The following is a 506,739-nucleotide window of genomic DNA, read 5'->3' as shown; positions in this document are numbered from 1 at the left end:
CAGTTTCTGTCCGGGGGCGTGAGCGCGTCCTGGAGACGGAGGGCGGTGACGGCGGCGGCGGCAGGACCCTGGACTCAGGGCCGCTGAGCCGTCGACAGTGACAACACTGTCGTGAGTGACGTCACGACTGTGTCGTGAGTGACGACACTCACGGGGTACGTTTGAGGTCACGTACCTCCTTTCACGACGATACGGCGACGTTGTTAAAAGCGGCAGGTGGCTGAAGCAGGTCTAGGGGTTCATGGAGATGGGTCTCAAAGCAGGGGAAGAAGGACATCGCATACTGTGATGCCATGTGGGTTTTTATTTTTAAAAAGCAAGAACCCAGCCGACAATGCTAACGTGCCCGTGTGTTCCCACGTGAGAGAATTCGATGCTCTGGCAGAGGCGCACCCCAGGCAGGGGCGCGCGTGGCCCGAGAGAGAGGACGGGGAACCGGGTTCGGGGGTCGGAGCAGACTGTGGTTTGGGATTTATTCGTTTTCACGGGCGGGCGGTGCGGCGGGCTGAACAGTAATCGCCCAAGAAAGGCCACATCCTGGTCCCCAGCTCCCGCCAGTGTTGCCGCTTACAGCAGAAGGGGCCTGGCAGGCGCGCGTCCGTTCGGGGTCCTGAGATGATGGGAGGGGCCCGGGGGCGCCCTTGGAAGAGGGAGGCAGGAGGGGCGGCGCCCGAGGCGACCTGGCCGAGGAGGCGGAGCCGCGAGTGATGTGCTTTGAACGCGGGAAGGGGCCGCCCCCTAAGGAGTGCCTAGGCCTCTAGAAGCCTCCGGAAAGGCCAGGAAGCAGACTCTGCGCTCGCAGCCTGCCGGAGGAACGGGTTCCGCCAACGCCCTCCCCGGAGGACTCCACCTGGATTCCTGGCAACCGGCTCGATAAGAGAACAACTTTGTTGAAGTTGGTGTGGTTTGAGCCAGCAGCCACGGGACACAGATTCAGAAGGGCTCCCGAGTCACGTGTGCGGCTCCACCTTCCAAAGGTTATAAAACTGCAAGAGGAGGGCCCGGGGCGGGGAGCCGCTCTGGGGGAGGGGCAGCCGAGGCAGCCCCTCTGGAGAGAAGAGAGTGGACGCCGTGGGCCTCCGGAAACCTGGGAGCTGGGAGCCCGCGGGGAGGGAGGCGGGGGCTGTTAGCACGTGCAGAGCCCCCCCCCATCCCCACGCACTGCGGGGCCACGAGGTGTGAGCAGCATAAAATCCCGTCTTCACACGTTTCCTGTCAAAATCAGACATGCAGATCTTCACAGCGATGACAGCGTTCCGGATTTAGTGCCCGATTAGCACCTTCTGCCGCGAGGAAGCTTTATTTAAAAAAAAAAAATAACTGCATGGAATTAAAAATAAAAAAACACACACTCACCCCTCCAACTGTGTCCGGGGGCTAAGAGAGGAGAAGTCCCCTGAGCCGGTGTCCGCCCTGTGCCGTGGGAAGTGTGTGGGGCTCAGGGGACGTGGGCGAGAGCCACGTTAATAGACAGTTGACTTACCTCCTTTAGGGACGTGATTTGCCAGCGACAGATCCTGCGCGAGTGGAACACGGTCTCTTGTGCTGGGGCGCGGGGGTGGCGGGTGGGGGTGGGCTGCGCCCTGCAAAGAATCCGGGGAAGGGAAGGCGGGAGGCTGCCAAAGATGACTTTTCTTTTCCTCTTTCTTTGCCGTTCGAACTCGGGTTTATACCCTTTTAGGACTTTTTACATTGAATTCGTGGGAGGGGGTGACTTCAGTCATCCGAATTACGTAGGTTGCAGGGGTGTGATTCTGTGATACGGCATCTGTGCGTCGGGTTGTGTACTCGCCGGCCCAGGTCAGGTCCCTCTTAGGAACGTCTTGAAAACTGAAAAGCAAAGGGAGTCTCCCTCCCCGCTCCCCGGGAGGGGCCGTGCCTGGTGACCCCTCCCACAGGGCACAGCATGGAAAGTGGGGAGAAAGAGTCATGTCCCAGCGGAGGCAGCTGGCAGACACACCTCAGGTGACCCAGGTCAGCATCGGCGGTGACAGACCACAACGGCAGTGCGTACCTCTGACGTGAGGGGACCAGAATGGCCCTTGGCCTCGGTGGCCTCCCTACCCCCCCAGCCGCCCCAAACCCACGGCCCCCGTCGGGTCCTGAGAAGAACACCAGACACATCCCAGAGGACAACCTACGACGACCCTGAGCGGCCCTCCTCGGCTCTGTCGGAACCCAGGGACGCCTGGGACATGGCCACGGCCGAGAGGAGACGTGACGACCAAAGGTGGCGTGGTGTCCTGGACGGGGTCCTGGGACAGAGGAAGGACACGAGGGGGACACTAAGGAAGTCTAGATAAGGTGTGGACTTGAGTTCACAAGGAAGTGTAATAGTGTAATACGGGCGCCTTAACCATGGCAAATGCACCTGTGCTCGGGTATTCATAACAGTGGACACGGGATGGGGGGCAAGTGGGAACTTTCTGAACCATCTTGTTGGTTTTTCTGTAAATCTAAAACAGTTCCACAACACAGAATTGGTTAACAATTAACAAGGGGCTCAATTTGATTTTGAGAGAATTAGCCGAGGCACACGCTCACGGAGGTATGCAAAGATGCGTGCACAGAGGGTTCATTGTTGCGTTCCTTCTGGACAGCCAGGGACCTACACTTCTGGGACAGAGCCCCCGGAATACTACACAGCCGTGAAAAAGAATGTTGCGTGGTGGCAAGAACCCAACGGCCAGTGGCGGAATAGTAAGCTCCTACTCCTGCTAAGTGGAAAGTCACATACGTACGTGTGTGTTTATAGAGACTTCGAAACATTCTAGACAGAAGCAAAACTGTCCATTGTGGTTGCCTCTGGAATACGAGATCGACTGGATTTGTTTGTAACACTTCAGCTTACATCTTTGCCATGGAGACAGTTTTTTACAGCAAACAAATATTTTTAAGCGTTTGAATGTTCATTTGTGTATTGTGTCACAAAAGAGGCCAGATTTTCCAAAAGGGATAGAGAATCATATCACCCAGTTAAGAAATGAGAGATGCGCCCTGGCTGGTGTGGCTCAGTGGATTGAGCACCAACCTGCGAACCAAAGGGTCGCTGGTTCGATTCCCAGTCAGGGCACAGGCCTGGGTTGTGGGCCAGGTCCCCTGTAGGGGGCGCTCCAGAGGCAACCACACATTGATGTTTCTCTCCCTCTCTTCCTCCCTTCCGCTCTCTCTAAAAAATAAATAAATAAAAATTTTTAAAAAGAAATGAGAGATGTAAATTACTCCTAGAACTAAAAAAAAAAGAAAGAAAAACAGAAACTTTGTAAGTTTCTTTTTAAAGTACCACCTTGGGGAAGTTTCGGTTCCTCCCTCGAGAGCTTGTCAGCCTGGAACTCGGGTCTCTAGCTTTACCCATGAGCACGCCAACCTAGACATCACCACCGCTGCTCAGATGAAGGGTTTTTCAGTGTCAGGGCTGGCGGTAAAGATTAGAGCTGCATTCGTTCCGTGGTGCATGAACTTGACATCCTTGAAGTCGTCAGGCTTCACTGAAAATGCGTGGAAGCACAGAGCAGACTGTGTGTCGCTGCAGGGTCGGGGCACAACAGGCCAACGTACTGAAGAGTCACTTCCGTGAGCCCCTCCCGGGGAGGAAAACCAAGTTCTGGGATTCTCATGCATTTGGGGTCCTCTCGAGGGACCGCCTGTGAGAGTCCTCCTCAGGGACACCAAGAGTTAAGCGATGTCACAGATGATCGTCCCTGACCAAAGGGAGACAAACAACAGCTTCCTTACCTCTTGTTTTTATTGGCCAGTTTGGTGCAAAACAGAACTGGTTTTGGTGAGAGATATGAAGAGCGAAGCAAACATTTTAGAAACTCATTTTTTAAAAAACAAAGATTTTATTTATTTTTGGGCAGAAGGGAAGGGAGACAGAAAGAGAGGGAGGGAAACATCAGTGTGTGGTTGCCTCTCACGCGGTCCCTACTGGGCACCTGTCCCGCAGCCCAGGCATGTGCCCTGCCTGGGAATCGAACCAGCGACCCTTTGGTTTGCAGGTTGGTGCTCAATCCACTGAGCCACACCAGCCAGGGCTAAAATAATTCTTGAGAGGAGAATTTTAGCGACACTGAAGTGGGGGGTTTGGAGGACACCAGGCCGTGACAACTTGTATTTCTCTGTGTCATGGTGTGTGAACCCACAAACTTTTACTTACTGTGGGTTTACTCAGCACATAAACTTAGGGTTTAGGAAGTTTACTTTTGGGGGCAACCGTTTTGATTTTTGCACTAACATTCAGTAGAAGTTTACCAGAGGTCACCAGCAGCTGCTAAAACAAATCTACATCAATTTTCTTTCTTTTATATTCGTTCAAACAAAAACAAAAAAATCTTAATCCACAAGCGTTGTTGTACCCTTCCCTCCAATCACACACACAAACATTGTCTCTGCGGTTCTGCCCACCAGCAGCGTGAAGATTTCGTCTCTCTGCTTTCTGTTGACGCGCGAACTTGACCCGTCCGTGGGTACGATCACCGTCCCGACGGGCGTCTCCATTTTGCCTTTGTACCTGAACGTGAACTCGCACTGGGGTTTGCATTCTGCGTCGTCGTCTTTGTTTCTCATTTTAATTGGCTGGAAAACGTACCTGGGATCAGATTTGCCACAGTGTACTCAACCGTTCCCCTGACCCCGGTCCTTTCGATGATGAAGGGCTCCCTGCGGGTGCCGCCTTGGCGATGCTGCCGTGGACCCGAACACGCCCACACTCCGCCAGCCACTTGACAACAAATTCTCAGGATCTCACGTAGTTTCTGAGAGTCAGGAACCGGGAGGAGGTGAGCTGAGCGGTTCTGGCCCAGGGTCTCCTCTGAGGCTGACCGGGGACCACTGCCCTGGGGGGGGGTAGGGCTGGGCTCCTTACCACTCACACTTCTTCATGGGCTGCTTGGCCGTCCGCACAGGGAGACAGCTGGGCCCCCCCACCCCCCATGGTGAGTCCTGTGCCAGAGGGGTGGGCACCACAGAGCTAATCCGGGGCAAGGGTGGGGTGCATCACTTTCCCCTGGGGCAGCGTGAGAGAGGGAGGGCCACTCCAGGGCGGGACTGCCCGGGGCGGGCCACCAGGGGCCTTTCTGCGTCCCAGCCCCCTCTCCATCGTTCTCGAACCTCCGTCTTAGATCTATCGCACAAGAAAAAGTCGGAAAAATCGGCCACAGCCTTCACAGACCGAGACATGCACACTCTGCTCATCCACAACTCTCTCCGCAGCTCACTTCCCGGGCTGTGGGGATGAAGAAAAGTTACCTTCCTACGTAGTCATTGGTTTCCGGAACTTTCCAGACATCCAGCCGAGGACCCGCCCTGAGGGAGAAATGAGGTCATGCACACCTTTCAAAGCCGACTTTGTTTGGTGCAAGGAACCCTGATTTAAAAAACAGAAAGAAAGAACAAACCGGGATGGCTATTGTTTAAAAACATAAATACCACAGAAAACAAGAAGTCTGGCACGGACACGGAGAATGGAAACGCATGTGCGTGCCCGGTGGGAAGGTGAAATGGTATGACTGCTGCGTGGAACCGTCTAGCAGTTTCTGGAAAAGTCGACGCCATCAGCCCCGGCCGGGTGGCTGGGTGGTTGGAGCGCCGTCCTGTGTGCCAAAAGGTTTCGGGGCACACACCTCGGCGGCAGGTTCAAGCCCCGGTCTGGCTGCTCACCAGGGGCAACTGATTGACGTTTCTCTCTCACGACGACGTTTCTCTCTCTCTCAGATCAATAAACATACCCCCAGGCGAGGGCTAAAAAAATTAGTTAAAGATGTCATGTAACCCAGCAATTCCACCTCTGGAGCTATCCGCAAAAGCATGGAAAGCAGGGACGCAGACAGAGGTGTGCAGACCCGTGTTCATAGCCGCTGTGCTCACCGTGGCCAAAGGAAGGAGACACCCAAATGCCCATCGGCAGGCAGACGAACAGATGAATGGCATGCGGCCCCGCACGGGACTAGCACTTGGCCTTGAAAGGGAGGACGTCCTGACCCAGGCTATGGCGTGGCTGACCCTGGAAGACAGTGAGGGGGAATGAGCCCGTTGCAAAGGCACAAATGCCCTAGGATCCCCTTTGTGCGAGGTCCCCAGGGTAGTCAGGGTCACCCGGCCTGGGGGAGGGGACGTGGAAGTTACTGCTCAACTCTCGCGGAGTTTCAGTCCCGAGGCAGACGGGGGCGCCGCTGCGCAACAGGTGTTCACACCGGACGCCGCCAGCCGCGCACTCACGACGGCTTAAATGCCGAGTGTGACGTCGTGTGTTTTTTATCACAATGACGCTGCGACAAAAACAACAACGACAGGGTCCACTTTGGAGAGGGATTTGGCCACGCCCAGTCGGGCTGAGGACGGGACCACCCTGACCGCCAGCCACCGGAGGAGGGGTCGTAGGAAAAGACCGTTTCCGGCTACAGGAACCAGCAAGGATGCGTTCCAGAGACTTAATGTTGGTCCAGAAAAGCGAATAGCAGGAAGATGTCTGTATGTATCATGTTTATTACGTTTATGGATTTATGAGGTTTCTGGACCGGCTGGAGAGGCACAAGGGCACCTGGGGGCTTCCACTGCGCTGGATGTTTACTCCCTGACCCAGGAGAGTACTCACTATAATCTCTCTCTCTCTCTCCCTCTCCCCCCCTCCCTCTCTCTCTCTCTCTCCCTCTCCCCTTTTGTATGACTGAAATAGTTTATTAACCCCCCCCAACAGGAATAAGAAATTTACAAAAATCCAAAATCTAAAACAGCCAAACTTCACATCAAGATAACCAAGCGCCCTGGCTGGCGTAGCTCAGTGGATTGAGCGCAGGCTGCGAACCAGAGTGTCGCAGGTTCGATTCCCAGTCAGGATACATACCTGGGTTGCAGGCCATGACCCCCAGCAACTGCACATTGATGTTTCTCTCTCTCTCTCTCTCTATTTCTCTCCCTTCCCTCTCTAAAAATAAAGAAAATCTTTAAAAAAAAAGATAACCAAGCTTCCCGCACTTTCCACCTTTGTAACACCCCAACATCACACTAACCTTAAATATCTTTTTTAAAATACTGCTCTCTATTCTTATAGCTTCTCTCCCTCCCCAGGGCAGGGACTGCGTCTGAAATGGTATTTTTTTTCCTGCTTGATGACTGGTGCTTAGGCCATGTGGGGCGTTTAGACACTAGCGGATGACAGTGACGAGGCTGCTGACGTCAGGCTGTGAGTCCGACCAGGGGCGGGGCCGCTCCACCTGTGCCCCGGGGAGCCGCCCTCCGCTGCTCACCCGCAAGGCGCGGCCTGTGTCACTGACACCTCGTCATCGGGTCACCACGTTGCCTCCCGGCTCCTCAGAGTGAAAACATTTATGAATAACCCTACTCCCTTGCAGCAGAAAGAAAGAATGCCAATCTCAAGGCTAGCAGATTTGAAGGCTCCACTGCGTGAAGGTTATGTCCTTTTTGAAGGGTGCTTTCCAAATAGTTCCTGGGGTTGTGTAACCGGAGGCTCCCTGCTGGGGTGACAAAGCCTCCACTGAGAGAGAGGCGCTGGCGCATACATACAGCGTACTCGATTCGCTGGGGCAAAACCCCAGTGAGCCCCCAAATGTCCCCGGCCGCGGGGAGGGGGCAGGTGTGCAGAGACACTCAAACACAGTGTCGGTCGGCCAGAAAAAAGGGGGGAAATGTGCACGTCCACCTACGCGTTAAACGGATGCGTCTGACACTAATTCAAGGATTTTCTGTTTCTTTTCTATTTTCAACCACTTGTAAGAGCAACGAGAAGTTTGGGGGCAGCAGGAAGCAGGATTTTTTTCTGCGGTTGGCCCTGTTTGACTAAGGAAGTGGTGTGCCACTCAAACAGGTCGGCGGCGGCGGAAAGCAGGTTTGAGCAGAAGAATCATAAAAGAACTGGGCGGGGCTGAGCCTCGCGGGGCCTCGCTGGCGTCTGCGCCCAGGTGTGCCGTGCAGGGGCCGGCTCATCCCTGGTGGCTGCCGTTCTCAGCTAGGCCACCTGGCCCCTCTCCCTTCCGGGGTGCTCCGACCCCTAACCTCAGCCTCACCTTCTGTGGGGGTTGTGAGGAATTTCTGGACATCCTCAGGCTCCTAGGTGAGAATTTTCTGGAAATACAGCTACTATTTGCAAATGGGCAGGTCCATCTTTTTCCTGGAGAGAAAAGAAAAAAAAAAGTAACTGAGCTAGTATTTTTGACCATAAATTTGACTGTATACTCCCCCTTCCTCTTTTTTGTGGCCTTTCCTCTTCAAAGCCACCTTTTTTTTTTTTTTAAATTTGACTTTTAGAGAGAGAGAGAGAAACATCAGTTTGTTGTTCCACTTATACATCCAGTGGATTGATTTTGGCAGGTGCCCTGACTGGGGATCAAAGCTGCGACCTTGGTGTCTCATGATAACACTCAAACCAACTGAGCCATCTGGCCAGGCCTCAAAGCCACCTTTTTGGATCAATTATAACAAGTTCAAAGGAAGGAAACTATTGAATGCCATGAAAGCCTTTACTTGCAGATAACACAACATGTCTCGTCTAAGTTTCCTCCTTTTTCGACAAACGCGTGCCCTTAGTCACGAGAAGCTAGGAGGAGAGAGGACGGGGGTCCCGTCCAACGTATGGACGGACCATTCAGACCTTGTGTCCCGCAGACAGCGATGCAGAAGCACCACCCTCACACACAAAGCGCCCCAGTCGGCCAATGAGCGGCCCCTGAATGCCTGCACTGTGTTCAGGGCTGAGTTATGCGACCAGCTCTGCATAGCACGATGCCAGCATGGTGGACGCCAACCTGGGTGCCGGACCTGCCGACTGCTTGGTTTTGGAAACAAACAAACAAACAAACAAACAAGAACAAACTTCCTCTCCCTGGGGGCTCAGTTTCTTTCCATGTAACATTTGGGGGCTGCAGCAGTGGAACTGAGACTTGGGTTTCTTTTTTTTTTAAAGATTTTATTTATTTACTTTTAGAGAGGGAAGGGGGAGAAAGAGAGATAGAGAGAGACATCAATGTGCAGTTGCTGGGGGTCATGGCCTGCAACCCAGGCATGTGCCCTGACTGGGAATCGAACCTGCAACACTTTGGTTCGCAGCCCGCGCTCAATCCACTGAGCTACGCCAGCCAGGGCTTTATTTACTTATTTATTTTTAGAGAGCAGGGACGGGAGGGAGAGAATCTTTGAGGTCAGAGAGAAACGTCGATAGGTTGCCCCTCACATGTCCCCAACGGGGACTGGCTGCAACCCTGGCATGTGCCTTGCCCGGGAATCAAACCTGCGACCTTTCAGCCTTTGAGAGATGACACTCAACCCACTGAGCCAGGTCGGGGCTTCCTTCCTGTCCTCTTATTTCGGCATTCAGTTCCTTCTTTGGCCTCTCCCAGAGTGCAGCCTTTTAACTTGTTTGCTTCCCGGTGGGACTGTGAGCTCCCCAGAGAAGGCGCCCTTTCTCTCCGATGGGGGTCGGTGCAACCCAGGGGCGTCCAACCCGTGGCCCGCGGGCTGCATGCGGCCCAGGGTGGCCATGAATGCGGCCCAACACAAAATCATACACTTACTTAAAACATTATGAGTTTCTTTTTGTGATTACGTGTCGCAGTGTATTTACTGGGTGGCCCGGAGACCCCCTGGAACCCAAGCCCAGCCCACACGTAGGTCGTCCCCATAAACACTTGTTGAGCGAAAGCCTTGGCGGCCCCAGGATCCCGGGAAGCCGTGAGGTCCCCTCTGCGGGCTCCCGTGGGCCCTGCTGGGCTTGGACGGGCTGCGGTGGTAACTGCCTTCCTTCCGCCCCTTTCTCTGGATCTTTGAGTATCTTCTCCTTGAGGAAAAGGCTCTTATGACGTCATGGCGCACGCCCTGGGGGCAGTGACATCATCACTACCTCTCGCTATGTCAGAAGCTGGTTCCACGGCCCCTTTCCCTTCCCTTAGAAGCCCTCAACCTTCGCAGACACACCTCAGAGACGCTCCCGTCCCTCCAGGTGGAGGGCCGGCTCCGCCCCTGCCCGCCCGACGATGACGTCACGCCCCAGAGCTGGCGTCACGTGTCCGCCCCCCCGCCGGGGGCGGGCTTTGAGGGCGGCCCTTCCGGTCGGCGGAGCCTGGCGGCTGGAGCAGCGGCGGCGGCGGCGGCGGCGCCCGAGACGCGGGGATGGCGGGCGCCGGGGGCGAAGCCCGGTTCGCGGGGCTGTCGCTGGTGCAGCTCAACGACCTGCTGGAGGACGAGGGGCAGCTGGCGGAGATGGTGCAGAAGATGGAGGAGGTGAGCCGGCGGGCCGCGCCGGGCGTGCGGGGGGCCGCGGGGGCGCCGGGGCTGGGGGACCCGGACGCGGGCCGAGCGGGGAAGAGCGCCCCGAGACGGGGCTTGGGGGACGCGGGGGACTGTGGTCGAGGATTAGGGGTGGCAGACCGGACTGCGGGCGCCGAGGGCTGAGTCTGAGCAGAGATTTGGGGGGGCGGCTTCAGGGGAAGGTGGAGGGATACATGGAGACTGGGGCGGTTACTGGACTCTGAGACGAGGATTTGAGGGGCGGGTGAACTAGCTGGGCATGAACTTCAGGAGAGCACTGTGGCGGTGCCGGGGTGGCTGGGGGGCCGAGTGTCCCTAGCCGAGCCTGGCGTGCGGTTGTGAGATGGGCTTTGGGGTCGGGCGGGGGGTGTCGGAGGTGGGGAGGCCTCGTTCAGACCCAGCCAGCGCGACGCGGGAGGGGTCTGCCTAGGTCTGCGGTCCCCGCGATCAGAGGCGCCCCCTGGGGTTGGCTGAATTTGCAAATGGCCCTAACAGAGTTCTCCCAGGGGTGTGGGTGGGCTTCAGGCGGGTGGCAGGACCCCTTTCTCCGAAAGAGCTGCCGTCCGCTCCGGTAAAGAAGGGAATGCCGGGCAGTGCTGGCAGAGGGTGGCTTTGCCTTAAGGTGTCTTAACTGCACCCGCCACCCAGGAGATTTCCTGGAGCTGACAGCCCCCCCCTCCCCCCCCCCATGGCAGCCGGCTCCCTCCCTTCCCACGGGGTTGCTCTCCCGGTGACTGGCTTGGCCCTCTGCTTCCGCCTCCCCGCCTCCCAGCCTTTTGAACTCTTTCTCTGAACAGCCGGCCCTGTGGGCCGGGTCGGGGACTTGGCGGAGCAGGTGGACCCAGGCGGATCCCCGCTCTCCGGCCCACCCACCATTCCCCCTCCTTTGTCTCTGAAGTCGGAGACTTCCCACGCCTGCCTGCGGGGCTGAGCCAGCCTCTCACCCAGAAGCCCGTGGCCGGGGGGTGGTGTGGGGGGCCGATCGGGGAAGGGGGGGGGACTTTTGGCTTTCTTTCCGAAGAGGGATTGTTCCGCCCCGAGCCAGCCCCCTTCGGAGGGGCTTGTCTGGAGGTTGCACATTCAAAATCCCTGGAAAACCCTCAACAGATCATTGTCCGGGGCCACAGAGAGGCCACTGTAGTAAGATGGTATCAGTCTTTCCGTTAATAAACCCCTTGTGTTCGCTGGCTTGTAGCTTGGCACACAGAGCGTGGCTCTGGGGCGCAGTTTACCCCGTTACGGTCTCCATGTGGCGCTTTCCGTCTCAGAGAAATAATAAGTGACAAAATCCATCTTTCTCGGCTGAAGGAGAGTTTCACGTCTCCGCAGAAAGAAAACCTTTGCTTAGTTTTTCTCGGCCCGGCAGTTGCCAGGAGACCGTCTGTTGATTGCCGGCAGGCACGTCGCTGGCGTAGTAACGACCCGCTAGGTGTGTTCTCTCCAGGGAGACTCGGCCGCTGCGGCTCTGTTGTGGGCGGGACGTTCGTAGAAGTAAGCTGCCCGCGCTCGAGGGGAAGGAAGGCTGTGGGGTCGGGCGGCTCTGCGGACCGGCTGCCGGGGGCCTCCCTGGTTCCTTCCCCTGTGAAGCTGGAGGGGGCTATTTAAAGGGGAAGGCAAATCCATCTAGCAGGGTTTCTATTTATTGTGGTTTGGGGTTTGTGTGTGTGTGTGTGTTTTTTTTAAGTAAAGGTGACCTTCATACCAGAGTGTCCCGTGCAAATACCGGGGGCTGGCTGAACTCCGCCGGACGGGCCCGCATGGCATAGTTCACGTGCGTAGCTCGGCCTCAGCCTGTTCACCCGGGCGTAGGGCTGTTACGTGAAACCAGGAAACAAGGCAAAGACCAGGGCGAACGCCTTGGCCAGGCGGCTCCCCCAGCCGCGGCCACACTCGGCAGGTCCTGTCGCCCTGGTCCTGCGCAGTGAGTGAGCGGGCGGGCGGGGGTACCACGGGTAACTGGCATGGCCGGCCACCGTCATTTGGCTCAGCGGCCGATGTCACTGCGCTGGCTTCTTTGGGGGGCGGCTGCGAGGCAGGAGGAGACAGCACTCTGTGAACCGGACACACTCTGGACCGCACGGGGCGTCCACGCGGTGGTGGGAAAGAGCGGGCTGTGGAGTCCCGCCGTCCCTCCCACCGGCCTTGGCCGCGTCCCAGCGCTGTGATTGTTGGTGGGGTGGGGGCACTCAGCCTCTCCCGAGGCGGCGGTCAGAGGATGATGGGTGGGCTTTGTTCCCCGGGGCTGAGGGGTGGGTGGCGGCCGAGTCCTTCCCATGCGTCATCCGTGGTGTTGGGCAGCGCGGTCCTGCCTTTCCAGAAAGGGCGCCGGCCGCCGCTCACACCCCAGCAGACATCCGGACAAGCCAACAAGGTCGCGTTGCCAGAAGTCCAAGTGCGTTTTTACTCGCCGTGGGCCTGAGGAGCATTTTCCCCGCCTGTGGTCCTAATGCTCCCGTGTCCCCGTCGGTCTCCGAGGAGACGGGGCAGGGAACGGGCCTTTCACAGCACGGAGCCTCTTAACCTGAATCAAAGGCTTTCCTTTTTAACGGGCAGACGGCTGTGTTTCAAATTGCAGAGCAGGGCTCCTCCAGGCCCGAGGGGCTATTTTGTGGCGACTGGCAAGTGTGGCCGGGTTTCGCAGGCGTCCATGGTCAGGTTTACATGCGGCGGGCACTGTGCTAATTGCCGTGTGCGCGCCCGGGAGCCGCTCGGGGCGTCGAGGTCTCGGCGGGGCCGTGGCCGCCGCGCCCCTGGGCCCGGCCCGCGTCTGTGCCCTCCCTGTCCCTTCCTTCCGCCCGTTCTGCAGCGTGTCTCCGTGGTCTCACGGTGGTTTTCCCTGCTGCCGTGGGCTGGAGGTTCACATGCGCACATTTTTATTTTTATTTAAAGTTATTTTTGCATGCCGGCGGAATGCGCCGGTCTCTCTCTCGGTCCACGTGAACCCCGGTGGACTTGCAGGGCGCTCCCTTAAAAGGAACTGTCGCTTTGGGGGTTGGGCAGCTACATGGGTCACTTCTCCGGTCACTTCTCCCTCTGTGCTTTTGGGGAGATGCTGATTGGTTGGTGCTGAGGATTCAAATGCAGGACCTCTGTTCCCACGGCGAGTGGGAACGCCCCGTGCCAGGGCACCGAGGGCCTGAAACGCAGACTGTGCCGTGGAAAATAGAGCGTCTGGTCGGGGAAGAGCTGCTCCCTCCCGCAGGCGTGTTCCGGGGAGCTGGGGAGGGGGGGCCGTGCAGCTGCCAGGTGGCTCTTTGGGCCTGATGGGCCTTGCTGCGCTCGAGGGGGTGGGGCACGGGGTGGCCGGCGTGCAGGAACCGAGAGTCACACTCTGCGTGCACGCTTGCACGGCCGGCGTTGGTCCCTGCTCCTGTCGTGAGGCTCCAGCTGTTGTGTTTCGGCCTTCTCCTCTGCGGACCCCTGACTTTAACGCGAGTGAAAAATTACTGTGCCGGGGTGTTCTCTGGAATTTGATTTTTATTTGATTTTTTTCAATCCTCACCTGAGGATGTATTTATTGATTTTGGAGGGAGAGAGAGGCAAAGAGGGGGGAGACATCAACGTGAGAGAGAAACACAAATGGGTTGGTTTCCGTAATCACCCCGACCGGGGATCGAACCCGCGACCCTTTGGGCGTACAAGGCCACGCTTCAGCCGACTGAGCCACCCAGACAGGCTGACTTTCTCTTTTTTTAAAGGAGGCAGCACCAGTGTTGTGTAATCTCATTTCAGTTCTTTAAACTCAGCACTTCAGTTCCTTCACCGTGAAGGGGCAGCAGCCCCGCTGGCCTCCTGGGGTTCTCAAGAGGCCACATGGGGTCTCAGGAGGAGACGGGCCCCGGCGTGGCGCAGGGAAGCCCTGGGGGGGGGCGCCAGCGCCCTTCCCTCAGGGAGAGCTTTCAGAGCCGCTGGGCTGGACTGGCCGGGGAGAGATTGCAGAGATTCGGTCCTTGACGCCGTTGCTCTCTCCTTCCCTCGCACTCATGACGAGTGCCGTGTGGGTGGCCGTGTGGGTGGCGGGGGATGGAACTGACGCCTGGCACTGGCCATGTGGCCGCTTGGTCTTGCCAGCGGCAGCGTCCTTGCTGACAGTGAAGGGGACAGTGGGCGGGGACCGACGTCAGGGGGTCGTCCCGTGGATCCAGTGAGATCAGGCCCACGAGATGCTTCGTGGTCCTGCGGCAGTGGGCGGACGGGCACTTGGCTGGCCCCTGCTGTCCGCCGGCGTCGCCGGGACGGAAAGGCACGGAGTCTCTGCCGCCCTTCCAGGGGGGTTTCGTGCCCGCCCCGGGGACCTGGCTCTGCCCGGCGTCGGAGGATATGGAGAGCGGACAGGGCACAACCCCCTGCTGTCGCTGGGGAGGGGCGGGCCACACGGACAGACAGACGGCCGCCACGGGAGAGTTGGCGCGGAGAGCGAGCGCCGGGCCCGGTGGGGAAGGTGCGGAGGGAGAGGCCGGGGCTGGATCCCGGTGCCGGTGGCCCAGCCGGGAACAGGCGCTCCCCGCCGCCGAGCCGGGCCGGTGGGCGGTTCTCGCGGCCCCTGCGCCCCCAGGACTGGGCGTTTCTTTCCCTGGGTGCGACGGTGACCGACGTCGGGAACAGAGGGTCCGGGGGAGGGGACAGTGTTGGCGCGGGCACAGGACAGGAGAGCGGGGGACAGGTGTTACGGCTCGCGAGCACTGCCCCTTCGCCCGATCAGGTGTGCTCACGAGCAGGGCCCGGACAGGAAGCGAGGCCGGCCGGAGCGCAGTGCCAGGCCGTGGGAGGGCCGGTGGCCGTGCGTGTGGGGGCCGTGAGCTCCCGTGACTGTGGAGCAGAGGTGCGCTTCGGGGGGGGGCGGCGAGCCGGGCAGCGGCGTGGGCTGGACAGGCGTGGGAGGGTCCAGCAGGCCGGGCTGAGGGCGGGATGGACGTGCGGGTGAGGAGGACGGAGGACGTGAACTCAGGTCCGGAGAGGAGATTCGGGCCAGCTGTGCGCTCCCGTCTCGGTGTCCTTGTGGGGCTGCCCCCACCGCCCGCCGCGGGGGGCCCCGGTGGCTGGGCCTCCCGGGGCTCGCCCCACCTCCTCTGTCACTGCTGACGCACGACCCCTGAGCCTCTTTGCGCGACTCCTCCACGGCACCGGGTCCACATTGTGCGAGTCCCCTACCTCCCTGGGCCCCGCCCGGCCCGGGACACGCTTATCTCTGCCCTCGCGCCCGGCACGTGGCCTGGCCCGCCGGATGTGCCCCGAGAGTGCCGCCGAGGGCGCGCACATAGCTGGGCTTCCAGCGGAAGTGAGTGCGAGGGGGGCCGGGGGGCGGGAGAGGGGCCACCGAGACCGGACCGGCCCGACCGTGAGGGACGCCCGGGCAGTTACGCGGTGCAGTCCGGCAGGCGGTTGGAAGTGCGGCTCGGAGCCGACGGCCCCGAATTTGGGGGCCAGCCGCCTCCACGTGATCGCTGCAGTCCGGGGGGAGGTCACTGAGCATAATGATGGGTGGGGGGGGAGGGGGGCCTGCGAGGCGGGGAAACGAGTGCACTGACCTCACACCCACAGGGGGACAGCCCGCGTCAGCGACCATACTGGGTGTGACCGTGCAGAGGGGGACCCGGGGCAGCCTGGGCCGCTCGCCCCTCGGCCGGCCGGCCGTGCAGCCCCGCGGGGCGCTCGGGCTGAGAGCTCGCTGCCGGCGCGGCGTTTCTGGCCGCGTGGGGAGCAGGAGGGGGCCCCGGGGGTGATGGCAGGCGCGTGGGGCTGTGTGTGAGGGCCGTGTGCCAGACGCTGCCCCCACGTGTGACGTGGCGGTCGGTCCCTCCCCTCCCTCGGCTCTGCGGGTGTGCCGGGTCCCGTCGCCGTCTCCCCGGAGAGCCGTCCCCCCGAGGGTATGAAGACAGGGGGCTCTCTGGGGCGTCTTCGTCGGCAAGAGGGGCCGTGGGCGGTGGGGGCAGCCTGGCCCTGGCCGGGTCCCGCCGCAGCCCGTCCGCCCGTCCGCCAGGGGCGGCTCTGGGACGCGCGTCTCGCAGAACCTGTGGGGAGCGCTCGTTCCCGCGCCGGCGATTCGGTGTGAAGAGCGGATGCTCGCGTGGTCCGTGTCGTGACGAGCAGGGGCCTGCCGGGGGCACCGCCTCGCCCACTCGGCCTGCAGGCGTCACCCTGGGGATGTGGGGTGTGAAGCCGCTCAGCCACCTCGTTTCCACCCCGTGGGATGGTGCGGGGACCCAGGACGGTGTCTGAGTGACTCGGGGAGGCGGGCACACCCTGGTGGGCAGGGAGACCGCAGGGCTTGCTTCCCGGAGGAGATGAGTCAGGAGCTGGGATTCAGAGGGCGGTCTCCCAGGTGGGGAGGGTGGGCGGCCAGGGGAGTGGGCACTCCGGCCTGTTCCAGGCCTGGCCTCGGGGGCCGGGGCAGGGCATGGCATGGCGGAGGGACAGGCCGGAGAGGCAGTCAGGGACCAGGTAGGTGGCCTCGTGCCTCCAGCAGCAGCCTGGGCTTGGGGGGCCAGTCGGGGGGTCCCTGGAGGACCCTGAGCCAGGGATGCGGTTTACACAGGTGGCTCGGGCAGCCAGCGGGAGGAGGAGCAGGGGCTGAGACCAGGCGGCCGGCGGGTCGGTTGCCGGGCCGAAACGATGGATAAGAAGACCTGCAGGTGGCCCGGTCGCCGCCTCGGACGGCTCACGCTGGGCCTGGCACGCAGCCGGTCTCGCTTTGCCTGCCGTTCAGTTAACACTCGGTCGTACGGCTTACCTGTCCATGCAGAGTTTTAAAGGCTGTGGGGAGGAACTAGTAGAGCAGGGGCGTCAAACTCATTTCCACCAGGGGCCACATCGGCCTCGTGGTCGCCTTCAAAGGGCCGAACGTAGTTTCAGGGCTGTGCAAGCGAGAGCTCGGTGCCAGGCCGGATAGAACAAGGGGAGGGTCCACAAGCCTTGTGTTGGCCCCTGTGCTGTAGAGCCAATAACAGCACCAAGAAATAAACGCTAGGAAAGGGGGAGGTAAAAGTTATAAAAGGCTGCACAGCCCTGGCTGGTGTGGCTCAGTGGAGTGAGCACAGTCCCGTGAACCAGAAGGTCGCAGGTTCAATTCCCAGTCAGGGCACAGGCCTGGGTTGCGGGCCAGGTCCCCAGGAGGGGGCGTGTGAGAGGCAACCACACACTGATGTTCCTGTCCTTTTTTTCTCGCTCACTTACCCTCTGTCTAAAAATAAGTAAAATCTTTAAAAAAGAAAAAAAGCTGCACAAAAACGGAAAGGCCACCTCGTGAGCCTCGTGGTCAGGGTAGGACGGGGTTGCTGGGGAACCAGATGCAGCCGAACCTTCTGAAATGCCAGTTTCTTCATCTTAAAATGGGAGCGCTGCAGGCCCTGGCCGAGCAGCTCAGTGGGTTAGAGCGTCGTCCTGACACACCGGGGTTGTGGGTTCGATCCCCGGTCCGGGCACATACATACAAGAATCGGCCAGTGAACACTTGGATGAGTGGGAGAACAGATCGATGTTTCTCTCCCCCACCCCCAGCCGTCTCTAAAATCAATAAATAAAGATTTAAAAAAATAAAACGGGAGTAATATACCATTCCTGGTTTGAGTCGTCACGCAGATGAAATAAGGACGTCTGCGAGCTGTTGGCGCGGCGCGTGGCCGCGGTGAGCGGCTGGGCTGCTGAGGGCGGTGCTCCCCCCGGGGCCCCGGCTCCGTGGGCGTGAGCGGTGGTCACGTTAGCAGGTCCGTGCGAGGTGGGTCTGGGAACCAGCGGTGACGCGAGGGGCCTTCGTTTTGCCGTGCGTGGTGTGGCTCGCGCTGCCAGGGTGTGCGGGGGAGCTCCCCGGGGGGCGCGGTTACCCGGGGACCCCCAGGACCGGGTCCCGTGGGGCACGCTCCAGTCGGCAAGCACCTCTTTGGGGGATACACGGGCCCACCCGCCTCCAGCACCCGTGGGTGCCGGACTGCCGCAGCGGTTACAGGGTCTTCGTAGCGACGGTCTGGTCACCCACGGCTGCCCTGCTTCCTCTGTTGGAGAAGGCAGGGCTGTACGCGGTACGTTCTCCTCCTGGCCCCGGCTGGTCAAACCTTTAAAAGTAACTTCTTGTACGTGTTTATTATGGAAAAACATTTCAAGACCACGTGCAGGACCACCACCCAGAGGCAGACCGTGAACAGACACGTCACACGCCTCGTCCCGTTTCCCCCCGGGGTCGCCCCGTGCGTGCGCTGCCCGCGTGTTTTCCCGTGCACTCGGCGCTGGCTCTGTCACGCTGGCTCCCACGCTCACGCGGTGCCTCGCCAGGTGCCTATGTGACGTGCGTGACCGTTCCCTTAGTGTTGGGTATTCCGCTGCTTTTTTTTTTTTTGCTTTCATAAATGATATTGCAGTGAACATTGTGGGACATAAATCTGTTAAAATATCAGCACTTCCTTTTCCTGGAAAGGATTGAGTCTCGAGGGTCTAGCCACTTCTTTTACTCAGGATGTCTGACTCCCTGCGTCAGGTGTTCATCAGGCGGGGTCTGTGGTTGCGACATGTCGGCGGAGTCGCTGCTTCTGCTTTGATCAACCCCTTTCCTCAGCCACAGACTTTTAAAGGTTCCACGATCGAAGTAGCGCGTCCTCTCGCGGGGCAGGAGCTGAGCCACTCTGGCCGTGCGAGCGTGAGTTTCCCTGCGGGACGAGTTCCCGGGTCCTGACGCACGGGGCCCTGTGGACGTGGGAGCAGAACTGCGGGGAGACGCGGTCTTGGAGACGGACCCAGGCCCCGTCCGTCCGTCCGTCCAGGCGTCTTCTCTTTGCGCCTGCGGGGGGGCCACCCCGGCACGTTCCGGAGCGTTCCCTGTGAACCGCGGTTAGAAGGTGGCGGCGAAGAGGGAGAGAGCCTACGCTCCTGCCGACAAACGGCCGCGCTGGGCGACGGTCCGGCCGGAAGCGGCTGCTGCTACGAGAAGCAGGGTTTCCAAACCTTGTCTGTCTTCCACGCGGCGGCCCGCTCGGAGGGGGGGAGGGGAGGGGAGGGGAGGCGCGGGGCGGGTTTTTAAATGGCTGTGGCAGCTGTGCGCCGGCCTCCCCGCGCTGGCCTCACGCGGCCGGGGCACCCCACCCCCCAGCCCTGTGCCTTTCACGGAACACAGCGACCGCCCCCGCCGGTGACGGTGACCGTGACCATGACCGGGTGCTGGGCATTCCTGCCCCCACGAGGCAGCTGCCGCCTCGCCGCCCAGAGGCAGCTGTGTCTGCTCGCAGACCTGGCCGGTTGGTTTTACTGCAACAGTAACGAGGCGGTTTTATTAAACGCAGTGACCGCCGAGCCCCAAGCGCAGAGAGAGGGAAGAGCCCCGTGAGCCCGGGGCTCGTTTCGTTCTGCGTCCGCGTCCCCGAATCGCAGGAAACTCCCCTCTGCCCCGTCGAGGGGAGAGCGGGGCGTCGGAGGGGCCGGCGTTTCTCGAGAAGGGCCGGGCTGGGGCCCGCCAGTCCGGGGGGGCCGCCCCCTACACACCAGGCCGGGGTCCTCTCTGGCGTGGACAACTCGAGGGTCGGGAAAACGAGTGGCTGCAACTGGCTGACACCCACGAAAAGTAAAAATCCGCTCCCAGTGACAGCCCCACAGCTTGGCTGGCCGTTGCTGGCGGCTGCCCGAGCACTAACTCGGCCTCCTGAGCGCGGGCTGACCGCAGGGGTGGGCAGGGTCGCGGGGCCACCTTCAGCCACCCCGTGGGGAGGGTGTCCCAAGAGCCGGGTCTCCGGCCCCAGCTAGCAGCAGCAGGCGGGGGGCCGGGTGGCCCAGGGCAGCCGGTCAGCCCAGGGACAAGGGCAGGGTGGCCACGGCCCCCGGGGCTGCCGCAGCAAACGGCCCCGCACCTGGTGGGGGGCTCCGTGGGGAGCGGGCTCCCGCCCCCAGCAGACTCCGGGCCCCAGCCTCCTTGCCTTGCGGCCGCAGCACCTCGGCCTCTGTCTCCACGCGGCCCCTGCGTCTCTGCCCTCCCCTGGGCGTCGCTGATGAGGACACCTGTGACCGACTCGGGCCCATCGGGCAGTCCGGGAGGATCTCCGGACCTCCAGGCCCTTGACCGACCCCGTCTGCGCAGACCCTGTTTCTGGACCAGGTCACCTGCCCAGGTTTCAGGCTGTGACTGTGGACACGGCTTTTCGGGGCCCCACTCGGCCCGCTGCAGGCACCCCGTCGCCCCCGGGAGGCGACACCCCGCTGACACGGCGGCTTCTGGCTGCCTGTGGGCCTCTGTCCCTTGCCTCCGGGTCACTTCCCTGTCTCCATGGCCTGCCGTCCCCGAGATGGCATGCACGAGGCCTCAACACCCTGCTCCCCGCCCCAGCTTTTAAATGTTATTTTTATGGGTGTGAGAGAGAAACATCGATTTCTCGTTCCACGTATTTATGCATTCATTGGTGAATTCTTACAGCATGTGCCCTGACCGGGGATCGAACCTGCAACCTTGGCCTGCCAGGACGACGCTCCAACCGACTGAGCTGCCCGGCCAGGGCGCGACCGTATGGCTCGCGAGTTCCGCCTCAGTGAGGCTGTGCCTCGGGGATGCCCAGCCCCTCGTCACCGGGGCCAGGTCGTGGGCAGCTCCGTGGGGGGCCGGGGGCCTCCCTGTGCTCACGGCCCGGGTTCCCAGGATGCACTGGGTCCTGAGTGTTACAGCGTTTACCGCGCCGTCGAGAGTTTCCGTTTGTTCGTTGGGATTCACTGACAACTCAGTGGTGTCGTTTGCTGGGACAGGGGCGCTGCAGTGTCCAGGGGGCGGGCGGCACCGCTCTGGGCACCCTTCCCGTAGAAAGGGTCCCGCTCGGACAGGCGGCCGGCGGCCTGCCGGGGTGTCGGGGGAGGCTGCACCTACTGAGCGCTGCAGGGGCCGCGGCGGCTGCAGCCCGAGCCTCACGCGGTGTCCGGCTGGGACCCCCTCCCCCCCCGCAGGCGTCCCTGTGCCGTCCCCAAGTGTCTCATCTGTAACCGTCACATGCGCCACTTGGAGCGGGGGGCGGGGGGGTTACACCTGTCTTCCGTCTGAGCCCCTTTATCCTCCGCCGCACGCCCCCGGCCCCGGGGAGAGGGTGAGACCTGCCGTGTGCGCTGAGGTGGGGCGTGCGCCCTGTGAGACCTCGGTGAGCGTCCCCCGCGAGACCTGGGTGAGCGTCCCCAGGGAGACGGGCTCCCACACTGCCGCCTGCACGCGTGGTGTGAAAGGCCCGTCTTCTCTCCTGAAACAGGGTCGGCATGTTTCCCCACGGCCTCAGCCCTCTGGCACTGCTAGCGCCCAACAGGCTGTTTTGATTAAAAAGACGACTTTTCTGTAAGTCTGTGCGCGCTCGTCGTAATGAGTCAGGCACCTCTGCACGGGAGCGGGGCGGGGGGGGGGGGCGGGAAGGACAGCGGGAAGGCCGCGCGGTCCCAGGCCGCACCGCTGCCTTTGGGGGCTCCAGGGGCCGCCCAGCCCGCTGGGAGGGTGGCGTGCCTGCGCCTCGTTTTTCTCCGGCTGTGGGCAGACAGGGAAACTGAAGCGAAACTGAGCTCGTTGATACAGACGGGTCCTGACCACAGGAGGGTATTTCCTGAAAAGACTCTCTGGTCAGGGAGGTTCGTGAGAACCGTCCAGGGCTGGTGACCCCGTTCGCGGTTCCAGATGCATCTGCCGGCTCCGCGCCGTGGCTCCTGGGACACGGCGGCCGCATCACGGCGTCTCAGGCCCCCCGTGCCCACCTGTCACAGACGTGGGGACCAGAGTGGCGGGCCCGAGGGCGGTGGGCGTCGGGCTGTGTGTCGCCCAGAGCGGCTGCCACTCGGCCACACACTGATGGCGATCGGCGGCAGGGAAGGAATGGGCACCGGGACGGGGGCCTCTGAGGTCAGGGCCTGGAGCCGGAGCCCAAGGCCCATGGAGGGAAGAGCTGGGCTCCCTACCCAGGGGCCGGGCCGGGCCTCAAAGGTCAGGACAAGACGAGGTCAAGTCCACTGACGCTGGCTCTGCGCTCGCTTGAGGCCGGGAGCGCCCGCCCCGCTCAGCCCCCCGCCCCCCAGAGGTGGCGGCCACTCTGCACGCACTCTGCACGCTGACGAGGCTCATGTGAGTCAGAGCAGGGGCCCGGGCGCCGGGGCCCGCATCCTGGAGGTGGCCTTGGCCGCCTGCCCCTGCCTGTCCCTCAGACGAGACCGGCGGGCGGGTGGGCGGGGCACATGCTCAGAGCGCAGACGCTGGGGTGGCGGTAGGTCCGTGAGAAGCCGCTGAGGGAGTCCCTGTGTGCCCACCCCCGGTTCCCCGAAAAATGACCCCAGTCGCGGCCAGAAGACAGACACTCGGACGGGGGACGGCAGGATGTCCTGTCACTGGGAGCACCCTTCAGGTGGCGCCCTCGCAGCCCCTTCCCTCCCCCAGCCACCGGCCGCCCCGTCTGTGTCCTGTCGCCTCCAGGCTGGGGGCGCGGCCTGTGGCCCAGGGGCGGGCTCTCCCCGCCGGGCCGCCTTCACGGGGGGGGGGGGGGGGGGGATGCTGCGTGTGTCGTGTGTCGATGTCGCAGCTGCGTGGCCTTGGCCGCGTGGAGGGGGCACACTTTGTCCCCGCACTCGCCGGCCCAGGACACGTCCCATCCCCGCTCCAGGCTCTGGCGATGGCGAGCGAGGCCGGGGGAACGCCGTTCTGCGTCCCTGGGGCGGGCGCCCTGGGTGGGGGTTCGGGGTCGGGGGCCGTTGCGCGTTTGAGTGGGAGAAATCGCCGAGCCGTTCTCTCGAGGGCCAGGCAGGTGGGCCTCTCCGGCTCCCAGGCGAGCCTCGCTGCTGGGAGGGCAGAATGAAGCCCCTGTGGGGCGGGTAAGCCCCTGCCCCAGCTCCGGGTCAGGCCCTGGGTGGACGGCGGCCGGCGGCTGGGGGAGGGGGCAGAGCAGGCTCGCTGTGTCCCCCGGTCGCCTCCGCTGCCCCAGGCTCCTCGCTCACCTCTGAGCCTGAGGACCGTGAAACCTGACTGAGGTCATGCCACCCGATCCCCCTCTGGGGCCAGGGACGCTTCGACGCCCCCCCCCCCCGGGCGGCAGACACGGGCTGTGAACAAACCTGGCACGGAATCCGTGCAGCTGTCTGCTCGTGCGTGGTAAGGGATTCTGGCCCCAGCGTAGCCACCGAAGCGAGCTTGTCACAAGACAAGCTCACCGGAAGGGAAGTGGCTTTGCTCCTCGAGGACCGGAAGCCGGCTCCGGCTGGTGTGGCTCCGTGGACGGAGCGCCGGCCCGCGAACTGGAAGGTCCCTGGTTTGATTCCCAGCCGGGACACAGGCCCGGGTTGCCGGCTGGGTCCCCAGTGGGGAGCGCGTGAGAGGCAACCACACACTGATGTTTCTCTCCTTCTCTTTCTCCCTCCCTTTCCCTCTCTGAAAATAAAATCTTTAAAAAAAATAAAAGAACTGGAAGGAGTGTCCAAGCTAGAAATCAGAGGGGCCGGAGCCACCGGAGCGCCGCCCACCTGGGGCCCCAGTCTCCTGGGAGCAGATGGGTGGTTGGGGGGGTGGGGACCTCCGGGGACCTGCCCGGGACCTAGCGCACAGGGGTCTCACTGTCCTTGTGTCCCCTGCAGACCCAGAACGTTCAGCTGAGCAAAGAGATGACGCTGGCCAGCAACCGCAGCCTGGCGGAGGGGAACCTGCTGTTCCAGCCCCAGCTGGACGAGCGGAAGGCCCGGCTGACCCAGAAGTACCAGGAGCTGCAGGTGCTCTTCGAGGCCTACCAGCTGAAGAAGGCCAAGCTAGGTAACCCTCGGGCGGCCCCTTGAGGCTGGAGGAGCTGGGGGAGGCCCACGTTCGCAGGCCTTTGCAGCCGGGAAAGCAGTGTTCGCACGGGAAAGCAGCAGGCTGGGCCGGGACCGCCGCCGCGAAAGAACAGTTTGCGCGCGGGGCCGTGACCGGGGTCGCCTCCCGCTCGCGGCACGAGAAAGGCCGTTTTCTGAGTCCTCCGTCCCGTGCAGGCGGCCCCCCGGGGGCGATGGAGGAGACCGGCGCCTGGGCTGGCGTGGTTCACTCTCACGCCCCAGTGCGCAGCCCCTGGCGGGGGGGGGCGGTGAGGATGGAGCACCTGCGTGCTGTGGGCAGGTGGCAGGGAGACCGTGGGTGCGGGGCTCAAAACCACCCGCCCAGCGAGGGTGTCGGGGGCGGCCCCATGCTGCCTCTGGTCAGACGGCGGAAACGCGAGCTGGTGAGACCCACCTCGGAGCAGCCGAGCGGCAGCACAGGAGATGGGCACACTCCGACTCCGCCCCCCACGACCCCCCCGCACGTCCCCACGGACCGGGGCGTTGGTGTCTGTCCAAAGATTCGCACCGCGGTGCCAGCTGGGCTTTGTCCGTGAGGGCAGCCGGACGTGGGGGCAGCCCGGGGGGCCTCTGCGGACCGTGGGCTGCACCGTGGTGACAGGACACCATGGCCTCCACGGTGGCGGTGCGGCTCACGCGGCCTGGGAGGGGCGGTGTCAGTGAGCAGAGCCCCTGGTCCGGGAGCAGCAGGACCCTGGGGCATGGGGCCGCCTGGGTGGGGTGTGGGATGTGCCCAGAGATCCTGACGGGGGCGGGGGCGGGGGCGTGCCGGGTCAGGTCCTGCGGCTCGGACGTGGGTGCTGTGTGGGAGTTGGTGCTGGGGGTTTCCAGCGCCCTGGGGACGGGGGCGCCATCACACGCTCAGTGACCGCCCTTTGACACTGGGTGGGCGTGCTTGTTCAGGGGGCACCGCCCTGGGGAGTCGCTGCCAGTGCCAGGGGAGGGGGGGGGCGGTCCTGTTGCCCTGAGGCGCCAGCACTCTCTGTGGAGGGGTGGCAGGAGGGGGTCAGGTGCTGCTATTTGGGGGCCGGGCGGTGCCCCCCTTACGCCACCCCTGCTTTTTTCCAGACAGCCAGCCCAGCAGCGCATCCCTGGAGACCCTGCTCGCACTCCTGCAGGCGGAAGGGGCCAAGATCGAGGAGGACACCGAGGTAAAGCGGCCGGCGTCCCCGGCTCCCTGGTCCCTCCGGGGGGTGGGCCAGGCGGCTCGGCCTGTGAGCTGGGGCGGGGCCAGCGGGGTCTCGGGGAGCTGCAGAGCACCTGGGCCTCGAGTGGGGGGGGCGCACGCCACACTGACTCGGCCAGGGTCCCGTGGGCACCCGTGGCTGAAGCGCCGTCTGCTCTGAGTAGTGGGCGGGCAGCGCGGGGGCCACAGCCAGCTGAGCACGAGGGCCTGGGCCTGGCTGAGCTGTCGGGTGTGGGGGGGGTGGGCGGGGGTGACGGGTGTGGCTGTGGCCACGCAGAGCGGCACAGTCTGAATGATCGGCCTGGTGGGCAGGAGCCATTTCTGTGCTGCTGACCTGGTGCGTGGCCGGGTGCGGCCCAGGGAAGGGGGCAGGTGGGGCAGACGGGCTGCCGCCCACATCGGGGGAGAGGACAGGAGCGGGGCGCGGTGGGGGGCCCGTGGGAGGGGGGCCCGGAGTCGGGAGGGGCTGTGCCGTCTCCCCACTGCGGCGGGGGGTGGGGGGGGCTTTACCCCCCAAGGGCTGGGCCGCCGCGGTCACCCAATGGGTGTCTCCTGCCGCTTCCAGAACATGGCGGAGAAGTTCCTGGATGGAGAGCTGGCCCTGGACGCCTTCATCGACGTCTACCAGAGCCAGCGGAGACTGGCCCACGTGCGGAGGGTGAAGATCGAGAAGCTCCAGGAGATGGTGCTGAGGAGGCCGAGGCCGCCGCAGGCCCCGGCCGCGCTGCTGCTGCCGCCCAGGGCGCCCGAGCCCGCGCCCGCCGCCCCACTGCCCTACCCTGCCCCGGAGGCCGGCGGGGCCCCCTCTGTGCTGCCACGGCGCATCCCGCCCCCGGTGCCCGCAGGACGCTTGGCCACGCCGTTCACCGCTGCCATGGGCTCGGCGCAGGCCCCCCCGCTCCCCGGACCGCTGTGCCCGCCCGTGCCCCCCCGCGTGGGCCTCCCGCCCCAGCAAGGATTCTCCGCACAGTTCGTGTCGCCGTTCCCACCACCGCTCCCCCAGAGGCCCCCCCCTCGGCTGCCTCACCAGCCGGGCTTCATCCTGCAGTGAGGGGCCCCGTCTGGCCCGAGACGCCCACCCTCCCCCGCTCCCGCCGGCCCGCGGGCCGGGCCGCGCTCGGGAGGCCGCGAGGCCGCGCTGTGGGGCCCCGGTTTGCGCCCCAGCCTCCGCCGGCCCCGACCTCGAGCCAGTCTGCAGCCCTCACGTGGTGTCTGAGTCTTGTGTTGGTGAACTCGTGAACCTGGGGCCCCCCCCAGAGTCGTGGCCTCCCGTCGAAGCTTCCCTCAGAGGCACAGTACCCTCTTTCTGCTTTCTTTCCGAGACGGTCGCCGCCCCAGCCTGTCACGGCCCGGAAGGTGCTCACGGAGTCTGTGGGGCCGCCCCTCCCCCAGACCGGGACCCCTCAAAGCCACACACAGGGTTTGCGCTTGGCCCACGGCCACGTCCGGGCCGGCCCGCGGGCGGGGGGCGGACTTCGCACAGCCGCTGCCCCGGCCCCCCCTGTCCCGCCCGCCCCCGCCGGCCCCAGGGTTTCTATGAAGAAGTGCTCCAATATTTTTACTATGTGGGTGATTTTCCTGTTTTATATTGGGAAAGAAAACTTTTTTGACACAAGACCATTCAGGGAAACTTTATAAAAACACACATGATGTTTTGAACAGCTGTAACTGCAGATGGCGTGAAGGCAATTTCCTGTCTCACGAGCAGTGCGTGGTCCCACCTGCGACCCGCAGGCCCGGGGTGTGTGCCTTAGCTTCACCTGGTGCCGGGGAGGGGCTGCCCACCGCCCCCTGCAGGCCCCCAGGCTGGGGGGGGGGCATCACCAGCTGCTGCCACCCAGCAGCTCCGGCTGGGCGGTCAGGAAGGACTTGTCGCCCCTGCAGGGGAGGAACAGCCCTCCGCCCTGGACCAGGAGCCCCTCCGCCACCGTCCTCGCCTCCAGTCGGGCGTGGGGCTCGGGTGGGCGGCGCAGGGACCCCCGCAGGAGGAGCTCGCCCCACAGAACAGAAGGTGCCAACAAACTAGGCTGCTCTTCCTGCCTCTCCGGGTTCCCGTCTAGAGGTGCCATGTCTGTGGGTGCCACCTGTGCTGAAATCAGCCTGGTGGTGGTCGCCACCCACTGTGGACGGCTGGTGCTCCGCTGTGGAACCAGCAGTCACCCTGGCCGGGCTGGTGACTGCCCACCCCGCTGGCTGCCGCGGGGGCCGCAGAGCAAAGGCAGGGCTCAGACGCCTGTCCTGCTGGGCCGTGGGCGGGGCCGCCAGCCTCTGTACCCCGTTTCCACCCGGTCCTGCTCCCGGACTCGAACTCTACTGTGTTGCGACGGTGTTGAAAGAAAGCGAAGCTGGGAAGGACGACGTACCGCCGCGCCAATCAGGGGCCTGCGGCATCCCGCGGGCCCCCGGGCAGCGCCGCTCGCCCGATACCTCCGCCGCGGCGCTCGGTGCAGGCGTGGGGGAGGGGCTGCCCGGCCGGCCTCGCCGTCTCTCCGGGGCCGCGGCTGTAACACGTAGGACCGTTTTTAATAAATAGAGGATTATTCATGAGTCCTGTCATTTATCTACCTGTTGGTGAAGGGCTTGATTCCCGAGTGTCAGTGAAACGGACTGGCGTGCCCGCGGAAAGCGAAAATCCAGGCCACTGCGCCGGGCGCACTGCTTGCGGGGCCAGGGGCACGGCCGCCAGGGTGGAGCCTCCGTCCTGTTCTATCAAAGTCGGGAGGCCGCAGTCAGGGGCGGAGGGAAGCTCGTTCCTCACGTGGTTTCCGGGCGAGGTTGCACTCTCTGTCCACAGGGTCGCCCCCACGTGCTGCACAGCTGATGGGAACTAAGACATTCATGTTTCAAATGATAGACTTCAGTGGCTGCCACTTTGCTCTGGGGACTGCCCCCCAGGTGAGGCGTGGCCCTCTGGAGGAGGAGGTGCCCGCAGTGCCCCACGCCGGGGGCCCTCGCTGCCAGCTGTCCCGGAGCTGCCCTGGGAGGCACTTGGGAACACGAGAGGGACCCAGAGCACTCTCCCTGCCACTGTGCTGGCCAGACACGCGGGAGACACTGCTGCGGGTTCCTGTGAGAACGAGGGAAGCGTCGCCTGAGAAAGCAACTGACTATTTAAGAGAATTTGTAGCTGATAGTTTCTCTTTTCCCGGTGGCTGCCAGGAAGCTCACAGCCCGGTCCACATTCACGCCCCCACTGCGGGCGCTGGCCTGGATGAGGGTTCAGTGCCTCATTCATCCTTGTCTGACCCTCTCCTGCCCTGTGGGTCCTTTGCTCACGAGAAGGTCCCAGGGAGGTCCCTCCCCGGGGAGGGACAGTACCTGACCCAAAGTACTTATTATTCGGGGTCTCCGGTTAAAGGTTTGCTCACGGAGGACCGAATGTCAGCTCAGTTGGAGTTGGTTCAAGTCGAGGTTCGCTGGTGTGTGTCGGGGGGGAGAACCATCCACTTCAAGGTCCCTTCTGAAGCCGTTTTCCCCTGCGAGTGAGCACAGGCGTCTGCGGTAGAAAAGCAGGAAATCTTACCCTTTGCGGCGGCGTGGACGGCCCTGGAGGACACACTTCATGCAGAGTGGGGAGGACAGGTGCCCTGTGATGTCAGCCCTGTGGGCATCTGACGAGCGAAATAAATGAACAGCCGAAATAGAAACAGACTCACAGATACAGGGAAGAGACTGACAGCTGTCAGAGGGCAGGGTGTTGGGGGGTTGGGTGAAAAAGGTGAAGGGATTAGGAACACACACACACACACACACACACACACACGCAACAGCATGGTGGTCGCCAGACGGGAGGGGTGCGGGGGGAGGAAAGGGGAGAGGGGGGAAGAAATGGTGATGGGAGGAGACTTGGGGTGGCGGACACACAATACAACGTACAGGTTTTGCATTCTAGAATTGTACACCTGAAGCCTATATAATTTTATTAAGTAATGTCACCCCAGTAAATCCAGTAAAAATACCCACCAAATGCTAGGTGCTTCTCAAGATACTGGGCATATTAAAAATAACACACCACCTTCACGGACTTCATGTTCTTGCTGGGTAAACTGATGAACACCGTGTCAAGGAAGAAATCGATCATCTGCTTTCTGGAGAGTGCTCGCGCTCTGCCACGGAGAAAGCAAAGTTTGACACGCCCTGGCTGATGTGGCTCCCTGTGCTGAGTGCCAGCCTGCGAGCCGAAAGGTCGCTGCTCGATTCCCGGTCAGAGCACACACCTGGGTTCGAGGCCAGGTGCCCACTGGGGGCATGAGGCAAACAACTGATGTTTCTCTCCCTCTCTTTCTCCCTCCCTTTCTCTCTCTCTAAAAATAAATAAAATGTTTTTTAAAAATAATAAAATAGCCCTGGCCAGTGTGGCTCAGTGGATTGAGAGCTGGCCTGAGAACCAAAAGGTCGCCAGTTCGATTCCCAGTCAAGGCACAGTCCTGGGTTGCCGGCCAGGTCCCCAGTAGGGGGTGCACGACAGGCAGTCACTCATTGATGTTTCTTTCTCCTGCCCTTCCCTTCTCTCTAAAAATGAATAAATAAAATCTTTTTAAAAAACTAATAACATTTCATTTGAAAACTGATCACTTGCCTTGCTAACATTTATTGAGTGTGATTTGTGGTAGGCAGTCTGCTAAACACTTGTACAGGGGTGGGCAAAAGTAGGTTTGCATGGAAAGACACAGGTTATGAAGACAGGGTCCTCGGTTCTTGAACTTAATGAGTGTCGGAAGGCTGCCCAAGAGGTGATCTGTTCAAAAACCGAATCATGTTTTCCCCATTAGAAACACAGTATTAGCCCTGGCTGGTGTGGCTCAGTGGATTGAGTGCCAGCCTGTGAACTAAAGGGTCACTGGTTCAAGTCCCAGTTCGGGGCACAGGCCTCTCGCAGGTCCCCAGTAGGGGGCGTGCAAGAGTCAACTAAATGTTAATGTTTCTCCCTCTCCCTTCCCCTCTCTCTATAAATAAAATCTTTTAAAAAAGAGGGCCCGGGGGCCAGGGAGTGGATGCTTGTCTGAGGCCACACAGTGGCCAGGAGCCATCCAAGCTGACCACTGCCCCCGCCCCCACACCTGCGTTTAATTCCCGCCCCCCCCCACCCCGTGGCTGGCTCAGTGGATTGAGCGCCGGCCTGCGAACCGAAGGGTTGCAGTTTCTATTCCCATTCAGGGCACGTGCCTGGTCACGGCCCAGGTCTTCCGGTAGAGGGCGCGCGCGAGGCAACTATCTCACATCTGTATGTTTCCCTCTCTTCCCCGCTTCCCCTCTAAAAACAAATCAATACAAATCTTTTTAAAAAATATTTATTTATTTTTGGATAGAGGAGAAGGGAAGGAGAAAAAGAAGGAGAGAAACATCACTGTGTGAGAGATATTGGTTGCCTCTCATAAGGCCCTCAACCGGTGACCTGGTCTGCAACCCAGGCTGGGAATCGAACCTGCGACCCTTTCATTCGCAGGCCTGCACTCAAACCACTGAGCTCCACCAGCCAGGGCTCGATAAAAATCTTAAGAAAGAAAAAAAAGAGCGTGAAAGGGTGGTCGAGTGGAGAACCAAAGTTTTGTTGGACTGCCGAGCCATGTTTCCCGTGAAGAGCTTCGCGGAGAGCCGAGCTGTTGCAGGTGGGAGGCGCAGGCGGACCGGGTTTGCGGGTCGCAGCAGTAGCTGCAGTGACGCAAGAGGACGTACGTCGCAGCGCAGCGGCCCTAACCGCACCCGGCCAAGCCCCGCACGTGTCCTCGCACGCAATCCTCCGCCCCGCCCCGCCCCGACGGCGCGCTTCGTGCCCGCCTCTAAGACGCGGGGCTGCTTCGGCGTAGACGGATTTATCCTCCTCCTCCCGCCCAGGAGGACGGCACGAGGCGCAGCTGGGAGTCGGGTTCGGGTCACGTGACCCCGGGGCTCTGCTGGCCAGTGGGGGAGCCCGGTTCCTGTGCAGGCCTGTTCGCCCTCCGGAACGTTTAGTCCCGACGGTGTGGCTCAGTGCGCTGGGCGTCCTCTCGCAAAGCGAAGGGTCGCGGGTTCGATTCCGCGATCAGGGCACTTGTCTGGGCTGTTGATTCAGCCCTCAGTCAGGACACGTGTGAGGGGCAACTGATGGATGTCTCCTCTCACACCGATATAGCTTTCCCTCTCCTCCCCTCTCCCTAAAAATAGATAAAATGGTTTTTTAAAAGATTTTATTTTTAGACAGAGGGGAAGAGAGAAACATCCATGTGCGGCTGCCTCTCGCGCGCCCCCTACTGGGGCTTGGCCCACAGCACAGGCATGTGCCCCCACTGGCAATCAGACCCGCGACCCTTCGTTCTGCAGACTGGGGCTCAATCCACTGAGCCACACCAGCCACGGCAACCCGCCCCGCTTTTTTTAGTAGTGCAGGTGTGTGTTGTGGGGCGCAGTGGTCAGCTTGGATGGCTCCTGGCCACTGTGTGGCCTCAGACAAGCATCCACTCCCTGACCTTTTTTTTTTTTTTAAAGACTTTATTGATTTATAGAGGCGAAGGGAGGGAGGAAAACATCAAAGTGTAGTTGCCTCTCGCACGCCCCCTCCTGGGGACGTGGCTCAAAGCCCAGGCCTGTGCCCTGAATGGGAATCAAACCAGCGACTCTTTGGTTCACAGGCTGGCGCTCAATGCACTGAGCCACACCAGCCAGGGCAATAAAGAAAACCTTTTTTTAAAAAGGAATTGTTTATTCACCAGTGTATTGTCTTTTCCCTCCTTGTACGAGAAGCCCCGTGATACTGATGTCCTTCTTGTGTCTGCTGCTGTACCACAGCGCCTGGCACATTCGGCAGGGCAAAGGTGCTCAGTACATTTTTGCTAAAAAATAGCAAAAATACAGGGCACCTTCCCCACTTACGGAGATCAGTTTCCAAGGCACTTGCACACCTGACCCACCTGTACCTCAGCCCCCTGTGGGGGGACAGGGCCCCACTCCACTCTCTAGGACACGGAGATAGGCGAGTAGACGCTGTGTGAGGCCACGCAGTGGCAGTCCTGCCAGCCGGGCAGGAGCCACCCAAGCTGACCCCCCCCACACCCACACAGTCCTGTTCCAAATGCTTGAGCTGGGGTGGGGGCGTCTGAGGGGGGTCGGCGAAGGCAGGTGAGTCCCCTCCCCAGGGAGCACCGCTGGGGAGGAGCACGTGGCGGCCAGCTGTGTGCCTGGGAGCCTGGGCCCCTGTGAAGGTCTCTCAGGTGGACAGGCCGTGGGGGTCGACACCTCTGTCCAGGCTGGCCAGGAGCCAGTCACCCCGTCCTTCCCCAAGAGGCCTGGTTTGCCACAGAGCTGTGGTGGGGGGGGCAGGATCGAGAACCAGAGGGTCTGGGAACCAAGGCCTGGAGGTCGCCAGGGGCAGCAGAGAAAGGCCCGAGTGGCCGGGGCCTCCAGCCACACACCTCCTGGACAAACTGCCTGGGTGACTCCTGGCAGAACTGGAGCAGCAGAGGCCAGGTTTGCTGCCAACCCAAGTGCCGTGCTGTCACCTGCAGAGACTCAGCGGGCCCCGGGCCCTGTCGCAGCCCCAGAGAAATGAACAGCTCAGGCGCAGCCCCTCGCCGGGGCACCGCGACAACAGTCAAAGTGCATTTTATTGCCAACCCGACGCTAATACAAGGAAACACTAAACTCCAAAGGGCCGGACCCTTGTGGCCCAGCTGCCGGTCCCCTTCTCCCAGCCCGGCCCCCACCCCACCCTGCCACTCCCCGGGGAGAGGGGGACGCTCAAGGAACACAAGTTCATTCACCGCTCCTCCAACTGGGCGGGGCGGCCCTCTTCCAGTGCAGCAGCACAAGGCTCCCTTGATCCGGAGGGCGGAGGGCGGAGGTGGGCGTGGGCGACGGGGAGCCGGGAAGCGGCCAGTCGGAGCGGGAAAACAGGAAGCGGGCGGTCGCCAGGCTCCGGCAGGAGCGGCTCCAGGCGTGGGGGCAGCACCTGTGGCTGGCAGTGGCTCCCAGCCCGCAGACACGGGCCGTCCTCCTCAGCACCCTGCAGCAGGCGCCCTGGAGCGAGGCGGGGGGACGAAGGGGCACCCCGGGCCGCCCGGGCACCCTGCTCTGCCCAAGGCCCGGTCTCCGTGGGTCCGCGTCCCAGGGCCCGTGTTCTTCCCGCTCACCTCTCACCTCAGACCCAAGTCCGGAAGGCAGGGCGACCCGACCTCCCACCCCCCATGGCCCTGCCTGTCCGAGCCCACGGAGGAGAGCTCCAGCTGGGAAGAGCGCAAGTGCCCTGCGTTCCCTGCATGTGGCTCGGGCTGCCGGTCCGGGCTGCTCTCGGTCCAGAGGCAGGTAAACGCTCACACCCGAGAGAGCTGCCCCGTGGGTCCCGCTGCGCCCAGGTCCCCCCAGCTCGGTAGGAGCTGGGGGCCTCGGGGCCACTATTGCGGGTCGTGGGGCAGGCCAGGACACTGGGTGCACGAACCGCACCCCTCAGAGGCTCTCAGCCAAGTCAGGGCGGCTGCGTGGGGACCAGGCCTGCCTGCGAGTCCCGCTGGACCCCTCGGGGGCCTAGGAGTTCATGAGCTGAGCCGGGCCAACGCCATCCTTTCTGTTCTGCTGCGGGAGTCAAAGGTGAGGGGCTCACTGGGCACAGCCAAGGGCGCGTGGCCCCGCCCAGGCCAGGCCCCGCACCACCTGTCGCCTCAGCCCCCTGCATCCTCCCCTCGGGTGACACCAGCCCCGGGTGTCGCTGGGGCAGCGTTCTTGCTCCCGCTGGTCCGTGTCCTCTGACCCACCCAAGGCCCCGTGCCCCACACTCTGGGGAGCAGGGGCCGGCGGCAGCTCCGGGGCCCTGCCCACCCCAGCACGGACGCCTGGCACCTGGTGGTCGGTCCTACCTGGTGGTCCTGCCTGGGGACCACGCTGGGCTTCTGGGCCAGGGGTGGCTTCCTGGAGGTCGCGCTGGGAGGGGCGGCGGTGCCGGGCTGGCCGGGCTCCTCCTCGCCGGGTGCCGCCGCCCCCCCGGCCAGCACGTAGTGCTGCTTCCGGAGCTCCCCGAGCCGCACGCGCTCCGCCTCCAGCGTCTTCTCCAGCTCCAGGACCCGGACCTGCGGGCCGCGGGCCACTCAGCAGGCCCCACAGCCTCTCCCGGGGAGCCCGCTGCCCCCTCGGAGGTCGGCCACGGACCCGGGGCGGGCCGGGTGGCTGGCTGTGGGGCGCGTCTGGGCACCTACCTGGGTCTCCATCTCCTGCTTCTTCAGCTTGATGAGGGACAGGCCGGAGAAGTCCATGGTGTCTGTGGCCAGAGAGGGGGCTGAGTGCCCGCCGCCCGCCCCAGACACCGCCCAGCGGCCCCCAGGCTCCCAGCGCTCACCTCTGTCTTCAACCTGCTCCTGGCCCGACCTGGTGGAGGCCACCACGTTCGCCGCCATCACGTTGACCGTGCGGGAGCACTCCTGCAGGCGGCTCAGGTGGGGGCTGTCCTTGTTGGCCTTCACCTGGGGGAGTGCGGGGGCCGGTCAGGCGCAGGCCCCGTGCGGGGCGACCCCCACGGCCAGGAGCCGCCGAGGGCCCGGGCGGAGGGGCCGGGCCGGGCTGGGCAGGGCGCCTCACCTTGGAGGCGGCCACCAGCTGGGCCGTGCTGGCCGCGATCTCGTGGGAGCAGACGATGAGTTCCTCGTACTTGCCCGTGTGAAGCACCACCTTGTCCGCCGACTCCCTGGGGACACAGCCGGGGGCGCAGCCTGGGTCTCCAGCCCCACGGAGGGCCGGGCCGCCCCGCGCTCCCTCTCCAGACCCTGGGCACCGCACTCCCTGCTGCCCCCCACCTGGGGCGACATACACCAGCTGCGTGGCTCCCCAGCCCACGGCCTTGGAGGCGGAGATGAGACCTTCAGTCCACCGGGAGTTCTTGGCGTAGAATTCCTGCTGCGTGGCTGCCCCCTAGTGGCGACAGGAGGGAAGGGCAGGGCCGACCAGTCAAAGACCTCACAGGCGGCACTGGAAGCTCCGGAAGCGACGGAAGCCGGTCTCCCTTCCATGGGCCTCAAGGGCAGGGGGTGCAGCCGGGATTCCCAGGCACATACATGTGCACCCTGGGGCAGGGGGCCTCATGCCCAGAGGAGGCCTGCGGTGGGCTTGGGCCCAGGCTGGGGTGGGGCGGGATGAAGAGGGCACCGGGGTCACGGCCCCTTCGGGAGCCCGTGCCCGCCCACCCGCCCGCCCGCCCGGAGGCCAGCGCACCCTGCCGCTCTCCACGATCTCCTTCTGCAGGCTCGTGGACGTCGTCACCAGGAGCCGGATGGCCTGTCAGGACCAAGACGTGTGTCACTCTCGGGGCGGCCCTCTCCCAGACAGAGCCCGCCCACCCGCCCACCCCGGGGTCCCAGCCGGCCGCTCACCTTCATGAGGTCCGTGCAGGAGTTGAGGATCCTGTGGGAGGGGGGAGGGGAGGCGGGAGAGGGACAGACAGACAGACAGATCTGCAGTGCGGCCCCAGGACCCTCTGTGTGTGTGTGTGGGGGGGATTGGGGGGAGGGGGGGGGGACAGGGAGCCACCAGGCCTCCGGCCTCCCGTGTGGACAAGCTCGGGCCGACACCGGTGCTGGGCAGCGGGGCCCCGTGGGGCGGGGCCGCCCTGCTCCCTCCCCGGGCTCCCGGAGAGCCGAGCAGCCAGGAGGGCGGCCTCCCCCATGGCCCCCACGCCCTACTCGGGCTCTGGGGACCTGCCCCGTCCAGGGCCTGGGGCCGGCAGGGGCTCACCTCTCGTTCACCTCCAGCTTCACCCCGGAGCTGGCGTGGCGGGCCTGGTTCATCATGTCCTGCACCAGGGACAGAGCCGTGAGCGGGCTGGGCGGAGGGCAGTGTGGGCACAGGGGCCCTCCAGGGCGGCGCCAGCTCCCACGAGCAGGGGAGGGGAGGGGAGGGGAGGGGAGGGCAGGGCTCGACGCCAGGGCCGCCTCCCGGTCCTGCCCCGCAGGGCCCTCCGTCCTTCTCAGAGTGAGTGCAGCCCGCACACAGCCCGCCCACCCCCGGGGCCCCCAGGGACTGCACCCCGCCCCTCACCTCGATCCTCCGCACGGCCTCCTCGATGGCCGCGGACGTGGCCGCCATCTCCTTGTCGACCATGGCCCCGAGCTCCTCCTGACGCACGTCTAAGCTCTTGGGCTTCAGCTCCTGGGGGAGGAGGGCACCCGGGGTCAGACAGGGTGCCTCTGACCCCCGGCCGTCCCACGGGGGGCTGGGAGAAGCTGGGGTGGCAGCCCGTGCGGCCCAGACTGGAGGACAGTGCGGAAAGGTCGAGGACCTGAGCCCCTCCCGCCCCAGCCCCGCTGTCCCCCGCACCCGGAGCCTGGGCGGTGCGCTCACCTGGCCCAGCTGAAGGACGCCCTGCAGCGGGGTTCGCACCAGGCCGGGCCGGGCCTGCTGCACAGCCTGCGGGTCCTGCAGCTGCCCCACGAGCTCCAGCGCCCGGGCCCCGCACTCCCTGCAGGCGTCCACCAGGCCTGCGGGGAGAGGGCCGTGAGAAGCGTCGGCGCCCGAGGGCCCTGGGAGAAGCCCCCCACACGGGCCCCGGCCCAGGGCCCGACGCCAGGACCGGTCCCTCCCCTGGGCCGTCGTGAGGACCTGTGTGACGCAAGCCCGAGCCCACTTACGGTCGGCAGGGTCGGTGGGCGCCAGGTGCGAGGTGGCGCCGCCGTTGACAATGGTGTCCGAGGCCAGGTGAGCGAACTGGGTCAGGGCGGCCACCAGGGCAGAGGCGTCTGTAGGTGAAGAGAGAAGGGAAATCGGACGCCGCCGGAGCCTCGCAGCCACCCCAGCCCCCGGCCCGCCCGGCCCGCCCGGCGTTCCCCACGTGGGAAACTTCCCCGAGGGCGGGGGGCAGCCAGGGCCCGTGGGACCAGCACCCGACTGCCGACGGCCTCTGCCTGCCCGTCCCGTGCCCTGCACTCACCGGACCTATGGGTCAGGTACTGGGCGTGGCCCATCTCCAAGGCGCTCACGGCATCCAGGGCCGCCTGGGCCCTGCTCACCAGGTAGTCTGCAACACAGAGGGGGGGGGTGAGGGGCGGAGCCTCTGCGGGGTGGGGGTGGGCGGGCACCGCCCTGCCGGCCGGTGGGGAAAGCAGGCGGCAGAGTACTGGGCCGGTGGCCCTACCGGGGGAGCAGGTGCAGCGCAGGTGCAGGGGGTCGTCCAGCGTGCCCACGGCGTCCTGCAGGATGCGCTGGGCCTCAGCGGCGGTGCGCCGCAGCACCGCAAACTGCTCGTCCAGGAGCCTCTGCTGCAGCCCCTGCTCCTGCGACTCCTGCGGGGACGGGGCGGCAGCTCGGAGACCACGCCCCACCCCCAGGGGCTGGGGCCCCCCAACCCCCCGGGAGCGGGGCAGACGGCTCAGTAGTGGGGAGAGGAATGAGCCAGGTGAGAAAGCAGGCGAAGCATCCGGACAGACAGACATTTCTCCGGAGACACACGAATGGCAATGAACACACACAGGATGCTGGACATCGCCACCACCAGGGAAACGCACACTGAAACCACGGCGCGGCCCCACCAGTGTGGCCGGGCGGACAGACAGACAGACAGACAGGAACAAGGGCTGGGTCAGGGAGGGCCAGGGAAACCGGGGCCCACACGCACTCCCAGCGGGACCGGGACGGGGGGCAGCCGCTCCAGCCGACTCCGGGGGTCCCTCAGAGGCTCAGCGCGGAGCTCCCGGAGACCCAGCGGACGCGCCGTGCCGTGCACCCGAGAGAGGGCACCACGCCCACACAGGGCCCTGCGCGCGGATGCCCACGGCGGCCTCACTCACGGGACCCAGAGAGTGGAAACCCCCGAAGTGTCCACCAACCGCGGACGGACAAACGCCGTGCGGTCCACCCCCAGGGCGGAGTACTGTCGGGCCCCGAAGGCGCAGGAAGCGCCGGCGAACCCGCACACGTGCGCCGTGCGACCCCGTCTGCGAGACGCCCACGACGGGCACGTCAGAGACGGGCGGCCGATCGAGGGCGGGGGGCTGGGGGGCGGGCGAACTGCTTGTGGAGGCCGGGCTCTCTCTGGGGCGGCGAAACCGTCCCGGAAGTGCGAGACGCACCCAGGACCCCGGACTTGCCCACCCGTGACGGGTGGGCCCTGAGTCCCTCGAGCCAGCCCCAGCCGTCGCCCGGGGTGGGGCGGGGGGCGGGGCTCTACCTTGTCCGCCAGCCGCCCCTGCAGCTCGTCCCGCTCCTGGCAGCGGCGCTGCTGCTCCTGGCTCAGCGCCGCCTCCTTCTCCCGCACCAGGCCCTGCGCCGCCTGCAGGTCGGCCTCCCGCTGCTGCACAGCACTGCTCAGCGCCTCCTTCTCCGCGCTCAGCGCGTCCAGCCGCGAGCTCAGCTCCGACCCGCTCTGGGAACACCAGGCGAGTGAGCAGGGCTGCCCCGGCCCCGTCTCCACGACCAGCCCCGACGGTGAGCTCCCTGCAGGCCAGGGCCCGCCGTTTCCCGCGCGAGTCCCGGGGGCTGGGTCAGAGCCCCGCACCAGGGCTGCCAAGGGGCCTCGGACCCAACCCGGCGGCACGGAGGTGCGGCGCAGTTCCGGGGACAGAGGGCCCGAACCTCTGTCCCACCCGACCCCGGGGCCGCCAGTGCCCCACCTGCTCCGTGAGGCTCAGGGACTCCTGCAGGCGCACCAGCTCTCCGGCCTTGGCCTCTAGCTCCCTCCGGAGCTTCTCCACCTGGTCACTCTGCTCCTCCAACTGGGATGGGAAGAACAGTGTGTCACGGGGACAGCGTGCCACCGGGGACAGGGGTGCCGGGGGACGCCGGAGCCGGCCGGTGCTCTCGGGGGACACACCTTCATCTCGGACTCCCGCCTGGCCTGCTCCATCTGGAAGGCCAGCTGCTCCTTCACCCGCGACACCTCCTCCTGAATCTGCTGCTTCTCCGTCAGCTGCCTGGCCGTGTCTGCGTTCTGCGCGGGCAGGCTCGGCTCAGGCTCTGCCTCGGCCTCTGCCTCGGCCTCTGCCAGGGGCTGCCCCCAGCCCCGCCCGCTGCCCCCAGGGCTGGGGCCCACCTTCCTGAGCAGCTCGGCGTGCGTGGCGACCAGCTTGCTGTGCTGCTCCTTCAGCTTGGCGTAGCGCGCCTCCGTGGCGCTGGCCTTCTCTGTGGGGGAGAGGGGAGAGGGGAGGCGGTGACCCCGGCTCAGCAGGCCCCCCGCCCCCGCCGGGGACCAGGCCCCACCCCCCCCCACCCCCGCGCCGGGCCTCCCCGCCGCACGTACTCTCGGCCTCCTCACGCAGGCTCAGGTCCCGCTCGCCCTGCAGCTGGGCGGCCCGCAGCTGGGCCAGCTCGTGGCGGAGCTGCTCGTTGTCCACCAGCGCCTTCTGCTTCTGCTTCCGCTGCTCCTCCAGCTCCGTCTCCAGCGCGTTCACCTGGCCCTTCAGCTGCGCGATGTACCGCTGGGCCTGCAGCGGCGGGGGGGGGGGACTCGGGTGTCAACGTGGGGGGCCGTGCGGGGCCTGCAAGCCGGTGGTGGGTGCGGTGGTGCAGCCCCGGGCCCCGCCCCCGCCCCCGCCCGCCCGCAGGCGCCCTCACCTCCAGCCTCATCTTCTCCAGCTCCGCCCGGAGGGTCTCCACCTCCCTCTTCAAGGTCTCCATCTGGAGGTCCCTGGGGGCGGGGTCAGGCAGGTGGGGTTTGCGGAGGCCCGCACAGGCCTGGCGATCAAGCTCAGTCAACCAGGAAAACCAGAAGACCCCTGCCCAGGAGCTGGCGGTCTCCCCGCAGTCCCTCGGGGTCTGGGCGTCCAGAGCTCCTGTCCCACGCCCGGTGCCCCTCTCGCCTGCAGCTCCCGATTGCAGCCCCTCCCTCCCCCCACCAGGCCATTCCAGCCCTGCCCACCGCAGTCACACCGGCCCCTACCGGTCGTCCTTCACGGTGCCATTGGGGGGTCCGAATGTCTGATCGAAGAGGTCAGCCACCACCTGCCACAGCAAAGCAAGTGACTGCCAGCCTCCAGGCCAGGGGAGGAAGGGAGCAGAGGGAGGCGCAGTCACCCCCCCATGCCCCCCCTGCAGGAGGAGCCCCCCACGCAGGAGGAGCCCCCCACGCAGGAGAAGCCCCCCACGCAGGAGGAGCGGGCCACTCACAGCCGGCTCCGAGGCAGGGGGGGCCGTGCTGATCTCGATGAGGGTCTCCGGCTCCTCGTCCTCGGGGGCCTCCTCAGGGATCACCACCACCGGCTTGATGTGCTCCGCCAGCGCCGAGGCCCGCAGGAAGTTGGGGGGGCTCTGCCAGGGCCACAGGTAGGAGCAGCTCAGCACCACCCCCACACACCCAGAAGCCTTCCCTCGCCATCCCTAGGCCCCCCCGCCCCAGGGCAGCAGCCGGCAGGCGGGCCCCGCGGGCCAGTACCTCGGGCAGCCGGGGGATCTGGATAAGGCGCTTGAAGTACAGCATGTCGGCCGCTCTGCGGAAGAAGTTCCTGAGGCTGCGGGAGCGTGCGGGCATCAGGGTGGGCCGGCCCCGCAGGCGGCCCAGCCCGCATGCCCCGGCCGAGGCCCCGTCCCACCGGTACCTGTGAAACTGCTCATGGAACCGGTCCCTGTGGCCTTGCAGGGTGTCCGCCGGGAGACCTGGGGGCACAGGCTCGATGAACTCTGTCTGTGCTCGCTGTTCCGCAGGTGCCAAGGCCTCACTCCCCCCCACCCCCGCCCCACCCGCCCCTGCACACTCCAGGGACCATCACTGACTAGGGAGACAGCCGCCGCCCCGCGGTCCCGCCTCGGAGGGAAGACACGGGGAGCGGGAAGGGCAGTCTGGGACCAGGGCGAGCCCGCTGGGGCCTGGCTCTGGGGGGCGCTGTGACCTCGCTCTGGACCCCAGTGCGCCCTGGGCTAATAGTATCTGAGAGGCTCGGGTGCCCTCGGCCCGCGGTGCTCAGGGTGACTCCCGGGGACCAGACCCCGCAGTGGAGACGCGACGCTCCGGGGGGGGCGGCAGAACCACAGGCACCGCTGCTCTCGGCGTGCGCTCTGGAGAAGGGTGGTCTGTCTTTCCGGACGAGCACGTGGTTTAACGTCAATGGCGGCGAGCTCATCGCCGCTACGCGCAGCTGGCCTCTCCACTCTCCACTCCGGATCCGGGCCGCGGGCCAACAGAGGCCCCTCAGGGGCTTGGGCAGGAGGACCCCAGGGCCCGCCCCCGGGGACTCACAGGCGTGCAGCTTGAACAGGAGCTTGACGGTGTAGTGGTACAGGTGGCTGCAGTCCTGGATGACCTGGATGAGGGGGGCCAGGCGGCACTGGCCCGAGGACATCTGGGACACGGCGATGGCGGTGTTGAGCTGCCGGAAAACTGCGTGAGAGAAGCGGGGGGGGGGGGCGGAAAGAGCATGAGCACAGCGGCTGGGAGACGCGGGGGGGCTGGCTGTGCTGCGGACAGCGCCGGGCCCAGGCCCCCGCTGGGGTCTCGTGACGTTGTCACAGAAGCCCTGGGAGGCGACAGCCTGGGTGGCCTGGCCTTACCACTCCCGGACGGGCACTGGACTCTGTCCCGGGCCTGGACACCAGCGGGCTCCTTACTCCCAGGCAGGGTGCCACCTTGCAGGGGGGGGGGGGTGCGGGCAGGGTCGGGCAGACGGAACCCAGCTCAGCCGGGCCAGGGCCGGCCCGAGACGAGCAGCCTCAGGAGAGTCAGGACTTGGCTCCGAAAACCCCAAGTGGCCCCCAAACCTCACGTGCGCCCGGGTCAGCCCCCCTCGACCCCGACAATCAAGCCTTTCATCAGATCGCCCAAGCAGGAGGGAACGGGCCAAGCGAGAGGCCGTCTCCCCCGCCGGCTCCTCTCTGGGCAGCGGAGACAACGCGCGGGCAGCAGGCCGGGGCGGGAGCGCCGCCAGGACGCCCACGCAGGGGACCCAGATGCCGGGGACGCTGCTCCCAGGTGCAGGGTCCCCCCCCCACCCCGCTGGCACCTTGCCTGGGCTGGGACTGTTGCAGACCTCCACGGGGACGCGAGAACGCCTGGGAGGGATGGGACGGGGCGGAAGGAACTGAGTGCTGTCCTTTACTCATTTAAGACCCAACCGTTGCCTGGCTGGCATGGCTCAGTGGATTGAGCGCTGACTGAGAACCAAAGGGTCGCTGGTTCGGTTCCCAGTCAGGGCACAGGCCTGGGTTGCAGGCCAGGTCCCCAGCAGGGGGCGCACGAGACGCAACCACACACTGATGTTTCTCTCCCTTTCTTCCTCCTTCTCTTACCCCTCTCTAAAATGAATAAATAAAATCTTTAAAAAAAAAACCCTAACTGTTAATTACATGTCAAGTGCACCTTCCTTGGAAAAAACGGAAACACATGTGACGGTCTGTTTTGGAGAGTTTTTAGACTGGCCCCCTCTCCACCTCGGGGCGCCCAGGGTGTCCCCGTCCCGGCTGTCACCGTACACACCGAGCAGCCTCTGGCAGGGACACCGCCTGCACCTTTCCCCAGGGAGACGCTGCCGGTGGCAGCACTAAAGAGGTGTCCCTCTGAGCTTCACTAAGACCGCAGTGTCCCTGGTGCGGGGGATCCCCCCCGTAGGCTTTCCACACCCTCCCTCGTGGGGACCCCCGCATCACCCGCATTCTGCCCCTGCCCAAGCCAAAGCAGCACAGGGGTGAGGACCCCAGGACTCAGCCCCCCGCACGGCACGGCACGTCTCTGCCGGGGCTCAAGCTGGCGGCCACGGCCCTGGACGCTTGCCCGCTGCTGCCCGGCTGTGTCCCGGGCAGGGCCTCCCCCCGCCGGGCAGGGCCGCTCAGCTCCAAGCCACCCACTGGCCCCCCGGCCTCGGAGTCCTGACCCACCTCTTCCTGACTCCCGATTTTCCCTTAAACAGGCATCTGCTTCTCCTCCTGCCCTGAGAGCCGTGAGTCACCCACACGTTATTCTGAAGCTGTCACCCCAAACAACCACCTCTGCGGCCGGCCCCGGGAGGGGGAGCCCTGAGACTTCCTGTCAGCGGCTGCCAGCTCCCCGGGCCGGGAAGCTCGCCATGGCTCAGAGCCCTTCACGGCTGAAAACGGGCGGGGCAGCCCAAAGCGCTCTCCCAGGAGGGCACTGAGTCAGGACCCCGAAGACGCGGCTCCTGGGGGCCCCTGTCCCCTGCTCTCCCTACGCTGGGACACCCGCGCACCCCCCCTTCCCCCCACGGGGCAGGTGCGTTCGGGAATGGCGCGTCTGGCTCCCAGAGGCGCAGGCTCACCTGACTCGGAAAGCTTCAGCTCGCAGTCCATGTAATCGAACATCTCCACGGTGAGCTGGAAGCTGCAGGGGTCAGGGAGGGAGGGCTGAGTGGGGGGGAGGGGGCTCCTGCCCCTGTGCGAACCCCCTCCCCCGCCCTCGTTTGTCAACACGCCTCTGCACAGGACAGCGGCCCTTCAGCCACGAATGCCTGATTCCAAACAAACCCCACCGCTTCCACTGCAGCCCCATCTCCCGGGAGCGTGACCTCCTGCCCCCGCGAGCCACGGACAGACACGCGGGAGGCTGGGCGAGGAAGACTGCAGGAACAAACGGGGACACTGAGGGAGGAGACGGGGCTGGGTCGGGCCAGCCCGCCCGCCCGCCTGCGGGACTCACATGTCGTTGATGTCCGTCCCAGCTGCTTTCTCCAGCACCTCGTCCGTCACCTCGAGGCCCGCGGGAAACTGGGGGTGCTGCGGAGAGGACGCCCCCCGTTCAGCAGCAGCCCGTGGGGGCGCGGGCCCGGACTTGAACCGCCTCTAACTCCAAAGGGAGGGCCGGAGCCTGGGGGAGCCTCCAGCCTGCGGAGCCGCCGTGGGCCCTGGGCGCTGCCCGAGGCGGGGCCGTGAGCGACCAGACCGAGGACGGAGGACAGAAGTCCAGCCAGGGCGGGACGCCTGCCTGGAGCCGAGGGCAAGGCCAGGTCCGCCTCCGGTGTCCCCGGGAAGCGCCTCAAGGGGCGCTGACCCTCGTGAGGTGCTGGGACCCCCGTTTCCCCTGGGACAGGGGTCCCAGACCTTTCTGGCACCGGGGACGGGTGTCGTGGAAGACCACTTTTCCGTGGACCGGGGCAGGGGGTGGTTTTGGGGTGATTCAAGCGCGTCACATCTGTGGTGCACTTTATGCCTGTCATTGCACTGAAGCATAAAACGGGGTGAGGGCACGACCCTCCACGGGCCCCACGCGGGCTTCCCGGAACCGAGCCGGGGACCAGGGCCCGGCCGGGAAGAGGAGCTGACCGAGCGGCGGACGAAACAGTGGGCGGGCCACGCAGGGCTCCGGCTGACAGCCCGCCACCAGAGGCGGCTGAACGGTCGCTTGCCACACTGACAGGGGCTGGATAGGAATCGGCAGAGGACTGATTTATCACGGCCTCTGTGCAGTGCGACCTCCCTGCTCTCAAGGTCGGGTCTGCGGCCGCTCCCCGCACCGGCGCCCCGCCTGGGCTCCGCCTGGGCTCCGCAGGCATCGGACTCCCACCCGCGGCCTGCAACCCAGACCCCCGGCGTTGGCAGCGCACGGCAGGGTTCGCGCCGCTCAGAGAATGCAGTGCCGCCGCTGGTCTGACCGGAGGCGGAGCTCAGGCGGGGATGCCAGCGTGGGGAGCGGGTTCCTGACCCGTGGCCCAGGGGGTGGGGACCCCTGCCCTAGGGCCCAGGTCAGGGCAGAAGAGAACCCGCCCTCCTCCAAGCCCCAGGTCGCCCCAGGCGTCTACCTTGAGGTGGAAGGAGATCTTGGTCAGCAGGAGCTTGGTGTACACGTTCACCAGCTGGCCGTAGCGGTCGTGCAGATGCCCCTGCGGGGGAAGCAGCGGGGTCAGGGTCCCCCGGCCCGGGAACCCCGCAGGACCCGGCACGCCGCAGGGCAGGCCAGGAGGCTGCGGCGACCCCAACCCCCCCAGTTGCTTACTCGGCAGGGGTGGCTCCGCCCGCCAGAGGCAGCTGACCGACTCTTCCCGAGGGTGTCCGCCAGCCCCGGGTCTCCGCTCCCTCCCTCACCTTCTGCTGCCATCTACTCCCGCCCTGTCCTGCCAGAGAGACTCTGGGACTCTGAGAGACTCTGGGGACAAGGGAGCTCCCTGTCCGGGGCTGTGGCCAGCTCTGCACTGGGCGCCTCATTGACATGCTGGCAGCGGCCGGGGAGGCACCTTCCGGCAGGCGTGTGTCCCGTCCGCCCAGCTGCCTCCTCCGCCACCTCCCAACTCGTGTCCCCGGCGGCCGCGCCAGCTGGGCCTGCGTCTGCAAATGGCGGCCCGGCCGCCATCCTCCCCACTTCAGGGGTGTTGGCACATCACGGCGGCCCAGGGCCCGCGGCGCCCCAGCGGGCCCGGCCTTGCTCCTGGAGGACACACGAGGCCGAGGCTGTCCCCCCGCCCGGCTGCCCCAGTCCCCGACCAGCCGGTGTGGACCTGGACTGCACGCTCCCGGGCTCTCGGCCTGGACCACGGGGGAGCATCTTCCGGGGGAGCTTCCGGAAGACACGGACTTCCGACCCCAAGGTGCTGACGCAGCGGTCTCGGGGGCCCGGAGGCTGCGCCCCTCTCCCCGCCGCCGTGATGCGCCCAGACCTGCTGGAGCTGGGCCCCCGGCCCTGCGTCTGGAACCTCCCGTCCCGAACCGTCTAAAGCAAGGAGCTGCAGCTCCGTGGGGGGGGCTCACTGCCCCACTGTCACCCCCAAAAGCATCGCCCCCACTTCCGCTGCGAGAGCAGGAAGGGGAAAAGCGCCCGTCACGAGCGCTGCCGTCGCCCGGCCCCAGGCCGGGACCCGGGGCCCCAGGCAGGGCCCAGGCCGGATGGTGCGGAAGCTGCTGTCCGGGAGGCCCCGAGGCCGCTGAGCTCGCCCCCCGCCCCCCGCACCTACCCACAGCTCTCCGATCTCCCGGATGTTGCTCCGGTACCGCTGGCAGTCGTGCAGGACCTGCGGCAAAGCACACACGGGGGCGCGGGAGGGGGTGAGGGGCCCCGAGCTGGCGGGCGGGGCCCCGGCACGCTGACCACCCCCACACTGGCTGGCACTCGGGGGCCGAGGGCAGGAGAGGTGGGGCGGGGGGCAGCGGGAAGGGTGGGACAAGTCCCCATTTCTCAGGGACCCGCCCCACCCCAGGGCGCCAGCCTGCTCCGGCGGCAGCGGACAGAGGTCCCAGGCCCGCTGGCCCCCCACCGGCCTCCTGCCGCCCTGAGAGCAGGCGGCGGGAGCAGGAGGGCCTCTTGGGCCCGAGGACAGCGGCCACTCACGTTGGGGTGCCCATCCCGGAGGACCTTGTGGAGCACGTGGCAGAACTTCCAGCTGAGGATGGAGCTGCTGGGCAGCGGCAGGCCAATGGCGTAGGACCAGAAGGTGAAGGCCCCCTTCTCGTGGTGAGTGCCCAGAATGATGCCTCCCGGCGTCAAGGCCCAAGTGCAGGAAACAGACCCACGTGGAGAGCCGAGCCCTCGCCCCACAGCCCCGAGACCCTCCTCCCCGCAGCCCGGCCCCTCCACACCTGCCGCAGGTGACCCGGGGCTACGGTTCTCAGCCAAGGGCAAGGAAAAGGGCCAGGTCATGCCCCTCCAGTTTAACTGGAGCCAACGGTCTAAGACGGCAGGCGGTGTTCCCAAGACGGGACTCGGAGTCTGACCGGAGCAGAGGGAGGCGGGCCGGCCCGGGGCCACAGGGCCACAGGGGCACGCACTCGTGGGGCCTCCCGTCTGGGCGAGGGTGGACTTCGGGAAGCCCCAGTGGGCACCTGCAGCGCCACCCCGCTCCCCTAAACCCCTCCCACCGCGCCCCGGGCAGAGACCAGGCAGGGCAGCCCCATGCCTCCCCCAGGGGCCGGGGGCCGGGGGCAGGGAAGGATACGCCGGGCATGCTTCTCCTTCACGGGCGCCTCCTGGGTGTTGATGGCCTTGCTGATGCTGATGGCCTAGAGGAGACAGGGGCAGAGCTCAGAACCCACCCGGGCAGGGGACGCGCCGCCCGCAAGAGCCGAGCGCCGAGACGGACAGCCGGACACTTTCTCGGCTCAGGCAAACCGCACCTCCGGAGGCTGGGTGCGCGCAGCTCACACGACAGCCGACGCCTGAGGCCCCAGTGGCCTCCTGCAGCGCCACCGGGGCTCTCCGGGGTCTGGGTGACAAGGACGGACGCGGGAGCCCACCTCTCCTCAGAGACCCGCGTGCGTGCTGCCCTCCCAAGAAGCGAGGCCGCGGGGCCGGGGGCGGGGCTGGGGGCGGGGCCAGGGGCCCACACCTGTCCCGTCGGGCCACCGGCAGAGGCTGAGCCCTCATGACACCCCGTGAACAGACGTGTGTCATCCCGACCTCACTGTGGCAGCAGCCGAAGAGATGACGCAAGCTGCCGGGGCCCACACAGCCACGACACGGAAAACCAGGGTGCGCCCGGCCCCTGCTCCCTCCCACACAGGCGGCCTCTCTGACTCAGCGCCCACCCCTCCGAGGCAGACGGTGACCTCGGCCAGCCCCAGTGGGGGCGGCAGGAGGGGGCCCCTGCTCACCGCCCCTGCTGCCACTTGGCTGGGGAAGAGACCGAGCAAGCAGCAGTCTGGTCCTTCCTGGCCTCGTCCGCTGGTGTCACCCCCCCCTTAGCGCAATGCCGCCTCTTCCGAGAAGCCTTCCTGGACGGGGCTGCTCCCTCACCAGCGGCTCAGCGCACCTGTCAGTCGCCCCCTGCCCACTTCACACAGGAACCACCACAGGACCCGAGTGGCCTGGGGATGTTTTATTTCTCCGCCTGGCGGCAGGTCTTACGAGCCTCTGCCCACTGACCAGCGCTGGGCCGGGGACACCCGTGTCTGTGGACAGAGGGGAGCTGCCTGAGCACGGCAGGGAGGGGCCCTGACCGATGCGGACCCCCCTCCGGGCCCAGCCGGTCCTCCCAGGTCTCCGCCAGGCCTCGGCCAGGGCCGCCGCATGCCCGCCCTGCGGCCTGAGCCGGGCCGAGCCCTGGGTCACCGCCTTGTCAACAGGAAACCCGGGCACTCGGGCAGGAGCGAGCGGAGAGGGCAGAGGGCGCCCCGGGGACAGGCCGGCGCTGTCAGTTCAGGGCAGCAGCCCCCGCCCTCCCCCCGCCGGCATCAGAACAATAGGAACTGCCCCTGCCCGGCGTGGAGGCCCTCGCGCAGGCCTGGCGCACGGTGAGCCGGCTCGGAGCCTGCGCAGACCTCTGCTCGGCAAGGGAAGCAGCCCACGGGGGCGAAGGCGGCCTTTCTGGCTGCACGGACAGACGCATGGACCTGGGCGCTCTTGCCGCTGGGGGCTGGGCAGGGGCGGCTCCCGGACCCACCGCGCTGGCGGAGCAGGCTGACCTTTCACACACAGCGCCCACTGTGGCCCTGCCCACGGGCCCGCAGCCCCCCACACCAGGCCCCTCGCGGCCGCTCCACGGCACCAAGGGCAGGCCGGGGCAGCAGCACCCGCCTGGCAGGGCCAGGGTCCGGGCAGGAGCGCTGCAGGCTCCGGTTTCTCTGGCCATCAAAGCCTCAGCAGCCACACGGGGGAGGCTGCCCCGCCCCGAGGCGCCTGCCTTTGGGCAGCACACCCCACCGAGCAGCTGCAGAGACAGACGCTGCACCCCACGTAGAAAGGACACCCCCCCCAGGCAGGACTGAGCCCGAGACAGGGGCAGTGATGTACCAGGCACGGGCAACACGCCTCCTGGCAACAACCCCCGGAAGTGGTCATGAGCCCATTTCCCTGATGGGGAAACCAAGGCACGGCGGTTAGGCTGCTTGTCTGCACAACCAATGAGGGCAGGGGCAGGTCTGGTTGACCCCACATCCTGTGTCCTTGGTGAGGCTGCCGCTAGGCACCTCCTGCCTGTGCAGGGCTGGGGGGAGGGCCTGGGGCAGTGCCAGACGGGGGTGGGGCTGTGCCTCCCGGGCAGCAAGCCGCGGCCAGCTCAGAAGCCAGGAGTGTCTGGTCTCTGGGAGTGTGTAACCCCATCCTCCAGCTGCCCTGACACCTGAGCTGGCTCTTCTGACAATTGCCACCTGGTCCAGAGATTCCAGGCAAGTGCAAAGCCGAAAGGCATGCCTGCAGAGCAGAGCAGGCCACGGGGCGGGGGGGGGGGGGGGGGGGGGTGGGGGGGGTGGCAGGGAGGTGAGGGGGGGTTGCTGAGGACCAGAGGTGTCAACAACACTGGGAGCGGCCCCAGGGAGGGCCGGGCCTCCTGCAGGCCTGGGCCTCCTGCAGGCCTCCCCTCCTCCAGGCCTGCAGCTAGCGAGCCCCGCCCACTGGCCCGGAGTTGGGGGGCGGGCCCGCCTTTCCTGGAGCAGGGAGGAGCAGGGCTGTGCTGGGTCCAAGGTTAAGGGGAGGCACCCCCACCTCCCGTCTTCTCCGAGGTCTCTACCTCACCTCTCCTTGCTGGGCCCCGCCCCCCAGGGGCCTCTGCTCACCTTGTCACCCTCCCGATGCCACCCTACCTGAATCCCCTGATTCAGGGGACGCTTCCCCACAGTGCTGGGCGCCCGCTGACAACAATGGCTCCCTTATCCGAGCTCCACCCTGAAGTCGGCACCACCAGGGGGCGGTTCCGCCTGGCGGGTCGCTGCCCCCCGCCGCAGCCCCTCACGGTGTCTGGCACACTGGAGGTTCTCAAAGGCACAGCGCCGACCGTCAGGCCTCCCCCGCCCTCCAGGCCTGCCTGCTGGCGCTGGCCGCAGGCACAGGGCCCGCCCGGCGGGAACACGGCCCCGTTGTGCGGGGGCAGATGCGCACTCGGGAGGCTCACACGGCGGCTCAGAGCGCACACAGAGGGGGTCTGTGGCCCCTCACAGGGCCTGGCTTTTCCTGCGGAAGCAGGCGCCATGCCCTGTCCCAGGAGGGACCTGAGGCCCCGGGGACGCCGGTCCTGCTGGACGCCCCTCTGCAGGGGCCGCAGGCGGGGGCCAGGCGTCGGGCTGTCCTTCCGCGGGTCCGACACGGCTCGGCCCCTGGGCCCGTGGCCTCGGTCGGGCAGCCCCGCTGCTGGGGTCTGCCCGTGCAGCACGGGGGCCTCACATCAGCTCCCAGGGAAACGGGAGGACGAGGGGGGCCCAGGACCACCCGGTGGGTTCTCTCGAGCTCTGTGCCTGGAAAGCACTGTCCTCCTGAGCCCGGGGGCCGCCGCCGGCCAGCACCACCTCCGCCAGCAGGGCCGACAACAGCGGGTTTAATCCCTCCCAGCTGCCGCGGGAGGGACCACAGCCGTGGGCAGAGCTGTCTTCCGAGGAGACACAGGCTGCGCGGGACAGACGGACGGATGAGGGCCCACGTTGGGGCAGAAACCCCAGCGCTGAAGGGAGGGGTCCTGGGTGTGGGGGGAGGGCAGATGGCCACCACCCTGGGGACCTGCCAGCCTCTCTGGGTCCCAGGGAGGAAGGCAGCGGCTTCCACTGCACCTCTGAGTGGTGGGGCAAGGGGGCAGGGACCGGCCCACCCCCCCCCCCGCCTACACCCCGCCCCTGAACACAGGCAGGACAGCAGGCGGTCAGGGGGCTCCGGGGAGGGAGCCGGACGGCCCGAAAAGACAGAGAGGGCAGGGCGGCTTCTGAGACAGTTTCCTGGGCATTCAGACGCCACGGCTCCTTCCGTGCCGGGAAAATCGGCCGGGGCACGCCCTGCAGACAGGGCTGGGGTGGCCGGCCCCTGGCAGCCTGCGGAGGTGAGCTCCAGCCTCAGCCTGGAACACCTAGTCACCAGGTGACTCTGATGGCGTCCAGCCACGTGCCAGGCGCCCCGCTGGACGAGGACAGGGGAGGAAACTGAGGCTGAAGGAAGTCACTCGCTGGCCCGAGGCCGTGCTGACAAGCGGCTGGGCCGGTGCATGTGTCCGTGTGTCCGGCCTGGCGCTGCCCCCGGCTCTTCACACCCATGGACCGACCCCCGCACAGCCCTCCCCCGTCAAGTCTGACCAGGGAACGGCAGCCCAGGCCCCCTGCCTCCGGTCGCTGTCCTCTCGGCCCCCACCGCATCCCGGCCGCCGCTCTGGGGGTGGGGGAGGGGCAGACGTCCTTCTTTGGCCCCTGCAGGAGGCAGGCTCCCCGAGGACCCGGCCTGGGTCCGGTCGGACGCAGAGTCTGGGTGGGGGTTTGTTCACACCAGGGCGGTGCCCGGAGGCTCCCCGCTCCTGCGGCCGGGGCGTTGGACCCCGGGCCCTGGGCTCCGCCTCAGCTCCCACCAGCTCCCTCCCGGGTGGCCGCTGCCCTGCGGCCGGGGCAGGGACACCCCGCGAGGCCTCTCACAAGGCCCCCATTGAGCCACACCTGCCCCTGCTTCCAGGAACAATCTCGGCCTTGTTTGTCTCATAAAAACCCAGTCTGGAGCCGGCGGAGGCCCCAGGAGCTAAGCCCGAGGAGACAACCCAGGACTAGGCCGGGCACAAACCCACGATGGCATCTGCCCGAGGACGGCCACACACGGGGATGTGCACCAGGGGCGCCCCGGCGAGAGCTCCCTCGGGAGACCGGGCACCCAGGGAGGCACCCGGAGGCGGGCCCCGATGTGGACTCCAGCTGCGGACCGTCGGAGAGGCTCCGGCCCAGGGCGGCTCACAGCAGCCCGGTGCCCGTCAGCTGCGGGGCTTCACGCCGGGCGTGGGGGCCCAGCCGCGCGGTCGGGGGGCCGGCGGGGAGGGGACAGCCCCTGGTCCGGGAGCTCGAACGTCTCACGGCTCCGCAGCCCACGGTGCATGCACCGGCACTGCTCGGGGAACCCGCGGTCCTGGGCAAGGCGGCCGAGCCGCGTGACCGGGGGCCGCAGCCCTGGCTGTTCGTGGGGAAGCCTGGCATCCTCTAGCCGCGGGTGCCACTCACAGCGGGGAACTTGGGCTCGGGGAGACTCTGCCCCGGGGCCCGCGTGTCTGGGGGCAAAGTCAGGTGTCCGCACCCAGCCCCACCACCGCCACCGCAGCCCCCCCAGCCGATCCGTGGGCAGCCCTCACTCTAGAGATCTCCCCCCCGACCACTGCCCCATCTGGGAGAGGGAACAGAAACACCCCCGGTTTCCCGGGGTGCAGGCACACAGCCAGCCTGGCTGGGACACCCGCGGTGCCCCGGCCACCCCTGCCTGCCTGCCTTCCACCGCTCCGGCCAGGCCGGCAGGCGCCCCCGCAGCCGGGCTGTGCCGCTCCGGCACCCGCCTCGGGGAGGGCCAGTCCCGCCCGCCCCCACGCGCAGAGGACCCTCCTGAGGGCCTTGACGCAGGACATTTATTCCCGGGACCACCTCGCTCAGCACGCACTCTCCGCCCGCCCGGGCCCCGGGACACACACAGCCCAGGGGGCCCTGGCGGGCGGTCTGCACCCCGCCGCACCTGCGGCCCCCAGGCCCGTCCCCGGCTGCCGAAAACCCTTGACTGGACGAGAGAAAGGGGACGTGTGAACGAACAAAGCTCTTTGGAGTACCAGTGCTGGTGACGTTCAAGGCAGCGAGCGTCTCCCTCCAGCGACTGACCTGACCAGGAGAGTTCAGAGTGAAGGCAACCGTAAAATGACTTCTACTTTGAAAGTGAGCCGAGCCACAGATCAGACTTAAGCCCCCTTGTGCTGTTCATCACGACGCACTCGGAGGGGACAAAACCGTCCTTCAAAGAGCCGGGCCGGGGCCTGGCAGAGAGGTGGGTGATTCCGCCGGAGCCTTCCAGGGCCGTGCGAAGGACAGAGAGGTCCCATTCAGACGCCTTTGCCACCTCAAAGGCCATTGATGAAGGCAAACACAGGATTTCTGTAGCCGAGGGGGCGGCTCGGCTGCGGTCACATGCAAAGCAGCTGGGCGCGCCGGGCCTGAGGTCGGCGCTCTCTGCAGCCGGGGCGGCGGCGGGGCGACGCCGGTCTCTCCGTTCACACCCCGGCCCACAACCGGGCCCAGACTCTCTCTGCGAAACCGAGGGCCGGGCAGGGGTCACCTGCCCTCCTGGAGGAGGGGCATGAGCCAGGGAGGAAGGATCCTCCCGCTCCCGGGAGGGCCCCGCCCACTGCCACATCTGCTCCCCCCCACCCCCCCAGCTCCGCAGGTGACACAGGAGAGGAAAGGGCCCTGAGTCCCACCTCTGGAATGGGCAGGGAGCCTGCCTGGGCGGTTCCGGTCCCTTCGCCCCGGTGACACCACTCCGCGGACCTGTCTGTCCCACACGGCAGGGGCCTGAGTCACTCCGCGGTGGGCGGGGCTTCTGCAGTTCGAGGACCCGGTTCAGTTCAGCGGGAGCGGAGACCATCCCGCCGCCCCTACACTTTTCTCCGCAGACTCGGCCCTTCCCTGCCGTGGGAACCCCGGCCTGAAGGAGGGAGACGCGAATCCACACCTACCGGGCGCGTCCCCTGGGCCACGTGCTCCCGAGCGCTGAGACCCGGGAGGAGGCCACGCCCCCCTGCCTGAGGCTCTGTGGTTCGGGGGTGGGACTGAGGAGGCCCAGAAAGGAAGCAATGCAACCGTGCCCAGCACCTCCCCCCCCCCCCCGCCCACTTCCACAGTTCGGCCGCAGTGCTGCAGGCAGGCAGACATGCGAGCCGCGTGGTGAGACCAGGCAGCCTCAGGGGCAAGGTGATATCTGAGTTCCGCCCGAGATCAAGTGCACGAGGGGGAGGGCCTGGCCGACGGCGCGGGCTGGCAGCTCGGCTCTGCAGCGGGCAGGCAGGCAGCTCGGGTTCGCCGGCCGGGTTTCCCTGTCGCCCAGCCAAGCAGCCCCAGACACGGCTCCAGAGTTTCCACTCCAGGCTGCAGCACCGAGTGCCCGGCCGGGTTTCATTCACACACGACTGGGCCCGTCTGCCCCGGGAGGGGGCTGGCCCAGGGCAAGGTCAGGAGGGCAGCGGTTCCGCCCAGGGAGCCACCACCAGCCGGCTGCCCCAACTCCCCGGGGCCTGCCCCGGGGCATCTCCCAGCAGGACGCGGCCCGGAAGCAGGCGCGCTGTCCTGGGGGAAGGGACCCTGAGCACCCACGGGGGCCCACCGGGCCGGGCTGCAGGTCGGCTCCTCCTCGGGCCCTGCCAAACCAGGGCTCAGGGACAGGGCCCCAGAGGGGCATCGTCTCTCCTTCCTTTGGTCCAACCTGCCCCTCGGGACACTACGAACAGCTAGGGCGGACCCAGTCCCCTCGGCCGGACATGGGGGCCCGAGTCTCGGCCACTCTGCAGACCAGGGCACCGAGACAGAATCGTGCTCGTAGCGGCTCTGCCGCAGCACAGCCGCCCATCTCCCGCCCCCTTCACCGGAACGCAGACTCTGAGGGAGGCAAGGACGACCTCCCTCTTCCCTCCGCACATGCCAAGTACAGTCCTCGTGGACGTGTCACCGGACAAACAGGCACCAGAGATGGGAGGGGGGAGGGGAGGACTGGCAACCCCACCCCCACCCCCATCTGCACCGAGAGGCCACCTGACCCCCGGGGGCCGAGAGGGGTTTCTGGCAGCCCCAGCGGCAGGAAGTGAGCTGCCCGCCCGAGCACCGCCAAGAGGGCAGAGCCAGGTGGCGGGGCACAGCTCACCGCCCATGACCCACCCCAGCTGGAGGGCCTGGGGGTGGAGTCAGTGCAGTGGGAGCAGCTCACGTCTGGCTTTGGGGGCAGCGTCCCACGGGGGGGCGTGGGCCGGGCTCTCTCTCTCCTTTGCAGAAAGGGGCCTCGGCTTGCCTCTGCTCAGCCAGCCTGCGGCAGGCAGCAGGTGGCAGGTGCCACACCTGAGCGTGGGGACGAGGAGGGGAGCAGCCAGGCCTGCCCCTCCCCCGTGACAGTGGCGGGGCGGCTGCCCACCACACGGCGTGGATTTCTCCTCACACGCGGGGGCTTTTCGGGTGAACAGGCAAACGAGGCCCGGAAAGGGGTCAGCGAGTTAGAGCGCCACGACCCCGCGGTGTTGGGCAAGGACAGCGGAGACCCAGGCGGGCGTGTCCGGCTCCCGCCCACCGGAGGAGACCCCTGGAGGGAGAGGTCAGGGTGGAGGGCACTGGGCGTCTGGGGGCAGCTTGCAAACCAGAAGCTCGAGGTGAGGGACCCCAGCCTTGTCTGCGCCCTGTGGCCTGCCTTCAGTAATGCGGTTGGTTCTACGGAATTCCTGGCGGGAAGCCGTGAACACAGAACCAAACCAAACCAAACCACGTGCGGGGCTCCGGCCAGACCGAGCCACTCCAACTCGCAGGCACGCCGGCCCTGGCAGGTTTCAAAGCGCCGCCCCTGTGGTCCTCACACCGCGCTGTGCCTCCCGCACCAGCCCCTGCGGCTGCCGAGCACCGGGGCATGTGCCCAGTGCCCTGGGGACCTAGGAGGGGAAAGAAGGTAAGCTGTCCCATTCACCGCTTTTACAGGGATTGCAGGTCGAAACGGTTCCATCTGGAACCACCAGGCTGAGGGAAAGACACGCTTAGAAGGAATGCATTGCTGTTTCCTTCTCACTGCGGCCACTGGACGTGGGTGGGCGGACCGTGGCTCGTACCCCGTTCCTAGTGGACCGCGCTGCTCTAGCACGGGCCTCGGCTGGGGAGTCCTCAGGGTCACTAAGTGTCCGTCTTCGCGAGATCACAGTTCCTCGGTGGCTGCTGGGGGACGTGTCCCTGGCCGGGGGAGCGGGACCAACGACCTGGCTTCCACAGGCTCCCCTCCCTCCCCCTCCTTCCCCACCCCGACCCCCGGGCCTGGCACCCTCAGGTGCAGCCCCCCTCGTGAATGGACCTGGGTGGGAGCTTTGGGTCTCTACTTCCGTGCACTGCAGGGGAAACCGAGGCTCAGGGAAGCAAAGGGCCCCAGAGCCAAGGAAAAAGCACAACGGGAACGTGGCACCTGCAAGACTCCTGTCTGCTGAGTCCCCGCCCACGACAGTCCTCCACGGCGAGTCCCCCCGCTGGTGGAAGGCCCGAAGTCGTTCTGAAAGTCGGAAGCTTCTGGGGGACGGGGAAGGAAGGGGGCAGGACGGCCAGCTGGCAATCCGCACGGCGCTGCCCGCCCGCTCCGCACTGTGTGTGTGTGTCAGTAACCCGTCGCTGCCACCACAGGTCGCCACAAACTGAGGGCCTTGCAGCCACGCATGCCGGCTGTCTCCCAGCTCTGGTGGTCGCAAGTCCCAGGCGGGTCTCATGGAGCGGGCGTCAAGGTGCTGGCTGGCCGCCTTTCTTCCTAGAGTTTCCGCAGAAGAATCCATTCCCTGCCTCTTCCAGCTCCTGGAGGACACCGCATTCCTCGGCCCGGGGGGCCCCCTCCTTCCTCCACCTTCACGGCCCGGTGGTGAATCTCTCTGCCGGCCTGTCCTGCCTCCCTCTGCCACGTTTCAAGGTCCCAGGACCGCCCCGGGCCCACCTGGCTACCCCAGGCTGTAAGCTCCATCTCAAGGTCAGCCGATGAGCATTTTCTTAGCGAGGACTGTGACATCGTCGGAGGTTCGGGCAATCGGGACATGCACATCCTTGAGGGGCTGACAGTCAGCTGACCACCCGCATCTCCCTGTGCCTTGGAACAGCCCTAGGGGGCGGGTGGCATTATCTCCATGTTGACAGACAAGGACACAGAATCAGAAGTTAAGCACCGGGCCCCGGACACGGACTAGCCCCCAGGTCTACCCGCCGACGGGAGCCCTCCACGCGACCCCGCCATCCTTTCGACTGTGCAGGCGGTCTGCCAGTTCCCAGGGCAGGCGTGCTGTGTTCCGCGGCATTCGGGGTTCGGCGCACTACGGCAGTGACCAAAAGCCAGCGCCGTTTTCTCACACCCACTTCGGAAAGGGTTTTATCACCAACGGGACTCAAGTCGAGGGAAGAACGGGCCCGCTTTCTGCACACTCCCCCGAGGATTGTGCACACTCACACCACACACCAGTGCCGGGCGCCCTCCCTGAACACTCTGGCTGTTCAGCAGGGGGTGTGGCCGGTCAGGAAAGCGGACATGTAAGCACTTCTCCTGCTCCTGACCCAGGAGCCCGGCAACCTACGAGCAAAGGCGGGGCTGGGGGAGCGCCAGGGTGTAAATCCTAAGGAGGCCAAAGGGGTCCTTCGCAGCACAGCGCGCTGCAGCCACCGAGAAGGCACAGGCAGCGAATTCCACAGGGAAGGAGCACCCGTGGACGGGATGTGCTAGTTTGTGTTCACGTCCACAGGAGACACGCAAGCGGCAACCTCGGCTCTCCAGGTCCTTTCCGTTTCTGGGGCCTGGCTGGCGGCGCGCTAGATTATTTCTGGGAAAGATCTGATTAAATATTAACCGTGCACAAAACCTTCTTCCCACAGCCCTCAGGAAGTCACTCGGAAGACAAGCAGAGCCAGACACGGAACCCAAACTGTCTTTGCAGAAGAAGATAAAAAAATAGAGCCCTGGAATGAGCAAACAGGCAAATGCTATTTTCACCCACTAGAAAGTTACTTATTATAAGTAACGCTCTCAGCCGGAGGAAAAAACCAACAAGGAAAACAAACAAAACACCTCGTTTACAGAACCAACCGCCAGGACATGTATGGACCTAGGTCAGAGACGCCTTCTCTTGGACGGGGAAGGTTGCCCTTGACTTTACAGTAACTCACGAGTCAGATCAAGGAACTTGGCCTCTCCAACCCCACCTTCTCTACGCAGCGATCAGACCTCTTTATACCTCCTCAAAAGCAAGGAAAAACAATCAGGGAATGAATAAAGCTTCTGACAACATCCTGATTCTCTCTGCCAATTAAATTTGTTCCCATCCTTCCGCAAGCTCCTGGCGCGATTGATTGTGTTCATGACTTTAAATGCCACATTTGTTTTTATGATGGGCTCTCTGGGTTAAAAAAAACACCGTCGGCCAGAGGACGACGATCACAAGGGTTTTAATCTGTGGCTAGGTGAACTCTGGCCCTAGACTTTCCACAAGGCCTGGGCGCCCCAAGGGGCTTTATCGCCCTTTTCACGGCGAATCACAAGCACAAATGCTATAGAGCCCCAAGTTTTTCTTATTGCGAAACCACAGCTCTAAGAGCTGCCTTGTTTTGAAAGCAGCCACAGAAGTCACTGCTCTCTGCAGGGACAGGTGGGAAGGAGCCTGCTCGTGGCGGCCACAGATGTCACCATCCAGCTTCCGACGGGGTGGGAGGGGTCCTTTTGGCTTCCTTTATTTCAAAAGTAAGGTTTTTTTTTTACTCTGGCTGGTGTAGCTCAGTGGATTGAATGCCAGCCTGTGAATCAAAGGGTTGCCGGTTTGATTCCCAGTCAGGGCACATGCCTGGGTTGCGGGCCAGGTCCCCTGTAGGGGACGCACAAGAAGCAACCACACACTGATGTTTCTCTCCCTTTCTTTCTCCCTCCCTTTCCCCTCTCTCTAAAAGTAAATAAATAAAATCTTTTTTAAAATCTCAAAAGTAAGGCTTTGTATGGCTATGTTAGCCTTGGTTGACTCTTTACATTTTTATTTATTGATTTCAGAGAGAAAAAGAGAGAAGGACACAATCGATTTGTTGTTCCTCTTACTTTTGCATTCACTGACTGATTCTTCCATGTGCCCTGACCTGGAATGGAACCCGCAACCCCGGCCTTCGGGGGACGATGTGCTAACCAAGCTACCTACCTGGCCAGGGCTTGGGTGACTTTTTGGGGAAATAACCACCTATGCTCTACCATCCCCGAGGCCTAAGAACACCAAGTGTTTGCAAAGTGAAAAAGAAGAGAAAAACCAGAAGTACAGCGTCGTGTGCTCCCGCAGGAACACATGTCCAAATATACACCCGCGCCATTGTTTCACGATTAAAATAACCTTCCCAGGAGGGAGCTGCAGGCGCGTGGGAAGTGCAGGAAGGGGGCCGAGGAAGTTTCCGTCTGTCAGGCGCCGGTATTTAATAAGGGGGTGTGAACCTATCTCTGTGTGAGCCAGCGCTCTCGGGCAAACGAGTCTGGCCGCATACGTGAAACTTTTCACCCAGCAGGTAATAGGATATTGCGCGGCCCTGGAAAACAGCTCAGGAGAAAAGGAAACAGGGAGTTTCCTTCAAGGAAATGCATTGCTTTCCTGAGGTGGGGGGCGTTTTTTATACGGCGTGGAAGAAGGGGCAGGAGCTGGGGAGGAGGCACGGCCGGGGCAGAGAAATCCAGTGGAGCCGCGCCGGCGCGCACCTGGGCCCCGAGCTCACCTTGACCCCTTCTGGCCCACCGCCGCATCTGGGCTTCCGGCCACCTTGGCCCCGGGCCACCTCTGTCCCCAGCCGCACCTCGGCCCCGACGCCGGCGCCGGCGCGCGCTTCCGGTTCACCTGCTCGCGGAGCGGCTCTGGCGGCCGAGGCCGGGGAGCGGCCCCAGCGCTCCGGATGCGATCGCAGGCTAGGCCTTACGGGATGCGAGTGAGGGGACAGGGGAGAGGGCGCCGCCCACCCATCGGCCCGCCGCAGCCCCCTTACTCGCCTGGGTCTTGTCGAACTGCTCGCGCTCGGCCTCCAGGCTGTGGCCCGGCCTGCGGCTCAGCACCCGCGCCGGCACGTTCTTGATGCTGTTCATCCTGCCGCCGACTGCGATCCCCGGCCGGCTCCGCGCGAATGAGCGCGCCTCCGCGGGCCGCCCGAGCCTAGGCACCGCGAGGCCACCGCGCCCCGCCCCGCCCCGCCCAGTCCGCCCGCCCACCCCCGGCCCGGGCCCCGGCTCTTGACCCTGGCCCCGCCCCCGCGCTCGTCCCGCCCCTCCCCGCCCAGCTCGCCCTCCCGCCCTCCCGCAGCCCCGGCTCCTGGCCCCGCCCCCGCGATCGCTCCGCCCCGTTCGCCAACTGCCCGGACTCCTGGCCTGCGCTGGCCCCGCCTCGCGCCCCGCCCTGCCCCGCCCCCTAGCTCAGCAGCCTGGCCGAGCCCCCCAGCGGCTCCACGCTCGCTCCACTCACTCCTTGGACGGTCCCTCCTCGGACGGTCCCTCCTCCTTCCTTCCGATGGGGGCTCAGGACAATTTCCTTCCCACATCCCTGCCACCATCCCGGTCTCACTAAGTCCTGTCTATGCCAGCGCTGGGTCTGGTTCATCGGAGAAAACTTGGCCTCAATGAAGCTGACCGATGACACTTTTTTCCGTTTCAGTGTCATAATAATTTGTGTCTAAATGCAGACAATTGCCCTGACTGACGTAGCTCAGTGGATTGAGCGCGGGCTGGGAACCAAAGTGTCCCAGGTTCGATTCCCAGCCAGGGCACATGCCTGGGTTGCAGGCCATAACCCCCAGCAACCGCACATTGATGTTTTTCTCTATCTCCCTCCCTTCCCTCTCTAAAAATAAATAAATAAATAATCTTAAAAAATAAATAAATAAATGCAGACAATTAAGCGGCCCCCTGTTTGTGCATCTCTAACGTAATGGCAGCTGTTCCGCACGCGGGGCTGTGGGGTGCGTGTTTAGAGACTGCGGGCTCCGCATGCGGACGCCTTGCTAGGCGGAGCAGACCGGAGAGGCGGGGCAGGGTCAGCCGACAGACAGTGCTGGGCCGCGGAAGCGCACTGAAGGGATGCCACGGAAGGGGGCATGAGACTTTTGAAAACATTGTTTTTATTGGTTTTGCTTTTTAAATTCTTGGTCACAAGACTGAAGTGGTTTTTTTTTTTTATTTTATAAAGCACAGTCCTCCCAAGCATAGGTGTGAAATCACCCCATACACCTGCTAAGGACTTCCCGGAAGAGGACGAGTCATGCCTTCACAACCTTGACCGTGGTCTCCCTGCCCCTCTGGAAGCCGGCTGAGTCCAGCTGCCCAGCCCCAGAGCAGACACCCAGGACCTGAAAAGAATATTTGACAGGCTCTGCTCTCCTTCCACAGGCAAGAAACTAACCATGCCTGGTCTCATTCCAACCACTGGAAGGCTTCTTTACCGGAATAACCACAAATGACGACCGCAGTTAGGAGTTACTGAATGCTTATTGTTTGCTAAGGTGCTGGGCTATGCCCTCTGTGCGTGTTATCTTGTTGTTGACCTTCCACACAGCAGTCAATGGCCGGGGTGAGATTAAGACCGGGACCGGGGGGCTGCTGGGTTCACACCCACTGTTTCTCAGACTCCTGTTCTCCGGTGAACTTCACACTTCACACTTCACACAGCATCTTCTTTCACACCAGGCAACAGCCCCTCTGGGTTGAGACCATCTGCCGTAGCGACTTGACATTAACCACCAACTGCCACTCTTTTTAATAATGAAGAGTTTTTTGCCACGCTCGGCACTGTGCGGAGCATTTGTTGGGATCCCAGAGCGCTGGGCTACAGCATCTCTAGTGAATCCTAATTTATCTGCGTGTGGGTAAGACTGAACTACCACGGGGCGAGGACTACTGTCTTACTCAGTTTGGTACCCTCAGTGCCTAGCGGGGTGCCTGGTGCAGAGCAATGTTCCAAAATGCGCACGAGCCGTGACCGGTGTGGCTCAGTGTGTTGGGCGTCATCCCACAAAGCAAAAGGTCACGGGTTCAATTCCCTGTCGGGATACATGCCTGGGTTGCGGGCCAGGTCCCTATTCGGGGCGTGTCCAGGAGGCGGCTGATCAGTGTTTCTCTCTCATATCAATGTTTTTCTCCCTCTCTTTCTCCCTCCTTCCCCCTCTCTCTAAAAGTAAATTTTTTAGAATTATTTAAGAATGCCTGGCCCTGGCTGGCGTAGCTCAGTGGATTGAGCGCGGGCTGAGAACCAAAGTGTCGCAGGTTCGATTCCCAGTCAGGGCACATGCCTGGGTTGCAGGCCATGACCCCCAGCAACCGCACATTGATGTTTCTCTCTCTCTCTCTCTATCTCCCTCCCTTCCCTCTCTAAAAATAAATAAATACAATCTTAAAAAAAAAGAATGCCTGTGAGATGAAGGGTTGACAAGAGAGTAAGTAGCCCCCATAGCTTGCCACACGTCGACATTTGGCTTGGCGCTGCGACAGAGCGTCCCGTGATCACAAGGACACAGCTTCCTCCCTCTGGGTTGCTCAGGGTTCGCCTCTCGGAGCACCTTGCAGGGGTGCTGGCTCTGCGACCGCAGGGCTGACGAGACTCCGCGTCAACAGGGTCTGGCGCCACCTCGGTGTACCCCCCAGGGCTGTTCCCTGCTCCCCCCAGAGCACCACAAAAGCAAAGCATTTGGGATATGCATTAGACCTTGTCTCCAGGCGAGTCCAAAAAGATGCAGAGTAGAGTTGGCATCGCTGATTAAAATGACGGTGCCGCAACCCCCACGCTGCCTCACCGACACGTGAGGCCCCCGCCTCCTCGTCTGGGCTCGTCTTGCGCCATCCTGGCCCATCAGGCTGAAACCACGTCCCACTCCTCCACCCCAGGGCCCTTGAGCACACGGTCTGGAATGTTCTTCCTCCTCCGCTGGCCTGCTCATCTTTCATCTCCTGCTTCCGACGGCACGTTTTCAGGGAAACAGATCTCAGAGATCTCCTCCCCGGGTACCCACCATGATAGTGCTCACAGCGGTGTTTCATAGCGTGTACCAGTGTCCCACGGCACAGTTGTGATTGTTTGACCAAGGGCTGTCTCCTGCACCAGACGGTAAGCAAGTACTGGGGCTGCTCTGCTCAGCGTTGCGTGTCTCCTCCAGTGGCCAGAGAGGCGGAGTGCTTCCTGCGTGCACTCAGATGGTTTTCTCTCTTCACTGGCTCTCCTAAGCGTGCACTTGGGGGAGAACCCAGAAATCCTCACACGACAGATGAAGGTGCCCTCCTCACGTGCTACACTCCTCCTGAAGACTATCTGGTTTTTAGTGTACCTTGTCTGGTTTCTTAACCCGACCTTAGGTCCTCTTCTCTATCTTTTTTTTTAATATATTTTATTGATGATGCTATTACAGTTGTCCCATTTCCCTCCTCCACTCCCCTCCCCCCTGCCCACTCCCTCCCACACACATCCTCCCCTTTAGTTCATGTCCATGTGTCATAAGTTCTTTCGCGTTTACATTTCCCACACCGTTCCTGCCCTTCCCCTGTCTGTTTTCTACCTACCATCTATGCTACTTATTCTCTTACCTTTCCCCCCTCTCCCCCTCCCACTCCCCTGTTGCTAACCCTCCATGTGATCTCCATTTCTGTGGTTCTGTTCCTGTTCTAGTTGTTTGCTTAGTTTGCTTTTGTTTTAGGTGTGGTTGTTTCTAACTGTGAGTTTGATGTCTTTTTTTACTGTTCATATTTTTTTATCTTCTTTTTCTTAGATAAGTCCCTTTAACATTTCATATAATAAGGGCTTAGTGATGATGAACTCCTTTAACTTGGCCTTATCTGAGAAGCACTTTATCTGCCCTTCCATTCTAAATGATAGCTTTGCTGGATAGAGCAATCTTGGATGTAGGTCTTTGCCTTTCATGACTTGGAATACTTCTTTCCAGGCCCTTCTTGCCTGCAAGGTCTCTTTTGAGAAATCAGCTGACAGTCTGATGGGAACTCCTTTGTAGGTGACTGTCCCCTTATCTCTTGCTGCTTCTAGGATTCTTTCCTTCATTTTTATCTTGGGTAATGTAATTATGATGTGCCTTGGCGTGTTCCTCCTTGGGTCCAACCTCTTTGGGACTCTCTGAGCTTCCTGGACTTCCTGGAAGTCTGTTTCCTTTGCCAGACTGGGGACGTTCCCCTTTATTATTTGTTCAAATAACTTTTCCACTTGTTGTGTTTCTTCTTCCCCTTCTGGTACCCCTATAATTCGGATATCGGAATGTTTAAAGGTGTCCTGGAGGTCCCTAAGCCTCTCCTCATTTTTTTGAATTCTTGTTTCTTCATTCTTTTCTGTTTGGTTGTTCCTTTCCTCCTTCTGGTCCACACCATTGATGTGAGTCCCAGTTTCCTTCCCATTACTATTGGTTCCACGTGCATTTTTATTCATTTCACTTATTGTAGTCTGCATTTGTTCATCTAATTTATGACCAAAGTCCACCAACTCTGTGAGCATCCTGATCACCAGTGCTTTGAACTGTGCATCTGATAGGTTGGCTATTTCTTGGTCGTTTAAAAAAATTGGCTCTGGGGCTTTTAACTCTGTTTGAGCCATCTTTTTTATTTTATTTTATTGTTTTCCTTTGGTCTGGTCGCGCCTATTACGTAGGAGGGGCGGAGCCTCAGGTGTTCACCAGGGCGGGGCACCTCAGTCGCTGGGTTGTGACGTTGCTTGTGGGGGCGGGGTCCGGGAAGGAACAATGGCGCCCGCTCCGCTCTCACCAGGACTCCAGTCCCCCTTGCCGCTTCCCACAAACACATGGGTCCCCTCTGTGCTGGCTCCCGGGCGGGTGGGCTTGCGCACTCTCTCGGACTCTGTGGGTGTCCCCAAAGAGCCTCCTGTGAGGCTGAGAGAATCTCCCGGCCTCACCTTCCACAGGTGTTTTCAGTCGGTGCCTTCAGGCTTTGTTTCCCGGCGCTGGGTCCCAGGGTTGCGCGGTCTGTGGCGCTGCCCGTTTTTGCTTATTTTGCGCGCGAACGTGCGGCTGCGGACGGCCAGCTGCCTCGCGCGTCTCACTGGGTCTGCTCGTGCCTCCCACGCCCGGGGTCTCCCACCGGTCCGTCTGCGCCCTGCGCGTGGGAGTCCGCCAGCCTCCAATTTTTCCTGCCGGGACCCCTCGACCCCTCTCCGTAGGCCTCGGACTCCGCCCCTCCTTACTGGACTGGATATATGGGAGTCAGACTTCCGTTCGGTTCATTCCTCTCAGTTCTGGTTGCTTTTGTTTGTAAATTCTTGTCCTTAGTTTTGGTTGTGTGAGGAGGTACAGTGCGACCACCTATGCCTCCATCTTGGATCCTCTCCACTCGTCTCTATCTCTTATGGGGTGGTTGCTAAGAATATTCTCCTTTTCTTTAAGATTTTATGTATGTATGTATGTATGTATTCTTAGAGAAAGGGGAAGGGAGGGAGAAAGAGGGGGAGGAAAACATCAATGTGTGGTTGCCTCTCGCACGCCCCCTACTGGGGACCTGGCCCGCAACCCAGGCCTGTGCCCTGACTGGGAAACGAACCGGTGACCCTTTGGTTCTCAGGCCGGCGCTCCATCCACTGAGCCACACCAGCCGGGGCTGTGTATTGTTTTGATTCCGAATTTCTTTCTTTGAGGGTATTTCTATTTGTTGAAAATATTTGCTCACACAAATTCTAAAAATACCCTTTTGTCCGTCTCTTCTGACGGCTGAGGCAATTTCTGGCAGGCAAATTAGAGCACAATTTAGTTGCTTCCTCTTAAGGGGAAAGAATATAAATGATATAAAATATAAACGCTAAAATCTAGTTTTATATTGCAACTATTTCAAACACACTGAGGCAGCTTCTCTTTAACGGAAATTGCTCACGTATTTAAATAACTTTAGCCGCAAAGGGGGAAAAAAAGTGGCGTGTCTGTGCTTTCTTTCTCCTAAGCCCTAAAGGTTCCCATACTTGCCACCAGGGGAGCGGCGGGCAGTCAGGTCTCCCCCGCTCACCCCCGACCCCTGTGTCTCCAAGGCCCCCCCGCCCCCGCCTCTGTTACCCGTTTCCTGAGCAGCCCCGCTGGCTCGCGCCATCCGCCTCTGTGCCCGTGGTTCCGAGGGACCAAGGCTCACCCCTCCGCTGCGATCTCACCCCTTTTCTCTTCAGTCCTCCCTCTGTTTCCCTGTCCCCGGCTTTAATAAGTGTGCACTCGAGATAAAAATGATAATGATAATAAGGACGTCACAGCCACAAAGTAATTTTTGACTTTTCAAGCCCTTTAGTTCCGGAAATTCTCCACCTGAGCAACCAATCTGTGTTCTCGGTCCACGAGGCGAGTTGAGACGAGGCACGAAGAGAAAGATAAACTTTATCATCCCACGGAGAGGAGAGATGTCGATAGTTGGATTCTCAGACGGGCAGTCGGCCTCCGCAGGGGCGTTTTAGGTTTCTGACTCGGAGGCGACAGTTCAGAATCTAAGATCCGACTCCTTCCTCGGACCCGCTCGGGACCCAGCGGCCTAGCCGGAGGGAAGAAGCAAACCTTTCTAAAGGTTGTGGCCAGACCTCGGCCAGCTTCTGTCAGCAGCCTGATTAAAAAGGCTAAGTGGGGTGGCTCCCCCGCACTGCTGAAAACCGTCTCTGAAGCGGCTCCGAAACCTCCTAACAAAGGGGCATTGACACAGCACGACAGGCGCTGGCACCTGCGATGCTGGCAAAGCCCCGCCCCTGTCCCCGAGGAAAAGGACTGGCCGGGTTCAGTTCTGGGCGGCCGGCCGACCTCCCTCACTCCGCTCCCGTGCAGTAAAAAGAAACCCAACAGATTCATTACTCAAAATATTTTTTTATTAACTGAAGCTAATCGATTCTCTTAGAAGGACAGAGAGACACATATTATATTCTTAAAAAAATTAAATTCCAAGTTAAAGCAGGAGTGTTTCAGAGTTTGACAATCTTTACAAACGCGCGGACCCCGCGCTCTCCCAGCAGCCGCCGAGCGCACGGGAGACGGGCGGCCGCGGACCCGGCCCGGACGGGCTCTGCTCGGCCGTGGGGCCGCAGGGGCCCGCAGGGCGGTGACAGAGGGATGACTTCCAGTCCACAGCGTCGTGTCGCCCCAGGTCCATTCACAGGGCCAAGCGCAGAGCCACGGCCACGAGAGGGGTGAAAGCCGCTGGCCACACACGTGGAGCTGGCTGCGAGCAGCTCCCGGCTCTGATGTAAACGCACGCACAGGTTTGAACAGTCAGGTAGTTCAGGTAGTGAAAACAGCATTTCAGACACGGGGGTTCTCTAGTTCACACCGCAAAGGGCTCCTCCAGCATGTCATCGTGGTGGGCATCCTGACAGCGAAGTGTCCCCTTGGCACAGTGTTGAGCTGGTGCAAGCACAACAGGGAGTAAGATCTCCCTCCTCACGCGTGAAAAGGGTTTCTGACACAGGCGGATGGTTCACTTGAAAACAAACCGAACACAGATGTTGGCATTAACTTTCCGTCTCCGCGCCCCTTGGGCGTGAAACGGCGCCTGGGAAGGGGACAAGCCTCGCTGTGTTCTCAAGGTCAAGGATGAGGTGTAGGCGGCTGCTTCCTGCTTCCACGGGGAGGAGACACCGGCTTCTGCGGGAAGGAGACGCAAAGTTAACACCATCCGTGCGGGGGACCGCGAGCCCGGGCTCCCAGCTCCGGGAGACCAACCACGCCCGTCGCTGGTCAGCACGAGGCCCTGCGGGGCTTTACAAACACGGGGGCTTCTCGGCAGAGAGAGAGAGAGAGAGAGAGGGAGAGGGGGAGAGGGGGAGAGGGAGGGAGAGAGAGAGGAGGCACAGGGGAGAGGGAGGCAGGGCGGGGGCTTAAGCTTTCTGCTCTCGCTGCGTTTGCTTACATGCTCTAGGCTTACTGGAAACCAGCTAAAACAAGGAATACTTTTTATCTTAAACTGGACTCCGAAGAAAATGCGTGTGAAAGGAAGGTCTGAGAGCAGGAAACACAAACCAAGAAAGTGCTTCCTGGGTCAATGCACCCTGTGCTGCACCCGGAAGCCCCATGAGAAGCCTTTTCCCGGCCCGGCGGCAGGAACGGGCTTGGGGGTCCCGACCGGGAAGGCTGCACGTGGTCGCCCCCTGGGGTCGGAGCGGCTGGGGGTTGAGAACGAGGGCTCTCCCGGGCTCCACCTGGCTTGCAGGTAAGGGACACCTGACCCGGAGTAAACGTGGAAGGCATGCACAAACAGGTCCCACAGCAGAGCAAGGACTGCGGTCACACACATGTGCAGCCTGTCCCCCGCCTTATCAGTGTCCCCAGTTACTCATTAAATGCCCACTGAGCCGGGCGAGATAAGCAAAGGTGACTCACCCACAAACACTGAACGCTGAGGCTGACTTTGTTTTCCCCAGCTACTGAGAGGTGTGTTTTGGAGCTGACTCTTCTGAGACTTCGAAGTTCTACAAAACAAGTTCCAAATTAGTAACCAGGACAGAACAAGTAGAAAATACTCAGGAAGCCTATATGTAAATACGGCAGAAGTGCCCGAGAGACCTCAGGAGGCTGAGAAACACAGTGAGGGCCGCCGCCCGCCCACACAACAGAGACGCACCGCTCTCCTCCTCGGGAGCAGGGGCCTCAGCCTCCGGCCGTGGGGCGGGGACGCTGCTGGCTCCACCGGGTGTGTCGTGGCTGCTCTGGGCAACGCCCGAACACGCGTGCATCCTCGGGGGCCTGGGCCCAGGCTCGGGGGTGAGCCCCCGGCGGGGATACCGCTCACCCTAACAATGACAACCCGAAACGCCCTGGCCGTTCAAGTGCCCAAGAGGGCTTGTCGGCACCGTTGGGTGTTTGGGGAGATACTTTTTTTAAAAGACAAAAAAAAAAAGGAGGAGGAGAAGGAGGAGAGAGGAGGAAGATGCCTGGAAAGACACAGGCAGACGCAGGGGGTGAACCTCAGCCCGTAGGACAAGCCCCCCCCCTCACTGAGCCGCTTCCTGCTGGGGGGAGCCAGTCCTCCGGGCCCTGCCGGGGTTCCCCTGGGGGCTCCCCGACCCCTGGGCGTTCCACAGGCTGCCCGCTCTCTGCTCAGACAGCCTTCCCACGCGTCTCACCGCCCGGTGGGTTCTGTCTCGTTCACTGGGGAATGTGGTTCTAAAAGGGATCCACAGGCTTTCCCAGGCGCCACAGAAAAACTGCAGCGGCCCAGGCCAGTGATGGGGGCGTGCAGCCCCCCCGCGCCGGGCAGAACCCCGGCCCGGTTTCAGGCTGCACCCCTCCCTGCCGCCCCCCTCGAGCCCGCGGGGAGCCGCTGTGGGGGGAGGTGTTGGGGTCCGCTACCCTCGCTGAGTTCTACTCTCTCTTTTCTCCTCTGTGTTCGAATCATTGGTGTTTTCAAGAAATAGTTGGCACACTGACATCGTTGAAAATGAAGGTCGCATACTCGTGCACCCTGACTCCCACCCCTTTGTGCACACAGAGCATGGCAGGTGCAGCTCTCAGCACCTTGCGCCCCACCTAACGGTGCACCCCGGAGATGCTCCACGCCCCAGACCCCCCCGGCCTGTCCCGGCGGGCGGACCGTGGCCAGTCGGGGCGTCCCCCGGCATGGCTGTCAGAGAGCGGCGCTGCAGGGAAGGGCCCACACCGTCCGACCTGCACTCAGGTGTGTCTGCGGGAGAGGCTCCCCAGGTGATGCTGCTGGTCAAAGGGTCAGTGCTGTGACCTGACCTGTCGGCTGACCGCACGCAGTGCCACCGGCCCTGCCAGGGGGGTTCGATCACTTCCTGCCCCCCCCACCGCCGAAAGTCGAGAGTGTTTCAGAGAAAGGCTTGAGGTGAGACTGTGTCCTCAGCAACAGGCGGCAAAGCCCTGGGGGGCAGACAGGCTGCTGGGACTCTCCTGGCACCCCTGTCGCCAAGCCGGCCAAAGGGGAGGAGCTGGCCAAGCTCACTGCCCGTGGACTTCTGCTCACTGTCCTCCCAACGTGCCCCGAACCGCCTAACAACCCCTGCGGACACCACGCCCAGAGCCGGCGCTTCTCCCCACCACACGCGGGTCGGACACCAGCTGGGGGACGCTGAACAAGATGCAGAACCACCTTCCCACCTGGTGAAGGTGAGACTGAAGGCGAAGGCGAAGGGCGGACCTCCTGCTGGGTCTTTCTCATGCGCAGCACCCCCCCCCACCCCCCCGCGGAGGCATCCCCAGCCGCCAGAAGCTCCGGGACTTTGGGTCTCTGCCCAAGGCCAACGACCCACGGGCCTTCTCCTTCCCTTTCCCGCCAGGGGCTCCCGGGGCCTTCTCGGGGCACCCTGTGTGGCGGGAACCTGGGGATGCCCGCAGGGAGGGAGGGGTTCCTCCGAGGGTTCGGGGACCTGCGGGGGGACGTGCCGTCGCTGCCACGTGCCGGGACTGTGCTCCGACAGGGTGACACCCACAGACCCACGCGGCTGCGACCCGAGGACAAGGGTGGGAGCTGCAGACAATGTCCTGAACGGGAATCGAACACCGAGCCCTGGACGAGAGGCTGAGTGAGGAGCCGGAGGCCAGGAGGGCGGGGAGGGACCCGTTGGCAGAGCACGCAGAGTGTCGTCCATGCTTCTGCGTCCCTTGTTGGAAAGTGACAACTTGTTCCAACTTGTCTGGTGCATGAGGGGACAGTTTGGGCACAGTGCGCAGTCTGTATCTGTTTACCTGCGATTCCGGGCACGAGAACCGCCAGGTGACCTGCACCCCGCTGGGCGGAGCCACGCCGTGTAGGAACATGCGTGTGTGCGTGCACACTCACGTGTTCCCCGGCTGCCCCAGCGTGTTGGCATCCGCCCACATCCGCAGCCGCCCCTCTGCATTGACCCCCCCCCCCCACTTCCCGGTCGGTCACGGCTGTGACTGCTCCCACAGGCAGACTTTCCCGAGGCCTTGCAACACGCAGAAAACCATCCTGCCATTTCGGTTACGTTCCTGCCCTCTAAGAAACCGTGTCACGGACAGAGTTTCTGGGGTAGGTGATGCTCCCGACCCGGTTTCCCTGTACGCCGCATGGTTTTCAGTGTGCAGTTCGGGGCGGGGCGGGGAGCTGCAGGAGCCCGGGTGCGCGCCGCCCTGCGGCGGGAGGGATGGCGGGCGTCAACGCGTCAGACGAGGCTACGGCACCACAGCACGGCCACCGCGCCACTCGCGCGTCGCACGGCCCCGCCGCTCTGTGACTCGGAGGCAGTGCTGAGCAGAAGCGGTGTGCTAAGATGTCACAACCACCGTGACGCGGTGAGGGACGATCCGTGACCGTCTGTGCACAAAACCCTAAGAATCGACAACTACTGCCACAGGCGGGTTTAGAAAAGATGCAAATCACAGAAGCCAATCGTGGTTCTTCATATCATCAACTAGAGATTTGAGGCTGAAACTTGAAATGCCCGTGGGCCCCGACTGGCGTGGGCCCCGACTGGCGTGGCCCCCGACTGGCGTGGCCCAGCGGGCTGGGCAGCGTCCTGCAAGCTCTAACTCCCAGTCGGGACCCGGGCCCGGGCTGCAGGTTCGGTCCCCAGACGGGGCTCATGCCAGAGGCAACCGATCGATGTCTCTCTCGCACGCCGATGCTTCTTTCCCTTTCCGTCCCCCTCCCTTCCCCCGCTGTAAAGGTAAGCAATAAACACAATCTCAAAGGAAAACGCCACGTGCAGCGGCATCAGCGGAGGGAACAACAGGAACAGGTCTAACCAAGACGTGCGAGACGCCGGCAACGGAAACCACGCGACGCGGTGAGAGGCGGGAGGGAGACCCGGGCACGCGGGACGTGTCTGCCCTGCTCGCGGGGTCGAGTCTCCCAGAGAGATCAGTGGGTTCAACGGAATCACAGTGTCAGAGGGCAGTTTGTGAAAGATCAACCGGTTGATCCTAAAACCGCTGTGGACCTGCAGACGACCTGGAAGAGGCAACACAACTCTGCAGAAGCCGCGCAGAGCAGAGGACGTGCCGGGGAACTCGCTCAGACGCAATGAGGCTCCAGCAGCAAGGGCGTCTGGGAAATGCGGGACCCTCCGTAGCCTCAGGCTTGGCCGGCTGCCCAGAAGGCCACCCAGAGAGAGAGACAGTGTCCCCAGGAGGGCGGTTAGTGAGTGTATGGAGGGTGGTAACGGCCTGACGTCATCTGCTGGCTTAGGACTGCGCCGGTCCCCCGGGGGTCTGTGCAGCTACCCAGCCAGTGGTTTAACCCCTCATACGAGAGACCCTGTCCCGGGAGGGGTGGGTTCTTCCAGCGGCCACCCCCGGGAGCAGCGGCTTTGCCCAGGTGGGTAAGGTTCTCCGATGAAAGCCCCCGTGGATTTGAGTGAGACATCACGTGCCAGTTCTTCAGAACCGGACCTGAATGTAGACGTTTGGGGCTTTCCTCCAGCAGGACGCGTACCACATGGCACCGTGGCTGCCCCGAGTCACGGAACCAACACCGCGTGGCACCGGTGTGAGACTGCGGGTCAGTGGGGCTGACCGGAGTGCAGCAAGGTAAATGACACCTCGACAAAGTTGTCTCTAAAGGAAAAGTATTTCAGTGTTCTTGCAGACCTTTCTTATTTTAGTTTTTGGTCAGAGATGCAAAAAAGTTTAATCAAGGGCTTTTTTTTTTTAAGATTTTACTTATTCACTGTTTAGAGAGGGAAAGGGAAAGAGAAAGAGAGGAAAAGAAACATCAATGTGTGGTTGCCTCGAGTGAGCCCCCTACTGGGGACCTGGCCTGCAACCCAGGCCTCTGCCCTGACTGGGAATCGAACCGGCGATCCTTTGGTTCGCAGGCCAGCACTCAACCACTGAGCCACACCAGCTGGGGTTAATTCAAGGGCTTTCAAACACCCGTGTCTCTAATTAGGCACATCGCACACTCAAGTCATGTACCTGGAAGCTTACATTCACAGCATCAGTTCCAAGCCCCTATCCTGCAGATCAGGGCACTGGGACCCCAACTATCCCGACCTCACGCTCCACGTCCTCCTCGCGGCTCGCGTTACGGCGCCAGAACCTGCAGAGCGCCCGAGGCACCGCTGCTGAGCTGTCCCTCACTGTGCGCAGAGAGAGCAGCCACAGCAGCCCGGGAAACGGGGCCTGGGGAAGGATGGGCCTAGGAAACCGCTGCTCTGCCATTCCCAGTGACGTCACAGATCTAGGTAATACTGACAGAGCAACGCTAAGATCAGTAAGTGGCCTTCAGGGGAACTTGATAATACCAAAGCTCAAGCTGACCAACTTCTGAACTCCCCACGGAGCTCCGCACCCACAGCAGGAGGCCCGGCCACCAGCCGGCAGAGCAGGGAGCGGACTGCCCGGCCCACATGGCGGTCCGGCCAAAACAAAAAAACCCAAACTGATCCCAAGTCTAATCAAGCAGCTCAATCTAAACACCAGTTTACAGGAACGACTGGGGGCGGGGGCAGGGGCAGGGGGGAGGATCACAGTGAGGATGGGGTCAGCGAGACCCCGACATCGGGAAACTACAGCACAAATGACCCAGTGTTTCCGCCGTGAGCACACGGCATCAGGAGGACAACGGAGAAGGACAAGAAGGAAGAGGAAGAGGAAGAAGAGAAAGAGAAAGAGGAAGAAGAAGAAGAAGAACAAGAAGAAGAAGGAGTAGTAGTAGGAAGAGGAGGGAAAGGGAGGAGGAAGAAGTGCTGGGGGACGCGAGAGACCTGCAGGGCAGACCCAGACGCGGAGTGGGAACCCCGGCTGGACAGCGGTCGGAACAAAGGGCGAAAGACCCGTTTGGGAGAAGCGGGAAAGCTGACAGGAACTGTCACTGAGGACATTTCGGAACAATCAGTGGGGGGGGGGGCGTCCTTATCTGCTGGGAGAGCGAGCGAGCGAGCGAGCGAGCGAGCGAGCGGAACGACGCGCCTTCGGGAGAAGCCCCGTGCGGTGCGGTGCGGACCGACCGGGAGACGAGGCCCGGGCGGCAGAAAGCTGGAGGGGGCGGCGGCCAGGTGTGGTCTGCTTCTGGGTGTATCTGAGACTTTCTGCAGTAAAGCTGCTTTTTCAGTCCCTGAGAATTTATATCCCTGTGCCCAGGTAACTGGAAAGAGGAAGTCTGGGTGCAGTGACATTTGCGGGTGACTTTTCCTTCCTCAAAACCAGTGCGCTAGCAGCAAAAACAACCACCGGTGTGCCGCCCGAGTCCCCAGAGGCACGGAGAAACTTCCCCGCGCTGCCCGGACAGCGACAGACACCACGCCCCCGGGGCCGAGGGAGAGCCCGCACCCACCTTCCTGGCGGCGGCGGAGCCGCCGAGGCCCTGGGAGCTGATGGGTAGCAGCGTGCTCAGCTCCAGGTCCGTGACCATCTGCCGGGACTCCGCCAGCAAGCGCTGGAGCTTGCTCGTGGGAGAGAAGTCCTCCTGGAAGAGAGCACAGCGGGAGCTCCCGTGAACTCAGGAAGCGTCTTTAAATGTTATGCGCGTGGATACGGTGTAACAGACACAGATGTTAACTACTCGTTAACATTTCTTTGATATGAACTATTCATTAATATTTCTACTATTCTATTTGTTACTACAATAACATACAATACTTCTTTGACTGTGGGTTAATAAATACCAGAATAACCAATTCCATTTATCTCTTAGAAACTACTTGGCTAAATAACTGGATTTAAACAGGCCTTATGACAAGTAATCAGGCAACACCCACGTGACAGAAGGACCCCAGGCACGGCTGATTTTCTCCTAAGTCAGCTTGCCAAAGCCGTGACTGCAATGTCAGAATACTCGCAAAATACAAAACACTAAAGGCTTATAAGCTTTTACAAATATGTAGAATGTGCCTTAGTTTGCTCTTGTCTAATTTTCCACCTTGGGATCTGAACTTTTAGCATGCCAACTGCTCTCAAAAGCACCAAGACTAACTTTTTCATTAAGGAAGGCTCATTTCTAATTTTCCATGAACAATGATTACTACTGACCTGGACCTAAGATGTTTATTAATTAAAAACCGATACATCAATCCCCTGTAGAGCCTGAGGGGCATCCTGCCTAAAGCCGATCTACAGGGTATGTGTGACCTAAAGTCCTGTAACTTAAAGGAAACTGAGGCACGGCCAAACCTCGGCACGTGAACACCTGCGCTAGAGGAGAACCAGGAGTATGCGGGGAGAAGTCTCGCGCGATGAGCTGGGCGTTTCTAAGTGAAACACAAACCTTCTCACTGGGCGGTGCTGCATCTTTGTTCACAAACAGAATCTTAGGTGAGTTCTTTCTATCCGCAGAGGACTCTGTCTCCATCGCCTTCTCATCCCCTGGCAAGGCAGAGCCCACACAGGGGGGCTGCGGGGCGGCCGCGAGCTCGCTGTGGGGGACGGAACCAAACAGAAACAGACGCCTCAAATCAGCACTGAACACACCGCACCAACACTCTTGCTCTTGAAATATCCCAGCAGCACCAAAAAAAGGTTATTTCTCTTTTTCCAATGAAGAAGCTCAAGTGTGAGTAGAACATTATAGATTTGAATAGAACGTTTGAGTGAAATATTATAAATTAATGCATATCCTTTGCAATAATTAAAACAAAATTCTTAAAGGGTAACGACAGAATAGAGACATTTCCCTCCTCCCTGACCCCCCAAAAAGAAAAGACTGGGAGACAGAATCGACCAAAAGGGAGGGAAGAAATGAACAGAGTATGATGTGTAAAAATTCGAGGTTTTTGGTGTGTGAGACCAGTTTTGTCCACGGTGTTCGAAAGTGCCCTTGTGAGCGAGCGCGGCCCGGCTGCGGCTCCTCAGTTCCGAGGCCTCTGCCCACACTGGAGAGCACACACGCCGCGGAGCTCCTGGGTCTGGTCTCAGGGGCCGCCCGGCACACACGGGAGCCCATGGGCCTCGCCCTCCGTGTGGCCCGTGACTGAGCGCCAGCAGAGCAAGGCCCCTCCCCCGAGGGGCCCGTGTTTGTCGGGTGGAAGGTGGGACTGTGCACAGACGCGAACGCTCAGCCAGAGGCGGAGAAGCAGGAAAGCGGCGTCATCCCCTCACCCCCATCCATCACGCGTCTGTCACTCGAGGCCTGGGCTCACGCCTCCGGCTGGCAGGACCAGAAGTCAGCTCGATCAGTTGGAGCCGGGGAGGTCAGAACGGTCTTGAAAGGAGACTCTGAGTTTCAACTGGGAATTCCCTCGTACGTTACACTTACCGTACGTCCACCCTGCTCCTAAGACGACCCGACACAGGCCTCCCTTCCCCTGCGGGGGTCCGTGCTGAGGTGAGGTCCCCGCGGTAGCCCCCTGCTCAGAGTTACAGTTCTCAAGAGACCACCGTTGAAAACCAAACGTGCTCACTGAGTGTGACAACCAATTTTTAACAAGTTTTGCAACTGACAGATTAACTACACGTATGATTTTTAAATGACTCAGGCTTCTAAAAGAGCCCAAGGTCAATCCAAATAATGTAACTATTAGAGAGGAAATTCAGTCATCGAGTCCTAGGAAAGTCAAAGTGATGGCGACCATAAGGCCCTCAGTACAGGAACTTGGACTTTCCAGTGATTTAAGACTGAAGAGCTAGAGCCCTGGCTGGCGTAGCTCAGTGGATTGAGCGCGGGCTGCGAACCAAAGTGTCACAGGTTCGATTCCTAATCAGGGCACATGCCTGGGTTGCAGGCCACAGCCCCCAGCAACCGCACATGTTTCTCTCTCTCTCTCTCTCCCTCCCTTCCCTCTCTAAAAAATAAAATAAATAAAATCTTAAAAAAAAAAGACTGAAGAGCCAGGTTCTCTTTGAAAACAGCTGACATCACTATAGCGCCACTCAAGTGCAAATGCAGCCACTCTCGCAGTGGGAGGGACCTGAGTGATGCATACATGCTAACAATGCACGTGCAGCATATGCTAATAACTAGTCCATTTTTAAAAAGATTTTTTATTTATTTTTGGAGAGAGGAAGGGAAGGAGAAAGGGAGAGAAACATCAATGTGTGGTTGCCTTTCACATGCCCCCCACTGGGGACCTGGCCCGCAACCCAGGCATGGGCCCTGACTGGGAATCGAACTGGCGACCCTTTGGTTTGCAGACCATGGCTCAGCCCACTGAGCCGCACCAGCCCGGACTCCATGTTCTTTTGTTAAATAATGTTACCAGCCTATTAAATACAAGTACTTGTTCTCCTGCATGGTTTCAAGAAAGTCTGGGAAATGTACGGGGAACACAAAGGCAGGGGCACTTGGATCTCTAAGAGGGCGGGGCGACCGCGGCTCAGGGTGGCAAGGAACTCCTGTCTGGGGTCTCCGGAACGCATTCCGTCTGGGCACACAGACACGGCTTATCAACCCAAACGACCCGGGGTGAGGAATGCCCCGGAGCAGTACGAAGTGGCCCACCTGTTTGTGTTCAAATAAAACATTATTTGCCCAACTCTCACGACATCCGCCTTTGTTTTTAAGCGACGCCTTTGCCCCAGAGGCCGGCCCGGGCACAGCCTTTCCACTGGAATCCAGTTCAGTCTGCAGAGTCAGGTCCCAGCGGCCCCACGGAGACAGGCAGGCCGCCTCGAACACTGCCCGTCTGCAGACGCAGACGCAGCCGGCGCCGCCCTGGCCGCGGCTCCCCGGGTGTTCACGAACGCGGGGCGCACTCACCTGGCGGAGGGGTAGCACTGCGGCCCACTGGCGCTCTCTGCGCATGTGCACGCCGACTTCAGGCGAACGACGCGCTGCAGCTTGGCCGGCTTGAAGATGCTCATCCACTCCGTGTCGGACATCTGGCCCGGGGCCTCGACCACGAAGTTACTCGGGTGGCAGCACCTGGACCCGCACGCGTCACTGTCGCCCAGCCAGCCTTCACTTCCGCGGCAGCACGAGGGCCCCGGCCCCTCCACGCGGCCTTCGCACTCCGCTCGCAGCCGCTCCCGCCGCTTTGCGCCTGCGCAGTCGGCCAGGCCCAGGAAGACGCTGACCTCGTGCCGCGGCGTCTCGTCGGCAGGCAGCGCGGGGGCTGCTGGGACCGGCTTCTCTTCCGGCGGGGCCCCGACTCCAATGCCTTGGGAGGATTTCCCGTGGATCTGGCACGGCGCGCTTTTGTGTTCAGGCTCAGTCGGGAGTTTTCCTCCCAGAGACCAGGACTTCTGTTTCCCCGTCAGGTCCTTTGTGAGCAGAGAGGAGACGGCCAGGACGCTTTTCTCCCCGAACGCCGCGCTGGCCTGCAGCTTCTCCGCGCAGCCGGCACAGGAGCCCCTGTCGGCCCTGATCTGCTGGGTCAGCGTGGCCTCCAGCGTTTGGTCCTTGACCAGCGACTTCTGATGTTTCTCCCTCTTAATATCGACTTTTGGGTGGTTGCTTTCAAGGTCAGATAAGTACATGTCTCTGCTACGGTGGCATTACAAAAAACGAAGTTGTAAGATACACTTGATACTATCATTCCAAATATTTCACCCAAACCTCATTAGCTGACCTGAACCCTAGTAAGACCCACGTGTCGGAAATGAAATATAAGGAAGAATATCCGCTCCTTCTCCGGAGCCCAGGTGCAGCCTGCGCCCCCAGGAGTCTCTCTGACCCCCATACCCACTACCAGGGCACCCACTGAGTCCCCTGTCTCCTGTCTCCCCCATGTTTACGTGCGGAGGCCCCTTCAATCCCCCGGGGCCCTGCGGCGGACTCGGACACAGACAAGTGCTCTGCACATCCTCCCTGCCTGGTCTGGTCTGTCCCTCCCCTCCCTGCCAGCGACACCGCGAACACAGGCAGAGCCAGCACTGAGGGGCGACGGAGACCAGGCAACGGAGGCCGAGTGGACGGTGCCGAGTGCACCGGCCACACCGCTGACCTGCTGGAGACGAGCGTGGCTGTGTACTGAAGGCTGGCCTTCAGGTACCAATGACACGTATGTGTACAATGAAAACCAAGGGTGTACAGCATATGTGTGACAAATCTGTTAAATGTCTTTAAACGTTTTTTCCGTCACACGGATCCAGGGATTCTGAGCTGTCTGGGTCTGACCCCTCGGAAAACCCACCCCCTCCTTCTAGATGGCATCAGCCCCTTTAGGCTCCCAAAGAGCCACCTCGCCAGCAAGCCCGTGCCTCCCCTCCCCGTGCCGGTGAAGAACAAGACGGTGTGAGTGGAAAGGGCCATGTCATCAGCCTCACAAGCTCCGAGACCAGAAGTGACCACAGAGGACAGACCACAAATTCCTAACTGGGCAGGTCGAGGCAAGTGGCCACGCCCCGGCCCACAGCTTCCTCAGCAAGGGGTGGCGTCTGTCTAAGTGGGCCTGTCCATGTCCTCACGCCTCCTTCCCGGCCCTCCAAGGCAGCCCCCGCCCCAGAGCCCCAGGCTGCAGAGCCCTCGCTGTCGCGCCGGGGCCCACAGGCCCGCTCTGCGCTGCAAGAGTATTAACCAGCCAGGACCCGCCAGCCTGCACGAAGGACCTCTCGGTTTTCCCTCTGTCCAGCCCCAGGGGGCGCCCTGCTCTGCCTTCTCCAGCCCCCTTTACTGACCACCGGTGGCTTTCGTGCACCTGCCTTACGTCTGAAATAAGCTGCAAAACTGCTATTGCTGGGAGCATTTGCGATCTTGCTCCCTGGCACACGTCATCAGTTTGGCTCAAATAAACTCATAAAAACTCTCGACAGGTCTGGAAGTTTCTTCCATCAACGAAGGAAAAAGAGCCGGTGTGTTAGGGCCTCTGCCGACACGGGTGCTGGGGTGGCCGGGCGCTTAGCAGCAGCGGCAGCTGCCGCTGGGACACGGCCCGTGAGGACGCCCAGCAGAGGCCTCGGGAGGAACGTGCAGGGTCCCCCGCTGCACTGCCCAGGCCGAGCCCTGGCAGCCCAGGCCTGCAACCGCCACCCAGGGGGCAAGGGGCTGCGGTCAACCCGGGGCAGCCTTGGGGGTCACAGGGCAGCAAAGGGGAGCGTCCCTGAACCCTGCTCCTTTCCGTGACCCTCCGAAAAGCAGGCTCCAGTGAACACAGGCAGGACAGCTGTGGGCCCGTTCCCCTTCAATTTTGTGGAGACCCAGTGAGTTCATGTGCTGCTCGCTGCAGGGCAAAGACACCCTGTGCGCTGACGAGGGGACAGGGAACCCGAGGAGGAGCAGAGCCGCCGCCCCCAGGCAGCAGGCCCCCCCCTGCAGCTGTGCACACACAGCTGACCCTGCCCCTTCCACTTCGCCTGGAGCTTCTCCGCAGCAGACAGACAGACAACGACGAGCGAATTTCTGCCATCTAGTGGCTGGATTAGGACCACGCCTACAATTCTAAGCCCAGGTCTCCGCACGACCTGGATGAAAATGGTCGCTGTTGGCCCCTATACATTCACCCCCGGCTACCTGGCGGACGGCAGCGGGTGCTGGCCCACGGCAAGGGCTGGACGAGGGCCGACGGAACGACGACAGAAACCGCGAGACCGAGCGGCAGCATCGCCCCAGGGTTACCTGGACTCCAGGGCCCGGGACTCCTCCATCCGCGAGTTGTAGATCTGCACGAGCTCCTGGGAGTGTTCCACGTTGAAATTAAGGAACTGCAGGTCGCTCTGCTGCTTCACGTAAATCTGCCGCAGACAGGGGCAAGTCAACACAAAGCGTAACAATAACACTAAGCGGCGTCGACAGTCCGGCATCCAAACGCTAAAGCAGATCAGGTAGTGGCCAGAGGAATACGGCACACGTTCTTGCTCTCACTTCCTCCCTGCGTGAGCACTGACGCCGGCCAGTGCCCCCCCGTCTCCTCGCCTCTCACCGCCCTAAGCGAGGCCCCGCCTGCCGTGCTGGGCGTGAAAGACATCTAACGCGGTCGGGATCCAAAGGCCCCACGGCGGCGGCAGAACCAGCAGACGCACGCTTCCCCCACCCTGACGTCCGGCGCCAGCGTCCCCCGCCCGGCAGGCAGCACGGGGCGCGCCCGGGACGCACCTGCCGCAGGCTGTGCAGCTCCGCGTTCGTGCGGTCCTGCTTGGACTTGGCGATGTCCAGCAGCTCGTCCTTCCTCTTCTCTCTCTCTCCTGCGGGGGGCGGGGGAAAGAGCACCGTCAAAGCGGTTCTCGTCAGCCACGTCAGCGCAAACCTCTCCATTTCTAAAAATCATTCTGAGACAGCAGTATGGGCACAAAAGACGTTTAAGAAGTCCACGTAGCAAATAATTAAAAAAACGCTTTCACCAACTGGGTTTTTCATGGCACTAACAAATTTTAAGTGTTTTACTTAGTAAATAATGACCGGCTGGAAGAGCAGAGCTCGGCGCATCAGAGGGAAGAGAGGATGCTGGCACAGCCCGCCCGCGGCTCCCCTCCCCCGCCCACCCCCCACCGCGTCCCACCCAGGCGTCTGCAGGCACCGGGTTCTCTGGGCCTACGAGCTCCTTGGCAGACAGCAGCGTGCCTGGCACTTGGGGGCTGATCCAGAGACTGTTGCAGATAGATATGTAGACACAGAGATAGATACAGAGCTATAGAGATAGGTATGTGTAGCTAATCGGTATACAGTAACATACATATATCTCTTCTACTTGCCTGTTTAGTAATGTAAGACAGTACTGTGCAACAGCAGCAATCGTAATCATGGATATAGTGACCTCTAGTGGTAAAAAGCCACGTTTCCACATGAGATTCAAATTGTTTGACATTTTTTAAAATAAAATACTGCATTTGGCCCTTTTAACTATAGAGATGTATTCCCTTCCTAGGGCAGGGCATTACGCATAAGTGTGAGTAGACCAAAAATATGTTCACTGAATTTCTATGGGAATTTTACCCCCAAGTCTGTGTTTTCCTCACACAATGCCCCCACCTGAAAGCCCCACAGAAGCCCCCTGGCAGGGACAGAGATGAGACCCACAGATCGGAGACTCCTGGGCAGGAGCAGAGGAGGAGGGGCTCTCACCAGGGGGCCGAGATGCCAGGCCGGGCAGGGACGGGAGGGGCCCGGGGTGGGAGCAGGCTGGGGGAGGGGACGCGACTTTGCTTAGCAGAAGGGCGCCACGGCCAGACCTTCCTGAGACACTTGCCTTTACATCATGAAAACTCCATCCCCCGCATTCTTTGGGGTCTTAGTAACGTAACAAAACGTGAATATTTTTGCAACTGTAGTAATTACAGGTAATCGATTTGCGAAACTGGAAAAATGTTGAACTGCTAATTTTTATATAGCATTCGCAAAAGTATAAACAATCTTTCTTTAATTCATAAGTTTCTTCCATTTTAAAAAAAAATTTCTTTATTTTTTAGCGAGAAGGGAAGGGAGGGAGAAGGAGAGGGGGAACATCGGTGTGTGGTTGATGCCTCTCACGTGTCCCCACCTGGGGACCTGGCCTGCGACCCAGGCCTGTGCCCTGACTGGGGATCCAACCAGTGGCCCTCTGGTTCCCCAGCTGGCACTCAGCCCACTGAGCCACGCCAGCCAGGGCCGTGAGGCCCTTTCCTAATGAACGTTCAGTGAGAAGTACAGCCACAGGCCCCAGCCGGGAGGGAGGCCAGCTCCTTTACAGAGGAAGAAACAGTTAACCAGGAGGCATGATAAGGACTTTAGACGTCCCTGCCTGGTCCCTCCGCACCCCTCAAAGGCTTTAAAAAAAAAAAAAGAGAGAGCCCTGGCTGGTGTGGTTCAGTGGACTGAGTGCTGGTCTCTGAACCAAGGGGTTACTGGTTTGATTCGCAGCCAGGGCACAGGCCTGGGTTGCAGGCTGGGTCCCCAGTGCGGGGCCTGCAAGAGGCAGCCACCCACTGATGTTTCTCTCCCTCTCTTTCTCCTTCCCCTCTATCTAAAAATAAATAAATAGTATCTTAAAAAAAGAAAGAAAGAAAAAACTATTTTGAGAGAAGGATAATTCCTTTAGCTCGCTGTAGTACCACAGGAAGTTCAGGATACAAATATATGCGCAGTCAGTCCCTTAAACTAATTATCCACTTTTACCAGTAAAAACCAATTCATCGTGCAGGCAACTATTCTCTTGCTTGAGGCGAATGATTTCTTCTCGTTGTTCATTATTTTCTGTTGTCTTTTCATTTAGATCCTCTTCACAAATAGAAGAAAAAGAAAGTTCTCAAATGAACACTAGTCCATGGAAGGATGCACACAGTGTGACTACCTCTCATGCCCTCAGCACCCCCCTCCCCGTTCACAGGAAGTCCTGTGGGGTCCGCAGCCAGAGCTCGCCCCACCCCCACCCCCACCCCCACCCCTGGCAGCTCACCGCACCCGGCTGTCACCCCGGCCAGCCGGGACCGGGCTAAGGCTGCGCTCGCTCTCTCTCCCCCTGCGCGGTCCCCGCCGGACCCTTGCCTGCCGGCCACGGACAAGCAGGCTCTCTCTCCAAAATAAAAACCTCCCTGCTAGAAGCCGCCCTGCCACACTCGGGTGAACCCCAACATGTGACCCCAAGCCCTCCTGGCCTGGCCCTGCCTGTCGCGCCCCCTCCCTTCCGTGCCGTGCCCCACCCCCCCACCCGGGCTTCTGCCTCTGTTGCTCCTTCTGCCTGGAAGGCTCCCCGCCCCAAGCTTCATGTGGCTGGTCCTCCCTGTCACCCACATTTTCGCTGAAATGTTCTCGTCCAAGACGCCTTCCCAGGCCACCCAAACCAAATGATCTTCTTCCCTCATTCTCTAGTCCACTCTCCATTGCCCCCTTTTTCTTTGAAAAAATAGTTTAAAATAAATATTCAATTAATCTTACTTAGAGTGTTCAACTAATTATGAACCAAATGCCTGCACCGTCCCCAGTGGCGGTGCCGTTCACCGCAGACCCCGGCTGCCAGGGGCTCCCCGCGAGGTTCAGGTTACAGCTGCCGCCCCGGTGGAGGCCGACCCAGGGTTTGCACCGGTCAGACCGTCAGAGAGCCAGGCCGAGGCTCCCAAGTCAAGGCGACCGCGATGAACTCACGGGGTTTCGCCAGCGCCTCTGAGCTCTCCCTAGGACAGAGGTGGGGGCGCTCCCACCACGCCACGGCTCCGCCACCCCAAGGGGCCGGTCCCACCGTGGGGAGCGGCCGGAGGAAAGCGGGCCTGCCCCCGCAGCCCCTGCAGCGGGCAGATGCGGGTTGACCCTGCCGCCTGCATCCGTGCTCAAGCACAGAGTGCTGGCCTACTTGGTGCACCTCCCCTCGCTTCACGTGAGACCTCGGGTACCACTACTCGGAAAGGACCGTTCACGGAGCTACGTGAGAGTGGGGACAGGAGAGGAGACGGCAAAGGACTTACGTGGACACCCCACGGACACGAACTAGGGTGGAGGGACGCCAGAGGGAGGGAGGATGCAGGGCAGAGGTGGGTAAAGGGGAGGAAAAAATGGGACAACTGTAATAGCACAATCAATAAAATATTTTTTTTAAAAAAAAGGAGAATGCAAAGGCATTTTAAAGAACACCACACGCTCCCAAAGCCACCGGGGCAGCCTGCGTCCTGGGTGGCCCTCCCTCCTTGCTCTGCTGCCTCCCTCTCACCCGGGCAAGAAATGCGCGAGAGAAACATCCGTCGGCTGCCTCTCGCACGCCCCGAGCTGGGGCCCTGGCCTGCGACCAGGCACACATCTGACTGGGAATCGAACCAGCGACCTTTCCGTTCACAGGCCGGCGCTCAACCACTGAGCCACACCAGCCGAGGCGCCGCCCGCTGAGATGTTGCCGTCGGCTGTGACAGAGCGTGTGCCAGCGGTAGGTAGCGAGTGCGGCAGGGCAGGACTGGCCATGTGTCATGCGGTTCCCCCAACTCGGCAGCTCACCGTGGGAGACGGAGACGGCAACCTGGTGCCACGCACGTGACACGAACCCCTCGTGGCCGGCCCCGAGGCCGCCGGAGGAGGCCCACTCTCAGCCACAAGGTTACAGGGACCCGAATGCAGGAATCTACTCCCATGATAAACGCTACAATTGATGTCTCTTCCTCACCTTTCAGCTTGTTGATTTCAACCTTAAGGGTCTTCAGCTTCTGCTTGTAGTCTTGCTTTTCCTTCACGATGCAGGTCTCCACCATCTTGGCGTCGCGCAAGGCGTGCTCTAGCAGCTTGAACTTGCCCGAGCAGTCCGAGATGTGGTTGACCGCCTCAATGATGTCTTTGTCCTAGACGCCGAGTTCGAAAGCTGTCACATGGGACGCTCAAGTCCCCAGTAACCGACGCGAAAGGACCGTATTCACTGGGACGTCCCCGTGTGACGGAACCCTGGGTGCCGGGCCCCGTGCTGAGCACCTGCTCGGGTAACGCGCTCCACCCACCCGCCCAGTAACTCCCTGAGGCGGGCACTGCCGCTGCCCCAGCGACGGCCGGGTCAACAGTGAACAGCCACGGTCACCCGACGGGTCAGTGAGGGACCCCAGCCCGCTGGCCCCGCCCCAGGCGTGGCCCGCCGTAGCCTGCTGCCCGAGAAAGCTCCGGACCAGACGCTGCGACGCCCAGGGAAACTGCAGTGACGGGGGGCCGTGAGGGGCTTGGGCTCTGGTTATGGAGAAACCCCACGATCGGCCCGCTCCCCCTTCCCTTCTTTTCAGCAAAACGAGAGACCCCAGGCCCGAGCCCACACCTACCCCGACCAGAACCCCTTACTGTTGAGGTGGGTCTTTAATTACTCTCCGGCCGCACAGGCACGGAATTTAAGGGAGCCCATGCGCGCCACTAGACCCCGCGGCCGGCGGAGCGCCCGGGAAGGGAGGCAGCCCCCCGCCCCCCCCACCGACTCACCTTCAGCTTTATCATGGTGGTGAGGGCCTGCTCTCGGGCCTGCAGCTGTCCCACCTGCGCGGACAGCTCCACCAGCGTGTTGCTGAGGTTTTCGTTTCTCGCCTGCGAGGAAGCAGCACGTGAGTGCGCGGGGGAGGGGGGGGCCGAGCCCCACAGAAGCTCTCGGTACTGTACTGTGCTGTACTGTACGTAGCCTCGCTCTGGGATCGTCCTTCTGTCTGTCTGTTTTTTTAACTTCTTTTACTAACAAAGCGGGCCAAGTAAGCAGCCATGGAAAGGAACACTAAGCCCCAGGCGCTGTGGCTGAGTGGGCGGGGCAGCGTCCTGCAGATCGAAAGGTCACCGGTTTGGTTCCCGGTCAGGGCACCTGCCTGGGTCGTGGATTCGGTGCCCTGTCGGACACGTGAGGAAGGCCGCCAACTGATGCTTCTCTCTCATCTCGATGTTTCTCTCCCTCTCCTTCTCCCTCCCTTTCCCTCTCTCTAAAAATAAATAGAATCTTTTTTAAAAAATAAAAGTCAATAAAGAAAAAGAAAATTAAAAAAAACACCAGGGCGCTGTCCCGAGCACAGCAAGAAGGCGCCGTCCCCCAGCCGAGGAGAGCCCTCGCCGGACGCTGACGGCTGCGACCCCGCCCCGGGCCCCCGCCCCCGGGTCTGTGAGAAGAGAAACGTCCAGTGTCTCAGCGTCCTGGGCCAGGGTACTTCGTGACGGCAGCCTGAGCTGACCGAAACACTCCCATTTTTCAATGGAACAGATCTGTAGATTCTAGAATAGTTTCTACTTAGCTTATAGCTAGGAACTCTCTAGTAATCTAAAACCAATAAAAAAGGCGTAAATTAAAAGCTGTACTATCATTAGGAACCACGAAGACTCATCGCATCACTGAGACCTGCACGGAACATCTCTGTGAGACGGGGACGTGCCGGCCAGGACAGAAAGCGGCCTTCTCTCGGCCGGAGCCTCTCGTCCCGGTGACGGACCGGGCACACGGGAAACCTGGAGAACCAGCCTCGCGGGGTTCACTCCCCGAACAGCCCGGGGAGACGCCTGCTCCTCCCACCGGACAAGACCAGCTCTGTCGAAGGCACAGCGGAAGTGACCACAGCCCAAAGGCGCTGACCTCAGACCTGGAGGAAGGTTTCTAAAGCAACGCGCTGTTGGTCAGCGGCAGATGCTGCCGAACCAGACAGCCCGGCCGCTAGGAAAGGGCCGGGGCGGAGCTTCATCTCCACGCCGACAGCTCAGCAGAGCAGGGCAAGCAATACAAGGCCGTGATGACGGACGGACATATTTTCTTTCTCTACTTAGTTAATTTGAGGGAGGGGGAAGAGAAACACTGAAGCGAGACACACACACACACACACACACACACACCCCCCAGTCGGGGTTGCCTCGCAAACACGCCCCAGCCAGGGACCAAGCCCACAGCCCAGGCATGCGCCCTGGCCGGGAACCAAAGCTGCGGCCTTCCCATGTGGGTACGGGATGATATTCCAACCAACCGTGCCACACCGGTCAGGGCCGGGTGGGTACCCCTTCTCACACACACATACATGCATTCTCAATGCGAACATTGAAAGGCGTATTTTCAGCAGCGGAAACACAAACAGAGTTTGGGCTAGCGAAGCTCAGCACAGAACAAAACCGACCTCGAGGTCTTCCGAGAGGAGCGAGGCGTGGGTGGCCTTCTGGGCCATCTCCTGGAGCTGCAGCTGGGTCTTCTGGAGGGCGGTCTGGCACTCCACGTGACTAGCTTCGAGGGTCTTGACCTTCTTCGTGAGCGACCTGATTATCTCCGTCCTTTTATGCAGCTCACCTGAGGGGAAGTCCATCAATAACTGGGCCGCGGTCAGATCTGGGGCTCAAAATGCATTCTCCTCCAACACACGGATTGAAAAAGTAAGCGTGCTAAAGAACTCTTGACAAGATACTTTTCCTTTGAAAAGGTCTTATTATTATGCGTGTGCGATCCCGCGCCCGGGAAGGTGCCCTTCCCAACCACCGTCCCGGTCCCAATCATCTCCTTGCTCCTTATTACAGTTCTGCCTCCTGTCTCCACCGCCCAAGGCTGAGCTTCCCCTTGCGGCATCACTGTTCCCTGCCGCGTGGGAAAGCGGGCGGGCTCACCGTAAACCCGTTTTTGCCCCTCCCTGCACGGTTCAATGGGAACCGAAAACGGGTAAAACTAGACTCCGTGTGAATTCTTCCGTTTGCTGGTCGCACTTCAGACCGTGCTCCCGGGACTTCCCCGTGTCGTCTGTAACCTGTGCCTGTCTCCTGTCGTTGCTACATAACATCCCACGTAGGACTCCACCAAATGTATTTATCGGTTCTGCTACGGGCGGTCACTCGGGCGTTTCCACTGCGCAGCCACCCTGAGCCCACGGCTCCAAACGGCCGTGGACGGGCATCTCGGTGCATTTGCGCGGGACTTTCTCTAGGGCCCTGTCACTCAGACGTGGTCCTTGCCCAGCAGCGTGGACACCCCCCCCCGGCAACTTGTTAGAAATGCGACTCTCAGGCCCCCATGAACTGAAGCGGGACCTACGTATGGACAAAGCCCTTCGGTAACTCGTGCGCACGCTGACGTGGGGGCGTGGGGGCGCTGGGCCGCGTCCCGCGTGCGCCTTCACCAGGGCCCGCCGGGCGGTCCGCCCCAGCAGGGGCACCAGCCGGCACGCCCACCAGCAGCCACGGAGCCGCCCCTCGGCGTCACGCTCTTACCGGCAACTGCTAACTCTTTGCCGTCTGGTGAGTGTAAAATGGTGTCTCATTAGGGTTTTACTTTTTATTTCCCTAATTACTACTAATGAGAATGAGAGCCTTTTCATATATTTACTGGCCATTCAGTTTGCCATGAAATACCTCCTGAAGTTTCTTACTCATTTGGAAACTCAGACGCTGATGACAACACATAATCTGCTATCTTTGTTCTCGAATAGGCTCACGTGGAAGATTTAATGTTATATCACATCTGACGCGGACCACAGCACACTGTGTGTGTGTGGACGTGTGTGGGGCGGGGGCGGTCAGGGAAGACCGGCAGCCCCCGGGGTGGGGGGACATCGTGCGTATCGGCGCTGTCGTGCTCACAGGGCCCTCTGTGAAGTGTGAGTAAAAAAAGAAGGTGCTGCAAGTTCTCCCCTAACCAGACCCAGGGTTCTCCCCTCAGACATCCCAGTATTTCCTTAGAGTCAACAGAGTATTCCGAATACTGAGCGCAGCACTGAAAGGGGTGACAATTAAGATACGGAGCACACGACAGTGTTGGCGAGCCATTTTTGCGACTGCTGTCGTCGTGAAAGGGGACCGCTTTAGGCACTTTGGATCAAATTCGGTATCCAAAGTTTAAAATCTTTGAGTCAGTTCAAGAAAAACGGCCAGTCCTACGGCATCTTGAGTCCCATGCCAGCCCAAAACTGAGTTCCTCAAGATTCGCTCTTCGCACCCCAAGGGAACGGAGCTCCACCTGGCGCTCCTCTGCACGGGAATACTCCGTCCCCCCTCCTGCAGTCCACACCCTGTCTGTCTGTCTGTCTGTCTGTCCGTGCCACCGCGGGTGTTCATCAGGAGGCTCCCTGCCGTCCGTGGAGCCAGACTCCAGCACGGCGGGCACCGAGCTGGCACTCGCCCCCCTCCCCCCGCCCCCGTGACCCCCGCGAGCCCCCCAGCACATGTCAGCAGCGGTGCCGCCGCCGCGCGCACGCCTGACCTTCCAGTTTGCTGCAGCGCTCCTCCAGAGTCAGCACCTTCTGCCGGTCCTCCTCCCACGAGAGCAGCTGTCTCTGGTGGACGGCGACCATGTCATTGAGCTCTCTGTCGCGGTCCTTCAGCTCTCCCACGAGCAGCTGCAGCTCCTTCCGCTGCTTCTCGATCGTGGAAATCTCAACTTCCGACCCGATGTTCTAGTCACAGAAAGTGGTCTCGCATCAGCATAGAAACTAGCCAACGGCAGGAATCAGCCTAATTAGAACTCCCTCTGCTGCCAGTCCAAGGTGGTTTAAATTAACTACGTTTTCTTCACTGGTGATAACATGGCATCACAATCATGTATAGTCAACATACATAAGCAAGTTCACACCTGCTGTGCACTGCTTCTATCTCTGTCACACCACGCACACACACCACTCGCACGGTGGGACCGTTGGTGACACCTCCACCGGCTAGTCACAGACGGACCCGTCCCTGCACTTGGTTTCTCTGCGGTCGGCTCTCTCCTTGGATCAGCCAGCAGTAGACTCCCTCCCCTGGCCCCAGTCAACTGTAACTAATTCTCATGACCTCTAACACATGCACATGTGCTCCGTCTGCCAAGAACAATTTAATATTGGGACTGGGCCAAACTCAACACACCTGCTAAAAACACCAATTCTGTGAAGGAAAACTCTGGAACATACGCAGAAGACAGAGAACGGCACAACACACTCCCATACGCTCAGGACCCAGGTTCTGCCATTAAGATTTTGCCACCTGTTTCAATATTTTTTTCTTATTGTTGATTAAAAAAAGATACATTTCCTCCTGGCTGGTGTGGCTCAGTGGACTGAGCGCCGGCAAGCCTGTGAACCAAAGGGTCACAGGTTCGATTTCCAGGCGGGGCACATGCCCAGGTCATGGGCCGGGTCCCTGGCAGGGGGGCCACTCAAGAGGCAACCACACATTGATGTTTCTCTCCCTCTCTTTCTCTCTCCCCTCCCCTCTCTCTAAAATAAAAAAATAAAATCTTTGAAATAAAATTAAAAAATACATTTCACTCATACATACATCAGTATCATTTCTAAAAATGAACATTTTCATATAACCACGGTGCCATGTTCACATCTACCAAAACTATCTACGGTATAGTCCCTTTTAAGCACACGGTACGTGAAAGCCTAGCGCAGGAAAGTTGGTCTGACCACACGCAGAGGCCAGGAGCAGCCACTTGGGGGCTCTAGGCAACCTTGGGCAGGTTGCTTCACTGTAAGTGAGCCTTCGTTTCCTCACCTGTAAAATGGTAACAACAGCACTGCGCCTTCTCACGAGTCCTGTGGATTGCGCCAGACAAACCCTGTGAAGCACTTCACACTACTCGCCAAATCGCAGGCACTCGACAAACACTAGCTATTATTAAGACTGCGAGTTACATTTCAAAAGCTGGTGCTGTCCCCCTGGATGAAATAAAGAACTAAACGTGTTACTTTAAGATTTCCATCTTAGCCCTGGCTGGCATAGCTCAGTGGATTGAGCGCAGGCTGGGAACCAAAGTGTCCCAGGTTCGATTCCCAGCCAGGGTACATGCCTGGGTTGCAGGCCATAGCTCCCAGCAACTGCACATTGATCTCTCTCTCTCTCTCCCACTTCCTCCCTTCTCTCCCTAAAAATAAATAAATAAAATACTAAAAAAAAAGTAGTTTCTTAAAAAAAAAAAAAAAGATTTCCATCTTAAAGACGGGAGTGACGAGTTCACCAGAAGCCCAAGCATACCACATCATTCGGGCTTTCTGAAAAACACGATGCGTCAGTAACAACGAGGAATGAATCACAGTTATTAGAAAGTAAACACAGAAAATGGAATTTGGAGGCGGGGGATTCCAAATCACAAGACTTGAATTCCAGTCTTGGCTAGGCCATTCATTCAGTCCCTCACTCACTCACTCACTCGTTCAGCAAGTATTGACTGGGGGATACATCACAGAGCGCGCCGCAAAGATCCAACATATTCTCGGGTCGGACAAGAGGCAATAAGTATACACAAAAGTTCATCTCATCGTATACCGCTTAACGCAAACCTGGGACAAGCTCCCTTTCAGGGCTTTTTTTGGTAAAACGGGGCTCCCGTGGAGTAAACTAAGGGCCGGAAGCCGGGCGGCGCGGGGAACAGCAGCTCCACCGAGGCCAGCTGTGTGTCGTTAAGACGCCATCACCTGGTTCCTCCCACCGGTCTTAGCGTCTGGACGGGCAACGAGTTTCTTTTAGGACAAGGAAACGGACGTGACGCTCCGTTTTTCCTCGACGGCTCGGGCACTGTTTTAAATATGACGCGGGAACCGTGCCTTCAAACCCACCCAAGGTGGCCAGACGCGCACGCAGCGCCCCGAGGTCGCACCCGGGCGCGCCGGCGGCCGTTCACCTGGCGCCCGACGAAGAAGGTCGCCGAGGGGTTCATAGGTGTTTCCTCCGCGCCCGGAGAAAGGCGCTGAGCGCAGCGTCACCTTAGAAACGCCATAGGCGCGCCTGCCCGGAGCGGCAGGGGAGCCCCGAGGCCCCGAGCCCCGCGCCTTCGGCCGGCCCGAGCGAGCGCACCCAAACCGCCCGCTCAGCCGAGCGCGCGTCGCGCGGGGTGAGCCGACGCCGCTCTCGCGAGACCGCGGCGGCCGGCCGCGCGACCCCTTGCGGGAAGCTGGCTCCCCGCGGAGCGTGTGAGCGGCTTGGCGGGCACAGCTCTCCCGACGTTTGGGGCTTCCAGTTCTGGGCCCAGGACTCGCGATTGGTTCATGGGGGAACGTGCAATCCATTATTCACCGCCCGCCCGCAAAAATCGGCTCTTTACAATTCCCCAGTAAATGATGGAGCAAGTAAAGGCTGTTTCTATCCCCGTCGCCCTGGGTTACGTCCGCGGGGCTGCTCACCGGTTTGCCCGGCTGAACGGTGCGCTCGGCCGGTTCAGCAGCTGTGCGTTCCTGGAGCTAGGACGGTACCTGTCTCTCAAACGGAGGAACGGATGGAGGCAGACCAGCGCTGCTACAGTTAGAGTCGCTGGGCAGCCCAGCAGACAGCTCCAAACAAAGCATCGCAGATGAAAAGAAAAAAAAAAAAGTTTTTTTGGTTTGGGCTCTTGATGTAGCTCTTGAATAGCAACGAGGATTTTGCAACTCTATTCCTGACAATATTTTACCACATTCTGGGCTGAACCTAAGCTTTTTTCACGTGTTGTTTCACAGTCCCTCTTTCTCCCTGCTTCTACTCTGTCATCTGGGAACTGAACTGGGGAGAACTACTACTTACCACACTGAAACCCGGTCACCCACCCCCTACTCCTTAGCCATTAGGATGGCATCACCCCCCAAGACAGGTTAGCAAATAGTCTCACAGGATTTCAGCTTTACTTTTGGATGGACTGTGAATTAGCAAAACACGCCCTCGTGTTTATAAAACCTGAAAATGGAAAACCAGAATTACAATTTCTTGCTCTCAAGGTTTACCGATTTGCGTGACACTTGCCTCCTAAGGATTAAGCTCCTGTTTAAGAGAACCAACTCCATGTCTTCGAATTTAAAAATCAAGAAAGAAAATTCTGACTAGTTGTTGAAAACAGCCTATCAGCAGGTTAGTATGCGGCACATCCAGCTTCATTGGTGGAATGGGATGCCAAAGGGAATGTGGTTGAACGCCAGTTCTCCGTTTGGGCAGCATATTAACCCAAATGCTTTTCCAATTTCACCACCCTAAGGTTTATGTTTGTTTAAGCCCCGAAATGCCATTGCCCACCAGGTGACCATGCGCCAGCACTCACTGGGGAAGTCCGAGGAGTTCCGAGGTGGTAAGAAATGCGGTGCCCCTTACACCATGGTGGCCAGTAAATGTTCCCTGAATGAGGCAAGAGTATTATGACGACCTTGCAAATCAAAAACCTCAGTATTTTAAGTTCATTCCTGAAGTTTTCTTTTAAAAGATAATCTTTAGAGAAGATATAACTCTTAAATGATATAAAATGTTTTCTGGTAGCTTTAAGAATTATACTGCATCTTATTTTTCACTCAGTCTGTTTCAAACTGATGAGGTAAATGGACTCTTTCCAGTCTCCCTGTTATTTCCTAAGTAATCCAGCATATAACAAAGATAGGATCTAAAAGGCAGAATTATCTGTAAAGTAGTATTTTTAATTAAGAGTGAAAAAGCTACCATGGACGACATCTTCAGCTACAGCTGATTTACTGGAGCTTCTATGTCATAACTAAAAAGAAATTTAAAATTACTACCAGCATCTATTCCTTTAATGAACAAAAACTACATATCAAAACTGTATTTGCATTTGAAGTTGCCAACTTAATCGTGGCACATCTCCTACACATATTATGAGATAAGGCTGTTCAAGAACTGGTGTTATTTTTGCTAAAAATACTAGCCTGTGAAAACATTCCATGAAACGCACATAACGAGAATGTATGAATTAAAAGCACTCCCAGTTCTGCTGGCAGAACGATCCCTGTTCTATTGTAATCAGAGATGAAACTACGCTGCATTTTTAACGGGGGTCAAAGAACGAGATTCACACGTGCTATACACAAGGACGGTTTTAATCCTGCATTTTCCTGCAGTAACACCCACTGCTGCCTAGATAGGGACTGCAACTGCATTTGACAAGAACTGTGAACATTGGGAATCTTTACATGAAGTCACATGTGTTGTACAGGCCCACGGACATCTTCCAGAACCAAGAGAATACACACATAACACACACCAAATGGTCTCCATGGCTAAATTTGCTTCATCATACAATAATCGTATTTAGTAAAATCCACAGTTAATGCAGAATTTTTTTAAATTTACATCTTTACTACACAGTCTAAGATTTTAATTATTAAAAAAAAAACATTCATTCAAGATTGTAAATTTGCATGGCAATCAACAGCAGGTTCTAAATTTCTTAAAGGTGTCTAGAGCAATTAAAATACCATGAGTCTTCTTTTCGATTTGTAGCACCTGACTTAAGACCTTTATAAAAACAAAGTTTAAATTCATTTAGTGCATTCATGAAAATTGTCAGTTTCTCGTGAGAAAAACGTGTTTCAACCGCTATTTCCCAGGCGACACATTAAACATGGGTTTATAGTATCTGCAGCAGGCCAGCAGAACGTCACACCATCCCGTGTAGGCAGAACGGGGGGACTCGCAGCCTCTGTGAATGGCCTCCCGCTCACAACGATGCGTGATGTTCTACCGCGTGGTGCGCCATCATCTCTTCAGCCGCCTCCCAGTTGTTCCTTGGTACCATTTGCCATCTCTTTGATGTCGTGAGTAATGTCGTGATGAACACAAGACTTACATCTGTAGGATAACGTCAGAGGCGTGGCTTACTGGGCCCAACAGTGCAGATGGTGTTAAGGCTTTTAGTATACTTCACCAAGTAACGTCCAGAACAGCTTGAACGACTCCTACCCACAGGATGCAGAGGCGCCCACAGAGTGGCCTTGGTGACAATGAAGCCGACTCAACCACGGACCTATCAGAGGCTCAAGCATCTGGAAACTAGCACGCCAAAGAAGCAAGGGGTAGTTATTACTGGCGATGAAGCCAAATTAGAATTCTGTAAAACGTCATTCAGCTTTAAATCATGATTTAAGTAAATCATGACCATTTAAAAAAATAACACATAAACTTCCCACAAAAAGTCTACAGTGTTTTTCCAAAAATAAAAAATTTGAGAGAGAGAAAGAGAAACGTCAGTACCAAGTGACCAAAAATTTTTATTTGACTAAATTCTATTTCATGCATAAGCATGACAGTCCCCGCTGTGTATCAGACTTTGGCAATAAAAAAACAAGCAGCCTTGCACAGACAGTGAAAACGCCACGGGCGAGGGCAGCCTACAGTCTGACTGTAGGATAAATATATATATATTTTTTTCCCCAAAAGGCCTCTCCCCCTTTGGCTGTATCAACTCTCAGTTCAGACCATTAAATACAGACAGATTTTCAAAATCACTTCTTCACTTCTCCAAGATCTTCGATGCTATCGTCATCCACCTGTAAAACACGGATAATCACGGGCCGTGAGTCGCGGTGTCAAATAACGCGGAAGCAACTTGCTTCCGAAACGGCTCTGCAGGCGGACGCGGTCCACATACGTACCTCCGGCCACTTCTCCTGAATGACGTCGATGATGTCGTCTGTGAAGTCCCCCTGGATGATGATCTCGTCCTCCCCTGTCACTGAGGCACCACAGGAGAATTTCTGAGCAAAAAATCTTTGTGCTTCTTTAAGATCAATTTCTGTTATTTTAAGAAAAGAGACAGCAAGACTATAATGAGGACTGTATGTCAAAGATAGTTTTCCACTTTGAAATTGGATCTGCATTTTAAATTCACAAAACAGATCACATTAAAGGGTTTCATATTCCTTTCAGAGCAATAGTTACTATCACACGCAGTGGTCTTAAAATTTCAAAGATTCAAGATCAAATAAAACCTCAACTTATAAAAATAGCATCACTCACTACTCACACAGTAACCAAAATAAACCCAGTAACACAGTTCTATTACATATGCACTACTGGACACAACGAAGTCCTTTTGTTTATCCCTCTTAGAAAAAAACAGTTTACAGCACAGAAACACACACAGTTTCCAGTGGCCCAGCGAGTGCGGGGCAGTCTGTGCTGTCACACGAAGGGTCAGACCGTGGGGTTCCCACTTCACCCGGTCCCACCGTGCAGTCCAGGCCTCCAGGAGCTGACGGGCCCATGCAGCAAGACCCTTGGCGCCCACTGCCTTTCCTCCCCTCTGCGACACTCCCGGGGGGACGAGCCAGACCGCGACCCTGTGCCGCCAAGCCCGCGGGGCCGGGGAGGCGACACTGGTAGGCTTCAAAGGGAGCCCTATCTTGCCCTCCTCATTCCACATAAAACATGTCCAAGCAGAAATTCTGGAGAGGAAATAGTTAAACCAGTTCCCTCTACAAAAGAATAACATTTCCTCAAAATTTGATTTTGAAGCTAAAACAAGACCTGGGAAATTTTCATGATACCGGTTTTTTAAAAAGAGAGAAAAATACATATACAGTTCACGTGTTTTAAACATACTTAAGAGTAAACTCACCAAAAGTTGCAAGGCCACACACTCTTGTCACGTATTTCTTCTTTGCTCTGGGAATTTTGGCTATTGTGACTTTTTGTGGTACAGTCTTCTTTTTCTGTTTTATTTGACCCCTTCCACCTTGACAGATTAAGAAAGAGCTCAGCATCAACTGTTTCACTTTTAACATAATTAGAGAATGCTGTCTTTAAATTTGTTATGTTGAAAAGGTACCAATTAATTTCTAAAGTGTCTTTTCCTAATACAAAATTTGTGAACGCATGTGTGAGTATTCTTCCAATAAATATTTAAGTCAGCCCTGGCTGGTGTGGCTCCGTGGGCTGAGCGCCGGCCTGCAAACCAAAGGGTCGCCGGTTCAATCCCGGTCAGGGCACAGGCCTAGGTTGCGGGCCAGGTCCCCCGTAGGGGTAGTGTGAGAGGCAACCACACACTGATGTGTCTCCCTGTTTCTCCTTCCCTTCCCCTCTCTAAAACAGTCCCCGCCCCTCCAAGGATTCTCGTTTAGAGACGTGAGACAAAAAAGGCTACACGATCACAGCGACTACTGCCGACGACAACAGGACCCACGAGCACAGCACATCGAAGGGGAATGGCTCCCTCTCCTTCCGAAGGACAGAGCGGTGTCCTAGTGGAAGCGGCATCTACGCTCTTGCAGAATAAAGAACTGTCCAAGCTGGAGAAGTTTAAAAAAGGACGTTCCGGGAAAACGGAGCAAGTTCAGAGACCGTGTTTCAACCTGTGCCTGTCTTGGTGAAGGACGCATATGGGTATGTAGCAGACGAGGCCAGAAAAGCAAAAGATCACATACCAGTCGTTAAAGGGACAACGCATCAAGCTTGGTTACTTGATTTTACACTGAGGAAGAAGACAGGCCACTGAATGACTATGCAGGAATGAAATGACCAGATTTGTGTTTTATCAAGACCATGGAGGGTGGGTCTGTGAAGAGTAAGGCTTACAGGCCACTGAGGAGGCGCCTGCGTTAGTTCAGGCAAAACGAATCAAACTCTAAACCACAGCAATGGCAACTGCTGGTTCAGAACAGAGAGCGTAAGAGAGAGAGAAAAGTAACAGAATTCAGAGCTGACTACGAGGGACAGGAAGAGAGCGCCTCGGACAGGCCTCAGACCTCCGGCCCAGGTGACCGGGGAAACTGCGCCGCCGCTGACCTATGGAGGGGAAACAGAGGCGCAGACCTGGGGCTGAGTGCATCTCGGAAGGCTGCGCTTGGGGTGCAGGCAGGACACACTTCCAGTCTGGAGACGCACGCCGGGACTGGAGAAACAGACTGGGGGATGTGAGCGTCGAGTCGGGGCAGAAGTTCTGAGCAGGTGGAAGCATCACCCAAGGAGAACATGCAGAACGAAAAGGCCAGAGGGCAGAGTCCTGGGAGACGAGGAGTCTGGGGAAGACGGGACAAGTCTGCACTACAGGACGAGAAGGACTGCCATGGAAACCAAGCAAGCACAACACTTCCCGAGGGGAGCATGCCAACGCCCTTCTTACTGAGCGACCCCGAGCCTCTGGTGACCCCCGTCAGAGGGCTCCGGTGGCGTGCACGTCAGGGTAGGGCAGCCTGGGCAGCGAGCAGTGAGCGACAGAACAGCCAGTCCCCTCTTATTAAAGAAGCCCGGCCAGGAGGGGACGCAGAGGGGTAAAGCAGGGAAAGATGTGGGCTCTTGGGACTTTTTAAAAAAATATGCAAAGTCTGAAAAGTCGGAGGGGTGGAGGAAGGAGGAAGAAACAGGCAGGGGCAGGCCCCAGAGCGGGAGGACATAGTCCCCGCACAGAGCACAGACAGGCGCGTGCACCACCGGTAAGGGAGAGAAATTCCACCGAGCTGTCAGAAGTAATCAGAAAAACTTTACGTATAAAGTTTTCAAGTCATCAGCGAGCTGGCTGCTTGCTTTTTACATGCACACGGCAAATAAAGCCCGTTTTCTTAGATCTGACTTACAGCGAAAAGCCCAAACCCTGCCCCGTGTCGGCCCCTGGCAACGCGGTCTGCACCCGCCGAGCGGCCTGTGGTGGACCTGCAGCACGGGCCGCGGCCGCTCACTCTGGAAATGCCCCCGTGACTGACTTCTCCTGGGGAGCGGCGGGTTCTGCATGGGAAGTCGTGGATTTAGGTCTCACCTCTCTTTTGTTTTTTCTTCTCTTCCTCTTCCCCCGCTGTCCCTTGACCTTCAGTAATTCCAGCTTCTTGTTTGGGTGAGTTCTCTACACGTAAACACAAAACCCAAAGCATTAATGTCACTTCCTACTGATGTTTAATAAAAGAAATCGCCTCTGAGCGACCCCATACACAAACAAGCAACTCCATCGACAGTGGAGTCTGCCATTCGTAAAGCAAATACACACACTGCTGGAGTCCTTCCGGTCTGACTCTGAACCCTTGGGTCTGGTGACAGAAGACAGAACAAAGTCTTTGCCATGTGATGACAATTTTTTTCAGCCACGTGAAAGGAGCATGACACACTCGAAACTGCAGGAGCAGACGGCACCTGAATGCGCCGATCTTGTTAACAGGGAGCCCGGTCTCGAATAAGGAGAGACCCCCACCCCCACCCCGCCGCCCCCAGGTCACTGCGCCCCGGGCCGACCGTGCAGACTGACCCCAGCACCAGGCTCGCGGGCCGTCCCCCAGCCACTGGCGGTGGCTGTGCGGCTTGTCTCCACGAGGGCCGTGTGCCGTTTCGAGGGCGTGCCGCATGAGGGCAGTGTGGAAATCAAAGCGGCGAACAGTGGGACAGCACGGGTGCGCCCAACGGGCCCTCCCTGGCCCAGGCTCTGCCCCCCACCCCGCGCCTCCCTTCATTCCCACCTGTCTCCGCGGGGCGAGCCTGCTCCTCCGCGCGCTGCCCCACCTCTGCCAACAGCGACTCCGGTCTCGCTGCTCCGACCAAACCCCAGGCGGCCCCTTCCCTCACTCCCCACGGGCAAGGCGTCAGAAAACCTCGTCCCTCCACCTTCAAAACGCACCCACAGCCTGCCCACTCCCCACCCCTCCACCGCTGCCCTCTGCTCCGGCTGCCGTCTGGTCCTGAGCGGCCCCTGCAGGAGCCTCCCGGCGGGGGTCCCCGCTCTGCTGCCTGTGTCCTCTTCCGTCTGTTCGGACGGCAGCACAGAGACGCCGCTAAACCCCAGCCGGCCCTCCTCCTTCCTCCACGCGAACCCCTCTGATGGACGGCGCCTCGTCTCACTCCGAGTAAAGCGCTCGGCCATCACTTCGCTGACCGCCTCTCAGACCCTTCTCCCCTCCTCCAACAAGCTCAGGACCCGGAGGCCGCCCTGCTGCCCCCCGAGTGCCCGGCAGTGTCCCCCGCCCGGGCGGTCCCCGCCGGAGTTCTGAAGCCTCGCTCCCGCACTTCCTTCGGGTCTTGCTCCAACGCCATCTTTTCAGCAAAATCCTCCCTGGCCGCTAACCTAGGATTTCAAATTCCCTCCCCAGCAATTCCTATCTCCGCATTCCTTGCTTACCACTATCTCACATAACTACGTCGTCTTCTTTTGTCTCCCCTTCTAGAACGTAACTTTCTGTATACTGCTTCTGTACACTGCCTTACCCTCGGCCTCTGGAACAGTGTAAGACACGTGATACGCCCACAGGAAATGACTTGTTAAATGAATGAATGAAAACATATTTGCCTCCGGATGATTTACTCTTCTTCACATAAAAAAGGTGATATTCTGACATACCCCGTCTCAGAGAGAAGACACGTGAAGCAGTGTGTGATTTTAGGTAACGAATTTTAACCTAAGAACTTACGATCGTTTTAAAGTTCGCAGAGATTATAATTCTGTAATTATCCTACTAGAAGAAGACTTTCATATCTTTAAAATAACGTTGTATGTGCATTTATTTCAGGCGTATAAGCTTTAATGAAAGGAAGAAAAAGTTCATACCTACAGTGAGTTTCGCAAACTCATTGGGAAAATTCTTCTCTAACCACTGCCTGCACTTGGCGACGTCAGGCATGTACTCACAGTACTAGGGGAGAGAACACACCGGTTACGACAAGGTGTTTTCCTTCGTGCAGTACATTTTCACTTGCAGCCCTCTCTGCACTTGCTGCACAAAGAGCGACCCTAACTGCTCCCAGCTGCCGTCTCGTCCACAGAAACCCTGCGTTCCACCAGAAGCGCCCCGTGAGAATCAGGGGTGAGGAGGAACGAGGCCCCGCCTGACCGCTGTGACCAATATCCTCTCCGTCAGACACAAGGGCCATGAGAAAAAGGGGCAAACGGACGAAAACAAGCGTCTACTTCTTGCTCTGGGCACACAGGCGTCTCATTATTTTCACGACTTGCCCAGAAAGCCTGACTGAGAAGCTTATTAACAAAAGCCTTACACGTAACTCATGCTTTCCTCTGCCTGTACCTCCAGTTTCGGCATTAAGACTACTCTTGAGTTTTACTGGCTGACTGACTATTTGTGTGTGCCACATAAAAATCCGAACTGGCCAGCCAAGTCCCAAAGGTGCACACATGACTCAAAATCTAAAGAAAGCAATTTGTGTGTAAGACCATAAAAGTATTCCAAACCAAATTTCTCTATAAAAGGACTTAAAGTCTACTATCAAATGATTGGAATAAAAAATAAGCCCTGGCTGGTGTAGCTCCGTGGATCAAGCGTCAGCCTGCGAACCAAAAAGTTCCTGGTTTGATTCCCGGTCAGGGCGCGTGCCTGGGTAGGGAGGCCAGGTCCCCAGTTGCGGGCACTCGAGAGGCAACTGATCGATCAATGTTTGTCTCTCACATCATGTTCCTCTCCCTCTCTTTCTCCCTCCCTCCCCAGTCGCTAAAAATACATAAAGTCTTTAAAAAAAAGAAAAGAAAATGAAAAATATGTTCTCAGGCTAGCCACAAAATCAAAGACTTCAAATGCAGGGTTTAAGAATTTTAAAAGAACTTACCTCTGTTGGTAATGAACACACTGTGGAAATGGAGAGAAGAAAAGATTCAAGTTTAAATATATGTATATATGCACACATATACACAGCACTCATCGTAACTTATTTTAAACTTGATAAAATGCCTCATTTCTACTTTTTCCTGTATTTTTTCTGTACTATTTTTCAAACGCTACCCACCATGCCCTGCCTTTTTAAAGATAAGTCACACGGCTAACGGAAATATTATCCAGACCTTTTTGATCTGAAGACTGCCTCCTTGAGGTGACGAAACACCCGACCACACCGTCTCGCGCGCCTTAAGGTCCCAGCACCACCACTTCGGTGGGCCTGAAGCCAGGTAAGGCGGGACCACTCCCCTCACGCCGGCACCTGCGTGGAGCTGCGCACCTCACCGCTCAGTCGGGACGGCCACCGCTGCTGACTCCCACGAACACGCAGCACCCTGCCATCTCTTTGCAGGACGCCTTCCCTTTTCTTTTTCGCCTTACGCTACATAAGATCCAGGAACTGTGCAGCCGGAAGGAACGCCGGTTCGATCTTGTCACTGCACAGCTGACAGGGGCCGGAGGACCGGAGAACCCCCATGGTCTCCCAGTTTTACCTACAACCCTTTCCTGGGTCGACTGCTTGGTTCGCTGTGCTTGTCACGGGGAAGGACGGAGCAGGGGGCGGCCCGGAGCCCTGAGACGGGGGGCGAGGAGCGGCACGCTGTCACTAAGAGCGGCAGTGCCCACACGCTGGGCGCCTGTGACATCGGGCACTTTGCTGTGCTTTTCATCTATGATTGTGTTTACCTGTCACAACCCCACAAGCTAAGAACGAGCGCGTCTGTCAGACACAGGTGGAAAAAATGAGACTTAGCATAAACGAGCCACCTGCCCCCAGTTAGCAGAGCGGGAGCCGAACCCTGGTCTGTTCCCCACGGAAGGAGATCACACGACACCCATGGGCAGCAGCTGCGTGCCAGCCGGACGACAGCGGCCTGCTTCGCGTGTTGTGGGCGAAGCCCCATAAAAAAGGCTGAGCAGCTCATCCGATGACACAGGTACGACCACCCGCATGGCCACAGGTGTGTGGCAGGAGAAAACTGGGATCTAGCATCTCCACCTCAAGTTCACTAAAGCTCTCCCCAGTTAAGCAGAGCTCCATAACCCTCACAGTTCAAGTTCAAGTACCAGTAGGTGCAGGTATTCGGGCATACTTGCAGTGTAAGTTCCAGGTTAAATATCAGTACAGCAAATGCTAAAGCCATACACCATTTGACACACCACTGCAAACAACACCCGGTTCAGGAAATTCTAACACAATGAAAAATCTGGACGATCCTCCTGAGTTCACTGCTATTTGCCTATAAAATGACCTTCCCTCCACAGGTCGCTCACCACCCGTAAACTCGCTTTTCAGGACACAGCCGCGCAGCCCCCGCAGACTCCACGTCACTCGGCGGAGCGCCGGGCCGCGCATCCCCGCGGACGGGACGCAGCCCGAAGAGCAGGGCACCGTCGCCAGCGACACCTCCCGCTCCAGTCTGCACGCTCGGGTCCCTCAAGAGCTCTCGTGTCCCCTGAGACCCTTTGCCCAACAGCACGGTGCTGGGAGGTGGAGCCTTTGGGAGTATTACGCTCCCTTCACCCTTCGCAACGGCGCTCTGAGTCTCTGTTGTCATCCACCTCACAAATGTGGGCACCGGCCAAGGTCACCCAAGGAGTACACGGCCAAGCCAGGAATCCGACTCAGACTGACCCCAGAGTAGGAAGTCTCCAAACCAAAGTCAACTGTCTTCCCAGAAATGACCGCCCCCCCGCCCGGCGACCCTCATTTCTCACGACACCCCACCAGCCCTTGCACGCCCCCCCTCCCCAGGACACCGCGTCACACCTGCCGCCGGACCGCCCTCCGGCGCCCCTTCGCCTCCCTGCGGAGTCCACCTGCTGCCCACGGTTCCCCACTTTTGTGGAAATTCCGTCCTTCCCTCTGAACAAAGACCCCTCCCTTTCCTGAACTCCTCACTCTCAGTTACAGTCCCAGTTCACCCACTAATTCAACATCGAACACTCCCTAAATGCATTGCCAGAGCTGGACCTTAAAGCCCTCGAGCAAAAATGCACTCGGTGTGCATCCCAGCGTCCGGAACACCGAACAAGCGAGGGAGCGAAGTGAACACAAGCTTTCCCGAGAACGCTCCGGGACCCTGGCCCACAGAACGCGCCACGGGGCAGGGGGCGGCAGCTTCGCGGCGCTTGTTCGAGAGCTGTCTCAGGAGAGACACAGGCCACCGCACAGGGGGGTTTTCGTGCACTCGGCATTTCACCAATTCTAAGGGTTTCTTTTAATTTTTATAAGGATAATCTTAGAATTATGCTATGTCAATCTGGCCATTTTTTCTCGCTTAGCAGAACCTAAAATAACGGTATGTCTTACAAAACGTGGAGTCTCCAAATCGATCAAACAGGACACAGGAACAGCTCTTGACTACACCAGCACCCTTTCCTGATGAGAACAGTAATAGTAACAGTAACAGCTGGTGCTTACGACACTACGTTCTTGTGTCACTTGCTGGGCCAGAAGCTTTACATCGTACGAACCAGCTGACTCCAGACGCCATCATCACCTTCACTCCACAGACCCCGAGCACCACGCCCCTGGCCCCCAGGGAAGCTAGGTGACTTGCACCAGGCCGTGTGGCTGGTAACGCTGGCCCCTGACCCCGAAGACGAACAACAGAACCAAATAAAACCAGTTCTGTAACAAGACTCAGCCAACCCTACGAAAGTTTCCCTGCCTGCTCTCTTACTGAGGTATGTGACACTAATTTTATTTTACTGTCAAAGACACTGAATGAAGGACGAACTGGGACAGTCCCGGAACCCAGCGGCATCGCCTCTCCCTGCAAGACACCTGGTCTCCAGGCGAGGTCTCTACTCAACCCACCGCACGTACGGTCCACGGAAACAGGGACCTTCCCTGACTTCTGTCCTGCAGAGGCCACAGCACCTAAACCACTGCTAGGCACGTAAGTAGTCAAAAACACTTACTTAAAAAAGTTAGTATTTCTTTCCCAATTACTGTCTTGTACCTTCAAAGTTTCCTGAAACTTTCCAAGACACTAATCAAGTTAGAGCATCACAATGCACAAATAGGTCTGTACTGAAAATGAGGGAAAATACTCGAAGGGGATAAAAAACTGTTTGAAGCTAACATATATACCTTTTTTTTAAAATCAAACCAAGAGCACTTTCCCAAGACTCCTACCGCCCAGCACTGAAACCCCGTCCCCTTCCGCTCCTGGCGCCCTCCGTGTCTGGAGGGAACCCTAACACCATGTGTGGACACAAATGCGGGAACCGGCCAGTGGTTAAACGTATGAACACCGAGCTGCTCTGCTCTCCAGACCCGCCACGAGCCTCCTTCTTGCCCTCCTCCTCGTCATCCCGTAGGACCCAGCATCTGTGTTCCAGGAAGCCCTCCTCTACAGCCGGACCGGCCGGGCTGAAATAACTCCTTCCCCGTCTCCACTGCAATGGGACCATTAGCTGCCCCAGGACGAGGAGCAAGGACTGGTCATGCAGGTCAGGAAATGATGGTCAGTCCCCGCTCCTCCTCCTCTTCGCCCGCCGCCCCCTCCCCAGTCAGGGACCCACCCAATGACAGAGGCGCCTGGAAAAGGCTCAGGGGGACCAAGTGAGCCTCAATCACCCCAAGGCAAAGGGACACAGTCAGGAAAAAGGCCCCTCTCCGGCCTGCGGCACTTGCCTCCGCAGTACAGGACTCGCAGCGGGTAATCTGCGTCTGACTTGGGATTGCCCCTGGGGTCGCCTCTGCAGTCCTGCCCCGCGGCCTCAGAAATGTCAGCAGCCATCTCACGCACCTGCGGGCAGGGAAAAGAGCACATCTTCACGGTTCCGGACCGAGACGCCGGAGCAGCAGTATTCGGGGCTGCTCTCGCCTCCTCCCACCAAGGGCCCCCACCCCAAACCGGCTTCCTCTCTGTGGCCCAGCGAGGGACACCGGCCGCCAGGAGGATCCAGCGAACGGGAGCAATCCCGGCCACGCCCTGCCGTTATCGGGTCTACAGGGAAGCCGGTGAATGGGGCCGGGGAGGGGGCGCTAGTAAAAGAGGAACTAGAGGGGGGAAAGGATGCGGAGGACAACTTCGGCGGAGGCAGGGCCGGAGGTCCGGGGTGGTATGGGAGGGGTGCACGCCGCGGCGAGAGAGGCGAGCCACAGCGCAGGTGGAAGGGAAGAACCGACGAAGAAGGGGGGAGGCCGCCGCCGATGCCCGGAGGGCAGGGTCAGGGAAGGGGATAGGAGCGGGAGGGGGTGGGGGTGGGGAGCCCAGAGACTCCGGGGGGGGGACCGGGGCAGGAGAGCCGGGAAGGGGCAGGGAGTCACGGCCCTGGTGCGGCAAGGGCGGCCCCGGTGTGAGAGGGGAGATCGGAAGCCAGGGGGCAACCGCGGGGGCACCTGCGGGGCCCATGTGGGCGGGGATGTGGAGACGCCCGGCCCGGCCCCCTTCCGCCGAGCTACACCTCGGCTTCCCCCACATTCTCTACACGAATTCCTCCGAAGTGGGGAAAGCCCGAGGGGTCGTTACCCAGGCGGTCTTACAGCTGCCGACGCCTCCGCTCCCGCCACTACCGCCAGCTGAAGCGACACATGCAACTCCTCTCCTCCGGCAAGGGCCACCCGAGAGCCCGTCTGCCGGCGCGGTCCCGCGAGACAATGGGCCTTTATCGCGAGACTCAGGCCACCTCCGGGCGGCTGTCGCGAGAAGCCAGGAAGGCGGAGAGGAATTGGGGAGCATGCGCGTATCGTTCGTGGGCGGGGCCGAGCGGTGGAGCGTCTGACCGCCAGTAGGCGGTGCTCGTTAACCGCGGGAGAGGTCCAGTGGTAGGCGGTCTGACTGCGCCGCGGGCGGGGCGGGGTGTTGCTGGTTGGAACCGCGGAAACGTGCAGCCGAGTCCGCCGGGACCCCGGTTAAGGAGCCAGGAACTTTGCCCCGGAGTCATCCTGGAGTCTTGACTATCTCGAGCCCCGTGGATAAGTCAGTCCTCCGCGGGGAGATCGCGGCTGGAAAAAGCGTTTGGTTTCGTCCAACCCTTCGTTCCTACGTTGGCAGAATTATTACTTAAAAGATAATGTCAGCGCTATTTAGGTGTTTCTGGTCGCCCACCATCCCACCACCTTCACGACATGTTCGTCGCCTTCTCCGTGTTTACCTGCCCTTGCAGGTGTGGTGCGTCCGCCCTGATCTCACCCCGGGGCTTTCCCGCAGGAAGCTGGAGCCTGGGAGACGTGCCCACGCTCGGGCGTGTTAGTTTTGCTTCTGGGTCCCACTCGTAATGTGGGAGCAGCACCACAACACTTGCAGGGCTGTGGCGATTAGGGAAAGATTAGGACAAAAATGGGGGGGGGGTGTTCGCAGCCGCAGCCGCCGCCGCCACCACCATTGTTACATTTTCTGCTCAGAACTTACTTTGCCCAAGACTCCATCTGGCATAATCTCTTCCTCCAGAGTGGCCTCCACCCGGACATCCTTCTTCAGTAAAAGAGCCTTTTCCCTCCTCACCAAAGAGTCCCTAGTCGATGACATCAGTGAAAGAAGATCTTGTTCCCAAGCACGTTTGATTCCAATAATAATAGCTTCCATTTATTTTTTAAATGTATTTATTTATTTATTTTTAGAGAGAGGGGAAGTGAGGGAGAAGGAGAGGGAGAGAAGTATCGATCGCACCCCCCCAGCAGGGGACCTGGGCGGCAACCCAAGCATGTGCTGAGCTGAGACTGGGAATCCAAGGGTGACCCTCCGGTTCACAGCTGCCTGCGCTGCATCCACTGAGCCGCACCAGCCAGGGCGCAGCTTCCATTTATTGACACCCACTTCCCCATGTTGGCCAAGAACTGGCTCTGTGGGAGGTACAGAGTCCAGGGGAACTTCATTCCACAAAACTCTCTTGGTTCCCACTGTGCTCCAGCACTGTGCTAGGCACCGGGAACCCGGTGACAAAGTACCTACTGTCACTAAGCAGCCTGCCACCTGGTAGCTGATATAAACTAGGTATTGTTGTCTCTCGTTCCCAGATGGTAACATCGAAGCCCGTTGCTGGGCGGAGGGGGTTATAAAAGGGGACTCAATGGTAATGGAAGTTACCATTTTTAGAAATTTTATATATATATAAAATGTAACACATTTCACATAAAAAGTTAAGGCCTCACATTAAAAAAAAAAAGAGAGAGCTGTGACCTGTCTCCCTTCTTCCGACTGGACGTGAACACAGCTGGTGGGCCGCTGTAGCACCACAGCCATCCTGCAGCAGGAGTGGCGTGGCCTGAGCACAAAGGTACATATGCTAAGGGTCAGGGGCAGGAAAGTATAAATAGCCTGTGTCCCTGACAGCATTGTTGAGTCACCATATCACCTCCTGCCTGTCTCCCTCTCGCTTCTGGGCCTCCTATTGTGAAAAATCAAACACCCTACGCCCACCCCCTCCCAGCCCTCCGCCCCGCCATCTGGCTTAATTAACTGCAGTAGCGTTTTCTGTTATACCACAGGCTGCATTCTAAATGATGCCACCAGAAAACCAGATATTTCCTTTTTTTAAAAAAGATTTTACTTATTTATTTTTAGAGAGGGAAGGGAGGGAGAAAGAGAGGGAGAGAGAGAAACATCAATGTGCGGTTGCTGGGGGTCATGGCCTGCAACCCAGGTATGTACCCTGATCGCTGGGTACAAAGGATCGCTGGTTTGGGAATCAAACCTGCAACACTTTGGTTTGCAGCCCGAGCTCAGCCCGAGCTCAATCCACTGAGCTATGCCAGCCAGGGGCAATATTTCCTTTAAGACCAGAGCAAGCCTGTGCTCCAGCGAAGCAGGCCTGGAGGAAGGGGTCAGAAGTGAACCGGGGACGAGGGACCACAGGGAAGCGGTGTTGCAAGCCGCGCCACGTCACTGGGAGGAAGCTGCACTAATGGAACTCACTCACTTTCTGAGAAGTCTTCTAGCGAAGAAAACTCGGTTTCCCTGGCTCCTTGAAGTGGAAGTGGCCCCTCACCACATGCCACACATCATAACATCATCTGTTTTCTCTAGAATCGTGGGGTTGTTTGTTGTTTTTTTCCCCACTCTTGGGGACGGACTGGCTCTTGTCCACGCATTCTCTTTCACTTGGTTCTTTCTGGGCCTTTTCAAGGTGGTCACTTGGGGCAGAGCAGACACTTGCGGACTGCCTTTCTAGCGTCCTCTCTCTGGGACAGGTCCGCTTGTGTTTGGAGGGGTTCGTCTCTCCCCCGTCCCTTACAGGTGTGTTCTGACTGGGCCTGCCCAACCCCCGGAACAGAGGTGAACCACGTGACTCAGGCCTAACCCAATCAGCACGTGGTGTCCTGCTGGTCTCAGCGATCAGTTGATTCAAGTGCAGATTAATGAGCCTGAATCCCAGCACACTTTGAGGGAGCTTCCAGGAAAGAGGCTCTTTGCGGTTGGACTTGAGTCTCGGAAGATGCTGGCAGCCCCCCGCCACCATGCAGCCTGAGAAGAAAGACAATAGGAGGGAAGGCAGAGCTGGGAGACGGGCACTTGGACCCCTGACCCCAGCACATCCGAGGTCAGCTCGAACCCTGGGCCTTTCCGTTGTAAAAGTCGACAACTTCCCATTGTTGTTTAAGCCGGTTTCAATGGAGTCTCCCTTTCCGATGAGTCCCGAGGAGTGGGCGCAGGGATTAGGGCTCCGGCAGCCCTTACAGGGGGTTAGGAAGCCCTGTGCAAGCCCAGAGTTTCCCAACACGTTTCCCCGTGACAGCGCACGCAATGGATAGCATGGTCTTGCTAAACAAACTACAGCTCGGTGAAACCCCCAAATGACTGCAAGGCTGAGAACCATGCCCTGGCTGAAGTGGCTCAGTGGATTGGGCTCCGGCCTGCAAACCAGAGGATCGCTGGTTTGATTCCCAGTTAGGGCACATGTCAGGGATATGGGCCAGGTGCCCAGTAGGGGTGCACGAGAGGCAACCACACATTGATGTTTCTCTGCCCCCTCTTCCTCCCTCCCTTTCTCTCTCTAAAAAATAAATAAAATCTTTTTAGAAAGAATTAAATAAAATCTTTAGGTAAAAATTAATTAATTAATTAATGGACTATCACTTCTTTCTTTTCTCTTCTACTCAAGAAAGCATTTTAAAGTTCTTAGAATAAGGCCTGGCCTGAAGAGAAACATTGTAGTTCTTAGAATAAGGCCTGGCCCGAAGAGAAACATTACATACACATCTGTCTCAGCTGTGTATGTAACTGACATTTCAAACTCTGATCCTTCCACATTAGAAATAAATTACGGGACACATGCCATTCACAAGGCTGAAATCAATAGGCGGGGGGATGGAGACACCCATGGATGAAGGCTGCTAAGTGCATGGGGCTCAGTTTATCCCAAGCTGTATGAGTGGCCTTCAAAACCTATACATTCATCCATTTGTTAGCTCTGGTCTGAATGAAAAACACTCATTCTTTTTTTGAAAAGAGAGTTTTGTCACTTTTCTCTCCTGAAAGGATGGCTGTCCTTTAAGAATTGCTTTCCGGAAAGCAAGACGACAGCTTTCTCCGGGATTTTGGATGTTCAAACCAGTTTATATTTTTTTAATAAAATTTATTAAATTAAGGAAAATTTTTTACAATCCAGCAAATGTGAAAGGTCCTTACGCTTGGCAGTTCTAGATCAATGTGCTATTTTTTTTTCAGCTTTTCTGTATGTTTAAAATTATTTCAAATTTAAAATGTCTTCAAAAGGAAACTATCTTTTTTCATCTCTTGGCTTCTTCTCTCTGCTTTCATTGTAGTCGCAAAAGATGTGGCTTATTTTCTACCAGTTGAGCAACGGCAGAAGAGAGACGGTCTTTTCCAAGGGTTCTAGCACACACCTCAGGTTGGTGTCTGCCCCAGACTGCTGCCCCAGACTTCAGAGTGTGAAATCCTAACCCCCAATGTGGTGGTTTTAAGAGGTGGGGGCCACGGGAGGTGATTAGTGGGATTAGCACCCTTGTTAAACACGCACCTGGGCCCTGGCTAATGTAGCTCAGTGGACTGAGCATGAGCTGTGAACCAAAGGGTCGCTGGTTCGATTCCCAGTCAGGGCACATGCCTGGGTTGCGGGCCAGGTCCCTAGTGGGGGCCACGGGAGAGGCGACCACACAAGATGTTTCTCTCCCTCTCTCCTTCTCTTCCTCTCTCTAAAAATAAATAAAATATTTTTTTTAAAAAAACGCACCCAGGAGCTCCCTTCCCTGTATGCACACAGTAAGCAGACAGCTGGCAAGCAGCGGGGTCTCACCAGACAGTGAATCTGCCAGCACCTTTGATCTTGGACTCCCAGCCTCCAGAGCTGTGAGAAATAAATTTCGGTTGTTTAAAAGCCACCGAGTCGACGGTATTTTGTTTGAACTGCCCAGATGGAGGACGACAGTGGGTAAATCATTAGCCTTTTGCGTCCTGTGCCCATCCCTGGGCCAGTCACAGCGGCCGCCGGGCTGGGGTGCTCTGATTTGCCAGCCCAGGTCACGTGACTGCTCCTAGAGCCGGGATGAAGCTCAAGTCTTTCAAACCTCAGAGCTGGTCAATCCTTAGGGATCGATGAGTCACCGAAGGAAATCAGGGGATTGGTTGATGCCAAGACGAGGGCACATGGGTGCCGGAAAGGCAAAAACAGCACAAAACTACCCCATCATCTGAGTTCCTCACCCCAGAAGCCCTGCCCGCAGGGAGAGGGAGAGGCAGCGATGATGGGGAAGGAGCAGGCGTGGCCGAGGTTCGTGAAAACCAACCTGTCCTGCTTCCCCAGAAAGCAGATGTTTAATGAGGTCGGTTGCCCTTCTGGCAACGCAGGCGCGACAAGGACACAACCAGTTCTGCGGCTAGAGGCCCATACATATTCAGTATAAAAGGGGATTCATTTACAAAGGTAACACCATTTTATCCCGATGGGGCAGGTACTTTGTTAATTTTGCAGTGAAATGCACCGATGCTTGGTCAAAGTCCCCAAAGTGCCCCTGCTCCAGGCCCCCGCCATCGCGAGTCTACTTTCTGTCTCCACGATTTTCATTCTGGATGTTCCATTAAATGGAATCACACAGCGGGTTTACCTTTTGCGTCTGGCTTCTTTCACGTAGAGTGTTTTCGAGGTTCATCCATTTCGCAGCATGAATCAGTACTTCACGCCTTTCTATGGCGGAATGATATTTCACTGTAAGTATATACTTGTTTACCTGTCCGTCTGCTGGCTAAACACGTGGGTTCTTTCCCCTTGTATTAGTCAGGGTTCTTGGGAGAAACAGAAGCAAGAGAGGTGTGGAGAGTCTGGCTTACGTGAACATGAACCCTGGGAAGTCCAAAACCTGCTGGAGACCCGGGAAAGCTCTGCCCACAAGCCCGAGGCCGCCTGCTGGCGGGATCCCTTCTGGCCCCGGGGGGGAGTCGGTCTTCATTCCACGGAGGCCTTAACCTGATTGGACGACGAGGCTCACCAATGCGGAGAGCGCAACCTGCTTTCTGCAAAGCCCCCAGATTTAAATATTGATCTCATCCGGAAGACACTCTCCCAGAAACACCCAGAAGAATGTCCAACCAACTATCTGGGCTCAGTGGCCCTGCCAAGTGGACACACAAAAATAAACCATCACACTACCTGACCTTCTGGCGGTGGCCAAGGGTGCTGCCCTGAGTCCTGTTTTCAGGTCTTTGGGGCGGACACTTAGGCGTGGAATTGGGGGGTCGTGTGGCAATTCTACGTTGAACTTTTTGAAGAACTGCCAACGAGTTTTTTGTAGCAGCTGAGCCATTTTGCATTCCCACCAGCGCGGAGGGTGTATATGTTATTTTTTAACGTCCAAAATGGGGGATGTGCTCTGCCACCTCCAACGTGTGTGTGTGAGTGAGAGAGAGTGTGTGTGTGTGTGTGTGTGTGTGTGTTCATTGAACACGGCACCTTAGGCATCTTTCTGGGTCGGCATGTAGACCTCAGTCTCACCCTACACGGTCTGCAGAGGGGCTCAGCACAGGGCCCGGCCCACAGCGGGGCTCCACAGTGGACGCTGTTACTCTTTATACGATACGCCCACTATCTGATTGAATGGCGTCACCATGAGTTATGTCCCTCACTCCCCAGTGGTGAAGATTCCAGTGACTTTCAATTTAACATTTTTTTTAATCGAAAATATATACAAGGAGGGAGGGTAGAACAATGAACTCCCTGTTCCCATAATGCAGCCATCGCAACTGAAAATTCATAACCTCTCTTTTCGTGTTTCTTCCCCCCTCTCTTGTTGAACTCTGAATCACATACCATATGTCATACAATTACATGTACAACGTTTCACTATTTCTTTCTCTTTTTTTAAGATTTTATTTTATTTTTAGAGAGGGGAAGCAGGGGAGAAAAAGAAGGAGAGAAACATCAATGTGTGGTTGCCTTTTGAGCGCCCCCTACTGGGGACCTGGCCTGCAACCCTGGTATGTGCCCTGACTGGGAATCGAACCAGCGACCCTTTGGTTTGCAGGCCAACACTCAATCCGCTGAGCCACACCAACCAGGGCTCACTATTTATTTCTAAAAGAGAAAGCTCTTTCTTTAAACAGAGCCACAATGTCATTATCACACCTACTATAATTAGCAAGAATTCCTTAATATCTTTACTTAGCCAATCAGTGTTCAGATTTTCCCAAATATCACATTCTTTTTTCTGTTTTCTTTTTTTATCCTCACCCAAGGACATGTTTGTTAATTTGAGAGAGAGAGAGAGGAAGGGAAGGAAGGAGAGAAAGAGAGAGGGAGAAAGCTAGAAACATTGTCAGTGCCTCTCGTATGTGCCCTGACTGGGGATTGAACCTTCAACCCAGGGATGTGCCCGGACTGAGAATTGAACCCATGACCTTTCGGTGTGTGGGACGACGCTCAACCAACCAAGCTACCCGGCCAGGGCCCGCATTCTTTTTAACAGAGTTTGAGTCAAAGCACCAACAGCCGGTTGACACAGCTCTTCACTGTCATTGCATCTATAGTTCTCCCTGTCTCGTTTTAATTGTTCTTGCACTTGATATGGAGAAAAAAAAAATGGCTTGCAATTTTTAAGACTCATTTTGAAACGGCGAGGAGCTCCCCTGCCAGAGTCTGTGGGGTCCCCTCTCGCACTGTGAGGCGAGCCCCCTCCTTCTCCATCGGCTCCGGGCCCCCGGCCGCTCCCCCGCTGGCAGCCCTTCTGCGCAGAAACAAGCAGAAAATACGGTAAATTGTTTCGGCCTTCCGTGAGGTCGGCGCTCCTCGCTCCTGCCCGGGGCCCGCATGCTGCGACGCTGGGGCAGAGAAGGGACCTCGGGGGCCCAGACGCCAACGCGGAAAAGGCCGCCCCAGTGGGCCGAGAGCTTGCCGCCCCACGAGAGATACACCCACTCCTTACCCCCCAGAATGGCGAGTGTGACCTCATGCAGAAGAAGAGATTTTGTAGAGGTGATTAAGTCCATGGACCTGAGACGAGGTCACTCTGGGTGATCCAGGCCCTCCGTCCGACGACACGGGTCCTTCTCAGAGGCACACGGGGGGGCGTCGTGGGGCCACGGGGGCAGGGACGGGGGCGATGCGGCCGCAAGCCGAGGACAGCCGGCAGCCAGCAGACGCTGCAAGCGGCGGGAACAGGCCCTTCCCGAGGGCCTCTGGGGCGGGCACAGCCTTGCTGGCCCCTTCGGGGGAGGCCCCTGGTTTCCCAGACTGTAAGAGCACGAACTCCTGATGCTTCCAGTCATCAAGCTCGCAGTCATTTCTCACAGCGGCCACAGTGGAGTCGTACACTCAGGCCCCTGGCAGGAGCATTTTCGGGGGAGCAGACCCCCTGGATTTCTACCAGTAAAATAATCAGAAACACACATAAATTGGTCTCTGTGCCCAACCCCTGACACAGAGCTCTTAACCCCCTCGGAGTTTCCTGGGCCGTCTTGAGTCCTAACTGAGGCAAATCTTGGGGCTGGCCACCAGATAGACCAAGCTGTGATGAGAAGCTTAGAGTTTGCAGCCCTGGCTGGTGTGGCTCAGTGGATGGAGTGCCGGCCTGCGAACCAAAGGGTCGCTGGTTCGATTCCTAGTCAGGGCACATGCCTGGGTTGTCGGCCAGGTGCCCAGTAGGGGACACACAAGAGGCAACCACATGTAGATGTTTCTCTCTCTGTCTTTCTCCCTCCCTTCCCCCTCTCTAAAAATGAATAAATAAAATCTTTTTTAAAAAAAGCTTGGAATTTCAGCCCTCCCCACCATTCTCCAGACGGGAGAAGGGCTGGAAATGGAGTGAAGGGTGGACCGTTCCCATGTGAGGAGGCCTCCACAAAACCCCCCTAAGTAGGGGGTTCGCAGAGCTTCTGGGTTGGCGAACACGTGGAGGGCTGGGAGGGTGACCACCCCACCTCCACGGGGACAGAAGTCCTGCACTGGGGACCCTCCCAGGGCTCCCCATGCGTCCCTCTTCCTCCAGTACTCATCTGCACCCCTGGCCACGCCCTCTGTTACGAGGTAAACGGGCCGACATCGGGACTGCTCCCCCGGGCTCTGCGAGCTGTCCTAACACGTGGGGGGACCCAAGGTGGGAGGTCCCGAGGGCCTGGGACGGCAGCCAAGTCGGACAGAGGTTGGTTGAGGCTGGCTGGGGACTCACGACTGGCGACTGGCACCTGAAATGCGGGTCAGGCTCCTGGGACCGAGCCCTTGGGCTGTGGAGTCTGCGCCGACTCTGGTCAGCGCCAGGGTGGACCTGGCTGCAGGACCCCCACGGGGCGGCACGCGGCATCGTGCTGGAGTGGGGGACACCCCCCACACGCCTGGCCTGGGCAGTGCGGGGAGGGGGCGGGCGGCCGCGTGGGAGCCGTGCCGCGGAGGAACACCGCACACGCTCCTCCTCCTGCGCCGGCTGGGTGGCCCCCGCCGGGATGTCCACTTCCCGCGCCTGTCACGCAGAACGTGACACGTTATCTCACAAGACATCGGGGAGGTGGCGCCCCCAGAACAACCTGGCTCCCGGGGTCTGCCAACCCGCCCTTCCTGTTCGGCGGCGTCTCCTCGCCGCCAGCCAGGAGAAGCAGTGAGCCCCGGTGGTCTGGGGTCAGGGCTGGGGTCCCCTGCGCCCTGGCCGTTCCTGGAGGCAGCACGTGCCTCCCGAGTGTCCCCTGGATGCCGGGCGCTGGGCTACGTCTGCGCACGTGCAGCTCAATCGCACCCTGCGCGGTCTTCACCGGGACAGGGGTGGGGGGCGCAGCTCGGGGGCAGGAGGAGGACCGAGGAGGCCTGTGTGGGTGGCAGAAACGCGCGGGGAGCAGGGTCTAACCCAGACCAGAGAGGGAGATTCCAGAGGGCTTGTGGCGAATAGAGGAAGTGCTGTCTGAGACTTCCTAGATGGTGGCCATACGCCGTGCGTGGCTTTTCAAGTTTACATTAATTAGAACGGAATAGATGGAAGATTCGGTTTCCACGAGCCCCACTTCAAGGGCTGGAGAGCTACCAGGATGCTCCCCACCATCCCCACCACTGCGGAAGGAAGGTTCTGTTGGAAGATGCTGGTAAGGCCGAGGCTGACCGAGGAGGAGGAGTTATCCAGGCCCAGGGGGAGAGGCGTAGGTCCCCAAGTCCCTCCCTAAGAGGCAGCATTCGGATCCCAAAGGGAGCGGGGCTCCCGCGGGAGGCGGGGAGGCCAGTTCCCGCGGTGGTGCATCCCCGGCCACCTTGAATTCCCTGCTCAGGACAGCAGGGAGCCATGCCCAGGTGGGCACCGGCCAGCCCGGTGAGCGTCAGCTGGGTGACTGGCCTCAGAGGTGAGTTTGGGAGAATGGGTTGCAGGAGGAGCAAGACGACCAAGCAGGAGGCGGCCGCATTCCTCCACGGCGTGGACCAGCCACGGAGGTAGGGACGTGGGTGGAGAGATGTCCGGGGTGTGGCCAAGACACTGGGGGCGCGGGGAGTGCGTTAGAAGGGGGAACCAAGCACCCGGCGAGAGCTGTTCGGTGGGTGGTGCGACGATTCCCTGGGGAATCGAGGAAGAGGATGAGAAACTTGTCTGAAGACTTGGAACTGAAGGGAGTGGGCTTCGGCTCTCCGGACGCCCCGCCCCCCCCAGGGTGGCTCCTCAGGGAAAGCACTAGAAAGGGACAGTGGGCTCTGCGCCCGCAGAACTCCCAGGTGACAACAAGGGTGGCACCGTGGCCCCGGGGCTTGCAGGGGCATGGGAGGGGGAGGGGAAGTCGGCTGCTTCCCTTCCCTCCTTTCCAACTGCTCCTCCAACCTCACCGAAGCCACCCCCTCCCAGATGGCTCCCCACCGCCCCTGAACTCCGGGTCCCCGCAGAACTGCCCCCGCGGGCGGCGTGGCCTGGGTCACAGGGCGGTGACAGGGACTCCCAGTTCAGACTCCTCGAGTGTCCCTCCCAGGTGCCCCTCCAGCCTGCCTCCCTCGGGGCACCCCGTTGTCGATTCCTTCCCTGTCCGCCCCTAGAAACGTTAACTCGCTCATTCCCACGCCTCCCCTGGACCATTTGTATTTTTGAAACGCACATTCACATACAGTCATAGCAATAAGGTCGAAAGACATGTGTCTATTACTCCGTATCGCCTAAGATAACCTCACCCACTCTCTGCCGTATATCTGCCCCAGCTTGAAAAAAATACTGCCTGAATCACTCGTTCTATTTGTTTTTCTTTGTTATTTATGTACAGGGTCCGGCACAAATAATGTTCCTCTCTTATTACGAAATCTTGTACTACAAAATCATCAGCATGTCATTCTGTAACATAACGATGTCACATTCAAGCACACGATATGACATTTTAGGTAAAATATCCCAATGAAGGCTATGACTTATTACACCCCTGTTATCGCCCTGCCAGCCGCACTCAAGCTGGTCCCGCTTCTGCCGGCGCCTGTGCCCGTCTCGCTTCCCCAGCAGACACTGAGCCGCAGACAGCACATGAGTCTCATCCTTTGGGGGATCTGGAAACGTCTAGCAAAAACACCTCGGAGGTCCACTAAATACACTTTTTGGTTTACCTTTACTTTTTACATTTGAACTTAATGCCTAAACTTTAAACGTAGTTGGCGCGGAATATTACCTTAGTGTCCATAAATCAATACAGCCTACATTTGGCACCAGGCACTGTCGTGGATAGCTAGGAGCAAAGATAAGATCAGCAATAAAGCCCGGTACACATTTTTAAAGACTGTTTCTTGGGAGCAGTCGTGGGTTCCCAGCTAAACGGACTGCCCACGTACCCACTTCCCACATGTGGCTGGTAACGGGCTTTCAGAGAATGCGAAACCTCCCTTTTCTCCCTTAATCCTCTGCCTTCCAGTTAATTCTAGAGAGAGAAAAGGGAAGGAAATCTGATGAGCCAGAAAGGATGGGGAAAAGAAAGGTATATGGAGGGCAGGTTGGTTGGAGGAGGGGCAAGATGGAAAAAACATTGGGGCAACAGTAACAGAATAAAGAATTTTAAAAAAGTAGGAGAAAGAAAGAGAGAGAGAGAGAGAGAGAGAGAGAGAGAGAGAGAGAGAGAGAGGGAGAGGTGTTAGCCGCACAGGAAAAGGGAAGCTCTGGTTTTTCCTAGAATCGCAGCAGCATCTGCGAACCCAGCATGAAGAACATTTTCCATTTGCTGAAAAATCCAGCCTGCCCTAGTCAGGCATTCGGAGTTACCAGCCAGCCTCATCTTGGGGTGTCACAGCCTGTTCTCATCACCCCACACGCGAACACACCTTCTCCCAGAATCACCCGGGCTGCCGAGTGAACGCGGCTGCTGTGGGTTCTCCTGACAAGCAACCCTGAGTCTCTGCCCTTTCTGCCAAGATCACGGTCTCCAAGGACCTCGTGGACGTGTGGCGGAGCTACGTGGAGATATTTGATGGACACACTTTTTTTATGAGAAGTCACGAGACCACCAGGACAATGATGTTGGAAAGGCAGTCTGGGAAGCACACTTATAAAGGACCTTCTGCACTCATCCAAGGAATGTAACCTTTCACTTAGGGCAGAAGTGACAAAATCGCACAGAGACCAGGCATGCGCATGAGGGAAGCCGAGCAGGCACGAGGGAGTGGTGGGGTCTGCGGCAAAGTGGAGTACCTTGGCCTCCCTGAGGGGGCAGCTGCTCTCTGAGGCAGCTGGTCGTTACTGTGTGGGATGCTTGGCCCAGCGTAGCCAGAGCTCACCGTTTCCCAAGAGAGCTGGAAACACAGGGTTTAACAGGGCCGTCCTGGGTTTTTAAACCATGTGCGCCAACCCAAACTGGTTTTCAAACCACATACGGCTCGCAAGCCATACACGGAGATCACCTTGGCAGATCGAAGGGAGCTGATGTTGGCTTTTAAATAAAAGGAAAAACATTTTAAGAGGATATGACCATCGTTGTATTTTAGAAAAATCACATTGCATGTAGGAGAGGAATTATGGGAAACCGACTAGAAGAAAAGAAACCAGTTAGGAAAGGCAACAGCTCTGACAGCTGGCAGGTGGCAGAGGCCCGCACTGGGGCGGGATGGCGGATGACGGAGTCCGCCACAGCCCAGGATTCCACGGAGAAAATCTAATCTGCGTCTGGAAGGAAGCAGGCAGCCTCTGGCTCCCCCCTCCCCGCCCCCCCCCACCCCTCCCAAGCTGGGAGCTGAAAGGCCCTGGGCAACAGATCGTATCTGAAACCAACCGACCGGAAAATTTAGCAAAGACTCCAACTTCGGGGCAGTCTAATTTTACCGACAATTCTTTTTTTTTTTTTTGATCCTTACCCGAGGACATTTTAAAAAAGATTTTGTTTATTTATTTTTAGACAGAGGGGAAGGGAAGGAGAAAGAGAGGGAGAGAAGCATCAGTGTGTGGTTGCCTCTTGTGCACCCCCTACTGGGGAATCTGGCTTGCAACCCAGGCGTGTGCCCTGAGTGGGAATTGAACCGGTGACCCTTTAGTTCACAGGCTGGCACTCGATCCACTGAGCCACACCAGCCAGGGCCTGAGGATATGTTTTTCTTCATTGCTTTTACAGACAGAGGAAGAGAGAGAGAGAGCTTCAACGATGCCTGGACCAGGGATCATTTGCACCCCAACAGGGGATCAAATCTGCACCCCAGTTATGTGCCCTGACCTGTAATCGTACCCACGACCTTTCGGTTATGAGACAACATGCCAACCAACTGAGCCACACTGACTCGGCTGACCTGTGGTCATTTTAGAGGTAGAGTCCTTGACCGACTGGCCCAACCCTCACTCGCCTGCACCGGTGAGCTCAGCGCGTAACGACAATAAAATAAAAACAGCACGCAGATCGCGGCGTTTGGCTCGTTACAGCAGCCAGTGGGCAGCTCCGAGCCAAACCCTCTCTTGCCAACCGCAGAGGGAGGAATGGGCTCCCCGAGAGAGGCCGCTCCGTGGAGACAGACCTCTGGGCGGCGGCTTCAGGACCAGGCCGCGCGTGGTCTTGCTGCGGGTTGTGCAACCGGCCAGCTGGGTCCAGGAAAGGAGGCAAAGGGTAAGGCGGTGGGGAACGCCAGGGAGGAAAGGCCAACCGACCTCAGAAAGTGGTTTCTAACACCCAGCCAGTGCGGTGGTGGAGCCTCTTGCCTCCGCAGACCCTTCCCACTCTTGAGGGCTGCGTCTGCTCTGGGCGTGGGCACAGGAAGTGGCTCGCGCCTCTCTGGCAGCGCCCGGGAGGGCCCCAGGGGATGGGAGCGAGGAGCCCACGATCAGTCAGGCAAAGGTTAGGGAGGGAAGCGAAGGCCAGGCCAGGCCAGGACGGCTCCCCTCCCTCCGGGGAAATGTTTGTATTTCTCCTCCCGGAGGGGGGAAGGACAAACAAGCTCTTTTCGTGCCTTCTGGGCAGCTTTGCGCTCTCCAGCACAGACAGTCGGTGGAGCCAGCGCGGGGCTGGAGGGGAAAAAAGCCGTCCTGACGCCGGACCTCTCCACCCCGCTCCGGCGTGAACCTCCCTGGACCTGCCGGCCGCTTCCCAGAATGACCCCTTGTGGGAAACTGCCTGCACATCGCAGCCTGGAGGGACGACCTGCCTGGGGGACAGGAAGCTTGTGACCAAGGCTCCGGAGAAAGGACGCCCCGGGGCTGTGATTTCCTGGCGGCAGTTTCTGTTTGCCTGTGGCTGCACCCACCCCCATGTGTGGTCTGCGCCGTAAGTACCTGCGTCCCAGGGAGAACTTAGAAAAGCAGCCTCGGGGTGCGCGGCAGCCTTCAGACGAGAGCGCCTGCGCCTCTGCACGGACTCCTGGGGCCGCCCTGCACACGGAACGCTCGCCCTCCGTCGCCATGGACAACGGGTCCTGCTGCCTCCTCCAGGGGGACCCCATCGCGCAGGTGATGCCCCCGCTGCTGATTCTGTTCTTCGTGCTGGGCGCCCTGGGCAACGGCATCGCCCTGTGCGGCTTCTGCTTCCACATGAAGACCTGGAAGCCCAGCACGATCTACCTGTTCAACCTGGCCGTGGCCGACTTCCTGCTCATGATCTGCCTGCCGCTGCGGACGGACTACTACCTGCGGGGCCGGCGGTGGGCCTTCGACGACGTCCCCTGCAGGGTGGCGCTGTTCATGCTGGCCACAAACAGGGCCGGGAGCATCGTCTTCCTGACGGTGGTGGCCGTGGACAGGTACTTCAAGGTGGTCCACCCCCACCACGCGCTGAACGCCATCTCCAACCGGACGGCGGCCGGCCTGGTCTGCGCCCTCTGGGCCACGGTCATCCTGGGGACGCTGCACCTTCTGACGGAGAGCCACCTGTGCGTGCAAGCGACCACCGTGTCTTGTGAGAGCTTCATCATGGAGTCGGCCAACGGCTGGCACGACATCATGTTCCAGCTGGAGTTCTTCCTGCCCCTCGGCGCCATCCTGTTCTGCTCCTGCAGGGCGGTCTGGAGCCTGCGGCAGAGGCGGCAGCTGGTGCGGCAGGCCCGCATGAGGAGGGCCACGCGCTTCATCGCGGTGGTGGCGGCCGTGTTCGTCACCTGCTACCTGCCCAGCGTGTCGGCCCGGCTGTACTTCCTGTGCACGGTGCCCTCCAGCGTCTGCGACCCCTCCGTCCACATGGCCCTCCACGTGACCCTCAGCTTCACCTACATGAACAGCGTGCTGGACCCCCTGGTATACTACTTTTCCAGCCCCTCGTTCCCCAAGTTCTACACCAACCTCAAAATCTGCAGCCCGAGACCCAAGCGTGCGGGGCGCCCCAAGACGCGGCGGCCGGAGGAGATGCCCATCTCGGACTTGTGTCGCCGGAGCTGCGCCAGCGTGGCCAACAGCTTGCAGAGCCAGTCGGAGCTGCCGTGGGATCTCCGAATGTGAGCGCCCCGCCCCAAAACAGACGGACAGAATCCAGGAGGACAGACTGGAGACTTCGAAAGAACTCCCGCGAAGGGGTGGGGGCTGGGCTGTGATCTCCTCGCTCTGGTGGAAACTGACCTCAGGCTGCCGCGCCTTTTTGGAAGGTCCCAGTGGAGAAGTGAGTGGGTCACATTTATGGGATCTGATTGCAATGACAGCAGACGACAGGTGCTCGTAGTGGGCATGGGGGGTGGGAGGGGAGGGGGGTGTCAGGAAGAGCTGGGCTCCTGTGGCATTTCAAACAGCTGAGGAAATAGGTACTAAGCCTGTCCCGTCCTCTCTCTCCCGGGGAGTTAATGAACTTGGTGACCTACCAGCATTTCTTCTCCTCTGACCTGAAATCATCCCTCGTCTTGGAAAACAGAAACGGGACTAAGTCGACACCTTTATGTGGGGCTGAGGGAGGCTCTGCAGACTGGAACACCTTAGTCTGATGGTTTTCATCTTCACGGGGGTGGGGGTGGGGGTGAGAGTGGGGGTGGGGGTGTTGCTCGTCTCTTGACTGCTCGGGAGCCCGGGAAGAATGACAGCAAAAACAATCTGCTCTGACCTTCTCCGGGCTCCGCATTTTTCTGCAAGCCTCTGCATTTCAAAGAACACGCTGAGGGGTATGTTTACCTGCCCTGATTTTTCCAGTGGCAGCTGGAAAAGAAGTCCCTCTGGCCTTTGGGAAGGGCCAGGTCCAGCAGAATTGCTTTAGCCTGCTTGTTCCGTGGCTACGAGTTGAAATGACTCCTTCATTTGTGCCGTAGTATTTACTGAGTGCATGTGCTGTGCCGGGCACTGTGCTATGTCTTTGTACCTGGAAGGTCATTCGTTAGTCAATGCTTAGATGATAGCAACGGTATTTGGGGGGGAGGGGGTGTGGCAGGAAAAGAAAACCCCAAAAGTTTCTTATGCTCTGTAACTGTAACACTTGCAAAATTTTACACAGGACTGTAGAAGCTGACAAGTCGTAACCAAAGCAACGGCCAGTTACTCAAGGTCGTACACAGACTCCCATGATAAGCTCCTGTGCTCTGTAGCTTCTGCAAATTCCTCCTGAGTTTTCTCTTTGTCTCCCATATAAGGTAGCTGGACCTAACTTCTGCATTCGGCTTCTGTAACCTTGCTTCGCCACGTAGGTAGGGAGCCCGGGACTATTTAAACCCCGGGAAAGTGAGGATCGGTGCTCAGGGGATTTGGATGTTAACCACCCCCTCTGGGCCCCCGGGTAATAAAGTTTGTGCTTCATTATCTTCCCGCGTGTGGGTGGCTTTTCCACAACGGGGGCAGAGAGGTTAATGACCTTCACCCTTTCAGTGCAGCTTGTACAGCGGTTTGGAGAGCAGTGTCTGTAAAATCAGTGTGGGATTCTGCACACACATTGAGGGTGGGCTCCGGGCTGCCCATGGGGTTCCCGCATGGAGCCCTCAAAGCTGATGCTTCCTCGAGACCACGGGCTGCTCTGCCCTGGGCTCGGGGGAAGACGCCAGGCCAGCCTCAGCCGCATTCTCAGGCCACAGAGTGGTGAAGGTGGTTCTCGGCGTCCTCATTTCCACTTTCTCAAATTCCCAGGGTACTCTGTGCGCTCGAGAACCGGAGACGCTTTCTGTTTATTTGGTTTTTGTTGGATCCTCACCTGAGGACACTGTTTCCCTTGCTTTTCTAAAGAGACAAAGGGAGAGAGAGGGGAAGGGAGGAAGAAAGAGAGGAAGAGAAACATTGATCATTTGCCTTTTGTACGTGTCCTGACCGGGGACCAAACCTGCAACCCAGGCATGTGCCCTGACCAGGAATCGAACCCATGACCTTTAAGTTTGTGGGATTGTTACAGAACACAACAAGGGGGGCCCGGGACGATATACTATTATTGAAAGAAGGCCCCGGGTCCGTTATGTCCGCTGCCAGAGGAAAGACGTCTCTCAATGCTAGAGATTCATGAAAAGGAAACGAAATGTTTATTTAATGCTATACAAACTTAAAGTAGGGACCTAATGTCTTCATCAAAAATCCTAAAGTCCCTCAAAACACCCACAAACACACACACAGTCCTTCCTTCCTTCCCCCTTTGCCCAGTCCAGAGTACCGTATCTCAGGAAAGGAAATAGAAGTCCATGGCTCAGGCAGTCCTCTGGTTCTTCACAGTTAATACTCCATCTCGACTGGGAGACCTCCCTGGGTTCCCGGCACCCTCAGCTGAGTCGCCGGGATCTCTGCTAAAACCAGGTGGTGGTTCCCCTTCTAAAGCTGCGGGGGTCCCCACTCTGTCAAGGCCGCGTGGTTCTCCCTCAATCTCTGAGGTCCTCCCTATTCTGCTAAAGCCGCATGGTTCTCTCTCTCTGGGATGCGGGAGTCTCCACTCTGCTAAAGACGCATGGTTCTCCCCCTCAATGGCCGACAAGTCTGGGTTTTAAATCCCCGCGGCCAATCATCCTCTACAGCCTCATTTCCGACTCCTCCCACACTCGGCTTCACATGCCAGAACTCATACCCTTCCAGCTTTACTGGACTGCCATCATGAGTCTGGGCAGGTGTGGCCCCACGTCCTGGAGCCAATCTTCTCCGAGCTCCCACGGAGGCGCAGGCGCTGTAGCTCGGGGGATCTGCCCTCAGTCTCGTCTTGGTGGGGAAGTTACTTCCATCCCCCTGGCTCAGGGCATGGCCACAGCTATTTAACATATCTAAGCGACCAGCCAAAGACTATAGATATGTTAAATGACCATGCCAGACGGTAGCTGCAAGGCTGTTGCTATGCAAAACAGCTCTCAATGGCCCTGCTCCATGTGTCCCTTCCTCCAACCCACACCCTGGGTAGGGGGATGGAGACATCTTAAAATCTCCTGGACACCTTAAGTTCTGGACCCCATTTCAAATGTCCATTTGGGGTCCCCCCTCTTGGCTGCACCCTGTAACAGGATGACGTCCAACCCACTGAGCCACACTGGTCAGGGCAGGACCGTACCAGCTTTTAGTCCTTTGGCTGCTTTTTTTTTTTTCAGAAGCGCCACAGAGCCTAGTAAAAGCATGTGTCACAGGTGTGCACAGGTGTGCACAGGTAACCAGGTTCTTAGTGATCGAGGACAAAGAATTGAACCGAACACAAAAAGTTTATAGCATAAAGAAAGAGGGGAGGTTTATTAAGTGATAGTACACGCCACAGGACACGGGAGTGGGCCAGCTCTGAGCAGAGGAAAAAAAGGGCACGTGGGCTGGGGGATTCTATTCTTACAGGGGCAGAAGCCCCCCTGCTAGTCTTTGGCGGGCTTTTCCTGCGCAGGTACAAGGAGTTGGATTTCAAAGCTACTGCGCATGTGTGGTTTCCCATGACTTTCTTGATTGGCTACTGGAGAAGGGAGTCCCACAAGGTTATTTCATTATAATGATATTATAATGAATCGGGGTAGCGCGCAGGCGCATTCTATGATTCAGAGTTGTCCCAGAAAACAGGAACAACCCGTCTTAGGGGGTCTTTGTCATGTATAGGTGTTTTCTACCTCCGCCCTGCGGGGCCTCGGGAGCTTCCTTCCTGACTACCTCCTGCCTCAGGCGTAACAAGAAGGCTGAGTGCAAAAGGTCGTTGGGCAGATTCAGCAAATATCAGATTCTGAAGCATGGGGACTTGGGTCACTGTTATGTCCCCAGGGCCTAGAAGAGTGGCTGCACATAGTAGGTGCTCAAGAACTCTTTGAATGCGTGAATAAGTGCACGGGAAGCGGGAAGCCCGGGGAGCGGCGGTCAGTGCTCCGTGTTATGGCTCTTTGCGTTAGCCTCCTTTTCACAGAAAGAAACTGAGGCACGGAAGTAATTTCCTTTGGGGTTCAGAGCCCCTAAGTGGCCACTGCATTGTGGCTTCCTGAATTCTTCTGCTTCCCAGGTGCCTGGGTTAGGGTTAGGGTTAGGGTTTGGGAATTTTTTTTTTTTTTAGAGAGAGGAAGGACTGGGAGAGAGGGATTTGTTGTTGACTCTGGTACGTGCTCCGACCTTGGATCAAACCTGCAACCTTGGTGCATGAGAACAACGCCCCAAGCAACTGAGCTTCCTGGCCAGGGCGGAATCCTCGTCATATCAAAGAAACAAACATCTTCCTCAAAGAAATCAGTGAAAACCACGCTTCTGCTTTTGCTTCTTTTCTTAGTTCTATTCCTTTCCTGGGCTGCTCCTTGGTTGCCTCCTTTAATAAAAATGGTTCCCGAAGCGAGTCCGTGCCTGCGGGTATGGCCTTGTGGATGTTCAATGACTCATAAGGATTGACCCTCTGCAAGGAGTGGGGAAAATCTTAGACCATGAGAGAATAGGAACCCAGCTAGTTAGAGCCAGGAGATTACTAGGTTAATGAATGAACCTCTGCCTTCCCGCCAAATACAAGAACGCTTGGTTTGAAATTCCCGCACGCGCACGCGGTCTTTGTAAGCGAATTGCTAACTGCCACGCCCACTCCCGTCTCAGGCTTGCTGGCCCGCCCCTATAGGATGACGTAGTTGCAAGTGGGCGGCGCGGCTCCCGTTGGCAGCTCCTTGTGGGCACCGTGTCTCTGGACACTCTGAGAGTTCGCCCCTGCGCGGGTTAAACTTGGCCAATAAAGGAACATCTTGGATACCCTGAAAGTCGCCGATATTTGTTCTCGCGTTTGCTGGATGCTATATTTGGAGGACCCAGTGCGAAGCGCCCCCCCCACCCCCCACCCCGTGGAGGTTAGGTTCGGAGACGGGACGGGAAGCTCTAGCCGCATAAGTATTCGCTGAGGATCCTCTTTTGGTTTCTGGTTTCTGGGCTCTGGAGCAAATAACCCTGAGGTAGTAGGTAGGGCTTTGCCGGTAGCCTACCCAGGGACCTCCAGAGGCGGGACGCCACCCCTAGAATTTGGTTTTGGGAACTAAGTAGTGACCGGTCACGTGAGGTTCCCTTCCCCTTTGCGCCGCGCCGCACCGGAAATATTTGAGCGTGTGAGTGAACGTGCTGGTGAGTGACTGTGTTTGTAGCCCCACAGGGAAACCTACGAGGCATGGGAGGGCCCTGAGCTGCGGATCCTGTGTCCGATCCTACGGCATAGCGGCTGGCAGTCTAACCCGGACTCTGGTCGGGCAGCCTTAGCCAAGATCGACATCACCTCGCGAGAGGGCAGGCCAGGCGGGCGAGCCACTGGGTTCTGTGTCTTGTTTTGTCTGCGCGTGGTGTCACATGTTGACTTCTGAATGACATGTCTCATTCGTGTGTGAGGGGTATTGCCTTGTCTGTCGCCTTGCTGGTTTGTATTATTTGTCTCTTCTCCTATGTCCCGGACCTCATCAGAATGGGCCAGCAGGAGCCGGTGCCGGGGTCCCCACTTGGGGAATTGTCTGTTGGGGAATTTTTCCGATTTCCAGCAGCGAGCACGGGGGTATGGAGGACCCCCACCGGACCCGGAATTTTTAAGAACATTAAGCCAGCTCGAGTGGCCCACCTTTGATGTCGGATGGCCCTCGGAGGGGACCTTTGACTTGCCCACCCTTTTTGCTGTTGGAGCCACAGTATACAGGGTTCCCCATCCGGATCAGTTCCTCTATATAGATGTCTGGGTTGACATTGCCACCGAGCGGCCCCGGTACATAGAGAAGTGTCAGGGTGGAAATCAGAGGGAGGCGGGCAGTGTGCCTAGCATCAGCGGGGAATAAGGCGAAAGGGAGGGGAACTGAGACCCCGGTCACCACATCAGACGGGCCCCCCCGACGGTTAATCTCTGTCCCTTTTCCACTAGTGATTTGTATAATTGGAAGCACCAGAATCCCCCGTTTTCTGAGAAACCCCAGGGATTGATTTCCCTCCTAGAAACCATTTTCAGGACTCACCAGCCTCCCTGGGATGATTGTCAGCAGATGCTGCAGACTCTCTTCACATCAGAGGAGAGAGACCGTGTTATAAGGGAGGCGGCAAAATCTGTATTAGGACAGGAGGGGGAGACAATAGCTGGTAGAAGGGACATCGAGGACATCCTCCCCTCTCAACCCCCTGCTTGGGACCCTAGTACTACTGGGGGAAGGGACGCGCTCCTCCAGTATCGCCGGGCTCTACTCAGGGGACTCAAGGCAGCAGCAAGGAAACCTACCAACTTTAGCAAAGTTAGCGAGGTTATTCAGGGCAGGGAAGAATCCCCCGCCGCATTCTTAGAGAGACTTATGGAGGCACATAGAGTATATACTCCCCTAGACCCCGAGGCAGAAGAGAATCGAAGACTGATAAACATAGCTTTTGTAACACAGGCTGCCTCAGACATCAGAAAAAAGCTACAGAAGATAGAGGGATTTGAAGGGGAGAACAGGAGTAAATTGTCAGAGATAGCCCAAAAGGTTTATGTAAACAGAGACGATCCAGACATTGGAAGGGCCAAGGAAGTCGCCAAGACCCTGATGGCTGCCCAGCAACCCCCTACCCAAGGAAAGGGAAAAGGGGGAACGCAGAAAGGCCAGAAGTGACGAGCTGACAAGGATCAGTGTGCGTATTGTAAAGAAAATGGCCTGCTCTGACATTTGTAATTGGAGACCAGTGGTAAATATAAAAGACAGGGAAATGTTTTCATTGAAGGTTGCTAATGTAACCCCAGCTAGAGAATATGTGATTTTTGTCAACCGCACTAAAAACTGTCTTGTGCTCTCAGCAGGTGTGAAGATGAATTGCACCACCACCACTGATGTAGCTTATGCTTATGCCCATGTTAAACTGCCAATAGGATGGTTCCTGATACGTGGAATAACAGTTTATTCTTATGTTTCAGCAAATAGCTCTGGGGGACCCGTGCTCTGTGGGAAGACTGACGGTGTTTATGTCTCAGAAGCCCCACTTAACCTGGGTTCGAGTGGATGTCTCCCTTGCACCTGATTGAATCAGTGAGCTAAGCCTCTTTAGCCCTGCTGAATACGTGTCTTTAACTATATTTGTGATGCCCACCATGGTAACTTATTTAAATATAGAAATAAGCAAGTTAGCCTGCACTACGGTGAAAGCCTTAAATGCCACCTCTCAAACTGTTAGTGCCACATGCTGAGTCTAAGTACTGAGTTTAAGTATAGTCCTTCCCAGTGTGAGAAAGGAACCAGGATTAAAAGAGATTGATGGTTAAATCTGGATGTGTAAAAATTATGTGTAAAGGATGTGAAAGATTTAAACCTGGAGTAAAGAAAACCTGAATTGTTTTCTGGTTTTGTAGGAAACGAGCAAGATTTCTAACATTGGTGTTGTTTCTGATCAGAAACCTTCTGTACTTTAAGACCTAGGAAAGGTTGCCTGTAACCGGTTGGGGAAGGTGCCTTTGCCACTCGGGACCCAGGCAGGGTCATTTGGGGCTGATGAGTGCTTCAGCCATGGGCAAAGCCGCATGTCTCTGCCAAAAGACCGGGCCTGAAGAAGCATGTCTCTGTGCAAGAGAATGCCCCTACCTGTGTACTGTTCTGGAAACTCTGTGTTTTGGATTTTGCTCTGTATCTGCTCTAAAAAGGAAATTGAGAATTCCAGGGAAAGTTGAAACTTCACACTCTGTAAGAAAGTTTTAGGAAAGAATTATGTGGTGTTAGTTAATAAAAGAAGGTATAAGGCATAAAAATGCAATCTTGGTGGATATCAGAAGCTGTATAAAATAAAGGGTTTGTGAATGTTGCAGAAGGTCTGTGGAAGTGAAGGTTTTAAGAAGCCCGATGGATATCAGAAGGGAAAAGATTTTCCTTCAGGCTTTGTATTTTTCTCCCTACCTGATCCCTCCAGAATTTGGCAGTCTGAAAAAGTGAGTAAAGACATAAGGTTCCTTTGCATAAAACCAATAAGACCAGTTGTTAATAGTGGTTTTGTCAACCAAAACTTTGACTGGAATGTCACGCCTGAAAAAGGCATGTATGGGTTCTGGTCATCACCAGAAAGCCCTGAGGAACTGGGATTGACTTTTAAAGCTAGTGTAAGCCCACGAGAAAAGCCTGGTACTTTGGTTGGTTGTGCAGTTCGTGACAGTCTTTCCAGGGAAGGAACAAAGGTTGCTTTCCTGAAAGAGGGCCAAAAAGGAACCTACAAGCACAATGGAAGCCTCAAGGATCTGAGTGAAACAACTGGTACAGGTGACACCAGATGGCGGATGTGTGGCTCTGCTTCTGTGCTCGAGGGGCGGACTGAGAGGTCAATCTAAAGGTTCCCTGTGTGAGTTCCAGTAAAGCAGACTTAGAGATCATAAGTGATCCAGGCTGCTCTTGGTGTGTTTATGCAAACAAACAGGCAAAAATTAAAAACAGGACTCGATGTAGTCCCTTCGATGACAATGAGGGTGATCTTAGGGACAAGGGTCATGATTCAAGGAAGATCACAATGCTCAGTATTGTATATCAGAATGGTGCGACTAACTGGCTTAAAAGTTTGTTTTCATTTCAAAGCTGAAACTGGATTTGTAATATCACCAAAGATGTTCAATTTACAGGCATAAGGGACCTGTCAAATTGCCACTGTTAGATGTACCTTGTAGCAAAGGCCTTGCAATTGGATGTCTTCCCAAAAGACAGTCTCACAGGCACAAAGACTGGTTTGGGGATTGTTGTGTGAATTAACCTATGTGTTCTTCTGTTTTCACAGGGCGTATGCCTATAAACTCATTACCTGAGTAACTGCTTGCAATATAAACCTCATTTAAGGAGCCCATCTTCATCATCGCCCCCTGAGACTCAACGGTTTGGCTAAACTAAGTGGTTGGGTTGGTAAACGGTTTGGGCGGTCTGTGGGCTTCACCTAGAACTAATTTTCCCTTTTCTGTCCTAATAGCTTGGACAGAAAGGGCTCAAAAATCTGAAAGGAAAGAAATCATAATATAATCCCTCAGCCTGAGTAAAGTACAATGGACTACAAAAGCTTTGGATAGAATATGACCAGGATGCCAACGGTCCAGTAATGCCAGCCTTTGGACACTGAGCCTGCGACTTCCTGGTGACAGCCAACTGACCAGGATTCTGTAAGGTCCTTCCCCTGACAGGAAGGACTCCCTCCGTGCTGCACCCCCTTTCAGGGCACCCTAGACCCACGGGTAGGTAAAACAACGTCCATTTCCAGCCGGAAGCAGTTACAAGAAGATGAGACCTTCGTCCATTGTCCTTTAAAAGAATTTAAAGTGGGTATATCTAAAAGGAGGGTGCAGCCAAAGGGTCCCCAAATAGAGATTTGGAGGACAAAATCCCCAGAAAATCAATTAGAAAAAAGTAGACTGGACCTTGGGATATACTCCTGCTAGCAATCACTATAGGGCCCTGCATTTTAAATAGGGTCATAGCCTTTATTAAAGAAAGAATAGAAGTAGTAAAGCTAATGGTTTTATCTCAACCCTATACCATTATTCCTAATGATGAAGAGTCAAGGGTTTGACAAACCCCCAAGAGAAAACGGGGGAATGTAAGGAGTAGGGAAAAACTTGGACCGTGAGAAAATAGGAACCTCGCTAGCTAGAGCCAGGAGATTACTAGGTTAATGAATGAACATCCTGCTTTCCCGCCTTGTACAAGAATGCTTGGTTTGAAATTCCCGCGCGCGGTCTTTGTAAGCAAATTGCTAACTGCTACGTCTGCTTCTGTGTAACGCTTGCTTGCCCGCCCCTATATAAGGACGTAGTTGTAAGCGCTCGGCGCGGCTCTCGTTTGCAGCTCTTTGTGGGCACCGTGTCTCTGGACACTCTGAGAGTTCGCCCCTGCGCAGGTTAAACTTGGCCAATAAAGTAACATCTTGGATACCCTGAAAGTCTCCGATATTTGTTCTCGAGTTTGTGGGATGCTATACCCTCCATGGAAAAAAAAAAAATCGGAAAACTTCTCAGGCTGGTGGTGGGTAGAGGTTCGCGCTGAGACACAGCCAGAGCAGACAAAAAGAAACATCAAAAACCCCAATGCAGATTTGATTCCAACTTTGCTTCCCTTTCTGGGTTCACAGAATGCGGTGAGAACCAACCCTCAGCCAGGAATGATCTCAGAACTCTTAAGGAGGGGAGCTCAGCTTTGTGGACAAAGGTTGTCTGAACTACCCGGAACAGGAAAACGTAATCGGTTTGGAAGAAAAGGACTTCCTCTTTCTCGGGGTCTTGGGAAAAGTCACGCAAAAGCTAGAATGAATGTTAGACCATATGTATTCTGTAGGAACTGTACCAAAAGAAAGAGTGTAAAAACTCCAGTTCCGATCTGTTCTCGGACTGGGCTTCCTTACTGTTTATTACAAGTGAGGGGATTAAAAAACAGACTTTAACACAGGCTGTCACGGGAGACAAAGATGGACCCAGGAATTCCACCTCCAGGTATGTATCCAAAGAAACCCAAAACACCACATCCAAAACACATATACATCCACATGTTGATTGCAGCGTTTTTTTTTTTAAGACACTTTTTTTTTTTAAATCAACCACACCGGGATGGATGCTTTTTTATTTTAAAGGTGTTTTTTTTTAAAGATTTTATTTATGTATTTATTTATTCATTTATTTTTAGAGAGGGAAGGGAAGGAGAAAGAGAGTCAGAAACATCAATGTGCGGTTGCTGGGGGTTGTGGCCTGCAACCCAGGCATGTGCCCTGACTGGGAATCGAACCTGTGACGCTTTGGTTCGCAGTCCACGCTCAATCCACTGAGCTACGCCAGCCAGGGCGACTGCAGCGTTATTTAAAATAGCCAAGATATGGAAGCAACCCAAGTGTCTGTCAGCCGAGGAGTGGCTAGAGAAGCAGCAGCACATAGGTGCAGTGGAATACGACTGAGTTGCCTGCAGCGACTCTTCAGTTCAAACAAGAATGAAATCTTGCTTCTGTGACAACACGGTGGCCAAGAGGGCGCCACCCAGGCTGAGTGCAAGCAGTGAGACTGAGGAAGACAGGGGCCACAGGGCTTCCCTTGTGTGTGGCGTCTGAAAAGCAAAGCAAAGGAACAGGCAGGACAGAGGCAGAACCGCAGAGCCAGAGCGCATCCTGACAGCTGCCAGATGGGAGGGGTGGAGCGGTGGGCGAGGAGGTGAAGGGACGAGAAGGACAAACTGGCAGCCGCGGAACAGTCACGGGGACTCGGGCACAGAGTGAGTGACACTGTAATGGCTCTGCGTGGTGCCGGTGGGTGCCGGACTCACGGGGGCAAGCCCTTCAAGGCTGTGTGAGTGTCTAACCACTAAGTCACACACCTGAAACTCGTGTAAAGGGGTGAGAACTCTGGGCCCTGGGGTTCAGCCAGTCGTCGGAGGTTCCACAACGAGGCGGGCGCATCGTGGCGCGTGGTCTCACCCCGAGGGCCGTGTGGGCCTTCTAATCCACGCAGGTTGTCAGCAGCAGTCGAGATGCCATTGTTGCCGTGAGTGCATCCACGGCTTGGGGACCGGCTCCATAACTGGCCGGGCCCCTTGTTCAAAAAAAAAGCGTGAAGAAATTCAGGGTGGTGGCAGCAGCGCATTGAACTAAATAAACCCAGGGCCCTTCTGAGTGCATCCATGGAGCTGAGGCCCCACAGTTAGACAGACACACAGACACACAAACACACAGACAGACAGACAGCTGTTGAGATGAAGGAAACAGATGGCCTCCCAGAGGGGCCTCACATGCATGCAGCTTCCGGCAAAGACACGGCGGGAGTGGGAAGGGGTCGGTGTTTCACGCCTGTGAAGACACATCCGCTCGTGCAGCCCTTTTCCAGGGAGCACTGATTAGGCACCAGCTCCGCACCAGGCACGGCAGAGACGCCACAGAGGACACAGCTCCGGGGCCCGTGGGCTCTGTGTAGAAACCAAGGGAAAAATAAAATTTCCACGCGGGGGAACTGCGGTGAAGGTGGTTAATGGGGTTCTACGGGAGAACCCCCCCGAATCCTGGCTTAGGTGGGGGAAGGCTTCTCGGAGGAAGTGACTCATGAACTTCGGTCTCGAAGACGAGAGGAAGCAAGCAGAGGGCTCCCGGGGCAAAGGCGTTCCCGTGGCAGAGGTGGGAGAGAGGAGTGGTCGCCGCTGGGGGTCCACCGTGCACAGGGGTCGAGGACCCCAGGCTGAGCCGTGTGACGGCCACCGGGACAGCTGGCTGCGTGCACCACCCTCCCGGACGGGAGATGCGTGACCAGCCTTCCAGATGCCATTAGTATCTTTTAAGAAGGAATTCAGTTTCTCTGAGTACAGAAGGCACATATATGTTTTTGTTCAAAATGCAAAGAACACACAGATCTACAGGGTCCTGCAGAAGTAACGCCTGCCTGGGTGTGCTTGGCAGGGTGATAATATGGGTGTGCTAATTTGTAATATTTTTTAAGATTTTATTTATTTATTCTCAGAGAGAGGAAGGGAGGGAGAAAGAGGGAGACAGAAACATCAATGTGTGGTTGCCCGCGGTGTGTTCCCCACTGAGTGGGAGGAACCTGGCCTGCAACTCAGGCATGTGCCCTGACGAGGAATCGCACCAGTGACCCTTCCGTTCACAGGCCAGCGCTCAACCCCCTGAGCCACACCAGCCAGGGCTGGAAGCTGGATCCTCGGACACAGAAGTGCTGGGCCGGAGGCCAGGTGTGGGGGGAGTGGGGGGCGGGGTTGGGAGCTGAGCCCCGGGGCCAGTCTGCCTGGACTCAGGGCCGGTCTCCTTCGCTTCCTGGCTGCGCGCCCTCGGGCCAGTTACTCAGCCTGCCAAGGTCACTCTCCTGGTCAGCAACAAGGGGACAAGAATAGCACCTGCCCCAAGGCGTGTTGTGAGCGCTGAATGAGTTTAAGTGCAACAACCCCGGGAACAGTGTGAGACACAGAGCGAGTGCCGCTTCTGGCTGGGTCCCTTCTCCGGGACTAGCTCTTATTGTATCAGCTTTTGTCGCCATCTTCACAGGTCCCAGCACACCACCCCCCAAAAAGGGACACCCAACTTATACTTCCCACCAGCACTGGATTCAGAGCCTGCTTCAACACTCTGCCAACGGGCTCTTACTCATTTTGTTTGTTTGACAAGCATGGTTTCTTATTTTGTAAAAAAAAAAAAAAGACTATCTTAACGTGATGAAGTCCAATTACTCAATTCCGTTGTTGGCGTGTTTGGTGTTACGCCAAAGAAAGCTCTGCCTGCACTGAGGTCACGAAGCCCCACGTCTCCATTTTCTTCTAAGAATTTCACGTCTTACATTAGATCTGTGATGCATCTTGTGTTCATTTTCGTGTGTGGTGCGAGGAAGGGGCCCGACTTCATTCTTCCGTGTGTGTGTGTTGTCCCGGCACCATTTATTAAAAAGACTGGTCTGGCCCTGGCCGGTGTGGCTCAGTGAATTGAGTGCCAGCCTGCAAATCAAAGGGTCCCTGGTTCGATTCCCAGTGAGGGCACATGCCCGGGTTGCAGGCCAGGTCCCCAGCAGGGGGCACACAAGAGGCAACCACACACTGATGTTTCTTTCCCTCTCTTTCTCCCTCCCTTCCCCTCTGTCTAGAAATAAAATCAATAAAATCTTTTAAAAAATGACTGTCCCCCATTGACTTGTCCGAGCATGCTTTTAAAGGTCAGCTGACCGCAAGTGCCCTCGGGGGTTTCTGGTCCTCGGTCCCGTTCCCTGGGTCCAGGCGTCTGTCCTTACTGAAGCTTTGCAGCAAGTTTTAAAATCGGGAAGTGTGTTATTTAACTCTGTTCTTCTTTTTCAAGATCATTTGGTTATTCTGGCTTGCCCTTAGGGTTTTGTTTTGTTTTTAATTGAATTTATTGGGGGTGACCTTGGTTAATAAAATTATGTAGGTTTCCAGTGCACATGCCCTTAGGTGTTTCACGTTAAATTCAACACTGTCTTTCGAAACCCTGACCTGCCTGTCTTCTTTCTTTTTATTATTTTTGAATTTGTGTAAGGTTTTATGGGAGCCACGCCGATGACCTGGCCAGGAAGCGAGACCTCTGACACTCTTCTTCTTTCTTTTTCTGCCTCCTGCCAGTCAGCACATCACCAGCTTCCTCTCCCCGTCCTCTCGCCCCGGTTCCCCCTGCCCCCTCGGCCTCCCCGGCGGTCCAGAGGTCTCTTATTTCCCACTAGCCACGTGCCCCAACTCCGTGTCGTTTGCCCTCCGTGGGGCACGTCTGCCGCAGTGTCCCTGCGTCCCGCACTCCCCCCTCCAGGGCCCCCTCCCAGTAGATGGGAAAGGGCTCGGCGACTCGCTCTGATCCGCAGAATGCGGTGGCGGTGGCACGCTGGGGTTTCTGAGCCCGGGCGTGAGTGAAGAAGGTGGTCAGCTTGTGTGGCCTGGAAGCCCCGAGCAGCCTGAGGAGGCGTCCGGCCTGCCCTGTGGAAAGAACGTGGGAAGGGGCTGGGTGTACGCGCCACCCAGAGGTGCCACGTAGAGACACAAGGCCACGTGGAGAGGAAGAGGTGCCCTGGTGTCCTGCCTGGATCCCAGCGGAGAGCTGCCCAGCTGGGCCCAGCCGAGCCTTCGACTCACGAGAGCAAAGACAGGGTTCAAAGACAGGCAGTGAGGGACTTGACCCTCTGAGCCTCGGTTTTCTGATCTGCAAAATGGGGATGAGGATAAGATCAGCACGGCACTTGTAGGGTTTTTGTGAGGGTTAGATCCCTGGCTGGTGTGGCTCAGTGGATTGAATGCTGGCCTGCGAGCCAAAGGGTTACTGGTTCGATTCCCAGTCAGGGCACACGCCTGGGCTGAGGGCCTGGTCCCCAGTAGGGGGCGCATGAGAGGCAACAGCATTTGAATGTTTCTCTCCCCTCTCTCTCTTCCTCCTTTCTCCTCTCTCTAAAGATAAATAAAAACTTTTTAAAAAACGATCTCACAGCCCTGGCTGGCATAGCTCAGTGGATTGAGCGCGGGCTGGGAACCAAAGTGTCGCAGGTTCGATTCCCAGTCAGGGCACATGCCTGGGTTGCAAACCATGACCCCCAGCAACCGCACATGGATGTCTCTCTCTCTCTTTCTCCCTCCCTTCCCTCTCTAAAATAAATAAATAAAAACTTTTTAAAAAATGATCTCACGTCCACAGTGCCCGCCACAGAGCAAACCGTTGATAAATGGTTGCTGTTACTATCTTTCGTTTTAAAAACCAGCTCCCTCCCGTTCAGTGGCACGCCCTCAGGCGGGGGGGGGGGGCGGGGGCAAGGAGGCGTGGAGGTTGAAGTCAACGTGGAAGCCGGAGACGGTCAGCGGGCCTGGCCCACAGCCCGGTGGAATCACTGCGATAGCTGTTGCCGTGATTCATTGTAGCAGGTTTCTGTACAACTCACGCACTAGTAAGGAAAAAAAAAAAATACATAAACAGAGGACGCACGCAAGACAAAACATGCCCACGGCGGAGTGGGAAGACCGGAAATTCCATCCCGGGTGCCAGGACCCGGGGCGGCCGGAATTTGCGTTCCGCCTGGCTGACGGCGAATTTTGGCTCAGAACAGCGACTTTCAACCCTTTCCAGCTCAAGGCACACGTAGACGAGTTACTAAAAAATTCTGCGGCACACCAAAAAAAATATATTTTTGCCCATCTTACAGAAAAATAGGTACAGTTTTGATTCCTTCACACTGGATGGCTATGGTAGCATTGGTCGCTGTCGTTTTTTTATTTTACGAGTTCAGGGAAAAGAGGTCCGTGCCCCTGACTGAACAGCCAGGTAGTGCGTGTTTTACACACTCCTGCGGCGTGCTGGCGGAAAGCTGCTGGTTTGGGATCGCAGGATGCGGGAGCTGGAAGGGAGCTGGAAGGCTGTCCAGCCCCCGAACCTGCACGTGAGGAAGCGGAGGGTTTAAGGGGGTTCACCGCCCGACAGCGACGAAGCCAGAACACACCACCAGCCTCCCCAGCTTTTCTTTTTTCAGGCCTAACAATATCTGTGGCTGTCTTCTAATTTTGTCCATGATCATCATTTTTGTAAAAAAAACAAAAAACAAACAGACACTATCAAATTGAAAAATTTAGAAAGGGAGGGTCCCTTGCCAACGTTGGCCCCCAGAAATAACTGAACGGCCGGCTCGTCCGACTTTTAGTTGATGGAGACCCTCAGGGTGAGTCCGTGGGTGGCATGGCCGAGTCCGCGTGTGTCCCAGAAGACAGCGTGACAGTCACAGGCAACAAGGATGTGAAACAAATACCAGGCATTTCACGGGAGCCCGAGGACACCCACGGAGGGTGACCTCAATGCCGAGCAGCCTGATGGGCAGGGAGGCCGCGGACCAGGCCGTGTGCGCGGCGGTCAGGGACACAGGCTGGGAGCAGGCGGGGAGGGGACGTTGGCGGGGGCGGATCCACATCCAGGCTCCGCCCAGTCAGCTGGGCAGCCTCGCACCTGTGCGCCTACCTCTCTGAGCTCCGCCTTCCTCATTCTGAATCAGTCACGGTCCCCGCCTTGCGGGCTGCAGCCAGGGTGGGACGAGGGCACGGAGCTGAAGCACCGAGCGAGCGCGCGGTCTGACACATCGGAAGCTCCCTGCAACCGACACCCCTTCATCATCAGCGCTGTCATCAGGGACGTCTGGCTCCTGTGAGACCCTGACTAACGCGCGGTCCAGGGTGTCCGGGCCTCTGCTGTCGAACCTGGGCGTGCAGCTAAAGAAACAGAGTTTCTGCACCGGGCCGGCGGGGCTCGGTTAGAGTGTTGTCTGTAACCAGAAGGTTGTGGGTTTGATTCCCGGCCGGGGCGCATACCTGGGGGGCGGGTTCGATCCCCAGTCCGGGCACGTATGGGAGGTAATCAATCAATGCTTCTTTCTCACATTGATGCTTCTCTCTCTCCTTTAAAAAAAAAAGAGAGAGAGAGAAGAAAAATAAAGGAAAACATTTTTTTATTTCTAACTCAAAGTAGAAGCAATTTGGAAACTTCTAGCAAAGCAAGAAGTCAACAGAGTAAAATACCCACGGGGTAGAAATGTTCTGTCAGGTTGCACTCAATTACACTGGAAAGCAAAGAAATGATGTGTGAACTGGTGACTGGAATGAAGCAGAGTTAAAAGTCCTCTTCAGTCCTATCACTCTGAGTTTAATTATCCAAAAAAAAAAATGGGAGCTTTTAAACTATCACACGCTTAGTGGGGGCGGCTGTGCATGCGTGGGGACTTTCTGCTCCATTTGGCTGAGAACCTCAAACTGCTCTGAAGAAGAAAGCGGATTACTTTTTTAAAACATCACGTACTGGATCTGAAAAATGAAGCTGATTACTTTTTAAAACATCACGTACTCGAACATAAATCACTGGAGCAGGAGAGCGTATCAAAATCTAACACAAACAAAAACCCTCAACTTATTGCAACGTACCCCTGGCATATTTTCCAGCCTCTTAGGAAATTTTATGCTGCTGCTCTCAAGTAGCTTTTTCCCCCCCTGCTTCTGCTAAGTAGGAATTAATTGCAGCGTTCCGGTAGGAAAAAGCAGCCAGTCCGTGTTTGGACAGGGAAGATGGCACGGGAACATAACACGCCACACTTTTCTCTTCTTGTAAAATAGCCCAATTTCTGTCTTCTGGGCCCTTTCAAAAGAAGTCATATGCTGCTGTTCCCTTAATCATCTGCATGCTAAGACTTCACGCTCATCCTGAGTGTTTCCGTAAACCCAGGCTGGCAGCCCAGGGCGTTATTATTGCTGCTGGTGCTCACGCCGTGAACCAGCCACGGATAGTGAAGTTACCGTCCGACAGGAAGCGCTCAGGAGGCAGGCTTCCGAAGGGGCGCCTTCCGCCTTTCCACGGTTCCCAAATGACAACCTACCCTTTACATTTAGAAAGTCCTGCGAGTTCCTGTCTGCCCTGGGGATTTTTATTACTTATTTATGCAAACAGCAGGTTGCATAAGAGCCTTGCTGGCCTTTTTTTTTTTTTTTTTTTTTAAAGCGATTTCGTAGTTTCCTGGTAACCATTCAGTCATCTATTACAACACCCCGACGTGACATAAAAAGGCAGGCGCCGGGCCACACGCCCGCCACACAGACGCACAGACGCACAACTCTTTCCTTGAGCGCTGGCGAGGCGAGGCCCTCCGCAGCCTGCCTGCCCCGGTCCGCCCATGCGCCCGCACCAGCAGCAGGGTCACTTTCTGCAAATCCGCAACAAGAGCTGCTGCGTGTTCCGGGATGACTTCATCGCCCACGTCCTGCCGACGGTGCTGGGGCTGGAGTTCGTGCTCGGGCTCCTGGGCAATGGCCTTGCCCTGTGGATCTTCTGCTTCCACCTCAAGTCCTGGAAATCCAGCCGGATCTTCCTGTTCAACCTGGCCGTGGCGGACTTTCTCCTGATCATCTGCCTGCCGTTCCTGCTGGACAACTACGTGAGGAAGTGGGACTGGAAGTTTGGGGACATCCCCTGCCGGCTGATGCTCTTCATGCTGGCCATGAACCGCCAGGGCAGCATCATCTTCCTCACCGTGGTGGCCGTGGACCGGTACTTCCGGGTGGTCCACCCCCACCACGCGCTGAACAAGATGTCCAACCGGACGGCGGCCGTCATCTCCTGCTTCCTGTGGGCCCTGACCATCGGCCTGACGGTGCACCTGCTGTACAAGAAGATGCTGATCCAGAACCGCGACGCCTACCTGTGCAGCAGCTTCAGCATCTGCTACACCTTCCGGTGGCACGACGCCATGTTCCTCCTGGAGTTCTTCCTGCCCCTGGGCATCATCGTGTTCTGCTCGGTCCGCATCATCTGGAGCCTGCGGCAGCGACAGATGGACCGGCACGCCAAGATCAAGAGGGCCATCACCTTCGTCCTGGTGGTGGCCGTGGTCTTCGTCATCTGCTTCCTGCCCAGCGTGGCTGTGCGCATGCGCATCTTCTGGCTGCTGCGCACCCACGGCACGAAGAACTGCGACATCTACCGCTCCGTGGACCTGGCCTTCTTCATCACGCTCAGCTTCACCTACATGAACAGCATGCTGGACCCCTTGGTGTACTACTTTTCCAGCCCGTCTTTTCCCAACTTCTTCTCCGCCTGGATCAACCGCTGCCTCCGGAAGAAGGCACCGGAGGAGCCGGAGAACAACCGCAGCACCAGTGTGGAGCTCACGGGGGACGTGAGCGCGGCCAGGGCCATCCCCAGCGCGCTGATGGCCGACTGCAAGGAGTCGTGGAGCCCGCCGGATCCGGCTCCGGGCTCTACTTAAGTCAGCCACCCAAGGAGGGAGACTTCCACCCAGAACCGAGCTCGCTGGGGAAGCAGCTGGGCTGGTGCACACAGTGACATCATTGGACTTGGCCAGGGGTTTCCTGGAGCTTCCAGACTCCGAGAAGCTGGCTTAGAGAAGCGGGGTGCGGGGTGGGCCGCTTGGTTGCAGAGAGCCACCCCTGGAATCTCGGGGAAGCCAGGAATCAAGTGCCCAGACGTGGGCACCTCCTGCTCCCTCTCGGACACTCGCAGAACTGAGGGCGGCAACCCTGGCCGGGCTTCTGCCAAGAGAAGTTGGAGCCGCACAGACGCCCGTGGGCACCTGTGATTCACCGGCGCCTTCCCCTCAGCTGCCTGACACTTGGATGGCTCTCACCTCCTGGGGCCGTGCCCAGCCTGGTCAGGGCTCCGGCTGAGACAAGGAGAGCTGAGTGACTGGAGAGGAGTCCCGGCTTCCGGACGGACCCCAGACACCGTCCGATAAGCCAGCAGATCCCCTGCGGTCAGCGGGGTCAGTTCCTCTTTGGCCCGAGCCTGAGCAGGACTGGACTAGAGGGGAGGACCCATGGACTCTGGGTCGTGTCTGGGTCTCCAGTGGTGGTAAGAGAGGGGGATCGGCCCCGAGAGGGGTGCGGAGCCAAGTTACTGAGGGAAAGAAAATGGCTTTTGTGTCACAGCCTGCGATTAATCCACCCTCTCCTGTTTACACTCGCTTGAAGCTTGAGCGGTTAAAAAGGCTTCAGGGCGAAGAAGCGCTCCCCACCTCTGTTTGCCTGTATCATTAAGAGGGAAGCGCAGCCCAGCTGCCGCTGAGAGGGGAAGATGTCCCCAGTTGGCTCCTTTGCTTGTGCTCCTGTACTCGCAAGAACCCGCCGCCTCAATAAAACACGATGTGGGGCTCACAGCCTGCTGCTGCGTGTGTCTGGGTGAGAGTCCACAGAAAGGGAACTTCTTACTTAAGCGGAGAGCTTTATGGGTGGGGACCCGCATCCTGGTAGAAAAATACCGTCTCCTGTAACGTGAGAAACACCACGGACACCGAAGGGAAAATTCCGTGGGCACTGGGACGGGAGAGGGCAGGGCAGGGGATAAACACAGAAACCATTGCGTTCAACGGGGCAGTCACGGTCAGGGTTGCACGAATGTCTTACGTTCTATTAAAGTTTTGGTGACTATGGCTATCATTGTTGGCGTGCGTAAAAAGGAATCGGGCCAGGCTGGGGTTTCTGCACAGGAGGGGGAGGGCAGAACTTCCTGTGGAAGAGTTTCAGTTCGCAGTCCCGGGGACGGAAGGGAGAGACGTCCCGATGTGAGTCTGCGACCCGGCCCAGTTTCTGTCGCGCTCTCGTTTCCAGCTCCTGTCCCTCCTGGATTCTTTAGCGAGACCGGGCTTGCCCTTGGAGTTCCGCAGCCGACGCAGATAAGAAGCGCAGATACTCAGGCCCCCAGCCGCAGCGGCAGGGCGGTCGATGGAAGGAGATAGATGGCCCTCCTCCCTGAGTTTCTCCGGGGGTGTTTTCGGAGTGCTTCGCCCATCCGGTTCTCCAGCCACCTCCCAGAGGTGGAGAGTCAGTAACAGCGGGGATCGCCCGAAGCAGGAGCCGGCAGAGGCGAGCGGCGCAAGGCAGGGAGCCCCTGGCCTCCGCGTGCGCCGTCGGCAGGGAGCCCGGCTGCTCTGATCTGAGGCGTTCAGCACTTGGGACCCACGCGCATCACCCTTTGGTCCCTCCCTTTCACTAGATTGGCGAACAAGGCAGCCCCTGCTTTGGGTGGTTGGTGGAAATAAAGCAAGAAACCAGGCACATAAGACCCTCTTCCCACAGAACTCACGTGCAAGGCAGGGAGGCAGACAGGAACGGAGTCTGCAGTGGGCGGGAAGGAGGCTTGGGGTTGAGTGTCCGGAGGGCAGCAAAAGCGGGGCAGGGGACAGGCTGACGGGGGCCTGGGGCTGGGATGACTGGGGTGGTCTCTGCTGGAAAGTGACCAGGGATGAACGGACAGAGCAAACAGAGCCAAACTCCAGGGGACAGGCGTGCTAGGTGGAGGGGATGGTAAGTGCAAAGGCCCTGGGGTGAGAATGAATTAGACATGTGTGAGTTTCTTCTTTCTTTTCTTTTCTTTCTTTCTTTCTTTCTTTCTTTCTTTCTTTCTTTCTTTCTTTCTTTCTTTCTTTCTTTTTCTTTCTTTCTCTCTTTCTTTCTTTCTCTCTCTCTCTCTTTCTTTCTTTCTTTCTTTCTTTCTTTCTTTCTTTCTTTCCTAATATTTTATTTATTTACTTTTAGACAGAGGGGAAGGAAGACAGGCAGAGAAACATCAGTGTGTGGTTGCCTCTCATGAGTCCCCAACTGGGGACCTGGCCCACGACCCAGGCATGTGCCCTGACTGGGAATCGAACCCGTGACTCTTTGGTTTTCAGGCTGGTGCTCAGTCCACTGAGCCACACCAGCCAGGGCAGAAATGCCATCTTATCATTGTTTCACTCAAGGTCCTCCTGAATGCAAATAACTGGCACCGAGTTCAAATTAGCTTCAGCAAAAAAGAAAAAAAATAAAAGAGAGGACAGTCCTAGAGAGACAGTGGCGTTCACACACTGGGAGGACGTGACGTGAAGCCAGGCGTGGGCAGCAGCTGCAGACGACAAGGTCACGGCCTGCAGCCGCCCCCCCCCCCCACCGCCCTGAGCGGTGACTGTGACCCAGTGCACAACACCTGTGTCTCTCAGGTCGGACTCTCCCGGGAGAGAACGTGATCGATCCCAGCCCCGAGTTCCGAGAGGGTCAAGGAGCAGTGCCGGCGCAGCGGGGCGCAGGGGGTGTCTGACCGCTCTCTGCGTGAGAAGCTGCTCCTTGCCCCGCGCTCCTCCGATACCGGTTCAGGTCACCTTTTGTCTCAGTGGGCGGAACTGCCTGCTTGGGCTCCCAGCCAAGTCCATCCCAAGCCTCTTGCCCCCCAACTGCCACCATGTGACCACACTGTCGTCCCAAGAGAATGGAGAGGTAGCCGGCCTTTGGGCAGCCATGCCGTTGACATTGTCCCAGACCCATTCATTCAGACGAGGACCTCCGTTTCTGAGCCCTAGAGTCCTTCCAAAGGGCTTTCTGGAGAGTGAAAGTCCTGTGACCGTTTATGTTGCTTCATCAATGTGGGGCAAAGAAATAGTCTTGGGCAGGCCTGGTGGCCGTGAGCACCTGCCCACGATGTTCTGTTTGCCGAACGTCACGTCTTTAATGACAAAGGAGACGTGACTGGGTTGCAGCCAGTGCTGGGTTTTTCTTCAGGCTCAGAGTGCACAGAGGGCCACCCTGCCTCCCGCCCGGAGAGGGGCCTGTGCAGGCGGCGCTGCCAACGTCGGGCCTGGCCCAGAGTCCGCCACGCCACAGCCCCGTCAGGTGAGAGAGGCTGGTGCTTCTGGGCCCTTACCAAATGCTGACATTCCCAGCACTCAGGCCGCACCCAGAGAGGATGTACAGCCATCAGTAGGTGTGGAGATGCCCTGGCTGGTGTGGCTCAGTGGATTGAGTGCCGGTTCGATTCCCAGTCAGGGCACATGTCTGGGTTGCAGGCCAGGTCCTCAGTAGGAGGGCACACGAGAGGCAATCACACACTGATGTTTCTCTCCCTCTCTCCCTCCCTTCCCTTCTCTAAAAATAAAATAAACAAAATGCTAATAAAAAAATAGGCATCAGGAGCAGAGGGTGACATTCCCAGAGCCACTGAACCGAGGTGACCTATGATGTGGTCAGGTGGGAAAAGAGTGGGCTTCTTCACAGCGTGGAGACCACGTATCCCCCCTTTGGAATACGGTGCTTTCGTGGGACAACAGTGTAGATGGTCTGTTTCGGTTTGGCGGCACAATGCGAAGACAGGCTCGTAATCAAAAGATGCCATGTTGGTCATCAGTGTCTGACCACTGCCTGTTACTGCAGCTAGGACTTGCCTGGTGCCGTCCCCGTGGTCAGTATGCCACACTGACGACCTCCTGCCATCCTGCCAGGACCTTCACGCAGTGTGAAAGGTGCTGTTCCCATTTCACAGATAAGAAACCCCAAGACCCAACCAGTTTGCGTGATTTTCCCAACACCCTCCAACCTTTAAGCGATGGTGATGCAGGCACCCAACGGGACACTGTAGCCAGGAAGACACACGAACGTGGAGCAACCGGACTGGATCTTGAGCGCAACGTCTGGAGCGAAAAGCAAGGTGCCGAAAGACGCGTGCACCATGATATCGTTTATGCAAATGATCCCGACGCGCTCATCGAGACGTCACGGTTTTAGGGAGCGGCAGTTTGTAACAAAACAAGACTCATGGCCGGGAAGGAGGCGCGGTCACTGCAGGGTCACTTTTGGAAGGGGGGGGAGGGTCACTTCTGGGGAAGGGAGGAGGGGGAGGGGGAGGGGTGGGAGCGGAGCTGCAATTCCATCCGCGACGCTTGGCCTCCGTTGGGAAAGAAGTCCGGCAAACGCCCGTCAGTGGGTGGGAGACGGTGGCCCAAAGTGTGGTGTGCGTCCCCCCGCCCCGTGCCTCCCCACCCCCCGTGGAACCTTCTCTTGGACTTTGGCCCGAACAGATGTCCGCTGTCAGAGCCCCCCTCCCCCCCGCCCGGTCTGCGGCCCTGCGTGACGGTGGCCCCAGAAGGCGAGCCCGGCATCTGATCATCTTCCTTGTACATGCGGGGGCCGGGGTGGGGTGGGGTGGGGTGGGGGTGGGGGAGGGGGCAGGGGCAGGGGCAGGGGCAGCAGTAGGTTTTTACAGGTTTCGTGTGGAAAGTAATGCAGTAATCCACAAACCACAACGCAAGGATAAACTGCCTCTCACGCTCTCACCGCGGCAAACCGCCCCCCCTCCCCGTCTCCCCCTCCCCGCCCCCACCCCACCCGCAGGCCTCCTTCGGCCCGCGGTTTCACAGCGTGGCCGGAACGCGGGGTGTTTGCTCAGAACCGCCCAGCGCCGAGAGGTCGGGGCGGAGCTCGCACGGGGCCGGCCGAGCTGCGCAGCAGAGAAATGCAGCTTGAGGGGGAGCAGGGGCCTCACGTGGCGCGCAGGTGCACTGTTCCTAGGCAAACATGGCCCACCTGCTCCTTCTCGGGCCCCGCCTCCCCGTGGGTCGGGGATGGAAACCCGTCTCAAAATGCACTAGCCCGCATGGGGTTTTGTTTGCTTGTGTGTGTGTTTTTTTTAATTGAGGGGAAAAAATTGCACTGCTCTCTAGGGTTCTTATACTTCAGTCATGATTAAAAAAAAAAAACAAACTTACAACACTATTCAAATTATTATAGTCAACCCAGGAAAAAAAAACTCCCTCAATATTTTGTATCTACTGTGATTAGTTCTAACAGAGACTTGTCACATAAAGCTCCTAAGAATTGTCTTTCTAAAACAAAAACTGAATTATGCCCCTTTCCCTACCTCACAGACCTTTAATGGTCAACAGAATCACGCTCAAATCAGCGTGGCTTTTTGGTGCCGGGCTACCTGGCACCACCAGGGCACGGCAGAGGCGAGAGAAGGGACTTTCGAATCGGATGTTCCCGGGAAGAAATTCCCACTTTACCACGCACCGGCGAGGTGCCAGGGGACAGAGAGGGGGACACAGGCCTGGGACCCTCCCCCTATGGGAGCTCCTGATGTATTCTTGTATTGAGATGTAATGTACATGCTATAACATTCACTTTCTTAAAGATTTTTATTTACTTATTTTTACAGAGAGGGGAAGGGATGGAGAAAGAGAGTAAGAGAAACAGCAATGTGTGGTTGCCTCTCATGTGCCCCCCACTGGGGAATCTGGCCTGCAACCCAGGCACGTGCCCTGACCGGGAATCGAACTAGTGACCCTTTGGTTCACAGGCTGGTGCTCAATCCACTGAGCCACGTCAGCCAGGGCCTCACTTTTTTTTTTTTTTAAGCCAGTAGTTTTTATCAGCCACCTTGTGCTGGACACTCTCTTACGCTGAGAGGATTTTCTCTCTGCCCCATTGTCCGGGCGCACACAGGGGCCCTGGAGTCACAGCCGCCACAGACAGGAGCACAGAAGGAGACCCAAAGGCGGCGTGCGAAGGACTTTTTAGAGCTAAAACACGTGATCTTGAGAACTTAAGAAGCTCGGTTTATGCATTAAAGGAGAGCAGGGTCTCAGCTGAGATCCAAATCAGATCAAGCGCGAGAAATGGCTCAAAACCAAGACTTACATTGTGAAGAGGTAAGTGAGGAAACTCCTTGAGGAAAGACTAGCCAGACCACAACTAAACCTGAAAACAAACAAACAAACAAACAAACAAACCCTCAAGAAGAGGGAAGAGAAGAGAGAGAACACAGAGTTAGGAACGCAGGCCTAGGACGTTCTACATCTTAGTGGATCGGGAGAGACGGGGAGAGGTGCGTACCGGAGGAGGACACTGGCGAGAGGAAAGGACCCTTGACACCCAGCGGTCACCCTCCACGGGCATGGTGGCAGTACTGGGCTATCTCAGCCAAGCCTCGGTGACTGGAGGGCTGGAGGGCGGGGTGGCGAGTCCAAGCGGCTGGGGAGTCTCAGCAGGGAACTCGCGCGCAGGAAGGAAGAACAGGGGGGATGAAGCGGTGCTCCAGGGCCCAGCTCGTTGGAGAGAGGGACGGGACCAGGAAACGGTCACGGGGTCCATAGGACGGTGCCCTCCGGGGATGGACTGCGCCCTTCAGGGTCCGATGGTCCGAGGAAGGTCGTTCACGCCCAAGGAGATGGGGAGACGCCGCCCCGACCAAGCCTGGGAGCTCAGGAGCGAGGAGAGAAAACGTGGATACATCCGACCATGTGAACATTAAGACGTTTTGTGTGACAAAGGAGACTTTACATAAAGGCAGCTCAGACGGTGGAGCTGGGAAAGTATTTGCAATGTAGATAACGGCGGCCCCCGCTGCAGTGGATGAGCTCACGGCGTGCAGGCCCCCGTGGGCAGGTATGACGGCGTTCCCGTCTAGAACAGCGCGAGGAAGCAGGCCAGCGGAGGGCGGCGGCGACGACCGCCTTGCAGACCAGTAAACGGAGCCAAACCCGGGCCGAACCCCTGGCGGAGGTCGCACAGCCGGGCAGGGGCTGCGTTCCAAGGCGACCCTTGGCCTCTGGCCCCACAGCCATTGCTCTTAATCACTTCTGAGCGGCGAAGCCAAAGAGCTCGGAGGGGCTGACGGGAACAGGACAAACACACGGCACAGAAACGGGCTTGGCTATAAATAGACCGGGTGCAGGGAGGCAAAGCCAAACGGCCAGCAACCGTTCGAAAGGACCCTCGGATTCAACAAGGGTCAGAGAAACGCCAGTGAAAGAGGCGACGAGCCCCGACTGGTGTGGCTCAGTGGACTGAGCACCGGCCTGTGAACCTAGGGGTCTCTGGTTCGATTCCTGATCATGCCATGTACCCGGGTTGTGAGCTGGGTTCCTAGTTGTGGGCCCGCGAGAGGCAACTGATCGATCGATCTCTCTCCTACACTGACATCTTTCTCCCTATCTTCCTTCCTCTCCCTTCTCTCTACGTGTAAATAAATAAAATCTTAAAAAAAAAAACAAAAAAAACAAGGAGGCCTCACTTTACGCCCATGAGATGGATGCGAACAAAAACCAGCGGCAGGGATGTGGAGGAAAGGGCACGCTCATGCATGTGACGGTCTGCAGCCGTTCCAGAAAGCAATCTGGCCACATCTGTCAAAATTCAAACTAAACATACCCTTTGACCCATCCATCCCACTGCTGGGAATCTGTCCCAAAGAAATAAGGAGACCACTCGTGAAGGACAAGGATGTTTATTGGAGTGAGTGTGTGCGCGTGAGTGTGTGTGTGTGTGTGTGTGTGTGGACAAAGTGAACGCCCAGCCAAAGGAAGAGGGAGAGGCCGAATGAGTTTCACTGCGTCCACCCAATACCCACGCTAGTAAAATAGCGTCCATCGGGGTCTGCAACCTGGCGCTCTGCCGACCGAAGGGCTGGCAGGCGTGAGTGTGTGTGAAGAGCCAGCAGGTGTGTGTGTAAGTTCCCGTAGGTCCCGAGTCTCTGACCCCTGCCAGCGTCTCCATCGGGAGCACAGGCCGTGCAGGGACCGCCCACAGCACGTGCACACCTGCACGGCACCTGCGCAGTATTGACCTTTTGCGGGGGCATGGGTGGGGATGCAGCGACATCGGAACCCTCCCCGCCTGTGAAAAGCAGGTTGGTCATCATCCCGAAGTATAACATCGAGATACCATAGGACGCGGCCATTATGCTCGTGAATCTGTCCCAAAGGATGGGGGCGGGTGTTCAAACCAGAGTCTGAACGCAGACGAGTCGCAGCGGCACTTCTGGCAATGGCGGTGAGGGGAAGACCACCCTCCTGGCCGACAGGAGACGACCCGGTAAACAGACAAGTGTGGCCCATCCATACAGCGGGGTGGTGTGCAGCCCGAACAAGATCGCAGCACGAGACCCCTGCGACAGCGTGAATGAACCTTCCAACCCCCGTGCTGAGCGACGGAGCCAGGCACAAAGGCCATTTGCCCTGGGATTCCATTCACGGGAAACGCCCAGACCGGGAAAACCCGTGGAGACAGACGCGGTGCAAACGGCGGACTCTGCATTGTGTGCACTTTATCACGGCTCGTCACATTCTCTGTGATGTTCCTGTGCGTCGGTGAAAAGGAAACGTACCTGCAATCAGTCACCTCACGTTTTCCTGTTTAGCATCTGACTCCTACGGTCACTGTTCCACACATTTACATGGAGGTCTGTGTCTTCCCCCCAACCCGCCCACTGCCCATCCCCCGTCATCCTCTGGCCCTGAGAATGCTGGCGATGCTGGGTGTCATCCGCTGGGTGTGGCTGGGTGTCGTCCCGCAGAATGAAAGGTCGCCCCGATTCCTCATCAGGGCACAGGCCTGGGTGGCGGGTTCGGTTCTGGTTGGGGCGCATGCGAGGGGCAACTGATCGATGTTTCTCTCCCTCTCTTTCTCCCTCCCTTCTCCTCTTTCTCTCAAAGTGTGATAACAATGTTTGGAACTGGACGGAAGTGATGGCTCCCAACATTGTGAAGGGACTAAATGCCGCTGAACTGTTCCGTTTACAGACGGTTCATTCGATGTCGTGTCAGTCGCACCCTGGTTTGAAAATAAAGGACATTTGGAAAGCTTGGCCCCAGGACAAAAGGTCTGGAGCAGCCGAGCCCTTGGGCGGAGCAAGGACGAGAGGGAGGGAGGGGGGCGGGGGGGGCGTGGAAGAGGCAGCTCTGGGAACCCACTCTCCGTCCTTCTGATCACGCCACGTAGCGAACGCCCGCTTTGCGTAAAGCGTTCCTGGGTGGGCTTTCTGTTACTTGCAGCCAGGAGCACCTACCTGGCACGGACTTCGAGGCTCTGAAAAAGCGAGGCGAGGGCACCTCGGTGTGTAGGACACAGCTAATGATGAAGAACCCTCCCTCCGCGGCCATTCATTCTGAGGGCTGGCAGGGATGGTGTGTGTGTGTGTGTGTGTGTGTGTGTGTGAGAGAGAGAGAGAGAGAGAGAGTGTGATCCCCAAGATGAGCCCCGGTCTCGCACGCCCTCTTGTCTCCAGCCAGCCTTAGCATTGAGAAAAACAAGATGGACTCGCTCTAGGTCCAACACTGAAATAATGACAGGCTTGTCACCTCCGAGAACGCAGGCCAGACGGGATCACGGGCCACACCACGGGGCCTGCGCGGCTGCTCTCGGGGTCTGAGAGCTTAGGGTGGAGGCCGAGCCACAGCCAGATGTTGCGGAAACTGGCTTTCTCCACCTGAGCCGTCCGTCCTCAGCCGTGCAGGGGAGCACGTCCCCTTTCAAAGCCACGTCAGCTTGCCTGCAGCCCTGGGCTGTGACCGGGAGGAAGCGGAGCTCGGGCTGGCTCTCTCCCCACCGCCTGTCCTCCCCCTGCCCCCCTCCCCCGGGGTTCTGGAAAGTCCTGCCAGGACCGCCCCAGAAGGTCCCCGCTCTCCTCCACACCTAGGAAGGCTTCAGAGAAGGATAATGCAGCGGGCTGGGTGTTATGGGGACATTCAAAGGTTAATATTTCAAGTTTTAATATTAGGGACTAACACTTGAAGAGTTGTTGGACTTGATCTTGATCTCACTGTATTTCTTGGCAGTCGGTGGAAGTCGTGGTATCATGTGTAAACTGTGAAGATCAGAGACTGAGGCGCCTACAGTAAAAACCCGTTTCCCAGCTGAGGGACCGAGGGAAACAGATCCTTTATCTATGCTAATGGAGGCGCGCGGTTTGCACCGAAAGTTTGCAGGAAACTATCCGTGATGAAGATGAATTCAGATTCATTCCTCTGACACTTTCCAACAGGGGCGAGAAGTTCCTTTCCTCCCCCACTCAGCTGGGAACTCATCTATTCCTCGGGCCTTGTCTAGAAAGAGGCGAGCTGCTGATTCCGGAAGTCTTAAACCACCTGGAATGCAAGGTATTTCCAAAACAAAGAGCAAGGGCGCTGCAACCAGCCAGAACACCGGGTCCTGCCGCCTCTCAGGGTGTCGCCGGGAGGGAGGACAGGGGACAGTCTGCCTGTGGGCCAGGGGCGACAAGAGCATGAACGAGGAATACAAGTTCTCCTCTGAGAATCCTCCCTCCGGTTAACCTTATTTACTGTGAAACCTGTTACTTTCTTGGCTTTTCCGTAGACTTGGGGGGATAATTAAAACACACGTGAGATTGGTTAACAGGCCCAAACCCCAGAAACTAGCAGGAGGGCTAGATTCTGGTTAAAACACCGGAAAAACGGAAATCTCTAAGTATCAAGGAGGAAAACACTAAAGAAACATACACTTTATTTATTTATTTTATTCATTAGAGTGAGGGATGAAAATAAGAAACGACCTAGCTATAAAAAAGTCCCAAGACGGCTATAATCACCCTTCAGAAGAACATGGTTTCGATGCTGCTCCAGCCCGGAGGAGGAAGAGACTCTGGCACGTGGGTGAGCCCTGAGGACATTGCGCAGAGTGGAGCCCGCCAGTCAGAGAAGAACAGATACCGCCTGATTCCTTTTCTGCGAGGGGCCCAGAGCAGCCAAGTCCGCAGGCACAGAAAGCAGAAGGGCGACCCCCCGGGGCTGGCGGAGGGGGCTGGGGCGCGTCTGTTCTGTGGGGCCAGCGTCTCAGATTTACAAGAAGAGAGAGTCCTGGAGACGGAGACGGGTGGAGGTGATGGCTGCCCCGCAGTGTGAGTGTCCTCACTGCCACTAAACTGTGCACTTAAAAATGGTTAAAATGGGGCATTTTAGGTGTATTTTGCCACAGTGTAAATTATTTTTTAGTATTGCATGGAAAAACAAAGCATACCCTGGCTGGCGTAGCTCAGTGGATTGAGCACGGGCTGCAAACCAAAGTGTCCCAGGTTCGATTCCCAGTCAGGGTACATGCCTGGGTTGCAGGCCATAACCCCTAGCAACCACACATTGATGTTTCTCTCTCTCTCTATCTCCCTCCCTTCCCTCTCTAAAAATAAATAAATAAAATCTTTAAAAAAAGAATAGTTATAAAAAAATGAAAAGAAAAACAAAGCAGATGGTTCCTCTCCCACACAGGGAATGCTCTGCATCTTGACCTGGGTGCTCGTTACGTGGGCACGCTCCCTTTGTAAAAAGCCACTGATTTCTGTACTTGTCTGTAGTTTGTTCACTGCAGTAAAATTTAGGAGCTGAATGTTTCTGATCAGTAGCCAGGCAGAGCCCTGGCAGAGCCCTGGCTGGCATGGCTCAGCTGGTTGGAGCGCCATCCCCTAGACCAAAGGTTGGGTGCTTTGGTTCCTGGCCAGGGCACGCACCTGGATTGCAGGTTCAATCCCTGGTTGGGGCATATGAGAGGCAACCAGTCGATGTTTCTCTCTCTCTCTCTCCCTTCCTCCCTCTCCAAAATCAATACATATACTTTATAACGTTTTTAGAAAATAGGTATATACTTTACCAAGGGGCAGAAGCAGTAGAATTTCAGGGAGAAGCTTGTAATGGGTTGACTAGTGTGGTTACCCCCACCCCACCCCCAATTCGCATCTACCTGGAACCTCAGAATGCAGTCTCACCCAGAAACAGTGTCTTTGCAGGTGTAGCACAGGATGAGGGTGGGCCCTACATCCGATCACAAGCGTCCCTCTGAGACAGGAAAGGACACACGGAGACACACGGGAAGAGGTCCGTGTGGTGCTGCAGACAGGACTGGAGTGACGTCACAAGCCAAGGAGCCGCCAGAGACTGGACAAAGCCAGTGAGACGTGTGCCCTGGAGCCTTCAGAGGGAGCTGGCCCTGCCGACATCTTGATCTTGAACTGCCGGCCTCCAGACCCACGACAGAATACATTTCCGGTGGTTTAAGGCCCTCAGCAGTCAAGTGTGTTGGCGGCCCTTGGAAATGAACTCAGAGATGTTTGGGCAAACAGGAGAGAAACTGAATTTTTCTCCCACTGCCTTTCAGACCTGACAGAGGAGGTGACAGAAAATGCTGTGATTGCCTAATGCGGCCACTGGCTGTCACCTGGTTCTTTCCGCCTGTCACGAGGCAGTCTCCGCCTTCACTCCTCCCCACAACACTCACCACTCACGCTTCCTTTTCGCTCTTGCTTTCAGCGTCTCCCTCTTTTCCATCCCAAGCCCAGGAGGGAAAACGAAAGTATAGAAAAATCTCACCAGTAGTGTAGATTGAACCAAAAGCAGGTAACTTCCTGCGAAAAGGCCTCCTGCTAATACATGAGTGCGGTGAATTCTTATTTTTACATGGCCAACTTAGGAATGGTAGAACTATCACTCGCAATGTTGTGTGCTGTGGTTGGCTAAGAGTCATTGAGAAAGAGAGAGACAGAGAGATAGAGAGGGAAAGCACCAGCAAATGCTTTTGAATCATTTGATGAGGTAAGTTTTTCTGGATATTCTGGCTCCATATGACCAAAAATATTGACAACTACAGGGCACGTGACATCACGGGGTGAGGGGAGGGGAAGAAATGTTGTGAATTGCCACTTCTCCTTTTGAGGCTTGAAATATAGTAAAGGTCATGAGTAATATATCCTTCTAAGGCTAAAAAAAGAATCAAGTCTCTATAAAGAATATGAGCGTGGCTGGTGACATGGGCTGGGAAAGAATTCACAAAGAGAAGAAAATGCAGAGAGCAGTTTTGTTCACTTTCCCGGGGAGGAAAGGGGCGTCCGTGTGGACAGAGACTCCAGCAGCGAGATGCAGGGGGTTTGAGTTCTTATCGGACTATAAAGGGGAGGGTGGAGGGTGCTGTTGTATGGCGGCTGGGCTGTTGTGCGCATTGCAGTACAGGAGGTTTTGGGTGGTTTTGCACGTGCTGCAGTTTGTCACGTACCGCTCTTGCTTTTTGAGTCCTGGGGGCATAAGCTCGGAAGAGCAAAAAGCCCGTCTTGTTTAACGAGGTCATAGGTCTACTTGGCCAGTGGCGCCAGCTTTGTCCTTTAGAAGAGCACTGGGAAAAAAATGAGTTGGCAACGCTGGTGTTGAGATAAATGCAGCCCCTCCTGGCTCATCACATTATCTCTGCGAATACGAGGACCATCCTAACGCTTCGTGCACGCGTGCATGTTTGTGTTGAGGAATCCGAGGAACTTGGATACTGTTATAAGATGTTGTAGAGAGTGAGTACAGGGTTAACTGGGCAAAGAGGGGCAGGGGACGAGGACTTGAAGTGGCACAGTCTGTGCAGAGAATTTGTCTCGGGGAGACAAGGCGGGGAGTAGAAAAATGTTTAATTGTAGAGTCCCGATGTCTTTAGACTAAGTCTGTGTGTACACATTGACAAAAAGTTAATAAAGCCCTGGCTGGTGCGGCTCAGTGGATTGAGCGTGGCCTGAGAACCAAAGGGTCGCTGGTTTGATTCCCGGTCAGGGCACGTGCCTGGGTTGCGGGCGAGGTCCCCAGTTGGGGGCATGCAAAAGGCAGCCACACTTTCATGTTTCTCTCCCTCTTTTTCTCTCCCTTCCCCTCTCTCTAGACATAAAATTTTAAAAAGAAAACAAAACCAACTACTGCCAAAAAGTACCCAAGGGAAGGAGCCAATGTGGGTTTACAGTAAACATAGCTTCCAAGTCCCCGGGCCCCGGAGAACCGGATATCCCCCGTCTCGTCAGCTTTTCCGTCTGTAGGATGCGGAAGGACATTATCCTACTAATAAAATTCTCTCCTCCAATGGCCAACTGGGAACCCAGCCGCCTCATTCAAAGTGAGAGATGGTGCAAGAATGCAAATGAGTCATGAAAATGAAACATGGGGCCTTTCTCATCGAGTTGTTGCTAACTTCCCCCTTTTCCTTTGTGTAAGGAGGTGCTGTCATTTGCTCATGTGGTCATGCAACACTCAAGGAGAAAATTCCACCCCGGTCACGGGTGGTCCAAATTCACATCTCATACATATTTGTTAAAAGAGTCTACTAGGTGAGGCTGGTGGCCTGGGGACTGGCGAGAAAACGATGAAGAGTGAGACAGTCCATGCACAAGTCTACAAAGGTTAACCCTGGGTGGTGTTGAGAAGAAAGTCAATGTCGATGTCATAGCAAGTCTCTGGGGGTGGCAGGGAAGCACCACAGCTGGGCAGGGCAGGGCAGGGCAGGGCAGGGCAGGGCGGGGCAGTGGGAGGCAGAGGCTAGAAAGACAGGCGGGGCTGCATCACGCAGGACCTTCCGAATGGGCAGGTGGCGTGGAGTCGTGACAGGTCCAGCTTTTATTAAATACAGTGCCTTTTAAAAATGAGACCACCCACAGGGCAAGCCTCTTTGTAGATCCACCCAGAGCCTGATTATAATTCATCTTCCTGGAGCGAGTCCCTGGTTCTAATTTGAACCAAGGGGCCGATGAGTCTCACTTGGCCACCTGGGTTTCACGCCAAGAGAAAGGGGGAGCCGATGAAAGGTGAGGTCGGGTGTTGAGGATATTTGGCGTATGTTTTAAGAATATATTTAGGCAACGGTATGGAGAAAAGAGTGGAGTAATTAAAAAAAATGATCAAGGCTAATAAAAAATGTAACAATCATAACAAGAGACCTGGCTAGTTGTATATTTGAATGCCAACCTTATCTTAAAATAAATCCAAATATATTTATTTTTCAAAAAGCTACTTCTCGCCCTGGCTGGTGTGGTTCAGTGGATTGAGTACCCACCTGTGAACCAAAGGGCCGCAGGTTCGATTCCCAGTCAGGGCACAGGCCTGTGTTGCGTGGGCCAGGTTCCCAGGGAAAGGGGCTTGGGAGAGGAAATCACACATTGATGTTTCTCTCCCTTCCCTCTCCCTCTCTGTAAAAATAAGTAACATCTTTGAAAAAAATGGTAAAATTAAAAAAATAAAAAAATTACTTCTCTGGCGCACCCGCAGCTAACCCTCTCCCTGTCAGCACCGTGTTCTGAACGGGGACGCCAGCGTCGAGGCTGGGGAAGAACTGGTTCCACTGCAGTCCCCTCAGCCCGGGCCTGTTCCCATTTGTTTCCGTCTACTGCCACCACGTGACCCTCCCAGCCCTTGCACGCTCGTCACGCCCACGAGTACAATCACAGCTCTGCTCGCTCGGTCAGCCTTATGATTAGTTTTCTTGGGGTTCAACCCCACGAATGTCAAAGAAACACAAACCTAAGGAGTGAGATGCCATCTTCACCTATCGAACTAGCAAGAAGTTTCTGCAAGCAAGATCGCTCAGCGTCAGAGAGGGTGCAATGAGGCAGACACTCCTGCCGCAGGTGTGTGGTAGAGCCTTAAATGTTCTTCAGGGCCTGAGCGGTGTTGCTCCGCGGGTTGGGGGTCATCCCGCCAAGCAGAAAAGGTCAGGGGTTCGACTCCTGGTCAGGGCACACGCCTGGGTTGCAGGTTTGGTCCCGTCAGGGGCGTATGAGAAACAACTGATTGATGTTTCTCTCTCACATTGACGTTTCTCTCCTGAAATAAATACGCAAATAAATAAATAGTGTTCTTCATTCCCTTTGATCTGGCCACTCTGTTCTTGGGAATGTGTCTTAAGGACATAATTGCAAACATGGGAGAAGCTTTGCGAAAAATATTGGTGTCACCCATGAACACCTGGCAGCCAGCAAGCGGACGACCATTCGAATCTCCAGCAAGTAGGCGGCTTCCCAAACGGGGGCATTCAGGCTCTGAGAAATCCCGTGGCTTGCCCAGGAGCACACGGCTCATACGGGATGGAGCCATAATTCAAACCCAACTTATTTTATTCCAGAACCCATGTTTTAAATAACAACACTAGTATAGAAATGATATTTTCTCAACTGGCACAACAATGGCCAAGTAACCCTAGCATCATGGAGTTTTCCACAAGCAGCAGAAGATCAGGCGGGCAGAGTGAGAGCTGCGATCATCGTTGCGTGCCCGGGAGCTGTTGCTGCCTCTCTGCGCCACCCTGCCCGTGCGGGCCAGCCTCCCAGTCCGGGGCGTGCAGCCTGCGCGGGGCACGGCCGGAGGGCTTCCCACTCGGATCTGTCCCTCGTTGGCAGCGCGTGGGAATTGGAGGTCGGAGAAAGCGAAGAGCTGCTTTTCTCTCTTGCGGGCGGCTTGGCGGAGGCGGCTTGGCGGAGGAGGCCCGAGGGCGGCTCTGGGCGGCAGTGTCGGGGAGACTCGCCGCCACCACCACGGAGCAGGAGCGCAGGGTCCACCACCAGCTCAGCAGCAAACCAGGCTCCGGGCCCCGGCCCAGGGGCGGGAGGGAGCGGCTCCCTGATCCTAGGCTCGCAGTCCTTCCCCCTTCCCCGCTCTGCCTCGCAAGCGGCCCCCCTCCATTCCCCTCTCGCCTCTCAGCTAACACCTTTGTAACCAACTCCCGGCACTCAATCCAGCTCCACTTGAACGATCTAGAGTGCTCTCTCCCTTTCTGGCTGGCCACTGCCCGACACACTCTGCCCCGCAAGTCACACACGTGCTCACTAGAGTGGCGTGAAGACGACGGATATTCTTACTCCTGTATGTGGCAGAGATAGGCTGTAAGTAGCTGCTTTTCTTCTGCGGGGAACACAGTATTTTTGCATTTTGTTTTCTTCATATACGGTACGAAAATGGATGGTCTCTGTAAGTCATACAAACAACTGGCAGAGAAAAGGTTTACTAATTCAGGATGTGAGTTCTTTACGGGACGACCGACTGTCACAGTTACTCCTCGTCAGGTGACAGCTGACAGCAGCACACCGTGAGACCCACAGTAAACGCGGTCGGTTCACAGCGGGCCCCAGGCGCCGCCCCCGTTCTTCCCGAGGAGGTCCGACGGTCTCCTACGATCCGCTCAGGAACATCTGAGTGGGGAGAAACACAGAAGTGTCTTTATGAGTGTCATTTGGCTTTTTCAAACGGAAAATGCTCAGATGAACTACGGAACTTAAGGTCTAACTGCATGGCTGAAAATCTACACATAACGTGCTTCGGTATTTTAGATAAACGTGGCCGGAGGAAAACCAGTTGAAGGGTCACAAATACATCTCCTGAACCAATATTCTCCCCTTTTTAAGAAAAAGCGACTTTACGCCACTGAGCACAGCAGACTGGATGTGAATGCTGGAGGTCATCAGCGACAGCTGACACAATGTAGGCTTGTTTTAATGTCTGTTTCAGGCTGCGGGAGGAAAAGCCCCCACGATACCCAGGTTTACTAAAGCTCCCGATCTGTGATCCAAGTAAAAACATTTACCTCATATTTAAATTCAAGATAGGAGTAAAAGTAATTTATATGCCTACTATTATATACGACATCGTCTGGAAGGATACACACTGAGATGTTAACAGTGACACTGGGTCTGGGTAGTGAGATTTCAGGAGATTAGGATACTTGTTTTTTTTCCTGTTGCAAATGTCTCTTTTCCATAGCAAACAATTACGTCTTAGGTAACTAAAAGGGAGAAGTAAGAGCACTTACTACTCAAGCGCAACATTAACGGATGCCCCTTGAGCCCCAGGGCTGCACTCGGCGTGAGCAATGAGACCCCGGGAGGGATCGGGAAGCTGCAAGGTGCCCGAGGGACCGGGGTCCAGCCGCGAAGACCACAGCGGACCCGGGGTCGGCGCCTGGCCGGGGGCCACGCGGCCGCTGGGCGCAGGGCTCAGAGGAGAACCACGGCCTCTCCATTTCTCACCCGGCACTCTCTTGCACAGAAAGTAAAATACAAAAATACACGCAGGCACATGCAAAAATACATCCACCTCCAGAACCAGCCGGCTCCACTTCACGGCCCTGGGAATGGAAATGGCGCCAGGTTCGAGTCCAGGGAGCTGCGGCCGCTTTACCTTCAGAATCTCGCAGGGCGCGGCGTCCGCGGGCACAGGGCGCCCCCGGTGCTTTGAGTACTCGGCCACGAAGACGGAAGCTTCATCCAAACTGCGGCACCGGGAAGACAGAGAAGGGCGTGGGGAAGCCGCTGGGGTGACAGCCACGCTGGCCACCCGGGCTGTGGCGACGGCATCACGGGTGCAGACAAACCGCCTGGGGCCGCGCACCCCAAGTGCGTGCAGCTCATCATACAGAGACCACGGCTCAAAAAGAACCCCCATTCACCAACGACGAGATGCGACCACGGCTCGGTCACCGTGACAGGAGCAAGCAGGAAGAAACCCACGGTGGCGGTGGGGGGGGAGGGAAGGAATACCTCCCCCCGGGGACCAGCACAGCTAGGCAAGTGCAGGGACGGGCCCGGTGGACTTTCGGCCCTCTCCCCGTCCCCAGGGCCACCGCTGCCTCTTTCTCCCCGTTGCCGGCCCAGTCTGCGCCCAACCCTAGGCCGAGAGGCTCGCTGTGTCTGGACTTGTGGGGGCTGGAAGGTCAGATAACCACGCTCAGCAAAAGTTACGTTGCATCAAGCTCCCGACTCTCTGAGCAAGTGCTCCAGAAGGAAAGCTGTCATTTAGGGGTTTAGAGAACTGGGAGACACCTGTTTTGGGGGTTCAGGCAGCTTGTGTAATTGTCCGACTTCCAGCTCATGCTCCAAGAGCTGGGGTCAGAAGACAAGTAACCTCCGGGGTGCGTGTGGTGGCGCTCGAGCCGAACACTCGGAGCCTCTAATCACAACCAAAGAGCCCTACAGTTGTTTGATCTTTCCCCCAAAATAAAGATAGTTTTAAGGAAATTCTATAGCAAGGTTCCCCCCGCCCCAATTCACGTACCTTAGTTCCTTTGCCAAATAGTTGACCAGGTCAGTGATGCTGTCGGTGTTCATCGTGTGCAGTTTCAACACCTCAAAGTATTTCGTCTTTGCCAAAACCCCAAACTCCTTCTTATTTATGATATTATTCAGAATCAGGTTTCGAATCTAGAGAGTGACAGGCATCATCGCATTAAAAACGTGTCATGCACCAAGTCCAACCCAACACGGGAACATGGACGACGGTCTGAGTCAGAGCATCACCCACCACAGCGCAATGGAGCCTCCTCTGGGGGAGGGGGGGCTGCCGGGGCCCACTGCAGAACCTCATACAGCAGGTAAGGCAGTAAAAGCAATGGTGGTTAAGCACTTTGGAACTTTTTTTAAAAGATTTTATTTATTTATATTTAGAGAGGGGAGGGAGAGAGAGAGAGAGAGAGAGAGAATCATTAATGTGTAGTTGCTGGGGGCTGTGGCCTGCAACCCAGGCATGTGCCCTGACTGGGAATCAAACCTGTGACACTTTGGTTCACAGCCCGCACTCAATCCACTGAGCTACGCCAGCCAGGGCACACTTTGAAACTTTTAAAGAGAAGAGGAATAAACGAGACAGCCAAGGTCTCTGCATTTTTTAAAAGTTAGAGGTTTTAATACAAGTAAAATAATTATATAGTAACAGACTGAGATGGTAATTTTCTGCTTTATCTCGGTTTGGGGAAAATGATTGCCTCTAAATGCCTAATTTCCCATAGGAAAAAGGAAAGGAAATTTTCTCTTACTTGATGGGAAAATCCTGCCAATTGGCCGGTATTCATATGCTCTTCTAATTGCTGTAAAATGATCTGAGGATCGCACGAGCTCAGAAAGTTCTAGAGAAAAAAGTCAACACGTAAGTAACGAAAAAGTGTAATTACTACTAGTGTCTGTCAAATCTGTAAGGTTTTTTCTTTCCTTTTTTAAAACTGGTTTTGGGGGCGGGGGAGAGAAAGAGAGAGAAAGAGAGACAGAGAGACTTTTGTTGTCCCACTGGTTTATGCATCACTGGTTCATCCTTGTAAGTGCCCTGACCGGGGATCGAACCCACAACCTTGGTGTGTCAGGATGACCCTCTAACCAAATGAGCTACCCGGCCAGGGCAGGTTTTCATTTTTAAATTTGAAATATCTTGACAAATCTCTTTTATAGGGAAAAACGCTTCTTTCAACAGAAAATTGTTGAAATAAGAAAAAAAAAACACTTTACAAATATCCACTCCAACAACAGGAACTCTTTAACAAGCGTTTTGCCATCCTCAGTGCCAGAAGGAATCTACTTAAATACAGAAGCTTTGAAAAGCAGCACGGATGAGGGTGCGAAAAGCCAGGAAAGAACAAGGTCAGAGGTGAGCACGGACGGCTTCGAGAAAGATGGACTGAGCAGAACAAAGGACACATAAAAACGCGCGCCCACGCACACGGGTCTCCGCCCGCTGGCTCAGCTCATCTCCTGCGGGGACACAGCGCGAAGCATTCCCAGACGCCCTGCCCCACTCGTTCCGTGTCACCGCGGGAGGAGCGAGCGCTGTGTTTACAGCTCTGTCTGTGGAGCGGCTGTGGCCACCCCCCCCACCCCGTGGCGCCGCACACGGAACCTGGCTGTCCCAGCTCCTCGACCCTCAACCCCCGACCTCCCATCGGTGAGCCAGGCGCCCTCCTCGTGCTCTTCTCCAGCCTGCTCATCTTCGTGCACCCCGGGGGAGCGATTCCCAGGGTACCTTGATCTGCTGGTGCCGTTTTTCCGAGTGGGGCATGAGCATGAGGCAGGCCAGGGCGAAGGCCGGGAGCTCCAGCTGCACGTACTGCCGGGCGACGCCAACCATGTCGAGGTCGCCTGAAACCGGACACCTTCCAGGGGGCGCGTCAGTCAGGCAGGCGCCAGGGGCACTGGCAGGGACACTGGCCCCTAGCGGCCCGCAGCGGTTGCCCGTCTACGCTTTCAGCGGTTCCAGACGTTAAGGGTCTGCCGCATAGCGACGGGGAGCCCACCCCTCACGGTGCTGGGGGGGGCGGGGACAGGACCAGCCCGCAGGGGCACAGGCTGCCGGCTGCTGCTGGGACCGTGTCCAAGAGCCCCCGCAGGCCCGAGGACGAACTCTCGGGAGACACAGAACCTCCCGGACACCCGGCAGCACTCGGGCAGTCACGGAGGGGCCCGCCATGCACGTTAGGTTTGGGGACAACTGAGCACCAGTGTACGAGTTGTACCACGCATAGGACGCAGACGGGGTAAAAACAATGGGTACTGTATTTTAAAAATGGGCGGTACCCTAACCTCCCCAAGAAAAAGGAATTACGAGATGTTGTTAAGAAGAAATTGTATAAGCAATGCATTGGATTTTGGGGGGAACGGTAAGAAAACAAGTATTTTACTTACTCGAGAATAGCAACGAGACTCTCACGACAGTCTGCTAACTGGCTGGGGCTTAAAGGGCAAGAGGCTGAAAACGAGAAACAGCAAAAATGTACACACACATGCACACACACACACACGCACCACGTGACATGCTCCTGCACCTGTGACGGGGAGGGGCTGTACCTGCGAGCAGGGGCATCTGGACCACTCGCTGCCAGGCCTTGCTGAAGTAGGGCACCTGCGGAGACAAGCGCAGCGCAGAGGTCACGCCCGGACATCGCGAACCCCTCATGTTACAGCCACGGGCCGCACTCTCAGATCCGTGTGCCGGATGCTCAAGCCAAAGCACAGGTGGGTGCCTCTGCGCTCCAGGGGATTAGGTTCTAGGGCACTTTCCGTCTTTACTGAGTATTTCACAGTATGATCGCATGTAATCCCGGCTGATTCAGGACTGTTTTACTTGGGAGAAAAGGCGTCAGGGCCCAACTCGGAAAACATAACTTACACTAGTTCTGTTTTGGGCCAGGCACTGTGCTCGGGCCACGGGAAGGGGCGAGGGGACAAGGGGGAGCAGTTCAGAAGAGTAAGGGCACCGCATAACCCCCCATCAGCAGGAGGGCGGCCGACCAGGTCACGGGGCACCTTACTCCGCACCGCGGCGAATGGTTAAGAGCTACAAACACAGAGCCACCTCCAAGGGCCACACCCGGTCACTGTAAGACCCCACGATTCCACTGGTCGGTGCACGGCCCAACGAAAACACGTATCCACAGAAAAACCTGCGCACGGATGCCCACGGCAGCACCGTGCCCAGCGACCAGAGACCGGAAGTAGCTCAAACGCCCGCCAACCGGCGCGCGGGCAGACATCACGTGGTGCAGCCGCATGCCGGGACGTCCTCCAGCAGCGAGGAGGGAGGACGCGCAGGTGCGCTGGGTGACGCGGGCGAACCGTGAGGACGTGATGGCGAGTGGGAGACAGCAGACGCAAAGGCCACGTGTCATCAGAGGCGCCCAGAGAGACAGGAAGTGCACGGGCGGGAGCCGGGGGCTGGGGGGGCTGGGGGGCGGGGGGGAGTGGGCGGTGAGTGCGAGCGGACACGGAGCTTCCTTCCGGGCGAGAGGAACGTTCTAGACGGAGACGGGGGTGCTGGCTGCGGAGCGCCGCGAACACGCTGAAGCCACGGAACGAGCTGCACATGTCGCAGGGGTGAATTTGCACGTGGATTACGTCTTCATTTGAAGAATCGAGGGAGAGCGGTATGCGCCGCCGGGGAGCAAGCCCCAGGACACCAGTGCGGCCCACGTCTCCACACGGCGACGGTGGCACGGGCGCACAGCTCACGGCCTTCAGGAAAGGTGGGTGCGACGTGCCCCCCGACTCTGAAGATCTCCCCAGTCCGGGAGGGGCCGCGGGAGGCGCCGTTCAGGTGAGCTGCGCCCTGACAGACATCAGAGCGGGCCGGCGTTTTCAGAGCGTAAGCGGGGACGTGTCGCACGAGGCCCGCGGAGCTGGGGAGAGCGCGGTTTCGCGGCGGCGGCGACCCCGTGGTCCTGCCTCTCGCAGACCAGTCCCAGCTCTTCCCCAGGGAGCCGGCTCCTAACCAGCGTGCCCCACGGTCACAGGCCAGCGTGTACAAAGATTAAATTCTATAAAACGTACTTAAAAAAAACAAAAAACAAAACTACATACCTGCCACAAAGAATGGATACTAGAAATGGCTGTTAAGACTTTCCTTAGATAAGGAATCTGTGAAAAAAATAAAATAAAAGAAAAACGTTCCTAAGATCGCCAGGAACGGAAAATTTCCACATGAAACAGCAAATTCTTTCAGGATTATCAGTCGAATTTATCTCCCCTGAGAACCGCCGGAGTGGTTCACTCACAGAGTCACAAATGCCAAGGGAGGCCGGGAAACTTCCATCTGTTTCCCGCGACATTTGTGTCACTTGTGACTCTGCGACTCCTCTGGCCTAACTCCAGGTTCTTTAAGTGTGGTCTGAGCGCAGGGAGAGCGGGCGCTCCTAGTGTGCGTGTGCTCCGTGACGCGGGTCAGCCAGGGCGCTGGAGGAGCCGGGCCCAAGCTGTGCCGGGCACGGCGGCCTCCTGCCGGCAGGAAAAACACCACCCCCTGCCCTCCGCAGTCCGGGGCACGGAGCCTTACCATGTGGAAGCCGAGAAGCTTTTGCAAGACCCCGTTCCACAGCTGCAGGTCGTAGATCTTGTACTCTAAACAAAGCTCGGCCACCAGCCTCACCGCCTAGAGCAGAAAAGAGATCGTGCTGCTGGAGGACACCAGAGAGCCACCCCACCGCTGGAGGAGGTGGGCAGCCGGACACAAAACACGCTTCCAATCTAGCTGTGCCTGCTGCCTAAATTCAATGCAGGCCCCATCTCTCTGATGGAAGGGGAAAAGGAGATTAAGATGATCCTTTTATGTTTATCATTGTTTTTTTAGATGATCCTTTTAAAAACTGTTTTCATACATTCACGAGAAGCACCTCGGACTCCCCCCTCTCCTCTTCCCGTCTGAGAACAGTCTGCCTCTGGCCCCGCCCCGGCCCCACTCTGGGCTGCAGCTGCCCCAGAGACGGAGTTCCCACGGACAACCAGGAGGCCGTGAAACGCCGCCCCTGAGGACATGGGCGTCCCTTCTCGGGTCCGGCTGAGGATAGAGGGGCCTCGGGAGGGATTCTAACCAAGCTCCCTCTCCTTGAAAGGGATGGCCTTGGGCCTCAAGGGAGAGAGGGAAGGGGACTCCGGAGTCACCCCGTCCCCCGCCGGGACAGGAAGGAGGGAGAGGCCTCTCACGGCAGCAACAGCTTGCTCAGGGGTCAAGGGTTCCTCTGGGTCTGTCTCCCGGGCGGGCGCTCGGCGTACGTACCATGGACTCGTGGCTGTGGTTCTTCCACAGGCCCTTGATCATCCCTTCTTTAGGGCTGTTGCAGAACAGTTCATACGTGATGGGGATATTCAAAGCCTCGAACGATGCCAGAAAGGTTATACATTTCAAGTAAGATCTGGAAAACAGAGGTATTTACGGGAAACATTCTTGCAGGCCACTTAAAGTTTACACGTAAAATGAAAGCCACACATGGATAAATTAGCCATTTTTAAATGCCAATTTAGGCTTCTAGATATATTCACGGAATACAGTATCGGACAGACAAGGAAGACATCTGTTTCTAAGTGTCTCAGAGGAAGGAGGGAAACAAGAGGCTCTAGAACTCGGGGACCCTCGGACACTCGGACGCGCGCCCGGCCCCGGGCCCTCCGCGCACACTTCCGACGACCGCGGCTTCCTCTCCCTGAAAACGGCGCACGGCCGCCCACTCACTTCACTTCCCCGAGGGGTTTCTTGAAGAGCGACTCTATCGTCTCCCTGTCGGCCAAGTGGAGGAGGCACTGCAGGGCCCGCGTCCTGTGGGCGAAGGTCAGCTGGTGCGTGCTCAGCGTCTGCAAAGGCACGGGAGGTCGGTCGGGCCGCCGCACGCTCGCGCGCGGTGTGGGTTGAGGCTCCGGCGACACACACAAGGACGCCTTCTGTTTCAACTACAGGCAGCCCCTGCCCCCAGGGAGGCAGTGTTTGGCAAAGCGCGACCCTGGGCACCCTGCAGAGTGGCCCTAGGGACCGACCAGTCAACGCACTTTTCCGCTAACACTGCTGCCGGCGGGAGGCGAGGCCGGGGCTGCCGGCGGTTCTGCAGAGCCCCGCCCCCGCGGTGCTGGAGACAAACCGGGACTTAAGGTTCTCCAGCAGTAGGAATTAATTTCACTAAACCTCAACTCCTGAACAGGTTCCTGAGAGTTTGCAGCTGAACACACACTCACGTCAGCTGGCACGTCCTCTTTAACGTGCTGAGAGAGGACGTGGGAAGTGGGACGTGCATGAAGGAGGGGACGTGTGTGCCCCGTGCTGTCGAGGACACCCCGTCAGCACCTCGGACTTCCCCCTTCCTTCCTCCTCCCCCGGGCTCCTGCCACCTCAGAGCATCCCTTGGGGCAAACGCCCGGAGGCAAAGGGGTCAGGTGGCCTCTCGGGGAGGGAAAAGGATCACTCAGTCCAGCTCAAGTCCAGCGGTGCAACTGGACAGGGAGGCCCGGTCACGCAGGGCCCTGGGGCCAGGGCGGTGACTCCGCCTGGCCAGCTGGTCTGGCCCCTTGCTGCCGGGAATGCCGACCGACCGGGGAGGTGACAGCTGTGCGTGCAGACGACCGTGGGAGCCGTCAGCCGGCTGGCCACTCGGTCGGTTGCGGAAGCCAGCGCCGAGCGGGGGTGGCAGACGCTACCGCGTGCGGTGCGTGTGCTTTCAGTAAGTGTGCGAGCGAGCGTCCTCCGAGCCGTCTGCCAAGGAGACCCAGCGTGGCTCACACGCGGGAAAACAGAGCGGAGGTGCAGACGTGCGTTTCGGCTGCGCCCCCGGGACTTACGGTGGTGGCTGACGTGGCGAATATGAACAGCATTCTGGAGCTGTAGTCAATCGGGCGAGACAGGAGCAGGTACAGGATTCTGAAGAAAAGGTTTTGATTTAATTAAATAAGGTTTAATTTAGTGACAGGTCATTGAAACAACAGGCCTGTTTTACTGTCCAGAGAAAGTCGCCCCAAACACAGCCCTGAAGGGTTACGGGTCGAGGGCGTTTTTGCTCTCTCCTTTATCTGAAGACCACAACAAACACAATAAATACGGTCTTCTCGCCTGCAAAACAGCGAGCCGATCTTTGATAATGTGCATTCTCTCTGTGTCAGACGGAAGCCAACACGAACCACAGCTGCGCAGCCCCCTGAACACTGCACGGACAATGCTGCTTCCGTTCACGGGACACCGTCCGTGGCACATGTCTGCCTGCAGACTGGGGCCTGAATGGCTCCCTCCAGAGGAGGAGCAAGATGGAGCAGGCGCACTGGGGGGCGGGGCTTTCAGTGGGAAAAGGCTGGAAGGCACGAAATTGCCATGAAGGAAAAACTCCTCTGGGATTTCCTCTCCCCCCATCTCTCTCTGAATTGTTCCCCTTTAAGACTTCCCGGGTGGCGGATGCAGCTAGACACTCCGGGAGCTACCTCTTGCTCAGCTGAGGTGCCCTGGCCCTTGCAGGACTACGCAAGGACCCGGTGAAGTCCAGATGCAAGGAGGTCATGGAGCGGGTGGCAGGCCAGCTCTGCCCAAACACAGAGAAAGCCTTTCCTTGGGTTCGTCTCTCCACACCCTCGCTCAGACCCCAGGACCGACGCAGGGCCCCATGAGCGGCCTGCCCCACTTCTGGCCGAGGCCAGGAACCGGAGGGACCGGCGTGTGGGCCGCCACTCCCTCTCCGGGCCCGGGCCCGGCGTCAGGAATGGGTTACCACACCGGTTTTGATTTGGGCCCAGATACAGTCTCCTCCTGAGAGCAAGCCACGGCCCATCAGACTCGCGCATCAGATGAAACCGACTTGGCTTCTGCGGTCTCGACCCAGCTCCCCAGAGCAAGAGAAGGTAGCGGGGCCTGGGGCCAAGGTCTTGGCTAATGAGAGTTCCCCTTCGCTTGAGCTGCGTTCTCCGCTGAAGGTGCTCTGGGAGCCCTCGACTTCAGCAGGAACTCACTGAGGTCCAGAAAGCCCGAGTCCTGGCTGCTGCTTACTGATCGCGCTGGAGACACTTACCCTGCTCACAGCCACGTGTCAGTGGACTGACTCTCCTCAGACCCAAATGATACCAAGAAAGTATTGTCAGACTATCCTCCGACAAATGTACCAGTCACGCCTCCTGCCGGACAGCAGGGTAAGGACAAAGGCAAGCAAGGAAAGAGTACCTCCGCAGCGCTTCGTCTTCTTCAAGTTCAAATATTTCTGATGGGTTCTTTGAAAAAGTGAGGGGAAAAATAAGTTAAAACTCAGTAAGATTTGTTAAACTAGATAAACTCATGAAAATCTATTAGATGAAAAAGCCATCTAAAATTATGTATAAAAATTATGTTTACATACAAGAAAATACTGTACAGCTCATTACTGTAAGAATTCTGCTTAGGAAACGGGTTTACTAACACTCAGTCGGTCAACAAACACAGTGTTTACCGAGCACTCACTGTGTGCCGGGAGCGATCGGGCACATGGGCTGCTGACTGAACAACATAAATAATCCTGTCCCCCCGAAGCTTACGCCCATTGGGTCATTTTTATGTTTAAAAACCTCACGTCCTGTCAGTTATACTACCTGCTTACAGGTGGATTTTCCCCAGGGATGCCCGCCTCGATGGACAGCGGAATCACAGAGTCCCCCGGACTGAGTGCTGCCTGAAAACTCAGACGACACAGTGCGGAAGATCCCGCACTTGGATCGCTGAATCCCTCCATGAATTCAGATTTAATGCTGTTGCTTCTGAAACACTGACATCATGTGTTGACACTACGCACCCCCGACACGATACGCCGGAGAGAACACATCACCTACACAGTGTTCTCGCCAAGAACGCAGAACCCACATGTCATCACGAGACACGTCAGCGAACCCACAGAGAAACATTTGACAAACCAACCGGCCCGCACTCCTCAAAAACGTCAGTGTCCATCAGAGTTAAAAGGGGTCAATCAGAACTGTCAGTAGGTGGTCAATCAGGGGCCTATCTGTGGTGGGCGAGGAGTCTGAAGAGAAACAAAATGTATCGTTTCAAAGTATCTCTCCTTAGTAGCTACAAAGGGAAACAGAGTGACTAGGAAATGGAGAAACGGGCAGCGTGTTTACTGAGTTATCTAAACTAACTCCCCTTGTAGGGCAAACAGTCATCTGTGCCTGCGAATGTCGCATCCTGAGAAGCACACGGTGTCATTTAGGTAGCATCCTGGCCCAAAATGCATAATTTGAATCTTATCGTGAGAAAACATAGAAATCCAAGTTGAGAGGCAGCTTGTAAAAGAACTGGATTGTACCCTTCGAAAATGTCAAGGTCAAGAAAGACAAAAAGTGACGGAACTGTTCTAAACAGATGAAAAGCAGTGCCTAACCCTGAACTCCATCCTGGTCCCCGGGCAGACTGCTATGAAGAGCGTCACTAGGACAACTGGTTAAACTGTAATGTGGACCACAGGTTCAAGTCCATGTTGTATTGTACCAATATTATGTTAATACTAATTTACCTGATTTTGATCATTATACACTGGTTAAGAGAAAAGCCTTGTTCTTAGGAAAAATACTCTTAAATATTAAGGGGTAAAGGAGCGTGACATTGCAATTTACTCTCAAATGATTACGAAAACTATTCCATCACAGGGAGAGTAATGAAGCAAATACAGCAAACTGTTAGACACTGACGGAGCTGGGTGAAGGAGATACAGGGATTCTTTTATACGATTGTGACTTTTCCCGTATGTTTAAAATTACTTCAGAATAACAAGTAAATCCCGTGAATCTGATTGTAGGAAGAGGCCATTTCTTTTATACATGTATTCACCTGGAACCACCAACTAAAAGCTGAAATCGGTGCAAACCAGTATCTGAGCAAAAGGAAACGTAAACACCACCATTAAAACTGATCAGATAATGGAGGGAGCACACTGAGCAGAAGTTCCTCCTGTTAAGACTCCGAGCTCCACACCAGGAGGTCACGTCCACGTGAGAGAACAGACCGGAGAGACGCCCGTGAGAACAAACTTACTTCGCCGGGTTTTGTGGGCGGGCACAGCCATTTTTCCAACAACATGTCCCAGACTTTTTCCAAATTGATCTCATTGACTTCGGCTATCTCTTTAGCGGCTGCATGGATATCTAAGGTAGTCAAGATAAAGAATTGAAAAAAAGAAAAAGGAAAATCCGCCTTCTGAATGCACGGTAATGGGAAATCAACATGCGAGCTCGCTTCAGACGCAAGGAGACCAGGGCGCGGCGCTCACCGGGACAGTCCCTGCCGGAGGGGCTCTGCATCCTGTGGTTGATGCTCGGGTGCTCATACAGACTGACGATGAGGTGCGCCGGCTTCCCGATCCCCCGCAGGTACTCGGCCGTGTTCAGCTTGTGGGCGATGAGCACGGCCTCCGTGCCGGACCGCCGGTACTGGATGTGAAGCTTCTTCAGCAAAGCCTCGGCTTTCTCACGCGCTTCGTCCTGGAAAAAAAAAAAAAAAAAGCCAAGCAAAAAGACGTTTACTTTCAAAATCTCCAGGGAGGCACAGGATCCACCCTCACCCATCCAGCGCCGTCAAGCACCCTATACCAAGGCCTCACCCACCCCCGGCTCCGTTCCGGGCAGCCAGCCCTGGCACACCCTAGAGAAGGCCCGTCATCGGGGCAGGAGGTACGCCCAACGGCGAGCACACTTGAAATGAAACAGGAGCGGGGGGCCTTTGCTCCTCCAGCCGGCACACACCTTCGGGGGGATGTTCTGTAGCCACCTCTCGGCCAGGTACAGGCAGAACTTCAAGCTGGACATCTTGAAGGAGCCTGAGGACATAAAGAGACTGAGCAGGACATCTTAAGCCTTTCAAGACAATGTATTTCAGTCAAGTCAGCAAGTTGTTTTTTTTTTTAGTTATAAAAATACACACTCGTAGTGAAGAGCGACTTACACAGGACAGAAAAACACAGACTCGGAAGTAAATCCAGAGGCCCCTTCGTCAGCTCTGTGCCTGCTCCCTAGAGCCTTGCACTCCTCCAGTTTTCTGTGTGTGTGTGTGTGTGCACGTGTGTGCACACGTTTTAACCCGGAAGGGGTAAGATCACACGTACAGTACCATTTGCTGTTCCCACTTAATATATACCTTGGGCATCTTCCCAAATCAACCACATAGTATTCTGTTCTCTGAATACGCTCTGTTGTTTAAACTAGTTCCTGTCCAATGAACACTTACAAAAAACAGTTATTTTCAACTTTGGTGACAACAAAAACCACGGTATCGAGCTCCTGTGTGTGCCTGCTTGGCTCATCGCTGGCAGTACGGCAGGGTAGTGGGAAGTAAGCTTCGATCCACCTTCCCGCCGCCCGGGAGGGGCCCGCACCCACCCCCACGCCCTGGGCGAGCGGCCAGGGGTCCGGCTCACCCGACTGGGGCCCTTTCAGCGTTCAGCAGTCAAACAAGCGAGGAGAGGAGGCACGTGTCTTTTTGAACTAGCACGCTGCTTCTCCTTAAAGCTACAAAAGCGCACGCTCCAAGTTCAGAAAAGCAACCCAGCCGCCCCAGGGTGCGGCCGTGGAGGAAGGCAGACCCGTACCTTCTGGGACGTCCTGGGCAAGGCTGATGGCGATGGCCACGGCCCACTCCGGGTTCACGATGGACAGCAAGTAGGACTCGATGGTCTGGGTGATCTTGCAGATCTCCTTGTTCATCAGCGGGGAGGACTTGGCCTGCGGTAACTTCATGAGCTTCGGCTTCAGTTTTTTTTCGAAGACGTGCTTGGCCGTGGACACGTACAGAGTGTCTAGAGAGAACTTGGAAGAGGGGAAAAGGAGAGCTGAGGCGGGTGGATGCGCTCCCCTTTGGGGGTTCCACCTGCAAGCAGCACGGAATCCTCGGCCCGGGATCAGGGATCAACTGAAGGACAAAGGAGCCCCCGACAGTGTTGTCGTCGCTCACCTTCATTAACTTAGAAATTAGGAGCAGTGTCGGGAAGGACTCTTCGCTGAGTTCCATAGCTGGAAAGGAGACAAGGACAGTGTGACTTGCTTAAGAAGAACATGTTGGCTCTTCAGGAAAATGCGTGAGAGGTTAAAGAACGTACAGAGAATTTTCCAGAAGTTCTGTGCTGTGCCAAAAAATATCAGGTGAAAGGGCAGTCTGGTGTGGGCGGCGGCCGGCAGAGGGATCACGTGCTCCAGCATGTACTGGTACTCGAGGTCCACCGGGGGCGAGAGTCTCCTGTACGACTTCAGGTGCTGTAGAAGACTCAACGCCTGTATTCACATGAGAAATATTTTCCTTTGAAATCAAATTGATCCCAAGGGTTTTAAAATCATCTGACTCCATACCATCATAGGTCTCCATTTCTGAGACAGTACTGGTTTCGTCTAGATGATCAAAACCTTTCACAGTTTTACTTTTAATGCTATTTTTCTAAACCAGTGATTTTCAACCGGTGTGCTATGAGAATTCTTTAAAAAAAAAAGGTTTTATTTATTTACCTTTAGAGGGAGGGCGAGGGAGGAAGAGAGAGAGGGAGAGAAACACTGATGTGTTGCCTCTCGCCCACCCCCACCTGGGGACCTGGCTTGCAACACGGACATGTGCCCTGACCCGGAATTGAACCAGTGACCTTCACAGGCTGGAGACCAATCCACTGAGCCACACAAGCCAGGGCTCCACAAGAATTTTTAAAACACACAATACCCAACTATTTAGTCAGGGGCACTGACCTCTTTTCCCTTAGATTGTTAAAATAAAAAATGAGCCCTGGCTGGTGTGGCTTAGTGGATTGAGAGCCAGCCTGCACACCAAAGGGTTGCCAGTTCGATTCCCAGTCAGGGCACATGGGTTGTGGGCCAGGTCCCCAGTAGGGGGAGCTTGAGAGGCAACCACACATTGATGTTTCTCTCCTTCTCTTCCTCCCTCCCTTCCCTTCTCTAAAATTAAACAAACAAAATCTTAAAAAAAAAGGCAACAGCCAACACAACGATAACTGGTGTGAATGAGTCAAAATTGTACCTATTTTTGTTGTCAAATGGGCAGAAAATCTAATACAATAGACAGGGAGAAGGCAAGAATAGTATAGGAAGTGAGGAAATGAAAGAACTTATGACACCTGGACATGAACTAAAGGGGGGGAATGTGGGTGGGAGAGGGTATGCAGCGTGGAGGGGAATGAAGGGGGGGAAATGGGACAACTGTAATAGCATAATGAATAAAATATATTTTTAAAAATCTAATACATTTTTCAGTGCACTGCAGAATTTGAGGAGCTAGCTTATGCGTCTCCAAAGAGTTTGAGCGAGCACTCCAAAATGCTTGACTTGATTTGATTTTTAATGTTCTTTAATGCAGTTTATTGGGGTGACGTCGGTTAATAAGGGCATATAGGTTTCAAGCGTACATTTCTGTGACACCTGGTCTGTGCACTGCATCGTGAGCCCCCCACCCGCGCAGTCAAACCATCTCCCGTCACCGTGTACTGGGGCCCCTTTGCCCAAGATCTCACTTTAAATACAGGGCAGTCGAGCTGCAAGTAACCCTCTATATCGCTTACTCCACTTCAGTTTCTGTCTTGTATTTTTCAGGCTTGTCCAAAAAACCTTTTGAGTCCACCCATTTTAATTTTTAAAATCTGATTCAAAAAGAAGATGCAATAGCTACTACGACCAAAATTCAGAAGAAACCAAGAAGTTACTGGAAGTACTGAAACGGAACTGAGTGAGTCCTGGACCCACTTATCAACAGAGAAAGCAGAACTGAACAGGGTACACACACACACACACACACACACAAACACCATATATATATATACACATAAATTTCTCCCGGTTGACAAATAATTTTGCCTTACTTTTTCCAAATCAGTCTGTTAATGGCTTCGTGCACTTGGATGTAAATCGCCTCAGTAGAGCAAAACTTGGATTAAGATAAATGATAAAATACAAGGAGCATGAAAAACTTCTCCTTCTGTATCCCTTTTTTTTAAAGAAAAGGAACTAGGATAAAATGTGGAGTTTAAAGGAAGTTCAAAGGACAGTCCACAAAGACACACAGGTAACTAATTTTTTTTTTTAAAGATCCAAATAAAAACAAAAAAGGAATTTAAAAATATACTTGTTATACCTGATTTATATTAATGTTGGTTATTTTTTCATCAGCTCTTTCGATAACTTTCAGGACAATTTCGACCATTTCATAGTCATAGGGATTCAACTGTATAAAAACAAAAAAATATCAAAACTTGAAAAAGATGTTGCCAGCGGTCAGATGGTTTCATGCAGTGACGTTCATCAGTACGGAGATTACAAACACAAAATCTCAGTGCGCTACGAGTTAGATTAGATTATTCTTTTAAAAACGAGCATTTTCTCATGTCTAAAATTAGTTCTATTAGGATATACGTAAATGCTTTAAAATGTCTCAAAAGTCATTAAAAAAAGCTGAATAAGGCAAAAGTTTTATTAAAGATTTACACTACTAAAACCCTAAAAAGATACGTTAAAATATCATACTTTTGTAAGATTTTAAAATTAAAATTCTATTTCTTCCATTTATGGTGGGAGAGTTAAAATACAAAGAACTGGCCTGTTCGTGGAATGGCAGAACCAAGAGTGTGGCCCTTGAAGCAAGTTTCTCAAGGGCCGTTCTAGCGCCGACCACACACTATGGTGAAGAATTAGCCGGCTGGCATTTATGTTTATGAAAAGAAAAGTGTTCTCTTTGTTCTTTGTTTCTGCTCACACATCATTTTTTTTTTTTAATGCCAGCCCAACTCACATGAATTAGAACACTGGACAAAGTGGAAAGATGATCTCTCCGGTGCTTGAACTTTAAGCAAAAATGATACATACTTTTTGGCTGAACTACAGGCCAAATATAAAACTGAAGTATTTCTTACAGTCTTCTAATCTGATTTCCCCTTCCATCTACCTTCATTCCCCCACCAAACTACCCCTTGACCTAAAAGTTCCAATTCTCAGCTCTCCTAGCCAGTAAATAAATAAATAAATAAATAAATATAGGTAAATGTAACAAACAAGGTGGCACATATCTATGTATGAAGATATCCATAGTAACAAAACTTACGATTTAAATGTTCAACCATAAAGACCTGGTAAAATACCAGTAGCTTTCATCCATATTGTGGAATAATAAAACATGTACTTGTCAGAAATGAGGTTGATGGATATTTACTGAGACACAATAACAATATGTTAAATAAAAAAAAGAGAGTAACAGGATAGTATGTTTAGTGTAAGACATTCACTAAACCATTAACATTTTTATCTATGGGAGTGGGGTTAAGTATTTTCACTTAAAAAAAAAAAGTATTGATTCTAGAGACAGACAGACAGACAGACATCGATTTCTGTTGTCCCACTCATCGGTGCCTTCACTGGTTGGGTCTTCTGTGTGCCCTGACGGGGACCGAACCTGCAATCTTGGCGTACTGGGACGATGCTCTAACAACGTGAGCTACCTGGCCAGGGCCTCCACCTCTTCGTTTCCACCTTTCTCTCTAGTGTGATCTTTTTCAAAGGAAGTGTGTTATTTTTAAAAATCTAAAAAGGGGGCTATTTCTATTTTTAAAAAGACAAAAAACTGCTGTATTGAAAATACGGAGATCTAAAAGTACTTCACAATCAAAAGGTTATCAGAAATGTAGGGCTTGCACTTCCAGTTCGTTCCCAGGTATTGAACTGCGAACGTGCAGGAGGGACGCTGACCCCGACCGGACAGATCCCGATGAATCCCGTCGCCACGCGCCCACCTTATGCAGGATGCCGCCGAGGCTGATGACCAGCTCCCTGGTGCTCGTCAGCAGGGGCACCATCTCCAGGGCCTTGGCCAGGAGCCGGGGGTGCGGCTGCGCGGCCGCGTCCGGGCCCGCGTCGCCCTGGCCGGCGTTCGTGTTGTGCAGCAGGGTCTCGATGAACAGCTGCAGGGCCGCGTCCCCGTTCAGCTGGAAGGTGCTAAGAGAAGGGCTCAGTCACACACCAGTGCCCCGGACGCCCGCGTCTCCGCACGGAATTTCTCCCGGAAGACTCGGGTCCGTGCTCCCATCGCTGGAGTCCAACCCTTCCGCCGTCCGGTCTTGTAACCACACAACCTGCCTGTCGTCAGAGTTAACTGCAGCCTTTTAAAAAGTCAGGTATTACTGGGGGTGGGGAGGGCTGGATAACAGTGGGAAGAAGGGGCTAGACAGAGAGCACGTGTGAATGACCCAGGGACACGGACAACGGTGTGCGCACTGACTGCGGGAGTGGGAGCTGGGACGGGCGAAGGAGGACAAACGGAGAAAAATTGGGACAACTGTAAGAGAATAACAATAAAAAAGTGATTTAAAAACAGGTATTAATCTTGCTCATCCCGCCGCCTGGGAGCCTGTGGTGCTGCTGGCCCCAGGACCCCTGAAACGGCCCGCACGTGCGGAAGGCGGGGGGCCGAGGCCAAAGCCGGCTGCAGGCAGGGTGTCCGGAACCAGAGGGAGCACGCGGCTCTTCTGGAAACTGAAGGTGTTCACGCTCGAGATGAAACCGAGTTCTGTCTGGGCAAGAGGTGTGCCTGCGCGTGCAGAGCAAGGGACAACGCACGACTGCTGGCGGCAAACTGACCAAGCCGGGCATCGGGGGATGGGCAGCAGGTGAGTCGGGGGGACAGTGGGCGCCCCGCCCCGAACACCGGAGCAACCTGCCCGCGGAGGCCACCGGACACAGGGTCAGTGCGATGTCGTGCCCGTCAAGGGTTTATCACGTAACATCTAGTCTTCAATGTTTTTAGTCCACTTGTTAAATTAAAAAAAAAAAAAATTCTCCCTAAATCCTACTTTTCACTGAGTTTTGATTTCAGATCGCCTTGCCCCTGTTGGATCGGATTTAGAAGCGTCATTGCTCAGGAGAATATTCCCAAACTCCCCCTGTCACGGAACCCCCCGAGGCGCCCACGCAGGCTCCGGCTCCTGGGCCTCAGCCCCGACCCGCCGGAGGGCCCCGGGGAGGGGCGGGCAACACTGACCAGGGAGTGAAAGCGGCGATGCCCGGGGAGATTTAACCTGGCTCTGGATTTATGTTCCGTTCAAATCCAGGAGTGGACGAAAGAGAACATCCCAGACCCGCGGGCCACGCAAGTGTAACGATCGTCCTCGTCACCTGTCCCTGTGGTCAGGACCGCGCGGTTTGTTAGGCCAACGGCGGAAGTGCCGGCGCCGTTGGCGGAGCTACCTGCAGTACTCCAGGATGAGGCTCGTGTCCGTGTCTGCGTTCTCCACGAGGGCTTTCACGAGGTCTTTCTTGGTGAGGAAGTGCTGCCTGAAAACCGGCTGAAAAGAAATCTAGAAATAAAAAGAGCAAAACAGAACGCTCCGCTAACCTGAAGGGTGAGCATACGGGAGCCATTGTGCCTGTGTGCTATCTTTTTTCATAGAAAAACATGTTTCTGTCGCTCCTACAACGTGTTTCTTTTTCTCATACCACCCAACTGGACACCAGGCTGAGATTCCAGGAGTGTCTGGCGGCGGGCCCGAAATCCCTTAGGTGCGCTGACCCTCGCTCTGCACCGTGAGTCTGGCTGTCAGCGGTGAGCCGTCCTGCCCCTGCACAGGACGCCGACTCCAAAACACACACCATTCTGGAGCAGCTGCATCCCTGAAAGGTCAGCTATTTGTGAACTAAATAAAATGTTGTACGTTTTAGTAAAGAAAACAAGATCTTGCTTGTTTTTGCAAAGTAAAAAAGAAGGGCCTCCTACTCTCCCTACCAGGAGTTCTTAAAGCCTGGTGCACCTGTCCACACGTGTTAGTATTATCTCTGACCAAATCCCAGCAGCACGAGGATGAGGCTGGAGGCTAGGCCCGAAATGGTCTGAGTGCCAGTCCATGCACATATATTCCTGTGAATGAGAAAGCTAAGCAGATGAAAATGTCAAGACTCTCTTAATTTCCTTAAAAACATACAAAAAAGGGAAATGGGGCAAAAGGCCCTTCATTTCTTTGAAAGCACCAATGTGTGTACTTAATGTACCTGAAGTTTATGAGCGGGTCTATATACGCATACCCACGCACCCTCTCCCCGGCAGTGAAGGGCAAGGAGGCCTTCGTTGGAAATGTTCCCACTGGGTAGACATCGGAACGAGGGAAGCTTCGTGGAGCTGCGCATACTCACACCAAGGTTACCGAGGCGAATGCCCCACCGGGCGTCCGTGCCGAGTTCACGAAACTTCAGCTCCACTTCTGTCTCCTGACAGAGCCTGGCCAGCTGAGCGCCCACCAGCGATATCGCCTGAGGAATGGAAAACGACAATGAAAACCACAAGCCTTCTTCGGGCGAGCGGTGTGAAATGTTGTACGTTGCTTTCTTTGCGTAGTCATTACTTTCACAATGTTTAGGTCATTCAGCCAGTGGTCTGATGCCATAAATTCAGCCTGGGGTTCCTTCATGGGAAAAGGCCGAGTTTTAATTATCCTGCAGGCAATGCCCTACCCCACCCCAAGGCAAATTTAAAACATACACACCAAGGAGAGGCTTTGCATCTCTTACACTTGTCCTACAAGAAAGAACAAGCTCACAGGCCTAAGGTTTCGATACACCAGAGTAAGCCTAAGAAGTGAGGTTCAGTGGCTGCACACAGACTTCAAGAAATAAAACACACAGCGATTCTTGGGGCCCGGCAGGGCTCAGGACCAGTGTGTCACCAGGCAAGCAGAAGCTGGTAGAAACCAGCTGAGTTAGTGTGACATTCCTTCTGCTAAATCTTTTTTTTCCTAAGGTTTTATTTATTTATTTTTAGAGAGAGGGGAAGGAAGAGAGGGAAACGTCAATGTGTGGTTGCCTCTCATGTGTCTCCTACTGGGGACATGGCCCACAACCCAGGCATGTGCCCTACTGGGAATTGAACCAGCGACCCTTTGGTTCACAGGCCGGCGCTCAATCCACTGAGCCACCCCAGCCAGGGCTCTTCCCCTAAATCTTTAACATTTCAAGCACTGATGGTGTGTGCCTCCAGGTCATACCAAAATTTTGTCGTAATTCTGCCATGCTTTATCCACAAGCTTCCAGAGATTTTCAAACACTTCTTTTTGGGGTAAGAGCGTGCAGTAGCCCAAGGCCAAGTCAAGGTCCACCAGGCGGCAATTAAAAACCTATGGGAAAAGCGTCGAGAGAAGCAAGTCCTTCACGACCCGAACAGAATGCCGGGCTCTAAAGGCCCGTCACTACATTGAATCGTAGGCCCCGTGAAGGAACAAGTGTGGCATGAAATGTTAGCTGTGGGAACATGGTTACAACTCGTCTGCTTAGTTTCAACGTCCTTTATTGGTATTATAAATCGACGGAAAGTAACTAGGACCGTTCTGTTCTACACGGCAGACGACCCTTGCCTTCCCTCCCGCCTGACTCCGGTCTCATCGCGTTCCTTCTGGTCCCTTCTCCTCCTCACCCTTCCTCTCACCGAGCCATCAGGAGCCACCGGAGCACGGGAGGGACAGCTCGCCAAGAACACACACTCACCTTGTGCAGCAGGGTCGTGGCATTTCCCCGGACGAACGGCACGGCCTTCTCCTTCAGGGCCATGATAACTTGCCTGGATTTAGCTAACGAGGCCCCTCCAAACAGCTTTTAGAAAAGAACAAAAGACACGTTAGGTCCACTTCTATGCAACATTCTGAAAACTCCCGTAAAATATTAAGGGACTTCAAAAATTCATCATCATATGCAAGAAGAATGGGCGTTTCATCCATAATGGCAGAAAGCTGGGGCTGGCTGGGGGAGAACTGGCTGGGAACGGGCAAAATATCTTGGTGTTTCAATCGGTCTGTACCTTCGCGTCCCTATCTTGGTTGTGGTGCTGGCGCCCCAGGTGAGTATACTGGTGGATACACTTCAAACGTGTGCATTTTAATTTTGAAAGCTAGACTTCAATAAAGCCAATTTTTAACAACTGTCCTTTAATAAACAGCAACAGACCGGTAGAAATGAGCACGATTCCCTGAGGCCAGATTCAACAGCAAACTGTCAACAGGTAGTTTGTCTTCTGGAATCCGTCCACGGTGCCCTCGGGTAATAATTATACTAATTCGGGCCACAGAACAGACAGCAGACAGAGTCTGGACGCGATGTGAGGCCTGGGCGCAGGCTAGGAGGACGGGCTGCCTGCAGCCTGGCCCCCAGGCCCGTTTTCCATCTGCAAAGTGGGGAGTCTCAGGGCCGCTGGGAGGACCGAGCATGGAACGTGAGCCAGGACCCTGAACACACACGGGTCTCAGTGGATGCCCGACCACCGTTCCTTCACTTGGACGAACGACTGATTTCCTCGCTACGGAGCCAAGTGGGAAACTGTAGGCTCCAGATTCCTTTGTCTGGCACTGTTTCCGTGCCTGTGTTCACCCAAGATGAAGCTCCTTTGTTCTCAAAACTATTACCTTTTCACTCAAGCCGGCGTTCATGAAGTTCGACACGGAGTACTGGAGGCAGGTGCCGAAGGCGCGGACCACGAAGCCCAGGGCCAGCTCCCACTGGCTGGACTCCTGCAGGCTCTGAAGCAGGGCCGAGATGGAGCCGACGCTGGGTAGGATGAGGCTGTCCCCCTGTGGGCGGGGGGGGGGAGGGGGGGCGACAGTGCGTCCGCATTTACTCAGCCTTAGCCAAGGACGGATCATAGCACTGGAAACTGTTTTCAGGGACGCTTCTTCAGTGCAGGCAACGTGACCACATTTGGTACATGAGAGAGTTGGCACGAGGCTTGACCTAAGCCAGCAAATCTCTAAGTCTGCTGGATAATGAGATATTCTGAATGTAACGTGCCTCCTTTGGAGACGCTTAAATCATTCGCGGAGGAACTTGGAAGACCACAATTTATGAACAGATTAAGAAACGTTAAGGCTAGAGAGCCTAATGGCACAGTCCTCTGACCCTTTGGAACAATCACAACGGGAGAGTGATAACTAACAACATTAAGAACATAAGCCAGATTCACAGCCAGAATTTTCAGGCATTTCTGTACGGCATGTTTACAATGGCGTACACTCTGAGGTCAAATACCTTCACTGATGGAGCAGTATGGTAAACTTGTAAAGTCCAGGGGAAGTCTCTTGTTTTCTACAAAAAAGAATAAACAAACACACTCAATAAAATAACTCTTTCCCGGAGCGCACCTTTGCGTCTCACAGACATCCTCGCGAGTCCGGCTGCTTCTGCTGAGCGCGGGGCCTGGGAGGTCCGTCCACCCACGTTACTGTGTGTAGTTCTCGCTCCCAACCTCCACAGCTTACACTTGCGTACACACGGCAGAAACACACAGAAAAGAACGGCACGAAAGAGATTTACCAGCCGGGGGGACGAGGGAGGAGATCAGCTCGTAAATGACGGGGAGCACCATCTGCGACTCGAGGACTATCCCGTCTTCACTGAAGAAGTCGCTGTACGACCACTCTTCGTAGGGGTCTTTGTGAGTGCCAAACGACGCCTAGAGACCAAGTCACACGGAACAGGTGGTACTAGTAAGTAGACTCCAGAACACACAAACGACCTTCGCCGAGCAGAACCCAGAATCGGAGCTCTTAAAGGGCCGAGCGCAGTTGTGGCGGTCAAATACCACTGTGTGGTCTGTTTCCTCTGGCCGATGAGGCTTAGGAGGCTGCCATCGCAAACTACATGGGCTGAGATAGGGACCTGTCCAGAGATGCCTTGTCTGAGACCCAGTGTTTCCCAAGACCGTGCAAATCAGAGCCGATACGAGTGACCGGGAAAGAGACATGGTCTCATGCCTCCTAGCACAGAGTAAGAAAACGAGAGTGGTACGCTCAGTATTTGCGCACACTGTGCACGTGATTTCAATGTGACGCACGATGGGTTGGTTAGCAGGGCTTCTGCCGCGGGAAGAGAAACCCAGAAGCAACTCACCTTCATCAGGACCCCGTCGTCGCCCATCTGGCACTGCCTGCAAAGCTCTACGGCCAGGAGAGTGTATTTGCACAGCTCCAGCGCGTCGGGCAAGAAATCTGAAAGGAAGTGGAGACAGAGCGCCACACTAACACTTCAGCTGGTTACAACAATACGGAAAACGGTTTTCTGATAATTCTCATTCAAAATCCCAAGGCAGGCCACCAGGTGGAGAGACAGGTCTCCGCACAACCCCACATAACGCAGGTCAAGTGTTTCCTAACGCTTGGCTGGCATATGAGACCAAGGACAGGCAGGCAAGGAATGTCACAGTCCTAAGAAGGGAGACGTCACCAAGTGGTCAGGAATGACATCGTTACCACTATTTGGAGATACGTTGAAACAACAATCCCCAGAGAAAATTGATCACAATGGTGCCTTTGTGAAATGGAGACACAACCTCTCCTCTCGTTGGCTGCGGTCCCAGCCGCAGAGGGCCAGCCTTTGGGAGACGAGCAGGACATGAACCAGAGAACGTCACACCGCATGCGCTACAGATCTCGTCACCTGGACTGCAGATGGTGGCAGCGTGGCACGCCAGGTCGTGTATCTCGGAAGGCAGATTCAGTCCCGCAGGTGTCGTCATCGGAACGTCATTGGCCAACATGTGGCAGAGCTTCTGACACGCCAGGAACAGCAACCTCCCAGTGTCGGGGTTGCGGTGATACTCACACAAGGCCCTTCGGAAGAAAGGAAGCGTCGAGAGTTAGAATCTTTGTATTGGGAGCGTTTGCCTTTCCTGGGTCCATGTGCAACCACCGCCAGCTTCTGAAACGACTCCGTGGTGTACAGCATGCTTCACTTTTCCGCTTACCGGGGACACCCTTTACCGGCGGAGCGCAGGGCGACCTCCGCCCGGCGGTTAGGTTAGGCTACCTACCTACACGGCACCGGTCAGTTCTCGCAGGTACTCCCACCTTCTGACCCAGAGTCCCGACAGACTCTCAGGGCAAGGAACCAAGAGTCACTCTGGTGAAACGGCAAGTGTCCCTGGCCCTCCCCTGGCCACCACAGGAGCAAACAGAGCACGGGTCCCTTCCCGAGGGGCTGTGGGACGCGTACCTGCACCTTCTCAGCGCCGTCCCCACGCTGCCGTCGCTGAGGGCCCTCCAGGTCAGCTCGGCCTCCAGCTCTTGCTCGGACACCCGCAGGGCCAGCGCCTGGCGGTGCAGCCTGGACTCGACGCTCGGGCTTCTCTCCTTGGCGGCCGCCGGCCCCGCGGAGCTCCTGGGTCTGCGCTCCGCCTGCGCGGCCTCTTGGGCTCTGATGTACTGCTCTCGGAGCTCGGCTACCAGGGCGCGATTGCTGTAATCTCCGAACGCGAGGAAGACCTCAAAGTTCTCCTGTCGCAAGAAAAGCAGGATGAGCCCTGAGTCTATTTAGTTTGTCCACTGCAAAAAACCACCGGATGTCGCAAACCTCTCTCTCTCCCTTCTCCCCCCAAAACGCCTCCTGTATAAAATAAGGATTTAAGACGTCATGCAAATGTCTAAACTCGGTGCTGTGCACTTGAAACAAACATTAAATGCCAACTGTAGTTCAAAAACCAAAGGAAAAAAGACTTCATTGTTCAAACAATGAAAGGAACAATATTGTAGCAAGTTTAGAAAACAGGAAAACGTCACTTTATCCTAGGGTGTTTCAGCGCTACCGATGACATTCTGGGCCAGAACTGTGGGGGGGGCCCGAGTGGGAGGAGGGAGGGATTAAGCGCCAGATCTGGGCGATTCTCCCCTGGTGGCCTCGCCCTCTTCCACCGTGACCCCTGGTTGGCTGCCGACCCTAGACCTGAAACAACCCACAGAAGCCTGGGGGAGGACACAGAGGCGGCGGGAGCGAGGCAGACCTTCTGGTCCGATGCCACGTTTGGGGACAGGGCTCCTCAACCTTGCCGAAGAGTTCGCTGCGGGAGGGAGGGCGTGGCAGCCCGTGTCCCTGACCTCTGCCCGCGAGAGCTGGTGCCATAAACATCCCACAAACGGCAGTAAGATGAACACACAGGCCTCTGCCGAGGTCGAACCCACTGCCTTGCAGTATCTCAGGTTTAGGAACGGGAGGAGGTCCGCGTGCGCTGGCCCCGCCCCCGGCCCTCTTCCCGGAGATGTCGCGAGATTTTGCGTCTAACACGGCAGGTCCCACACTTGCCGGTGCAGCGCACCTCCGCGCTCCGGAAAATGTCGAGGACCCCAAAACCTGTTTGTTTTGGGGATCGCCATCAATATTTCCCACGAGAAATTAAACAGAAAATTTTAAAACAGAAGGGGCTATAAAAGCGCACGTTCCATTTGCCTTCAGAGCGGTGATGTTCCCACATCACGCAGCCTGCGGACAGAAAAACCCGAACCATGTCTTCCTGCTGTCGATGGAGTTTTACTGTCACGGACACCCCGAGAGGGCCTCAGGCAGGGAGACACAGAGGAGATTAGGGGTTACCGGGAGCGGTGGGAAGAGGGGGCGAGCGGAGTTACGGCTCAGTGGGCACAGAGCTCCTGCCCGAGGCCATTCAGAAGCCGATGGTGGTGACGGTGGTGGTTGGGCAACATCGTCAATGTAATTAACACCACTGAGTCGCATATGGAAAAACGACAAATGTGGCAACTTTTATGTCGCGTGTATTTTGCCATAACTTAAAAAAAATTAACGATGCAATATACCCCCAGACCATTGAATCAGACACTTCAAATGGGTGAAGTGTATGGTATGTGAATTATACCTCGATAAACCTGTTTTCAATGAGATAAAGAGAAGGAGAGTTGGCCTGTCCAGAGTCTCTGACGGCCAACGCGGAGAACCTCAAGCGGGAGGGCCGACCGCCCACACTGAACGCACTCACTCACCAGCCAGACGACCCTGTCCGATGGAGCGCAACGTCTTTACCTGCAAGCTGGCGACGGTTCTAAACAGGCTCAGGGTTTCCGCACACTCGTCCCTCTTCTGCGGGTCGTCTGAAATCAGAACGCCCGGTTACAGGAAACATGCAAATCCCCGCAGGGTCGGGACCTACAGAAGCTAAACTTTGAATCAGCTTTGCTTTTCTTCTCTCGACTCTTCAGTAGTTTCTGTTGAGATGCTGATAGGACAATTCAGGTCCAAAAAGAAACCTAATTCAATTGTTCTTTCAGAAGGTACAAAAAGAGAGGCTTACGGGTTACCCGAGAACTGGCAATTTGTCTGAAATAAACTCTAACTCTTTTGGTCTTCCCAAGAGTTATTGTTAATCTTTTTTTTTTTTTTGAAGTTCAAGGTTAAATGGGTTTTGTTCCCTGGTGATAACCAAACGATAAGGAGAAAGAGGAACAATGAGTGCAAGGCACCAGGAAGCCTGGCCCGGCCAGAACGAGCTCACGGGCGCGCACGCCGAGGGCGAGTCGATGTCGGATGCGTCTACTTCTCACGCCACAGATCTAAAGAACCAGGCCGGGAAGACTTTCCGTGAAGACGGATGGGTGGGAACAACCAAAGCCGCCAGAGCCGGAAAACCCACGGGCGAGGATGAGAGCGGGCGCTGAGGCTTCCTTCCGAGAAGGACAAACTTCACAACCAACCCACCGTGAGGGGATGGGGGTGGGCACTACCTTTCTGAAGGCTGCACAGCATCTTCAGAATGTCCACTGCCGTCTTCGCTACAGACACCCTCCAGGCCTTGTCCTGAAAAGAAACGTGTGCGATGAAACCTGCCGCCTTATTCGCCACTCTGGTAGCACACACACGTGACACACGGGAACTGAGGGATCGGAAAAAAACGTAAAAACTGCTGAAACACTGAGAGGTCCGTGGGACTGGGCTTGGGGAGCCAAGAAATGGGTCCAAACTGAATCACATATAAGCCAAGCGTAAAAATCGCCGGCACGAACCCTCGGACATGTGATTTGGAACTGCCACGGAGTGTACGCCTTTCAGCTACAGACACTTGGATTTTTGTTTGTCTGTTTGTTTTTTTTAATAATTTTTATTGTTTGGAAAAACATTGGGAAGAGCTCTCTGGAAAAGTTAAAAAGAACTGAGCTTGTTTAAGCAAGAGAACTGAAGTCAAATCATTACCTTCAGGACTAAAAAAATATTTTTAAAAAGGAGAGGAGAAAAATCAAACAGGGAGAAGCCCTCACTGAAGGACACGGCGGGTGCTGCGGGCCAGCCCCACACGGAAAACACCTCCTCCGGCACGCGGCGCAGGCCGGCGGGTGAGAGCCCGGCTTCCGTGCCAGTCCGAGCTGGGGCGCCGCCCCTTTCCAATAACCTCGGGACGGGCATTTTTGAAAAAAAACTTTACTTTCTGAACTTAATCTATGAGAATGTACTTCCCAGCTAAGAGAAAGTGGACAATTCGTTTGCAGTCTTTAACCTAATGCCCGCCGCCTGATAATAAGACCATGATAAACACTAGATGTTAAACCTCCAGCAAACCTCGTTTCCCCAGAAGTACAGAAACTACGGACATGGACCGCGGAGACGGGTTGGCAGGTCCTTATCTCTAAAGCTTCAAAAACCTACGTAGTTGTTTCCTTGTCGCTGTCAAGAAGTAAACGGACTCTCTCGAGACTGTTTCAGAGTTTCAGTGTTGGGAGACAAGTTAGATTTACACTGTTTCTGGGGCCGGCCTCACTACTGGATAGGAGTGACCACGTCCCATGCGACGCAGAACACTGTGTGTGCGCGGCAAGGCATCCTGGAGAGCTCCTTGGGTACAGCAGACTTCAGTTAACCCTTCTGACGAGCAGGTCCTGGCTGCTCCTTCGGCGTGGGCTCGAGCTGCCACCCTGGGCTTTTCGCTGCACAGTGCACTGACCCAGAAAGTTCACACGAGGCCCGGCCAGCAGCGGGAGAAGCGGATATTCATATGGGCAAGCCTATCTTTTCTATCCGATTGCCTACTCTCTATAAAAGTTGGGTGTATCTACATTTTATTTAGTGGGAATCTTACCTCTTGAGAATTCTCTGGCTCTTCTTGCAACGCCAGCCGCGCCCACGTGGTGACTCTCTCCGCGGTCTTCTTGGCTTCGGCCGGAGGCAGAGACCTCAGCAGAAGGACGCCGTCCTCGCCCTAGACCCAGTGTGGGGGGCGGGGGGAGGGGAGGAAAACAGCCGGTCCCTTTGTGTGAACGAACAACAGTCGGACCTACCCCTCTCCTCTCTACTGGAAGATAAAAAGATATCTGGAAGACTAGATTCTGGCAAGATAAAAAATATGAAACTTCCACTGATTACAGTAAATGAAAAGAAATTAAATGAAAACACCACTCTCTGTACTTGGTAATTCTATGGTTGTAGAATTATAGGGGGGAAAAAAAGACACGTAAAAATACAAAAAAGTCCACATCCTATTCTGCAATCGAAGGGTTCCACAAGAATCATAAAAGTGAGTTTTGTTAAGTGTCAAAGAGTGTGAAAACCCATCGGCTAGTCACGAAACGCTGTTCAAGAACCTGCACGTGTGAAACAGACTCAAACTTTTGTATCTTGGTCTGACTTCAACCGGTGCTCATCTGTGTGGATGATCTGACATTTGTCTGAGCGTTTAAGGGTCCCGCTCACGAAGACAGCCCAGGGGAGCACGGACCCCGCGGAGCCTGCGCACCTGCTCTCTGTCCATCAGGTCGATGACCCTCAGACTGTAGATCTCGTCGTCAGACAGCAGGTACGCTCGGGCCACCTTCAGGGCGTCTTCCAGAGAGGACGGGACGTCTTGCTTGAGGATGTATCGCACCACCCTCTGAAACAGAGACAATACGTGCCCTTCTCTGTTGTACGACCAGGAGAGACCCCAGAGGTCGTTTGTTCGTAAGGCACAGTGTTCAGTAAGTCAGAGTAAGGCAGCGACGAAACTAAGCCGCGTAAACACGCTAGAAAATAAAATGCGCTCAGAATTTTATGGCAGTGCCGCCCAGCTTCTCTTCCCTCCGGCTTCGCTGGGGTGTGACGGGCAAATAAACGTTGAACACGCGTACACGTTGCCTCAGAAATGGGACCGGGGGTTACAAGGCTCTTTGCTGTACTCACCATTATTTCCTTGTTCAAGAGGTTCACCTCCCTTATTCCATAGCCTCGTAAAAGCTTTTTCATCTCCATTAGCTTGTAACTCTCCTGCAGTAACTTGACTCTAAAAGTAAATTTATTGGTGTCAACATGGCTTTTCCTTTTCACGAAATACCAAGGCACACGGTAATGCCCAGAAACCCGAAACGACTGCCCGCACCCGCGGGTTCCCCAGCACCCGCCGAGCCGCCCGGCGGGCTGCCGTCTTACTTGGGGTGCTCCATCTCCAGGTGCTGCCTCACCAGCTGCTCCACGGCCGCGCTCCAGGGCACCACGGCCGCGTACATGATCTTCAGCACGGCGTCGAAGATGAGCTGCAAGGACGCGCACAGGGGAGTGAGCGGCCCTCGGAGTCACCCTCGTGCGCGTTCCCGGCGCTGCCTAACCGGCAGCAGAGGTCTCGCATCTGCTGGTCTGATTGCCGGGGAAGGTCTGATCTTCTGACTGCGAAGGCGTGTATTTCTTCCAATTGTCACACATGAAGGGTAATTTTAGTATTTACAAAAATGTAGAAAACTGTTTTCTTTGCCGAAAGTTAAGTTGTGTAACCCTATTTCTTTCTACAGTCTATGTTGAAAAGTATTTTCCATGATTTTTAATTCATATTTTATAACGGTGCCTAAGAAAAGTGAAAGTCAAAATAAAGGCATACTGTAATGTATTTTTAAAATGTTTCTGTGTTTGTAAAACCACAGAAAAGCCTAGAAGTATATGCATACAGCTGTCTATGGTGGTTCTTCTGAGGGCTGGGATTAAGAAAACTTTCACTTTTAATTTTCATAATTACAGAAAATAGAATTATGGGTGATTTTAAATAGTTTTAAGTTCCTTTTCTCACACTACATAAATTCTTCTTAACGAATGTATGTTGCTTTTGTGATCAGAAAAAAAGTGTTAAGAGGCAATGCTGAAAAGGAAAAGCTATATGGTCCCTATGCGCTCACACCTGTGCCCCGTACGTGGTCCCTACGCGCTCACACCTGTGCCCTGATATGCGGTTCCCTACGTGCTCACACCTGTGCCCCATACCCGGTCCCTATGCACTCACACCTGTGCCCCATACGCAGTCCCTATGCGCTCACACCTGTGCCCCATACCCGGTCCCTATGTGCTCACACCTGTGCCCCCATACGCGGTCCCTATGCGCTCACACCTGTGCCCCATACCTGGTCCCTACGCGCTCACACCTGTGCCCCATACCCGGTCCCTATGCGCTCACACCTGTGCCCCATACGCAGTCCCTATGCGCTCACACCTGTGCCCCGTACGTGGTCCCTACGCGCTCACACCTGTGCCCTGATATGCGGTTCCCTACGTGCTCACACCTGTGCCCCATACCCGGTCCCTATGCACTCACACCTGTGCCCCATACGCAGTCCCTATGCGCTCACACCTGTGCCCCATACCCGGTCCCTATGTGCTCACACCTGTGCCCCATACGCGGTCCCTATGCGCTCACACCTGTGCCCCATACCCGGTCCCTACGCGCTCACACCTGTGCCCCATACCCGGTCCCTATGCGCTCACACCTGTGCCCCATACGCAGTCCCTATGCGCTCACACCTGTGCCCCATACCTGGTCCCTACGTGCTCACACCTGTGCCCCGTACCTGGTCCCTACGTGCTCACACCTGTGCCCTGATACGCGGTTCCCTACGTGCTCACACCTGTGCCCCATACCCGGTCCCTATGCGCTCACACCTGTGCCCCCATACGCAGTCCCTATGCGCTCACACCTGTGCCCCATACCCGGTCCCTATGCACTCACACCTGTGCCCCATACGCAGTCCCTATGCGCTCACACCTGTGCCCCATACGCAGTCCCTATGCGCTCACACCTGTGCCCCATACCCGGTCCCTATGTGCTCACACCTGTGCCCCATACGCGGTCCCTATGCGCTCACACCTGTGCCCCATACCCGGTCCCTACGCGCTCACACCTGTGCCCCATACCCGGTCCCTATGCGCTCACACCTGTGCCCCATACGCAGTCCCTATGCGCTCACACCTGTGCCCCATACCCTGTCCCTACGCACTCACGTCCGTGTCCGAGAGACAGCCTATGACGGCCATGGCTTTCGCCTCCCACGCCGTCTCGAAGAGTGACGTGGACTTGGAGCTGCACCTCTTCAGCAGATCCTAACGAGGGACAAGCACACGTCCGCTTTAAACTTAAAACTCGCTCAAATGAAAACAGTAACGCACACATACGGACGTAAGAAGCTTTGATGGACGCGTGAGAACCAAAAGCTTCTGCTGAGCCACGGATGCTGACCAAAGGTTGAAAAAATGCAAAACTGCCCAAACCCTGGCCTCCGGTCTTACACGGTACAGAAAACTTACGATGGAAACATTCTTGAAGGCTCTGTGAACAAGATCGTTGCGTCTCATTCATGTCTAGAAAAAGTAACTGCTACTGTTTACTGAGCTCACGGCTCTATTTGCCTCCCAACAGCCGTTTGTAGAAAACCCTCTCATCGTCCTGCTGGGCCCCAGGCCGCCAGTCCATCACCGCAGAGCTGACCGACATCCTCAGCCGGAACGGTGAGCCGCACAGACTCTAACAGTCAAGCATCACGCGCTCAAGTCTAGGGAGTTACCGTATTTTGCTGTATATGATGTGCACCCATGTTTTTGGCCCGAACTTTTAGGGGGAAAAAAGCTTTCGTTTTAACTTTTTAGTTATGTACATTTAGACAGTTTTTTCTATCATAAAAGGTATTATTTTGCATACGAATATCATTGCTTTCTAGAGTCATACTTGTAACACATAAGCATACATAAAAGAATTAAAACCATTTATATAGATAGAATCAGTTTTACCCATGTATAATGCGCATCCTTACTTTCCCCTCAAAAATCTGGGCAAAGAGCATGCATTATACAAAACAAAATACAGTAATACACTGTAGTACACATTTCCTAGGATCACGCACTGCGCAGCCCCGAGAAAACGGACGGGCCGTGAGGGAGACGTCACCTCGATGTAGAGGAGGAGGAGCTCCTCCTCCTGCAAGTCATGCTCCCGCATGTAAACCCGCACGAACTTCTCCAGCACCGACGGGATCAGCTCCGGGGCCGACACTCTGTCAAACATCCGGAACACAATGGTGGTTGTATTCTCCTGAACACCAAAAAGATAAATGCAAACTCCACTCATCCTGCCTGGCATAAAAAAATAATGCTGATAAGTCCAGACTTTTACCTTCTCAAAATCGGAGAGGGCCAATCTGCAGTTGTATTTCCTGTGCAACGTGATCAGCTCCCTCAGGTTACCGACCAGAGTCTGTAACTGACAGACCTCCTCCATGTTCTCGTAGTCCTTCTGAAACGACAGCGAGGAAGTCGTCAAGGACAGGAAATAAAAGTGCGAGGAGGAAATACACAAACAGGTGAGAATTATTATGTGATTATATACATAAAGAGGAAACCGGCAACGTGGGTCTTTAGATATTGAACTTTAACATAACTAATACAAACTAACAGATCAGAATCTGATAAAAATCTAAAGGAAACTCACTTTCTTAAAAAAACATAGGAAACCCTGGCTGGCGTAGCTCAGTGGATTGAGCGCAGGCTGCAAACCAAAGGGTCGCAGGTTCAATTCCCAGTCAGGGTACATGCCTGGGTTGCAGGCCACAGCCCCCAGCAACCGCACATTGATATTTCTCTCTCTCTCTCTCCCCCTCCCTTACCTCTCTAAAAATAAATAAATAAAAATAAAAAATTTAAAAAAACTTAAAAAACAAACAAACAAACAAGGAAAACTTAATGTAGTCTGCTTTTGCAACCCCAACATACTTAGGTGTGTAGACGCCACTTGGATGTCCCTCAATGTCCCTCTGTATTATCTTAAAGCTGTAACATTTTCTAAAGTTATTTATAAGGATCAAAATTCTCAATATTGATAAAAAGGCAATTAACATGGAAAAGATAAAGTAGTGTTTTATACAGCAAGAGGAGAATGCTGTTCTGCAGAAAAATACATCATAGTGATCAATATACAGTATAATATAATTGATGATGTACATCAATACACTGCTTGAAACATAGAAAAATTCCCATTTTACTTTTTAACAGTATATTACCTATAAACAATAAGTATAATTAATAAGAATCTGCTATACTGGAAAATAGGAGGAAATTTATTATTTGGGGGCTCCAGGAATTTAAGGGAAAAATGTAATTCCATATTGTACATTTAAACCATAAGTAAGATCATACTCAAGTACTTAATACCTCAGAGTTGGGATTACACTGAGATGTCTCATGTGTATAAACTAAGCTTTTAAATACAGATGTTTAAATACAAGAATGTACTTTTAAAAAATATATACAATGAATGCTTGCTAGTTTCTAGAAACCTGAAGGGAAACAGAAATGAACTTAAAAATTTTCAAGCCAAACAATAAACTCAGCTCATTAACTTCAACTTAACATCATATTCCTAATCTTAGTTCCCTTTCTAGAATTGCCACTTATTTCAGACAGTCGGAAGTGCCAGGTTTTTTCCAATTTGATCTTTCAAAATATTCATTGGTACTTAAGCCATAATGGCTGTGGAAATGTCTAAGGTATGCATTCAGAACCAGAAGTAGTTTACCTATTTAAATAAAGATGCAAACCTGACTGATACAGCCTTTGAAAATCAATCCTAACGCATTACTGAATTTTGCTTTTTAAAGCAATGTGCAATGCTGCTAGTACAGAACATCTCAAATACACTTCTTAGGGGCACGTTTACATATTGTTTCCCTCTGGGTTGGCTTAATGGAGAAAAGCAGTGCATTAAGGCAGGCTGAAGTTGTAACAGAAACATCAGGAAGAAAAAAAGCAAATTTTGCTTTTTGTGGATTTTAAAAGTACCTATCCAAAGAAACGAACAAAAGAAAGACAATTTCAGAAGTGGCCGTATTTCTAGGACATGGAGACGGGCCTCAACACGAACTGCATGTTTCATCACTAAAAAATGTGCTTCCCGTGTCTTACCAAGGAGACCCAGTGCCAGGAGGACACCAGTCCCCGCTCGTGTGGTTTTTCCGCTATAAAAAACACCTCTGCCAGTTGAAGTCCATTTTCTGGCCAGTTTGCCTTTAAAAAAATTTTACAAACAGTTAAAAATAATGATTTATGCCACTGGGAGAGTCTTAAATATTTTTTCAGTGCTAATTATGCATATTACCTTATCGGTTAACTCAAGGTTCCTGGCTGCTTGCTCCAACCATTTGGCGAGAATTTTCTGAAATAGACAAATCATTTAAAAATAAAATATGCAATTTGTTAATCACTGAAATAATTTAAAACATCCACAACAGTCTTTCAAACGAGACACTAAAATGAACTAACCAGCGTTTGTGTCACTCGACGTTCAATGACATGACGTGAAACAGAAAACTGAGCCACGGGGAGTGGGAACCCTAAGGCGACTGACCTGTCCATCCGGCACAATCCTTCTCACAAATGGGATCACGTCGTTCTTAAGCCACGGACAGAGCTTTTGCAAAGAGACTGGTGTAGGAATTGAGTTGAGCAAGTTCTCAAGCATTTTCACGTCGAATCTGCTTTCGAAGTTTGCCTAAATCATAGAGTGAGAAATTAAGGTTTAGCTGACCAATTTAAAGGGACAGCCTCCCAGAAAAGAAAAGCCTCTTAGGAAGTCATGCCAAGAATTGGTCTGCATTTCAGGGAGCACTGAAGGAGATTTACTCTGCACAGGTGATCCGAGCTGGAGCCACGGATTCCACGAGTCTCATGACAGGACATTCCAAATAACAAATTAGGCAGCAGGTGAACTGGCAGAGAGGGTCCTCCGAGGACAACGTCACTGGAGGTGGTAACACAGATCCCAGCAACGTGTCCACTAACGACATCACACCCAGTTAACTACTTCTGGGACCTAACTTTATACGCCAACATTAAGGGGATTCAGAGTAGCAGTTTTTCCTTTACTACAATCTGAACTGCAACAGGAACACCTTCTCCACCGATGCTACATAAAAAAGCCCATCACCCTGGCTGGATAGCTCAGTTGGTTAGAGCGTCATCCCCAAATGCCAAAGTTGCAAGTTCGATCCCCAGTCAGGGCACATACAAGAAGCAACCAACGAATGCATCAGTAAGTGGAATAACAAATTGATGCCTGTCCCCACCCCTCTAAAATCAATAAAGTAAAAAAAGAAAGAAAGAAAGAAAGAAAGGCCCATCAATAAACCACTTCATAAAATGTTGCTCTTGAGCTAAGTTTAGGAGCTAAGTTTAGACTCTGAATGAGATAAAGTAAGTTTCTATTGTATCTTTGTAATATTTCCTGAGTTAACAGTCATCACAGGATAGTTTGCTTTGGGACATGTCACATTTATCAACCTGAAAACATCCCATTACCCAGTCACACCTGCCACCCTGTTAGTTCCCAATGCTGATTCAATCGCCTGTCTCAGGGGTTTGAAGTCACTAAGAAAGAAAGGAAAACATATTTACCCGATGTCTAAGCCAGAGGTACTGTGCACAAACAAGGTTTCCTTCTCTCAGCTGCAAAAAAATATCCTTAAGCTCATCTTCATTATTCAGAAATTCAATCCAAGAACTGCCACTGCAAAGTCAAAGAGAAAAAAAGTTAGTGTGAATGAGAGTTTCCTGTATAAATACTATCTGTACCTAAAAAATTTTCGTTTTATATTATCTTGGTGCTGTACCAAATCAGCATAAATGCACGTCATATATTTAAAATAACATATATTTTTAGGGACTACACTATTCCATGGCACAGTTCACTGTGATATATTTGACAAGTCCCCCAGAGTCGAACACTTCAGGTCATTTTCAATCTTTTGCTATAAACCCCAATGCTGCAATGACCACTTGGTCCTGATTAAAGATCAGAAATAGATGATGAATACTTCCTTAAATTGATAAAAAGACAAAAAACCTAAAAGCCTTTATCATGCTTAAATGATAAAGCAAAAGAAGCATTTCCATTAATGTCGGGAACAAGAGGAGGATGCCTAGTACCGCTATTATTTGTTGTTCTACAAGTACCAGTCCATAAAATTTGACAAGGAAAAACAGTAAGGCAAAATTATGATTATTCAAATATGTAATTATATACTTGGAAAAAATAAGGTCAATTGAAATATTACAATGAATAATAAAGAAATTCAATAAGGTAGATGACTAAAAAGTAATTTAAAAAAAATTAATACTTTATGTTGTTCTGAAAATATGAGGGAGAAAAGTACCATTTATAACAACAGAGAGAGAAAAAGACAAAATAAAAAGTAAACAAAAAATGTACAAAATCTAGACGGAGACAACTGAATGGATACCACTCAGGGACATAAAATATCAGGAGAGAAGGAGAAGTAAGATACATACTGTCCTTAAATAGAAAGATTCAATATTGTAAAGATGCCGGTTCTCCCCAAATTGATGTTAGGGTCATCACATTCCCAATTTTAAAAAATCAATCCCTTAAAAAATAAGGCTTCTTTAAACTGAGTAAGCTCATTCTGATTCCAAATGTCATACAGGAAAAAAAAATCTATGCGAGAAGATCCCCCAAATTCTGAGAAGAAAAGTATCGTGGGGCCTGTCTACCAGACACCAGGACGTTCCCTTTAAACCTGCGCTGGTTACAACTGCCCGGTGCTGGTGACGGACAGGAAGATGAGGCCAAAGGAATACAGTGAAAGTCCAGAGACGGGCTCACACACAGGTGAGATTCGTAGCACGGGATTAAAAGAACATTGCAATTGGCAGTGAAAATGTGGATCATTCCATGACAGTGCTGGAATAACTGACTGGCTACAGGGAAGAAATAAAGCTTCCCTTCAGTATTGATATATCCTGATAAATACGCTTGTCTGGTGCACATGAGTATATCTGATAAGATCAGTTTCCAGAAGTATGATCGCCGAGGTACAGGGTACAGAAATTTCAATTTGTATCTCCAACGTATCAGTTCTCATCCACGGTGTAGGAAGTGTCTAAAGCTTAGCAAGAAAGATATTTCCCACCCCTAGAAAGCCTGGATTCATTCAAGGCAATGCTGTATCTTTTATGATATTCTAAATTTGAATCTAATTCACAATCTAAAATTTAAAAATGAGGAGTGTACGCACCTGAATTTTTCGGGTCCAAATGCTCCATAAAAAGTAGTCAACTTTGCATGAGCCCTTAGCACCTGGAAGGGAGTCGACATGTAACCTACACGTTGTGTACAATGACACTAAAGTCAGGCATTCCGCTGGCGAGGTCTGGCACATGTTCTCATGTTGCCCATCCCTATGGACACGGCTGTCTTCATTTAACACAAAACACGAAAGGTTAGAATAATGGAAACATTTCCAACCACATTCGATGCAATAACATTGCAAGGGAAGAAGCCATTTGCACGTTAATTGTGGGCACCTTCAAAATCAGTTAGTCTTCCCATGATTTATAAATGCCCTTATGGTACAACCTATCTAGATCAGGTAAAGAACTTACTTTGAGAGTTAAAAAATATGCACATGTACGTGCACATACCCGTATTTTTGGCACCATCATAATCGTTATCGCCATTTACGGTCATTTGCATGTTTAACAGGTGCCAGGCGCCATGCAAAATGGTTTATCTAAGTTATTTCACTTGGCATCAAAATAACTCTACAAGTACTATCGTTATTCCCATTTCGCATGTCACGGAAGTAGCACTGAAACGCGTTGCTCTTGGAAAAACCACAGGCCCAGCTCTAACGGGAAAGCAGCAGTCCTGAGCCACGTAACGTTCCAGGAGGTGCCAGACCACCTGTCCGATGGCAGCTCTATCTATAGACTGTGATGCAGCTGGAGCTCCCACAGCCCAGGGACGCCGTGGCGCAGGGTAGCACCCCAGGCTCCAGGGGGCGCTGGAGGACAGGAGCAGACGCCACTGCCAGCTGTAGAGAAACACAGCACCCACCTTCCGTACAGCACGTGATACCTGACGAAGAGATAAACTGCTACGTTCCTAGTTTATGTGTTCACCACACTTCCTTTTCATCTTTCTTCCCGTGCATGTTTTCTACTTAAGTAGAACAAGTGGGCTGTGAAACGGGGTGCCATGTTACCCCAGCAGCAGCCTCGTCCGCACTGTGATGCCGCGGGTTTCTCTCGCGCCTGACTCAATCCCGTGTTCTTTTACGAAAGGAGTGCAGCCCAAGGGTGCCGTGTGTATACCATCAACGCTGGTGTCCAGCAATACCCGCGGCCCTCGCGTTCACGCACCACTCACCCACCGACGCGCGCTGAGAAGCTTCCGGTCCTGCAAGCTCCACTCACGGCACGTGCCCTCTGCAGCTGCACCGTGTTTTATCTTTTACACAGCATTTCTACAGCACGTTTGCTGTGTTTAGATACCAAACACTCATCATTGGGTCTAAAGCCCGGTAACAGGCCACACAGGTTCGCACTGTCGGTGCAACGGGCTGTATTATATACAGCCTCGGTGTGCAGCAGGCTGTACCATCCAGGGCCTTTGAAACACGTTTTTGTAAGAGTTTGAGCCACACTGACGACAGAGGCCGGGGAGCACAACCTCCAACGCCCCGGTGCCACTGAGGTGCACGTGCAAGCTGTGATGTCTGCACAGTGACACCAACACTGGACCACACATGTCCCAGAACGGACCCCCGTGGTGAAGGGGTGCACGGCGGGACTGTAAAGGTGTAGCCACCCCCAAGTCAACCTAGGAACATCACGGAGTTACCTCTTTTAGGCCATAAGAATAGACAGGAATGGTTCTATCTTCTTTCTTCAAAAGCTAAGATGAACAACAAGAAACATGGTTAGAATATCTGCTGTATTGGCTTTTTCATCAAAGAAGATGAATATTTTTGTGAATTAAAGGAAAAATTATCTCTAAAAATAAAATTGCATTGAACTCTGAGGTAAACAGTGAAAAATAAAGAAATAATTTATCTTTAACCAGGCATTTTATGGGGGGGAATCTCACAACACTGGTCCCATCTGTTACGCCTTGATTTCATGGACTATAACTAGCAATGGTGTTCCCAGGTCAGCGAGGGGAGCAGTCTACAGTAAAAAATGACCTTTTAAAAGGCCTACGATGGAAAAAGAACTGCTCATTTTTAAAAAATGCTTTGTTCTGCATTAGATAAACTCACACATATAAACGCTGGAAGAACTCACCCTGGTTTTGGCGTAATTCAGCATCTCCTGGGTCGTTTCGTAGGTTATCCACTGAGCCTCCAGGCAGTAACTCACCACAAATTCATCGTCCTGTTTCATAAAGGCCAGACACAGTAAGGTGACCTTCTGTCCATCCACCTGTCAGTCGGAATACTCTAGCACGTGACAGGGAGAACACACCTGGATTTTATGTAGATTTTCCTTAGCTTCATCTATAAGTGTTTGCCACTGGGTCTGCTCACTGGCGTCCACAGAACTCAAAGCTAGTTTCTCCAATATGTCGTTTGCTTTTACTTTGTAAACAAGCTGTAAAATAAACAGACCATATCAAATAGCTTGAAGCAAAAAAAAATGCTGTCTCCCACCCTGGCTGGTGTGGCTCAGTGGGTAGGGCGTGGTTTCGCAATCCGAAAGGTTGCTGGATCGGTGGGGGCACGTGCCTGGGGTTGCGGGCCAGACCCCCGGTTGGGAGCGTGTGAGGGGCAACCGATTGCTGTTTCTCTCCCTCTCCTTCTCCCTCCCTTCCCCTCTCTCTAAAAAGTAAATGAAGCCTTTTTAAAAAATGCTGTCTCCCTAGCACTAGTACACGAAGAGAATGCTTGTTCAACGAACAAATAAATTCGTGAGTGATTACCTCAACATCTAGTCCAAACTGAATGGCAAAGCTCTCAGCTTCAGCAAATCTGTGTTTGTGAAGCAGCCGACTCAGTCTGTTACGTGGTAAAAAAAAGTTTGGTAAAATTTTTATTGATTGGGGACCTGAAGTGTTAAATGAAGGAATGAGGCTTAAAAGAAAATGAGAAGTTACCTATTTTCTGGCAAAGCTTCTGTAAGACATCTGAGCACTAAAACAGAGACTGGATCTTCAGAGAGACTGGAAAGTAAGTTGTCACTCTAAGGACATTTGTCATTTAGTATTAATAATTTCAACTTAGCTCTTATTTAACAACTTGTCTGATAAAACAAAACATGACCTACTTTGGATCACTTTTGCACATTCCCTCCAGAAGGTATATGGTGTCCTACAATTACAAAAGATGTTTAAGGCAATTGAAATACAGAATGAATCCATTTTGCAGTTACTAGAGTAACAATTGGTTTAAGAAGAAATGATCTAACAATGGTATTCTAAAATCACTGGGAAAACTGTTGGAGAAAAGGATATTCCCATCATCTCAAAATAACACCAGAGACGTTACTACTAATTCCACAGGGGAAAATGTATCTTCACAGCGAGAAACCTGGCGCAGCTGTGTTCCCCCTGGAGCTAAATGTAACCTCGCCAAAGCAGGACAAACCAACTGAGCCCCTTAATGGGATGCAGTTAGGACACAATGTTAAACACCTGTGCAGCATTCTTGCCAAAAAAGAGCAGCATGAACCTAATCGGGACATAACAAACAAGTCCAAATAGAGGGAGATTCTGTAACATTAAAGCCTAGGGCTCAAAAAATGCCAATGTCTTAGAAGACAAAGAGATCAGGGAACGCTTCCAGCCTTAAGTAGACTGCCACGTGACCACGACAACGAAACTGGATACGTGAGGCTTGGTTGGATGTTGGATCAGAAAAAAAAAAAGTTTAAAAACATAGCTTTGTGACACCTGGTAATTCTGAATCTGGACGGTATATTTCACATTTCACAATAGTTAAATTTGGTAAGTGTGATAACTGTGTTGTCGGAGAATGCTTTTGTTCTTAGGAGATGCCTGTTAGAGGGTTTAGGGTGACAGGTCATGCACGGTGTCAGCAAATACTTTCTACCTGGTTTGGAAAAATATAGTGTAGGTGTAAAAAGAAATGAAACAAATGCAGTAAAAAAATTTTTTTAAGATCACAGTTAAAAATAAAATAAAAGCAATAAGCTCTTCCCCCAATTATCTTATAAATTTCCTATGGAGATATGAGAAAACTTAAATGTGCAGTTGACTGATATTTTATTTAATTTTCTCTTTTTTTAAATAAAGACTGACCTCGGGCCAAGTGTATTTGAGGACATCTGACAACAATATAGTTAACAAAGCTGCGGTCTATCCAGGTTTTTCAGTAAACTGCACTCACGCTTAGCTTAGTTATTCTTAATTTTTTGAAGTAGTTCAAAATATACATCAACTTACTGTGCTAATTCCTGTCTGGACCAGAGAAGAAACACTAGATACTTCCAAAGAGTATAGTATTTCCATCATAGGTAATGAATAGACCATGAGGTTTTTCATCTAAAAAAAAAAAACAAAACAGCAGAGCGATTAATTTAGTAGGCCCCTATAACCCCCGAGCATGAGTCAGCGCCGCGCAGTCAAGGGCACAGACCACAACACTCGGGACAAAGCTACGCGCATACACAGTTTTACAGGTAAGTCTGCTGCTGCGTTACTTACATGTTCCATATAAAATTCCGTTCTATCCCACTTTCCAAATCTGTTGGGGAAAACCCCACATACCTCTAGTCCATGCTACAAGTTGCATTTCAGGTGAACGTAATTCTTCAGTGCCCAACGACTGAAGGGTCACTTTAATAAGCATTGCCTTGTGGACCTTTCTATTCCATAGTGCTCTGGCTATGCTCTGATTGAGATGCGGAGCCGAGACTTCTACCCATATTTTTAAGATGGGGAAAAAGGGCTCTTGCAGGGCTCCCTCCAACTGGTCAGGCGTCTGCGTGACCCCAGAGCCAACAGGCTGCGAGCACTACCTAACACCTGCTGTTGCACTGACGCTGTTTCCAGCACGTAACACGGGCAAACGTGAGACAAATTTCCCAATACCTTATCAGCAGTAGTCGTCAGAGCTACTAATTTGAGGTTGGTAATCCCTTGCCTAAAAGAGAAAAGATGTTGGAAGTTGAGTCAAGTAAGATTTGCCAATTGCTAGATATAAGCTAAGTCAAAGTGATATTCCTGCATAAAAGTTAAAATTGATACACACACACACACAGATGACATTGAAGTTGATTTCTGCACAGTTATGGCCCAGACTGACACTTTTTTTTTTTTTTGAGAGATTTTTAAAACCTGGATGCATATATCAAGCAAGACTGAACTTGATTTGTTTGCTTGTTTATTTGTTTTGGACTGACTCTAACACAATCACATGAAGGTTCATATGGCCTGTCCTCGGCAAATCTGGCCGACAGTGAGATGGTCTTTACCCTGTCAGTCTGCTCAGGCTACTGAGGATGCAATACGTAATGACCAGCTCAGAACCAGGTGGGAGGCCTGGTCCTCACAGGAGGGCAATCGCTACCAGCGTCACAACGTACCACGTGACTGAAGACGGCGACTCTGCTTCCGTGGTGAGAAGAAACTCTTCCACGTGCACCGAGGGCCAGTTCCACACGGGGGTTAGAGTGTACACGTCCCACAGGCTCAGCGTGTTCTGCAAGAGAGACGTTTCATGGACACGTGTTCTCAACGACAGAAAGTTTCCATTTCAGGTTGCATCTTTTGGTACGTATAAATATACATATATACATTGAAATAAAGCCCAGTACACAAGGCAATAATCCATCCACCCTGGCTAAGGTCCGTATCTTTGAAAGGTTGACATTTTTGGTGTGAAGCACAACACTAAGAAAGAACTTCGCCGGAGAAGCATCAGAAACGTACATCGGTATCGAGAACAAAAAGGAGATTGTCTATCAGCTGGAACTTCTTGGCCCCTACGAGAGAGAAAGCAAGGTGTGCAAGGATTAGATTTCTGTGTCCCATACAGCCACCTTCACACAGCAAACGAACATGTATGAACAAAAAGCTGCCATTCCCATGTACTCCTGTGTCTGTGTGTTTGGATGACCACTGAAACGAAACACTCCCACAGGGAAGGCTAGCAGGGGCGGCAACACGTCGAGAACAGCCACGCATGGGAGAAATCATCCGTTCCGTGTGGCTTGTTCCAAACAGAGGTCCGGTAAAGCGGCCCAGGTGCCAGACTTAGTGTGTCGACACGAAAATCAGAACTCGCCAACGACCACCAAAGGTAGCCGCACGAGTTCAGTTTACCTTTAATAATCTCTGCATCCATAACGTTCGTAACCGTCATGGCTTTGAGAGGGTCTGGTTCCCATTTTGAGAGCGCACAGGTCCCCGTCCCCTGCAGAGGCGACAACAGGGCATCGGTTGTGGGTTTGATTCTTAGACCTGAATCCTCCTCAAAGGAGAAACATCCCCGTTGCCCACGGGACTAATTTCAAAATCTAAATGTACACATCCAAGCCCAGCTCGCTGCCACCTGCCAGCCCCTCTCTCCGATTGCTCTCAACGGGACGGCACGGAAAGAGCCGAGAACCGCTGCTGCTCTTTGTCACCGCGTGAAGTTAACCAGGAGTGGGTATAATCAGGGGGGTGAAGTCACTCTAAAGACAAGGGGGAGCTTGAACTTAACCTACAGGGAGGGGCGAAGGTGGGTGTGCAGCTGTTTGTCCGGAAAATAATAGCTACAAAGAATAATAAAAATACAAGGAAACTGCTTCTCACACTCACGACTGTAAACCTACTTTGGCCCCTCCCTGTATAAATTTGGCAAGAAAAGATGTTGTAAATGTAATGATATCGAATTGTTGCCTACTCCTTGATTAGACGTTGTATGTTGTTGTTTTTGCCCATGCTCATAACTGGAAGAAATGATAAATTTCAGGTAGAGATTCGTGACAATAAAGACGCAATATTTTTTCCAATACAGAAACTTAGGTTTACTTATTAATTTGTGACCTTAATTTTGTAATTCCCCATTTCTGTTACACATTACAAATTAATCTGTAACTTACCTAAAACTATAACTTTTAATGAAGAAACATTTCAGAAACAAAAAAAAAGCAAAATTTTATACAAAGAGTTATTACCCCGATTATCAAAGGGATTTTGCTCGCTAAATCTCCAGGCACAAGATTGAGACAGCCAAGAGTGTGATAATTCTCAGCAGAGATAAAACTGGACTTGATTTGTCCTTGTAACTGCAAAATTTAAAAGATAAAAATGTTATACATACACTCCACAGTCCAAATTCCTTAGAAAGATTGATAAAAATCACTTTAAACCAATCAATATACATGTATTTTTAAATGGAAATGATATTAAAATGTTACATCAAGCTTAATTCCCAAAAGGTCAACCAGGAGACAATCCTATCCAGAAACACTCTCCTAAATTTTCATTACCTCTGTGATTTCAGAAGACAGTGTAATTTTGTTTTCTTACCTTTTTTGCTTTATTCAGGTCCACGTTTTCAATCGCTGCATAGAAAGAGAAAGCAAGCTAAACGTACGTACTCACTACAAGGCACACGCACGTCGCCCCCGTGTCAGGCAGGGTGACGCACAGTCTAGTGAGAAGCACATGGGGCAGAAACCCCTAAGACGGTGGCGGCTCTCATGTTTGGCCTTTGACCGGTGACACGCACTGCAACGTGCGGTTCTCAAGGCAGCGGCCAGGCTGCCCTCCAGAGCCCCCCTTCCCCACTGAGCGTCTCCTGCTGAATCGGGCTCCAGCGTTCAGATTCAAGTTCGGAAGTCCGACCCACACGGCCACCGCTTCACGCTCCGTTTTGGGGGAGCTGTTTAACTTGTCTGCTCTTTCATTAACTACGGAGAGCCATGCATCTTAAACCTCACCGAGTCCCTCGGGCCCTGCAGGTTCTTGGCACGTACAATTGTAGATTTAAAAAAAAAATATTTGTTGAATACCTGCCCCAAACCAATTCCTCAATCTTTCCCAGCTCAGAGGGATGTATGGGCCACACCACTCACTTAGCACACAGTAAGTTACTGTTGAGTTTGTATGTTAACGAGAACGTGAACACGCATCCAGTCATCTGTTTCTGGGCTCATCATTCGTTCCATCGAAAAGCACTCATCACTGCGCTAGTGCCTGTCCTGTCTCCCCAGCTGAGCTGCACAGCCCGGACGGCTATGGACAATTACGCTTCTTCAGATTCTGCTGCAGCCCAGACAGCGGAGAATAAGTATATTACAAAGACTTCACAGTACACCCAGTATCGTAGAATGTAACTAAACTAAAATAATATTTTTAAAGAGAATATTTAAAAGTTTACTTGGAGAATAAGAAACATTGGCACAAAATAATAATATGAAAGTAACACTTTACTTACCTTGTTGAATTTTTGCAAGCTGAAGGTTTGTGATACAAAAAAATCCATTGTTTGTAAGAAGCAGCATATAATAGATACCTATTAAAGTAAGATCAAGACAGTTTCTCTAAAAGGCACTTTAATATAAAATTTAAACCAGTATCTGAACTTCGCTTAAAAATATCCATTTGCTCATTTAAATTCTAATGATCAAATAATATAACAAAGCCTACAGATAAAGCTTATTTACAAAGAATTCCGAAAACAATGTTAACTCCTTTAAAAGTTTTATAAACCAAATTTCACTTCCTGGTGGGGTAGCGGGGATGGGGGGGCGGTGCGGGACACGGGACGGGACTTCAGATATATCAAAATAAATTAAGATCCAGCTAACATCTGTTGAAATGAAAATACGATAGCCTCTGAAGAGAGTCATGAAAGAATGTCAGAAAACTTGCCTTCACCCGAACCGTCCTCCTCGATGACCAGGGCTCGGTAAGTGCGCTGGTTCTCTCCATCAGCTTTCTGGACAAAAGCCTAAGTGCGAATCCATTTCAAACAGTAAGATTAAACCCAGAAAAACATAATCAAGGATTATATTCTTTAAAATTGCAGAGCTACCAGCTATCGTGAGCAATAATTCTGCCACCGTTCCAAGCATTTTAGTTTTAACACGGAAAACTGTTTCGAACAAGCAGACTAACAATACGCTGCAAAGCTTAGTTTGACAATTTTGCATTTATTTCCTATGTCTTTAAGGGATGATCCTTAAAGTTCCTGTAAAGGGGCATTGCTTTTCTCCTTTAAAACACGAGTTAAGCAATGGCTGGCGCGAGTTGTAGTTAAGAGGTCACTTAGAATGTGGACAACGGAAGCGAGAAGCGTGGGTCGGGGGGGGCCTCACATTGGTGAGCAGCGTCTGCTTGGACGTCACGTGGATGAGATGCAGGTTGCCGCTCCTCTCCCCAACCAGAAGGAACTTCCCGTCCTGACATAAGCCGACGACGTCCACTTCTGTGTCTGCAAGTTTCAAGGCAACGTTACGAGCTTCCTTTAAAAAAACATTGATTTGCGATGCGAAAGCCACCTGTCAATTCTGTCATTTAAAGTCAACTACTCAAGCTTCCTTTGAGTATTTTTTAAGAAGTGGCGATTGAAGTGAAACAGGAGGCCACAGACTTCATCAGCCAACAAGCACAGGACTGGCCGGGCAATGCCCCAGGCCTTCCGCCCACACGTCTGAGGACATGGGCCCCTCCCTCACGGAGCTCAAATGTGAGGGCAGTAAGAGATGGTTTAAACAATGGGCACAGCAAACAAAGCACATGACATGTAAAAAGGCGTAAACTCTCTGGAGAAAAGAAAAAGTGGAGCAGAGAGAGAGAGCTCCGCAGAGGGCCAGAGTGCTCAGGCCTGCCCTCCTTGCTGAGGCGCGATCCCAGCGAGGCCCTGAAGGGGGCGACAGCATCACTGTTGGCACAGCAGCAGCGGGCCTGCAGGAGCATGGTAGGGGCTGGGAGGGCAAAAGCCCTGAGTCTTAGGAAGGAAAATCCTTCAGCGGCAACATCTTTATACAAACGTATCGGGTAACACAGCCCTCTATTGTGTTGGTGACACTGAATTTTGTGGACCTGGCCGGGTGGATATGCTGAGATTCCACAAAATATGGGCATTTTAGCCCTGGCTGCCATAGCTCTGTGGATTGAGTGCGGGCTGTGAACCAAAGAGTCGCCGGTTTGATTCCCAGTCAGGGCACATGCCTGGGCTACAGGCCACAGGCCCCAGCAACCGCGCATTGATGTTTCTCTCTCTCTCTCTTTCTCCCTCCCTTCCCTCTCTAAAAATAAATAAATAAATCTTTAAAAAAAAATATGGGCATCTTGCCTCCAGAGTGTGGTCGAGACTTTGCACACCTTGATGCTTTTCAGTTGTCGGAGTTCTTACACAAACACTTCAACAACCATCTTCCTCTCAAAATTGCAGAAAAAGCTTTCACAGTATTTTCACCTGTTTCCCAGCACAATTACTCACTAGTCTCCTAACTTACCCTTAAGTCCATATTTGCATATAATTAAAGCTCTTTAACTCAGTGATGAATTTGCAAGTATTTAAAAAGCTTTTTCTAGTGCTCTGCATTCTAAAAGCATTCGAATATCTGATGACACTGAAATTACGTACAAGTTCAGGTGCCTGAACACAATGGGGCCCAAGTGGTTCCTACGTTACTCTGATAGTTACAAAAGCCACGCAAGTAAATTGTTGCTTGACATGTGTTTCCCCTTAGACCTACTGAGAGGGGTTCAGCCCAGTGTCCTGAGTCTAGATATTCAGCTTAAAAAAGGCACTCAAGATTAATTGCTTGAAATCAGTCCAATTTCAAGTCTTGGAAGTAATGCAGCGAAGAAGAGGCAGGGCAGCAGAAACTGGCAGCAAATACGTGACTCCCGATCCACCCGACCACTCTCCGGGGAGTCAGACTCACCAAACACCAGGTGCAGCTGCAGCGACCTGCAGACGCTGTCCAGCAGGATCACCGACTGGTCTGCCACGATAACAAACCCGTCGCTTAAGCTGCATGCTTGTATCTTCGGGCTTAATGAGGCCTGTGGGAGGGAGAAGCAGGACTCACGGTAAACATTTTCATACGTGCTTAGCAATCCCGGTCACCAGTATCATGGTCCCAAGCACCCAAGTTCAGAACTCGACAGTCCTCTTCTCTGTAGCCCATGTGTCTACGTAGGTCAAGTGTTCCTTTGCATGGTGTATCTTAAACCCACTCAGAGTCCCAAACAGGGCAGGCCCGGGGCTGCTAGGAAAGGGCAAAGCATTTCTACATACAGGTCTTGGCTCCCTAAGGGTTGGTCTCATGCCCACAGAAGCCAGCAGGCATCAGCACAAATAGCCCGAGGCTGGCATCGAGTCTCAGCGTCTGGAGCACGACAGGGAGGCGGACTGTGGCGAACCGTGAACTGGAGGGCACGTGGCCCTGCGTAAACCTACTAAACCCCCTTGGAATGCCTGGCACGGCCACGCCTTCCAACTTATCGAGAAAAGCTGCATCTTTATGTGAAATGTTGCGATTTTTAAATACTGGCAGCTAAGTCAACACTGTAAGGAACACTGTGCAAGCCAAGGATGAGTCTCGTTTTCAGTTTCTGTTGAGTAGGGCTTCCCACGCATGTGTATCTTGAAGCAGATGGGAGGCTTGGTGGCTGCAAAAGCTCAGGCGCTCACTGGCTGAGGAACCTTGGGCGAATGTCTCGACTGACTGCTATAAAATAGGGATGATGATGATGATGATGATGATGATGATGATAATACCTACAACGCCGGCTTTTGTGGAGAGTAAATGAATTCAAGCAAAGGGCTTAGAAGATAGAAGCATAATATATATATATATATATATGCACTTAATAAATGTTAACTATTCTGATCCTTCCACGGCTCAGTTTTGCGAGCCAATCAGTTCATTTCACGCCTACTTCAATGGTCACATTCCCCAGGTGTAATTCTTCAAAACCCCACCCCAGCCTGACCCTTGACACTCTTGGCTGGTGTGGCTCAGCTGGCTGGAGCACCAGCCCATAACCTAAAGGTTGCAGGTTCGATTCAGATCAGGGCACATACCTACGTTGTGGTTCCAATACCCAAACTGGGCATGTTCAAGAGACAACCAATTAATGCTTCTCTCTTGCATCATTGTTTCTCTCCCTTCCCCTCCCTCTCTCCCTCCCTCCCTCTCTCTCTCTCTCTCTCTCTCAAAATGCAATAAAAAAGTATCCCCGGGTGAGGATTAAAAACAAATTTCCCTTGTTCATTGCTGGCATACAGGGAAGCTGTTGACCTTGTACCCCGCCACCCTGCTGTAATCGCTTATTATTCCAGTGGTTTCTCCGTCAATTTGTTCAGATTTCTGATGTGGACATTCACGTCATGTGAGAACGAAGATAGTTTTATCTCTTCCTTCCCCATCTATAACAGTTCAGTTTGGGAAATACAAATCTTAGGATAACGTACGGGGAATTCAGATGAAACTTCCAATAATCTGAGACAGAACCTTGACTACCTGAGAAAGTGCTACATTCGTTCACAAAATACTTACCATGTGGTTCCCGGGGCCCACTAAACACAGTAAAAAAATGAATAAAAACAGCATCGGAATCATTACCTTTTCGGAGGAGATCTTCGCCAGCAAATCCACTTGATATAAAGCAGTTCCATGTTCTTTTCTGGATCCCACACTTAGGTACCCACTTCCTGTGTCGTCACTTGTCAGTAGCTCAATATCGTTCCACATCTTTCCGAGACTGTGTTCCCGGTTCGGGAGTCACTGCCTTCCCTGCGGCGACATGCAAAGTTAGAGACCGATTTATATTGTTAACCAGGATCCAATTTCTTAGGAAATGACAAGGCTTTATCTGTAAGTAAAGACTTCTCTATCTTTCTGTTACTTCGGTAGTCACGAGAGACTTTGGACCAATTCAGGTAAATGGAACTACAGCTCCCATCATCACAAAGTGAGAACGTAACGGTTTAGGAACACGATGCCGATCTGACCGACGTGTCCCAGAGTTTCTAACGTTTTGTGTGCCTAACTTGAAAGTATAACAAGTTCTCGTTCGAAATACATCTTTAATCAGCACAGCAATAAACAGCAGAAGCTCTGACGTCAGAACGTCTGGGGTGCCTTCGGACGGGAGGGTTCCAGACGAAGTTCACAAGCACGTTCATTAACGTTTCCAGTGTAGCATGAGAAACGAACATGTTAGCCCTGGCTGGCGTAGCTCAGTGGATTTGAGCGCGGGCTGCGAACCAAAGCATCGCAGGTTCGATTCCCAGTCAGGGCCACATGCCTGGATTACAGGCCACTGCCCCCAGCAACCACACACTGATGTTTCTCTCTCTCTCTCTCCCTCCCTCCCTTCCCTCTCTAAAAAATATAAATAAAATATTTAAAAAAAGAATGGAATCTCTCGATTTAAAAAAAAAATGAACATGTTAAGGGGAGGAGGAAAGAATCTGGATTGGGTTTCTGACTGGACCAAAGCGTGTACCTGTAACTGTAGGAAAGTCCTTTAACCGTATCATCAACCAAGATTTATAACTCATTTTATGTGCGGTCTGGTTGAGAGTTAGAATGTTAGGAAAAACGATCCCTGGGTGAAAACTTTAAGGCTGGTGTGGAACAATAACCGATTAATTAACAGTTGTTCTGATAACTGCTAACAGGATTATGTTTTAAAATCTGTGGAAGGAATGATCTTAGACTCGTGCTCTTTCACCTTTGCTGGTCCTTTGGCCAGCAACTTAATCTTTGCTTCTCAACTCCCTAAACCACAGCAGAACGGGGAAGATTGCTGTACCCACCTGAAAAGTTATGTGTTTTAAATGTTCACAAACTAATTCTCGGTTCCTGGCCAGCACTCACTTGTAAGGGCTAGCAGATTTATTATTGCTGTTGGTGGAAGCAGTAATATTTGGGCTAGTGGTTTAAGATCTCGTGAATTTTTTGTGTCCATTGTGATTGGCACGCAATGTTGTATTAGTTTCAGGTGGACAACAGTGATTGGAGGGAAGGAGATCTTGCTGGGAGCGTAAGCAAGGGCACAGAAACGAAGCATCTCAGAACAGACGATGGTTTTAGCGGCTGGTGCTTGGGTGGGAGTCGGGAGATTAAGGCAGGCGGGAGGGAGTGAACGCTTTTACGGGTCTCAGCGTCCCCCATCTGTAAAAACGGTGAAGGCAGAGAAGGTCTTTGTCACTCTGAAGTTAATATCCTTGTAGGAGGGACAGACACAGAATAGTTAACATGTACTGAGTATATGTTAACAAGCAAGCCAGCTTGGAATACTTTACTCATTTAGTTAACACAACAGCCCACTTGACAGCTGAGGTTAAATAAATGGCCAAGGTCACCTAAAGCGAGTAAATGATGTAGCTAGACAAGAAAACTCAAATCCACGCCAGCTAGTAACTGTTACACCGCTTCCCTACCAGAAAAAAAAAATAAGGAAATGCACAAATTATTACAAACTGAAACGTTTCAAAGCAAACAGAACAGTGCTAAGGGTCTCAGGGGGTCGTTTAAGGAGAACCTGCGTGGGAAGGGAAGAGGACGTCTGAGCGGGGACCGAACAGCAAGAAACCAGCTGTGCAAAGCTCAGTGGGTACAGCGGTGCAAAGGCTCGGAGGCTGGGGCGAGCTCCGGGCTGCCGCGGAGCGGAACCGCAAGAATGGAACGGTGCTGGGGCTAGGAGAGTCCTCGACGTCAAGACCGAGTTTCTCCTGGGCGCCAGGGGGAAGAGACTAAGCAGATGAGTGACGTGGTTTGATTAACGACTTGAGATTACTCTGGCTGCTAGCTAGAGAACAGATTAGTGACAGAATTAGGCAAAGAGAAAACAGTATGGGTAGCTCAGATTGTTAGAACGTCATCTCCAAACACCAAGGTTGCAGGTTTGATCCCGGGTCAGGACACGTGCAAGAACCAACCAATGAAGGCATAAATAAGTGGAGCAACAAGTCCATGTTTCTCTCTCTCTCAAACATAGAAATAAAAGAAACCGTACCAATGAGACCCCCCCACACAGGCGCTCAGCTGGACACTGGGGCCAGCAAGAACCCAGCCAAGTTCTCCCAACAGGGTCTTGAAGGGAAAACACCCACATCTGTGCTCGAGACGCTGCTACTTAGACCTGAACTCACTCCCAGCTTCCTACAGCAGCGCAACTCACCTGCAATTGAAGATACTAAAGCGGAGCACGTACATTGACCGCCCCTCTTCCCGACTAACCCCAACCGCCCCTAATCCCTTCAGGTTCTAGCCCAAGTTGTTTAAATTGGCGGGAGAAGACGGAGACCAACCTCTTTTACGGCGGCCGGAGAAGGCCAAGATTGGTATAGACTCGAAATAGGAAGTCGCTCCACCCTAAATTCCACCCTTTCCGGCCGCCAGGCTGCGCAATCGAGGTCGTAAGCTTGGCTCCGCCCCTCCCCCTGGCTTTACACGCCCTCTTCAAAAGAATAACCAATCAGTGCCGCGAACCGCGTTGCTATAGAAGGCCTTCACGCAAGCCCCTTTCCTCCCAGCAAGCTGTGCGACGTGCCTGGCCTCAGCCCCTTTGTGCCATCCGGGTCTCTCGCCTGAGCCATTTAGTCTGTGGCGAAGCGTCAGTGCGACCTGTACTGTTGAGAGCGGCAAGTAGAGGCGCCGCTCTAGCGGCCAGGACTCTGGACTATGGCGGTAGGTCCCGAATCTGAGTCTGAGGCGGGGGTATTTGCTACGCTCCAAGATTGCGTAAACGACTCCTCGAGCTGTTGTCCGCGCTTGTGTGGACAAAATGGCGTCGCGGCCTTCTTCTGCGCCCGCCATCATGGCTTCCTGTTGTAGGGAGGGGGACTAAGGCGGTGTCGGTGGGGGTGGGGAGCTGCAAGGAGTGCCTTTTTTTTTTTTTCCAGAACTTTCCTCTCCTCTGTCCTAGCTCCTGTCCCTTTCGGCCCACAGACCTGCCTTCAGTCGAGGTTACTCCCTCTGCTTGGTGGCTTCCATGGAGTTAACATTAGGTTTTGGGAATAGGCTCGCGGTGGGGAAGAGAAATGGGATCCGGGGCTTGTGGAAAGTATTGTCAAAAAAGGGTCCGTAAGGGATAGAATGTGGAAAGAGCAGTCTTGTGGCGATTTTGTTTTGCTGACGTTCAGTAAAACGAGTCTAGTTGCATAATTTCGATTAGCGTTCCGTCTGCGAAAACCTGAGCGGGGTGTTTGGGGAATGTGTTGGTGAACAGGAGTAAAAATCAGAATTCATTAGGGGCCTTTGGAACCAGCCCGTTGATGCTCCGTTTCCGGAGTGGCTCGTGATGTAGTAAGATCGAGGTCTTGTTGAAGCTTTATAATCGAGCCCTATTTTTGGTGTCTTTCCTCTAAATGCATGAACCTCTCGGTGACCCATTTAACCTTAAGTAAAAATTACAGTCCTTAAGTGATCGTGAACAACAAGGCAGCTTTGGGCATAAGCTTATGCCTAAACCTGATGAACCGCGTTGTGGGATGGCTTCGTTTGTGCTTAATCCTGTTAAAAGAAAACTGCAGGCACTTTGCCTGCCTTCCCGCTAACCAAAAAGATTTTCTAATTTTCGAAAATAAATAGTAGTGGTAAACATAATGAAAAATAGGTAGTTTGCTGTTTTTAATACTCGGGGGCATCAGACATTAGAAAGGATGGTCCTCCTTCCCCACCCCCGTACCGGATTGATTGAATTTAGAATTTATTTATTTTTTTTTTAAGGTTTCAAACATTTGGCAGACTACTTAGTATTTATGCAACTAATCGGTTTAATGTTTTCCTTTGTTTAAATAGTGTTTTGGGCCTCAGGATACTTTAAGTGGGAAAAAAAGGTATTTCATTTGGGCTCAATAAATTTTTTAAAAGACAACTCAAACATCGGTTTCTGCAGTTCCTCCTCCGGTAAAAAGACACGATTCCCGGGGTGGGGGGTGGGGGTGGCCTGGTATTAAATCCACCTACCTTCTCTGCGCTGGGAAAGGATTTGTAGCCTATGTCTTGGGCATCGTTAGGGTTTTAAGCCAGACGTACACTTTAAGAAACAGTGATGGCCTTCCAGTAGAGCACATGCTGGCGTGCAGGGTAGTTCCCAGCTAGCGTGTAAGGTCTGTGTAGAGAGAACCCTTCTAACTCAAGGTGAAGCTTGTAAGTTTTTAGAGAAACATTAATACTCAGTTGATGGGGGGGGTACTTTAATTGGGCTAGTATGAAATACCCTCGTGGAAAGAAAAGTTTTGCGTGAGCCTAGTGGTCCCCTGTCACTCAGATGTGTCTGGTGATAGGGTGGTTTCGTTGTCGGGTGGTGGTTTTACAGACGAGGATGGCTGTTAGGTGTGACTAGGCAGCCTGTAGGGCAGGGTGGCTGCCCCTGAGCCCAGGGCATTTGACTTCCCTGTCGCCCGTCCTTGGTGATGCTAAGCGTGTACCTGGGTACCCAGGAAGTAAACCACTGGCTGCAGACTTCATGCCTGGCTGCATGTTGGCTGTTCCACGCAGAGGTTGTTCTCAACACTAGCCATGGTCTCTCTAATAACAGTGAGTAGATGTGCTGGTGGTTCTGGAATGCTCTGCTGGTGCGGCGTGCACTGCGAGAGGTGGGAGCAGGGCTTCGAGTTTGCACAAAGGTCAGGCTTTGCCAACAAACACTCAGTGCATCGTAGATACAGCTGAAGTGGCTCTTGAGGATAACGAGGACAAAAAGAAAAGGACCTGTGTTGTGAAGAGCGGGAGCACCCTCCATTGTTTGATACAGCGTCACTTACCAATAGGAGACGGTGAAGAGGACCGTCTTAGGTGAGTCAGCTACTGTAGCTGGATCTCACCTATGAAATGGAAAGGTTGAACTCGATTCTAAGGAATGAAGCCCTCCAGCACAAAAGTCTGTGATTGCAGGAATCACTCACACATAGAAAACGGGGGAGCACGTGTGCTTGGATGGGCTGCTACAGTATTCAGTTACTGCCTCCGGCTTCTTACTGTTTTTAGGGAGTTGGGGGCACCATTGTTAGAGGGTTAACACATAATTCATGTCTGTAATCCCAACTGGCCTGTAACTCCTTCCCTTTTAGTTTGCCATTTTATTCCTGGGGTCTGGGATGGAGTTTGGCACATTTTTATACTCAGTAAATAGTTGAAATAATGCAGACTCTCCTATTTATGACTTCTCATTTCTCCATTTCAGCCGCCTTCTCAAATCGGCGGGGTCATGAATATTTTAGGTATTGTGGACCCACGTAGAGTCTCTCTTGGTCCTTGTTGGCGGACTCGTTCACCCACTTTGACAACCCTTTTAAAGACGTAAAAACCATTCTCAGCTCAAGGACCCTATTTAGCCAGCCCTTGTCCTACGGAATCAACTCCACAGGCGTAGGAGATACTCTGTGGCTCGTTTAAATCCATTTCCTCCTTTGTGGCGTGCAGGTTATTTGTAATTTGGGCCACACAGTAAGCAGAGCCACAGATACATTTTTTAATGGAAAACTAGTAACTAGGACTCGTTTCTTCTCCAGCATTCTGCGCTGAGTACTCGAGAGGCCAGCGAGATTGCCGGCTGTGGCCTGGAAAACAGGGAAGTGAAGCTTAGCTGGAGGAACCTGCCCTCAGAGGGAAATCAGGGCTCTGGGGGAGAGTGTGTACACTTTTTTTTCTTTTTAGTTTATATTGTGATAACTTATAAACGGCTTTAAAGCACAAACTTTAATGTTTCCATAGTCCAGAGCATATGCAAGGAGACGCAGACCTTATTTTGCAGCGGCACTGTGCCAAAGGGCTGTTTTCATTAAAGAGCATTAATGACATTAAGATTGGGCTTTTAGATCGGTGAGTTAATTTTCTGTTACATTTTTCGGAAGCTGTCTTAAGATTTTACAGTCATGAGTCTCTTTAATTTTTTTTTTAATTGCTTTTTAGGAGGGACATTGATTTGTTCGTTCCACTTACTTGCGCATTTGTGGCTGCCCTGACAGGGGTCCAGCCAACTGAGCCCCCTGGCCGGGGCACAAGTCTCTCTCACCTTTAATGGCTCCTTTAAAAAGTGTTGGTAAAGTTGGCTCCTCGAGTTCACAAATTTAAAATGGACTAAGTTTTCTCTGCTTGAAATGTTTATTGGGCTTTGAGTCCTAATTTTCCCCTCTTAGCCCCTTGCTTTGAAAGTTACGAAATAATAATTTTTAAAATAAAGGTATATTAGTTTAGTTCCATATGTTTTTGGTATTGGGTTGTTTGGATTTATTCAGGCCTATTTATCAGGTACAAAGCATATTTAGCTATTTGGAAATCAACCATTCTGGTTTATTGATTAACCTGTTTATTTTTTAAAATTCTAGGATGACTGTCTTTCCTTCGTTCCCCACCCTGTCTTTTAAGAAATTGGTAATATTTTCAATGTCATTAAGAATTTACCATCATTTTTCTTGAAACTTGTAGGCTAGTGATACAGAACGTGATGGACTAGCCCCGGAAAAGACATCCCCAGATACAGATAAGAAAAAAGAGCAGCCAGATGTATCTGTTTCTCCTAGAGCCTCAAAACATCATTATTCAAGATCACGATCAAGGTCAAGAGAAAGAAAACGAAAGTCAGGTATGAGTCGTGGGGAACGTAATGCACACTACCAGCATTTGCTGTAATTCATGTAAATGTGTATAATACATGAACTGTTTACTGATAATCAATATGCGCGCTCTCCCCAGTTTAGTAATGGATAATGAAAGTCCATTGGTAATTTCTTGGAGAATTTTTCAGTTGGGAGAAATATAAATGTTCTAATGTAGAGATTACTTGTTAAAAGCAACAATGTATGTTTAAATTTGTGTCATAGTAACTATTTAACTTTAAGATGTGTAAAATGCTTCCGTTTCTTTCAACATTGACAGTATGTTGAAAGATACATAGTTCTGGACAAAAAATAGGTTTATAGTTGCAAGTACATGAAACAGTTTATTCTTGTATTGCACACTTTTCCATACGAACAACTGTAAACCTACTTTTGCCAATTTCTGTAGTGTGGACAGTGGTATATTATTTTTTCCTTTACAGTTGTATTTATTTTTAGAGAAAGAAGAAAATAGGGAGAAAGAGAGACAAACATTGATGTGTGAGAGATACGTCGGTGGGTTGCCTCTCATGCCCCCAACTGGGGACCCAGCCTGCAACCCACATGTGCCCCCAGCTGGGGATTGAACTGTCAACCCTTTGGTTCGCAAGCTGGCACTCAGTGCACTGAGCCATACCAGCCGGGGCCTAATCTTGTTTTTTTAACTTAATGTTAGAGTATTTCTGAAGCAGGAGATTTGTTATTTTAAAAAGTTAGACCAATGTACAAACAGCATGGTGTTTTGCTCTGTTTTGGATGGTGTGTTTGTTTTGTTTTGTTTGTTTTTATTTATTGCTGTTTACTTAGGCTGTCAGGTGGAAAGTTGAGTAGTAATGAGTTTAAAAGTTTTAAGGCTTTGAACTAGTTCTTTATTCTTTGTCCACAAATAATCATCTATAATACAATTCAAATGTGATTTTTTATATACATATATTTGAAACTACAGTATTATAAGTAATTTTGAATGGGAATTTTCCCTATACTGTAACATTCTTATGACTACTTACATCAAATGTAATTCAGCCTGTTATAAGTATTGAAAATTTGTGTTTGCGGTGTTTATCTTTGTTTATGGTGCGTTTTTGCGTGTCTTCACAGACAATGAAGGAAGAAAACACAGGAGCCGGAGCAGAAGCAAAGAGGTAATTAACACTTTGTAGTGAATAGGCAGTTTAAAGTGTTTATAAAGTACTGGTAGAAATGTTTGTGTGTGAGTATGTGATGTTGTCCAGGTAAGTACCAGAACTTGAAATTTAAAAGGTTAATTGGGCTATAAAATAAGCATGATTTCGATTCATCATTTTTTCAAGAAGATAGTTGTTTGTATGAAAAGTTCATTCAAAAACTATTAATTTTATTATGTTGTGAAAATGTTCACAATAAAAATTTCATGTGAAGAATATGATTGGTTTTTTTAGGCCTGTCACACAGAGCTTCCATTAATCCGAGGTCCCGAGTCTCCTTATGCCTGATGACCACTAGGATTTCTGGACGGCAGTAGGCTCGATGTCTCTGGGCTGCTTTTTCTTTACGGAAGACACTGAGAGTCCTCTTTCCTTTAGTAGACTAGTTGTGTTTCTCTAACGGTGGTTCTGAATTTTGAAATGAAAGTGTCAGAGATAGCCAGAAAGGTGGCGGTGACGACAAAGCTGGAAGACAGGGAAAGGCGGCAGCTGAATTACGTAGCGGTGAACTCGCCCAAACTCACTCGCCTGAGAAGACAGGGAGCGGAAGGCGGCGCAGAGGGAGCTGCCCCAAGGGCAGGGTCCTGTGGGGGCTGGGCAAGGGTCCCAAAACAAACGCGGGCAGGGACTTCACCTCTTCCCCTAATGGAAGCTCTGTTAAATTTTTAATTTAGGAGAGTTTTTGTGAAAATGACTATTTTGTTTAGCTCACATGATAACATTTCTATAATAAATCATACTCAGCGTGCTAATGCGCGAAGAGACTGAACTGAAGACGCTGCAGACTCAGATAGCAAAATAATAAGCCTACTTCATGATAAGGTAACTATTAGTCATTCAAACTCCTATTTCCCTTAAGTATATCTTAAATCAGTTAAGGGTTTTAATGGTTTTTTAAAAATTAATAGTAATGTTACATTTGAAAAACTGGTTTGAAATAAACTAAAACCTTTGAAAGTTTAACCACTTAAAACCTTTCCAGTTTGCCACTATATGGCAAAATCAAGGAAATACTTTCTATAAGCTCATGTTGTAGAGAACTGGCACTGAAACTAAAATTCAGCTGTGACTCCAGGTCTCTCTGTTTCTCTGTAAGATAATAAATTACATACTATGATCATTTTAGATAAGTCATCATGCATGTTATAAAATGTTTGGCCAAGTTTTTTGTTTTTAAGAGAAATTAATGTTGACTGTAAAGAAATATATCTCATGGCCTGTTCTGGGAAACATGAAATGCGTGTCCTACTGTGGAAAAGCACTGGCCTGAGCGTCAGACAAGTGGGGGCCTGGGGTCAGCTCTGCAGCTGTGCAGCTTTGTGACTTCAGATCGAAGTGTAGCTATGTATAAAGTAAAGGGAGTTGGAGGGTCTGAGTTTCCTTCCAGCCTTAAGATTGTGACTCTGAGATGTTCGAGGTTTTAAGCTTTAGCTACAAGATGGATTTGACAAATATTAACATGAGTAATCCCATGTGTTGCACTTAATCTAAGTACGTGAGTGTAGGGTGGAGACTTGATCATACCGTTTTAGCTCAGTCTCTGAATGCATGTGTTGTGAAAACAAAAGCTTTGGGTTTTTTATCTTTCAGATTAGGGGGGGAATCTGTATTGTGTAATGACGTAGGGATTAATTATGTTATATACCTAGTCTGAGTGCATAAAAGTCAAAACAGACACAGTTGCCATTTTCTGTCCTAGGTACATGAAATGTAATAGAACTTCAAGCCTGTTGGGATATTGCGAGATGAAAAGTGATTGCCTCACAGTTTAGACATTGGGAGGAAACCAAGAGACATCTTTTAGAGAGAGGATGTGGCAATATAGCTATACAAAGGACACTTCAGCTCTGCGTAAAGTAGTCTGAAATTGCAGAAATACCATTTAGTCGAGTTAACTTACTTAGCTACCTAATTTGAAATGCATTTCTGGTGCATTTCTTTGTGTCCTTATTATCTTCGTTATTGGTAGTTATTTAAGCTTCAAGTAAAATTATGTACTCTGGACTTAGAAGTTGATGTATATACTGGGTCTGTTCATCTAAAAGGCTTGTTGGAAAAATTAAAAATGTTTTGTACGTGTATACTTCTCTTATTTTAGAGAAAAGAGACTTTAGGGGTTCCTATGTGTGACATTGAAAATTGTATTAATAGCGGTATTGAAAATATTTGGGGGAGGAAACTACATTTGAGGGCTTTGTAAAGAGAAAGCACAGCCAGTCGTATATAACTGCAGCATGTGGGTGATGTGAAGCTAGAGCCATTTTTAATTCGCCACACACTCCTAAGGTTACTAATGTTGCATCACAACATTTTTGTCTATTGATGCCCATACTAACTCTCTTTGTTGCACTATTTTCCTGAAAGAACCAACTTCTTCTTAAAACAGGCAAGAAGACATGAATCCAAAGATAAACCTGCTAAGAAACACAAGTCTGAGGAACATAATGACAAAGAACATTCTTCTGATAAAGGAAGAGAGCGACTAAATTCATCTGAAAATGGTGAGGACAGACACAAACGCAAAGAAAGGAGGTCGTCAAGGGGCAGAAGCCACTCCAGATCTAGATCTCGCGAGAGGTAACTAGTGTTGGTGTCTACAAGTGTGCGTCTTCTGTAGAGCTCCTAAATCACATGAAGGATCTACCCCCATTAATTGGCACTGTCCCCAAAATCTTAATTAGAATATTGTTTGTTTTTTGTTAATTTGGTGTATTTCTCTGCTCGCTAATGTCCAAGCTACCTTTTGCAATGAAAGAAATTATATTGTTCAAGTATGTTTATATAATTAAGCCAATATAACTATCCTTATACATTGCTGATAAAGGATTTATTTGCTGCTGAATTCTAATCTACATTTTGTCTTGTGGTACAGAGACAAAGATTTTTGAGATACTGGGTCATGGCTCAGATTTGTGGGATTTTTTTGTTTTGAGAAGCCAGTATTTAACATGTTTGGAGATTTCTGTGAGGAATATGTAAATTAGGTCAACATTTGCAGTAGTTTGGTAACATGGTTATATTCTTAAATTTTATAAATAGGCAATAGATTTGGAACTACTAATCTTAAGTTGGGGTAGGATGCATTGCATTTTTGACAGTATTGTTTCACTGTGATTGCTAAGAGGCATCAAAAAAACGGTGAAGTTTAGTTTAGTCCAGTGTAGTTTATTGCCTATCTTGACTGCATACACTACAGGTACCTAGTTTATAATGCCCGTAATGGGAAAGGTGCATCTCTCAGTACAAATTTGTGTGCTTTAATTTCAGGCGTCATCGTAGTAGAAGCAGGGAGCGGAAGAAATCGAGATCCCGGAGTAGGGAGCGGAAGAAGTCCCGGTCCAGAAGCAGAGAGAGGAAGAAGTCGAGATCCAGAAGCAGGGAAAGGAAACGTCGCATCCGGTCTCGCTCACGCTCAAGGTCAAGACACAGGCATAGGAGTAGAAGCAGGAGTAGGACAAGGAGTAGAAGTCGGTGGGTGCTCACATAGGCCCCTAAATCATATAGGCCTCTCATAGGCCGTTTGTCTTCTGTCGCTCAGAACAAATTGTGGGTCAGAATTGATTGATAGAACTATCACATCCTGGCCAAGAAAGAACAAATCTAAATTCTTGTGTAGTAGTCTTACACGGCCCAGTTTGGTCAGATCGCTTGTGAAGTAAAGATGGGAATAGTTGCATTTAAAACTGCTTGTTATTTGTGCATGGAATTCATTGTGTTTATCACAGTAGCTTGCATTTATTGCATCCCTACCATGTGCTGTGTGTTATGGCTTAGTTCTTTCCACATGTTCGTTCATCTGGTTCTCAAAACAACTATTTTGTGAGCTAGGCCCATTGGAATTTGAGAGTTTGAGTAACTTGCCCAGAAGCCCAACATCATGGTTCCCAAATGCTAAAACTCAGACCTGGTCCCAGATGTGTCCAAATGCAGTCAGTGTGCGTGCTTGACCCTCCGTGCTGTGTAAACTACCTCAAATACCCAAAAAGATGAGCTGAGATGACGCACTGCAGAGCTACATGCCTGAAACTTACATAATGTTATTGACCAGTGTAACCCCAAAGAAGTTTAATTTTTTATTTTATTTATTTTTATTTATGTACTTGTTTATTTTAAGAAGATGAGCTTAATTCAAACCTGTCTTGGTTGAGCAGAGACTTTAACTTGTTGAGACAGGACAATAATGAGCATGGGGGGATTTTAAATTCTTACAGAGAATGTGTTCTCTTTATTTATGTAAGGTGATTATTATAGTATATTTTATCTGTAGTCATGGATACTGATTAAAATAATGGAAAAGATTTTTCAAAATATAATTTATTGATTATACTATTACATTTGTCCAATATTCCCCCTTTTTTTTCCCCTCTACTCCTCTTCCCATCCACATTCCCACCCACCTTAGTTCATGTCCATGGGTCATTTGTATAAGTTCTTTGGTTTCTCCATTTCCTAAACTATTCTTAACCTCCCCCTGTCTATCTTATACCTACCATTTATGGTACTTATTCCCTGTACCTTTCCCCCAACCCCCGCTGCCTACCACCCCCACTCTGGCTGATTACCCTCCATGTGATCTCCATTTCTATGATACTGTTCCTGTTCTAGTTGTTTGATTTGGGGGGGCGGGTAAGGTTTGGTTGTTGCTAGTTGTGAGTTTGTTGTCAGAAAAGATTTTATTTTTAATTGCCATTTTGGCAGTTCAGGTCATTATTTATGGCTTTTCTAGTTTTGAATATTGGTACTTTTTGTTCTGATCAATACGTGCCTTTTGTCTTTTATTTTTCTAATTCTTTTGTTTTAGTGATTCATACTTTGTATTTTTGAAAACATCTACAAACTCATTCATTCATCGTAGATTAAAATACTAGGAACATTTAACCTCTTCATCTCACCACCAGGCATTTATATGAGAAAGGCACAAGGGTAGTCTTTGCAACATTGGGTGAAATGGCAAGATTGGAATTAACCTCAAGGTCCATGTGTAGCAGGGATGGTTAAATGAACTTACAGAAAACTAGCCACATACACAAAGAATTCAGGATATCTGTGGAAGGTGTAGGACGGGCAGGCAGGAAAGGGTTCAAAATACTTCCTGCCAGCATGATTTTTGTTAAACCATAGATATAATAGACTTTGATTCAGCAAAATGATTATTGCTTGGCCATAGTGAGACATGTAAAATATGATTTCTTACAGAGATAGAAAGAAGAGAATTGAAAAACCAAGAAGATTTAGCAGAAGTTTAAGCGGCACTCCTAGTCCACCCCCCTTCAGAGGCAGAAACACAGCAATGGACGCACAGGAAGCCTTAGCTCGGAGGTGCGTACTTTCTGTGGACGCTTGTGTACCCCCTCGCCCTCCTTTCCACCTGAGGTGGGTTCTCGGTTGTGTAGACAAAGGGAGTGCTTGCAGGCAGAAGATAAATGGAATAGTTAAATCTAGCCATGAACGCTGTCGCACCTTTGTGATCTAGAACTAAGTAAGTGATTTAATTCTTAACGTACTGCACAGCTGTGGGAAGGTTGCATGTCTGCAACAGTTCCTCTTTCCCTTCGTGGTTACCTGGCTCATGCTCCCAGTTCTGGACTAAGTATTTTTAGTGTGGGGTTGAGACTTACAAAAACATCTGAAATGTGATTTAAGAACTTGGTTGATTTTGCCTCTAAAGCTGCTTTGTCTTGTTTTTCTTAAGAAAAGAATCTCTGAAACAATAAGTAGAATTCTGTCTGTGGTTTTCTTATCACAAGCCAATTTATTTGATCTCTTAAATTTCACTGCTGACAGCATAGGGGCACCAATGTATTTTTAAATATTATCCTGTTTCAAAGATGGGTGGCCACGGGACTGCAGGCCGGCTCTGGCTGCAGTCTGCGGCACCTTTCAAAGGACCGCCTTGTCTACAGAGGAGAGGAAAATCCCAGTCCTCGTTTGCAGGTTTTCCCATACTCTGAAGGCTGTAGTCTTTTCATTTTAACACTTTTTCTTTATGAAATTGAGTTTGTATTTTTTTTTTCCCCATTACAAAAATGCAGTTATCACAATGTAACCTGATGGGCTGCTGCCCTGTGAACCCAGCCTGGCAGAAACTCCACCTGAACAGCAGCAGCAGCAAAGGTGTGAGCCTACCCCTTCTTCATTCCATTCGCTTTTCAGTGAATGGTGTTAACTCCAAACTTGCAGTGGCCATTCTGAAAGTGCAGCCAATCGTCGTCAGGCACGTTTTCACTCTGAAACTAAGATGACAGAATTAGGAAATAATTTGCTACGATATTTGAACTAATTTATAAAGAGTGGTCCATTAATTCTGTTTTTATTTATTTATTTTAAGACTTTACTCATTTTTAGATAGGAGCAGGGAGGGAGAAGAGAGAAATATCAGTGTGTAGTTGCCTCTTGGCACGCCCCCCGCTGGGGACGCTGCCTGCAAGCCAGGCAAGTACCCTGACTGGGACTTGAACTGTGACCCCTTGGTTCACAGGCCAGCACTCAATCCACTGAGCCACATCAGCCAGGGCTGACTCTGGTGTATTTTTTAAGCCATAAAATGTATTCTTGTTTACTACAAGTTTATTATATTTTAAGTTTGGATTTTATTAAAGTTGAAACTGTTACTGTAGTCTAAAAATTGGTTTTTGTTTGTTTTTTTATCTAAAAACAATCTACAATTTTTACTACCACTATTGTACTGTCTACAGCTCCCCAAAACAAACAAACAAACAAAAAAAACACTTTTCCCCAATCCTTGCCTCTTTATATCACATTCAGAAGGAAAAGGGGCAGCATTTAACTTATAATTGGTAGATCAAGGAATTCTTCAAAGAAAAGGGTTTCTCTTTCAGGAACTCATTACGAAGAAAATACTTAGGGTTCGCCGTATAGGAAGTAGGTACTGACTCGGCAGCATATTTAGTGTGTGCATTAATTGGCGAATTTAATGTGAACCGAAGTATGTTTTCATTTTGTTTTGGGATGAATTTGTGTTTTGTTTCCAGTTCCTTTACTAATGATACATTTTTTCAGGTGCTAAAAATGTCCTAATATTGAGCACACTCCCCCCCCATTAGGTTGTAGGGATTGGCAGTTTGAGTTCGTATACTGACTCAGGAAGGAGTTGGGTTTGTTTGTTTGAATATTTTATATATTTACTTGTAGGGAGGGAGAAAGCGGGAGAGAAGCGTCATGTGTAGTTGTCTCACCCACCCCCTGCTGGGGAGCCTGGCCCACAGCCCAGGCCTGTGCCTCGACTGGGAATCAAACCCACAGCTTCTTGGTTTGCAGGCCAGTGCTGAGTCCACTGAGCCACCTCAGCCAGGGTGGGAAGGGGTTGGCTAGAAAAATATTTTTTATTTATTTGAAGGCTACACAATAAAGTATATTTAATGAAAAAAAATTATCTGTATGTTGATTGGCCTTATTCTGTATCAGCCTCCTCCAAGAAGTATTTGGTAAATCTGTAAACACTGTTTACTACTTAACATACTCTGACTTATTTGCAGTGTTTTATTTTATCCTTATTTCTGTAACCAACACTGATAAAGATTGAATAATTTTTATTCTTTTAACCATTTCTGGAAACTAAAAACTAGTGAAGATAGACACTGGTTTTATATTGTTATTTTAAATTTATCTAAATGGTCTTTGACAGGTTGGAAAGGGCAAAGAAGTTACAAGAACAGCGAGAAAAAGAAATGGTTGAAAAACAGAAACAACAAGAAATGGCTGCAGGTAATTTTTTTCTTTATTACGGAGGCGTGGCATTTCAGGTTCAGAAAAGTAATAGGAGAAAACTACCTATGACCCCTGCTCCCGTCACTACACATGCCTTCTGGTTATGGTTTGAGGAGTGGGGTGTATTAAAGATGGCGGCCTGGCCTGGAGTAGGTAGCGAGCCTCACTGTTAAGAGTCAAGTTCGTAGACATGAACATTGCCGTGGGGGACTGGAGGTGGTCAGAGCACGCTTACTGTTGATGTGTGACGTGGAAGGTGGGCTGGGAGGGTTGGTTGGTTGGTTGATTGGTTTGTTTTTATTGGGGAGGGTGTTTTTTGACATTCTTCATTAATAGTGGTACTATAAAATCTAGAATTGTACAAACAGCCTTTTATAGGAATAATTTTAACAACTTTTAAAACTTACATTCTGGACTGGCAGAAAAATACGTAATTTGAGGTCTTTCTGTTTAGTATCTGTTAAATGTGTGTGGTTACCTGTTTTAATATTTTAAAACGTTGGTTAGCATTTTCCAATGGAATGTCAAATTATTTCACAAAACTAAACCATGCAAATACAAACTTTCATTGTGTTTGTAAGTTTAGCTACAAGCAGCAAAGTTCATTTTCATTGAAATACACCTTTTTACTATTTGCAGAATTCTCTTTAAGAAGTTTTAGTAGATATAAGTGCTTATACGTAGAAACATGTCTATCAATGAATACGTTCAATAAATGTTGGTAAATGTTTTTGCTTTATAACCAAATGCGCAGACATTTCCTCATATGGTATTTGGTGAGGAGTAGCCTGCAGTGAAGTAAACCAGGAGGCTTATTGTAGTCCTAAAGTTCACACTGTCCTCCTCCTCCAGCGGCTGCAGCTACAGGAGGGTCCGTCCTCAATGTGGCTGCCCTGTTGGCATCAGGCACGCAGGTCACCCCTCAGATCGCTATGGCAGCTCAGATGGCCGCCCTGCAAGCGAAAGCTTTGGCGGAGACCGGGATCGCTGTGCCCAGCTATTACAACCCCGCAGCTGTGAATCCGATGAAATTTGCTGAACAAGAGAAAAAAAGGAAAATGCTTTGGCAAGGCAAGAAAGAAGGGGTAAGTTCTTTTATTCCCCTCTTTTGTCACTTTATTCCTAATTAACAATTGCTTTAAAAAACAGATTGGAATTGGAGAAAAAAATGAGTTTGGGTTTTTCTTCTGAGAACCTGATGGAAGTGGTTTAATTTGCCTGCGTTATTATATATTACTGAAAAAATACCAGGCTTTCAAAGCAAGCCAGTAATACTATATATTTATTAAGGAAAAAGAGGCTCCTTCACTTAGCTTTTTTCATAAGATAAATGATCATGGGCTTGTATTTCTTTGCTTCATTACTCTATAATAGAAATCTTACTTATAAATTTCATTGATAGTTATAAATGCTATTGTTTCTTTTACTTTATTCTATATAATGGAAAGAGTTAATACCCTAGTAAAACATACTTAAAACTGTACATATTCTGAAAGTTCAGTGTTTCTTCATAGGACAAATCCCAGTCTGCTGAAATATGGGAAAAATTGAATTTTGGAAATAAGGACCAAAACGTCAAATTTAGGAAATTAATGGGTATTAAGGTGAGTATATACACTTTATATTAAAATTCCTAGTTAGTTTTTAGGGTAACACTGATGCGGAACTTCAGATATATTTCAGTGATGTGTCAGCTCTGGGTGCTTTCTGTTCTGTTTATGTTCTCCGGATTCATGCTACAGAGTTAACTAAAATACGTTACCACTAAGTTGACAGCGAAAATTACTTGACTTAAGTTAACAGGTGTGTTGATTATTCCTGCGTACTTACACCTTAGGTCACAGGTGGCAGACAAGGCCCATGGGCTGAATCCGGCCCTCCACCTTGTGTCTACCCGGCGGCAGCGCCGAGCTCTCGCTGAACTGTTCAGGAGCAGTTGCATTTGCACAGTCCGGAAATTACATTCGGCCCTCTGAAGCCAGCAGAGAGGCTGATGTGGCCCCTGGGGAAATGAGTTTGACACCTTTGCCTTAGGTGAACGCTGTCCAAGATCCTAAGATTCTGTTTGTAAATGAAATTTTAAAAAAAGAAATTAAATCCATTTTAAAAATGGATTTGCTTTTTTATGAGAATACTGCTCGTTTAATGTTAACTCTACCTGATGGAGTAGGTAGCACCTTCTTGATTTTCTTAAAGTTACAAGGAAGCTTTTTTTTAACATGTAGAAAATTGAGGTTTTGCCAAGTATAAGTAACACAGAAACAGTATTAGATTTCATACAGCCCGGAGAGGTCCACAGCTGTTCAGACATTGGTCACTACTGAGGAAATTGGTTTTTCATGGAAGGGCTGTTTCGGGTACACACTGTCTGGCATGTTCTTCCTGTTTTTCATCATGCCCACTAAGATGAAGTTGATTTTGTTTTTGTTTTTGTTTTTGTTACATCCCAGTCCTAGAAAGACCATAGGATGCTGAATGAATGAATGTAGCTAAGTAATTGAGGTCAAATGTGTATCCTAATAATGTGATTTACCAGTACTGCAAAGGGAGAGAGAAGCACTTTTCAGTCCTGTATGAATTCGTTTTAATGTATTTTCTGTCTGCTGTTTAGAGTGAAGATGAAGCTGGATGCAGCTCAGTTGATGAAGAAAGTTACAAGACTTTGAAGCAACAGGAAGAAGTATTTAGAAATCTAGATGCTCAGTATGAAATGGCAAGGTCACAGACCCACACACAAAGAGGAATGGGATTGGGTTTCACATCATCAATGCGAGGAATGGATGCAGTTTGAAAAAGATCACACTTAATGTTTGGAACTTTCTAGACTTCTGGTTCTGATGTCAGGTCCTTGTTCACCAAACAGCTAGCATTCTAGCTTGCATGGGTGTTGCATTGACTTTAATTTATTGAAAAATAACGATTTTTTGTAAATATCAGATCAGTGATACTGGTGTTAGTGTTGTAATTAGGTTAAACCCACTTCCATTAAACTTGACAGGACTATAGAAGGACAGTGTTTTTTAGTTGATGAATTCTACTTTCGAAATATGTAAAAGCTGCAGGTGGGATAAAATCTCATACATGGATTTTCTTCGTGTCCGCTGTCTTGTGTACTTTTGTACTTAACCTTGTACAGTTATTTTCATCTCTTGAAACCTGAAAGAAAGTTACGTAGATGTTCTCTAGAAGATCTGGCCGTTTGGTACCTACTGGCACAAAGGAGCTGGGTGGTGATGATAATAAAAATGTTTTTCTCAAAACTGGTGTTAATTTAAGTTACCTGGAATTCTTATTTGAATTTGTTTTATGGTTTCTGTAGCATTTTGCAATTGCTATTAGGGAAACACTGACTAAAAATTCTTTTTTTAAAGAAAAAAACTGCTATTGGCAATTCCACAGTGAGCAAAAAATGTAAAAGGAAGTTGGGAGGAGTAAACAAATTTATTAAAACATACTGTTTTCCTACTATTATAAGGGACATAATCGGTGTACAGTATTTGTTAAATACTCCATGTTATTCAGGAAATAGATTAATACCTTAAAGGGATGTAAGCACTTTTATTTTAATAAAGTGCCTTATAACAAGTTCTTTGTATGCCCTTTGCTCATTGTCCCTTTGAAGTCTTCTCCAGCATAAACTAAAGTACTAAAAGCATCAGAAAACCACTTTGTCACTAAACTGACTGGGACATCAATCTGGCGGAGGGTGGGGACTCCAGAACTCATAATCCACTAGCTGTCCCTGGAAAGGTCCTTTGGAGAAGGGGCCTCGGTGCCGTAGCCCAGTACGGCGTGGGGAGGCGCCGCGGTGGCAGAGCTTCAGCCTGCGGTACCGAGTTCCTTAGTCTTCTCACGTTGCCTGTGGGGCATGGTTTTGTAATGCAGGAATATTGAGTGGTGCTACTAGAGATTTATTATTTTTTTAGAGGAAGGAAGTGGGGGAAGAGACATGGATCTTGCACTCCTGCAGGCTTTCGCTGGTTGCTGCTTCGTGCCCTGACCTGAGAACCTGCAACTTGGGTGTGTCAGGGTAGTGCTCCAACCGACCGAGCTATCTGGCCAGGCCGTATTACAAGATGTTTAACCCATTTTGGTAAATGTTTAATTTTTAACCAAATACTGTCATTCTGTGGAGAAGTGTCATGCTTCAGTGATAAAGTCAAATTATGGGAAATGATAGCAAGATTTTTCATTTTGGCATCCTCACACATTCACTTTTTTTTTTTTTTTCAGTTTTATGTATACCTTATCAAATCAACTTCATCTGAAGTCCTTTGCCCTGACTCGTGTGGCTCAGTGGGTTGAGCATTATCCTGCAAAGCGAAAGGTCACCTTTTCAGTTCCCAGTCAGGGTGCATGCCCAGGTTGCCAGCCAGGTCCCCAGTTTGGGGTGTGCAAGAGTACTCTGATCAGTGTTTTCTCACAGATTGTTCTCTCCCCCTCTTTAAAATACCAGTATTTTTTTTTAAGACTCGTAAAACATATGTAACTGCCTCCTGTATTTTTCTACAGTATGTTAGAGGAGTTTGCCTTATGAATGACATGGTTCATCCTGTACTCCTCTGAAGCAGCTATTTAAAAATTGGGGCCAAGTTTAAACAAAACTATTTAGTACATCTAAAATAGATTTAAAGTGGGTATTTTTTGTTGAGATACATATTTTTATATTCACATTTTTATACTTAAATATTTTAAATCCAGTATGTATTTTGTTTCAAAACGTCCTAATTAAGACCAGCCATATGTAGCCAGGGGCAACAATACTCAACAGTGCAGATCTGGAGAGATGCACGTTGGTAATTGTTAGTTGCATAATTTAAGCTAACTGGAGTGAAGAGATGGGAGGCCAGTTAACTGCTTCGCTCATTTGGAATTAAGTTCGGAGGAGAGACTCCAAAGATTTGATTTTATTAAACCTTTTGCTACCCCTTCTGGCTGTTAACGGTGCTGTACATTTCAGAGCCAGAACGCCATGATGGGTGTTTTTGGGTGCTACGCCTGGCAGCAGCTGAACTTGGTTGCTGTCCAGGTGACACGCGGTGGGCGAGCAGGACGGTAAAACCAGACCCCTCTGGGGCGAGGTAAGAGGAGCAGTGAGAGCAGTTGTCCTTGAGGGGAACTGGGAAGGTGGAACAGGATTTGGTCATGGTGTATGGGTGTTGGGAACAGGAAATTCAGATGAAGTTTTCAACTGGGGTGGATTTCATTGCAAGTTTAGAAAACAAATACTATTTAATAGGTAGGTTGGTGGAAGGAGATGGAAACAAGCTGCTTTATATGTCATTCCTGGTTAAACCGTTTCATGGGCCAACAAGGTTCTAATCGTATATTTTATTTTATTTTTTTAAATTGATTTCCCTGGTGTGGCTCAGTGGAGTGAGTACCAGCCTGTGAAATGAAGGTCGCGGGTTCAATTCCTGGCTGGGATACATGCCTGGGATGTGAGCCTCTACATCAACACCTTCAGTAAGCTCTTTTGCTTTCATTTTATCTTTCAAATATCCTTTACTTCTAAACACCTACTCCGCCACCAGAGAAACGATCGCAAGAGTTGCAACAGACTCAATCTAAGAAATGTCAGAAAAGAAAGGTTCAAACATGTAAGAATTTCTATGAGTTTATCTGAGCCAAACGGACGCTAGTTGCTGGGAAGCAAAATCTCTTCGAACACAAAGTGCCCCAGAGGATGGCAGCTTTGCCCCTTATTTCTTAGCAGAGGAGGGAGGCAGGAGAAAGCCAAGTAGGGAAATCTCTGGGATTGAATAAAGATAAAGCGAATAAATAGACACCTACTTCTTTCACGTAAGTGGGTGTAGGGTGGTTAACAACACAAGCAGGGGCTCTGCAGTCTCCTGCTCAGGTGGCAGATTGTGCCCTGCAGGTCTGGGAAAAGGAAGTTACCCGAGCGATCCAAAGGTAGGTGCAAAAAAGCATTAAGAGACTGGCTCAGGAAAGGTGAATGTTGATCTTTGTCAAAAAAGATAACTGTCCAGGACAGCAATACCTATCATAAATTACCTTTAGTTAGAAAAGTATTAATTTTAGACCATCCCATGTGTTTATTTTAGGACTCGAGTTTGCAAGGCTGCCAAGCAGGCCTCCCCTGAGCTTATCAGGTTTAGTAGGTGGCCCCTTTTCCATCCCCAAGACAAATCTACAATATTTCAATCTAACTTTTTTTTCATAAAAAAGGGAAACCAGACAAACAAATGAAGTAGTTTGTCCAAGATCGCAAAGGTAGTCTGTGACAAAACTGGAGGCTGTTTTTTTTCCTTAGTATTTGATTCCTCAAATTTCAGAAAATAAGCAGATAATCCCATTATCCTAATGTTTTCTGAGTGAACAAAATCTAATTTTAATTTATGATGACCTAAAATCCTAGTGCCAGTGGCGTTCTTAATTCTGCCCTTGCAGTTTGGCATGCACGCCACAATCAGAAATAAACCAAGCGTCGTGTTCCGATTTTTCAGCCTTGGGTACGTAACAAGGACAACCCGTATTGTTTTCACACGTTCTGTTTAACTTGAGCTTTAACGCTTAAAAGGGACCAATCCCAGTATGCAATGCAAACAATGAGCGAACAGTAGTTTAGGAACTACATATCCCAGCATGCCATGCTCCCGCGCAAACCTCAGAAGCGGGTATGAGGGAGCGCTATTGCATTCTGGGAGTTGTAGTCTCTCGGGACTGGCCCGCCCCTTGTGCAGCTTCCGCGGCCTAGGTCTGAAGAAAAACCCTACACTCAGGGTCGCTTAACGCCCTAGAGCGTGGTGCCGGCCTACGACCTCTGCCCTCTGACCGGGGGGCCAGCTCCGCCCCTTCTCGAGTGTTTCCCACAGCCCAACATGGCGGCCGAGGTGGATTTTGGCGATTTAGAGCTGTTCGAGGCGTTTGACCACCCGGAGGAGTCGCTTCCAAAACCCGTTCACACCCGCTTCAAGGACGACGTCGGCGACGAGGTGAACGAGAACGGGGCCGGCGACGCGGAGCTGCGGGAGCGCCTCCTGCAGTGCGAGGAAACCATCGAGCAGCTCCGCGCCGAGAATATCCTTCCCGCACGCAGGGCCCGTCAGCCGGGTGGGCTGGGTGCAGAGCCCGCGAGCGCGCGCGGGCAGGCGGGCGGAAATTCCACGAGGGCCGCAGATCGACGTAATTTCTCTCCCCGATTGGCGGGCTGAGAACCTGGGGTCCGGGTTGCAGAAGCTGCCCCCTGGGGGCCTCGGCGCGCCCTCTCCGCGTATGGGGTCCGGATCCCGGATTCCACTCGCTCTACCCGGCCCCCAGCCCGGGACCGGTTTTTAGGGCTTTTTGGGAGTGTTGCAACTCTTGGATTGGAGACTTGGGGGAGTGCTGCGGTTTCGTTTTGCAGCCCAGCTGAAGCTGCTGCAGTCCTGTCCCAGTTGTGTGTTAGGAGACGTCGGGTACTTAGACTTGGCGTCGATATGTGTTGTGTGTTTTTCTTCTTTTCCGGGGGAGGGGTGGACACTGGGCAGATTCTAGTGGTCTTGGGATGCAGACTTGCGGGCCTTAAGGATTGCAAGGATGCAAAGAGAAGTGGTTAATTACTTGGTTAAGATTGGGGGCCAATTCTGAAGTTCTTCCACTTTGAAATAGCTTCCGAGGTGAAGGTGCAGTGCAAAAGCTTTAGGGAAAACGCGCCAAATGTTTCCGTTTGGCTTTGGTTACATGATGACAGGCTTTCTAGCAAGATGTGTTAGTGTGTTTATTTACAGTCCTAGGAATTTTTTTTAAAACTATACTTCCAGATAATTTTGGTTCGAGTAGTTTTCCTTTTAGAATTTGTAAGGATCCCTGAAAGCGGCTGGGAAGTTAGATCTAGGTTTCGTTTTTGTCCGTGCTGCCTTTCTCCTGTTATTACGGGAAAAAAAGTAAAATAGAGAAGAGTTGAAAGTGTCCTAGATTCTACAGTCATTTACTTTATTGTACATCATGATGCTTTTGCCTTGGAAAATTTTCCTAAGGGAGTGACTGTTTAACTGTGGACGGGACACCGTTGTTGGAGTAACGTTTTTAGTTCCGTCTGTTAGTTTCTTTTGAACTCCAGGACGGTGGCTTGTAAATGGTTTTGTCGGAAGGGATGAGAACTCAGTCTTTAGGTCCGAATGCCTAGCCCTGCAACAGAACGGAAGCTCAGTGTGTCTTTGGACACGAGTCTGAGGGTTTGTAGTTGATTTCTGTGACGTTCGTGAATGTTTAGGGAAGGCTCGTGCTCCTTAACCCCTGATAACATCAGGAACTTAGAAGAAAATTGAACATTCTGACTCGACCAAGGTAGGAGATCTTGCAATTACGCCATAGTTGTCCTTTACTTTGCTAGCCTGCTGTTAACACGTAATCACAGTATCTTTGCAAAAAGGGTGTTCCGGACTTTTGTTTTGTTTTTATTTGTTCAGCCTAGTCTGAAGAAATCAGAAGTCATGATCCTTTGTGTTTAACCTGTGGGGGTGGAATTTGAATTCTCAAATACTTGTAGAAGTCCAGATGTGTTACCACGTGGAGTGGTATTTTCAGGCTCTCAGATTTGGGGGCTGCTGCCTGGTGCAGTTTCACGGGGACTCTTTTGTAGCGGGTTTACCCCTGCAGGAGTGTCTACTCTGGTGACTTTGGAAAGTGTAAACTTTTAGAATTTAGACATGTTTTGGAATAACTTACCCATGTACTTACTACCTTTCTTCCTCTGTGTGAGCACACTTTTATGGATCTAAACTCATTTTTGGTTGGTTATTAACCATTGGGTATAACTACAATTCCTCAAAAGTCATAAGGTATTCTATTTAGATAAGTACATTTTCCGATAGAGTTGATTATTTAACATTAAGTATTTATTTAAAAGTGAGTTATAATCACCTAAATTCAAATGACTATAGCATCGTAGGCTTTGCCAATTTATAAAAAGTAAGCATTAGTATCATGAAAAAGGAAAAAAAATTAGAATAAGTGCCCTCCAAATTGTCACAGATAAAGCATTCTACTGAAAACCAAGGAAGAAAAAGACATAAAATTATCTACATAAAGTTTGTGCCCTAAGTCTCTTGGCTTTACCCTTAATTTGGAACTATCATGATCAGAAGTTTCCCTTTTTATCCAGTAAACATTGTGTTTATTTGTGCTATTTTCTTTATATCTGAAAACTTTCAAAGAACTTGGGAAGAACTGTATGATTAATGCCCATTCTTCGTCACTTGAACAACGCAGGGTTCGGCGGAAGGAGGGCTTGCTTGAGTGGGGTGCGTGGGGTGCGTGCGTGTGCCTCGCACCAGGTGGACAGCGATGTGCACACCTCACCCACAGTGTCGTCTGAGGGCTTGAGTGTGGTGTCGTTATGTTCCAGCATCACATGCCTGTGGTTTTGTAATAAAACGAGGGGGCGTTCCTTGTGCTGGACAACCCTGTATTGTTGCCATAGTTTCTTCTAACCCCATACACACCTTTCACCCCAAATATTTGAGCGTGTATCTTTTTTTAAAGGTGCTTTCTCACGCACAGCCACACCCTTATCACACCTAATAATGGTCACGGTCTCGTTGATAACACTCCCAACCCGGCACCTACTCAGGTTTTCCCGGCTGATTGGCCAAAATAGACTCTAACCAAAGACCCTGCCGTTACATGTGGTTTGTGAAAACAGGATGTATTTTTTTAAAACTGAAGTTTGCTCAGACTGAAGCAAGACTCTGAACTTTTCCATGTTTTCCTTTCATTTCTGTACTTGTGAGGACAACTCTAGACGCAGACTGACGTGTTTCACGTGCTGCCCAGGTAGAGGGGCGTGAGGCAGGTGAGGGGGATCAGAGGTTCAGCTGGGCACAGGTTACCGTGGAGACGCACTGCAGGCTTCCGGGCTGCATCCCGTTCTGGGTCTGGCAGCCTTTGAAAGTCGACTCCAGGACGGGGCGCGTGGTGCGTCTGCGCTGTGGAACCTCGGGTTGGAGATACTTGGTGCGGTGTGGTCTGCCCTCCGAGAAGCATCTGTCCATTTATTTATAAAGTGTTTCATTTTCCTGAATAGTTCCAAGCCAAATTCACTGATTCTTTTAGCAATATATTCTTGTAACCTGCTGCTTTATCCAACTCCATCCTTCCTTTCCCCAATTTGTAAAGAAAAAAAAAAAAACAATAGGTGAAGAAGCTTTTTGGTTGAAAACTGAAAGATTAACTTTTAATCTTTTTGTGAGATATTTAAAAAAAATATGTTATATCAGGGATCTCCTGTGTGAAACTGTGACGTGGGCCAAGTGGTGAAACAGATTTTTCTTGAGAAAACTGGAGGTCTTGGTGGTTCCAGATCTGATCTTTAAAATATTATGTGACCTTTGGTACGTAAGAATTAATATATAGGCTATTGGTTTATATGTATATATGCAAGTTTTACTTTAACTGCCCTAAGAATGTGTTTTCTGTTTTAGTGGCATATTGGTGAACAACACTAAGTTAGATGGACCTTTATTACAGATTCTGTTCATGAACAATGCCATTTCAAAGTAAGTCCTTTTCCCTTTTCTAAATATAACGAATGTATGTGTTTATGAAACAATGCTTTCTACAAGAACGTTGTCTTCGTTTGTACTTACACCATGCTTATTACTTTACTTATAATCTGTGGTATCGGGGTGAAGGATCGAGGACATTAGAGTCACGTCCACTTGAATTTGAACCTGGGCAGGTCACGGATGCCCACTGCGGACCAGGTTCCTCACCGGGAAACAGGGTATGAATAGTAACCACCTCCTAGGGAGCGAAATGCGCACCTGTGAGAGCCCAATAAATAGCCTCTAATTAAAAAATAAAAACGAAAATAACAAACCACCTCCACGACCACAATGTCAGCCACTCCTCCCCCCATGTCAGGTGACAGTTCTCCCTGTTGGCTGTCTTCAAAGCTTCTCCTCAGGGTACATTTTTCAACATCAAAGCTAGACCTTTGTAAACAGCCTTGCAGAGTGCCGGGGTCTGGTGCGACTGCGTCCCCGCGGTGCTTGCTAGACCCTTGTGAGACGCTCGCTCAAGGAGTGGTGACAGACGTCACAGATCGTCGCTTGCCCCCTCCTGTGTCACCTGAGCACATCACCCTCTGTGCTGGGCAAGGCGGGGCAGGCCCATCGCCCAAGCTGTCCCAGCAGGAGAGGGGGGCGAGCTCAGCGGGGGTGGGGCAGCCGGACAGCGGGGTGGGGGAGGGGAGCCGCAGCCCGGTGCTGGGCACCGCTGTCGCCTCCGGGTGAGAAACCACGACCACCCCAGCCCCTGGCGGTCTGACTTGTGCACCGCTCCCCCGGGGTCTCACTGGCAGACATCCAGGAAGGTCGGCGGGAAAATGACCAGACAGGTCCTTGGGTTTGCGGAGAGGACGTGGGTGCCCAGCTGCAGCCAGCCTGGGCCCCTCCGGCGCCCCCGACCTGAGACTGAACGGACACCATTGGGCCAAAGTGGTTCTTGACCCGAAAGCTGGGGGACGTAGACCTCGGTAGTTTCTCTTGCCTTGCATTTAGGCTGTATCTTTTGTCCAGTTTAATAGTTACGTGGTATTTCCTTACGTCCCTGGGCTAGAGGGTCTCTGGGAAGAGCATGTGGAAAAGCGAACGCACGGGTTGTCTCGCGTGGCGGAAATGGCTGGCTGGCACGCAGCGTGGGGAGGAGCCTCTCGCTACCCAACCCTTTTACCTCTGCTCATCAGACCACTTACGTGTATCACGCGTGCAAAAGCCGGGTACGCAAAATCCGCAAATCCGTCGTGTTTGGTGCACACATTTGCCGCCTGCCCCGCGCCCAGCACGGGGTCAGGTTGCCCCAGTCGTTTCGTTAACTGGGCGCCGGGGCGTGGTTTCTCCCTAAGGAGTAGACACCGCGTGTGACGGGGGGTCAGTGACTCGGTGAACCTGAACAACAAAGTAACAAAAGTTACACGTGATGTAGTGACGGGTAAGACTTCAGCCTGTTCCATGTTTTACTGTCTGAGTTCTGACCGTTTTGTGCTCTTATGCAGGCAATATCATCAAGAAATAGAGGAATTTGTATCAAATTTAGTAAAAAGATTTGAGGAACAGCAGAAAAATGATGTGGAAAAGACTTCCTTTAATCTTTTGCCCCAGGTATTTCAAACTTAAGAGACTTTAAGATTAGTAGGTTATGCTTTTCACTGCTAATTGTTAGGGCACCGGGATCCTCTTGGATCAAAACCGAAACGATGAAGACTGTCTGTTCCCCTCCCGCATGTCAGTATGTCAGTGGGCCTCTTGCTCGGCCAGCGCCCCCGCCACCGCGCACAGCCCCGGGGCTGGCTTTTGCCCTTTCCCCTGGGCCCCGGGGTCGGACCCGGCCGCACTCGGGGTCTGCAGTCGGGGTCAGGGGCTTTGCTTTTTTCCGTTCCCTGACTTGGACGTGGGGGTTTGTGTAGAAAATTAAGTTTTAATAGTGCACCCCCAGAAATCTGAGAAATTTTACTATGTGAATATTAGAGCATGAATTCATGTTTTAAAAATCAGAATTATGTTTTCTGGGGCTTTTTTTAAATTAGAAATTAAGGTAAGTAGTCTCTCAGGTAAGGGTCCTCAGGTTTATCCTCTGGGGTTAGAGATCAGTTTTCTGATTAATTAAACTTTTAAGTCACCTTAATTTTCACCTATATAGAATTTTAAAGATTTAATAAGTGGAAAATCAAAACTGTACTAAATATTATTGAAGTTTTGATTTAAGGTACAGTTCAGAATTTTTTAGTGGCTTGAGGTTGGTGAAAGTTACATTAGCATTGACCAATAATGTAAAGTTGTATTTTTTTTAATCTTTCTGGTTATCTGGTTGCAAGATAAACTAAAGTCTGCCTTGTCAGTTTACGTGTTGAAAATTCATAATTGATATTCATTAGCACAGAAGTCAGAGCGTATGCTAATGCCTGAGAAGATGCTATTTTATATATCTCTTTAAATTTTTAAACTTTGCTACTTGTGAGATTTCTTTCATAAGCATTCGTACCTGGCTAAACTTAACTCACCCTAATTGTGACAACAACTAATTCAAGTTTTTGTAGACCTTAGCGGCAGGCGTTAGACGATGAGCGTGCTCAGACGCTGACACCTGTCGTGTGTGTTTTCCCGCCCACCAGCCATCCAGCGTCGTGCTGGAAGAGGACCGCAAAGTAGAGGAGCCCGGGGCCGCCAAGAACGACAAGGAAGCCTTCAGCGTAAGTGTGGACGTCCTAGAACTCTCCGGGTGCTTGTCCCCGCGCCGGGTCAGCGGGGGGCGCGCAGCGAGCGAGCGCGCGTCCGTTCCCCGGGTGTGTCTCGGGCAGCAGCAGCGCAGGCCCCAGCCTCTGGGGACCACGGTTCGCTTTGTAGCAGCCGTCGTGCTGCACGGCAGACCTTGTCCGGCGGGCCTCGGTGCCGCCCCGGTCGGCCTCTTTGCATTGATCTTCAAGACCGTGGAGGGACGTGCAGAGAGCGTGCTTGTCGGACTCGTAAATGGCTGCCCTCGAGAGGGACACGGTAAAGAGCTGGCGTCGCAGATGGCAGGTGTGAAATTTAAAGTGTTGCCAGGCTCAGGTAACAGGCGGAAAGTAGAAGCTTAACAGGGATTTCGTGCCCGCGCAGAATTGAGCAGTGTCCGTGAGAGGCCGTGGCGTGGCTCTGCGGTGTTTTAAAGATGACGCTGTCGTCCGGGACTGCACTAAGGCAAGACTAGTCTTCACCTTTGTGGAGCCCTGTGCTCCCTCGGCAGTCCGCAGGGGCAGGGGCAGGGGCAGGGGCCTGCCGGGGTAACGGAGAGCCCACAGACCTCGCTGAGGATGCTTCCAGGGGTGCCCCGTCCCCGCAGGTGTGACGGAAGGCGTCGTTCCAGATCACCCTGTGTAGCGCCGGGGGGCAGGCCGAGGCCCGGTGACCGGACTGAGGACAGAAAGGCCCGTTTCAGCCCAGCATTTAGTAAGCAGGAGTCCGTCCGGCAGGCCGGGAGGGAAGCGGTTTGCTCGTGTCTGTAAAAGCGAATGAATTCCACGTTACCGGAGTCAGATAAAGACGGCGACGCTGGCGGGCACGGAAAGGAGGGTTTCTGAGTCTGAACCAGTTGTTCCCCTTCCACAGTGAGAGGCTGGGACTTAAAGTGGCAGCTGCCTAGACACTGGGAATTGTGCACACTTGCGAAATCTGTCCTTCAATGAGTACTTTCTAAGTGTTCCTTTGTGCCATGCGTGGGCTGTTCCAGGTTCCGGGGACACAGTAATGAAAAAAAAAAGGCAGCGTCCCTGCCCTCGCTGAGTTACAAACACAGAGCAGGCCCAGTAGCTGAGGGGGATTGGCTTGTGTTGTGCGTCCTCCGTGAGGGCCCCGGAGCTGGACCCGAGGGGTGGGCGGGGTGGCCACACTGCAGCGTGCGTGAGGGGGGCTCCCGGAGGCAGGAGGGGCGGGCGGGAAGCCCCGAGGCGGAAGGAAGTGCGTGCTGTCCGCTGCGTGCCCAGTGCTGTCGTGAGCGCGTTGCAGACGTTACTGGGGAGGACACTGTTCGCCGCTGCACTTCGCAGACGAGGGAGCGCGCGCGACCCCGAGGAACTGGCTGGCGGCCCCTCAGCTGGGGAGTGGTGCGGCCGGGCCTCTGCCCCCTCCGTGGGGGCTTGGACCTCTGACGCTGCCTCGCAGGCCCTGAGAGGCCTTGGCCTTGACTCTGAGTGAGACGGGAGGCCGTTGGAGGCTGTTGAGTAGAGTGTGGCTTGACGTGGGTTGAATTTTTAAAAGATCTAGGTCTCCGGAAAAGAGCCTGTGGCTGCTCCCAGGTGGAAGCTGGAAGGCAGCGAGGAAGGTGCTGCTCTTATCTCAGGTGAGGGGAGACAGCAGCTTAGGCCAAGACGGTAGTGCTGCAGTGAGAAGTGCTTTCTTTTCTTAAAAGATTCGATTTATTTCTAGAGAGGGAAGGGGAGGGAGAAAGAGAGAAAAGTCAATGTGTGGTTGCTTCTTGCACGCCCCCTACTGGGGACCCGGCCTGCAACCCAGGCACGTGCCCTGACTGGGGATTGAACTGGCGACCCTTTGGTTCCCAGGTTGTCACTCAATCCACTGGGCCGCACTGCCGGGGCAAGAAGTGGTTTCTAACCGGGACGTACTTGGAGAGTAGACTGATTGAGTAGGCTGATGAACTGAACGGAGAACCCGAGAATGAGAGTAGTCAGAGCGGCTCCGGTTTTTGTCCTGGGCAGCTGGAAGAGCGTCCCTGCCTCTTCTGCGGTGGGAGAGGCTGGAGGGGGAGCGGGGTCGGGGGTGGGCGTCCAGCGCAGCTTTGAACAGGTGAGTGTGTGGCGCCCCCGCATGCCCGGGAGAGCTGTCACGTTGGCCCTCGCACGTGCACGGCCGGAGGTTAGGAGTGGTCAGAACTGGGCCCTGGGGGTGGTCAGCACGCGAATTCCCTTTCACGCCGTGGGTCTGGAGCCACCGAGAGAGGGACAGCAGAGAGGAGGACCGGGGGCTGGGCCTTACAGGACGTGGAGCGATGGGAAGGATCCAGCAAGGGGGACCGGGAGCGTTCGCCAGCCAGGTAGGAAGGAAGCCAAGAGAATGGTGTCCTGGAAGCCAAGGGAAGAAGAAGCTTCTAGAAGGAAGGGACATCAGCTAGTAGGTTAAAGTGAACACTGAGAACTCGCCCCTGAGTTCCGCTGCATAGGGGCCGGGGGGTGCTCCGTTGTGAGATGGCTCAGTGTCCTGTCAGCAACGGAAGAAAGCCGTCTCGGACACGTTTGAGAGAAGGACAGCGACGTCTTAGTTAAACAACAAAAGCGGGGGGAGGGGGGAACCGGTGTAGATGGAAGGAGACTGAAAAGACTTGACCGTGACACGTGTGTGCACGTGTGAACCTTCCTCAGATCCTGGCCTGGCGGGGAGGAGAGGCCCGCGGGGCGTTCTGGGAGCACGTGGGGAAAACGGAATATGGATTGGATGGCGGTGCCAGTAAGGAGTTAACAATTTCCTGATGGTACCGTGGTTTGTGGAAGAATGTCCTTATTTTTAGAAGGCTCCTACTGAAACATGCAGGGGTGAAGTCTCACGGAAATCGAAGCTGGAAACCATTTAGGAAGTTACCGTACTCATCTCAGGCAAGAGAAAATACAGTCTTAGTTTGGGCTGTGGTGATGGTGGTGACTTTGTTTAAATGGCTCAGTGAAAAGTCAGTGTGGAGAGTGTGAGTGTGTGTGTGTCGGGGGGAGAAGACGTGCATACGAAACTCAGTGAGCGATGGTTAGACGCAGATGGAGGGTGCGTGGGTTTTCAGTGCACCCTTTCTTCAACTTTTCCGTATGAAATTTGTCAAAAAAAAAATTGGAGGGAGAAGAAAAGACTGGGCGGAAAGAAAACGGAGTCAATGCGTGCAGTGAACCTTCCTGAGCGTCTTGCTGCAAGGGGAGCGGAGAGACGGGGAGTCGGAGGGAGAAGTGAGGGCTGTGCCTGAGCTTCAATTTTCTAAGTCTGGAGCGGGTGCCCCCGAGAGTGCCGAGCCCCGGAGAGGAGTAACTCTGCGGTGGAGGAGTAACTCCCTGGAGAGGAGTAACTCTGGAGAGGAGTAACTGCGGTGGAGGAGTAACTCCGTGGAGGAGGAGGTGCAGGGAAATGGATTGACGTAGGTGGCTCCTAACTTTCGCATCAAAATCTGGCTCCTGTAACTAGGGAGTTGATTATTATTTCTGCTGATTTCATCCAAAATAAGTTGTTGAAGCATTCGTAGTCTTACATTATTTAATGTTCTTTCCCCCCTGCTTAAATAGCAATATTTTTTGACTTGTTTTCTGCAGGTTGTAGGAAGTGTCCTGTATTTTACTAATTTTTGCCTTGATAAATTGGGGCAACCGCTACTAAATGAAAACCCTCAGCTTACCGAAGGATGGGAAATACCCAAGTATCCTACATAGTGAATGAAGATCTCTTATGCATCTTGCCATTAAATCACCTTTACAAAAATTGTTGCCACATTTTACAGACCATGATAACCATTCCTTAATAACACTCACTAAAGGTACCAGCAAGTCTTCAGCCACATTGTTTCTCTAGAAGGGCAAGACATACAAGTAAAGGCAAAAAGGTTTGTGTGGGGAGCGGTTTCTGTTTTCTTCCCTTTGCTTTGTCACCAAATCATAAAGTCTTTTAGCTTGAAAAGTTAATGTTCTCTATTGCTGGTTTACTGTAAATAAATGACAGGTGAAGCGGTAGCTTTAATGTGTGGATCTATATTAACTGTTTAAATTCATCATCCATTTACGGGAGTCCGTTGGTTCATGCCTAACGTGTGTGGGTGGGTGGGAGGGGTTACTTGTTGCTGTCGGTGTGTTGCTGTCTTCAAGCCCCCCCCCCCCCGCCCCTTCCCGTGATGCCCAGAGGAAGCACAGTCTGTCTGCCCCAGGTCTGCCGGTGCAGAGCACGGGCAGAACCCGGAGGGGACAGACCGGCCGGGAGCACCGGGTTCTGGTTAGGAGTCCTGCCCGTGTAAGTAGCTGAGGCGGGAGGCGCAAGTGCACCCACGGCAGGTCTTACTAGTCTGGGGTCGACCTGCTTTCTTCTCTCCGATGCACTTGACCATCATCTGGGATGTGACCATGTGCTTTTGTGTTTTCATTTACATGATGAAATCTTTGTTTTCTGACCAAATAGGCCAAAGCCTCACTGTTTCAATTGTGGGTCTGAAGAACATCAAATGAAAGATTGCCCGATGGTAAATTTTTCTCCTATAAAAAAATACCTTTGAACCAGAGCTTTCTGGTGTTTCCAGCGTATTTACAGCATTGTGTGGTATGAAGAATCTTCCTATGTTAATGTCCTGTGGTCCTTTAATTGGACTTTTTTTTTCAAACTCATACTTAAATTTCAAGGCATTAGATTTTTTTGAAAAATTTAGAACAGTGCTCTGTATTTGAGATGAATGAGCATTAGGAGAGTTAATTTTCAGACAGCTTATTCTAAAAACTTGATTTTATGTTATGATAATTTGAGATAAGAAACTAAAGTGGTTGCTTCTCTTTCTTGCTTATTTTTCTAAAATATCCACCCCGATTCATACTTATTACTTATACATTAAAACCAAAATAATCTGCTTGCTTGCCCTAAAGCGCTCATTATTTATTTGATCTCCGAAACACAGGGTCGGGCAGAAGTAAAGCTTGCTGGAGTGTGGTTGGTAGCGTTAGTAATAATGATAGTTTTAATTTGGACATTCCACTTAAAATGTCAGCCACACAGTGTGCTCGAGTGTAGTGTTGTTATGTTACAGAATTGCATGCTTAGGCTTAGGACTTTGTGATAAACACGAGGGGCGTCACTTGTGCCAGCCCGTGTGTTTCTGAAGCGCCTGACCCCGTTCTTCTCGGACGTGTTGCGCCCTAGCCCCGGAATGCCGCCCGCATCAGCGAGAAGAGGAAGGAGTACCTGGACGCCTGTGGGGAGGCCAGCGGCCAGGGCTCCCAGCAGCGCTACCACACGGACGAGGTGGAGGAGCGCTTCGGGAGGTTCAAGCCCGGCGTCATCAGGTACCTCTTCCCCGTGTGCCGTGGGGGCTCCTCTCTGCGTCCCCAGGGTTTGGGACATTGTGTGTTTCAGGGTGATTATCAGTAGGTAGGTTTTCTCTAGCAAGGCTCTAGGTAATGTGTATCAGTTCATTTGAAAATGTTCATTGAAACCTTAACTATAGGAGGTCTGTCCGGAGGTTCTACAGCCACGTAATGTAAAAAATAATGACATTTATTGAAGAAAATACAAGATACAAGAGACATTGTACACAGGACAAGGATGCCTCACTCCCCTTCAAAGTAGGCACCTTGGGACCTCACACAGTTCTCCCAGTTGCCATCAGCTGCCCTGTCGTATTTTCCTGAATCCCATCAATGGTCTGAAATCTCTTCCCTTTCAAAGGTGATTTTAGTGTTGGGAAAAGCCAGAAGTCGCAGGGCACCACATCTGGGCTATGGGGGGCTGAGTCACCTGGGTGATTTGATGCTTTGCCAAAAAACTCTGCAAGACTTGATACATGAGCAGGTGCATCATCATGATGAAGCTGCCAGTCACCATTTCCCCTTAGCTGTGGCCTTCGGAATCATCCAAGTAGGCTTCGTGCAGGAATGTTCTAGCTTAATGCAAAATTTGATGCAGATTAGTTGCTCTACTCAGTCGTTTGAATGCGATGGCCACACTGTGCACATGCTCACACAGGGGCGTCTACCGCCCCCTCTGACTAGAGCAGTGAAGTCGTCATCGGTCACACTTGCACGTCCCAGTCCCCTCTCCTCGGCTGCCAGGTGACATCAATGTCATGCACACCGTTCTCTTGTATCAACGATGGCTGGACTTTTTCCGGACAGACCTCAGATATTTGATAGGGACCGTGTCACCAGCTGTGTCATGTGGCACAGAATTGTTATAAAACATTGGAACAGTAAGTGTTTGCATCCAAACTAGAGGACAGTAGATTTTCTTCCTCTCTTATTTTCACTTAGTGAAGAACTTCAGGACGCCCTGGGCGTGACGGACAAGAGCCTTCCGCCGTTTATATACCGGATGCGCCAGCTGGGGTACCCGCCGGGGTGGCTCAAAGAGGCCGAGCTGGAGCACTCAGGGCTGGCGCTCTACGACGGGAAAGGTGATGTCGGGCTAGATAGGCCGCCTCGGTGTTGGGCGGCTCCGGCCGAGCGGGTCAGACCTACTGCAGTCGGTCGAAGAGCAGTGCTCTCGCCCTGAATGTGAGCGCTCTTCGGGTCTTCGTGCGGCCTGGAGAGACTCGCCTCGACGTCCGGCGTGTTAACACCTCCCGTGGTCTGACAGATGGCGCTGACGGGGAGACAGAAGCCGGGGAGATTCAGCAGAATCAAAACGTCACTTACGATCTCTCGAAATTGGTAAACTATCCAGGGTTTAATATCTCTACTCCCAGAGGCATTCCAGACGTAAGTATATATTTTTTTTACTCTTTTGAGATGTGTAGATTGTTCAAAATGTGAGCTTATGTAGCAATTACTGTTACATAAAGAAGTAAATGTGTTACTAAGTGTTCAGCTTTCTAATTTCCTTTATGTTGACTAGAATCTTAAGTGAAATCTTACATTCATCAAAAAAGAAAAGGCCCACAGTAGCTTTTTTTTTTAATTTTATGCTCTAAGAAAAGGAACTAAAATGGAATAGTTAGATTCTGTAAATCTAAAGTTACCCCAAAACTTTAAGAATTATTTTTTTGAAATAGGGGATGATTCTGAGTCAGTATTACAAGTTTTACAGAATTACTTGGAAAGTGAATTTCTGCCTTTGATAAATCTAAGTGTACCATTACTTTTTTCTATTCTTTCTTCCTTTTTCCCCCCAAAGTAAAATTTCTCAGCCTGTGTGGGAATGGCTCCTGCACTTACTACTCTTTTCCAGCTCTCATGGGTCAGAGTTCAGCAATTAGCTATTGTGATGGCGGCATCGGTATTTTAATTTAAAAACAAAGTGCACGGGCTGAGGGCTGCATTGCGTGGTACAGACCATCAGTGCCTCTGCAAGCGGGTCCGAGCCCCAGCCCCCACTGGGGTCCCCTGGGTGCCCGCAGCCCCGCCCTTACGCCTAACCAACCGCGGTCCCTGGAACCTGTAGGTTTGACAAACGCCAGGGCGATTCTTAGTGACGGTCACTGTTGAGTGGGCTGCGGCTGAACAAAGAGACGCTGCACCTTGCAGATGAGCGCTCGGTTTGGAAGGGAGGGGCAGGAGGTGGCCAAGTCTGGAGAGGGAATGTGTTGGGAGCGGTGAGCACGGGGGCTGGCGGAGGGTTGTCTTTTAGTGTCCAGGCCTGATGGTTCTGTAGGCAGAGGGGAGGTTTTTTCCTTCAGGGCACCATTATTTTCACGAATCCGCCCAAAAGGAAAAGTCGCATAAGAAGTGGAAATGAAATTTGAGACCCCCACTTCACCTCCTTGGAGAAAGCACGGGGTTTATTTTTCCTTCCCTTCACGTCGGCAGGAGTGGAGGATGTTCGGTTCCATACCAATGCAGGCCTGTCAGCAGAAGGACGTCTTTGCCAACTACCTGACCTCTAACTTCCAGGCGGTAAGGAGACTTTCCCAGGGTCCTCCATCAGCACGCGTGTCTGTGGGAGTTTGCGACGCATCAGCATCTTACTGCCTCTCTCGCTTTGTATGAAAGCTCTGTTTTCTGCTGACTCGGGGGGAGGGAGGTGGCTCCATTCCCCAGCTCCCCAGACTTCGCCCAGAGTGGTTGTCTGTGTCATGGTTAAGTGGCGGGACGGGGGTTCGGCCCTGGCCCCCCGTACCCCCCCCCCCCGCCCGCCGCCCCCGACTGAGCTCTGGTTCTCCCGCCAGCCGAGCGTGCGGTGCGGCTCCAAGCGGCCTCTGTCCCAGCCCAGCAGCCCCAAGAGGCCGAAGAAGGGCAGCAGCTCGGCCTCTCCCGCCGACATGGAGCTCGACTCGGGTAGGTTTCGGCCGGGCTCCGCTTTCCTTGAGAAGGTGGGGGAGGTCCGTGCGCTCCTGGGTTCCGTGGGAAAGAGGAGCCCTTTGTGCGCGCCCGCCGAACGGGAGCCCTCGTGTCCTGTCCCCGGGGGCCAGCGCGTTGGCGCCGTCGCTGGTCGGGCTGGGCTGGAAGGCGCAGCTCGGCGCGAGGGGCCCGGGGGCCCGTGAGCCGACTCCCGAGTCCCGCAGACCTGGGCCTCTGGTCGCCCTGTCCCCGCGGTCCGGGCCTGGGCTGGCCCCTCGGGTGGGCGGCGAGCGCGGGGACAGGCGCGGAGTGTCCCTTTGGCCGCTCCGTCCACCAGGAAGGAGGGCGGAGCCGAGCCAGGCCTCCCGGCTCCTCTCCGCAGCTCTTCTGTTTTGTTTTACCTTTTCACTGGGTTTATTGGGGTGACACTTAACAACATGGCAGGTTTCGGGTGTGCAGTCCTGTAACACGTCACCTGCGTGTTGTGTTGTGTTGTGTTGTGTGTTCACCGCCGCCGCGAGTCCCGCCAACTGCGTCCATTCAGTGAGTCGCTCCTCCCCCGGGGACGAGAGGCCAGGAGGAAAGTCTGCCCTGCGGGGACCCGAGACAGAGCTCGGCCTCGCCCTCCGACCGCCCTGGCTTTCTGCTCCCCGAACCCCGGGCCTGAGTCCTTACCACCCCTGAGTTCAGGCGCAGTAATGCACGTCGACTGTCTTGTTTCAGATGCAGAGTTCCCGCACGCCTCCCCGAGCAGGGCGGCCGCCCAGTGCCAGCCCCCGCCGCCCCCCGGCACGGCCCCCCCGCTGCCCCGGGCCACCCCCCCACACACCTTCACGCCCCCGCTGCCCAAGGGCACCCCGCCGCCGACGCCCGGTGACTCGCCGAAGACCAGGGCCGCGCCCGCGCCCATGGACGAGGACACGCTGACGCTGGAGGAGCTGGAGGAGCAGCAGCGGCGGATCTGGGCGGCCCTGGAGCAGGCCGAGAGCGTCCACAGCGACTCCGACATTCCGGCGGACACGCCCCTGACTGGAAATTCGGTCGCCTCTTCCCCTTGTCCCAACGAGCTGGACGCCCCCGCCCCGGAGGGCAGGCCCTCGGACCAGCAGGCGCCAGCGGAGCCCGAGGGGCCGGACGCGCGCACGCAGACGTCGGAAGTGGACCGTCCCTCCAGCCCCGAGTCCGAGGTGACACCGCTTGGTCAGGAGGACAAGGACGAGCCCCCTGAGGTGGACTCCCGAGGTGCCCTTGACAGTGGCGGCGCCGTGTCAAACTGTGGCCTGAGCAACGGAGGCGGCCGGCAGCTCCCGCCTGCGGACCCCAGCCCTGCCGCGGCCACGAAGGCGCACAGCCCCGTCCCCGACATGAGCAAGTTCGCGACGGGCATCACGCCCTTTGAGTTTGAGAACATGGCCGAGTCTACCGGGATGTACCTCAGGATAAGAAACTTGCTCAAGAACTCACCCCGAAACCAGCAGAAGAACAAGAAGACTTCTGAATAATCCGCTGCTCGGCAGCGGCGAGCTGCCGGCCGCCGCACCATGTGCGCACCTGAAGCCGTCTCCCCGGCTGCCCTCCCGCGCTTGAGCCCCGCCCGGGGCTGCCCTGTGGCCTGCGGCCAGGCCTCTTTCAATGAATGGAGAGATCGGGCCTGCTGGTTGCCTATGTTTTTATTCTTGCTGACGGACACCTGGGGGGAGGCGTAAGTATGAGCTGCTTTAGAGATCGTTTGTTAAGGTTTATACTATTTTTGGATCGTGAGTGTCCGCCAAGAGTGATGGTTTTTATCTGTCTTTTGTACATTGTTTTTTCCCTTTCTACCTTTTGCTAATTAATAAGTTTAATATATCACTTTTTAAAAAAAAGTCTAACCATTTTAAATTCACATTTCAACTTCAACAACCAAATGAGAAAAATCAGGGATGATCAGCTTTATCCCCCTTGGGATATTTTTGTAAGTGATTTACATTCATCAATTTTAATGACTTTTTTGTAACTTCATTCTTCATACGAGCTTGCTCTGCAGGTGTGTTCATCCTTGTGTACAAAGGTTTAATAAATTAGTTTTCATGTACATAATCTAAGACTTTGAATACAAAAAAGTGACTCACAGTTAAATTAGTATATAAAACCCCATAAGTTTGGAAGTAAATTATGTGGTTACAAAAATTAGTGAAAATATAAAGGGAAAAAAAGCAAGGGAAATATAAGATACTGCAAATTTGATGTTTTCAGTGGACTTCCGCCTGAAATAGAGACGTAGCAGAGTCTTAAAGCAACCATTTTGAAAAAATGGAAGGCAACCAGTCTTTGTATACAAACAAAAATCCCTAGACTTGAACCCCAGGATATTTAATGAATGGTCAAGAATAGAAAGTAGGCAAAAAATTGCTTTTAATTGTCAGATCTCTAAAAGAGCTGATTGTGTTTTTGCCTTTATGTGGAACGCTGTTACGTCTTTATACTCAAGTTCACGAAAATAAACATTTAGATGATCTTGAACTATTAGCCTCAGTACAGAGTGGGGCAAAAGTAGGTTTATAGTTGTGAGTACATGAGTTCGTTCGCACATTATTATTTATTAATTACTGTATTTTCCATAGAAACAACTGTGAACCTACATTTACTCCGCCCCGCCCCCCGCCGTGATACCCTCTCAGACCAGCAGAGGGAACTAAACACGACCCTTCTGGGGTTAGTTTCCATCTGGAGAACTGGCGCAATCAAATTGGCTGTTTCATAAGCAGGAGAGGGAAGGGAAACTGTATGAAAGGGGAAACTTATTTTTCAAGGCCCTCCCAGAACATGCTGGAAATTGAGCACAACGTTGGGGACTTCTGGCTTTTTCCTCTGAGTTGAAGTGCGTGATGCAAGTGACCCCTTGCATGATCTCACTCCGCGTTTCCCGCAGAGAAGCGTGGTGTCGCCACACCGGGTGCCTAAGGGAACTTCGGGGCCGTGCAGCGGCCCCCGGGACTGGGCGGCAGCCTTCCCCGAGAGACTCCCCTGTGCCCCCCGAAATGCCGTGTCCGCCGAGGCCCCTCTGAGCACCAGAGCGACCTCACGGCGGCCTCCTGGGCCCCGGCCGCAGACGCCGCGCGCAGGGACTGTCATGCTTTGCCCTGTGTTTGCAGCCTCCCTGCCGGCTTGCGTGTTGCTCCCTTCACCGTGGGGGGCGGGGGGCCTTGGACACGCAGCTGGTAAGCAACCCAGTGGCTCGGAATCCAGATCCCCCCCCCCCCGACCCACCCTCGCATGACCCCATGGACTGCCTCCCTGTCAAAAGCCCTGTAACCCCCCTGGTTCCTCCCAAAACTTGGCTCCTGATTCTTGACTTGCTCAGTTATGTCTTGGAGGACACAGCTTACGTGGAGTCATTGTACGCGCTTCGGGCACTGAAAGAAGACAATGGTGTGTGCGCCCTGGCGGTTGTGGCTCAGTGAAGGGTTGCGGGTTCGATTCCCAGTGAGGGCACGTGCCTGGGTTGCAGGCCAGGTCCCCTGTTGGGGGTGTGCAAGAAGCAACTGATCGATGTATCTCTCTCTTTCTCTCTGCCTTCACTTCTCTCTAAAAAGAAGTAAATAAAATCTTAAAAAGACAACAGTGGGAGAATCTGCTCTAGTGGGAGAAGACGAAGGTGGTCCCTTGTTTTTGAGGAGATCTACTCCGTGTGCTGGCAGGGGGCCGGGCACCCGGGCTATTGTGGGGAAACTGCTCTGGAAGGCTGGCATCAGACTCACGGGGGCCGTGAGTTCAAGTTTGTTTTGGGGGGGCGGTTTGAAGACTCCAGGAAGAGCTCTGAGCTAATCCTTAAAGGGTAGATGGGACTTCCATAGATAATGAGCCTTGAAATGTACCGGAAATCCCATGATTACAACAAGCAGACACTCAGGAAGGTGGGGGCGGGGGTAGAAAGAGACTTAAAAGGGTTGTTTATTCACTGACACCAAGAACTCTTGATTGCTTTCCTATGAGGTTTGAATTTTATGAAGGAAAATGATCGAAACATTTCCCCGGGCAGTGTGCTCACTGAAAACATCCAAGAAGGTGTCTCAGGAAGAGAAACCCAGCAGCAAGCGCAGGGCGATGGGGAGGAAGGAGACATTTTGTCGGAGGAAGCCCAGAGAATGGGAAGTAGTTGCCTTCCAAAGGTGGCCCGTTTATAAGATCGATTCTGTGCCCTTATGTGAGGACGATGCGGAGTGCTGGGTGGAGGACAGAGGTGTGGTTTGGACGTGGGCACGCCGGGACAGGTCTGCAGGTGTGGGTGGGTGAGGTCATCATTACCAAACGCTTGCACTTCAGGATTGGGGTGGGGACCTCGGGGCGGGGACCCGTGTCTGTTTGCCTTGGGTAAAAGGACAGGTTGCTAAGACAAAGCCAGCTCTTTGTCACCTGCTTGAACAGGTAAGTAGAAAAGCCTTACTAAAATACCAAAGGACTGATTTCTTCTTTTAAAAAAGAGATTGCATTTCCTTAAGTGGTCAGAAATGCTGCCTACTTTCTACCAACAAGAGGTTTCTCCTAGCTGGTTCTGTGCTTCAGGTCCTCTGCGGGAGTCGTGTGGCCCCTGCGTCTCACACTTCGTAGGGTGTCGCTGGAAGGTATAAAGCCAGCAAGGGTGCTGTGACGACGGTGAATTCCCCCGAGTGGCATTTCAGGCCAGGACCCCTGTCCACACAACCTGCGCTTTCCTTCAGCATTGAGAATTCCTTTTCCTTGAACATATTTGTTTGATCTAATGGTATGAATTTACTTTTAAATGTTTAGGAGTAAATTATTTTTTGTTAAAGTATGTATAGTCTTCAGTTGCAGAGGTGCTACTCTATTCTTAACAAATTGGGAGGCTCAGAACAAGTGTGCTTTGTAATGTATCAGCAAGGCAGGCGAAATGTTGGGATATTGCAGTGGGCGGGGCGGGGGGCAGTGACAGCTGTCTGCCCCTGTAACTAAGAAAGAAGGATTTGGGGGGAGGTCGCCAAAGGAAACAACTGCGTTCGTGGGGTGGGGAGAACGAGGCTACAGAGTGAAGATGAAAGAACGCTCCCCTTGCTGTGTTGTGCAGCGCGTCTTTGTGACACACACTGGGGTGTTGAAACGGGGTTTTCTGATTCAGAAAGCAGCCTCTCTGTAAAGGCCACGTCCCATGCCCTTCCAGCGGCTGATGTTAAACATCTAGGCCTTAGAGCCCACTTTTAGTGCGTCCAGGCCTGCGCCCTGACTGGGACTTGAACCTGCAACCCTTTGGTTCACAGGCCGACACTCAATCCACTGAGCCACACCAGGCAGGTAGTCTTACAAGTGTGTTTTAATAAACAAAAGTGAGATTATGCTACACTTTCCTTGCCAGGACTTGAAATTTTAAAAAAAGATTTTATTTATTTTTCAAGAGAGGGAAGCATCAATGTGGGGTTGAAATCTATTATTTTTCATGGCTGCATAGGAGCACACAATGTTTTATTCAGTATCGTTTACAATAGTTTGTTATTGCTGCAGTGAACTGTTAGAAAGGTAACTCTTTGAATATGGGTGGAAATACGTGTATAGGGTGCATCCCCAGACTATTGGGTTGAACATCATGTGCTTATTGGCAATTTTTATTTCTCCTGTGACTTGTGCTTATATCCTTTGCTCATTGTTCTTTTGGTTTACTTAATGACACATGGGAGCTCTTTATTAAAAGTATGTATGTTCTGTTCAGTACACTGCAAAGCTATGTTTGCGATATGTCACTTATTTTTTACTTGTTTATGGTACCTTTGGCACTATAGAAATGTCAAATTGCTTTGCGTCAAATCTTTGAATTGTGTATGAATTGGCAATTTTGGTGTGATGGTCTATCTACAAAATGATTTTTGTTTTGCAAATTCACCATCTGATATCCACTAATGTGGTTCCTGATTGAAACTGGTATTGAAAAATTACTTCTTCTGCCCTGGCTGGCGTAGCTCAGTGGATTGAGCACGGGCTGCGAACCAAAGCATCACAGGTTCAATTCCCAGTCAGGGCACATGCCTGGGTTGCAGGCCATGTCCCCAGTGGGGGCCACGTGAGAAGCAACCACACATTGATGTTTCTCTCTCTCTCTTTCTCCCTCCTTTCCTCTCTCTAAAAATAAATAAATAAAATCTAAAAAAATGAAAACAATGAGAAAAATGGAAAAAAAAACCCCGCATTTTCTAAACCAAATGAACTATTGCCAGGCCGACGACATTTGGAATGTTTCTAAGACAAGGACTTCACTGAAAATGCAGGCAGTGAATAAGCCCTGAGTCAGCTTTCCGCCACCCTGGACAGCCGAGGTCGCGTGTCTGTAGGGGTGACGTCATCGTGGTAAGGGAGCGAGTTCCCGGTGCTCTCAGCGGCGGTGGGAGGCCAGCTCGTTAGTCATGACCGAGGAATGACACATGAAGTGACATGAAACCGGATCGGGACAGGCTGTGGGATTGGGCCCAGGGCAGATTTCTCACAGGCCGCAGACACAGTTCCTTCCGTGCCGCCCCCTGCCCGGCGTGCCCGAGCTGGTCGTGGACTCTCCCAGCCAGGTCCTGTTCTGTTGGTTGTATCGGTCCGCACTGAACCACTCATAGGCGGACACGTGGAAGGACACCGGGGCCCTAGGCCGGCCGGGTGGCTGGAAGCTAATGACGGTTTCACGGAGGGGATCGGTGACCAGGACGCGCAGAGCAGGCCTGTGGTGCGAGCAGGACGTGTAGCCTATCACTTATGAGTGAGAGAAATGTCTGAGTTTCTCCGAATGCTGCCCAAAGGCCTGGGGACTGGCAGTAAGAACTCTTCCCGGGGGGGTTCCCCTTGGAAGACAGCTAACAGAGCAGAGGTTCTGCAGGAGACCTGCCGGGCATTTGCTCCCGCTGCTTTCTCGCTCGAACCACTTGCCCCTTGAGATCCAGCCGTCCTGACCCCCTCCAGGTCCGCGCTTGCATCTCAGCTTCCCGGTGACCCCACCGTGACCACCTGACTAAACCTCCCCACACACAACACACGCACCACCCAGCCACACTCCCCCCTCCCTTGAGCTACACTTTCCTGTGCAGCATCGTCCACTCTCTGTTACATAGTTTGCTTCTTGTGTGTTGCTGCCTTTCCCAGCTGGAATTTAAGTTCCGCAGAGCAGGGATTTCTGTATCCACTGATAATGCGGCCAGTCAGGAAGACCAGCTCAGATGCAGGGGGCGGGGAAAGAGAGAGTCCGCCTCTTTGGATGAGCCACAAAATACTGTGGCAATTTTTTAAAAACCCATCATGTATGTTTCAAGCAATTTATTATTATAAGTCTCCAGTTCTGAAGGAATTGTCATGTATCCCTTAATGCAGTCAGTACAGCCTAGCAAGTGTGAGTGTTACCGTGCTTTAAAGTCCTTTCAAAACTCACCTGTTGTAAAAATATTTGAGATTGAAAGTAGGTAACTTCCAGAATAGGAAAAACATGCGGAGTAGGGAAGTATTTAAAGTCAGAAACTGCTGGGGCCACAATGCCCAACAGTAACATTAACAAGCCAACCTAGTTCCGGTGCAGGAAAGTTTGAACCCTCACCTCAAGGTCCATTTGGCCCGTGGTAACAGATTGCTCTTCCAAGGAATTGTTTGTCTTACCAGTGACCCCAAGTGCCGCATCCAAGTTTGAAGTCACATGTTTCAGTGTCACCCAATTGTTGATCGCTAACAGACGTCCAGCAGCTGGATAAATTTCACAGCTGACGCACACTGAATCCCATCCGTGTGAGGAAGACCTTGTCAGCCTGGGAGCGGGACCCGGAGCTCTGCGGCACCTCCCCCCAAAAGCAAATGGAAATTCACAAAGCAGTGACCAGGGACACACATTTTTCTGAAGAATTGGGAGTAAAAGGCAACAGAGTAAAACAATATAAATCCTCAGCAGTCATTTCTATTTTCTTCATAAAATTCCCTTTTAACCAGTCTGTTAGCCCTCAAATGTTTATTTTATTGTTCTGAGTAATTCTGTTTTGGTGCTTATCAAATGTTTGTCCTCGGATAAATAGGTCTCTTCCTAGGAGAGGCCTTCTGTCCTTTTTTTTTTTAATCTTTTTTAAAAGATTTTATTTATTTATTTTTAGAGAGGGAAGGGAGGAAGAAAGAGAGAGAGAAGCATCGATGTGCGGTTGCTGGGGGCCATGGCCTGTAACCCAGGCATGTGCCCTGACTGGGAATCGAACCTGTGATGCTTTGGTTCGCAGCCTGCGCTCAATCCACTGAGCTATGCCAGCCAGCCAGGGCTGGCCTTCTGTCCTTTTAGTCTTTCTATTCTGCTACCCCGGCCCTCTTGGCTTTTGTCCCTAGGCTCATTACCTCAGGTTAACAACATAGCTGCTTGGGCTCCAGCTCTCATATCTGTGTCTGTCTCCATCTATCAGGGAAGGGAAAGCTTTCCCAGAAGTGCTTCTCACCAGCTTTTCTAGGAAAAGGCCAAGGGAATGTAAGTTGCTGGGCACGTGGCCACATCAGAGGTAATTGAGGCTTGTTAAATAAAAGGAGGGGAGGATCTCGGGGAGGCAATCGGCAGTGCCGGACACAGCTGAGGCCTTGATGGGCGGCTGTCCTGCTTCCGTGAGCGAGTGCTTGTTGGCCTGGCACCTGGCCCGGGCATATGCTCTTTCTCGGCTCGCTCAGGACTCGGGGCCTCCTCCTGCTGACTCAGCCCTCCTTCCCCCACTCACTGGCACAGCTGGCACTGCCGCGCCTCCGTCACAGTGGGTCCCACACAAAGCTCTCAGTCAGCGTTTCGCGCCTCCTGGTGTGCAAGGGAGGCCCAGACGCGCAAATGGGACCTTCATTATGCATGACCTTCCCACCCAGCTTAACCGTGCTGGGTGGGGCTGTCCTCCTGCCTGAGGGTTTTCTTCCAGACTCTGGAATGTGGAGCCGGGACCAGGGCGAGGGCGGGGGCTCTGGGAGCTACCCCGCTTCTGCCCCAGATCTCAACCTGCGGCTCTGCCTTCCTCACTCCCGGAAAGTATAACACTTTCTCTCATTTCTTCCATCTGGAGATGGGTCTTTTAAAAAAAATTTTTTTGGAGATTTTATTTGCAGAGAGGGGAAGGGAGGGAGAGAGAGGGAGAGAAACATCCATGTGTGAGAAAAATACTCATTTGTTGCCTGTCGCACATCCCAAACTGGGGACGGGGCCATAACCCTTGTGCCCTGACTGGGAATCGAACTGGCAACCTTTGGGCTCGCAGGTCAGCCCTCAATCTGCTGAGTCACACCAGCCAAGGCTCTTGATTGTATTTATTTCATTTTAGAGAGAGGGGAGGGAGGAAGAAAGAGGGAGAGAAAACATCAATGTGTGGTTGCCTCTCACGCGCCCCCTACTGGAGGGTCTGCATCCCAGGCATGTGCCCTGACTGGGAATCAAACCAACAACCTTTCGGTTTGCAGGCCGGCACTCAATCCACTTGTTAATAAGCCTTTCTCACTTGGCAATGCTGGGATAGATACCAAGGCATTTTTTTTCCTCTGCAAAATTCTATTTTGGGTTGCACAACATGGTGAATGCAATTAATGTACGCTTGAAAATTGTCAAAATGGAAAATTGTATGTTACATATTTTTATCCCTATTTTTTAAAATTAATAATGTAATATGCTGAAAACCATCAAATTGTACACTTTAACAGGTGCATTGTAGGGTGTGTGAGTTACATCTCAGTAAAGCTGTTACAAAGGTCCTATTTTGAATGTCAAAACTTGAATATGAATTTCTTTTTCTTTGATCTTCTTGGGTAACAACCTACTTCACTCTCTCTCCCACCTTCCAGTCACAACAAAGGGATTGTTCAGGGTCAAGGTCAGGTGTGAAGAAAGGCAAGAAGAAAAGAGCATTAATATTTTGCTTAAATATTTTCACTAAGCATTTATGAATAGATCTCTCCCTTGCTTACTAAAAACAAAACAAAACAAAAAACCAGCATCCTGACTGGTGTGGCTCAGTGGGTTGAGTGTTGTCCCGCAAGTCCGAAAGGTTGCCAGTTCAATTCCCAGCCAGGGCACCTGCCTGGGCTGTGGGCCAGATCCCTGGTTGGGGGCATGCAAGAGACTACCAATCAATATTTCTCTCTCCCTCTCTTTCTCTCTTCCTTCCCTTCCCTCTAAAAATAAATAAAATCTTTTTAAAAATCCCCAGCATATTATGCACATTGTTTTGTACCCTCCTTTTTATAAAAAAGACTATTTTCTCTTTTTTTAAGATTTTATTTATTTATTTTTAGAGAGGGAAGGGAGGGAGAAAGAGAGAGAGAAAGATCAATGTGTGGTTGCTGGGGGCCGTGGCCTGCAACCCAGGTATGTGGCCTGACTGGGAATCAAACCTGCGATGTTTTGGTTCGCAGCCCGTGCTCAATCCACTGAGCTACGCCAGCCAGGGCTCACTTTTTGATGAAATGAATCAGCAAGACGTCCTTAGCTTTGCAAAGAAATGTGTTTTCTCAAGCACGGACGTTACACATTTTTCTTGTGTCTGACTTTATAAATCCCTACCTCAGTTTTCAGCAGAGCTGCATGAAACTGACAAGGGGCGTGGGCATAACACCAGGGGAATTCATAGAACAGTGGTTCTCCAACCTGACTTTTGTAAATCGGATAGCAGTAGAAGTCAAGGTTGGGAGACAGACACTTGGTCTTCACTGCTGGACCCCCCAGTGCCTGGCACAGTGCCTGAGACACAGCAGGGGTTCAGAAAATATTTGTTGGATAAGTGCATGAATGAATTTTGCTCTGATTCCTGGTGAAACAACAGCGCTAGTAAAAGTAGGTGTAATTGTGAAAATAGGAAAAAAATAGCATAGTGAAAATGAAGTCTGATGTCTTCTTTATAGAGATTATTGTACTCATGGACTATCTCCTAGGAGTTAGGTTTTTAATCATTACCCATCTACCATGGTTCAGGAATTTTTAAAAAATTATTTTTAATTTAAAGAGTGTTCTTGTTATGACAGCTTTTGTTCCGTGTTTTATTTTAAAAGCTCTGTAAATCCTTACATCTTAGAGCAGTTTACACAGCACTCCAGCCGGTTTCACACTGTTCACCAACCTCAAGTCCTACACTTCTTTTAAAAGGGAGAGCAATGGCCCTGGCTGGTGTGGCTCAGGGGACTGAGCGTGGGCTGTGAACCAAAGGGTCGCTGGTTCGATTCCCAGTCAGGGCACATGCCTGGGTTGCCGGCCGGGTCCCTAGTGGGGGCCACGGGAGAGGCAACCACACTTTGTTTCTCTCTTCCTTCCCCTCTCTCTAAAAATAAATAAAGTTAAAAAAAAAAAACTAGAGCAGTGAATGAGTCAACGATCCTTGCTCTGTTGCAACTTACCTTCCAGTAGGGGTGGAGAAACACAGGTGATAATAATGAACCTGCTGCACAGCAGAAAACCAGCAGACAGAATAATGACTGTTTCTACTCTCCTAATGAGAGTAGGAACAGACCACAAACACTTATCGAGTTGCAGAGAATATCCTCTACTCATTTTGTTCGAGGATCTTAACTACCTTATACCATTTTTTAATGATATATGTCAGTCATGAGTGTTGCTCTTTTTTTTTCAAAGATTTTATTTATTTATTTTTAGAGAGGGAAGGGAGGGAGAGAGAGAGAGAGAAACATCAATGTGTGGTTGCTGGGGGTCATGGCCTGCAACCCAGGCATGTACCCTGGCTGGGAATCGAACCTGTGACACTTTGGTTCACAGCCCGCGCTCCATCCACTGAGCCACGCCAGCCAGGGCTCCTTATACCATTTTTTAAAAAGATCAAAGTAATGCATGCACAAAATGTTTATTTTTATTTTTTTTAAAGATTTGATTTACTTTTAGAGAGAGGGGAAGGGAGGGGTAAAGAGAGGGAGAGAAGCATCAGTGTGAGGGAGAGACATCAATCAGCTGCCTCTCGCACGCCCTCCGATCGGGGGACCTGGCCTGCAACCCAGGCACGTGCCCTGACTGGGAATCGAACCTGTGACCTTTTGGTTTGCTGGATGATGCCCACCCCACTGAGCCACACCAGTCAGGGTCATGCACATAATTTTAAAAAAATTAAGTATATCAGGATTTATGATGAAAAGCATCATTGTTCTGTCCCCTACCCCCTTCCCCAGAGACCACTAATTTTTTTGCGTTTTGCTCTTCTGGTGGTTAACTTCCATCTCTCTAAAAAATAGAATTACATTGGCATTTATTTATCATTGCAGATGTTGTCTGTCGATCTCTTGTTTGACTCAAGCGCCACACCTCTCTCCCTCGACAGCTCTGCCACTCTTTGCAGTCACCCCTATTGCTTGCATTAATAACACGATCACAGGTGTTTACCCACCTTCCCACTGTGTAGCAGGAAGCTTTGGGAACTCCCTCCTGCCTTGCTTCTGCCACTTCCCTCCGTTTTCCAGAGTTTTATTTCCCTGGAGCTGTTCTAACACTTTCCCCGAAGAGCCCAGTGGTTGCAGGTGCCATGGCAGGTGCGCTGAGGGCGGGGCAACTTTAACCCTAACACGGGCACCCCCCAACCCCCGTGGGGCTGGAACAGATGCCCCAGTAGTAGTGTTGGGGGTCGGCCTTGATCACCACATTTAAGGAGGCACCAAAAATTGTACTTTAATGCAATATTAAAAAAATAAAAATTAATGCAAACAAACTCGTGAGGCACAAAATCTTGGCATTTCAAAATAAAGACGGGTTCAGCAGAGTGAGCAGGGCAGAAGGGAAATAAACAGACTTGTGCGCGGCTGCACCCCGCCTTCGTTAGCAGCGGCCCGGGCCTCACGCCACGCACCTGTGGTTATTACACAAGTTGCGGATCAGAGCCGGGAAGTGTTCAGGTGGGGCGGGCGGGGGTGTGCCTTTCTGTTGAGGAATTCCGATACTGGGTTTCAGGGGTGCCTCCATCCCTTTGACCTCGGAGCTTGCAAACCAGAGCGATGCTGACTTAGGAAATGGCATTTTTTTGTGACTCAAAAACGCGAATCGAGGGGAGGGGCCCCCAGAGCAATTCACTTTGTCCAGAATTTCGTTGCCTTTCCACTGCAGTTCCCTCCCCCTGCTCTGTGCGTGCCTGCCGGTCCAGGCAGCAGCCTGCTCTGAATAAAGGTCAGCAAACGGGTCACTGTCCCGATTATTCTCCTTTACCCGGCAGAAGGAGGAAGCCGGGCCCCCTTATCCGCCACGGAGTCGCTGCAAAATCCTGGGCTTCCCCGACAGCTGCAAATCCCTCGGAGAAGCTGCAAAGCTTCTGGGGTTGCCATGGTCCGTGGGAGTGAAATGCTGGCCGCCCCTACTGCACCAGCCCCGAGCGGGCTGTCGCTGTCACCCCTCCAGACCCTTTCCAAAGCTTTTAAAAGAGATCCAGGGTGGGGGAGGGTCGGGGAACGGGACGCTAACCAGGGCTTCCGTCCAAGCGGCTGGGGCGAATCAAAGAGGCCTTTCTCAAACTAACAGAGCAAGTGCCTAGCTCGGTTCAAGGGATTTTTAGCCCTCGGTCTTTCCCGGTGCTTCCCAGGCTTCCTCTGCCGCGGGCAGCGCTTTCCCAGCGACTCGTCGCCCCGATCTCTCCCCGGAGGGCCCGAGGATGCCCCCTACCCCAAGCCTGCGGTGCGCAGCTCCTCCCGGCTTGTTTCAAAGGATTTCTCCTCTACGGTGGTCGGGAGGGACGAGGCGGAGGTGCGGGGTGGGGAGACCGAGCCGCGAACGGCGAGGCTGGGGTCCCGGCCGCCTGGAGCCGCGGGCGTGCGCAGCCCCCCCGCCCCCCCGCCCCGGGCGCACTTTCGGAGACGCGGAACTGCGAAGACGCGAAGACGCGCGCGCGGGCGCAGGCCGCTCGGGGGCCCTCGCAGCTCCCTCCCCACGTGGGCCCGCGGGCGGGCGCGGGGTCCCGGCTCGCCTACCCCGGGGCCGCGGTGGGTGCGGACAAAGCGGCGGCGGCGGCGGCCGCGGGGAGTCGGGCGCAGGACTCGGGGCGCCCGGCCCGGCCGGGGGCGGGGCGCGCGGGGAGGAGCCGCCGCGGCGTCTTCTGCTGGCGGCGCGCGCCCGCCCGGCCCCGCGGCGGCGGCGGCGGCGGCGCGTCACGCTTTCCCCCTCCCCGCCCCGAGCCGACGAGCCGGGAGGCGGTGGCGGCTGCTGCTGCTGCGGCGGCGACGGAGGTGCAGGTGTCGGCGGCCGGCGACGACGGAGGCGGCGGCCGGCGGTGAGCGAGCGCGGCCCTCTCCCTTCCCCGTGCCCTCTCCCCCCGCCCTCCCGCCATGCGGGGCCCGCGCCGGGCCGCCCGACGCCGGGAGGGGGGCCGAGCCCCGCGAGCCGGGCCGCCCCGGAGGGGCCGCGGGAGCCCCGGGGGGACGGCCCTGGAGGCCGGCGGTGCCCGGGGCGCTCCCCGGGAGAGCGGGGAAAGTGGCCGGCCCTGCGAGCGCCGCGCCCGGCCTTCCCTCCCTCCGCCCGCCTCAAGATGGAGCTTGGACTCCTTGCCCTGCGCCGCCCCGGGCGGCGCGCGCTGCCGGCGCCCGGCTCCCCTGCGCTCGGCCCGGGGGGGTCCGCGCGGGGCCCGACCTGTTGCCCCCGGGCGCTGCCGCCGCCGCGCGGGCGCCCGAGCGTTCCCCGAGCCCTTGGCCCCGGCGCCCGCGAGCCGGAGCGGAGGGCACCCTGGCGTGGCCTCCGTGGCGGGCGCCGGCCGGCGGTCTGGCCCCGGCCTGGCTGGTGGTGGCTTTGTCCCCGCACCCCTTCCCTGTGGGACTGTGATTCTTGCAGAAGGTGGATGATAAGCGGTGACAAGGATTTTTGAAATAACACCGCGGCTCTGTAACCCGAACCTTCTGCCCGGGCAGGGGATTGGCTCGGAAGACGGATGACACTTGTTCCGGGGTTATTTTAAAAGCAGAGCCTTCCGAGTCCTCTCCTTGGGGGGGGGGCTGGGCTCCAAAAACCTGGTTTGGGTTGGGGGATTAAATCCCCAGCTCGACTGTCCTCTTCCTGTGGCTTTTCCATCTGGCGGGGACCGAGCGCCACCCCCCCTCCTCCCGCCGCAGCCCCACCTCTGTGGCCGGAAGAAATGACACGTTACGGCTGCAACCCTTCTAGATACCTGTTTTTAGCCAAACTTGGGGACCAATGACTGTATTTAAGAAGGAGGGTGGAAAAAATGCTGCAATCTAATTTTTGTGTGTGTGTTCAGCGTCGCCTTGCTGGTGTAGGTTAGGACAGTGCCTGCCAGCGAGACCCCAGTGAGGACCGTGTTGCTGCCGCGGTTCAGGTTGCTGTTCCAGTTGGTGTTTCTGTTTTATTATTATTACTGTTACTTAGACTGTCCATGAGTCCGGAGACCAGTCTTTGACTTTGGGTTTTTTGTTTGTTTGTTTTTAATTGACGAGAGAAAGATGGAAGCATCGATTTGCTGTCCTACTTATCTAGGCATTCCTGCCTGTGCCCTGACCCAGGATGAAACCTGCAACCTTGGTGTGTCCACAGGAGGTTCCTAACCAACTGAACTACCCAGCCAGGGCTGCCTTTGGCTTTTCTTAAATTCTTTTTTTCAGGTACACTTGATATTCAATATTATATAGTCTTTGACTTTGGCTTTTAATGGTAACCTTTTGCAAAAATCCTCAGGTATGTTGCTCCCCAGCCTGGGGACATTTTTTTCCTCTTCTGAAAATAACAATTACCGTTTATGGAGGGCTTCTTGTGGTCAGGCCCTGGGCGAGTCTTTCCTGTGTTTTATCTCAGTCGTTCTAACCCAGTGGGGGGCCCTCATTATCCCCATTTTATAGAGGAGGCGTAGGAAGGGGAAGCGCCTTCCCCGGGGTCACCCAGGGAGCAAGTGGTGGTGTCAGGGTTTGAGCGCAGGAGTTCTGACTCCAGGTGCCTCATCATTACCTGCGTGCAGTGAGTCTCTAGCAAGGCGCGAGGCTGGCCTGTAATTAAATAAAGAAGTGGGCGAATGCCTGGCCAAGGGCTGGGGCTGAGTTTTTAAGGTTCAGAGAAAGAAGTGCGTCTTTGGCTTCCCACTAGGCCTGGCTCAAACAAACAAACAAACCAACACCCTAAAGCTAGAAGTGCGTTGGGACCTGTAGGTCTCGGTCTGAGGATGAAGCTCACACCCTTCCCTGCTCTCAACAGTTGCTTGAGCGCCCGGTGCGCCTCAGCACAATGTCAGCTGCTCTGCGTTCTGTTCTTTAGAAATGTAGAATTTGGTGCGCTTATTTACATTTAAAATATTTTTTTTTTACCCAGTGTCTAACATCGAGTCTGTTGCATCCCCTGTGACCCACACACGCGTGTGCACTTGACTCAGTCGTGTTTGACTCCCGCTTTTTTAAAAATCAGTTTGAGATGGACAGAGAGAGACGTCAGTTTGTTGTCCCACTTGCCGATGCATTCATTCATTGGTTCGTTCTCGCGTGTGCCCTGACTGGGGATCGGACCGCAGCCTTGGCGAATGGGCACGATGCTCCAGCCAGCCGAGCCACCCGGCCAGGGCCGACTCCCGCTTTTGAAGTGCCGTGTCTGTGGGATTCCACACTGAGTGGGGGAGGGATGAGAGACGACTCGCTCCCCTGGTACTCCGTACAAAGATCGGCACCTTGGAGGGCGCCCCGTACTGGCTGCCTGGAGCTCCTCAGTTGTTACCGCGTTTCTGGTCTTCCCTGTGGGTGTGTGTGTGTGTCTGGGTGGGTGTGTGTGGTCCTCGCCACACATGGATTTCCCTTTATAGCACCCTCTGCAGGGCTTTGCAGAGTCCCGAGTGCTCAGTAAATATTTGTTATCTAGTTAGTTGAGAATATGGGGTCCACCCGTTTCAGACTGATTTTATAGGAGTCAAAGCTAAAGAAAAAAAAAACAACAGAAGGTAGTGTAGTAAAATCACAGGAAAATTACTTAGTATTTGTTAGTATTAAAACCTTGTTTATACAGTGTTAACTAGAGTGATCACCTCATATAACTTGGCACTTCATCCACATTATCGGCTTCTGTGATCCCTTCCTTGTCCAGGCGAGAGGGGAGGTAGCTTCTCTTTTCCTGTGATGAGAGAATGGACACTGGTCTTCGTTGCAAGCCTGTGGTTCCGGTTGAGGTACTATGTGGTTTGCCTGTCGGTGAGCTGGAATTAGCTCTCTTTCAGTCTTCGAGCAACAAATTTTTGTTGAGCACCTTCTGTGTGCCAGGTGCCGTTCTGGGCACTGGTGATACAGCAGCAAATGAAACACAGAAATCCCCGTTCTCTTGGAACTTCCCTTCAAGTAGGGGAGGCAGAGAATAAACGCATTAATAAAATTGATAGTAAGCAATACACAGTAAGAAAAAAAAACAGGAGGGGAGTATTACGTTGTGGGGATGAGTTAGGACAATGTAAATTTTAGGTAGGACAGTCAGGAGACCCTGCTGAGAATGTGGCTTCTGAGTGGAAATCAAAATCTAGAGGGAATGTCGATCCGAGAGGGAAGGGCAAGTGCAGAGGTCCGGAGGTGGAGGCCTGGGAGGGCGCAGATCCCGTAAGGCCATACAGGTTGTGGTCCTAAATAGGTGCTTATTAAAATATTGCAAAAATACTGAAAGGCCCAGAATAATGCCGTGTGGTTCGTGATTTTGATGAAGAAAGATTAACGATAGGGGCACCGAGGCTCCAAGAAATTTTACTGACTTACCTGAAAGGCCACACAGCCCGTGAGTGCAGAGCCGGGAACTGAACCCGCGTGTATGTTACCTGACGTTGGGCAGCGCGGAGCGTGCTGCGGACGTAGCCGGCCTCGCCGCACTTGCCGCCGGGACTCGCTACTGGGCATGCGCTTCGCTATTTGTGTGGAGGGTCTTGGCTCCTCCCTGGGAGCCTCGGGGCTGAAGTTTGCGTCTATAGCTTTTTCCTGCGATTGTGCTCCCAGCAGCAGAGCCTTCCTTTCTGGTCTCAGAAGTCCCCTGGTTCCAAAGATTTGTGTTTCATATCAGCCTTTATGTTGGTCTCCAGGATCACCCTGGCATAGGAATTTTTTAGATACCTGTTTAGGGAGGCTTTAAAGTATTGTAGCGTCGTATATATTGTTAATGTGGGTAGTGTGTTTTCCCCGTGTAGATGGGACTCAGAGAACCCATATGCTTCACATCAGCCTCTGCGTTCCAGTGCGCTTCTAAGGGAAACCATATCGACTGATGGCACCACACAGGAATTTCAAGTAAGAGGGATCTCTTCAGATTTCAATCAGGGAGCAGAAGAGGCCCTTTCTCTCTCTCTTTCTTCTTTTGGTAGCTTGGCAGACTTAATGAACCAACCTTGAATTTGGCCAGGACATCTGGGTTAATATCCTGGCCCTGGCACCGAGTACCAAGGAATCTTGGCCACAGTCAGTAAAGAGCTTTTTTTTTTTTCCCTTCCTAATCTCCATCTGGCACATCCAGAAGGACAGATTCCACTCGCACTAGCTCAATGGGTGGGTCTGTTTTTTAATTGTCCTTGTTATTGTGGTTCAGCAACAAAATCTTTCAAGTACTCTTGGCGGACCGCTGGCACAGGAGGAGTCGGCCTGTTCGCAGGGTCCCCTGGGGAACCTCCCCCGGTATGTCTGTCCCCAGGGAGACAGTTTCTCATCCGCCTCCTCTCGGGAATCCCAGGGAGACCGGAGAGGGACAGCCTGCGGCCCTCGGGTTTCATGGGAGCGGGTCTAATACACTTCCGACTCCAATTAAGTGCGTTCATGTGCGTGTTCTCCTCTGTGTACTCGCGTCTAAGAACAGCTTGGAGTGCGTCCCAGTTGTAGCTCTGCCCGTTTTTTACACTTAACAATCCCGAGTCCTTGATTTGCTGTAGCATCTCTGAAGTTCAGGGCCTGAACACCCAGACGTTCGGGGTGCGCCTGTCATCCAGAATTCAGGTTTGCTGTGTGTAAAGGGCGTGTAAAAGGGGGAAGGCAGCTTTAATGAGCCCCCCACCCCATTCTACAAATCCCTACTCAATCAGTGCTCGGAAATATTTGGAGTATCTTTTTCCTTTCTCAGAAGAGATAAGACATGCTAGGATATTTTCCTAAACATCTTTTTTTTTTAAAGATTTTATTTATTTATTTTTAGGGAGGGAGAAAGAGAAAGAGAGAGAAACATCAATGTGCGGTTGCTGGGGGCCGTGGCCTGCAACCCAGACATGTGCCCTGACTGGGAATCGAACCAGCGATGCTTTGGTTCGCAGCCCGTGCTCAATCCACTGAGCTACGCCAGCCAGGGCTAAACATCTTTTAATCAAATCTTTTGACTTCCAGCATTGTCTCTTTAACTGGTTTTCTCCATAGAAAGATTTCTTCCTAGGCATATTATGTTCTAATACCCTGGGCAGGAAGGAACCTATTTAAGACTTTTTCTTTTCCAGGCTATAGAATAAATACACTTTATAAGCAGCGTAATTATTTTACAGCCTCTGTGAGAGAAAACTTTTACCACTAAGTGTCACATGCAGGCGACCAGAAAGAAAACATGTGTCACCTGAAGCCACACTGACAATTTTTGTCGCCAGGCACCTGCTGCTTGCTTAGGTGGTTCCATTGAGAATCTAGTACCCGAGTCAGATTGAAATTTCAGTTTTTCAGTGAAGTTACTATGTTTCTTTGAGATTCTTAGGTTTATTTCTTCCTTATATACTAGTTGTACAATCCAAGTGGCCCTTACCTTTTCATGACACATATTATTTTATATTATGTGCATTCAGTACATAAGGCATAAAACACACAGAAAAAAAACACACAGAAAAAAGCAAAATATTCATAATTCTGTCTAGAGAAAATCATTTCAGTATTTTAGAGCATGTCTTTCCAGTCTTTTTTATACATAAAAAAATACTCATCCGAATCTGTATTTCTATTTTAAGTGACTAAAAGTGTAATATTTTCACTGGAAGTATTCTCGGCACACCAGCCTGGGGAATCAGAACTACTGCTAACAAGCTTGAGGCCCTGGGTTTGCTTCAGGCTCGGCTTCGTGAGTCCCGCGGGCCTGGGCAAGCCGCTCGCCCTCTCCCCCTGGCTCCTCGCTTTGTTCGCCGGGGCCGACCCTGCCCAGTCCGGCCCACGGCCCACGGCGCTGCTGTGCTGATGCAGGGGACTCGGCCGTGCTGAACCAGAGGTCCCTAGGGAACCAACCGTGGGAGCCCTTTCAAACGCCAGAGGCTGGAGAAAGCGGGAGGCCGGTCCCTGTCACCGGGGGCCTGTCAGTCACCTGGCGGGTCTGGGCGAGGGGTGAAATCCACAGCGCATCCTCTCCGAGGAAGTTGACCAGTAGAACGTGTCCGTGGAGTGGGAGAAAGCCGTCAGAACGCCCATTTATCCCGCATCTGTCGAGCGCTGGGAAGACTCCGTGCCGGGCAGGGTACCCGGAGCTCTCTGTCTCTCGGGAGGGGTGGTGGCCGCTGCGATCCGTTGCCTTGGAGGTTGTGTGTATGGGAGGGAACCCAGGGAGGCTTCCGAGGTAGGCATCAGCGCTTGTGTTTGGGCATCGACGGAGGCCTAGGGTAGTTTCCGTGCGAGGGCAGCTTAGGTAGGACATCGTGGGCCAGGTGAGCACAGGTACGGGGCATGTTGAGACATCAGCCTGTTGTTGCCCCGTGGTCTGAGAGCAGGTGACGGGGAAAAAGACTCAGAAGTTCGGGTTGATGTCCAGGGGAGGCACCCCTGCCCCGGGGAGGGGGCCGGGTGCGGCGGGGAGTCCATCCCCCTGGTCTTCAGCGTTTTAGCATCAGGGAGCTTTCTGCGCGCGTCGTTTTTTCTGATGTTGGGTCAGACCGGCCTGGTCGTCGGGGGCGAGCGGGAACCCCATGGGCGCGCCCGCTACTGTTGCTGCTCGGGGTGGTGCGAGCGTCGCCACGGCCAGTGCTGGAGTGTGTCCTTCCTGCTGGGAAGAGGCCCTGTGCCCGGGAACCGTGGCTCTTCCTCCCCGCCCCCCAGCCCTGGGCCCCCGCCGTGCTCTCCGGTTCTGTAGCTTCGCCTGTTTCTGCACACTGCGTATAGATGGAACTGTACAGTATGGCCGATGTCTTTCACTTAGCAAAATGTCTTCAGGGCTCCACCCGTATCGGAGCACGTAACCATACTTCATTCCTCTTTGCGGTTGAATTATAGTCCATCGTGTGGGCGCGCCACATTTCGCGTTCCCATCAGCTGACGGATGCGTGGGTGGTTTCTACTTCTCACTTGCCGTGAGTGGTGCTGCCGTGAACACCGGCGTCCAAGTGTCCGAGTGGGTCCGCCGCATCGGAGCTCTGCCTTTTCAGGGGCCCCCGCACTTTCCCGGAGCGGCCGTGCCCCCGGCAGGGACAAGGGTCCGCTTCTTTCAGGTCCTCACCAACAGCACTTGGTGTTATCTGTCTGCTTGATTAGGGCCCGTAGCGGGTCAGGTGTAGTGTCTCATTGTGGGGTTTTTTTTTTTTTTAAGATTTTATTTATTTTTAAAGAGGGGAAGGGAAATAGAAAGAGAGGGAGAGAAACATCAATGTGTGGTTGCCTCTTGCACGCCCCCTACTGGGGACCTGGCGCACAACCCAGGCATGTGCCCTGACTGGGAATTGAACTAGTGACCTTTTGGTTCTCAGGTTGGCAGTCAATCCACTGAGCCACACCAGCCAGGGCTCATTGTGGTTTTGGTTAGCTTCCTGGCTTGTGATATTCTGTTACCTTCTCATGGGCTTATTGGCCATTCGTATAGCTTTGAAAAAAATGTCCATTAAAGCCCTCTGTCCAGTTTGAATCCGGTTGCTTGTTGTTGCTGTTGAGTTTACCAGTCACCAGTGACGTTTTAACTCACATACTCATCAGGCATCCGCCGGGTGCCCGCTGTGGGGAAGGGCCAGCCTAGATGCGGGGGCCCCAAGTTGTGAGGCAGGCACACAGGCTGCTCTTCGGGAACCGGGGCCCCGGGTGGGGGTGAGGGTGCGAGTGAGGGTGCGGGCGTGGCCTCACAGCGAGCCCCAGCTGTGCCCCTTTGGGGAAGACCCTGCGTCAGCTGCCCCGCCTGGCGGGGCTCAGTTTTCTGGCCTCTGAATCGGGGAGGACGGCTGCTTCCTGTGGTCCTTGCAAGGACGAGATGAATTTGTGAAAAGCCCAGAGCGTGTCGGAACTCCCCCGCCCCCTTCCGTTGAAGGCCCGTGTCTCTCCCGATCCCCTGTTGCTGAAGGAATCGGCACCTCAACGTTCCTCTTTCATCCGAGATGGGGGGCGGGGGACCCGCCTGTGCCGCCCCGGCTGAGGAAAGCCTCTTCTCCTGCCGTGTTATGGAAAGTCAGTCCGGGCGGGAGGGCGCTGCCATCACCGAGGGGCATGTTCTTACTGAGCAGCTGCCCCTGCAGAACTCGTTCGGAACGGGGAGCCAGACCTTCAGCTGGGAGAAACAACCCGTGCTCCTCGCGTCCCAGGCCCTCCGGTGTGCCCGTCAGTGTTATTTTCCACAGCTTCATCGGGGGGGGGGGGGCAGGTGTGCAGGGAGGGTCCTTTCTGAGGCAGAACCTGCTCTGCGTGTCTGTGTCCCCAAAGCAGGGACAGCAGTAACCAGCAGTGGAGTGGGGCGTTGAGATCCAAACGCAGCCCGTTTCTCGTTTCCATGGGCAGCGCGTAGGGTGGCCGCTCAGAGCGCTGCCTTAGGGCCTTGTGAGTGGGGTGGCGGCATCGTCCCTGGAAGGAGGCAGGTATCCTTCAGGACGTATTGTGACTATAGACGTGTGGTCACTTTTCCATGGGATCTAAAGACCTGTAATCCTGGGACGGGGACCCCAACAGATGTCCATCACTCAGAGTGGAAAAAAACAGTACACCCCTGAGAGACCTATATAACCCTGGTGGGTGCGGGGTGAACCCATGGACTCTATTAAACTTGCTCATTTGCAAAGGGAAAATAAAAAAGCTTTTATAAAGAGAAAAAAACAACACGGCAGTGATGGATTCTTGGGTGAGTTGTCTCCGTGCTCCTTTCTTGTTTGGAGCAAACAGTGCACACGCATTTGCTCTTAGGAGGGTGGGCCAGAAACTTTTGTACTCAGCATACTCTGGGTGAGGACTCTCTCAGCTGGAGATTGGGGTTTAAGTCCTAGACTGTTGAGTAACTGCGGCCCTAAAGTGATCTCACTTTTTAGAAGCATTTCCCCCCGCCCCGTAGTGAAATGAGGAAGTTGAACTAGATTGCAAAGGCCTCTCCTCGGCCTGATGCTGTGTGAGGCCGCATTAAGTACGTTCGCTCCTCCTCACACATGAATGTGATTGATGGCCACTGGCCTATTAAGTATGTTCTTCTGGGAGACACTAACTAGGCCCAGTCATTTCAGTCCCTCTGAGGCTGGTAGCGCTGGAGTTACAAAGCCCCAGGATTTTTCAGAAACTTGTGTAAAGGAGCAGAATAGCTCAAATTAGTCAGCTTTTCAAGTCCACCCTCCTACCCCACCCCTTTTCAGTTCCTTTGCAGAGGGGGGGAACTTTGGGAGGCTGCTGCTTTTTTGCTTAGATCTAAGTAGCAGGAGCATAAAAATAAATTTTCACTCAGCCTGCAAGGAACGAAGATATTCATAGTTGCAGGCAGTTCACACTGTGGCCTGGAGTTCCGGAAAATTGTCTGATGCTCCAGCTCTCTGTGCCTTGGCTGGGTGTCGGCCCCTCCCCCCCTTAAAAAAAACAAAACTGCTGTGGACTCAGGCGCTCTGGGCAGAGCCTGTAGCCTGTACTGTGTCCTACACGCTTTCAACCCAAGAATGTAATTTTCAAGCAGACAATCATTTTTCATAGGGTCATGTCTTTCTGTCGGTCCTCTATTCTGACTTCATGCAGCAGCAGGCACCCTAAACTGAGTCTTCAATTACCTAAAATTTTACTTCCTGACTTTGCTAGAAAGGTGTGGCGAGAGCTTTCTCAGGATCTCCTTGTCCGGCAGTCTCAGACCAGCTCCTGAGGCTGCTGTGCGGATTCCGCGGGTTGCTCTGTGAGGCCCTGCCCGTCAGAAACTGGAAGTAACAGCTCCCTCGCGCCGCCGTCTGCATTAAGGAGCAAACTAGTTTTCTCGCCCTGACCGGCCTGCGTCAGGCCTCCGGTGTCTGCACGGGCCTCGCACGTCCGTCTCTGTGAGCGGCGATTGTCCTGTCTGCCTGTCGTTCATCTTTCGGACGCTGCCCTTGCTGGGGGACGCTTAGTGTGTGTTCTGAATCCCTGAGTTCGTTTTAAAGCAGTTTGCATCCGGACCAATTAAAAACTTGTACCCTCCGTTGTGCACAAAGTATCTGTGAAATGCGTACACATGCAGATAAGCATCAGCGGAAGTAGATCTTGGTGGTCCTCGGGTGCGGCAGGGTGGCGGAGGGCTGAGAAGACCCCGCGCGGTGCTCCCGGGGACCCTCCCATCCTTCTCTGTGAGCTTCCCTGGTGAGCCCCGAGGGGTGGCAGCGGCGGGCCCTGTCCAGGTGTGAAAGACAGGTTCCCAGGGGTTGGAGGTCTCTGAGGAAATGTGGGTGTTTGTGTATATCCGCGAGGATGGAGGGAAAAAGGACCGGTCGCGTAGCTGTGACCCTCAGTGAGCTTTCTGCGCCTCCCCACGGGAAAGGCACGCTGATCCGAATTCACAAGGAGTGGCCGGGCCGTTACTTGTTGGTGAAGACAGTGAGGACCATGGTGTTTTGGGTTTGTTTTTAATCCTTGTCCGAGGATATGCTTATTGATTTTAGAGAGGAGGGGAGGGAGGGAGAGAAACATCGGTGTGAGAGAGACACCATCCATCGGTTGCCTCTCGCACGTCCCGGACTGGGGACCAAACCGGCACCCCAGGCACGTGCCCTGACCCGGAATCAAATCAGCGACCTTTTGGTTTTGGGCCGGACGATGCCCAGCCCGTGGCCGGGGAGGGGTCCGTCCGTGATTTTGAAGAATAGCTGCAGTTGCTCTTACTGTGATCCACGGCTCTTGGGAGTCAGTGTGGGCGGATCCCGCTGACCGAGTGGATCCTGCTGACCAAGTGGATCCCGCTGACCGAGGTGATACACTGGACGGGGAGGAATGGAGCTGAGCGGGAGCACCCTCGGGCGGCACCGTAGTCAGGCTGGTGTTCTTCTCCTGTCTCCTCCCTCTTCCCTTCCTTTACCTGATGTGTTATTTTGTGTCGCGCTTTATAATGGTCTCTGACGTGTACCCATTGGGCAGCATAAAACTGGGTGGTTACCAGCTCCGCCTTCAGCGCGTGGGTTCGCCGTGCGTTTATCGGAAGCGGCACGAAAATAACTTGAGTGAACCGTGAGAGAGGCACCAGGCACCTTGCACTCCTTACAAGCTTCTGTTGGTTCCTCTAGCCCGGCGGTCCTTGGCGAATGCCGGTCATTTTCAAGCCAGACTAAGATGCTGCCTTTTCCGTGTATGTGAAAAGTTAAATAATAAGCAGGGGTTTCCTGAACTTTGTTTTTTACTTTGCATAGGGGTGGTGTGTCAGTTAGAGGCAGAGGCTCCTGCTGCTGGACCGTGTTGAAAAGTTCTGGACTCCGCGCCGGGCTTCGGTATTCGTGGTGTCGCTCCGGTGAGAACATCACGGTTCCCGGGTGCTCCGGCCCGCCGGACCCGCACGGGACAGGCTCCACCCCGTCAGGCGCCCCCTTGGAGGACGGAGTCGGCCCTCCAGAAGGTGGATTCCCTTTCTCCTTCCACGCCGGAAAACCGCTCTCTTTGGCTCCCCGTGTGTTTATTTCTCACGGGGCTCCGAGACCAGGGTCCCGGCCCATCTTCTCGTTTCTCCGAGTCACGGAATGTGCTGCTGGCGGGGGTGGGGTCCGGGAATCAGGAATTTCCCCTCGTCCGTCGGGGCGCCGGCCCGTAGACTCACCTCCCACGTGTGAGGTGGTCCCGTTGCCATTTAAAGCAGCCCCCTACCTGCTGCCGAGACCCCGGGGTCCTGCTCGCCCTCTTGCCTGTTCCACCCGCACTGGCGGCAGTGGCCCTCCTGTGGCTTGTGCCCTGCACGGTGCTTGGTGACATCACACGCGTCTTCCCTGTGTTCGAGGGGTAAGCTCCCGGGAGGGCCGCACAGGGACGAACAATGACCGAAGGTGGCATCACGTCCCTTGCCGTCAGTTCCCCTTGACTGACCACTCACCTGCCCGCCAGGTGCGCTGCCCAGGAGGACAGGCCTCCCGCTCCACCCCCCGGGGAGGAGCCCGTGTCTTTATCCAGACCGACAGGTCCCCCTGGATGTCACAACGCGGGCAGTGCTTTGTCTTCCCTGGTCTGATGCTCTAAACTGTGGTCACGGGCCCTTTACCGAAGGTTACAGGGGAAATGTCTGATTCGCAAGAAACAGAGAGTGAGGGTGTGACTCCAAGGCGGTCACCTCCTGCACCTCCTTCTCCTGCGGGTCCCCCTCCAGTGCCCAAGCCTGTCTTGGCCCGCGGTCCTCCCACCCACGTGGGGCTGGTCTCCGGCAGGCAGACAGATGGACGGACGGCGTGAGCCCAGGTGCCTCGGGAGAACAGTGCCCGCTCTCCCGCCGTCCTTCGCGCTCGCAGTGCCGCCTCCTGCGCGGTCCGCCCGTCCCTGACTCTCAGGCTCCGTTCCTGTCTCTCGAGACTCAGTGGTCGTACCGTCACCTGCAATGCAGTCTCTGGACTTGGAGTTTCACGTGGGCGTGTTCCCAGGCTCAGGGCTGAGCTGTCACTCTTCCTGGGCAGAGTCACACGACACCAGCGGGGCTCCTTCGCCCTGTCTCCCGTCAGAGAGGGGTTTTAAGGGTCCTCCTACTGGAAACGCTGGTTTTTCCCTGGAGAGCGATTAAATTATCCACGGTTTGCCATGCAGGAGTTTTTCTGCTCTTTTCCTGGCCGGCGTGCTGCAGGGAGGGAGGCAAGGCGAGTGGCCCCCACCCGGGGGTCGTGGCGGGTTCACCGCCAGCGCCAGCCTGGGAGCGACCTCACAGGCTGCCCCAGACACGCGCTCCAGGCCGGCACCGCCCAGGACGGCGGCCACGGCCATGTGCGCCCTGGCGAGCACTGGGAGCGGGGCAGGTCCACGTTGAGAGGTGATCTCAGTGTGAAATATAAAATACACGAGGGGTTTCAGAGACCGAGTGTGAGAAAAAGAGTGTGGAATGGATCATTGATAATTTTAATTTTGATTCCCTTTCGGAGTAATATTGTGGATATTATATGGGATTGAATGAGGTGTTTTTCATTTTAGCAGTTTCTTTTTAATTTTTAAAGACATGGTTGCTAGCAAATTCAAAATTGTAAGTGTGTCCGTCATTGTATTTCTGTTGGATAGCACTGACCTGAAAGAGTATAGTTGTGTCGAGAAAGGTGATGCTATGGTTTGAGACCTGCGGCTCTTGTGTGTCCCGCGGGAGACACTGAGGGAAGCCCTCGAACGCCCTCCCGTCCACAGATGCCGGGGGGGGGGGGGGGGTGAGTTACAGCCGCTCGACGCTCCGGTTTGAGAGTGCAGGAGCGCCTCCGTTTGTGGGTTCTTGTTTGGATGCTGAATCAGCGCAGAGCTTCGCAGAACTCTCCCTGGGCACCAGATACTTTTTCAGGTCTCTTGGATGCCGAGACAAGGCTCCTCCCGGACCACGAGGGACTTAGTCATAGCGCCGAGCGCAAGCAGAAGGGAGTGAGTGTGAGTCATCGTTCAGCAACAGAAGGCTGCCCAGGCTGCTGGGTGGCTGGGGCCGGCCAGAGGGCAGGAAGCGGAACGGGAGAAGACCCTGGCGACAGGGGGCCGGCCCACCTGTGCTCCCCGGGCGGCAGTTCCCGAGGAAGTGTGGGCTTTGGGTGTGGAAAGAGCCCACTCGCTCAGGGCATCAGCGTGCACGTCCCACCGGTGGACCTTGAGCTGCGTTCGGTGTGAGCTGGGTTTAAGTTGCTCCCAGGCAGGCCTGTCAGCGTATTGATTCGGTTCTGGCAGTGTCCTGTGAAGATCAAACCCTCCGCGTTTTACTTGGGGGCTGAAGAAAACACGCATCAGGGCTCCCCAGTTTTGCTTCCTTCTGTCTTTCCTGTACGTGCAGAGATAGGAATGTGGGTGACACCGAGGGGGGCAGCAGTCGGACGGCTTGCCTTTTTTTTTTTTTTTTGGTGGAAATGCCCGTCAGTTTGGAAGGCTACCGGAGTGTTGTGTAATGTGTCCTGTGGCTGAAGCAGGCAGGCTCAGGTTACACTGTGCCTCCTGTGTTGGGGGTGGGGGACAGCGAGTGACACAGCACACAACAGACACTTACATAACCGTGACTTCAGGGGACAGGATCGAGCTGGGGAGGAAGCTCCCCAGCCCAGGCACAGGGTCTTAGAACACACGCAGCCTTTGAATCTTCCTCTCGCTCGGCTTGAAAGGCAGCTTCAGGAACACCTCCCTCTCAAACTATAGACTTTCCGTTTCTCTCGGATCTCCTTCCCCTCCTCCCTCCGTGAGTAAGTTCACGGCCACATAGCCTTTGAGGATTAGAAGGGAGCACGGAAGTCGCAGAGTGCAGCTGTCTACAGGTAAGCCCGTCACCCGCCCGCCGCTGGTTTCCCCAGGTGGCTGCCGCAGCCTGCAGCCTGCGTCTGGGGGCCGGTGGAATTCTCTCCGGCCACGTTCCATTCACGGCCAGTGCCTCACCCCCCTTCGCCTCCCAGCGGAGTTCCCAGATGTGGTCAACAAAGGAGTGTGTTCGTTTTGCCGAAGGGACCAGATGGACTTGGAAAGGGGCTGAGGTCAAGTGTGGAGACGTGATTTGCCTCGAGGACACAACCACAAGGCCGGGCTCCGAGTCCCAGGAGTCCCAGGAGAGGCTGCGCTTGCTAGAAGCCGGTCTTATCAGGTGCGGGTCCTGCTCCGCTGATGGCACAGGGCTCTTCTTTCTCTGGCGTCCTCAGAGCCACAGCTGCTTGCCTTTCACTCTGGAATCTCTGCCCTGCCACTTGAGTTTGGATTTGAAATCCCAAACAGTGGAACCCCAGAAGGATGGAGTTAGAAGTGGGTCTTATGTCGTCAGTATCCTCAGATTGTAGATGGGGGGACGTCAGGGCCTGGGAAGGGGCTGTAGACCTGTGTAGGGTCACCCCGCGGGGACGGAATTCAGGGTCTGTCTTTTCACACATTTTTAAAAAAGATGTTGTTTATTTATTTTTAGAGAGAGGGGAAGGGAGGGAGAGAAATAGGGAGAGAAACATCAACATGGGAAAGATACATCGATCAGTTGCCTCTCACGCACCCCCAACTGGGGACCTGGCTCACCACCCAGGCATGTGCTCTGAGTGGGAACCGAACCAGCAACCTTCCAGTTCACAGACCAGCACTCAGTCCACTGAACCACACCAGCCAGGGCAATGCATTTGGTTTTTAAAGCCACAAATTTATGGGTAAACTGAAAAACAAACAAACAAAAAACCTAAGTAAAACTTCAGAAATCAGAGAAAAATTATGAAGACTAGTTATTTTTATTTGACCACAGTTTACACCCTGGGTGTGTGAAGGAACTGCATGTTTTGAAGAACCTGTTATTTCTATAAATTGCTTACGCGTCTGTAGGGTTATGAGGGGTTGAGAAGGCAGTGCGGTTTGGATTTTACTAAAATATCTTCTACAATCAAAACTTTGTGTGGAAGGTGTCAAACATACACAGAAGTAGAGAGGAAGAACCCCCACCTAACACAGTGTTTATTAACTCCCCATCAGTCTTAAGTTGGAGCTGGCTGTAACCACACTTGTTCTTTAAACGTATTTTGCTTCTGCCAGGAAAATGCCTTTTTGCTTTTCAGAAACTATAGTGCTTTTATTTATTATTTGAATAATTGTGCTTTTTGTGGTATGAACCATTTTCATCTCAGGTGCTCATCCTGAAAGTTTCTTTGAGCAGTTTACTTAGCCGAGTCCAAGTTTACTTAGAGGATTCCAGAACACTTAAGCAGCGTTTTTTAGCTCTTTGCCTCAGCATTAAGTAAGATAGGCTAGCTGCTGTTCAGACACCGCTAATTTTAGTGACTTACAGATAAAAGTTTATTTTCAGACGTGGAAAAGTCCAGCGTAGGTTTTTCCTAATAAAGAAATGGGGAGGAAGGAGGGATTCAGGGGTTCAGGCTTCCTCCACGTGGAAATCCTGCCGTCCTCGATCCACGTGGTCCGCGTGCCCAGTAAATCTTCATCAGGCTGTTGGAAGGGCTCGAGCACGCGGGACTGCGCATGCGGAGAGGTTCCGGTTGAGGCCTAGCAGACGCCCACGCCCCCCATGCTCCTCTCATTCCATTGGCTGGACCTCAGGCACGTGGCCACCCTGAGCTGCGAGGGACCTGGGAAGTACCGCCCCTTACTGCAGGACTGGAATGAATGGGCTTGGCGAACACCTGCCCACTGCACGTGCGCCTCCTGCTGGCCTTGAGTCGCACTTGATGTCCCTGTGTAGACAGCAGCTCAGTGGAGTCGGCTTCCCAAGTCCCCGCTTGGAGTCATTTCACTGTAGCTCAGATATCATTACATCTTTTTCCTGCATATGAAATTATGCCTGTTCATTAAAATAGTATTTGAGAAACCCACCTGGCTGGCGTAGCTCAGTGGATTGAGCGCGGGCTGTGAACCAAAGCATCGCGGGTTTGATCCCCAGCCAGGACACATGCCTGTGTTGCAGGCCACAGCCTCCAGCAACCGCACGTTGATGTTTCTCTCTCTCTCTCTTTCTCCCTCCCTTCCCTCTCTAAAAATAAATAAAATCTTTTTAAAAACTTGAAAAAAACAATTTGAGAAACTCAAGAAAACACGGAGAAGTCGTAAAAACTAGCAGTAATCCCAGCACCTGGAGATAATTACTACTAATCCTGCGTTACCTTTCCCTCCAAGTTAAGACTTCTTAACCACATAGAAATATCAATAAACTTGCACTTATTTTGTGCTGGCCTGCAAATGCCTCCACTCAGGTGGGGCTGGGGTGGGGGAGCATGGCCCCAGCGCTCTGGCGATGTCGCCTTTTCTCGGCAAAGACACGCTACCGCAGAGCTGCGGCGAGGGCTCGCACTTGCGGCGTTTTCGAAATGAGCTTGCTTGCCCGTCACCGTCCTCACCCTTAGTGAGCAGAGGGGAGACTGGGGCTGTGAACCCAGTGATGCGTTAGGGTGGCGAGGCAGGGAGAACATTTGACTGGGTGCTTACTTCCTGCTTAGAGTTCGGAATTCTTAAGCACAGCCTGATTTTCGAGGAGAGGACACTAAGACAACGCGTTTCCACCCGAATGTGAGTGAAAAGTTGCAAACGTGAGATGTGCAGACGCACCTTACCTGGTTGGCGGGCTGGGTTCCTGGGCGATGTGCTTTCCTCCGCTTGCCTGGTGGGCTGTGCCCGTCAGCAGCGAGGAGGTGCTGCGGATGGAGACGGGAGGGGCGTCTGTTGGGAGAAGGGACGTTTCCCGAGTCCCCGGCTCCGGGCCCAGGGAGACAGGACCCTCTGGGTCTTCCTCCTCCAGGGGCTGAGGTTGCCTCCTCCTCCGGGCAGACCAGCATCAGAATCCCTGCTTGTGAGGTCGTCCTCACTCGTGACCTCACAGCCAGGATTGCTCAAAATGTTTGCCTGGCTTCTGGTGGGACGTGAGCTGGCACCTGGCCCCGTTCCGAGGACGCCATGAGGTACTGCTGTGTCCGTGTTACCGATGTGTGTTGACTGTTCCGTGAGTTCTGTAGATAGACAGTAAAGACACCGATATGAGTGCCTCCATAGTTTCCTGAAAAGGGCTGTACCAGGAAAACCACTGTTTACAGTCTCTGGCAGGACATGAACCAACAGAGAAGTCCGCAGCAGAGCAGACATGCTGTGCGCACGAGTGTGCGGTTAACTCTTCTCTGCAGTGATGGCATTGTTATGGCCGTGGGCCCTGTTTGCTGTGAAACTCGCTGTCCGCTGCCCCGCTCCCTGCAAGTACTCGCAGTGTTCTTGTTCCGTGGAGGCTGGTCTGTGGCACCGGGCGAGGAACAGTGGGAAACGAAGAGACTTGGTCATCAGTGGTACCAGTTATGTATGACACAGAGACCTAGCCTCACACGCATCGCAGTGGAGACGTTGTCACCTCTGGGTTTTGAATGCACGGCTGTGCTCTTTGTCCCTGTTTCAGCTGGAGCTGGAGGAAGAGGCATGGGCTCACACAAATGCCCAGAAATGTGGTCTTTGAGCGTTAATACGTATAATTTTTTTTTAGGGTTGTGCAAGCGCTTGATAAATTATCCACTCCCGTCTTTTTTTTTTTTTATAGATGTTGGACCCTTCCTTTTTTTCCTTTTTTTTTGGGGGGGGCAGGGAGGGTGTCTGGTTTCTGTTTGTGTAATTTTTTAAATTGTTGGACCCTTCTTCTAAGTTTGATCCTGTGAGAGATTACCCGCCCCCCATTTTTGGGGTTTACCTCTTTTTCCCGCACAAAGCACGTCGGTGTCGGGGAGACCCACCACCCCACCCGTGGAAGCAGATGCTCCTTCAGAGCGCTGTCCTCCGTGTGCTCTGGCTCTCCCTCTGTGGCAGTCACGTGCCCCTGTTTTCCTAACCATGCGAGACCTACAATATTAAAACATTTACTTTCTCTTTTTAAAAAAAATTATTGATTCATTTTTAGAGAGGGGGTGGGTGGGAGAAAGAGAGGGAGAGAAACACCAGTTGGGTACCTCTGCCTCTCACACACACCCGGACTGGGGACCGAACCCACCACCCGGGCGTGTGCCCTCACTGGGAATCGACCTGATGACCTTTCTCTGTGAGGGCCGCTGCCCAGCCCACTGAGCCGCACTGTCAGGGCCATTTACTTTCTTGGAAGCGAGGAGCCCCGCACGGATTCAGCAGGCGTGTCGCTTTCAAACGCGTCTCTCCAACCGGGATGTCTGTGAGGCAGCGTCTTAGAAACCAGCCGTCCGGTGCACGGGGGCTGTGGGAGCGAAACTGCCGGTTTTAAGTTGCGTTGTAGGGACAGCAAGTAACTGCCTCTGGTCCGTTTTCACTGTTACCAGCGATTCTGTGTGTTCGGCCCCTATTCTTACACAGGGAGAATAGAACCGAATGCTTGTTCGACTTTGGACTTTCCAGTCTCTCTGCAAGATCTCCTTTGCGGCACAGAGTAATGGGGATGGGGTGCGGGTGGCAGTGGGGTCGGCAGGGGGCTGGGCCCGGGGGCGTCTTGGGACAGCGGGGACGGGGACCTCTCTCGGTGTCTTGCAGACGGCGTCCTGTGGCCCTGGCTGCACCTCCAGATTCGGGGCTCATGACTGGAGTCATGTTTTTTCCGCCCTCCCCACCCCCTTACAGGCCTTCGCGCCTTGTTTTTTACTGCAAATAATTTCTTTTATCGTCTGGGTGTTTTCAGTATTCTTGCCTCCGGGAGGCATGTTTCAGGTGATTCCTTATTTAAAAGGAGTGAGTGCAGTAACTGTGCGTCCAGTGTTCCACAAAGGCTATGGTCTTGAGCTCCATCCCCAACCTCTGAAAAGTTGTGTAGAAGACAGAGTTGTGTGTGCTGTCCTGTTTAACTAATGTGCAGTGAGAGAGGTTACATCTGAGAGGAAAGTGGGGTGCTTGAGCCCTGACCGGCGTGGCTCTGTTGGGTGGGTTTCGTCCCACAGAGAGAAAGGCGGCTGGTCCGGTTCCTGGTCAGGGCACCTGCCTGGGCTGCGGGTTCAGTCCCCAGCCAGGGGCACGTGTGAGAGCAGGTGCTAGATATTTCTCTCTCACGCCGGTGTGTCCCACCCTCTCCTTCCCCATCTCTTCTCCTCTCTCTAAAAATAAATAGAATCATTTAAAAAAGAAAGTGGGGTGTTGGATTCTTAGAAATAATAACAGCTAACATTTGTGGTTCTTACCATGTACTAGCATTGCCGTGATCACTTGCCATCTCCCTAGATGCTGGCATGTTCTAACATCTAACACGACGGACAAACATGTGCGAACCCCTGGAGGGCAGGACACGTTTTTTTACTGGGTGGGAGGAAGCCGGTTCTACTTCCTGGAACCCTCACTTGGGGTACAGCTGACATTCTCAAGACATACGAGGCACACGTCTGTTTTTGAAATATCAGAGAGGATGAGTCCTCTAAAGGTTATTTGCTTCCCTGAAATAAACATCTCGCCCTTTTCAATTTGTCCTTCAGATCAGACCTCAGCGTTAAATCGCAAACCAGGGTATTAAAGTGCTGATCTAGTTGAGAATCTGTGCTTATTTCAGGCCTGGCTTTTCTGTCTCGCAAGTCTGCAGGTCCCGCCGAAACGAGCAGAACCGTTCCTCCAGCGTCGCTGTTCAGCGGCACGGCTTCCTGTTGGGTGGGAACGGCGCCCTCCTCAGGGGAAGGGAGGTAGTGGGAAGGGGTTGTGCAGCCGGTGGAGCCGTCTGTGACGGTGGTCCCCCACGATTTGAGCCCCTGGGACCAGTTTCCCGGAAGAAGGGGAAGGGGGGACACAGGAGGCTGAGCTCGGGCCGGCTTTGCTTGTGGCCAGTTCCTGACCGGCCTGCCGCCCGGGGGTCAGGGACCCCCGATGTGCGAGTGTTCCTGGAGCCCCCTCCGTGGTCCGTAGTTGGTGCTTAGGAGTAGGTGGCTCTTCCTGCTTCTCCCTTCTGAGCGTGTACAAGCAAAATAGTAGCTACTTTTGCCTGTTCGGAAGCGGGTTAGGTTCTAGAGATAAACATTTTATAAGTGGTTCTTGGCTTAGAAAAATATTAGAGTCACAGCGTCAGTCAGTGGCGTGAGTGTCGGGTGCCGGGGTGGTTGGCGCTTGCAGCGTGTGTTGCAGCCTTGCAGTCTGGCCAGTGAGGTTGCAGAGGAGAGTGACCACAAGCAAGTGACAAGCACAGCAGACCGCACGCTCTCTCCCCAGGGGCCGTGTGCCCGCTTGGCTCAGCAGCGCCGCCAGCACTGCCTTCCAGAACTCTCGGGGTTACCCGGTGTGCCTGGGTCCATTTTCACTGTGGTCCGTCGTCGTGTGTTATTCCAGTTTTGGGGGCTTGTGATTCCGATTTTGGAAACGGCTCGTAGCAGTTTAGAGCCAAATCAGCGGAGCATCAAGAGGCTGACGTGGCCCCTGCCCCCTTGGGTCACCGGTACCGTGCAGCTTGCAGAGTGTCTCTTGAGTTTACCTGCAAACGAGGGGCTAGAAGTGTTTTGACCAAAGCAGTATTATTCGAATAAGCGTACAGTGTCCTGAGGTGACCACGCGGAAGGGCGCTTCGGTGGCGAGCAGACCGCCCCTGGTCGGAGAAGGTTCTAGAACAGTGCTGTCCCGGAAAACGTCCCGCGGTGGTGGCGACTGTTCTGGAAGTTGCACGGTGGCTCCCAAGCACTGGACGTGTGGCTGGTGTGACTGAGCTGAATTCTTCCTTTTATTTCGTTTGAAAAAACTCGAAGTTCAAACAGCGCCTGTGGCTGCTGGCTGCCCCGTCGGAGGGGGCGGACCTGGGAAGCGGAGCGCGCAGCCCGGCCTGCAGACTGGGGCGAGCGTCTCACAGCACGGCCGCCCACGTCACCGGGCAGAGCAGGCCGCGGGGGGGTGTCTGTCCCCACAGCCCCCCTCCGCCGGGGCCCAGAGCCGTGGACCAGTCTGGGGTTTGTCCTTGTGTTCGGGGGAGTCGGATCCTTATGGCCTCTGGAAGGGTATCCTTGCTAAGGTGGTGTCTGCAGGTTTTAGGTGAGAACCCTCCTGTGCAGTCCGTTTAATCGTCGACTTCGGATGCCCACGGCTCTTCTCCCCTGACACTGAAGACCTGCCCTGGCACCCCCCCCCCACCCCCATCTATTCCCCGGTGCCCGTGGCTGGAGCGGAGAAAGACTCCGATGCCGCTGGGGAGGGGCTGCCAGCCCTCGGCTTAAATCCTTGCCTGGTGCTGGTGGTTAGGGTCACATGACTGAAACGGACCCGGGAAACAAGTGTAGGGCTGGGGGCGGGGGCGGGGGGCACCTTTCATTCTGTGCCCGTAGAATCCCGGAGTCAAGGCGGCCTTTCACCTGCGTGCGAGGCGAGTAAAATCTGGGCAGAGCAGCTCTTCGACGGAGCTCCGAGGCTCTTTGGAGTCTCCTTGCAATCTGCTTCTCCAACTCGACTTCTTACCAGGGTCTTCGGATGTCGTCAGCCGACCTGAGCTTCCCACCTTCTCATCACCCGCTTCATCCTTGTCTCCCTTCTCCCTTCGCCGCCTACTCTGGATTTCCTTTCCCTCTCCCTCTCTTCAGAAGTCCTGGCTGCTGACGCCTGTAGGATGATGGGGCATTCCCTTGGCCCTGCTCAGACCCTGCCTGGGCCGGGAGCCTTTTCTCTCTGCCCCCGTCCACGCTGCCCCCCACCCCCCACCTTCTGACCCCCTCCAGGATCACCCCACGGTTTGCTGTTTCTCACAAGTTGCATCACATTCTAATTTTTCTTCCCCACGTATGTGTGTCTTCCCTCTCCAGCCGCATTGCACATGTTTTCGAGCGTAAGTCTGCGCTGTGTATTTTTCCCGTCGCCTGCAGCAAGTGTGACTTCTGAAACCACTGGCGCACTCCGCTGCTGGTTTGTGGGCCCCTTAAACAACAGAGGCCTTTTCCCGCGTCTGTTCTACTTGATGAGCGCTGTCTGGGAAGTACCGCGGGAAAGCCGACGCCGAGTGGAGCGCGGTCTCCCCCCTCGGGGCGATCGCAGGCTGGCGGGACCCGTAGATGCCGCACACGCAGCTGCGCGTGCTGGGCGTCAGGGCGGAGACACGGTCTCGGGCCCCGTGGGAGGTGTGAGGACCGGCACCTTTCCCTCGGCGGGGGTTGCGGAAGGCGTCGCGGGGCGGGTGAGTGCCTGGGTTTGCCCGCGAGTCGGGTCTCAGCCGATGAAGGCAGCTGGACTTGGAAAGGACCTTCGGGGTCGAGGGCGCGTCCTGGAGCAGCCGTGGGCAGACCGGAAAGCACCAAGGATTCTGCGGGGCTGTTGGGGGCACGGGTCAGCTGGGCAGTCTGTGAGCGCGTGGTTGAGAAAATGAACGTCGTCCGGCCGTGGTCTTAGAGCCCCAGCACCAGCGTCCCAGCAGGCCTTGAGTGACAGGCCCTGAGGGGCTCTCTGCCAGAGCTGTCCCCAGCGGGCTTTGGGGGTGGGGGGCCCTGAGGCTTCCCAGGCGATGCCGCGCACTCGGAACCACCGATGGCAGAGCGCCAGTCCCCCTGGCGACCGCCCGTTTTAGGTGGAGAAGTGCCCGGTGTCCGCGCACCACTGCGATCCTGCTGCGTTACACGCTTGTCTCTCCGTGGGTGCTAAGTCCAGGCCCCCTGCGTCGTGAACGCCCAGCTGGCGCTGTAACAGCGACAGACGTCAGCACTGCCATCGCGGACACGCCGGCCAGATCTGTCAGCACGCGGTCTGGAAGCTCAGCCTTCCCGAACGAGGGCTCGGAACCCTCGAGCCTCAGGGTGCGCGGCAGCAGCGAGCGCAGTGGCCTCCGACCGCTCCCCAGGCCCTGTCACCGGCTTCAGCACCTCGAGGTCTCCAGGGAGCCTCTGTGTGGGGGGTTCGAGCTGTTGATGGATTAGAGGTGAAAACACAAGGTTTAAAGTACATGAATTCACTAGCAGTAGTAACGGGCCCATTATGCATTGTATACATTTTAAATGAAGATTTACTGCCTTCTAAAATAAAAACGTTTAGTGAGAAGATGGCATTGCTTCACATTCTTGCCCGTCTCTGTAGTGTCTAGCTTAACAGGAGACAAGGGTTCTCCATTTAATCTGCAGCAACACACTGCGTTGGCCGAAGTACGTGAAGGAAATGGGGAAAAGGGCACTTTCACATAATTATGGGTTTTCTTCTTTGACCCCAAAACTTGACAGGTTGGAGTTTCTTAACGGAAGAATCTGAAACTATATGAACGAACGTTTATGGTTACATAAAAATCCATTGGTCTAATTTGTGCTCCAACTGAATCCTTTACCCATGAATGATCTTGTAACATCTTGCATTGTTGGTCGGAAAATACTGATTCACCGAGTTACGAGATCTTCCAAATATTGGAAGATTATTGGCACACTTCATTATACGATATCAAAAACCACACATCATACCATCGATCTCATCAGAAAAGGCTTTCGTACGGGGAAGCTGTCAAGCTCACAGCGGAAGCTTAAATTTTGTCATCGTCAACACAGAGTTGTGCTCCTTGAAGTGCCAGACTCACGTAGTTCACGTTCGAGGACATACCTGCCGCGGCCGGGGCCCCAGGGACCGTAGTCATCCTCCCAGCACAGGCGGCGTCCGTGAGCCGGGCGGCTGGCCCAGCGGGTGCCGCGGGTGCGCGCCTGCCTTTCCGGGGCCCTCGCCATCCCGCGGTGTCCAGCCGGAGCGCCCCGTGTCCTTCCCGTCCTGTTACGGGGAGGGCTGAAGAGGCGTGTGTTGCTCAAGGGTTGGAATTCGATAAAATTACTCATTCTTCTGCTTCATCGCGTTCCCCTGTGAGAGTGGCTCCTTTCCCCGGCGGGCGCCAGTGGCAGAGACGCAGGGAAGAGTGTCCCGTGCGTGGCCTTGGCGTGGCAGCCGCAGTCCGCGCCCACCGGCAGTGCACGTGTGGGGTGGTGGGAGGAGGCGGGCAGCATCGCAGCCCTGCCACCAGGTGCGTGGGCCGCACCTGGAGAAGCTCAGGGGGTGTTGTAACGGGGGTCAGGGTCGGGGTCAGCGGGATGGCATATCTCTGGGTCACTCCCACGATCCAACCCTCGGCTGTGTCAGCCCAGGACTCATTTCTTCACCCGTTCGCTCAAAGAGTCGACTCTTGAGTCGCACTGACGGATTTGGAAAATCGAAGTTCACAGAGTAGAACTTTGTGTATCTGTAATGAGAAAAATGCTGAGACATGCCGTCCCCTTTGGTTGCTGTCAGGAACCCGAGCCTGGAGTTCTGAGGCGCTGTGATGGGTGTCCTCAGTGCTGTGTCCTCCCGACTCTGCCATTTGGACCCACCCATCCCTGTCCCTGTCCCCGAGCCACCCAGCCACCGCGCCTGCTTTCAGGCGCCATGCGTGTTCCCCAGGGAGCCCTCTTCCCGCGCCAGGGAGACCGGCACTTTCCTTTTAACTCCCCTCATCAAGACCTCTCGGGTCCTCCTCCTCCTCCTCAGTTTTGCAGAACGTGATCATCTCTCTTCATTTCGGTGTACTTTTACGTTTAAAAATGTTGAATTCTACCCGTCGGCGTGGGTGTGGGCACGCGTGTGTGTAAGAACCTGCAGTGTCGCGAGACCCCGGAGACTCGTGTGCACGTGGTGGACAGTGACCTGAATGCCGTGCACACCGCCCCCCCCACCCGCCAGCCCAAGAAATGGAACATTACGTATGTTGGCGTTCAGTGTTGTTTTTATAACCAGTTATTAGGAAACAGCATCATTTTTTGTTAGATTTCAGGTCTGTTGTGTGGAGGTTGCATTCCTCATAAATCTACTTCTTTTTGGTACACTGCTTAATTACCGTGTGAGCAGGTGATCTCAATACTTAGCTGTTCTTCCCTGCGCTTCGGGTCCATCTGATGGCCGCGCCCCCCCCCCCCCGCCCCCGTTAAGCCTGGCGTGTGTTCTTCCGCGGGCTGCTGGGTGTCGGCGCTGCACGGAGCCGGCGCTACTGGACGCCACAAGGAAAAGCGAGCGCCTGGCTGCTGTCGGCTGCTGGCCCTCAGGGCGGTCGGGGCATGGCTCTCAAATCCGTTTCCGCAGCACATCCTGCCTTCAGCACCCAGTTTCCTGGGTGCCTAGGTTCGGTGCAGAGGTGGTTTGACACAATAAGAAAAAGTGCGGGCTGTGAAAGCTCCTTGAACAGTAACCGCTGCTCCTGCCTTCCTTCTCCCGTCGATTCTGAACCCCTGTTGTGTTTCTCTCTGTGCAGACGTCACCTGGAGGCCGGCTCCACGGTGCAACCCCCCGCAGCTGTGTCGATGGTCCGGGGAAGATAGTGGCACCGGGCGCGGAAGAGCAGCGGCCCCGCCGCACCGAGCACAAGCATGCTGAGGCCCAGCGGGCTCAAGGTGCCCACCAAGATCCTCAAGCCCGGCGCCACAGCCGTGAAGGCGCCGGCCGCCGGTAAGGCCCTCCGTCTCCCCGAACCGCGGGGAGATTGTGGCCCCCTGGGAAGACTTGCATGTGAAGGTCTTCAGAGGACAGTCTCTTACAGAACTTCTTATCCTTGAGAGTGCTTGAAAAAGTTGTAGTCAACAGAACAGCCTCTTGTGTCTGAAAGTCTTGATCAGCCAGGAGCTGACTTTGTTGCAGGCGGTCGGTCCCCCTTGCGTGCGGCCGGGTCCGTGTGCGGTGATGAACACCGTCCGGTGCCCTCGTGGCTGGTGCCCGCGGGGGTCAGGCAGTTCTTGGGTTTCTCCCTCTCTCTCCCCACGCGTCTCCTGCGTTCCTCAGGGCCGTGGGTGCGGGGGTGCGTGGAGCAGACGGAGACTAGTCTGGACTGGAAGGCGGTGCCAGCTGAAGGGAGGTGGCGTTGGCACCCGTCGTGGGTGCAGGCGGGGCCGCGGCTCCAGTCCAGCCGCTGAGGGGACCGTCCCCACTTCGAGGATGGGCCCCCTGCCCCCGATGACCTTCAGCAGCCCCTTCCTCGTCTGTTTTCCGCCTCCTTCTCCACGGTTTTGGTCTGTGGCTCACGACCATCCGTCTAAGTCTTTGCTGAGAGAGGCACGGGAGGGAGGGCTTCTGACGCTTGCTTCTGTGGTCTCTTTACGTGTCTCTTTACGTGACTCACGTGCAGCGAGACGTGTCGTGTCACCAGCCGTTCCGGACGGGGGCCCACCGTGATGCATCCAGCGCAGCACTGTGTACGCTCCTCTGGGAAGATGCTTGTTGGCCGTCCAGACGGCGGGGGTCTTGGTGTGTGTGTGTGTGTGTGTGTCTGTCTGTCTGTCCGTTTGTTTTTTCACTGCTGCATCTGCCCACATTACCCGGAGCCTCGCCTGCCACATGGTAGGAGCTCAGTAAACGTTTGTCAATTGAATGGCGATCCCCAGTTCTGTACATCCCCTGTGTCGGGTATAGCCTGGTTTTTGTCAGAAAGGACATACAACAGTTTAGGTGGCAGGAAACCTTCGCTGTGACAGAGCGAAGACTTGCGGAGGAATGGGTTTGGTCCAGGGCTCTTTAGCTTTGAGGAGAGCAGTCCGAGCTGACATCTGTGCTCCTCCCCTGGGCCCCGTCCTCCTCCCTGGAAGACCCCGTCACGCCCCACGAGAGGCCTCCCGCTGTGGCGCTCGGCCCAGCTCCGGAGCCCACTGCCTCCCCGGCGGCACTCGCCCCGCACGACCCCTTCGCACACAAAGGCCCAGGGCCCAGGGCTCGTGAGAGCTCAGCTCCACGTCCCCAGCAGTGCCCGGCACACCTGGGTCTTTTAAAAGAGGAAAGCAGCTCACTAACACTGAAACTTCCGAGCTTGAAAGGAAGGGATTGCCAAGGAACTCGGGGCACTTGTGTGGGTCGTTTTTCAGAAATCCGAGCTTGCAGCCCCCTGGGAAGAGGAGCTGCTGGTGTACAAAGCTAGAGCCGGCTCTGAAAAGCCACGCAGGCTGGCCCCTGCCTTTGATGGATTATTATCTGTCCTACCTGAGGGCATTGACTCGCCTCTTAAAAAAAAAAAGAAAGAAAAGAAAAGAAAATCCTCCACAGATGGAAACTCCGCAGTCTCCCGTGGGGCGGTGTAAAGGGGCGTAGCCCCAGGCCGCTCTGCTGCCCAGCCTTTGCGTGGTGGATGGCTGCTCGTGAGGTGTCAGGCCACGCGCCGCCTTCTCCAGGAGGCCTTCCCTGACTGCTCCCCCCAAGGGCGCTGTGTCCTCCATTGCACTTAGGCCGCCTGACCCTACCGCCCGTCTCCACATCGCTAGCCTGAGCCGCGTGAGGGCCCAGGCCGTGCTGTCTGGCTCTGTCCCCCAGAGAAAACACTGCCTGGGACTGGTCCCAGCATGGGGGGAGCTCAAGAGACACGTGCGGCGTGAATGAATACGGTTTCTCATTGAAGACTCATTTACAAATGAGTCTAAACCCTCGAGACAGATACCCCTTGCCCCTTACAGAGGGGGCACTGGAACTCGGAGAGGCCGTGTGGCATCCTAAGGTCACGACACGCTAGTCAGTGTAGAAGGGTTAAGAAGGTGGGTCTTCCTCACCAGCTCCTACGACATACTTGTTGAACGCTTGCAGGGTGAATGCTTGAATGCGTTTCCGGGGAGAACATCCCATTTCTGGCAACGTCTAGCGTCTGTCTTTGCCACAGAGTAGCGATGACACAGCTATCTCGCCTTCCCGGGCCAGATGCAGATGTGCTGTTCCCCTCGCTGGGTCGCCAGCTCTCCGAGCAAACAGGGCAGCGGGGCGGGGGGGCTACATGGTTGTCCTGGAATGACAATGCAGGGGCCGCAGCGTGGAACCCCTCCTTCCTGCGTCAGACCTCACCGCTGGCCTCTGGTACACGGTCCGGGTCTCACCAGCTTTCACGGGCCGCCGGCGAGCGCGACCAGAGCCCGTCTCCGTGGCCGTGTGCGTGTTTGCTCCTGACGCTCAGGGTGGGGCTGGAGTGCAGGGTGAAGCCAGACCTGTGTTGTGAACGCTGGGGAAAGGACTGGTTTTCGTTGGTTTGCTTGTTTCGACTGCTTCCTGTCTTACTTGCAAACAAGGACTAAACCTCACCAGCTCATCCAGTTTCCGCAGCATGGAAAACGGTAGTGATGGGCCGAGCGGTGTTTGCCTCCTTGCCGAAAAAGAAAGGGGAAAAGCAGAACTCCCCTCCAAGAGCGGCCGCCATTCCTGTTGCTCGTGGCCTTCCCTGGTTTGTTTTCCTGGAAGCCGGGAGCCGTCTGTGCGCGCGAGAGTGAGGGTGGACCTTTTCTGACCCTCCCTTCTGTTTCAGTGGCAGCCCCCGCGGAAAAGCCGGTGCCCAGCGAGAAGGCGCCCGGTGCGCCCCCCGCCGAGGCGCCCGAGGAGTTTGTGGACGACTTCCGCGTCGGGGAGCGCGTCTGGGTGAATGGCAACAAGCCCGGCTTCATCCAGTTCCTGGGGGAGACCCAGTTCGCCCCCGGCCAGTGGGCCGGGATCGTGCTGGACGAGCCCATCGGCAAGAACGACGGCTCGGTGGCGGGGGTCCGGTACTTCCAGTGCGGGCCCCTGAAGGGCATCTTCACGCGGCCGTCGAAGCTGGCGCGGAAGCTGCAGGCCGAGGATGAGGCCAACGGCCTGCAGGCGGCGCCCGCCGGCCGGGCGCAATCTCCTGTGTCCACGGCCCCCTCCCCGGCGCCCCCCGCCGGTGCTCCCCTGAAGCCGTCCCAGCCGGCAGCGAAGGACGCCCCAGCCACGCCGCCCATCAGCAACCTCACGAAGACTGCCAGCGAGTCTACCTCCAACCTCTCGGAGGCCGGCTCGGTCAAGAAGGGAGAACGGGAGCTCAGGATCGGGGACAGGGTGCTGGTGAGTCCAGAGACCTTCCGTGGGACCAGGGCGGGGGTTGGGGGGAGATGGGGTGCTGGTCAGTCCGGAGACCTTCTGTGGGACCGGGATGAGGGCGTCGGGGAGACAGGGTGCTGGTGAGTCCAGAGGCCTTTGAGAGTCTTCATGTGGGACCGGGACAGGGGGGTCAGGGGGAGATGGGGTGCTGGTGAGTCCAGAGACCTTCCATGGGACTGGGGCAGGGGGGGCGGGGCAGGGGGAGTCACTGAGGAGGGGCTGGAAGGCAGGCTCAGGGTCTGTTCTGGAGGGACAGCCTCCCACTTAAGGAGAAGTGAATCAGCTTTGCCAGTTGTTCAGTGTGTACGTAAACATGATACAAATCAGAACCTGGCCGTGTAGTCTGAGCATAGGAAGAGCATACGTGTGCACTGTTCGATTCTAGTTTTCTCTACCATGGTGGCCAAAAGCATCGTGAATTTATAACTTATAACCATTAGGTTTCAGGAGAGGCCTTAGATGTCTTTATATAAGTTTTTTGCAAATGGCTTTTTGCTTTAAGAATGCACAAGCATGTCTTCCTTCCCACCCACTAAAGTGAGGAAGAGTTAATTAAAGCACTAGTCACATAGGGCGCTGGTGGGCTGCTGAAACAGAAAGCGTGACAAGGTCAGGCCGGTCTAACTCACCACCGAAGGCTTCCACGAGGACGTCATGACTCAGGTGGCCCCGAGGACGGGGACTCGGCCAGGCCGAGGGCGGCGGCGGTGGCGAGAGGGAACGTTCTAGCGGAGGAAAGGGCAGACTCTCGACATGAGGAGGGGCTGGCGTGTCGAGGGAGAGGCCAGGGCCCTTCCTTCCCCGGGTGCAGCCAGCGCCCGGTCGGAGGCGACGCTCGCTACCCAGCAGCTGGGGCCTGCAGGGGCCGGTGCCCGGGCCGCCCGGGGCCTGTGAGGCTGGGCCGTGCGAGGGATTTTCGTTCTGTCCTTCGGAGCGGGAGCAGGAGCAGGATGAGGGGTGCAACGAGGTCGCAGTTTGGAAAGGTCACTCTGGCCGGTTGTAGATAGACAGACAGGTGGGCGAGTCTGGGTTTGGGCGACCCTTCCTGGAAGACGGTGGGTGTGGGGGAGAACAGGGGTTCGGGCTGATGCAGGAAGAGTGATGGGGCTGGGGGAGACTGGGCTGGTTTATTGATTTACGTATTGGAAGATGGCCGAGTCCAGAGTGTTCCGTCTCCTGACAGAGTGGCCTAGAGGGACAGTGTGGGGACATGGCAGTGGGAGCAGTGACAGAGCTCCTTTGGGGAGGGGGGAGGGGCGGGCCCTTGACGGGGTGGGGGGGTGGGGGTGCGGGGGAGGACGACTTCCTCTGTAGGCCGAGGGCGGGAGGAGGCCGCTCTGCAGGTGCCGGCGGTTGGGGAGGTTGGAGTGGCGTGTTCCTAGGAACACTTTAATTACCTTAATTACCTGTTCAAAACGAGCGTGCAGAACTGTTTCCGCATCCGTGAGAGTCTGAAGTCTTACGAGTGTGTCACTGGAGGCGGTAAAATTGTTTCCTGCCTTTGGGTGGTATTTCTAGGGGAGAGGACAGGGGTTCCCTGGCATCAGAGTATCTCAGAGCCAGCGAGGGTCTCGTGGGGTCGCCAGATACCTCCTTTCACCTGTTAGACTGCAGCCCAGAGGAGAAAGGTGACGACTCACCTCCTGGTCATGTGACCGTGTGACGTGTGTCCTCATGCGTCCCCGCTCCTCTTCTCCCCAGCCCCTGTGTTTTCCCCACTTGATGCCGCTCTGTTTAATGGAAATCTCTCATTTAGAAATATAAAACAGCTGTACTTTAAACTTAATTCATTAAGGAAATGAGATTTAGAAATCTAAAATGTTCGATTTGAAATGTACCTGATCAAAGAAAAATTCTGTTGATTCTCAAAATCCGAATGGAACTCCGATTATTAGATCACTGTTAGGAGATAATTGGCGTGGAATTTCCCAGGCCCACCCCCAGTGCTGCAGGGCCCCTGCCGCAGGACCGGCACCGAGGGGGCGGAGGCGGGCCTGCCTTCCCCACACCCCTCGCCCTGACCGCCCCGGGGGAGCAGGCAGGGACTTCTGTATGAGGGGTGATGTTCAGCCTAGTGACCCTGTGCTTTTGAAAGTAATATTTATTTTTAGAGACTGGGAAAGGGAGGGAGAAAGAGGGAGAGAAACATCCATGTGCGAGAGCAACATCCATGGGTTGCCTCTCCCACGCCCCCAACCAGGTACCTGGCCCGCAACCCAGGCAGGCGCCCTGCCTGGGAACAGGACCCGAGACCTTTCGCAGGACGACGCCCACCCACCGAGCCAGGTCAGTCAGGCAGGGGCTCCTGTCTTGAGGAAGGCAGTCAGGGCTCGGAGAAGGTCCCCCTGCCGCTCCCCAACCATGTGCTCAGAGTCCCCGGTGAGTGAGGGGGTGCATGAGTCGTGTGGCTTCAGTAGCATCTGGAGACCCCAGCAGGAGGGCCAGTCAGAGCCCCTTCTAACAGATGCTCCGGCGGATGCCCCGTGGGTCCCGTGGGCCGAAGCTGCCGTGTTCTGCCCGGCGTGACGGGCTGCCCCGGGCTGTGGCCACGGGTCACGTGACTCTCAGAGACACCCCTCCTCCCGCACTGGGGCTCCCCGGGGCCTCGCATTACCCCGAGTGTTTCTGGGATGGCCTTGGCTGCACTTCCGGGGTGCGCACGGTGTTTCGAGAATATGACGTCAGGCCCCTGAGAAGCGTGACTCACTCTCAGCTGTCCTGTCTCCGCGTGGACGTCTCCAAGTCTGGAACTCTGTGTTCTGCGCTGGAGTCTTAGCTTACGACTAAATAGGAGAGGGAGATGGCAGACTCTTTTATATTTAGGGTCTTATTTATTTATTTCTAGAGAGGAAGGGAGGGAGAGAGACACCAGTGCGTGGCTGCTTGTCATGCACCCCCTACTGGTTACCCGGTGGCAACCCAGGAACGTGCCCTGACTGGGAATTGAACTGGTGACCTCTTGCTTTGCTGGCCGGCGCTCGATCCACTGAGCTCTGCAAGGGTGTTCCCACTGTGCCTTTTGAGGCTCCGGAACGCCTGCGGTCACTCAGCCACTCCGTGGGCTCCAGTCTTTGGTCGCCCCCCTGACCCGACCCCCCCCACTGGCCCTGGCATTGGGCCCTTCCTGGAATCGGGCCATCGTCCCCTTCACCCGGACTCCCGGACTGTTGTCCCTGCAGCCGGCCTGGCCTTTTCTCAGCCCTGAGCTTCCGCATTCGCAGGGAGATGCAGGGAGATGCAGGTTGGCGGGTGCTGTCCCCGCGGACACCCTCGGCAGTGTTCTGTCCACGGCTGTTGGCCCCGTGTCCGCACTGCCCGAGTTTCCCACAGGCCTGGGGACCGTGCGACGGTGGGGGTGCAGACCTGAGCCAGTCCCACAGCCTCTTACCATCACTTTTTACTGGAACTGTTTGCTTGAATCCGTCCCTCCATCAGTGGCCAACACTGTATTCTGCTTTCACCCTTGGGTCCTAAAGGGCCCAGCCCTCACGACACAACACGCCGAATGAGCGAGCGAGAACGTGAACACTTGAGGTTTGCTGACGCGTGAACAGAGCCGGGTCCCCCGTCAGGGGGCCTTTCTGGTGTAAAGTCACTTTGTCCCCAGCGGCGACCTCTGGTTCCGGCCGAGGCGGCCACAGCGCCAGGAATCACACGGCCGTGTTCCGAGGGCGAGGGGAAGGGACGGGGTGGCCGGCGTTTGCCGTGAGAATCTGTGTCTCCTTCTGGAGTTGGCAGTTTTCTCTTTGCCAGTCTCGACATCTGCCCCTGAAACGTAGACTGGGAAGTTGTGGCCTGTACCTAACGGGAACGCGCATACATACTGGGGCTCGCTGGGACACGCGAGAAGTGAGCCTGACTGTAAAGTAAAATCGTGTTTAAATGCCCAGAAAGAGGTGTCGGCGGTAGAATGTTTAAGGAGGAAAACACTTGAGTGATTTTCAGGACTTGGTGTGACTTTCTGTGTCCGTTGGAGACACTCGGAAGGATCACTGGTGGCCTTTCAGGGGGAAAAGGAAAGCATCCCGTCGGCTTTCTGAGTCCAGGATTTCAGCTCCGGCCGGGGGGGCAGCGGAAGAAAGCTGCCTGTCCTAGGAACTGAACAAACTCAGTGGCGTGGCGTTCCCCCCCGGGGTCAATGTGTATTACGTGGCCTGCACTCAGAGAAATAGTTGCTCCTCTGTCGCGTGGCCGCTGTTCATACGCTTCTGATCCGGACGAGGCCCGTGGTCTGCGCGGGGATGTTACTGCCCGCGGCCCGCCCGCTGGGTGGACGCCTCTCGGGGAAACAGTCGTCGTGACGGTGACGTAGATCGCCCTCGAAGAATTCGACAGACTGTCTGCAGAGATCGCGTCACCCCGAGCCAACGTGCGGTGCTCTGCCCGCGTGACGTCAGTCAGACAGCTGCTCTGCAGCCACGGGGCAGGAGGGGCGGAGATGGAGGCCAGCTTTATGGGGGGTGCTCCGCAGAGTCCGTGCACCACACCCGTGAGGACAGCGGGAGGTCGGGGGGGGGGGGGCCGGGCCTGGAGCTCCGGGGGGCCCGTGGGGGTGGGTGGACCAGCTGCCGGCGGGCGGTGGACTCGATCTGTCAGTGCTCAGCGTCCTGGGGGTGGTTTCAGTTGATTCTCCTGTAATTAACAGTCCTGTAATTACCCCCATTTTACTTGTGAGGAAACAAATTAAGCAATTTGACTAGTTAACAGAGCTGGCATTCGAATCTGTCCGGCTTTCCAGTTCCCAGTTCCCGCGGGCGTCGCCCTTCCTCGCCTGCTCTGAGGCAGCCGCTGGCGCACCTGCAGCCGCGGGCTGACCTTGTCCTTCAGTTGGGCCACGTGGGACAGTGGCCTCTTCCGCGTGGGCCACCACTGAGGGGTCCCCCTCTGTCCACTCAGGACGTCTTGGTCGAACGCCCACCCTGCTCCGCCGGGCGGTGTGGGCCGCAGGGGCCTGGGCGGCGTCCCCTCCGACTCCGACTCCCCCAGTGTGGCACCTCCGTGACCCCAGAACGGCCCTCCGCCACCCTTTCCGCCTGGAGCGCCTTCAGCCACAACCCCTTCGTCCCTTAGAGTGGCGTCACAGGAAGTTTCTCTTCCCGAGACCAGGCTCTGAGGCTCTGACTTCTTCTGTCCCCAACGAAGGGTTAAACAGAGCCGGGGGACAATGTGTGTGTCGTCCCAAACTCATAAAGAGCAATACTCAGAGAAAAGGTTCAAATAAATAAATGCCTTCGGTATTAAAAAGCAAGACAACAAATGACTTCACATTGGTCTGAAGACATTAGGAAGTACAGAGCAATAAACCAGAAGGAAGCAGGAAAGAGGAAATAGGAAAGATACAAAGTGAATTAAATAAAGAGCGTAAAAACGAAAGGGGAAAACGCAAAAGCTGGTTCCTTGGGAAGATCGGTAACATAGATCACCTTCCCGAGCTAATCTGCATTAAACTCAAGCTCACCGGGCTTTTTTTTTTTTAAGATTTTATTTAATTATTTTTAGAGAGGGAAGTGAGGGAGAAAGAGAGAGAGAAACATCAATGTGCGGTTGCTGGGGGCCGTGGCCTGCAACCCAGGCATGTGCCCTGGCTGGGAATCGAACCTGCGATGCTTTGGTTCGCAGCCCGCGCTCAATCCACTGAGTTATGCCAGCCAGGGCGTCACCAGACTTTTTCAGAGAATTGGCCGAAGTGATAAATTTAAGTGTACTGAGTAAGCAGACCGGTGTCGGAGGGGCGCCGCGCACAGAGTTACTGCCTGTCCGTCGGGGCCGGCTGGTGTTGTGAGCCGGGAAGCGTCCGTGCAGCAGGGTGGCCCCGAGTGCACACGCAGAACGGGCAGCGCACCAGCCAGGTGCAGGGCCGTGCGCATCATGCCCTGACTCACGCGTGAAAATGAAGAGGAGGGGAAACATGGACACGAACGCCTGCTTCCGTGTGCACGCGTGAGGGAGGGCTGCCGGGAGGGGTCCATGCTGGGAGTTGGTGCCGTCACGGCTGTCCGTGGTGGTGGGCACACGGCACAGAGGGGGCCGGCGTTGAGCAAGGGTGCTCTTCCCGCCGCCCGTGTTCGTGTTTGACCCTTTGGGACGTATTGGCTGTTGGAGGATTAGTTTAAACTTAGTATGTGCAGGTTTTAGATCAGTAAGGAAAGGGTGAACATCCCAAATGAAAAAAGAGCTGGTGCCTGTGGTGGTCCCTCCCCGTGTGCGGAACACGGAACAGCCGTCGCAGAGCAGGGGTGGGGGTGGGGGAAGCCCAGTGCCAGCGGCGACTGTCTCTGGGGGTGAGAACACAGGCACCACATGTAGTTTTGGTTTGTACTGTCCTGAATTTCCTTCAGTGATCCACCTCTTTTAAAGCCGGCGGAGTTGGCTCTGGCTGGTGTAGCTCAGTGCACTGAGCGCTGGCCTGCGAACTGAAAGGTTGACAGTTCGATTCCCGGTCAGGCAACCCATACCCTTTCTCCCTCCTCCTCCTCCTCTCTCTTAAAAAAACACAAAAAATGTAATATAAGTACTGTGTTGAGCTCTTGGCATCTATTAATTTAAAAAATAAAACTGGAGGAATTAAAAAAAGAAATTAAGAGAAAAGAAGCTCAGAAAAAGAAAACGAACACATATTCAGGAGCAGCAAGGGAAACCGACACTAGCAAAGGGGACCCGGCTTGTAAAGCCGCAGTGACGGGGGTCCCGGGGTGGCCGCACCCATGGGGAGCCGGGAGAGAGGCTCCGCCTGACGCCTCCGAGTGCGCGCGCGCATGCACGTGAGGGAGAAGGCGACGAGGGAATCGAGGGAATCGAGGGAATCGGTGGCGGAGGGTGGAGTGGCAAAGGGAGGGCAGCGAGTGAAATGCCGGCGGGATAATTTTGGGAACAGTGTTCACGTGCTATCTCAGACCAGGGCTGGGACTAAGAGTCAGACCTTTAAAAAGATCACTTCGGACGGTTCGTGTAAAACGGCATGTGAAGAATAGTAATCGTAATTAATAGTTGGGAAGAAACGGAGGCCCCCAGAGTGGAAGTTAGAGAGTTTGCATTTACACGCAGCGCACAGTTAGAGAGGCGGAAGACAAAGGCGTGTGCATCTGTGCATGCCCCAACACGTGTGCGTGGTTGGTGTCTGTCCGTCCGTACATACATCCAAGGCCGAGGGGAGGTATGAGGCAACCGGCGAGGCAGTCGTTGCCGTGGGGTGTGGGTGAGCTTTGTTTTCCCTGATGATGCGGGAGTTCTGTTTTTGCAGCCAGCGTGTACTTCGGAACAGGGAAGTCGCCCTGGGTGGATAAACTGTTTTTCTAAAGAGGAGAGTGATTTGGGGGGGCAGCCATGATAGCTGCGCATTACCGAGGCTGTTTCACTGCCGGGCCGGGACGGGGACTGAAGCGCTTCGGTGGCGTGGGTCACCCACAGGTCCGCCCGGCCGCCTCTGGGGGTGACGGCACTGTCGGGAGGGAGTGGGGCAGGGGGCGGAGCCTGCCGACTGGGACGGTGGGGCGGTGCTTGGTTCCCGGCCGGGTCCCGCCCACCCCTGCGTCCCAGCATTCCCCTCTTCATCCTCCCCACGTCCTCTCTCTTCCAGGTCGGCGGCACCAAGGCCGGCGTGGTCCGGTTCCTCGGGGAGACGGACTTTGCCAAGGGGGAGTGGTGCGGCGTGGAGCTAGACGAGCCTCTGGGCAAGAACGACGGGGCCGTCGCCGGAACGAGGTGCGTGGGTCTCCCCCTCGCACGCGCGGGTGCTCAGGCAGAGCCCCCCCCCCATGTGTCCCGGGACGCGAAGAGCGCAGCGCGCAGAGCCCCGGAGCTGGTGCTCGTCCGCGCTCCTTCCCCCTCCCTTCGGCGAAGTGTTCCTCCGCGAGGTTCCTCCGCGGGGTGTTCCTCCGCGGGGTCTCCGCACTGCCGCACTCCTCCGCTGTGCGTTCGTCTGGGGGCAGGAACGTGTGTTCCCGCTGTCACCTCGTTAACAGACGAGTCATTCTGTGTCCGCGCGTCATGTTGCTGTTCGTGAGCCCCTGCGCCGGCCTGCCGCCGCAGGAGTGCTGCGTGCCGCGTGCCGCGCCCGCCGATCGGCGCACGTGCCCGCACACCAGTCCCGGCAGACGGGTTAGGAGGGCTTTCTCGTCGTAGCTGTTGTTTCTCGTGATTGAGTTTTCTGTTATTGTCCTTACTGTCGTCCTCTCAAGGTACTTTCAGTGTCAGCCCAAATATGGCCTGTTCGCTCCCGTGCACAAAGTGACCAAGATCGGCTTCCCGTCCACCACGCCGGCCAAAGCCAAGGCCGCCGCCGTGAGGCGCGTGATGGCCACCACGCCCGCCAGCCTGAAGCGCAGCCCGTCGGCGTCCTCGCTCAGCTCTCTGAGCTCCGTGGCCTCCTCCGTGAGCAGCAAGCCCAGCCGCACAGGATTAGTAAGCCCCCTCCCCCCGCTCCCTCCCCCCGCGTCTGCATGGTGCGCCCGCTCTGCTCCCCGGCTTGCTCTGCCGTCCCGCCCCCTCGTGCCGCATGCCCCTCGTGGCAGGCCCGCCGAGTCTCACAACGTAAAACTCCAGCAGGAACACACGTTGTCAAGTAAAGTTTTTAACACCCCCTTTCAGACCCTCGAGGCTTAAGAAACCACAGTTCTGGGTGGATCTGCAGTGAGGACTGATGAAGTGACTTCTGTCACGTTGCTTCGGACACGAGAATGACAGGGAAATTAGGGGGGGTCTTTTCCTCAAGGCCGTAGGTTTCTTTCTGTTTGATTTCAGTTTCAGGATCCAAAGTGTCTTGGAAAGCCATGTCCTTAGAGTTGCAGTGCCGTCTCGCCCACTGGAAGCAGTGAATGAGCGGGGGGGTGCTCCCGGCCTGGGCCAGAGGCCACCGAGAGGACCTTCCGAAGCCTGAAGGGCGCTCGGAAGAGCTGTGTGTCGTCTTGTCTCCTGTCTCCGTCTCCTGCCCCCACCCATCTTCCCCTCCCCCCCTTAGATCACCAAAAATAGAGTCTTTGGAATTAAAACAGGCAGCCCCTCGCTCTGGTCCGTTAACGGGTGTTTCCTTAGGGCCAGAGCAATGACTTTTGGGTTTCCTCCCCCGCCTTTAAGTTTGTTTCCCCGAAGGGAGGCAAGCACGGCTGAAATTTGAAATGGCAGTGCGAGGTTGTCCTCCGGACTGAACTCGGGGTCCCTGCATGCTGACGGCGAGGCGCAGATGCGGGACAGGGCTCGGGGCATTCAGGGGTGGATGTCGGCGGGGAGAGGAGAAGCGGAGGGCGTTGTCCTCAGGGGCGGGCTGGCGCTCTCGCCGGCGGCGGCGTCATGTCCCTCTTGCGTCCAGAGTAAATGGAAACCCGCTTGGACTGTTTCATTCTGCATTTGAAAAGAAAGCCTGCATCTCCAACAGAAAAATGACACGTGGACTTTACGGAGGCTTGACAGGAGCAGTGAGCCGGAGGCGACAAGCCCCTCGGTCCGGGCAGAGCCTGAGCCCACCGGCCAGCCCTGGACGGTTCCGCAGGAGGGTCGGGTCTGGCCTAGGGGTTCTCTCTTGCATAAAACTTCATCGAGTTGTAATTATTCGTGCATTTCTTTGGGAAATAACTGAGCTTCCCATGCTCTCCGCGCCCCCCCTGCTCCCTTCCTTCCAGACCAGGTCCGAGTCCTCTTCTGTCACTGCGGCGGCGGAGGACACCGGCAAGGGAGAAAGGAGTCTCCTTGCCTTGTAAAGCAGCTTCCCTTAAAAACATTTCCATCCAGGGTAGCTCTTGTTTCCGAATCAGAAGTCACCGCAGAAGAATGTGCCGAGGGCACAGGAGCACTGAAGTGTGATTTGCCAGAACTGCGTCTCGGCAGCGTAACCCCCTTCACACGTGCAGACAGTCTGAAGGGCCTCTCCTGCCGGACGGTCTCACAGAAGTGCAGCGGCGGTGTGCAGAGGCGCCCGGGCGCCCTGGTCCCACGGCACCCGAGGCGTCCCGGTCGTTTTCCCCGGCGCCCCGGGCCACAAGCAGTGGCCGGCAGTTCCGTTCGTGAAGGAATGACGCTTCAACGACGTAATATCCACGCCCCAGCCATTCAGTGGCTGCTTAAAAAATGATACCTTTCGATGAAAAAAAAAAAACAAGTATTTTAAGCTCATTCTGGGATAGCCGTAGCTCGTCACTACCTGTCAAGCCCTGGAGTCTCACCGAGCCCATCGCCCTCCTGTCCGGCCCCGCCGGTTCTGTGGGTCCTTGCTCTTCACCGTGGTGGCAGCAGCAGCCCGCACGGGGCTTTGCAGAGACCGCGGCGCTCTCTGAAGGAACGATGGCTGTTCCAGGAGCGAAGAAAGAAAATGGAGTCACTGTGGTCAAGCTGCCAGGTGACCGGCATCTCACAGGCGGCCCGGACCTCGTGAAGCCAAGGCTCCCTGGTTCGAATCCCGGCCGGGGCGCAGGCCTGAGTCGAGGGTTTGCCCTCCCCCCCCCGCCCCCCCCGTCGGGGAGCACAGGAGAGGCGGCCGATGGATGTTCCTCTCTTGCATCGATGTCTCTCACCCTCTGTTTCTCCCTTCCTCCGCTCTCTCTAAAAATAAACAAAATATTTAAAAATGAAGAACTAAAATACAGGCTGAGGCATGAGGAAACAGTTTATTTTTTTAATTAGCCTGGGAACGTAAACTTCTGAAATTTCCAGTTACGCCTGGAGAATACACACATCTATAGATACAGATGGTGTGTCTCCTGTAGATAATCCTGTGATAACCCCCCGAAGGACTTCGGGAAGAATGTTCCAGACCACCGGACGTCCAGAATATTATCATCTCGGACCAGTCCAGAGGCTAAGAATGCAGGACTGAGTCTTCTCGAAAGGTTCTTTCTACTACAAGGACTCTTAGATTTTATTTCTTCTTCAGAAGGACGCTCTGGGTGTTTCCTACTTGTGTTTCCAGCTTGTAAACCCTGAGACCCTTGAAAAAAGGGGTCTTACGTGTTCATTCCTGGCCAAAGCCCGTTGAAACCAAGTTGCCTCACGCTGGTAGTTTGTGTGGTGTCCAGCAGGTGTCGCTGCGGCTCCCTCGAAGTTTAAAAACGTTGCCCAGTGAGTTTGCGGCAGCGCCCTGGGAGATCTCTGCGTGGGGTTTGGGGACCCCCGATTCAGTGCGTGCAGGGAGGAAGGTTAGCGTGGGAGAGTGTGATTTCACCGCACGCGGAATGAAGTTGGGAAGTCAAGGCCAGGTGGTAAAAAACCAGGAATTCCCCCTCCCCCAATGCGTTTAAACATCCGAGAAATTTCACACTAAATAGAAGCCGCAGAGGATGACTCGGGCTCGATTGGATTCCTTCACTCTCACCGTGACCCAGCGGACTGGCCCCCCTGCGGACTGACGGCAGGCCCTCGTCCTTAGTCCGTTCTCGGACGACGGCACAGACAGACCGAAGGACGGGAAGAGCGTTCGGGCCGCACATGAGGCTCCGCTCGCAGAGGACGGGGTCACGGAGTCGAGGCCGCAGGGCGAGCGCCCGCGAGGGCCCAGGAAATGGCCTTGGACACGGGCTCGCCGAGGGAGACGCCTCTGAAGCCCAGCTCGGGGGAGCAGCACCCACCCGGGCGGTCACCTGCGAACGCTCAGCAGGGGCTGCTCTCCCCTGTGTGTTCACGTGACGCGCAGCCTGCAGATGGACACAGAGGACAGGGCTCAGACCAGCTCCCGCCCCCATCCCCCCTCCCTCTCCGTCCTCCATCCCTGTTTTCCCTCCGTCCTTCCCTCCCTGCTGTTCTGTGTGCGTGAATTTCTCCCCCTCCTTCTTCTCTCTGATGTTCTTTCTTCCCTGTCCATCTTACGCGTGTGCGTGCCCAGACACGTGCACGCACGCGCACCCGCTCCCACGCGCCTGGAGGCGGGCGGTCTTCCTCTCTGTCTTGTCTGTGCACGTCTCTCTGGCCCGCCCGGTGAGACCCCTCTGCCTTCACCTCGAGCAGGGGTGGGTGAGGGAAGCCCCGACAGAGGTCCGGCCCCCCCGGCTGTTGGGTCAGGTGAAGGAAGGTTCCTGAGGCCGGGGTGACCTGGGGGTGAGCGAACCGTGTCTAGAAGCTTAAGATGGGAAAAGTCTCAACCTCAGATCTGAAGGTCAGAAGGTTGCCCCCGATGCCGTGAGGAGGACAGCTGTGCGCGAGGCTGAGGTCGAAAAGGGGTCGCGAGAAACGCTGGAACTGCGTCCTGGGGACGTTTTCTAGATTCCCGCGGGGCCCCGTCAGCCGACCTCAGGGCCCCTCTGGTCGATTGGAGCCGTTATTCTCGCAGACATCTCCCCCCGCCCCCCAAAGGGGCTGTGACCTCCTTCCGTGGGTGTGCGCTCTGTGAGGCCCGCAGACGGGAGGCCCCCGCTGCCTTGTCCCCCGGTCGCTGGCTGGCCTGTGAGCCGGGCCAAAGCGCTTTGGCTCCGCGGAGAAGCTGCTGCCTGCATGCCTCGCTTCCCCCCACCCACCCCCCGTGGCCCCCTTGCCCTTCACATGTCTGCCTTCCTTTGCAGCTGACCGAGACCTCCTCCCGCTACGCCCGGAAGATCTCCGGCACCACCGCCCTCCAGGAGGCCCTGAAGGAGAAGCAGCAGCACATTGAGCAGCTGCTGGCCGAACGGGATCTGGAGAGGGCGGAGGTGGCCAAGGCCACGAGCCACGTGGGGGAGATAGAGCAGGAGCTAGCGCTGGCCCGGGACGGACACGACCAGGTGAAGTCTGGCGCTGGCCTTGCTGTGGAGATGGTGACGGGTTCCAGGCGGACCCCGTCGTGGCAGAGACGGCGGCAGGTTCTAGATCGAGGCCGGAGGCCGGGCCGCCTGCCTGGCGCCTGGAGCTAGTGTTGGGAGCCGGCGCCGCGGTTCTTCTGGGTTTGTTTGAGGGCCGTGGCCTGGGGCGCGAGTGTGCAGTGTCGTACGGATGGCGTTCTGTCCCCCTGGCGTCTCCCTTAGCCTGTGGTCCCCGTGTCCGGGTCTTCCGGCCTGTCTGCGTTAGGTGAGCTCGTTGACCAGGACTTCACCTGTGTGACAACATCTGGTTTGTAGACTGACCTTTGTGTGAGTTTCAGCATCCAGGAAGGGGGGAGCTGTGTTAACGTTGCCCTCCGCGCCTTCCTGGTGGGGTTTCCATCGCCACCTCCCGGGAGTGCTGCCGGGAGCGACCTGTCGAAGGTCGTAGAGTGCACTTTCGCGTGAGAAGGAGTCACAGGAACTAAGCCCAGCCCACAGGGGTGCCACCTAGCTGCAGCCCTTTGCAGGCGCCCCCGGGCCCGTGTGGGGCAGAGCGGGCCGCTCACCGACACCCTTGTCTCCCCAGCACGTCCTGGAGCTGGAGGCCAAGATGGACCAGCTGCGGGCCATGGTGGAAGCTGCCGACAGGGAGAAGGTGGAGCTTCTCAACCAGCTGGAGGAGGAGAAAAGGTGACCCGGACCCGTTCCCTGGTGCCCGCGCGGCCTCTTCCTTCCACACCCCCCTTCCCGTTAGCAGCCACGTGGGGGTCCACCCTCAGAGCCAAAGGTGTGGCCGTGTCCAGTGGAAACGGAAGTCTCCGTTCTGTGTGAGGAGGATTCGCTTTGATTTGACCTCTTTTGAGTCCTTTCGAGTCACCTAGACGTGGCCCGATTGACTGAACTAATGTTTATTGAGCACCTACTGCGTGCCAAACACCCTCTTGAGGGACAACCTCAGTCAGTGTGGTGGAGTCATCCACACCCAACTTCCCCCCGGAGACTTTGCTGGTGGAGGGTGTGCTGGGTCCGAGTTCCCCGGGGTTCAGGGAGCCCCTCCCGTGCGGCTGAGGACAGCGCCTCGTGTCTGGCGGGCGATGGAAGGTCCCGGTCCTCGAGAGACGCAGTCAGCGCCTCATGGGAAAACAAGGCTCTCGCGGGAAGCGGTTAGGGATTATCCAGGTCGGGGTGAGATCAAGGGGGGGAGAGAGAGAGAGAGCGATCGAGCGAGCGAGCGCCAGTTTGGTTCTTGGAGAAAGAAGGTCTTCAGAGACCGTTAACAAGCGACATCTCCGAGAACAGTGTCATCGCGGAAACCACGGGGACGTCTCTGGCTCCGGGGTGTTTGTCCTCTGTTGCTGCACTCACTGCCGTCGCCTGTCACGTCCGATGGCAGCAACTCAATTCTCTAGCAGTCCAGCGTGACGGAGCGCCGGACGGTTGCATTTGCCGCTGTGGCACGGGGACCGCACCCCGGAGGTGGACCGCAGTGTCTCACCAGGAAACGGCTCTCTCCTCGCATCTGGCCGTGGCCGCGGGCACAGGAGAGAGGGCGACGGTGCTCGTCCGCCGTTCGCTCCGTCCTCAGACCCGCTCTGACTCTGCCGTGTCCCCCGCTTGAGGGCTTACGTTTGCTTCCTGTTTGACCAAGTAGAGTTTTTAGAAATGCTAGTGAGCTCGAAAGGTTTGTTTTGTGTGTAGGTTATGAACTTGGTCCCCCTTTTCTTCCTTCTCTGAACAGCCAGTTTTGTAAAGATTCACGGTGTGAGAGTTACCCAGATTTTCTGTCTTCCAAGTACCGTATTGCACTGGCTTTCTAACGGCATTAACTGAAACCCACACGCAGTCTCCCAGATTTTAAAATGTGAAAAGGTGTGCATTTTGGAAGCAAATGGAATTCTTCTTTTAAGCTTATTTATTTATTTTTAGAGAAGAAGGGAAGGAGAGAGGGAAATACCAATGTGTGATTGCATCTCCCACGCCCCCTTCTGGGGACCTGGCCGCTACCCAGGCACGTGCCCTGACTGGGAATCGAACCGGCGACCCTTTGGTTCACAGGCAGGCACTCAGTCCACTGAGCCACACCAGCCAGGGCACAGATAGAATTCTCGACCACTTCTCCCCCCAGAGAGTGCACAGCCTTGTTCTCGCGGCCTTGGGGCCGACACTAGCGCTGCCCCAGCGTGCTCTGTGTGGGCTGCCGGCCCACCTCGCCCTCGAGCAGCTGACCTGGGGCGGCGAGAAGAGAGACTTGTTTTCTTTGCCGCTTTCCCCAAGTTCTGCTCCCGGAAGGCAGAAACGACAGGCTTGCGTCCCCAGACCCCCTTCTGTGGAGATCAGGCCTCTCTTCCCACTGGGCAGAGCTGGTTCGGATGAGGTCCATTCGGCTGGCTGTGACCCAAGGCAGGAGGTGCACCCTCACCTCCCGCCTTCTGGAACACGCCCCTGGGGACGGCTCGGCGCTCGCCGGGTGGAGCAGAGCGCTTGGGTGGAGGACCAGAGGCCCCCTGACGAGGCTGCTCCTGTTCCTCTGCAGGGTGGGGGTTGTAGACATGCGCACACACACTCACACTCTCACACACTCTCACGCTCTCCGCGGTATGGAGCCGTGCTCCTCGGTTACTCTCTGAAGTGCTGTGTTCCCGTCTTGTCCCACAGGAAGGTTGAGGACCTTCAGTTCCGGGTCGAGGAGGAATCCATCACTAAAGGCGACCTTGAGGTAAAACTCCTCCAGCTCTACGAGGTGTTCGAGGGTCCCAGTGCTCAGAAACGTGGATGAGGTCACTGCGCCCACTGATATGTGGCCAGAGCAGGCTGCGGAGGGAGGGAGTGGCGGGGGCCGGCCGAGCTCTCGCCCCGGCCTGCGGCTGCAGAGGATTGCCGCCACTCTCCGCTCGTGCTTTGAAATTCAGAGCCTTTAATTGGAGTCAGTCGAGTCATGCATCTGGCAGTGTGTCCCAAGGGAGACTTTGCGTGTCCCTCTGATGACCGCAAGTGGCAGGCCCTAGAGGGAGCTCTTTTTTGCTTCGTCGCAACAGCCCAAAGCGAAGCTTCCAGCTTCCTCTCAGCCTTGCTTTTCAGCTGAGCAGCACAAGCCCTTTCTAGCCCCGGAAAAGGAGCAGCCGTGCGCTCTAGTAGTTGAATTTTTAAGAAACAAATTACCTAAAAAAATGAGCAGTTCATATTTTGGCTGCTTTTACTTCCCTGGCATCTTGTTCATTTAATGAACAGAGGTTTTTCTTTACCATCAAGTTCTCATCTCGTCACAATGGTTTTGATGCTTTTCAGACCACTGCTAGATATATGACGAGTAGAAATTATCAAAATTCCCAAATTTCGCAGATTTTGGGTACTTTAATCTGTAACATTTTAGTGAAAATTGCACTTTTCTGTGCAGTTCTCTCACACACACTTTTGCTCACATTACAGTTTGGAGCTCACCGCCTGCCCACACCAGGCTCACACTCCAAAGGCCCTTCTGAATAGCAGCAGCTCTGGTTTCTTGGGAAATAAATGTATCTTAGCAAAAAAATAAAAAAACCATTTCCTGAGTTTTAGTTTTAGAAGGCCCAGGGTCTAAGGGATTATTAATAAGGGAACTTCTTCACTCATTTCATATGCAGTTAGACATTTTTCATTTACTTGTTTTGTGTTACTCTCATCCATTTAGAAATAACCCCCCCCCCCCCCCGAGCCTCACGAGAAGCTTCCTGTCTCCATCTGATCCCTTTGAGATGTAGCGGAGGGTGTCTGGGGGAGGCACAGATAGAAATGCTCACATCAGCTCTAGGCCAGTCACGTAGTCTGTCTGTAAACTTACTTAGAACCAGTCAGTGTTTTTTTGAAACCCTAACATATTGATAACGTTAGTCGAATCTCTTTTTTTTTCGTTGTTTAATGTTTTATTTTTTTACTGATAGCAAAAGAGCCAGATTTCTGAAGATCCTGAGAATGTAAGAGGGCACCTCCACCGTGTGGGCATCCCCCCTTGTTAACACAGATTGATTACAGATTAAAATGCTTATTGATCTACTCGAATACTAACCGCGGCTCTGACCTCGAGACGTCGGCCCTAGTGCTCCTGTGCATGCGGCTTTCAGGGCGGTTGCATTTGTGTCCCGAGGACACTGTATGTAACGGCTGAGCCCCGCACACCCATGCCTCTGACCCGTGGGCACACGCTACGTTAGAGAGAGCTTTGCCGAAAAGGGGGGAAGAAGAGAGTTTTGTCTGGGGGCCTGGCCTTCCCTGAACTCACGATGTCTTCTGGTCGTAATAGGGTTATTCCCAAAGAGATGCTAGCCAGCGGAGGCATAAGACATATTAAATGAAGGAGTTACAGAAATTCGGGGGCGAGGGGGAAGTTTTCCCAAGCTGCCTAATTTCATTCCCCTGAGACTTAAAGGGCCTTGGGAATCCCAAGCTGATTGCCTTTGGTGTGAGTGCCCCCTGCTGGCCAGTGCCTGTCCTTGCAGCTGACTAGACGTTCAAGCTAGGCTTTCGTGGAGGTTTTTTCCCCTGGTTTTTGAAACTCGAGGCGAGCCTTCTTCCGTGAGAAGACTGAGTGTGTTTTAAATTTGTCATCTCAATGGAGTGAGGTTTTTCGGGGGCAGTACTACTCGGCACGTAGGTGTTTTTCTCTCCTTCCCGCCCTCTGCGTGAGCCCAGGCACCCCATGCAGACCTTACAGAGTGAGCTCCCAACCCTGGCGACTTTGCACTTGGCTTGGTCACCACGAGGGAACACAATTACATTAAAACAGGATGTTTCTGCCCACTGCCGGCCGGCTGGCCGCGGCACAGACGGCTAAAGCCGAACCCTCGCACACACGGCCTCGGTTCCGAGGGCTCCTTTCTGTGCAGCTCCTTCCGTGATCTGGGTCTCGCTGTCCTCGTCCCCGCTGTCGCCTGCATGGGGCCCCTCCCGCCTCGCCGCCCTGCGCTTCTGGCAGAGCCTCGCTTCCCTCTCAGCCCGGCCCCAGGGCCGCCCTGGCGGGGCGCTTCTCCCTCCGAGACGGCCCCCGCCGAGCAAGGGGGGGCTGTCCTGTTCACTGTCGCAGCTTCCCTGCGCACGCAGCATGGAAGTGCGTCCCGCGTCCCCGCGCTGGTGGCTGTGCAGAGCCGGCTGCCGTCCCATCTCGGGGCGGCCTGCACAGGCTCGGAAGGGGGACAGGACCCCATTCGGTGGACGCTGGCTTTTTGTCCTGACGTGGTGACCTTCCCCCCACGGCCCACCGAGCTCAGCGTCCAGAGGAGGGGCAAGGCTTTGTGCTATTTGCTCTTTGAATTTCCCTGTCCCAGGCTGGGACCCCGGTGACGTAGGTCCGGATTAGGTCTCTCCTTGTGACAGCGGGTAAACGGAACAGCTTCTGTCCAAGGCCCACGGGGACCAGGGACATGCACACAGAGCCAGACAGCGTGGTTTTCAGTGCTGCTCTTTCTGTGGGGTGCCAGAGGGGAAGCAGGGGAGGGCTTCGTGGGACTGTCCCACGAGGACGTTCCCTGCCTCACAGGCAGAGGGAGCTCTGGAGCGCATCGCATCCTCAGAGCAGAGAGGCTCATCACGTAACGCATTCCACCTTCTGCTGAGTCTCTGCACGACTGTCTGTTACTTTATTTGGAGTCTGTTGCTTTTTCGTTGCCCACGATGGCCCAGACCGATAGACCCGACCCATTAGGGCCACACAGTGTTTATGTTAATACAAGTGACTAGAAGCTTCTGGGAATAGCGCGCTCAGTCGTTTTTATCAGCTGATTGTGCTAAACCCCTCGCCCAGGAGAGGTGAGGGGGAGAGCGGTGCCTTCACAGGGGCACCCAGTTCATCTGATTAAGATCCTGCTGCACTTGAACCTGTTACAAACATCAGCTGGGTTCTCCCCGAGGATTTGTCGGAGGGCGTGGTGATGGGGAGTCTCCGAGGGTTTGAAACTCGAGTTCCGACTCATGCCTTTATGTGGGGTCCCCACTTCTCACTTTGGAGCTGATGGTCACTACGTCTTAGCCAGACCAGGAGTCCAGTTCCGGCCAGATTTTTCTCCAGCTCTGTGCCTCAGGGACGGAGGCCGTGGAACGCAATTAGTATTGAACTTGCTCTTTGTAAATAAAATTTCTTCCAGCCCCCACCGGTGACAGACAGATAGCCTTAAGAAAGGCCACTGTTGGAAAGACAGCGGAGCCTTAACGGCTCTCGCCTGTCAGCTGTGAGACGTTGCCCGGCTCCTGGGGTCCTTCTCATGCGCCTCAGCGGAGGCCGCTGGGGTGGCCACAGCTTGGGTTTCTGGGTGCCCCTTGTGAGGTGTCACGCGTGACCCTCGGTCACGTCAAGCTTACGCCGAAGTGCCAGGATCCGCTCAGGGCTTTATTGGGCACCGACAGGATGGAGCCCCTTACCTCTCCCCTGCTCGGGGGGCTCGTGCGCCTTCTGAGGATCGGCCTCCTTGTTCAAGTTCCCAAGTCGGTGACACGCACATCAGCGTCGAAGAGCTGCTGTGGGGAGGAGGGGGAAGTGACAGCTTAGAGGAGTATTAACGATTCTAATGTGTGCTGATAAACTTCACTTATCGATGTAACTGATATTTGCTGCATGCCTCTGACTCTCCTCCGTCTTGCCTCGTGTGTGCTCCATCTTTCCTCTCCAGTAGACTAGTATCCTTGCCATGCCCCCCGCCCGCCGCCCCCGAGCGCGGGTGGCGTCCGTCCTCACCCCGACTCCCCGCCTCACTGCCGCCGCCCTCTGCCCTGCCCGCCCCCCCGCTGCCCGTCGTGTCCGCCCGGCGGCCCAGCCTGCATGCGCTGCCCCCCTCTCGTGCTGGCATGTCACGGTGGCACTGTTGTGTTCTCTTCCTCTTCCTTTTCACTAACAGACGCAGACCAAACTGGAGCATGCCCGCATTAAGGAGCTTGAACAGAGCCTGCTCTTTGAAAAGACCAAAGCTGACAAACTCCAGAGGGAGTTAGAAGACACTAGGGTAATGGTTCCCGCTGTCTGACGAAGCCGAGCCGCGTGTGCGCGTGGTGGGCGCCCCGGGCGGCGCCCCGGCCGGGGGCAACCCCCCCCCAGCCCTGACCCAGTGGTTCAGCCCGAGTTCGGTCTCGAGGCCCCCGTGAGCTTAGGCGGATGGGCAGGCCCAGGAGGTTCATGTCAAACCTTTTGTCGAAGGTACAGACTTGTTCCTTTGCTAGACTCAGCCTGGAGAGAGCGCGGAACCCCGCTGCTGCGCAAGCCGGGCACGCCCCGCCCCTGCGCACGCCCCGCCCCCGCGCACGCCGTGGGGGGCGGGGCGTCCGCAGCTGCCTGGGGCGGGGGCTCTCCGGGCCGGTGCCTCGAAGCACCTTTCTGCAGCTGGCCGCCAGCAGCCCATCGTCCTCTCCTCCTCACGTCCTGGCTACTGGGCTTTCTGGCTCGTTGTTGGTCATTGTTTCACTCGAGCTGTCTTCTGCCTTCTTCCCCGGCCCCGGGGCGGGGGAAGGGCGCGGAAACACTGAGCCCCCACTAGCAGGAGTTGAGGGCTGACCCCCATCCTCTTTCTTCTCCCTCGACTGACGCCAGGTCTGTCTTTTGAGTTTCCCTCCGTGCTGTGACCCGGGAGGTTCAAGTCTCAGCTGTCAGGAAGGGAGAGGGAGTCAGGAACAGAATGGCTTCTTACTGCCCTCGCCCCCCTGGAGCCATTGCCCTCGCCGTGTTTCCGCCCGCGCATGGAGTGCCACGTGGCGCTCGCGGCGCACCAGGCGCTGCCCCGTGCGCCGAGGCCCGAGCGAGCGTGCACTTTAGTCCCGCCGCAACCCCAGGCGGGAGCTGGTGGTGGTGTCCCCGTTTTACAGGTGAGGGCGCTGAGGTACAGAGAGGTTAGGTGATTTGCCCGAGGTCACACAGCTAGTAGGAAGGTGGAGCCAAGGTCCATGTCTTGGCCGTTTGGTCCGGAGTCCGTGCCCTTCACTACATGCAGTCTGTGTGTAACGGGAGCAGTTTTGGGCTGAAACGTGTAAGGAGTGAGCCGAGTCACTTACACAGAAGAAGACACACACACATGTGTATAGATACCTCTCAGATCATGCATTTGACTGTCGATGGCTGAATTGCCTTGATCCTTAAATTTAAAATATCAAAAATTATTCTCTCTCTGATCAAATATTAATTAGCACTCTGATTTTTTTTCTTTTGAATTATTAGTATTTTTAGAAATTTCTCCTCTTGGGAAATCATGGACTGATCTAAAAATCTAGATAATTGAGTGATTTTTTTCTTCTCTAAATCATGCTTTTATTTATTTATTTATTTTAAGAAAAAAGGAAATGGTCTCAGTCAGCCTCAAAACTAAAGCTATCTCCTGTGTATTTGGTAAGAAGAATGTGCTGGTATTTGGTGCTCTTCCTGTGTTACCTGAGAGCCGGCCTTGACCTGGGGGACAGAAGGGGCTGAGAGTGAGGTTATTGGAGGAGGATGTTTTTTTGCTTCTGAATGCCCCTCCCAAACTGCTTTGTCAGCGAACAGCTTTGATACTTACTATTATTATTATTAATATTATTTTCTGCTGTGGATAAGACGGCATCCGTTCACAGCAGGGTCGGTCACGTATCTCACATCTGAGCCGTCATTTTCCTGCAAGTGGCTTGCCCTCTGTCTGTCCTCACTCAGGGTCCGGCAGGTGTGAGGCCACCCAGGGACCCCGGCAGGTTTCACGCCCTCCCCCAAGACTCCTTTCAGGAGGCACTTGGGTCCCTCCTGGCCCCCGAGTCCAGTCTGTGAGCGGCGTGCTCCTGGCTGTGGCGGCGTCAGCCCCAGTGAGGCCCGGGGCTGACCCTCCTGGCCTCAGACCGGCAGGGGAGGATTGTGGGAAATAAAGGACAACACGGCTGCTGGGAAATGCCAGGCAGAGCGAAAGCATGCTAGTTCTTACCGCCTCAGTTTGCCTGCTCTGCTGCCAAGCCGTTGCCCTGCTGGGTTTATGGACGTTACAGACCTTGTAGCCATAGGGTGTGTGGAGGCCTCGCACCTTATTGAGCCACGGCAAGCTCTCGAACTGCCCGCCCCGCGCCCCAGAAGAGGCATGTTGGTGGGTTAACGTCTTTAGCAGCGATGGCCCGGAAACACGGCAGCCACAGTCCGCGCCGAAACACCCAGTGGCTTCGTTCCGCGGAGCTGGCGCCGGAGTGTGTCCTTGTCCCCTCTCTCCGTGGGCACGTCAGTCCTTATCGCCGTCACAGCCCGAGGGTGGACAGAGGGCTTTCTGTCCCCGCAGCGAGGGAGGGAGCCATCCTCTCCGGGAGATTGGATCCTCGAAGTCTGGGGCTCCCTGGTGGGAGCGGGTCCCTCAGTTCCCTTCTGTTTCCCGGGTCAGGTGAGGAGACTTTATTCCAGAGGCCGCCGTTTCCTGCACGTTTTGTGTGGTAGTCTGGCTGCCCACAGGCAGCGGAGGGAGAGAATTTCCTTTAAAAAAAAAAAAGGGGGGCACAGGTTAGGAAAGTGTTTTTCTTAGCCCTGGGATGTTTGTTTATAAGAAGCAGCTTCCTAGGTCCTATCCCAGAGCCGAAATAGAATCAAAACACGAGGGGGTGACAGGGACCTGCACTGCAGACCTGCCTCCAGGTGACATGTGTGCACCTGCAGCCCGAGAACCACTGGGTTAGGGGAACCAGAGGTGCGCGTCGGCGTGCGGACAGAATTAGAAAACCCCACAGGGGGTGCGGTGTAGGATGCTTATGTGTCGTTGCAGGTAAGTGATCGTTCTTTCACTGTCGTTTTTTCTCGAAGGCCGGTAAACTGACTCGTCATCCACTTGAGGCTTTTGTCCTGCAGTCGATGGGATAGTCCCCGAAACACTCGCTAGGCAGTCTCACACCTCTGGTACCAGTGCAGCTCCGTGCACGTGTAAAACGAGCCCCGTATGTAAACATATGATTGAACATGCGCTGCTACTCCCATGAACATACTGTTTTAAAAGATAAAAAGAAACGGGTGAGAGTAATAATATAGTTTACGTAAAACAAATACATCCAAAATACTATCATTCCATCATGTAGTCAGTACAAAGCCCTTCACCCGACAGTTGGTGTTCGTGTCTCTCCCCCCTTCTGTGGAGTCCGATGTGTGTCTCACACGCACGGCCCCAGTCACTTCGGGCGAGCCCCGTCCGAGTGCTCGGCAGCCCGCTGTGGCTCCTGGCCGCCGCACCGCACGGCTTGGGCTGGACCGTCCTCTCCGTCAGGGCGAGGAGCATTGGTTCATCCCGAGTGCAGCGGGGTGGGGAAAACGGGCAGCAGGAGGAAGACTCTCTCTTCCGGCGGGCAGAGACACTTGAGAACTTTGAAAGTTACTGCTTCCGTTAACCTCGTATCAGTTCACGGGTATTTCCCAGATTGAAGCTTCTCTGGAGGAAAAGAGAAATTTTTTTGGAGTTAAACTCAACACCAAGTTCAGTTTCTCTCAGTCCCTCACCATGGTGGGAGTCCGCCAAAGATTCTAGCTTTGCACGCGAGCTGCCAGACTGGGGCCCCAGCCGTGACTGTAGCGAGGGGTGGATTAACACCTGGGTGTTCGGGGTGGTCCGGCTGCTGCCTTAGGGTGGGGTAGAGGTTTAAGGTGTTCAGAGTGAAAGGAAACCCTCGGTGATCCGTCACTTGAATGATCTCTCTTTCTTTGGACTGCTGTCGACAGGTGGCCACAGTGTCAGAAAAGTCTCGTATCATGGAGCTGGAGAAAGACCTGGCCCTGCGGGCGCAGGAAGTAGCTGAGCTGCGGAGGAGGCTCGAGTCCAGCAAACCCGCCGGGGACGTTGACACGTCGCTGTCCCTTCTGCAAGAGATAAGCGCTTTGCAGGAAAAGCTGGAAGCCACCCGCACCGACCACCAGCGAGAAGTGGCGTCTCTGAAGGAGCAGTACGGGGCCCGGGAGGAAGCCCAGCGGAAGGAGGTGAAGGCCCTCCAGGCCTCCGCGGAGAAGCTCTCCAAAGAGAACGAGTCGCTGAGGAGCAAGCTGGAGCACGCCGACAAGGAGAACGCGGACGTGATCGCGCTGTGGAAGTCCCGGCTGGAGTCGGCCATCGCGTCCCACCAGCAGGCGATGGAGGAGCTGAAGGCGTCCTTCAGCAAGGGCGTCGGGGCGGAGACGGCGGCGCTGGCCGAGCTGAAAACGCAGATCGAGAAGGCGCGGCTGGATTACCAGCACGAGATAGAGAGTTTGCAGAACAAGCAGGACTCGGAGCGGTCGGCCCACGCCAAAGAGATGGAGGCCGTCCAGGCGAAGCTGATGGAGGTCATCAGCGAGAAGGAGAGCAGCCTGGAAGCCGTCCAGTCGAAGCTGGACAGGGCCGAGGAGCAGCACCTGGTGGAGATGGAGGACACGCTGAGCAAGTTGCAGGAAGCAGAAATCAAGGTAAAGGAGCTAGAGGCGCTACGAGCCAAATGCGGTGAACAGACCAAGGTCATTGATGATTTTACATCACGGCTCGAGGCCGCCGAGGAGAAGCTCTTGGACCTTGATGCGCTTCAGAAAGCCAGTTCCGAAGGTAAAGCGGAAATCGAGACACTTAGACAGCAGCTGGAGGCGGCTGAGAAACAGATTAAAAGTTTAGAGGTTGCAAAGGAGGCCGAAAGTGGCAAGGTGCGTATCGACATCCTCCACCTTTTTCTTTCCCATGTGTTGCTCTTCTGTTGCATCGCACGTTATTTTTGAGTTGAGACAACTCCTCATCCAGATTCCCGATTTAATTAAAACAAATTGCTCGGTGCTAGTGCCGTTCCCAGTTGCATAGGGTATCTTCTGAGTGTCTTGGGCATGGATTCATCTGAGGAGATTTGGGAAAATAATTGCTTAGCTGTGTGAGTCTGTTTTGGTTTCTTATATCCTAGATACTGTTACGTTATCTCTGCAGTTCTGTGATCCGCTGTGAAAGCGTGGTTCCAGCCTAGAATCTCTTTTTAAAAAAGAGAGGACCCCCCCACCCGAGTTGAGTTGATGGTGTTCAGGTGAAGGAAGGAATGAATGAGGCAGACACTGGGAAGGTCACCCCCTTTCCCAGCTCCGTGATTGCCTCACCCGTGAGGTCAGCCGTGGCAGCAGAGCACGGACTCTGCGTGCCGCTCCGCTGTCCCCCGTGAGCGCACTCTGATGAGTGATGGTCCCGGCAGAGTGACGGCGAGGTGGGGGGCCCGGGGCCCTCTGCGCTGCCGTGCTCCTCTCTCCGGGGTTTCTCCGGAAGCGTACTCCTCTGGCCTCTCCCCAGGAACGCAGTCTGCTTCCTGCTGCCTGGGGAGAGGCCAGAGGAGTACGCTTCTGGTCAAGGCGGAGGAGCCGATCTGGAACGTTCGCCAGCCGCATTTCTTACAGCTGCGGGTCGTGGCCTTTCCCATTGCCCCCACAGTTGGGGTGCTGGCGCTGGGGCCCAACGTTCCGAGCTTGTTGAGGGAGAAGCCGCTCTGTTGGCGGCAGAGGAGCGGGGTGAGGGTCGAATGGGAAGGGAGGACGGGCAGACAGCGGAAACTGCTAAGTAGCGTCAGCTGAAGGCGATAAACTGTTTACGGGAAATTTTTCTCAAATCTCCTCAGTTGGTTCCAAATACCAACCAAAATACAAAAAGTGATCAGTGGAGAATATGGAGCCTCCTGGTGGGTCCGCTTTTCACATCAAGATTTTAATGAGAGCCCGTTTCTGATGATGCATCGAGTGCATTTTTAGACGTTCACATTTTTTTTTAAGATTTATTTATTTATTTCTAGAGAGGGAAAGGGAGGGAGAAAGAAAGAGAAACATTAATGTGTGGTTGCCTCTCACGTGACCCGCAACCCAGGCATGTGCCCTGACTGGGAATCGAACCTGAGACGCTTTGGTTTGCAGCCCGAGCTCAGTCCACTGAGCTACACCAGCCAGGGCAGAATTTCACTTTTATGCTAAGTGTCCAAATAACTGTGGGCATATAAAAATACGGAAAGTGGTAACATAGACCACGTGTACCCATCATTCCTATCTTAAGGTTTTTAAAGTCCGGGAAATGAAATTGCTCAGCTGACTCGTGTAGAAAGTAAGCAGCTGTGCTTTCTGCTGTAAATCACGCTGATGTCCCAGATCTGGGTGCGGGAAACGACTCTGTTCTGATTACCTTACAACAGCCCCGAGCATCCCCACGCGGAGCTGGCTGCGTGCAAAGCCGCTGGTTTCCCGGAGTTAGAAAGAGAAAACGATGCCTTCTCCGTGCCTTTATCCCTCTCGGCTGCGTTTGGTTGTGTCTGTTTCTCATCATTTTTGTGTTTGCTTTCCGTTTCCCATTCTTTTTTTTTGCGTTGGTTCATTTGCTCCTCCGCCACCTCGCCGCACGGTAGGCTAGTAGCATCGCCAAAGAGCTGCAGGGGAGGGAGCTCACGCTCAGTGAGCTCCAGGAGCGTTCGAGCGCGGTCAGTCGAGCGAAGGAGGCTTTGGAGAAGGAGCTCCAGACTCTGGTGAGTGCCCGTCGTGCGTCCGAGCCCCAGCATTGCCGGCCGTGCGAGTTGCGCTCGTTTAGAAACCAAACTCTCCGTACAGAAGCAGCATCGAACCTGTTTTTTATTTCCTCTTTCCGAGTGTGGGTTTGAGTTGAGTGTGTCAGTCACCGGCTGATAAACACCCCGAGGGGACTCAGATCAGACCCAAACCAGGAATAACAGTAGGTCTTACGGTCGCCCCCTGCCCCCCACCCCGGTCTGCGGGGACACGTTCCCAGCCCCCAGTGGACGCCCGAGACTGCGGCTAGGACTGCACCTGCCCTGCTTTTTTCCCCGTCCACGCACACCTGCGGTGCCCTTGCCAGGCGCAGCGAGGGGCTGCACAGTCGCTGATGGTGAAACAGTTGTGACAGCACGCCGTGACCAATGTCACGTGGCCTCGCGGAAGCCCTCGGACAGGCCCGGTGCCTTCTGGTGCGGGACGCGGCCCGTCGGCGAGACGTGCTTTCTGCTCCCGCCTCCCGCCCGCACGGGCAGCGCCGTCTCCATCTGCGCTGAGTGCTCTTTCGGGGTCTGAGCCGCAACAGCAGGACTGGCAGGAGGTCCCTCACAGCCTCACGGACAGAAGGTCCACCCTTGCCTCAGCATATAGCTTCTTTCCCATTAAGTCGAGAGCTTTCACCTTTTTACGTAAATGAAGCACCGCACGCTCACCTTGTCACGTCTGCGTCGCCAGCGTCGCCGCCCCTGCGCCCGTTGTGAAGTGAAGTGAGGGTGACGCGGCCCCGAGCCCCGTGGTGCCCTGACAGCGGATCTGATGACCCACAGCGGCCGGGCGCCTGCCGGGCGGGTGCAGTGCACAGTGCGGAGGGCACAAGGGGCGGGTCACCTCTGGGCAGGGCGGAACGGGGTCACACGAGGCGTCGTCCGGCCAGTCCCAGCAGCGCACACGGTTTAAAACCTACGAACTGTGCACTTCTGGGATTTCCCATTTAGTACTTTCAGACCATGTCTGACCGTGGGTGACGGGGACCCTGGGAGTGAGACTGCGAATACAGGGGACTTCCGTGCTTCACGCAGGTAGTCTGGCCTTTGTGTCTGGCACGGTGCAGGCTGCTTAGTTTTACAGACACGGGGGCCTTCCACGTTATACACCAGCACACTAGGGCCCTTGGGCCCGTGCGCAGTGAGGCCGTGCACAGTGCCGCCTCCGCCTCCAGCCTGGTGGCAGTGAGCCTGCCGGCTGTCCCGGACCACCAGCACCCACCCTTAGCAAGGCGGGGGCAGGGTGGGTGCTGGGCAGCAGACCCAGCGAGTTAACCCCCTCTCACAGCCCAGCCCGTCCACGTCAGGACGTCACGTTCCCTTCCACGTGTCCTCGATCTTTCACCCCAGGCTGTAAGACATGTTTTTCTTAGCTTTTCTCAACTCTTCTCCCTTCTCCCCTGTCTCCTGCGTCACAAACTTGAGCTTAGTCGAGGCCAATGACCATGAGCACTGCCAGGGGTGCTCATATGTGTTGGGGAAGGAAAGTTGTAGGTTTACAAGAAGCCAGGTAAGAGGAACATGTACCACAGGCGCGCACACACACACACACACACGAATGCACACACCGAAATAAGCATGCTCACACGTGTACAGATGTGTGTGCACACCCAGGCACGCACCCATGCTGACCTCATTCACTGGGGCGTGTGCGTGCACAGTGCACACGGTCGTGGTTGATGCCGACACGTCTTAAGTGTGAGTCAGTTTTAATGAGACAAGAGTAGCCGCCAAACGCAGATAGCACAGTTACACTTGACTGAAACCTTTAGTTTTTATATTCTGAAATATCTCTATTCTGAGTATCAATTCTTTTCCTCTAGAGAGAGAAGTTTGCCAATGCTTCAGAGGAGGCGGTCTCTGTGCAGAGGAGCATGCAAGGTATGCGTCTCTGACGCCGTTGCGGACGGCTCTTCCATGGGGCGCGGGGCCCATGCCACCCAGAGTCAGGCCGCGCTCTCCCGGGGGCCCCTGCAGCGCCCAGCAGCACCGCACCCCCGGCTTCCCCAGGCCTCCCACTCCCACGCACGTTTTCCTTCTCTCGATATAAAGTGTGTTTCGTGTTAAAATGCAAGCATACTGGGGCAGAGCGTTATCTTGCCTGAGCTGTCGTCGTCGATGGCTCCGTTGAGGGAAGTGGGAGGGGGAGGTGCTGCCGGGCCCCTGCCGCACCCGCAGCCCCGGGCGATGGAGGAGACGCATGCCCATTGTTGCCCATTGCTCCGGCGGGTTCCCCGCCCGGCGTCTGAGTGGCAGGGGGACTTCGTAGCACCCCTGAGACCGCAGATCGCAAGCGTGTGGTTGACTCGATTGTAAGGCAGCCACGTCCTCGATGGCTTGTGAAATACGAAATAGGTTTAAACTTCTAACTTTATCCTGCACAGAAACTGTAAATAAACTACACCAAAAAGAGGAGCAGTTCAACGCGCTGTCTTCCGAACTGGAGAAGCTGAGAGACAACTTGACAGGTAAGAAGGGGTCTCCGGCCCCCAGCCGTGGAACGCAGCAGGCTCCCGGGAGTCAAGGTGGCCACAGCGTGGCACAGTGACACGCTGCCTGTCCAGGCTCACCCGCTTCCCCCTTTACGCCGACCCAGTGGGATCGGGTGCTGGTCGAGGGCCGTCGCCGCCTCCGGTGAATCCCTCTGCCCTGTGCTCAGACGGGACAGTGTCGGCCCGTCCCTCCGCTCCCACTGTCGCCCTGGATCCCGGCCAGCCCTCTCCCGTCTGAGCTGCTGTGACTGCGGGCCTCCTGGTCCGCCCGCTTCTGCCCTTGTCCCCTTCATTCTGTTCTGAGCACAGCGGCGAGAGCGACCCTTCAGCACCCAGCCGGCTGATGTCCCTTCCTGCTCAGGGTCGCCGGTGGCTCCGTCTCACACAGAGGGAAGCAGCTGTGGTCCCGACGGGCGCCGGGCCCTGCCTCTCCCTCTGTTCTTCCTGCTCCGGCCCTGGCAGCCTCCCTGGCGATGCCGCGTGCCAAGCTTGCTCCTGCCCCGGGGCCTTTGCACTCGCTCTCCCCTCTGCCGGCAGGCCTGTTCCCTCGCTGCCTTCCGGCCTTTGCCGAAGTGTCACAGCTCACAGGGCCGGTCTCAGATTCACCCCCCACAACTTCTTTCAGGCTCCTGTCTCTGCTTGTGTTGTTTTCTTCTGAGCACCGTCATTATACTGTTTGTTTTCTTGATCGATCGTGTTCAGTGTTCGTGGTCTTTGCTGGGATGTGATGTCCTCAGGGATTGCTGTAGGCATGTATTCCCAGGGCAAGGCGTGGCGTGCAGGACACAAGCGGTACGTTTTTGTTGATGGTAACACCACAGCACTGTTTTCTTCTGTGTGTGTCCAGACATGGAGGCGAAGTTCAGGGAGCGAGACGAGAGAGAAGAGCAGCTGATAAAGGCGAAAGGAAAACTCGAGAACGACATCGCGGAAATCATGAGAATGTCAGGCGACAACTCCTCTCAGCTGACCAGGATGAATGACGAGCTGCGTCTGAAGGAGAGGTACGTGCGGACGGACGTCAGCGAGAGCCTGCACAGCCCAGCTCCGGCGCGGGTCCGGGCGGGGGAGCCTGGGTCTTCCAGGCGGGCGGCTGCGTTCTCACGTTCTGCTTCCTGCTGCTTCCTTCTCCCCACGTGGGTGTGTGCTCCAGTCCTCTGCCATGGAACTTCTTGCGAATGCAACATTGTAGCCTTTCGTTGACTTGCTGAGAGAGGGTAGTAGTTTACCAACCGCAGTAGCAGCATCTTTTACAGGCAGTTAGAAGTATCTTCACCCGATTCAATGTGGTGACAGGTAACCCTTCGTACGGGCTGCCTGTGCGCCGTGGGCTGTGCTGGCAGCTGTGTGTACGGAGTGTGTAATCACCCTGTGAGGCGAGCACATGGCTGCTCCCGTGCCAAAGGAAGAGAAACGGAGGCTGGGTGAGGTTTGGGCCCTGGCCAAGGTGTCCATCCGCTCCAGGGCGGCCTGGCCCCCCGGCCCGTGCTGCGAGACCCGCTCCGTCGTGCGTCCTCAGCGCTCGAGCTTCTGGTACCTTCCTCTCCGCTCCTCCTCCTCCTCCTGCAGCCGTGTCACCTGGATGTTCTTCCTCCTTTTGGTAGCTGCCATGTAAAAACCAAACGTTTTCATGAGGCAGAATCTTTCAGAGGACGTTTTAGGACCATGAGGCATCCAGTTTGGAACGCGTTACCACTTGGCAAACTCCCGTTTCCACCCAGCCACGCACCACACATGGTCGGCCTCCCTGGGCCAGCTCTGCCCAGCCTTGATGTGGGCGGGTGCGGCTGGCGGCGGGGGCTCGCATCTCGGGGAAGTTTATAGGTGTAACACCCAGGGCGCCTGCCGCCCAGGTTCCCTCCGCCGCCGTCCTCTAGGTTGGTGCCCCGTGGTGGCTGAACGCCTTTGTTCTACCGCCTGGCTGTCCGTGAGCCGGGAACCTCCAGTTACTTGTCGTTTTTCTGTCTCATGTTCTTGGGCATCATCACTAGGGATGAGTTTTTGATAACCTGGTCTGATAACTTTTGAAACTTGGTAAATACTCTCAACATGTTTGCTTTTTACTCCTATTTCCTCGTAGATCTGTTGACATCAAATAACCCTAACAGTTACAGTAGCTGCTGCTCTAGATCACGTGTTTATGACAGTTGTGAAAATTATTCTTCAGGGCAAGTCAGACACTTTTTTGTTGCTGCTTATTTCAGACGTTATTAATTACTCTTCACTCTTCGTCATCATGATCATTAATACACTTGTTAACATAGTGTCTTTTCAGTAGAACTCCAGAATCCAAAGCATTCTTTTGGGAAACTTGACACCCGGTCTCGAACTTGTTCTAGAAACATAGAAGAACTGCAGCTGAAACTTACCAAGGCCAACGAGAGCGCAGGCCTTCTGCAGAGAAGCCTTGCGGAAGCGACGCTCAAGGCCGAGCAGAGCCAGCGAGAAGCGGCTGGAAAGCACGAGGAGGAAAAGCAAGAGCTGCTGGGAAAGCTGCTGGACCTGGTAAGGAGGCGGCCGGTGGGCCCGTCTGCTGGCGGGCACGGGGGGGGGGGGTGGGTCCCCGCGGGGCCGGGCGACTCCCTCCGTCTCTCTCTCTCGGGGTTCCGCAGGAGAAGAAGGCGGAAGTGAGCCACAACCAGTACCAGGACCTGAAAGCCAGGTACGAGGGAGCCAGCGCCGAGGCCCGGGCGAAGCACGAGGAGGCGGTGCGGGAGCTGCGGCAGCGGCTGCAGGACGCGGAGCAGCAGCTGGCGGCGGCGCAGGAGCAGCACCGGGACCTGCTGCAGGAGATGGGGGAGCTGAGGAAGCAGGCCGACAAAGCCAGAGTACGTGGCGGCGGAGAGAACCGCGCTCACTCGGGCGGCCGCGGGCGGAGGCCGGAAGGGCTCTCAGCTCATGGCAGCTGATGGGATGAGCCCAGGGGGCCTTTGCAAACTGTGGCCCTCCGAGGGCACGCGACCCAGAGGGGAGTCGCATGCCTGTGGCTTCAGGTGGTCCGTGCCAGCCGCTGTCCTGCTCGGGGACAGTGACGGCTGCAGGCCTCTCCCCTGAACGTCCCATGTGGCCCCCACCCCTACTCATCCCGGCTGTCACAGCGTCTCACGTGGCTTGCTTGTAACAGATCTCTGTTGCTCCAAGATTAGAGGAAGGCCTGCGTTCCTCTAATCTTGGCCCTCTCGCTGCCAGCTTGCGCTAGGGTGAGGAGGGACCCGTTGCAGAAAAGCCAGAGGCCAGGCCAGGTGAGGAGGTGAGCAGGGAGTGGAGCCCGGCTGGAGGCACAGAGCCCTCAGGGGAAAGTTCACGAGCAGGGACTCCGGCGGGCACTGTGCTGTGTCCCCAGGGAGACACCGTGAGCTCAGGGACCAGGAAGCCGGGTCCGGGGCTGCGAGGAAGCGCCCGTCACCCTGTAGCGTGGGGCGCGGTGCACTGCCCTGCTTCCTGGTGTCGGGGCCAGACCTCTGCACCACCCCCCTCCCCCGGAGGTCTTTTTTGACCCTGGTAACTTTAGGAAGTTCAACCCTCCCACTAGCATTTAAGTTTCTCCTGTTACCATTTAACTTGCTCCAAGAAAAGTGAATGCCTCCCTTTAATTATGTTTAGTGTGTCAGAGAAACGTCAGCAGAGGCGGCGTTCAGCTGGGAGAAGGTGCAGAAAGAGCCCGTGTAGGATCGGAAACAGACCCCACTTGCGGCCGTGGGCTGAGGGGCCCGTGACGTGACACGTGTCATGCGTGAACGTCCCTCTCCCGCACGCTGGCCATCGGGGTTTTCTCGTCACCGCGCGAGACACTTTAAATTCTACGAGCCGTCAGACACTGGCGGTGATTTCCAGGCCTTTTGTCTTTGCAGTTCCCTTTATCCGGACAGGCTCCCGTTTTTCAGTGTTTCCCTTGAAATCCTCTGTGCCACACGGGGCCACATCCGTGTCAGGCCCGTGGTGTCCTTCAGGAAGTGAGGTCCCGCAGTGACCCCGAGAGCCACAGTGTCATCTCTCCCTCCCCCCACCTTTTTTTAAACACACTTACTTTTTTTTAAGATTTTATTTATTTATTTTTAGAGAGGGAAGGGAGGGAGATAGAGACAGAGAGAAACATCAATGTGCGGTTGCTGGGGGTCATGGCCTGCAACCCAGGCATGTGCCCTGACTGGGAATCAAACCTGCGACACTTTGGTTCGCAGCCCATGCTCAATCCACTGAGCTACGCCAGCCAGGGCTTTAACACACTTTTTATAGTTCGTTGGATTGTGTTTTTAAAGAACTTCTGTGCATTCTTTCTATGAAAGAATGAAGTAATCCCTTTCTAGGAATTATTGGATAACTAGAACGGCAGGACGCCCTGATGTCAGAACCACGCTCCTGTTTTTTTTTGCCTCCTAGGCAGCTGTCAGGGACCACCTGAAAAGGTCCTCGCCAAGACCGAGTGAGCCGCCCGCTGCGGCAGACTCCGCAGACAGAGCCGCTCTGCCCTGTCGCCCCTTCCACGGGCTTGTTCGCCTAGGCGCTTCCCCTGGTTCCCCAGGCAACGCCCGTGACCCTTCCCGTAGGAAAGAGTTTTAGCTTCCGTGATTCTTAGGTTACGTTAAGTTATTTGGGCTTGCATTTGTCTGCTTGATTTCATTTTGTTTCCATTCTTTCCACCTTTTGTTCCTGTAGTCGCTAACCTATTTGTTCACATCAGCCAGAAAAGAGATCGAGCTCATGTCAGAAGAGCTGAGGGGTCTGAGGTCCGAGAAGCAGCTTCTCGCGCAGGAGGGGAACGCTTTAAAGTTAGAGAAAGGTTCGCTTTTGTCCAAGCTGGTCGAGGTGGAGGCCAAAATAACCTTGCTGCAGGAAGACCAGCAGAAACTGTGGTCAATAAACGACACTCTCACTCTAGAGAAGGAGAAAGTCCTGGAGGAAAAGCAGGACGCCGAGAAGCTGCGCCAGCAGGAACAGCGCCGCGGCGAAGCCCTGGCTGCCGAGAGGGAGAAACTGCTCCAAGAGGTCGACACCGCGCAGGAAGAACTCCTGAAGATCCACACGGAGAACGACTCCTTGCGGGCCTCCAAAGTGACCCTGCAGGCTCTCGTAGAAGAGCTCCAGTTCAGCAAAGACAGCCTGATCGCCGAGTGCCAGAAGGGCCGGGAGGAGAAAGACCGCCTGGACAGTCACGCCCAGAAGCTTGTGGCCGAGCACCTGGCCTTGGCGAAAGAGAAAGATGAGACGATTCAGAAGCTCCGGAGCTCTTACGAGGAGCTGACCGAAGACCAGAGAGCCTTGCTGCAGGAGATCACAGACCTCACAGCCCAGAAAAAGGCAGCATCCGAGAGGCAGGCAGGCCTTGAAAACATGTGCGCAGCCTTAAAGGCGGAAAGAGACGCTCTCCTCCAGAGCAGCAGGGACCTGCAGCTCGAGAAAGACGCGCTGCAGCAAGAGCAGGAGACGCTGAACGTCAGCCTGGCAGCCGCCCTGCAAGTTAAACAACTACTCAGCACTGAGGCCAGCGGGCTGCGCGCGCAGCTGGACGGTGCCAGCAAAGCGCTGAGGAAGGCCGAGCTGGAGACCTTGCAGCTCCAGGCCGCCAAGGGCAGCCTCGCGAAGCTCCTGGAAGAGATTCAGGCCAGCCGGGCGGTCACGGACTCCGAGTGCCTCCAGCTCCTGCACGAGAAGGAGACCCTGGCCACGTCGGAGAGGAGGCACCTGGCCGAGAAAGAAGACCTCATGCGTGAGAACAGGTTGCTGGCCGACAAGCTCAGCAAGTGCTCGGACGAGGCCGCCCGCGCTCAGGTGAGCCTGAACGAGCAGCTCGCCTACCTGACTTCTGAGAGGGACATGGTCTGTCAGAAAATCTGCAAGGTCAAGAAGCAGCTCGATAGCGTCTTGAAAGAAAAATCCGTGCTGGAAATGCAAAACGGAGACCTGCTTGCCGAAAGAGAGAACTCCATCAACGCCATGGGAGAGCTCAAACGGAAGTACGACGAGGAGTGCGCGAGCAGGAGGGTCGCTGTGCAGGAGAAGATGAAGCTGCTGGGCAATCTCGACGTGCTGAAGAAGGAGCTGCAGGAGAGAAGGAAGGAAAACCAGGAGCTGGCCGCCACCCAGCGCGAGCTCTCCCTGCTGCTGAAGGAGGCTCAGAACGCCAAGAGGCATCTGGAGAAAGAGCACACGAGCATCCAGCAAGCCAGGGAGAGCCTGAACGCTGAGCTCAAGACCTGCTGGTCCGAGAAGGGCATGCTGCAGGAGGAGTGCCAGAAGCTGAGCCAAGAGACGCAGGCGGCGCAGCAGTCCCTGCTGCTGGAGAAGGAAGCCAGAGCCAAGGACAGCGAGTCCTCCCTGCACGAGCACAGCAAGCTCCGCGGGCGCATGGCGCACCTGCAGCAGGAGCTGGACGAGGCCAGGGCGTGCGCCGAGACGCTGCAGTCCGAGAACTGCGCGCTGGTCCAAGAGAAGGCCACCTCGGAGCAGAAGGTGGCGGAGATACTCAAGGAGAAGGAGCTGCTGGCCGCGGAGACGGCGCGGCTCGCCGCCAACATCGAGACCCTGAAGGGCGACTTCGCCTCCCTGTCCAAGTCCAAGGTGGAGCTGCAGGAGCTGCATGCCTGCCTCACGGCGATCTTGGACGACCTGCGGCTGGACCACGAGGCGGCCCTGGCCGACCGGGCCAAGGCGCTGCAGGACAGCCAGAGCCTGCTGGCCGAGAAGCGGGAGGTGGTGCTGAAGAGGGACGAGCTCCTGAAGGAGAAGGAGAAGCTGGCCGAGAGCTACTTCGTCCTGCAGAAGGAGATCAGCCAGCTGGCCAAGACCAACAGCCACATCTCGGCCAACCTCCTGGAGTCTCAGAACGAAAACCGTATTTTGAGGAAAGACAAGAGCAAGCTCACTCTTAGAATTAGAGAGCTCGAGACGCTGCGCTCGCTGACGGTAAAGGGGGAGGAGGTTCCAGCGCCAAGCCCGGACCACTAACCCCGTGCACTAACTCACTCACTCCTCGGTGGCCTGGGGGCCCGCGCCTGCCCCCGTGCGCAGCCGCCCGCCCACCCCGCCGAGGCAGGCGCTCCTGTGTCTCACGCTGTCTGTTGCCGCCTGCAAGGGCAGATCTCTACTAAATGTCTAACTGCTGTAGCCTGTCTCCATTAGGCCGAAACGCCAACTGTGAATAACAAGGATATATATTTAACTTAGGGGGGATTCTCACGGTAAAGTGACACGTGGCCCTCGGAGGCTTACGGACCATCGTAAAAGAGGCACACGCTGCAGTATGTGCTACCTTCCATTTGGCTTCCACCCGTCACATGGCGTGCGCCCACTGGGCGTGGGGAGACGCCACCCATGGCTGGTCACCGGGACGGCGTAGCGCAGAAGTCCCGTGAGCCCGGTTGGGCCACGGGAGGTGCAAGCCGGTGCCTGCAGAGACGTTCATTCGTTTTATGGCTGTTTTTAAGACGTTGTCAGCCAGGGACTTGTTTCCGTATTCATACTATCTTTTTTATTCACAGCCGTGTTTACGTTCATTACCCACAGCGTCTCCCAGACTTTGCCGTTCAGTGCTTCTCATTCAACACGTGACCCTCATGTTCTAATTGCCCAAATAATTTTTATTTTTATTTTGGAAAAATTTCCAGCCTGAATTCTGAGCGTTTTACAAAGCCCCAGATTCGAAAAGAGCAGTGGTAGTGTTTTAGCAACCCCTAGCAGTGAGTGGGAGGGAGAGAAAAACTCAGCCGTACGAGGGCACTGCCCCCGGTCACCACTGAACGGTTTCTCCCGCCCGTGAGCCGGAGGACGGGCAGGGCTGTTGTTGTGACGTGGGCCTGGTGCTGGGGTTCGAGGTCCGTGCAGACGGCACATGACAATCGGCCTGTCTCCCCGCGGCCTGAAGAGCGTGTGGGGGTCGGGAGCAGAGACCCTTCCGGTCCCAGGCTCCTGCGTCCCCGAGAGGCCGGCCCCCCCTGTCTGTGCGGTCCCTGCGGCGCACAGGCCGGGCGGCCGCCCCTCTCACTGTGCCCTCCTGTGTCCAGGCTGCGCAGACGGCGGACGACGCCATGCAGATCGTGGAGCAGATGACCAAGGAGAAGACCGCCACGCTGGCCTCCCTGGAGGACACCAAGCAGACCAACGAGAAGCTGCAGAGCGAAGTAATCAGGCTTGAGTGGCTTTTTGTACAGAGGGCCGCTCGCGGGCCTCGTGGGGTGTCCGACCACTGACTGGCCCGGGGTCCTGTATTTCTGAAGTGTGGCCTCGCTCGGGTCGGACCTCTGTTATGGAGGCGAGTGCCCACCAGAACCATGAGACTATTGAATAAAGCATATTACTTTATTACTTACTACTTAGTAGGATCAGCCTTTTAAAACTGAGGGGGAAACCCCAGCAGCATGGCCCTCTATGGTGATCCATTGGTCAGTGATAGAACTGACGAGAGGAGGTACTGATGACCTTCTCTAGTGTTCATATCTTTTTTTTCCCTTTTTTTAAAAATGTTATTTATTTTTAGAGAGGGAAGGGAGGGAGATAGAGATGAGAGAGAAACATCAATGTGCAGTTGCTGGGGGTTATGGCCTGCAACCCAGAAATGTACCCTGGCTAGGAATCAAACCTGGGACACTTTGGTTCCCAGCCCGCGCTCAATCCACTGAGCTACGCCAGCCAGGGAGTATCTTTTTTTCTTAGAGCAGATCCTCTTTCCCCTCGCCTTCCCCCAACGCTGAGCCACTCAATTTCATTCCTCAGCACTGAGTTTGACGAAGGCCTTTCCTTGGCCTAACTCAGTACCGGTTCCCAATTGTGTCATCTTGACTTAGTCACTCCTGGGTGCTGGGCAACTTTATGGTGTCCAGATCATTTTGATTCTGTCCAAGAGTAGCATTCTTATTCTTACACCTTTTTTTTTTTTTTTTTTTTAACTTCCTTCCTCTACCTTTCCTCCCAACTCATAGCAGTCCTTTCTGTCTTTGGAAAGATGTCGCCTAAATCCTAGGCAGATTGATTTGCCGAAATAGTTATATAACATTTGGTAGAATTTGGGGTGCTTTTTAAAGTGATAAGCAAGTAAGCTATTAAGGAATCAAAGCAAGGGAAGGGACGGCCTCATTGAACAGCTGCTCCGAGGACGAGGCCTCTTCATTATGGGCGGGGCAGGGGTGGGGGGAGTCCGAGATGGGAATCTTTCAAGGACAAGAATGTTTTGAGAGAATTACAGGGTAAATAAAACTTGATGTGGAAGGCAGTATATTGATAGAACTGACAGTCCTTGGAGAAGACGGAAGCTAAAAATACAAAAGCATTAGAAAATCATTGATGATCATCAAAATTAGAAGCCGAGGTAAATGAGGAGGTTCCAGCGAGAGTCTCTAGCCTCGGCGGAGAGACGCGGGGAGAACCGTGACTCCGTCGCATGCCCCGGTGCCTCTGTGACGGCCGGAGTACGAGGCCGGAGGAGTCGTTTTTTTCGGGCCCGCTGTGATTTTTTATTTCTGTGAACCTGAAATGGTAGAGGGCATTACAAGGAAGATGGCGGTGTAAAAACTAAAAGGACACTTTTTAGGACTCCTGACCGGTGACACATGACGTAGAAAAGTGTCCCTGGCTGTGGGGGATAACTGCCCAAGCCCCAGAAAGCCAGCGCAGCACCAGAACCACCCCCCGCCCCGCCCCGACCATGTGATGGGTGGTCATGGGGAGCCCGTGGCGAGCTCCCCATCCTCGGTGAGGGCTCCACACCCAGAACTCCAGCCCCTGCCGGAGCCTGCAGCTGCTCACATCCTCGCTCGTTGCCGTAACCCACCCCGAGCTGTCTGCGTCCCCCCGCAGCCAGGTGATGGGGCCCAGTGTGTGTGAGGGCCTTTCGGTCACTCTTTTCTTTTCTTTAAGGTTTTATTTATTTATTTTTAGAGAGAGGGGAAGGGAGGGAAAAAGGGAGAGAAACGTCGATGTGCAAGAGAAACACTGATCAGTTGCCTCTGGCTTGTTCCCAACCCAGGGACCTACCCCGCAACCCAGGCATGTGCCCTGACTGGGAATTGATCCGGCGACCTTTTGGTTTGTGTGACGACACCCAATCCACTGAGCCACACCAGTCAGGGTGCTTTTCAACGTTACTGCATGACGTTTCCCTTTTCAGATTGAAGTGCAGATGGATGACTGATTTTTTCCCATTTACAAATATTTTGATTCAAGTAATTTAATAACTAGAAAAACAATTTTATTTATTTTCAGAGAAAGGGGAAGGGAAGGAGAAAGAGAGGGAGAGAAACATCAATGTGTGGTTGCCTCTCATGTGCCCCCTCCTGGGGATCTGGCCCATAACCCAGGCATGTGCCCTGACTGGGAATCGAACCGGCGACCCTTTGGTTCGCAGGCCAGCGCTCAGTCCTCTGAGCCACCCGAACCAGGGCTTCAAATAATTTTTTTAAATGAGGGCTATGTAAATTTGGTGCTGGTGTTGAAAATGTCATATCCTAACTCACTAATCGATGGGGAGGGAAAGGGGTCTGTTTTCATGACAAAGAATAACCCCTTCTGATGGCCATGCCTTTACAGTTTATTCCTTGTTTTTTTATTCTTTAAGATGGCTCAGACTCGAATAGCAAGTTCAGTGATAAACGCCGGTAGTGGTACACAGGACGAAAGGAAACTTTTGTTGTGTCTTACAAAGCGGTTTAATTTGGCATTTTGGCGAGGCGTGCAGGCAGTGCCCGACTGAGCGTGAGGAGAGGTTCGCGCTTTACAGAGACTGTGTGTTTGTCCTCTCCTCACCCAGGTGCCCCCCCCTTTTTTTTTTAAACAAGTGACTCGTTTCGCCTGTTTTTTAACGCGCATCTTCGTGAATCATGTCATAATTCAGCCGTGTCCTTGGAATGTGGAGTGACCACTCACCAGGCTCTTTTCTCTTGGTCTTCAAGTTGGACACGCTCAAGGAAAACAACCTGAAGAACGTGGAGGAGCTGAACAAATCCAAGGAACTCCTGACCGCGGAGAACCAGAAGATGGAGGAATTCAGGAAGGAAATGTGAGTTCATCCCCTTGGGGAGGAGTCCCGGCGCTTCCTTAAAACCGCAAACGGGAGAACAATGCCAGTTATTGCTGAAAGCACTCGACAAACGCGCAAAGCGAGAGCCGCTGCCCTCCCACCCCACAGACACCCCACAGACACCCCACGGACGCTCTGGCCCCCGTGAGGCAGCCCTTGCGCCCGCGGCCACGAGCGGCACCACAGGAAAGATCCCGATGCCGTGCATGTGCAGGCCGACGGTTAGGACGCCTGGGGTTCGGGCGGGACGTTGTGAGACCTCACGAAAGGCGGACTCGGGGCTTTGCAGGCCGTTACCCGATGGCCCGTCTTGACGCCTGGCCACGTCAGACCCTTTAGTGGTAAATCCCTCCAGCCCCTTTCTGTAGGAGCAAACAAAACAAAACAAAACAGCATTACTGAGATTCCCAACAATCCTGATCTTTAAGACTAGCCAGATCTCTGGCATAGAAATTAAACAAGCGGAGTTTTGCAAGGCTTCTCCGTGTCGAGACTCGCCCACCAGACGGCCGCCCTGACGGCAGCACGCACGCAGGCCGGCCGCGCTTCCCTGGCCGGCGCTGCCGCTCAAGGTCGGTCTTTCTGACCGTGCCCACGGCGGTTCCGCCGGCACTGCCAGTGACAGGCAGGGTGCAGACGACAGCACCGTGCCCCTCTGTTCGGAGAGCCGCGCTGCGCCAGGTGTGTGAGACTGAAACTGGGGGGCCGCTGAGCCTGGTGAGCGCTCGAGCGTGTCCGTCGGGCGCCGTACAGTGAAGCTGGGAGGGGACCGAGACGAACCCCCTGTGGCCCCTGCCCCCCCCCGGGGTTCATATCGTTTATTTGGAGTTCCAATCCAGCAGGTGGGGTTCGGACAAAAGCTAAAGCGCCACGTCCAAACCGCTGTTCTGGGTTACTGTCCCCAACACTGTTTGCTGGTCAGGCTTGCATTGAACGAGTCTGCGTCTAGCTCCCCTGAGAGTTCTCAAAACCCTGCTGGAGACAGCCCCGCCGGAGCAGCTCGGGACGCCGACCGCGGACCCCTCCCTCTTCCCTGGTCTCCTCCGCGAGGCTCCGCAGATGCCGGTCAGATAGTCCCGGCAGCCCCAGGGCCCGGAGTGGTGCATTGACGACCGACCGAGAGCGTGGTCGTGTGCGGACGCTTCCACTTCCTTGACCTGGCGGAGCCCAGTAGCAGGGACGGGACGAGGCCTGCAGGACGGGGGCTGGTGGGATCAGCACAGCTCAGGACCTCCCCCACCCAGCCCACCCCCACCCCCGCCCCCTGACACCGTGGTCACGCCCACCCGGGGCCCTGGGGCCCTGAGTTCACTGTAGCTCACTGCGTCCCAGGGGCAGCTGGCGAGCGAGGCTCTGAGCCAGGGGAGAAGGTTCCCTGCCCAGCCCCCTGCCTGGCCCCCCCACCTCTGAGCCCGGAGACGGAAGGGCAGGGCTGGGGCAGGTCCAGCCCGGAGCGCTCTGCGATAGGTGAAACTCCCCTTTCCTGCCACCAGACTTCAGAGTCTCTCGGGGTCGCTCCGTCCGTGTGGTACGTCAGTGTTTAACGTCCTCACAGAGCCGTCGTCATGCCGCTGCCCCCAGAGTGTGGGGTGGCATCACGTCTCCTAGGAGACATATTGTTTCTGCATCCCCTTCTGCACGGTCCCCTTGAATAATGAGAGCACAGCCCCCTGCCTGTGGCAGCAGAGGGGTGGCCGCAGGAGACCGGGCCGCTGCTGCCCGCCCCCCTGGCCCCGGCCCCCGCCTGCCTTCCTCCCGCAGCCACGCTCCCCAGCCCTCCTCCGACGGGAGGGGGTGGCCCATGTGAGGAGCCAGGCTGCTTCGGATTCTCAGCCTTCTTCCTAGCCCACCAGGCCTGAGGGGGCCGTGTCTTCCATTAGCGGGAGGGGGGTATGGGGGGGACACCCTGGCGACGTAGGCCAGGCGCTGCTGGGGGGAGGTGTGAAGAGTAGGTGGAGGGAGGCCCTGGCCCCAGAGTCTCATTGTCCCCGCCCTGGACCCGGCCACACTTCAAGGACCCGCCGACAGAAATGTCCCGTGGGATGGGAACAGTGCTTCTCAGAGAACAGACCGAAAGCCCAGCCCCGTGACTGCCCCGCCGTTCCTCAGGGTCCTCAGGGCTGCGGGCATCCCGTCTCGGCCGGCACGTGGCTCCTGGCGTCCCCCGCCAGGACCACAGTTCCTCGGGGGAAAGGGACAGCCCCAGAGACACGGGAGGTCTGCTGGGGACTGCCCCCCACGGGACACTGCCCCCCATGGGACACTGCCCTCGACGCAGGGGGCCCCGCGTGTCCCCGCCCCTCTGCGTGCCAACCAGGCTGGTGCTGGGGAAACGGGGGACAGCTGGCTCCTCTTTGCAGACGGAGGAGAAGAGTGAAACGGCTTCTCCCTGCTGCGTGATGTTGAGTCCTGGCAGAGACCTAATGAGCGATCTGATTTCCGTCCTTGCTCACCTCGTGCCACGGTGGTAAATCTGGGATAGGTCCGGCATGGCCGTTAATAGATCCGTGATCAGTTCGTAAGTCTCGTGTTTGCGAGTCAACGTTAATCATGCTTATTTTGCCCCGGTTTTAAAACGTGGCATCCTTCTTTTCTGTTTCATGATCTCTTGGCGTGTAGAAAGAACAGTAGCCTTAAGAACATTTAGAAGTCTAGCTGTAGGTACTTCCAGAATCACTCCTTAGCGTATCCCCAGGAGCCGGGCTGCCAGAGCCTACCCACTCCATGAAGCCGGGCGCCCACGACGCCCGGAAGAAAGAAGGAGCTTCTGTGTTGGAGGCGGGCCCTCGGCCGGGGTCGGGTCCCTGGTTCTCGCTGCCACAGCTTCTCGACTCGGCGATTTGGGGCGAGTCTCTTCAGCGCCCGGGGCCTCCGGGGTCTCGTTTTTAAAACACAGATGATGCAGTGAGCCTTCTCAGGGTTGGAAGGTTGAAGGAGAAAATGCACACGGAGGCGATTTGTAGATTTTAAAACGTTAAACCGACCCTTAGGACTGTAGGATATTTCTTAGACTCCTTGTGTTAATTCTCCTTGTGGTGGGCTCTCAGGAGACACCACCAGGGACCTACCCAACCGTACGAGATGAAAGTCTCGAATGGAGAGCACAGGGTCACAGGCCTCGCCCCCGGGCCGCACAGACGGCTCAGAGACCACCTGCCCCCGACGAGGGCGTTGTCCGTCCACCTGGGCGCGGGAGGTTTGGCTCCTGGCGGCTTCGCCATAAGCAAAATCTGGCGTTTTATCAGGAGTTCATTGATTTTGTTTTATTTGTCTTTTTAAAGTAACGGCTCAAGAGGACAAATGCTTTCTTTTTCTTTTTTAAAGACTCTTATTTGTAGAGAGGGAAGGGAGGGAGAAAGAGAGAAACATCAATGTGCGGTTGCTGGGGGTCATGGCCTGCAACCCAGGCATGTGCCCTGACTGGGAATCGAACCTGCGATGCTTTGGTTCACAGCCCGAGCTCAATCCACTGAGCTACGCCAGCCAAGACTAGGAGTTCATTGATTTTAGACAAGGATGGACTTCAGCTGTCGCGCGCATGCGTGTGTGTGTGTGCGTGTGCGTGTGTGTGTGTTGATCCATAGCTGAAATCAAGCCTTCCGGGTTTGGAATGGCTGATCACCTGAGGCTAAAAGTCCCCCATCCCAGTTTTCCTTCCCTTGCTAAATAAACACCTCTGTGAAACGCCAGATTTAATGCGCAAAGAGAATTGCTCTGTAGAAGATGCACTCCCCCAGACCTTCACGCGCCCGTCCCTGTGCACACGTGACCGGTGGACGGAGAATTAACGACCACGCAGGCCACGGTGCCGAGCGCCGCCACCCCTCAGACACTCGGAGTTAAAAATAGACGCGCCCGTGCGTCAGCAGACGGCTCCGTACCCAGATGAGTGGACTCGGAGCTCAGCCACGCCTGACAGCTCACTCGATGGAGCGCGGCCAGCACAGACTTAAAACCGTCATTGCATCAGGGCCCGCCTGGCACGGAGCTGAAACCCAGTGATCAGATGAAATATTTTGAGAGCCCCCGTGTAAAGGATGATTTGGGATGTGTATCTTGGATCAATCTCAAAAATCTTGCAAAGATGCTTAGTAAGGGGACTTAAACCTGCTCCTGTGTAGGTGCTGATATTGATGAGACGGGTGAGCAGGCTCTCTTTGTCTTTACTTCTTTTAATTACACGTGAGCGTCATGGAAAGAGTACGGTCCAGATGAAACCCCCGTCCTGTAACTAGACAGCTGCCTTCCCCTCGGGACCCCACCCCCAGCTGGCCCCCAGACACGCTGAGATTCGCGCCGGCACTCAGCAGTGACTGACACCAGCCAGCGAGACCCGTAGATGCTGGTTCCTGCCGGGAAAAGCGGGGTGCAGACGTGTGCAGTCAGAACAGAGTGCCCGGTGGCGGCGCGAGCCCCCCTGTCCTCACCGCGGGTTTAGCTCGATCTCCTGACGGGCACAGTCCGAGAGACAGGAGGGGCGCCGGCCGTGTCCCCTGTCCCTTATCTCCGAGGAGCGCTGCGCTCTGTGTGGGGAGGGCCCAGGAGTGAGGGGAGCGTGGGTGGCCAGAGGCTGCACGCAGCGTGTACTCGGCGTCCTTCTCTGAAACGTGCAGGCACCGCGGGCGGCAGCCCTCCTCCCGAGAGGTCAGCGAGGTCAGCGCCGCCCGGCCCTTCCCGCCGGGCGGCCTCGCTGCCTCCCGTCATTACAGACCCTGCCGGGCACGTGGCCCAGATACATTTTCCCCGGCGGGCGCTGCGGGGCCGCTCGTCTCCCACAGCTTCTTTGCCTGTCTTGTTTCTATGGTAACCGCGCACCCACTGTCCTTGCAGAGAGACGCTGAAGCAGGCAGCGGCGCAGAAGTCCCAGCAGCTCTCGGCGCTGGAGGAGGAGAACGTGAAACTTGCCGAGGAGCTGGGGAGGCGGAGGGACGAAGTCTCGACCCACCAGAAGGTCAGGGGGCCGCCGGGGTGGGCGCTGGCGGCGGTGCCGTGTGCCGTCTGCGTGGCTGGTGGGCCGGGGGGTGGCTGGCGGGGGGCCGTGAGGAGACAGCTCCAGCCTGAGCTCCGGGGGTCGGGTGTGCCGGGTGGGACGTCCCCTCGGCTGTGTCACGTGCCCCCTCTTTGCCCGCGTGCTGCAGCTGCAGGGCTCGGGTCCGAGCCCGTGGAAGGCTGGGAACTTGCGAGCAAGTGGCAGCCGAGGTCTTGATTGGCTGACGTGACAGCAGAGCGTTTCACACGCGAAGGGACGGTAGCTCCTTCCTCCCGCTGCTCGGGTTTTCGTTTCCTTTCGTCGGAGCTGGTTTTAAGGGAGCAGATTCCAAGCGTGGGGTCAGTGTGAGGGTTGGCAGCTGTTTGTAGATGGAACTCTGCTTTTCTTTGAGTTACAAAAAAAAAAGAGAGAGAGAGAACGACGTGACAGACGTGTCCCCGTGGAGCCGTGTGTGGACGGGCGCTCGCGTGCAGTGGCACACGGGAGCCTGTGTCTCGGCGGGGTGGGGGGGCACGCTGCCCGGCCGGCTCACGCCCGTATTTGAACCACGGAGGTTTCGGGCGCAAGTCGTTGGGCACCGACTCGGAACTGGGTCTGCCGGACGCCGCGTCGTTCCTGCGCTGCGTGTCGGGGGGAAAGCCCGCCCCCGGCCCACTTTGCCAGCGTTCGCTCCCACGTGGGACGGAGGAGTCGGGGCGATCGCTCGGAGTCTCCCGTGGACACGGCGCCGTCCGCCGCGAGAGCACTTTCCAGGGCGTCAGCCTCAGACTTCCCACAAGCGTGTGACTTCACGGAGGAGGGGCTCATCTATCTCCGCTGCCAGTCTCTCTGCACTGCGGCGTCCTGCTGTGTGACGGGCACAGACGAGTGACAGCCCCATCTCGCCCACCTCTGCAGTACCTGCAGGAGATGGCCCGCCTCCATCCCCGAGTGCGAAAGGGGACAGGGGCCGGAGAAGGCAGTCCCTCCCTGCTCAGCCTCGGTCGGCTCCCAGAGCCAGGAACTGGGTGCCACCTTCCAGTGCGGGCCGGGAAAGGGACCAGGGTGGCTGCGCACCCCGTGGTCAGTGTGTGAGAGACGGGGTTCAGGACGAGCAGCCGCCCTTCAACCACACGAGGCTGCCGCCCTGGGCACGGGCCAGCGTGTCCGACATGCGGGGTGGCCCTGACGTTCTGTGTCCGTGAGGACTCTCTAGGGGGGTCCTGGCTCCTCCTCTCTCGTTTTGTTGACTTTCCGGTGGAGAGTGGGTTCTACCCATGGGAGGGGCACACAGAGGTCACCCCGGCACCCCACATTGTGGCCGTCACCCGACCCCGTCGGTTCCGTCTTCGCTTCCGTCCCCAGAGGCAGACGGGCTCGGGCAGGGGCGGGGCGGCGCCTGGGCAACGGGTCTCGGCCCCTCTGCAGCCCCCAGCGCCCCCGTCTTTTGAGTATTGGACCTGAGGGACCTTCCTTTGGAAAAGGCTTTGTGATGAAAAATGTGAAAACCCGTGACTTGGAAGGGTGTTAGGAAATAGCGCCTGCAAAGGAACAACCTCGATTAGTAATCCCAGTCCTTAAGGAGGGGAACTGTGGCGCCCCTGCAGTTTCCTGCGTCTCGCTCGGGGGTGACAGGCCGGTGTGACCTACAGCGTGTGCGGCCTCGGTGCTGGAGGTCGCCGACCACATCGACCACCCGGGGAGGTCCCAGGTCCCTCTCCCGCTGATGTGCGTCTGTGTCTGTGCGTAGGCACGCGTGTGACTCGAAGTGCGGGAAAACACCCACTTAAAGTGCCTCGGAAGGGGCCGCAGCGTAAGGACGGCTGGCCGGCCCCTTGGCTGTATCGCCTGGGTGACCCCCAGGGCTCGGGAGCACTGCCTCCTTGCCTGAGAGTCCGAATGTCTACCTTGTTACTTCTCCACGTCCCAGCCGGACTGCTGATGGCTGTGTTCGGAAAGGTACGGAGCCAGTGCTCAGCAGAAACCCTATTTTTTTTTTAAACAGACTTTTAATTGCAGTACTAATAGATTTAGTCAGGGGTCCCTCCTAAACGCCAGAGCAGCAGAGACCAGACCGACATGGGGTAGGACCGGCGCCCCACGCGGCAGCACTGGCTCCGGCGCGTCTCCCGGCGTCCTGGCCGCACGCCGCGGGGGCTCACGAGTGCAGTGAACCCCCAGCGGAGCACCCAGGCCGAGATCCGAGCTCGCCTCTGACTAGCTCAGAAGTCTGTTCCCCCCAGCCCCCTGTCCTGGGCAGGAAATTCATCTCTACTCCATCGTCACTGCTGTTAAGATTTAAAAAAATACCCGTGAGCTGGGTCTGGGGCGGTGGGGTCAATGGCACTCTCCAACACACCTTCGACTCCTTTTCCCAAGTGGGACTTTCATTTTGGGGCCGGGCAGGGGGGTGAGGAGCGACGGCCAGGACCGGGAGAGGCAGCTGAGCCTCATTTCTCAGGTGCCGACAGTGGAAGGGACCTTCACGGTGTCACCTGGAGCCCCGGGCCTTTCATCAGGTTGGACCGTGTGACCGTGCCTTTGTCCTGCACTGGCACGCCACTCAGCTGCCAGTCAGCACAGCACAGCCCTCCGGGAAGGCCGTCGGGGCCGCTGCCGAGGGCTCCGCACTCCCCCAGGGGCTCCTGCCACCGGCTGCCTTGGTTCCTGCTGCGCCGGTGGCTGGCGCGTGTGTTAAAACAGGCAGGACGTGACACTTGCCGCTTTAACCGTCTCACAGTGCGCAGTTCAGCGGCGTCAGTGCGTCCCCAGTGTTGAGAGAAGTCAGTGAGCGCTGACTGCGCGCCTGCCCGTGCTCCGGACGCGGCGGGGACAGGGGTCAGCCGAGCAGAAACGGACACCGCTGCGCCTCCCGGGACGTTTGCGCCCCAGTGGCTTTGCTGGGCCCGCGACGCCGGGGGCTGCTGCGTCCGTGGTGCTCTGAGCTCCAGCACGTCCTTCCCGCCACACGGCCTGGTGTTTTCCACGGCCTCAGTGACAGACGAAAAGGAAATCACCCACCATCTTCATTTATAAAGCAGTTTTGTGGACAAACTCTTTGAGACTATGGGTGTTCCTATACTCTTTTCTTAATATATTTTTTTAAGATTTTACTTACTTATTTTTAGAGAGGGAAGGGAGGGAGAAAGAGAGAGAGAGAAACATCAATGTGCAGTTGCTGGGGGCCGTGGCCTGCAACCCAGCCATGTGCCCTGACTGGGAATCGAACCTGCGATGCTTTGGTTCGCAGCCCGCGCTCAATCCACTGAGCTACGCCAGCCAGGGCTTAATATGTTTTTTAAAGTAAGGTTCCCTTTTAGTGAAACTGGGGTTAGGAAGAGCTCTAGCCCCACACAGAAGCCGGGCAAGCAGGGCAGCACCGTGGGGCCGCTCTCACTCCCACCACGCTCCCACGCACCCTTCACCCTGCCGCGGGCGACTTGGAAGCACACCCTAGGTTTCCTGTCACTTCGTCTGTAAATATTTTTGTGTCTCTGAAAAATGAGAATTGTTTACTCCTTTAAAGTTACAGTGTTGTTTTGGAATGGGAAAGACATCCGTGTCTGCAACAGGAAGCGATGCAGACGCACGTCATTCCGAAGGCATTGCTCCCGCCCCTGCTGTTCCCACGGGGAGGCCATGTCCCCGGTGGTCTGGAGCGTCTTTCCAGGCTGCCCTTCCCGGGGGTCCCAGCGAGTGCAGACGCATTCACACGCACAGCTGTGTTTCTGACCGACGCTGCGTCGTGTAGATTATAGCTCACACTTCCCTTTTCCCCCACGGTCATCTGTACGAAGGTGGGAATCACATAAAATTCACCCTCGTGGGTGTGCGGTTCGGTGAGTTTTGACAGCGGCACAGCCACAGCTGGCTTCACGGTCAAGGTTTCCTTCTCCCCAGAAAGCTTTCTCCTGTTCCTTGCAGTCGCTTTCAGTCCCTAAAACCCGTTTATGTATCTCCTTCACGGCCCCACAGTTTCGCCTTTTCTGGTAGGTAACGCGAATGGATTCAAAATAGTGTGCGCCAACGAAGCATCAGCAAACCGAATCCAGCAACGGATAAAAAGAATTAGGGACCACGACCACGAGGGGTTTACCCCAGGTGTGCAAGGCTAACTCGGCGTCAAAAATCAGTCCGCGTAATCCAGTCCCATCAACAGACCGAGGAAGAAAAAACCACAGTGATGTCAACAGGTGCAGAAAAGGCATTTGAAGAAAACCTAATACCCACTACGACAAAGTCTCTCGGCAAACTAGGCATGGGGGGGGGACCCTGCTCCCCTGGAGAAGGCGGTCCGTAAAACCCCCAGCCGGCATCACGCCTGATGGCGAGAAACGCAGAGCTTCCCCTCAAGAAGAGCCGCGCCAGGGCGAGGGCGGCCCCTCTCGTCGTAGTAACGAGACAGGAGGAGGAAATGCAGGTGAAAGAAACGAATAAAACTGTTTTCGGTTGCCGACGGCACGATGTGGAAAGTCCAAAGGAATGACACAAACCTCCTGGAGCTAAAACACGAGGACAGCAAGGTTTCAGGGAGCGAGGTTTCGTATTCAAAAGTCAGTCACTTCCTTGCATACCAGTGACTTTTTACTTAAAAAGTGAAGCAGCTTCCTTGTTTAAAACAACAAATAAAAGCTCTATGAAAGGGTACGAAGGGGAAGAAGCGAGAGCCCCTCTCCGCGCCACACCCCCCTCCCCAGAGGCGAAACGCCATGTGTCAGCCTCGACGGGCGTGGTGAGTGCAGGGTAGTGCTCAGACCGTACGAGCCTGCGGTGGGTGTGAGCACTTCTCAGGTTGGAAGACCTCATGGCAAAGCAGGTGCATAACAGGTACATGAGCAGAAATAAGTCCTTGACTACAGGACAGGCAGCTTAAATTCCAGACTGCTGGAAACATAATTACACAGTCTCTGGTGCTATCCTTTAAAAAAAAACAACCACCCACTTGGGAGCTTTTCCCCCAAGTTGTTCGAGGACAGTCCGAGTGGAAATCGGGCATCAGCTGACCTCCGGTGCAGGTCAGGGGGTGGAGGCGGAGCTTCTCTCAGGTCTTACTAACTGCAGCTTCTGTCTTTCCACACTGTGTGCGGGAATAGAGTTTTGGAAATAAAAGGCCACTGGGACTTCTTTTGTAACCTCTGTATTTTATGGGTGAGAAACAAACATTTGGAATGTGGCCCAAGACGAGGCCCCCAGAGAGCACGTGGCCGGCCTCTGGCTCTTCTTAAGTCGGTGACACTTGACCTCTGGTTCTCAGTGGAGGGGCCAGAATGTTTGTAGTGAAGCTTTCACTCCTCGCTTACATTTACTTATTTTTAGAGAGGTGGGGAAGGGGAGGAGGGAGAGAGAGAGAAACATCGATCAGCCGCCTCTCGTATGCACCCCGATCAGGGACCAAACTTACAACCCAGGCACGTGCCCTGGCCGGGAATCGAACCGGCGACCTTTTGCTTTGCAGGACAGTGCCCAACCCACTGAGCCACACTGGTCGGGACTGTTGTTTAGTATCTTCGCTCTCGAGTCCTCGAGGACGGGGAGCCACTCGGGTCACAGATGATCTGTGGACTGCTCACTGTTCATCCTGTGGGGCGGGGCCAGCTGCCTGCGCGGCCCTGGAGCCTGGGCGCAACCCGCGGCGCGAGAAGCAGGCCTCTCCGGGGGCCTGTGAGGAGCTGAACGTGTTCGCGTTTGCTTGTTTTCCAGGTGGAGGAGGAGAGATCTGTGCTCAACAACCAGTTGTTAGAAATGAAAAAGAGGTAGGTGGTCTCCTCCTTCTGTTTATCGGGGGCGCGTGCGTGCGTGCGTGAGTGTGTTTCACCAGGGAGACCTTAGGGCACCGTGTGTGCGGGGACCGGCAGGAAGCCCTCGACCCCCCTGTTCAGAAAGTCGCCCTCCGCCGCTTCCGTGCTCACGACTGACCGGTTACGGACGTTCACTCGCAAGCGTTTCGGCCTGCGTTCCCAAACCAAAAGGAGTTGCGTCTGTAGGCCGCGCCCTGTTTAGTGTGCTCAGAAAATGCTCTGAAATCAGGCGGCCTCGCAGGGCATCGCTGCTCCCTCCTCGGGTCAGTAACTGAAAGTGCTGCCGTTTTACAGGGAGTGACTGATCTGCCTGTGAACACTGATTGCCAGTGTGTAAAGATTTTAACTTTTCAACACGAATGGGTAACCCCACTATAGATGTTTCTACTTACTGTCTGAAGAAGAGCTCGGGCGCTTTTTCATGACGACCAAACAGGCTGAAACGGAAGCCTCCCAGTACTTCTGAGCGAGGACAAACAGCCCCACAGAGACAGCTGTTGAGAAGCTCAGTGCCCGTACAGGCTGACCGCCCGTCTGCTCTTGGAAAATGTGCGCTCCGCCTGCAGAGAAGTAGAAAGTAGTAACAAGACAGGGCAGTCAAAAAAAAAGTACCCCCCCACCCCCCCCAGGCCCAGCGAGCGGTCCTCAGAGCCACTGCCCGGGCAGACCAAGGACGCACGTGCCCTACGCTGCAGTGCCCCCTCCGGCCAGCAGGGCGGCCGGCCAGCCACCGAGGGCTTGACTGAGCCCACCCGGCTGTTTGGGTTCCACCAGCTACACCCTGAGGGACAGTGGGCCTTGGTCTAGGGGTCCCTCCATCCCTCCTTCCACTGAGGGGCACCGAGATTCGCCCTCCTGTGAAGCCTCACCCCTGAATGCACGGGTGTCGGCCCCGGTCCAGCCAGGCGTCCCCCAGGTGGCTGGGCACCTGCCGCGGCCCGGCCCTGCCCGCATGGGCCTCGGGCGTTTCTTTCCGCATCGCCGAGGCTCCGTTCCTTCAAAAAAGAACCTGATGTGGGCGCAGTCACCCAGGATATGGGGAAAGCTCCCAGCGCTGTTCCCGTGGCCTTCTGGCCAGGGGGCGTGCGGACACGGGCCGGTGTGAGCGCCGGCTCGGCCACTGGCACTGGGGCGGCGTTCCGTAATCACGGGCTTCATCCCAGAGCAGCCCAGGGAAGTGCGTGGTGGGACGTGCCCTTCAACGTGGCGAAACGGACGCCCCGAAAGGCCAGGTGGCCCGTCCAAGGATCTGGGGCGGGTGTGAGAGCCCGGTCCCCAGAGCTCTACGTGGGTTCCTGTCTTGCTCTGCGCTCGTTCAGTGTTACTACTTTAAAAAAGAAAGATAGACGCCACACTTCGTCGGTCCCTCCCATGTGCGGCCGTAACGAAATCACACGCCTTTCACGCTGCAACAGGGCGCGTGACTCTCTCCCCGGCTTCGGAAGGAGGGACAGGTCTGGTGCCGACAGGTGGCAGGTCCCCGTGTGACGCCGCCTCTGCGCCCCGGTTTTAGGCGCTGGGTGTGTTTAGGGCAGTGCCCCTGGGAAAACCACTCTTTGTCAGTGAGTGCAGATAAAGATGGTGGTTTTTTCTGGGAGGGAAAATTTTTTAAATCTAGTTTCTCATATTTACAGCTTTTTTTTTTTTTTTTGTCTAATTGTTCATTAATCCTTATGGGAAGCTGTGTCTGTTTCAGAAATCTGAATGAAAGTGTATATTTGAGCTAATAATCTGGGCCCTTCAGTGCCTTCCAGAGTCAGTCTGGTAGAGGGTGGGTGTGGAGGTCTGTGTGTGCAGTAGTTAAGGTAATTGAGCACAGAGAACTAGAAAGAATTTTACACGCTCTTAGTGTAAAAGTCTAGAAAGTGTTTAAATCGTAAAGAACTGAGATCTCAGTTGACAGTTTAATTTAAAAGCGATAATTGAACATACATGATCAAGAAAGCATATAATTGCTTATCCCAACAGTCATTATACTGAAGTGCAGAACTTACTCCTCACGATGGGTTGAAGCTGCTTCTTAGCAACGTCCCCTGTGCTGCTGTGTGGTTTTTTTGGTATTGAAACATTGGGTTGCAAGCAATCGCTAGTAAGGGCTTTTCTCTTAAAAGCACAGTCACTTCTTTGGGAAGCTGGTCTCCCAGGCAGACAGGCCCCCTCCAGAGCAGGGTCCAAGACATCGGGTCGGGCAGAGCCTGCCCGGAGCGGCTGCAGCCTCACCATGGGGGGGGCGGGTCCCTCTGACCCCGGGCCTGTGGCAGATCGGGGGCTCCCTCGGCTCCCCTCCTGCCCCAGGCTCTCCCACATCAGAGAAGGGGCTCCAGAGTGAAAGATCTTAGAGTTAGTTCTGCCAGTGTAAGCGCGAGGTTGCCGTCCCACTGAAGACAAAACGGGGTGGCGACCCCACCCCCACAGAGGCCCCCGTCTGACTGTCTCCGAGCTCTCGCCGCGACTGATGCTCACCTCACCCTCTCTTTTCCCTTCCTGCTCTTGCTTCCTTTGCTATATCTGTGTGTCTTTCATGGTAAGGCTAAAGAAAGTCTATCCGCAATATAATAAATAAATTTCGTATATTTTTTAGTCAACCAAGTTGCTGCATATATTTTTTGGCTGCCTCTGTCCCTCCGTGTCTTGCTTTTGCTTTGTGGCACCTTCTCAGCAGTGTCCACATGCACGCACACGCACGCTCACGTTGTCCTTCTACAACACGGGTCTTCAGGGCCCACTTGGTTCTGCGGGCAGAGCTGCCTCCCTCCCGGGTTTCTGACACTCGGTCCCTGTTCCCTCGCATTCCTGAGCTCGCCCAGTCACACTGGACGGTATTTGCTTCATTACTAGAATCTCTCGTGCGTAAGTAGTAAGGAAGGAATCTGGGCGATGCGCTTCCTCGGGCGGAAGGTTGTGGCCCCTCTGGCCCTTCTTTCGTGGGGTGTCCACCTTCCCTTTTTGGTATTTTGAGTGACACCGATTGCTCCGGTCAGCGTGGCTGCCACGTAACACGGCCCCCCCTCAGCGTGGTGTGTGACTCCGACACCAGTGACGTGGCCACACGCAGTTTAACGCAGCCCCTCTGGGCCCGCACAGTGGGGTCAGGGCCTGGAAAGAGCCTCGGGAGCCAGCAGTGACGATTGGTCCCAGAGGTGAGCCGCCAGTGTCTGTGTGTCCTGGTGGTTGTCCCCGGTTACGGCCTTTTCCTAACCGCATATCTTCTGGTAACTTGTACGAGACGCTGGCCCTGTCCTCGGAAAGCGGCCTTGCTGGGAGGTGGCGTGTGCGTGACGATGAGCAGGTCACGATGCCCAGACCTCCCGCCCGCCTCCTGCCGGCGGGGGGGCCCTAACACCGGGTCTCCGTGACACCGTGGCCACCTCGAGTCCTGGCGATGCAAGGAGTCCAAGGCTCTTCAACGACCCCCAGATCCTGGTATTTTTCAGCAAAAACATTCAGGATAACATTCAAACTGAGTTGCGTTTATCACAGTTGAAGCTCTCGAAAGAGGCTTTACAACAAACTACCAAGGAAGCTCAGGAGGAGCTTAAGGAGCCCCAGCTTTTCTGGATTCTGGGTGACATCGGATGCTTCCTTTCCAGGTGGACGAAGCGTTCAGATATTTCTTCCGTTAGAGTCTCTGTTTTGTTTCAACCCGAGCAAGACCCCGTTTCTTAGCAGGGTGGTGCTCAGGGGTTCAGCATCACCAACACCCGCCCCCTGTTCAGGGCACAGATAATGCGTGGGTGTTGAGTTCAAGAGATTTCTGTAAGTCTTGGATTCTTTTCTTACTACTTAGCATTCTGGAGTGTGAGTGTAAGCCACACAATGAGACAAATACAACACTTAGAGTTTACCTTTGCGTAGAACTCCGATTCGCCACGAACCACGAGAATTCTGTAATCGTGTGCCGGGTACCTTGGGTCTCACTAACCAGACGTCCATTCTGCCATTTCTAACCTGGGCCTCAGTTTCCGGCCCTCCCCGTTGGTCCTGGAACAGACCAGACCACAGCGTGTCCCGCACCCACCCCTCACAGGGCCGGGAGCGACCTGGCTTGTCGTTCAGGTTACGAATCCTCACTGATGACCAGCCACCTCAGGGAAGTGTTCAGGTTGTGTGGCCTGAGGGCCGGCTGGGAAAATTTGCCCCAGCTTTGTTTTTCCCCCAAATATTTTTGTGATACAAGGTCTTTTTCCTCTTATTTCACACTGCATTTTAAAATGTAATTTTTTAAAAATAAAAAGCACTATTTTAAAATCACAGATTCACAGAAAATTGCAAAGGCAGTTGAGAGTGGCCCCTCGTGCCCCTCCCCCAGAGCCCCCTTACTGCGGACACCTGGCGTTCCCTGGTGCCTTGGTCAGAGCTCAGAGAGGGACCCCGGTCCATGCTCTGTAAGCCCCAACCCCGGACGCTGTGCGGGTGCCCCAGTTCTCCCGCTGACGCACTTTTCCTCTTCCGGGGTCCAGGCCAGGACACCGCATCGCACGGACGTCACGCCCCTTAGTCTCTTCCCATCTGCGGCGGTGGCCGGCCCCTCCCCTCACTGGTGACCGCGGCCATGGCACGCTCACATGCACGAGCACGTGATCCTTATAGCAAAACTTTACGTAAATGCGCACGCACAGCAACACTCAGTCGCCGGCCCTGTCGGGCTGTACCTGCCGTGTCTCCTCGCCCCGATCCCCGACTTCCCTCGCCCTCCCTTTCTTTTCCCGCTCCCTCGCCCCCAAGAGAAGTGTTTCCCTCTCGTCAAAGGCCTGGCCCCTCCCTCTGCTGGCAACCAAGCTGAGAACAGGAACCCAGAGCTCAGACCTTCTCCCTGCAGACACCCCACGCTTCCACTCTGTACCCGGAAATCCGCTTTGACATCTCCGTTCCAGCCTTTCCCCTCTGTGAGCAATTCCACGCCCTCCTCAGGTCCCACGGACGGAAAATAAGAGTCCTTCCGTCTGGATAGTAGTCGTGTTCGCTGCTCTTCTGGCCCATGAGATCTCAAAGTCAAATTCTTGGAACTTGCTGAAAGCCACTGAACTTAGTGAGAACCAATGGATATTTCCAGCATAAACCCGCTCTGCATGACACCTGTATAATCGCTTTGCATGTGTGTATTCTAATTGTTGTTGCTGCTTGGCACTGGTTTATTCAAGAAGTAATGGAGTTCAGCTGAGTAGATGATTTAAAAGAATTCTCTGGGGGTGCAACAGTCTTTTTTTTTTTTTTATTGTACATCTTCCAAAGTTATTAACTTGTTTCTTTAAATTCAAATGGACACAATGATATGCAGATTCTGGCATGTCTATGCATAGTAAACTTACTCTGCCTTCACAGTAAGTAAAATTCCAAGTCAAATTTAGACACATAATAGCTTTAGCCCCCTATACAACTCCCCTGCGCTAGACTCTTTTTCTTTCCATTAACTCAAGTTAATTGCGTGTTTGTTCTACGACGGTTGTATATACTGGTCCCTCTCGGTTGATTCCTGGAATGTTTAACTCTTTGGTCTTTTAGAGAATCCAAGTTATTAAAAGACACCGATGAAGAAAAAGCTTCCTTGCAGAAGTCCATCAGTATTACTAGTGCCTTACTCACGGAGAAGGACGCGGAGCTGGAAAGACTGCGGAATGAGGTAGAGTGCCTTCCGCGGCGCCCGCCCGCCCGCGCGCACGGCCCCCTCCAGGCCCGCCCACAGCCTGAGCCCACCCGCTGTGTTTCAGGTGACGGCGCTCAGGGGGGAGAACGCCTCCGCCAAGTCCCTGCATTCCGTCGTGCAGTCTCTGGAGTCCGACAAGGTGAAGCTTGAGCTCAAGGTCAAGAACTTGGAGCTGCAACTCAAGGAGAACAGGAGGCAGCTCAGCAGCTCGTCAGGTAAGACGCTACCCGCCTGGCACTCCTGCCCGGCCCCCCGGCGCTGCTCCCTGCAGAGGGGCCGGCTCTGGCCGAGACTGAAGGTGGCTGCCACGCTGCCCTGCCCGGCCCTTCCATCCGGGGCTCTCCCACTGCCGACCCCGACAGGGGCTGGGCACGATGCACAGGGCGCACCTGGTACCCCAGTCTGGGCCTCCCCGTGGCCTAGGGTGTCGGCAGAAACAGGAGACAGCAGAGGCGGCTGCCGCCTCGGTGTGGTTGCGGGTTCCAGGGGTGCACGGGAGAAGGAGAACAGAGGTGGTCCCGCCCCTTTAAATTTGGGTGGAGAGAGTGGCTATCCTTACACAGCAGAGAGCCCCCCCAGGAGAGAACCCCCTCGGGGCTCACGCCAGCGCCGGGTGGGTCCCTCGGGCATCTGGGTTAGGGGACAGCTCACACTCCCACCGAAAATGAGTTTCCGGCGCTGGCCCTTTCATTGTGACAACAAGGAAAGAGACTGCAGGTTTTCAAAAGTCCCCCCCTTTCTCTCGTGTTTTAATCCAAGGCAACACTGACGCCCAGGCGGAGGAGGACGAGCGGGCCCAGGAGAGCCAGGTGAGACGCCCCCTGTCGCTTCGCTTGCTCGTGTTTTTTAAAAACTCACTTAACCTTTTGAACAGGTAGTATGGTCTAAATACTAAACAGTGTGAAAGGTGTCAACAGTTAAAGTAAATCTCCGTCCACACCTTTCTCTTCCAGTCAGTTCCCAGCCCTCCAAACACGTCATCACTGCTATTAGTGTCTCTTTAGAACAATATTTTCAGGGATTTTTTTAAATGGAAGCCGAGACTAACACAGTCATCCCCCTTTCTGTACGTACCTGGCGGCGCATTACATAAAATGGTGTGCACGGTTCTTTTTCATGGCTGTATAGTGTTCCATTTTGCAGACCACCTCAATGTACTTGGTTCCCTATCGCTGACAGGACACTTGGGGTGTTTCTGATCTTCTAGGGGTATTGTAAACAATGCAGAGGTGGCTTACCTTGGACATCTGTCACTTTGCAAATGCAGTAGTATCTCTTTGGAACAAATTCCTAGAAGTAGAATTGCTCTACCTTAAAAACACAGGGTTCTGGAAAACTTCCCTAAAGCCCAAAGTAACAACAGCCTTAGTTCTAAAATGAGGTCATATGGAGACGAAGTATTCTCTCTTTGGAAATACAACAGCTCAGGGGCAACAAGCACCTGTCTTCAGTTGTAATGATAATTCGGATCGGTTTATCCCAGTGGGAAGTCACAGGCACGAGAGCCACGCTTCGCTTGTGAGTGAAGGCTCGGGGGTGGCGGTTTGTGTGCCGGCTCCTCCGAAAGGCGTGAAAGGGTTCAGCAGGCACACTAATGTACCCGGTCAGCCCCGCCTGCTCGGTGTGTGTGTGTGTCTGATCAACTTCAACTTCAGCCTCATTAACAGTGTTTTCTCTTTCTCCCCCGTTTCCTTTCTGCTTCCGTTTGCTTCATCTGCTGCTGCCAACGCTTTTCTTCCAACCAGCAAATGGTTTGTTTTATGTTTCCTAATTTGCGAGCGTGTGGTGTGCGTGCGTGCGTGCGAGTGTACATGTGGTCTCCCACTCGACCTACGTCCGTTTTGTGCCTTTTTCTTCCCCCCGAAATGGAGCTCCTGACAAGATACGGTCTCAGCAGGTGCAGCGTAGGAAGCGAGAGCACGTGGTCCGCAGAGAGCCGCGAGGCTGCGGTCGCTCGCTGGCTGTGTTCCCCGGGGTGCCCCGGCCAGCGGAAGAGGCCGACCGCTTCTTTAAAATCGCACTGTCTGAGGACGTGTGTCCCCTCATACACATTTTTTTTTAATGCTGTGAAGTGGGGTGTTTTCATCGGCTGCTTAGAGGAATGAGACCTTTTTATTATTGGTAGAAGGGAAGGAACGTTTTGTCTTTAAATGAAATTGCCCTTGGTTTGAAAGCAAATGGACAAGAACCTTTCCTCCCTCCGGTCCTCCGCCATCCCGCTGCCGGGGACTTGGGCCCGTCACCCTACCCCGCTGTGGCCTCTGAGCGCCGCCCAGCCCTGGGTGTGGCCAGGGCGCCGCCTCGGCTGAAAGGGAGCTCCGGCCTCCTCTCTCAAACGCCCCCTTTTCTCTCCGGGAGGCTCACTTACCGTCCCGCCGTGAGCAGTCCGACTGGTGTGAGGAGAAGTTCCCTGCCCTCTGACCAGTCTGCGGACCCTAAGTCATGGGCCAGTCCAGCAGGTTTCTGTAAAGTTTTCTGTGTGTGTGTAAAACGCAGGTTCAGTGACGGCCAGCGCGCTCTGCAGCCAGAGCAGACAGTGCGCCGCACACGCTTCAGACGGCTCACACAGCTGGTTCTTTCCTTTCTCTAACACGCTAGATTGACTTCCTGAACTCGGTAATAGTGGACCTTCAGAGGAAGAACCAAGACCTCAAGACGAAGGTGGAGATGATGTCAGAGGCAGCCCTTAATGGGAACGGCGACGACCTGAACAATTACGACAGGTACTTCCCGCGCAGCTGTGCTGACCGGAGCCTTCACTCTGTCCGCTCTGTGGTCACAGACTGTGGTCAGATAGGCCGTGTCCGCGTAAACCTGAATGCAGTCAGGTCCTCCAGCGGGTGGGAGGGGCAGGTGCTTGGTGGGTAATGGGCATAAACCCGTCCCCATGAGTCGGGCAAGAAAGAGAGTGACACGCACTCCCAGGGGCGAGACCTGGAAATGCTCACGTTAATGGGGGTAGCTGCACCCGAGGCTCCCCAACGTGGCCATGACTCTCGCTCGCTTTTTATTCTGTGCACGTGACACCCCGCCCCCCGAGTGTCCGAGGGTTGCGGTGAGTCTCTGACTGCGCACGTTAATCCCCACAGCGACGACCAGGAGAGGCAGCCCCGGAAGCCGCCTCGCCTCTTCTGCGACATCTGCGACTGCTTCGACCTCCACGACACGGAGGACTGCCCCACCCAGGCGCAGATGTCCGAGGACCCGCCCCACTCCACGCACCACGGCAGCCGCGGCGAGGAGCGCCCGTACTGCGACATCTGCGAGGTGTTCGGGCACTGGGCCACCAACTGTCACGACGATGAAACCTTCTGACGGGGCCGTGGGCCGCGGGCCCGGCTCCCGCGGGCGGCCGAACACCAGCATCGCACACGTGCGGACTTCAGGAGAACGCACGTTATTTTTGACCCCCGTCGACAAATCTAAGAGATTATTTTGATCGTCAGCAAATCGCTCGTTTAGTTTCCCCTTACAAGTTAGAGTAATAAATAACAGAACACTTAGTAGGTGAGTTATCACCTCTAATGTCGTCCCCCTGACCCTGAAGTCCGAGCGAGACGTTGCACCAGAGGCCGTTACGCGTGTCGTCCCCGAGGGAGACCTCGTAGAACAGTCCCCTCCCCCCAACACCTTATTTAAGTAAGTTATGCCGTTACTTTTCATATTTGCACTAAAATCTCTCCAGGCTGCGTTTGTATATTTAGACCTTTTGGTTAAGCTTTGACACTGGAATGAGTTGGAAAAATGTGCCATTTCGCATTTTCATCTACTCGTTTATAAAGTATTCTACTCTTAGTCGAAGAAGTACCTGAGCTCTTTGCACTACCTGCGGTCAGTGGTGCCTTCACTCGGCTTGGTGGCGCTTGGGTGCGGTCACGCAATCACGGGCCAGGGAGGGGCGGGCCGAGCCCCCGAGCTGCCGGGGGGGCCGGTCTGTAACCCATATGCTGCACCCACTTCCTCACTGTGGCGTTTTATTGGTTTTACATAATTTCAGCCTCTATATATTATATGTATATATTTTTTAAAAATCTCTATTTTGGGAAAAAGCATACACAATGTGTCTTTCTTTTCAGACTTTTACCTTAATGAAAAAGAAAACAAGAGTATTCATCAGGACATAATGGGCAGGGCCAGAAAGAGCATCACACGGAGTTGGAAGCATCTTTTCTTTGGTTTTCGTTCTGTTTCTTCGTCAGATAGAAATAAATACAAATTTCTTCCTTCTCCCACAGATATCTCCCCCAGTCAGTCAATTAGGCAATAAACCACCACACAACACCTACATTAATTAGTCTACAATCTACAAGTTGTTTTTACTGTCTTTAGATGAATGTATGATGAGAAATTCAACATGAATAATTTTGGATTTTCTTATCACAAAAAAATTGAATGAAGGACCTCAGCCTCCAGAAGTTTATCAACCAGTTTGGATCTATTTATCTCGATTTGAATGTCTTCTAGAAGATGTAAAAAGTAATAAATGTACCTTCCATGTTACATGTATAATAAAAACTTCTATAATTGTATATATGCCTTTGATGTATTTTCCCCTCAAGATTATTAAGTGTGTTTGGCAAGTGAAAAATCTGTAATCAGTTGAAATTTTCTGGTTATAAACATAATAGGAATTGTTTCACAAACAATATGTAAATCAGTATTAAAATTTGAGCAAACAGATGTTCTGTACCTACTTTAATAAATGGTTCTTCTCTTTTGCCCAGTGGTAGTAACTGATATTCTTCTCAGGTTTATTTGTCATGATGGTTTTTCTTCAAATGAGCCAGCTCTATAGATCCAAATGTAATTTCTACTGCAGCCTTGCTGATAAACAACTTGAAGAAATTGGGTATATCCTTATCAAAGCAGTCTGTAAATACCGATAGTGTTTATAAAGTGAAAAACAAAATAAATACCTACCGTAGTTATCCGTTGCTATGCCACCCCGTATTACCAGACAGAAACGGGTGGCACCGTACAGGGCCAATTACCAACCCACTAAGTCTTTGAGAGGGCAGCTCTGAAAGTTGCTGCAGCGTTCACGTGCTGCTGCGGTGAATGAGGAACCCGAACATCTGTTTGACGGGCACGGGCTTGCCCGGAGGTAGATGTTTCCAAAGCAGAGTCACCGGTTAGTTGAATAAGAATGTTGCTTTTACCGAAACGACGCCCTGACATTTAGTATTTGCCTGTAGCATTGACCACAGGGGACTGAAGGACTCGCATTACTAATTAAACTTACTGTGGTCATTGCACATTGCATATGTATACACGGAAAGCTAATGCAATGTTACATGTCAGTTACAGCTCAAAAAAGTAAAAAGACTCAGCACGAAACAACTGCAATATTTTGGGGGCAAATACATCAGGACGGCAAACTCTCCACACATTGCTTCCAAGTAACACCCCTCTGTTGACCATCTGGCTCCCTGCTCCTGTCTGAGGGCGATAGCGGATCCCCCTGGTCTTGCTTGTTTCCGCTCTGGCTGCTGCAATGTGGCCAGCCTGGGGCGTTTTTCCTCTCCCAGTTAGTGGTGCCCTCATTCAACTGCTCCTGACAAGGCCTGTTTAGCTCAGCATTTGTTCTTTCAGACGGTGCTAAAAACAGACACATTCTCTGTTGAGCAAAAACTCGCACCGGTGAAAAGAATTGGTGATAGGTTGAACAGCAGGGCGTGCAACAGTCTGCGTGAGTGGAAACAAGTTATTTTAAAACCTAAGTGTCTTGGGTGGATCATGCAATTGAGAGTGGAAGCATGTGTATACGTACGATGGTCTTTCTAACAATCCCCCAAGTCTGCTCTTTGCTTCCTCAGACTCCACGGTAATTGCTAAGCGAGTCTTATTAACAAAGAGCACAAAAGACCTTGCACTCCAAGACAAATGTTTTCAATCCTCTCACCAGATCCCGAATAGCCGATTTCTACCCCCAAGTACTGAAACGCATAGATCGTCCTAAAACAGTGTTTACTGAGCAATTAAGTCCCAGGCACATTGAAAAGCTCTTTATGTGAATTACACTACCTTACGACAGCCACAACTCACAAGGTAACACGCGAATTTTATTGATGATGCAAGTGGGGAGACCCGGAGTCCACATCGGATAGCATTTGCGTGAAATACATTAAAAGTCTACTAGGAAGAGTTCAGTCACTCAAGGTTCCTTCAGACCCTAGCTATTTTTGTAAATCCTAGCCCACAACCCACAAGAGCAAAGCTAAGGACCTTTTGGATGGCTATAATTTAAACGTTCCCATTCACCTTTACCTTCCAATTACCTACAGCGGGTAGGCTTGCTACTAAGAAGAAAGGGCGATTTCTAGAGTTTAAACGGGGCTAGCAAGATCCTGTCCCCGCTTTTAAACTAAACTCAATTCTCAGCGCCCAAAGATTCCGCCGGGACTGAGGCAGCTTCAGTGGGGAAAAAAAAGGTGGCGCTAGGGCGGCTTCGAGTCGCGGACGCCTGCCCGTCCCCCGTTCAGGCTTCCGGGTTTGCGAGCAGCCGGGGTCACGTGAACCTGCTGTCACGTGACCGCGACTATTGGCCTCGCTTAGAAGCAGAACAGACGCGTCTGGGTTGGGGGGCACTGGTGGGGGGCATTGGTGGGCGGCGGGGCAAGATGGCGGCGCACCTGTCCTACGGCCGAGTGAACCTGAACGTGCTGCGCGAGGCGGTGCGCCGGGAGCTGCGCGAATTCCTGGACAAGTGCGCGGGAAGCAAGGTGAGGGACGGCGGCGGGGACAGCGCCCTGGAACCCGGTCCGGCCTGGCCTCATCCGGTGCGACCGCCAGAGCTCCAGGCGTCTGAGGTTCCTGGTCCAGGCGGGACCGGTGGGGCGGCGAGAGGGGCCCTCTGGTGGGACCTGGGGCCGACAGCCCGGAGTCTGCGTGGCAGCCGAGTGAGCCACCGTGGTGTCTCAGCCCCCGTGAACCAGCTTATATGTCGGGTGCTCTTCAGGTCCCCAGGGGCAGGACGGCGCCCCCTGGGACGCCGGCCCGGAAGGGGGACGGTGTCATTCATTGCAGCGATCACCCGGGTCCTTACAACTCACACCTTGGAGAGTCTCTGAAGCACCAACCCCTTACCCTGCTGCTTGCAGGGATTATGAGAGAAGTTGTAGTTACCTTCAAAAATAACACGGGGTCTCCTGTTAGACCTTTACTAGCATCCAGCTCACCACGGAATCAGACACGGCAGGTCGGGGACTTGGTAGAATTTCTTTTGAGCGATATTACCTCTCCCCTTAGGATTTCTTAGTCTCCCTAAATAACTGGCAGCACACTCTGAACAGAAGAGGAGAACGGAGGAAGCTCGGGAGTCAGTCTTGGAAAGAGTAGGAACCCCGAGAGAGGTAGCGTGGGCGCTAGCAGCCAGCGAGGTAAGAAGAAAGCAGGCCAACCCCAGTTCGAGCTCGGGAAATGATGCTGAAGTCGGCACAGGATGCTGGGTTGGACCCACGTCAGCATCCTGGCCGCGATATTGTAGTGACCGTTTTGTAAAACCTGACCGTTTTGTAAAACCTGACCGTTGGGAAAGTGGGGACAGTGCCCCAGGGATCTCTCTGCAGTATTTCTCACAACGAAACGTCCCCTGCAGTGATCTCAGTACAAGTACCTGTTCAAGGAAAGAGCAATGACCCCGGACTGGAGCAGGACACAGGCTCCCCAGAAGCTCAGAGCAGTGGCCCTCGAGGTGTTACGTCCTTGAGTTGGAGGCCTGACTCCTTATGCTGTCCTTGGACGTGTTACTTAACGTTTCGTGAGCCTTTTACAGTTTCTTCTTTTGTCAAAGTAAGATTTGTAATACCTGCCTTGGAGGTTTTAATTTTATGTCACTGGATGATGATATGATGCTTACACATGCAATGCCAGATGGATCTGTTGCCATTGGCAGTTAACGAGTGGTTCAGTCGAATCACAGACACGCAGTGAAGCTCAGGTCCTTCTCTCCGCTGGGGGCAGGGGTGAAGTCCGAACTCCCCCCGGACCCAGCAGGAGCTTCGCTCGCCCTTGCCATTTCTCTTTAGGCCCGCAGGGTATGAGTGTGGTCGGAGCCTGTTAAATTTGGAGCCTGCTTAATTCGGAGTTGGAAGCAGATGGCCCTACTCTGTGTAACTGCTGTTTGCTGCTGCTATTGTCGAGATTCTTGAAATTAACTGTAGTAAGAGAATGCTTCTCTCCTCTTACAGGCAATAGTGTGGGATGAATACCTCACAGGGCCGTTTGGGCTGATCGCGCAGTACTCCCTGCTGAAGGTAAACGAGCTGTTCGGGTTTTATTCGGGGATTGAGGATTCTGCACTTTTAGCAGTAACAGGAGGATTTTTACATTTTCTCTTGTTTGGCCTTTCTGAACACTGGCATTCACTGTGACTAACATTTTGTGTACAGTGGTCCTTTGGCCTGCGATGCTATACCGACTCTCATCTCAGGGAAATTACTAGCATTGCTTTAGGTGACCGTGACCTGGTGTCTCTGATAGTTCATCGTGTGAGGGTCATGTGAATTCCGATGCAGTGAGCAGTGGCGTCATCCTGAAACGTGGGGCTTTGCACATCTGGCTTTGGAGAATCCAAGTTTGGAAAACTCAGCATCAAGTGCATTTGACCGGGAGTGGGTAACCACTGAGTCTGGGTGCGATCGGCGGAGACGGGCTCCTTGTTGACCTCTCGTGTGTGTGTTTTCCCAGGAGCACGAAGTGGAAAAAATGTTCACCCTGAAAGGAAGCCGTTTGCCGGCAGCTGACGTGAAGAATATTATTTTTTTTGTCAGACCCAGGCTAGAACTGATGGACATTATCGCTGAAAACGTGCTCAGGTATTTCCCAGAGCTTGTGGTGGGTCCACCAGAGGTTGGCCCTTCCGCTGGTGTTAAGGTGCCAGGCCCCCTCATTGCAACTCCCTTCTCTGGCCAGTGGGTGGGAAGGTGGTCTTCGGGAAACCGGGGCAGGCGGGAAAGGATAAGGGGGGGGATGCAAAACCTGAAACTGTTCAAACAGCTGGAGAGCGGGGTCATCGAGTAACCCTGCTGTTTATAGGACAGCAGACTGTTTGGACCTGTATCAGTGCAGGGACCCTCATTAAACAGAAAAGCCTTTAATGATTATTTTTTCGATACACTGAACACACTGTGCTTGAATCTCATAAGCAGAGTAGGTCAGAGCTGAGTACAGTTTAATGCCGCATCCCTCTGCGGAGGAAGTTGTCCCGGCCCGGCCTGCGCTCTGCGGTGCGGTTGGTCGATGTGGCCCCGGAAACCTTAAAAGCAAATGCGCTATTTTGGGAGGTTCACCGATCAGGAGAGCAGAGGTGGGAGTCAGGCGTGATCTTCCGCTTTAATTTAAGGCTCTGTATCGCTGCATTGGTTTGTTGTCAGGAGGACACAGATATCCTGGGTCAATAAACCTGAGAGCTTTAATGCCCCATAAATAGTTTAAGAGGAAGCTAGAAAATGCATTACGAAGTCGTCTGGGGATCGATGCCGCTTTCCCGTCAGGGAGGAAAAAAAACAGAGCGACTGCAGCAGCGGGGGTCGGAAAGTCAATACTGGTGTCTTGAAGCAGACAGCATTTATTTAGCGCCTGCTGCGTACCTGGCGTAGGACTGGGCTCGGGGTAACAGATGCAGCATGGCCTGTGACCCCGGAGAGCGTCCGAGCTGACAGACGGCACTTCCTTTGCAGCGAAGACAGGCGGGGCCCGGCGAGGGATTTCCACATCCTGTTCGTGCCCCGGCGCAGCCTGCTGTGCGAGCAGCGGCTGAAGGACCTGGGCGTCCTGGGCTCCTTCATCCACAGGGAGGAGTACGGCCTGGACCTCATCCCCTTTGACGGGGACCTCTTGTCCATGGAGTCGGAGGGCGCCTTCAGAGTAAGTTTGGCGCTTTCTTTTTTATCGTCGGACTTGAACTTGGGCTAAGCTTATGAGGGTGACAGCGTCAAGGCTGTTGTTTTCATGTGCATTTCCTTGGTTACTGGGAAGCTGAGACTTTTCATAGGTGTACTAACGTTTAAGGTTTTTCTTTTCAGAGAATTGCAAAGTGCTTTGTTCATTTTCTTTGCTCATTTTTCCTGTTTGAGGAATTCTTTATACTCCTATATTCTAGATACTTAACCATTGTGGATTTTAAAAGCTGCAAGTGTAGCCCTGTTTGGCATAGCTCAGTGGATTGAGCCCGGGCCTGCAAACCAAAGGGTCACCATTTCCACCCTCAGTCAGGGCATGTGCTTGGGGTACGGGCCAGGTCCCCAGTAGGGGGCGCACGAGAGGTAACCACACATGGATGTTTCCCTCCCTCCTTCCCTTCCCCTCTCTTTAAAAATAAATTAGTAAATAAAAATCTTTAAAACAAAAGCTGCAAGTATCTTCTGCAGTGTGTGGCTTGTCTTTTAACTTACATTGTGATACCTTTTATCATGTGGACGTTTCCAAGGGAGTTAAATCTTTTAGTAATCGCTTTATTAAGGCACAGCTCACATAGCAGAGATTCCCCCTTGTTCAATGTGCTGTTCAGCAGCGTCCTCAGTGTCCTCACGGAGTTGTGCCGCTCTCGCCGCTGTCTGATTCGGGGACATTTCTGTCGTCCCCAGAGAAACCCACTGCCATTAGCAGCCACTTCCCACCCCCCCACCCCAGCGTCTGGCAACACTCGTGTATTGCAGCCTGTGTGGACCTGCCGATTCTAGAAATTTGTTAGCAGCGAACCTTAGCATATGTGGTCTTTTGTGTCTGGCTATTTTTTTTTTTTAGCATCACGTTTTCCAGGTTCCCCTGTGTTACAGTGTGTTATAGCGTGTTACAGCATGTATCACTGCCTCACTGATTTTTGTTGCCAGATAGCATTCCATCGTGATGGCGTCCAACATTTTGTTTGTCGTTCATCTGTGGTGGACAGCTGGCGACCTTTCGTCCACGGTGACGCCGTGGACAGTCACGCGGGGCTTTGTGCGTGTGTGTTTTCATTTCTCGTAGACGCACCTGCGAGGGGAACGGCCGGGCTCCGTGGCTGAACTCCGTGCTGAGCACTGCGAGGAACGGCCAGCCTGTGTTCCGGAGACTGAGAACTTACGGAGACAGAAACTGAGACTAACACCCCGTAAATAGTTTATGCAGCTGCAGCTCATCCCCTCCCACTTTAAAAAAAAAAAGATGTGTTACATTTATTTTCAGAGAGGGGGAAGGGAGGGAGAAAGAGGGAGAGAAACATTGATTGGTTGCCTCTCGAATGTCCCCCACTGGGGACCTGGCCTGCAACCTAGGCATGTGCCCTGACGGGGAATCGAACCCGTGACCCCTCCGTCCGTGGGACCGTGCCCAACCAACTGAACCACAGCAGCCAGGGCTGGAGACCAGAACTCTTGAGAAGCACTGGTGTCCTGCAGGACATCGTGTGAAACGTTTTGTCCCCCGGCAGGTTGTCACAATGGTCACCACCGTGCGAGGTAACCTGGGCAGCCCTCGGCGGCGGCGTGAGGGGCTCGTCTGGTAACGCGGAGTTTCCGGTCCCTTCTGTCCCGCCGCGCTTGCTCCCCGCGGGTTTGCCCGCACTGAGTCTCCTCCGGCGACGGCGCGGGTTTCTCCTCCGCGTTTTTCCTGAGAAACCGCAAACATACGGAGCGGTTGGAAGAACCGTGCCGGGAGCGCCCACATACCCAGCGCCCAGATGCTGGGGTGCACGTGTTGCCACGTTCACTTCACACGCGTCTCTAACGATGTCCTCACGTATAATTAACTCCCGTCCGCGTAGTGAGTGTGAATCAGCCGCAGCTGTGGAGGGCGAGCCCCGGCACGACCAGGGCCGTCCGGGACTGGCTCCTGTTTATTGAATCGGGGGCTGGCAAGGAAGCGCAGAGCTATTTTCGGCGCAGGTCGTGGAGCCCTGGGCTTTGTATGTCCACTGAGGGATCCCGTCTAGAGATCCAGCTTGTTGCCTGGATGGTAACACGACGAGTTCTGGCTTGCGCTCCCTTCAAACCTGGTTTCTGGAGGAGCCGCGTTTCGCTTGGTCGCGAGCTTTTTAAACAGCGAGCGTGCCTGGGGCCGGAGGCACTCGGGACCTGCCCGCGCTTTCAGGACGCGGTGAGGGCCGTCTCCGTCGGTGCACCAAGCGGGACTCGGGGGCTAGAATGCTGCCTTGTCCGATGCTCGGTGACGGTGCTAAGCGTGGTGTGACTTCAGTGTGTACGTGTGAAAACCAGTACATACAAAATCTGTGGCCTTTGTAAAGACAATTCAAAAAAGAACTTTGCAAGGTCAAAAATTATGTGTATGTATTTGTTTTTAAAGACTTTGTTTGGTTTTAGAGAGAGGGGAGGGGAAGGAGAAAGAGAGGGAAAGAAACATCAGTGTGTGGTTGCCTCCCACGCGCGCTGTACTGGGGACCTGGCCTGCAACCCAGGCATGTGCCCTGACTGAGAATTGAACCAGTGACCCTTTAGTTCACAGGCCCATGCTCAATCCACTGAGCTATTCTAGCCAGGGCAAATTATGTTTATTTAAATGTTGATAGGCATTAGCTTTTGGCCCTCCCAAGATACTCTTGGCTTGAAACACCACGTGGAAGTTTGCACGAGCCAAATAGAGTTAAGATATTGATACAAACAATCACCCCACTGCCAATCACATTAGAGCAAAGTTAGAAGTAACGTTTATATCTCTTTAAAAAAACAGACGTAAAAAATGTGTTGGTGTTAATAGAACTTTTAAGTTAAAAAACAAACAAACATGAATGCTCTTTTGAGATATGTTCCCTGGTAATTTTTCTTGAACTTTTTCGTATCTCTGCTCCCGGGAGGAGTGTGAGGTAGTTTTGGCAGAAAGTACGTCTGTAGCCATTCCTGGTTTTGGCCTGTTGTGCTCAGCAGAACAGTAAGGCACATGCAGACTGGGAAGAGCCAGCCGCCCTCTCTTCCTTGACCCCTCGGCCGTCCCTGTCCCCTCCCCCTCTGGCTCTGGAGACTAGAGAGTGTTAGTGAGTGGATGGAGGTTGTAAAATACGCATCTAACTTCCAACCAAAGCTAACATTTATTAAGCACTGAACACGTTTCAGGTGCTAAACCTCAAGCTACGCTGATAAGCGTTTTTCCCATTTAGCCCTTACGGTGTGTGCAGTATGCTCCCTTCTGCAGAGGAATCACCGAGGCACAGAGAGGTTGCCTCGCTGCCTCGGGGCCGGCTGGGAAGTGACAGCGGCGGGGTGGGGTCGTGGGGTCGCATCAGGGCCCCCGCGCCCAGAACCCGCGCCCTCACCCTCTCGTGTCCGAGCTGATCGCTTCCCTCTCTCCCTTCTCAGCTGGTTCTGCATCTCTTTTTAGCTATTTTACAATGCGGAAAAAGGTGCATTTTTGTATACTTACCAAAATACACTTTGTGTATTTTATAAAGTGAAACACAGTTTCCAAAAACAAGATCATGCTTTAAAAGTTGTTCAACCGTCCTTTCCCCTCTCTCACGCTGTTACGGCTGTTGGTGCGTGTGCAGACCTGCCGAGTGCCTGTGAGAATGTGAAGTGTCCTTCTGTGTGGTCGTCTGGGACTCGGGGGGTCAGAGAATTCATGCGTTTGTGCACATTAGCCTGTGGCCGTCCCCAAATGTCCCCCCAAAGTTTACACTCACCACGGCCACTGAGAGAACCGTGTGAGTCTCTGTTCATCAGTAATTTGTGCAAGAGCTGGTCAACTGAGAGCTGGCGTGCCTGGTGAACACTTTTCTTCCAGAAGGTTCTGCCCCGGGAGAGTTGCTTCCACGGCTGCACCCTGATTGCCGAGCTGTTGGCCTCGTGGCCTGAAGTGCCAAACAGCAGCTTTCTACAAGGGACTTGGGTCCCGCCTCCTGCGTCCCCAGCAGGGTGGAAACGGTCTTGCCCACTGCCAAGGCCCAGTGCCAGACGGAGGCAGGCGCCTGGATGACCGGGGTCTGACGGTGACCGGCCCTTCCTCCCCGCAGGAGTGCTACCTGGAGAGCGACCAGACCAGCCTGTACCACGCAGCCAAGGGGCTGATGACCCTGCAGGCCCTGTACGGGACCATCCCCCAGATCTTCGGGAAAGGAGAGTGCGCGAGGGTGAGAGACTTGCCCGTCCGGTGCTGAAGGGGGGCCCCCCGGCACCCTGGGGGGGGCAGGAGCGGGAAGCCATTTACAAGCAAGCCTGGTCGATCCTTTCTATTTGGGAACTCGCCTACTCATTACAGTGTATTCATAACCCCAATCGCATGCGTGTTCTGTGGACTTGCCCAGAGCAGCAAAGACTCTGAGGTGCCCAGCGTGCTCGTGGGCAGCCGGAGCTGAGCAAAGCAATGCTCTGCCCTCGTTTCGGCTCCTACTGTAAACAGCATCCTTTCTGCCGCTAAATGGGGCCGTGCACTACTTAATGCCACACTTTTTTTTGCATCTTTGTGCCCGTCATTGGTGATTTTGCTGTTAAAACAGCTCCCGAGCGCAGGGCCAACGTGCTGTCTAGCGCCCCGGAGTGTTAGGTTAGCTGCACTCGGGCATGAGTGACGACAGTGCACCACCAGCACCTGCTCTTACAAAGCGTCTTCAAACGGAAACACGCGAAACGAGGTCCCGTCTGCCCAGAGCGCGCAGGCACCTCGCCCCGTGATTCCCGTGGGAGCGGGGCTGGGTGCTCCCTAGTGCATGTCCACGGCGGCATTCCGGGACGGGCGGCCAGAATGGCGGCAGCGGGCGGGAACGGAAGCGCAGGAGCAGCGGCCCGAGCGCTGGGACGCCCGGCGGGCAGAGCACGCGTGTCTGCGGCTGCGCGTTTCTCACCGGCCTCGCCGGTCCGCGGGTTTTCTCTTTCTTTACTTCTTTGACTGTCTTCCTGTTTTTAGCTGAATTTCAAAACCGGCCAATTCCCAGGAGGGTCCCGCCTGATCCAATGTTTTGTTTCCAGCAAGTGGCCAATATGATGATCAGGATGAAGAGAGAGTTTACAGGGAGCCAGAATGCAATATTCCCCGTTTTCGATAACCTCTTGCTGCTCGACCGAAACGTGGATTTGTTGACACCTCTCGCCACTCAGCTTACGTACGAAGGGCTCATCGATGAGATTTACGGCATCCAGAACAGTGAGTCAGCTGCCGTCTGTTTTTACCAATAGGTCGCCTGATAAAAACATCCAGAAGGTCATTTTTTTAAGGTGCTTTCTTTGCATATAAATGACAATAACTGAAAATACAAAAATACTGTTTTTGACTCTTAGACACTAGAGGTAGGCAGCGTCCGGGCGAGCTGTCGGTCACACGGGGGCTGGCAGGCCGTGCAGGGGAGGACTGTGCTTGTCCCCTGTGAGCAGACGCCCCGGGTTGGCTACCAGAGACACTGCAGTTTGGAGAGGACAGGGCCTCGCGGCCGGCAGTCCTGCGGGAGAGCCGTGGGCGAGGTGGCCTTGGGGAGGGGTTGGAGAGAGGGCTGCTGGCGACGGGCAGGCAGCCGGGCAGAGCAGGGGTGGGGGTGACCGGCCGGCCAAAGCAGAGAACGTGGCAGGGGGGACGGGAATCCAGGGGCGAGACTGGCACGGAGGTCGGGGACCCTCGATGGACGCCTGCGGGGGTTCAGGCTCCCCAGACTGTCAGTCAGGGGTCCCAGACGCGGGCGGTTTGGTTTGGGCCCACACGATGTTTGCTGGTTGCTGGCAGCGTTTAGAACTGGAGAAAATTTTAATAAGAGTCCTGACTTTCTTGTTTACGGTCAGAGTGTGCTTTGTGGGAAAATCAAAGCCTCCAGAGCACTGGGCACCGTGTTTTGGTAACGGCCCCTGTCGCCCAGGTTACGTGAAGTTACCGCCGGAGAAATTCGCGCCCAAGAAGCAGGGCGACGGCGGGAAGGATCTTCCCACGGAGGCCAAGAAGCTGCAGCTGAATTCCGCAGAGGAGCTGTACGCCGAGATCCGGGACAAGAACTTCAACGCCGTGGGCTCCGTGCTGAGCAAGAAAGCCAAGGTGATCTCGGCGGCGTTCGAGGTGAGCCGGCTCCCTGGTCCTGCTGCCGCGCTCGTCCCAGGCTGGACTGCCCATCACCCGGGCGGTGGGGGCCGCCCACAGATCCAGGCAGGGCAGAGCCTCAGCGCGGTGGCCACCTCGTGTCCTCGGAAACTGCCCACCGCCCTGTTGGGCCACACGGGCTTCCTTCCAGCTGTGTCCCAGGCCCGTGAGAAAAGGGCTTTTGTTATATTCTCCACCCCCACCGACCCCACCCTCTTTGGGGCTCGGGACAGTGTCTGCACTTCACCACCTTGTGTCAGAAACATTCGTTTCCCTTCTTTTTCGTTCTCCCCTGCCTTCCTCGAGAGGAGGCCAGCCGCGCTGCGAATAGAAGATCCTCGTGATAGGACTTGCAGTCGGGGGTGAGAACCCCAAGTCTGGCCGACAGGCCCTCGAGGGGGACCCTGCGGAGGACGAGCTGGGCGATAATGACAGCGAGGGCCCCAGGGCCTGGGGCTTTTTCCTTAGCGGCTTCGTTGTCGCCCCCGCGCTGCCTCCCGCCCCGTCCCGGGTTCGGGTCCCGGGTTCGGCCCGTGTGGGAGGCGGGAGGTCGGCCAGCTGGTGGGCTGAGTACTTGGACTTTACAGACGGAAACTTGGAGAGTTTTTGAAAACTAGTTTCCCCCCCCGAGTCTGTATTTGTAGATTTCTTCTTTCTTAGACATTATATTCATTAATTGATTTTCACATTTCTCAAATTATTTTGGTCTAAATGATTCCGTTTTGTGGGGGGAAAACACTTTGTCACTAAGCAAGGTTCACTTTGTTCATGGACGATTCAAGTTTGAGGTTCCGTAGGAAGCATGGATTTTTTCTTCCTGTTATAGAGGGAACTTTCTGGCGTTTATGTTCCCCTCTTAACACACTGTTTTCAGTTTGGTGTTTTCCTCCGAAATGTCTGTGGTTTCCCCAGGACCCCCCCCCACCACCACGCACACTCAGATGCCCACAAAGCCTGTTCCCAGAGGGGGCCGGTGCCTCGGGAGGGAACGCCACCGGCGGTTGCTCTCTGCCGGCGCACTAACGCTGCGGCCCGGCCCGGCGAACGCCCCTCCTCTGCTTCTCCGCGTGACGTGGGAGCTGGGTCAGGCCCGGGCTCATTTGGGATTCTGTCACGTGAAAATGAACTAAACGTCACTGAGCTCTGCGGAGAACAGAGCTCCCAAAGCGTCCCCCCTTCTCCGTGGCTCCGCCCGCTGCAGGAGAGGCACCACGCCAAGACGGTGGGGGAGATCAAGCAGTTCGTGTCCCAGCTGCCCCACATGCAGGCGGCCAGGGGCTCGCTGGCCAACCACACCTCGATCGCGGAGCTGATCAAAGACGTCACGAGTGAGTGTCCGCGGGGTCGCGGGGTCGCGGGGTCGGTCTGGCCCCTGGCACCACCACTCTGGTCCTCCTTGTCCATCACGTGCACAGAGGGTCCCAGTTAAACGTGTGCCGTTCGTGGGTAACACGTTTCTTTTCACTATTGCAGTGAGGTAATCCTACGATGCAATCCCATGTTGTTGAGGATTATTTAATTAGAGCAGGGTGATGTTTCTGTTGCTGTTTTTCGCTTGAACTTTCTGCAGAATCGGTAGCTAGCATGCGGTGAGTGTTTTGAAAGAGTGCGGATGGTGTGTGTTAGGCCGAAGGCAAGTGTGTTCATTACAACTCGGGCTGTAACAGCTGGTCGGAGACCGGTCGGGGCCCTGCATTGTGAAGCACAGTCCGACTCTTAAATACAGTGCAGTGCCGGCCAGTCGGGTCTCCCCTTGTTGATGGAAACCAGTCGAAACCGGGTGGACTCTGATGATGAAGTACTCTGTCTGGGGGAAAGAGCTTGCACTGACACCGAGGCAAAGTTGTTCAGACCGGTCTCTGAGCTGTGGGGGTGGCACGGGGGGTGGGGGATGGAGGTGGGGGGCGGGGCCGACTGCGTCTCCGTGTGGCGGGAGCACAGGCTGCAGGGTGGCCGTGCTTTTCCAGGATTCCCATGGGGTGGGCGGGGGGGGGGGGGGTTCCGCCTTTTGCTTGCTTGCTCTTTGGCGTGTCTTACTCCTTTCACTGCGCGCCGTCCGTGAAAGCACTCCGCTCAAATAAATGGGCGTTTGTTTAACTTCCGAGTTGTACATTTCCTGATCACGTTTCAGCTTCCGAGGACTTCTTCGAGAAGCTGACGGTGGAGCAGGAGTTTATGTCTGGAATAGACACGGATAAGGTGCGTGAGGGGTGGCGCTGTCGAGCGAGTACTGACTGCTTACAGGCACGGGGTTATTTATGGCTAGGAAAGCAGCCGTTTTGGCTCCAGTGTGTTGCTTTTTTTAAGAGCAAATGCAAAGTGTGAACACGCACGTTTTATCAGGTGACGCTGCGACGCAGAGAGGCCGGGCCAGCCCCTGAGGCCGCGGGGCTGTGAGGGCGGCGGTAGGCGGCCGAGGATATTTGCTTTCAGAGAGACGTGGTCTAAGACTTTCTTCACATATTCGTCTCTATTACTAAACCTAAAATTATCTAGCCTTTGAAAATGCCTGCTGTCTAGAAATAGTCCCGTTACCAGTAACTCGCTGCTGTGTGGGGGTGGGCCAGGCCACACACACCTCCCGGGAGGCGGTGCGCAGGGGCAGGGGAGTCCAGACGCGCGTCCAGGGGCCGAGCGTGGCCTCGGGACCTGGTGCTCCTGGTGCCTGGGGGCGGGCAGCAGGGCCCCTGGAGGGGCCTCGGGAATGTGGGGAGGGGAGCCGCCCCCCCACGGAGCTCCTGTGTCTGGTTTTGAAGAAGAGTCGCGCGCGCCGAGTCCGTGAGGGCCCCGGATCGGGGCCGGCGCGCATCTGTCTGTGCTCCGCCGGCAGGTCAACAGCTACATCGAGGACTGCATCGCCCAGAAGCACCCTCTGATCAAGGTGCTGAGACTGATTTGCCTCCAGTCTGTGTGCAACAGCGGGCTCAAACAGAAAGTTCTGGATCATTACAAACGAGAGGTTCTCCAGGTCAGTGTGGTGTTAAATGACGGATTTGCCGAGGGAGAAAAATTTTTTTTTAAGACTTCCCAGATCTGCCGTTTCGGTACACTTTCCGCTGTCCTTTACACTGTTGAACACCCGGAGGGGTTGTCCGTGGTGTCAGTCACCGTGTGCTGTGTTTGCGTCATCACCGTCATCACCATCGTTGTCGTCCAGTCTGTGGAGCGGGACCGGGCGCCAGGGGAGAGCTCTGCCGGCGGTCATCCGTCCGATGCCCACAACAGCCCCCGAGCCGCCCCGCTCTCTGGGTGGTACAGCTGGGGCACAGGGTGGCTGCGCGCCTCCCCCGAGGCCACGCGCCTCCCCCGAGGCCACGCAGCTCGGCAGTCGGGCACCGGGGCCCGGGGCCCACGCGCCGCACCAGGTGGCGTTGGAAGGAGGGAGGGAGCCCTGCGGTTCTCCTGATTCCTCAGCAGACTCGCTGAAATCAGGCCCATGTTACTTTGTAACAATTCTCGTGATTCCTCAGCAGGCTCACTGAACTCGAGCCTGTGTTACTTTGTAACAAGGAAGAGCCCCGCAGTATTTACTTGTAAAACTGCCCGCTCCCCTCCCTTTGCAGACTCTCAGGCAGTGTTTATCTGCTGTTACCAGTCACAGTTACATACATTACTGTTAAAGCTAAATGTTTGCTCAGTTTTGAGGGGGGGGGTGGTTGTCCCTTTAAAAAATTACACAAATACCACACACGTCCTTGTTGTGTAAGGCAGAAGTACACGGAGCAAAATGTGACCCTCCCTGCACCCCACTCCCCGCCCAGCTAGGACCAAGGTCAGCGTGGGCTTTGTCTGCTTGCGATCGCCTTCTTCCTTTACGTAAAAAACATTTACACGTGCGGTCTGGGGGCCGAGACTGGCTGGATCCGAGCACCCCCCGCCCCCGTGGTGGTGGTAGCGGTGTGACCTCGGGCGACTTACGTACACCTCCTCTCTGTGAAGCAGAGGCGATGAGGACACCGACGTCGTGGGGCTGTGACGAGGAAGACCGAGTCCATGCGTGGGGAGCTCCTGGAACAGAACGGTGCCCCCCCACGGAAGACGTGGTGGGAGTGTTGCCTGTGGTTTACTGACGGTTTTTTCACAGAAATGCGATTCTACCATATACACAATATTTTATTACTGTATTTTTTTGCCCTTGAGAATATATCCGAGATATTTTTCGGTTGTCTCTATTGGGCTAACACTGGTTAACACAGCTGCGTAGGTTTCGGGGTACAGATCTGTGACACACGATCCATGTATTGCTGTGTGTTCGCCAGCCCGAGTCCAGTCTCCTCCCATCACTGTCGATCGCCCCTTGACCCTCCCCTGCTTCCCCTCCCCCCTCCACGATCTTGCTTATCAGGATGTAGAAACCTGCCTCATTCCTTTCCGGAGCTGACTGTGCCCCCCCACACACACACGCACACGCACACGCACGGCCCAGCCTCGAGCAGCGCGGGCGTTGAAAATTCACGTGTAACTTTGGATGCCCGCCCCCCGGAGCCCGACCACTACAGCCCGCTGTAGACTGGACGCCCCACCGATGCCGTGACAGTCAGCTGACACGTCCCGGGTGCCCTGTGTACCGCGAGCTGTGTTCTCACAGTAAACTAAACCGGAGAGAACACAGCATCGTTAGAGCCGGGGGGAGGAGCACGGGCTCCTGCAGCAGCACCGCGCGCCTGCGGCGAGAGCGGGGCCGGCGGGAGCGGACTCCGCAGTGCAGAGCCGTGTTGTCGGCCGCCCGGTGCTGGCTGACTCGCTGCTCCCTCGGGTGGGGCCCACGGATGTGGGCCCCGGGCATTCTAAGTCCCTCCCGAGGCAGCGAGCTGGGCTGGCTGTGAGGAACAGGCGGGTCCCTGTGCCCAGGGTGCACCCCAGACCGCCGGGCGGGCAGCACTCCACTCTGAAGGGTGCGGAGACCCTCCCCCGGTCTGACGCCGGGCGGACGGCCCCTCTTGCAGACGTACGGCTACGAGCACCTCCTGACCCTGCACAGCCTGGAGAAGGCCGGCCTGCTGAAGCCGCAGGCGGGCGGCCGGAACAGCTACCCGACCATCCGGAAGACCCTGCGCCTCTGGATGGACGACGTCAACGAGCAGGTGGGGCGCCGCCCTCTCGCCGGCCCGGGGAGCTGCCGGGGAGCAGTCGGTAGTGATGGTGACAGTGACAGTATGCGCTGCCCGGTCCACGCAGCCGCCTGCCTTCCTGAAAACAGTTTTCTGATGTTCAGGGAAAAATGATGCATTCGTGTGTTCCGTCCGGCAGAATCCCGGCAAGAAACAGGAGGGCGCGCTCACACTGGGCGGTTTGAGGGAGAGTTTCATAAAGAGGGGGTGGGGGGCCTGCCGAGGCCGGAGGGCACGGAGAGGGGGCTGTCCCGGACCTGGGCAGAGGAGCTGTGGGGGCTGCTGTCCGACAAGACGAGGGGTGAGAGGCCTCCCGTCGAGGGACAACCAGCCTCCAGCGGAGGGACAGGGAGGATGCGGGGGGGGGGCGGGCGAGAAACCCCTGACCTCACTGCTGCCCGCCCACCGGCTTCTGTCTGGTGCCTCCCAGGGGCCAGACCCAAGCAGAGGGCGAGGGACGCGTTGGTCTAGGGCCTGCACGTCCGCCCCGGGCTCAGCCGGCCGAGGAGAGGGGCAGAGAGGACCCAGAAGACACAGCGGGGTGGAAAGTCAGCTCGTGCAAGAGTGAGGCAGGCAGGGAAGAGTTAGGTTCCCTCCGCGTCTGAGCCCAGTCCCCCTCGGGGGCAACTGCCGTTACCCCCGGCCCGTTTTCGCCCTTCCGGAAAGAGTCTGTGCGTGCACCAACACTGGTACATGCGTGCGCACGTTCTGCACCGTTGGTGTGCGAAGCGGGGTGCACTTTGCCTTACGTCACTGTCTGTCCCGGTCTTCCTCGGTTTCTTTCTTCTCTTTCCTCCTGGTGTTCCATAAGGGACTTTATTGGGCTGCCCCGTGCGATGAAGGCCAATAATTAAATTGTCTCCTCTCTCGGTGGCAAAGTTGGATTGTTTTTTCCCGCTTGGAACGCAGAGACTTCGGTTTCTGGGTCGCACGGCGTGCGTAATCTGTTAGTCAGGCTCTCCTCGCTGCCCCGGCCTGCTGCTCCCGTCCCCACCCCCCGTGGACGCTGTGTCCTGCAGACCCTCCTGTGACTTACCTCGTGTTCCAAAGTTCTATTTATACCAGCTACATAGCGGTTTGGCCAATGCACCTTATTTTACGACTTAACAGATTTCTGTCCATCGTAGTCCAGGTTGCTTCCGGCTTTTCACGGGTTCAGACGACGTGGCGGTTAATGTCAGGGCTCTGGGCCAGTCTCCCGGGCACCAGCCCCTCTGTAGGAGGTGTGCCCACAAGTGGGACTGCCAGGTCACCCTCCCGGAAGTTTCTTGCCAAACCGAGTAACACATGTTCATCGTCAGCACCTAGAGGTGCTTTGCGTGGCCTTTCAAGGATGTGAACCTCTGGCTGCTGCGACACGGAGGGCAGCTTGCGGCTTGGCCTCAAACAGATAATTTGGGGTCGCCGAAAGGCCACGGTTAGGTGGCCCTGAGGCTGTGTGCCCACAGGCTCCCCCCCTCTGATTGCCGGCAGAACCCCACGGACATCTCCTACGTGTACAGCGGCTACGCCCCTCTCAGCGTGCGGCTGGCGCAGCTGCTCTCCCGGCCCGGCTGGCGCAGCATCGAGGAGGTGCTCCGCATCCTCCCGGGCCCCCACTTCGAGGAGCGGCAGCCCCTGCCTACGGGGCTGCAGAAGAAACGTGAGTCTGCAGCGGGCCCTGGGACCACCACGCCCTGGCGGCGCGGCTCTCGTGTGCTCCGCAGCTGCTTTGGAAAGCACGTTGGTCAGGTCCCCGGGAGTCAGGGCCCGGTCTAGCCCTTGGGTCCGTTGCTCCTGTATCCTGTAAGCACGGGAGCCCGCTGTTCCCTGGGGGGTGGCGGTTCCCCGCCTCGGAGCGGAGATCTCGGAGGTTAGAGGAGACGCCTGGGGGCGACATCGCGTGCCTGAGTTTCCCGTGACCTGTCTGACCAAGACAGGTGTGACGTCGTTTCCTCCCACAAACGATGCAGTTTCTTAGGAGGTGGGAAGAGAAGCTCATCAGTGCTCTCAGTTCTGAAACGTTGCCATTTCAGGTCAGCCGGGAGAAAACCGGGTCACCCTGGTCTTTTTCCTCGGGGGCGTGACCTTCGCCGAGATCGCCGCCCTGCGCTTCCTGTCCCAGCTGGAGGACGGAGGCACCGAGTATGTCATCGCCACCACCAAACTGATGAACGGGGCCACCTGGATAGAGTCCCTGATGGAGAGACCCCTGTAGGGCGCTCGGGGTGGGCCGGACGGCGAGCTGCGGGGTGCACCGCCCGCCGAAGACGCCGCCGGCAGGGAGTGCGGCGTGCACCTCCGGGGCGGCCCCTCCGGTTAGGCTGGTCTCTCCCTCCTCCTCCTCCTCCGGGTTCCTAGCTGCTCCAGAAAAGAAGAACAGGGGAGAACAGTTGTGAGTGTCCTGAGCTCAGGACCTCCGTGAGAGACCTCTGGAAACATGCTGAGGACAGTGGGGATGGATCGTCTGTACAGCCACGCACATGGGGCCCGTTCATCAGACAAGAAGGCAGGGTCCAGGCAGGTCAAAAACGGAAATAAAAGTGGAAAGTCCAACCCCTGATAAGTAGAGCCAGATTTCTTGAAGTCACAGGCCTAGGGCGGTGGTTAGGCGTTGGGAGCTGGGGACAGTTTGGCCACCGAGGTGAGATTTCCTTTGCCCGCTCAGTGGGGCACGGGATGCCCAGCGTCCCCGGCTCTCTGCCCCGCCTAATCAGTAAGGCAGGTCTGATTCCTTGTGCTTTGGCTTGTTGGAGTCTACGAAGCGAGAGGTCTGGGGGAGCTCCTTTCCCCAAAGCCAAGTGTGTGATCGGTCCGATCAGCTGCATCTGTGGTGCTTGCCCGGGGCTTTTTACACGGAGGGGGGGCGCTACTCAGGAGCAGCTTCCTGAGAGGCGGACCATCCGAGGACCCTTGCTCAGAGCACACGTCACTGACGTCACTGACTCCCAGACCCTGCAGTGGTGGGTGCCTCCGCCGAGGTGGCCGTTCCCTGCCCATGGTGGGCCCAACGTCCACCTGGCCCTGCCCTGAGTGACAGCACCCTTGCTGCTTCAGTGTCTTGCTGCTCCGTCTCCCTGGTAACCACCACCCGGATGTCCGTAGCTGTCCGTGGCCACTCACACTCAGCCGCTGGTGTTTGCCTTCATTGAAAACACCCAGTTCCGCTTTAATCCCTTGTCCGGTGACCTTGGCTGCCTCTGACACAGCTCGTGGATGACTTTGGAGGCCTGCAGCCACAGCGGCCACTCCTCCCGCAGGGACTGCCAGCCCATGGGAGAGACAGGCGGGGTGTGGGTGCGTCGTCCCAGCATCTGGGGGAGCTAACGCCAAACTGACATTTGCACAGCCCAAGTCTCCAGCAAAATGAGCTGGTCCCCCTCTCTGCTGGGGGACCCAAGTCAGTGCCCGCCCCATGGTTAATCCTCCCCAGGGTCTGTCGTTAATTAGCAACCACAATGTTTTCCCTCATTTTTTTCCTTTAGTGGCATTCTCTTAGGCACATTGCATGTTATGAAGTGAAAGAGAAATGCTGTACATATTTTTAGAGATTTTGTTTATTTTTAGAGAGAGGGGAAAGGAGGGAGAAAGGGAGGGTGAGAAACATTGATCAGCTGCCTCTTGCTCGCATCCCAACCAGGGACCAAACCCGCAGCCCAGGCCTGGGCCCCGACCGAGAATCCAGCCAGTGACCCCTCACTTAGCAGGAGGACTCCCAACCCACTGAGCCACATGGTCAGGGCAAAATTCCATATATATTTTTTAAAAATCTGTTCAGTATAAGAAGGGGGGGTAGAAGAGGTAATAGAATTTAAAAGATCTGTTTGTCCTTAATTGGCCTTGGCACGTGGTATTTGGAAATGGTCTTAATGGGAACAATTGTTTTAGAAACTCCCTTCTCAGACCCTCGCTATCCCAGGGAGATTAGTTTATACCTCCCAGCCCTGGCCGCTGTCCGCCCCGCCGCCGGGCGGAATCAAGTGCGCATTGTCCCGCTGCCTTTCTGGCTCATGGGATTCCATTCTCAAGTCCGCTCGGGTCTCCTCGGCTGGGGTTTCTCGCCCGTGAACAGACGCTCGGCTGCGTCTCATGTGTCCGCATTCACTCGCGGCCCTGCACTCGCCTGCTCGGAGCACCATTCAGTCAGCACCTGAAAGTGCATCCCTCCGAAGACTCGGACACATCAATTGCTTCATTTGTATGCAAATAGAAAGTGGTGGATAATTACATATTATACGCCTTTGTGTCCGTTCATTTAATACTTGAGGCCGTCTTTGTCTCCGGGGAGTGTGGCCTTACTGAGAAAGCGTATGTGAATGGTGCGTTTATTCCTGGGCAGGGCGGATTGTTTACATCGCGTCTGGACTTTTGTCTGCTGGGTAGACAGCTCTGCTATACCGGCCGTCCCCTAAAAAAGGAGTCTGTGTAGATAAAGAAGCCTGCATAGGCACTGTTTTGTGTCTTGCTATGGACTTGAATTTCAGCCAACGGACAAAGAAGAATTTGAACTGCGGTTTAACTGAGGACCAGAGCGTAACGGTTGAAAGGAGGCGGGTTAACACCAGCACACGCACGGAGTTCGCGGAGAGAAGTGGGAAGGGAAGACCCTAGTGAGTCCCCGTCCGCTCCAGCCCTGCCCTTAGGGGAGACCGGCTCCAATCGGCCGGGCCCGCCAGATGGGAGCGTTTGTATTCAGCAGAGTCGGGTCCAAGAGGAGATGCTTTAAAATAGCCAAGCGAACCGAGTGCAGACGGGGGGAGGGGCTGCGAGGGAGGCAGGGATGCAGACGGCACATGGTCTGTGAGTGGTGCTCCGAGCCTGGTGCATTAACGGGTGTGGTTTAACATGATGGCGAACTGGAGAAAACGGGGAGTGGGGTGGGGGGGGAGGGGGGGCGGCCTTTTTGTCAAACAGTCGGAGAAAAGGGAGTCAATGTAGCATTTCTCAGATCCTCATATTTCTAAATCAATGCACACGAACTCCAAGCCACATAATGTTTCTCAGTTTGTTCCTCCGCTGTCATAAAATATCCAAAAATAGGTGCTGACTAGAGGCCACAAAGGCTAGAATGCGTAGCTGCCTGGAGACATCCGTTTGAAGGGTGTGGGAGGTGGAGGGGAAGGGCATGGGCCTCTCTTTTTAAACTTTTATTTATTTTTTAGCCAGAGGGGAAGAGAGGAAACTCGATACTGAGAAACATTGATTGGTTGCCTCTTGTGTCCACGCTGAGGGGCCTGCACCTGCAGCCCCAGGTGTGTGCCCTCACCGGGAATCGAACCGGTGACTTTGTGGGACCGCTCCTGACCAGCTGAACACCACCAGTCGGGGCAGAGTCTGCCTGTTTTAAAAGCCTCTCTTTTCGTCTGTTCCTTTGGCGTGGGGCGAGGGTCTGATCTTAGCCACACTTTCTTCCCTGCGGCTGCGCAGGACACGGAAGCCCTGAAGTTGACCAATTCTCTCGGGGAGCAATTACGGACCGACTTCCTGAGCAGCTTGATAATGGTCTGCTCTGGTTTTCAGCTGAGCTGCGGCCGGGCAATGATTTGATAATAAGAGATGCTGATCGAATTAAAGGGCCATTTGCTTCTGGATGATGATGTTGATAAAAGGGTTGGTGCGCACACTGCCTGCTGCTTTTTTAACGTCAAAAAAAAAAAAAAACCCGCAAAAAACCCCTGACTACAAACTAGTACAAAAGCAAAAGAAGCAGCGGCATGGTTCCCGTTTTCTTTCACTAGCACGTCCGGGAAAGGGTCCGTTCTGTCTTTGCTGCAGTCCCAGCTGCTTCTTTTCGCCTCTCTCTGAGGGCACTCGAAAGTGGAAGCAGGCACATCGGGGAGGTGGCGGCATGACGAGTCTGACCTGCTCAGTCTGTGAACTGGAGCCGCTCGGGAGCGCCTGGTCCTCCGCTCCCGGCCCTCGCACGCACGCACCCTCACGTTTGCGTGTTTTTTTGTGACAACAGCTTTTGCTTAGTAGGGTGGTCGTGGTGAACGTCATGTGTACAGTGGTTCTTCCAGTGTGAGAGCCGGACGGGGTTGCTCTGAACGTGAGTGTCAGAAAAGGATTTGGACGGAATCCCAGCCACGGCGTGTAGGAGGGCGGACAAGAAGGGGCATGAAATACCCCCTGGTGTACCGCCTGCTCAGCCCATCCACGTCAGAGGCTTTGCAGGCAACCTGGGAGCCCGCAGGCGGGGGTGGTGACCCAGGCGGAGAGGGTGGGCAGGGCTGCCAATGCCCCGCCTGGCCTGGGACCGCCTGTGCGCAGCTCCCTGGGAGCTCAGGGACCACGTGGAGATTGTGATTGGTCTCTAGACCACACCTAGTTGATGAGTGCAGCTGCTGCCCGAGAATCCCTCAGCTCTGCCCAGATCGCTGGAGTGCACACAAGCTGCCTTCCGACGCCCCATTGGGAGGAAGCCGGGAGCGGCGTGGAGCAGGAGTCTTGGAGACTTGGCCGAGTGAGTGAAATGGGGAGAGGGAAGCCGGCAGCTGGCGCTGAGGGGATTTATTTCCTGGGCTGGGCAGGGATCGAGGGAAAGAGCGGGTTTGTGATGGTTACCGTCCGTGGACGCGCAGCAGGGCCGGGGCAGATGAACAAGAGCGCAATGGGGAAGGAGATAAGCCCAGGATCAAATCGAGACCCACCTCCTGGCACTCCTGCGATCCTGGTGGGGCAGAAGGGTTGGCATGCCGGACCACAAAGTGAAGATCCCCAAGCTCTGCTATTGACAGGCCTTGGGGCCAGGGGAATTGCAGTGAGGGCCTGCTGCCTCCCCCTCCTGGAGTGGGTCTTTCGCCTCTTCCCCTCCCAAGCAGCGGACGGCTGGGGCTGGGGCTGGGGCTAGTGATGGGAACAGAAAGCTTGACTCCACTTGCCCATTAGCAGCACTCATAGCATTAAAAATGCAGGAGGTGGATGGGAGGAGAGGGCTGGGGATGAAGACTAATGCGGCAGCCGGCGGTGTCCTCCGAGCCCAGATCCAGATCCCAGCCCAAGAACGAGGGGGATTTCTGGTTTAAAAGAGTTCTATAGTGAAAACGCAAACAGCGTCCAGATGGCTGTTATGAAGAAAATCAGCACTTTGGGCTTCCTTAGCCTTAGGAAAGTGTTACTTTGTAGAGGGCTGGGACCTAACCCAGCTTAGGGTTAGGCTGGGGCCTGCTTTCACCACGCCAAGAGCAGGGCTGGCTCAGCAGCCCTGCTGTGTGCGCTGGAGGCGGGGCGTGCGCGGGAACCGTTCTCTGCCCCGCAGGTCCTCGGGCGCAGGGCGATGCCGGCCTCGTCCACCATCCACGTGCTGCAGCTGCTGCGGGAGCTGCTGGCCTTCGTGCTCCTCAGTTACACGGTGCTCATCGGTGCGCTGCTGCTGGCCGGCTGGACCACCTACTTCCTGGTGCTGAAGTGACAGCGCCTCTGCTCCAGCTCCCCGCCCCTCCCATCCTCCTCGCCGCCGGGCCCGGCCCGTCTCTCCGGGCGCGGCCCGGACGCGGGCCCCAGTCCAAACTGCCTCGAGACGGCCTACTTCGCCCCGCCCACTCCGCGCCCACAGGCCCCGCCCCACGCGGAAGCTCTGGCGGTTGGGTATCCAGCGCGGCAGTTACAGCCGTTTCCCTCAGCTCCGCCCCCCCTTCCCCGCCTGTCCAATACCGACTGCTTCCTCGGGCAGAGGCGTGGTCATGGGGCCCGGCCCCCTGGAGTGGAGGCCGCGCCCCGCCCCCCGCTCACGAAGATACGTCACTTCCGGCGTGTACGTCTGGCGTCCGTCCGTCGCGGGATGGCTACTCTGAGGAGTTGGCTGTCCCGGGGCGTGTCGTCCTTCTTCAGGTACCGCTGCAGTGGTGGTGGAGAGCTGGAGGGGAGTGGGGAGGCGACGAAGCGAGCGCCCGGCCGGGGTCGCGGCGCGGGCCTTGCCGGTGCGCGCTTCCCTCCTCCGCCGAGCGGGCCGCGGCGCCCCGCCCCTCTCGGCGGTCTGAGCGTGTGCCCCGCCTCGGCCCCGGCCGGGGAGGCCTCCCACGCCTTCGGCCGGGCCGTTCTTCTCCGACGGCTCTTCCGTTATTCCCCGCTGGGAGCCAGTGCCCCCGACCTCCGGCTGTCTTCCTGGGCGGCTCGGCCAGCCCGCGAGTTCCCGCTGGCCGTCGAAGGCCGGGCAGGCGGCGGGTTGCTGGAGTCCGCCCCGAGGGCAGAAGGGCCCAGGAACTGGACGGCCCCCGCGCGGCGCCTGCGGGCTCCGGGCGCCAGGCGGGGACCCTCGGACACCTCGCCAGAGGCCCAGAGCTAAACCGCGCCTGCAGGGGCGTTTGTGTGGGCTCGCGGCGTTTAAAAAGTTCGGGGTCCACCTCGTAGACGTCCGCACCTGGCCCCCGGTGAAAACCCCAGAGCCTTTGGGCCCGCCTGCCCGGCCGGCGGTGCTGCCCCGCCGCTAGGGGGCGGTGTCCCCGCGGCGGGGCCGGGGCTCCGCAGCGCGCCTCGCTCGCTGCCCGCCGAGCCCTGCCGTCTGGGGGGCCGGCCCCGCGCCTCCCTGCAGGCGCCCGCGTGGCCAAGCCGGAGGGACTTTTACGAACTGGTGGCTGTGCCTTGTTGAACTCGACCTCCGTGCCCAGGTACCCGCGGTGTGTTCCCGTCGCGGCCAACTTGAAGAAGCGCTGCTTCTCGGGCTCGGCGAGACCATGGCACCAGACCGTGGCCGTTGGATTTGGGGTGGCCCTGTGTGCAGTTCCCATCGCCCAGGTGAGTGCAGTGGCGGCGCCCGGCGTTGCTCCCTCCGTGCGGCGCGTCCTCCTCGAGTCTCACCTGGGAAGAGTCTCACCTGGGAAGCGAAGCATCCGGTGGCGCCCCCCGCCCCCACCCCATGGCATCCCTTCCGATGTGCCCGCACCTTCTCAGAGCTGAACGGACACGAATGTCCCCATCCGCTGGCCTCTCTGGGTGGGAGCGGCACGTCAGGTTGGTCAGATCGTGGAACGAGGAACGAGAGAAGTAAGAGTGTATTGCAGTCTATCAGCACAGTAGTCTTTCATTTAACAAAATTCACTGGGCGTTTTTTGTGCACCGGACACTGAGCAAAACGCAGCCCCAGCTGTCGTGAAGCCGACCCTCGGGAGAGGAGGAGGGGCGAGTCGGCAGGTGGGAGAGGCCAGGTGAGGAGCGCGGCGGCGGTCAACGAGGGCGGTCAACGAGCGAGCGCCGCCCCGGAAGTGCCGGGAGGAGCTGTTCGGTCGGGGACGGGCCTGGGGGCTGCCCGGGCCCCGCGAGGTCAGGGAGGGAGGGCGCCCCCGCGGGGTGCGGAGCGGTCACCCAAGGGCCCGGCGGCGGAGCGTCAGGTTGCGTTTTGGACTTTGTGGGCCTCTGTCAAGTTTTAGATTTCTGAAAAGGAGGCCACAGAGGATCTCGACACGAGATTATTACACGCTGATGTAACGTTTTTAAATTTACTTTCTTCAGAGTTAAAAGTGTGTATTTTCAAAGGACAGCGCTCTGCGTTCACGGACTGTGTCTGGGGCTGGTGTGTGCAGGTGGAAGCAGCTCCCGTGTTATCGGGGCGCTGCCTGTTGAGCAGCTCGGTGGTTAAGGATTTGAGGGGCCTCCGCACTGTGTCCATTGCGGCCCCACTGACTTTCAGTCCCACCAGCAGTGCCCGGAGGTCGCCTTCCCTCCTCTTCCTCAGCAACGCCTGCCGGATACTGTGTCCACACCGGGGGTGGGAGGCGCCCACCCTGTGGGCTCCTGCGCACCCGTGGCCACAGCTGAGCCCCCTCGGTGTGTGCTGCCGCCTGTGTGTCCTCTGGGGGGAAAGTTCAGGTCCTCTGACATTTTTATTTTTATTTTTCAATTGTTATTAATTTGTTTTTAACTTTTTTACTTTATTGACTTACGAGAAACATCAGTCGTTGTTCCAAATGCGTTCTTTGGCTGGTTCTGGTAGAGGCCCTGACGGGGGGTCAAACGAGCAGCCTTGGCCAGTCGGGGAGACGCTCCAGCCAACTGCACTGCCCACCGGGGCCTCTGATGCTTTTAAACTGGGAAACTGTTTGGTGTTAATTGTATGAATTTCTTACATATTTTGGACATTACCCCTTACTGGATGTATCATTTGCAAATATGTTCTCCATTCAGTAGGTCTGTTCACTTTGTTGATGGCTTCCTGGGCTGTGCAAAAACTGCCGTTTGATACAGTCCCATTTGGTTATTTTTTGTCTTGTGTTTCCTTTGCTCGAGGAGATGGATCTAAAAAGATTGCTAAGGGTGATGTTGCAGTTTACTGCCTGTGTTTTCTCATAAGAGTTTAATGGTTTCAGGCCTAACGTTTATGTCTTTAATCCACTTTCAGTTTGAATATGGTAAATGTGTAGAACCTCCTATAATAAGTGTACTTCTTTTTGTATATTGTATAAGGCAGTGGTCCATTTTCATTTTTTTGCATGTATCTGTCCAGTTTTGCCAACACCACTTACTGAGGAGATTGTCTTTACTCCATTTATATGTTTGCCTCCTTTTTCATGGATTAATTAACCATATAGGCAAGGATTTGTTTCTGGTCTCTGTATTCTAGTCCACTGTTGTTGTTGTTGTTGTTTCATTTTTTTCATTTGTTTTTTGCCAGTACTGTGCTGTGTGATTGTAAGTGTGTGGTATGGTTTGGTATCAGGGAGAATGATACTTCCCACTTTGTTCTTTCTCAAGATTTATTTGGTTTTAGGGGACTTTTATGGTTTCATATAAATTTAAGGATTAGTTTTAATTCTGAGAACAGCACCACTGATATTTTAGGAGGGGCTGCGTCGAATCGGTGTATCACTCTGAGTAGTAAGGACGTTTAACAATGTTAATCCTTCCAGTCCATGAGCAAGATACATCCTTCTACTTAGTTGTGTTTTGTTCAGTTTCTTTCTTCAGTGTCATACGGTTTTCAGAGTACGGGTCTTTCATCTCTTTGGTTAAATTTATTCCTAGGTACCTTATACTTCTTCTGCAGTTGTACATGGGCTTTTTTCTTAATTTCTCTTCGTGATAATTTGTTATTGGTGGATAGAAATGTACCAGTTTCTGTATGTTGGTTCTGTATCCTGCAACTTGACTGAATTCATTTATTAGTTATAATAGTTTTTGGGTGGAGGGTTTAGGGTTTTCTATATACAGTATCAAGTAACTTACTGATAGAACTTTTTAAAGGTGTGTGCGGAGCTGGGAAGACAAAGAGGAGTCCAGGCATGAGATGATAGTGCTCTTGGTCTGGGTGGGCAGCAGTGGAGGTGGAGAGAAGCGGGGCCCCTGTGGTCCACAGGGCTGCTGATGGGTTAGCATAGAACCTGGAGCCCATTGACTGTAAAAGGTCTAAGCAACAGAAAGAGTGGAGCTGCCATTTCCTGGGACAGAGAGGAATAGGCTTGGGGAGGAAGAGGCAGGAGTTCAGTTTTGGAAATGACGGTCTGAGGTGTCCAGTAGACATCTGAAGGGGATTGTCATGTGGACAGCTGGTGTGAGAGTGGTGCCTGCTTTGTTGGGAAGGGAGAACTAAACAGGAACCTGGCAAACCCATTCCAGCAAAACATTCCTGATACTTACTTGGGGGGGGGGCAAGAAAAGCCCTGGAATCTTCTGGAGGGCGGCCCCTTGTGGGACAGGCTTGCTCCACTGGTGAGTGTCGTAGGAACCCATCTGCATCAGTGCACCGGCTGGCGTTGTGGTGAGAGGCTGGCTTTGACCTCAGTGAGGTTTTTTATTTTTTTTTTAAGGCTCCTTCAACACATCTGCCCGTTTCATGACAGGTGATTTACGAGTGCACCTGCCCACACCGTGCTGAGTGTTCAGCAGTTTTTGACCAAAAACATTATGACCCCTGTGCCCAGCCCTCTGTACTCACCCAGTCTCGCCCCCAGTGACCTACCCCAGATGAAAAAAGTCCCCAGAGGCAAATGGTTTGCGGATGTGGAAAAGGTGAAACAAAAAATGGCAGAAGCGATGGAAAAAACAGTCTCAACAGGTGTATTGCGTAAAATGGAAAGTACTTTGAAGGTGACTGAAGTTTAAACTTGTGAGAATACACAATTTTTCATAAATTCCAGGCTTTCGGGGGGGTGTCCCCCTGGTATGCGTATCACAAGGTTAGTTCCCTCTCCCGCAAGTATTCCCGGCGTCCTCCGAGCAAGCCCTCCCCCGTCTGTGCCTCCCTGCAGCCCTCACCGCTGCACGCCGGTGGCTCTTTTAACCCTAAAGCCTTTGCTTGACCAGCAGGCCCCTTTCAGCCACAGCTGGGACTTCCTGGGGCTTGTCCTCCCTCAGTTCACATTCCGTCCGTAAGCCCCGTTTCCTTCCGTTTCTGGGCCACGCGACAGGGGCCTGTGGTCGTTCTCCTGCAGGAACAGTTCTGCTCCTCAAAACTGCAGCGGCTCTCCGCTGTGTGGCAGGACTCAGGTCCACCCCGGTGTCCCTGGGCTCCCTCCTCACCTTGCGCCACCAGCCCCAGTCCCCACGCGCCTCCTGAACACCCTCCGAATGCGTGCATTCTTCTCCTCGTCATCGTGTCTTCTAACCCAGAGGCCCGCCATTCTCATCTGGGCTGTCTGTCCTCGGGCCCAAATCCTTGTCTGGGCCCTGGCCTGGCCCACCAGTCCCCTCTCGGACCACTGCACGTTGCATGTTGCGATGTGTGACGACTGCACGTGGCACCCTGCTGGGGGGTCAGCAGAGCAGGGCGGAGGCCTCGGAGTGAGGGGCGTGGATGGGAGACTGTTCGGGGAAGCCACGTGGCTGCCCTGCGCGTCCTTGCCTCGCCTGGCAGAGGAAGTGGTGGCCCCGGGCTGTTGTGAGGAACAGGTGAGTGCGGGTGTACGATGCGGGCGCCGTGAAGACCTCAGTTATCAGGGTGTCAGAGGCACCTTCTCGTGAGCCCGGAGAACGTCGTTCCTCCCTGCGTAGCCCCTCGGTGCACGGTACACAAAGAATACTTAATTATCGGGTTGCACGAGACAGAAATACAGTAAAGTCTTGATTCGTTCACTGTCAAAGATATCTCTTGACTACTGCAGCGAGGACGAGACAATAGATGATAGAGTGATTGGTTTCTTTGTTAGTGCTAGTACAGCAGCTGCTCTGCTGAGGAAGTGAAAGGCAGGGTCTGATAGTGATAATGGCTTTCTTTAAACACAGTAGCTGAGGTCAGAGTGTGGGGCTTCCCACCAAGACTGTGCTGCTCATTCTGCTCAGCGTCACCCTCCCCCCTCCGCCCATTTACTTTCTTCTCCATTTAGTCCTCGACTCTGTGAGCCTTTTCTCAGCTGTTCTCGTTCAGCACCGGAGCGAGCACTCCCCTTGCGTACGCCCGACTGCAGCCCTGCGGACTGCGGCCGCGGCTCCCACGGTGCTCGAGTGCACTGACGGTCGCGTTTTTTGCGCGCCCCAGCCTGTCTCAAGTCTTGGAGGGCGAGAGTGGTTTTCTGTCTTTCTATCCTGAGCCTCTAGCCCTGTGGTGATGAGTGAATCATAACTTCGTGAAATTTGTTGTGTGTAATTACTAGCCTTTGATGTAAAGAAATACTTTGCTTTTTGGAGTAGAGACTAAAGAATAAAAGCAGGTAGAAAGCACATTCTCGAATTATTTCTATTAATTATCTTTAGCCAAACTGAAGCTTTAAAAGCAGCAGCTGGTGCAGAGCAGTGCAGTTGCAGCGTGGGAGTCACGTTTGCGCGTGGCTGGCCGTGACGCCCTCCTCCGCTCCAGCTTTGGGAGCCGAGTGAGAATGTGTGTGTCCTTTTCAGAAAACGGAACCTCATTCTCTCAGTAACGACGCGCTGATGCGAAGAGCAGTGTCTCTGGTAACAGACAGCACCTCCACCTTCCTCTCGCAGACCACCTATGCGCTGATCGAAGCCATCACTGAGTACACCAAGGTGAGTGTCCTCCTGTCCAGCCTCGGTCTGGACCGGCAGCGAGCAGGCTGGGTCACAGTGCGTGTCCGGTCTGATGCCTGCTCTTGTGAGGTAATAGCTGCAACAAACTCTAGGGCCACAAAGCCTAAAATACTCTCACCCCCTGATCTGAATCTCTGGTTTTTAAAAGAAAAACCTTACCTGTAGTGGCCCAGTTTATGAGACGGGAACCAAGCTGATGTGGTTGAGTCGGGGGTGGAAAGGGCCTGGGGTCCAGCACCGGCAGCCGTGCCGGGCTGCTCCGCGAGGGCAGCCTGGACACCCCTGACCTGCGCCAACGGAGGGCACCTGGGCAGTCACAGCCGTTTGAAATTCTCCTCCTCTGTTTTACATGTATTTTCCGTCAGCTCTTTTCTCAGCTTTCTGAGTTGCCCTCTGCATTGTGTTTTCTCTCTGTGTCTGAGTTACTAACAAGCTTTTAAAAACACAAAAACTGACAAGCGGGGCTACAATCCTGGACTGACACCCGGCCTCACACAGCAGGGCAGCGCCCGTGAGGCTGAAGGACTGAGGGCAGTCTGCCGTGGCTGAGGCGGAGGCGGCGGCCTTACTGCCCCTGCCTGGCACGCCCCGCTTGGTTCACATCGACTTCCTCTCTGGTTGCAGGCCGTGTACACCCTGGTCTCTCTGTACCGACAGTACACAAACTTACTCGGGAAGATGAACTCGCAGGAGGAGGACGAGGTGTGGCAGGTGATCATAGGAGCCCGGGTCGAGGTGAGCCCCACGGTGGCGTCTGAACGACTGGGCTGACGGTCTGGCCGGTAACTGTTCCCGGAATCTTCCGTGTTGAAGTGCGTGTACGTGTGCTCACCCTCTCCGTGGGGTCTGACGCATGTTGTTTGACTTGCAGATGACTTCAAAACAGCAGGAGTACTTGAAGCTGGAGACCACCTGGATGACCGCGGTCAGTCTGTCCGAGATGGCGGCAGAGGCTGCGTACCACACGGGTAGGTTAGTCTTCGCTGCGGAGACGCCATTGTTCTTTGCGCTGTAAAATGAGGGGTTGGGGCCAGGCGGGCTGGAGCCCGCTGTGGCTCTAGCTCGGTGAGAGACGGCCCCCAACTCCAGTGCATCCAGCCAACCTTCTGCCTGTGCGGTGGGAAGATGACTGCCCCTGCAGGCCAGCCCAGCAGAAGCGAGGTTGTCAGCATCTAGAAGACGGAAAATAATGAAATGATAAAACTACCGCCAATTGGAAAATGTCTTCAAATAGTTTTTAAGCATTTTATTTTTTAAAAGCTAGTTAATGAATGACTAATATTTGTCTGTTTCAGGCTTTGTGGGAAACATTTTATAGGCACTTTTAATTGAACCCCCAAAGGTCCCTTAAAGGAGGACCTGTTGTTGTGATTCCCACTTGACAGGTGAAGAAACCGAGGGGCGAGGGGCTAAGGGACCCACCCAGGGCGCTGTGCAGCGGGAGGCAGGCGGCACACGGGCAGAGCCGGGTCTCACGCCTCTGCGCCTGGCAGGCTGGGCCTCCTGCTCGTACCTTGGTGCCTCGGGGTAGAAAATGCAGCTACTCACTCAGCAGGCTGCTTTGTTTTTTGAACATCACTGTCCATCCACTGGGCTTAAGCAGAAGAGTTTTTTAAATGTACTTTGAGGGAAACCCCACTTACCTGACTGCTCCCAAAAAGCTGGCTCACAGAAATTATAGCCAGGAGCAGCTCTTAGTAAGAAACCAGTGTGTTAAAACACCAAATCTTAAAAAGGACAGAAAAGGTTTTTTTCTAAGTAAAAACAACAACAACAACAAAGAATCAGAGTGTGGCAACAGGATGGGAGTGAAAAGGGAAACAAGTGGTGGGAGCAGCATGATGGTGGTGGTGACCCTGGGGGTGGGAGCAGGGTCCGGGCACGGCGAGTGGGGGGGCTGGGGTGCCTCAGTGGGACTCACCAGGCCGCCGCCACCACTCACAGGGCAGGCTTACGGCTGGCAGAGAGACACAGAAGAGTGCACGTGAGCCCTGCCTGGAAAGCACATTTCCCAGAACTGACCGAAAGGGCTCAGAAAGGTTCTGGATGTGCCCTGGCTGGTGTGGCTCAGTGGACTGGGCACTGGCCTATGAACCTGAGGACCACCGGTTCGATTCTCAGTCAGGACACAGGCCTGGGTTGCAGGCCAGGTTCCTGGTGGGGGGCGCATGAGAGGCTACCACACATTGATGTTTCTCCCCCTCTTTCTTCCTCCCTTCCCCTCTCTAAAATCTTTAAAAAAAAATCGTAGAGCTTGAAAACATTTTTAAACAAAATTGCAAAATACGTTCAACAATTACCATTAGTGCTATTGTGTAAACTTATAGTAACTTTTTCTAAGCATTCTGTATGTATAGGATCACATTTTAAAAGATAAGATGCCTTTTAAACTTCCAGCGGAAGTTATATCTGAAGACTGGTTCATGTGAGGAAAGAATTCTTTGACAGTTTTATTATTGATCTCTTTGTCCAAAAAAAAATGTACTACTTGCAGAATCAAAACCTTAAATTTATAAAAAAACAAATTCATAAAACATCTATATTAGGAGCTATGTAGCTTATAAACCTTGTGGGAATTGCATTTAATAATTATGATAGCTACTCGGAGCTGGAGACAAATGCTCGGATTTTGACAGTGAAGAGTAAAATGCAGACCTGAGTGTGGCATTAGCGTTGTCTGCTCTGCAGAGAGAAGGCTGGCAGGGCGGGCAGGGCGTGGGGCTCCAAGGGGGTGCAGATGGCAGCCGTGGAGCCCGCCGGGCGCTGGTCCTTGTGTCCACTCGCACCTGCCCCGTGCGCATGCTCAGCGTATCATCCCGTCTCTTGGCAGGAGCAGACCAGGCCTCCATAACTGCCAGGAATCACATTCAGCTGGTGAAGTCGCAGGTGCAGGAGGTGCGCCAGCTCTCCCAGAAAGCAGAAACCAAGTTGGCAGAAGCACAGACAGAAGAACTCCGCCAGAAAGTGCAGGAGGGGGACGACAGGGCTGAGCCGGAGCAGGAGGCCTACCTGCGTGAGGATTGAGGGCCTGAGCATGGCCCACGTCTGCCCCCTCCGCCCGGGCTCGGCGCAGCCTTCTCTGCACGGGAGGTCCTGCCCTGGCCCATCCGGCCTGAGGCCCTTGTGCGCTGTGAGTGCCCAACCCCTCCTCCTGGTCTCAGGCTCGTACTGGACCTGGTTCTTAGCCCGGGGCGCAGCACCCCGTTTACCGTTGCACCCCACTCAGCACAGCTGTCCTCTCACCCATCGACCTTTTTACCTCCCACCCAGAGCATCTCACCAACCTGGCGGAGAGAGGGGTCCTTTTTTGTCATGCCCACAAGTTCAGTAGCTGTTTTAACCTGTTTCCAACCGTATTCAATTTTCAAATAGGGTTTAGTATTTGCTCCCTCCATAAAGATGTGAGTTTTAGGGAGAGAGGGGGCCTGTCCTGCTTGTACGATTTCTTTGTAAGCGTTTCCATCGCCTTCTCTGACCTGGCCCCACTGCCCTGTGAGGCCAGCTCAGGCCAGCTCAGGCCAGGGAGCCAAACCTCCGTTCTTAGGAGACGATGCGGAGTGTTGACCTGAGACTCTCTGCAGGACTGGCCAACACACGCTTCTCGTGCCCCCCTCCCTCGATTTCTCTACTGTGTATGAAGAAGAATGTTGTTTTGCATTTAAAAAAAATGTGTGTGTCTTCTGGGGTCCTCGGCAGCCTCCTACTTTGGCCCCGCCCCCGAGGCTGGTCCAGCCCCAGGGGGCTCCAGCAGTCCCCACCCCCCGTGGAGTCCTAGCTCCCATTCAGCACGTGCGGTACAAGTTAGCCAGGTTGCAGTGTTTTTAATCAAAGTTAGAAGGGAGGTCACACAAACTAAGCATTTCCTGTAGACAGTCACAGGTCAAGTTTCAAGTTTGTTGATTTCTCATGATAGGAAAATCCCCACTCAGCCCACTTCCTCAACCCACCCCTCGGAGCTGGGACGAGGGGGCAGCCGTGCACCTGAGCCCCTCATCTGTCACCAGTGCCCACATGGTCCACATCTCCAGGGGGCTGAGGCGGTGCACCAGGAGCAGCCCTCTGTACAGGCAGGGGTCCAGGGGGTCCAGGGGCCGCCGTATGCCGAATGTCTTGAAGCCAGCGTGGTGCACAGGGCTCACCCCCAGCTTCTGCAGGCACATGCCCACAAAGACGTCGTCGATGGGGAAGAGTTCGGCCTCTTCCACGGCTGCTTGGAGGTGCTGCACGGTGGCTCTGGACATGACATACCCCCCACCCCCAGCATAGGGTGGGTAGTGGCGGGCCCTGTACATGGAGGGTGGGATGAAGTATTTGACCTTGGTGTTCCTGTTGGGTAGAGCCTGGCGGATGACATCTCCCACCAGGAGGTCCTGGGCTGGGTCCCAGTCATCCAGGAACTCCAAGACGTTGGGGACATGGACAAAAACGTCATCATCTCCCTTTAGCACGAAGTGTGCTTGGGGACAGGCAGCCGCCACCCAGCGCTGCAGGTGCAGCTCCTTGAGGGTCAGGTTGAAGAAGTCCTCAGCAAAGTCCCACTGCAGGATGTCATCAAACTCCCGACTCTCATAGGCCAGCAGCTGGGCAGGGGGTGCGGGTCCCGCCACCCCCAGGAGGAACACCAGTTTCAGCTGCCGGCCCCTCGCCCAGTCCCCTGCCCGTCCCCATGTGCTGCGGATGGCCGCACGCCGCTCCACATGGCCAGGCTGTGACTTGATGGCCAGGAGCAGAAAGATGTCCTTGGCACAGCCTGAAGGCTCCAACAAGATGGAGAAGTTGCGGCAGTGGCGATAGGTCAAGAAGAGGCGGTGACGGCTAGGCAGGGACAGGGAGGCGTTGGTCACTGTGTGGTTGGGTGGACACAGGCTGCGGCGGGGCCCCGGGGGCGCCCAGAAGGGCTGGCGGGCCGTGGGGGCCCCCGCCGGCTTGGCCTCCTTCCTCAGGAAGAGAAGGCAGCTGAGCAGCAGCACGGCCAGGCTGTACAGCACCAGCCAGCCCAGCCTGCGGAGCATGCCGGGGCCTGCAAGGGGAGAGCGCGTCAGTGGGCGCCGCCTCAGTGGGCTGCCCAGTCCCACCCCCCGGGGCCCGAGAGCCACAACTACCCGCAACCCAGCGTCTAAGTGCCAGCTGGCCTTGGGGACTTAATTATTCATTTCAGCCTGTTCTCCGGCTCTTTCCCGAGGCGTCCTCCGCGAGGACAGAGCAAGCACACCTGCTCTGCCTGTCAGAGGGCTTAGGTCAACTTTCCCCAAAATGACGGGCAGGCACATTAAAACGGAGGCGCCGTGAGCGTTTTCAGCATTTCCCCGTGGAACTCCAGTACCTTAATTACATCCTTGAGTGAAAGTGGCACAGAGCTAGTCTACCTTCGGGTACAATTCACTCTAACCACCAAACGAGACATCCCGGGCTCCCGTGTCTGAAGTCACGATGCCCAAAAAGTTGGGTCTGGTCTGCTGGTGGGAGGCCCTGTGTTGGGTGCCACCCCCACCCAGGTCACAGCCCCAACAGAGCAGGAGACGGTGGCAGCCACCACAGGGCCCACCCGCTGAAGGGACCTGGGTTTCCTGGGAGCCGAACTGGGGGTTAGTGACCAGCCGCAGGCGCAGGAGGAGCAGCCGGCCAGTGGGAAGGCTGGAGACGCCCGGGACGGCCCCCTGCCGCTTGGAGCCTCCAGGCTGTCTCGGCAGGACTCCCGGGAGGATGCCAGAGTCGGGCCTGCAGAGGCTCCTGCCCCAGGTTCCGGGCAGCAAAGCCCAGCCCTGGACCCCCTCTTCACCCCCTGGCCCCACTGTCCTCGCCCGACAGGCCATCGGGTCCATCCAGTCTACCAGCACTGGCCTGGGCCTGTGGTTCCCACCGCCGCCGCCACCACCACACAGAAGCGTCTTCTGTAGCTGCCCAGGGTGTTGGGCCAGGGGCACAGGCCTCGAGAGGAGGGACAGACCCTAAACACCAGCACGAATTCCAGACAGTGCTGAGGGCATTCCAGCAGCGTCACAGAGTCTGGGGACGGGGGGTTGTCCGGTTTAGAGCGCCCACCCGGATAAAGGACATCTGAGCAAGAACTGAGTGGAGTAAGGGGCCGAACCCGTGGCGGTCTGGGGCACAGCGCGCCAGCCGGCGGGGACGGCCAGGTGCGGGGCTCCTGAGGCAGGCAGGCAGGCAGGCAGGAGGCTGCTGCCGTGCGGGAGGCTGGGGACGGAGCCGCAGGAGGCGCAGCGGAGTCCGCGCGCGGGCCGAGGAGAGGGGCTCGGGAAGCGCCCGGGGCGACGGCGGCCCCCCGGGGTCCCAGGAGGGGGGGCGGGAACGAGGTCGTTCAGAAAGCCGCCGCCGCCGCCGCCGCCAACCCGGTAGACCGCGGACCGCGGACGGGCGGCGGTGGGAGCAGGGCCCCGGCGAAAACGCGCCCTGGGACGCAGGTGCGGCCAGGGCGGCGGCTGCGCGGCGGAGGAGCCGGGTGGGTTTCAGGTGTGGGAAATGGGTTTCAGGCGTGGACGGCACGCGGTCGAGGGACGGCGCCCCGGGCGGGTGGCGGTGCCAGCCCCCGAGGAGCGCGCACAGCAAGCGGCAGGGTTTTGCGCGCGTCTCAGCGGCCCGAGCGCTCTGCCCACCGCGCTCCCACTGCGCCCCAGCCTCGCGGCCGCCCCCGCCGCCCACACGCGGAGACCCGCAGCCTCTGCGCCCCACCCGCGCCTCCTCGCCAGCACCCGCCGAGCGGCTTCTCCTTCCCTCCGCAGAGCCCCCACGCCCGGCTCCGGCGAGTTCACGACCCCCCTCTAAGTGAGGTGCTGAGTCCCAGGGGTCTGCAACGGTTTCTGGGGTGACAGCCGCCTCGGGTCCTCGCAGGGCCCAGGGACCCGACACGTCACGACCAGGCAGAGCCGAGGGCCGGCTCGTCCTTTCACTTGAGACTCTGCGGGGCCGTGGGGTCGCGAAGCACGAACCAGGGGCCCCGCGGGGAACACCCCTCCGGGCCTGAGCGCACGAGCCGCTAGCGCCGCGCGTCGAGGCGTCGGGGCAAGCGGCCCAGGCTGCAGACCCGGGCTGGCCCGGTCCCCGACGCCCGGCCCGGTCGCTCTGGTCACAGCGGGGAAAGAGGAAAGCGACAAGCCCGCCGCGGCCAGACCCTGCGCCGCCCGGGGGGGTTCCGGCGTCCCCGGGACAGCTGGGGCGCCCCTCCCAGCAGCGGGGCTCCAGGCGTCCCGGCCGGACACGAACCGCGCCTCGAGGACCTACCTGAGCCTTGCCGCCCGCCGGGCACGGGCGACGGGTTAGGCGAGCAGCGCCAGCGGCGGAGCGCAGACCCGGAGCTCCGGCCGCACGCACCTCGCTCGGCCTGGGTGGTGGGCGGGGCCCGGCGGCGGCCCCTGCGCGGAGGCCACGCCCTCAAATGGGCGGGGCTTCCAGAGACCAGCCCCTCCCACCTGGAGTCTCCACTGCTCCCCGCCCCGGCCCTACGGGCAGAGTGGCCGGGCCTGCCCGGGAGAGGCCGCCCTGCTCCCGCAGCGCCCCGCTCCCCGACGCGCGGCGGCCAGACAGACGCGGAGCTGCGGTGGTCACATCCCAACAGCCTTTAATGCGGCTACAAGGCGAGGATCCGCAGCGCCTCCTCGGCCGAGCGGCACTGCGTCAGCTGGATCTGCACCTCCACCGTCAGCGGCTCCGGATGGTAGTCGCCCTCGACGAACCCTGAGCGAAGGACGGAAGCGCGAGTCGGCGGGCGGCAGCGGGCTCACCGCCCGGCCCCGCACGCCGGCCCGGCCTCCGAGCGTCCCGATGGGGCCCGACCCGGCTCGGACTCCGTCATATCGAATAAAACGAAATCGCCTTTGAACGAGGGCCCACCGTGGCTCTTGAAAAGACACTGACAAGACTGTGGCTGTTCAGACGTGAATATTTGGCAGGTGGTTTCTTTTTAAAAAACGAAGGAACCTGGCTGGCGTAGCTCAGTGGATTGAGCGCAGGCTGCGAACCAAAGTGTCGCAGGTTCGATTCCCAGTCAGGGCACATGCCTGGGTTGCAGGCCACGGCCCCCAGCAACCGCACATTGATGTTTCTCTCTCTCTCTCCCTTCCCTCTCTAAAAATAAATAAATAAAATCTTTTTTAAAATTTTTTAAATAAAATAAATAAATAAATAAAAACGAATGAAGCAAGCCTGGCACTTCAGGGAAAGCAGCTGAAAGCACCTTGACACATTCCTAACACTCCAGCTTTCAAGCAGAAACCCGAATTTTGGAACATTGTATCTGCCACTGCGAACTTGGTTTTCCCACACACTCCGAGGCCCTTCTCACGGTACTGATGGTGACATTAAAGAGCGTGATTTTGGGGCGGCGCATGATGATGACATGTGTCCACACTTGGAAGATCTGCATGACTCAGCATCTTACAAAGGACTGATGTCGGATGCTACGAACTGTGCGTGGATGGGTCGGCCGCTCAAAATGCAGTGTAGCCCGCGGGGGCTTTGAACGTGGCTGATCACGAATCACGCCGTGTATGACCTTCAAAAAGCCGGGGGCTGGATTTCCTTCCTACACTTCCACACTGCACACGGGAGGGGGCCCAGGAGCGACTTGGCTGACGGCAGCCATCCTCAGTGAAGCCCCACACGAAGAAGGTTCATGTCGATGTAAACAAAAATAACCCTAAGGCCCTCTTAATCCCACAGCCGTCCCCCAACTCGAGTGTCAGTGTTTGCAAGGGTCTTCAGACCCACGCAGCGTGAACCCCTTGGGCTTTCCCAAGGTCGTTTCTCCCGTCCTTGCTCCTTTGTATCTCCACGTGCACGTCAAAGCCAGGTTGCCGGTGTCTGGTTTTAAACCATCCCTCGGCGACTAGGGCTGAAATGGCATCAGACCCATGGATCCATTTCAGAGAAACTGACACCTTAACGATATTCAGTCTCCTTATCCATCTACGTGGTATACCGACTTTACACTCCTGTTAGAATAAAATTCAACGTTTTAACCATTCTTCAGTGCACCGGTCAGTGGTTGCTAGCGTGCTCACAGTGTTGTGCCACCCCGGTCCAGAACGCCTGCACCGCTCCGGACGGAAACCCCGCGCCCATCAGCGGCGGTCTCTCCCCGGGCCCCCCCTCTCCCGGGCCCCAGCAACCGCTGACTGATCCACTTCCTGTTTCTATGGCTTGGCCTATTCCAGACATTTCACGTAAACGTGATCACGCACGGCCTCTGGCGTCTGGCCTCTCTCACTCGGCTTCCTGTTCTCGAGGCTCATCTGCGCATGCGCTGCAGTAGCCGGAAGTCAGTGCTCCATCCCTTTCCCTGGCTGAGCCGTAGAGGGGGCCGGGGGCGGGGCCGTGCCACACTTTGCCCAGTGTCCACCAGCGGGCGCTGGGCTGCTTCCACTCTGCCTGCTGCGGCTGTGGCCTGGCCTTGCACTTCGCGGCGGCCTTCCCGCTGACCTCCCTCTCCGCCACCTCCCCCTCCCAGCCAGGCCGTCCCAACACTCCACTCCGAAACTTAGCTCTTTCAGACGCCTGGGCGGCTGCCCACCACCCACAGAACAAGTCCACGCTCCTCTTAGGGCAGATAGGGGCTAACGAACGGAAGCAGGAGCCGATGACGGCTGAGCCAGGGGACCACGGGTCAGGGTCTCCTCTGAGTCCCCCACCCCACCTTGTCCTGGTCCCTAGCCCCGAATGCTTCTCCTGCCATGGGTGACCCACAGCCGGCGGCTCTGGTCTCAGGGTCACAGGGAAGACGACTTGGCCCTGGGCGGGGTGGCCCCCGCACTGGCTGGAAGATAGGGTTCTCCATCCTTCCGTCCCTGTGTTCCCACACAGGCTCACTCCTCTGCAGGTCCTGCTGTGGCCGCAATGTGTGTGCCCCCCACATTCGCACGTGCAGTCCCGCCCCCCAGAGGTGCTGGCGGTCGTGGGTGGGGCCTTTGGGAGGTGACTAGGTCGCAAGGGTGGAGCCATCACGATGGGACTCGTGTCCTTACAAAAGGAAGCCCAGAGAGCCCCTCCCGCCCCTGCCTGCAGGCGAGGACCCCGGGAGAAGGCGGAGGCTGTGAACCAGGAGGGGGGCCCTCACCTGACGGCTGCAGCTTGCTCCTAGCCTCCGGAGCTGCGAGAAATAAATGCCTGTTGTTCACGGCTGCCGGGTCTGTGCTGCTCCCGTGGCCGGGCACAGGTCCTCAGCAAATGCCCCCGGCCCTCAGTCCCCTTCATCATGCTTACACTTTTTAGCTTTCTTACTCCTGGAATCCTGAGAGACAGAGAACCACCAAAGAAGATGCTCACAGGGTGGGGTGTGGGGGGAGGGGTGGATGCAGATGCAGGGCGGGGTCTGCTAGGGGGAGCGGGCCCACCCTCACCCACCCCATGACTTTGGGAGAAAACCCCCTCCTTCCTGGCCATCCTGGGCACTCTGGGGCCCTGCAGTGCCGGGGCTTCCCGGATGGGGGCGCTCAGAGCCCCTCCGCCCCACCCCTCCCACGACCTGGCCCCACGGCCCTCCCTGGCCCAGCACCATTTCCTTGCGGAGGGTGCGGCAGGGGCCCCACAGTACCCTGAGGAATGTCAGCCTGTCGGACTCCAAGGTACGGATCACCCCGAAGTTGCATAGGGTGGACACGAGGGACTCTCCCACCAGCAGGGGCTCCAGGGCCACCAAGCCGCTGCCCAGCACCTTCAGGATGGGCGGGTCCTGGTGGAGCTCCTTAGGAGGGTCTCTCTTCTTCTTGGACCCCTTCTGGTCCTGCGAGGAGAGGCCAGGAGGGTGACAGGGCCCCCAGGGACGCACCCAGAGCCACTGCCTGGGCCGGCGGTACCTTCGCTGTCTCCGTCTTCCCTTTGGCGGCCTTGTCCTTCCCCTCCTGCCCCTTCTGCTCCTTCTCCTTCTTGTTCTCCACTTTCTCCTTCCTGGCAGGCAAGGGGCTGTCCGTGGAGGGTGGCGCCTCCGGCCACGACAGAATCTAGGGGACAGCAAGGTGGCCTCGTGGGAACACGGCCGAGCTGGGGCTGACGGGGGCTGGAGGGGGGGTCTCTCCGGAACGGTGCAGACCAGGCAGCAGGGCCACAGAGGCCGCACCAGAAAACCGGACGCGGGAAGGGGCCGCACACCAGTGCCGGGACCCCGGCGCCCCCACCTTCTCCTCCACGACGGTCACCGTGGTCCCCGCCAGCAGGAAGGCCTTGAGCGGCACCAGGCCGCGGAGCGTGTGCTGCATCTCGTAGCTGCAGGAGATGACGTCTGCCCAGGGCTTGCGGGAGGTGCTGAAGAGGACGGTTCTGTGGGGGGGGGGACGGGAGGGCACAGGGACCCAGAGCATCACCGCCCAGGCCAGCGACAGGCCGCGGGGCGCTGTGGGGCGACGTGGGCTCGGGGCCGACCGCTGCCCGGCTGGACGGGGACCAGGAGGCCAGGAAGGGGCACAGGCACCCTGAGGGAAGTGGGACGGTGGGTGCCGAGGGGGGACCTCCTTCAGCAGGGGTGGGGGGGGGTGTGACGGGACACAGAACAGGGGCGGAAACCGACCAGAAATGAATCAAGAGTGTCTAAGAACTTCAGCAAAGCAGCAGCACAATTGTTTCAGATTCCCTCAGTTGTGCCCAAGTGATGCCCTGGTGCTAAATATCGCTTACAAGTGCATCCGGGACAACGGTTGCTCAGTCTCTTTCAGAGGGCCATCGCCACCGCCGCTGCCACAGCCCGGCCAAGGCGCACACCGGCGCGGGCGCCCCCCCCCCCACCCCACGCCTCCCGTCGGCCGACCTTACCCCCCTCCCCCGCCCACACTCAAGTTCTGCCACCTGTCTCCTCCTCGGGCCGTCTCGGGGGCGCACGCCCGCCTGCCCGGACTTCCCCGGGGTGGCAGCTGCTGCGCAGCGTGAGGCGCAGCTACCGCTGGGTCACCTCCCTCCCGCGCCGGGCGAGGGCCCGCTGACAGGTCAAGGACTGTCTCACTTGTCGCCTGCAGCCTGGAGACCCAGAATCGTGCCCGTTACGGGCAAAATAACCTTTTCCCAATTCACATAACATTTGAGGTGGTGGAATTATTTGTGGCTCTTATTGTTTTGTTCACCTTTTCCAAAAGTTACAACCACCACCACGTCAGCCCGCGGCGGCGATGGGCTGGCCCGTCACTGTCTTCTCTGTGTCCCCCCGGGGGACACCAGCACCAGGGAGGGGGGCGGCTTGAGCTCCCCCACATTCTCAATGAGCCTGCATCATTTCCTTGGAGATGAGGTTTTAAATAATTTACAAAAAATAAATAAATTTTTTGCACACTTTGAGAGAAGCTAGCTCCTGCAGCTCCCCAAGGGCGCAGGCGGCAGGGTCTGTGGGAGGCCACCGGCTGAGCTGGGTGACGGGTCAGTCCCCGCACACCGGTCAGAAGACACAGCCACACATGCAGATGTCAGGGCGTTCGTAAAAAAAAAAAAAAAAAAAAAGGCCCAAGCAAGCCCTGGCTGGTGTAGCTCCGTGGATTGAGCGCCGGCTGCAAACCAAAGCATCGCAGGTTCGATTCCCAGTCAGGGCACATGCCTGGGTTGCAGGCCATGACCCCCAGCAACTGCACATTGATGTTTCTCTCTCTCTTTCTCCCTCCCTTCCCTCTCTAAAAATAAATAAATAAAATCTTTTTTAAAAAAGGACACAAACAAAGCTCCATGTTTTAAAATGAGTACAAAATAGTCCCTAGAGCTTCCATACTGAAGGAGACCTGACTCGAAGTTCCTGTAAGAGTCACCATCAAAAAGGCTCTTGATCGGGGAACACCCCCCCCCCCCAGACGGGGCGGAGCCCGCGGAGTGGGCCTGCTCGGGAAGGCAGGAAGAACCTGGCACTCGGCTGGGGGGCCCCAAACCCCCACTAGACGTCGGGATAAGACCCCCACGAACTAAAGCCGTAAAACGGGAGAGCCGGTTTCCACCCCTGAGGCGGGAAAGAGAGGCGCTGAGCCCTCCTTCTCTGCTCGGTGACGACGGGAGGCCAGCCTCAGGGGAGGGGGTCCAGCCGCCCTCGGGCTGGAAGGGTAGGGCTGAGGGAAGGGAGCCGAGCGCTGAACCCGAGCTGGGGGGGGGGCGGCTCCGTGGCCCCCACACACGCTCCAGGGGGCGACCGGCTGTCAGGACGGGCGGGGGAGGGGCGGTGCCCCGTCCTTACCCCGGGGACGGGAACAGCCGGGGATCGACTCTCGGCCGCAGCTGGGCCAGGTCCTGTGCAGAGTCCGTGGACCTGGGCAGGGACGAAAACCCGGCCGAGACCGTGGACCCCTCCAGCTCTGCCGACGGGCACAGGGACATGGGCACAGACTCCTCGGAGCCCGCGGCCTGCTCGGGAGCCCCCTTGCCCAGCTGCTCCTGGCTGGGCTCGGCCTGGAAGACCTGCCAGAGGAGACACGAGGAGCAGAGAACCCAGCGGGGCCGCAAGCCCGGCTCCCGCCCACGCAGGCTGGGTGTGCACGAGCGGATGCGGCGTCCGAGTGGGTGGGCGGGCCTCAGCGGGGGCACACGCGGGAACTCAGGAGGGTAAAGGAGCCGGTCTGGTCTCTTCTGCGAGGAGTGGGAACAGCACCAGCTGTGCAGGGGCTGGGGCCGGGCCTCCCCACCCTTCCCTTCCGGGCCGGTGGCTGCCCGGGGTGTGCTCCCGATGGGGGCAGGGGGGGCCGGGTTGCAGGGGGCGCCGGGAGCCGTCAGTCTGGGGGTGACAGCCTGGGCTGCTCCCTCGTTAGGCCTTTTGCTCTTATTTTGAGGGGACAGACGGGTGAGTGGCTGGGAGTCATTTCAGTTAGGAGAAAGGCAACTCGGGCTCGGAGTTCAGGTTCAGGGCATTCCCGGGCCCGAGAAGTCATGCGCCTGCGCAGAGCCCCGCCCCGGTTCTCAGGGGCGGCCCGGGGCGCGCACCTCGGCCAGCACCTCCGGGAACTCGTCCCTCTCGCTTCCTTCATCCTCCACGAAGTCGTAGGTCACGTAGTAGCTGTACGTGATGATGGGGCCCTGCGGCCCCGGCTCCGGGTCCAGGACCGAGGTGTCCGGGACCCCTTTGACGTTTCCGATCGTCACCACGAGCTGCGCCTCAGGTGCCAAGAGGTCTGCGGGGGGGGGCGGGGGGGCAACCAGCAAGAGTGAGGGGCGCCTCGGGGCTGGAGGCGGGAGCCCCGGGCCGCCGTGTGGGCGGAGCCCTGCAGTTTGCAGGCTTGGCTCAGTTGCAGTGACCGGGGGGTGGGGGGGGCGGGGGCACCCCTCTGGCTGGCACCCCTCTTAGGCCTTGCGTCCCCATCTGCATAATGGGAATGATAGCCGCTGCCCGGCTGGGGTGCTGGAAAAGGCGCGGGTGCAGCTTGCAGCCACAAGGGGGTGATGTCGAGCCACCGTGGGCATGAAGGAAGACGCTGCGCTGAGCATGCTTCCCACTGGGCCTGGGAGGGGACGGGACTGAGGAGGCCCCAGCCGCCCTAGCCCTTCTGGCCCCAAACCGCGATCACAGGAATCGGATCTGGGAGGGACTGAGAAAGAAGGTGAGCCCCGCCCGACCAGGGTCCCGGCCCGCCAGGCAGCTGTGGGGACAGCCCGCCCACAAATGTGGTGGGTGGGCGTGTCGGCCGCCTCACCCCCCCTGGTGCGGAGCCCCCGGAACTGGTACTTCTCGGTGGGAGACACGGTGACGTCGTCCAGCACGCAGAGCCGGGCCAGGCTGTCGATGGTGAAGCCGCGGTAGTAGGGCACCAGGGCCAGCGGGTTCCCCTGCAGCACCAGGAGCCGCAGGCGCTGCAGGGTGCTGAGGCTGGCCACCATGCCCTGCAGGTCCATCAGGTCGTTGAAGCTCAGGTCCAGGGACACGAGGTTGGGCCTGGAAGGTGAGCAGAGGGGTCCAACCGGCCTGCTCGCCCGGCCTCCAGCGCCCCACACTCCAGGTCCCGGGTGGACAGGAGGCCTGGTGCTGAGGGGAGGGGGGGCTGGCCTTCGTGACTGGCCCGCCTCGGGTGCCCTTGACCGAGTTAGCCCCCCCACACACAGCAAAGGCCCCCCTGGCTCTCCTGCCCGCACTCTGTGGCACTGCCGACCCCGCAGGTCAGAGGTGGCCCTGTCACATCCTGCCTCTGCCTGACTCCTGCTGACACAGGTCCCCTCTGGCAGGTTAGATGACTCGGCAGCTCCCGGGGAACTGATTCGGTGTTGTGTATCTAGAAGATTCTGGACGAAGGCTGACTGACCAGGAAGGCAGAGCAAAGCCCCTTTGGGGAGGGGCACTGGGTGGGGGACAGAGTGTCAGGTGGTCTGGGGACAGGGGAGGAGATGCAGGAGCCGTGAGGGGTCCGGAAGCTGGAGGACACTTTCCACAGCCGGCTGGCAGCTGACCACCGGAAGCCGTTGCGTCCATCTCTCGGGCCGCGGGTGCAGGACGGGGGAGGGGTGGAGGGCCAGCAGGGGCAGGGCGGCCCCCCCCCAGGGCCAAACGGACTGGAAAGCAAACCGAACTCGGCTCTGAGCAGGGAGGGGAGAGGGACGGGGAGACGCTTCCTCGGCGCTGTCTCTGGGGCCCCCAACCCGAGACGCTCCTGCTGGCCGGCCGGTCCGTGGGGAGCGCACAGCCTCCACCCACAGTGCGCCCGTCCACAGGACGGGGGCGGGGAGCGTCCACGAAGTCACGTCACGAGGTGTCCGCCTCCCTTTCAACTTCGAAACAGTGAAGGATGGAGGCTTTCTATGTTTGTATGAAGCCCACACTCAGCACTACGAAGGTTACCTAGGTTCACACACAGTGTTATTTTCCCAATAAAACGCCGGAGCACCTGGTACTGTCCATGGTCCTGGCTGCAGGCCAAGTGCGTCTCTTCCCGGAGCTACGACCCGACAGCCGGGGTCCGTGGGAGAATCACGCGAGCACGGCCCAGGGCGGCGAGGGGGCGTGGGCAGCAGTGCCGGTCACGGAGAGGGACCCGCTGGGAGTGAGCTGCCCGGCTACGTGGGAAAGCCGGGCAGTGACGCTGACCGATGCCCTCTGCACCGCCCCCCCGGGCCACGAGGGGGGGACCACAGTGCACCACGGCCCACGGGAGGGCACCGCCCAGCCCGCTCTGACAAGCCTCCGGGCCGCTGCCTCCGACGGCCTTTCACGGGCGGCCTCTGACCTCTGCCCTCAGGCCCCGGGTTGTCGGTTTCCCACGTTTTGCCCACCGAGGAGACAGAGTCCCACCGAGGGCTGTTTGGGGGGCGGCGGTGCCCCGCTCAGGGCGGCCTTGTCCCCCGTGGGAGCCACGGGAGACACGGCAGCTGTCACAGCTGGTGTGGGGCAGGTGCTACTGGCTTCCAGTGGGGGGAGGCCAGGGTGCCGGCGGCCTTCCTGCGGCGCACCGGGTAGCCCCCCGCGGGGAACCGCCGGGTCTGCAGCGCACATGACGGCAGCGCCAGGGCCCCGGGCCCGCTCTGTGCCCGGCGACGCTCTGGCCCTCCCGGCCTTCCGTGGGGCCGCTCTTACTGGGTCGGAGACACCAGTCTCCGGAAACACCCACGGGTCGGAAACACCGACTGAGTGAGCAGCCGACCGGGAGTTACTCCAGCAGAGAGCACAGCCGGGCCCTCCAGGCCCCCAGGGTCATACGCCCAAGCCCCTTTGCCCCCTTGCCTCGTGGGGCTCCCGCGTTACCAGTGCTCGGCCGTGAGGTACAGACTCTGCTGGGGGCCCAGGAGCTTGTTGTGGCCCAGCCCCAGGTGCTGGAGGGCCGGCGGCGGGTGGGCGCACAGGCTCTCCAAGCTGGTGATGGCGTTGTCGTAGAGCTCCAGCACCTGCGGGGCGGGCGGGGCGCCGGTGAGCCCCTCCTTCGGCCGGGGCCCGCGGCGGAGGAAGTGCCGGTCCGAGGCGCCGGGCCCGCCCACCCCGCCTGGACTCCCTCGTGCCAGTCCGGGACGGACGTGTTCCTGCGGCGCGTATTGGAAAGTTTCGTTTTCTTTTGGGAAGGAAACTTTAACACTGGGGACGGGAGGTGACGCTGGAGCGCAGGGGAGGGGACATGCGTGATGACTCTGGCAACTCCGCGGCCATGTCTACGTGCGACCCACCCACCCTCCTTTCCACAGCGTCTCTGCCGGTGCTGAGTCAGACTAACACGCAGCTTACAGATAAACAGCGTGCTTATATAAGAATTCTAGGAACTGGCTTCAGAAGAAGCAGGCTCCGACCTTCGGGCCTCCCAGCCCTGGGACATCTGGTGACCTCCAACCGCCAAACCAGGATGACATAAAACCAGAACAATGCGCAGCCAGAATGACGTACGGTCGGGAGCCTGGAGATCCTTATCGGAGTGGACGGGGCCGGTCCGCGCGCGGGGAGCCTCCCCACCCCCTCCCCGGGGTCCGCGTGTGCTGCTCCCCCCACCCCTCCGCCCGAGGCGGAAAGACGGTCTCGGGGACCAGGGTGTCCGATCTTCTCAGGCTGCCTGAATAAAACTGCTTTCCTCCTGCCAGCCGTCTCTCTCCCCCTTGTTTAATGTATCGATTTTAGAGAAAGAGAGGGAGGAAGAGAGAGAGAGAGAGAGAGAGAGAGAGAGAGAGAGAGAGAAACATCGATTTGTTGTTGTGCCTATTTATGCATTCATTGGTTGGTTGCTTGCTTACTTAGTTATTTTATTTTTTTGTTAAAGATTTTATTTACTCAGTGGATTGAGTGCAGGCTGCGAACCAAAGTGTCGCAGGTTCGATTCCCAGTCAGGGTATATGCCTGGGTTGCAGGCCATAACCCCCAGCAACCGCACATTGATGTTTCCCTTTCTCTCTCTATCTCCCTTCATTCCCTCTCTAAAAATAAATACATAAAATCTTTAAAAAAAGATTGTATTTATTTGTTTTTAGAGAGAGGGTAAGGGAGAGAGGGAGAGAAACATCAATGAAAAGAGAAACATCGACTGGTTGCCTCCCATATGGGCCGAGTGGGGACCAAACCCACAACCCAGGCGTGTGTCCTGACAAGGAATTGAACCGGCGACCTTTCGTCTTGTGGGATGACGCCCAACCAACCAAGCGACACTGGTCAGGACTCACTGGTTGCTTGTCTATGTGCTCTGACCAGGGATTGAACCTGCAACCCTGGTGTCTCAGGACAATGCTCTAACCAACGGAGCTACCTGGCCAGGGCGCCCTGTCTCTTGATCACTGGCTTTTGCAGAGCAGGCAGCCGGACCTGGGCTCCGTATCACCTGGAAAAGCCAGAGGAACCTACCTGGACGGAAAACAGCAGGGGCTCTGGTTCCCACCTCTGAGGCCTCGCCTGGTGTTTTCGTGAACATGGCCCTGAGCTCCAGTTCTCAGTCCCTCTGCCACGAAACCTACTAATCTCGGCACTCGGTGTAAAACTGAGACCGTTTTTGGAGGGATTAAGAAGGACAGATTGGCCCTGGCTGGTGTGGCTCAGTGGATTGAGCACCTGCCTGCAAACCAAAGGGTTGCTGGTTCGATTCCCAGTCAGGGCAGGCGCCTGGGTTGCAGGCCAGGTCCCCAGTAGGGGGCGCAAGAGAGGCAACGACACAATGATGTTTCTCTCCCTCTTTCTCCCTCCCTTCCCCTCTCTCTAAAAATAAATAAATAAAATCGAAATAAAAAAAGAAGTACGGATTGGTAGTTACGAAACAGTCAAGGGGATGTGAAGCCCAGCAGAGGAAATACGGTCAGTGATGCTGCAGTAACTCTGTGTGGGGCCAGGGGGTCCTGGACATACCGGGGGAATCTCTTTGTAAAGCATATGATTGTCTAAGCCTTGTGCTGTGCACCTGCCACCAACAAAATTGATGTCCAAGTTAAATTATAATTGGAAAATAAAATTTAAATGAAAACAAGATAAAATTGAGACCATTTTGTTATGCTGAGCCTACGACTTATGAAAAAGCCTGGCCTGCCTTGATTTTTAAACAATCTTTTACGGTGGTGAAATGCATCTAACCTACTCTGCCGTTCGAAACACTTTCAGGGTCAAACTCAGCGGCGTTAAGTTCATGCACACTGTTGTGTGGCCATCATCACGACCTACGTCTGAGTTTTCTCATCGCCCCAGACAGACACTCTGACCCACGAAGCCACGGTGCCCCGTGGCCCCTCCCCCACCCCCGCGGCCACTGGTAACCTCCCACCGAGTTTCTGCCCCCTGGGTTTGTCCCTTCTGCACAGTTCACGGAGCCGGCACTGTCCGACACGTGGCCTCCCGTGTCTGGCCTTTGTCATTCAGCGTCACATTTTCGGGTTCGTGAACGGTGTGGCCTGGGTCACCCCTTTTTGTGACCCAATCACAGGCCCCTGCAGGGAGGGGCCGAGTGTGCTTTCCCACCCGTCTGGGGGTGGACACCGGGGCTGTCCCCGCCCTTTGGCGGTCGTGAGTGACGCTGCCGCGGACACTGGCGCACCCGAACTGGAGTCCCTGCCTTCCTTTCGGGCTCTGTCCACACCTGGGAAGGGAATCGCCGAGTCTACGGAGCTTCTGCTTCTGAGGAACCCGGCCCCCCTCCGGAGGGCCCGGGGCCGGGCCTCACCCGCCGCCACCACACGGCGGGCGCGGGGCAGGCCCCCCACCACCGCCACAGACCTGAGCTCGGCCTGGCCTGCTTTACCTTGAGGGTCGGGGGCAGATTGGCGGCGGCAACCTCCTTGATCTGGTTGGCGCTCAGCACCAACTCCTCCAGCCGCGGGAACTTCAGCAGGCCCCTGTCCACCAGGCTCACCTGGAGAGCAGGGAGGGGGTGCCAGGAGCTCGGCCGCGGGAGGCAGCGCGGAGCAGCGCCCCGCAGTCGCCGTGAGGATGGCGACAGCTTGTCCGTGGGCTCGCAGCACCCCGACCCCCGCCCTCCCCGTGAGCCTTTCCTGCCTCCTGCTGCCAGGGCCCTCGCGTCTCAGGCGTGGCGCTGACCTCTCACCTCTCCAGCCCTCCCCACTCCCGACTTGGGGTGTCGGGCCATTTCCGGCTCGGTGACCTGTGGCCCTCGTTGGGCTGGGAGTCCCCAAGGGCAGGAGCCCCATTCTCCGTGGCTGTCCCCCGCAGAGCCGCGGGGAACCTGGGGCTGTTCAGGCATCACCGTGGTTCGCACACGGCAGAGCCAGACCAACCAGAGCCTGTCCTGAGTCCTCAGCTCCCCGTGGCGTCAAGGACATCGGGGCCCTTCCCGCTGGCCTCTCCTCTCTAGGGTGGCGACCCTGCCGGCCTGCCTAGGACCGAGGGGTTCCAGGGGCATGAAAGGTCGCTGTTAACACCGGGCAAGTCCCAGGCAAACTGGTTGCTCCCCCTTCCCGTCCCCCAAACTCTGTGTCACCCAGTTTCTCTGGGAAAGGGGACGCAAACTCGGGAAGTCAGAGGCCGCGTCCCCATGCAAGGTCTGGGCTTTGGTACTGATATAAGCAAAGAAGGCTTTTTAGGAAGAGCAACTACTACGGTGCTGTGCCGCGTCCCCCCGGAGCCTGCCCCCACCGCTGAAATGAAGTGAAACCAGCATGAACTTCTGAGCTGTCTCTACTTGGACCCGGGAGGGCCGATGGCAGGGCGCTCCACAACCAGCTCTCTCAGACACACCGTGGCCTCCCGCCCGGGGTGCGGGCAGAAGCTAGTTAACAAAGACCAGGTGAGCGGCTCGCCCTGCGCGGTAGCCCAGTGCGTGAGATGAATCAGAAACGGGGTGGAGCTGTCCCGGGGCTCTCCCACTCAGCACCCAGGTCCTCCCGAATGCTGTCCCATCGCCTCCGGACGCCCCCGCGCTCACCTGCTTGTCCACCACCCGGAGGGACCGGAAATAGGAGTGCAAGAAGGTGTCTTTGAGCATCAGGGGGTTCCGGATGGCCAGCTGTCGCAGGAACCGGTCCTCCGCGCTGGAGTCCTCCGGCAGGGCCCAGGGCGACTGGGGGCTGCAGACCAGGCCCAGCAGGTCCTCCACCGTCTCCTCCGCGGGGCTCGCGGCCTCCTCCTCTCTGGGGGTCAGCTCCCTCCACGTGCGCCGCGCTCGGGGGAGAAAGCGCGACTTGTTCTGCAGAGGTGGAGGCGGAGAACTTCTCTGTGACTCAGTCCTCCCAAGGAGACGAGAGTCTCAGGACTGAACAGCATGTAAAACAGGACAACCAGGGATGAAGAGTTCAAACATTTAGCCCTGGCTGGCGTAGCTCAGTGGATTGAGCGCAGGCTATCGACCAAAGTGTCGTAGGTTCGATTCCCAGTCAGGGCACATGCCTGGGTTGCAGGCCATGGCCCCCAGCAACCGCACATTGATGTTTCTCTCTGTCTCTATCTCCCTCCCTTCCCTCTCTAAAAATAAATAAATAAAATCTTTAAAAAAGAAAGAGTTCAAACGTTTAGATGAGTAATCGGTGCTTTTGGCTGATTACCAGCCGTGGCATCCACGATGCCACGACAGACAAGAGAAACTTCAAAAATAAGGAAAAGAACATTCCCGCCTTCAGGAGTTTGCTCTTGAGCTGGGGCCCTGGGAGATGCCAGTGGAAGTGACCCGACACTTCAGGGAAGACTTCTGTCCTAGAAGCCAGGGGGCCAACGGCGGCCTGTGGGGCGTCATCGGGGAAGGAGGGAAGGCCAGGCTGAAAGGTGAGTTCAGAGCCTCTCCACCCCCGTGAGTGGAAGACGGGCGAATTTGTCCCCGAGTTTCCTTTCTCCCTCTCCTTCCTCCGGGAGCGGCGTCTGGAAACCCTGAAGCCCAGCACCATCCCGGGTCCGGGGTCAGCCACTGCACACACTTCGGAAGGAGGCGGCTCCCCTGAGCGCTGGGGAGGGTGTGGGGTCCGGCTTCCCACTGCTGCCCTTCCGGCCTCAGGACGTTCCCGCACACTTGGGGACCCCCTCTCGCGGCCCCGCTCCTCCTCCCCGCCACAGGCACTTAGCTGGAGACGCGGCCCCTCTGGCCATGGGGAACCCAACCGCTGGCTTCGTCTCCTGGTGTCTCTAGGGCAGCGAGAGGCCCTCCCCAGAGGGGCGGATGTGTTCAACTCCGGCGGGCCCAGGGGGGCCATAGCTATGACCCTGCGCCCACCCCAGGACAGGTCCCTCCCTAAACCTGTTATCTTTAGGAAGAGTAATCACTGTAGTACTGGGCGAGCCCAGATCCCAGCCCTCTCTAGGGCGTCCCCAGGCCCACCCCCTCTGCCCTGCCTGGCCCGGCTCTCAGTCTCTAAGCCTGGCCCGCTGGTCCCCAGCGACCCCCAGGTCCTTCCCGCCGTCGCCCGCACCCAGCTGCCCGCGCCACACGGAAACTCGTGCAGACACAACTGCCGCAGGTGCTCCTGGACCGCGGCGCTCACAGTCCCGACGGGCGCCTCTGTGGTCCCGCTCCGCCCCTCCTTGGTCCCGCCGGGCACCTCCATGGCCCCGCGGGGTCGCAGCTGGAGGTTGCTAGGCAACCGCCGGGACGCGCGCGCGTGCTCAAGGTGGCGGAGCTCTCGGGACTTCCACGACTTCCGGGTGGAGCCAACCCTTCCCGCCGGAAACCTGAGACCCCGACTCGCCCCGGGCGACCTGGGATTTCTCTTCCCGCCGCGTCTGTGCTCGCAGCTGAAAAACGGGAGGACAGTCCACGGGCCACCGCGGCTCGGGTGTACCGGCTGCGGCGCCCAGCGCGTCCCGAGCGCTTCCCGCACGCGGGCCGGTTTCTCCCCCCAAGAGAAGGGCTAAGCGTGATCCCCACGTGACAGATCGGGAAGGGAGCAAGGAGCCCAAGGGCAATCCCAAGATTCTAATCGGTGGATTCCAATGTGGACCTCTCTAACCCACCCGCTCAGCACCAGGCCCCGTTTTAGACCATCCAGTCTCACCGCTCCTTCCTCAGAGCATCCGGCCCGTGGCCCAGCACACAGAAGGGGCTCCTGGGCACTGGTTTGTGATATCAGTGGGGTGGGATGATTCTGGATCCTGTAATTTGGAAATGCAGCATCAGTACCGAGAAATAATCTCCCTACCCTAAAATGCCGCGGTTTAAAGTATGCACTGCTGTGAGTTTCACTGCGTTCACAGGGCAGCTCGATGCTGAGCGCACCGCTCGCTGGAATCCGGTTTTCAGCGATCAGTCTCCCTTCCCCCATCTACCCAGCCCCCCGCCACCACGAAGGTGCTTTCTGTCCCTCTGGATTTGCTTCTTCTGAATACTTCGCGTCAGTGGAATCACACGATACTCGTCCTGTTGTATCTGGTTTCCGAGAGTCAGCCAGGGCGTGGCGGGTCCGCACTTCATTCCTTTCTCAGGAGGAGTGACAGTCCCCTGTCCGCACGGGACACATCTTGCTCGTTCGTTCACCAGTTGATAGAGATTTGGGTTGTCTTCCCTCTCTGGCTCCGATGAACAACGATGCTGTGAACGTTCCTGCACAAGTGTTCGTGTGAACACAGGTCTTCGATTCTCTCGGAACGAGTTTCTCTCGGAACCAGTTTCTCTGGGAACCAGTGTCTCTCGGAACCAGTTTCTCTGGGAATGCAGCTGATGAGGCACCGGGTGGCTCTGCTTAACGCTTTGGGAACCGCCAGCCTGTTCCACACAGAGGCTGCAGCTTTTACAGCCTCACCGGCAATGTGGGGGGCGAGGGGGTCCAACTTTTCCATATCCTCGCTAACTTCTATTATTTTACCTTTAAATTAAAAAGAAATTATACTTAGCCCTGGCTGGCGTAGCTCAGTGGATTGAGCGTGGGCTGCGAACAAAGTGTCGCAGGTTCGATTCCCAGTCAGGGCACATGCCTGGGTTGCAGGCCACGGCTCCCAGCAACTGCACATTGATGTTTCTCTCTCTCTCTCTTTCTCCCTCCCTTCCCTCTCTAGAAATAAATACATAAAATCTTTTTAAAAAATTATACTCATCTCAGTAGGTGTGAAGTGGTAAGTGGTACTCCTTGTGGTTTTTATTTGCATTTCTCTAATTCCTGGCTAATGATGCGGAGCACCTTTTCACAAGTTCGTTGGCCCTTTGTCGATCTTCTTTGGAGAAATGTCTATTCATTCACATCTTTTGGTTATGTCCCCATTGGGTTGATTTTCTTTGAGTTGTAGGAGTTTTAAAAATACATTCTGGATACTAGCCCCTGGTATTATCTGTGATTTGCAAACATTTTCTCCCATTCTGTGGGTTGTCTTCTGTCACTTTTTTGAGTGTCTTTTGACAAATGAACGTTTGTCATTTCGATGAAGTGTAATTTCCCTCTTTTTTCTCGGGTAGCGTGTGCCTTCGGAGTCCTTTTTAAGAAACCATTGCCAACCCCTAACATTGAGTTTTGCGACTTCTTTATACATTCTGCTCACGAGTCCTTCGTCACACTCGTGATCGGTAAATATCTCCTCCTGGTCTAAGTTCGTCTTTTCGTTCTCTCCACGGCGTCTCCAGCAGAGTGAACATGTCGTCGGGGAATCCAACCCACTGACTGAGCTGCTTCCCAAGGCCCGCCCCCCCCCCCGCCCCGGCAGGTTCTCGTCACCCTCTGTTGCTTTCCAGTAGGGAAACGCCTTTACTATTACTAGAAGAATTCTCCAAAACTACAAAATAAGGAAAAAAGAGAATCAGATACCCTTTCTTTTTTTCTTTTTAAAATTATATTTTATTGATTATGCTATGACAGTTGTCCTGGTTTTCCCCCTTGCCCCCCCCAACCCAGCACCTCCTACTGTACCCTCAGGCCATCCCCCCACCAAGGTTCCTGCCCATGGGCCGTGCGTAGGGTTCTTCCACGGCTCCGTGTCCTACGCTGCCCTTCACATCCCCACGGCTGTTCTGTAGCTGCTTATCTGTACTTCTTTTTTTTTTTTAGATTTTATTTATTTATTTTTAGAGAGGGAAGGGAGGGAGATAGAGAGAGAGAGAAACATCAATGTGCGGTTGCTGGGGGCCGTGGCCTGCAACCCAGGCATGTACCCTGACTGGGAATCGAACCTGCAACACTTTGGTTCGAGTTATCTGTACTTCTTAATCCCCTGACCTCTTCACCCGTCCCCCGCACCCCACTCCCATCTGGCAACCATCAAAACGCTCTCCGTATCCATGATTCTGTCTCTGTTCTTGTTCGCTTGGCTTGTTTTTAAGATTCAGTTGTTGATAGATACGTGTTTGGGGCCATTTTGTTGTTCACAGTTTTGATCTTCTTCTTCTTCTTCAATAAGTCTTTTTAACATTTCATGTAATAATGGTTTGGCGATGGTGAACTCCTTTCGTTTTTTCTTCTCTGGGAAGCTCTTTACCTGCCCTTCGATTCTACGTGATAGCTGTGCTGCGTAGAGCGATCTTGGCTGTAGGTCTCTGCTCTTCATGACTTGGAACGCTTCTTGCCAATCCTTCTGGCCTGCAAAGTTTCTTTTGAAGAATCAGCTGACAATCTTATGGGAACTTCCCTATTGGTAAGTAACCTCTTTTCTCTTACTGCTCTTAAGATTCTCTCTTTATCTTTAATCTTTGGCATTTTAATTATGATGAGTGGGCCTCTTGACATCCATCTTATTTGGGCATCTTCTTTCACCAAATTAGGAAAGTTTTCTCTCACTATTTTTTCAGATAGATTTCCAATTTCTTGCTCTTTCTCTTCTCCTTCTGGCACCCCTATGATGCAAATGTTGGACTTCTTGAAGTTGTCCCAGAGGCTGCTTATACTATCCTCATTTTTAAAAATTTTTTTCTCTCTCCTTGTTCTGTGTGGTTGTTTTTTTGGTTCCTTATGTTCCAAATCATTGACTTGATTCTCAGCTTCATCCATTCTACTGTTGTTTCTCTGTAAATTGTTCTTTATTTTTATTAGTGTAAACTTCGTTTCTGACTGGGTCTTTTTTATGCTGCTGAGGTCCTCACTAAGTTCCTTGAGCATCCTTAAGACCAGTGTTTTGAACTCTGCATCTGATAGGTTGCTTATCTACACTTTGTTTAGCTGTTTGTCTAGAGTTTTGAGCTTTTCTTTCATTTGGGCCATGTTTCTTTGTCTCCTCGTGTTGGCAGCCTCCCTGTGTTTGTTTCTATGTGTCAGGTAGAGCTGCTGTGACTCCATGTCTTGGTAGCATGGCCTAATGTAGTAGGTGTCCTGCAGGGTCCAGCGGCTTAGCCTCCCCTATCCTCCAAACTGGGTACTTGAGGTGCACCCTTCATGTAGCCTGAGTACACCCTCCCCTTGTAGCTGAGACTTGGGTGCTGTTGGCAGGTCAATGGGAGGGATTACCCAGGCCAGTCAGCTGCAAGGATGGCTGTGACCACTGACCACCCACCTCCGCCCTCCATGGAGGATCAGCTGTGCAGGGGGCAGGTGGTGGTGCTCTGATGTGGTCTGTAGCTGTCCACTGGTTGCGTGGGTTTTCCCGGGTGGTAAGGGCCAGGGTCAGCCCCAACCTGTGTTTTGTTGAGGGCCACCCTGCCTGAGCTGTAAAGCAGTCTGAGATGGCTGCTACTTGTGCTGAGCTTGGAGATTCCCAGGCGAAGCCAAGCTGTAAATCTAGGCTGGCTGCTGCTAGTGCCGGGCCTGGGCCTCACTGAGGCCGCTGTGGCTTGTCTGAGAGGATGTAGGAAGTTGTGCAGCAGGAGCCAAGACCAGCCATTCACATGGAAAAGCAGCTAGGGTGGGCCCCGGTGGGGCAGAGCCTCTGGGGGTCTCCAGGGTGGGTCAAACAGTGTTAGCCAGGTTGATGGAGTCTCGGTTATGGCACCAGCTTTCGGTCTCTGTGCGGGGAAGGTTTAGCAAAGGGACAATGGCCTCTGCTCACCCTGATGCCAGACGCTTCAGTTCCTCCCTGTGTGCCACTGGTGCCTTTCAAGCTGCTACGCCCAGTGCTGGAGCTCAGAGGGAGTGAGGCTGACAGGTGAGTCTGTGTGTGGGTTCCTGTGTTAAGAGTAACTGCTTGGGGCTCCAGAAGTTTCTTCCATCCACTCAATTCCTGCTGGTTTTTGCAGTCAGAAGTTGTGGGGACTTATCTTCCTGGCGCTGGAACCCTGGGCTGGGGAGTCTGGTGTGGGGCTGGGACGCCCTGGTCCCAAGATACCCCTCCTGAATTCTTACCCACCACACGTGTGTGTGGGACCAGCCCGTTCTGTGTCTGCACCCCCCCCCCACCAGTCCTGATGGATGTGGTTTCTTTAATTTCCTAGTTGTCAGACTTCCACTCCACTTGGTTTCTGACAGTTCCCAGTGACGGCTGTTCTGTGTTTTAGTTGTAATTTTTACGCGGTTTGCGAAGAGCACAGCCATGCCCGCCCACGCCGCTGTGGTGACCAGAAGTCTTCCCACGGCCTTTCAAAGAATAAAATAAACATGCAAGAGACTGTCGAGATCTAAACCAATCAGAGAGATGAATCGAGATTAACTCCCAGGGTTTTGATGAAGCAACTAGGTGGTTTCACTTTTTTCTCAAACCACAGCGATTTGGCTTTCACCCCCAGCAGCCTGTTCAAACTCCCCCACGAAGTCCCCGGTGACCTCATGCTCCCCGAGGGAGGGCCTCTCTTCAGCCTTTACCTTAACTGGCCTCTCCATGGTCGATGATGGGGCCGGCCGTTTTCTCCCCCTCGAACGCTGCTTCTCACGTCACCCCCCGACTTGGCGTAGCTCGGCCTCTCTCCCCAGCTCTGGAGAGCGCTGCCCCGTGCCCGGTGCGGGGCCGCTGGAAGAAGACGGTTTTCCACACGAACGGCTGGTCCCGGTCTGCGAACGGAGGTGAGCCCCGAGCTCCCCGCGGGACTCGTACACCTCACACTGGCCCTCTCCCACGGACCGCCGTTTTACCGACAGCCGCATGCAGATGGCGCCCAAATTTACACCTCGTGTCCCCGACCTCAAGCCCCACACCCCAAGTCCAGTGTCCCGCTCCACACCTTTACCGGAGAGATCTGGGACGCGTCTTTGTCACCACGTCGGCGACTGCATGTGTCACCTCACCCAAGCCCTCGGGTCCTGTCTGTAGCACCCCCACCCACCCAGGTGCCCAGACCAGACGCCTACCAGTCGTCCCCCACCCTGCCCGCCCCCGCGCCCCATGTCCCGTCCATCACCCTCGCTCTGGCGGCCGCCACCCGAGGCGCTCCTGTCCATCCGCACGACTCCATCCCACTGTTGCCATCGCCTGGCCCAGACCGTGGGCCTTGGGCACGTCAAGCGCGGCGAGGTACAGGTGGGACACGCAGGTGGAGACGTCCATCAGGCAGAGGGACGCTCACACCCGCAGCCCGAAGGAGAGAGACCGGAGTGCGTGGAACGCGGGTCCAGGGCGGAGCCTTCGGAGGCGGGTCCGCGGAGGGGCCGGGCGGGAAGGTGCAGACGCTCTGTCGGAGGGGCCGGGATGCGGGGGGTGCCGTGATCAGGAAGGGGAAGGGGGAGGTTTTCCAGAAGGTGGAAGTGGCTGGCACTCCTGTCCCTCTGGCAGCCGCCACCTGCTCCCTGCCCTTGGTCACAGCGAGAGCTCGCTCATTTCTGCCCGAGGGTCCCCTCTGCCGCCAGCACGCCCCCCTCAGGTCTTCCCAGCCCAGGTCCTGGTCGCCTTCCAGAGTCCAACGTGAACGTCTTCTCCTCACAGAGACTTCTCCCGGTCACCCGACTTAAAGCACCTCGCCTGCCCCCGTCTGTCCCATCACCTTGTTTACAAGACTTTCATGTTCTCACTGTCTGACACTCTCTTGGTTCCCAGTGTGCCCCTTGCCCACTAGAACGCCAGGTCCTCGGGGACGGGGGCCTCGTGGAGCTTCTTCGCCACCATCCCTGAGACCCCGGCGAGACCTGGTCCAATCTGGAGCTCAGAATACACCTAAGTGTGCTCGCTTCTGCAGCACATGTACTAACACTGGAACGATACAGAGAAGATTAGCGTGGCCCCTGCACAAGGATGACACGCAAATTTGTGAGGCGTTCCATATTTTTGAACTTCCTCAGGAAACTAAAAATGGATCTGCCTTTCGACCCAGCAATTCCACTGCTGGGACTATATCCTAAGAACCCTGAAACACCAATACAAAAGAACCTGTGCACCCCAATGTTCATAGCAGCACAATTTACAATAGCCAAGTGCTGGAAGCAACCTAGATTCCCATCAATAAATGAATGGATCAAAAAACTGTGGTACATTTACACAGTGGAATTCTATGCAGCAGAAAGAAAGAAGTAGCTCCTACCCTTTGCAACAGTGTGGATGGAGCTGGAGAGCATTATGCTAAGTGAAACAAGCCAGGCAGTGAAAGACAAATACCACATGATCTCACCTTTGACAGGAACCTAAACAACAAAACAAAGAAACAAGCAAAATATAGTCAAAGACACTGAAATAGAAAACAGTCTGACAGTGACCAGAGGGGAGAGAAGAGGGAATTTCAGGGGAGAATGGGAAGGGTTTACAGGAACAAACTTAAAGGACACATGGACAAAAACTAGGGGGAGGGTGGTAATGGGAGGGAGGTGGGGAGGGTTGGGGGGGTGGGCTGGAATGGGAGTAAAAGGGAGAAAACTGTACTTGAACAATGATTAAAAAATAAAAATTAAAAATTAAAAAAAGAATATACCTAAGTAACATCAACAAATGACCCCCAAGCGCAAATTCCAGGCCCCGGCCCCGCCCTCGGAAAGACCCCGTGGAGAGGCCGAGGGCGCTTAAGCCCGAGCAGAGGCGAGACGGAGCCCCGGACCACCACACCCTTGGGGGGCTCCCAGGGCCGGGTGCCCCTCGGGCCCGCACAGGCACCGCGGGACGTCACACGGATAACCCATCCGGCAGACACACTCCCTTTCTGCGGCCTACTGGCCTTCCCCGTGCCCCCCCCAACCCCAGAAATTCCCTGTGGGCGCCCTGTAGCCTCCCGTATCAGCAGTTTCCTGGTGGCTGTCCCTGTCACCCACTGCTTCGAGATTTCTTCTAGCCTAATCAACCCGCTTTCCAAGAACAAGTGGCAAAAGTGTGTGCGCCTTCCTGTGCGCCCGTGCTGAGTCAGGCGCCCGCCCAGAGCCGCGCGTAACCTCGAGTTTCCTTCCACTTGCACTTCCTCGCCTTCGCTCCCCCTCGGGTGGCGAGAGTCTGAGTGTTTCCAGAGAAAAACTGAGCGATAATCTTGCCAGGGGCGGGACATCGGTCACCCTTCCTCGTGGTGGCCCTTTATATACCGCCGGGGGACCATGGCCAGCACATCGATTCCAGAAGCTGTGCTTGAGGCTGCACCCGCTCCCTGCCGCCATGGTCTCCCCCACAGGTACCCCGGGACGGAGAGGAAGACTCCGGAGGGGCTCAGCCCCCGGGGCTGCTGGGCTGAGGCTCCGGGGTTGGAGCCGGAGGGGGTGCCGGGGTGGGCCTGGCCCGGGGGCCTCCCAACAGCCTGCTGTCTCCCCAGGTCCCACCGGGCTCGCCCTGTTTCTGCTCTGCTGCTCGGGAGTCTGGCTGGCCGTCCACTCGGCTCCCACCAGGGGTTCCCTCTGCCAGACAATCGTCATAGAATTAAAGGGCTTATATGAGGAAATTCTGAAAGTCCAGGTAAGTGCTCTCCAGGTTTCATTTCTTTAAAATGCTTTTCATCGCCCCTGAAGAAGGGGCCCTTCTCAGCCTGAAGCTAGGGCTGCGGACCGGCCAGGAAGGGATGGGGACTGGCGGACAGGCCACCGTGGATGTTTCAGGCAGGTGGGGGTCAGAGGCAGAGACGAGCCCAGGCAGCTGAGAACGCAACCGCTTCTCACGCCCTAGAGGGTCTGGGTCAGCCGCTCATCCACCCCCGGCGTGTTGGGCCCACAGCGCTGCCACATGGGTTCCCCCGTGCGGGGCGCAACCCTGGGGTGTGGGCCGTCTTGCCCACGGGCTCAGGAGCCCGCTGAGGAGCGTGACCTGGTGCCAACCTAAGCTGTAAGCCAGGTCCCTGCGAATGCAGGACGTTGAACTCCCCACGTGGGTCACGGAGGGTGCCCACTAGCCGGTTAGGTGTCCGCTTGCACGCTCGTCCGTCGCTGAGCCGGGACGCAGGCTGCCAGCCCCTGCGGGTGGGACGGACGAGGCCGAGGACAGGCCAACGGCCCCTCGTTCTCTCCAGGTGGGGGCTGAGACACAGCCTGTCAGGCAGCTTTGCTGGAACAGACAGAAACCAACACGGGGGAGCCATGTCCGACCTGGGCCTCGCCCCCTCCTTCCCCGCTGGCGCCGAAACCCCCGCCTTGGTGTTTCATAGATGCAAAGGCAGAGGCTCTCACGGGCCGAGGGGACCAGGCATTTCGGCCCGATGGGTGCTCCTAGCTCGTGGTCAGGCCTCAGGAGGAGGGACGGGACAGAGCGTGGGCCGGCGTCCGGGTGGGTGTGGAAACTCTCCCCCTGGCATCTCGGAGGCCTGGGCGGGGCAGCCTGAGCCCCGCGCTGGGAGCCCAGGACGTCCAGGCTCTGGTGCAGAGTCACCAGGAGCAGGCGGCGGTGCGGCGGCGCCCAGCCCCATCTCTCTGAGTCTGGGCTCCGCACGGCTGCAGGGGCTACCGCCGGTGGGGAGAGGCCACCGGCATGGGCTGGAACCCGGGTCTGCCGCTCGACCTTGGGCCGGTTCCGCAGACCAGCCGGGCTTCCGTTTCTTCTGGGACAGCGGAGACTAGCGCCTCCCAGGGCCGTGGCTCTGGTCCCAGGGGAGGTCGGGATGGGCCTGCAGGGGCCTGGGCGGGGGGGGGGGGGGCGGGGCGCGGTGCCCAAGGGCTCCCCCACCCCGGACCCCGAGGGAGCATTCGGAAGTCGCCTGCTGGGGTTTCTCGCAAACCTGACGCTCACCATCCCTCCCCCTGTTGCACCCCAGGAGGCCGAGGTGGGGCTCCCCGCATCTCCCTACCCGCTGCCGTCTCTCACCCACTGCTGCCAGCCGCCCCGTGTCAACAGCTCCGCCATCCTGCCCTACGTCCAGGCCATTAAACCACATGTCACAAACGCCCGGGTCATCGCGGAGGTCGAGGAGCAGCTGGTCAAAATCAAAAACCATTGTGAACGAGACCCCACCGCTCCGCCGCCTACGGTGCCTTCCAACCCCTTCGAGCGCAAATGGTTCATCTCAGGCGTTTTACGAGAGCTTTCTGCGAACTTGAAGTCGTCGTAATCATCGTGCCCGGCCCTCAGAGGCCGCCCGGGGCCGGGGGCGGGGGGGAGCCTGCTCCTCCGGACACGGCGCACACGCGTGAAGCCCTAAAAACCAGACGAGTGCCCGCCGAGCGTGGCCACGCCGCTGTGAAACTATTAGATTCTCCCAATGACTGAGCTCAGGGGAGCCCCACGGACCGGCCCCGGGAGGGCCGAGACGTGACTGCCTGAATGCCTGAGTGAACTTGAAACAGATTTCAAGCTGTGCCGTCGTTGCGAGTCTGGGTATTTATGGGAGTCCTGCTTCTGCAGACTTCAGCCTTATTTATTATCCCCCTCACACCCTGGTGCGGGCCGGAAGGGGCGACTGTGTTAACTTATTGGTATTTATTGTCCCGGGAATTGTAAATGCTCCTCGGAGGAGCCCCTGGAACCTATTTAATAAATTATTGTGAATTTTTCTCATCTGTTTCAGATGTTGTGACGGGCAGCTAAAATTAGCAGCCGGGGGTCCGGGCCGGGTGGCGGGTGGCCGAGGCAGCAGGGGACACGCAGTGGAAACAGACACTGTGACTACCATCATCTCTGCCCGCCGGCCGGGCTCGGTGGCACACGGTGGTGGTTCTGGCAACAACAACCGTTTACTGGGTGTTGTCCTTCTGCCCGGCCGCGGGAGTGCCACTACTGTCCTCCTTCTGCAGGTGGAGAAACTGAAGCCAAAGCCACGTGGTCACCTTCTGGAGGCCACACACTGTTGGGGGTGGGACCCCGACTCCAACTGTCTCTTCAGCACCCGGCCCCCGGTGTCCCTCCCCAGGCAGTGGCTGGGCCTTAGAGGCATTCGAGCCGTGGTGCACATAGCGCGGGCACGGCCCTTCCCGGCCCTGTTCCCGCAGGGCTGAGCCCAGCGCGGGTCTCCAGGCCCGGTCTCCGGGCCGGCGGGGGCCGTGCCGCCTGGCAACGGGTTAGAAATACGAGCCTGTGGGCCCCGCCCCAGACCGAGTGTGTCAGGAGGTTTAGGGGTGCGGCCTGCAGTCTGTTCTTGAGTCAGACTTCCAGGTGATTCGCACACACACTTAAGCCAGAGGATCACCGGGGCCTTGAGCTGACCGGAACTTCCTTCTTCATCTCACTGTGGGGGAAACTGAGGCCCAAAGCGACAGACCGGCTGGTCGCACGGTGGGGGAGGAGGTCAGGACTCGGAGACCGGCGGGAACTCGGAGCAGGAGTGGGACGTGTGCCGCCTCGCGGCACCTCCCCGACATCCCCTGGTCACCGTGGCGTCCCCAAGTCCTCTGACACCCCCTCCAGGAGGGGAGCCGGGCTGCCTGCCCCCACGACAGGAGGTGGGACACAGGGACTTGCTTCCACAGCGCAGAGGACGGAAGTGGACGGAGGGGAAATGGGGAGTGAGGTGGACACCGCCGTGCCGTGGGTGTCAGGGACCCGGCCAGAGTGTGACAGGGACTCTCCCCCAAGCCCACAAGCCCGGGGGCTTCCGGAAACTTCCGACGAGCCCAGGTTGGGGACAGTCTGCCGAACCCCTGACCAGTGCGCTCCCCCAGAACAGCAGAGGGACTGGGGACCGAGGAGACCCGGGGACAATGGGCAGTCTTGGAGGGGACCCTTAAAAAGGACATTCGTGCCCTGGCTGGTGTAGCTCAGTGGTTGAGTGCTGGCCTGCGAACCAAAGTGTCGCAGGTTCGATTCCCAGTCAGGGCACGTGCCTGGGTTGCAGGCCACGGCCCCAGCAACTGCACATGGATGTTTCTCTCTCTCTCTCTTTCTCCCTCCCTTCCCTCTCTAAAAATAAATAAAAAATCTTTTAAAAAAAAGGACGTTCGTGGGAAAACCGGTGGAAACCCACGTGCAGGCCGGCCCGGAGCTCATTTCCCCGTTCTGATCAGCGCCCCACGGCTGAGTCGGGGTCGCTCTCCAGGAGGAGCCTGGAGAGCGTGTGCGGACGCCGCCCCCGGTGACGTGTCTCTGCGTGAAAACACGTCTCAGAACAGAACACGTCACCGTCCGGTCCCCCAGGCACTCCGGCCACGGTTTCAGTGCTCGGCCGCCGCACGGGGCCGGCGGCTCCTAAGAAACACCCCCTCGCCGCAGGGCGCTCTGTGGACGGCGCCGGTCCCGGAGCGGGGCTCGGGCCTGCTGTTTCGTTTTATATTTTTATGGGTTGACTTCAGAGAGAGGAAGGACAGAGAGAGACATCAGCTTGCTGTCCCGCTTGCTTGTGCGTTCCCTGGCCGGCTCTTGTGTCTGAGCCGACGGGGGACGGAACCCACGACCCGGCCGCACGGGGGCCGCGCCCCGGCCACCCGAGCTCCCCGGCCAGGGGCCCCTCATGGCTCGTTACCGCTCAGGTGCCGTGGTCTGTGGACTCGTGGACAAAGAATAAGGTGCAAACGACGTCCACCGGGTCGAGAAGACGACCCCGGAGGCGGCGGTTTCGTGGACGGCAGGACAGGAGCTCGCGGGGCAGCTACCTGAGCGTGTCTCCTGGGCATCCGTTTCCGCAGGGGACGCGGACCCGACGAGCGAGGGGTGCCGGTCTGCCGAGTCGTCCTCCGACGGAGTCAGAGTCGCGCTGCGCGATCGTCCCCTCCCCGGATGCGGTAAAGGAGCCCTTCGTGTCTGTGTGAGGATGACACGCCAACAGTCTGTGACTCAGGCTCGGGCCCGGCGCAGAGCGGAGCATGGGGCCGCCGGCCGGGAGGCTGGGAAGGCGCGAGCTGCCGTCCTTCGGGCCGGGGCGCGGGCACCACCGGGAGGAAGACGCGTCCCCACTCGGAGCACTTCGGACGCCCCGCGCGGCGGCTCCCCGGCAGGCGGTTCTGCAGGCCTCTGGGGGGTCGGGCCGCCCGGGTGCCCCACAAGCCCATCCAGGTCTGCCGCCGGCTGCCCGAGGCGGGTGCAGACCCCACAGGAGGGAGGGAGCATGGGGCTCAGTGCCACCAGACTGCCCCCCAACTTCAGACGCCGGTCACAGGTCCCCTAGTCACCCACACTCGCTGGAGCACGCGCGGAAGTCAGGGACCCGTTCCCTCACGTTCCTGGGTTATTACGAGGGACGTGAGACGGACACTGAGAGGTGCCCGGCCGGGGGAGGCCGCGCCCAGGGAGAGGTCGGGAAGGCCCGACAGCTGGAGCTCTGTCCCCCGAGCAGCTGGACGGTGCCACCCCCCGACCCCCCACCCCACACAGGGTCGCCTTCATCAACCCAGAAGCTCCTCGAACCCTATAATTCAGAGCCTTTGGTGTCAGAGGGATCGTCACTCACGTGTGAACGATTATTAACTCAACCTCCACTCCCTCTCCCTCCCCAGACCCCTGGGGTCTTTCTCCCTCCCCAGAGAACACCCCAAGAGAGGTGTTCTTTTTTCTTTTTTTTTTTCCCCAGGTTTTATTTATTTTTTAAAAGATTTTATTTATTTTTATTTTTAGAGAGAGGGAGAAAGAAAGGGAGGGAAACATCAGTGTGTGGTTGCCTCTCATGCACCACCCCCACTGGGGACCTGGCCTGCAACCCAGGCCTGCGCCCTGACTGGGAATTGAACCTGCAACCTTTCAGCATGCAGGGCGGCACTCAACCCACTGAGCTGCACCAGCCAGGGCAGATTTTATGTGTTTTTAAAGAGAGGAAGGGAGAGAGAAGGAGGGGGAGAGAAACATCGATGTGAGAAACAGACAGCGATTGGCTGCGTCTTGCACACCCCCCACCCCCGACCTGAAACCTGGTTCCACTTGGAATCGAACCAGCGACCTTTTGCTTTGCAGGATGACGCCCAACCCACTGAGCCACACGAGACAGGGCTGAAAGTCCCAAGCTTCTGATCACGCAGCTTGGGCTTGCTGGGGACCAGCCTCCACCCTGAAGACGGCGGGGAGGCCCGCCGAGAGTCACTGCGTCAGCACCAGAGACACCCTATCGCCCTGGAAATCATCAGAAACTTTCAGCGGCTCCACGTGAGGGGCCGGGGCGGAGACGGAACATCTATTTCCTATGTCACCGCACGTAACCACGGCAACGCCGCCGCACTGCCTGCGGCGCAGGGGCCAGTGACGGGGACAGCAGGGACGGAGGCCGGTTCCTGGCTGCAGAGGCAGCCGGCGGCAGGGGCCGGGCTCTCGGTGGCTGCCAAGCTCCCGCCCCGCCGGGGACGGCCCCTGCCGCCCCCTGTCATGAACGCTGGCGGCAGCCAGAGCACCCAGGGCGCGCGGCCGCCGGCGGCCCCGGCCCTCCCGCCCACCGAGCGAGCGGGGCCCTCCCGAAAAGTCCACGGATGACTCAGCGCCTGGCTTGGGGGACGCGGCTCCCCGGTTCTGACTAAAACCACCTCAGAGCACTGTGCAGAGGGAGGAAACCTTTTGAAGTTTTTGATTTCTTGTCTCGTAGTTCCAGCAAATCTACCTACAGCTTCTCCGAGGAAGAGGCTTATCTGCTAACCAGGCCCCCTCCTTCCTTCGGGGGCAGATGTGCATCCCGAGCCCCCTCCTCGGGGGCTGCAGGCGGTCGCCCAGGGCCCCACCTTCAGCGGGGCCCAGGCGGGCTCCCACACTCCGCTGTCCCTGTCTCGCACGCTAACGGTTCTTGAAGAAGCGGCCCGACCCCTCTGGGCGCACTGGGCCCTGGGGCATAGTTGCCGCCGGTCCTGCCGGGGTGTCTGGGCGGAGGGCAGACTCCCGGCTTCACGCCGAGATTCGGACGCAGCAGGTCCGGGCTGGGCCTTGCAGTCTGTACGTGTAACAGCTTCATTGACATATAGTGTACAGGCCTCCAAGTCCCCCACTTCCAGCGTACAAGTCGATGTCCTTTTTCGTCTCGACACAGACCTGTGCCGCCGTCGCCACTAACTCCGAGCATTTCCATGCGCCCCAGAAGAAACCCGGACCCGTCAGCGGTCACCCCTGACACCCCTCCCCCACTTCTGTCCCTGATCGCCACAGACCTGCTGCCTGTCCGTGTGGGTCTGCCTGTCCTGAGGGGTTCCTCCTTTCAAAGGAGCCGCACACTGGGTGGCCTCGGTGTCCGGCTTCTCCCGCTGGGTGGGCGTCTGGTCCTCCAAGACCATCCTGGAGGAGGTCAGGGCCAGAAACGCACCTTTGAATCAAGGCCGCCAGCCACAGTGGTACGGAAAAGGAAACAAATACAATGTGTCCTCGCCTTTCCTGAAAGTGGCCACACGGGGCAGAGACGCCCGGATGTAATAATGGTGACAAATCCCAAGTTGCCCGGAACTCGGCTGGCGAGGACTCTTTTGGTGACAACCTGCCAAAGCCAAGAGAGAGGCAAAAAGGTATAAGCACGTGTTGGCATTTTGCGACAAACTTAGCCTCTCCCCCACCAAGCGGTGTCCACGGCGTATCTTGTGACCAAAACATTTCACGATAATGGCTTTTAAAATTCAAGTGCCACTCTCAGAGTGAAGGAAAACTAGTCAACTAATAAGCAAGAGACTACTAATACAGGGACATGATTTATTCATGTGACCAAGTAACAGCTTAAATTTTCCCAGTTTATAAAGGAAGGACGGGGAATACAAAGCTGTGAGAATTTTTTTTTCTTAAGAGAGAAGAGTGGGAGAAAGAGAGGCAGAGAAACATCCATGTGTGGTTGCTTCTCATGCCCCCTACGGGGGACCTGGCCTGCAACCCAGGCCTGTGCCCTGACTGGGAATCGAACTGGCGACCCTTTGATTCACAGTCCAGTGCTCAATCCACTGAGACACACCAGCCAGGGCTAGAAAAACATTTTTTTAAGCAGTGTTATGTTCTTAGTCTGGAGAATTAAGAGGGAAGAGGAAAAGTAAAAAAGAAATACAAGAGAATCAGATAACAAGAGAGAGAAGAGAGAGAAGGAAGGAGGGAGAGAGATGTTCAGATATAAAATAAGAAATCAAATAGCCCTACACGTGAACCTCTGCGCCACTCACGACCAAGACAGGCAGCTAAGCACAGGGTCCCGTTTCCTGGCCGTCAGATCGCAGTGGTTCTCCGCGCGGCGAGTCCCGAACGCCGAGGCTGCTGGGAAAGAGCCCGTTCGCCCGCGTCCGGAAGTCACCACCAGTCTGTAGTGACTGCCCCTGCTCCTCACCGGGCAGGGCCCTCCCGGGACCCTCGAGTAGTGCGGTTTCCCCCGGGGTTCCCTCGGACGGGCCCCACACGCTTCGTGTTCAGACCAGCCTCAGCCGCGGCACCCGGAACAGACAGAGAAGCGAGAGCGGGACCCGCCTCTCCCGGGGCGGAGGCCCACGGGGAGGCTGTGTCGGCGCCACGCCCGGGCAGGGAGTTGGGGAGGGTGTGGGACGAGGGGGGGGCCGCAGGGCTGGCCCACCCCGGAGGGTCTGCTCCGGCGGGGGGCGGGGGGCACAGGGAGGGAAGGAGGGCTGGGCTGGCGGTGCCACCTGAGACAGCAGCGCTTCTCCCAGAGACGCTGGCAAGGCTGTCAGGGGCCCTCAAAGTCACCTGTCCGAGGAGCGAGCCGGCCTCCGTGTCCCTCCCCCCACATACACTCGGTCACTGGCTGGGAGCGGCCCTGGGGGTGGATGGGCTGGCGGGTCTCGGGCACAGCAGGTGCCCTGACTGGGACTCGAACCAGCGGCCTTTCGGTGTGCAGGCCGGCGCTCAGCCCACTGAGCTGCAGCAGTCAGGGCAGGAAGGCAGGTCTTTGAAGAGGGGGTGGGTGTTAGGGGGCACAATGCTCGTTCCTGACCATTTCGGACAAGGGCTCAATGGAGGGCTCTGTCAGGACGCAGCTCGGCGGTGGGGACGGGGCCCAGCCGGGGCCCAGCGTGGCCTGGGGCCACACAGCCCGCGGCACCTGGGGGAGAGCATTCACGGCGCAGGGGCTGATGAACCGGGAGGGGGCGGCGGGGGCTGCAGGGAAAGGAGACGCCCAAGGACTCCAGGGTCTTCAGAAGGGGGGTGGTCTTGGCAGAAACTTGGAAGGAGAGGCGATTTCTTGAGGGTGGGAAGAGGGCGGGGCAGAGAGGCGGCAGCAGCTGACTGGCAGGTGGGAGCCCTCTCACCCCCACGGCTGACCCGTGGGGACAAGACTCTCCGGCCCGAGAGGTGGCCGCTCGCCCAAGACATCAGCAGCTACCTGGCGAGGAGGTCGGGTTCTCGTCTCAGTGCAACGGGAAGCCGCTGCACGTTTCCGCAGGGGAAGGGCACACTGTGTCCCGACGGCCTTTCTGAAGAAGCCGGCGCGAGCTCCCTGGAGGTGATGGGCACAGCCTCCCGGCCAGCGGCGGCCTGGCTTGGGTCACCGTGCCGGCAGTGGCCCGGGGCCGGTGGCTGGGCCCGAGGTGGACACACCGCAGGTGGCAAGTCCGAGTTGCGCCCGGAGCCGGGCCGCATGGGGCCCCGCCGCGGGTGCAGGGGGCGCGGGTGGGGCGAGCAGGGGTGCCGCAGGCAGAGTGAGCCTGGCGAGTGGCAGTGGGGCTCTCGGGGGGGAGCCCGTGCGTGGGGGGAAGTGAGCCCCGTGGGAGGAGAGGAAACTGGTGGAGACGGAAAAGAGACCCCGGTGGGGAGGCTGGCAGGAGGCGCACACCCTGAGGGGTCCGGCCCGTAACCTGCCTGCCAGTGGAAAGGTGGGTCTTGCCCCGCTTTGCCGGGCTAATCCTGCCCGTCCTGCTGGCTCCTGGCTCGGGTGCCCCCCACCCTGGGGACGTCCCTGCCCCCCGCCCCCGCCCCCAGGACCGGTTCCTGCCCCTCCTCCTGCACCCCTGCCGGCCCCATCAGTGACGGACTTCGCCGTGTCCCCAGGACAGTCCCCGTGGCGTTCCCTGAGCCCAGCTCGAACTCGGCGCTCTGCACTCGCTCCCTGAGTGGAGACTGGGGAAAGAGGGGGTTGGGTGAACGCACGGTGGGCGCTGGCGGGGGCGGGGGTGGGGTGGGGGGAGGCCGGGGCCAGGGATACACCCAAGGGCTGGACTCCGGGCTTCTTCTGGGGCCGGTGGGAAAGTCACCAGCCTCCCGGGCACTGGGCCCCAGGCCCACCGCAGAGTTGTCATGGAAACAACGCCCCCCCCCCCCCCGGGGCCGCTTCCCCAGGAGCGAAAATCAGTCAGACGAGATTGCGAGATTAGCGGGGTGGCTGTATCTCGCCCGCCCGTTGAGGCAGGAAAGCAGACGCTTATCTCAGAAGGCTTTTCCCCTTTTTAAAACATGATGGGTTTTTGAGCTAACAACTCGGTGACACAGAAAATCTGATCAATCAGAACACGCCACTCCCCAGATTTCTCGTGAACTGTGACTCTGCGGCTTTGCAGGAGCCCTCCCGGAGCCTCTGAGTGGCCGCAGTGGCAGGTACGTGTGCGATTCTGGGAGCGGTGCCGAAACCACGGGCACTGCTCACGATCCGCACGGAGGGGCCTGGGGTTTGCCCGCGTGCCGGGGGCAGGGGCGCAGTGCCTGCAAGGCGGAGCCGGCCCTCCGTTATCACCGATAAAATGCATGCCGCGTACAGAGGCTCATGATACGGCTCTACCTCTGTGCACGCTGCAGGTTTTCTGAAATAAAAAGATAAAAGCGCGCTCATCGAACTCCAGGATGAGCATGACCACACCAGCCCAGACAGGCTAAGCGCAGACCCTGGCGTGCCGGCCGGAGACGCCAGAGGTGAGCCCTGCCCTGCACAGCCCGGTCCACATCCGGGATGAGGTGCTTTCGGATGCCACGCGGAGAGAATCCTCACCCACTCTAAACCTAACGACTGAACTTTACGGAAGTTGACTTTGTATGTTACATATGTCATCGTAGGAGTCGACCTTGAAACCTCGTTGGACACCCGTGTTAGCTTGCCCCCCTCACACCCCGATGCCTGAGGTCTGACCGGGGTCCCACCCCTGCACCTCCGGGGCGGGGTGGGCGGGGGAGACAGGACGCATGGTGGGCTCTCCCCAGCCCACACTCACCGGGAGGCCGTGAGGGGCACCCTCATGGGCAGCGGTTGGGTGACGAGGGTGACGTGGGGCTGGGGTAAGGGTGGCAGGGACGGCAGAGAGGGCAGTGTCCCTGGAAGGCGTTTAGAAGGCACACCGGGCAGGGCCTGGTGTGGGGGAAGGGAGGACGTGACGGTCTCGCTCGGGCTGGGGGCATGGAGAGAGGAAAGAACAAGATGGAAGATGACCCCTCAGCCTTTCCACTCCGACGTGTCGCCTCGCCTGGGTGGTTTCTCCCTCCGTCAGGCGGGAGCCACCACATGCCACCAGGCTGAGGGCTGCCCCGCTCCAAGGTGGGGCCGGCCCGCGGGGGCCCAGGCCTGGCGGGGGCGCGGGACGGCTCCCGTGCCGGCCTCGCTCCCTCTGGACCCCTGACCGCCCCCCACGCCCAGCCTGTCCGGACTCCACCGCCGCCTCCACGCCGCGCCCCGTGTGCCCGCCTTACGCAACACGGAACCCAACCGGGGGCCGGGCACCCATCCTGCTGGCCCGGAGGGGCGCACGCACCACCCCCTCGCCCCAGGGCCCCGACCCCTAGGCCCCAGCCTTGTTTTGTGCCGTGAGCTGTTTCCCTCGGGGGAGGTGTGGGGCTCAACCAAACCAGTTTTGGTGGAGACGCACGGGTCTGGCCGCTGGTCGGTGCAGCAGGCCACAACTCCGTTTGGGGGGCCAGTGGTCTGCGGGGCTCGCCTTGGAGCATCATCACCCCGCCTGGGGGGTGCGGGAGCTGGGCTGGGGGGGTGGGGTAGAGAGGAGGGTATGGGGAAGAGGAGCTTCTACATCAAGGTCATCAAAGTCTCCTCAGCACAAGAGACTTTTCCACTGGTCAACTCCCGGCATTTTCTGTCCAGGGGATTGGGCTCATGGGGTGGATGGCAGGGAGGCCACGGCCGCCTGGGGCCACTGAAGGACCCCTTCAGCCCAGGGCCAGCATGGCCACGCGGGTGCTGACCTCCGCTTTCTGGGTGCGGTGCTGCGGTGCTGCCCGCCTGCGTCGCAGGGGCGGAGACAGGCAGTGTGCACCGGCTCTGCGGAGCTCTGACCGCCTGGCCAGGTCACGCACGGGCGGAATCTGTCCCACGTGGGTCCCCGGCCCTTTTAGGCAGAGGCCTCTCTTGGGGACCACCGTCTTCCTGGACACACCGCCAGGACCCCCGCCCACCCCAGGCCCACCCCCACCCCAACACCTCCAGCCCAGGCTGCGGCAACCCCACCCGAGGCTGCAGCTCGGGGGCAGCACGGGCACCTCTGTCCTGGTGTCCTTTCGCTGCCCCCCGCCCCCCCACCCCAGCGCGACAGCAGGGCAGCACGGAAGACCACACACCACAGGCTTTTCCAAAAAAACAAAATATGGATTTTTTTATTGTCTCGGATGCAAATATAGTTTTCAAACTGCATTGTAGTGTTGAGTACAGCTGGTGGCGACGTGCTTCTCGGCGGCGGGGCGGAGGGCCTGCCCCGGGGGCGTGACCCCTGGGCTCTGGTTCTCAGGTCCCGGGCGGTGTGTCTCCCTGAAGGGGCCTGGGCAGCGCCCCCGAGCTCACGCCGTGAACCGAAACCCGAAGAGGGGGCGGGACGGGGCGTGTCGGCTGTGGGTCGAAGTGAGGGAGCAGCCGCCGCCTTTCTGGGCCGTGAGGGCCGGCGGGTGGCGTGGCGGGCCTGGCGGGCCCACAGCCCGGCCCCGTGTCCTGGGGAGCCCTCAGACCGTCCACCTGCGGGGCGTGAGCTCCAGGGAAATGCATGAAATGTCAGCGTCTCCCAGCCCCCCGCCCGCCACCCTCGGGAGCAGCAGCCTCTGCTCAGACGCGCAGGAGAGGGTTCTTCAGGTCAGCAGCACCCACGGCCGACTGCGGAACCAAGGGTTGGACTGAGGAACGCAGGTGCACTTTGCTACATGATTGGGAAGGAATTTCACAAAAATAAAACGCCAGTAAGTACACACACACGCACACGCACTGGCTTGTGCAAGCACTCATGCACGCGCGCACACACACGCACGCACGCACGCACAGAGGCAAAGCCAAAAACCAGTATAAAAAAGCTCCCTTTTCGGTCTCCAAGGCTGACTCCCACGAGCCAGGACAGAGAAACGGCCCCGGGCGGTGAGCCGGGAGCGCCTTGTCCTCAGAAGGGAACGAAAAGGGGCTCCTGACCCGTGCGGAGGACCTCGGGGTGCCCCCGGAGCCCCTCCGAGTGTGCGCTCCTGAGCTCCTCCCTGCCCCGGGGTCAGCTGTGGGGGACATCTTTAACGTGAGAGGTGTCAGGGCGCCCAGCTCACACCCGGCCCTGCTGCCGCTGGGCATCCCCTAGCCGCCCCCCCCCGCCCCCGGGCCACCACCCCAGGGCTCTCCTGACTCCACCCCCACCGGGCTCCGGCCGAAGGGCGCTTTGCAAAGGCAGGTCTAAGGAGCCAGAGGCAGGGGCCGCACCTACCTCGGGGCGTACAGGAAGCAGCGCCCCCCTAGGGAAAGGCAATGCTCTCTCCAGAGAGAGAGCTCGAGGCCCCACTGGTCCCCCAGACAGTGGGACAAAGACCTACAGGGGTCCAGGGGTCCCCTCGAAGGGAAGGGACTGAGGACAGTGGGCAGGGTGACGAGGCAACGGGCTGGGCCCGCCGGCCTCCTGGAGCCGGCAAGACTTAAGGCCTGAACCACGGCCGCCCAGGGCTGCGCACGAAGGGAGACAGGGGTGCGTGGCCCTTCCTGGGTGCCAGGGTCGGGAGAGGATGTCACTCACCACCACACCCCCTCCCCGGGGTTAGGACAAAGAGCTGACACCACCCCGGGCCCCACGTCCCCTGTGAATCAAAGCTGACGTTTCTATCGGCCACAGCAAAGCAAAACCAAACCTTCAGGCCTGACCTCCACGAGGGGGAAGTGGGGTCAGGTCACAAGGACAGGAAGCGTAGAAAGTCAGGTGCCCAAGGACACAGTGGTGCCGGCAACCACTGACCTCCCCCACCTCCCACGGCAGCTCCGGCGCACGGCTGCCCCGGGCCCCGCCCCTCCTCCCACCAGCGCTTGCTCGGTCCATGGACACCCCTTCCCCTCCCCCCCAGTGGCGAGGCCTCCGCTGGGCTGCCAGCCCACCCCAGGGCCGGGCTTCTTCCGAGGGGGCGACCGCTGGGGCGTCCCCCGCCCGAGAGACGCGAGGGACGGGCCTTTCACTTTTCAGAAAGCCCCAGGGTGGCCCCCGCCGCGTCCCCACTCATTGTGAAAGTGCCAGCCGCCGCGCGCGCGGGGGGCTGATGGCACAGAGAGATTTCACAGAAATGCTCGCAAAGATTTACGCGCCAGACAGCGGCGTCTCTTCTCGTTTTCGGTCTGGTTTCCGCATCATCAGCGTGTCAGCACTTCTAGGTCTTTCACAGGAGCAGGGGCAGGAGTGGGCGTGAAAGGCAGTGTAAACAAACGGCAGCCCACGGTCAGCGACCGCCGGAGGCCGCAGGCCCTGGGGGGGGCACCCCGGCAGGCCAGTCCCGGCAGGCAGGACCCGGGGCGGGTGTGCGGGACGGCGAGATGCGGCCCCGGAGCCGCATGAGCAGGAGCACCGAGAGAAGGGGCTCGAGCAAACACCTCGAGACGGGGACGAGCGGCATGGACAGACGGACATGGACACACACACACACACACACACGCACCCTTCATGTCGCACGCAGCCCGACAGCCTCAAACACTCCAGGAGACAGGGTCTGACGCCGCACCAGCGGGAGGGGGAGGGGAGAGGTAGGCCGGAGCGGAGGCCGAGGCGACATCCCACGGAGCTCTGAAAAGGCCGACGCCCGGCGAGCGGCGGCGGGAGGCAGCGGCCGCCAGCGGGGTCTCGGAAGGCACGGGGTCTGCGGGGGGGCCTTCGTGGCCACGGTGGCCGTGTCTGCCTGCTTCCCTGTGGCCCTGGGGGGGCTCTCGGTCTTCCCCTTCCATGTGAAGGGGACTTCGCGTGGCGGGGGGCGGGGGGGGGGGGCAGCGACGGCTCTCCTGCCGCATCCCAGGGGCCGAGAAGGACCAGCCCAGCCCGCTGGGAAGGCCTGTAAACACGATTTCTGGGGAGGCGGGGGGTGCCGCGTGCCGCTCCCGTGTGAGCTTGGGGCACAGGCCGGGGCAGGCGACGGGCGGTGACCCACGGCCGAGGTGGCGGAGTGGACGGCAGCTGGGAGAGGACACCCATAGCTGGGGTGGCCAGGCTGTCCCCCAAGCACCGTCCGCAGTCCTCCAGGAACCAGGGGGGCCTCCAAACGCACTGGACCTTGAGGAGGTAGCTGTGGTCCCCCTCACACGGCTCCCAGGCCCCCCGGAAGCCGACCGGGCGCTGCAGGCCCCTCCTCTGGCTGGGGGAGGAGAGCCAGCAGCTCTCGCAGCCTCACAGCAGAACAGCAGCAGCACGTCCTTTCCCGGGAGGCGAGCCGGGCTTCCTGAGTGTGGGAGCGCCCTTCCCCCGCGGCTCCTCCCGCACGCCCGGGAGGCCCGGCCGGAGCACCCTCGTGCCGTGCCTCCCTCCGCCCACCCGCTGCAGTCCCCACACCGGACACCGTGGCGCCCCACGTGTCCTCCGCCTGCTCAACTCTGAGCCCCGCGCGTTCCTGTCTGACCGGCGATGCCGAGGGACAGCGGAGGCGGGCCCCTCGGAGCTCCGCCCGTGGACACTCGGAGTCTTCCTGCGAACACAGGACGGGGCGGTCTTTGGTCCAAGAACCGGTGCGGGGCTGGCGGGCGAGCGGGCGCTGACAGGGCGAGCGGGCGGCGGCAGCACCGCGGGGCCCGTCCTCCGAACGCCGCACCCGAAGGGCCCGCGTGCCCGTCCGGCTCGGCAGAGGGCAGGGCGCCGGGGCCCCGCCGCGGGCCGGTGCCTGGCGAGGCCGAACCAGAGCAGACCGGTGCCCGGGAGGTTTCCGGCCGGGGCCGCGGCAGCTCCGCTCGGTGTGCGCGCCCTTCTCGCCCACGTGCCCTCGCGCACCCTCCGCCCTCCGCACGCGGAAGCCCTGGGGGTCCCGGGGCAGCTGTCCAAGTCCGTCACAAGGTCGGAGTTGGGGGGAGGGAGGGAGAGGCCTTCCAGCCACCGGGGGGCGGAGCCGGGCAGCGTCACTGCGAGCAGACTTGGCCCCGGACCGGGCAGACCGGCACCGGGAAGGGCCTGGGGTTCTCCCACTCCGAGGGTGGGCGTGGCCCCGAGGGCCGGCGGGGCGGGGCTGGAACTGCGGCGGCCTCCTCCGTCCGGGCCGCCCCGCGGGCGGGGGAGGCTGTGACCGAGGTCGCCGAGGGGCAGATTACAGCACGGGGCTCCGAGGACGGGCTACTGCTGCCGGCAGGACCCGAACCTGCTTCAGACCTGAGCGTGGCGCCCGCGGCCGGCTGGGCGGGCGGCGTCGGAGGGCAGCCCCGAGGCTCCGCATCCGGAGAGGCGCGGGGGCAGCCTCCGCTCCACAGGCAGGGAGGTCTCTGCGACGTCCTGTGCGCGCGCACCGCCCCAGCGCGGCTAAGTCTCCCCCGGCCTCTGGCCGATCCTGGTGACGGCCTGCGCCGCCTGCTCGGGCAGCTGGGACGGGTCCGTCAGAATGGAGGTGGTGGTGCTCAGGCGGCGCAGGGTGCTCAGCACGGCTAGAAGGCAGGGCAGGAGTCAGCCTGGGGGCGCTGGCATGGAGGGTGGCCGCCTCCCCCCAGACCCCCCCCCCCCCCACGGCGCCCCACTCACTCGGCCTGAGGACGGGCAGGGAGCAGTGCCGGTCCAGCCAGGACAGCGTGGTCCGGTGCAGCTCCTCCAGGCTGCTGGTGGACACCGCCCCCTTGAAGGACTCAAACAGCGGCTTGATGATGATGCTGAACTGCACGGCCCGTGGGTTAAGGGAAAAGGAAGCGAGGAGCATGGCCTGTGGCCCACTTCCAGTCGGGAGACAGAAACCTGGATGTCGAGAGTGTGTCCTGCACTTGCCTACAGTGTCTGCCTAACCCCGACTGGCCGCTGGGCCCGCTGGAGGCAGGGACAGGCCCCGGTGACAGGCCCCAGACACAGCACCCGGAGCCCCTCGGCCGACGCCGGGTGACGCCCTGGTCAGCCCCGTCGGGCAGGCGTGCCTCGAACACGCCGCACCCCCAGAGCACCACGGCCTCGCCTGGAGCGCGCCGGAACACTGACACCAGCCCACACCTGGACGAGACCACCCAGCAGCGATTTCCCAGCAATTTCCCCGAGCGGCCTGTGATCACTAAAACTCTGCGGCACAACAAAAAAATGTACTTTTTTTGACTCTCTGACCAAAAGATAAAAAAGAAGGGCACGTCTCCAGTTCGGTCGCACGGACAGCTCCTGCCATGCTGGCTGCGGGCCGGCTCTCACTGTCCGTCAGAGGGAGCAGGGGCCCGAGCCTCGGGCGCGGCGTGTTCCGAAAGCGCTCGCCGGCGAGGCGCCGCCGCGGCACAGAGCCCACCTCGGCAGGGAGCATCGAGGGGCTCCCCTAGTTCACCCCCCGCACCACCTCTGCGCCGCCCGGAGGCTGGAGGGCCCCGACTGTCCCAAGGACGTGCAGGGAGCTGGGACGTGCCTGACTGGACGCCCCTCCTCCTGCAAGCGGCCCTGGCACGGCCCTCCCTCCGCGAGGACCCAGAGCGCACGGCGGCCCAGGGCCCCGTCTCTCGAGCAGAGAGCCAGCCTCGCTGTCTCCACGAACTCGGCGGCAGCCCCTCACAGGGACTCTCTCTAAGGGACTGGCGTGTGGTCGTCTGGGGCGCTGGTCTGGGTGGGGTGGGCAAAGGGCATCCAAAGATACAATCCAGAACTTCCAGTTCTGCAGAGTCCGGCTCTTCACGTACTCGTTGAACATGTCTGTCATGTGGTCGCACTGGCACCGGGCAACGGGGACCCCTGTGGCTGGCAGCAGCTGCTGGCAGGAGCTGGAGGGACAGGGAGAGTCAGGGGACGCTCGCTCGGGGCCGCTGGTGACACACGGGGACCCTGGAGGCGGTCCAGGAAGGAGGGGACGACTAACAGCCCCCCAGTGCCGCTGCAGAGAGGCACCGCCCACACCCCCAGGCGCCCGCCTCACATGATGGTGGCGTTGAGCACCTCGACCTCGTCCCGCAGCCGCCGCGCCTCCTCCTGCATCTGGCCGCGCTCCTGCTGCAGCTTGGTGATGTACTCTACCGTCTTCTGCAGCGTGATGGCGTGGCTGGTCTGCGGGCGGGCGGGCGGGGGTCAGCGCGGCGCCCGGCCAGCCTGGCCAGCCCTGCCCGCCCCGGCCCACGGGCAGCTCACCAGCTTGGAGTTGTTGGAGATGAGGCCGTTGAGGGTGTCGAAGCCCATCTTGATGTTGAAGCGCCGCTTCTGCTCCGCCGAGATGTGCTTCATCTGCCGGTTCTGGGGGTCGGCCCGCCACTGTGACCGGGGCTGGGCCGCAGGGTGGGCGGGCGCCCTGTGCCCCTGCCCCTGCCCTGCCCACCCTCCCAACCTGCTGCTGACTGCTGGGGGGCAGGCCGGGGCCATGGGCCAGAGCCAAGGGGAGGGGTGACAGGAAGCTGAACGGTCCCCACGGCAGCTGGGAGGGGACGGGGACCCCGGGAAACCTTCCCTGTGGTGTGGAGGCAGCACTGAAACTCCCGGCAGGGTACAGACACCGCTGAGCGGGCGCGCCCTGGCCGCCCGCACACCTCCCGCCCACTGTCCCCGTTCTCCGGGCCCCTCACGGGGGCCAGTGCTGCTTCCCCAGGCTGGGGGAGCGGGCTGTGTCTCAGAATTAAAGCAGCGATGGCCACGCGTCCGAGGCCAGCCCAGCCCGGGTGTCCCTAGTGAGGGACACGGCTGTCCCCGGGTCCCGATGGCCCCCGCCCTCCCCGGGGCCGCGAGACCGACAGAGGCACACGCTACCTTCAGCACGGCCGCGTTCTTGGGGTCTGCGGAGCATTTCCCTGAGCAGTTGTTCTGGGGGGACTGGGGGCTGGGGCTGTGCTCCGACGCGCACGGCGAGGCCTGCCCTGAGCTCGCGCCGTCCCGGCCTGAGAGAGCGGAGACCCCCTCAGGCGCGGGTCTCCGGGGGCATGGGAGAGCCCCGAGAGGGGGTCCCGGTCCCCCCAGCAGCCTCCTGCAGAGCCGCCCAGAGGCACCCAGGGGTCTGTGCGGGGTCTGCGAGGCACTCGTGGGCCCTCTGTTCTGTTCCTTAACACGCCATGGCGCCCCTGACCCCTGGACTCCTCAGGGGTCACTGGGCCACCGGGCAGAGCCCGGGCCACCCTGACTGTCTCCTCGACGAGAGGCCCCCACTGGCGACGGGCTCAGACGACAGTGCCGGGCAGCCGTCGGGGCGACCGCTGACACAGAGACAGGCGGGGCGGCACCTGGGGCTGCAGCGACCCCTGGGTGCTCTGGGTCGGGGCTGCCTGCTCGGGGCCAGGCCTCCGGGGAGGGCGCGCGTGGGCTTCCCGCGCTCGCTAGCCCCACGCAGCAGCAAGCAAGCACACCCGCCCGCCCGCCCTATGCCAGCTGCCTCCCCAGCCCGGGCCAGCGGCGGGCGTGGGGGTCCTGGCTGCTCGCCTGCCACCCTGGGCTCATCCGGGGCCACCCCGAGGGCGGCCTCCCCAGTCCGAGGGCGGGTCGGCTCACAGAGTCCCCGCCGCCCCCACCGCAGGGACACTCACCAGACACCGCGGCGGGAACTGGGACCTGGGGACTGCCGCCACGCAGCGGGGCCTGCTCGTCCTTCACCAGGGCGTCTGGCCCGGGGCCCGGGGAGAAGAGCCGGGAGACGGGGGCGGGCTGGCTGCTGGCGGCGTGGCCCAGGTCCGTCACCAGGATGCTGCCGTGGAACTCGGCGACTCCAGCAGCCTGGGGCGACACACGGAGAGAGAGGTGACTCCTGAGCGCGGTCACGCCGAACGGGAGCCACGCGAGAGCGGGGGGGCGGGGGGGGCCGGGGGGCCGCAGTGCGGGCGTACGGAGGCCACGGCCCAGCCAGGCCCTCACCCGGGCGATGGGCGCAGGCGTGATGACCACGTTGGACTGGGGCACGGCGGAGGCCAGCATCCCTTCCTGCTTCAGAGGGCCCGTCATGATCACCGTGGGCGGCTGTCCCGCGAAGGCAGCTGCCAGAACAAGGGGGCGGCGATGGGGAGGCCGCGGGGCCGCCCGGCAGACACACGGCCCTCTGCCCGCCACGGGGACACAGCCTTCCTCGGCACGGGCCGCCGGGAGACCAAGCCACCACGGCGCCTGCTCCGGCACCGCCCCCTCGAAGGGGCGGGGCGAGGGGCCGGGGACTGCTCGCAGAGAGCGGCGCCAGGGAGAAGAGCGCCCACGGGGCCAACCGCGGCAGCACCCGCAGCCCCTTCTCACACCGTGACACGCGTGTGCGTGTGTGTGTGCGTGCGTGTGTCACGGATGTGCGGGCCTCGGGGACGGGGGGCCCCCCGCCGACTCACCTTGGGGGATGCATGCGTTGTTCAGGACCAGGGACACGGGCTCCGGCTTGGGAGCAGGCACTATTTTGGGGGGCTGCTTGGACCTCCCTCCAGCCAGGGACACGGGTTTGGGGTGCGCAAAAGTTGAGCGGGGTTGGGGAGGCCGGACAGCCGGCGGCTGGGTGAGCGGGGACAGCGCCAGGCCGTGGGCGGGCGCCGAGGGCGCGGCGATGACCAGGCCCTGGCTGGCGTGGAAGGTGGTGGCAGAGGCGCTCTGCGGCAGGGTGGCGGAGGCCGTGTGGGTGGCCACAGCGGGGGGCTTGCCGGCTCCGGCAAACTTCTGCGGCTGCAGGAAGGCGGGTGGGGCCGGGGGGCTCAGGGCCGTGGCAGGCGGGGGGACCAGCGGCACCGCAGGGGCGGCGGGCGGCGGGGCGGGACTGGGCGCGAGCACCGGCACAGGGAACACGGGGTGGAAAGGCTGCGGGGCCGCGGGGGGCCCAAAGTCCGTGGGCGGCACGAAGGGGTCCCTGGGCTGGGAGGCGCCGTCGCAGCCCGGCCTGTCCGCAGGGTCCAGCGCGGCGGCGACGGCGGGGGCCACGATGAGGCTGTCGGGGAGGCTCACGGTGGGGAGGGCGGCGGGGGGCAGGATGCTCTCCTGGAGGGGGAGGAGAGGGAGTGAGGGAGGGGTGTAGGGACCGAGATGGGCCCCCGCCCGTTCCCGCCCACCCGGGCGACAGCTCCGTGTCCCCCCAGGGTCTTGTTTCCATCAGGGACTGAGTGCTGGCCCGGGCCTCAGACACGGCGACGGCCTGCACTCGGCTGGCCCGCAGCCCGGGGATCCTGTTTCTGGAGTCCAGCGGGGTCCCCCAAAGTCCCTGCCATCTTCGGTTACAGGGCAGAGGCAGCCTGGCTCGCAGCTGCTCCTGGGGGTTCCCTCAGGACAGTCTCACGTGTCAGCTTCTGGGGAGGTCGCCTCTTCCCCGAAGGGCAACGCCGTGAGGATGCGACTGCTTGGACCCGTCTCACTCTGGACGGGAGCCGCTACCCCCGGAGCCGGGGGGTGGGGGGCAGTGCAGGGGGGTCCAGGCGCCTGCCCGAGGGCCCCGCCAGGGCACGGGGCCTGGCGAGCCCGCCCTGTGCACGGCCGGGTGAAGGGAGGGCCCAGAGCTTCTCTTCACGAGTGACCCCGCCTGTCTTTGCTGTTTGCCGGCCCGTCCGAAACGGCCTCCAGCGGGCACGTGTGTTGACGGAGCTGGCCCCCTGCCGCACGCACCTCTGGGGCGCTCCTGAGGAGGGCTGGGCGGGTTTGGGTCCGGGTCTGCCTCTCGCAGCCCCCGGCGCTCCGCTCAGGACCACGTGCACCTGGGGTGCACCAGCCCTGGTGGCAGAGGCCTCACGCCCGGCGCCGGGCCCCTCCCAGCCCCCTCTACCTGAGCAGGCGGGCTGCTGGGGTCCGGGGCGGGGGCCGAGGCGGGCGCCGGCAGCATGGAGCCGAAGATGGAGCGGCTGGAGGAGAACAGGTCTGAAAGACAGCACGGGGGGGGGGCCTTCTGAGCTCCGTGCGCCCACCGCGGCCTTGCGTCAGAACGCACACAGATCAGGCGACGACCCCCACCTCATCCAGGGCGATGCCATGGCCAGAGAGCACCCTCCCCGGCCCCCATGGGAGCTGCACACTAGCGTGGGCCCTGAAACAGACCCAGCCCTGGCACCCCACCCCCTCTCACAAAGGCGGGAGCTCAGGGGCCCAGTTCTGACGGCTGGGAGCCGCCGGAGGCAGCCGTGTGGCCGGTGCCCCCTGCTGCCGAGAGGGGGAACTGCGCAGGGTCTCGGGGCAGCTGGAGGCGCTGGAGGCGCTGGAGGCCACGAGGAGGAGACCAGCGGCCCCCGGAAGCATGTCCCAGAACAGAGAGGCTTCCCAGGCCCCGCGGCTACAACCAAACCAGAGCGCGGCCCCGGGGGGACGATTCCAAGCCCCCCCACACCCTCGCACACTCCGGCAGGCCTCTCCCCGCCCGCGCCCTCACCCTGGAAGGGCTCGAAGGTGTCCATGAAGTCCAGGTTGGGCTGCAGCGGGATGAGCCCCGGCTGGATCATGTCCGCGTTCCCCAGGTGTGCTGCGAGGGGCAGAGGGGGCACGGGAGCACTCCGCCTTCCCCGCGGGGCGGCAGGGCAGGCGCGAGGCCGGGCACGGACCTTCCTGGACCTGCTCACGTTCTAGATCCTTCCAGGGGGAACTGTGCGGGCAGCTGGCGGGGATTTCTACCCCCCCCCCCCCCCCACGGGTTCGTGGCTGCTCTCCACCCTCAGAAAGCAGGAAAGAATGTGAGTTTTCGCCAGGAAGGTAAGTTGAGCATCAGGAAGAGGCGCTGCCAGGAGGCCGTAAATAGCTCTGCGGGGACGCCCCGCCTCCCGCCCGGATCCTCAGCCTGTGGGCGCTTCCCCGAGGAGCTGACCGGGCAGCCGAGTGCGGCCAGCTGGGAGGCCCTGCCCGGGAATGCTTCTGATTCCCCTTACAGTGAGCCGCAGGCCCCGTGACCCGGCCGAGGGGACGGGGCCAGAAATGTGAGGCTGACTCAGACCAACCGCCCGCCGCCTTCTCCCGGTGACGCCACGGGCGGACAGCTGCCCAGTGCGCACGGCCGCTCCGTGTGCATGGCCATCAGGTGTCCACGAGGCCGGTCACGCCTTCCCCTGCTGCCTGCTCTAGGCCAGCGACCGCAGCAGCTCAGGGGGGCCCTGGGAAGCCTGCCCCGGGGCCGTGAGGGAGGAAGCCGGCCGGGCTCGGGAAGTCAGGGGTGCGGTGGGGGAGGGGCTACCTATCTCCCGGGGGTTGGGCCAGGCCACCGGCGGGTGTGACGACAGCGTGGAGAAGAGCGTGTCGCTGAACTCCGACATGAGCATCTCCGTGTCCAGCAGCGGGTCCTCCTCCATCGGGACAGGGGTCTTCCACCCATCCCCGTGTTTGCTCCAGTACAGCATGTCGTCATCCTGCAGCGACACGGGCGAGGGCAAACGGAAGCGGCGCTGGTGGCCTCGGCGTTCCCGGCCCCCCTCGCTGGGGGGCCTAGTCTCCCTCTTCTGCCCCACGGGGGAGGCTGCCGCTCGGGGGTGGGGAGGGTGGAGAACTGCGGGAGGGACCCCCTGCAGCCCACCCAGCAGGGAGCCCGCCCTTCCCCTCAGCCCTTTGCGTCCTTCCAGTGATGAGGGGGTGGCCCCCCTCTAGCTGCAGGGACAGCCTGTGCCCACCCCCCCGCCACAGGGCTCACTGCTGAGCTCCCCAGTCATTGCTGCTTCTCGTCACAGGGGGTCCCTGGGAGGGCCCTCACAGTGCTCCAACTCCCTCACCTGGGCCAGGCTGGAGAGGTCCTCATCCTTGTGCTGCTGCAACTGTGGAGGCAAGGAGACGGGGGACAAGGGGGTCACCACGCTCAGCCTCTCCTCCCTGAAGTGCGTGGACCCCGCAGGCATCCAGGCGTCTCCCCGCGGGGAGGCAGGCTCCCCGGCACCCCGGGCCCGGCCGAGGACACTCCCGCTGGGTGGCTGTGGCTGTGGGACGAGGAGCCCGTGCACCGCGGGAGGGGCGGACAGTGAGGCTCCTGGCCGAGCAGGCCCGAACCCCTCTGGGGCGGCTGCAGCGCCGGGCTCCACCGCAGCCGCGGGGCCGCAGCCGCAGGGCCGGCAGCGGTCTGGACTCGGGACCCGGTCCCTCCCCTCAGCGGGGACGTCCCCGGCGCGCCCTTCCTGGAGCCCGGGCCAGTACCCTCTTCTTGAAGTAGGTCCTCCACTTGTGGTACTCCCGGATCACGACCTCGATGCGGCTCTTCCAGTACTTCCCCTCCGTGGTGATGGCCTGGGGGACGGGCGCGGGTCAGGGCGCGAGGGTGCTGCGAGGACCCGCACAGCCACCCCGAACAGAGCGGAGTCCGACACTAGACCGGCAGGTAGTGCTGGCTACACGGGCGAGCCCTGGCCTGGGCTGCAAGTGGCCCCGAACTGAAGACGCGCTCAAGCCCCATGACCTGCGCTGACCCAGGGGTGCCAGCGGGGTGGGGGGGTGGGCCTGAGGGCTTGGACAGACGGAGCCGGCAGAGACCCAGGGGCAGCACCCAGGATTCCAGGAGGCAGTCCCGCCGCTTCTCCCCAGGACCACGACACGCAACCTCCGAGGTGTCGCGGGGTGGGTGGGGGCGTAGTGACCGACTCCCAAGAGCACCTCGTTCACCGAACCGCTGCGCGGGGCATGCGTGCCTCCGCGACACCCTTGACGTGCTCTGGTGACACCGAGTCCAGGACGGCCTCAGGGGCCCCCCTGCTGCCAGCCCCCGGCCACAGGGCAGGTCCCCCGTCACCGTGCCGTGCGTCTCCGACGGTGAAGAGCCCTCACAGTGAGCGACACGGTGTCACCCCCAGACCTGACTCAAGGACGTGCTCCGTGTCTCGTGCCAGACGCCCCGGCCCTTTCTGACGTCCCCCCTCTACCGCCGAGTCAGAGGGGCTCAGACAAGGTCAAAGCGATGCGGGCAGGCGCGAAGGAAAGGCGCCTCCCTTCCCCCCCACTGCACGCCCACCTCACTCCCGGAGCCGCCCACGAGGAAGGTTTCTGAGTGTCTTCCCAGACACTCACCAGGCCCGTGTGACCACAGGGACCCACTTTAAAGAGTAACATAGAAATGCTGCCATGCGACTTGCTTTTTCCCATTCCCCACCCTCCCTGAGGCTCGGGGCGGCAGCGGCGGCACTCAGCCGGCCCCAGCACCGGCCCCCCTGGTCTCCCACCGGGGGGCCCAGCCCTCGGTGGGCTGCTTCCCCGGGTGACAGCGACTTCCTTTGCTGGCCACCCCCGGTCACGGCCATGCGCCGCCTACCTCCGGCCGCCGGTGCTCGTCCACCTCCACGGAGCCGTCCAGCGGGGTCACGAAGTGGCACACGGGGTTGCTGTGCTTCTCCAGATCTGGGGGCGGGGGGGGGCACCGTCTCTGTGACGAGACCCCCAGAGGACCCCTGCCCTCTGCCCACACCCCCCCTCTTTGGTGGGGCCTCCCACGTGTCCTTCCCTTCTCTCCCCCTCAGAAAGCGAGGTCTCGGAGAACTGAAGGGGCCCGGGCTGAGAGGGAGAACCCGTGACTGGGGCGCGGGGAAGAACGGGGGTCCGGCTGGTGGAAACGGCGGCCCCAGGCGCACGACTGGCAGCCGCCACCTGGGGAGGCCCGGGCCCGGGCCCGCGTTTCCCTGGACCTGCTGGACACGGGAACTGCTCCCGGAGCTTCGAGAGCCTCCGCCGTGCTGCGCCCTCCCGCCCCGCCTGCAGAGGACGCAGACTGCAGGCGCCCTCCTGACACGGGCCACCACCAGCTTGGTTTCCCCGTCCCCGCAGGCTGCCCACGGAGCCGCCCGCTGCAGCCCAGGCCCCCACTGCAGAGCCCGGGGGGCGCACGGGCACTCACACTGGATGTACCACGCCCGCCAGATGGCGTTGTTGAGCCGGATCTTGTCCCTCCACTGCAGCTTTAGGCCCTTGAAATTCTTCCACTTTGGGGACACCAGCTTCCCGCTGCAAGGCAAAAAGGAGAAACTCAGCGGCTCCTCTGAAAAGGAAAGGACATCGGAAAGTGCCCCTCGGTCACCCCAGGCCCCCAAATTCTGGACGCGTCCGTTCCAAACCAGGGGGGAGACCTGATGGAGTAGACAGGTCATGCTGGGCGTCCTTCAAAGGGACATGGAGGTCAGGGGTCAGAGGAGCGGGCTGGCCCCGGCTGCTGACCCCAGGAGCAGGGTGAGGGGAGCCTATTCTGCCCCCGTTTATGCACGGCTGTGAGGTTTTCCATAACTCACAGTTACAAAGGAACCTGTTCATTTCATGACACACTTACATACAAAATCACACGTACCCCCTAAACTTAGACAATGCTGTATGTCAATCACACCTCAAACAAAGCTGGGGGGGAAAAGCAGCAATCTGCTGGCCACGGGACGAAAGCCACGCTCCTTCCGCCCGGCCCGGCCCGGCCCTGCCCACCTCTTCCGCCACCAGTCCCTGCCAGGCACCTGGCGATACAGACGCCAGGGGGCCTCCTCCCGCCCCCAGGCCCCTGCTCACGTGGTCCTCTGGCCTCACGGAGCTGCCGGTGCCCCGGCCACCCATTCGGGACGCCCCTAGAGCACCACCTCCTCTGAGGAGGTGCCGGCCCCCCAGGTGCTGCTGCTCCCACCTGGAAGCCCGCTCCCCCAGGCGGCACCATCCGTCCCCGCACCTCCCTCCATCAGGCCGCAGCCTCCGGAGGGCGGGCCCCCCGGGCAGCGCTCGCCTTGAGCACCCAGCGCAGACCTCGGCGCACAGCAGACGCCCGGGCAGCACTTCTGCGCCAGTCAGCTCAAGGGCCCTGCAAAGGCAGCGGACAGGCCCGGAACGTTCCCCGGAGGCGTGGCCTTTTTTTCGGACAGCCCGGTTTTCCGAGGGCCGTGCCAGGGGCTGCGGGCGCTGGGCTCCCCTTTCCCAGACGGCTGGAGATGGAAAAGACACTATTTCTGGTGCATGCCGAACTTGGCTCTCCGGGTCCTCCTGGCCGCACGCCACGGCCCTTCGCCGCCTCCAAATCCACTCAGAAAGCTCGAGTGACAGGCAGGGACGTGCCAACGGGCACGACAGCTGAGGTCTTCAAAGGCAGCGCCCGCGCCATAAACCTCGGCTGAACCCGACAACCTGGGCCACACGGCGCAGGGCCTGGCTGCGGCCCTGGCAGCACCTCCTGGCTGCACCCTCCTGACCCAGCTGGGGCCGGGGGGGGACCGTGGGATCACACTGGCCAGGAGGCTGGGCCCACCCCCTCCCGCCGCCGAGGAAATGTCACAGCACGTCCTCTTGGGGTCTGCGGGCCGACGGACAGCAGCAGCCTCGGCGCAAAGGGTTCGGGGCGTCACACCGGCCGCAGCCCCCCCCCACCTCGCTCCCCCACCCAGCGGCACTGGGAACCCGAGGCCATGCGGCTCAGCTTTCGCTGAAGCTCAACGGCCAGCGGCTGAGCGCGCGTTCCAGAGTTCCTGCCGCACGAGTGCCTCCTAACGGGGCTCTTGCGGTCGCTCAGCTTCTCTGCCACGCGCTTCCTGAGTAAGGTCTGAATAGTGCCTTCAGCTCCGGACTGCTTCCATAAGGATTAAACATGTATGCACACATACAATGGGTGGACCCTAGAGCACAGCATGAACATATTAACAGTCACCTCAAGCTCTGCCTGGTGTGGCTCAGTGGAGTGAGTGCCAGCCTGAGAACCAGAGGGTCGCCAGTTCGATTCCCAGTCAGGGCACACGCCTGGGTTGTGGGTCAGGCCGCCAGTAGGGGGCGCATGAGAGGCAATCACACATGGATGTTTCTCTCCGTCCCTTTCTCCCTCCCTTCCCCTCTAAAAAATACAAATAAGTAAATAAGACTGAAAAAGAACCACCTTAATGATTTAGACTGAAGCTATCGCCCAAAGGCCCGAGGTGTTAACGCCCCCTGGCCTGGAAAGCCCTCTCTGGTGGGAGCCACCCCGGTCACGGGCCCCTCCTCCTCCGCAGGAGGGACAAGGTGGCGCCGTGCGCAGGCTCTCGACGCCGGGGAGTGAAGGAGGCCTGAGCCGAGGTCCACCCTGAACTCCACGCAGCTGCAGAGCCGCCTGCCCCTCGTGGGGGAAGGGAGGGACGCGGCGGGGGGGGGGGTCCCCTGAGGCACGCGGCCCACCCACACACGGAGCGCTGCGCAGGGGAGCCCGTGGCGGGGCCGACCGGCCCATCCGAGCAGTCGGGGAGGCTTTCCAGAGGAGGTGCCCCCTGAGCCAAGGCCTGGAGGGCAGGAGCCTTTACATGAACCCAGGAGGGCGGGAGGGGCCGCTCCCTCGGCCTGGCCTGCGGCGGCCCTGTGGTGGGCAGAGCATGCCTGGTCACTGCGGTGGAGCACCTTGGGGTGGGGAGGGGGGAGGGCTGGAGCCTGGAGGGCCCGGGGCGGTGGGGGGTGGGGGGTGGGGCCTTCCGACCAGGCTGGGGAGCAGAGGACGCCCCAGGGCGCAGCAGGACCCACCGCTCCGCAAAGCCAGACCTCTCCGCAGCCCGAGGCCTAGACAGGCCGGCGGTTCCAGGCAAAACAAAGCAAAGCAGAAAACGGTCCCATTTCTGTATTTCCTCCACGGGGAAACAGAAACCCCACACTTCTAAAACTGACAGCTTCTTCGCTCTGAAGCCCGGGACAAACGGCCGCTGCTCTGTGGCTGAATCCAGAGCCGGCGCCTGCCTCCCGCAGAGGACGGCCGCGGAAGGGCCGCCGTGGAGGGGTTCTGCCGCCCGCCCGGGTTCAGTCCGACGCCCGGCCGAGGCCGACTGGGACGCTTCTGCGTCCGACTCAGGGTCATGCCATCCTTCTTCTCCAAAGTGTGCCCACAACACACGCAGAACTTTCTGAGACCACTGGTTTCCCCCCGGTAGATGGAAGACTCCTTCCTGCCTTAACCTCCCAAACCTGCCCACCCCCCTTCAATGCCGGTGCAGCTCCTGGCGCTTCCCCAACAGACCAGTGACCCTGGGGGCGCCTCGCACCCTCCCCCGCGGACCAGGGAGGTTGAGGCCCAGGTCTGACCCGTCCCAGCGCAGTGCCTGGCACCTGGGAGCTGCCCACGCCACCGCACCGCCTTCCCGGAAGACAGGCTCAGGACCCGAAACCGCAAGTTCACGGTGCGGCGCGGGTCCCTCTCCAAACGCCTGGTGAGCAGCAGGCGAACTGAATTCTTCAGGTCTGCCAGGAGACCGCTGCGGAATGGAAGTTCAAGTGCAAGCCTCGCACGGCCCGGAGCTGGAATTAAGACCAGGGGAGGGTGGGGCTGGGCCCGGGACTTGGGAGTCTGCGGGCCTCCGGGTGGCATCAGCTCCTGCCTCCTAGTCAGGCCATCGTCTCCAAAGGCAGCAGGCAGAGGGCTCTGGGGGCGGCCACAGTAAGTCCCAGGACGCAGTGGCGTCCCCGCCCGGTTCGTTGGGCGGTTCCTGCCTGCTGCGGGACACGCCTTTGCCGTTCCTAGACTCCCAGGAGCAGAGCATCCCCGGCCCCACCCCCGCCCCGCCCAGCGAGAGCGGGCACGTCACCAGTGAGTGTGAGGGGCAGCACGCTGCCCACCGAGGGCCCACACTCGCCCGGCGCTGCTCCTACAGGGCCCGGCGCTGCCTGGAACCACCTGGAAAGGCAGCCTGGAGCTCCTGACAGGCCGCGTGCTCCACCTGGTCGGCACGGTCACGGCCAGCACCTGCGGGCTCCTCGTCCCTGAGGCGAGGCACACCCACCACCTCGGCCGTGCCGGAGCGTGCGGCCCAGCGGCACTGCGTGCGGCCACGGCGCCGTGCGGCCTCTGCTGGCGGCCGCCTGGGCCCAGAGCTCCCTCCGCCTCGCCCCGGCGGCGACCCTGCGCCCACGGGCGGTGGCTCCCACCCCCGCCTCCCCGGACCCTGGCGGCTGCGCGCCCCCTTTCTTTCCCTGCGGGTTTGCTCCTTCCCGACGCTTCACGCAAACACAACGAAACGCGGGGCCCTCTGTGTCTGGCCTCTCCCTCGGCGCAGACCCCCCAGGGTCAACGCGCCTCAGCGTGAGTCCACACCTGGTTCCCTTCCACGGCCGAGTCGCGTCCGCCCAGTGGGCGGCCTGTTCTCCCCCCCCCCTCCCCCGGCCCTAAGCACCACAAACAGTGCGGCTGTGCACCTGGGCCTCCTCCATCTCAGTCCCCCCCCGCCCCCGCCCCGGGCCCAGAGCTCCTGCAGGGAGACAGGCCTGCTCCCCCATGGGCCGGCCCCGGGGCCTAAGGACGGGCAGAAACAACAGTGGACGCCCATCTGTGGATGCGTTCACGATTCACACCCCTGCCCCACGGCCGCACGGCTCCGACCCGAGCCTGCTCGCCCACGAGGGCGCGGCGGGAAGGCCTCGTTAGAGGGGCGCTGAGCTGCGGGGGTGCTGTCTGCGGGGCCCGGGGGGCTGCGCACCGCCTGGCTGGGCCCCGGCGGGCAGCGGCCGACACGCCGCAGCTCAGCGCCCGCACCGGGGAGCTCTGCGGGCGGCGGAAGCCCACCCCTCCGTCTGTGCCAGTCCACGGGCAAGACCCATGAGAGGCGTTAGGCGAGGCAGACCCACAGGGCAAGACACACTGCATGGCCACCGTCCGTACTTCTGACAGAGGGAGGGGCAGGCACGGGGGGGGAGGACGCACCAGAACCAGGTGGCCGCGAGACTCCCCCTTGGGGAGCCGGTTTCAGGGACTCAGTCGGACACTTAACTTTTCGCTGGTTACCCTTCCGTGCTGTTTGACTGTGACGCGGGCACGTGTGGCTGTTTAGAAACGAACAAGGAAACCAGAAGAGGCACGGCCCACGACCTCGCGGGGCTCCCGGCGGACCCGGCCGGGGAGGACGGCCAACACTCGGGCACTCGGGCCCGCCGGGAGGGGGCCAGGGCCGCTGAGCGGGGTCTGGAGCGGGCGAGTGGACAGCCCGCGCTCAGACGGGCCCCCCTTCCAGGCCTCCGCCATCTTTTCTTCAAAAGAGCGGCCTCCGTTGGCTTTCCCTGGGGCCTGGGCCTGGTTCCACCCGGAGCCGCGAGGAGCCAAAACCAACAGGCCCCACGCTGACAAAGGCTCATTCAGGAGCCAGGACGTGGGGAGCGGCGAGCGCCCGCCCGGAGCCGTGGGCCGGCCGCCCCGGCCCGGGCCCCGGCCCAGCAGGGGCTCCGCCCAGGAGGCTCTCGAGGTTTTCAGGTCCTGCTCAGGCGTGGGTCCACCCTGCTGCGCCTGAAGTTCATCCTGGTGGGTCACTTGGTGTGTTTTTTTTACACTCGAAGCAAAGTGCTGCTGGGGAAGCAGGCTCTCTCTGCAGGCGAGGGCGGGGCGGCCGGAGCGCGGCTCCCGAGGCCCTCCTCCCAGGTGCGTCCCGACCCGGTGAGCAGCTGCTTGTGGTGCGTGGGTGTGTGCAGGTGTGGGAGTGTGAGAGCGCACACTGTCGCACGTGGCTTTGCCAGTGCGCGCCTGCCCGTGTGGGTGCAGGGGTGTGCCTGGGGGGGCTGGTGTCCGTTCTGAGTGGAGGGCCGGGAGTAGCTGCTGCCAGGACCATCGACCACCAGGCCACTGGGCGGGAGGGACAACCGGACGGGGCTGGGTGAGCTGCAGGGGTCACTTCCTCTCGCCCGACTGTGAGTGGACGGCGGAGTGACCCGGGTCCTGGCCGGGTGCAGTCCCTCCTGGGTCCTGGCGGTCCCTGGGGGCGGGGGCGAGGGGGGCAAACACTCCCGCGCTGATACCACTCCAGGACAAGGGGCAGCAGCTGTCCGAGCCCTGCCTTCCGCGGATCGGGGACCCTGTCCACCGGACAAGGGAGCCGGGAGGAGTGTGCGTGGGTGTGAAAGGGCGGGGCCCAGCAGGGCGAGCGTGGCCAAACCCGGGCCCCGTGCCTGGATTCCGGCTGGTCCTGGGGCCTGTGGCTGAGTCTCAGAGCCTGGAGCTCCCTGCCAGGTCCGGGCCGCGACCGGGTTTTCACGGGGGCAGGGACGCCAGGCCGGGCACCGCTGAGGCCACACTCACACGCCTGCTGACCAGGAGAGTCAACTGGAACCCAGGGCCCAGGGTGCTCCTGACTCCTCCGGTCGGGGGACAGGGCAAGGCTTCTGACAGGCAACAGCGGTGTGGCCATTCGACTTGCACCATTTGTTAAAAAACTGTGACACTTCGGGCAGCCGAGTTACAGCGCCGTCCCGACGCACCAAGGCTGCAGCTTGACCCCCAGTCGGGGCACACGCAAGAACCCCCCCCCCCGTGGGTGCGTGCGCCTGCAAGCGGGACGACAGGCTGACACCTCTCAAATCAATCGGAAAATGTTTTAGAAATCTGTGCATTAGCCACGCGCCTCTGTGTAAGCTCTGGGCCCTTCGTCTTTCATTTGCGTTTTTTTTTTTGCTTTGAAATGATGACGGACTCGCAGAAGTCACCAAAACGCACCAGAAGCAGCACAGGTGCACGCTCCCCCAGCGGGCACCTCCCGCGGCTGCCGCACCTCGGCGCCGGGGCCTGGCCGTGCTGTGTGGCTGCTGACCGGACTGCGGACCGATGAGGCGTTGGGGCTTTTTCCTGGGCGGTTTACGCTGGCAATTCCAGGATGTTAATGCTGCTGACCCTTAGCGGTGCTCCCGCGCATGTTTCCCCTAAGTTTCCGGGCCTCACTCTTCATGGCCTGTCTTCGAATTGGCGGTTATACGTCGGTGCAGTCACACCTGCTGGTTTCTCCTGCGGCTTCCCCGCCCGCCCGCCTCCGCCGGCCAGAGGTTTTAGTTTCTACTCTAGTCTCTTCTTCCGTCGTACTGCTATGTAAACAAACTGTATACCCGCGTGGAAAGAAAATGCAAACAATACAGAACGTTACAAAGGAGGGAAGCAAAAGCTCCTGCGAGTCGGCCACCCGGAAACCGCCCCGTCTGAGTCTGTGTGCTGCGTTGCTGCAGTGCTGCCCGCTGCGCCGTGAAGAAGCCTGATCGCAGGGGAGGCCTGGCCTCCGCCCTCAGCCCTGGGAGGTGGCCTCTGAGCCCCTGGGGCGTCCTGCTGGGCAGGAGTGGGTTTTTTTCTTTTCTTTGCCTGGGGACTTTAGCCACAGGACAGTCTCCCAGCATGACCCGTCACTCGGGAAGGGGGGCAGAGGGGGGACTTGAGGGCTTTGGGCCACAGGCCATCAGTCTGCACCCCCAGGGGGCCTGTGGGCGGGGCTGGAGAGGAAGGCCCGCCCGTGGGCCGCGTGTCCCAGAGCTTCTGGACACCCTGGAACCCCGCGCACTCGAAGTCCCCGCGGGCAACGCCCTGTGCGTGCCGTCGCACGTCCTGGCCGGCAGGAGGGAACGCCGTCTGGGACCCCCACCGCCCGAGGACCCTCCCGGCCTCTGCCCCACCTGTCGCTTCCTCGGCTGATTCGGCTGGAAACCCTGCCCGGCGACGAGCTGGAGCCGCGCACGCGCCGGCGTTCAGAGAGTCCCGAGTCCCTCCAGAGAACCGCCGAGGCCGAGGAGAGCCGCCGGGGGCTCCCCAGCTCGCGGCCGGGGTTAAAGTCGAGGCGGCCTCGTGGACCCTTCCCTCTGACGTTGTAGTTACCCCTAAGTCTGTGTGTGTGTGTGTGCGCGCGTGTGCAAACACTGGGATGAACATAATACCTGAAACTGAAATGTGGGACGATTTGGTTTTATAGCCCGTTTTTCACTTGCGTGTCACAGACATCTTACGACGCCAGTAAACACGGCTGTGTTTTCTGTTTATTGGCTGTCAAGCGCTCCGCTGTACGCGCACGTCCCCGACCCGCCACACACCTCTCCGCGAGCAGGCGTCTGTCCGCCCCGAGGGACACGCCGCTCCTGTGTGCCCCCGTCACGAACAAGGCCCTGAGGGGCGACCCACCGCTCGCGTTTCTGCGCGGCCGCGCGCCTGAACGTCCGCGAGAAAAACTCCTGGGAACCGGAGCGCCGGACCGGAGGGCGCTGTGCGTTCTAGCTCGGCGCACGGCCCGAGGCTCTGTCCCGGTCGCACGGAGCCGCCGCGGTGCGCAGGGGAGGGGCCTGTTTCCCGCACCGCCCCCACGTCAGTCACCGCCGTCTGGGCCCGCCCCCCACCCCACCCCCCGCAAGCCGAGGGCGGGCTCACTCGTCTCGGGCTCCCACTGACGCGCTCCCCTCCCGTGCACCAGCCGTCGGGGTTTTGTCGTGCCCGCTGCCCGCCCACCTCGGGCGCGCTTCCTGCGGTCGGAGGCCTCTCCGTGGGGCGGGGTGTCTTTTCCTTGACTGTTCACGGTGTGTTTTGGTTTGGTTTTTGCTCTGCTTAATAACTCTTTAATGTATGGTAGGGTTTTTTTTGTTTTGTTTTTAATTTTTTTTCTTAGATTTTATTTACTTTTAGAGAGAGGGCAAGCGAGGGAGAAAGAGAGGGAGAGAAACATCCATGTGTGGTTGCCTCTCTCACACCCCCACCTGGGGACCCGGCCCTCAACCCAGGCCTGTGCCCTGACTGGGAATCGAACCAGGGACCCTTTGGTTCTCAGGCCACGCTCAATCCACTGAGCCACACCAGCCGGGGCTGTGTGTTTTGTTTTGTTTTTTAATTTTATTTTAATCATTGTTCATATACAGTTTTCTCCTTTTTACTCCCAGTCCAGCCCCCCCACCCCACCCCTCGGGGCTACGTGTTTTTTTAAGGGTTTCATTTTTACACTGAACTCTGACTCATTTGGGGGGAAATCAATGTAGTTCTTTACACAGCTCACCACAATAAATTCCAAGCAGCTATCTGATGATCTCATCTTCCCACTGACTTAGGACACTCCCACTAGCAAACTGAATTATAATGTAGACTAGGGTCTGGCCTGGGGGCCGCGTGTGCCGCTGACTCGCACCCAGCCCGATCACGGCGATTTAATCCTCATGACCAGTGACGCGCTTTACCGTCAAACAAGGCTAGTCCCGTCACTTCTAAACCAGCTCACAGACCGCTCGTCTGTCTGTTCTCCCCGTGTGACCCTACGGTCACGCTGTCAGGTCTCCGGAGAAACCGCTGGGCTGTCCCCATGGGGGCCGCACCTACTGAACACACTGACGTGGGCCGCGCGGGCCCGTCCGCCCGCGCTGTCGCCGTCGCTGTCCCCGGGCGGCGCGCGGCCGGTCCTCCAGTCACTCCAGCTACTTAAGGAGCCAGAGGGATCTGCAGCTGTGCGGTGTTCCACAGGTTTCTTCACGGAGTCTCTCACGTGTCTGGTGCTACCTCTTTCGTTACCACTTAAAGTTAATGTAAAAGGAACACACAGAAAGAGGAGCCGGCAGGGCGAACTAAAGCACCGCCCACATTTTACAGTACCGGCCCCGCCCCGCCCCGGAGACACGGCGCAGGTCCTGCCGTGGATAACGCACCGCCTGTACAACGTGCCCCCGCGGCTCTGCGCGCACCACACACGGGGTTACTGTGCCCACGTGGGGCAGTCACTATGCCCGTGGATAATGCGCATCCTCATCTCCCCTCAAAAACGTGGGCAGCAAAGCTCGCATTACACACGGCAAAATACGGCGGCTGCCACCCTCACCTGACCCAGGTGGCTACGCCACAGACCCGGGGAGAAGACCCTGTCACGTCCAGTGCTAGGAATGGCTTCCTCAGAGAACCCGGTCTTAAGGGGGGAAAGGCGGGCAACTGTCCCTGAACAATAAAAACATTACAAAAAAAAAGAATGCAGCCTTCCCCCGGCACTCCCACCCGCCCACGGGAAAAGGTAATGAGCGGGCGCACCAAGGCCAGGACACCTGTGCGCAGGTTCAGAGACCCCGCCCCCGAGCACACCTGGCAGGAAGAGCAAACACGCCGCAGAGGTTTCGGGCGAGTGCACACCTGGGGCCGGGGCTCTGGAAACCGCTGCCGAGCTGGCAGGTGTGCCTGGGTCCCTGAAGCCGGGCGAGAAGCCCGTGTTCCTAACACCACCACCATCATTCTCCAGGCGCCGCCGGCCTCGCACCCTGCGCGCAGGGCGGAGAGCTCCCCGGGGGCTGTCCGGTGGGTTTCAGAGACACGGCCGGCTGCCCGGGCACCCCGCTCTGGAAACAGGCCCCCCAAGCCCCGCTGCCCCCCAAGAGTCGGCTTCCACTCGCCCCGAGGGGGCCACGGAGGCTGTGCTCTGCTGCACACGGACCCTGACCCCGCTCTGGCAGCAACCAGGTCACAGTGACACCGGGAAGTTGAATGCAGCTGGCGTGGGCGCATCCACGAAACTCTCGCCCTCCTGGGGCCCGGCTGGAGTCAGCAGGGGACGCTGCGGAGCGGCACCTGTGCCCTGCGTCCAGCGGTGCTTCCTGAAAGAAACGGGCTGGCGGAAAGAGCGGGACCTTTTCCGGGCGCACGTGGCTACGTTTTCAGGGTGCACTGAGTGCTGCGGCAAGAGCGACCCGGCCGAAAGACCGAGGTCTGCAAGGCGCCGTCCTAACCAAACCTAGCTGCTTACTGAGCGCTGCTCTGGAGGCCACGACGAGAGCAGGGAAGGAGGCCAAGTCTGCAGCCGCGTGGAGCCGACATTCTAGGGGGAAGGGCAGGCAGCCCACCACATGCGCACTGGCTGCGTGGGAAATCATCCGTGGTGCGGGGCAGGGGCAGGGTGGTGCGGGGCAGGGGCGGGGTGCGGAGGGAGCTGGGTGCTGCTGTCTGTCTAGGGCAAAGGGGACATGTGAGGGGACGTGTGAGTGGCCGTGGGTGACAAACACAGCTCGGACCGTGGCTCCTGCCTCGACAAGCCAGCAGAACTGCCGCTGCCAGGGACTCGGGCGCCGTCCACACCGTCAGGTCCCGTGTGACCAGTGCACCCTGGCCCCCGACCTCGCCTGCTCCCGGCCTTCAGGTGGCTCCGCCTGCTCCCGAGGCGTCTCCTCCGCCAGCTTGCCCTCCCCCTTCCCGCAGCCTCTCACTCTGGTCGCGGGCTCCCCCCACTCTGCTCCCTCCCCGGGGCCCCCCTGGCTGGTGCACTAGCTGCCCGGCTCCTCTCTTGCCTCCCCCCGCCCTGCAAGCTGGAGTGCGCCCCGCAGTGCGTGTCTGATCACAGCGGCCCCCCCTGCAGACAGAACAGAGCCCCTGGCCAGTGCCCGGGGCAGAGCTCCCCGGCTGCTCACGGCTGGTTCTGACGAGACCTCACCCACTTTCGAATGCCTTCGCTTGGACGGGCAGGAGCCCCCTGGACTGCTCTCAAGGAAGGTTCCTCGGCGACGCCCTCTCACACTCCCTGCACCCACCACCACCCGCATTACCCATCTATGTCTGTCCGCCGTCCCCACGGCCTTCTCCGTGGTTCTCTGGGGGGGGGGGCACTGCCCGTGCCCCACACGCCTTGCCATACCTGAGTGGGAGTCCACCACCTTCCTGCTGTCCGGGGCCCCACGCGTGACTGGCACGGCCCAGCCTCCTGCACGGGGACCGTCCCCTGTACTTGCAGACCCTCACCTGCCAAGGCGCCCTCAGCAAGGAAGTGCGGCCAGGGGCCTGATGGGTGGTCTTCAACACCAGCTCTTGGGTGGGCCTCTCAGTGACGCACCTTATCAGGCACCCCTTAGTCAGGCTAGAGGGGGAAAGCCAGGAAGAGGGCAGGCAAGAGGGGGCCGCAGGGGGCAACGCCGGGGACGTCCCAGCCCCGGGGGACTCACGCGCTTGGTAGCACAGCTCCAAGTCCGTGATTCCACGACGCTGAGAGACTAGAGAGTCACGAAGAGCACCAAGTGGGAGACAGCCACCTGGGGCGGGTGGGGGGCTAAGCAGCCAGCGCTCAGGCGGTTGGGACAATGAAAAGGGAAAGGCCAATTCCTCAGCTCTTTATGAGGGACAGACAAGTGTTTTAAATTAAAAAAAAAAAAAAAAAAGAGCCTGCAATTCACACCTTGCTTTCCCAACGGGGAGCACACACATCCGTGCCACATGGGACAAACGCCCTGCAGGCCGGGGGTGAGACACCCCAGCGACATCCCCCGAGAGCCTGGGGTGCAACTCTGGGCTCCAGCTCCCGTCCTCGGGGCCCCACAGGCCGTGGGGGAGACAGAGCGCCTGGGCTCATGCACGGCGCACGGAATCACGGCGGGCACCCAAAGGCGCGGCGGGTCCGGGGCGTCTCCCTCCAGTGGGATGCCTGCCCACCTGCAAGGGTGGGCAGGACCTGACCCGGGAAAGGACGGCGGAGAAAAGCGTTTCTTTCAGGAAGAAGAACTAAAGAGGTCTTTCTCGAACCACCAGCAGTTCGGCTCCTGGGTCCCCTCCCTCCTCCTTCCTCAGCTTTGATAAGGGACCTCGGAGATAAGAGCCGTGTTTGTTTGGCGCCCGAAGGATCAAAGTCTGGAACTCGCTGCGGCCTTCCCCTCGCCAGAGCTGCGGATGCCAGCTCACCGGGTCTCCCGTTCGGGCTCAGCGTGGCTTTCTGAGCCTGCGGCACCCAAGGCTCGCTCTGAGCCTGCAGGTATGATGGACCAGGAGGAAGAGCTAGCTCGTGTTCCCGCCTTTGCAATGAAGCGGAGCGAGAAGGGGGAGGGGGAGAAAGAGAGAGGGATGAAGAAAAGGGGAGAGGGGTTAGAAAAGGAAAGTTCTGGAGAGACATCTCTTGTACTATCAGCAGTTTGACTACATAAAAGTGAAAACCTCTTCTAAAGCAAATGTCAGTAGGCGAGGTTCAAAGGTAAGCGCCAAACGGGCAGAGGGTGAAACACGGTAGCCTCGGTGGAGTTCTAGAAGATCAGCCCACACTGCCCCCGGCGGACGGAAAGCCGTGTCTTCGCAACGAGGAATGGACGTGAACGGCCGAGCGGAGCATCGCGGCCCGTGGGCAACCCGGCCACGGCACCCTCGGCGGGCGGCTGGACAGCACGCTCACCAAACAGACACACGGAACCTGAGAGTGTGTGGGTCTCTGGGGCCTCACGTGTGGTGTGCAGGAAACGCGGGGGACAGAGGAACACCTCAACCCCAACGTACAACCGTGCAGCCAGGCCCTGGCCAGGTAGCTCAGTTGGCTAGAGCACCATCCCGATACACCAAGGCTGCGTGTTCAATCCCCAGTCAGGGCACCTACAAGAATCAGCCAATGAATGCATGAATAAGAGGAACAACAAAATCAGTGTTTTTCTCTCTCCCCAAATTCAATAAATTAAAAAAAAATAGCAGTGATCTATTACAAAATTTTTAAATAAAATTTACAAGGTACAGCCATTTTGGAAGAGTTTGTCAGTTTCTCAAGTTCAACAGACACTCACGTGAGACCCAGCATTTACCCGAAAGCGAAAGCACGTGTCTGCACGGAGACTGGCACACGAGCACTCACAGTGGCCCTGAACAGCCATCTGCACCCAGGACGCGTGGGCATCGACCGGCGAGCCGACAGAGCAAACTGGCCGCTGCGTGCAGCAGGAGAATACTAGCCCCTGGTCCGGGCAGCACCACCGACGAGGCTTAAACACGGGCTGGGCAGCAGCAGCTGGGCAAAGAGCACACGGCGCACGACACCATCAACACAAAGGAGAAGCCACACAGATGCGCCCGCAGTGAGAGAGGGCAGGCGGGGCGGCTCCGGGGGACCCTGCCACGGTGCTGAAAACATCCTGTCTCCTGACGGCCGCGGTCACATGCAAAACCGCCTTGTGCATGCAGAGGTGTCAAACCTCTATAGCTGCACATTTTACAAGGGGAATTCTCCTGTTTACACACTAAACCCCAACAGCAGTGACTTAGACTTCAGCACGGCGGCAGCGAGCGCCAGAGCTAGGGAGGCCGTGGGGGAGTGGCTCCCTTATCTGCTGCTGGTGGGAACAGTTTTTTTTGGTGGCAGCGCTGCTGGCATGCGACTCACACACCACACAACCGCCCACTGCGAGTGTACAGCTCAAGGTCACAGGGCGCGCCAGCGTCACCACGGTCCATCCAAGAACATTCCATCACCTCACAGAGACAGGCGGCGCCCCTCAGGCCCCACCTCCAGCCGCTGAGCAGCTACCGGGCCACTGTCTGTCCGTGTGTGTGTGTGCATGTGTGTGTGTGCCCGGGCAGGGCACCTCGTGTCACTGGAATCACAGAATATCAGGGGCTTTCCCACTGGTGTGTCCCAGGTTCACCCACGTTGTGGCGAGCGTCCCATCCCTGCCTGAGGCTGAATCGCAGGTTCGCCGTGCGGACAAATCGCGTTTTGTTTGTTTCTCCAGCCGCTGGTGGGCGTTCGGGCTGTGCCCCCTTTGGTCCCCGTGAAGGACGCTGCCGTGAACCCTCGCGCGCAAGTTTCCGTGCGGACACGAGCGTTCGCCTCTCCCGGGGAAACGCCTGGAAGTGCCACCGCCGGCTGCCTGGCCCCTCCGTCTCACCCTTTAAGGACCTGCCAGCCGGTGGCCCACACACCGGTGGCCCCGGCTCCCACCCAGCGACGCAGGGGGGCCCCTCTCCCCACGCCCTCGCCTGGCCGGCGTGAGGCAGTATCTCCGTGCTTTCTTTTCTTCCTTTTAAAGATTTGACTCACTCGTTCTTAGAGAGAGGGAAGGGGGGGAGGAAGAGGGAGAGACACGGATAAGCATCGAGCCGGCTCACTTCGGACCGGCCTCCGCGGTTTTGGTGTTCGTCTCCCTGACCATTCACGGCGTTCAACATCTAGTCACCAGTTCGCTGGTCACCTTTGTGTCTCTGGAGAAACGTCTGTTCAAGACCTTTGCCAGTGTAACTGGGTTGTTTGCCTTTTTACTTTGAGTTGTACGGTTCTTTCTAGATACTCATCATCAGATACACGATTTGCAAGTGTTTCTCTCCCATGCTGGGGGCTGTCTTTTCTGATTGGTACCATTTCTGAAAACCAGCCTGGCAACATACATCAAAGATTTCAGCGTAAATACCCCTTGATCTTACAGTTCTTACAGGTTGACTTTAAGAACTCATCCTCAGAAAATAGCTGAAGTAGAATGAGAAGAGCTATAGACAAGAACGCTCATTAAAGTACTATTTAAATGGAACCGCAAGCCTTGCCTTATCCCATATATGACAATGAACTCCAAGTGGATCACAGTCCTGCCTGTAACAGCCAAAATTATAAAACTTCTTGGAAAAAAAAATAGGAAAAAGTCTTAGAGACCTTGGGTGAAGACTTCTTAAATAAGACACAAGTTTTATGGCTATAAAAACCCCACAGATACAATGGATTTCCTCAAAATTAAAAACTTTTGCCTGGCTGGCATAGCTCAGTGGATTGAGCATGGGCCTGCAAATCAGACGGTCGCTGGTTCGATTTCCAATCTAGGGCCCATGCCTGGTTTGCAGGCCAGGTCCCCAGTGTGGGGCACGTGAGAGGTAACCACACACTGATGTTTCTATCCCTCTCTTTCTCCTTCCCTTCCCCCTCTCTAAAAATAAATAAACTCTTTAAAAGAATAAACAACAACAACAAAGACTGTCTTAAAAGAAACAAACAACTTTTGCTCTTTGCCCTGGCTGGTGTGGCTCAGTGGATTGAGTGCCCAATTGAGAATTGAACCAAAGGGTTGCCGGTTCGATTCCCAGTCAGGCACATGCCTGGGTTGCGGGCCAGATCCCCAGTTGGGGGTATGTGAGAGGCAGCCACACATTGATGTTTCTCTCCCTCTCTTTCTCCCTTTCTTCCTCTCTCTTTAAAATAATTAAAATCTTTAAAAATATAAAAATAAACATTTTTGCTCCTCAAAAGACAACTGAAAAGGATAGCGCAGGCCTATTTTTATCTAAATAGGCACAGAAAACAGTAAAAAGGACACAGCAACAAAACTATCGGGTATACAATTCCACAAACAGCGTTCCAGATGACTTGCTCTTCCTTCTCTTTCGATCATTCTGCAACGACTGACCCCCCCATTTCTGTACAATGGGGAGGAGGGTGGTCGGGGACCTGCGCAAAACTATGCCCATTTTGAAAAAGGGAAAGTGAATTTCCCCTTTTAATTAAAAGTAGCGTTAGTTACCCATACTTAAAAGTAATATTCGGTCACCCAGGGGACACCCCTTACCATGTTGATTTGGAGTTACTTCTTTATTTGCCACATCCTATAATTTTAAGGGTTTAGTGTCTTCGCCCGTTCACGTGACTCACAGACAATTTCCATCATACGTACAAGTTAATCTCGCCAACAAACTTCAGTAATGCAATCAGACGAGTAACAGCTTGAGATTATTGTGTGAGCAGCTTATACGTACGGCATTATCTCACTACTACGTGGAGCTTAACTTAGTTTTACAGAAGCAAATAAAAATGAATCGCGACAGATAACAGAGGTCTGTGCACTGGATCCGGAGGGGGCCTCTAAACCCTAAGTGAATTACTCTCATTTCACACTCAATTTAACAAGTTACGCGAACCGCCAGACACCGGGAGGCACCCGACAAGAAAAGGGAGCGAGCGGCGGCCAGCCCCGGGGCGGGGGGGACGCTCGGCAAAGACTCGGAGGCCCGGCTCATCAGGCAGCCCGAGACCACCGCCCAGAAGAGCAGGCGCGGCCCGACGGTGCGGGGCCGCCCAGAGGCTGCCGTGCTGACACGACGCGCAATGTTCAGAAACGGGTTTCCAAATCGCCAGCAGTTCTCCTCTCGCCCGCGTGTTCGAGAAGCCGTGAAGGGTGGTGAGGGAGAGTTCCCCTTCCCGCCAGCGGTGGCTAAGCCCAGAAGAGACAGGCCCAACGAAACGCACACGGGCGACGTGGGAAACTGGCTGAGGGCGAGAGACGCTGTGTTCCTGAAGGGAGGGGCAAGCAAATTAGGCACTTCGGCAAACACGTTTTAATTGCTACACAACTTCCACGCCACAGAACTGCCTGAGGAGCATCGCGAGGTCCTTGTGGGCCCCTCGAACCACACGCTGCGCCACGTGGGCGGTTCCCACGGCGGACGGACTCTGAGTGAGGACTCCCCTGCGGTTAAGGTCGCGTTGCACTGCCAGCCCGCCTGCCAGCCTGCCGTCCGCCACGTACCTGCGCTCTCCTCCTGCCTTTACAGCTCTGCCTATGAGAAAAAGCGCTTTGCCTTGGCTGTCCGGGGCCAGAGTCTCTAAAAAAAATTTTTTTTTCATTTCCTGTCTCCTGAGCGCTTCAAATGCCCTTCGGTCACCACAACTGCACCCGCAGCGCCATCCGCTCAAACGCAGAGACCCCGGTGCTCGCTGCGGGAGGGACGGAGTCTGCCCGGGTCTGCCCTCAGCCCTCTGGGCTGCCTCCACGGCCACGGGAGCCCCTGCGGTCCTCCCCCGGGGGCTGGGTTCCCACGAGGACAGCCGACAGGACAGGTGCGACCACACTGTTGGGGGCCAAGATAAGCCTGAAACAGGCTGATGCAATCAGAGATGAAGATTGCGCTTCCACAACAGGATGTTTGTGGTCAGGCGCCTAGCCTGAACATGCAGATAGCACGCCAATCAGTGCCTTGATCACGTGCTTATCATGCGCCCCCTAGCCTATCCCAGTTAAGAGCACGCCCCAAAGCTACCAACCAGAGCTACTTCCTCTACCTGCCTTCCTCTACCCTCCTCTATATAACTCCCTCCATTTAAAAAATAAAGTTGCAGCTTGATCAGAATCCTTTGACTTGCTGTCGTTCTTTTGCACCTCCTGTCCCATCCCTTTTCATCCGTTGCAGGTATATCGGCGGACCCCGTTGACTGCCTCGCGGGCCGAGGCACCACACAAACGTGAAACTGAGCGGGGGCAGAGGCGAAATGCTGTGGCCTGAGTCGCACCAGAAAGAACCCGCACGCGAGTTCCCGTCCCCGTCTGTGGTCCGGCGGGGGCACTCCTCGCTCTAAGGGTGAACTCTGCAGCACGAGAGCCTCACACACACACACGACAGGGGCAGACGCCAGGCCAAGAGGCCAGCAGGCACGTCGGCCCGACAGCAGGTGGGGCACCTGGCCAGAGCAGGTGGTCTCCTGTACTGGGCGGGCGGGCGCCAAGTAAGGCTGAGGGCACGGGCGTGCAGCTTGACTCCGGAGGGCTCCGTGCCAGGAGGCCACGATGGCTGCCGCCCAGCTGGGGGCCAGGAGTGGCCTGGGATGCCCACTGACCTGGGGACAGCTGTCTATTCTGGAGTGGTTAACTCATGGCCGCAGAAGCTGCTGAGCACAGAGGACAAAGGAAAGCAGGCTCTCCCCTCTGGCCTCCCCGGGGAACACGGCTGCGGTGCAAGAGGAACGGCCAGTTTCGGAGCCCAGAGCAGCTCAAACCAACCACTGGTGTGCTCCCTGAAACAATGACGGCTTTGTGAGGAGGCCACGCCAGCCCCACGAGTGCCAGCTGAGAAACCTGCCCTCCTCCCCCCATCCCTAACCCCCGGCCCCCATGACTTTGAGACATCACACTAAAGAGGGGGTTAGCCACATGAAAACCACCATCAGCCAACCCACGGCGGGACCAGCTGCCCTCCAGACACGACGCACCGTGGGGCCAGCTGCTCTGCGGACCCGAAGCTCCTTCCTGGGGCCGGGCTGCAGGACACGCCTGAGCCTCACTGGTCGATTCCCAGTGACCTGAGCCAACAAGGAACAAGGGCTGAAACTCGAAGTTCTTCTACAGTGCTGCTGAGTCCACTTTCTCCTCAGTTTGGGAAGGCAGCTCACCCAAGGCCTCAGCTAGAGCCACCACGCCTGGGGGGCCACTCCCAGCTTTACGGAAGCCTCGAGGCTGTTCCCCAGGGCCCCCTGGGGCGAGAAATAGAGACACTCTCTCTGTGGGAAGAACTGGGTGGGTGAGCGCCAGCAGACTGCAGCATCTCACACACACCCCGCCCTGCTCGCTCCACCCCCGTTTTAGAAATCAGGGCGATCGCCTCAAAGCAAACACGCCCACAGCTCCTGGGAGCTGGCGGCAAGCGCAGAAACAGAGATGAGCAAATGCAGTTACTGGGCAAAAGGCAGCCGGCTGCACAGGGGCCAGGCGGCCCGGCCGTGCTCAGCAGGTCCCCGGGATGCTGCTGGGAGCAGCATCTGGAGGGGCCGCAGAGGCGCAGGTGAGTTCCAGCACCACCTGCCTGCCGGCTCCCAGGAGCTGCGCAAGGGCGGCGCCAAGGACGAGCCGGAGGGTAAGCTGGTGACTGGGCTCCTTGCTGCCCATGAGAAGGCCTTCTTCCCACGGAACGACACCTTCAGCCAAGGTTTCCCTTGGGGGAAAAAACCCGTGAATTCCAAGGCTAACAGGAAGTGGAATCTAGTCTGAGGAAGGGGTGGCCAGCCTGAGAGACAGCCAGGAGGCCAGGGCGGGCTGGGCTGGCTTGGACAGGGAGCCCTCGGGAAGGGGTTCCAAGCTGGGATGTGGCTGCTGGGCACGGTTATCCCAGGAGGCAACCGCACCTCTCCACAGGGCCGGGGAGGCAGGCGCCCCGACCCAGTCTTTACAGCCTAACCACACCCCCCACAGCCAAGCAAGCTGACGCGCAGGACGCCTGATGAAACCAGAGACCAGCATCTCCAGGCTCCATGAGACACAAGTATTTCAACTGGTTTCCAGAGCGCTGGGTTAGCCCTTCCTTCCCGGTACCGAGGCAACCTACAGGAACTCGCACCTGCACGCTGCCCATCATCACGCGCGAGCTCGCCACAGCTGTGCACGCCCACGGCCGGGGAAACTCCGTGCGGCCCCGCCCCCGGAACAACAAAAAGCCGAGGGAGCCCACCTGTGCACAGCCCTGCCAAGCCCCGGCCTCCCAGGTGCGTGCGTCGCAAGCTTGGAGCTCAGTCTGGGCGTGCGCACTGCTGTGTCAGACACCACCCAGTGTCCCCTGCCCCTCTGCAGGCCACAGGGACACACCAGCCACTGCAGGGAGCTGTCCAATCAGCAGCCTGGGGCACACACAAAGGCTGATTTTCAGCTGTGGACCTGCCCCCCACCTTCCCCACACACACCCTGTGAAGGAGAGTGGGGGGGCTGTGACAAGGCAGGTGGGGCCTGGTGTGGCCAACTGCCCCCCACCCCTTTTCAAGAGTCCTGCTGGAAGGCTCCTGGGGCCAAGGGTGATTTCTGCCAGGAAGAAGGAACAGGCACAGGGACGTTTTCCGAGAAAGTAGCCAGCCTAGGGCGTGAGAACAGAGGTGAATGGAACAGGGCCCCAGAAACACCTTAAAGTTACCCCCAAATACCATGAGATATTCTCAGCAACCAGCAGGGCGGGATTAAATAAGTAGCAATACATCCACTCGATGAAATACTGTTCGGTCCCTGAAAATGTTGCTGATAAATACTTGGGAGCTTGGAAAGGTGTTCACAACCTATTAAATGGGGAGAGAAAACACACTCATCACGCCAGGGGAAAAAGAAAGAAAAACAAACAACCCACAAGGTCTGGAAGGATAAACACGAGGGAGTTGACGGTGGTTATCGCTGGGTGTTACAATTTTTACTTTTTCCTGGAAGGAGGCCTGGAAACACAGTCAAATTCCAAAGACTCAGTCCTGAGCTCAGGGAAGAATTCCCCAGCTTCTCCGGGAGCACGTGCCGGCAGAGAAACCCTGCCCGCCGCTCCGACGGATCCCCACCCCCCGCAGCCCGGCCTGGCGGGAGTGCCAGCGGTAAGGGCAGCGCCCTCGCAGGTCAGATCGGCGCGGACGGACTCCCGGGAGCGCCCAGAAAGGGCAGGAACCACGTGAAGGCGGTGGCACAAGCCACACTCGTGTGCCCGCGTCTGTCGGGGGCGGGTTCTCGAGCGGGCCCGCCCCACCTTCCTTCGCCTCCGCAGGCGCAAGCGCGCGCGCACACCTGCGCTGGGGCGGCGAGGTCCGAGACCTGCGACGTGAGGCCCGACGCGCAGGTCGGGAGCCTCCGGCCAGAGCCAGGGGACAGGCCTCCGCGGTCGAACTTCCGGTCCGAACTGTGTTTCAGTTGTAACCCAGTCAACCGTCTGAAGTCAAATTACTGTCCCTTCCCTTCACCCCAGGGTCGCTCCACGGGGCAGCCCGCCCCGGCCAAGCGAGGGGGTGAGGTTACAAAGGCTGCCAGTCCGAAACGGAGTGCAGAGCTGAGAGTAACCTGCGGTCCGAGAATTCCACAAAAGGGATGACCAACCCTCCACTTCCAAGACATGATGATTTATTTCTTCACTTACTTACTTTTTATTTAGTCTTCGCCTGAGGATATGTTTTCACTGACTTTAGAGGGGGAGGGGGACCACAGATGAGAGAAACGCGGACGGGTTGCCTCCTACCCGCACCCCGACCCTCCCTCCCGTGTACGGGACGACATGCCACTCAACTGAACCACCGCCAGGGCGGGGCAGGGCAAGACGACTCCAACAACCGCCAGGTTCCGCATAGCTCGGCGCGACTGTCCACTAGGGGCATGCCTACTTCTGAGGTTCACAGGGAAGACAGTCTTAGGTTTTCCATCTAGGAAATCACGGTCCTGTGGCTTTAAACAGAGCCTGGGGCAGAAGGTGGACACAGGCGCGAGAACACCTGAAAAGACCTTCCTCCTTCTTTGCACCTGCGGCAGAGAGCGCACCGTGCTCCTTTATCTCTCCGGCTATGACTCACTGCTGAACTAAATCCGACCTAGATTAAACTCATTTCCCCAGGATAACTAATACCTGAACTCAGACAGTAAATTAGAGACTGAACCAAAACTTAAGAGTTCACATCCACATTCAGATTTCTTCTAATTTTTCCAACATGCCAGATCGTGTAAGAAGCTGGGCCCACAATCCCAAGGAGCAAGAATCACCTGGAGCCGGGTGGCGGCCGCTCACTGTAGGCCAGGAAAACACAAACGCTCTCTCGTTCGCCACAGGCCCCACTGCTCCCTACCGCCCTTCCTTCATGGAGACCAGGTCAGTTTCAGCTTAGGCTCGCCTCGTTTTCATGACAAAGAAACCTTTCTCTGTAACCGTGACTTTATCAAAAGGCAGAAAATAAAAGGGAGCAAAGGTCCTCTTAGCCTTATAGACAGACAGCCCGCTCCATTTCCCAGCCCTGGTGGGCGTTTGAGTTTGTGACCCCCTGACAACGTGGAGAAGGAAAAAGGCCTTAAGAAGATCACCTTGCAGAGGGCAATTCAGCGACCCAGGGGGCAGGCTGGCAAAGCAATTCCCGAGTTGGTGTTAATCTAGGGACATGCTCGGGGCAGGTCACTGTGCCCACCTCTCTCACGTACTGTGCACAGCAGAGATGGCGGATAGGAAACCACGGCATTTCCAGGCACCGACGCACTTAGGATTTTTAAGATCACGTGGTCCTGTGCTTCTCAGGTCAGATTCCCCAAAATTAATGCTAAAAACCTGAACCGCTTTGGAATGCTTTTTAAAATAACTTTTATTGAAATGTAACTTACACACCATGAAATTCACCCTTTAAAAGTTGGTTGTTCGTCGGTTGTCCTGGCCGGTATAGGCTCAGTTGGTTGGAGTGTCAACCCATAAACCAAAGGGTCGCAGGTTTGATCCCCGGTCAGGGCACAAGCCTAGGTTGTGGGTTCAGTCCCTGGAAGGAGCACACACGGGGGGCAACCAATGGGTGTTTCCCTCCCTCCCTTCGCCTCTCTCTAAATCAGGGAGCATGCCGTTGGGTGAGGACTGAGAAAGAGGCAGGGGGAATGAGGCAATGAATGAACACCTGAATGCCTGAACACCTGAATGCCTGCAGAAGTACATGAGTAATACGAGTGTCCACTGGTTTTGGTATATTCAGGGCCGTGCTGCTACCACCATTCCCCAGCCTCAGAGCACTGCTATCACTCCCTCGAACCCCACGGCCACCGGCAGGGCCGGCCGCTCCCCTTCCCCTGGCAGCCACCGCTCCGCCTTCTGCTCCGTGGGTTTGCCGATCCGGACACTCCACACGGGCGGGCGGGGAGCCCTGGCTCCCTGGCTGCTCTCGCTGGGCAGCACCGCGTTGTCACGGCCCGTCCCTGCTGTGGCGCGGGCCAGCCCTTCATTCCGGGGCCGGTTTCCAGTATGTTCTTCAAGGGTCCCCCTGCCCGCGATAAAGCCACAGCGGTCATCCTTCAGGCAAAGCCGAGTCCCCCCATTTTCCGGACGCGCTATCACAGCGGGGATGCGAGAGCAGAGAGGGGCGCCCTGCTGTCTTCCAACTAAACATCAGCCCGGGGGCTCGTCAACGGTAAAACAATGTCACTCCTCTTATTTTTTTGAAGATTATTTTCTACATAAATATGTTATCTATGTTTTTTTTTAAATGCTTTCACAAATATTTTAAATTTCCCTCTGTTGTCACTTTTAACACAGCAAATATCAACAGATGCCACGCACAGAACGGAAGCCGCCTGGGGCTCTGGGCACCCAGGCCTGCGAAGGGGTCCCGAGGCCCCATGGTGGGAGCGCCACCGGTTCAAAGCCGGACACAGACACCAGTGCACTCCGGAACAGAACAACCCTCCTTCCAGACCTTGGACACCTTTCCGGAGCCACCAGAAGAGCCCCTCTCCGCTGCCTCCTTCTAGAAGATGTTCCAATGACGCAGCAGGACAGCCGGGTCTGGAGGAGCCTCTCAGGGGCGTTCAAGACCCGGCAACATTCCCCCACCACAACCAGCCTGAGCCGAGTAAAAATACCACTCGGGACATCCGACACCGTCCATTTCACCAGGAAAAAACACTCCTTTCCGAGAGCCAGCTCCGAAACCTCCCCTCCCCAGCCAGCCCCTCGGGAGGCACAGCCGAGGCTGGGGAGGCCAGACCGGGTGGCAGGGGCAGGGGAGCCCGGGGCACTTGGGCCGGTCAGGGCCCAGTGGAGGGCTGCTCTGGGAGCAGGGAGGGCAGACTGGGACACCATGGCGTACCCACCCCACCCCCCACTGACCATGCCCCCTCACAGGGCAGCTGCCCCGCCCACAGCTCCAGCCCCAGGGGCAGCCCACCGCAGCCAAGTTGAGTGCGCCCTTCGTCGTCTGAACCCTTCCTGCCGCTGGCAATAACCCCACTGGCTCGCGCAGGAGGGTCCCTGGTCCACGCGGCCGAGAGAGCTGCGCCCGAAACGCCCGCCTGCGGCCTGAACTCTGCGGCCGGCCGGAAGGCGGCCTGCACCTCCGGAGCTGCTCGCTTGCTGCTGGGGCTGCGCGCCCTACGCCCAAGGAGTCCGTGGGTTCCCGGGGTGGGAGCTCACGCCGAATGGCTCCCCAGCCCTTGCATGAGTTCTCGCAGTATTTCCCCAATGTGAACTGGTGAACCACAAAAATGCAAACTACATTTACCCAGTCGGGTAAGCTACATTCGGACTATAAGACGCACCCCCTTCTCCCCAAATTTGGGGGGTGCGCCTTACATTCCAAAAAACACGGCAGTTCTGGATCACCCACCCCGAGCCGGGCACCCCAGGCTCCGGGGCGGCTGCCACAACCCCGGTCGGCCAGGTCGACCCGGTCAACCCGATGACACGAGGCAGGGTCAGCGAGGTCGTGGGTTCACCGGGGACCCTCGTGTTCACTCCCTTCGGGTTTACCGGGGCGACTGGCAGTCAGGCTGAGCCTCGAAGGAAGAGGGGGGCAGGGGTCACCAGTGGGGCCGGCAGCCGTGAAGGGCACGGAGCCGCCCCAAGGCCCTCGTTCCCCGTCTCGGACCCGTGCCTGCGGCGAGGGGCGGAACGGGCACCTCCATGCCCCTTCTAACAAAGCTGCAACTTGGGCGAGCAGGTCAGGGAGACGACGCTTCTGCTCCCGTGGCTGCCTTGGGCAGGCTGCCCGGCCTCTCGGTGACAGGGCACGCTCACCTGTGAGCTCGGGTCCTCTCTCCTTTTCTACAAACGTGAAACACAGGAACACCGCCGTCACCCACCCGAGAGCGGGGCTGGGGAAGTGCGCGCGGGGACGTGAAGAGAACCCAGGACACGGCAGAGGCGGGGCTCGGCTAGTCCGCATGCGCTGCTCTGCTCCCGCCCCCCCCCCCCCGCCCCCCTGGCTTCCTTCCCCGGCTCTGCCCAAGCTCACGCCCTTCCTCGCCCCGTCCTCGGGACGCCCACTAGCCAGCCAGCCTCTACGTGAGTGGAAATTTGGTCCCGGACCGCTGAAGGGGAGAGGGTGGGTGACGAGGGGCTTCCTGCAGGGGACCCTGCTTCGTGACTTTCGGCGGGCGACACGGGGAGGGGAGCTGCAGGTGCAGTCCCGCTGTCGGGGGCACTGTCCACACCGACACCTGCTGTGCCCGCCCGCCCTGGGCGCTGCCGCAGACCTGGTTCACCGTGTGCACCACAGCCCTCGCGGACCGTCCGCGAGGTCTGTGAGCCCCCTGGGGACCGAGCCTCCGTCCCCGTCCCCGCAGCCCTCACGCGGGCCCAACCCTGAGCCGGCACGCTGCGCGACGACTCCAGACTGCAGACGGCCCAGGAGGGGCGGAGCCGCCGGTCTTCACGGTCGCTGAGGACAGACTCAGTCATCGGTGTGACCAGTGCGCACCGGCCACCAGGCCCCGCGTCGGAAAGTCGCTCCCTGCAGAGCTTGTGGTGTGACGGGCACGGCGCGCTGACCCGTAATCCCCGCCACGCCCTGCGTCCGGCAGGGACCCCGCCTCGGGTCAGGAACAGATGGTGACCACACAGGCCACGCTCGCTCGAGGTCACGGTCTAGATGCTTGTATCCCAAGGCCCACACTGAAAGGTCTCCTCAGACCTCCACTCGGCAGCAGCCCCGTGCAGAAAGCTACCGCTCCTCTCGGGACACACACAGGGACCGCCCCCCTCGCCAGGCGTCCACCCCGAGGCTCCCCAAGGAGGAGCTGCGTGGAAAGGGAGAGAAGCGAAGGCAAAATCGACCACGAAAAGCCATGCACCAGAGGCGCTCCAAGTCCGTGTGCGTGATTTGTGTGCGTGGCACTCCTCACGATGCCAAGAGGGCCAGAACCCTGAGTTACGTCGCAGAGCACACGGCTCCTCTGTGGAGCCGCAGAGAGCGCGGGCGGCCCACCCTAAGCACCACACGCCGAGCAGATACTGGAAGGCCCCACTTGAAGACCCCGGTCGGATCCACTGTTTCCTTCGGGTCCCCAGGGGGAGACTTGGGTTCCTACCCAATGTCCGCTGAAGGAGGATGCGGCGTCGGATTCCAGCCGTTGAGCCTCCTCCGGCCCCCAACGTGCCCGGTACCCGACACATTCGGAGCCAGTCCCTGTACGTCCCGAGGCTCACCCTGACGGCCAGCGCACCCTCCCATCTACGGCGGCCCACAGGAGGGCGGAGACAGGCAGCTTCCATCCCCTCGGGGAGAAGCAGCTTTCCCTGCAAAACGTCCCAATCGCTGAGCACTACGACGTCGGACATAGTCAAGGTGTTTCACTCCAGGGCTGTCTGCCATCAGAGTGGGGGACACACGGGTTTCAGGGAAGCTACGGGAAGCCGGGGTCCCGTCAGCAATGTCATTTACCCACGTGGGCCACTGGGCACTCGCAGAGTCCCCACCCAAGGTCGGCCGCGCCAAAGACCCTGGAGGACTCCAAGGCTTTGCACGTTCAGGGACAGAGCATAACCCCTGGCTCACTTCACAGGACTGGGGGAAATAACCGCAGCACTTAGTTCCTCCCCCAAAGAGCTGTTGAACCTCATCTGGAAACAGCTGGAAGGCAGCAGTTTACAGGAAACCAAATTAAAAAAAAAAAAAAAAAAAAGCACAGTGTGTACCGGAGAGAGTGAGGCAGCTAGAGCGAGGAGGCCAGGGGACACAGAGGAAGTTGGTCAGAAAGCGCCCAGGCCAGAGACGGCCCAACCGAAGGGGAGGCCCAGCTGGCCTCCCTCCAGGCCAGGGAGGCGGGGAAAACCCAGGACTCGGCTGTGGAGGCTCTGGCCTCGGGGGGGTGGGGGGGGGGCAGTGGGCAGTCTGACCGCCTCTGGGGTCAGGTTGTCTTCCCTGGCCACCCCCACCTGGACCCGCCTTCTCCTGAAAGCCAGCTAGTGACCACATTGGGGTGGCTGAGGCCACAAACTCCCCTCTGCTCCCCTGCTGCTTTCTGTGTGCCAGAGGCTACAGCCCAGGCAGCTGGCTGTGAGTCACTCCTCTGCACCCAGGCTCCACACTGCCAACTCGGCTCGGGGGCCATCCGAGCCGGCCCCACACCGGGACACTGAGGCAGGCAGCCACCAGAGACCTGTGGCGGCAGGACTGCTGTGGGAAAGCTGGGGCAAACACCTCCCACTGCAAGGTGGAAGGTGTTAAAAGCAAGGTAAGCCTCCAACCAAACTAGGGGTGCATTTTGCAATCAAGAAAGTTAATTAAGCAATGGCCCGCTGCCAAATATTTCTGAAAGAAGTGGCGGGGTAGGGGGGTGCCATTACTAAAATTCCTTGGTGTTATTTAAAAATAAGCCTGTAGGTTATCCCAACTGAGGGCAAAGGGGAGACTGGTTGATTTTTTCCCCTTTGGCAGAGCTTAGCTGAGAGTTTTCTAGCCCATACCTCCTGCTACTCGGCATCCATCCCCTCCCTATACACGAAGTTTACATTAGAGCAAGTAAGAGAATTAAGTGCTTCCAGTAAGACACGTTCCTGCCGCTCGCCCCCAGTTTGGTGAGAAGGGGCCACCTCCCCCGGCAGCAGAGACGGCGTTCGCTACAGTCCACTCGGGCCTGACCCCGGCGGGGGCGCTCGCGACCTGAGCGGGAGCAAGCAGGGCTGCAGTCCCAACACCACTGGTCTGAAAAATCCAGAACGTCTTCAGGGCTGGGTGCCAGCTCCAACTGGCAAGACCAGAGAAGCCGAGCCGAGCAGGACCTGCGGCCCGGGAAGGGGGTGGGGAGGCAGCCAGTGGCAAACAAGCCATCAGGGAACGCTCGGGGAGGAAACGGGAGGGTGGGGGCACTTCAGGAACACAACAAAGGAACAGACTGATTAATCATTTATTCCAGAGGAGGAAAATGTCACCCGGGGCCCAGTATCTAGTGTTTTAACTTCAGGTAAATGTGTAATGTTTTAACTTGGATGTACTCCAGGCTCACGGCTCTCCCCCCACACACACAAAAAGGTGTGTGTGTGTGGGGGGGGTGTTCCCACTTTCGTCGTTACACTTTTCTGGAATCTCCCAGGAAGCATCCTGCACTGCCTGCAGAGCAGACCTGAGACGGCCCCAGCCAGTCCAGTTATAAATCGATAACCCCACTCAGCAGAGGACCCCCCCCCCCCCCGCGCCCTGTGCGGGCAGGGCTCCCCTGCACTGCAGCCGTGCAAGGAAGGGCTGCCGCCGAGGCAGAAGTTACCTGCGGCAGACGCCTAACACCTGCACTGGGGGAGCAGAGAGTGCCACCACGGGAGGGCCAGGCGTTTCAGGGGCAAAGGAAAGAGACCTGCGCCCAGAGCCAAGCCCACACGTCAGGATGGTGTCTGGGAAGCCTGCCCTCAACACTGACACCTCCATATAATGTTTCCCAGCCCATCAGAGAGCCCTCCAGCGTGCCAGGAGGACAGGCTGCGCCTCCCACAGCAGGGCTCCGGCAGTCTTGCTCCGAGACGCCCAGGCCCCCTCCCAAGCTGGGGGAGGGCTTCCCAATAAGGGGGATGTCCCTCTGCTGGGACGACAAGAACAGTAGCTGACATTTCCGAGTGTGTAACCGTGAGCCGGACACTGGGGTAAGCACTGTACCTGTCTCGCTCCATCTCCATAACAGCCAGTGCAGTGGAGACTACTGTCAGCCCCCCTCTTATTTTAGAGAGAGGGGAAGGGTGGGAGAAAGACAGAGAGAGAGAGAGAGAAACATCCATCGGCTACTTCTCCTACGACCCCTACAGGGATGGAACCACAACCCAGGCACATGCCTGACCTGGGACGGAACCAGGACCTTTTGCTCTGCGGGACGCCGTCCAACCCTCGGCGCCACACGGGTCAGGGCTGTCATCCCCTCTTTATAAAGGAGGAAACAATCTCCGAGACTTTGCGCAACCGTTCAAGACTGGAACCTGCACTTAACCACCCCTGGACAGGCAGTCTTAACCCCCTGACTGCTGGAAACACACAAAGCGTCTTGGGGAAGGGCTGGCTCGAGTGGAGTGACACCAGGTGCAGCCTGTCCTTACACCTCCTTCTAGTGCAAAATCAGTGGCCTGGGGACACAGGAGGGGAGCGCCTGGATGGGGAACTGTAAGCCGGAAGAACCCACGCACTGCTGAGAGGGGAAGAGGCCAGACCCCATTAACCCTGCCGAAGGGGCAAGACCCGAAGGGAGTGTGTGAAGTCAAGGGGCCCCCCCGGGGGGCTCAGCCCCCCCACCCTTGTTTTGTCAAAGGGAGAGCGGCTCCGCAGGTGGGGCCGGCAGGGGTGCGTGGGGGGGGGTCTCCGGGTCCTCTACCTATAAGCCAGGGTCATGCACTCGAAGAGCTTGGTGAGCGAGGCGTCGATGGACAGGTGGCAGGAGCTGGTCTTTCCGAAGCTGTAGGTCTGGCACGTCTGCTTGTTGACCGTGTCGAAATCGTAGCCCTTCTTGGGCGGGTGCTCGCGGTGCGGCGACGACACCATGAAGTGGCCGCTGTGGATGATCTGCTGGCGGCGCGGAGGCTCCTCGCGGCCCGGCCCGGCCCAGGGCGGCGGCGGAGCGGCGCTCGCGTGGGCCCGGGCCGGGTTGGCGGCGCCGGAGGCGGGCGGCGGGGACGGCTCATCAGTGTCGGAGTCGTCGTCGTCCTCAGGCACCGGGGGTTTGAGCAGCACCGGGCGGCTCTGGCTGCTAGGCCGACGCGGGGAGCACATGAAGACGTCGGCGGCCATGGGAGCGCCCGGACGGGGGCATCCCCCGGGGTCCGGGGCGACGCGGGCGAGCGAGGCAGAGGGGACGCCGGCCCGGCCCGCGCGGGGACTGCCCGCGAGTGCGCCGCGGGGCGTGAAGGGGAGGGCGCGGGCCGGCGTGACGTCACGGGCGCGTCTCGGCCAATCGGCTGCCCGCGTCGGCCTCTTAAAGGCGCAGGGGAGTCTTTTCGTCTCAAGGCGGACAAAAAGAAAAAAAAAAAAGGGAGCTGGGCCACGCCCCAAGCCCCGCCCCTCGTCGCCCCGACCCCCTCCGGGCTACCCTGGTGCCGTGGGAAGAGGTGGCCAGGTAGTGCCGCTCGCCAGTGACGTGGCCTAAGGAAGGCGTTGGCCGAGCGGGCCGCGCCTCCCAGCCCGGCGCTCCGGAGAATCGCCCGGAGGCCTCGCCGCGGGCGGGGCGGGCCCTCCACGTGGTGGGTGGGGGTGGGGCTCGGGCTCCGTCCCCCACCGAGGCTCCGCTTTCCCCTGTAGGGCCCGGAACTGTTGTAACAGCTCAACGTGAAGCTGCTGGGCACTGTGGTTGTTCCCGTTGTGCTGCTGATAAGACGGAGTCGCTGAATACCACAGGAATGTCTCTAACGAGAACATCCCACTGAGCCCTGGCTGGTGTAGCTCAGTGGGTTGAGCGCGGGCTGCAAATCGAAGGGTGACTAGTTCGATTCCCAGTCAGGGCACATGCCTGGGCTGCGGGTGGGGTCTGGTCACATATTGATGTTTTTCTTCCTGTCTTTCTCCTTCCCTTCCCTTCCTCTCTCTCTAAAAATAAATACATGAAATCTTAAAAAAAAAATACAGAGGCGGCAAGTGGCTCTGCTAAGTCAAGGCATTTTCCTGGGGTATCACAGCAGTGGCAGAGGCGTCTCTGCGCCTTGTGAAGATCTTAACCTTTGGAGGGCAAGCCAGACGCTGAACCATTCCAAAAGGGGAAATTCTGAGCCATGTTTTTTTTTTTCTATCAAGTGGGAAACAATTCCTCTGTCCCAGAGAGCTGTGACTGTTTAAAAATGACCACAAAGTGTTTAGCAAAGCACCCAGCACAGCATGAGTGCTAAGTAAGTGTAGCGCAGGGCGAACCAGCCAGAGGTTCTTAAACAATGCCAATTACTCAACCACTTCTGACCTACAGAAGCGGCAATTTCCGATGGTTCAACCTAATAATGAACACTTCTAGGAAGCCGTCAAGGTTTCAAGAACTCAAAACCAGCCTGGGATGGGGGCAGAGTGGGGAGGGTCGGGGTGGCAGGGCATCAAGGGGTCCAGTGAGGCCCCCAGGCTCAGAGCACCCAGGCCAGTCCCAGCAGGGCCTCGGGAGCCCTCCCCCAGAAGCACCCTGAGCTCCACTTTGGAGACAGTTTCACTTCCAGATTTGGGTGGAGGCTGATCACCCTGCCCCACCCTCCTCCCTAAGGGGCGGGTGTTGGGGGATGGAAGGGAGGAGGGCTCCCCCAATGGGCAGCAGTCGGTCCTTTCCCAGATGGCTCTAGGAGGAGGAGGTCGCCAGGGGCCGCCAGCTTCCAGTGTGAGTTTGAAATGCCCCTCCCCCTGGCCCAAGCCACCGCCTCCACCTCCGGCTGAGAATATCTGACCGTCCAGCCTCTCCATTGCCTTCCTTCAGTTGAATAATTTTCTTCTTAATAATTCTTGAATGCCCAGCTACATTTGACACAGCAATTCCACTTCTAGAATTTTATTCTAAGGATACATGTACAAGGATGATGATTGTAGTACCATCTGTCAAGCGTAAACAGAAACAATGTCATGCCTAACAAGAGGGAAGTTATTGGATATATTCTGGCCTGAAATATAGTGGAACACTACACATTAAATGATGTGAATGTATATTTACTGACATGGAAGGAACTCCATGATGTATTGTCGGGTGGAAAAACAACTTTTAGAAACTGATCAGTAACTTGATATCAATTCCAAAAATAAATAAATTCATATATTAATGGGTACACATCACAAAGTGTACCAGGTTAACTAATGCCAGTTATCTCGTTATCTCTGGATGAGGTGGTTTTAATTTTTTCCTCTGTATTTTCTAACTTCCAAAAGAAACAATTGTTACTCTTACACTTTTTTTTTTGGAGTGGATTCTATTTCTGTTTGGTTTCTTAACACAAAAGGCATCCACGAAGGAGGATGTATACTTTTTTTAATTGAACAATATAAACATCAGTTTCCCGGAAGGAGATGACCACTTAAGGCTGATGTTACCACTGGCGCTCCACGGGCCTGTTCGGTGTGTGCTCATGCTGTGTGCGACCCTCGCTCTTCGTCCATCCCCAGAGCGGGCATTCGAGAAGCAACGAGACGAGGAAAACCACAGTTAAAAAGGCAGGAAGCAGAGGATCCCCAAGAGTGAGGTCTAGAGGGGGCTCCAAGCTCACAATAAGGGGCTCCAAGGGGTCTCGGGGTGGTTTTCAGGAAAGTGGAAAATGCTTGCAGGGCATCCAGGCCGAGGCCCCCACCTCGCTTCCTGCTGAGTGGTGGGCAGCGCCGGCAGGCCCCCAGAGCCCCGGGGAGCTGAGAACTCCGGGAAGGATAAAGAGCTCCCACACCCCGCAAGCCACAAGTACCCAGAGAGCCAGCTCCTTGCCCCAAGTCAGAAGTATTGTAATCGCCTCATCGTAATGGAATCGGCTGTGAAGCAAGCAGGGATTCCCAAGCACAAAGTATTACAGACCAGCAAACGTCTGCAAACAGGCAAAGTAAGCCAGGGCTCTGGAAGAAAGCTACCTGGGAGCTAACGAGGACAGGAGGGAAAGTTAACAGAACAAACAGAAGAATTTTAAAGTCACAAATAACCTTACAAAGAATGCAGAAGGTTCTGCATGCAGTAAGCAAAACCCATTATGGAAAAGAAGCAAGTGGGGGTCTTGGAAAAGAAGCATAAATACACCATTATGAACAAAAAGGAAAAGTGGAGTTGAATAGCAGAATGAATGCGGCCGGAAAACACTAGTAGTAAGTGAAAAGATTAATCTGAGTGTTTGTCCCAGAAAACTGCCAACAGGACAAGGGAAGATAAGTGACATGGAGGACATATTCAAAAGGTCCAACATTTGCCAAACAGTTCCAGAAAGGAAGAGGAAAGTGAGAGAGAGACAGGAGAAAACAGAGAGAGGAAATAATGAAAGCAGCAATAAAAGAAAACTTCCCAATGCTAAAAACACAAGCCTTTGATATGCCTCAGTATAGACAGTGCTGTGATAACAAACCACACCCAAATCTCAATGGCTTAAGCGCACAAAGGTGTGCTTCTGGTCCCAGCTACCTGTCTATTGGCAATAGATAGCTTAACCTGTCCATGACAGGTTGGCAGTGGAATCTGCTGGTTGTAGTCACTCCGAGACTCAGGCCAACAGAGCAGCCACCTCTGCAAATGTCGCCCGTGGCCGTCGCAGGGCACAGAGAGAGCGCAACAGGACCCTGCCTTGTTAATGAAATGGTTCGGCCCAGAAGGCACATGTACTCACCCATTATTGGCCAGAACTAATCACAAGGCCACTTTCAACCACAAGGGAGCCAGGAAGTACACTCTGATCACAAGACCGGAAAACAGCCAGCCACAAATATGTGGTGAGCGGCACTGATGACTGGTGACAACTGTCCCTTTGGATTGCAAAGGTCCCCAGAAATGGAACGCCATGAATGACCCTCAAGAGCATCATGCTAAGTAAAAGAAGCCACATATTGCTTGGTGCCATTTATATGACATTTGGAAAAGGCAAAATGATAGGGACAGACACCAGATCAGTGTCTGCCAGGAGCTGGGTGGGGGGGGGGGCGCGGGGCGGGGAGGGGACTAGCTGCAGGAGAGGGACAAGGGAACCATTTGTCGTGGTGGTTACCTGACTGTGTCAGCTTCTTCAAATTCATAGAAATAGACACCTGAAAAGGATGAATGTTACTGTATGTAAATTACACCTCAATAAACCTGGGAGGATACAAGGTAAAATGGCCTTTTCCTCCACAGTCCATCTTTGAAAGAATTACTAGAGGTTTTTCTCCAGCAAAACAAATACTGAGTTCAAGTGAGAGAAAGAGAGAGGACCTGAGAAACAGTATACAGCAATAAAATAAAATAAAATTTAAACTTGAATTTTAGAATTATAACTTTACAGGGTTTTAGAAAAATAAAGCCCTGGCCAGTGTAGCTCAGTGGATTGAGTGCCGGCCTGTGAATCAAGGGGTCATCGGTTCTATACCCAGTCACAGCACAGGCCTGGGTTGCAGGCCAGGTCCCCAGCAGGGGGCGCACGAGATGCAACCACACATTGATGTTTCTCTCCCTCTCTTTCTCCCTCCCTTCCCCTCTGTCTAAAAATAAATAAATAAAATATTAACAAATAAATAAAATAAATAAGTAAATAAGTAAATAAAGCCCTGGCTGGTGTGGCTCAGTGGATTGAGTGCCAGCCTGCAAACCAAAGGGTCGCAGGTTTGATTCCCAGTCAGGGCACATACCCGGGCTGCAGGCCAGGTCCTCAGTAGGGGACCCATGAGAGGCAACCACACACTGATGTTTCCCTCTCCCCCTCCCCTCCCCTTTCTCTAAAAATAAGTAAATAAAATCTTTAAATAAATAAATAAATAAAATGCATTTAAACAAATCATGTTAGAAGCCTTATACTTACAAATAGCAGTCTCTCTCTGGCCCCCCCGACACCCATGCCCCTTCCTGCCTGTCCAGAACTGGTTATTCAGTCCTATCCACCTCCTCCCCAGAAGTAATTGCTTTCAGTTTTTTAAGTTATTACTTCTAGTATTTATCGCCACATTAAAAAATGCTCATACATATAATCCAGAATCATCAATTGCACACATCATCTTTTGACTTATGTGAGAATGATTTTATTGTACTTTTTTCTCAATGATTTTAAAAATTCATTTGAGAGAGAGAGGGGGAGGGAGGGAGAAACTGAGTTTTGTTGTTCACTCATTGGTTGTATGTGCCCCGACCAGGGATCAAACCCACAACCTTGGTGTCTCGGGAGGACCCGCCAACCAACCAAGCTACCCGCCACTTTACTTTCTTACAAACCTCTTTTATCCCCCATTCCACCAAGGTAGTTAAGTGAGATTCTGTTAAATTCATATTTAATATTTTTATTACTTTGACCACAAAAATATTCCGTGTTCTTCAGCCGAGCCGTGCACTCGGATTTGTTTTCCTTTATTTTTCAAACTTTTGTTTTTCCTGGAGTTAACAATTGCCTCACTTTCCCATCTGCTTAGCTTCCTTTGAAACTACGCTTTAAGTCTTCCTGCATCATCCAATAACTTGTTAAATATCTTTCAATATGATTTTCACAGAGTCAACCCCATCAGATCCTACCAGCCTCAGTGTTCCCCCTGAAGCCCGGGGCCTTGGCAATGTGGTCTGGCTGTGCTCTAAGCTTAACACATAGCTATTGTCATCCCGGCAATTTACTTCCTTTTCTTTTCTTTTTTTAAAAATAAAGATTGTATTTATTTATTTTTAGGGAGGAGAGGAGAGGGAGAAAGAGAGGGAGAGAAACATCAATGTGTGGTTGCCTCTTGTACGCCCCCTACTGGGGACCTAGCCAACAACCCAGGCATGCGCCCTGACTGGGAATCGAACCAGCGACCTTTCCATTCATAAGCTGGCGCTCAATGCACTGAGCCACACCAGCCAGGGCACCATTTGTTCATTCTGAACTCTCTCTTTATGTGGGAAGCTTTCCTCAAAAGGCTGATGTCCGTTAGGATGACTCACAGGATGAGTGTGCGCGGAGCTGGAACATGGCTGGTCCGCTCGTGGGTCCGTGGGTGGCCGGGGAGCCTTCGGATGGGAGACTCCTTTCAGGAGCTGGGCGGTTCCAGTGGCACAGACGACCCCCAGTTGCCTTCTGGGGGCGAGGGTATAAAGCCCAGCTCTGGAGCGAGGCCAGGGAAGGGGACAGTAGCCTCGCTGTTCGCTCTGCCCACGCCACCGAAGCGCCACCCACTGCGTGCAGCCTCTGGCACCTCCCTCCCCACACTCCTCCCGGCCGGCCGACCGTCCCAGAGGGCGGAGCCTTGCCGATTTAATTTCTGCAGATGCTAAATCTGCAGTCTCCAGCGGGGGGCTGAGCGGGGCAGTCAGCCGAGACTCTGCAGCACGGGGGGTGACAGCCCGGCCGGCCGACTGTCTCACAGGCAGACTCTCCACCCAACCCTGGTTCTAATCCTCTGCCTTCTGCGGTCCCCGGCGCCTGCGATGCCCGGGGTTTTCTGGGAGCAGCGCAGGACCGACATGCGTGCAGTGCTTGGGTCTGTTCTTCCTCGGCCCGTGAAGTTCATTTCCATTCCTCCATCCTCCTTCCCACGTCCACGCGCAGTGGTCTGGACCACAGGCGTCGCCTTGTGTCACTAGCTGTGGGGTTTCCGCCCCTGCTTCTTGTTTCCTTGTACTTTGGGGGTGACTTTGGAGAAAAGGAAAGGGGTGAACACGTCTTTATGATAGTAAAACCCAGTATCTAAACCGTTTTTTAAAATATGGCTTACTGGCTAACATTTTTTAAAAGATTTTTATTTATTTTTAGAGAGGGAAGGGAGGGAGAAAGAGAGAGAGAGAGAAACATCAATGTGCGGTTGCTGGGGGCTGTGGCCTGCAACCCAGGCATGTGCCCTGACTGGGAATCGAACCTGTGATGCTTTGGTTCGCAGCCCACGCTCAATCCACTGAGCTATGCCCTGGCTAACATTTTTTTAAATCATGGCAGAGACATAAGAATGTCAGGGTTCACTGAGCTGTTGGAGGGTCGGACGACACAGGGCCTGCCTTGTCCCCACCCGGTGGCAGCTGGAGCTAATGAGGAACTGCCCCCTCGACACAGCACGTCCTCCCCAGCTTTCCACGGTCCCCACCAAACCCCTCCTGTCCCAGGGGCTTTGCTGATCCAGTGATACCCCGCCCGCCTGGTTCCTGTAGGCATCTGAGATTGAAATCCCTGCTGAGGCTCATTGTCAGCGGCAGGCCCCTCCGTGGAACAAGCTGGTGGCAGCTTTTCCTGTGTGGCCATGGGACAGAGAAGATGGCCACAGGGGAGGAGAGAGAGGGTCACAGCAGGAACAGGGCCCTGGGGATCGGACTGAGAGGGCTCCAGGGACAAAGGTCTCACAGTTTGGGGATAATCGGTACCTACTTCATAGGGTCGTCGTGAGGACTGAGTGAGTCCCCACGTGCCAAGGGCGTCCTACAGGGCCCGGTGCAGAGCACGTGGTGTTACGTTGGCTATGATTATTTTCATTTTTGGGTTGTTGGGGTGTGAACCGCATGCAGTAACGTTCTCTTCCTCGTGTGCAGTTCCACGAGTTTGACAAGCAGACAGCCGTGGGCTCACCAGCGCCAGTCCTGACGCGAAATAGTTCCAACACGCACACCCCCCTCCCCCGCCTCTTTGCCCCTCCCTCTGCCCCTCCAGCCCCTCCCTCCGCCCCAGCCCCCCCCCTCCCCCGGCAACCGCCGGTCTGCTCCTGGTCTCTGAGGTCTGGCCTTTTCCAGGATTTTATATGAACGGAATCATTCAGTAAAAGTAGTCTCGAGTCTGACTGCTCTTCACTTGGTGTACCCGGATTCTCGCCCGCGATTCATTACTGGGTGTCTCTGCAGTCCACGCCTTCTTATTTGCGAGTAGGGTCCCACTTTACGAACGTAGCAGCCTTTGTGGATCCCCTCACCGGCTCAAGGCCATTTCGGCTGTTCCCAGTCGTGGGCGGGTATGAACGGGCCGCCCATGAAACGCTCACACACAGGCTTCTGTGTGTTTCGATTTCTCTTAGGCAGATGCCTAGGAGTGGGACTCGCCGGGTTATGGGGCAACTTTCTGTTCGGCTTTATGGGGACCTACCAAACGCCTTTCCTAGTGGCTGTGCCGTTTTCCCTCTCCACCAGCATGCAGGAGAATTTTCGTGGGTCTGCATCCTCACCAGCATTCCGCACGGCCTACCTGTGTAGCGCTTTGAGTGCGAATGCAGGGCATCTCATTGTGGTTTTTGTTTGCATTTTCCTAACAACTAATGATGTTCCTCCCCATCTTTCAGGGGCTTATTTGCCTTCTGTACTTTTCTTTTTTTTAATGAAGTGCCTATGCAAGTATTTTGCTAGTTTTTTTGGGGGGGAGTGGGGATTCTGGCTTTCTTCTTATTGAGTTGTGAGAGTTCTTTATATATTCTAGATATATAAAGATATATTCTATATATATTCTAGAGTTCTTTATATATTCAAGTCCTGTATCAGGTGAGTGTCTTGCAAGAATCCACCTGCCTGTCTGTGGTCTGTCTTCATTCTCTCAACGGTTCCTCAGCAGAGCAGAAGCTTGGAATGTTGATGAAGCCCAATTTATCACTTTTTTTTTCTTTTATAGTTTAGTGCTTTGATGTCTAAAATAGCTTCGCCGAACCACAAGCTCCCAAAGCTTTGCTCCCACAGAAAAAGTCTTCCTCTAGAACTTCTAGAGTTATGTCTTGGTCTGTGATCCACGTTGAGTGAATTTTCTACCAGGTGCGAGGCACAGGCCGAGGTCCATTCGTTTCGCGCAGGGACGTCCACCCGTCCCTGCGGCGATGACGTCCACCGGTCCCTGCATCGATGACGTCAACCCGTCCCTGCGGCGATGACGTCCACCCGTCCCTGCGGCGATGACGTCCACCCGTCCCTGCATCGATGACGTCCACCCGTCCCTGCGGCGATGACGTCCACCCGTCCCAGCGGCGATGACGTCCACCGGTCCCTGCGTCGATGACCCGACCATCTGCAATGATCAGTTAACGCCACCGGGCTCTCCAGGGCCCTGGGGGCCGGGGGTCAGCGAGGGGACATCCGGGCCCCGCACGTTTCCCAAACCCCACAGCTGGGGCCCGTGGCGGGCCTTTGCTGGCAGAAGAACTGGTTTCAGGTGGCTCCCCGCCCGTCTCACCTCCTGAAGTTTTTTCCATAAAACAAACCATGAAAGGGCAGGGGTGGCCTCGCGGTCTGGCAGCGTCCCTTTGAAAACAAACAAGCGCAGGCCCTGAAAGGCAGCGGCCGTCTCGGGGGAACACTTGGAGAAACAGCGTGGGGCCCGGGCATCCGCCGCTCGTGGCTCTCCTGCCCCCGCAGGTGGCAGGTCGGACACGGCGAAGCAAACAGGATGTTTCGCAGTGCCCCCCCCCCCCCCAGATTGGCACCTTTGCGGGGAGTCCTTGCACTGGTGGGAAGCATCCGATCATGGGGGGCACTGGAAAACTGTGGCGGAATAGCCTTTGACAGCTGGCACAGCCAGCCTCATGGGGGGAGAAGACATTGAGGCATGTGGGTTTGGAGCTTTTTTTTTTTTAATTTAAGGCAAAAATTTTTTAAATATTTTTAATTCAAGACTTCTCTAAGTTTTTTTTAAAGATTTATTTTTAGAGAGGGAAGGGAGGGAGAAAGAGAGAGAGGAAACATCAATGCGCAGTTGCTGGGGGTCATGGCCTGCAACCCAGGCATGTGCCCTGACTGGGAATCGAACCTGCAACACTTTGGTTCATAGCCTGTGCTCAATCCACTGAGCTACGCCAGCCAGGGCCCTTTTTTTTTTTTTTTTTTTTTGAGATTTACTGAGCTGTTTTATACCCCCTGAAATGCACCCACTCTCAACGCACAATTCAAAATCCTTTCCTCCTGCCTTTCTGTGGCCAGCCCTTGCTCCCAGCCTCAGACAAACTGGCTCTGCCTTCTGAGGCCATCGTTTCGCTTATTCTAGAAAGTTCACGTGAACGGGATCCCACAGTCTGTAATCCCGGTGAGAGATTTCGAGCCAGCACCTGAGCAGGAAGGCAGAGAAGGAGGGCAGCGAGCCCCGCCACCTGCGCCCAGGGCCTTCCCCGCGTGCTGCGTAAGAACTTCAGGCTTCGCGTCTTCCAGGTGGGGCTACAGGCTGGTCCCCCCCTCGGGGTTAAAGCCAGGCTGAAACGGAGTGATGGAGGTCCAACGTCTTGCACGTTCAGAATCCGCCCCGGAAACTGGAAGCGGACCCCACGCCCAGCAGCAGGAGGGGCGGCTCACGCCGTGGAAGACTCCCTGCAGTGACAGTGAGCGGACTCCAGGGGACGCCACGATCCCGAGGAATCTCACAAACGTGGAGGAGAGTGACAGGGGCCGGACACCATGGCAGAGTGCACCCGTACGAACCCATGAACATGAAGCCCCCAAACACGCAACACTCATGTGTGGGAAGAGAAGTCGGGTAGCAGTCACGCTTCGAGGGCACGGACCGGAAGGGGTGGGGGCGTTGTCCGGGGACGAGTGACCGGTTGGTTCTTGACCCAGGGGCTGGCCGTGCAGGTGTATTTAGGGTGTGAAATTCACTGAGCTACCCTTTACACGTGGCCAAAACATTCAGAAAAGTCGTGCACAGTGCCTGGCACAGAGGAGGCAATTATTACTATTTTAACAAATAGCAATACCAGCAAAGCACGGTTGAGGGCGGCAGTGCGCGGACTTTTCTGTGGGGGCAGAGGGTGAGTACGTGGGACTTTGCGAGTCACACGGCCTCTGCAGCAACCACTCAGCTCTGCTGGCGTATCTCAGGCGAGTGAGCGTGGCTGGGTTCCACTGCCGAATCCACAAAAACTAGCGGCGGGCCGGATCTGTCTCACCCAGGGGAAGACGGGCTGGACTCTGGAGCCTCGCTCGCCGAGTCCCTGCGGGACCCTGTGCCGTCACTGCCGGCCCTGGTCTCTCTTGTCTGTGCCATAAACATGGATCCCAGCTCGACACAACCCTTCAGGGCCAGGCCGCACGAAGTCGGATGAGCTCATCGCCGAGGGAGCCCTCAGGGAGGAAAGAGCAGGAGTTAAGAGCCTCTTGAGATTCTTCAGCACGAAGCAAATGGTTATTTCTGCCAGAGCCTGGGAGAGAAAGGCGTGGAGCCCACGTCACCCAGTGCGGCCATGGGCACCAGTGCCCCGGGGGGTATCCCAGAGAGAGAGGCAGGGCCCCCAGGCCTGGCCCCATATCCTGACCCTTGCCTCCCAGCGGTCTGTCCTCTGAGAGCCTGGGGAGGGACGGCAAAGTGAAGGAGAGACTGGAAAAATGCACCCCCAGTGGGCCGTTCCCCTGAGCTCCTGCCTAGGCCTGGTCTGTCAGGCAGCCAGCGCCTGCAGCAGCCATGTGCTAGCGGCAGCGACGTGGGGCTGTCTCACCTGATCTCCAGCCCTTTGCTCACACCCTTGGCTCGGCCAGATTTCCAGAAACTGCCCGTTTCCTGGTGGGCTTCCACTTGAACCCCAAAGCACGACGCTGGCGTGGGTCGCCTGGGGTGTGCTGGGTGGGTCAGTCCAGCCTCGATCAGTTGGAGAAGAGGTGGGTCTGAAGAGAGCAGGGCGTAAGGGGGGTGCAAGCCCAGAGCACGGGGGGGATGGGCGACCCTTGCCTTTCCTTGTGCTGCATTTTCTAGGAGCTGGACTTCCGGAGTCTAAACATGCTTGAGGACGATGACTGTAACGGTAGTAACAATAGCAGCTAACATTTATTGAGATTCACTATGTGTCAGGGCTTGTCCCAAGCATTTGGCGTGCTATTAATTCATTCGATCCTCACAACATCCTGACTGGCCCTGTTATTCTCCCCACTTTCCAGATGAGGGAACCGGGGCCCAGAGTGGTGGAGATACTTACCTGAGGCCACACAGCGCTCAAGTGCTGGAACTCTGAGGATTATAGAAAAGGCTGTCTCAGAAGTCCCAAATGGGTCCGTGTTATCGTCTGTTTATTTCTTGTCCTAGCTGTGAAATTTCCAAGTCCTTGCCCCATGGGTGCACTGAAAGGGGAGCAGTTTGGAGGGGGGGAGGGACACCCCCAGTTAGGAGGCAGAGCTGCCATGTTGGTGACCACTCCTGCTGGATATCCCTGGGAGACACTCCGCGCCCTGGGTTGGGCTCACGTGGGAAAGGCCAGCGACAGCGGACCTGAGCTATCGAGGGCATGTACTGGCTCACAGAACGGAAAGTTCCGGAGAAGAGCCAGCTTCAGGGCCAGCTGGGGCCAGGTACTCGGATGCTGCGCTCAGGAAGCTCGCAGCCACCATCTTGCAACTCGCTCCTGTGTTGGCTCCAGCCTCAGGCAGGCTTCTCCCCACCTTGGAGCAAAGGTGGCGCTGGCAGCTCAGCTCCGTTAAGCAACGCCAGCCAGCCCTCCGCCAGAACTCTTTCTCCAGGTTCCCACAAAAAACCGCCGGGGCTGACTCCCGCTGGGCCACTTTGGGTCATGTGACCACCCCTGAACCAATTGCTGTTGCCAGGGGGCGGGGCCTGGGCCTGGGTCCCACGGCCACCTTTGGGACTGAGAGTGGGTGAGGGGGGCCCCTACTGGAAGAAGAAGGGAATGCAACTGGCAAAGGAGCTGGTGTGTCTCAGCCCCTGGAGGAAAATATGCATCCTCACCCAGGCGGCGAAGGCAGACTCAGTGTTTAGGGGTTGCAGTTCCCCGGGACCAACCAGTGACCCGCATGTCACTTGCTGAGCCAGTCAAGGCGCTGACCTGGGCAAGAACCTTCTCTAACTACCTCCCCTCGCCCACCTGTCCCCGCCCTACCTGTCTGTGGTACCCCTTGGCCCACATCGCCTGGGGGTACACAGCCCTCCTGTTTGGCCTACTGTCCCAGTTCCCTCGTCGCCCCGTCCCCACCTCCTGTCTGGCCATTTCCAATCCATGCCACCCGGCAACCCTGTCCTCCGTCCAGCACAGCCCCGGCTCACAAACCTCCGGCCACTCCTTATCGACGAGGAGAAAAATGAGCTTCTTAGCTGCACACCGGGCTCCTTCCACCACCCCAAGAGCCTCCCTGACCACACCATCAAAATGCATCTCTTCCCAGCGCACCCGGACGGCTCCCTTCTCTGCCCAGAGGGCCAGGGTCAAGTCTGAGTCACTGCTGACCAGGGCTCAGCACTCCTGTGGTGCACAGGGGGCGCCTGGAAGGCCTTGTGTGTGACTGCCACCCCCCCCAACCCTGGCAGGGAGGTGGGGAAGCTGTGAACAGGAAAGGCAGAAAGGGGTGGGGGTGGGGGGAGAGGACACCAGCCAGAGCCATTCTCGGTCTCATTAAGCAAACAGGCCCCTAGGATCTGTTTTCTGTCAAATTGAACTTTCCATTTCAGGCGCTTATTTTGCTGAGCAACCAGTCCTGGTAAAAACACTGGATCACGGTGAAAAGGAGACAGGTGCGGGGGACAGAGGCACACACACAGGGAGAGAGAGATCTGCCTCCAGGTGGTCAGTGGCGTGAGACGGGAGCCAGCTCAGCAATATTCCTCCCCGTTCCTTATCAGCTCTCCCCCTCCCGGGGGCGGGTGGGCGGGTGTCAGGTGCAAGAGGAAGTGAGACAGACAGAGGGAGAAAAAAGGGAACACAAGGACACCTCCCAGAGGGCATCTGAGCCGAGGGGAGGGGCAAGGGCCCTGGGGGAAGGTCTGGCCCTGGCCTGAACCCAAGTCACCAGATGAGGAATTAAGATAAGTCAAGACAAATTTGCAATCAGCCTATCCTTGTCCCTGCCTCAGGCCACAGACCCAGCCAGGCTGGGGACCAGGCCCGGTTTTTAGACCGGAGTTCTGATTGGCTACGTGACTTTCGCACCAGGCAGTCCCAAAGTTGCCTCACGGGCATGAGGTGGCCCATGACACCCGCCCACAGCACCCACTGGTGCCTGATCATGGCAGTGAGCAAGCGTGGCTGTGGAGCAGGGTTTCCTGTGGAAAGCCAGGGCCTTGCAGCAGAGCTGGGGGCCGGGGCAGCTGCTGACGGGCATGCTCCGCACCCTTGGGGTCTGACTCTTTGTTCTGCTGCTACAGACTCACAGGGCGGTGTTCATGATCGGAAAGTTTTTTATTTTCTGAAATGGAACCATTGTACATTGTACAAACCATATCTACTGATGGAATAAATAAGTGAAAAATTATACTGCTGTACAACACACCAAAAAAAAAAACCATAAGAGGAAAAAAAATTAGATAATGTGAAAAAGTCTTTATACCTCTAACCAGGTCCTTGGCCATAACGAACATTCCAAACCATGACGTCGTTTTTAACAGGAGGTCACCACCCTATGCGTCCGTCAACTGCCTTCCGGGTTATGGGTGTTAAGTGCCAGCACTTCGTGGAATGTGTAGCCGCAGCGTCCCCAACTTCAAGTTCCTTGGGGAGTGAGTTTGCCCTGGGAGCCCTTAAGGCCGTGGGGCCTGGTGTCCGCGGAAGGCATTCGCGTGGGACCCCCACCCTGTCTCGGCCGGCTGCAAGGTCTTGGCTCCTGCGGTGGGAGAGGGCGCGGGCGGGCGCGGGGAGGCTGGGGGACAGCGGCTCCGAGGAGCGGGCTGCGGGGAAGGAAGCACATCTGGATTTTTGCAGTGTCATTGTTCGCCGTGGAAGGCCTTCCCGGCCAGTGTCAAGTGCGGGCCGCGGGCGCTTTGCCTGGCGTGGCCTTGGCGGGGCCCAGTCTGTCCGACCGCCGGGCCCGTCCCTACCTTCAGGCACTTCAGAGAAAAACCAACGACAGCCTCAGCGTCGTGGATGGCGTCGACTCCCCTTGCCCGTCTGGACAGGCCAGCAGAAGGGGCGCAGGGGACCCCGGCCGACTCACTGGTTCCGTGGACGCATGCGCACGGGTGTGCGCGTGCGCGCGCGCTGCGCTCTCAGCTGTCCTGGTTGTCACCTCTCGCTTCCCAAAAAAGAGCAGGAAATAAACATCCAAATTCATCTTTCCTCAGAATGGAGTTTTGCTGCAAAGAAAAACGTGACTCAAACCCTACAGGATCTGGAGGTAACGCCGCCTGGGGAGCCGCTGAGAGGTAAGGCGCAGCCCAGTTCTCGAGAGCTGACTGCCCGAGGGGCCAAACTGACAAGGATTTTAAGACAGAAACCTTTCGGCCACCGCTCACTTCAACGTTGAGATTTCCAAAGTTTGTTTGTTTGTTTTCCCTTATTTCAGGAGACATTTTTGCATGAGGTATTTGAAATTCAGGAACATTTTGATTCTTCTTGAAGTGCAGGAAATAGATTGGCTCTCTTAAAAGAAAAATAAAGCGAGAGCCTCACCCTCAGAAACTCGTAGAAAGTGGAACCTGGCAGACACTTCCGTGGTGGTCAGGGAGAGAGCGCCCCCACATCAAAGGTGGCACCTGAATATGCACCGATTAGCAAAAAACAAACAAACAAAAAAGAAACGAACAGAAAACAACCAACAAAACCCCGCGGACGCCCCCTCCCCCCAGCCACACACAACTCGAAGGGAGCTGGAACTCCAGTGCAGTAAAGAAAGCTCAGGGGGAGGGCTCAGGTCTGGCAAGTCATAGCAACTAAGGGCCACCAGGCCTCAGAACCAAACACTCAGGCCGCTGGTCCAAGGGCGCGGCTCCGCTTCGGCGAGAGGGAGCTGCCCCGGGCAAGCGGGGATGGGGACCGGGTCCGACCGCCCCTTCCTGGAGGCGGGCAAAGCCGTCCAACTCCTCCCTCTGGCCTCCAAGGCTGAACCACCAAGGCCTGCTCCTGGCTGGGGACCCATGATGGGGTGTCCTGGGAATGAGACGGGATCCAGCTGTTGGCTCCATGGGGTCAGGACCGTGACGCAGAAGCAGGTGGATTTCCTGGACTGCAATCTTGCACCTGCCCTCCCCACCCCCAGGGTGGGGGTCGGGGGACCTGGAGAGGCAGAGGGCGGCAGGTTCCTTGTGGAGTTGAAATCCAAGCAACGTCCTGTCCTGGGAGAGGAAGTTCAGCACCGGCTACTCCTGCCGTCTGCTGGCTGCCTCCTCAACCCTTTGATCGCCGTGAGCCCACCCTGCCGTCGGCCATGGGAGCCATTCCGTCTTCAGTGGTGTTGGGGAAAGCTGGGTGGTAGGGGCAGAGGGTGGAAGCGCCAGAAGTCTAAGGGTTCTGCACGTCCATTTGGGACGCTTGGAAATACCAGGCTCAGATGCCCCGAGGAGGTGAGCATATCAAGTGGCTGGCGCTTGGGGACACGGTGCCCTGACATCTGAGACTCCTCGAACCCCGCAGGCTGGGCAGGTGGCCAAGGAGGTCCTACTCACCAGCAGCCTCAGGCTCTCCTCCTCCCTGCCTGCTCTGTTCCCACTTAAGTCCCAGGGCAGGGAGGAGTGAGATGTGAGGGCTGGGGCAGTGGCAGCCTCAACAAAACCGAGAGGGCACTTTGCAAAGGGAGATGCAAAACAACCAGGAAAACATGCCAGAGGTCACCTCAAGGGCACAAGGCACAAAAAAGAAAGCGGGAGGAATCAGTGAACAGTGACAAGCCCCGACGAAACGCGAATTCCTGATGGGTACCACCCTCAAATAGCTTATATCGTTAGAGAGAGAAGTGGGCAGGGGGGGAAGGGGGGACAATACAGCAGCAACGCAAATGTAATCTTGGCTTCAGAGACAGTGTCTGACACTCCTGAGCTGTCAACCCGCCTCCACAAGGACAGTCACTTCAAGATTCGAGTGTTTTGCTTCACAGCAGAAAGTTCTTCAGTGTCTGAGAAGTCGCGCCGTTCTAGGTTTTCTTGGATTTGCACTTGGTAAACTTGGAAAGTTAGTAGTTCCGACCCGAGGGCTCGCTCGGGGAAGCTGGAGAAGTAGGCCGGCTGACGGGTCTCCCATGAAACTCGGACCGGAGTCTGAGGCGCATGTCTACATCTCTTCGGAGTTTTGTTGCGAAGCCTCCAGTTTCATCTTTTTGGAGGGGGGCCCTCCTTCCAAATCCTTGGGGGAGGAGAGAGAGAAGAGAACGGCAGGTTACCAGGCCAGGAGATTGATGAGGGCAGCCGTGAGGTTCAAGGTCAGTCCAGGAGGGAACCGAGGGCAGGACCCTTGGCCAGCCCAGAGAGCGTGGGCTTTCGGAGGCTCACGGAGCAGCGGGGAGCCTCCGGCCCACACTCCCCCCGTGTCTCCCAGGCCTCCAGTCACCCCGGCCCTGCCTGTCCCCATCGCCTCCCTCCAGGTGCCCCCCCACCTCCACCTCTAAGCTCTCCCTCCCTGCAACCCGCCTGGAGCGGATGTCCCCATCGACCACCTCCCAACCTGTAATTCACGGCCACGGCAATCATTTACACACGAGTTTCAAGTTCACTTCTCTGAGTGCCCTAGGCCGGCCTGGCCGGCGTGCAGCTGCTGCCCAAGGCCCAGCACAGGCCTGGCCCTGGCGGACGCCCAGCCTTGGTCACAAGTGCACAGGGATGTCGCTCTGGGGAGAGGCACCGGGAACCGCTCAGCACAGTGGACACAGTTTGTCGTCAATGCTGGGACACCGCTGAGTCCCTGCTCCTCTTCCGGGAGCACAGAGGGTGACAGTGGGGGCAGGGCGGTGGCTGAGGCCGCACTGAGGCACGTCCCGTGGGCAGCTTCATCGCGCGTCGCCCATATTCTGTCACCGCATTGCACCCTGTCCCCAGGGCGGCTCTGGGTTCTCATTCTGGCAGCCGGAGACTGAGGCTCAGGGTGTGCTATGCGGCAGAGCTGGGATTCGAACCCAGGACATCTGCTCCTGTCCACCGGGCCACCGGCTTCTGCACTGTCTGCCTCAGACCAGATTCGGACAGTGAGGACCCAGAAAGTGGTCCAGGCAGGAGGCAGTGTGGTCTGTTGCAAAATGTTTCCAAAGAATGCTTTCTCCAGCCTTTGAGGATTCTGAAGATATAGCTCCCCCATGCTGAAGGCAGTTGGCTTTGGGTCACTGAGAGCAGGCAGGGCCTTTGTGGGTGCAAATAAAGGGACCCTCTTCTGGCTACACCCTCCCGGGTCCCACCCTGCACTGCAGCCCCAGCACCCAGGGGGCGACACAGGATGCTCACGCGTCCTGCTCGGTGAGTACACGGAACTTCCGGTCGTCCGACGAGACAGCAACACAGCAAAATAACAAAACACCTTTCAACGTACCCCCGGCGCCCCAGCAGGCGCCCGGCCGCCCTGGCTGCCCCTCTGAGGTCTCGATCAAGGTACCTGAGAGATTGAGGACGTCTCTGCAGCCAGACCCGCCTCGGCCGACGGCTGCCTCTCCACCTTCTCTGAGCTGTTCATCGAGTTTTCTGCTGAAGACTGGGAGTTCGGCTCGTCAGAAGCATCTGCAGGAAAAAGCAAGATGACAGAAGCTGTTTCCAGGCACGTGATTCGGGCGGCCAGATGGACCAGTTACTAAAAATACCGGGAAACTGGGCGTCCTGGCAGTCTGTCAGGCCTACAGTAAGCTGGGGTGGGGTGGGGTGGGGGGGAGGAAGCTGGGAAGCCTCTTGCTTATTTTTTAGAGGTATTGTTTTAAGCAGCGAGGCCACGTGCTGGCCCCTGCGGCCTCTGACCCTTTCCTGCACATGCAGGACCAGCTGCCAGGTGGCCCTGGAGGAGGCCTAAATGATGCACCAGACTCATGCCACGTGCACGTGGTGCCCTCTGGTGGACACAGCGCGCTCCAACCACGAAGCAGAAAACAAAAAAAATCTAGTTAAAAATCTCCGATCATCTCACACCAACCACAGCCCCCACCCCAGTCACATTTTAGAAGATTTAGTCCCATTTTTCCGGATGTCGTCCCCTACCTGTGCCTAAGTCTCCTCTCTCCCCACGTGGGGATTGTGGAGTATTCTGGGAGAATGTTTCATGTCTTTAAAAATCCTCTAAACACAAGATGGCTGCACAGCATTCTCACCAATCCTTTATTTAACAAGCCCTGTGCTGTCTGTCAGTTACTGGGGCTCTGTCTCATGCACTGGTCTCCCTGCCCCCCCCAACCCCCCCCCCTTGCCCAGGGCCCCGTTCTGCAGGCCCCCAGGACCCCAGGAACACAGGTCACCCTGATTTTTTTTTAAGTCCACTGCAATACTCAAGAATGCCTCACTTTCTAGGGTTTCCGAGACGCCCCGCCAGGGCCTGGGCTGCGGCTTCCTGCTGCTGCGGGTCAGGTCAGGGGTCAGCCCTCTCCGGGGCTGGCCTCCGCCTACGAGCTGGTGTCTGTTTATAGACGCGCCTGGGTTCCGGCGCTGCCTCTGCCACCTGTGTCCTGTGGGGGCCCGGCCTCTCCGCCTCCGGTTCCCCTCCCCCCACCCTGGTGCAACCACGGCGGGCAGCAGCCACCCTGGTGAGTCACTGAGGATTAACTGGAAGGACAGGAAAAGTACCCACGCGGCGGAATGACCCCCCCGGTGGGAGTGGCTCAGGGGTGATCCAGGGCACAGAACCCAACTCCCCTCGAACCAGACATTTCTTTGGTATTTTCAGTTCTACCTTTCAGGTTACACACAGCGTTACCGTACGACCCAGCAACGCCCCTCCTGGGCGTAGACGTAAAGGAACGGAAGACGGGGGCCCCCGCACGCACGCACGCACGCACGCCGCCACGCAAGCGTCCGCAGCAGCCCTGTGCGCAGCGGCCGGGAGAAGGGAACAGCCCAAATGCAGACCAACCGCGGCGGGGGTGAGCGACGTGGGGTCCGTCCGTACGGCGGCACGTGACTCGCCATGAAAAGGAATGGAGCACCCACGCGCGCTCCCGTGTGAGTGAGCCTGGAACACGGGATGCCGCGTTTCGACGGCAGAGGGCAAACGCCACGTGCGTGCGACTCCGAGGACAGGACCTGCCCGGAACAGGTAAGTCCTCGGGGACGGAGAGTGGGGCGCTGGGTGCCAGGCCCGGGGGGAGGGGAGATGGGCGTGACTGCCCACGGGGACGGGTTTCCACGTGGGGAGGGGAAAAAGCCTTCGAGCTAGAGGCGACGGCTGCTCCACACGGTGGACGTGCTGGATGCCGCTGACGTGCGCGCCTCCCCGTGGTTCTGTGAAGTTCATCTCCATTAGAAAAATCCACATTAATATTATACTCTGCTTCGTAAAATGTGTTTGATTTCACTAACACTTTCCATTGTAACTGTCCTGCCTCTGACCATAGTTCCCTTTCTACCTACCGAGTGGGCCTCACGGAGCAGGGGGTGGGACCCCCGATGCAGGCGCCGGAATCAGGAAGGCGGCTGGCGGGCGGAGAGTCTCGCTGAGCCCCCACCCGGCCGGCCGAGCGCCCGGTGGGAACCGGCCCTGGAGCTCGCGGAGGGTGCGGGGCTCAGCGCAGCGGCCTGACTCTTCTCAGAACGGTACTGGAACTCGCCCAGGGGAAATTATTTTCCTGGGGCCTAAATTTAGTCCAGGGAGTTTGAACATTATGTCATTCCCTGAACTCAGTCAGCAGTAAACAAGTTCAAAGCAAGGTCAACAGCTGGTGACCAACACACTCTGTCCCACAGGTGGCGTGCGCCCACCTGGGAAGTGGGGAGCTCAGGCAGCCCCTGGCAGGGGGCAGGGGGCCCGCCTGGGCAACGCTGGGCAGGAGTGCAGGACCAGAGGCCCGGCGTGGCCCGGAGGGGACCCTGCTGTGGCTCCCACCTGGACCTGGAAGGTTCGTGGGGTGGGAGTTACCAAAACGTGGCAGTTATTATAGAAAGAAGCCCTAACCTAGGACATGATTCCTGTAACTGGCCCTTTAAAAGGAAACACAGCCCTCAAACATGGACGAGACAAGGCCATGGCCAGAGGGGAAGCAGGACAGGAAAGCAGCCAGGATGTGTCTCACACCTGGTCCTGCACAGCCCCACCCCTGGAGCCCCGGGTCACCCCTCGAGCCCCGGGTCACCCCTCCCTGCAGCTCACCAGGCCCTTCCTAGCGCCGGGCTCAGCGGAGCATTTCACACTCTCGCACAGTTTCCTGCAGCGGCCTGGCCAGAGAGACAACTTTTATTTGCCTCTTGTTTCATAAACAAGGACACAGGAAAGTGTGCAGGAGGAGTCACGGCCAGGCCAAGGCCACACAGCTGGCAGGTGTCGCCCAGATGTGACAGGTCTGTCCTATGTCCGCGGCGCCCTGGCTCATGATCGCGTGGCGGCCTGGGCGCTGTGACTCACAGCCCAGCCTCATGAGAGAGGAGGGACCGCACATGCTGGCCTGGGGAAGTTCAAGTTCAAACAAGTGCGGTTTCTACCGAATGTGTGCAGCTTTCCTATCCCCCTAAAGTCAAACCATTGTAAGTCAGGGACCCTTGAAATGGAAAGTTTCATTTACAGGGGTCCAGAGACCTCAAAATAAACATGCACACACCCATACACACACTCATGCAGCCAGACCCACACCACTTCCTCCTGCCTCCTCCTCCCCCCTGCCCTCTCCTCCCACCCGGCCGAGGGCAGCAGCCCAGCCACTGGGCCCCTCGCCCGCCCAGTCTCCCCGGGGACACACTGAGTGTGCTCCGGCCGCAGGGCCTTTGCACGGCGGCGCCCTCTACTCCCGGCATTCCCCCAGTCAGCCGGGGGCTTGCATCCTCCCCTCATTTGCTCGGCGAGGCTTTCCCTGACCCCCCGGCTTAAAATTGCCACACGCTCCCATACTGGGGCAAGACACCTCATTCCCCCTTCTTATTTTATACTTCTCCAGAGCACTTATTTTCCACATACTAGATTTGTGCGGTTTTTAAATTGCACCCCTAGGAACACGAACCCAGGCATTGCCTTTCTGCTGGTGGCCGCCTGGGGCCGGCGCATGGTCAGGCCTCCTTAGAGACCCGTTGGCACCTGTCTGAACGGAAGGCTGGACAGAGACCCCTGATGCCCACCCCCAGCGCACGTACCTTCTGTCCCAGGGAGCTCCTTCCCCTCGGCCTGGGCCTCGTCGGCCTTGGCACCGGTGCCCTCACCGGGCGCGGACGAGTTGGGCTCCGGCGCGGGGCTGGAGTTGCTGCTGTTCTCCTGCTTGATGGGCGAGGCGTCAGCGATGGAGCTCTGGTTGCTGTTGTCGTCTGTGGGGGGAGCAGAGCCCCAGTGAGACCCCGCAGCAGCGGAGGGGAGGCAGGTTGGGGGGTTCAGCCTCCCCACAACACCTCGCTGCCTGCAGCAGGACACGGCCCGCTGCCTGGGGGGGTGGGAGGGGCCCCTCTGAGCTGGCGCACCCAGGGCCACAGGCTCCCTGAGAACCCCGGGGTTGGAGGCGGCCAGCCGCACACAGTGGGGGCACGTGGTTAAGTCTTTGGGGGACCCCTGAGGCCTTGCGCCGGGTGTCCCGGGTGAGGAAACCAGACATCCTCCAGCGCACCTGGCTCTGAGGCCGGGGGCGGCGGAGCCAGAACACGTCCGGCGACCTGATCGGGCCTCCGGACCGGCTTCCACTGCAGCCGAAACAAAAGGGAGAGAAGGACAAGCTAACCACCAGGAGGACATTCCGCAGGACAGCTGGCCCAGGCTCTGCAGGTCAAGGCTCAGAAAGAACCAGAATCAGGGAAGACTATCACAGATGAAAGGAGTTTAAAAGATCTAACAGCTAACCACGTTGTGAGGAAATTATTTGGGTCCTGTGTGTTAAACATGGCCAGGTCACGTTTTGGGACATTTCGGGAACATGAATAGTCTGGACTTGAAAGATATTACGGAATTGTTGTTTCTTCGGCCAGGGTGACCACGGCACAGAGTACGAGATGTCACTCATTAGGGACGCGTGCTCACGTGTCTCAGTGCAGGCTGACACCTCGCGGCAAGGGGACACTCACTCTGAGATGCTCGAACACGGGCCACACGGGCCCCTGTCAGAATTCCCTGAACTTTACGCCCAAGAGCTGTGCGTCTTGTCTACCTACGTGGTGTTCCCATCAGAAAAAAGTTACACTAGTCTCTCTATGATGAAATTACTTTTTTTTTTAAGATTTTATTTATTTATTTCTTAGAGAGAGGGGAAGGGAAGGAGAGAGGGAGAGAAACATCCATGTGTGGTTTCTCCTCACGTGCCCCCAACTGGGGACCTGGCCTGCAACCCAGGCATGTGCCCTGACTAGGAATCGAACCGGCGACCCTTTGGTTTACAGGCCCACACTCAATCCACTGAGCTATACCAGCCAGGGCTATGATGAAATCTTTCACAATAAAAGTAAAAGCTGGAGGCAAGTCCATCCGGCCATGACGTTGGTAGGGGAGTTGATGGTGGGGCTGGGGGTCCCGGGGCACACATACCCTTGCTCTGGACCCCTTGTCTTGGGCACAGAGAGGCATCTTAAACTGTAGATATCCAAGTATCGACTTTATTTTATTTTTTAATAATTTTTTAAAATTTATTTTTAGAGATGGTAAGGGAGGGAGAAAGAGAGAGAAACATCAGTGTGTGGTTGCCCCTCCTGTGGCCCCCACTGTGGACCTGGCCTGTAACCCAGGCATGTGCCCCGACTGAGAACCGAACCTGCGACGCTTTGGTTCGCAGCCCGCGCTCAATCCACTGAGCTACGCCAGCCAGGGCCAGGTATGGACTTTAAATACTACTACAATCCGATGCCGCTTTTCTGGGCCATGGCACACACCTGGGCCCAAGGCCACTTTTGTAAAGATGGGGGGAGCGGAGGACAGGCAGATCACGGTCGGGGCACCTAGTACATGTCGGGCAACGGGCAGGAGCCACCTTGTTTAATCTGCTAGACAACCTGCCAGGTAGGCGCCGTCACCGCCCTCACTTTACAGAGAGGGAAACCGAGGCCCCGAGAGCGGCAGAGCCCCTGGCTCAGGCCAGTCCGCCCGCCCCCTGCCCCGTCTTTCTTCTGCCGCCGGCGCCGTGGAGCCGGCGGGTGCCAGGCAGTCCCGCAGCCCTCACCCGGGAAACTGCGTCTGACTTTAAGTGGCCTGTGCAGCGCCCGAAACACAGAACATTCTCTTGTGCATTCTGGGGCTTAAAAAGGGGGGGGGGGGGAAGATGTACGCTCCTCCGATTTACCTTTTGAGAAAATCTAAACTTCCTTCCTACGCCCAGATCCGTGCGCACGCGAGTGAAAGGCACAGAAGCCCGGTGGGCGCGCGCGCGGTGGGCAAGTGCGCGACACCAGCTCTCACGTTTAGCGGGTTCGCTGCCCGAGTCTGGCCTGGTCTCCTGGTAACAGCGGGACCCTCCCTCGCCGCTTACTGCGGTTAAGCGGAAGGAGCGGGATGGAGGTGCCCCCTCCCTTCACTCCTGCTACCCCATCCCCCCACCCGGAGCCTGCGGGGAAACCCACCCAGGCCCGCGTCTTTCCCGGCACCTTCCCACTCGTGCGCTCTCCCCGCACATGCGCTGAAAGGGACACGTGCCCCGGCCGGTGGCTCAGTCGGTGGGAGCGTCGCCCCAATGCGCCGAGCGGGCGGGTTCCATCCCCGGTCAGGGCACACACAGGCAGCAACCAGTGGATACAACAACAACCCGACGTGTCTGTGTGTGTCTCTCTCTCAAATCAATTTAAAATTTTTTAAAAATAAAATAAAATGGAAATGATACCAGGAAGGTGCGCATGGCTCCTGGTCTGTTCGCCATTCTAGCGTTTTTCTGGAGCGTTACTCTAGATGTTTCTAGTGGCCGCACGCTTGGATCCAAAGGACCGCGCATGCGAGCACCGGCATTCAGGAACTTCCCGCTGCCTGGCCAGTGGCGGCACCTTCCGCGGGGCCTCTCTTTGCTCATCTGTGTAGTGGGCTTGTTTTCAGGGTGAAATGAGGCGATGAAATGGGCTTGCTAGCAGACACTTGGCACCTTATAGCGGCTTCTTAAATGTTAGTTACTAACATGCCAAGGCTTTAAGAAATTATCTACTTAGCCCTGGCTGGTGTGGCTCAGCCGACTGAGTGCCAGCCTGCAAACCAAAGAATCCCTGGTTCGATTCCCAGTCAGGGCACGTGCCCGGGGTGTGGGCTAGGTCCCCGGTTGGGGGGCATGCAAGAGGTAACGGATCGATGTTGCTTCTCCCTGTCTTCTCCCTCCCTTCCCCTCTTTCTAAAAAAATAAATAAAATCTAAAGAAAAGAAAAGAAAGAAAGAGAAAAGAACAAACAGTGGTGTCAACACAACCGCAGACTGGCTAAAGCACGTCCCCAGCCTGGACTTGCTCCGTAGGACACTGGTGACAGCTTTTGAAACAAGACAACAAAGGAAGGCAGGCTGTCGATGTGCTTTGACGTGAAGTCAGAAACCCAGGTGGGAGCTTCCTAGCAGCCAAAGCAAAACAGTAAATGGGACCTACAGTCATCCGTACGGTATGTCAGGACCAGGAGGGAAAAAGAACAGGGTTATGTCCCAGAACACGGCCAGCGATAGATGTTTTTTGTAGTCCTCACCTGAGGACACTTTGCTATGGCCTTCAGAAAGAGAAGAAGGGAGGGACAGAAACATCAACTGGCTGCCTACTGCGCACACCCGAACCGAGGATTGTACACACTCAGATTGGGGGTTAAAGAGGCAACCTAGGCACGTGCCCTGACCGGGAATCGAACCTGCAATATTTTGGGTATGAGACGATGCTCCAACCAACTGAGCCACACCAGCCAGGGCTCCTGTTTGTGACCCTGGGTGAGAAGAGGCTCTTACTTTACGTTTCCCGGCGTGTGGGGCTGGGGAAGGAACTTTCTTCCCGGTCCCTGAGCCTTCTCCTTGGCACCCAGGCCCAGTCCTGCCCGGCCCTCCTACCCCTGGCCTGGAATGTGGACGGACCTGCCGGGGAGACAACACGGCCGGCCGAGGGCAGCGCCTGAGCCGGGGAGCTCACCGTGCATGTCCATCATCCCCGGGGAGGAGCTGTTCTCCGGCGTGGTCACCTCGGAGCCGCACTTCTCATCTTTGCCCTTCTTCTTGTTCTTGTTTTTCTGGAGGAGAGAACGGACCGGAAGCCGAGTCACCCCCCCCCCCCCGGCTTGCCCCCAGGAGCGGGACCCAGGAGGGTGGCGTAAATACTGTATTCCGCTGACTCATCTCAGAGCCTGCAGGTCCCCGGAGGGCTCTCGGTGGCCTGTGCCGGACGTGTCCCTTTAGGGGGCCCCACCTGCTTTGGCATCGGGGCCCCGCAGAGGTGGGGGCCGCTGGGGCTAGGGGACGCGGCTAAACCGGAGGGTGGTGGGAGGCCCCTCCTCCTTCAGGGAGAGGATCCGGGGAAACGGCCACCATGGCCACCGGCCCAGGGCAGGCACGGCAAAGCCGGGGGAGCCAAGGAGAAGTGCGGAGTCCGCCTGTCCCCGCTGGACCCCAGGGCAAGACCAGGGGAGGCGGCGGGGGGGGCGCGTGCTTTCTACCCGAGGTTCCGTGTCTTACAACTGGAACAGAACCACGTGAGGAGCAACCTGGGTCTACGGGTGAGAGACTCGTCAGACAAGTCACGGAGCATTCATCCAGCACAGGGTGATGTCACAATCACAGAGGATAAGGCAGCGCTTCGTGTAATGACGGGGAGCGATGTGCAAAAATGTCAACGCTAAACACATCTCCAGCGTCTCCGAGACGTCTGCATAACAGGCGTGGAGGCGAGCGCCGCCGTTCCTGGGCCAGGAGGGAACTGGCGAACGCGTGTGTTTGTGTGTCTGTGGGCCGCCGGGAAGGGTGAACCCTGGGCGCCTCCTCCCAGGAAGGAGCTGACGGGGAGTGGGGGGATGGGGAACGAGTTATAGAAAGATACACAGCATAAAAAGGCACGTCTGAAGACTACCCCAACCTACAAAGACAGAAAGGAGACGGTGGTTTCCAGGCTCTTGGGTCAGGGGGACAGCGGTGGCCAAGGTCTTTTTGGGGCGACGACCCTGTTCCACAGGGACCCCGAACCACAGCGGTGACAGAGACGCAGCTGCGTCTCGGAGCCCTAGCACTTGACGAGAGTGACTCGTCTGGCAGATGAATGGGCTCGGGTGATAAAACGTTCTTTTTCAGGGTGACGACTGAATTTTGTGAGGCTGTTTGTCTATTTAAAAGAAAGTTCTCATGGTCTGAAGAAAAGGAGGGTGTGGCCACGTTGCAGCCGGGTGTCCTCACAAGGCAGACTCCAGGCCGCAGCGGTCAGAGACGCGGGGTCAGCCGACTGGGGCGGGGCCCGGGAACCTGCATTTCTCCAAGATTCCCCAGGGGATCCATGCTCAGCCAGGCGTGGGGCCCACCGCCCTCCAGGGAGTGGGGGTGGGGAGATGGCAGGCTGTTCGTCCTGGCTCCCCGATGGCAGCGAATGAGCCTTTGTCGAGTGCCGCCCGCGTAGCCACGCTGGGGTGAGGCCTCTCGTGCGACATGTCACCTCGGCTCCCCTGCAGACCCCCCAGGAGCTGGGGGTCACTGCTCCGTCGCACGAAAGAGGAAACTAAGGCCCAGCATCACAGGGTCTCCGGGGACAGGTCCGTCCAACCCCAAGCCCCGCTCTCTGCGCGCTCTGCCCAGCCCGGGGCGGCCCGGTCCCTCCCGACAACGACGGCCCATATATTATGTTTCCTCCTGGATCACAATCCATTTGGCGCTCGCTCCCCTGCTGTCTGTTTCGTGCTATTCTATAATTATCTTCCCCCAACGAGATTATAAATTCCTTGAGAGCAGGGACCACGTCTTCTCCAACGCAGCGGCGCTCACCCAGCACCTGATGGTGTGCGCGGCACAGGCGGCGGCCGCGCCGCAGCTGCCCGCGAGGAGCCTGGCGGCACGCTGCTCCTGTCCACTGCGGCTGGCAGCAAAGGCCGTGGCGGCCCGGGTCTCGGGGCCTCTGGGGCAGGCGGCTCTGGGGGCTCCATGGGCCCAGGCCAGAACCAGAAGGGGCAACAGAAGACGGTGGGTGGGAGGGGCTTCAACCCTGCCTTTCAAGCCCCCTGGAAACCTGCCAATCAAGACTGTGTGAGCCCTGGGGCAGATGAGACCGCGTGGCTTGGCGTGAGCCGTCCCCCCGAAGGAGAGGGCTGTCCGCGTGCACAGGACCGGCACCCCAAGTGGGAGGAGGAGCCCGGGCAAAGGCCTGGAGGTGGGCTGGCCATGACGGTAGCTGGCCTGGGCGCCACTAAGGGGCCCAGAGGGACTGCCACGGATCCCTCCCTGAGATGGAGCGCAGCCGCCAGGGCTCCCTCCAGTGGTCACAGCCGCCGCCGCCCCTCCCTGAGCCGCCCAGGCCTCCCTGCACAGGACTCGCTCTGGGGTGAGGGGGAAGCGCAGGCTCTCTGGGAGCCCAGAGAGAGCCCGTGCTCTGAGCCAGACACGCCGACACCTGCTGGGCGGCCCTGGGGATGTGGCTCTGCCTCTCTGAGCCTGCGCCCTCACTTGTGCAAGGGGACAGTGGTCAGCTCCGCAGGCTCAGTGTGAGGAGGGAAGGAGGTGGAGGTGACCCCTGGCGTGCGCGCACACAGCCCGCTGCTGTGACGACGGCAGGGCGCGCCTGCCTGTCCTCTGGTGCCACCACGGCCGCCCCCTGACCATGGCGCCCAGGGCCCCAGGGAGGGACACGTCTGCCTGCAGGCCAACCAGGGGGCACTCAGCCCGAGAGAGGACACGCAGGGGGCACTCCGGGGGACGGGCCCCTCGTACTCACGTCGTCAACCTTTGGCTCCGTCACAGGGACCCACTTGTAGATTCGCAGGGACGTGTCGCCCACGGTCACCCACTTCTTCTCCCTGTGGGGGAGGAGGAAGAGCCTGTCACCGGGGCCTCGTCAGCAGTGCCCCACCCCGCCCCTCTGAGGGGGCCCTGGCCGCACTCCCTCGGGGCAGCTGTGATACAATGACCCCTCGGGGTTAAGAGAACAAGTTTTAGGTCCCGGTTCGAATCCCAGCTCTGCCGCTCACTGGACCCCTGGGCAAGTCCCTGCCACCGGAGCCTCTGTGTCCCCATCTGCAGGACCCCGTGTGGCTGTTGGTCCTTCCAGGCTGCCGTGAGGCTCCCCTAAGACAATGCCTGGTCAAGTCTCCCTGGTGCCTGGCGGGGGGATGGGGGAGGCTGCCATTGGGATGGCTCCTCTGGATGAGGGGGGCCGGGCCCCTCGGAGGCAGCAAACGGGCGCCCCCAAGCCCTCAGGGCGGCAGAGAGGGCTTCAGGCCAGCCAGGTGTTTCCTCCTGGGGGCGGGGCGGGGGGCTGGGGTCAGGGGGAGGGAAGCAGGGCCACACAGCTGGGCTAACCACCCCGCCCCTGCCGCCGCCATCAGGAGGGGCGGAGCAGGCAGCAGCGCCGGGGCGACCCTGCGTGCCCGGCGGCCCCAGGGCGGCCCCCAAGCGCTGACACCGAGGAGCTGGGGCTGCGGGCCTGTGCTTCAGGGTCTGAAGGCCCAGGTCGGTGCAGCTGCCTCGCCTCCCTGCTGGCTGCACCCTGAGCTCCTGGGGGCTGTGTGCAGGGTGCCCGCTGCTACCGGCAGGTTTACGGGTGAAGAGGAGGGAACCTCGGACCACGAGGAGGCAGAGGGGTGAGTGTTCTCTTTAAGGTTTTATTTATTTTCAGAGAGAGGAAAAGAGAAAGAGGGAGAGAAACCGTGATGTGAGAGATACACTGATGGGTTGCCTCTTGTTTGCGCCCCAACCCGGGACGGAACCCGCAACCCAGGCCCGTGCCCCAACTGGGATCCGATGACCCTCCGCTTTGCTGGACCACGCCCAACCCACTGAGGCACGGCGGTCTGGGTGTGACTGGTTTTCGTGAAGGACGACAGCGACCACCCTTCTCCTCCCCACCCCTCTGCTCCAAGCCACTGCCATTCTCTACCAGGGGGTCCCACCCGAGGCCCAGGATGGCTGCCAACGCGGCCCAATGCAAAATTGTACATTTACTTAAAACACTGATATTTTTTGGTGATTCCATGTCACGGTGTATTTAACGTGTGGCCCAAAACAGCTTTTCCAGTGTGGCTCAGAAGTGCCAAAAGGTTGGACACCCCACTAGATTATTGTCACAGCCTCTGAACTTCTGTCCTTGACCCCCTGCAGTCCCTAAACCAGGCCATATCACTTCCTGCCCCAAACACAGAGAGGGACACCGAGAGGCCACACACCAGAGGACACCTAGGCTCAGGGAGAACCCGCCAGAGGGGTAACTGGGATTCGAACCCAGGCAGTTCTGCCTCCAGGGTCTGCCATCCCAGGAGAAGCGGGTCATGAAGGACCTGCTGTCTGCTCGATGAGGAAGTCAGCTGACGCGAGGGACCCGCAGTGGGAGGTGGGGGCCAGACACCACCCCCCCCCCGCCCCACACGGGCAGTGCAGCTGCCGGGAGCCCTCAGCAGTTTCAGCGACAGGTTCCACCCGAACCAAGGACCACGCATGGCCTGAGTACCTGTGCAGGTGAGCTGCCCAGCGCCTTCCACAGCTTCCCCGCCCAGATCTCAGCCTTGGGTCCTCCCCTCCATGGTGTGTGTGTGTGTGGGGGGGTGCCTTGTGCACCGCTTATGAGACCTGTTACAGCCGCTGGGCACCCCTTCCCCACAGGGGGCTCCGGGTCCCTGAGCCCGCTCAACCCCAGCCCACCGCACCCTGCACACCTCCACTCCCAGCACCGCCTGCGCGGAGCTCACCTGTTCGCTCCAGGGGAAGCCGGGCCCTCGCTCTGATTATGGTACCAGTGGCTGTTTCAGTGTGTCGGGTGCGCTGAGCGCCGTACACCCCGGCTCTAATCCTCCCACAGTCTCGGGCGGCAGGAACTGTCACAGTCCCCCCTCGACAGATAAGGAGAGGGAGGCCCGGGGAGGGGAAGCCATCCTCCCAGAGCCGGCACTCAGATGCCTCTCCACCCTGTGCCTGCCCCTTGCGGCCCGGACAGGAGGACGGACAGTAAAGGCAGGTCTGTAAGTCACTGCCTCCCCACCTCCCGGGGGCGGGACGGACAACCCTCCATCCCAGTCTTTCCCCACCTCCACTCTGAATGGTCAGGAGGTGCCAGGAAGGGACAGGGGCGTTCCAAGAAACAGTCTCAGTGACAAAGCAACAACCATAACAGCCGCTGTGTGCCGAGGCTTCGTGCCAAGCATTTTATTCGCGCGCCCTCTCTCCCAGAGATGACCCACGGGCCCGTGAAGGGGGGGCGGGGGCTACTATCACACCACTTCACAGATGGAGGCCCAGGGAGGTCATACCACTAGTCCATGCTCACACAGTGAGTCGGGGCAGAATCGGGCCTGGACACAGGCTCTGACTCCAGGGCCCACCCTCTGCCGCTCCGTCTCCCGTGGAAGCTAGGAACCCACTCCCAACGTGCCCACCGCTGGCACCGCACGCAAGCGACCACAGGCGCGCTTAGACTCACGAGCCCTCAACTGGCGTTCTGGGCGGTGCCCCAGGAGCTCAGCAAATCCAGGGCTTCATTGTGGTTTTAAAAAAAAAGTAATTGACTTGCAACACACAAGGCACCTTCCCAGGCAGGAGGAATGCTCCAGTGGGGGGCCTCCTCAGAGAGGTTCCCAGCCTGGCAGGTCAGGAGGGAGTCTTGTTGCTCCAGCTGGCGACCCCTGGCTCGAGTCCCCCACCCACCAAGTTTCAGCTGCGTTTCTGGGTGTGGCCACAGAGGGCTGCGGGACGGAGGGTAGAGAGTTGAGAACCCGACCTGGGCCTGCGGTTAGGCCTGCAGCCACCTGGGCAGAGGGAGCGCCAGAGCTCAGGTGCACGTCACTGAGCAAGCAGCAGGGAGGGCCGGAAGGGGCTTCACAGCTGTGAGCTCCGGGGGGCTCACCAGGCGGGTGGCTTGGCGGTGCGGTGGGACACGCCACATGGGCTCAGAGGAGCAGCTGAGCTCCCACTCCTGCCCCCAGCCCCCCACCGGGGTCACACGGCCCCCACCCGTGAGGGTATTAAGCTGTAGCTATGACCTCACGTCTCGGGTGGCAAACAAGTGGCCAACAGGCGTTGTTTTCTCCGGCCTACCTACTGCTTTTAAAAAATCTGAATCAGCTGACTCTGGTTGGTGTGGCTCAGTGGATTGAGTCCTGGCCTTTGAACCCAATGGTCGCTGGTTCAACTCCCAGCCAGGGCACATGCCTGGGTTGAGAGCCAGATTCCCCAGTAGGGGGCGCTCGAGAGACAACTACACATGTATGTTTCTCTCCGTCTCTTTCTCCCTCCCTTCCCATCTCCATACATAAATAAAACAAAAATAAAATCGTTTAAAAAGTCTAAATCAATTGCTAAACTTTACCGAAAACGTAAATTAGCAACCTTGCATGAAGCCAGCCCTGGACGCACCCTGGGCCCTGCACCCTGGGCCCTCCTGCCCACACGGCCCCCTGCCACCAGCCATGCTTAAGTCTCTCTCTTCCTGTCAGACTGGGCCCCTGGCTGAAAAGACTAAAGGGGGGTCCTGGCTACAGGAACGGAGCCCACAGCGCCCCCCCCAGCACAGGCTCCTATGTAAACTGCAAGCGCCCAGTCTGGATCCCCAGGCCAAGGCCAATCCCCAGTGTCCCCCCAGGCCCAGGCCCAGGTCCAAGGCCGTCTTAGGGTCACCCGGCTCCTTCAAAGAGAGCTCTAACTCCCTCACTCTGTAGTCCCCCCCAGGGCTAGTCCTTGACACCTCGGGAGGCCTTCCCCTCGCCTGACCTGCCCTGTGCCCGGCAGGAAGGGCACCCCCGGGGGGTGGGGGCAGTGAGGCCAGGCCCTAGGCACACACCACCCCTCCCCCAGGGACAGGTGGGAAGCCCTCTCTTTGAATCCGCAAGTCACTGAGGGACCCTTCAGACCAAAGGCCCAGGGGGTCCCCAGCCTAAGCCTAGTTCTCAGCTCAAACCCTTGCTCCCCGCCCAGGGCCTCCCTCCCCGGCCGTCCCCTACCCACCCTGGGCCTCCCAGCCCTGGCCCAGTTTCCCTGAAAAGGGGCCACCATTTTGTCCTCCCTTCAGCCATCTTCCGGCGGCTTCACACTCCGCCACCCTGCCCCGCGGGGACCCCAGACAGAGAGGAGCGGGGGATCTGCGGCCGCCGTGCGCGGGGTGGTCACGGCTGGCTGCTGGCTTCTTCCGGGGGGGCGGGGCGGGCTGGCACAGGGGTTGGTTGGGGGTCACCGGGGCTGGGGCAGAAGTACCGCCCAAGGCTTCCAGGCTGAAGAGTATGCCAGACACCGCCACCGTCCTCTGGGTAAAACAGAGAATGCTGACTTAACTCTGAATTTCACATAAACAGTGAACCTTTTTCCTCTTTTTTTAGTGTAAGCAAGTCCCCTATAGTGCATGAGGCATCCTTAGGATTTTTTAAAAAGTATTTTTAAAAATTATTTTGCTGTTTACCTGAAATTCAAATTTAACTTGGCATCCTGTGTTTTATTTCTTTCTTTCTTGCTAAATGTGGCAGTCCAGCCTCCAGCCAGCGGTGAGGTGCATGGTTGCTGGCCACAGTTAATAAACAACCCAAAGTCTGGAGGGCGGGCTGGGGCACCGTCCTAGAGCCTTCTGGAAGGTGAGATTTGGTTTCTCCGGGCTGGGGAAACCCAAGAAATAAGGCAAAGTTGTTTTGTTTTGTTTTGTTTTTTGCTTGGAAGGGGCAGGGGGAAAAGAAGAAGAAGAAACCATTGGCGAAATGTAGGTTTGTGTTTACAGAGTCAACCTTACAATAAAGACAACATTTAACGGTGCCCCCCGTGTGCCAGGGTCAGGGATCTGGTTCTGGGTTGGGGGCGGGGTAGGAAGCAGCGCAGGACCCCCTGGCGGCCAGGGTTAGAGAAGTTACAGGGTTTGCCCAAGGTCAAGGCAAGGAAGTGACTCGGATGCTCCGCCCTGAGGTCCCAAAGCCCGAGGTCGTTAGAGGACCGGAGAAGTAGTTTCCCAAAACACGGGGAGGGAGGAGATCCATTCTCTCCCCCTCCCCCGCAAACGCTGCCGGGCCCACGGCGGGGCTCGGGGTGGAAACCCCCCTCGCTCCATCGGCCCTCCCTGCAAAGCAGCTGGCAGGCGGGCGCTAGGGAGCAGCTGGCAGGGTGCAGGGCGACCTGGGGCAGAAGGTCCCACCACGCCTCCTGGAGCAGAGAATGGGTGGCAGCTTGCCCCTCGTGCCCTTCTCACCTCCGGGCGGTGACAGAAGGGACTCAGGCCCAGACTCGAGCTCTTTCTTTACACAGGCGGGAGGGGGACAACTCTAGGCTCCCCCTCGAGGGGGGGGGGCCACGGGAGAAGGGGCTGCGGGCTTGTTTTCCTGTGTGTGTTTTGGCCTGCAGCTGTTTCTGCCATTTTTAAATGGCTCCAGTCGGCCGCGGGGTGCCCTGCTCGCGAGGGGCGCTCCCACGGCCCCCGAGGACTTGGATCTCAACTTTGGAAGGCCTCCCCTTCTCACGGTTCTGAAAATTCTTTGTCCCATTGGAGCCAAACCCAGCCCTCCGCCGGGCATCCGGCCATCTGCAGGCAGCCCTTGCCATAGGAGGCCCGGGAGCACGTGGACTTTATTGATTTTCCTCTCGCCTTTTTTGTTGGGTTGGACTCAGAAAGGACAGCTAACTTGCGACCCGGCTAGACCGGATCCTCGCCCCCTGTGGTTTTTAGAGACCAAGGCGTTACTCAAGAAATGACACCCCTAAACATAAACACAGCCCGCCACGGGGGGCCTGACCGGATTTTCAGGCGTTTTAAATAAAGGGTCGGGGCGAGCCCGCTGGCGCTGACACTCCAGAGCGTCGCTCCTCTCCCTCCCTGACCCTGGTGAAGCCGTGGGAAAAAAAATAATAAAGTTGAAACCAGGGAGCTGGGAGTTTCCAACAAGTCCGCCCCAACCTGGCGATCCGCTGCGCCTCGGGCCTGGCCCTCCGGCCGACTCCGAGTCAGACCCCGCGGAGGCCGAGCAAGCGGTCGGTCCTATTAATTACCGTGAGGCCACGCCGGACACTCGAGCGCGAGCTGGAAGCCAACCCCGAGTCCCCTTGTCCCCCCACTCAGAGAACAAAACAACGGCTCCCTCCGCAAAACAAACACGAGCAGCTGGCTTGGGAAAGGCAGACGCGGCCCAGGACCGGTTTCTGGCCAAAAACAGTCGCTCGCCCGAGCCCCGCGCCCGGGTGCCGGGCGGAGACGGCGCAGGGGGTGCCCGGCGCCCCGGGCCCCGCGGCGTCCCCTTCTCGCGCTCGCCCCCATCTTGCTTCCCCGCCTAGAGCCCTCGCTCCAGGCAGCCCAAAGCGCTAAATTTAAACGGCTCGCGCTCTGCAAACTCCGCAGACTCGAGGGCGCCGGGCCTGGGAGGCGGGGAGCGAGCGAGCGAACGAGCGAGGGAGCCAGCCGGGGAGGGAGCGAGGGAGGGAGGCCCGGCGCGGGCAAGGGCGCGGGGGCCGGCACACTGCGCCGCCCGGGGCGCGCGGGGAGGAGACGGAGACGGCGGCGGCCCGCTCGGTGCTGCACAATGGAGCTCGCGCTCTCCCCTCCGCCGCCAGCATCGCGGCCCCGGCGCGCGGGAAGCCGCTTTCATGTGACTTGCACAAAACGAAATGGCTTCTGGGGCCGGCCCCGAGCCCCCCTCCCGGGAGCCGAGCGCCGCGGCGGGGACTGCCCGCCGCTCGGCCACCCGGCCCGGGGCGCCCCCGCCTCCGGGCTGCCGCCGCCACCGCCGCGCCAGGTGGGCGACAGGCGCGAGCGCACCTGGGCAGCGGCCGCGGCCCCCGCCTCGCGCAGGTGACCCGGCTGGCGCGCCGCCCGCCCTCTCCAACTCCCGGGCCCGCGGGCGACCGGGCGCTGCGCCCGCCGGCTTTTTGTATGTGATCCGGGGTCGGGCGGCCGCGGCGCCCAGCGGCGCCTCCGCTTACCATTTGCGCACTTTCTCGATAGCCGCCATGACCCTCTTGATATCATCTTTGGCCCGGCTCCTGGTCTCGGCTCGAACCGACCTGCCCGACATGGTTCTGGCGGGGAGAGAGAGGCTGCGAGCGCGCCGCCGGGTCCTGCTCGCGCTCCGCGGCGGCCACACTCGCGCCCGCCCGCCCGCCGCTCACTCACTCACACACAGACTCACACACACTCACACGCTCACACACATACACACACACAAAGCCGGGGCCGCCGCGCGCCCGGGCCCAGTGCGCAAGCGCCGGGCGGCAGCTGCACCGAGCAGGGGGCGCAGCGCCGCCACGGCCGCCAGCAGTGCGGCCTCCGGGCGCCGCCGCCGCGGGGCCACCGGCTTCCCGCCCACCCTGGGGAGGAGGCGAGGGGCGTCTGGAGACCCGGACCCCAGACCCCGGCACGCGGCGGGGGCGGCGGGCTCGCGGGCGCGCGGAAACTCACCCGGAGGCCGCAGGTGCCGCGGGGTGCCCCGGGGAGGGCGGGCTGGTCGCCGAGGGGACGCCTTCCGCGGGAGCCAGCTCGGCGGCCGGTCCACCGCCCCGGGTTTGCGGCAGCGGGTGCAGTAACGCAAGTTTCCTGCGGGGCTGTTGACTTCGCGGAGTTGAAGGCGGCGATCCAGGACGCGAGGTTCTCTTGGAGAGTTGAGAAACACTCTGCCGCGTGTTAACACGCAAGCTGGGACGTCGCTTCCCGTCCCTGCGTCCTTTTGGAAAACGGGGGTCGGAGGAAAGCTGTCTGGGGCGGGGCAGATCCCGAGAGACACTTGCTTACTAAATGGCTTTCAGCAGGGAAAGTTCAATGGTGACCCCCATTTTGGAGGACTCGGGAGGCTGTTTCTTCCCCACCCCGCCCCAGGACAGGTCTGTGGAGGAATCTCCGGTTATCAGGACAACCCAGGTGCCACACCTTTGGGTTCAGGTGCCGCTAGACCGACTTGACCAGAGCTAATTCACGCCCAGATGGATGCTGGGGAAGGTGGGAGTGACCCTGTCAGCAAGCTCAGGCCTCGGGGAGAGGCTCTTCCGGCACACCGGGGGAAACTGAGTCACGGGGAAGTTCAAGGTCACAGCCATAAGTTAGCGCTTTGACTCCCACTCACTCCAGAACCGAACAGTTTGCCCTGATGTGGGTAGAAAAGCCACCGGGGGAGTGGACTCAGGGGCTGCCCTGCAGGCCTCTTCCTAGGCACCTCTTCCCGCCGCTCTGAGCCCCGAGGTCCTCCTGGGGAGGATGAGGAGAACAGCGCCCCCCAGGCCCATTCTGAGGGGCCGTGCAGAAGCAAGTCCCACTGCAGCAGCCTTAAGCTGTCGGCCCTCTGACCCCGTCAGGCCAGCGGGTATGCGCTTAGGGCCACACAGCACTGCCACCCATGCATTTAAAATAGGACGGTGGCGTGTCAGAAGTCCACACATCAACTGATGCATGCACATGTCTGTCCGGCCGTTAAAAAAAGGGGGTGAAGCGCTGACACGCACCGCAGCATGGGCACATCCTGGAAGCGTGCTCCGTGGAAGAAAGGCAGCCGGCCGCAAGGGGACAGATGTTGTGTGATCCTGCTGACAGGAGATGCGTCCACTAGACGCAGCCACAGGGGCAGACGGCAGACCGGTGGCCGCCAGGGGCCACGGGAGTGGGGAGTGGCTTCCCACGCACTGGGGTTTCCTTTTGGGGTGATGCCGAAGTTCTAGGGGTGACAATGGCCCAGCACTGAGGATGTATTTAATGCCACTAAACTGTACACTTTAAAATGCTTATGGCGGTCACGTTTACGTTTTGTGAATTTTACTGCAATAAAAAGAAATCCAAATATCCGGCCTTGCTAGAAAGAGCAGGACACCTACCCACGGGGTCCCCAGTGGCGCCACATGGCAACCAGCAGCTGGAGCCGAGGGGCCTGGTGCCCCTCAGACAAAGCTCTCTGGGTCCCCAGTCCCTTTGCTCATGTGTCTTACCAGATGGCCCCTGAAGGAATTTGGTTTTGATCTCTGATTAAGCCGTACGGCTTTCTACAAATGTTCTTTATAAATCTAGTATGTCGCTTTTTATAGTTTCCTGCCCCCCCAGAAGATATTTTAAAACATCTTTCTTTCATCAAAGCACAGTTGTTTTATAGGCTGGGTCTGATGATTCTAGAGTTTGAAGTGTCTGAGGGTCTGTTTCTGCTCGTTCTTGCTCATGGTGTCTTATTTCCTTGCGTTCTGCCTGGTTCTCTTTGACTGTGCTTTACAGTGTACTAATAGGGCCCTGGCTGGTGTGGCTCAGTGGATTGAGCACCAGCCTGCAAACCAAAGGGTCGCCAGTTCGGTTCCCAGTCAGGGCACAGGCCTGGGTTGTGGGCCAGGCCCTCAGGGAGGGGTGCTCCAGAGGCAACCACACATTGATGTTTCTCTCCCTTTCTTCTTTCCCCTCTCTAAAATAAATAAATAAATAAACAAATAAAATAAAATAAAATGCATTAATAGGGACAGCCCTGACTGGTGTGGCTCAGTGGGTCGGGCGTCATCCTGCCAACCGAAAGATCGTGGGTTCGGTTCCCGGTCACGGCAAGTGCCTGACTTGCAGACCAGGTCCCCAGTTGGGGACGTGTGAGAGGCAGCCAATCGCTGTTTCTCTCACACATCAGTGTTTCTCTCCCTCTCTTTCCCTCTCCCTCCCCCTCTCTCTAAAAGTAAATGAAAATAAGTTCTTTAAAAAAATAAATAAAGTCTTTTTAAAAATAGGGATAATTTGCGGCCCGGGGTGAAGGTACCTTCCTTGAGAGATGCTTTACATGGGTTCCGCCAGGCTCCCGAGGACACCGCTAGTCCAGGACGACCCGCACCCAAGTTCAGGGCTCGTGGGTCCCTGGACCACCCAGGTGATGCCAGTATAGGCTGCCCCGCTGAGCAAGACCGGTTTGCTTCTCACACCCCGAGGGTGGGGTCAGGGGTGCGGGGTCAGTGGTGCGGGCCAGCTGGCTGACAGGCCCACATTTCCCGATTCTGCGTTCAGTGACCTCCGGTCACGGGTTGTCATTAGCATGGCAGGAGCATGTACACTGTGGGGATCGCCGAATGCTACACGCCTGTCGGCACCCTGTCCCCGCCCCGCCCAGAGCTGGCTGGCGACATTTACCAGCATCCCGCTCACCGGGGGAGGCTGCTGGGCGCCCAAATTACTGTGGGGAAGGTCTGCCCCAAAGCGTGAGCCTCGGGGTGAGTTTCCGATGGACTGGGGAGGCCTTGGGAAAAAAAATAGTTTTTGATAAGCCAAACACTGCAACCCGCCTCTCGGTACCTTTTCTTGCCTCTAACCACAACTATAGAAACCGTCACCAGCTCCGAGACTAGTGGGTTGGCAACTGGCGGCCGCCTGGATGCAGCTGGGCCACCTGTAGTCACGTGGAAACAGGGGGATGGTGGACCCAGAGTGCTTTGTGGGGGCCTCTCGCATGCCAAGTGGGGGCCGGCATCATCGGGACAGTCTTCTAACAATGAATGATTAAATGCAGACCGTTCAATCGAGACCCAGTGACCTGGGGCGAGGCTGGAACACGTCCAGGGACAGACTTGGCGAACTCTCAGCAACCCAGGAGGCCGCCCAGGTGTTGGCTGCTGCCCTCGCGTGGGTGCTGTCGCTTGGGCTGCCCAGCACCCGCGTGCTCCTCTGAGTTCTGGTGGAGCCTTTTGGGGGTGAAGTCAGCCCCCCATGACAGAACCTAGAGGGGGCCTCTCTCTCTCCCCCTTCTCTCTCTCTCTCTGTCTCCCCCAGGGAATTAGGCCCCGGGCACTAGCCAGCTGGTGAATAGTCGCGCCAGTTGATGTTCTTTTTTAATAATAGCTTTGTTAAAATACAATGAACATACCATAAAGTGAACCCCTTTTCAAGTGGTTTTTACTCTGCTCACTGAGTTGTGAAACCGTCACCACGATCCATTTTCGGACATTTTTGTCGGCCGAGAAAGAAACCTTCCCTCCGTCGCCGCCCGTCTTCCTCTCCCCTCCCCCAGCCCCAGCGCGTACTTCCTGTCGCCGCGGACTCGCCTCCTCCGGGCACTTCGCGCAAGAGAAGTCCCGTGTCCCTTTGTGTCTGCCTCCTTTCACTGGACACCAGCACCGCGTCCCTCTTCGGGGCTGCGTGGCATTCCACGGTGCGGGCGTGTCCCGTCCTGCTTCTCCGCTCGTCCGTGCGCGGGCGCTGGGTTGCTGCCGCTCCTCGGCCGTTCCGGACCACGTTGCTAAGGACATTCGTGCGCAGGCTGTTATGCAGACGTGTCTCCCTCCCTCTGACCTGGGTACCTGCTTGTGGGACTGCCGGGCCCCGGGGTGACTCTGGGTTTAACATTTTGAGGACCCGCGCAACTGCTTTTCCACGGTGGCTGCGCCGCCGCGCGTTCCCACCAGCAGTCAAGGGGGCTCCCGGCCTCTCCGCGGCCCCGCCAGCACGTGTTGCTGCCTGTCTTCTGGTCGGCCGTCCTGGTGGAGGTGCGCCTGGTGGAGGTGCAGTGGTGTCGTGCCGCGGCTTGGATTTTGACTTGGATTCCTCGAGGGAGGGAGGAGGGGCAGGGGAGACGGGGCTCACGGCCGAGCGGCCACTGGGGAGCCCACAAGGGGGTTTCCGACCTGTGGGCGTCTCTGGGTTCGGCCGCATTCACGTGATTGGGTGCCCCCGATGGAGACTGGGGGCCTGGGCTCCCAGGGGTGGCCGTGCTGTCGGCATCCCGGCGGCCTTTGGTCCCTGACCATTTCCCGAACGAGCTTCTCCAGCCCCCTCGTGGATTCTGCGAGTTGCCCGTCAGTCTCCCAGTAAAGCCCCGCTCCCCTACGCCAACCAGAGCCAGTTTCTATCGCCGCAAACCTGGGACCCAAACACCGCTCCAGGACAGCCCCGCAGGCACTGCACTGCCCTTCGGCTCCCCCGGACTGCGGCCACCGTCTCCCCACGGCTGCCCCTGTCCCCGGACACCCCTCCCGCCCAGTGCCGCGTCCTGTGCCTCTCGGGCACAAATCACATCCACGTCTCCCCCTTCACTTTCACCGTCAGGTTCGATGTCCTGGACTCGGCACACGAGGCCGTCTGTAACAGGGCCCCTGCCTGGCCGTCGCCCCGGGCCCCCCTGCCCCCGCATGGGCTCGGAGCGCCCCCTTTGTGTACCCTCCCCTCTGCCTTCCCCGACTTCCTCCCCCTCCTCCGCACCCACCCGCTCTGGGTGCCCCCAGACCGCGTCACAAGAGACTGTCACCGCTGGTGTTTCCCTCACGGCAATGTGACCTTCTGAAGGGCCAGAGCCACGCCTCGGGGCTCACGCACCCCGGCTCAGCACTCCATGTTGACACCGAGGTCCCCCCTGCGTTAGAGGATCTGCAGGCCACACGGTCCTGCTGTTTAGAGAAGCAGGAAGGGCAGAGGCGACCCACAGGACCCCGAGGAAGGGGCAGGTGGCCAGCGTTCGCTGAGGCTCTGCTGCCCGGCAGGCTGCCTCCTGGCCATCGCCAGGGACCCTGGCACGTGCGCAGTCGAACGTGATCGTGCGTGAAGGGACGAGAGATGACGGGGAAAACTGTGGTTACATTTTCTAAAAAGCACTGGAATCCCTAATAAAAAAAGAAGAAGGAGAAGAGGAAGGAGAGGAAGAAGGAGAAGAAGGAGGAGGAGGAGAAAGAAGAAGGAGGAGGAGAAAGAAGAAGGAGGAGGAGGAGAAAGAAGGAGGAGGAGGAGGAGAAGACACGCCAAGGTTTACGGGGCTGGAACCCCCTGGGAGCTGTTCCACCTCCGACTGTCGTCTCGAGAAAGAATGCAGCCACTTCAGGGCTGGCTGGCTCCGCGCGGGACTTATGTACGGCTTCTGGCTTTGAGGCACACTGCCCCCTCTTTCTGGAACGTTCTCCCCCTTTCCACAAGTGTCTCTCAGCTTCTCTGCCCTTCAGACCCTTGGGACGCCACCCCGCCCACCGCTGCCTGCCTCCGGACAGACGCGCTGGCCGGTGGACAGGCCGCAGCTCACGCTTCCTTCCGCACCGTCCCCGGGGCCACGGGGAGCAGGGGCGAGCTGTGCCACACTCGCCCCCTCCCAGAGAAAACACCCCACTTGCTTTGAAGAGTGGGAGATACGAACGTAAATACCGCATTCACGGGGCTGTGGGCTGTGACTTCCAGTCAACACAGCCAGGGCGCAGGAGGGGCGTGGGCAGTGCACAGAGGGTCAGTCCCCCTCGGCTGGGTGACTGTGGTGTTGAACTTCCCCACTGCACCATTAGCGACTTCGGCTGTCAGGAGAGGCAGTGCAGCCCTGGCTCGGTCACTCAGTCAGTTAGAGCATTGCCCCGATTCACCAAGGTTGCGGGTTCGGTCCCCGGT

The 506,739-nt window shown here is 56.6% G+C and overlaps 16 protein-coding genes, 2 long non-coding RNA genes and 2 other non-coding genes across 32 annotated transcripts; 10 read left to right on the top strand and 10 right to left on the bottom strand.

Moving 5' to 3' along the window:
* Positions 1-4,000: 4,000 nt before the first annotated feature.
* Positions 4,001-6,902, bottom strand: LOC123822140. Of its 3 annotated transcripts, XR_006786226.1 has the most exons (4): positions 6,842-6,902; positions 5,866-6,001; positions 4,865-5,304; positions 4,001-4,754 (listed from the first exon to the last, which is right to left on the bottom strand). It is a non-coding gene; the product is annotated as an uncharacterized LOC123822140 (long non-coding RNA). The 3 variants fall into 3 exon arrangements; XR_006786227.1 differs by having other exon boundaries at positions 4,001-5,365; XR_006786225.1 differs by having other exon boundaries at positions 4,001-5,304.
* A 3,066-nt stretch (positions 6,903-9,968) lies between these two features.
* VPS37B (VPS37B subunit of ESCRT-I) lies at positions 9,969-27,769 on the top strand. Of its 2 annotated transcripts, none has more exons than XM_045842911.1 (4): positions 9,969-10,230; positions 23,806-23,977; positions 25,109-25,187; positions 25,788-27,769. In XM_045842911.1, the coding sequence occupies exons 1-4, from the start codon at positions 9,984-9,986 to the stop codon at positions 26,271-26,273; spliced, it is 984 nt and encodes a 327-aa protein (XP_045698867.1). In that variant the 5' UTR covers positions 9,969-9,983; the 3' UTR covers positions 26,274-27,769. The 2 variants fall into 2 exon arrangements, with proteins under 2 accessions (XP_045698867.1, XP_045698876.1); XM_045842920.1 differs by having other exon boundaries at positions 10,048-10,230; positions 25,105-25,187.
* Positions 27,770-32,784: 5,015 nt separating this feature from the next.
* On the bottom strand, positions 32,785-59,623 carry HIP1R (huntingtin interacting protein 1 related). Of its 3 annotated transcripts, none has more exons than XM_045844720.1 (32): positions 59,442-59,622; positions 46,969-47,032; positions 46,365-46,507; positions 45,991-46,047; positions 44,845-44,925; positions 43,746-43,822; positions 43,369-43,430; positions 41,340-41,480; positions 40,702-40,759; positions 40,539-40,614; positions 40,274-40,414; positions 40,047-40,108; positions 39,722-39,794; positions 39,408-39,591; positions 39,201-39,289; positions 38,982-39,098; positions 38,782-38,883; positions 38,340-38,534; positions 37,308-37,455; positions 37,104-37,190; positions 36,805-36,912; positions 36,518-36,654; positions 36,215-36,325; positions 35,912-35,970; positions 35,551-35,581; positions 35,393-35,455; positions 34,992-35,092; positions 34,763-34,868; positions 34,524-34,647; positions 34,384-34,445; positions 34,048-34,257; positions 32,785-33,766 (listed from the first exon to the last, which is right to left on the bottom strand). In XM_045844720.1, the coding sequence occupies exons 1-32, from the start codon at positions 59,532-59,534 to the stop codon at positions 33,719-33,721; spliced, it is 3,210 nt and encodes a 1,069-aa protein (XP_045700676.1). In that variant the 5' UTR covers positions 59,535-59,622; the 3' UTR covers positions 32,785-33,718. The 3 variants fall into 3 exon arrangements, 2 of the variants coding, with proteins under 2 accessions (XP_045700676.1, XP_045700677.1); XM_045844721.1 differs by having other exon boundaries at positions 32,785-33,763; XR_006786396.1 differs by lacking the exons at positions 32,785-33,766; positions 34,048-34,257 and having other exon boundaries at positions 34,427-34,445; positions 34,978-35,092; positions 59,442-59,623.
* Positions 59,624-66,249: 6,626 nt separating this feature from the next.
* Positions 66,250-91,315, bottom strand: CCDC62 (coiled-coil domain containing 62). 2 transcript variants are annotated; one of them, XM_045844741.1, is made up of 13 exons: positions 91,150-91,315; positions 88,750-88,942; positions 86,687-86,853; positions 85,035-85,136; positions 84,247-84,418; positions 82,278-82,379; positions 80,283-80,371; positions 79,806-79,921; positions 77,010-77,735; positions 74,583-74,730; positions 73,653-73,784; positions 67,775-67,863; positions 66,250-67,039 (listed from the first exon to the last, which is right to left on the bottom strand). In XM_045844741.1, exons 1-12 carry the CDS (start codon positions 91,183-91,185, stop codon positions 67,816-67,818), a joined length of 2,031 nt encoding a protein of 676 aa, XP_045700697.1. In that variant the 5' UTR covers positions 91,186-91,315; the 3' UTR covers positions 66,250-67,039; positions 67,775-67,815. The 2 variants fall into 2 exon arrangements, with proteins under 2 accessions (XP_045700697.1, XP_045700690.1); XM_045844734.1 differs by lacking the exons at positions 66,250-67,039; positions 67,775-67,863 and having other exon boundaries at positions 72,857-73,784.
* LOC123822671 lies at positions 67,442-70,433 on the top strand. The gene is made up of 3 exons (XR_006786399.1): positions 67,442-67,604; positions 68,883-69,520; positions 69,832-70,433. It is a non-coding gene; the product is annotated as an uncharacterized LOC123822671 (long non-coding RNA).
* A 1,985-nt stretch (positions 91,316-93,300) lies between the features above and the next one.
* Positions 93,301-105,489, bottom strand: DENR (density regulated re-initiation and release factor). Of its 2 annotated transcripts, none has more exons than XM_045844764.1 (8): positions 105,357-105,489; positions 104,502-104,616; positions 100,749-100,768; positions 99,739-99,823; positions 97,969-98,052; positions 95,836-95,952; positions 94,871-95,010; positions 93,301-94,765 (listed from the first exon to the last, which is right to left on the bottom strand). In XM_045844764.1, the coding sequence occupies exons 2-8, from the start codon at positions 104,605-104,607 to the stop codon at positions 94,721-94,723; spliced, it is 597 nt and encodes a 198-aa protein (XP_045700720.1). In that variant the 5' UTR covers positions 104,608-104,616; positions 105,357-105,489; the 3' UTR covers positions 93,301-94,720. The 2 variants fall into 2 exon arrangements, with proteins under 2 accessions (XP_045700720.1, XP_045700712.1); XM_045844756.1 differs by having other exon boundaries at positions 105,343-105,481.
* A 13,543-nt stretch (positions 105,490-119,032) lies between these two features.
* HCAR1 (hydroxycarboxylic acid receptor 1) lies at positions 119,033-121,575 on the top strand. Its single transcript, XM_045843470.1, has 2 exons — positions 119,033-119,274; positions 119,626-121,575. Exon 2 carries the CDS (start codon positions 119,913-119,915, stop codon positions 121,089-121,091), a length of 1,179 nt encoding a protein of 392 aa, XP_045699426.1. The 5' UTR covers positions 119,033-119,274; positions 119,626-119,912; the 3' UTR covers positions 121,092-121,575.
* Positions 121,576-138,718: 17,143 nt separating this feature from the next.
* On the top strand, positions 138,719-141,326 carry HCAR2 (hydroxycarboxylic acid receptor 2). The gene has a single exon (XM_045843457.1). The coding sequence runs from the start codon at positions 139,060-139,062 to the stop codon at positions 140,149-140,151; it is 1,092 nt and encodes a 363-aa protein (XP_045699413.1). The 5' UTR covers positions 138,719-139,059; the 3' UTR covers positions 140,152-141,326.
* Positions 141,327-156,317: 14,991 nt separating this feature from the next.
* On the bottom strand, positions 156,318-210,273 carry KNTC1 (kinetochore associated 1). Its single transcript, XM_045845454.1, has 64 exons — positions 210,172-210,273; positions 207,606-207,776; positions 205,920-206,040; positions 204,342-204,457; positions 203,896-203,974; positions 203,459-203,536; positions 202,549-202,583; positions 202,194-202,304; positions 201,355-201,445; positions 200,962-201,014; positions 200,616-200,731; positions 200,122-200,173; positions 199,474-199,572; positions 198,336-198,379; positions 198,166-198,231; positions 197,992-198,067; positions 197,538-197,663; positions 197,358-197,447; positions 196,915-196,968; positions 195,308-195,369; positions 193,668-193,779; positions 192,622-192,765; positions 192,373-192,429; positions 192,180-192,281; positions 190,396-190,515; positions 190,171-190,314; positions 189,231-189,329; positions 187,401-187,504; positions 187,155-187,254; positions 186,733-186,867; positions 186,079-186,198; positions 184,733-184,805; positions 184,035-184,102; positions 182,220-182,500; positions 181,665-181,837; positions 181,119-181,216; positions 180,543-180,681; positions 180,258-180,314; positions 179,639-179,802; positions 178,728-178,832; positions 178,232-178,360; positions 177,384-177,500; positions 176,445-176,554; positions 174,995-175,196; positions 173,347-173,436; positions 171,320-171,491; positions 171,175-171,233; positions 170,813-171,029; positions 169,971-170,044; positions 169,499-169,709; positions 169,264-169,373; positions 167,425-167,471; positions 166,065-166,143; positions 164,971-165,089; positions 164,518-164,653; positions 163,798-163,893; positions 163,326-163,382; positions 161,817-161,871; positions 161,655-161,718; positions 160,996-161,125; positions 160,022-160,111; positions 159,265-159,410; positions 158,392-158,482; positions 156,318-157,406 (listed from the first exon to the last, which is right to left on the bottom strand). The coding sequence occupies exons 2-64, from the start codon at positions 207,732-207,734 to the stop codon at positions 157,386-157,388; spliced, it is 6,615 nt and encodes a 2,204-aa protein (XP_045701410.1). The 5' UTR covers positions 207,735-207,776; positions 210,172-210,273; the 3' UTR covers positions 156,318-157,385.
* Positions 210,274-210,517: 244 nt separating this feature from the next.
* Positions 210,518-227,091, top strand: RSRC2 (arginine and serine rich coiled-coil 2). Of its 3 annotated transcripts, none has more exons than XM_045844225.1 (10): positions 210,518-210,680; positions 214,425-214,581; positions 215,693-215,736; positions 218,165-218,355; positions 219,046-219,195; positions 220,975-221,097; positions 223,424-223,503; positions 224,359-224,591; positions 225,021-225,110; positions 226,118-227,091. In XM_045844225.1, the coding sequence occupies exons 1-10, from the start codon at positions 210,675-210,677 to the stop codon at positions 226,295-226,297; spliced, it is 1,254 nt and encodes a 417-aa protein (XP_045700181.1). In that variant the 5' UTR covers positions 210,518-210,674; the 3' UTR covers positions 226,298-227,091. The 3 variants fall into 3 exon arrangements, with proteins under 3 accessions (XP_045700181.1, XP_045700174.1, XP_045700191.1); XM_045844218.1 differs by having other exon boundaries at positions 210,520-210,680; positions 219,046-219,249; XM_045844235.1 differs by lacking the exon at positions 210,518-210,680 and adding an exon at positions 216,523-216,600 and having other exon boundaries at positions 214,483-214,581; positions 218,143-218,355; positions 219,046-219,249.
* Positions 227,092-229,780: 2,689 nt separating this feature from the next.
* On the bottom strand, positions 229,781-229,945 carry LOC123823779. Its single transcript, XR_006786593.1, has one exon. It is a non-coding gene; the product is annotated as a small nucleolar RNA SNORA79 (small nucleolar RNA).
* A 281-nt stretch (positions 229,946-230,226) lies between these two features.
* On the top strand, positions 230,227-247,018 carry ZCCHC8 (zinc finger CCHC-type containing 8). The gene is made up of 14 exons (XM_045843253.1): positions 230,227-230,550; positions 231,756-231,798; positions 233,934-234,008; positions 235,508-235,613; positions 236,624-236,701; positions 240,287-240,390; positions 240,508-240,573; positions 241,140-241,200; positions 241,869-242,011; positions 242,975-243,117; positions 243,300-243,421; positions 244,469-244,555; positions 244,828-244,936; positions 245,663-247,018. Exons 1-14 carry the CDS (start codon positions 230,352-230,354, stop codon positions 246,439-246,441), a joined length of 2,115 nt encoding a protein of 704 aa, XP_045699209.1. The 5' UTR covers positions 230,227-230,351; the 3' UTR covers positions 246,442-247,018.
* An 11,975-nt stretch (positions 247,019-258,993) lies between these two features.
* On the top strand, positions 258,994-349,109 carry CLIP1 (CAP-Gly domain containing linker protein 1). 4 transcript variants are annotated; one of them, XM_045841603.1, is made up of 26 exons: positions 258,999-259,137; positions 284,724-284,917; positions 287,736-288,289; positions 295,902-296,026; positions 296,503-296,725; positions 300,805-301,002; positions 301,607-301,710; positions 303,676-303,736; positions 304,938-304,970; positions 307,881-307,985; positions 311,672-312,616; positions 314,332-314,448; positions 316,299-316,356; positions 316,860-316,943; positions 317,815-317,971; positions 319,307-319,472; positions 319,580-319,795; positions 324,968-325,084; positions 327,848-327,954; positions 332,806-332,926; positions 338,645-338,697; positions 344,245-344,362; positions 344,451-344,601; positions 345,146-345,195; positions 346,985-347,109; positions 347,476-349,109. In XM_045841603.1, the coding sequence occupies exons 2-26, from the start codon at positions 284,839-284,841 to the stop codon at positions 347,699-347,701; spliced, it is 4,293 nt and encodes a 1,430-aa protein (XP_045697559.1). In that variant the 5' UTR covers positions 258,999-259,137; positions 284,724-284,838; the 3' UTR covers positions 347,702-349,109. The 4 variants fall into 4 exon arrangements, with proteins under 4 accessions (XP_045697576.1, XP_045697559.1, XP_045697568.1 ...); XM_045841620.1 differs by lacking the exons at positions 304,938-304,970; positions 307,881-307,985 and adding an exon at positions 321,624-323,870 and having other exon boundaries at positions 258,994-259,137; XM_045841612.1 differs by lacking the exon at positions 304,938-304,970.
* A 1,850-nt stretch (positions 349,110-350,959) lies between these two features.
* Positions 350,960-368,016, top strand: VPS33A (VPS33A core subunit of CORVET and HOPS complexes). The gene is made up of 13 exons (XM_045844836.1): positions 350,960-351,108; positions 352,576-352,641; positions 353,075-353,202; positions 354,067-354,253; positions 358,329-358,445; positions 359,281-359,455; positions 360,156-360,349; positions 361,572-361,698; positions 362,502-362,569; positions 363,201-363,338; positions 365,317-365,454; positions 366,955-367,123; positions 367,497-368,016. Exons 1-13 carry the CDS (start codon positions 351,007-351,009, stop codon positions 367,676-367,678), a joined length of 1,791 nt encoding a protein of 596 aa, XP_045700792.1. The 5' UTR covers positions 350,960-351,006; the 3' UTR covers positions 367,679-368,016.
* Positions 368,017-373,181: 5,165 nt separating this feature from the next.
* Positions 373,182-383,052, top strand: DIABLO (diablo IAP-binding mitochondrial protein). Its single transcript, XM_045843433.1, has 6 exons — positions 373,182-373,290; positions 374,067-374,193; positions 379,222-379,353; positions 379,999-380,109; positions 380,246-380,342; positions 382,205-383,052. Exons 1-6 carry the CDS (start codon positions 373,241-373,243, stop codon positions 382,396-382,398), a joined length of 711 nt encoding a protein of 236 aa, XP_045699389.1. The 5' UTR covers positions 373,182-373,240; the 3' UTR covers positions 382,399-383,052.
* Positions 383,053-383,180: 128 nt separating this feature from the next.
* Positions 383,181-386,790, bottom strand: B3GNT4 (UDP-GlcNAc:betaGal beta-1,3-N-acetylglucosaminyltransferase 4). The gene is made up of 2 exons (XM_045844589.1): positions 386,614-386,790; positions 383,181-384,394 (listed from the first exon to the last, which is right to left on the bottom strand). The coding sequence occupies exon 2, from the start codon at positions 384,384-384,386 to the stop codon at positions 383,313-383,315; it is 1,074 nt and encodes a 357-aa protein (XP_045700545.1). The 5' UTR covers positions 384,387-384,394; positions 386,614-386,790; the 3' UTR covers positions 383,181-383,312.
* A 169-nt stretch (positions 386,791-386,959) lies between these two features.
* LRRC43 (leucine rich repeat containing 43) lies at positions 386,960-401,697 on the bottom strand. Its single transcript, XM_045841078.1, has 12 exons — positions 401,563-401,697; positions 400,092-400,352; positions 398,952-399,062; positions 396,005-396,144; positions 393,969-394,207; positions 393,262-393,449; positions 392,522-392,742; positions 390,501-390,642; positions 390,183-390,326; positions 389,921-390,109; positions 389,590-389,617; positions 386,960-387,066 (listed from the first exon to the last, which is right to left on the bottom strand). The coding sequence occupies exons 1-12, from the start codon at positions 401,695-401,697 to the stop codon at positions 386,960-386,962; spliced, it is 1,905 nt and encodes a 634-aa protein (XP_045697034.1).
* Positions 401,698-408,085: 6,388 nt separating this feature from the next.
* Positions 408,086-408,192, top strand: LOC123823702. The gene has a single exon (XR_006786574.1). It is a non-coding gene; the product is annotated as a U6 spliceosomal RNA (small nuclear RNA).
* Positions 408,193-425,549: 17,357 nt separating this feature from the next.
* Positions 425,550-465,001, bottom strand: LOC123820645 (MLX interacting protein). Its single transcript, XM_045841518.1, has 17 exons — positions 464,458-465,001; positions 435,125-435,231; positions 434,546-434,631; positions 433,441-433,530; positions 433,026-433,067; positions 432,497-432,668; positions 431,705-431,794; positions 431,108-431,199; positions 429,699-430,332; positions 429,244-429,362; positions 428,919-429,105; positions 428,152-428,279; positions 427,543-427,644; positions 427,334-427,461; positions 427,058-427,181; positions 425,986-426,115; positions 425,550-425,891 (listed from the first exon to the last, which is right to left on the bottom strand). Exons 1-17 carry the CDS (start codon positions 464,868-464,870, stop codon positions 425,770-425,772), a joined length of 2,766 nt encoding a protein of 921 aa, XP_045697474.1. The 5' UTR covers positions 464,871-465,001; the 3' UTR covers positions 425,550-425,769.
* A 14,781-nt stretch (positions 465,002-479,782) lies between these two features.
* Positions 479,783-502,109, bottom strand: BCL7A (BAF chromatin remodeling complex subunit BCL7A). Its single transcript, XM_045844092.1, has 7 exons — positions 500,845-502,109; positions 500,370-500,465; positions 493,216-493,297; positions 490,444-490,540; positions 486,533-486,700; positions 482,874-482,995; positions 479,783-481,637 (listed from the first exon to the last, which is right to left on the bottom strand). Exons 2-7 carry the CDS (start codon positions 500,459-500,461, stop codon positions 481,566-481,568), a joined length of 633 nt encoding a protein of 210 aa, XP_045700048.1. The 5' UTR covers positions 500,462-500,465; positions 500,845-502,109; the 3' UTR covers positions 479,783-481,565.
* Positions 502,110-506,739: the final 4,630 nt, after the last annotated feature.

This window comes from Phyllostomus hastatus, unplaced genomic scaffold (genome assembly GCF_019186645.2).
Source record: "Phyllostomus hastatus isolate PE091 unplaced genomic scaffold, TTU_PhHast_1.1 phas_contig_1162, whole genome shotgun sequence".
In the NCBI taxonomy this organism is placed as follows: domain Eukaryota; kingdom Metazoa; phylum Chordata; class Mammalia; order Chiroptera; family Phyllostomidae; genus Phyllostomus; species Phyllostomus hastatus.
Note: the sequence above shows the minus strand (reverse complement) of the source record. Positions and strands in the feature narration are given on the sequence as shown.

What these genes read in the sequence shown, in the direction of transcription:
- VPS37B (XM_045842911.1), top strand. Translation starts at nt 9,984, where the DNA reads ATGACGTCACGCCCCAGAGCTGGCGTCACGTGTCCGCCCCCCCGCCGG. An exon ending in TGGTGCAGAAGATGGAGGAG is followed by an intron (nt 10,231 to 23,805) that starts GTGAGCCGGCGG and finishes TGTCCCCTGCAG; the next exon opens with ACCCAGAACGTTCAGCTGAG. An exon ending in AGATCGAGGAGGACACCGAG is followed by an intron (nt 25,188 to 25,787) that starts GTAAAGCGGCCG and finishes TGCCGCTTCCAG; the next exon opens with AACATGGCGGAGAAGTTCCT.
- HIP1R (XM_045844720.1), bottom strand. Translation starts at nt 59,534, where the DNA reads ATGAACAGCATCAAGAACGTGCCGGCGCGGGTGCTGAGCCGCAGGCCG. An exon ending in GGGAGATCGGAGAGCTGTGG is followed by an intron (nt 44,926 to 45,990) that starts GTAGGTGCGGGG and finishes CTTCCCCCGCAG; the next exon opens with GGGCATCTGCACGACCGCTA. An exon ending in TTCCATGAGCAGTTTCACAG is followed by an intron (nt 40,615 to 40,701) that starts GTACCGGTGGGA and finishes ACGCTCCCGCAG; the next exon opens with CCTCAGGAACTTCTTCCGCA.
- CCDC62 (XM_045844734.1), bottom strand. Translation starts at nt 91,185, where the DNA reads ATGAACCCCTCGGCGACCTTCTTCGTCGGGCGCCAG. An exon ending in GCGCTGCAGCAAACTGGAAG is followed by an intron (nt 86,854 to 88,749) that starts GTCAGGCGTGCG and finishes ACTTCCCCTCAG; the next exon opens with GTGAGCTGCATAAAAGGACG. An exon ending in CGATGAATTGGTTTTTACTG is followed by an intron (nt 80,372 to 82,277) that starts GTAAAAGTGGAT and finishes CGCCCCCCGCAG; the next exon opens with GAGAGAGAGAGAAGAGGAAG.
- DENR (XM_045844764.1), bottom strand. Translation starts at nt 104,607, where the DNA reads ATGGCTGCTGACATTTCTGAGGCCGCGGGGCAGGACTGCAGAGGCGAC. An exon ending in GTTTGCGAAACTCACTGTAG is followed by an intron (nt 98,053 to 99,738) that starts GTATGAACTTTT and finishes GTTTACGTGTAG; the next exon opens with AGAACTCACCCAAACAAGAA. An exon ending in GTGTGGCCTTGCAACTTTTG is followed by an intron (nt 95,011 to 95,835) that starts GTGAGTTTACTC and finishes TTAAAATAACAG; the next exon opens with AAATTGATCTTAAAGAAGCA.
- HCAR1 (XM_045843470.1), top strand. Translation starts at nt 119,913, where the DNA reads ATGTGTGGTCTGCGCCGTAAGTACCTGCGTCCCAGGGAGAACTTAGAA.
- HCAR2 (XM_045843457.1), top strand. Translation starts at nt 139,060, where the DNA reads ATGCGCCCGCACCAGCAGCAGGGTCACTTTCTGCAAATCCGCAACAAG.
- KNTC1 (XM_045845454.1), bottom strand. Translation starts at nt 207,734, where the DNA reads ATGTGGAACGATATTGAGCTACTGACAAGTGACGACACAGGAAGTGGG. An exon ending in AGCTTCTCGGCTTCCACATG is followed by an intron (nt 163,383 to 163,797) that starts GTAAGGCTCCGT and finishes TTTTTTTCACAG; the next exon opens with ATTCCTTATCTAAGGAAAGT. An exon ending in TATTTGGCAAAGGAACTAAG is followed by an intron (nt 158,483 to 159,264) that starts GTACGTGAATTG and finishes CCGGTGCCGCAG; the next exon opens with TTTGGATGAAGCTTCCGTCT.
- RSRC2 (XM_045844218.1), top strand. An exon ending in CAGGAAGCCTTAGCTCGGAG is followed by an intron (nt 221,098 to 223,423) that starts GTGCGTACTTTC and finishes GGTCTTTGACAG; the next exon opens with GTTGGAAAGGGCAAAGAAGT. An exon ending in GGCAAGGCAAGAAAGAAGGG is followed by an intron (nt 224,592 to 225,020) that starts GTAAGTTCTTTT and finishes GTTTCTTCATAG; the next exon opens with GACAAATCCCAGTCTGCTGA.
- ZCCHC8 (XM_045843253.1), top strand. Translation starts at nt 230,352, where the DNA reads ATGGCGGCCGAGGTGGATTTTGGCGATTTAGAGCTGTTCGAGGCGTTT. An exon ending in ATACAAGTAAAGGCAAAAAG is followed by an intron (nt 240,574 to 241,139) that starts GTTTGTGTGGGG and finishes CTGACCAAATAG; the next exon opens with GCCAAAGCCTCACTGTTTCA. An exon ending in AAATGAAAGATTGCCCGATG is followed by an intron (nt 241,201 to 241,868) that starts GTAAATTTTTCT and finishes GTTGCGCCCTAG; the next exon opens with CCCCGGAATGCCGCCCGCAT.
- CLIP1 (XM_045841620.1), top strand. Translation starts at nt 284,839, where the DNA reads ATGCTGAGGCCCAGCGGGCTCAAGGTGCCCACCAAGATCCTCAAGCCC. An exon ending in GAGGAATTCAGGAAGGAAAT is followed by an intron (nt 327,955 to 332,805) that starts GTGAGTTCATCC and finishes CTGTCCTTGCAG; the next exon opens with AGAGACGCTGAAGCAGGCAG. An exon ending in TTGTTAGAAATGAAAAAGAG is followed by an intron (nt 338,698 to 344,244) that starts GTAGGTGGTCTC and finishes TTGGTCTTTTAG; the next exon opens with AGAATCCAAGTTATTAAAAG.
- VPS33A (XM_045844836.1), top strand. Translation starts at nt 351,007, where the DNA reads ATGGCGGCGCACCTGTCCTACGGCCGAGTGAACCTGAACGTGCTGCGC. An exon ending in ATCGCTGAAAACGTGCTCAG is followed by an intron (nt 353,203 to 354,066) that starts GTATTTCCCAGA and finishes CTTCCTTTGCAG; the next exon opens with CGAAGACAGGCGGGGCCCGG. An exon ending in AGTCGGAGGGCGCCTTCAGA is followed by an intron (nt 354,254 to 358,328) that starts GTAAGTTTGGCG and finishes TCCTCCCCGCAG; the next exon opens with GAGTGCTACCTGGAGAGCGA.
- DIABLO (XM_045843433.1), top strand. Translation starts at nt 373,241, where the DNA reads ATGGCTACTCTGAGGAGTTGGCTGTCCCGGGGCGTGTCGTCCTTCTTC. An exon ending in GGCGTGTCGTCCTTCTTCAG is followed by an intron (nt 373,291 to 374,066) that starts GTACCGCTGCAG and finishes CTCCGTGCCCAG; the next exon opens with GTACCCGCGGTGTGTTCCCG. An exon ending in TCATAGGAGCCCGGGTCGAG is followed by an intron (nt 380,110 to 380,245) that starts GTGAGCCCCACG and finishes TTTGACTTGCAG; the next exon opens with ATGACTTCAAAACAGCAGGA.
- B3GNT4 (XM_045844589.1), bottom strand. Translation starts at nt 384,386, where the DNA reads ATGCTCCGCAGGCTGGGCTGGCTGGTGCTGTACAGCCTGGCCGTGCTG.
- LRRC43 (XM_045841078.1), bottom strand. Translation starts at nt 401,697, where the DNA reads ATGGAGGTGCCCGGCGGGACCAAGGAGGGGCGGAGCGGGACCACAGAG. An exon ending in ATCTGCCCCCGACCCTCAAG is followed by an intron (nt 396,145 to 398,951) that starts GTAAAGCAGGCC and finishes CCCGCCCCGCAG; the next exon opens with GTGCTGGAGCTCTACGACAA. An exon ending in TGACCGTCGTGGAGGAGAAG is followed by an intron (nt 390,327 to 390,500) that starts GTGGGGGCGCCG and finishes GCTGTCCCCTAG; the next exon opens with ATTCTGTCGTGGCCGGAGGC.
- LOC123820645 (XM_045841518.1), bottom strand. Translation starts at nt 464,870, where the DNA reads ATGGCCGCCGACGTCTTCATGTGCTCCCCGCGTCGGCCTAGCAGCCAG. An exon ending in GGACCTACTTCAAGAAGAGG is followed by an intron (nt 433,068 to 433,440) that starts GTACTGGCCCGG and finishes TTGCCTCCACAG; the next exon opens with TTGCAGCAGCACAAGGATGA. An exon ending in CAACGCATGCATCCCCCAAG is followed by an intron (nt 429,363 to 429,698) that starts GTGAGTCGGCGG and finishes TTGTTCTGGCAG; the next exon opens with CTGCCTTCGCGGGACAGCCG.
- BCL7A (XM_045844092.1), bottom strand. Translation starts at nt 500,461, where the DNA reads ATGTCGGGCAGGTCGGTTCGAGCCGAGACCAGGAGCCGGGCCAAAGAT. An exon ending in CGGAGCCAAAGGTTGACGAC is followed by an intron (nt 490,541 to 493,215) that starts GTGAGTACGAGG and finishes TCTCTCCTCCAG; the next exon opens with AAAAACAAGAACAAGAAGAA. An exon ending in GGGGATGATGGACATGCACG is followed by an intron (nt 486,701 to 490,443) that starts GTGAGCTCCCCG and finishes CTCCCCCCACAG; the next exon opens with ACGACAACAGCAACCAGAGC.